Below are 497,439 nucleotides of genomic sequence, written 5' to 3'. Positions count from 1 at the left end.
ATCTACAAAGTGAGTTCCAAGACAGTCAAAACTACATAAAGAGACCATGTCTCAGAAAAAAGGGGTGTGTGTGTGTGTGTGTACATGTGTGTGTCACATGATCACGTGGTGCAGAAGTCTGGAGAAGTCAGAGGTCATTAGATCCCATGGCATTAGGGTTGCAGACTTGTAAGCAGTCATAAAGTGCAGGGATTCAAACCTAGGTTCTCTGTGAAAGCAACAAATGCTGCTTAAGAAGAACCTTTTATCCACACCCTGGTCAAAGATATTTGAAGATGTGAAACAGATGACCAAGATCATCCACATCTGGCCAAGCAGACTTGGGAGAAAATCTTACATAAAGACCATTTCTAGTCTTGCAAGTGACAATCACATACATGTGACCATATATACCTCATCCACGTTGCTGAAGAGTATGGGCTAGAAGCAAGGTGTAGGTTCTTTCCCCACTCCACAGGAGGGAGACCATGGGGCCCACCCTAGAGCCTGAATAACCAATCTAGAAGAAACAAAAGTTCTTATTACCTTGTGGGTCTCTAAAGGACAGTTGGGAGTGCTACACAAAGGCATATTAGACAAATATCCCAATGTTTCCTCCTTCCAATCAGTGGGGGTTGTATCACCCTGATGGGGAGTCAGTCAGTCAGCCCTTTACCTTCATGCACTCTAGAACAACTCAGTAATGTGCTGATCCTCATGCCCCATTTCTGAGATTCTTCAGTCCTAAATGTCTGTGATGTTGGACTGTCCTTCTAAGCTTCTTAAGACATTCTGGAATGCCAAGAATCCTGGCTGTGTTTTGAATGTAATTTTGAATTTGTGTTATCACTCATATCTTAAAAAAGCAATACAGAATAGAAAGGAAATATAGCATAGCCCAGACCCTTTACAAGTTGAATGCCAAATCTATGCAAGTTTTATTGGATACAATTTTTTATTTTTCCCTTTGAAACATTTATAGTCTTCAAGCATGAAGTCATTTTTAAATACATAGAGATAAAATTGTTAAGAAGGTAATTTTGCACATGTAAATTTTGAGCTAAAAACTATGTTATTGTGTAAAATAAATTTAAGCAGCGTTGAGTGCATCAAGAATCCACTTGAGCAATAGAAGCTTGATCTCAGAGTGAGCAACACTTTTCCCACTAGTCTCTTTAGTCAATCATCTGAAGGACAAATATCCTATATTACATGAAGAACATATTATCTCATTAATTTCTAGGGAAAATTTGATGAACTGTCATTGTACATCCTGGTGACATCATAAATATCAAATTTATTAAAATTTTTTATTTTAAAATAATTTAAAATGAACTATTAAAAATTTAAGTGAATCCAATCTAGATGGAGCAACTGTGAGTTGCTTGCCAGCTAGATAAATAATTTTTTTCTTCAGGCAAAAAAAATAAAATTCTCAAGTCTATCAAGTGTGAAAAATATCTACTGTCATTCTTGTATGGATGGATTAGACCCAGGTATATCTTAGAAATTTTCTTTAATCCTGAATTAAAAACACAGCTTGAAAAAGGAAAACAAGACTAAAATTAGAAATTTTTCATATCCACTTAGATGCTATTGAGTGATTTCAAAAAGTCCAAGAAAGAAATGTGCAGTAATAGATTGTTTTCCTCATTATTGTGACAAAATATATGAACAAAGAAACTGAAAAAAAAAACAAGGATTCCTTTGGTTCATGGTTTGAGGGAGCACAGTCATCATGGCAGGATGTGTGGTACTGGGAATGGGAGGAGGCAAGTCAAGCTGCAGACAGAACTGTGTTTTCCAGGTGGTTCTAACTCCCAACAAATTAACAAGCAAGACCAACCATTACACAGGGCTACATGAGATCAGGGTCCAGAATTCAAGAGTTTAACAAATTAAACACATGGAGTTTTGGCATCATCTCCCAGCTCCTTATTGCTCCAGAGCCAATGCACAACTAATTATGAAGAAGCTCATGTTACAATGTCCATCTTATTTGAGTAAATTCAGCAAAATAACATAAAAATGTTTTACCTATGTGTAAACACAATGCTTTGGGCTTGAGCTGTATAAGAAAAACAAATCAAAACAAAACACCCACTGAACATTTAGTCTTTTCTATTGAAGCTGCATTCCTTCTAAAAACCAAATTTCAAAGACCATGCTCCAATGAGTCAGTATCAGAATAACTTAGACAGCTTATAGATCACATTTCTGGGACTCAGTCCTAGCAGATTTATAACATAGTAGATGTAGGGTAAGCCTTGGAATGTGCATTCATAATCAGCTTGGGTGGTTTCTGCACAATGGAATTTGAGTCCCAGTGTTCTGGTAACATTGAGTGATCCTGGGTGCAAAACATCCATTCTTAACTAGACTGAGGGAGTGGCCCAAGAGACGCTGTTATGTGAGTACTGAGAACTCTGCTGCTAGCCAGAGACAAGATCAAGGTATTATTCTGGAACACGTGGCCATATAAACCTCCTCTACAGCCAGTTCTAATTTTTATGGAATGGTGACAAATTCAGTTTGAGTCTCTTCAAAAAAATTTTTTCCCTAAATGTAAAAAACTAATTTTTTCAGTTATTTTAAATGATAGTGAAGAGTATTTACTATGTAATTTATCTGCTCTCTTGACCTACATATATGTTAGTAATGTTAGCATTTTCATGTTCTTGAGAAGCAATGCTTTCATCCTGCATGTCTGCAACCCTGTTCGAATAATTATCCTGTTCTTTCCCCCAAAGGTCCTGAAAGCTGCCGTTCTATTTTCTCTTTCAATGATGAAGTGGCCAGTTTTTAAGCTAATAGATGACACCATTTATATGCAAGATAAAAATGACAAAGTGAGATCAAACATCAAAATGAGGCTTTGATTTAAAAAATCAGATGTTAAACAGAAAGCAGGGAGAAGGTGAAGTCATAAGCAGAGGAAGGGCTCAAAGCTGAGGCTGGGGATGGTGGTGCCTGGCTCCTATGTTCCCTACAAAGAGGACTCTTGTCCTCATCTTTGTGGAGCAAATAATATGACCAAAGTAGGCCATAGGATAAACATTAGGAATTGCAAACAAGGCAACAACAATAAAAAAAATCCATCACAATGTTTTGAGCAAGTTATACATGCCCACAGCCATGAAAAACTCAACTTTTCTTATTAATATTTCCAATTAATGATGTTGAGTCAAGGGTAGTTATGTTTAATTTCTAACTCAACAGTGGTTATAGATACTAATATCTGGGCAATTTGCCTTCCTGTTCTTATCAGAACAGCTTGCAAGGTGGTCTCTGTAATTCCCATCTGTTTTGGCTGTGTGTGTATCGCTAAGGTAGCTGGAGAGAGAAAAGTGAAAAGGGTGAAGGAGAAGACAGCAGGGAGGGCAAAGGCAAGCCTCTGCTTCATCTTAATTGATCAGAGTTTTAAAGCCATAGTCAATTCCTGTAGGTGATATATTCACACCCTGCACATGGTTTTAAATATTTTGCTTTTATTAAATCCTTTACACAACCACTTTATATGTTCTTAAATATTAAAACAACTGGAGCTGGAGAGATGGCTTAGTGGTGAAGAGAACTGACTGCTCTTCCAGAGGTCCTGAGTTCAAATCCCAGCAACCACATGGTGGCTCACAACCATCTGTAATGGGATCTGATGCCTTCTTCTGGTGGTGTCTGAAGACAGCTACAGTGTACTCATATATATCAAATAAGTAACTCTTAAAAAAAAAGAAAAGAAAACGACCAATCTTACACATGGCATGAGACACGGGGTCCAACGCTGTAGATTTGATCCTTGTCTCACGGTCTTCAGGATCTACTTCCTGTGAGTTGATCCAATCCTTGGGCAGTCTCTGTTCAGTGACAAGAGATCATCCACACCCAGAGTTTCCTCATCTCATATTTAACCCTCATGTTGCAAAGAAAACCCACTCTGAGAAATTCCAACAGGTCACAGGTTTTGACTAAATTCTACGTATATATCACCGAGCCAGCACTGATGACATGTAGAATACTGATGGTTAGCTTACTGAGTCATGTGCTTCACTTTTAAGTCTCAAAAACTTAGAAAGAACTCTAGCAGGTATGCAGAGCGGGGGGGGGGGGGGATACATTCTGATGATAAAGATTAAATTCTTCAGACAGCTGTAAGTACCAGCTATCCAGTTCCTTGTGACTTCTGCTATTAAGGCTTTCATAGGTGGAAAATGCTAAATGACTTTGCTTATGGAATAGATGTTATTGTCTCCTATACCCTAAACTTCATTGTTGATTCCCAAAAAAAAAGGGTTTACTACAAAAGATAAGAAACTTTTGCTCTTAGAAATCTAAACTTTCAGAGCCCCTCACAACCCATAACAAATCATATCAGAGTTCCTAAGGCAATCAAAGATGGCTGACATGATCAGAGACCAGACTACTTTAGAATTCAGAGGAGGTCTGCTTTTTTTAGACTCATATCTGTAGTCTTCACAGTGACCAGAAAGGAAAAGGGCTCCTGTTAAAAAACTTCACACTTAAGCCCACCTTCAGTACTCTAGGGACAGCAGGCCACATCCTTATCTGTAATCAAGATGCAGCACATTTCCACTGTCAGCACGAGTTGTGTATTTTCCCTATGTGTGTGTGTTATGCATCCTTATTAAAAAGCCAGTGCCGTCTCTTCCTGCTCTCTTTCACTTCCATCCTCACTCAGAGGATCCATTGCATGGTGTGGTTTTGTGTCATCCCATGGTCCTAATCTGCCAAGTACTTCTATTATGTAAATACTAACAGTATTTTCTACCTTTGATGGGAAAAGAAAGTCCCTGGTAGGACTCTGTCATGGGTTACTTACCTGCCTCTTGTAACAATCACTGTGACCACAAATTGGGTGATAAAGCTGAGACAGCCTAAGCCTCATGAAAATCACCAAGGCCAAATAGGCTGATTCTGCTGGAGGTGAAGACAAGAGAGGTCTAAACAGACAGAATGATAGAGATCCAGAAAATGCCTCCTGTTCCCGCATAGATACCAAAGATCAGGGGAGAGGCCACAATTAACACGAAGCATATATAAGTTTTCAGAATTCCATGAAGGCAATGCTTCTAACAGACAGACATTGTGGCACACACTTGTAACTCCAACATTTGGGAGGCAAAAGCAGGACCATCAGGATTTTGGGCTACACAGCAAGACTTTGTTGGGGATAGGGGTACAAATGGCACTTCTTGTTTTGGTTGAAAAGACTGAAATTTGGGGATTAGTAAGAAAGGGTCACATTAGAAACCAGTTGCTGTTCAGGCCACAATAGCAAGAGCTACCTCAGCAGTCCCCCTCACAGATGCCACAGGCACCTCACAGAAACTAGTTGTGTGTCTCCCTTCTAACAGACTTGCCCCATTCTCTTACCTGAGGAAATGCATTGACATCAAAGAGGGTGGCCCCACATCCTGTTTCCTACCCTCTTCTCTTGCCTCCTGCCTGGGAACCAGAGAGCCTGGCTTCCAGGAGGAGAGGGAGGCAGAACAGAGAAAATAGGCTAAAGGTAAATATGGGAAGGTTTTTGTTTAAATGTCTCTCTTAAGAGGCACTCTGGAGGATGCCAGAAAGTGGGCTGGAGCTGCCAATAAGCCTGAGAAGAGAATTCTGAAGCTCTCTAGAGCTAGCTGCAAGGGAGTATACAGATAGAATCTCTAAGAATTGCTTGGCTCATGCTGCCTGATCCTAAATCTAAAAGATGCTGATGAATAGGCACCGAGGATGGTACAGATTATGGCTGCCATGGTTTCAGGAGAGCCCAAAACATCATCAGAGGAAGGAGTTGATTTGAATTACTGATGCCATCTGATTTAAGAAAACACCATCTCAATGTATCCATGCTATGAGTAAAGTTGCAGAGGGGACGTAAACGTGGAGGACATAGAAATAATATCATCTTAGATTACAGAATAAGATCTTGCTCAGTTTTGACAGGCTGAATATAGGAAACATGCTTAAAATAATAGCATCCAGTAAGCTGAATCAGGAGGACCATGAGTTCAAGGCCAGCCTGGACTATGTCGTAAGTTCCATACATTGAGATAGTGTTTTGATCCATCTATGTGTGTTGGGGCCAGGGTGGGGAAGAGTGAGGTGAAAATATTTCTTTGACAGGCCCAAACAAGAAAAAAGAGCAACAGCAGCAAAGTCTGCACTAAGCTCCAAAAACTTCTTGTAGAATTTCAGAACAGGAAGGCCTGGCTGACAGGGATCTATGAAACATTCCAAATTCTGCCTTGATTTCTCAACAACCTCCCTACAGTAGCAGCTCTAATTACTACTCCAACGCTGGGTGGGGAGAGGAGCCTGGTGGGGCCAGCAGTGCTGGCTTCATTGGCTGCGCTCACAAGCCAAGCCATTCAGCCCAGTAAGAAAACTTTTACATGGCATCCTCTCATTTTACTGAGTTTACCTTCATACTGAAAAATGGCTTTCAAATAGTTCTCCTTCTATTTTTTTTTTTCATTTAAAATACAAATGAACAGGCTACAGATATTGTTTGTTAGAGGGCTTGTGTAACCCCTACAGAACCCAGGGATGAATCCCAGCACTGTACTAACTGCCATGGTGACATATGATTGTAGTGGCAGCATTGGGGAGTTGTAGGCAGGACGATATGAAATTTAGGGTCACCCCTGACAAAGCCAGCCTAGACTACATGAGACTCCCTCTCAAAAAGAAGTATGACAAAGACACAGATAAAGGGAAGACAATATAGGATATAGCCCAGTGATAGAGTGTTTGCTTAAATATGTGAGGCCCTGGGTTTAGTTTTCAGTACTGTTTTAGGGTTTGACTGCTGTGAACAGACACCATAACTAAGGCAACTCTTATAAGGACATTTAATTGAGGATGGCTTACAGGTTTAGAGGTTCAGTTCCTTATCATCAAGGTGGAAACATGGCAGGATTCAGGCAGGCATGGCACAGCAGGAGCTGAGAGTTCTACATCTTCATCCAAAGGAAGCCAGAAGCAAACTAACTCCCATGTGATTAGGAGGAGGGTCTCATTACCCACACCTACCATGACATACTTTCTTCAACAAGGCCACACCTCCTGATAGTACTACTTTCTGGGCCAAGCATATTCAAATCACCACAAGTATCAACTTCCAAAAAAGAAAGAAGCCAGATTGGTGGCACACACCTTTAATACCAGCACTTGGGAAGCAGAGGCAGGAGTGTATATGAGTTTGAGGATAGCATGGTATATACCTAGTGAGCTGCAGGACAGCTAGTGCTACACAGAGAAACCATGTTCAAAAAACTAAAATAAAACAGCAACAAAACCAAAATAAATTTGAATAAAACTCAACCCAAAATCTTCCTTACTCAAGATGTAAACTCTTCAATAGCCAAGTAAGGTTACAAAAAGTGAATGAAAAGAGAAAGGAGTATGTGTGCATAGGTGGTGTGTGTGTGTGTGTGTGTGTGTGTGTGTGTGTGTGTGTCTGTGTGCTTCTCTGTGTGTGTGTCTGTGTAAATTATTAGATTAGATCACAATGGCGTAGTCTAAGCCGATCTGTCAAACTGAACTGACCATAAGGAAAGCTGGTATGATGACGCACACAAGCATTTTCAGCACGTATGCAGCTGAGGCAGTAGGATCAGGGGCTAGATTCCATGCCAAGCTGAAGTACAGAGAAAGTCCCTGCCAACATGCTAGGTCTTTTGAAATACAAACTTAATGTCCAACTTCTTTCTAGGCAGAAGATATACTACATCTAGAAACTTATGTCATCTTAATTAGGAGGACATATAAAAGTCAAAAACCCAGAATGGGATGACAGGCTTAAGGAATTTTTCCAGAGATTTTTTTCAAAAGTTATAGAGAACAAACTGGGATTTTAACATGATGCAGAAAATCTGATAATTATTACTCCCTTTGAGGCTTTGTATCTTATAACTAAGCAACAAAAAACAACAGCCACTGTGCGTTTTTTTTCTTCTGCTACAAACCTAAAGAAAAAACCATTGCTGTAATTATAAAGCAGAAGATTGATGAACTAAAATACTCCTCAGTGATTTTTTTGGGAGAAGACATGTAGAAAACACTGAAAAGCTGAAGAAACAGATATCAGTACAGATTCATATTGGCCATGCATTTAGGTCAAAGAACAAATGTTCCTCATGTCTTGGCTTCTGGTATTTGCTAGATTCTATTTCAGTACTTAACTTTCTTGAAGAATTGTTCTGTTTCTGTGACTATTAATAAACAAATAAATGCTTAGTTGAATTGCACTTGCCCAGTATACCTGTGGCACTAGGTTCAAACAAATCTGAAAGAAACAAACAAAAATCTGTTTCAAAGAATTAAGTAAAACTAGCATCTGTAAGAAAACTGTTGAAATGCAGTCACTGAATTTAGAAGAATAAAACACATTCCTACAGATGAATAAGAGGAAGAAGATCAGCGAGCCTTTGCAAGACTCTTTGTCAACAGTATTCAACTGGTGTTTCCTTTTTGGATGAGTCAACTTGTCAAGGTTCATTCCAATATACCGAGAAGGTTGACAAACAAGTGAACCTAGATGCCATTACTGTTATTTGTTTTGGCATTCATCTTGAGCTCTCAGTGAGGATGACGATGCTGTTTCTTCATCCGTCTTCTTGTTCTACTTGCATTGATTACTTTCCCTTAACTTCCAGGAAAATTATTCCCAATAACATTCCCCCAATTCAGCTCAATTTCCATGTACTTATCTCCATGCCAGAGCCACTCTCCAAGAACCCTAACTTGCAGCAGTGGCAGGAGCCATCCAAGAAAGGTGATGTGATGAGGGTACCAAAGACTGTCACATCTCAGGCAGGTGGCCATGATGATGCAGCACACTGAAAGAGGACTGTGGCTGCATGAGGGAACAGGAAAGAGCACGGTTGGCATCCTGGGGATACACTGTATCACCACTGCCATTCGCTTGCTCCTGTGGAACAAATCAATGGACACCACATCCTGTTTGGGGGTGGTGAGGATCAGGACCTCTGGTGCCTTGATGAGGAAATGGTTAACACGCCAGGCACACCCAGAGCCAGGAAGACCAGTTAAGACTGGTTCAGAGTGGAAAAGATATGATATGGATGTGGTGCCTACTATTGACTGGATGTGGGAGACGGAGTGGCAGGAAGTGACTGTCAGATCTAGGGAAGGCAATGGATCTGAGCTCCATGGCTGCGATGGCCTTGGGTCCTGAGTTCTGTTATAGTATTAATACCCAGCTGTAGTCTGAATGTTTCAATTAAGTTTTGGGAGTTGAATATATTTAGTGCCAGACAGAAGTAATCAATACGATAGAGCACCTCTGCCCTTATTTTTAGAACCTTATTCTGCCCAGGTTTAAAGGTTTATGTCTCTAGGAGAATTTGTGTAATCTATACCTCAGTGCTTTTCACCTCACTGGATGTTTGAAGGTTATAATGGCCACTCATTTTCACTAGTGGGAAAACTTCCTAATGTTAACTGTTATCTACATTTCTTAATCTTGTTTTGAGCACAATTTATTCATCTGTTTTCCCCATCATTTAAAATTTTTTAACTCAAATCTTATATGTTAAGTACATTTTACACAAGGACGTTGTAGTAAAAGTTAACTCGAAATGCATGACATTTTTAGCTAGACAAATGGGCAAGTTAACTTGAAAAGAGAATAGAGAGAAATCTGAGGATTCTTACTGCCATCCAGTGGTGATGCTGTCAAGCAAAAGTGACAAAGAGTCCATCTCATTCCTGGTCCTTCCCAGAAGAGCCCAGATGCCTTTCATTCAAGGGATGAACATGGGATTCTAACTTGCGTGAGTACTTTGGTTACATTTTCCTGGTCCCAAAAGGAAAGGCTTCATTTATTTCTCTTGTAGTCCTAAATGTCATATACAGCCTTCTGAAGGCAAATGTTTTAATTAAGAGTGTAATTCATCTCTAGGCAGAGTCTGGATCATTGGTGAGTCTATTCAGGTCATCTGCCCATTGGAAACTGGAGTATTTATTTTCTTGGTAAGGATTTCAAGTTTCTTAATTGTTCTGTCAGAGGAATAGTTGGTAAACATCTCTTCCTGTGTCAGGCTGGCTTCTTTCTATTAGGTGTTTCTCTACAGTGTTCACATTCCTATATTTCTGCTTATTTCTGATGCTCTGGGGTTCATATTCATAATAAGCATTGCCTTGGCCAATTTCTTAAAATATTTTCAGCACATTTTCTTCTACTAGTTTTGGGTCTTAAATTGGGAACTTTTATATATTTTGAATCAGTTTTCTTACAGAGTAAGGGGGAGAAGTTGGGCCTTTACTTTTGCACCTGGATATCTCTTCATATCACATTTACTGAAAAGGCTTTCTCCAGTACATGCTGCCCGCGCCTCTGAGGCAAATCAGTTGGCTCCGAGTGTGTGGACTTATTTCTGTGTTCCCTCTTCTGTTTCATGCTCCGGGAGTCTATTGCTATGCTGATACCATGTGGTGTTGGTTACTGGATTGTGATGCCTTCAGCTCTTTTTACACAGCGTTCGTTATGTGAGTTGAATCTCTTGTGCCTCTGTTTTAATGTTTTCTTATTTTATTATTCTGATAGCTTCATAGATGTAAAGAAAGAATGTTAGTCATTCGCATGCTCCATTACCCTCCATCATCCCTGCGCCTCCTGCTGAAACCATTCTTCTCCCCAAAGGACATACACTCCCCTCTCCTCTGCTTCATGCCCTTGTGTGTGTGTGTTTAGCTAGAGTTGCTTGCATGAACATAAGTGGAAGGTTACTAGAGCCTGGGCTATCCCATTGCAGACAGTAACATCTCTTCTCCCAGCTACCATTAACTGTTAATAGTCTCTCAGTGATGGATGGTACCTCATGAGCTCTCCCCAATCCCATGATGAAATGTTGAGCTCAGTCTTCTGCAGGTTTTATACAGGTGACCTGTATGAAATATATAGCTACAGTGAGTTCATGAGTGCGGTGGCCACAGATGATGACTCCGATTGGAATAGACTAAAATGGAACTCAGTGCTAGGCTGTAACATCACAGCCTGATTCTGAATTCTACCTATGGATGGACCCTCTGGAACACAAGAAACACCAGTCTCTCAGACTTCTATTTCAACTAGCATTGTTTATGGCTTGTTTCAGTGGTTCTAGGCATGAGTTTACCAGAGCAACAGAAAGCCATGTTGGCGTAGGTCTTTGTCCTAGATAAGAACTATGCCGATCTTAGGTTGAATGTGGGCTCAGGATATGAAACAATTTGGTGGCTTTGGTAACAACAATTATGACAGAAGAACTTGGAGATGGTTCACCCATGATAAGTATGGCCAAAGCTAGTTAGAGACCCACAAGCCATAGATAAGGCACACAGGGTTTATGCAACTTTAAGAAACAGCCTTGAGGGGACAGGCTACTGCCTATAGACATTATCCTGGCTTTTGTTGTTGTTGGTTGTTGGTTTGTTTGTTCTCAGAACAGGACACTAACAGTGAAGTTGGAACAAGCTTTGGCTTGATTTTCCTCTAGCACTGAAATACTGACAATATACCAGCAGTAGACTCTCAGTAAATCTGGACCTGGACACAACACAGGGTTGAAATAGCATGACTATGGGCTTGGAGAAGAGCAGCGTTTGGCTTAGGGTTTTGGTCAAGGAGGAAACAAACAAAGCCAGATTAAGCAATCTGGACCAGATGATGCTGCCCAGCAACAAGCATCAAGAACTTTCAGGAAACCATGACCTCACCTCAGAAACTGCCAGAAACTGACCCAAGGGTGATCAGTATGTGAAAGTTCTCAGAGACTTTAAAACAGCAATTTTGAGGGAGCTCATTAAGTTTAAAGCACATAGAAACATTTCAATAGATGGAAGCAATTTTTAAAAATTCAAATTCTTTAACAGAAAATGACACTCATCAAAGACATAATGAAAGGCAGCTATAGTTGGACAGATCAAATAGAAGAAAAAAAATTCAATGACCATGAAGATGGGTTCTTTAAAATATACAGTTAGAGGAGAAAGAAAGATAAAATTGGGAGAGTATTAAATGAACATAACTGGTTATGGGGCTCAAGAAAACTTAAGAATGACAGAGGGTTGCTAGGTTTATTCAACAAGATAATAGTGCTTAGGGATGTAATTCAGTGGTGGACCACTTATCTAGTGTGCGGGAGACCCTGGGTTCAATCTTCAGGACTAGGTTGGATGGGTAGCAGGGATAGCAGAAAATCTCAGAGAGTAGTATGCCCATATCCAGGTTCAGCTCACCAGCAAAGTTTAGCTCAACAAAATGTAACCCTAGACATTTTATAATTGAACTCTCAAAGGGGAATGATAAATAAATGATTCTCAAGGCTAAAAGAGAAAACAAACAAATAAATAAATAACATAACATAACATAACATAACATAACATAACATAACATAACAGCTGTCCCAATTCAAGTGGAAACTTTACAGCATGGGAGAAAGGGACAAGGGATGGTCACAGTTATGAATGAAAAGACTCTTAGGCAAGAAAATTTTACCTGAAGAGCTACCCTTTATAAATGATAGAAAGCCAGTCAGTAGTGGCATGCACCTTTAATTCCAGCACTTGGGAGGTGAGGCAGGCAGATCTATGTGAGTTCCAGGCCAGCCTGGGCTAACAGTGATGTTTTGGTAAAGATTAAAAAGTTGAAACCTTGTATCCCGCCCTAGTGCCGGCTCCTGTGGGGCCACACGGCACTGTGGGGATCTCTAGCTTAGTGCTCCATGCCGCCTCTAAGAACTCAGAGGAGGAGCGGAGCCTGGCCCAACTGCCAGCCGGAAAGGCGGCTCGTACAGGCTGAGAAACTGCGACCTGGAACAGATCTTAGGAACTTCTGTTCCCACCCGGAGACGACTTCAGGACGCAGAGCGGAGCCTGGCCCAACTGCCAGCCGGAAAGGCGGCTCCTACAGGCTGAGCAACTGGTGAGTGGGAGACCTAGGCTGCGGGGGAGCAGAGGGATCTCTGCGGAGTGCACACAGAAAGGGCACCCCCTGCCCTGACCTGCCCTGTCCTCCCCGATCCAGTGACCGGGAACAGATCTTAGGAATTTCTGTTCCCACCCTGAGATGACTTCAGGACACAGAGCAGAGCCTGGCCCACCTGCCAGCCGGAAAGATGGCTCAGAGAGGCTGAGCATCTGTGACCAGGAACAGATCTTAGGAATGTCTGTTCCCACCCGGAGGCAACTTCAGTACGCAGAGCGGAGCCTGGCCCAGCTGCCACCCAGAACCTGGGCTGCCGGGGAGTAGAGAGATCTCTGCGGAGTGCACACGGAAAGTGTACCAGGGACACAGACCAGATACAAGGGAAAGGCAAGAACATATCACTGACAACAAAATGGCAAGAGGAAAGAGAAAGAGTATATCCCAAGGAAACCAAGACAATCTAGCAACACCAGAACCCAGCTCTCCGATAGTAGCAAACATCGGAATTCCAAACACTCCAGAGAAAGAAGACACAGACCTGAAATCATGCCTCAAGATGCTGATAGAGTTACTTAAACAAGAAAGGGAGGAAAAGCAAAAAGATTCAGAAGCTTTTAAAGAAGAAACAAGAAAAACACTCAAAGAACTCAAAGAACGAGACGAAAACAGAACCAAAGAAATAAAGGAATGGAAGAGGGAAATTAAAAAGAAATTGACACAATAAAGAAAGCGCTAAAAGAGATAACCCTAGAGTCAGAACACCAAAAAAAGAAATCAGGAGTCACAGAAGCAAGCATTTCCAACAGATTACAAGAGATCGAGGAGAGAATCTCGGGGGCAGAAGACAACATTGCAAACATAGACAAAACAGCCAGAGGAGATGTAAAAAACAAAAAGCTCCTAACCCAAAATGTCCAGGAAATACAAGACACAATGAGAAGACCGAACCTAAGAATAATAGGAATAGAAGAGGGAGAAGAGTATCAACTAAGAGGCACAGTAAATATCTTCAACAAAATCATAGAAGAAAACTTCCCTACCCTCAAGAATGAGATGACCACGAGCATAAAAGAAGCCTTCAGAACTCCAAATAGGTTGGACCAGAAAAGAAATACCTCCAGACACATAATAGTAAAAACATCAAGTGCCCAAAGTAAAGAAAGAATACTAAAAGCAGGAAGGGAAAAAGGTCAGGTAACATATAAAGGCAGACCAATCAGACTCACACCCGATTTCTCAACAGAGACTATGAAAGCTAGAAGAGCCTGGACAGACATCATGCACTCCTTAAGAGAGCACAAGTGCCAGCCCAAGCTGCTATACCCAGCAAAACTATCAATCACCATCGATAGAGAGACAAAGATATCTCAAGACAAATCAAAATTCACACAATATCTGACCACAAACCCAGCACTACAATGAATTATAGGTGGAAAACCCAATACAAGGAGGGAAAATACAGCCTAGTAAAAACAAGAAAACTCCTAAACAAGAAAACTAAAAGAAGAAAAAAACACAGACACAACTCAACCCAAAAAAGCAAAAATGGCAGGAAACAGAAACAATTATTCCTTGATATCTATTAACATAAATGGTCTCAACTCCCCAATAAAGAGACATAGACTATCAGACTGGATAGATAAACAAAATCCAGCCTTTTGCTGCATACAGGAATCTCATCTCAGAGACAGAGACAGACACTATCTCAGAGTAAAAGGGTGGGAACAAAACTTCCAAGCAAACAGCTCCAAGAAGCAAGCTGGAGTGGCTATTCTAATATCGAATAAAGTAAACTTCCAACCAAAAGTTATCAAAAAAGATAAGAAAGGACACTTTTTACTCATTACGGGGGAAATCTGTCAGGAGGAACTTTCAATCCTTAACATATATGCTCCAAATAAAAAATCACCCACATTCATAAAAGAAACCCTACTAAAGCTCAAAAAATACATTTCACCCCACACAATAATAGTGGGAGACTTTAATACCCCACTCTCACCAATGGACAGATCAGGGAAACAGAAACTGAACAAACACTGCAAAACTAGCAGAGACTTTGAACCAACTAGAATTAATAGATATATACAGAACATACTATCCTAAAGTAAAAGAATACACCTTCTTCTCACCACCCCATGGCGCCTTCTCGAAAATTGACCACATAATTGGACACAGAACGAACCTTCATCGATATAAGAAGATTGAAATACTCCCATGCATCCTCTCAGATCACCATGGTCTACGGCTGGTCTTTAACAACAACAAAGACAACAAAATGCCCACATACACATGGAAACTAAACAACACTCTGTTAAAGGATAGCAGGGTCAAAGAAGAAATAAAGAAAGAAATTAAGGACTTTCTAGAATTCAACGAAAATGATAACACAACATACCCAAACCTATGGGATGCAATGAAAGCAGTATTGAGAGGAAAACTCATTGCCCTAAGTGCTTCCAAGAAGAAACTGGAGAGCGCTCACATCAGCAACCTGACAGCACAGCTAAAAGCCCTAGAACAAAAGGAAGCAGATATACCCAAAAAGAGTAGACGGCAAGAAATAATCAAAACTAGGGCAGAAATAGACCAAATAGAAACAAAAAAAAAAAAATTGAAAAAATCAACAAAACAAAGAGTTGGTTCTTTGAGAAAATCAACAAGATTGATAAACCCCTAGCCAGACTAACTAAAGGGCAAAGAGAGAGTATCCAAATTAACAAAATCAGAAAGGAAACTGGTGACATAACAACTGAAACTAAGGAAATTCAAGAAATCATCAGATCCTACTACAAAAACTTATACTCCACAAAATTGGAAAATCTGGAGGAAATGGACGAATTCCTAGACAGATACAAGGTCCCAAAGTTTAACCAGGACCAAGTAAACCATCTAAATAACCCTGTAACACCTAAAGAAATAGAAGAAGTCATCAAAAGCCTCCCAACCAAAAAAAGCCCAGGTCCAGACGGGTTCAGTGCAGAATTTTATCAGACATTTATTGGGGATATAACACCAATATTCGCCAAACTATTCCAAAAGATAGAATCAGATGGAATATTACCCAACTCATTTTTTGAGGCTACAATAACCCTCGTACCTAAGCCACACAAAGACCCTACAAGGAAAGAGAACTTCAGACCAATCTCACTTATGAACATTGATGCAAAAATACTCAACAAAATCCTTACAAACTGAATCCAAGAACACATCAAAACCATCATTCATCATGACCAAGTAGGCTTCATCCCTGGGATGCAGGGATGGTTTAACATAAGGAAATCCATCAATGTAATCCACCATATAAACAAACTTAAGGACCAAAATCACATGGTCATCTCACTAGACGCTGAGAAAGCATTCGACAAAATCCAACACCCCTTCATGTTAAAAGTCCTGGAAAGAACAGGAATCCAAGGCCCATATTTAAACATAATAAAAGCAATATACAGCAAACCAACAGCCAACATCAAACTTAATGGCGAAAAACTTGAAGCAATCCCACTAAAATCAGGGACTCGACAAGGCTGCCCACTCTCTCCCTACCTATTCAACATAGTACTGGAAGTCCTGGCTGGAGCAATTAGACAGCAAAAGGAGATCAAGGGGATGCAAATCGGAAAGGAAGAGATAAAAACATCACTCTTTGCCGATGACATGATAGTGTACTTGAGTGACCCCAAAAATTCCACCAGAGAACTCCTATAGCTGATAAACAAGTTCAGCAAAGTGGCCGGATACAAAATTAACTCAAACAAATCAGTAGCCTTCCTATACTCAAAGAACAAACATGTGGAGAAAGAAATTAGGGAAAAGGTACCCTTCACAATAGTTACAAAAACTATGAAATACCTTGGTGTGACTCTAACTAAGGAAGTGAAGGACCTGTATGACAAGAACTTCAAACCTCTAAAGAAAGAAATTGAGGAGGATCTCAGAAAATGGAAAGATCTCTCATGCTCATGGATTGGAAAGATCAACATCTTAAAAATGGCCATCCTACCAAAAGCAATCTACAGATTCAATGCAATCCCCATCAAAATTCCAACCCAGTTCTTCATGGAATTGGAAAGATCAATGTGCAATTTTATATGGAATAACAAAAGACCTAGAATAGCGAAATCCATCCTCAACAACAAAAAAACATCTGCGGGAATCACTATCCCTGACCTCAAGCTATATTACAAGGCAATTGTGCTGAAAACTGCATGGTACTGGTACAGAAATAGGCAAGTGGATCAATGGAATAGAATAGAAGATCCAGAAATGAGCCCTCATGTATATGGTCACCTGATTTTTGACAAAGGAGCAGTAAACATTCAATGGAAAAAGGACAGCCTATTCAACAAATGGTGCTGTTCCAACTGGCACTCAACATGCAAAAGAATGAAAATAGACCCGTTCTTATCTCCTTGTACAAAGCTCAAGTGTAAGTGGATTAAAGATCTCCACATTAAACCAGATACACTGGAACTATTAGATGAGAAAGTAGGGAAAACCTTAGAACACATAGGCACAGGAGAAAATTTCCTGAACAAAACACCAATGGCTCAAGCTCTAAGGTCAAAGATTAACAAATGGGACTTAATGAGATTGCAAAGTTTCTGTAAGGCTAAGGACATCGTCAAGAAAACAAAACGGCAACCAACAGAATGGGAAAAGATCTTTACCAACACCACATCAGATAGAGGCCTAATATCCAAGGTGTACAAGGAACTCAAAAAGCTAGACACCAGAGAATCAAATAACCCTATTAAAAAATGGGGTACAGAGCTAAACAAATCATTTTCAGTTGAGGAACACCGAATGGCCGAAAAACATCTGAGGAAGTGCTCGACATCCTTAGCCATCAGGGAAATGCAAATCAAAACAACCCTAAGATTCCACCTCACACCAGTCAGATTGGCCAAGATCCAAAACTCAGATGACAGCAGATGCTGGCGAGGCTGCGGAGAAATAGGAACACTTCTCCACTGTTGGTGGGGTTGCAAGCTAATACAACCACTCTGGAAATCTGTCTGGCGATACCTCAGAAAATTGGATATAGTACTACCTGAAGACCCAGCTATTCCACTTCTGGGCATATACCTCAGAGACACTTTAATACACAACAAAGATATATGCACCACAATGTTCATAGCGGCTCTATTTATAATAGCCAGAAGCTGGAAGGAACCCAGATGTCCTTCAGAAGACGAATGGATACAAAAATTGTGGTACATATACACAATGGAATACTACTCAGCCACCAGAAACAGTGACTTAACCAAATTCTTAAGAAAATGGCTGCATCTAGAGAAGATCATCCTGAGTGAGATAACCCAGTCACAAAAGAACAGACATAATATGCAGTCACTGATAGTGGGATGCTAACTCCAGAGGCTTGCACTCCCCCAGAAACAATTCACAGACTGTATGAAGTCCAAGAAATAAAGAAAACAAAAAATATACATATATTCACAAAACAAGAAGACTTTGACTATTTCCATGTTGCGTTTTGTTTTGCATGTACTTTACGCTTATTGCAACTAGTACGTTTTCAATGCATACTGTCAAGCCCTTGAAAAAAATCAAGTACTGACTAAAAAACATATTCACATGGTTTTATGTAAAATTTATTTTAATGTCTGAAAAAACAGTACTGACAAAAATGTATAATTTTAAGCAAAAAATGTTTAAAATCTTTACATTTATCTTTGTTTTGCAAAGTAAAGTCATTTAAAAAAAATAAAAAAAAGAACTCAGAGGAGGTTCACTCTACCCCTGCTGCTTGAGTCCCGGGTGGATACGACCTCCCCAGCGTGTGCTTTTTCTCCACCGCCCAGCACAAAGATGACTAACATCCACTAACTTATCAAACAGGTTTATATGTTAAATTCTCAGTTCACAAACCCTCTACACAATAAGCTTACAATCAATGGACAAGGATGCAAACTGCTCATCTACATGAGATAAATAGACCCATAGAAATAATAATAACAACCTCATCAAGCTAGAGATGCGCCGAGAGAAACATCCACATCTGCTTCCGCTGTCAATCTCCACCCAACACCTCCCTCTTTTCTGCTCCTCCAGCATCTTTCCCCACCTACCTGGCCACTGTCCAATCTTGTATCACCTTAACATAAACCTACAGAGTATCAGGATAGCTAAAGCTATACAGAGAAACCCTGGCTCGTAAAACAAATCAATCAAACAAACAAAACATCAAAAATTAAATGACAGAGGTGAAGACAACAAGTAAATTAAAATTGACTCAAGGACTATTTCTTCACCAGATCAATTTCACGAGAATGTTTAAAAACTAAAGAGCGCTCCTTAAGGGGTAGAGAGATGCCTCAGCCATCAAAGGCTAGACATATAACCAAAAAGGGAGGCTCCTCAGTCTGAGAGATGGTAACAAATAAGAAAAAAAAGGGGGGGGGGACTGATTATAAACACCACAGAGAATTTAAACCCAGAAGACACCTTTCTTGGTTAGAAGGAGTCACTCCCAGACACTGTAAGGTTCTGCCTGAAATGCCACGCCATGGGTGGATTAATTCATTAAAAGTTGTTGGCCAGTGATGTTCTTAAGAGCCCACAAACCATGCAGGCCATTGCCAGTGCTGATGATTGCATGCTAGAAAGAAATACTAATAGTACAATTCTGTTGCTGAAGCTATCACACATTTTGGTCGCAGGAAATAAAGAAATCACGCTGGGATGGAGCTGAAAGCTCTTCTACCTTTACACAATTTGTTGGGTTTCAAACTGCCACAAGGCATTATGTGACCTGCTTGTTACCAAATGTCCCATTAAGTTACCCACTGTTCACACTACTCTACCAGCATGCCAGGTAAGATGACCGCACTGGACCAGCAGTGGCACAACTGCTCCTATATATCTGATGGCTTTCTGGCCGGATTTAAGGCTCATTCCATAGGAGAAAATCTGTGTTTGGTACTGTAGTCCAGGCTAAAACTCTGTAACTGCCAAGGTCCTAGGCATCAGTGGGGATGATATTCCTACCATTTTGTCAAATAGATAATATGTGGCTATTAATTTTCTTCCAAATCAGTTGTGTGTGTGTCTGTAGATCATCACCATTGTCCATGCCGGGTTGGAAAAGAAATGTCCTTTCTCAATGAATAATGGTTACTATGGAAACGCATAGCCAGTTAAACTGCTAAGAATAGTAACAGGTACTGTGGCATGGTGGTCCAATAGTCAGCCCAAATGGGAGAAAATAATCTATCTATATCATTGTTGAGTTTCAGAGGGCATCCCAGCAGGGCAGAGGAATGAAAGAGTCAAGGGAAGGGATGGGTGCTGTGGAGCTCTGCCCTCTGCATGTGACCTAGCTGTTGCTGTGAAAGCAGATATAACTAGTGAAACCCCCACAAGACTGGGCCATTAACATTTCTTTATGGAGGCGGAGGAGACTCTCCCTGGGGATATGGAAGTGCTGAACAATGCATGAAAAAAGGCGACCCTTCTTAAGTGGCATAGGTGCCTGCAGTGTTGGCAATGCTCCTCCTATAAGTAACCACATACAAGGAAACATTGGCCGGCCACACTGAGCTGGCAAAGAATTGTTTATTGCTCGGTCTCTACTTGATGACATTTGATCTTTGCCCTGACACTTGCCATCTATCACTTGTATTAATTTTGGGTTTGGTCTACCTTTGCTTTTTAAATCTTCAAGGTCCACTGTTACACTGTGCTTTTGTGATGTTTCTCTGCATCCCACTGTCTCTTCTCTGTACATAGTTACGAACTAATGAGGTGAGCTTTGTGTGTATGTGTGTGTGTGTGTATGTGTGTATGTGTGTGTGTGTATGTGTATGCATGTGTATGTGTGTATGTATGTGTGTATGTGTGTGTATACACAGTTTAATATTTTAATTGTAATTTTACTACATTTAAAGTTATATTAATAGGTCAGGGCTCCCTCCCGTCGTCTTCCTCCCTAGTTATCTTGAATACCCTTGCTTCTGTTTCTTTTCTCTCTTATCTTTATAGTGATATGATTCATGCACTGATAATATTTAGCCCATCTGTTTCTCTCCTGTGTGATTTATTTTATTTGGACTTGATATTTATATGCTAGTAAATTTAGATTAGAACTCTCTAAGTATCTTTTTAAAGGCTCATCAGCTGTTTATGAGGCCCCTCACTACCATCCTGTCTTGAAATGACTTTCCTCTTTATTTCATTTCTAAAGGCTGGTGTCATGGAGAGTAAAACCAGTCTTCGTGGTTCCAGGGCTTAGAAAATCTCGTCCCATTTCTCCCAAGCTTACACAAATTTTCTGCTGTCAGAAACTTACCAGGCCATATATGGGGCTGGCTGTCACCAACATGAAGGCCAGATGGCGGCCATAGCAATGACGCTCATCTCTGGAGCGCCTGAGAAGCCCTGAGCTAAGTGTGGTATTATGGTCTAGTTTGGGCAAATTCCTTTTGTGACCCCCTTTGGCAGCATATGACTGAGGGCAGGAAAGCTTTTCAACCTGTAGCTTTATTGAGGGAGTGCCTGCCTGAAAATGAACAGGGAAAAGAAGGTGTGTGGGTCAGAGAACAGCAGCTCAGGGCCCTCTCTGGCTGAACACACCATGGTGTGGAGTGACACTTAGAGACCCCTCTTTCTGAGTCCCCATCAGCCATGAGCCTCTGAGCACAGTCCAGTGGGCGTGGTGACGGGAATTGTGTGAGCGCTCGTCTTCGGTCCTGGCAGGAAATTGAGTTAGTTCAGACTTTACGTTTCTGTGCAGCTTTAGAACGGCATTCGCCTTTCTCTTGCTGCAAACTCAGTCACATCAAGCAGTGCCCAGTTGTCCTACGGTTCAATAGGTAAGAGATTCACACCGCGTCACTGGACTGAAATCAGGGTATTGAATAAAGACAGTGCTATCCTCATTTCTAGTCCTACTGTGTACTAAGAGCCCTCTCCTCGCCTTGCCCAGCTCCCACTAGCTGTCCATATCTTTGGTCCATGTCCTTTACCAGTTGGTGTGAGATGAAGCACTTTCATGATGTACCTGACTTCTTTTGAGACACATTTTCATAACTCCTTTCTTTCTGTCTTGCCACTTTTAAGGTTCCAAGGACACCCCTGGTGATTCCATAGTAATAATACCCGGATAATCCAAGATCATTTTCCTCTTTGGGACCAGGTAACTTGGTAGACCTCCCTTATTATGACAGATTCCAAAGGTTAGAAGATCTACGTCGTTAAGGTGTTAGCACACTGCCTGCACAGACATCAGGAGGCAAAGGCCTCTCAAGAAAGTGTTCACAAGGGGAATTTTCCATGGGGTCTGCTGGGGCACAGTCTGTTTATACTGTGAAGCAGCTGTCATTGCTAGAGGTGGTTCATAAGAGAGTAGGGCCTGGGACTTTAGAAGGCCTTGTTTGTTGATTATTTCTGTTCTACAAGTCTGTACTGGTTGTCTGGAAAGGCCATAAAAAAGTATCATGGGTGATTTAACAACAGAAGTTTATTTTCTCAGAATTCTGGACTAGGGGGTCAAGATCTGTGGCAGGCTTGACTTCCTGTAAGATGGTCACCTTCCATCCCTCTTCAAGTGACCTTTCCTCTGTAGGTATCCTTACTTCTTCATCACCTACAACACCCATAGTCTTGGATTACAGTTTACTCCACCGGTAACCTTCATTTCCTCCTGAGATCTTGTCTTTGAAGAGAGTTCATGAATCCTAAAGCACTGGGACTTGGCACTTAAGAGAAAACATGGAACTTAAGAGAAAAATTTCCAACCTGCAACAATAGCTAACCAGTCCTAACATACAGTGGAGGACACTGGTTAAGAAATAAGAGCTGGGAACTGTTATGGGGAAGTGTACAACTTCTTCCACACTCAGATCTTTTTTCTACAAAAATGGCGATTTTATTTTCTTATACAGTGGTAAATATTTGGGGGGAGGGGATGTTCAGGATTTTAGACTTTTCTGGATTGACTTTACACATCACAACACTAATAAACACTAAGAAGCTCTTTCATTTCCATCCAAGTAAGATCCAATTGACAGGCAATCTGGTAATACAGTGAAATAAAGGTGTTTCCCACCCCTCCAGATGTAGATAAAAGTTTAACAATCACTGCCTGCTCCACAGGACAGACAATTTGTTTTTCAAAGTTTCCAGACCAAGGAACAGCACAACCCTGTGTCATCTTACTTATAATACAGTTCAACAATATTTTATCAAAGTTGTTTGCACTTGAGATTATCGCTGAAGAGAGAGGGTAGCCGAGGATCTGCACAGCAAAAAGGATACTCATATAAAACATCATCACTGCTATTTAAAAGACAAATTTCAGCAATAGTAAAAAAAAAAAATCAAAACAAGATAATAATACAACCTCTGTTTAAAATGACAGCTGTGTCCTGCCTCTTTTCCACTGAATTTTACATATGAACAGACTATATATACTGGGTTTTTGAGGAAATGTCCATTTGGTCTGTTGCTCCTCTCATGTTCCTGCTTCATCCGTCTTTGGGGCTTCACTGAACCCCAAGTTGTTTCCATCTTTGCCACGTTCTGGGTTAGGTGCAGTGTCTCAAGTATCCACCTCTCCCTTTCCCTTTACACAGTGCAGAGTATGTGGGCATATGTTACGTAGCTTCTCCGTTACTCCAGTTCACTGTCCCTGTCTAACTCGGAAGCGGTGTTCAGCGGGGTACAGTAGTTGGGCTTGTCAGATGCTCTGTAGCCGGGCAGACACAAGCATTTGTAGGAGCCCTCTGTGTTGATGCACTTGGCGTTCTTGCAGAGAGACATTCGATTATTCAGCTCACTGCATTCATTTACATCTGCAATAAACAAACCCACAGGTCAACAGTCTTCAGTGTTACAGCCACTCATTGGTGACACGCAGATGCCATTCTGGGTGCTGTCCCAGTTCTTGGCCATGTAAACCAGATAGTTTCCTCATTTTTACCTCTCTCAATGTGTAAGATAATCCTTTATACATATTAGAATAGGTGATCAGGGAGAGTCTAGAATTGCCCTGTTATTAATATAATGTCAACATTTAGTCGGCTTGATAGTTCATATATCCAAGCTACAGTGTGAAGGGTGATTTTTTAAAAATAATTTTTATCCTAACTAACTGCTATGGAAGCTGCCTATTTTCTAGTTTCCTTCAGTCTTATATTTGTCTCACACACTCAGGGAAACCATTACTGAATTGTCAAAATTTAAATTTAAAAGTCAAAATAATTACTTGAGACATTTTGACCTTTGGGGGCAGGGCTGGAGGTAGAGCTTTATTTCTGGTGTAGTTCTTGACAACAGGCACAAACCCCTGGGGTTCAGTCTCTGACCTCAAGAAAAATGCAACACCAAGGCTTCTTATTTACCATGATAACTAGGAGTTTTAGCTGTCATTAAAAAAATACAGACTACATCATGACATCCTTAACTGTTCTTGTGCTTAGTCCTGTGACACAAAGCATTATTACACTCAATACATATTTCTAGAACTTTTTTCATCTTCCCAAACCACAGCCCCACCCATCTATGTGACACAAACTCAGCTGATTAGAGCCACAGGGGATTTTACCAGGAAAAGTCTTTCGACAGACACTCTCATTCTTACCGACACAGGTCATCTTGGCCATATCCAGATGATATCCATCAAAGCAATCACAAGTGTAACCTTCCTGAACCCTCACACAGCGGCCATTTTCACAGCCGTTGAGGATGCCACATTCCTCAGCCTGTAGCTCCTCAAAGCTGTTTAGAAAGCCTACAGAGGCAAAGGTAGAAGCCAGTTAGAAGTTTTTGCCCTCTTACCCTATTGAAAACCAAACTATGATTATTATTATTGTTGTTGTTGTTGTTGTTATTTAAGATCTGGTTTATTTTCTACATCTGTTTTAGATTCTTTAATGTTATCTTTAGAGTTTTCTACCAAGTATACCTGTACCTAGTGTTATGCATAAACCAATGCAATTGTTTTATATGAACCACTCTTTGGATTCTAATGCTTTATACTAAAACCACATAACACCAGAAAGCAAGCATGAGTTTGAATTTTGAGAAAACAAGCATGGGTTTGAGTTTTTTCTTTTTTCAAAGTAGGAAATGTGAGACTTTTTGAACATTTTACATAAATTTCCAGCAGGGCAGATGTCAGAAGGCCTTCTGGGATGGGATCGGTGGACTTCCTGACTGATCCGTAAGCATTTTCTAGGAGGGCTCCCAGGTTTGAGGATGTGCAGTGGAGGTGTAGAAACAAAGAAGAGCCCAGCTGGCTGTGCCCTGTGGGGTCTGCTTTCTCTGGCTTCCCAGGGAACCTTCCCCAAGAGCCCACAGGATAAAGCCCATGGAAGTGGTGCCAAACATCTTGACTTGTGTTTAGACAAAACAAAGAAGCTCTTGCTCTGAGACCATTTGAGATACAAACAATGTGGCCAGGCATGAAAGTGTTGAGCTGTCTTCCTAGAGAGGGAAGTTGTAAGTATCAATACCTAGTGCCCTAAGTATGCGGTCACAGGTTATCTCATCACAAAGGGGAATTACTGAGCCTCTGAGGTAATTCTCCAACGGAGCTGCAGGGGGCAGTAGAATGCTGTTGTTGTTTGCATAGGAGCCCAGGAAACACCCACTTTAAAAAACAATACATTCACGGGGGGGGGGGGGGGGGGGTCCCTTCAAAAAATTTAAAGAGGGAAACAACCAGATCAACAAGAAACAGACACATAAAGGTAATCTCAGAAATACAGACTGGAAATGAAATCAAAGCATTTTCAAATCCAGCGCATCAAAGCAAAATAATTTCAACTTCATAATTAGCAGGATTACATTTTATTCCAGGAATTAAAATGTACCATTAATAACTGGAACTCAAGACTTCTTAAAAACACTTCTGGATTTCTTTTCTGGGTAGAGCTTCACAGAGGACAGTTCTGCTAGACTCGTATTTGCAAGCACAACAGAGTATCATTAATGTTGCTTGCCCATGGGATGGGTCTCAAATTGAGCTGGTTATTGGTCGACCTTTCCCTCAGTCTCTACTCCATCTTTGTGCCTGCATTTCTCTTAGACAGGACAAATTTTTGGGTGGAAATTATCCTTCCACTGGGGATCCTAGTGGCCTTTTCAGGTATCTGAAATTGATTCCCAGGAGCCTTCTGCCAGAGACATGTCTGGCTTCTAAACCCAGTATGCAGACTCTGTTCAAATCTGATATAGTACCTGTGTTTGTAAATAAACACGACTCCATCCAGTCACTGAGGTAACCCCCTGTGGCTATTTTTGTGATGCCATGGCAGAGTGGCTACAACAGAGACCATGTGGCCTGCAAAGTCAAAAACATTACCATATCTAGCTGTACTGGGTTGGCCTGATGCTGCTTGTGCTCTAATGTTAATATTGGGCCCCCAAGACTGGTTGCCCCAGAGACGAGAGAGTCTGCACTTAGACAGATTGACCTTGCCCTCAAGTTATTTGTGATTGGTAAATAAAGATGCCAACAGCTAATAGCTGGGCAGAAGAGACATAGGTGTGGTTTGGGTCTCCTGGGCTTGGGGTCAGAGGAGGACCAGAAGGAAAAGAAGAAGGTGCAGGAAGAAGAAGAAGAAGTTGCCATAGGTTAGGTGAGCCATAAAAATGTGGGCCCTGAGGGTTGTTTAGAGCAGCCCAGAGGAACCATAGTAAATAATAATGAATAATTCAGAGTTATCAATAGGAAATTAGATTCTAATAGCATAAAGGGTGGGTATCTGCCTAGCTCTTGTGCTGTTTAAGGCTTATTGTAAATATAAAGGTTGTTTGTGTCTTTTATATAGAAACTAAAGAATCAAAAGCGGGGTAGAAACCCTAGGTTGGGATTAAACAATTTCTACAGCATCTAACCTTTCAAAAAAAAAAAAACAAAAAAACAAAAACAAAAACAAAAAACCAAAAACAACAACAACAACAACAGAGAGTGATTTCTGCACTAATAAATTCCAGTTTGGGAAATACTGCTCAAACTGAAGGTAATGGAGACCACAAACCATGAAGGTGATGAGAACTCTCACTTAGACTTTCTTCCACTGCTGGCCACTGGTCCCTCCTGCAGCAGGGCCAGAAGCCTTTGCTACCAGAGAGTAGGCAGGGCTGGGGAGAAGTTTCTACTATGCAAGCTGTTTAAAGCCTTTGTGGAATCAAATCCAGAGATTAAAACCGACATGACAACTCTCTATGTTGCTAAATGGGGGCCTGACATTTGTGAATTGAAAGGAACTTCAGAGTGACGTTGGCACTGAAGAGAGCTTCAGGAGAGTTCAGCACAAAAAGCTGTGCAATGTGAGAGGCTCCACACAAGCTGTGTGACAGTCTTGGGGTTGTGAGCGTATTCAGGCCCATTTCAGGAGGTGACTCAGGGTCATGTCTTGTTAGTAAAAAGGAAGATGACTAGGTGTTAGGAATGAGACTGTCATTATCCTTAGAAAGACCTGAGAAAGGACAGAAGAAACCTTCTAGAACTATATTATACTTGACTCTGGAGAAGGATCATATAAGTATGTGATAACCAACATCGCTGGAATGGCAGAAATATGGCTGTAATTCTGCTGGATGATTAGAACACAGCAGCCTTTGAAGGAGCCAAGGGTGCGTCATCTGTCTTAGAGTGCTCCAACTTGACTCTGTCAACCTGAAGCCACTCAGGAACAGTTTACGTCTGATCATGCTAGCTAGCTTCCCTTGTCCTAGTCCTACCAGATGGTAAAAATTCTCCAGAGGTAGAAGGCCTTCCCACACTCACGCTGGAGAATAGCCTCAGACAGGGAGGCTTGGAGTTGGAGCGGCAGCAAATGCAAATCAATACATTCTTGGAAGTAACTTATCTTCCAGTAACTTCTAGATCCTTCCTCCCTCCCCACCCCTAAGTCTTTCAGGAGGTAAATAGAACTTACTATCTATCCTATCATAATATTAGATATCCCTGTGTCCTCACTTATTCACAAATTTATTGTTCAGAGTCTAAAAGCCTCAAAGCAGTATGAACTGGCCATTTCCTTAAACTTCATTCTTGTGCTGTGAAAGCTCTACATAAGTGAAAATGTAATTAAACTTTGTGCTTTCTCTCTCTTTCATTGGACTGTGGGAGTCTTGGATCCAACCAAAGAGCTCCAGGAAGAGCAGAAGACAAGAAGAGTACCTGCCCTCCCTATGTGCAAGAAGGAAAAGCCACGCTGACTCTGTGGAAATAATCCCCAATACAACTATTTGGTTTCAGACCCCAAGATGGGGGACTGAGGTGCATATTTTACATATTAAAACAAACCTGGTCTCCAGGTTCTCCCAGCATCCCTCAGTCCCCGAATAACCTATCACCAACCTTGAACTTTCCAGCCTAGGGGCTGGGATGCTCTTTTCCAGAGGTTCCCTATATAATCCAGATATTCTGGGTGCTCATTCTCTTGTTCTCTCTCTCTCTGTCTGTCTCTGTCTCTCTGTTTCTGTCTCTCTCTCTCTCTGTCTCTCTGTCTTTCTCTGTCTGTCTCTGTCTCTGTCTCTGTCTCTGTCTGTCTCTCTCTCTCTCTCTCTCTCTCTCTCTCTCTCTCTCTCTCTCTCTCTCTCTCTCCTCCCCCACCCCATGGCAACTCCTGGCTTCAATCCTTGGGGCCAGTGAATGCTCCCAAGAGTAGCTTCCCAATAAACTTGCTTCTAATCTAATCTAATCTAATCTAATCTAATCTAATCTAATCTAATCTAATCTGTCTTTAATTGTCTCATTTTACTGGTAGCAGAGAAATAACCAATCAGATGGTATCAAAACCAAACATCTATAAATTTTCGGGTGCTACGACTAACACCAAATGGTGGCCTCTGGAAACAGATGACAGGGCCTGAAAAAAGAAATTCCTTCACAGTATTTTGTGATTATGATGCAGCTCTAAGATCTTTGCCTCAGAGTCCATGGTCCTGTGAGGCTCCAGTATGTGAGGTTGTGGTATAGCTGCTCGAGAGGGGCACATCCCTTGTGAAAGGTCCCTGAATTAGCTTTTCTCTCGCCTTTTCTCAGCAGCCTAGATTCCAGCCAGCCAGCTGCCATCTTTTATTCGGAGCTGATGTGTCTTCAAACCTTACTCTTTCCTATTTAAACACAGATGTCTCTCTCCTGTGGAAACAGAGCTTCTGTGTGTGGCTTCCTCACACAGGACCCGCTATCAGTAGTAGGTTGTGGGGAATTTCCTTTCTAGAGGGACATTATTTTTACTCTTGCCTCCCCCATGAAAGTTCTGCCCACAAGTCCAGAAAAAGCTGACACCCATCACTTCTTACTTAATATATCCCCTCGCAAATGGATCCTGAAATTCCATTTCTGACCAAGAAGGTATTTTTATGTTTTGGCCACCCACTCTAAAATACTTGTAAAGATCAACTTGGTGTGCTAAACATTTGTCATCTTGTAGGAAAATGGAACTAGACCATGACGTAATATGAAAAGATATGATTGAGCTGTAGCAATTATAATAATAACATAATTTTCATCACTTTAAGAAAATTAATGTAATAATTTACCATGCAATACTAACCCAAAGAGATTCTAAAACCAGCCTTTTGGGTCCCGCCCAGATATTCTGGTGGTTAGGGTTAGAACAAGACCCACAGATCTGCATTCGGAACTATTTCCCATAGATCATATTTTGACAACACTGAGTAATCTGGATCCATAGCTTAACTTAACATGACTGAAAGAGTGTACTTACGATCCTGAATGAAGTAAGGGTCTGTTTCTGGGCTATACTGCTCACTGAAGTCCACCAACGCATCCCGTCCATATGGCCGCCGACGCCCTGTCACAGGGATGTTGCACAGCTGGGCATAGTCATCTGAGATGGAGAGGAAACTGTTGGGTTACATTAGACACACACACACACACACACACACACACACACACACACATCTCAGAGCAATGATCTGTGCATCACACACACCATACAGAAGCATCTTGAATGTGCCTGGGCATTCCTCTATGGGAGATGGTCACATGCACACACTAAATATTGGGATAGAGCATAAATAAGGTTCTCAATCAGTGACCTATAAGAGCTGATGATTTGCAAATACTAGAACACACACGCACACATGTGCAAACACTGACACACCAAGCCATCTTAGAATACATCAGGCCTCCTGGAAGAGTAGCTTTATCCAACTCTAATATGTATTGTCATAAGAATATAAGAAATAAGTAGTCCATGTAATAAGTGAAAGGCGTATGTCCATAGGAACAGGAAAAATGGATCACTGGCATTCACAACATGATACAGCTGCCCCTGCAAATTCTCAGCTTGAATCCAGCAGCTGCTCCTCTAACTGTCTAACACTGGAATTCTCCAGACCCATAACAGGATCACAGCACGATGGTCATCACAGCCAGGACAAGTGCAGTGGCAATGGTGGAACAGCAACAAGAAACTAATGACTGCACACTGCTCGCTCTGTCAAATGCTGTTGTAAGCATTTAATCAACACCCAAATCACCAAAGCATTTGCTACTCCAGGAGATTGTGCAGTCACCCCCATTTCACCAATGCAGACATGATGCAGACATAAAACCAGAAAGGTCACATCACAGCTGGTACCCAGTAGTACCATATCTAAGTCTGCGAGCAAGCTCTAGCACTTTCTTCACGTGCTGTCCCCTGCAGCTCTTCCGGAACACTGGGCTTTATCTGCTCTTCACCTTCAGCTGCCACTTCCTGCAGCCACAGCCCCATCCCAACCAAGCTGGAGCAGCCCAGAGTGGTTGGGCTCCTAACCTCTACTCACCAGCCAAGCCATGGGATCTCGGTTCTTCACTCCTGGAGGTGGGTGGGTGTTGAGGTTTGGTCTGTTATGTTTTGTAATGCTAAATCCTATACCAGAAGGTCCAGTCTTATGGGTGAATTCTCACATTGCAAGGTTCTGTTGTACAAACCTTGTTTCTTAATTTAGAACTGTTCGTTAAATAAAGAAACAGCTTGACCATTCATTATTGGAGGTAAACCCTAATTTTCTATCTGCTGGCCTGGCTACCTCCCCAGTGGTGTTCCCCAAATACTTGCTGCTTCTCCTGGTCATGTGCTCATCTCCTCCCCTGGCACCCGCTCCTCCATCCACTCATGATCCCTTTTCTCCTCTCCACCCTCAACCAGGTAGTTCAAATCCCACCTACCTCTAATCCCTCCAGTAATTGTCTGCAGCTGTGATTTAAATGCATGCCGCAATCTCAGACTCTTTCCTACATGCAATAGCGCTTGTTAGGAAAGGCTGGAGAGAAATGCTTCATGGGTGGAATGTACGGACTGCAGAGAATGTGTTCTCCAAGTATAGTAACAGTTGGTGAAAAGTCTGAACTTCCTAGAGGGCAACTGCTTTGCCAGGATGACTTAGAGGTTGCCAGGTACTAGACTCCCCAACTGGGTAGATCATCTTACCACCCAAGGGAACACTTACCCAGAAGTTTTCAATTTGTTTCCTCCTATATACAATTGAAGGACAACACTGTCTGGTAAGATGGCTCAACTAATAAAGGCTCTTTCCACCAAGCCCGATGACCTAAGTTAAATCCTGGGCCTCACATGCTAGAAGGAGAGAACTGACTCCTGCAAGTTGTGCTCGAACTCCCATAAGTGAGCGCTGTAGCTCACACACGCTCACCCTTTCTCCAAATCAATGACTCTGAGGAAATAGCTAGTGTGACCTGTAAAAGCGTGCTTTCATCCCTGGATGGAGGGTGACGAGTCAAAGCCCACACACTCTGAGAACAGCCCAGAGAAAACAGTAAGGCCTCAGAACACACTGAGCCATAGGATAGGGTGAGAATCCCATTGCCCCCAACCCCTCTCCTCATGTATAAACACTCTAGAAGCAACATCCAAACCCCTGGATATTCCCAAACATTGCATGAAGTCATTCTGCGAGATGAAATATTAATTTCATGAAGGAAATAACAGAGCCTGAAACAAAACTCTTGACTCAAAAAACAAAGAACAAATAAAAAACAAAAACAAAAAAAACCCCACCCCTCCCAAATAAATCCAGCTTCAAATAGAGCATGGACCACTGCCAGTTCTGCATCTTAACTTTTGAAAGCATGAAGGGCCTTTGAGACCAGAAGTGTTCAAATGTTTATAAGTTTTAAGAGCTGAGGTCATCTCTCCTGATTTATTTTTATTTATCTATATTTGCCATACATGTCAAAGGGAGGATGTCTGTCAATATTTTATAGACAAGCCACAGTGTGATTAAGAGTGGATACTAAAAATGAATCATTTCATATACTCAGTTTGGAAGGAGTAATCCAGAGATGGCTGAGTCTTCTCCTCTGGGACATCTGCCAGCTGTTATGAAACCCCACTGAGACTTGAGGCTGAAGGATGCTTATGACACAGAAAGGACCTGGCCAGTGTTGTTTGGCTTCAAGCCTGGGCTCTCCTCCCCAAACGGTGAGGTGACTCCTGCAAGCAATCACCTTATATGAAGCTCGAAAGAGCGGCCTCAGGTGGGAGTGCAATGGAAAGACAGTAAGAGTCCAAAACCAGCTGTACTTGAACTACAGCCTTGCAGATGTACACGAACTATGTTATGGGAAAGAAGTACTTTGGATTAATCTTAAAGACCTAATCAAATGTACAGACAAATGAAACTAAATTTTGGCCAGACACCCCTAAGTGGTTCCTAAAAATGCTTCCAGACTTGACCCAGTCTGGAGAGAAGGCAGCAGAGAGAGGGATGGGGATGGGTAGTTTTAAGACCTCATCTTCCCCTTCTTCGCCTGCCATGCATTGCCATTCAGGATTCTAGAATTTACTGTCCTTGCAGTTCCCTGTCTCCAGTGTATTGCCTGTTAAGCTTTAAGACAGTTCTGGTTAGGCATCCAAATAGCATTCCTCTGTTTTGGAGCTGAAGATGTGCACCTCTACTCAACACAAAGAAAAGGCTCTTTTTCTGGGAACAAGAACACGTCTGTCCTAGTCCATGCACGCTGTGCCTCCCATCTTCTCCTCCTGCACATTTCTGATTCTTGGCCAGGGTCAAGGGAGACGTGAGCATGGGGAACTGGGAACAGCTTGGGCTCTGGAGGAAGGAATCTTGGTTGTGATGTTTGCTTTCCTGTTTAGCAGTGTTGGGCAAGTCTCGGTTTGTACATGTCAGAACTGTTTTGACTGCTTGCCATGTGTGTGCTGAGTCCCTGTGGAGGTCAGGAGAGATAATCAGATCCCCTAGAATAGGAGTTACAGGCAGCTATGAGCTACTGTAGGGAAGCTGGGAATCAAACCTGGGTCCTTGCAAGAGTAGCCTGTGCTCTTAACCTCTGAGCCAGGTCTCTAGCCCCCCCACAAGGGTAATTCTTAAGTCATCTTCATATGTTAGTGGCATATTCATTTTCATATTAAAAGTGAAGTAATGTTATATATTTGCTCATAAAGTTTAAAGCTCTAAGATTTTGGAAGTTATTCTTCTTTTCTTTCTCTTAAGTCTTCATGAAAGGTCTCAATATTTGAAGTATTGAAAGTAACATATAAGTCAAAATGTCTCGACTGAAGGTGATCCATTGGAAAAGGGCTGCAGTCAATTAAGGAATATGGAAGAAAAAGTTCCAGTCATTTGTTGACCCCCTTTAAGATTATCTGGAGATTTTTATATAGGTAAAAGAAACTGGATTGAGAAAAAAATGTTCATGAACATTTTCCATCAAGGCACACAACAGGCAATTGCATCGGCAAATGTGTTTAAGTGTGAAAAATTATGAACAATAGTACGTTTTGACTCACAGGTTTCACCATGTAGTTCTGGCTACCTTGTAACTCACACTGTAGACCAGGCTGACCACCAACTCACAGAGCTCCACCTGCCTCTGCTTCCGAGGGCTGGAAGCAAAGGGATGTATCACCACATCCCAACCAACAGTAAATCCAACAGCAGCAGGTTAATAAAGCTTAGACTCTAGAGAAAGATGTTATCCAACAAAATGTGACATCTTTCCATGGTGTAAAAAAGACAGCTCGGAACATTACGATGAGGCACAGCTAAGGTATCTTCCTCAGAATGTGAGGAGGATAAATCTCTAGCATGTTCTAGCCTCTGACTCTCCCAAGCCCTAAAAGAAACCCACTCTAGCTTGGAGGTGCTTATTTGTGGTCAGCCCTAGGTCTGGCTTAATGTCAGAGTCTAGTTTAGGGGACATCAGTGATTCAGGGTGACTGTGGTACAGAGGCCAAGAATAGCAGCTCCCTGAACTATTTGCATAGCTCCCCAGGAGAAGCCCTGGGAACCTTGGCTGCCTCTTCCTCCAGCTCCATGAGCACAAGCACCTTACTTTGCCCTTAGAATCCATTTGCTTTCCAAAGCTTCCTTCTTATGCACATCAGTGACAATCATCTAGTTGTCAGATGCTAGGTTCAGAGCAATGCAGGCTGTGCAGATCCTGAGAGCCCTCCTTTCTGAGACCTCCAGTGAATGTTTCCATCTGGGGATCTTGCCAAACACAAATGTGAAATGAATAGAAACAGTCACACCTCGATGGCTGTCCCCTACCCATGGCACTCCCCACCTCCCCAGTACAAATGCACAGCTCTAGATCAAAGCTATGATGGGACACAAGGAGTGGCATGTGCCACCACCACTAAGTGCTCAAAACAGATCCAGGCCATTGATCACACTCATTTTTCTGTCATGGCAGATTCACATGACAGATGGTCCCACTTTGATTTCTACTGTAAATGAAAAAAAAAATTTTAATTACCCCCCACCCGGAGCCAGTGGGTCTGGGACCCCTGCTGTCAGAGCAATGGGAAGCACATTACTGCATCCTGGCAGGAAATCTCTGGTTTTGATGACAGACACATCTGTGAGGCTGGTCTGGACAGTCACATGTTACGGTGCCACTCTGGCATCCGTGAAACCAGGAGGTGAAGTTTTTATCGTCTGAAAAAGATTATATTCAGCTTTTATCGATGAAGCAGAGACTGGGCTTGGGTTTTCCCACACCAGAGCTGAACATGTAGAGCAACGAAATGGAAACTGTGTCTAAGTGGGAAGAACAAGGCTCGGGTCATCTGTAGCATGTAGGGGGGTTGTATTTCATTCAGATTTCTCTATCAGGCATTTGTTTTTTTATAGGTTTAAACAGGCATCATTAATTGGTGCTGGCATAGGGGGAGAGGAGGGACTTAACATTTGCCACAGTGACTGCTCAGCCTGCAGTTGAATGGAAACTTGTTCTTCACTGACATGGGCAAAACCTATTTACTTCTTTAGACTGTGGCAATGAAAGAAGGGACAGACAGAAAGGCCCTAGTAGGACTAGTTAAGTACTACTTAAGTAAGACTTAGAAGAACTACATAGCTTTGGGTGTCTGCCTTTTTCAGAGAGAGGACAATCTCTTGACCAGAGTAGAGAAGATAGTCAGCTTTCTTCCAGAAAGTTAAAAAGTATAGAACTGTGACAGAAAATTAGACATACACACACACACACACACACACACACACACACACATCACACACATCACATGCAGATATGCACATATACAACAATTGGACACATGACATACACAGACATACATACATACAACATAATCAGACTAATATATACACCACATATGACATACACCACACAATAACCACACACATAATACATCCCCAACATACCACAAATAGGCACAACACACACAATACATAGTGACACCCACACAACACATATACAACTTATACATAATCAGGCACAAAACACAATACGGACAGGCACATATATATACACACACCCTGAGAACAGGCCTAGAGTCAACAGGCTCACATTCTTGTCCCCACTTTCCTTTTTAGCTCTGGATCCAGACCCATTTCCTTAAATTTAAGTTCCTCCATCTCTGGACCAGGATTTGTACCACTCTTTGTTGACCTGTATCAAAAGTGACTCATTTGTTGCTTCTTTAATTTATACAACCATTGCCTGATGATAGCATGAACTTGGTGACACTGGATGAACTGGGTGGTGTTTAGGAGCAAGGAAGGCATGGAGGAATGAGAAACTTGGCATCGCGCTCCATACATGAGCAGCAAATGAAGAGCAAAGGTCTCTCAGAGGAGCAGGGCAGGAGTGACAGAAAACAGTGTGTTACTTGGGTATGAGGTCACATGCCTGTAATCCCAATGCTCTAGAAGCAAAGGTAAGAGGATCAGTAACTCCAGGCCACCCTGGGTTCAGCACCAACCCCCAAACCAACCAGAAAACCAGACAAGCAAGGAGGCATTAGATTAGCACTGAAGTACACACACCCTTGTCTACTGCAGAGAGCATGTGGACAAGGGAAAGTCAGCAAGCATACACCCTGGAGCCATGTGGAGCCACACACACCACACTTTTGCATACACTTTCCTTTAGGTCTCAGAACCACCTTAGGGAAAACTGAGCAGCTCTGACCTATTTCTCATCAGAGCGTTACAGTTTATAGCACATGTCTAACACCAGCAGAGGGTTGTGTGGAAGGGTTCCATCTGCCACGCCTGGTCTGTTTTCAGCTGTTCTTCTGGCACCCTAGAAAATTGCTCAATGCAGTCCGCAGACCCTGAGCAGCAGGTAACTGCTTTGCTCAGCCAGAAGCATCTGTGGTTCAAATTCCAGGGGGAATCATAACCATGAACATTGGTGAGCTCAGCTCTGACAACTCAGATATATCATTAGCAGGATTTATGTTTATTGAATTTGCTCTATTTATTAGGTGAAAGAGATCAAATTGCTTAATGTTCAATTAAACTGTACTTGTCAAAGACAGGGAAGTAATGAAGTCTAAAGTCTTGGCAGGGTTTATATTTTGTGGGACTCCTGTAAACCATAACACTTTGAGGAAACTCGCAGCCATACCCCAATCAAGCCTGCCCACCCCCAGCCTTCCCTGAAGGTCAGCTTTCCAAAGTAGTTACTTCCAGTGTTTCCCATCAGATAACTGTTACCTAGCCAACTAGCTGACAGAAGAGAATGTTGGCTACAAATGTAATAGTACAACTAAATAAATGATTTAAAAACAGAGGTCGTCTCTGTGTTCTAAAACTCAGACCCAAACATTCATATTCTTGCAATAGCACTGAGTCTAGCCATACAGGAAAGCCTGGGATTGGTGGCTGCTAACATGAGCTCCTTATTAAGAACTTAATGGAAGGTTTCCCCCACTTTTTAGTAGCCAGGGCTTTGGAAGATACCACTAAGGTTTACTTGCAGGCAATCTCAAAAGAAACAAGGAGTGGGGTTACTCATGATGCCAGGGGCAAGTCTTAACAGTGCAAAGTGGGTACAGGAAGGGATTTCAATGTCTTTTCTTCACTGTGAGCATAGATAAGTCATATCATTGTCCCTTTCCTGCTCTTGAAAGTGACAATTTAAAAAGCCAACAAATTAGGAGATAAATCCATAAGGAATGCATTTGTTTTCCTTTTTTTGATAAAACAAGTAAGAATTATTTAGAAAGAGAAAATGAATATACACAAGTCTGAAATGGCGGCTGTAAACCCTGTAAATGTACCAAACACCACTGACTTGTCCACTTAAGGACACTTGCTTTTGTTTTATGTGCATTTTTACCCCAATTTTAAAAATGCAAACAAATGGAGGATGCTTGAATGCTTGACTAGCATGCACAAGGTCCTGGGGTCAATCCCTAGTTGTGTGTGTGTGTGTGCGCGCGCGCGCGCACATGTTCGTGTGTATGTTTGTGCATATGTGCGTGCATGTGTGTGTGTTCTGTACATTTACTCTTTCTATTTTTAACTAGTAAGTAAACAAAAAATCTTGAGAGTCCCTCCAAGATTCTATGTGTGATTCTTTTTTATATTGAAAAGAAACTTTTTCATACAATATATTCTGACTATGATTCTCATCCCCCAACACTTCCCAAATCCTCTCCACTTCCCTCCCATCAAATTCATGCCTCTTCTCTCTCTCATTAGAAAACAAACAAACAGGAACAGGACAAAACAAACAAGCAAAGAAACAGACTTTTTAAAAAAGGCCCAAGGACAAAGCACAAGGAACATATACAGATGCCAGGACAGAGATGTTCACACACAGAAGCCCCATAAAGACACAAAACTGGAAAAGGGCAGTTCAAATGCAAAGGATATGTAAGGCAAAAAAATCATTAAACAAACAACAAGGTAAAATAACTAAATAGCTCTAATAAAGCATTATCAGAAAAGAAACTCTTTAAAGCCACTGAGTTCTTGCTGGTTCTAAGTAGAATGTGTACTGCTACCCTGAAAGGAAAAAGGTCACTGAAGCTCCAGCTTGGAATCCGAGGTAACGAGCACGAGACAATAATGTTACACTAGCCACCACCTCACCCCAACCCACCTCCACCCACCCCACAAACCCGGCCCCAAAGAAAACTGAGGTTGAAAGATATTAGAAGGTATTTCAAAGTTCAAGTCAGCTTAAATTCTCAAAATTCCAATTACTTAATATGATCATTTCAATAATACACATATATAATTTCCTTTAACAAGACAATTGTATTTTAAAGTGTTTTAACTGATTGCTATTTTTAAAGATTACAATGCAGAAAACTGCTTTGATATGTTTAAAATTCTTTTAAGAGTCAGAAGTCAAGATCCTAAACAAGCAAAACAATAAGCTAGCTCTCAGCACCCACTGGCATTATGTAAAAAACTTCTAAGTAATTCATGTACTATTAGTTAACAGTAAATGTTTTATATGGCTATTCATGAACATGTATTCCATTCAATTACAGGAAATGAGACATCATTGGTTATAGAAAAATATGGGATTATTTTATGATCTTTGATTTTGTTTTATATTTTTTTGTAGGCTGCTACTTTACCTCATTTTGAAGTGACTCTTATCTCTTCCCCTGGGACTGTTCACGGTCAGTTATAATCCTAATGGGGTTCACTCTGGCAGGGACTTCTTAGGCCATCCTTGCCAGGGACATGTTACTAAGTGAGTGGCATCTTGTAGATAAGAGCAGCAAGCAATCAACTCCACTGTTTAGATGAGAAAGGCTCAGGAACAGATGTTAAAAAAGCACAGAGGAGTCAGGAATCTTTCTCACCACCGCCACCGCCTCCTCCTCCTCCTTTTCTTGTTCTTCTTCTTCCTTCATCCTCTTCCTCTCCTTCTGTTTGTTTATTTATTTATTCATTTATTTTATGTGAGTACACTGTAGCTGTCTATAGACACACCAGAAGAGGGCATCAGATCTCATTACAGATGGTTGTAAGCCACCATGTGGTTGCTGGGAATGGAGCTCAGGACCTCTGGAAGAGCTGAGCCACTTCTCCAACCCCTGCATTTTTTTCTTAAAGGTTGTTTATTAAAAGATTGGCTGATAATGGTGAGCAAACAATTACTTCCTAGGTTCCACCTCTGGAAATTCATCCAAACATGAGATTTATTTTTTTTTAAAATATGTGGTTCTGGGAATTAAATCAGGATGTCATGCACGCTAGGTTCGAGTTCTACCACTGAGTCCCACCTCTGCTTTTCCCGCTTCTCAGACTGCACTCTACGCTCTTGCTGGTAGTCTTTCCCCAGTCATAAGGAGTATAATCTGTCTGTTGCTTGAAGGGAGAATGGATCAACCTTCCCCTGCCTGTTATCTACCAATGCTTGCTGGAGCTGGCCCGAAGTTAACTTTTAAAAGGCAGTAGGTGGCAGCTTGCTCGATCCACAGTAGACTTGTAAAGGGCCTTTAAAGAAAAGCATGAATACATGCAATCCTATAAGTTGAAAACACCAATCACACTTAGGGACTGTGGGCTTCTCTGAGCTGCACTACAGTTGTTTTTAGAGCAAAACGAAACTGGCTCCACAGTGGACAATAGTAACAAGAAGAGGAGAAGGTGGAGGAGGAGTAGGAGTAAGGAGGAGGAGGAGGAGGAGGAGGAGGAGGAGGAGGAGGAGGAGGAGAAGGAGGAGGAGGAGGAGGAGGAGGAGGAGGAGGAGGAAGAAGAAGAAGAAGAAGAAGAAGAAGAAGAAGAAGAAGAAGAAGAAGAAGAAGAAGAAGAAGAAGAAGAAGAAGAAGAAGAAGAAGAAGAAGAAAGAAGAAACCAGCAACCTTGTATATAAAATATAGAAAACCCAACTCAGAGTAAACCCTTCAGATCTAGTTGGCACTGAACAGAAACTTCTAAAAAACAGGACCTATCCTCTCAGATTTCAAAACGGAAAGCTAAGACTGCTAAAGTGGTTGGTTGCTTTTGAGATCAACCATATTTCTTGTATCTCCCAACAATATTATTGGATTTTGAATCAGTTTATTTCTTCTCTCTACTTTGGCTTGCTGACTTAGACTCAGATATGTCAATGCTGTTTCCCCTACCCCTTGAGTGCTTAGCATTACTGAGTGTAGCCAAGCCCTTGCTGGCACACAGACAGTGTGGCCCCTGGGGAAAGAAGCACAATTTAAACATCCATCCCCCTCATCCAAGACATCTGCAAGTGCTCATATGACCTATGACCGTCTATTAACCAAACTTCTCCACAGTGGTCAGTGATTGTGGTTAGGGATATTGGGCCAGTGGCTTCAACTGTGGTTCTCAACCTGTGGGACACGACCCGTTGGCCAAACTTTCACCTCCCAAAATATTTACATTATCATTCATTACAGTAGCAAAAGTAGGAAGTAGCAACAAAAATAATTTTATAGTTGTGGGGTCATCACAACATGAACTGTATTAAAGGTTACAGCATTAGGAAGGTTAAGAACCAGTGATCTAGTCACTTTCCCACTAGCCCTTTCCCAGTTCAGAGACTGGGATCACAAAAGCATTGTCCACTGGGAAGCTTCAGCATTGTGGGTGGGAGGGGTGTCGAGATAAGACCTGGTTTCTGAGGAGGACCACAAGCAGCTGGATAGAGTTGGGCTGGTTCTGTCCTATTAACACCTAAGAGCTGTCTCAGGAGAAGGCCAATTATTAAAATCAGTGCACATGACAACCACATGATCCTATGTACACGGAGACAGTAAAGACACATGGCTGGGGACAACATGCTTGCCTCATGTCTTAGTTATTGATTCTCCAATAATTGCCTGTGTCAGTCTTGAATTTCTCCACCCAGTAACCCCAGGTGGCCTAAAATGGCAATTCCCCAGAGTACTGATATGTTAATGCTTTATTCAGAGAGAAGTGCTCCCTCCTGCTCGTTTACTATGGGCGTCTACTGTGTTTAAAAAGACTATGGAATAGAGTGTCTCACAGGCAAATTTTGGGATTTCAGTTTGAAATGTATTTATTTTAGAATTGAAAGGGTTAAAATAATTTGAATGAGTGAGTAAACAGTATCTAAATATACAAAGAAATTCAAACCACTCCTTTGTTCTTGAGATAGGGCCTCTGGACCAGGCTGCCTTCAACTTGCTATGTAGGATGAGGATTACTTTGAACTTTGACCCTCCTGTCTTTATGCCCCTAGAGGTGGGTTTATGTGGTGCTAGGGACCGAACCCAGGGCCTTGTGCTTAGTAGACATGTACTCTACCAACTGACCTACATCCTCCTCAGCCCCTGCATTTATGTTTGACCTCTGATATTAATAAGGCTATTTAAATAGATTAAGAGTTGTGGGCTATCTTTTCGTGAGGCCCTTGTGAGAAAATCAAGTAGATAGAATTGATAAGAGAAGACTGAAGTGTCTGTGACATTGTTAGGACTAATATAAAACAGGACATAGAATTCCTTCCTTGAGGCAGACACAAGGAGAAAGAATAAATAAATGCATTTTCTAGGAGCTTAGTTTAGGATGGCATGCTGTATATGTACAAGCTAATCGCTTACAGTCTAGGTTTTACATTTTGTAGATCAAATACACTGAGTGTTCACTCAAACGCCATAGTTAGATGGTCCTCTGCAGGTATAAAGCCCCTCATAGCTCATCAGGTATACTGGCTTCTTCATCTGCATGAAGGCCTCCCACGTGCTCATGAGCTTCTCTACCAGTATACCTCGTGAGCTATGAGGGGCTTTCTTTATGCCTGCAGAGGACCATCTTACTATGGCATTTGTACCAGATTCAAGGTGCTCTGGCACCCTTAACAGCTCTTCCCAAACACCGTTGAATTTGGTACTGTTTTGGATGCTCAACTCCCTTCAAAGAGGCACCGGCACTGTATAAAAAGGTAACCATGTAGAACCGGCATAATTTCAACTTATTTTCTAGAGTGGGATTTAATAATAATCACTTAACATAAAGGGGTATTTACTGTCTACAACCTAGGCAGCAGCACAGCTAATGCCTGAGCGCCCCCTTGAGGCAGGTATTGATACTGTCATTCTACACTGGAAGAAACAGTGTCTATCAGATAGATGTATAGACTAATTCACTATTGAATGTTGTTTCACAACCATCCCATCATAAAAAGGAAACTATTTTTTGCTTTTTGGGAGGGGTGATGTTTAGTTTTTTAAATAAATACAATAATCTTTCCGTGAGGAACAGTAAAAATTACAGGCCAGCAATTCCACACAGCATATAGTTTTCATGGACACCGAAATTCAGCCCCATAGAAGTGAAGCCCTCCTTTATGGAATACTTCCAGGTCAGTTCTGAAGGCTTGCACGAGCTTTCCAGTTTAGCCATCCTCCATTCTATTTGGCTTATAGTCCCTCTTCTTGAATCACAGTGTATAGAATCTGGCTAAAAGGATGCATGCTGACACTAAGACAGGATTACATTATTAGAATTCAGAGAGCTCTTGATTTTACATACAGGAGATTTGAAAGCATGTGTCTCATGCAATGAGTAGAAGCAATTGCCAAACCAGAGTGGGCCTCTGGGTCGCCCGAGCAAAGGCGGCGGCCTCTGCTGTGCGGTCAACTGGGCTTCCCAACGTGATTATTAACATGCTCTGGAACATATTTCCTGAGAAAACCTTCATACCATGAATGCTAAAAGGATTTTTACAACTATTGTCCAGTTACAATATTTCTTCAAGCATTGCCTGCAAGTCAAATGTCTGTCTTCCTTCCCACCTCAATGTCTTTGGGAACCTGGACGAGCCTTGTGTGGATGTGGAAATTCCTGGCAAAGTCATCTCTAAGGCTGAGTCTAAATGCTTTTACTCAGATAAAACTACACAAACATCATGCTAGAGTAGCAGTTGGGAGACTTACAACATTTTTGGCATAGCAAAAGTATAATGTGTATATTTAGAAGTTATATTTCGGAACAAAACACCCTAGTTCATAATTCTGTCTTACATTCCAAACACAAATTGTAAATTTGTCAAAAACTTTTTTGGCCTAGTATGCTTAGTAAGTAACAAAGAGAAGGGAAAAATGTATACATTTAAATACATTTAAATTTAAAGTTTAGAGTTAAGTTGAAAGTGAAACAGAAAAATAATGTACAACTTAGATTTGTATCTCAGAAAATGTGTCTCTGTTCTCGTCAACCACAGGAGACACATAACTTGCCATAATATTCCTGTTAGGAGGCAGGCACAGGAAGAACTTTCATAACTTAATAATTGATAATGAAGATCCTTTCTTTTCGGTAGTGTCCACCTAAGCAGGAGGCACTGGGAGATGCTGTCATGGGTTCTCACAATGTTCACTTCATGGCTCTCCTGCTGTTTATTAGTCATTCATTTAACACTTACATAGGGCAGCAGAAATAGTTACTCCCCACTTTATGAGTTCAAGTTTCAGATAGACCTTTCTATTTATTTTAAGTGAGATGATTATTTATATATTAAAAACAGATCCAGGTAGTGAAAGAATATGGATTTATAGGAAGCCATGTATGTTCCTTCTCTGAATTCATTATGCAAATGACAGTTCACTCAAGTTGTTTTGTGCCTTTTAATAGAAGATGGCTGGCAAGATGGCTCAGTGGGTAAAGATGGTTTCTGGTAAGCCTGATGATCCAGACCCACAGGGTCTTTCCACACACACTGTGGCACATGAAAAGGAAAATGCACATGCACACATTCAAGGGCATGCACGCGCGCGCGCGCACACACACACACACACACACACACACACACACAATAAGCAGATGTAATGAAAGTTTAGAGAATGGCTTAAGCAGCATTCTCTACATGTTCTGTGACTGTGCACAGTTAGAAGATCCCTGAAGAGTGTTTTCCTCTGGGTAGACGGATCACAACCCATCAGTCAGCTCCAGACATGGCCGATTCCATTTCTCCTTATTATGTCTTGTTTTCCGTCGCTCAAGCACATCTATAGGATGAGCTTCCCAAAAGAGGCTTGCTCACTCCAGTACTAACATGCATTTGTATCTTCAGATTGTTTAGTTTCAATATAGAAGGACAATAATTCTAATATATTGATCATTATTAAAATATGATTGAAATGTATCCCTTATGAGATGCTGCTGTTTCCATTGAGACATTAACAAAAAATGAAAATAAATGCTACTCTGACCAATAATACCAGAGCTCTCCGAAATGCTTCTGAGGTGGATTATGTTGTAGTGCAACCAACTACCAACAGGGGGCAGTCTCCCAACACAGCTCTTGAAATGCATGCATTTTAGAAGGGAGGGCTCTATCAAGACTTTATGTTCAATTACCTCACAATGTGGCTTTCTGAATGATTAATTTATCAGGAGTAAAATTCTTTAAACAATATAATAATAAACACTGTGATTCCTGGGAACTATAGAATCTAGTGTACAGATGTGTCGTCTCTCATTGCTCACAGAACAATTTTTATCTCCATTTGATAACAACAGTATATATGTATATATATGTATATAGTTATGCCTTCCAAAAACATTAAGTTTATACTTTACTTGGGCAAGAATTATTGGCTTTAACTCATGTTTAACTTTTACTTTCATGTTTCAAAAAAAAAAAAAAATAGGCACTTTGAATGCACTTTTGAGTTCTTGGGGAGCGAGGACTCAGGCCACACCGCATCAGTTCCAACAGAGTCTAGAGGCAAGATGGCTGGATCTGACTCTGCTGTCACAGGACTTGACAGTGTAAGCTACATGTCAGCCTCAGCCACGTGTCCCCGCAGGAGGCAGTGGCTGTGTATCTAGGACAGACTGCAAACCAGATGCCTTTCAATAATTCCTGGCACTGAACCCCATGAAAACCAAGAAGGAAATTTCTAATCAAAGATCCCACTTTCTGATAACTATGAGTTCCTTCTAGCATGGCATGAAAACTCCCCATGGAGCAGACAGCGCCTGACCCCTCTCTCATCTGAGATATGGACACAGTGGTTTAGTTAGTTTAAACTGGTTTTCTGAACAGCCTTGATTTTTCAGACTCTCACTTAACATGATGACAAAAAGATCAACTATTTCGATCCTCCCAGAGGAACTTCAGCCTCTTTTTAAGAGTGGGTAGGGAAGATATTTGGAAAGTGAGAGGAGGAAGAGGAGGCAGGGTGGGAACAGGCAGGGAGGCCTGTGGAGCTCTGGAAGGCAGAGGTTGTCAGCACATGGCCACCACACCGCTGACACACACCCTTAATCTTACCACCAACAATCAGGGGCTTTCTTCTAACGAACTCTCATTTGGCCCCTTTAACCAGCTGAGGACTGACATCAAATCCGGAGTGGCTCCCACAGTGAACAAAATTACATAAGAACATAGTTCTTCTCATGTGAGGGCCTCCTAACTTCTTCGCCCTCCACTCATCTCCCCTGCCCCCCATGCAGGGCCAACACCCAAGGCAACATCAAACTTCTGAGAGCCACACGGAATGAACCATTCCTACAGCTTTCATCTGCTGCTACTCCCAGACCCGCTGCTTGAGCAAGAATGAATGCACATGACCTATCGGACCAAAAATGTGAAGGCCTGTTTTGAGCCAGAGCTGTACTTCACCCTGCATTTTAATGCTCAAAGATGATGGCAGGCACTGCGAAGTATTCTTCAAATTTCCCCAGCACTGTTTCTGTCAGTAACGGATCATTCCCCAAAACAGTGCGCCCCACCCCCTTCAGGAACTGGAAGGCTCCAGTGTTGGCAGGCTGGGGCTAATCCAGGGTTTGAATAGGACATTGCTGTCCTTCTCAACAGTCTAGAAATACAGAAATCATGTGTTTAAAGGGCTTAGAGACAGAATTTTGAACATGGAGTTTAAAAACTCACACATCAAAAAACAAAACAAAACAAACAAAAAAATCCTCACACATCCTTTGGTTCCTCTGAAACACAGTGACTTTCATTGTGAGAGCAGGTTTGAACATCCTCAGACACTGCTCAGTGTTTCTGGGGTCTCACTAGCTGCTGGACCGACAGTGCAGGCGTGTTTCCCAGGGCTTGTCAGAATACAACAACTCTCGTTCCTACAACCTCAGAACTGGGGCTGGAGTTCAGGTGAGACTCCTGCCTCATCTTGGCTTGATCTTTATGTTTATGGAGCAGCAGGGTAGAAGAGAAACTTGTATAACAATTATTTCTACACTGGGTGACTCATGATCAGGTGTTAGGTAACTATATTTTATAAGAACCTTTGGTTTTAGTTTTATGAGAAATTACATTTGACTTGAATTTAGTGTATATGTCTATGTGTGCGCTCATGTGTGTGTGAGATGTGTGTGTGTGTGTGTAAGATGTGTGTATGAGATGTGTGTATGTGAGAGAGATGTGTGTGTGTGACAGATGTGTGTGTATGTGATATGTATGTGTATGAGATGTATGTGTGTGTGAGATGTGTGTGTGTGAGATGTGTGTGTGTGTGTTTGAGATGTGTGTGTGTATGTGAGATGTGTATGTGTGTGAGATGTAAAGGTCTCTACAGAGGTAAGAGGGTATCAGATCTTCTGGACCTAGGGTTACAGATAGTTGTGAGTCACCTGACATGGGGCTGAAAACCCAACATTCTCTCTCTCTCTCTCTCTCTCTCTCTCTCTCTCTCTCTCTCTCTCTCTCATCATTGATCTCCAGCCCTGATTTGAGTATCTCTTTTGAAAACCCAGTCAATTACATATGATGACCCCGAGTGCTTCTCTTGCCAGTCACAGGCAGGAAGTACGGCATTGCAGAGCCATGCTGGGGACAGAATCCAATGTGGCTCTTCACAAACCCTTCCCATAGAGCATTCGTGCTACTGGTGCAGCAGAGTCCAAAAGGCCAGGACTGCAAACAAACCCTGCATCCCAATCTACCAATAAGCAAGAAGACACAGCCAACAGCAGCAACAAAACGATCACGAGTCACCTGTCAGTATAAGAAAAGGTCTTCAGATCCCCAGAAACAAGGGAAATGTATAGGAAATATATATTTACCCACATGGTAGAAACAACTCTCAAGGGACTGTGTGTGTGGCTTAGGAGTAGACTTGGTGTTTTACCCAAGGTTCCAGTCTCAACACGGAAACATTCCCCAAAGACAAGGAACAATTTCAAAGCCGAAGTATATCCAGGGTAGAATGGTGACTAGTGCCCTGTGAGTAAATTTTCTAACTTTGCATTGGTGGAAGCAATGGTGTCAGATAGAAGAGAATGTGGTCCCTGGCCCAGTGTTGTGACTTGTGGGGACTGTCCCTGGGCATCCTATACGTCCATACACAGAGGTTGATTCACTATAGCATTGTTTACAATGAAAAACTCAGGGCTGGGTTGAGAAATGCTATAAGGAAACAATTAAAATATGAAGCATGAAGTGTGGCCAAATAAACCAGGCTGCATAGGGAGAACAGGCTCTGCACAAGCCTCCCTCCGCCAGTTCTAAAACACCTCCAATCACAAGCTCAAATACACATTTAAGAGAGATGACATTTAAATGTACAGAATGTGGCTTGTGGCCTTTTAAAATACCATTAGTTAGGAGATGAACGGGTTGCAGAGGTGTTGGCAAAAACCCAAGTATTACTCACACTGGCAGTATTGAGTTCCATTTTAAATATTACACTAAATAAATACCAATGGCTAAGATGGTCTCTAATAAATGGATGTATAATAAAAAGCCTACGAGGCTCAAAGGCCAATAGTCAAGAGTGAACATCTTCAGGGAGTGATATTTAAATATGACAGGGCAGGAAGAGGGAGATATAACTTCACTGATTATCTTAAGTTTTTGGAATTATTACTATTTAATAAAAAACACCACAGAAGAACAAGGAGATGGGGAGGAGACCCAGGCCAGGCTGCATTTACCTCTATACTGAGTTCATTTTGTCTCCCTGTGGCCTTCCCAGTTCGGAGTGGCTATCATTCTAGTTTGTTGCTTTAGCTGTTTACTTTTTTGTAGCATTTCAAAATATTTTCTTTTCTAAGCTACACTGACTTGAAGTTATTTCTAACCCGGAATGTTACCTTTATAAAGTAGCTTGAAAAATATATCCCAATAATTGAACTAACTAAACATCAGCGCCTTTCTTCTCTTGAAGCACTCGCTCCCCTCTTTGCTGTTCTGAGAATATGTGCTGGTTATGAATGTCTTTGTCTTTAGCTTTAACAAGTCATTTTGAGAAAATGATGTAATAAACAGTTTCAAGTGTCTTCCTTTAAATAAGACGTGGCTTGGATGGTCAGAAAGAAACAAACCTTATCACACGACCTTGCAGCCACCAAACAGCCAGCCAGAAAACGCTGTGCCTAGTCATCTTTCAAGACCAGGAGAATAAACAGGTGGTGCTCACACCCCAAACCGAGAAAAATAGATGTACTCATTTCTTCTACTCCTTTTCTAATCTTTTCTTAAATTATTTTACATTTATTTGTTTGTGTGTAGGTACACATGCCACATCACATGTGTGGATGTCAGAGGACCATGTATGGGAATGTGTTCTGTCCTCCCACATTATGGAGTCTGGAGACTGAATTCAGGCTTTCAGGATTGTAAGCAAGGGCCTTAACCTGACAAGCCAGCGATCTTCAATAAGTCAAACATCCCCTATTTGGAATGCCTGGAACCAGAAATATTTCAAGGTTGGTAGCTATGATTTGAGTAAAAATGGTCTCCCATGGAGACCATTGTTGGAATGCTTGCTTCCACAGTTAGTGGAACTGTTTGGGAAGGATTAGGAGGTACAGCCTTATTAGAGAGGAAGTTTCAAAAGCCTATGTCAGACCCAGTGTCTCTCTCTGTGTCTGTTGCCTATAGATCAGGATGTAAAGCTCCCGGCTACTGCTCCAGTGTCATACCTGTCTGCTTCCTGTCAAGATGATTATAGATAAACTTCCTGAAAATAAAAGCAAAGCCTCAATAAAATACTTTCTTTTGTAAGAGTTGCTTTGATTGTGGTTTCTCTTCATAACAATGAAATAGTAACGAAGTAATTTTTCAAACTTGGAGATCTTTGTACAGACTTTGCCAATTGAGTATCTATAACCCTCAAATCTGAAGTGCTCTAAAAATCTGAACTTTTTAAATTTTTGTATTAGAGTCCAACAGTATCTTTCATAGGAAGTCTGGCATTAATGCATGAACTTCTACCTACATTAATATTTTATAGTCTCAATGCTATTTCCCCTCTCTATTTTAAAAACTGGATTAATTGAATCCTAGGTAAAAACAAAATAATGAAGTATCTGAAAATATAAATTCTAACACACACACATAAACACACACAGCACACTACAGATGGTTAGATTATATTTCTTCAGGTCATTTATCATTCTGAGGGGGGAAGTAGAATGATGGTTTCAAAATTAATGATGTGGTCTGGCTTGAAGGCAAACCAGAAGGCAGATGTTTATATAACCACACACACACACCTGTGATGAAATAATATGCAAGGAGAAAGGTTATATGAGAAAAATGCCAAGGAAATGAAGAAGATGTGTCATAGGCTACTTGAATAATATACTGGACAGCAGCTCACCTGAGTCCTTCATGGGGCAGAGAGCACACTGCATACCCCATGCCTCCCCGTACAAACAACAGCACTCTGTGTATGTCGTCTGCTTGCCTACAAGAGGACGGCTACACACGTACTCCTCACTCAGATGCTCCCAGCACAGGTCTTGATAGACATCGGTTTCTTCTATTTGTTCTGAAAGGGAAGACATGGCTCCATGACAACTGCGCTGTTCCGATCCCATCCATATGTGGTGGAAGCCAGAAAGCTTCTAAGTTTCCATCCCTATTTCTGTGAGTGGCGTCCAAGTATCCAGCCTGCTCTTTCCACAGATCCCATCTGTGCCATATCTAGCTGAATGTCATTTCATCAGCAGATATCCTGCCTGCTTATGGTGTCCTGGCTGAATTCTTGCCTCCAGAACTCCCTTTCACCACGTGAGGGGCCTGTTACTTTACTATTCCTTCATGGCTTCTCTTTCTTCAGACTCTGATGACTTCTACACTTCTTTCTATACTCATGATTCCCTATGGATGACCAAACCCTGGACAAGTAATGCTTCAATCCAGCATCTTTAATTCTAAACTTTTGCCTTTGGTGGAATTTCCTTAATGTGATTATTATACCAATAACCAATGGCATGACACATGCTCAGAGACTGGTGAGGATTCCCATCCATGCATTCCAGATTCCACCCTTTGATGAGCTCCACACTCTGTTATGTCTATCCTTATCCATGTCCAGTCCCGTAGGCAAACACAATTCTTTATTCCTGATCATACATCTTCCTCTGAAGTTTAAGTGCGTTGAATCCTCAGGTGAAAAAGCTCTATGTGTTCAACTCCCCTGTATCCCAATGTATGTACCAAGTATTAAATCTACACATTGGCCACATGTACCACAGTATTTCTCTTAGTAGCTCTTACTGTCTTCAAGATAACCAAGGAACCAGTGTCCCTATTTTTAGGTAATTCCCATTTTTGCTAAAATGACAACCTTGAGTATTTGCCTAGATAGACATTTGTAGTTCATATCCAAACATACCATTTGATTCAGTTGGCTGTACACATCTCTTCTCAGAGGCATCCAAGACCAGTGGGTGGGAGCAAAAGCAGCTGTAGGAACCTTCTGTATTGACACACTGGCCATCAATACAGCTGTTAGGGTCCTGACATTCATCCATATCTCAAGAGAAAAGAAAATCACCAAAGAAAATATCAGCGGTCATCTGTGCTTTATGCAGTTATCAAAGTTAACATGCTGCTAAATTTTGTCCCGATAGCAAGAGCTGCCACTTTTGAATGAAGTACACATCCTCAGCCAGAGGGAGCCCTTGTGACTGGAAAGAGAGAGTCACTGAGAAAAAGTCACATTGCTGCCACTGCTGTTATTAAATATGGAAAGAAAATATAGAGAAATGGGACACGCTCAGAAAAACAAGATAAAATGCCTTTTTTTCATTACTTTAAAAATTACTTCCTTATGCTATATTTTCCCTTTTGGGAGAACATGGTTGTTGGCTTAAGCACTGAAGTCTGCTTGAGTACTTAACAATGCCCTCTGCTCCCACGAACTGACTGCTGAAACAGAGGAGTCACAGACCAAGTGAGCACGGCAGCCATATTACTGACCTGGACTGGAATTTTGTTCCACAATGAATATTAACTTTTGCCCAACATACAAGGATGAAAGGTTTTTATTTCCCAAATATTGCTCAAGAGAGTCACAAAACACCTATGTATCTTTTAAAAGGCACCATATAGATTCAGACATGATTTAGATTTAAATTACACCATTTTTTACTACATAGCATTATTTTGCTTATTCTGTGCACTTTCTAAGCACACCTTACTACAGTCTTTTAAAGCTTACCAAAACACTGTAATTTGACAGGATCATAGTATGTCCCCTGCTTACAGTAGCATTCATACCCAGGCTGAGTGTTCAAACAGTAACCGTTTTTGCAGATTTCCTCTCCAAACAGCAGGCATTCGTCAGCATCTATGGGGAGACAATTGAGAAACAGAAATAGGGATATGTTTTGATTTTCCAGTTAAAAAGAACCTAACTAATATCTGGTTTCAGGTGGGATATTATTACATCCAAAAGAATCTTACAGATATAAAATATAAAATTACTATATAATAAGGCCCAATCAGGAGACACAGAAACATGATCACATGTGGTCCTAGTGCCACCTCATGCTTGATGAATTCATCTGTGGATTTCAAAGTGGCTCCCAGAACCTGCTCTAGCATAGCCTTCGTGAAAGGGGCTTTTCCCTCTGTGACAGATGCTGCCGTAATTACTAGTTAAGATGCACAAAGTTGCCAAGAACAGTTTGATGGAGGATGAAGAAGTCTTTTCTGGGGAAGGAGGTAAACTCAATGGAATTACAAGCTGACCTGCATCCCCTATAGAAATGACCTCTGGGCCATCACAGATATCTCTAGGAGCATTTGCATATAACTAGACCCACCAGTTTACTCACACCTGAAGGATGAGTAGGATAATCTATGTAAAGGATTTGGGACACTCTGGGGTTGTCTACTTAAGCAGTTCTGAGCTCACATCATTTCTCTTTTTGAAAACTGTAAACTCCATGAAAGACCTGCTCAAATCTACACATGGAAAAAACCAGCAGAGCCAAGCACAGAACATGTAGCAGTAAGTGTCTGAGTCCTGTCTTCTTTCATCAGTCACAGCACAGCTAGGAGGAAGAACTGGGCTTTATCTATAAGAGAGGATGGCCTTAGAGCAAAATCAAGGTTCATAAGATGAAGTGAAATTTAACTTTATTCCTGTCAAAATATAGTATGTGATATTCATGAGCTTGAAAACCATTTCAACACATATTGCAGACCAAGTCTCCTAATCCAGTTGGACTAAATCATAGATGTATTTTAAAAACACAAATGGAATTTCTTATCCAGCTACTGAATTAGTCTACACCATTCAAATACTACCGTGCCAAAAATGGATGGATAATAAAACTATTTTCATAGTCACTCTTCCAGCCATTTTCCAGTTTTCAATATTAAACTATAGTGGAAAAAACCCACTATATATATATCCATAATAATATCTCTAACATGGAATTGTCAAAAGGCAGCTAATGAGAAAATGTTTGCGCACACACACACACACACACACACACACACTGGAATAAACAGGTACTATATACATCAGCACTAGAGATATAAAACAGCTACTTCTGTTTTCTCATTTTCCAGCCTTCATCATGAATCAGCAGCCATTAGCAAAATATTGTAGGAAGAGTAGGAACAGCTACTAACAAAGCAAGAAGCTTAGCTTCCTAGCTAATCATGAAGCGTGACATGCTAATCAAACATGCATGGTCATGGTTTATGTAACCCGGAGTGTCTGTCTAGGGTGAAGGACAGCATCCGGACTATTGCCTCTTGTGGAAAATAGTCAGGCATGTTTCATTGAAAGCTCATTGTACTTCTGAAAACATTCCTGTTTCAAAGACAAATAGCTGGAAACTCAGAAGGTTAACTGACTCCTCAAGGCCACGGAGCCTCAGCTCTTCTTACCCCCAAATCACAGGTTAGTCCTGCATCCACAAAGACCTTCATCCAGGGGTGGAATAAAAGACTCAGTCACCAGTTTCCATGGTCCAACAGAACACTACCACTGTGTAACCCAAGCTAGGCTCCCACTGGAGCGACCGACACGTGTTGGAAACTCATGTGCATTTGATTCTGACCTTTGTAGTTCTCGTCACCGGTGTCATAAGAGGATTCTCCAGTGGGGACAAAACCTTTCCCTCTAGGGCACATTTCCGCGAACTCAGCTGATTTTAAGAGAGACAAAACCAAATAAAACAATGAGTTGAAAAGGAAACAAAGATTCAACATTTCCCAGGTTTTTAATCCAGACTTCTCAGACTTGGCAACTTTAGAACATTCCAGCAATAAAGTCCATCATGGTGTCAGAAGCATGGGTCATGTGAGAAGACATCAGCAACTTCAGAGATCGATTGGTCTGTTTGTTTGCTTTTGGAGACAGGGTCTTACTATGTAGTCCTAGACAGCCTACAGTTTTCTCGGCAGTCCAAGAGAGCCTCAAACTAACAGAGCTCTGCCTACCTCTGCCTCCTGGGTGCTTGAATTAAGGGTGTGTACCAGCTTCAGATACCAGCACCTACATAGCAAGCTAGGGGTTCTGCTTGTGTCTATAACTCCATCGCCAAGGAGGTGTTGTCTTCTAGCCTAGCTGAGAAAACTTGAGTCCAAGGTTCAGGGAGAGACTCTGCCTCAAAAAAATAGGCACAGAATGATGGGGGAGAACCCCTGTTCCGAGTACAAAATGGGAACATTCAGCTGCACATGTAAACCTCTCTCTGTCTCTGTCTCTCTCTGTGTGTCTTTCTGTTTCTCTGTCTGTCTCTGTCTCTCTGTCTTTCTGTCTCTATGATTGTCTCTCTCTCTCTCACACACACACACTTTCACACACACAAACAAGATGGCTTATTTTAAACAGAATAAATCTGAATAATCTTTTACAGCATCTACGGAGCCTGACTAACAGTACATCCTACGACAGCATTTAAGAATTCATATGGAGATGAGATGAGGGCAAAGGCTCAGCATGAGTGGAGTGCGCTGAAGGAAAAACTAATTTGAATCACGAAGACAGTTTATGCTATTTCTGGACTTCAAAGCCATCACCCAGGCCCATGAACACCAAGTGACCAGGCAGCGTGGACATGCCAGTTAGCAGATCTTACCAGTCCCCGGTACTGGGCAAGGGAAGATCTCACAGTTGTCTCCCCAGCCGGCACCCGACGTACAGCAGCACTCTTGTTTGGTGACATTGGGGGCCAGCACATTATCACAGAGACTGGCATCATTGAGATTATAATAGCATTCCTTCTTTTCTTGTCTGGGCTGACGATCCACATCTGAATCTAAAGAGCACAGAGAAAGAGAACTGGGGAGACTGTAAAGTAAAAACTGTGACAGGACAGAGTCCAAGCACATATGTCCCTCACATGTCTTTGACACCAGACTATTTTCCACAATAGGAGTCAGATTCTCCAACTTGAAGACAAAAGCACACTTGAGTCCTGAATTTTGGTGGGTTTCTAATACACCCTAGAGCGTAAATCTGTCCAAACCATTTTCTTTTACGTTAACCGATTACTTTTTTTCTTGTAAATTTGGCTGTGAGTACAGTTTCCATATCTGTTTTTTTTTTTTTTTTTTCGCCAACCCAGGGCCATTCTTTATAGAGCTGTAACACCTACTTAAATCACTGAAATTTTCTCCAACATGGGGATGAGAAATCTGGAGCCACACGTAAGAATTAACCCTCTACAGTTATTTGGACCAACCATGCCCCAAGTCAGCTCTGACGAGTGAACAGTGGAAGATATACAGAACATTAACACAGTAGCCTGGAGCCCCTCAAACAACCTTCATCACTGAAAACTAAATGACACAAATACATCTCAGGGGGAAGCTGTGAGCTGCAGCAAAGTTCAGTGTAGGCTGCAAGTCTGGGTTCAGATTCTGCTTACATAAATTCTGAAGGAAAACCTACCTTAACAGATTCATTTCTCTATGACCAAACACCTTGAGGGTGATATGAAAGACTGTAAGTGGTAAAAACAAGCTCTACTCATTTTCAGAAAATAACTATAAATAATGTCATGTCTAGATTTGAATCGCCTTTATGTCCTTGATCAGTACATGTGACAGGGCTTGGCGAGTAATCAGTTTCCTCCACTAAGTGCTGAAGAGTCCGAAGGACTGACTATGGTCCAGCTGTTATTTTATCAGTTGTAGTTTTTATTTTATACTGCACAAAATCAGAACTAACAAAGGCTATCATGGTGACTTAGCACATTGTCAGTGCAGCGTTTTCTTTAGAACTCTGCCATTTCTGAATATTAGGTCGAAGGAAACCACAAAAGAGAATACTGCCCAGTAGAAGGAGGCTAAGACTTACATACTTTTGAAGTTGGTAGGTCAAGATACAAGGGAAATTTAATGCATCATTTTCACAATTATTTCCTCTGTACTGATTTTGTCAGGGCCAAGTTGACCATGAACTTCAATAATATACTCAGCAGTTTAAGGCCATTTCTAAGGCAAGAGTTCATTAAATGTTATCAGGATTTTGCCTGAGGCCAACTGCCTGCTTTCCTCTTGTGAAACAAGCAAAGAATCAAACAGGCCTTCCAACACCAACCAGTCTACTTTCCTGGCAGAGTGCCAACAAGAACCAAGGATCCTTCTAGAACTTTATCTGATGACACACTTTTGAACAGATTTTGGGCTTGGACTTTAAATAGTGTGGACAGTGGCTGATACTCCAACCAAGATCAAGGGCCTAGAAGAAGAATAAAATACAGATTCCTATGTGCTAGTTATGAAGTGGTCTTAAATTGTGTGTGTGTGTGTGTGTGTATGTGTGTGTGTGTGTAAGTGAGTGAACTGGGTAAACCCACCAACTCCCTTGTCTGAACCTTCTTACTTCACACATATGTGAAGGATGGAATTTTATGGAAGGCATTAGAAACAGAGTTATTAGGGAAAAGTAAGAATACTTATTTTAAATCATTATTAAATCAATTCCAGAAACCTTATAGGAAAATTTTCAGTGTTTCTTACAATATTTTCAATGTTACTATTCAGTTTTATTCACTTACATTATTAAGCAAGCCTAAAAATGAGAGTCATTAAGCAATGTATTAAAAATATAAATCAGGAAAGCAACAGTTTTTAAAAACATTTTAATGGATATATTTTATTTACATTTCAAATGTTATCCTCCTTCCAGTTTCTCCTCCATAAGCCCCCATCCCATACCCCTCCCCCTGCTTTTATGAGGGTGCCCCCCAACCCACTCTCACCTCCCTGCCCTGACATTCACCTACACTGGGCAAGATCAAGGGCTTCTCTTCCCATTGATGCCATCCTCTGCTACATATGCAGCTGGAGCCATGAGTCCATCCATTTCTACTCTGGTTAGTGGTTTAGTCCCTGGGAGCTCTGGTTGTTTGGTATTGTTCTTATGGGGTTGCAAACCTCTTAAGCTCCTTCAATCTTTTCTTTAACTCCTCCATTGGGGACCCAGTTCTCAGTTCAATGGTTGGCTGTGAGCATCTGCTTCTGTATTTGTCATGATCTGGCAGATCCTCTCAGGAGACAGCTATATCAGGCTCCTGTCAGCATGAACTTCTTGGCATCAGCAATAGTGTCTGGGTTTGGTGGCCGTATATGGGCTGCATCTCTCCAGGTGGGGCAGTCTCTGGATGGCCTTTGCTTCAGACTCTGCTTCAAACTTTGTCTCCATATTTCCTCCTGTGGATATTTTTGTTCCCTCTTCAAAGAAGGACTGAAGCATCTGCACTTTGGTCGTCCTTCTTCTTGAGCTTTGTGTGGTCTTTGAATTGTATCTTGGGTAATCTGAGCTTATCAATGAGTATATACCGTGTGTGTGTGTGTGTGTGTGTGTGTGTGTGTGTGTGTGTGTGTGTGTGTGTTGTGACTGGGTTATCTCACTCAGGATGATATTTTCTAGTTTCATCCATTTGCCTAAGAAATTCATGAAGTCATTGTTTTTTTTTTTGTTTTGTTTTTTTGAAATTAAAAAAAAAGTTTATTGAAGATCCGAAAAAATAACCTCCTACAAGCTTGACGTTTCCATACAACTGTAGCTACATGATGCATTGTCTATCACGTTAAAATGTGCATTAGACACACATACAAAAACCGGAAAAACGAGCCACCATTCTTTAACAACTGGGTGGAGATAAAATGCTAAGGAACAACATGGATGACTTGCAAAGGATGGGCTCTTTAAGCACCATTTTTAGAAAGAGCACAGATGGAGGAGTGTTCCGTTATAAACACTGAAGTGAACTTTGGCACTAGGAATCAGGGCATTTTGTCACAGAGCATTAACACATATAATAGCGAGTAGTGTCAAAGGAGCAGAACTGCCAGCATTCAAAAGCAGCACTGTCAACCAGGCAAACACTACAGCCTGTATTTCTGTTGTTCATCACTGATACACTGGTAGAAACATTGAAATGAAGAAAAGAAAGAAAAAGGAGTAGTACTCCATTTATTTTCTCTGTTTAAAATCAAACAGAAAACAAGCATCAACTCTGTTTTATACTAACGGTCTTCAAAGGACTGAGAACCAGACTGTTCACAGAGACCTAAGCGCACGCGAGAGAGAGCGCAGCCCTCACTTGGCTTTCTGATTTCTGATGGCACTGGAGAGGAGCCACTTCATAATCACTGGCACCCAACAGAGTTGCAGAATCTTTGCCGGGTACTTGGGGAAATCATGTAGACAGTTCAGTAATAAAGCAAGAGGGTTTTTTTTCCTGACTGGTTGTTTTGATTTGCATTTCCCTGGTGACTAGGGAAGTTGAGCATTTCTTTAGGTGCTTCTCAGCCATTTGATGTTCCTCAGGTGAGAATTCTCTGGTTAGCTGTTTCCCATTGTAAAAATAGGGTTGTTTCTCTGGAGTCTAACTTCCTGAGTTCTTTGTATAAATTGAATATTAGCCTTCTATCACACGTGGGATTGGTAAAGATCTTTTCCCAATCTGTTGGTTGCAGTTTTCTCCTATTTACAGTGTCCTTTGCAATTTCATTGAGGTCCCATTTGTTGATTCTTGAATTTAGAGCATAAGCCATTAGTGTTCTGTTCATGAAGAATTTTTCCTGTATCTATGGCTTCAAGGCTCTTCCCCACTTTCTCTTCTATTAGTTTGAAGTTTACTTTGTAGCTTGTGCCTAAAAGAAAACTCAATAATATTTTCTTTATGTGATAAGTTGGAGTATGTTTGATTATATTTAATAAAATGTAGTATTATATATAAGATCCCCAATGTTAATCAGGGATCATTTTAAATCAAAGCATAGTAAATTACATGTACATACATCATATATAATTTATGTATGTGTACATAGTAAACATAGTTTGTGTTTTTCCTTTACATTTAGATCATAGAAACAAAGACATAAAATTACCATTCTGCCCTGTTTTACACTCGAAGGAGGTACAGAGATTATTACATAAGAGAAATGATCAACAATACAATTGTATTATTCAGCTTTTTTCCAAAATCCTGCTCTTATTTTCTTTCCAAGCTGGTGGGAGTTCAGTGTTTACACAGCTGAAATGAAGAGTCAGGCAAGCCTTCATCCATTTGGATGGAGATGCAAATTCTTTTGTAAAAAAACTGGTCCACAAAGGTCATTCTGTGAAAAAATACAACACCCTCATCTTCCTGACCTTCAAACAGTCAACTTCCTGGGGCATTTTTCCATTGGAGCAAGCATCTTTGATCGGTGTATACACACACACACACACACACACACACACACACACACACACACGTATACATATATAAACATTTACATACATATACATACAGTGTTTTCTTTTAAATTCCTGTGAGTTTAGATCTCTGTTGCCAGATCCCTTTGGAAAGTCACTTTCTGAGGCAGAATCAATGCTTATGAAAGGGGGAAGAGTGGGGTAGCTCTTTTTCTTATAAACTTTGTCAGTAAAAGTGGTCATGCCACGTCACCTGCCGCCAACTTCTTAGAAATGTCATATCGCCTCTGGTATGCTTAGATTTGATTTGTTTCCTTTGTGTTTGTTATCTGGCCTAAAATTAGTGTATGAAAATCAATCTGCATATCTTTCTCCTAGCAGTATGTATGGTAATAGCAAAAACATCACTATGGTTTTGACATTTTTACACTGATTTGTCTTTCTGTTTGGCTTCTGTGGGAGGGATCTATAGGACCCCATACATGATAGGCAAGTGTTCTGCCACTGAACCACACCCCAAGCCTCAGGTGGTTCAGTTTTGAGGGAAGTGTTACTAAAGCCATTTCACATGAGACACAGATAATCAAAGGATGAGGCAGGTAATGGCATCCTCACCTTCTATAGGGAAAAACCCAGGTTGGTACCTAAGTGTTCATCTCCTTGGAATGTTACATCTTAGCATAACAAGTCTCTTTGGTTTGTTCTGCTTTTCCTTTTTCTTTATTCTCTTTGAGATAAACGAGGAGAGGGTATAGACAACCTTTGCTGGTGTGGCCTCCTGTGGCATGAACATGACATTCTGCTCTGCACCAGAAATGGCTGCTGAGCTTGGGACCACTCTTTGAGCTCATCTGATGAAGGCATGCACGTTCACTTATAAAGGCTGTTTTTTTTTTCCTACACATGTCTGATCCCAGAATCTGGGGATGGGGTGAGATGACCTAGATGTTTTTGCTTCCTCTGTTTAATGTGGAAATGGCTGTTTGTGTTCACTTTCTCTTGTATTTACAGTATATTCTAAAGGTCTTCAATAGCCAATTTTCTCTATACTTCTTAGAGATAGCTGATCACAATAGCCAAAGACTAATGGGGCAGTAGAGTTCCCATGCTATACTTGCTTATAGTCCTGAAAGGATCTATTCATCAAGCCCCATAGAATGGTGATGTTCAATAAAGGATTTCCAAAAGAACAGACCAGGAAACTCGGCCCTCTTCTCCAGTTGAAAATGACACCAGACATTCTTGTTTTAAGTCTCCTCATACTTTTGAAAGTAAGGTAGCTTTATGTCATATTTCATGACATTGGAAGATGGAACCTAAGAGATGCACAGAGAGAGATGCACACACAGGGTTTTCTTAGTTTTTTCACTCAAGAACTTGTAGAACAAGGAGAAAGATTTTTTTTTAAAGTAGGATTCAGGAGAGGGCTGGGGAGAATTCCTCAAGTCACTGACAAGTATGTGGGGAAAACAAAAGGAGGTACGATTAGGTGTGAATGATAAATATGGAGTCTAGAAAGGAAAGCACAGAACAAATACAGCAACACAGCTCCTGTCCACTCTGTTCTGTTTTTCTGGCGCAGGGTGTCTTCTAGATCGAGACTGGCCTCAAACTTTCCATACTCCTTTCTTGCACTTAAAAAGCATGGGCTAAATAGCTGTCAGAATTTTTTTCTGATGGAGACCTTAAAAGATACTAGAAAGATGATGACCAAAACATTGGCCATTAAAAAAAACCTGCGGCACTCCTCATGGATTTGGGCTTTATGCTGTAGGCTGTGGTGGGTGATTAGCTTATCTGGAAGACTGTCAATTCTTCATTTCAATATATGCAGTGATAACATGGCCTAAATCAAAATTTTCAACAAATGTAAATGTGGGATTTCTGTAGGCCACCTTCTGGGAAACCTCAAGAATTCCAAGTAGAAGTCCTTGTAGACCCTGTGAGCCCCACGTGTTGCTTTTTAATTTAAAGGAATGTCAGGATAAGTTTCCCCAAGGGCCAAAAAAGAAGGGTTATGCAGCTTGGTGAGACAAGGCCATGTTAAATGCTAGCTGATAGCTTTCTAGGTCTTCGGCAATTCTCAGCAAATGTCCTCGTCGTTTTGACCCCTAGAACACTAGAGGGCTGGAAAGAACATTAGAGGGCATTTAACCCAAAATATCATCATTTGCATCCTTGTTTGACTGATAAGGCATAAGAATAAGACATGGGAGCGACCTGGGATCAATAGTTTTATGTCAACCTTTGAGAGGATAGAACCTCAATTAGTCAAATACCTCCATAGGATCAGCCTACTGTAGAAAAGCCTGTAGGGCTTTCTCTAACTAGTGAATAAGGGCTGAGGGCCCAGCCCATTGAGAGAAGGGCCACCCCTGAGCTGGTGGTCCTGGGTTCTATAAGAAATGATGCAGAGAAAGCCATGGGGAGTAAGCCGGTAAGCAGCACCCTTCCATGGCTTTTGCCTGACTCAGCTCAGTCTCCAGGTTTCTTCCTGTCCTAACTTCCCTTAGCGATGGATTGTTACCTTTTCTCCCCAGGTTGTTTTGGTCATGGTGTTTCATCACTGCAATAGAAACCCTAAGACACTCCCAGACGCAGGACTGTGTTGGAATATGTCCTGTCTCACCTCCAGAATATGTAGCTTAAGGCTGGGTCAGCCTCATCCCAAGAGACGCCCTCCAATCCCTGCAGAGTACCACTGGGACCTACCTTCGGTGACCCGGGAGCGACACTGCCCCGTCATTGGGCTGTATTCCTGGTTCTCGTCGGCACACACACACAGGAAGGACCCTTCCACATTTTCACAAAAAGCTTCCCCACATACACCACTGAGCAGCTCACATTCGTTCACATCTGGAAAAGAAAGCACAGATTAAGCAAGGCCTGCACCTCTTGCCTGACTGTTTAACTTTACCAGCTGTGCCAAGCCTGCTGGAAACAGAGTTGCTCTTCAGTGAGCCCTCAACCTCATCTTTCCCAGGGAATGAACCCTGCAGGCAGAGCTGCACATTCTGGTCTGGACGAGAACAGAAGAACAAGGTTCTAAACCCCGATGGTAGTTTTAAGGGACAGCCTGGAGTCTCACTGGGAGCACACTTTGACAACCTAGCGTCGTTTTCCTCACTTGTCACCATACTGAACACACGAACGATCCAAAGCTCTATACCTGTATCTCTTGGGGTGTGTGTTTGTTTGTTTGTTTTTGAGCCAGGGTTTCTTTCTTCAGCTTTGGCTGAAACTCACTCTGTGGACCAGACTGGCCTCAAACTCACGAGATTCATCTGCCTATCCTGAGTGCTGGGGTTAAAGGCGTGTATCAGTACACTACCCGGCTACACCTCTTAGTTCAAGAAAAACTAGAAGCATGGGCAATCAAAACATAGGTTTAAAATGTAAGGTTTTAAAAACACACTTACATGTCTGAAAATTCATTTCAGCCTAAATTAACAAGACACTTCAGATTGCTGGGCACACATAAATATTCATTAGGGCACATGAGTCATTCAGGTTAAACCAATTGGTCCAACAACCAAGGACCGATTCCACTGTCTTTTCTTACGCCACTGATGACCACAGTGCAACCTTTCTGAATGTTTCCTTTGTGTATTCTTAAATCCATATAATTAAAGCAAAGTCAAGAGATCTATTTAACACAATTCCATCATTTATAGCCCCCAAAGACAGGCTATTTCCTCATTTGACTTTATCATGGAGTACCATGTGCCTTTCTGTTCCTACCATCTTTGACTGGTGACCTCCTCAGTCAGCAAAGCACTGGGCTTGACTCTGAAGTGTTCACGGCTCTTTTACATTTACACACATCAACAGCAGCTTTCAGAAGCGACCATGAGAATTCTTACCAAGTTTAAAAATGTAAGCAATTCTCCAACTCACCCAGGAGAGGATAAAATATTGATTTCACTTGTATACCTAGATTTTTTTTTTCAGGGAGGGTAAGGTTTGTGGACCTTGAAGTTTCAGAATATTGCCTAACTTTTCCATTTCACTTTGTCCATAGACAGATTTATAAACCCAATAACCCAAGTTTCACCTATAAAAAGAAATGGTACCACAAAGGAAAGTGGAATGAAAATCTTTAATCAACATGGTCATAATTTCCATCAGAAAGGTTGACTAGAAATTGTCCAGTTCACATCTGCTAATTTTAGTTACATAATATCAGAGGGAGCTCTGCTTTCCAACTCATTCTATCTACATGGCTCTTGCAGTCTCTCCCACCAGACTCCATTCATCTGACCAAGAGGTATGTCTTAGCTTATACACACAGGCCAGGTTCTCAGGGACCCCATGTGGAAGGTAGGCCCAGCTCCCCCTTCATAGAAGTTAGAGTTGAGTCGGGGAATTCAGTAAGAAAACCCCACAAGCTTCTGAGGGTGGTGGGAATTAAAGGGAGAGCTCAAGAGAAACATGGGACACTGATTCCTCCGTGCAGGAGGATGCTAGGAAGATGTCATGTGAATCCAGATCAAAGGATGAGCAAATGATGGGTGGGGAGAGGTCCAAGCAGAGGAAACAGCACAACCAGAGACTGGACATGGTGCTGATTCATCTCGGAAATGCTGGACAGTATTTGAGAAGGGCAAATAGTAGGAACTCAGTTACTATTTCTTTAAAAAACATGTATTATTACTGTATTATTTCATGGATATGGGTGTTTTGCTTCCACACATGCCTGGTGCCCTGAGAAGTCATAAAGGAATGTCCAGACCCCTGTAACTGGAGTTACAGATTACTGTGAATCACCATGTGGGGGCTGAGACTTGGACTTATGTCCTCTAGAAGAGCAGCCAGTGCATCTAACCATGGAGTCATCTCTCTAGTTAATGTCTCTTAAACAATGATAAAAAAGCAAAAAAAAATATAAAGCATCTGCTGGGCTTATCAAAATAATAGACAACACCCTTCTGTCGATCAGTATTCTGTGACAGACTGGAGGATAAATATGGTTGAGAAACACTTACTAGTCTCACTAGGATAAACAATAATCAGGTGCTCTGGGGCTCTGTGGAGTCAACATCTGATATTTTGACATTAAACAATTAAACAGCATATACTGATTACTTGATGTAGACTAAATATTATGCCCAGGGGGAGAGTAACCCCAACGGAAGGAGCAAGTGACAGCCAAGCAAGTTACTAGTCACAACCACAAGCAGCTAATGCTGTTGGCAGATGAAATCTGAGGAGGTGTAAGTCTAAGATGATAAGGAGGGGCCACAGCAAGGGCTGTGAGTCAAAATGTAAGTAAATGCCACTATAATTGTATTGTTGATGTGGATAGAACACAGGCAATCTTCTCATAGTTTACCAATAAAGTATGTTTTTAGCCTTTAGCACTAAACTATGCCTTTAGCCTCTGCTCGTTTATTTATTTGTTTGTTAAATTTTGGGTTGGAAATGGGGTCATGTTACTTAAGCTGGCCTTCAACTTATTAGAAGTCCTCTAGTGTCATCCTCCAGAATAGCTGTGACTATAGGCCTGTGCTACCAAGCCTGGCCACATCCGCAGGAGACAGTCCACAGGATCATCTTCGCTGTGTTGTGAAACAGCTGTGCTTCCTTGTAATTCTTGAACAGTAACATGTGGTTTTTGATTAGCTGTTGTTTATGCAAATTTGTGAAAACTACATTACCGGCTCCCTAGATGTTTTCCTGCTATTAAGGATTAACTGAATTTCCATAATTTATAGCAGCAAAGCAGTGACAAGCCTCTAGGACATTTTGCTCTCCGGGTCAGGTCCGGATGGTAAATGAACAGATGCTTGATTGGCTAATTGTCAAAGCAACCAAGCAGGTCACTGTCTTTGCCTTGAGTGTCACCCACCTTGTGGCAAGCACAGGTCTTTCCTTTACTCAGAAGAATAAATAAAAAGCTACACACTCTGTGAAGTTGGAAATTCTCTAGCCCCCTCCCTTCCCCATGAACGTGTGTTTCATAACAAGTTTGCAGAAATCACAGCTGATCAGAATATGAAATGCGAGCTCTCCTCTCAGAGCCTGTGCTGAACTCTGGGATGTGGATGGTATGGGAGCTCGCCCAGCCCTTCCCTCCTTCAGCACTGTCACTTGTTGTCCTGCTGTCATTCCTGGGTGGCTGATGACAGCACTTTCCTTCAGCACACTGTTTAAGGAGGTACATGTCCTAGCTGGCGGGCTTCATTAGCTGGGGATGGATTCCCACTCAGCTAGGTTTCAGCACATGCCCTTTAACAAGAGCCTTAAACAACATACTTCTTTCTTAATGTCTCTGTCCACTTCAGAGGCCGGAGGGCCTATCATTTTCACAATCTCAAATCATAAGATGAAAATGAAACCATGATGAAAAGTTTTCTTCTAAATTTGCCTACTTTTGATAGGGTTCATTTCATTTGGAAAAGACATATGAAACACGATGAGGTGGGAGGAGGAGATAAAGCAGAGAACAAAAACTCACCCACACACCCTTGCCCATCCTGTGGGGCTTGAAAGCCCTGATAACAGAGGCAGCGGAAAGAGCCGGCTGTGTTGTCACAGAAGCCGTGACTGTCACACACAGTGTTGTTAACACACTCATCAATATCTGCAAAAAAGATATTGAGCATCAGACAGGAAATGAACACTGACAAGGTACGGAATGGATGAGAAAAGGCGCCCTATACAGCAGGGTTGAACAAGAGGATCATGTTTACACAGACAGGACTTCAAAAACAACTTGCATGTTAATCAAATGTTTTGATGAAAATGGTTTAGTTGCTAAAATACCGGAGTCTATGAGAAAACATTGACTTTTCCACAGGAAATATTTTCACACTGAAATGACTGCCACAATTAGCCATGGTCAGTATTTCCTAAATGCGTTCAAATCTTTATTTTCAAAGACAGCCTTCTTTTTCTGCAGAGTAAAGTGCTGTCTGCACCTCTTAAAACCTTTTTTTAAACTAGTATATTGTCATTATGATGGGCTTCTTGACAAGGCCAATGTCTGTGTCTCTGTCCTTGTTCATATCAGCCCTCCCATAACCCTCTCCCTTGCTAACTCCAGTTACTCTTCAACTTCTATTTTTTTTAAATAAATATAGAGGATCTCCATATGAGAGAAAATGGCCAATATTTTCTTTCTAAGCCTGGCTCATTTTAAATAATAGGATGAACTCCAGCTCCCTCCTATTCCTGAAAATGACATAATTTCTTTCTTTTTATGGCAGAATAAAACTCTAGCTGTACACACACACACACACACACACACACACACACACACACACACGTCTTTTTCCATTCATCTGTTTGTGGACAACTAGAATGATTTATGACTTGGCCACTATAAATAATCTTGCAATAAACATGATGTTGCCTATCCATGCAGTAAATGAACATGGATATGTCCAAATATGGTGTGTGCTGACTAAGGGTCCTTTGGGTATATATGGAGTCATTATGTCTGGGTCATATAGTAGTTCTATATTTGAGGAGCCTCCATATAGATTTCTACAGTGGCTGTTAGCTTACATTCGCACTGGCAGTAGATAAGGACTCACCTTCCACACTCTGCATTCTTGCAGTTTTTGCTGCTTGTTTTCTTGACAATGGTCTTTTGGAGCCAGGTAACATGGAATCTCAATGCAGTTTTTAAAAGGATTTAATTGACAATCAGGTATGTGAGACTTTGTATGTGGATATGTGTACCATGTGGATGCAGTGCTCACAGAGGCCAGAAGAGGGCACCAGGCTCCCTGGACCTGCAGCTGCTTGTGGTTATGAGTCACCATGTGAGTGCTGGGAGTTGAACTTTTGTCTTCTGAAAGAGCAACCGATGCTCTTAATCACTGAGCTATCTCTCCAGCCCCCTTCAAAAGCAGTTCATGTGCTACTTTTTGGGGATATGTTAAATACTAAAAAGAGCTCCAGCTGTGGAGTTGTAGGATGGAAGAAACAATGTACTCAACCCTGTAAATAATGACTTAGTCTAAGAGAGAATCTGGTGAGCCAGGCTGCCCCAGTCACTCATGGGAAAAATAATGTGTCACCAGGGTATATCTTCTCAAGGTCTAAAATGCCAGTTACATGAAAGCATTACCTACATGGGAGCTCATGGGGAGCCTTATGCTTCTCACACATTAGTCAACATGTTCTTATTAAAATCTCTCAGTTATAGTCATAACAGAGATCGAGCCACTATATTCCAACAGTTACTGTGAGGATTCAACAGGCATGCACAAAGCCCTAATGTGGGAACATAAAATGTTCAAAGTACCTGAGGTGGGTCAACATTCACCAACATTATCAGTCTTCAATCACATACAATCTCCCTACCTTTGTCCCACTGAAATGTAGCTGTTGAGCAGAGGCACCCCTTCAATCTGATCCACTGGTCAGCCCCCAGTGACCTCCATATTCGGTGAACACAAATACCTGGAATACCCTTGCTGTGCTCAAGGGCTTTATTCTAAGTCCACCATCTATGACCTGCAGGTGAATATCCGCCAGAGCTCAGAATTCCTGGCAACTGTGACAACTTTCCCCCATGTTCTCCCCCTAGACTCTCAGTCCTTGGTGTGTGTGTGTGTGTGTGTGTGTGTGTGTGTGTGTGTGTGTGTGTGTGAATGATAAGGCTTCATCTTCAACCACAATCCTTCCTCCAAGTCTGCTAATTATTCTTAATCATTTTTATTTGATTTTCTACTACCATCTTAACCAACCCTAACAGTTTTATTTAAACAGGACATAAACTCTCTTTCTGAAGTGTGCAACCATTTTCTTTCCTTTCCATTGACTTAAACTGAAAACTAAGTGCAATTATTTCACATCTAAACCAGCAACTATTCCTCGAGGCATCTAATGTGGCAAGTTGATTGGGCTGCTCTGAATGTCGGCAGGAAGCTGGGGTTGCAGACAGTTTACAGATTGTAATGGGGAGGAGGGGGACTCTACAGAAACCACTGCTAACTTTGGACTTCCTGAAGTGGGAATCTCTTATGCACCCTTCTTCAGCACTTTCAACCAGACACCAGCAAGAGAAATCTTAATGTCAGCCCTTCCCTTCTGAAACCCCCTCTGCTGCCTTAACCCAGCCTCTTATCTTTCTTGATACTCCTTGCACTCTAGTTGGCTTCCCTATCTCCAGTCTTGCCCCTCCCTCTAATCCACTGTACCTGACTGGTACTGGGGGTGGTCTTTGCAAAATTCAAACCTATATATGTCACTATCTTGCTCAAAGTGTTCATCTTCTAATTGCTAGAGCACAAGGCTTCCTTCCTCTTCCTCTTGGCTACATGTGTGATAGCAGGTGTCAGAAAACCTTCTCAATTTGAACTCCAGCCCTGTGAATGGACTTAAATAAGGTCTCACCGACCTTAAACTGCTATAAACTTCATTCTTGACTGACTCTCCCACTCCTAGTTTTTCTCAGAAACTCATTCTGACCCTTCTGGAGTCAGTCTAAGGGGGAGCCATTCATCATGGTGCCTCCCTCAACTACTCTAGAGACAGAAATCAGACTGTTCCTTTTTTTTTTTCTATTAGTCTTGAAGGGTTGGGGAACCTTCAACGCACCCTCCCTAGCAACTTATTTCTCTACTAAAATGAGAGGGAAAGAGTGAATTCAGCCATGTAAAAACTATTGGATTCTCAATCCAGATTCTTAAAATTAGATATCTTGCTTTCCTTGTTATTAATTTCATGCAATTCCAGCAGATGATGGCCTCTTATTACTGTTCACCAGCACAGGAACTGAATAACTAGCTTGAAGGTGAACAAGCCCCCAGCTGGCTATGAATTCCTGGGCGTCTTGCAGACTCAGTTTACTGTAACAATGAGTCACCAAGCAAGTTCGGATGAGTAATGCTTTGGATTGGAACAACTAGGAAAAAGGAATGTCAAGTGCCTGCTGGAGACCAGCCGTTCAACGATTATTATTTTATAAAAATAATACAATGCAACCCAGCAGTTTCTTGTTTCCAACAGCAAGGTAAGGTAATAGCTTCACTGAAGGACAGCACTGGTTTCGCTTCTCAGAAGGGCCAGGCAAGAGCCTTCCTACCACACTCGATCCTCGGCTCTTTGTTTCCATCTTTAATGGCCTACATACAAATATTTTACTTTCTTGATATTGTGAGGTCTCAAATCTATATTTACCTCATCTATCTGGATAGGTGAACATCATTCTGTTTGGCCGAGGTTGATTTTGAAACTTGAGACTAATTTTTGAGTTCTCTAAATATCACATTTTCTTTGCCTAAGGTCAAAATTTCTACATGAGTTTTTCTTATTGATTCAGTAAGGGCCACACCATAAATTATCACTAGTAATATTATTCCCAAAGCTGATAATCCCAAAGTTGGACTGCCTGACAGCGACTGCTCAGTCATCAACTCACATGTTTGAGGCATATTATCATTAGAGCTGCTAGTTTCTCATATTCCTCTGTTCCTCATATTTTTTTTACTAAAAAAAGGGAGCAGTAAATATTGGAGTTTCAATGCAAATGAAGTCAAGATATAATGATACCTCCATGGCCAGTGGGTTACTAAACTAATCTACACCAAGCCCTCTAAATACTAGAAAGATAACACTACCCAGCCTAGGATGCCTAGAACTGACAGAGGCCAGCAAGTCCACACTTTGAAGGTCTTTGGGGTAAACCTGGTTTGTACATTTGCAAGTTTTCCAATGAATATATTCTCTTAGTTGCCCCAAAGTTTTTCCAAAAATGTCTGTGGTAAAAGAGAACTCCAATATCCTTCCTTCCTGTATAACACTTATTAAAGGCCACCCATTCTTTACCCCTCACTTTGGTGTAACATGAACAATGAAATCAGGGAAGAAAATAGTGGTAGATGCAATGGGATTTTCTGAAATGGAATGGGTCAGGCAGCTTAAATACAGACCAAGAAATTAAAACTGTCTTCAAAGACCTAGACAGTGAAAGTCATAACACAAGCGAAAGGTCCCACTAGGTGTCACATTCAGAGAAGCCTATGTGCACCACAAGAGATGTACACTTAAGTCTATTTCATTAGGGAGTACTTGGTCTTCTTTCAGACGAATTCTTCTGTTTTGTTTTGTTCTCAATTATGAAGAAGAAAGCCTTGTTTCCAAAGGCTCTTAACATCTGTGTTTTGTAGATTTTTCTCCTCCCTACTTCTAAGTGAGAATTATCTGCCTACTAGAACGAAAGTCTCACAGATGAGCCACTCTCCTGTGTCTAGATGCTCTATCAAGGCAGATGACAAGGATGGGACTCTAGCAAGGATGGTGATAGTAATGGGAGTGCCATTTGTGGTACTCAGCTGCTTACAAAATCTCCACAGTGACAGAAACATTGGGAAGGAGAAGCCTACTTGCTAGCTAGACATTTTAACATATTGCTCATCCTGACTTAAAGACGATTTCAGATTTATCTAGATTGTCCTCATCCTAAGAGCTAGGAAACTAAGGCCTGGACAGAAAAGCGACTTCTGTCAAGTGACAAAGACAGTAAGTGGGAGAAACGGTAAATGGCTGATGCTTGTTGAGAATCACCTAAATCCATACTGAAGGCTCTGTTCAATATCTGGGCTTGCCTCTTATAGGGATGCTTATAAAATGTTACTCCTATGTAATGAATAGAACCACACTGTAAGCCAACAAGCATGGAGCATCAAAGACCAAAATCAAACCATGCTGCCTGCCACCCACTGGCATTCCTTGCTGACTTGCATTTTAGAAGGATCTCTTGTCCTTAAAGAGACTCAAACATAGGAGGTGCCATCATACTGAAACCTAGAAACCAGAGAACAGTAGGTTACAAAGATATTTATCAAAGAGACTTCTGGAAAAACACATACCAGTCTCTAATAGCCTCAGGAAGACACAGGCTGCTATCTAGCACGAATGTTTTTCTATCTTTTCATCAGAATGAAATGACCCACTCTTTCAGCTGAAATCTTCCTGATCACCTGCAATTGGTTTAATATTTGGTCCCAGGATTTTAGAAAACAGTCATATAAAGGGACTCTATTAAAGAGACACAGAGCTACAGCTGAGGAGAACCGCAGACTTCACACTCTTTCTTGAAAGGAGTGGAGGTCGACCAGAAGACAGTAAGCCCCAGCCAAGAAGTGGAACTGAAAGATGTTAGCATAATGTCTGCCCAAAGGAATTTGAAAATGGCATGGCTGCTGGCCCAAAAGAGATTAAGGTCTTTCTCACAGCATAGAGGAAAGCCAGAATCGAGCAGGAGATGAGCACAAGGCCTGAAAAATGAAATAAAATTTAGCCAATAGGAAATTAAAAACTGAATTTGGAGAGCATCCAGACAATACAATAGGATATTGTAGAACCTTTCTAAAAAGGTCCACTGAGGTCTGGCAATATCCACAGGGCTGAAGAATATGGTCCTTATGTGTTATGGATAATAATTTAGTTCTGGGAAATGGGAGAGCCAGAAAAACAGCAAAAACCAATGTCTTTGTGTAGTCTGACTTTTATGCCAGTAGAAGAACCAGAGAGAAGGAAAAGAGAAAAAATGTAGGAGATCATGATTGCAAAATCTACTTGAAGCAGTCTAAGATAAGTTATAAAAAATGACAGGAGCCAGAAATGTAAAAAAACAGGAATGGCCAATGAGAGACCTTCCTGTACCCTTCCCCACCTTAGGATATGCTGCCCTCAGAGCTTACTTAAGTAATTCTTTAAAAATTTCCAGGACTAGACTCCTACTTGATTTTTTAAAGCAGTTTTCAGGTCCACAGAAGCTTCTAATATTAGTCAGCCATGACAGACTATATTGATTCCTCAGTTATAGTGACAGACAGACATTGAAAACCAATCTTAAAATCACAAATATAATCTTATTAATTTAACCCAGTACCTAATACCATGACTCTTTAATACAGTTTTTCATGATATAGTGACCCCCCCCAACCATAAAATTATTTTATTGCTACTTCCATAACTACAGTTTTGCTACTGTTAAGAAATATAATATAAATATCTGATATGCACATGGTCTTAGACAAACCTGTGAAAGGGTCATTTGACCCTGAATGGGGTCATGACCCACAGGTTGAGAACATCTGATCTAACCCAAAAACGGGGAGGGTTTCCTCGACTCTCTACATATCTAATGCCCATGTCCTCTTAGTTTATTTCATGTTCCCTATTCTCTTCTTTGTGATCTAGCCTTGTCTGGGGTTTTACCATTTCATACCTAGCTTATTACAATGGCCTCCTAACTTGGGGTTGTGCCAGCCACCCAATAAAAACAAACAAACAAACAAACAAAAAACCAGATTTATTACTCATGACAACAAAATCATTTAGCTTCGTGAAATATTCAGTCAGGTAACTTTTTGCTTAACTGTTGTGATTTGAATAGGATGTGTCCCCTTCCCTTAAGATTCACCCCAGCCCATGGTGCTACTTAGGAGGTTCTAGTAACTTGAGGCAATGGGTCTACCTGGAGAAAATGACTCACAAGCAAGGAAAGGTCTTTGAAAGTGCTTTGCCTGTGCCTATTTCCTTTTTATTTCTCTCTGATTTCTGTCTACCACAAGGTAAAAATTTTCTCCACTACATGCTCCTGACCCCATGATGTTCAGAAGCTCAGATGCCTGGGGCCACGTGGTCATTCACCCCAGAAACTATAAGCTAAAATTAATCTTTACTTCTTCAAGTTGGTTGTGTCCAGCATTCCATTAGTACAACACACACCTCTTCAGTGCTTCTCCGTGGATGACAGGAAAGGGGTTTTACAGCATGGCCTCTGAATTCATCCACACTTGGGCTCCCCTTCTTGTGCATTCTCTACCCCTCCCTCCTCTCTACCACTGGATGCTTAAGAACCAGCATTTCCCAGTAGGTATTCATCATCTCACAAAATAACAAAGAGCCTCTTTTCACCATACTCCCTCCCAGAGAACCACATTTCTTAGCCTGTGTACCAGTCAGTGATGGAGTTTGATGTTTTTACACAAGCTGTTTTCTCAGACGCATCCTCTCTCTAAGACTTTACCAAAGGTCTCTGGATATGATCACCAGTTTCTGAAACACAAAAGCTCTTCCCTGGTGGTCATCTTTATGTCACGATGGAAAGTACCTGATGCAGCTGAAAACATCTGTTTGTTTTTACAGCATTTTCCTTTATTGGCTTCCATTATTTTCCATTTTTTAAACTTTTGTCTCTATCTGTGTCACTCATCAGTCCTGATTACTTGGTGTGTACACATTAACACTTCCCGAGCCCACTTTCTTATTCTATCCACATCTTCATTCCCTCATCCACTCTAACAGCTGCAAATGCCACCCACATCTGAGGGCTGTCAGTTTACATCTCCAGCCTTAGCTTTCCGGAAAACTGTGCCTGCAACTGATACCAGACATGCCCACGCAGGTATTTAACCCACAACTCACTCTCCATCTGCTTTGTTTCATTTTTTTTGCCATGTCAGCGAATAGTGACAGCACATATCAGAATGTACCGATAAGCAACACGCCTTCCCTGACAAGAGACAAAGTAGACAAAGGCACAGCACATTTAGAGACAAAGACACTTCAAAAGAATATAAAAGGCAATCCATTATGAAGATCTGACAGTTCTATATTTAATTCTGTTGTCTGAGGATATGCAAATTTGAAATAGGCAAACAAAAGTAAGACACTGACAAATTCCCAAAATATTAACAGAGAACTATACAACATCTCTACTCAATTAGTTATACAATAAGCAGACAACAAATTATTAGATGTATAGATGATCTGAAAAACACAATTTACAAACTAGCCCTAACTGTTACAGATATGTCCAACTACCTAATACACATTTGATCCTACGTCTATGTCCTATTGCTTTGATACAACACTCAAAACAAAAGCAACTTTGATAGGAAAAGATTCAGGTATCTTAAACATAGACTATAGTCCATTACTGAAATCAAGACAGCAACTCAAGGCAACAGCTTGGTTGCTGGAATTGAAGGGGAAAGCCATGGAGGAATTTTGCTAACTGGCTTGCTCTCCACAACTCACTCAGCCTGCATTTATTTTTAAATACAACTCAGGTCCACCTGCTTAGGGGCAGCACTGCCTAGACTGTGCTTGGCTATCCCACATTAATCAAGAAATTGCCCCACAGGCAAAACTACGGGCAATATGATGGAGACATTTCTTAGTTGAGGTTCCTCTTCCCCTATTATCCTGTCTCTGTCAAGCTGACAAAAACTACCTAGCACTGTATCCAAGGAACATTCCCCAAAGTTGATGATTTCTTATACCATGACAAATTCAAAGATTAAAGTCAATTAGGGTGTGTTCTCCAGGATATTAAGGCACATAGATAACAAAATTGGCTAGAATACCCCAAAAGTTCTGGATCTTTAGCAACTTATTTCTAAACAGTTCACTGATAGAGGGGAAAATTGCAATGGTCTTCAGAATATTTTTTGGACAATAAAATACAAAATATCAAGACTTGTTATGCATAGAAGGAAAGGTATATCTATAAATACATGTATTAGAAAAGACTGTTGAGAAGTCAGTGCTTAAGGATGCATTTTAATAGGTGGAAAATAAAGACCAAACACACCTAATGGAAGTAAATAGAAGGAACAGTAAACATACAAGCAGAAGATAAGTAATCAGAAAGCAAAGAATGATGCAAAGACTGCTATCCTGCAGAGAGGCATTGTCTAGACTAACACTACTCACACAAAGACAAAAGCACATTGCTGCACATTTGATAGAAAAAGCAACTATGATAATTTTTGTTCCAATGAACCAGAAAGTTTACCTAAAGTCAACGATTCCCTTCAAAAACAGCTGACTAAAAATTTCATTAAAAGTTGAGTATAAATACAATTTTAGCTATTAAAGATCCATCAAGTGAAACTAAAAAACTCTAAAACACACACACACATACACACACACACACACACACACACACACACACACACACACAGTCCCAGCTATATTTGACCTCACTTGTAAACTCATCTAAGAATTAAGACTAATTTTCTGTAAACTTTCTCAGAAACAACAACAACAACAAAGGGTGATTGTATTAGCTTTTCTTGTTGCTGTAACAAAATATCTGACATTACTGTCTCAAAGGCAGTAAAATTCTTTTAAGGTTGTTTCAGCTGATCTAGCCCATTCATGATTGGCTTCATAAGCTTGGAGCGAGCAACACAGTGGCAGGAGCATGGATGGGGAGGCTACTCATCTTATGGTGGTCAGAAAGCCGAAAAGGCAATACTGGAAGGAGCCAAGGCAAAACAGTCAGCCACAGTGACCTCCTTTCCCAGGTAGACTCAACATCCTACATTTTTAAGAACTTTAAAAATAACATCATTAGCTGTGGACCACACCTTCAACGTGAGTCTCTTTCAGACACTTCATCTGCCAACCTTAACAGATATACAGTCAAACTTAATTTGAGTACAGAACAATCACAACTCCACACATTCACAAGGATGTTAAGAGGAAGGACTATCAAGAGTTATCTTTCTTTAAAAATGGGTGCCAATGCCAATATTTTGGACAAAAGTAATCTGATTACTGTGATAAATGAAAAGGACCAGCCATGATGATGGTTGGGTTTCTTATAGCAACATGGGGTATTTTCCTTAAAAAAACTGAAGATGATCAGGTGAGTGACAGTGAGCCATCTTGAATTACACTGTAACCATGTGTGCAGAACAGGAGAATGACTACAAAGAAGTGGGGGGGGGGTTCTTGTTTTGTAGCTCATGCTGGCTTCAAACTCACAAATTCTCCTGCCTCTGCCTCCTAGAAGTGGGGATTACAGGCATGGCACTATATTCAGCTACCAGTAAGGACTCACAAGCTGTTCAACACTAGTCCTTACCAGGGAAATAGAAAATGGCATTATATGCCATCTCCTTAACAGTGGGACTAACTAGACTTTGGAAGGAATCACATGCCAAGTACTGACAAGGTGTGGATCTGCAACTTGTACACTTTGCTAGCCCAAGTGCAAACCGGTATTCTCAAAACCCGGATGGTTGATACTAATTGTCAACTGGAGGTGTTCTAGAAACACCAAGGAGCCAAGCCTCTGTATGTACCAGTTAGGAGTTATCTAGATTAGGTTAATTAAAATGGGAATAGCTAACTTAACTACATATGATAATGTTCCATGGGCTAAGATTCTAGACGAAGAAGAAGAAGAAAGTGAGCTGAGTACTAACATTCATTGCTCTTCACTTCCTGAATTGAGATGCAATGTGACCAGTTGCCTTGAGTTCATGCCTCGATGACATATCCATGATGGGCAATTCTCTGTGAACTATAAACCATCATAAACCCTTCCTTCTTTAAGTTGTGTCTTGTCAGGCATTTAGTCACATCCATAGGAAAAATGCTGAACACAGAGACCATGCTTGAAATAACTCACATGACAACCAGCATTATAATTACACCATCTCTACACAACACACAGGTAGCAATGAAAACTAAGATGCTGATATGCAACAGAATAAGTGTTTACAAATAACAGTATTGAATAAAAGAAGAGATGGATGAGTACATATTATGTAATTCAGTTGGTTGACTGTTGAAAACCAGGCAAAATAAACATCTGTGGGAGAGTAAGAGTGATTCAGGGTAATAGAGGACCATGATCATTTGAAAATACTGAGCTCCTTGTAGGAGGGGCTGTCCACAAGCTGACTATCCACAGCAGCTGATTATGATTTGTCTCATGCTCTGGCAGAGGCATGATTTTGCTGTTGAAGGTAGTTTATATTTGAAATTCTGGGGATTTTTGAAAGTGTATAAATGTGAGAGCCCCCAGGGAGCCTGTTGTTGCTGCTGCCGCCTCTGCTGCTGCCGGTTCCTGCTGCTATGTTTGCTAGACTGCTGGTTGCTGCTGCTGCTGCTGCTATTGTTTGTTTCTGTTGCTGGTTGGAGATATCCTGCCTATGAAGATGCCCCCCAAAACTCGATGTCCCTAATCAGTAGGAAGTAGTCTAAAGGTACCTATGTGCCCTTTCCCCATCTAACCTTCTTCCTCGGCCACCTAGTGTTTGTTGGGATCGAGAAGAGTGGTGGTTATAAAAACCCAATAAAATATGGTTACAATTGTGTACTTGTTAAGACTATCTTTTATGTTATTCACGTGTATGTTATTCCTTGAGAGTGTATGACACCTTTGTGAAGGTAGTTACAGAGGCCAGAGAGGGCATCAGATCTAAAACTGGAGTTACAGGCAACTGTGAGCTGCCTGATACGGGTGCTGGGATGAATTGTAGCAGGCATTCTTAACCCCTGAGCCATCTCTCAACCACCAATGCTGTACTTTTAATAATGCATTTTAATATGGGTCTTTTTAAAAGCTACTTTACATTGTGCATTTTTTCATTAGAGAGGACAGGTTTCAGAGGCTCATTTCACTTCGCCTTTCTCATGAGTACAGTATTGGGGCACACAAATTATATCTGACCATGAAGGGACTCTCTCTACCACAGTAACCTCGGCCCTTGTTTCTTGCTCATTGGAAGAGCAATGTTTTTGTTTTGTTTTATTACAACTGCAAAACAGAGTCAAGCTTTTTTGTTTGTTTAAAGCAATATAACTCAGACTAAGACTACACATTTAACAAACCATGTCTTGGGGGTTTAACTGCACTTCAGTAAGGCCTTCTGCACATCAGATGTGCACAAGAGTATATGTCAGGAGTTGCCCACATTCCTAGGCAACTATGGAGCAATATTATGGAATGATTTTATCAGTGTCTTGATGAATATATTATTGTGACTGAATACAATAGCCATCTATTCAGAATTGACAGCAACTGTGGATGTGAGAGTTAGATACAGTAAACGTTCAAGAGGTAGCTCATGTGTTCTAGGTTATTCGTTTGGAGATGCTGCAGCAGAGGCAGCGCCAGCTACTAATTGAGTCACCTGCTCAGCCTGAGAGTGGCTTCCAACCCGGGGCCCTTCCTTATGCCACACAATCTTTCAGATATGAAAAGTAAACATAGTTGGAAAATGGTCTTTTACATAAAGGTAAAATGTAAAATTAATGAGTGTTTTTAGCCTTCTGGGTTTTTATTTAAATACCCCCAAAAGTCCTAAATTTTAAGCATTTAAATCATCCCTCATTCTCATCCCCAGTAATTGAAAGGAAAAGAAGAGAGATAAATAATAGTGTATTTCTGTCTCAACCAAAGGAGGTCAGGAATGAACATTCTCATGAATGAAGTCTTGCAAGGCTCACTTAAAAAAAATCCAAAAAGCACACATCAAGATTACATTTCAAACCATACTGACAAGCTCATTCCATGAATGACCAAGAGAGCAGGGGAAGTGGGCTGACCCTAATGGTTTTCTTCATTGAGGGAGCTTGCAAAGCTCAAGCTGTGTATCTGGAAAGGTCATTTATGTTATTAAATAGCTTGGAACGCATACACTTTGTGCTTGGCAAAGATCTTCCTGTTGGAGACCAAAGCTGTAGAGTGGAGCTGGGGGCACAGCCTGGGGAAGCACAGGTTGGCCAGATGTCTGTCTGGGTCCAACAAAACCTTGATATTTCATATAAAAAAACAAAATCAAGTATCTGAGACAATGAAGAAAAAAATCAAGTTCACAAAATAGGATGTTTTAATACATAAGACTTTGTTTTTTTCTATCAAAAGACAGCATCTCCCTCTGGCTTACCAAAAACTTGTGGAAATCTTCCTGTATCCACCTCTAGAGTGCCGAGATTATAGGTGTGTGAACTCTTATACCAACTGATTTTCTTTTTACACACACACACACACACACACACACACACACACGGGGGGGGGGGGGGGCGGAGAAGGGGAGAGGAGGAGAGGGAGAGAGGGGGAGAGAGAGAAAAAACAAAAACAGAAAACAGCAAAAAATGCCCATATAGTGCATTGCCCGTGTTTCTCCAGAGAAATAAGGCAATATACTTCTGAATGTGAAAGCACATTTTCTATTTTCTTCCTATTTCTTTCTACCAAGTCTAAGATAATATTGTATAAAAAACTAGAAAAGTAATAGAAAGAGGGGGGAAGTGCATGAGAAGAAATTAGCTTTGTTACAGAAAAGAAATATTTCTTAAAAATCTAAAAGGATAATACAAGAAGTCATATATATAAGACCATTTTTCTATCCTGTGGGCACTGCAGGTTAACAACTCATAAATTTATTATCACATAAAGGATGGTCACAGAAAACGGAGCGTTCAGGTCCCACTGTGACCTATATGCTGCTCAGAAAGTTCTCTTAATGCCACAAACCATCCTATGCATGTTCCCTTTCATGGCTCCCAAAAGGGACAAAAACATTCGAGACATACATGTGCATTTTATGTCGTCTTAAGTCTTATAACTGAAGTATTACTTCATCTTAACTCATCCAGTAGTATATGTTTACATTGCCCTACATTAATTTAATAGCCCTACATGTTTATACCAGCCTGCTTGGAGAACACAGAGATGGGATTCTAAATTCTGAGCCACACTGTACGTTTCATTTTCCTGCACCCCTGCTTAGGCTAAGCAGCCAGTGTGCACTGGGAGAAAGCCCTCAGCATAGGCCAAGCATATCAAACCCCCGATTCATCTTTTTGACACATGGGCCCCAGAGGCACCATAAAATTGGCCAAGGAAATATCTTTTTTTTTCTTACTATTCTAATTTTTCTCTTTCTATATTTCAGTAGAAAGCTAAGAAGGATCAATTTTAAAGCCACAGAAAATAGACATATACCTCTAAATATAAGAGCCCCAGTGCTTCAGGGCAGGGAATCATAGTGCTGACTGGAACCTCTCTGGCAACTAAGCCACAAAACAGTTTGAAACATCAAGCATTTAGTGGGTGAATGGGAAAGCTGAGTTGGTTATGTGGAATTCTTGGGGAGCACAGAAGGTGAAGGATTAAAGCCGATAATATAGAAATTAACTGCTGTGCTCCATTATACATGACTTTAACTGTGGAGACTGTAACCCATCAATACATAGACCTAGGCCTGGAACTTCCTGATAATTTCACTCACAAACACATAATCCGTGGATCCATATTCTGTAAGCACGAGTAATACGAAACGAACACGTTTTAAATGTCCCTGCTTCTACGTAACAACACAAGCAGACAGTGACTAAAGTGCCCGTGTGAGAAGCAGTGGTGCAGTCCTCCTCTCCAGCTCCTGCACCGGAGCCACCATGAATGTCAGGGGATGGTCTCTGACGTCCTTCATCCTGGGAAGGCAACAGTACCAAAGACAGAAATCGGGAGAAGCTGGCCAAAACGGATACAACCACACACAATGTCATCTCTGCGTTTGGCTTCACACCCACTTCAGTGGTGGCAAGGCAACTGGCTTCGGCATGATCTATGACCTTTGATTCTTTAGGAGAAGAAGAAGGAGCCTAACACAAACTTGCAAGTCACAGCCTTTATGAGAAGAAAAAATCTCCCACAAACAGCAAAAGGTTTGCAAGAACAGAATGAAGAAGGTCAGAAGGGCTTCAAAGGCCAATGTTGGTGCAGGCAAAAGGCCAAAGGAGGAGATCTGTGGTGACTTGATGTTCGGGTGTGATGTGCAGGCTTCTGAGAGGACAAATGAACTAAAAAGCTTCCACGAAGAAGAAAAAGAATCACTGACAGTGATAATGACAGTCACAGAGCTGTGTAGCCCAGGCTCCACTGTGGGTTGGTGGCTGCCACCCAACACCCAGATAGCACGTTCCTCATCATCCAGGGGAAATGTTGAGCACTGCCTCAGTAACTTACCCAGTCCACACAGCTAAGAAGGAGCCAGGCATCTGCACACTCTCACATTCCACAACTTACCTGTCCAATCATTTCTGTGCCTGACCATTACTCAGGACAGGATTTACAGAAACAGGGAGACTTTGCAAATGTGCACGACACACTTGGTTTACAGCAATCTCATTACAAAGGTTTCCTAATACACGATGAACTAAAGACACTCCCCTTCCACCATTTATTCATCAAATACTGACTTTCCCCTAACTATTTCCAGTGGCATACACGCCACAGGGCAAAACTAAAAACAGTCCTGAGAGTCTGGCAATGGTAACGGCAACCCACAAACGTAGAGCAGGGTGGTAATCAGGGAAGAAAAAGCCAAACACTGAAACAGGAATTCACATTCACTAAAAATAAGGAAGTCCAGGAAAATGGAATAAAAAGTTTTCTGAGAAGATACAGTATTCAGACAAAGATCACAAAAAGGAGGGACAAGGGTCTCTGTATTCCTCATTAGCATAATAAATGTCCTCATAGTTGCAGCCCAAAGCATACACTCAGTACCTCACTCGCCCATGGCTTTATTGTGAAGGTTACGTGAGACAAAGCCATGGAGCACTTAGCGTAGTGCCTGAGTCAGTGACAACTCCACGAACGGACACTAGCCACTGCGAATGCCACGATGGGACCCTCTCCCTGTCCACTTGCACCGGGAATGGGACACAATTGCTGAAGTAACTTCTAACATGACAGGTGACGCAATACAATTTAGGTCTGAAGTACGACAACACCTTAAGAGAACTTCCCATGGCCTAAAAAGGCCTCCCAGTGTAGATGACACCAAAAGGATTGTCAACAGCAATTGTGGGTAGCAACACCAGGTGTGTGCTGTCTGTTCCCATTCACTGGCTTCACTTTCGAAAATCTTATGTCTATCATTTGGTTGCAAGGAAAGTGTGGATTTATTCAAGAGATGATTTGCCTAATCTGGTCTTGTAAAAGGTTAATAGAGTCTAGAAATGTTAGAAAGTTCTTGAAACTTCTTCTTCTATCATGAGTTTCTCTAGCGACTGTTGCTAGAAAATCAAGGGACACACTGGGAAAATGGATTCTGGGCCTAAAGCTAGCTTATTCCATCACCCCCCCCCCCCCGCCCGCCGCCGCCTTCTCTCCGCATAATGACTTAAATACCCATTTTTACTCACACATGGTGAAACGCATTCTCAGGAGGAATGTGAACAGCAGCTCTTACAGATGGAACTTCCTTCACCTAGAATATTGGCTGAACCTTTTTTCTTTTTTCTTTATCTTTTCTACATGTGGCAGACAGACTATCCCTTTGTTTACCTTCCCCCTTTTCATCTAGTAAAGGTAAAAACACTCAAATTGTTTCTCCTCAGGAGAGTTTTTCAGTTTATGATTTTAAAATAATGATGGTGATGGTGGTGGTGGTGGTGATGATGATGGTGGTGGTGGTGGTGGTGGTGGTGGTGGTGATGGTGGTGGTGGTGGTGATGATGGTGGTGGTGGTGGTGGTGGTGGTAGTGATGGTGGTGGTGGTGGTGATGGTGATGGTGGTAGTGATGGTGTTGGTGTTGGTGGTGGTAATGGTGATAATCCTAAAAACCTTCCAGCCAAGCAGCAAGATGTAATATATTTTGGAGTCAGAAATATTGCTCTTTAGTGATAGATATGAAGTTCTACCTTTGTACCACAAAAATACTAGTGCTCCTGTGCTTCTCCTCAATTGTTCTGCACTGTGTGTAGTAAATGTACCTCAAGGTCAAACACATAGCATACTAGCTTCTGGTTCTTTATTTTCTGGAGTGGACCTGTCTAATGATGACAGAGTTAGTCACATGTCCAAAGGTGACTTTCACTCACATGCTGTCTCTGTTATTGACATGCTTCAAGAAGCCAACCATCTGTGGCAGATGAAGCGTTGTTATACTCTTTCTGGATGAATGTGTGAGCAAGGAGTGGCTTGTTACTAGTACCCAACAAGGGCATCTATAAGTCTGCAATGGTAGGGTTTAATTTTGTGGAGACTGAGGAAAAAACTCTAGAGTTCCAGCTAGATGCTGTAAGAAATGCCCTCTCTTTCTTGACAATCTTGAATTCTCAATCAGTACCAGAACCGCATGAAGACTAGGGCAAGTTTGCCATCACTCAATCACTCTGAGTGTCATCATGAGAAGTCAGAAACAACAGCAGCAGCAGCAGCATTGGTGGCGGGAGAGCAGAGCAATAGAATAAAGAATTGAAACAAAGGCTTTGACCTTTTCTTTTCAACAGGAGAAAACCAAATAATGGCAGACCTGCATCTGTTCGGAAAGCAGGATTTAATTCCAAGAGTAGTTCTCTGTAGATTCCTAGTGAGGTTCTCTTATTTCCATAGAATGCCCTCTCTCTGTCCCCAGTGTCAGCTGTTACTAATGGAGCCTGTGCTGAGATCATTCTGCCAAAGCTCACACTTTACACAAGGCTCATACTCACTGTTGTATAGCCTGGGTTTTTATGCCTCTGTGGGGAACAGAACTCATGCTGGCGATAGGGAAAAGGCCTTCTGCTTGTCACTTTGAACCTTTGACTACTATTTGCAGCAAAGACCAGCTTAAAATGAATAGCATTGAATATGGATCTTTTACTTAAGTAGAAAATAACGTTTTTTCAAGTTCACATAGAGAAGCAGAGCAGCCAGGTCTGCCGCCCTCCTGAGCATCTCACCAGCGCCCTCTCTGGCTCTAGAGATTATGGATCCCTGAACTCAGCTCCACTTCTTTTACTTACAGGATTATCATTTCCCAATGTCTTGTATCATTTTCATGTGTCTACTAGTTTATTGTCTCAAAACTCAGAGCTCTGTTTTGGGTGCTAGTCACTGAAACTCCCTGGGTACTTTCGATTGTCATTTGCACATAGTAGGCACTCACTGAATGTTTTTTGAGGAATAGGAATAGAGGTTTGTGGTAGCGTGTTTACCTAGCATGTGTGAAGCCCCAAGTTTCATTCTCAGCAATTAGAATAAACAAATAGACAAACACACATTGTTTGTTGAATGAATGAATGTGTTATCTGAAGTGTGAAGTTATGAAGGGTTTACCGAATGCGGGTAAGAGGCCCAATAAACAGCTGACAAATAGAGGAAATAATACAGGGAAAGATCCCTAAGTCCTGTAATTCTCAACAGTGCTTTACTACGCTGCTGGCTTCTTCTGATCCCTGTGAAACTAGTGTGATCACTCTACCATGTGAGTCAGCTGGAGGGCACACGATCCAGTAACATGTAATATTCCCAAACACCACAGGATTACAACACAAATTCTCAGTGAGCCTTGACACATGGTGGGAATGAGGCCAGAGGCAGGGTGAGGCAAAGTCAGGGAACAGGATTCCAGGGGAGTCTGGTGGCTCCCAGTGTATCTGCCCCTCTCCTATGCACACATGTTCTGCTAACAATGATGAAAGCATTTGCTGAACTGGCTAGTGAACACCGTGACAAAATACCATTTGTGCAAATTATAATTCAACAATAAAAATAATAAATTAAGGAGCAAAAGAATGAAGAATTTTAAAGTAAATGTATAGAGTAAAATGGGTTATAAGATGGTGATGTAAGGGAATTAAATTCATTATCATTTCCCACACAAGTCCTCTGCTTACATTGTGAAAAGAATAAGGCAGAAAGAGAACTGTATGTAACTCAGAGACAACAGTGAGGGACAGGCAGACAAAGGACTATTCCCCTGGAGTTTTCTAACCCGACGCTGGGATTTAGAATGTATCCATCACATGATATGAGGCGTGCTACATCATGTGGTTATTTATATATCCATGAAGTGAGATTCTATCACATGATTTACATATAAATGAACAATGTATCCTAACACCACTACTTAACCTTATTTCCCCTTCCTACCATGTATGGTCCATATGGGCAAGAGCTACCTGCATGGTGCCTTCTGAGCAGTGTCTGCCTCTGTAAGGTCAGTGATACTTCAATGAATGACTAAATAATATTTCATTCATCAGCTCATCCTGCTCCCTACCCCACTAGAGCTTTGAATGGTACGCCACTTCTTGTTCCCAGATACCACACTCAGTACCATTACGGGATGAAGGACTGGAGATGCTCTCTTATCTACACAGACTTCACACGTCTTCAGTCCTGTAAGACCGAAGATTTGCCTCTTGATAGTCATTCAGTCATTAAGACAGACACTGGCAACTGTCCAAGATCTGGGGGAGGATACAAGGGCCCAACACCTTTGGCTATGCTAGGCCAACTTCTTTGTACCACCCCTAGTTGCTTTACTCTGGTTGAAATGAGTGTCACTTCCAGCAGTGACATGGCTTCAGCTGCTCACAAGGAAGCTGGTGAATGGACGTAGACCAAGAGTGCCAACCACTGTTCAGCATTAATTCAAACACTATGCACACCAGCTGCATTGCCAAACCCCGATCACATGATCTGGCTTTGTCCTGTGCCACAGCCAGGGATCATGTGAGGACAGCACTATTGCCATGAGTTTCAGACTTAATCCAACAAAAGAAAACTTGGACCAATGTAGTGTATTGGACTAATCCCTAAAAACAAAATTCTTAAGGAACTTATTCAAGGAAAAAAAATGACATGTTTAATAATTAGCTGTACTACCATACATCAGCACAGTATTCTAAAATTACCTTTTATAACCTGTAAAATGTCCAGTCTTGGGAATATGGAGGAATGGAGAAAGTGTCAAAGAGAGCTCAGCAACTTACAAAGCATTAGATGTTTTCTAAAAAACACATTTTTAAGGTCAGGCCCTTGCCAAGTAAATGACCAAAATAATTAGGGCTGCAACCAAATAAGAGCGATTATATAACTCCTAATTTGCAGAAATCAGTGTGTTAAAAGGTTGAGAGAAAAGTGAGCACATCTAAAAAGCAAATGCACACTGCTAACACTCGGTCCATTCATTTGGAAGGACAGCTTCACAGTCGAGCATCTGAGATGATCTGCCCTTTTTGAGCACAGTGACCCAGCAGCAGCAGTAACTCTGACCATGCCTCAGGAAAGAAGGACGTTACTGCGTATGATTTAGAGTGAAGTACATGTAAGCCTGAATCTTTCTGGAAATGTGGGGCTCTATGAGTCTGCCTGAGGTGAGGCAGTACCCCTCTGGGCTCGGGAAAGAATGTGTGCACCCACAACATCCTCAGAGCCCCACACATACACTTCACATAAAACACGAAGCCTGAGTTCCTTGTAAATCTCCCATCACCCACATCATAATGTCGCCTTCCTCCACTTCCCCACTTGGGATTCCTTCCAAACCCTTTACTCCATCGGCTCCAGCTCCACCCTCTACTATCTTTCTCCCATCCTAGCCAAATCTGCTGTCCATGTTTTGTCTGCTCAGCAGGAGAACAATTTCAACAATCTCCGTTTTATAAGATCAGTTTATTCCTCCCAATATAATAATTGGTTTCAGCTGAACCTGGACGCCGGTCCTCAGCCAGGCTCACTGTAGAGCTAGCTGCCAGAGAGCAGGCACTGCCTGCTGCAGATTTCTCCCAGAGCAAAGAATTGCTCAGGCCTGGAATAGAATGTTTACAATGTACTTTTTAAAAAATGCAGCCGAGTTTCAATAACCCAGGTCTTCAAAAAGAAAAGAAGAAGAAAAATTACAATAGATTTAGAATCATGGGACTCTTACTTTTAAAAAGGCTCAGATGGATGATTCTACAATTTGTCAAACTATAATGTTGTGGAGAGCAGAAAACTAACAGCCAGTGCAGTAATGTGCAAACATTCAAAGACCACAAACAGGAATCTAAATGAATCTAAATGTCTTACTGCCTCATAGCCTTTGGAGAACATGTACAATGTAGGTACATAAGAAAATGGATGGGCTAAGAGCATTGCTTCTCAACCTGTGGCTTGCAACCCTTTTGACAAACCTCTGTCTCCAAAACTATTTATATTACAGTTCACACGAGTAGTAAAATTAAGGCTATGAAGCAGCAATGAAAATAATTCTATGGTTGGGGCCACCACGACACGAGGAACTGTATTAAAGGGTCGCAGGGGCCACCACGACACGAGGAACTGTATTAAAGGGTCGCAGCGTTAGGAAGGCTGAGAAGCACTGGCTTAGCGGTAGGAAGATGAGAAGTATAATACTGGATAGTCTCTGTTCCCAGTGGTACAGAGACATCAACCAGGGTATCATGTTTATAAACAGAAGAAACTAGATGACCCACACAAAGAGTAATGCAATCAGAAAACACATCACAGTCTACCCAGAATGCTCAGTTCCAGAAGACTTCACTCATTAGTATAGCCCAGAATGGGAACCACCTGTGAGTATTTTCAGGCCTACAGGCTCCGGTATGCTATCTGTAAATTCTGAAATGGTTGAGCTGTGTGTTCAAGTACAAGTCACCTTGTCACACAGAAGCCTTGGGCCTTGAATTACAAACACCCTTTTAAGACCTTGAGTCGTGTTGCCTGTTCTATAAGAAATCATCTCTCAGCTTCTTCATGTCAGAGTTATAGGGTTTCTTATGGGTTCCCTTACCTTCGCATGTATGGCCATCTGCAGAGACGGAGAAGCCCTGTTCGCAGATGCAGTGGAAGGAGCCTTGTGTGTTTAGACACTCCCCATGAGGTCCACAGAGCCCCAGCTGTGCACATTCATTAGTGTCTGTAATTGAAGAGAGTTACAAACATTTGAAAAGAGATCTGTTTTACTTTCCTCTAATACCATCCATACAGTAGGAAAAACCTGGTTTTGAAAGGACTTGACTTTTCTTTTGAAACCCAACTATAGCATTTGTCTACATAAGAGACCACAAGACAAGTTGAACTGTCAGAAGGGGCGACAGACTTAGGGGCATTCAACTGTGTCAACCTATAAAAATACCAATTCTCCAAGGTTCAAGCCAAAGATGCCCCAGCTTTAGACACACCATAACTTTGAGTAATATTAATAAACAATCCAAGAAACAGTCACCAGTGAGAATACTTGCTTCTCTGTCCTCTCCAACCACCGGCGAACAACTTGACCAGAGCTTGTCACACCCGTGTCTCCATCCCCAGGATGTAGACTTCCTCAGGGCAAGGCCAGACATGCCTTGTATATAGTATTTAGCTCATAAATGCCACTCCATAAATATCTGCTGGTTATACTGGAAATAAACTTTAATCTATATTTCACCAAAATATGAGTAATGGAAATAAAAATAAAAGGAAAAGAAGGCCAGACTTTGTGGCAATGGAATTAGGGAGGATGAGGTGTTTACTATAATGCTTAACACACACCCAAAGGTCCAGAAGGAGCAATATTATGAAGATGCATAAGCAACTGGTGGCATGGAAAAGCATTTGAGCATCTTATGGTTCATTTGTCCTTTGCAGACCAGAGTGACAGAGGAGTTCTACGTACTGTTAACATGTTGAGACAGAAAGCAAAGTGTTAGAAAGCGAAGATTGTCCTCAGTGATGACAACACAGGAACCCAGAGGCAGCTCACGTATTCACAGTAGCACAGACTCATGCAGTGGCTCATGCACTGTATATCCTGGGTGGTTCACTTATCTGTGTCCCTCACCAATGTTTGCTCCTTCAGAAGGTCAGGATGTGTACACGGTGAGTTCCTTACACTTCACACTGTATATAAATAATGTCTCCAGTATGTACCCACCACAAAAGTAATATTACCATTCTACTGAGGGAACAGTAATTGACTTGGGTTCTGATGTCACAAAAGTGATCACATGTCCTCAGTACTATCTAAGGGGGTCTCTTTCTATCTTCTTGAAGTTCCTTAGGGTCTCTCTTTCCTTTTACTAAAGAGGTCCTCAATATTTCTTCTTAGAAGTTCGTATTTGTTAAATTAGAAAATTCTGTTTTCTGAATGCTCTCTACAGGCCGGATGAAAAGGATGGGTCCCTGGCAATTATGAACGTCAGGAGAATCAGGACATATGCATAGTTTAACAGTAAAGACTCTGACTTCTTGCTAGTGGCTTTTACAGCATTCAGTGCTACAACCTCACTCTTTTTCTTAAACTACTCCCTGCTTAGACAAGCCTTCTGGAGGCTCCTCTGCTTGTCCTGTTGACCCCTGTGTAGAATAATTTGTAACAACTACTGATTCACTTCCTTTTCTTATTAGCTCCGAATTTTACATCTCTCCATTGCCACATAAGTTACATAGATTGGCTTACCTACTGCTGAAACAAGGAAAGAAAGTCACAGACCATCTAAAGAAAAAGTCAGCAGCATACAGACACGTACAGAACAAGAGAGGGTCTTTTCAGTTCCATTCCACAGAGGGACTGAATACCCAGACCATATAAAGAGCTACAGATATTAAACATGAAACAAACCAAGAAACAATCTTCCAGCCAATAAATGGAATAATGACCTGAATATGCGACAATATGATTATGGAAACAAATATTTTTTTATTCACGGGGGTGAGGTGCAAATTAAAATTGTTTATAGGTTCCATCTCGTGTATCAGACATGCTGTCACCAAGAAAACAAATGACCATAAATACTGCTGAGGACACGAAGAAAGAGGAACCTTTACTTGCTGCTAGTGGGAGTATAAGCCAGTGTAGCCACCATGGACATCAACCTGGAGGTTGAGAGAAGTGTCAATGATGCAGCTATATACCAGTGCTGGGTGTCTACCCGAAGGAACCTATGTCAAGACACCACAGAGATGCGTCATAGTTGTTGCCACATGGTTCACAATAGCTAGGAAATGGAGCCGTGCAAGGAATTATTCAGCCATACAGGAAAATGAAATGATGGCGTTTGCAGGGAAATGGATGGAACTGGAAATCATTATCTTCAGAGAAACAGGCCAGACTCAGAATGACAAATGCAGCATGTGTGTTCTCATATGGGGGCTCATTTGCATACATGTAGACACATGTACATGTGGGAGTGTAAGTCATGAGACTGGGAAGTGACCACGGGAGGTGAAAATCTTAAAGGAAAAGGGAGCAGAAAAACACGCATAATTGAGGGCATATGACATGAAGGCAGAAGAGACACGTCTGGGGGCGGGGCAAACATGAGGGACCAGGGAAGGTCAGGGAAGAACATGAGGACAATGAAGCACAAGGTATGTATGAAACATCCATGATGATTACTTTGTATGCTAATTTAAAAGGCAACATAAAATAAAAGAATAACTAGCAAAAATCAGTCCAATTTTCTTGAAGGTTTTTCTCTTATCATTTTTATACATAGGACAAAGAAATGCAGCCTTGCTTTTGCCTATTTCTTAGTATGACCTCAGGATTTTCCTTTTCGATCAGACCTCTGATTCTTTTGCTTCTTCCCCACCCACTGATAATCCATCAAACTGTCAATCTGAATCTTCATCTTTGTTTGGACTTCAGTTCCGTCTCTCCCCCTCCAACTCGGCACCTAGTGTCACCTCCGTGATGGTCTGAGGGCTAATGCCATATGCGGACTAATCTGCCAGGCCTAAAGGCTTCCAGAGACTTCCCTTCTGTTTTGTTCTATGGCTCAATGAAAGCCTTTAAAAGCTACCAGCACTTGGCAGCTCTGTGCAGTAAACACTGTACACAAATACTTTGTTTTCAAAGAAGTCGTCGATTAACAAGGAACTGTCTAAAAAGTTTGACGACAGGAACCGAAGGTGAATTCCTGGACTTTTTTTTTTTCCAGGAAACTTCTAAAAAAGAACAGCATGAATATCTGGAGCTAGAGAAACATATGCGTTCAATTTGGACTGTACTTCTTGCAGCGTTGGTTTCTGAGCTGAAAGCCAGACTGTATTTAAGTTGGATTTCTTTCATGGACCCAGAATGCCATACAAATGCACAGTTTGGCATGTGCAAGTCAAAACGTGAAGCTGAGTGTGTGCTGACTCTCTTGCATGCCCTGCCACATTCCTGAAGAGACTATTAACATGGAATTTCCATATTGCCTGCACATCACCATTAGTTTTATGGGACAAAGAAAAATCATAAGCATTCTCCTGACTGAAAAAACGTCTTGACTTCAGAACACTAGGTGAGGCTGTCAACCTTTATGCCTGTCAGAGCTCAGCAATGGCTCCTGGGTAGTAACTGTGCCATCCTTTACCTTTGCAGCATTAGAACGAGCCCTGACACCAATATCTCTCAACAGAGCACCAACATAACCATGAGATTAGGGAATGGGGGACAAAGTGGAAAGAACACATCGCTGCCTCCAGTGACAGAGCGAAAGGGACCACTCAAAGGGAGGTGAGCCTGCATGCTGTAAACAGCCCTTACACTGCACACCACTTCAGAGATGTCAGTGAGAAGGCCACCTAACCTGATAACCTGAGTTAGACTCCTGGGACTTACATGGTGGAAGAAGAGAATTAATGATCTCTTGTCATGTTAGCAAGTTGTTTTCATACCTCCACATGTGGACATGCATGAGCATGCACAAACATACACACACACACACAGACACACACACACAGATACACAGACACACAGACACAGACACACACACAGATACACAGACACACAGACACAGACACAGACACACACAGATACACAGACACAGACACACACAGACACACAGACACATACAGAGACATACACACACAAACACAGACACACAGATACACAGACACAGACACACACACACAGGGATTCAAATGTTACCATAAAAGAGAAATGTCTGCCACATATTTGGTCTCAAAAGTTTTTCAAGCTGACCCATTCACTTATTCTGGAAAACGGACTGTGACAGAAAGCAAAGTCAATTTATTAATGATTGATGATCATTTACCACTATATTTTTGGAGTAGTCACATCTTTGAAAGTTGACCTCAAACCACAGACAGGAATTTTATGGACTGAGAGAACATGGAGCAATGAATGAGTCAGATGACTGAGTGAGTTCTGGGGGATTTGACTGTAGAAATTAAATGATAAAATGTTCAGTATGAGCTCTTGGGCCATTTGTACTGAGACTTAGTTTTGCCTCTATTTAGCCAAAAGAAATTAGAAAAGAAAATATTAGTTTTCAGCCAAAAAGCCTATAATAGAAATGTGGACTCAAATTTCTTAGGTTTTTGAGTGTTTTTTTCTTTTCATCTTCTGGCATATATATATGTATATATATATATATATATATATGTATATATATATCAAAATTAATTTTGTTTAAAGTTCTAAAATGGAAATATTTTGACAGAAATGTGTAATTTGAATGTTCCTTCTCTGCTACATCAACTCTGAGCACATTTAATTTCTTAACTGGAAAAATGTAAAAACCCATTTCAGTTATTGCGTTATGATAGTAAAGAAACACCTAACAGCAAATGAGGCACATGAAGTATATTTAAATCTGGGACCAATGAGAACATTGATTCTAAAAGATGTAAAGGCCCACATCTTTCACAACCCGATGACACATAGGAGAACATGGCTAGTGACATACAAATATGACTCTAGTACTATATCAGAGAGGCCACCTTCTCCACCAACGGTATATGAATTATCTGGGAAATATCAGACAACCATATCAGTGGAGAAATCTTTTGTAGTAATCAACAGTAAGAAGAAGAAGAACATTCACGTATCTTATTTATTAGTACCTTGAATATTATTCACAATTCTAAAATGGCAGAGGGACATAAAACAGTTACTCGTGCATCAGAAATAAACACATGCAAATGTAGACATAAGCATAAATTTTCAGTGGAAAATAGGTGTGAACTGGTTAGTTGTTCATGCATTCATTCATCTATCTTCTTTAGTGCTGGGCGTTGATCCCAGGGCCTCTCACATACTAGGCAAGTGCTTTGACCAGTGAGCAGTGTCTCCAAAGTCATGGACTTATTAAGACTGCTAAGTGCTGGCAAACTTATGTAACAGTATGATACAGCTGAAAACACTGGACACAGACAAACAGTATGTCAATATGCTCTCCTGTAGCACAACCATTTAACCTCAGGCTCTTCTTGTTTTACAAAAGTTGTAGGTTCAAATCTCAGCTCCACCTTTCTTAGAAAGGAGCATGCTCATTGGCATCTGAGTCTCAGTTGCTCACATACAAATGGGATATGAGGAAAATCACCTTTCATGTTGCTGCAAGAATTGAATGAGATACCCAACAGTGAGTGCTCAGTTTAAGTTACGATGATGGTACACATTAATACTTGGGTTATATCACTGTGTTCTTATTAGCACCTGTGTCAACTATATTGCTGTTTGGAAGAATAAATATTGATAAGGACTTTGGAAAATACTAATTTCTATTCTTCCTTATTTTAACTAAAACATCAATGAACTTCTTTAGGAGAGCAGAAAATGACAGGTACTGGACAAAACCAGGTGTCATAGAAAGAATAAATATTATCTTTGAAGCAAATGAAATACATCCATGATGAACACAAACAAACTAAAAGATAACTGTGAATCAAGTGCCTGCAAGGCTGGGCAATGGAAGGCTTGGGAAAGCACAGGTGACCTCAGAATCACACAAAGTGAGAGAGGCTCATGGCACATGCAAGCTTTGGCTAACCCAGAGTGGTTCCAAACAAAACATGTCTATGCTTGATGCAGACCTCAGAAAAACACTTTCCTAACAGAAAATGGCATCAGTCACATATGGATAAAGCAAGTAGAGAACCACAGATTATTGTCAGGAAGCAGGGCAGGACAGAGTATGTAATTACAAGCCAAGTGTGTAATAAAAGGGGAAAAGGAAGGTACCTTGACAGCCCTTGTCACTGAGCTGAAATCCGTCCGGGCAGGTGCAGTCATAGGACCCCAGGGTATTGATGCAGTCACCTCCCTGGCAGACACTGCTATCCTCCAAGCATTCGTTGATATCTGCAAGCCAGTACACAAATTAGGACTAAGCAAGCAATCTTATACGTATACACACACACACACTCACACACACACACACACACACACACACACACACACACACATAATCACACACACATAATCACACACACACACAATCACATAACCATGCAACGCATTGACAGTAAATGATTTCAAATGGATAGGTTTAAAAGGAGAGCATAATTTAAATGAAGCATTTTGAAATAACTTTTAGCTGTTTTGTGGCTTTGTTATTTTAAAGATGGAGTCTGGTGTGTTACATAGGCCATTCTGAAATTTCTTATCTTCCTTCCTCAGCTTCCTGAGAAAGGCCATCAGGCTTTTAGCTTTGAAGCAACACAAAAATGGTATATTTGAGATAGTGTCTAAGTGTGCAGCCTGGGCTGGCCTGGATCCCACATCTCCCTGCTTCAGACTCCTGAGCACTACATAGATGTTGTAAACATTAAATACAATTAAATGGAGTACAAGAGTCATCATTTTTTATTAAATAATAATTTACTTTCTTGTGTTCTTCCTAATAGAGAATGCATATTTTTAAAGCACATGTTATATCTTAAGCACACTTGAGCTCCTTAAGATCCAGTTTGAAAGTATTTGGCAAGCTCCACATATCAAGGGGAACTGTTATTAAAACCAAAACTCCAAGTGCCATTGTGTAAAAATAAAATTAAGTAAAACAAAACAATAAAAAAAAAACAAGCACATAAGACATTCAAATACTGTATCTGTCCCAAAAATTTAACATAAGAATGATTACAAAATACAATTATCTGACAAAGAAGTGTTGCTAAGTTTTGAGGTGACATGAATTTAGACAGAAGATATACGGACAGGCAAAGGTTTCCCTAACAGAACTTACTTAAAATCTCAGCAATAGAATGTGGATAGGGAACCTTTGCAGATGAAATCTACTGAATCCTAGTTAAGTCTTAGGGACTCTCATACATAGACTATGTCGACTTTAGCAACTATATATAAAGCATATGCCCAACTACAAGAGCTTGACACCAATCAACACTGAGTTCTGACTACAGTGATGTGAGACCATTTTGATGATGCAGAGACTTCTGTCAGGCAGATCTTTCCAGGGAATGTTTATTGCCATGTGACTTTTCATCAGAGATCATAACCCTGAACACATTCCACAAGACCCCCCCTCTGCTGTGTCTGTGTATGGTTTAAAGAAGTGGTGTTCAAGAAAGCTGAGGACCAAAACTTCCCGTCTGCTAACTAATTTGGCATTTATGGCATCTCTTGCAGGTAGTTCTGATGGCTGCTAATGCAGAGGAGAATTTCAAGAAGGAAATAAATATAGAAAGGGATGCAGTGTTCCCAACACTCTCCACTGACTCACTCAAGGATGAGGATGCTCAACCTGTGTTCCTTCATTGAACCAAATTAACTAAGGAACTGCTGTAGAGAAGAAGGGACCAGCTCTCCCAACTACCACAGGAGGTGAGGATGGAGGGGGAGGGCATCACCCCCGCACCCACACCACCTCAAGGGAAATGAGAACAGTGGCAGGGCCAGCTCCCTTGTGCTCCTGCCCTTGGGGCTAGCTAACCTGCTCCCCACCTGTCCCATCAGTGGCTGCAGCGCTCAGAGTGACCCTGCACCCTGCTTGGCCAGCACAGTAGAGCTGGCTGTGGAGGCATGGGTGCCGGTGAGCAGGAGGGCATGAGAAGGGGGAAGCTCACACTGCCTCCTGCCTAGCTAAGTACTGGGTGGCTCCAAGCTGGGCGGTGCTGGAGAGCTCACCCTGGTGGTGTGGATAATGGAGAGCCAGTGAGCTGACCAGATCAGCTACACCCAAGCCCAGATCCAGGGCTCTGAGTTGGCCCACCCCAAATCTTTATCATCCGTGAAAGACTAGGATGTGTGAAAGGGCCAGTCTTGCTGACCCAAAGCTCTGGAATCTCCATGACACAGGACAACAACAAGATAACCCAGAGGACTGGTAATGAGGATCCAATATGAATGGTGTCACAGACAACAGAGGCCTGGAACCTGACCAAAGAAGTGACTCATTGCAACAAACATTTGCTAGTGAAGATGTATGGGCAGAGTGACATACTGCAGTTTCCACAACAAGCTGTTTTCTATGGTGTGTGTGTGTGTGTGTGTGTGTGTGTGTTTATGTGTGTGTATGTGTGTGTGTTTGTTTGTGTATATGTGTATGTGTATGCATATGTATGTGTATATGTGTGTGTTTGTGTGTATGTATGTGTTTGTGTGTGTGCATTTGTATGTGTATGTGTTCATGTGTGGGTATGTGTGTTTGTGTGTTTATGTGTGTTTATGTGTGTGTTTGTGTGTGTATGTGTGTGTTTGTGTGTTTATGTGTGTGTTTGTGTGTGTATGTGTGTGTATGTATATGTATATATGTGTATATGTGTGTGTTTGTGTGTATGTGTGTATGTTTGTGTGTCTGTTTGTGTATTATGTGTTTGTGTGTGTATGTGTGTTTATGTGTGTGTATGTGTGTTTATGTGTGTGTGTGTTTGTGTGTGTATGTGTGTGTTGCATGTTTATTTGAGGGGGAGGTTGTAAGGGCAAAGGGTAGATATGAGGGGAAGGAGAGATGAGCAGACCTAGAAAGTGCATGATGTGAAACTCACAAAGAATCAATAAGAACGTTTTTAAAGGGTTTTAACATTAAAAAACAAGACAAAAACAACAGCAGGGAGGTTTATCATCAAATCAAGATCAGGTCTGCTGAGCATTCGCCGCCATACTGGCAGCGCTCCAAGCACTGCCACTGGAAAACATAAAACACATATGACATGCCATTCCAATGCAACTGCATCATCGCTTTTTAAAAAGTCTTACCATCTTCTCTGAAGCATGGCTTGCATCTCAGTGCACAGGAGCATCGGCATATGCACTCTGTAACCATCACCATGGTTACAGTACAGGAACCTCCACCCCCACCCCTACCCCCAAGTACGATCCCTTGGTGTCTCTGGTATTATCAGTTTACAGTGTTTCTGAGGCTCATCCAAGGTGCTGACTGAATCCAAAGCGCACTCCTCTTCTTTGCCAAGTAGTATTTCATTCTATGACTATAAGTCTGTTTGGCCTTTCATCCTTTAATGGATACTCGGACTACTGCCATTTGTCTACCTCAAACAAACGTCTTCCCGTGAACACGTGCTTTCATATGCTTTGGGTGAATCCTGCGACTTACAATGGCTGCATCTTAGAGTAGATTTACGTCAATGTTTTAGAATTGCTTCCTAATGCTCTCCTGTCTGCTGGCAGGGGAAGAGACATTCAATTGTTCCATATGTACTTGGCTAAATCCATAGTTGTTCTAATGGGGATCTATCAGACAAGCTGATTTTAAGTCAACTTTTCTTTGCTTCTTAGGAAAAGAGGTGACAAAGTGAGATGAAGCTTAGATCGTTAGCATGAACTTAAAGAAAAAAAATTCTACTTGAAAATGAGGCAAATGCTGAGAATATAAACCTGAACAGCAAGAAATGCAATACAACCCAGCAATAAGCTTCAGCACAAAGAAGTCTGTGAACAGGAGTACTTAATACTCCAAGTGTCACTCAGGTCTCAAAATCCAAGAGGAAAGAATATAGCATCGTTTTAAGTGTTTGTAAAGCAATACAGATTTTAAAACTCTTAGTTATGATACAGTCAAGTTTGGTGGGTATTTTTATTTAAGTTCATAATATTGATAAGCTCAGCACATGCTTAGCAGCCCACCCCAGGAGCTAAGGCAGGAAACGACAAATTGGAAGGCACGTTGTATTGCTTAGGGGCTTGATGCCAGCTTGTGCAGACAGTGAGACCCTGTCTCCCTCCAGGATAAGGGAAGCATAACTTGAACATCAAGCGTGCTCGAAGTGGGATTGTCTCCCAGATGGAGGTGGGAATAGAAAGTCCTCCTAGGAATGAAGAAATATTCGAACATTTTCCACCAAGTGGCAGTGGATTTTGCTCACTTTCTTCTGCCTCTGCCTTGGTAAATAACACAGTCCATGCTGGTCTTCTTCTGTCTGGAAGTCATGCTCCGCCGGATCTGTACCTGTCTCCCTCCTCAAAGCCTTGTATTTTTATTTATTTTTATTTTTTGGCTCATCCACAGACCAGCTTTCCTTCTCTTCCCTCAGCTGCCTGCTACCCGTTTATTCACGTGCATGTGTCACGAGGCCTTGGAGCTCTTCTCTCCTCCAGGAATAATTCCACTTGAGTGACCTCATTTAGACTCATGGCTTTAAACACCAGCTCTGTGCTGATGGCTCCAGAGCTCACCCCTCCAGTGTAGATATTAACATGGAATTGATTTATCTAGACTTGAACAGCTACTATCAGATGGAAAACTGAACCCGTCATGTCATGTGGAATGCCTAATCTCCACAGCCTGTTCCTAGGGGCTTCAACACCTGCTATTACTTTCCATGCATTGTCATTTCATAAACGTTCACAAGTCAGTGACGTGAGGAAACTCCTACTCCCCTTATTTTAAGTCTTCCGTCTTTGGGACTCCGCATATATCCCATGTTGCAAAAGACCTGGGCATTTAACAAGCTGTGTCTTTTACTTATTTATCACACCTACTGTGAGCTTCCTCAGTAGAATGAAGGTAATTCTATGAGAACAGGGGTTTCCAGTTTTTATAGATGCTCGGTACCTATAATGCAAATTCAACACTAAATGATTGGGATAAATTAGTACATAAATGAATGATTCTGACTTGAAAAGAAAAACTGTGGCTTCTCACTGTTTTGTGTTGATGTTCACATATTAATCACAAAGAGATAAAGGGCTCATGATGACAATGAAGTACCAAGTTATGTTCTGAGAATCTGCAAAGAAGTTACAGGGAGCAATCTGAGAGAAGCAAGGGAGCAGGGGAATGAAGGTGTGGGAATTAAGTCAGTGTCTGAGAGAGAGCCCATCAGGTCAGAGGCAGGGTCTGTTGTGAGCTGAAGGACTGAAGAACTGGGACAAAGAGGTCCCCAGTGTAATTCTGAGCATGCTGCTCACAGATGAGCAGAAACACTTGGATTCTGAGTCTCAGAGGAGGCCAGTGGGCCTTCAGGAACTTACTGAATGAAGATTGGGTCTCCACCAAATTTTTTTAAAGAAAATTATACATGTAACTATAAAGTCAAAAAGAAGGATGGTTCTTCCTCCCATAGCTGTGAGAGGTATGTGAACATTTGTAGCCAGTTAATTATGACAAAATATATTCCAGAAGTGAGGAACGGAAACAGGGCTAGGTGGGAATTAGCAGACTGAAGTGCTAATGTAATTTCAAAGGGAGCTCTGAGCTAGATGGACGGACTCCAGCCCTATTTATAACCCAAACACTGGAGAAATTAATCCTGGCTTTAAGAGAAATGAGCTTCATTACATATCCAAAGGAAAATTTCCTGTGGAACCTAATTATATCTTATAAACATATATATTAATAATAAAGAATATGTTGGCTAAAGGTTTTTATTTGGCTTGCCATCCAATGGATGTTTTTAGTATAAAATAATCTTGGGCATTCTGATGATATACTTACATGTTTAAAAAAGCCAAAATAGAAGAGCATACCTTCTGGTGAATACTATCAAATTTTCAGGCATAGTTGTGGCTGAAGAGATGGATCAATGGATAAGAACACAAACTGCTCTTTCAGAGGACTGTGTTCAATTCTCATTACTGATAAGGCAGCTTACAGCAGTCTGTAATTCCAGGCCCAAGGGATCTGATGCTCTTGTCTTGCTTTCACATGAACTGAGCACATATGGTGCACAGATGTACACACAGACAAAACAATCAGACATACAAAAAATTTTAAAAATTCAGGCATGGCCTGGTAACCTTCTTGCCTTAGCCAAGAAGCAAGTCAGAAGAGTGTAATGGTCTATCTAGGTCTCTCATATGTTTGTATGGACCGTGTTCCTATGACTTCCTAAGAGAACCTTCCACAGCAGGCCTTCCACAGCACAGAGCTTCCTCCAACATAACTGCCAATTCTTCCTCTGATGGGGTCATGTCAAATCAGTGTTCTATATATTGAATCAAATTTTCAGATATCATCTGGTTCATAACTTACTTGACTAGTCTATTTTTCATTAAAAATGCTGATGGTATCCATTTTGTCCAAAGTATTTACCCTTAAAAGATATTACCTTGGGTAAACTAAAAGCTGACTTACTGGTACATAGATAACATATTTTAAAGCCATTGAAAGTAGACTCAAATTGCCCCTTAGAAGGACTGAGCTATTTAATACTCCTAGTTGCAGCAGAGACAAGGTACTCAGCCACTTTGAGAATACTTATACAAAGTTTTCTTATAAAAAATGATGCATATGCTTGATCTTCTTGTGGGTCCCTAAAAACTGGAGCTGCAGATGTCCTAAAAGCTACTGTCTATACAAGGGATATGTTCTTGTAGCTGGGCTGCCTTTTCTGGCCTCAGTGGGAGAGGAAGAGCCTAGACTAGCAGAGACTTGAAATGACAGAGTGGGGGAATACTCAGGGGCACCACCCACCAGAGAAGGGGAGGAGGGAAGGGGAAGGACTGTGGGAGGGGGTGACCAGGAGGGGGCAGTGTGCATGATGTAAAGTGAATAAGTAAAAAGGAAAATTACATTAAATAACAATTTAACACTACAATCCACAATGACTCTTTCCCAGCTAATGGAGCTAGGAGTGTATAGGATGTCAGTCATTCAAAACTCTACCAAGAGATCATTCTTGAAAATGGCTGCGGTAGTTTGAATAAATCTACCTACCTTTAGATTTCTTCTTGTCTGCTATTTTGGTATCAGCAACAAGAAAACTATTGTTACCCCTCACTCTGATGCACTGATGCTGTGTGTGAGACACAACTTGGATGCTTGTTTCCGTTGTCACTACTGACAAGTTACAAATGCCCTAAGAGGCACATGAACTGGAAACTGGAAATGATGAGCCCTGAATACACAGAATGCTCTTGCTAAGGAACTGGTGGCAAGAGAGAAAGAGTGTGTCAGAAGATATATGCCTGTGTATGAGCTGGCAAGGTGGCTCACACACCCATGTGGCTCTAAACCACAGTCAACTCTCAGCACTAGATGTATGGGGTACCTTGGAGAAGTGTGTTATACAGAAAAAAAATCAGCTCTTAAAAGCCTTCATCTGGGATGAAAAATTAAGCTGTGTTTGTTTGGGGGCCATTTGGTAGACAGTTTTGAACAAATGAGATATTACAGTTCAGAACCACGCACCCAGATGAAACTATCCATCAGTGATACAAAGAATTGTCCTCTCCTTGTTTCTCTGCCCCACTCATTTATGCGATACCGAAAGAACACATGTTGCAGGAGCCAACCTTCAATTATGAAGGCAGAAGCCCCTACGCAGCAGGTACAGACACCAGACTGTAGCATGTCCTGGTCCTGAGGCAGGAGGTGATGCTCACCCTCACAGTGGTCTCCAAGCACAGATGCTCTGTAACCCTGGTTGCACACGCACTGGAAGGAGCCCTCTGTGTTCCTGCACTGCCCGTGAGAGCAGAGGTGACGGTGTTCACATTCGTCAATGTCTGTGAGCAGAAGAGCACAGAGAAACCCATCGTCTGCCTCAATACGCACAGTGGTTTCTGGTTTATAATTGAGCGAGACCTTTCATTCAGCGATGTACACTGAGCTCAAACTAAAGGTCATTCTACAATAAAGGAATTCTGAAGAAGTTAAAAATGTAAACTGCCTGTCCGCATAGGTCTCACTATTTAAACATAGGTAGCAAATAGTTTGCTGTAATTTGTGAACCTCACTTCGAACACTCAGTGTTTGAAAGCACACCTGCTTATAATAGCCTAAAGCAAAGTTTCCCAAATTGGTCATAGTACACAGGCCAAACCTTGTTACTTTATTAGTGAGGAATTACATAGACAGCAACAACTATTCTTCTTATTTCTGATGCTTACCTGCTGGTCACCAAATGTCTGCCTTGAACTCACTTCATCTTGTTTTATTGGCTTGCCTGACGTATATGAAATGACCTGGGTTTCTGACACTATGATAACCTAGGCCGGGTGACTCACCCTGGTCTCAGTAGTTTGAGATGGCTCACACCTACCTTCACATTGGTCCTTAGCTGCTGACAGCTGATAGCCCTGCGCACAGGTACACCGGAAGGAACCATCAGTGTTTTTGCATTGCCCGTTCATGCACAGGTTCCCTTGCTGACATTCATCAATATCTGTTAATATAAATGACGACAATTAGCTTTCTGAAAGAGACTTCCCCACAGGAGAACATGCTAATCTTGACAATGTGGTCTGGGCTCATTGTCATAAAACAATAGTACTTTGGCTGGACACTAGAAACTCTACCAACCCAGTATGTTGAACTGTGTAAGTTAAATGATTCCAAAAGTCACTTAAAGCCTCCTCCTGCCTCACTGTAACCCTTCAAATCAAGCACAAAGACAACATAGGGCCTTGGTGTTAAAACTGGAAGGCAGAACATGAGGCACATAGTAATAGGGACTAGATTCTGTAGGCCCACTGTAACTTACGAAAGACAGAAGCAAGGCAATCGAGGGTAAACAAATAGTAATCTGAGCAGATCCAGAAGGTAACAGAAGAATGAGAAGAATGTAGTTTCTTTATAACTTCAGTGATAAGGTCAAAGACCTGTGTTAACTAAGGCTAACCTCTTTCTCAAAGTAACATGGAAACCATTACAGTGGTAAGAAGGTGACATATGATGAGACTGAGAAAAACGTGGTACTTGAGGATTTAATATAAAGTGCCTTTAGGCACACCCCTGTAGTTCTAGCATTTGGGGAGGCTGGGCTAGAAAGACCATGACTTCCTTCTGTGTGGATACACAATGAGACCTTTCCTCAAAAAAAAAAAAAAAAGTCCTAAACAAATATCTCGTGTTTTCTTTCATATTACTAATCTAGCTTGCTTTCTCTCCCTTTTTCTGCATATATGTATTTCTATGTATATAGACACATGGACATGCACATAAGAATGTGTATTTAGGGCATAAACGTAGAGATTGGAGGATGGGGTGGGGGAGAAACCAGAGAGGGTGGCAGACTGTGTGCGCCATGAAGCAGTAGAGAGCATTATTCTGGGGACAATCAGAGAAAGGCGAGTAGAGAAGGGCAAAGGGAATTGTGCTAACAGCGTATGACAATGTCACAGTAAAACCCATTTCTACATACTGGCCAGACATCAACTGTAATGTAAATAATCCTGGAAGAAGAACAAAAAGTCTTGATGAAAGTGAGTGCAACGGAGAGAGAGTGTAACTTTACAGAGACATGCTGAGCATCAGTGACCTGGGAAATGGCGCACAGAAGAGGAGACAGGGCAGCAGTAAAGCATGGCTTCATCTATTGCTTGGACATTTCTGAAGAAACAGGCTTGTTTCCCACGTGGTTCATTCTGTCTACGGTAAGGATTTGCATTGCTTGTCAAATTGACATGATCTAGAACCATCTTAGTGACAAATCCCTCAGCACATGGGATTGGCAAGATTAGGTCCATTGGGATGAAAAGACCCATCTTAGCTGCCAAACTGTATAAAAAAGGAGAAAGCAAATCTATCACCAGCATTCACCCACTCCCATCCCTCACCTCCTGACTGTAGACACAGTATGACCAACCATGTCAGAGTTCCCACCTTCAAGACTTCCCCATCATGATGGACTGTACTGTCAAGCTCTGAGTCACAATCAGCCCTTCCTCTCTCAGGATGCATCACCAGGCATTGGTCCCAGCAAGACAGAAAGTATTGAACTTGGCTGCTATGCTGGTCTGTCATGATTTGAAAATTCTGCCCTGCTTCACCTGTATTAGCCCAGCCTGAGCATGTCCAGCTGGAGAGCTAACAATCTAGGAGAATTCATAATCATTAAAACATGGTACAACTGTCCACCCACACCACAGACCTCTAAGGGTTGCTGGAATTGGGGAACAGATGCAAAAGACATTGGCCTTTGCTGACCTAAACTACAATGTATAAAGTGACTAAGGAAGCTGTAGAGAAGCCACACTCTGTGATCAATGGACAACTGTTACTTGATTCTAAAAGCCTCTTAGTAAAAATGCATCTGAAAGTGCTGACAGGGCTCCCCATTCACTGTACAGCCTTTCCCTTCAGTAAGATTGACTGCTATCTGAGCCAAGTTGAGTTTCTTAGGGTTTTGTTTTGTTTGTTTGTTTGAGACAAGGTGTCTTTGTGTAACCTCGGGTGTCCTGGAAATTGCTCAGTAAAACAGACTGGGCTTGAACTCAGAGATTCTCCTTGCTCTGCCTCTTGAGTCCTGGGATTAAAGGTGTGTGCTACCACCACCTGGCACAAAAATCAAACTTTATAAAACTAAAGGAATTACCATTTAAGAACAGAAATGGGTATTGTCTTATATAATAGTAAATAGTAATAGTAAAAATAGCCAGGAAACTTTATCGAATGTTTCTACACCTACAGATAAATAATTTTAACATAGAACTTTATTTTTAAAAGAGATTTGTCAAATGTTTTGAGATATTAATGAAAAGTTGGAAAAAACTGTGACACTACATTGGAGTATTATGGGACCTTTACAAATTATGTTTTGAGAGTTAACAAAGGCATGTAAAATGTGTATAACATACAACGGATAAAACCATGCATGTCACATACAATATTCAAGAGTTGTGATGTTTTTAAATCCACTACAGATTTGCCCATAATAAGGAGCCAGATATGCTTCAAGGAGATGGATGGAACCAAACACAGATTGCATGGCCCATTTTAAGGCCAGCCACTAAGTTCTACCCATGAAGAAAGCTCAAACGTAGTGGGACGTGAGACCACAGCATTACCTTGACAGTGTCTGTGGTCTGGTGTGGGGCTGTAGCCCTTGTGGCAGGAACACATGTAGGAACCTTCCAGGTTGGTGCAGGAACCATTGGTACAGATCTTTGGCTGCAGGCACTCGTCCACATCTTGCAGGATGTTGCATAACAGAAAGAAACAAGAAGAGAGGGAAGAGCATGAATCAAAACAAGATTGGTTAGAGATGGGAAGACCAGGCAGATTCTTTGACGTCTCAGGTGTCCTGGGAAGCCACATTGTGCTGAGAGCGCTGCTTTTGGACCTCCCTCACTATGGATGAAGAATAAACCCAATGAACTATGCAAACAAATAAAAAAGCACAAGGGGCCTGCTATGAGTGAGGTTGGCTGCGGATCGTGATTTTAGGATAGTATGTCCTGCAGGATAAAGTCTCTCTTAGAGAAGGGCTGGGGACCATTCTGGGAATTGATTGCACCAGGAGGCTGAGGGGCCCTTCAGACACAAAAGCTGTGACTCAGGGCCAACAAAGCCACAACTGAAGGAGGAAAGTCTGATCCCTCCATAGGGCAGGGAACTGGCGTGATGAGAATCAATCCAGGGCTGCTTCCTGGTAGGTTCATTGGGCATCTAGAAGGCAGCCTGTCAACTGCACAGACAGAAGCTACAGTTAAAGTAGCCACTACTACTTATGAGACTGCACAGAATGTTCTCTATAGTTGTGGTAAAATTAACAGGGTACAAGCATTTGAGAGAGGAAGGAGCTGGCACTTAGAGAAGCTTACTAACTCAGCCAAGGTCATGGGATTAGAAAAGGATGATGATTCTGGGGCTGGGGAGACGGTTTAATGATTGAGAACATTGGCTCCAGAGGACCCAGGTTCAACTCCTAGGGCTCATAGGGCAGCTCACAACATCTGTGACTCCAGTCCCAGAGGATCAGATGCCCTGTTTTGATGTCAGAGGGTGAAAGACCCACATGTGGTGCAAATGCAGTCAAAACACCCATACACATGAAACAAAATAACATTTTAAAAAGAAAGAAAATGGTGGTTTAAAAGTTTGATCCCAAAGCCCATTTTAAAAAGAAAACAATAGTTCTCTCAACCTTCAACTGTTGAACAGTCTTCACAGATGTCACCTAAGACCATCAGGAAAGGTAGATATTTACCTTTCTTAAAGGTAGATATCATGTATAATAGTATCAACATTACAGTTATAAAATAGCATAGCAAAAAAGGATTTTATGGTTGGGGAGCACCACAACATGAGAAACACTATTAAATGTTCACAGCATTAAGGCAGTTGACAGCCACCCATCCAGTCACTGAAAAATGCTGTTCTAAGTTATACCAGTAAAATAGACAGGATGTCCTTTGTCTTCAAGATGTGGGTGCCACGTGTTAGTGATAGAGTTGTAATAAAGAGAACAACGAAAGGCTTTCCCAATACCCCAGATTCAATCTTTGAGTAGGATTAGGAGACCTGACACTGTGGAGGAGGAAGTCTGTAACTAGGGGTGGACATTAGAGTCGAAAGCAATCTCTAGGCAAAGTCCCTTATTTTTATAAACCAGCGTGCAAAGTTCTCAGCCACTGCCCCAGTGCTTGCTGCACCTGACCATGCAGCTCAGCATGATAATAATGCACCGAACCTCTGAAACTCTAAGCAGGCGCTCGAGTCAATGATTTTCTTTACAAGAGCTGACTTAGCTTCAGTGACTTTGACAGCAAGAGAAAAGGGCAGAGGTAAAATGTAAATCACATCATCACACAGTCTTAAAACCCCTCCAGGTAACAAAATTTAAAACTAAAAAGCAAGTGAAACATGTAGTCTTGGAACTGGCAGTGTATGGTTAGTGATGTGCACGAGAAATGAGTCTATCAAGACTTAATGGATCTGTTACAATACAGGGACATCATGGAAGCCAGAAAGCTGTGATTTCTTTAGAGTTAGTGATGAACACCAGCACATGTAGTAATGTGGATGCAGAGATCCAGGGGTGCACCTCACACTTGGACCAATTCGAAGCCATCTAATAGGCACACCTTTTAGAATGTGTGAGAGTTTCCTTCCAAATGAGTATAATTGAGAAGAGCTATGCCTGGCACAACCCAGCAAAAAGATGAAAGGCGTAAAGTCAGCAGATAACCCTGTATGCTAAAGTTTCATATTTAAGACATTATTATGTTCAGCTAGTTAAATTTATTTCATATGAGACATATCTTAAAGTATGTCATTTGATTTCAATAACTTGTTTTGTTATAAAGTCCATGCTAGTACAATAGCAATCACAAAAGGAAGCTTCTGCATCATATTCTAGAAGTGAGGATGGTACAAACCTAGAGGAGAGTATTTGGTAAAACTGAAATGTAAAATTGTAATGTTCTCCTTTATAAAACAAAACAAAAAACCCTGCAACACAGTTTCTGTCATAGGCAAAGTTAAATCCAGTGAAAGAGAGTGGATGAGATTGGAGTGTTATTTATTGATTACCATATTTATATTGAAAATGATTGTTTAAGCTTTCACTGATTTCATTTCATAGCCTTTTATTGAGTTCTTACTAGAATATTGCTACTAAGAAGAGGGCTGCAGAGAAAGCCCAACTGGTCAAGTGTTTACCGTTCAAGTGTGAAGACCAGAGTTTTGAACCATAGAACCCATGGAAATGTTGGCGGCCATGGTGGCCTCCTGTAATCCTAGCACTCGGGAGGCAGAGACAAGGAATCCCTGAAAAAGTAGGCTGGACAAATTACTAAAATCCTGGTCTGGGTCCAATGAGACACCGTGCCTTAATATATAAAATTGAGACTGATTGATGAACACTCCCAGGATCGCCCTTGGACTTCCACATACATGTACACATACATGTTCACATGTACATGTGGACTTGCATATACACCAAAAAACCAGTTTGAAAGCTGAGTCCCATTTGAATGCTCTTGTGTAAGTCACTTCTGGTAGTTGTGGGACCATACATGAGTATAGCATTGATGACCTAGGAAGAAAAGCCTCAGAACTGATAAAACTTCACTTGCCACTACAATTTAAGTATTCTTAGCCTACAAATCAAAATATCTCCTAACACTCCCTGTCCAGAGCCAGAAGAGTCAGGGATACCATGAGAAAATCTACAGGACCCACTAACCTGGGCCCATAGGGGTGCATAAAGATAGAACTGCCAACCAGAGAGTATTCATGGGATGGATCTAGGCCTTGGGCACATATGTAATAGTTATACAGCTGGGTCTTCACTGGGACCCCTGACAGCAGGAGCAGGGGCTGTCTCTGACTCCATTGCCTGCCTTTGGATCCCTTTCCCTTAACTGAGCTGCCTGTTGACTCTCAATAGGAGGCTTGATATGCCTAGGCTGCAACTTTATATGCCAAATCTGGTTGATACCCAGGGGAGGCCCTCCCTCTTCTGAGAAAGGGGGAAGGTGAGAGGCAAGGGAAGGAGAGGAGGAAGGGAAGCTGCCATTGGGATAGAAGGTAAGTAAATAACTTAATCAATAAAATCTTAAAATATATTAATTTTTATTTTAAATGTGTTTGTGAGAGAGAAATAGAGAGATATAGTAATTTTTATTTTAAATGTGTGTGTGTGAGAGAGAGAGACAAAGACAGAGAGAGAAAGGGAGAGAGAGAGCATGTGCACATGAGCGCAAGTGCCAATAAAGGTTAGATGATGCTCCCCCCACCCCTACTCCATCCTTCCCACCCCCACCCCCAGCTAGAAATATAGGCATTTGTGAGCTAGGAGTAGGACTTAGTTTCTCTGCAAGAGCAGCACACAGAATTAACTTTCAAACTATCCCTCCAGCCTAATCAATACATCAAAATTACTAAGGCTCTTAAACGCATTTTTCCCCACTTTTTTCTGTTCACCAACACAAGGCAGAGTACGAGCTGCCCAGCAGAGTTTTGTCTTCATTTGGCAACCCAGAGCTTGGATTGCTCTTATCTTCCTTCCACTTTACAAAGACTGTTCTGTTTCTTAAGAAAGAACTCAGAAATAAAATTATACTAAAGCACAGCAGAGGCCCATCTGCGAGTGTGTGCACCATGAACTCCATGTGTGCACTAAGGAAGAAGCCATGGGCATTGCCCATGAAGCTCATCATTGCTTTCAAAAATAACCCTAATTATGTCACACCAATCTGAGTTTCTAACAACAGAAAACAGCACTTTCAGGATGCCTATTTCCCACCCTTTCTTTGCTTGTGGGAACCTACTTTTGTAAACACTGAGAGCAAACAACTTAAAAGAAGATGCCAAGAATTGGAGCCAAAGTAAATAGTGGAAAAGAACAGACATGTAAATTCCAGACAGCAGCAAGAGAGTGTCATGTGTCATATCTGGTTTGGTTTCAAAAATGTTAACAAGTTCAGAAATGTATGGACTCCCTGTTTAATTACTCATGCCCCAGAAAATGTGATTTACAGAGCTATAGAATGTACCAGCAATGTCTATTCCTACGGCCATATTTTATTTAAATTGCAGATACTCCAGATGGCCATGCATGGGATGCTTACAACATTGACTTTTTTTTTTAAAGCTACTCCCATGACTAATTATGACGTAGGACTCTGTGTAATAGCTAGGATAATATCAAATGCTTAGTATTTACTTATTATAGACAAACTTGCACGGAACCAGCCATTTCTTGTAGACATACCAGTTAGAGTCAAACAGATCCATGGCTTTAATGGAGATTAAGTTCTAGAGAAAATATCAGGCAACAGAGTATTCCCCAAGGGATGTCTAGAAAGAAGGAGGGGTAGATAGAGAGCAGCCGGACATAAACACTTGACTGAAATGTGTGGAGCAAAGCAAACTCCATAACGTATCTTGATGCCAGAATTCTTCTCTAGACCACAGATCCCTACATCCAGCTAGTCAGCCTACCGAACATCCCTCTATTCTCTCATAGGTACCTCACAGCCTCCACAGATAAGACTACATCCTGCCTTTCCTTTATGGCAAGAAAAAACGTGTGTGGGCCTTGATGCCAACAGAATGTTAAGGCTCCATACTTCTTTATTTCTAACTTTTGGGATAGTCTCCTACCAATATACCACAGGAAGCAAGATAGACTCTGCCTACCCACCATCTGCCCCTAACCAGGATAACCTCACTTCTACAATAGAAGGATGTAAGCATGTCTTGGTTTCCCACTTTAGAGCTCAAAGTTTATGTTACTATAGTCATATAGAATATACATATTACCCAAATCTTTGTAAAGCATTTATATAATGAATTCAAACAGTCTTGGCTTCTTATCTCAGGTAGAAAATTTATCAAGAAAAACAAAATCAGACAAGCGGCTTCCACACTCCGCATGAGCTGTTAGGATATCCCACTTAGTGTCTACCATTCAGTGAATTAAACTGGACTTTCAAGAGTAAGACGATACAGTTTCTTTCCTTAGCTTTACAGGTTAATTGTTTACAAGGTCAGAAGTTACGGCTAGAACAGCTCAAAGATTTAGGTACCCATCTTATTATGCCACCAGCGGTTCCAAATTGATCCTTATGAATTCCAGAGTCCTAAGAGATTGAGAAATGCTTTGTTCACGACTAGGGATGCCAGGTCAGCAGGATATGTTACTTGAGTTCTCTACTATCCAGAAATGACTTGTCCTTAAATAAATTCTGGCTGGCTCTTAGAATACTTTTTTTTTCCCTTTTAAAAATTTTCCACACCATTGTTTGAACCAAACATTCTACAATTCTTTGTCAAGATTAACAAGCTGATCAGTGATGGATAAATTCCCAGCTCCACCTTCTTTCCTCTTTCCGAGAAGAGGACATGCACCTCCCTCAGCCCTCTGGCAATTTTCCATTCTCCACAATTTCACCGAGATGTCTCCCAGCTGGCCAGCAGTCCCACCTTGCTAATTCTTACTGCCTTGGGATGTAATTCATGTGAGTCAAGAATTTCTTTTGAATTATCCTAATATCCTCAGAACATATCACATTCCCTCAAGTCTCTAATTGTTGGGCATGAGCTACCAGGTGCAGAAGGACTCAGGAGGCTTCTCCACCCATTCATGCTCTCCTTGGACTAATCTCAGTCTTATGCATCACCTGTCAGTAGTTTGGAACTTGCTAGAATTTGTCCCAGAGCAGTAATTTACATGCATTATTTCCTGTATTCTCAAGGAGATGAATCTGTCAACAACATGAAGCAATCATGTTTCTGAATCCATCTAACCACAATTAATTCCTTAGTCACCCACATAGACTTTAAGCAATGACATCCTTTTAAACTAAAAAGGAGTGTCATATTCCAGTAATGAAGTCGCATACATGCAGAGGCTCACCACTCCCTCATCCAAATGTGTCCCCTCAACTATTCTTCATGTGTTATTTTTCATAGGAAAGATAGGAGAACATATTTGACAGGAAATGGACCATGAAAAATGAGACAGAGATGTTGATTGTGCCAACATGGTGAGACCATCTCAGCTGTACTGAAGGTGCAGCAAATCCCAGGAGCTTAGGCCCCTGTCAATTCTGCTGAAGTTAAAAAGTATGAAATAGCAAGCTGCTGACAAGAACCTGCTACACCATTGACAGAGAATCAGTATTTTTTTCAGATCCTGAAAGGAGCCAAGACTCTCTATATCCTAAACAATCAGCCAAGGATGACCTCAGAAAATCAATCCTCAATCGCCTTCATCTGGTCACAGGCTTCCTACCTCACTTCCCAAAGGAAAACTACTCTTCAGAAAAAAAAATAAAATGCTGCTATAGTAAAGGATGTTGTAGAACTACATTTCCAATCCCAGAACCCCTGAGCCATAACTAGCAGTTTCCAAATTCTGACTTCAGGTTTCTCCTTCCTATGAAAAATTTAATTTCCTTTATATTGCTTTACTCATTAATTTTCTGAGTGTATAGGAGGGGCACACATAATTTTATACAAATGGAAACACTGAATTTGTAGACAGAGGAGCTGAGTCCTGTTTCTTACTACATGTGGCTTCCAAGAAGATGATAAATACGTTTGAGACTCAGCTTTTGCATTTGTCCCACAGGCTGATTGCCGTGAAGAACCAAGTAAGAAACTCGGTCAAGTCAAAACTATATAAAGAGATGTTTCTATTCTTGGTTATACAGTCGTAGTTTCTGTCTCCACAAGTAGGATTTTTTTCCCCAAGGAGGTGAAATAATTCTACATTGAAATCATTAAAACACCAAAGAAAAAAGAAAAATACAAAACAAAACAGGAGACAGAAAGTCTTATGGGTTGGCAGAACTAATACTGTGAAAACAGCTAGAATAGTAAAATCAAACTGAATATACAACACACTTCCAACTACATTCTTTTCCAGAAGAAGAGATAAATTCTAAAATCCATAAGGAAGTTAAAAGAACCACAAATAACCAGGTCAATCCTAAGCAGAAAGAACAATAGCTGATCTCAAACTATACTATAGAGCTGTAGTAACAAACCTGGCACTAGCATAAAAATATATGCAGAACAATGGAATAGAATGGAAGACATTGAAACAATAGACATAATGACAGCCACCTAAATTTTGACAAAGATGCCACAAACATGCATTAGAGAAGAGAGCCTCTTTAAGAGTGTTGGGGAAACTGGATTTCTACAAGCCAAAGAAAGAAACTAGGTCCTTATCTCTCCCCGTACCTCAATTCAGAACAGATCAGACTTTCTTGTAAGACCTGACACTCTAAAACTGCTAGGAGAAAACATAGAGAAAAACCTTTAAGACATAGCGATAGCCAAGGACTTTCTGAATAGGATCCCAATAGCACAAGTAACAACCCCCCAAACTGACAAATGGTATTTTACAGAATGATAAGACTTCAGTATAGCAAAAGAAATAATCACAAAAATAGACAACCTACAGAATTCTGAGAAAAAACCTTTGCTAATTATACATCAGACATTAGATTTATACCTAGAATAGATGAAGTATAAAAATTAAAATAGAAAAACACAAGTCATTCATCCAATAAATGGGGCCAATGAAATTAATAGACAGCTCTGAAAAGAAACACAAATAGCAAATAAGTACTTAAGAAGTTGTCAACACCCCTAGATACAGGTAAGAAAAGCTGTCTTGAGATTCCATCTCACCAGCTGCCAAGAAAAGAAATGACAATCAAACCTGAAGAGGATATGAGGAAAGAGGAAATCTCACACATGACTGGTGAGGATGCCAACTGGTACTGCCTCTGTGAAAATCAGTATGAAGACTTTTCAAAAAAACTAAAACCAGAATTACAAGATGGTTCAGGTATAACACTCCTGCTGTATCTGTATCCAAAGCAACCACACACAGGTAGAGCTAGTGACCATCCATGCTTAATACAAAATTCTTCATAATAGCTGAATATTGCAACTAGCCTGATCTGTGTCAACAAGTTAACCAATAAATGTGGCTATACACCTGTGGTATTTTATTTAGTCATAAAAAATGAAATCATGACATTTGTGGAAAAATAGTGGAGCCAGAAGTCATTTTGTTAGGCAAAACCCATACTCAATTAAGACATATGTGAGATCTCTCTCTCTCTCTCTCTCTCTCTCTCTCTCTCTCTCTCTCTCTCTCTCTCTCTCTCTGTGTGTGTGTGTGTGTGTGTGTGTGTGTGTGTGTCTGTGTGTCTGTGTGTCTGTGTGTCTGCAAAAAGGGGACAATAAAAAGGGAGAAGGAAATCTTAAGTAAAGGATAAGGTGGGGGATAATTGAGTCTATATATCTCTATATCAATAATATAGTATATAAAATACATAATAGAAAAGCACACGTAGGAATTACTTAAGGAGAAGGGAATCAGTGATAAGAGAAATAAACAGCCTGGGGGCGGGCAGTAGTGGAAGGAAACAATAAAAATAAAGTCTGTTGACCCCAAGCACCTAAATGCTATCAGGAAACCATCCTTTTGCCTGGTAAATTAAACAAATTACTACAGAGTGGGGAGTTTTGTTGGTTGCACACTTTTGAGTCTTCTCTCACAACCAATGGCAACACAGTCAAGAGGTCAGCAAAGACAGCCTGACAGAAGACTCCTTTGCCATACAATGACTGAAGCCTAAGGCTGGTGTTTACACATTCTACAAGACATGCTCATCTACTGTCTTAAGTCAAAAGGCTTCTGCTGCACCAAGTCTTCAGTTTCAACGCAGTGTAGAAATGTGTACACATCCCACACAAGTTATCTTCTCTGCGTTTACTCTACCAGGGCTCTGAGCCTGGTCAAACCTGTGAACGCTAAGTTATTCAAATGCCTCAGGCTGACCACACTGAGAAGGCTTTCATGGGAGCCAGGCCATTAGCCCAGAGAGATTAACAAAGAAGTAACACTCTAATAAAGCTCAGGAAACTCCTGAGCCATGAGTACTCCCAAGTCACATGGTCACAGACTCAACTCAAAGGAAGACAGAAAATAAACCTAAGGGCCAGCCACACCATCAAGAGGTAAGCATCATGAAGGTGAGCATACAGAATAATGGATGGAAAGAGGAAACAGTAGCATTAATATAAAAACCCAACCTACCATAAAGCCTAATGGTCATTAGGAATCACTAATGAGCCCACAGAGACATATCTCAATCCCTAAGGCATATCCCATCCATGTAAAAGGCTTACAATAGCAGAGAGAGAATAAAAGCCCACATGCCATGGAGTTTAAGGAAGCCAAAGTAACACAATTACTTAGAGAACAGAGAATGTGCCATATTTACTGTATATAGGACTGCTGTGTTTTGTATTTCAGGATAATCAATGAAGAGATGCTATAGCTGGGGAGTTACATTAGTGAACCCAAATACATGTTGGACTAAGTGCTTCATATTGCTTATTCAATTCTGGTAATTTGTATGGCTATACAAAGATGTTTCAATCCTTCCTTGGTATTTTACAGATAATGAAACTAGACTTCAAGGAGGTCGCATGACCCAACTTCCATCTAGTTTCAGAGACATGTAAGGTGCCTGTAAATAATGAACTGCCAGAGCAGCCCCTGGGGAAGGACTCTCATCAGACACTCCATAAGAGAAATTGTTGACCTATAAATTGATGACCTTCCCTAGTTTAAAAAGCCAGCTGGAACTGGTTCCAACCTACAGTGATGAAACAGTCATTGAAGACAGGACCAGACTGGCAACAAGGAGAGATTAAAAGCTAGATCCAGGGAGCACAGCTCCAGTGATAAGATTATCTATCGGGAGACCACTGAAATCTACAGCTCAAGAAGTAGCTTGGGCTTCATAATGTCTGTGAATTGTTTCTTGGGTATTCAGAGCTTTCTAGAGCTAGTATCCAATACCAGTGAGTGCAGACTATGTGAGTTCTTTTGTGACTGGGTTACCTCACTCAGGATGATCGTCTCTAGTTCTATCCATTTGCCTACGAGTTTCATGAAGTCATTGTTTCTAACAGCTGAGTAGTACTCCATTGTGTAAAGGTACCACACTTTCTGTATCCATTCCTCTGTTGAAGAACATCTGGGCTCTTTCCAGCTTCTGCCTATTATCAATAAGGCTGCTATAAGCATGGTGGAGCTCAAAAAGAAGGAAGGCCAAAATGGGGATGCCTCAGTTCTTCTTAGAAGGAAGAACAAAATACTCATGGGAGGAAATACAAGGTCAAATAGAGAAACAGGTATTGAAAAAAAGATCACTCAAGCTGCCTCACCCCATATGCAGTCACCAAATCCAAGCACTATAGCTGATGCCAAGAAGTACTTACTGGCAGCAACCAGATAAAGATACCTCCTCAGAGACTATGTTAGAGTCATACAGATACAGCTGAGCATGCTTGCAGCTAACCATTGGTCTGAACTCAGGGACCCCAATGAGGGTGTTAAAGATAGGACCTAAGGAGCTGAAAGGGGTTGCAACCTCATGGGAATAACATTATCAACCAACCAAACCCTCCAAAAGTCCCATGGACCAAAACACCAACAATTGAGGACATATTAAAAGACCTATTTATCCAGTTGCACATGTAGCTGAAGATAGCAGTGTCTGGCATCAACGTGAGAAGAGGCTTTTGATCAAGGGAGGGCACGTTTTCCCAGTGTAGGGGGATGCCAAGGTAATGGGGTGGAGAGGGTGATTAGGAGGGAGTGCACCTTTGTGACGGCAAATGGGGGGTGAGCGGGGAGGGATAACATCTCAAATGTAAATACAGAGTATCTAATAAAAATAGCTTGGGAAACAAAACAACAAGAAGAGCTGACGAAAGACACTAAGGACTAAGGTGATGGGTAGAACAAGGACCCCAAGGATGTCTGACATGAACAATAAGGAAGGAAGCACCAGGCACCTTGAGCTAAGCATAAAGCAAAAGACGGCCCCTACCCCAGTCAACACCTCCTAAGGCTTACCTGTTCTGACAAGCTCTGTACATAGGTAGCTTCAGACTATACTGTACAAACCCAGGCAGGTGATGAGTGACCTCAGCAAATTCAGCATTCACTCAGATTACAAAAAGAGTAACAAAGAAATCCCCCAAGATATTAGGGCTGAAATAGGTTTTTATTATTAATAATAATAATTTTTAGTTAGCAGGCAAGGTAAAAAGTTCCTTTATGTGATTTTCATCTACCTAAAGTTTTTGTGTGGATAGAACCATTATTTTTTTTAACTTTTAAAGGAAACCCCTTTTAAAAGATTTATTTATTTTAGTTTATGTATGTGAGTGTAAGTGTATGATGTATCTTCATTGCCCTTAGGGATCAGAAGAGGGAGCTAGATCCCCTAGAACCATAGTTACTGATTGTTGTGAGTGTCTGTGTGGGTGCTGGGAACAGAACAGGAGTCCTCTACAAGAGCAGCAACTGCTCTAACCACAAGCCATCTCTCCAGCTCCAAACAGCCAATCTTAATAAAGTCTTTTAACAGAAAAAAATCTAACTGATATGAAAATAGATAAGTTCTGAAAAAAAGGCCAATCTAATAATATTATATAAGATACTTGTTGAAATATATTAGTATAAAAAATAGACTGTGAGAGGAAACCACTAATGTTATGAAAGACCACAGCCTTGTGGTCAGGAATGCCTTCTCTGGAGATGCCAACTAATGTCAGCCACACCTACATCTTCTTCCAAATAAATGTGACTACAAGATACTCCTAACCTTTTAATGTCAGCTCTCCCCACCTTTACTTGTAAAACATGGCTCACTTACACATGCATGTGTACACTAATGTACTCAAATGAGACAAATATAACTATAACAATTTTATATAAAATATAGTCACTGGTAACTATTAAGAGATTGGTGGAGATTGTCTTATAACATGTCTTTTGAGCACCAGAGTCACACCTCTAACACACTCTATCTACCTCCTTTCTCTTTTGGTTCATTTCTCTGTCTTCATGAACTTGGCCTCCTGTGTGTTTCATTGCTGGGTTGTTCCGCTGAACTCCAGAGAACAAGGACCCAGAGAAGAGGAACTCTTTGTTGTTTACTCTCAAACACCTGAGGCCTAGAAGGCATTAGAACTGCTCACTGAATGCACAAATAAGCATATGCCAAGGTTTGGAACAATTTTCTCAACTCAAACGACAGGGCAGATTCTCTTGGGACTAGGGTAGTGGCTTGTAACCTTCCTAATGCTGCAGTTCCTCGTGCTATGGTGACTCCCAACCAAAATTACTTTACTGCTACTTCAGAACTGTAGTTTTGTTACACATGCAGTTTTGGATATATATGGACATATGTGTGTTATATATTACATGTGTGTGTGTATGTATGCAATGTGTTGGCATAGAGCCCAGGAAGTTCTAAATGGAACAAGTAATTCTGATTGACCCAAACCATCCCTGATAGGCTTTGAAATAAAATATGTGCACAAGTCTGCAGTATCTGCTTTCCTTGCCACTTTGATCCCACTTTTCAACCCAAGAAACTCTATGGCCAATGAAAAGATTAAGATAGAAAATAGATTTCAGTAATCTAGAAAAGTCCCTTGTGGGAAATTGAAAAGAGTGACAAGCTTGATAAGAACAATGAAGGAATGGTAGCAGAGCCTCCGGAACTGGAGTCACAGGTTAGTTGTGAGATGCCACATGGGTTCTGGGAATTGAGCCAGTGTCCTCTGCAACACCTCCTGTGCTCTTAATAACTGGAACAGTCTCCCTAGAACTAAGAGCTCATCTCTAAACTAGACAATCACTGGCAAACAAACGTACAAAGGCAGAGGATCACAGCAACAGAGAGCTGTACTTTCTTCAGCTCCTTGAATCCTACGTCTGCTTCAGTTGTGTGTGCCATGCCAGCTTCTTGCTGTGCCCCGTCTCTCCCTCTTCCAATCCACATCACTAATTTTTTCCCCTTTAGTCTAGTACTGGGGATTGAACACAGGAACTTACACAAGCTAGGCAAGAGCACTGCCACTGAGCTACATCTCCAGCCATTTTCATTTTGAGAGATCTTGCTATGTACCCTAGGCTGGCCTGTAAGCTGCAATCCCTCTGCTCCAGCCTCCCACAAAGTTGGGATTGTGGACATATATTCCCTTTTTAGCCTTTTGTTCTCCATCTTTCTTTCTTGTAATGTTTGTCATTTTGTTTTATTTCATTTAAGGTCTTATTAGGGATAGTTTGGGTCCCTTAGAACTATATGTCTCTTTTAGAATTTCAGGTCCTCTGTGCCAGATTGCTTTCTTACATTCCCCATGATTAAAAATTACTCAAAACTTTTCTGAGAAACACATCAGTTCCTTAAATTTCATTTTTGTTTTTGAAGAAATGAAATCCTGATGGAAGTGTGGCAGTACCTACCAAGGCATTGTCCATTCCAGCCTCGGAACCCTTCTGTGCAAGGCACACACTGGTAAGAGCCTGGGGAATTCACACATTGTTCCTCGGGACAGGTGCTTGGCGTCAGACACTCATCAATATCTGAAAATTGGGAAATTAAGTAGTAAACATCTTATCAGAAGGCTAAAACAAACTGAATTTCATCATGAGAGTAAGAAAAAACATCTCATATTTCAGGAATGAAAGTAATTAGATGAAGCACTGGGTGTAGTGGCAAATATCCAGCAGGGACACACAGATAAATCTGGTCAAATCTTTGTACACCTTGGAAGGGTAGCTTTCTCCACTCTGGGAGCCAGTGGGTTATCTGGAGCCACACTGTGGACCAAATCTTTCTAGTGGTAGCAAAGCTTGCCAGAGAGAAACACAAGAAATGAGGATGAGGGTGAGGAGGCCACACATCCATCCAACAGAGCTTTTCTCCATAGACAAATGTCTCAAGGGACAGAGGGAATACACAGTTTGCTTTCACAGACCAGAAGGCATTCTAGGATTGAGCAACTTAACTATCACATTATATGAATTCTCAGAAGTAGAAAAAGAATTAGAGGAGAAGGAACTTATCAGATACTTCAAAATTTTTCCAGAAGAGGTCATATGACCATCTGTAAACTCTCCAGAAAATGCTACTTTTACTGTGCAAGGCTAAGTGACTTTAGTATTCAAAACTCTTTTTGAAGAGAGAAACTACTTTAAATATGGTTGACATTTTGTCAGAGGTAATACAGTGTGTGTGTGTGTGTGTGTGTGTGTGTGTGTGTGTGTGTGTGTTTGAGAGAACAACTTGAGGGAATTGCTTTGCTCCTTCTTCCTTGTGGGACCTGGGGATTGAACTCAGGTTGCCACGCTTGGTAGCAAACACCTTTACCCACTGAACCATCCTCTCAGTCCTAGGCATGGTATCTTATTTTTAAGACACTTTATTAAAAAGAGAAGAGAGAGCAGTTCAAGTTGAAAATGATCCCAGTCCAGAGCCACCTTCTCCATACAGTGGAAGTCTGTTTTCCTGGAGAAGCATTTCGTATTTAGAGAAAGAAGCACATGATATGTCTAAGTTTCCCCACACGAAACGTACAGGAGAGAAGACCCCAGAACATACTTATGGAAACACACCTTTCAGGTCCAAGGCAAACCATGAGAGTGAAAATAAGCAGAATTGGTTCTCTAATTAATCACAGGCATTTGCAGTTGTCATTCTGGATACCTTTAAGGCCACTTAAGAAGCTTCTGCACAATGGGTGCTTAAAGTAAGTATCATAGGGACAAACAAAAACACCAAGCCATTGCTGTAACTACATGACAGACTGTTGTGATCTCTCTCTCTCTCTCTCTCTCTCTCTCTCTCTCTCTCTCTCTCTCTCTCTCTCTCTCTCTCTCTCTCTCTCCCTCTCCCCCTCCCACTATATATAAATCTTTTTCTTTTAAAACATAGAAATCAGAGATGACCATTGGACTGGCCACAGTTTGCTCTATGCTGAGGTGTTAGGCAGCACCTGTAGCACTTCCTTCATCTGTAGAGCCAGGGCCACCTGCCTTGTGACATTTTAAGGGCAAATGAGATAATGTCTGAAAATTACAATGGGCTCCTTGGAGACTCAACTCTGTTTGAAAGCAGCTTCCTTTGTGACGTCTGAGACAAGCTTCGGAAAGCCAGAGACCTGGGGACCTTTGGTTCTTGTCCACCATGGAATTAAAAACAGTCACATTATTTCATCTCTTTTTCTCTTCCATCCTTTTTGTGGATAGAGATGGATGCACACCCAGGGAACCCTGGGGACATGTTAACTAATCCCCAGGGTTTAAATAATGTTAAATAATCCCCATAGATTGAGTATCACTGAATCTTCTATCAGCTATATGGCATTTTAACTGTTCTAGTTTACTTCCTGTCGTTCTTTAAATATCCACTCTCTTTTTTGGGACTATATATGGAGCATAATTAAAGATTGGTGTTGGGGGTTTTTTTGTGTTGAATATTTGTCAAATATATCTCCAATTTTTAGCACTATTTTCACTTGAGCCAATAACTATGGAGGCACAGAGAAGACGCAGTCGCGAACAGAGTCATGGAAGAGAATGTAAAGAACTTGAAAAGGAGAAGATAGAGTGTCGTATAGGCTTCAGCGACACATGTTGATGCTCACAATGACCCTGCTGATTGACTTCATGGCGATAAACCAAGGTTTAGACCAGACAGTTACTACTAAAGAGAGTCATCAGCTGATTCCCACCCATGCTTTTCTAGGCTCACACTCTACTGCAGAGGGAGGATTCCCTAGAAGAGGACAGTGGGGACACTTTGGGGCTTGTCCAGTGGCACCAGGCCATAGATGGGAAGGTTTGTGGCTCTGCTCAGATCCAAACTGACCAGACGTCCAGTAACACACGACACTCCCACTTGTCTCTAGAGTTAGAAGCCAGCAACCCAGGCAGGTAGGGACTGCCAAGAAATGTCTAATTACTGCTCATTCCAGACCTAGGTCATCTGAGTGCGAAGGAAACCAATGTGCAGAAGCCAAGGGACAGCTAAGGGAAGAGTGGTCCACTGAGCCTATCCCTCTCTAACTGTAGAAGCCTGCCCACAGCAGACAAGATGCAGAGCTTCAGGCAGCTGCAGGCAGCCAGCCAGGGAGTGCCAGGATCCAATACCACATCTAACTCTAAATCCTTCAAACACCAGCTCAGGGACCTGTGTCTTCGCTCTTATAGGCCTATGCCAAGATTGCTGCAGCAGTTAATCTCTCTGGGGAAAATAATTACCAATAATAAGAATAAGAAGAACTGATGTAAGGTGGACATCTGCACCAACAGAAATACTAATTAGAACATAATTTTGACATGTACACAGCTCCCAAGACATTTCGCTAATGAGCACCGTCTCCGTCAATGTAATGAAGAAACGTTATCTAGCACTGTTAGTCTCTGGCTCCAAACTGGACAGACAGTACTTCAAACAGTCTGCAGGAAAGTTCCAGAATACATGTAAAAGAAGACAGTTGAGACAAAAGAATGCAATGAAATGGGAAGGGGGAAATGAAAAATGAACCGAGGTTACACCTGCACTGTATTCACAGATGAGTGAGCAGCCAGACTCTAATTAAATCTGGCCTCAATTCAGAATAATCAATTAACTGTGCTCGAAACTGCAAACAGCAGGAAAGACAGACGCCAAGGTGAAAACTTAGGAGACTATGAATGCAGCGAATATGGCAGGCAGAGCATGGAAGTCAGGCAGAGGCTGTGAGCAGAGAAAGAGGCTTTGAACCTTGTGACGGAACCAAGGATTCACTGGCAGAACTGAGAACAGCAAAGCCCACAGCGTCTGCCTTCCCACCCTAGATACAGCTGAGTCTCGGAGTCCTGATCACAGGTCTCTCAGTCTTGTGAGTACACTCACCCTCACAGTGGCCCCGGCGTGACATCCGGTACCCACTGTCACAGTACTCGCAGTGGAAGGCCCCAGCAGTGTTGATGCAGCGGCCCTCCCTACACACATCAGGCCTTAGACATTCATCCACATCTGTGGGAAACACAAAGTATTGTCCAGCATTATTCATTTTTATTTGTTATGTCTTTATTCTTAGTTTCTAATGAGCATACGAAGTAATAAATTTCCTTTACGGCCCTTACAAATATTTAGTTTTGTTTTACTTTCTTTCCCTTTCAACCTGCTCCCCACCCCACCCATCCTCCATAATGCTGCCCCAACCGACATCCTTCCTCTCCCAGTATCTCCCTATGCTTTGTTGTCACGTGTTTTCTATAGACTCCCCCCTCCATATCTTTCTTTTTAAGCATCTTTCCCCTTCTCATGGGTCACTTTCTTTCCTGGCTCCTATTCATACTCATTTCTATACAAACACACACACACACACACATATACATACATACATACATACATACATACATACATAATACATACACACACATATAGATATATATACAAACGTACAAACATACATACATAGACATACATTCATACATACAAAGTTAGGAGTTGCATATAAAAATATGCAGCATTTGGTTTTCTGAGTATAAATAAATGCACTAAATATTTTCTAGAAGTTTTAGTAATTTTATTTTTCTTTAGAGCTGAAAAATACTTCCATTTTGTGTGTGTGTAATATATATGTCACATTTTCATTATCCATTCATTATCCATATCATAGATAGCTATCTAGGCTGGTTCCAAATCTTTACTACTGTCAACAGCACAATAACAGCTATAAGTGTGTAAATGTATACATGGCAGGGTACAGAATGTCAGGAAATGATATAACTGGATTATATAGCCATTCTATTTGAAGGCCTTTTTGGTTTTGTTTTTATAAATCTACACACTGATTTCCATAGTGACTGCCCCAGTTATGCTTTGCAAAGATACTACTTTCTACTTCTCCTTGCTCCTATCTATTTAAATATGACAATAAAATGTATGGTTTGTACCATTATCACTTTGATGTATTCAGCACACTCTTGAGTCTCATGTTTAGATTCACATGATGGTGGTGGTGAATCCAAAATAAGATCTTTTGTACACTTTTGATATGCTTCCTTCCAAAGTATTGTCTCCTAGTAGCAAGCAGACTGCTACATCACAGCAGATGTTTAATACAAGTGTTGGAATGTTTGTATGGGCAGTGAACTTGCCCATCCCCCAAGAACCAACATCAAGAAGAAGAACATCATTATTACCTATACAGTTAGAACCTTCCTCACTGGCCATAAATCCTGCTGGGCAAATACACAGGAAACTTCCCTCTGTGTTCTCACAGCGACCCTGGGAGCAGAGGTGCTGGACCTGAGCACATTCATCAATGTCTGTTAAAAGAATACAATGGGAAAAATTAGAGCTGTGTATCGGGACTCTGTCTCCTTGTTCTGTGAGGCTGCAAATACAAACACCATTCCCTGGGGATCAGAGAGATCTTTATAGGCAAAAAGAACAGCCAAAGGGGAAATGACCCGAAGGAGTGTGAGCAGCAAATGTGTAAGTTTCAAAAGGTAAGGCTTAAAACAGTACAAAAAGACCCCATAAAACCTTACACTAGTGTTTAAAGAACATAGATTCTGGCTCAGTAGAGAAGGTTAGTCTGGTGAGCAGGGGCATCAAGCACTGGGGAGTTCACCTTCACTAGGAAAGTCAGGGACAACCCTTCTGCAATGCACTCAGAGCCAATGCTGGGTCTTGGTCATCTCTATTACCTTTCCTGCTTAGTAACTTAGGTTCTAAAGGTTACACATGACAGATTCATTGAGTTCCTCCCCCCACTTGCTTAGGAATCCACTCTTCATGCATGAAGAGATTTTGAATTTAGCAATCTCTATCAGATGTCAGACTTTGCATGCATACGTGAATTTATTACTGCTTCGGTGTTGATTGGTTAGGGCTAAATACATGATTATAGATAGCTATTGCTAGAGTTCATATTTTATTCACTTTTTTAAAGCAGCCCACCTTTATGCAAATGTCCCATTTGTAGCAAGGTAAGTGGCATTAAACACAGAAATAAGAGAATTCCTGGGTTTGAGGAAGCTACTTCTTTTTTTAAAAAAAATGTAAAGCAGCCTTTAAAACTTTAAACAGTAATGTTTCCCAAGATGGTTAACATTAAGAAGCACTCCAAGTATGCAACAGTTTCCTACACAAGAGCCTGTCTACCACATGGTTTCTTACCAACACATTTCCTCTGCTGTTCACTGAACGTGTAACCCTCATAGCATATGCAGGTAAACCTCACCGGCAGGTTGATGCAGTGTCCTGCTCCGCAAATGTCTGGGTTCACAGTACATTCATTGATTTCTTTAAAAGAAACAAAACAATGTGAAAAACACCCCGTCTGTAGGCATTTCATTGCATCCATGTGACAAAACTTTGTGTTTCATAGGGAGCTGAGCTTCATATTGCAGATGCATATCCAGAACTCTGTGGCGGGCTATGAGTTTAACTGCAAATTCAGGCAACTACTTTATGACTGATCAGGTACCTCCACCTAAGCTAGTCACGCATTCCCAGTAAATCAAGTTAGAAGATGAACTAAACAGAAACACAGAAGTCTGATGAAGGCTGTAAGACTATCAATCCTTCACAAAGCACCTTCCTGTGTGGCCTATCAAAGACTTCCCCTGAATTCTATTTTTTCTTAGTAGATACCCAGGAATTTGTAAAGATGAGCTTAATTAATCGAGACCTACAGAATGCTAAAGCACTGTTTTGAGAAGACTTGCCCACCGAAGACATCTTGTCTCCAATGACGCCTGCAGAAAGTACAATGGCAGAGAGTAGTAAGTGCACCCAATTGCTTTGATGGCTCACAGTCAGAAAAAGGTACAAATTCTAATGTCATTCATAGTTCAGTCATTTCTTGACCACACTTTCTTTTTTTTTTACAAGTGCAAAATAGAAATAATCCGAGTTCCAGCTTCAGAGTTGAAAAGAGCTCAGTAACACACCACGTAATGTGCAACTCAAAGGTGTTAGTCATGAATAATGTTCCCACTGTTCACAGTGAAGTCTCATATCTAACAGGGATGGCCCTGGAACGATGGCTCTGCAGTTAAAAGTCTGCAATACCCAGTCACGGGAGATTCGACACCCTTTTCTGGCACCAGGAACAAGCATTCAAATGGTACATACACACACACACACACACACCCATGCGTATAAAATAAAATAAATATGATATCATTTCTATGTGCTACAGAACCCCAAAGGTTAAGGGTGAAGAGTTTCACTGGTTTATGTGCATAGACTCTCAGGTAAAAATTCTCCTGTGAGAATGTCTCAGTAGGAAAATAAAAAACAAATACATCTCCAGTTATCATTTATCCATTATAGTAGATGCTTCCTTTGAAAATCATTGGCACTTAAAGCTTGTGGTTTGTTAATTATTGAAACTCCTATACACATTTTTCTGGCCACTTTCTTAAAATGAGAAAGCCCAAGTAGGCAAAAGTAAAATGAATTTCTTCAAAAGGTGAATCAACATGCTAGCACAATGATTCAGAGAGAACTAAAGGCTATAAAACTTGGGGTTAATCACTACATCGCCTCCCTCATAAATACCAATTTCTTGATGAGAAAATATTTATTTGTAGTTTTCAGGCATAACTATAAGTTGGAATGTTTACACACATGAATGACAGTCTCCAAAAACACATGGTACTGGAACAGAACTCAGTGTCTTCCTACCACACAGCTTGCCAATGGACTTCAGTTATTTCTCTTACATTGGTTCTATTATACCCTGTTAACCATCAGCAGGAAAGATGGCGAACAATGACAACTTTTCGGGTGTAAGAGAGAAAATGAGTAACAGTGGTCTTTCTTCTCAATCCAACACATTAAATAGAGCTGTGGGGTTGAAGTCATACAAGTGAAGAATGTTGGGGGCCTTGTGTTCACTATCTTATAGATTACGCATTCAGAGGCACAGCTAAAAATATTAGTCCTGGCTAGTGGGGCACTTAAGATGTATGGAATTGTCCTGTTAACACCACTAGAGGGTACTAGGAGATGCATCCAGGAAGAAAGGGAAAGAGGGAGGAAGGGAACAAGGGAGGGTAAGAGATGGAATGGAAGGAACAATCTACAACACAGTTGATTTCTTCATTGGTCTTCCCATCTTAACAGTGATTAATTAATATGATGAATGTGTTCTCAAAGACTGCTACCATTCACTTGCTAAGCAAGATCCCAGCCTCCTGGAAAGAAATAGCCTCAACCATCTCCACAATTGTTTATTTGCTTTCTACAAATCAATAGCCAAAAAGTTAATCAGAACAGTGTTTTCCTTAAAAGGAGCATAAATCAGCTGGGATTGGTGGTCCAGTTCTAGAATGTTCTAGTACTTGGGAAGTGGGGGAAACCAAAGTTTCCAGGTCAGCATGAGCTGCCAAATAAGACCCTACCTCAAAAGCCTAAGTACTAAGCTCAGTGGTAAAGCTCTTGCCTAATATGAGCAAAGCCCTGAGGTAGGTTTGATCTCTAGCATGTATGTGCACATGAGTGTACATATATATCAGTGTGTGTGTGTGTGCACGCACACACACGCACGCACACACATGCATCCACAAATGTATATGTGTGGATGTTTTTAGCCCTTTAAAGTATGTGTTGCTCAGTTTCTTCTCATTCCATGTTAGGTTTCTCATACTTATGAACATACACAGCCCATAGAAGGAGGAGCACCAGGACACTGTCTTAATAGAAAAAATTTTCTGGGTTTTATAGCAGAGTCAAGCTGCTTTACATTTTCTCAAGAGTTGCTCAACTACAGGCCTTCCTGTAGGACAGGCCTCATTAATGCAGAATGGGCCACTTTATGAAGAGACACATTCCTTTTAGAAACTGCCTACGTGAACTTTGGAAGCACAGGCAGGACATTCCACTGAGGCATAACCTTCCTGTCCTCAGGGCCCTGGTGAAAGTGACTATCCTCTGTTCCAGAGATTGTTAGATGCCCCACTGAGATGGTTGGGTAAATGTCCCACTGGAATCTTTCCTGTGTTCTTCTAAATGCTTACATGTGTGCCTCTTGGGTGGCAGTAAATGCTTCCCCTGACACAACCTCACCCACACCAGTTCTAGAACCTTATTCTCTTCCTTGGTCTAGGATCCACTAAGGACTTAGGGAAAAGAACCATGAACAAAAAGGCAGTGGAAAACCAAATGCTTGGTGTCTTTCTGCTGCAAGGTCAATGAAAGACTCAGCAGCTCAGTGTGTTTATTTTCTAAAACTCCATGAAAAGAAGCTTTGTGTCAGTTGTGAGACCCCATGTGTTGGTCTAAAGTTCACCCCTTCATTGTGTTATTATCCAAAGGGATGGAAGAATAAAGGAATCAACCCCCAGACAATAAAGTTGCAATAGCAAAGGGTGATGATTTTATTCTTAAATAACCAATTCATTTCACATCTGCATGGTGTTCTGAGACCATAATGGCAGTAGGAATATGCTTCAGGGTTGAATACTTTCAAAGGGTTCAACTCTAGAAAAATCAGACTAGAACATAGTTTTTAAAAACACTCTGGCTGTGGTCATTATGGAGGTTTCTATAAGGTAGTTGTGGGAGAGAAAGAGCAGTTCCTGGCCAGTTTGCAAAGGCAACAGTGACAGTTCAGAAAGAGGCAAAGCAAGGTATCAAGTAGTAACTCATGGAAAGGTTTATTAAAATGCCCTGGCTTCCCAGCCTTCCCAGGAAGAGCAAACACTGTCCCACAACAACTGAAACAGATGTTTCCACTTTGTAAATATTTGCTAGAGAAATAAAGGTTTGATTTTTTCCAACCTATCCTTTAGCTCTTCTGACACTGTGAAAAATCAAGAATTTCTATGCTGCAATGCCTGATTTAGTTGGAAACGGTAGGCCAGTAATGTAGCAAGTCCCCAATTCAGCTGCACACAGTAGAAACTAATACTTCCCCAAAATACTCTACTCCTTTTATAATTATTCATGTCTAAGAGTGTGTGGCTAGATCCAAAAAGGCTCCTTTCCAATCTTGCAATCACAAAGATATCATCACTGAGCAACGTGGAACGAATGTGTTTATTTTAGAATCTCAGATTAGTCCATCCCTTCCTTCACCTATGGGAGAAAATAGCAGTAAGACATGACACTGATTGTATCTAGACTCTAAGGGATTAAAAACTGTACAACGTTCCTTTGATAAATGATGTGCAGGTTCCTTAAATCTATACCTTGGTCCTCACATTAAATTGCCAGGAACGTTTACATTATGTGAAAATGAAATGCAGCATGACACAGTGGTCTCGTGCTATTGTACTTCATGTTACTGTAACGACTCTGACACTACAAATACATCAGTTAGAAGACTCTCTATTTACAATTTTCTCCCTAAGGATGGATTCCTTCCAGAAGGTTATTTTACTAGAGGAAGTGTAAGCACTTAGAACTGTTACAAAACATGGGGGAAAAAATTCAGGGTCACTTGTTTCCTGGAAGGAAATATTTGTGCTCCAAACATGTGATAGCAGATGTTAGGCCTGAGTGTCTGCCAGACTAAATTGAGCTGTCTTCTTAAAGCTTCATATAGCAGAGCTACATCCTCTTTCACGCAGCTCTATAGTTCTCCGAAGCCCAGAAATGCCCCCTCGTTAGTCATTCCTCACGTGGATAACTGCATGCACTGTTCTTCCAGAACCACCCATGCTGGGTGTTTGACAACAACCTGCTTCTCTTGGACTCTGCGGACACTGCACTCACACATGCCCAGACCCTACCCCACCTATATGTATGTATATAGAAATAACTTGACATATATGTGTGTGTGTGTGTGTGTGTGTATTTGAAAGTAAAACTTTATTTGAAAATAGGCATTCAGAGTCAATTCTACAGTTCTGTTAAACAATGAATTACATTTTCTAATCAAAATGTAATTAACTTTTGTCAAACTACTATGTGAAAAGGTTTGTCCTCTAATGCCTGACAAGCAAATTCAAACTAAATTTACCTTCACACTGGGAAATGGAAGTGCAATACTTACTGAGAAAAACCTGTGAATTCATTGTTACATGACATTTTATAACACAGAGGTTATTAGAAAGTTTTTATTTCCCAAAGTAGTATATTACACGCTTACATGTCTACAGATGAGCAGGGCAGATGTACACATATATGGGCTCAGAATATAAAGCAATAGCCCATTTTAAAAATCATAACTGTATTAGATCATAGAGCCGGTTTTCTATCAATATCTATTTCAGTATATTTATGGATCTATCATCTGTATCAATCTGTAAGTCTGCATCTCTCTTTCTCTCTCTCTCTCTCTCTCTCTCTCTCTCTCTCTCTCTCTCTCTCTCGTCTCACACACACACACACACACACACACACACACACACACACACAAACACACATGCAAACACACAGAGTCCATCTCTCCTCCATGCAGTCTCTCTTGGTGCACAGAGTTTATGAGAATGCTGTGAGCTTGTGAAGTCTCACTTTCTTTCCCTCCCCATTTGTAACACCAGGATAACTTCCTACACAGTGCCAACCTCCATACCCTGTAAAGGTGAGGTGAAGCTAGGTCTTGTGGCATGAAACGTGCCCACCATCCCTGAAAAGCCTTTAGAGTTAGCAGTTCCCCCTTTCCTTATGACATTGAAGTCTGTCAGTATCTCTCTCTCTCTCTCTCTCTCTCTCTCTCTCTCTCTCTCTCTCTCTCTCTCTCTCTCTGTGTGTGTGTGTGTGTGTGTGTGTGTCTGTCTGTCTGTCTGTCTGTCTCTCTGTGTGTCTCTGTGTCTGTCTCTCTTTCTCTCTTTCTCTGTTTCTCTAAGATATTATATCTCTAAGATAATATCATGATATTATAGTGTGATCTTCTCCTAATGACTCCACTTGAGAACCTCATTATAACTGCCTATGGTAATGAGCCTGTACCTCTTCTGAAGGACAAATTACAAAAGTCTTCTTTCATTATAGAGCTCCAAAGATATTTAGAACTGCTTACATTTCTATTGTGCTCCATTTGGTACTAATAATAAAACCCAAGAGGAGACGGCAGGTAGCTCAGGGAGGGCCAAGGCCAGGGGTGCAAATATGTGTCTTGGTTCTATCACTGAACCCATGGCCTGCCTCTTTCTCCTTTGTCACTTAGCATTTTATTCTCAGAAACTGAATGTTTGGATTATTTTCATCTTTCTTTATTATAGATTATGTTGAAATCCCCCATTTGTTTCTCGGTGCCATATTTCCTATGAATGATCTTAATACATTTTCCTATTTCTCTACTATAAAGAACATGGCCACTTTATATTCTCTTGTTTGTTTCAAAAGAAATTCATTTCTACAATTTTAAAAATAAAAATTAAAATGCATATATTATAAATTTTTTAAATATACAAAATCATATCTAATAGCATAAAGATCATCTATAATCTACTAGCACAGATGCATTTCTTTTGGTCTTCTTTTCCAATTCTGTAGACATTTAAAAGTAAAATTGCAATTGTGACATTGTGTCCTATAGTTTTTAATAAGTGTTACTCCAGAAGTATTTCTTTAAAATATCAAATATCCTTTAAATACGTTAGTAGCTCTATAATGTCATTGTCTATATACTATGATCTCTTTGTGCACACTCATCTCCAACACATCTGTTCTTGTGCTTAACCCTGTGACAATCAATCCACACACTTGTTATTCCATTTTAAGTGCAGTCTGCACCCGTCTTCTCATAGGATGCACAGCGCAGCAAACACTCCACTGACCTGTTACTTGCGTAGGAGCAATCACTTGGCTGGCACTTGATGTGGAAGCTTCAGGAGCCACTTCCACAGGCACAGGAGGGGATGTCTTTTCAACCACTACTGCATGAGAAAGGGGCACAGGAACGTTCAGTGTTGGCATGTACACTAGCCTGCTTGTGCAAAATCCAAGTATGACTTCATCTAAATAATACAATAGCCCTGTTCAGGAACTGATAATGATTCTGAAAGCTCATGGCATCAAGTCAGAATTCAAAATATGACCACTTGATAAATAAGAAGTTTTAGCATTTGCACACTGTATAATACACAGAAATATAGTATACTATACAGAGGCTGATTTTTTCCTATATACACTACTCTTCTCAAACCAATATTGTTGGTTTGTATAGGAATGTAGTGCAGTGTACTGAAATAGGCATTTTATGATGAATTCAGAGACTCAGCCCAATGATTGATTAAACTCAATCAAAGACACACACACACACACACACACACACACACACACACATACACACACATATACACAAACCTCATGAATTTTTTCAAAATATCCCTATAAACAACACATATCAGCTCAGGTTACCTGGAAACTGTGGGTGCAGATGAATAGTTGAAACCCCTGGAGAGAGCTGAGGTTGTCCAGGTTCAAGTCTTGTTTTTTCTTGATCCAGTGAGGATATTTCCTGGGTGGTTGTTTTGAGAGAGAGAGAGAGAGAGAGAGAGAGAGAGAGAGAGAGAGAGAGAGAGAGAGAGAGAGAGGAGAGAGAGAGAGAGAGAGATTTTATTTAATTAACTATACTCTCAGCAAGGCAAATATATCACAGGATCAGATACACACCTACATAAATGGCTTTAAAACATGGAGCTGTTGCAATGTCAGCTTCTTATTTTAAGGCCATGTTGTTTATCTACACACCCACTCCCATCCATTTCCTTGGAATTCAAAGTCAAAACTTGAAAATAAGGACCTTGGACCAAAGTTCCACATTTGATCTGAACTGGGCATCGCTAACTCTAACTGGGGACTCCATGTCGTTTCCAGGTGGCTCTGCCTCACAGCCACGCTTTGCAGGTTAAATGACTGATGTAACAACTGGCCCACACAGAAGAGGACCCACTAAGCTGAAGTACTCTAAGCCAGGCAGTTGGCACTGTGGCCTTCTTCAGCCTACATCTAACAATTTAACATTCCAAGGCTCTCTCAGCTGTGCTAAGCTGCCATGGCAACAGCAGCTGCAGTCTTAGGAGACTTGTGGCTTCCTAACTGGACCTCAAGCACAAAGGGAAGAAAAACAAAATCCACCCACCATCATGGCTTAGCTTTCAAGTGTGGCTCTGTTAGGGCTCATGCCAATGTTAGGGCTCACCTAGCCTAGTTAAGGATCTGAGCTTTTACTCACATCAGCATGGAGCCAGAGACCTCAGGACACCTCATTAAGTGCATTCATCAAGTTACTTCCTCACTGTTAGCTAGCATCTTGCCTCTCAGGCTCAACTTCATGACATTGCCCTGTCTCCTGGCTTTTGTTATTACCTTTGTGTTTTGACTGTAGAACCCTTCACAGCTGGTTTCAAGGAAACCCAACTTTGTAAGTATGCATTTTTACAGGCTAACTCAGGACATGCTACAAATTCCTCCCCCACAAAAGCAATCAGCCTCTGATACTAACTTCATCTTTTCTGTCAGTGAAACAATCCATATAATGGTCCAACCAATATTTTATCCTACCCAGATTTAGTCACTTTTTTTAAGGGCTTGAGCTTTCATTCCCTACACTCAACCCTGTCCATGTTCAGTATTCTTTGTGGTGGTCACCCTTTGTTTCTTTCCTTCCTTTTTTCCTTTTATTGTTTTTGGGTTTTTGTTGTTGTTTTGGTGGGGTTTTTTGTTTGTTTGTTTGTTTGTTTGTTTGTTTTGAGACAGGCTTTCTCTGTGTAGCCTTGGCTGAATTACAGCTTGCTCTGTTGACCCAGGCTGGTTTTGAATGCACGGAGATCCACCTGCCTCTAGAATACTAGGGTTAAAGATGTGCCACCGCAGCCCAGTGGTCTACCCTTTTCTCATCCATAGTCCTCAGAGCTACAGTCTAGACTCATTTCTCATGTTCAGCTGATAGCATCATTGAATAGTCCTCTCGAGCTACCAGGCTCTCTATCTCAGTTGCTCATGCAATAGTTCCAGGAATCACTAGCCACTCATTACATTTTCCCACATACCCTCCTCTCCATAAGAAGAGGCCATTACTTGTTAGACTGGTGCAGTGCATGGCATACACCAATGAAGAGCAGCCCACAACGAAGCACTCACTCACTCCTGTGGTTTCCAGCAGAATTTCCCATCCACCTTAGGTATAGCTTTTCATAGCAACACAACATTGCCACTTAATGGTCAGGGACCCAGTTCAGCAGCTAATATCCCACAATTACACTGATTACAAGTGTAGTTCTAGCCCATAAAGCAGGACCATGTTCCCTTTCTAACAGAATCTTTGTTGCTCCTTTCTAAACCTTCCCACATAAATGTCTCACCCTTGGACTAGCCTCTTTTCTCCACCCTCATGATGGTGAGACTGTCGTCAAGTTTCAATACTAAACAGATCTTCATTTCATCTCCTACCCAGACTACTCCCTTTTAAATTAAGATGGAGTTAAGATTATTTAAGAAAGAATGGTGACTGTCTTTTTCAGATTCAGTCCTCTGTGTGTTTGGGAGGGGTGATTGCAGGTGCTCACACCCATGCACTAGCACATGTATGTGTACACACTTGTGCCTGCCCATGCATTGTCACCTATATATGTGTACATGTAGGGACCAGAGGTTGGCGTGAGGTCTCTTACTTGCTCACTTCTTCACCTTATCCTTTGAGGAAATATCTTTTCTGTTACGGTCTCACTCTAGTTACAGTAAGCTACACCACAGAATAGAAGATCAGAACTGAGTTGTGACAGGTTTGTTTAGGCACCTTACTGGCATACTTAGAAGTCCAATGATTTCTCCTTTGTATCATTAAGAGCTAAATCCCAAATCAACAAAATTGTAAGCTGCTTTCTATTACCTATCTTTCAAGACGCCACAGCTGAGCAAGCCAAATATGCAAATCTGTTAGATTTCTTCAGACTCAATGTAACATGACATCTCCCAATATATGTGCAAACCATTCCACAATCATCATTTCCTTCTTCGGGATTCTTATAACATGTATGAGAACATATGCTTTACACTAACAATTGAGACACTATTTAAAATAGTTTATTTCTGGGTCTATCCACCATCAAGTTTTAATGCCTAATATACTCTTGGTAACTGGATGGATTATATATAAATGAAAACCATCTAATAACTATATGATCTTTATATTATCAAATAAAAATTCAAGGGGCACAAAGAAGATGCAGTGTTCCATAAACAGGACATCAATTCAGCAAACATTCCCATTTCCTGCTATTGAGTCTCATGGTTTCTACTCTACCTTGTACTGCTAAACCCAATACTGATGACATTTTCTCTAATATTCCTAAGAAACAACATTTAAGTCTTTGACCATGGCCTTCAAGGGCAATTAATGTTTTTAATCTAATTTGACTTCACTGTAATCTAATTTGATCCAAATGTTTGTGTTAAATTTTAGTTGAATTAGTTAGTGCCTGGCTTACTTTTATAGGATACTAAGCATCCCCAATTGCTTGCGCCCAGCAGAGTGTTTTTCCCCCGCAGTTAGTGCACACAAGCAGTGCACTCTACGAATTCTGCTCATCACTTTTCTTCTTTCCAAAACTTAATTCTGTGGCAATGGCTGGAGCTCCTCACCACGTCCCCCAGACCTTTTAGCTAGTGTTCTCTGCACAGAGAAGGGTAACACTCATTTCGACAATCTGGTCAGACAATCTCTTGGTATTAATGGACTGTGTTTTCTTATAGTAAATGGTCTCTCACATGAAGGTCCTAAAGTTAAAACAACAACAACAAAAAAAGACCTATACATATCCTAAGAAAAATGTCTTGAAGTCAAAAAGAGAAAAGACTTATAACAATGAACGAATTACCTTCTCTGGAGGTGCTGTTACCACTAAAAGCAGAAGAGAGAGGTGAGAATTAGTACAGGAACACAACCCACTGGTCAGATTTCAGATTTCAGAAGGAATTAGGAAGCCAGTATCTCCCCCAAACAATTATAAAGCAAATCAAGTCAAGTGTGGAATGCCAAGCACCTGCCACCTGGGTGGACTTTGTGCATGAATGACAAACTTTTTGTGGTTTTCAACTGTTTAGTTATCAAGGTTCAGAGGTCAAAGGTTCAGAGACGTTCATTCAAAATTAAGACAATTAACCTCAAGTTTAAAGAAAACACTTCTGGAAATATTGTTTAATGATGAATCTAGTTTTTGAGAACTTCCCATGTCTCAGAAAACAAATGTTTCCAGTGTTCACAAATCCATCTGATGTCATTGTTAAAGAGAATGACATTGTTTCACAGAGACATGAAAATGGGTACTGCATTTTTCATATAATCCAGTTTTTAACAAAGGCCTCTGATTATTTTCATGCTAACTAAATCAACCAAAAGCCACACCTCATGAACCAATAAGAGACATTTATAACTTAGCATCAATAGAATTAGCAACTTAAGTATTAGTCAGTAATGTTATTGTGGTGGGGTGAGGTCTTTGGTTTTGTTTTGTTTTTTCTTGAAATGCTTGTTTTCATTAAGAAATTCCAAGCAATAGTGAACAACTTTGTTTATTATTTGGAATTTTCTGAGTCACTATGTCTCCTTTACTATTAGCAAATAAGTTGGAAGCATTAATTCCAGGAAGAAATGAGCCTACCAGATAAATTAAAACCACCATTCTTTCAATGGGAGGAAGCTGTCTTTCTACCCTTTGAAACCTATTATTAAGGAATTCTAGAGACAGAACTATACCTATGCTCTCTCCTTACGCTAAACAAAGGATGAGCAACCTAGCCCAGTGGTTTTCAACCTTCCTAATGCTGTAATTTTGCTACTGATATGGATCACAATGTGATATCTGATATGCAAGATGGTCTTAGGAGGCCCCTGTGAAAGAAATGTTCAACCCCCAAAGAGGTAGACAGAGACAACACCAAGTAAGGTCCTACTTGCTCTGCCTACCCAAGGAAGAATTATAGCACAATGAGTAAACCAGTAGAAAGAAATTGGCCAGAAGGCACCAATGCTCAGAGCTCAGAACAAGTTCTGCCACTAGGGAAGGAGGTTATGCCAAGCTCCAACATGACTCACAAATGGGAAAATCTTTACCTAAAAATTAAGGCAAAAACCAACAAGAGCTTTTTGTTTAATTTCTATTTTTTTTAAAGGAATGAGACACATTCTTTACAGACCTAAAACTGTTCCATTTTTCCGGAACAAAGCTTTTCTGTGCTAATCAAAATAGTCAATATACATTATACACTAAGGAGAGAAGAAAATCCCTCTTGGGGGATGGGGCAGCAGAGATTGTCAAAACTAGAAATCACTAGACTTTCTACCCTTAGTCATGGGTCCCATTATACCCTTTTTATGACACACAGGTCATGACTATGTCTTGAATTGCTCTCAACGTAAATGAAAGGACTTCTCTAGGGCCCTCCCAGATTCTTGAACTGACAGGTTCCTGCTTTCCTGCTTGTTACCTGCAAGTATCCCACCTGCCAGCTACCACCTCACAAAAGCTCAGCCTATGCTTCAACATGTTCAAACCTGTGGATTCTCCTTTACACAGCAGAATTCTAGTCACAGAAATAAATTTGGATATTCCCTGAAGACGATAATCCCTCTCCAGGAGTAAACAGTAAGCTACTGTAGCTTCTAAAATGTTAGGCGTGTTCTAGAATTCACATGGAATATTGTTACCTGCTAGGTTCACACACCACAGCAGTGACTCTCAATCAGGGAAAATAGTCCATACTGGATCTAAGGATGTATTCAATATTCAGGCACCTTTTTAGTAGTGTGTGTGTGTGTGTGTGTGTGTGTGTGTGTGTGTATGTGTGTGTGTGTGTGTGTGTGACATAAAAGTTAAAGAACATTCACACTGCTAAACATCTGACAACACCCAATATAGCTTCCTCACCCATTACAGAATTATACACTTGCAGATGTCGGCATCATTAAGAATAAGAGCTGTACTCTAAAGGGATAAAGACAAACAGAAAGGTACAGACACAGAGATGGATGGCTAGAACCCTGACCCAACATGTAAGCTCACCTTTGGACTCTGGTACTCCTGGCCCATGTTCCCGCGAGGTCAGTGCCTCTACAGGCTCTTCCTTGGCTGGGAGAGGTGGAGGATGAGCACTTTTAGCAACATGTTGGGTGTTCTTTGGCTTGACAAATACAGCTTCTTTACCTATATGCTGATGGATTGGCCTGCGTCTATGAACGCCAGAAACCGTATAACCCATTCCACCAGGACAGATTTCCTTAAAAGCAGCTAGATTTGGGATGGGAAAATATTCCTTTTAAAAATCTAACAGTACAAACTTACAGAGGAAAATATCATGATGAATATCTCTTATTAAATCATCAGTAATATAGGTACATTTCAAAACTTCAGAAACAGATGCAAAATGCAAGCAAATTGCTTAGATTTCTGATAGAATTGTGTATTTACAAGAAAAAATTCAACGTTTACTTTGAACATTTACTCATGTATTAGTTCCTTATCCTACCCAATTAGGATATATATTTGGCATGATTTTTACATTTGTATTTATATGCCAACAGCCAATATGCCACTAAGTAGACTTCTTTAAATATGTAAACTATATTTTACAAAAAGATATGCAATATACAAGGAGTAGTTTTAAGTATAGCTGTCAACTATCTAACAGTGTGTATTACCACCACTAGTCAGGTTTTCTCCTTTCCCCCTGCTTTGGTGATTTCACTGGTTATTAATAAAGAACTCAGTGGACATCTAAGTTAAATGACAAGCAAGAAGGGGTTCACTATATTCAGGGACATGAGGGACTGAAACGCTCCTTATTTGTTTGTGTCCAGTTGATAAATCTGGACTCAGCCAGTGTGCTACGTCTGCGATAGGGCAACTGGTGCTGAAGGGGTGGAGAGGGGTGTGTTTTTGAAGAGGACCTTCAGGTAGTGAGGACAAAGCCACACAACAGAGACAAGTCAGAGGCTCCAGACAGAAGCTGTAGCAAGAAGAAAATGCCAGCCCAAGCCGTGTGGTTCTCTCTGTGGTCAGGGACAACCAGCAAATCTGGTCAGATTCACCACATAGAGGACAATGGGATATTCTCTACCATGTAATTATCACCCCCATCATGAAAAAACATGTCTTTCCCCCTTCTGAGAGGACTGGGTATGATGTATGATGTATGATTTGCAGACCTCTAGAAGCAAACCCTGGGGCCCAGTAGAGTATGGCAGACAGATGCAAATTCCACATAATCCCTGGGCTGTTGGGCTTGGAAGCAAATTGCCAAATGCAAAGAAGGGGGCTTATGGTCAAGTTTTTGTTTCTACTTTTAAAATTAAAAGTAAGATAAGTCATTTCTCATTTTCACTGAACAAGAAATTGTCTATTTAATATACTAGGCCTGGAATTAGTCCTTAATAATAAGGAAACCCTACAATATTCCCTTAAAGCCAAGATACTGTTTTTCTGAGGATTCACCCACTCAACTGTGAAATCTATTAGGATAGAGAATTCTTAAGTTAAAAAATGGACAGTTTAGAACGAAGTATGGTTTTGTACCAAAGCACATATTTGATTAAAATCATCACATGAGCACAACTTAAGTATAAAAATTGTATGATTAATACTATAATAAAATTTAGCTATTGTACTTTGGGAAGCAGCCCTGGTGGACTTAGTTTTATATATATACTTCATGTAAAGGTTAAAACCCTGTCAAAATTGACCTTAAGGGAAAATGAGGGGCCTATGCATGACAAAGCTTTGTTAGAATGAGTGTGTTAGCAGGCACAGAGGTTGCTAGCACCTTGGTAAATTCTAGAGAAATTTATGCTCTCCAAGCATTAGGTAAGGTAAGAATGGACCAAATTATACTCAACTTATGAACACTTGACCCCTTCAAAGTTCACTATGGTTTGGGCTAGGTCTTCTCTAAAGTTACCTTTGTAGAATAAATTCAAATTGAATACAATTCTCTGTATTTTCAATCAGAGAAATCAAGTGCAATTTTAATAACTAGGCCATTACTATAAAGCAAAACAATGGGCAGTGAACCATTAGGAAGGCACACGGCCCAGCACACCCTTCTGGTTTATACTTAAAGGCACAGGTTCTAGAAGTGAATAATAAAATACAAGGATTTATCTTCTTAGCATAATATGTAAAAGTAAGACCATAAATAACGGAGGATTCATATGTACATGTTCTTTTCTGATTTAAGCTTCTCCAACTATGCTTTCTTCAGAACCAACACAAACACATAACACCATTAAAAGCTAAACTCAAGAAACCGAAAGTAACCCAAGCTGCTGAAGTCATTTTGTTCCTGTAGCTGGAAACATTAGTGTGTATACAGGTGGCTCTGGCTTACCTGTGCCTGGGAGGGGACATTTCTCACACTGTGGGCCCCAGGCCTTGCCCACACTACAACAGCAGATCTGCTTGGTGAGGTGAACAGAGAGAGGGTGCATACACTGCCTTCCAGGGCTGACCAGGCGGTAGCAGGCCCCTTTCTCTTCTGAGATTACAGGGGGGTCCGCTAAAGAGAGAGACAAGCCTGATGTCACTGAAGAAACCAGTCAAAGAAGTTTAAGTTAAGATCGGATGGCCTCACAGTGGTGAGGAGCCTTGCTTTAAGAGAGATCCATCTAGATTAGTGGAATCATTCACTTTTGCTAACTGTCCATTCTCTGAATCATTTTTGGAGTCAGAGTACCAAATACCCTAACTAGTTATTCCTATCTCTGTCTGGGTTTATTTTTAACAAATACTCATATAGGTGTATCAGTTAAACATTTCCACTAATAGCTAGCTGTTCAACCACCTATAATTAATCACAGTTTTGTCCAACTGTTTTCTGAAACTGGGTTGAAAAGTTGGTACTAAGATGATGGTTGATGAGTGTTCAGACACCATGGAAAATCAGGAGCATGGTCAGTACCAGAGCTGGAGAGCTGTCAGAAGCTCAGGGATTCTCACCCAAGGCCAGAAAACATATATGACAGATGGGGAGTGGGGGCTGATCTACTGAGATACACAAAGCCCCAATGTGGAAAGCCCAGCAGAGCAGGCAGTGTCTCAAGCCCTCATTCTATGGCTGCAAAGGTAACCAAGATGTTACCGTTCAACTCCGTCTCCTCAACCTGATCTTCAACCATAAATTAGTAGTAAGTGCTCTTCATTCGAATGCCTGGCACATGAGGCAAAGTTGAGAGCAAGATGCAGCCTTGTCTTTCAGGTGTGTATCTCTTAATGAGAGCATGGTTGGGGTGAGTGCTATAGGACCAGATTCGGCCTGAGTCAACACTGCCAAGTCAGCTCCAGGTTGGTGGCCTCCTGTCGGTTTCCCCATCTCAGCCATCCCTCTTCTCTCTTGTGGTGTCATATCAATCTGCTTTTCCTCTAGTCCCTGGTACTCACGGTTCAATCCAACTTTTGGCCAGTCCTGGTAGATGCACATTTTCACCTTTCTAACAGGTTATATGTTCTGAGAATAATCTGAATAAAATTAAGTCTTATGGCAGAGGAAGATGCAAAGGTGATGGCTGGCTCTAAAATGTAAATCTACCACTTGCTTGTCCCCTAATTTTTGGGAAACCTGCTGTGTGATGATGTAATGGGAAATGTACCCTATAGTTCACTGCATTTGAAAACTTGGTCCCCAATTGGCAGTGCTGTTTTGGGAAGTTTAGATGTTAAAGCTTTACTGGAGGAAGTATGTCACTGGAGACAGGCTTTGAGATTACACACACACACACACACACACACACACACACACACACACACACACACACAAGCACTTACACAGACCCACAGACACACACACACCTGCACACACTCATGTATCTTGTGGTTCAAGATGTGAATTCCCAGTTTCCTTTTTCTACTCCTATCTCTGATACTTGCTGACTTGAGAGCCCAAGTCTATGGACTCTCACCCTTTGGAAATGTGAGTCAAATTAAACTTTTTATTCCTCACATGGCCTTGGTTGTAGTATTTTAGCAACATTGTGCAACAAAGAAAATTAATACACTTGTCTTTCCCGACCCTTATCTTTCACATTTTCATTTCCATAAAAATTTCATGGGTTTATGGAAAGCTCATTTTGATTGGAAATGATTAAGTTTGTGTATGAACAAGGCTAAGCAATACAACGAGACATTTAAACAGATACTGGATTGTCTGTTGTTTTTGGTACCATCTGGGTTTTATTGTTATTTTACACAACATTGATATTTAAACCAGAGGACCTTGACTGAAGTTGTCTGTCCTCTATGATATGAGGGCTTCATCTAATCTGTTTACACATTGACGAGAAAAAAGTATTGATCTGTTTTAGCAAGATTAAATTCTGTCAGTCAACTCCCTTCAAGGGCTACCACGTCAGCTCTTCCCCAGTGGAAAGTCGCCACCTGCTCTGTAGATTAGACCCATCATTCTCTGTACCCATGACAACCAGTCAGCTGAAATAAATGCAACCTCCTATTACTTATGCCAAAACATGTATGACACGCATGCATGTTCACATGTATGAATGTATGCATTAACATGTAAGAAAGTATATTCAATAGTATTTATTTGTATATGAAAGAGGCATTTCTTTCAAGGAATTGGCTCAAGCACACATACTTATCCTGTTGGTTCTGGGTTTTTAGTTTGTTTGTTTAATGCTAAATTACGTACTGGCCAAGCCTCAGTTTTTGTGCTTAGAAAGAATAGGGTCAGTATGCATACTTATCTATGATATTCTAAATCCTGGGCACACGGTAGACACAGAATGCATGTTTAGACACCTGTAATAATATAAAATCCAGCTCTCTGTGTTCTATCAAGTACCTGAGAGCCCAAGACAACCCTTAGTAACAGAAGTTCAAGAAAAAAGAGAGAGATTATAAGTGAACTAACGGTTGGAGGACAGGAAGTAGATGGAGGAAACAGAGCCCCTGAAGACTCCAAACCCACGTGTACTGAGAGTGTGGGTCAGTGGTAAGGCACGCACAAGGCCAAAACGTACAAACAACCTTCATAAACTGCCTACTAAAGCCAACACTGCTGTGACTTCTAAAAGGACAGGCAGAACCGTCTGGAGCCTTCCCTCTCCTGCCCACTCTCTGGCTTTTGTTCAAGTAAGCTATGAACAGTCAAAGGTCACAGACTAAAAGTAAAAGAAAGCTTAGCAGCAGGAGAATGATTCCATTTGGACTGACTGATGTCGTTTTCACCAGCATGGATGCAAATGTTCCTGTTGTCTCAGAATGTTCTACCAGACAGCTGTTCAGCATACCTCTGTAATGGGAGAGGTAATACATATTTTAAGTGTGGTTAGCACCACAGTCTATGTTCCAACTTCCCACCTTCACCATGATTACAACAAAAGCAGCCTTAGACAAGATATACATGGATATGGCTGTGTACCAATAAAGTTTTATTTACAAAACCAGACAGTAAGCTGGTTCTATTCACGGACTGCCGTTTTCCTGACTGCTGACCTAGGATAGAAAATCTGGATGCCCAGTTCCCAGTTTTAAATCTCAACTGGTGATTATTAGTTATGTGATCTGAAGAAGTTTCTAGAACTCTCTTTGCTTTAATTTTTCAATGTGTGAGACGTGAACAATAATTACACATTTGATAAAGTGGGTGGGGAAACTAACTAGAAATTATACAAATGTGACTGGCCTGTTAGAAGGGACTTGTTCTTCTTTGTCTCATGACATCTAAGGTGATGATAGAAGTTCCTAAACACATCCCCTCCCTGTCCTCCAGTGTCTCTCAATCAACTCCAAGTTCAAGGGTAGAGAACACGCAAAACATTAAAAGTTCCCAGGCAGATTGCTTTTATCTGGGGTCCGTTCCTGAATCTCAGCAGCTACATTAATTCGAGTGCAGTCCAGAAGGTAGAAAACCATCCTAGATTTAGTCTACTTTTCTTCACATGACTGTGATAAGCCCAAGATTTTCATTTTGCCCCACAAGATAGGCAAGGGTAGGCTTGGAGGATATTGGTCCAGCTTTCTAAGCCACAAGCACAAGTCAGAAGAGCCAGCAACTGTCAGCCATCTCTTTCTTCCTTTCTTCTTTTTACTACATGAAGTCAAGGGCAAAGAGTGGACAAGCACAAATTGCAAATGGCTGCACCCTTTGGTTGGAGTCAAAGAATACAGAGGCTGTTCACCTTGCAGCATGAAGGAACACGGAGAGCTTCCCAGAGTTCCTTGGAGACTGCCAAGTACACTTCTTAGAGTTCACAGAGTCAGCCACACATTTTATGGATCGGATGAACCCCAACTTCCTGCTTCTTAAGCAAATGCTATCAGTTTCTACCACGTGCTTGCATACTCATACTAGGCAGTGTGTGTGTGTGTGTGTGTGTGTGTGTGTGTGTGTGTGTGTGTGTGTGTGTGTGTGTGTGTTTGCACACACTCGCTCATTTCCCAATTTCTTTGCTACTCTCCCATGACAATGAAGGATATACAAATATCGCATTTTCCCCTGATTCTTTCCAACTGGCTTTAGACCTTTCATCAGTTTCTTTATACAGTTCATCAACAAATCTGGACAAATAGGTACAAATCACAAATTCTGAAGGAACTGGACACACATCCATGATAGCACATGTGGTAAATTCAGAGAGAAGAGAGAGAGAGAGAGAGAGAGAGAGAGAGAGAGAGAGAGAGAGAGAGAGAGAGAGAAAGAGAAAGAGAGAGAGAGAGAGAGAGAGAGAGAGAGAGAGAGAGAGAGAGAGAGAGAGAGAGAGAAACACATCTGTGACCTCCTTGATGGTAAAGGGCCCAGGTTTACCTCGAGTTCTAAACTCCTAGGAACACTCCTAGCAACAAATATCACATAATACTTATCATTTCAGCTGTTGAAGCTGACCTGTAAAATTGAATTATTTATTTTTCCAAGAAGAACGGATGGTTGTTTAATAAGCTCAGAATTATTTGGGCAATGGCAAGAAAAATACATTCTAAAGAGCTGTGCAAGTGTTTCAAGATTCCCATTGGCAGCTTTCTCCAATTTCATTAAAACCTGGGTGCCTGCCCTTCATGCTAGACATGAGATCTTGTCAAAATCTCACAAGTGTACGCCTGGTTCTCCAAGTTTACCTAATCTGCAACCTTCATTGTGAGAATTCTAACCAGACTGTGGAAGATAAAAATGCTTTTACAACTAACACTGTATCAAAGTTTTTTTACAGTAATTACTGCTTATGTTAGAACTTTTAAAAATATTCTTTTATGTCGTTCAAAGTACACAAAAGAAACTGTTGAATTATCTGGATAGTATTGACAGTTTCGTTTGTTTACTAACATTCCAAATCCTTCCATCGGTTTTCAAATGTGCCTTGTATGAAAACTTTACAGCCTAATTTAACAAACTCCAAAATGCCCTCTGGTTAGGTGCCTGTCTGCTTCAGGTCAGATCCAACCATAAAAGAACACACACAGACAGAAAGTGAGAGAGGAATAAAAAAAAGACTTACGTGCACAATTTCCTAATCTGCATTTGTGAGTTTTAAAAGGAAAACAGGAGTAATTAGTGACAGCATTACAAAAGGCTTAAACCCAGAGAGGGACTGTCAGCTTTAAATGACTTCATTTCCTCCCTAGCACAGTTTAGCGAACAATGAGCTGGGTTTAGGCTGAAGAGCCAAGTCCTCATGGAGACTGTTTTCACTTGATCAAATGTGAGGCAGCTTCATAAACACCAAGTCTACATCAGAATGAATTCAAAGAGCCTCGCTAGACAGAAATACCTCACCCAGCTGTGAAGTTTTTAAGCTTTGTATGATCATATACTGTTTTCTTTTAATGTGCAGCTTTTACTTACTTTCCTAGTAATGATACAATACATTATTAGGTACAATAAAATATGGTCATCTTTTAAAATCCTGCATTTGGAGACCTAGAGAGATGGTTCAGAGGCTAAGAGCACTGGCTGCTCTTCCAGAGGACCTGAGTTCAAATCCCAGCACCCACATGGCAGCTCAGAGCTGTAACTCCAGTTCCAGGAGGTCCAGTGTCATGGCTTCTGTGAGCACCAGGCACACATGTGGCACAGAGATAGACATTAGAATACAGACTGTTAATTCGCAGTCTATCTAAGGCTAGGAAGACAGGCAGAGAGCTTATTTGGTGAAGTACTCACCCTGCAAGCATGGGAAGCTAAGTCTGATCCTGAGAGTTCATATAAGAGAAAGCCAGGCTTTTCTAACTGAGAAACTACAGTGAAACCTCATAAAAACAGTCTCCAGTGACTTGAGATTTGCAATAATTAAAGGCAGAAGCTGAGGCCAAGCTTGATTTAGCCTAAAGAAGGCTTAAATATTTATAATGGAAAAATCTGTTTTTATCTCCCAAAACCACAAGACTGATACACCTATTTAAATAAACTTTCTTTATTTATCCCCTTTTTCCTTTCTTTCTTCCCTCCTTCCTTCCTTTTTTTCTTCCTTCTTTTGTTCCATCCCTCCTCCTCTCCTGCCTTTTGTTGTTCTTTGATTTTTATTTTTGAGACAGGGTTTCATTGCTTAGCCCTGGCTGTCCTGGAGCTGTCTCTGTACTGTAAACTAGGCTGGCCTTGACCTCAGAGATCCACGTGCCTCTTCCTCCTGAGTGCTGGGATCAAAAGTATATGCCACCACAACCTAGTGAACTCTTCAATTTTATCCAAGGCTGTTTCCTCTGTGATTATGGCCTATTCTGAGTTTCAGTGTGAAGTATTTTTGAATGCAGTTAAAATGTTTCATGGAGAAATTCCTATAATCTGGATATAGCTTACTAAATTGGGTTGGTCTCCTTGCTCTTCACATTTTCTTTATTAATGGTATTTTCTTCCACATTTTCAATATTAGTTGAATATTTTCTTCTTTTAACACCCAAAGACACATGATTAAAATATAGAAAGCTGAACTGATTACTACTTACGGACACAACTTGAAAAGGTAGAGTCAGGCCCAAATCCCATTTTGCAGGAGCATCTGTAGCTGCCCATGGTATTCAAACACTCACCATTAGGGCATACACCTTGTAGCTGGCATTCATTAACATCTACAAGAAAACAAAAGCCTTTCAGATGAAGCAGCCAAGCCCTCGTGTGCAAATTCTGGGTGTACTCATGTTCAATTTCTACTTCACTGTAAGAATCATAATTCAAGTAAACAAAGGAACAGTAAGATTAAAGCAATTAAAATTAAAATGACCTAATTGTAGAGGCATTTTAAGCCAACAATATGGCTGCCCTGGCAAGAGATCACATCCAAAGATTTTCATGGTCCATACAATCCGGCCAGAATGCAGACATGACCTAGATTATAGTATAATCTGGCTGGAATACAGACATGCCCTCAGTGCACACCTTTAATCTCTAACAATGAAGTTAAGGTTAGTTTGTAGAAGAAAGCAGCCATGTTTAAAGGTGATGTGTAATTGCCGGGCAGGCAGAGCATCTTCTCTCTCTGCTCCTGGCACACGTCTCAATGAGCAGAGCACATATGACAGGCCCTGAAGGAGCAGTGCACACAGGAGGCTTGTGATGAGTCATGCAGTTTACAGTGGGTCATCCAGATGAGGAGGCACAGTTCATCTTCAAAACGAACCACTGACAGGGCTTGGACTTCAACTGAGCAAACAAAGGATGCAAAGTAACGGAGAGGACTCAAAGATGTCAGGAGCTTTAGTCTGAGGAAAGGTTTCCTAAATGGAGAATGCCAGAAGGTGAAGAACTCAGTGTCACAGTTCAAGGTCACATCATGATACCCAAGCAGAAATACCTAATAGTAGAATCTTCTGGAATAAAAGTAAAAGGAGATATTATGCCTGGAAACAGAGATGCCCCATGGGCCAGTCCCAGAGATAATCAGAAGGAGCTGAGGGAAAAGACACAAGTGTGTGAATAAAACATAAAATGAAAGCTTTCATAGTCCCATGTAAAGGTAATCAAACATTTTAAAAAAAAGAATACATTAAAAATGAAAAAACTAGTAGCCATTTTTATTTGATCCAGTGTGGGCTATGAGGCTTAATAATTAACAGATGTTGGCTGTTCACGCTTCTATGTCAAGTAACTTTTATGTCTTTCCATCAGGGATTCTTCTGCAATCTTTTTATAGAGAGCCTTCAACTTGTTAATTTCCTAAATTAAGATTGGACACAATGATAGCAAAGTATTACAGGATCTTCACATCAAAGAGGAATACTTCCCTTGATAAATTATTGTTTAAGAAAATATTATTGAAACATAAATTCTAGAAGAATTTTTAAAAAGTCACACTTATCTACATTATAGATATTTCCACTAAACCACGCACTTTTAACATTTTTATTTCTAAATGTTTCACTGTGTATATTCATTGGATGAGGTATTAGATTCCATGAGAACATTTTCATTGGAGTATATGCTGGATGTTGAGCAGTGTTTTTAGTTGTCATCAATGACAAGATGTAACTTGTTACATGATGTACAAATGAGAAATTAGTGCCTATATGTTCTATAAGATGCACAGAGTACCAACTGGATACATCTAGAAACAGCTAGATTATACCCAGAAGAAGACCAGGTCCAGCACCTGATGGTTCTATTCTTTACTGGGTTACGCACTGTGCTGTAAAACTCTTTCATATGTGGCATATAATTGAAACTATTCCCCCATAATTCATTCTTCTTAAGAAAACCACCATGAAGGACCAGGAAGAGTGCCAAGTCCAGTTGGAGCTTACACAGTACAAGCAAAGACCTTATCATAGAATCCAAGTAAAGCCTGAGGTTTGGATAGCCAGCCAGTTGGGATCAGAAACACTGGACAAAATCTTCACTCTTCGATTCCTCCCTCACTACTCTACGTGGTTACAGCACACTCCACGATCACTTCTTAGGAATCAGAACCTTCCTTTGCTACAAGGCATTTAGTACATCTGTATCCCATCCTCATTGCTGGCTCTCAGGTCAAGGTTGAAGGTCCTCTATTTTCTGTCACATGTCTTAATGCCTCCTTTACAACAACTGCCTTATTAGGCAACCATATGCTTTCCAATGCTTCTTCTTTGGACCACTATAGCACAGCTCACAGCCTTAACCATGTTGCCTTGGGGCATAGAAACTAAATGGTAAAAATAAGCAAGTAATAAGGCCCAAAAGACCTCCAGGTGTAAATAGAAACAGGCAAGGGTATGGTGGTAGGGGCATGAAAGGTTCTCCTGGTTGCAACGACTCTGGTCAGCCCCTTTGAACTTTTCTACACAAATGAAATGGAACTGGAGGTGCACAGCCAGATGAAGGACAAAACACAGGTTAACCTGAACATAGTTCATCCAGATACAATAAGCTTAAGAACCATTCTATGCCAAGATGGTATCTAGCCAGAGCTTAACAACCGTATGAAATGTGACCGGCAAATTGTGAATTATAATTTCACCCAGACTTCAGTTCCTAAGGCTATTTTCCTTATTTAAGAAAATCTTCTCCCAGCACCACATATATTCAAGAAGAAAATCTAACTCGATTTCTAACTCAATTATAAACTATAAGTAAGTGACACTTGCCAAATACAATAGAGATCAGAAATCTCATATTTCATGGGGTCAACCACATTTCTTTAATATACTAAGACTAAGTCAAAAGTATTGTAATATTCAGTTTAAAATTTATGTAAACAATTGGGTTTACTCCTTTTTTTATCCTCAGCAGGCCACCATTGTCTCCAAAAGTCTACAGGGTCTTATCCTCATGAGGAGCAGCAGGACCGTTACACAGAGGACCATTAACCTGGTGTAAGAACCAAAGCAGAAAGCAGCAGGAAGTGCACTCCTGTGGTCATCCACACACGCTTCATCTCCAGCAGTTCTGCTATGTTAAGGCAGGCCAGGGCGTCACAGAAGCAGAGGCTCCGTGTCACATAAACAGAACCAGTGGATCTATCTGTATATAGCTCACAGAAAGTTCCTCGTTTTTCTCCCCTTACTGGAAACACTTGCAAGACTTTCTACCTATATAGACTAGCAGTGTAGCTCTCATTTTCTGTGAAGTTCGAGGATGCAAAATTGTGTAAGTGGTTGAACCCTGGCTAAATCATATAATTTAACCTAAGATGAATTTCTAAGAGCTGAGGATATAACACAGTGGCAGAATGACTGTCTAGTATATGCAATGCCTTTAGTTTGATACCCAGCACTGAAGCACAAAACAGCACCACATAATCTGTGGTGAGGTTCTTGTGCTCAGAGATGGTATTACAGAAGCCAGGGATATTAAACACATAAGGGCTGTTTTTTGAATAGAAAAGATTATAACCTATTTTCTGCCCAGAAAGCTAGGGATGGAGATGACTAAGAGCCTAGATGTCCCCTGTGCTATCTTAGGACCAGCCCATACCTTGCTCCCCAACGCACAACAAGGATTGGAAGTGGCTAACAGCTCAGATGACCTCTGCATTATCTGCACGACCAAGATCACACCAGATCCTCCCCTAGGCTCCTGATATATAGCCTAACTCCAGAACTCATTTTTATGGAAGAATTGGACTGTATTTGAGAAGAGTGTCAATATAACCATGCTTCCTTGGGCACACAGAATTGTGTTAAAGCAGAAAATGTTTGCCTAACTTGTACTATACTTAAATATGCCTTAAATACACTGCTTGGTGTCACACTTACAAAGTTTGAACCAACACCGTCCGCTGTGTCAGGCTGAACTGCAGTTCCTCCTTGCCGCATCTGGATTACCCTGACAGCCCCGTGTTTGCAGAGACCTCCATTGTCTATTAACCAGATAGCACAGAAATATATAACTCAAAAAAAATAGATAACCAGTGATTCCCCTCAAATGGCCTAAGGATACAGTCCTGGAAATGGTGCAATCAGACAGAAAGATGCTGTGAGACTCTTCTTTCTCCTCCTTTATATGTGTCCTTTAACTTTATTGCTATCCTGGATGGTAAGTCATGAATGGTTGCTACCACTTTATGAAATACTTGTTTTGTCTTTTTATTGGGTGTTCTCTGTATTTACATTTCAGATCCCCTTTTGCCCAGTCCCATCACCCCTCCCCCTCCCACTGCCTCCATGAAGGTGCTCCCTCACCCAACCACCCTCTCCCACATCAGTGCCTTGGCATTCCACTACACTGGGAAAACAAGCCTTCACTGGAGCAAAGGCCTCTCCTCCCATTAATGCAGAGAACGATATCCTTTGCTACATAATCACCTGGGGCCATCGTCTCTCCATGTGAACTGGCCGGTGTTTTAGTCTCTGGGAGCTGTGGTGGGTTTGGTTAGTTGATCATTTTGTTCTTCCCATGGGGTTGCAGACCCTTTTAGCTCCTTCAGTCCTTTCTCTAGCTCTTTGAGGTCCCTGTCTTCAGTCTGATGGTTAGCTGCAAGCATCCTTCTCTGTATCAGTATGGCTCTGGCAGAGCCTCTGAGGAGGCATCCATATCAGGCTCCTGCCAGTAAGCACTACTTGGCATCAGCAATAGTGTTTGGGTTTAGTGGCTGCATATGGGATGGATCCCCAGGTGAGGCAGTCTCTGGATGATCTTTTCTCCAATCTCTGCTCCTCTATCTGTCCCATTATTTTCTCCCATGAGTGTTAAGGAGTAAGAGGTTGACAAATGTAATAGGAGAAATATTCAACTAAGACCCAACCTTTGGTGTAAGATATTACATTTTGTTACTTGGAGCAGTTCACTCAAATCCCCTGCAATCTCCATTTTTTTTTTTTTTTTTTTACCCTTGAAACATGAAAGGTCTGACGTAAATCATTCCCACAGTTACTTGTAGTTTAAATAGTCTTTAACTTCAAAATGACTGGCCAGTTTCTAGAATTGAAAATGGTAGAGGATACACAAAATACAGCATTTAGCTAGTGACACTTTGAATGGTGTAAGTGCACTCATGAGAAATAAATACATCTTTACACATCTGTTTTCTATAAGAAAATATGTATGTTTGACCAAGTGACTAATAATTTCCTGCCTTTTTGGTGACTCAAGTTGACACAGAATCTAAGGTGTGTCTGGTCACTTATAGGCATTATTAGGTGCAAGAAGAAAAGTGGCACATGAGGGTCTTTATCATCTATGAGGGAAATGCATGAGGCTTTCTGGAGATTTAGCAGTGTATACTTAGCCTTGCTGATGGATAAAAATCCTGCCATGGGATTCCATCAGCAGTAGGGCATGCATTTGAAGAAAGGAAAAAAAATACCTTGAGATAAATCCTCAGCCAGAGGGGATGAGTTGACTATTTAAGAATATACAAAGGTGTTCTGGATAGTTTTTATGTCAACTTGACATATTAAAGTCATCTGAGAGAAGGGAATCTTAACTGAGAAAATGCCTCCATAAGATCAGGTTTTAGACAAGCCTGTAAGGCCTTTTCTTAATTAGTGGTGGATGGGGCATGCAATCCCTGAGCTGGTAACCGTGGGTTCTTTAAGGGAACAGGCTGAGCAAGCTATAAGGAGCAAGCCCATTGGAATCTGTCCTCAATGGCCTCCACATAAGCTCCTGCCTCTAGGTTCCTGTCCTGTTTGAGTTCTGTCTTCCTTCATTGATGAACAGTACTGAAAAGTAGAAGCCAAATAAAGCATCTCCTCTAAAACTTGCTTTGGTTATGGGGTTTCATTGCAACAGTAGAAACTCTGACTACAGCAAATGGGATGGGAATATGGCTGTCTGTAAAGTGCTTGTTGTCTAAGCATGAAGATGTGAGTTCAACTTTCATTATACACATATAAGAGTCAAGCACATTGGTGCATGCCTACAATCTCAGTATTGGTGAAACAGACACTTGGGTTTCTTGGTGGGGCTTGCAAGCCAGTTAGTATTGTTGAATCAGCAAGCTTTGAGTTTAATGAGAGACCTTGTTTCAATGCATGTGCTTTATTTAGTTTAGGTAGAGGAAGACTAAGAACTCTCTAAGAGGACAAAGGTATTTCTTAAACTTCCAAAGAAGATAATGCACTAGGATGTGGTAATCTGTTGGCCCATGATGACAGCCCATAGAGTACACACAAGCTTTGACACTTTAAAGGGAACTGATTTCCAGATCTTCAGCTTTCGGTGTTTCCTTTGAAAAGATCTCTTTGGTGGTCTTCTGGGAATGAATCTAAGCCTTCAGAAAGTTAGTCAAGTGATGTACCTCTGGGCTACAGCTTCAGCCCTTGATGTTCTCTTAAGAATACATCTACCAACCCTTCATTTCTATCTCCCCCATTGCCTCAGTACCTTCTTGCTTTTCACCAAGTCAAAGGACACCCCTGCCTACCAAGAGATATTCAGGAAGCATTACCCTTCATTGCAAAATCCTCACTGACACCAAAAGTATCAACAATTCATAGGTATGCCCCTCTAGAGGAACACAAAAGGAAGGCATTAATTCTAGTCTGTTTCATGGAGAAGATGGAATTTGCTTCACAGGTTACATGGGTGACATTGTTCATTAACTGAGTGACCCAATCCTATGCTCCCTGGGTTTTGTTCATATAAAGTTTATTTCTAATACAGATAAACTTAACATGAATCTACTGCATACATTTGGTTTACTCTTAAAATGCAAGTGCTAGCCTGAACATGTGAGTTTTTCAAAATTATTTTAGAAGATGAATGAACAAAAAATATTGGATGAAAAATGCACAAGAGGTATTTTATATAAAACGAAAGGCTGCTGCAACCTCTTTCAAAAGAGATACCCTGTACAAAATTATGTTCATAGAAACTGTTTGATCTATACACAGTACAAAAAAGACCCCAAAGGCCTTGGACAAGGTCCCCACTACCTTGGCTTTGGTTTCTTTGGGTTTTTGTTTTGTTTTGTTTTTTGTTTTTTGTGGAGTATGTGGTTGGAGGATAGGTGAAACTGAATAAATTTTCAATATTTTAGAACATTAAGTTATCATGTATGAGTGACCCTAGTCTTAGCTGTACCTATGAATTGTCTACTGTTATTTTCCAAATAGAACCAGAGACTCCCCACCTCATGTATGGTTTTATTTCTTTTTAGAGACAGAATTCCCTTACCACAATGAAACTGAAGGGATCCTTCATGGTCAAAGCTGGGTAGCAAGACTGCACAGAGAAGTCAGTGAAAACTACGACAAAGGAGAGGGGAGGCATGGGGGGGAGAGACAGCTGAGTGACAGTAATGGTGCATAGCATCCTCACAGCAGTCAGAAGGAATGCTGTACTAGCCACATGCTGTTAAGTGACAGAAGAAAAACAAAATGGATACATACTGGGTTGGCCATAGTGGCACATGCCTAAAATCCCAGCACCCAGGAGGCAAAGGATCACATATTCAGGGTAGCCTGGGCTCCATAATGTTAGCATGAACTACCTAGGAGGATCCTATCTCAATGAAGAAGGAGGAGAAAGAAGAGAAGGAAGAAGAGGAGGATAAGGAAGAGGAAGACAGTAGAGGAGGAAGGGGAAGAGGAGAAAGAGCAAGGAGGAGGAGGCATAAAATACATAAAAATATGAAAAGTTTCTAAAGATATAAAATTGGAATAGAAGAAAGTGAAATTTCTGGGAGAAATAGGGCAGGTCAAGGATACAGGATGTAGTCTATTTGTTGACCTGGGGAATAAACTAAAAGTGTTTGCTGAACTAGACAGATGCAACTCTACCTTTGTATCTGTGTACTATTCTGCACATAGATTGCACACTCGTAAAAGGTTTTTAAATGCAAGTGCAAATGAGTTTATTTAACAACAAATATAATTCTTAAAAATGTACAATTTGTTCTTTGAGACTAACTACAACTCTGCTATAGTTACACTTTATGGAACATTTTACCTATAAAGAGCCAGTCAGTGGAAGTTTGAGCAATGAGTTTCACTGCCCTGAATGAACACATTCTGTTCATTTATTTTGTTCAAGCAAAACAACCAGTATAATAATAAAATGGCAACAAAAGAAAAGTTTATGGGCAATTCCTTCAAAACTCATTTGAGAGGCTCATTTTGAGTCACTTATAACTCATTGAGTTGGAAGAGTAAATTCAGCAAATTACATCCTGCTTATTCAAATTGCTGTAATCATGGTCCATGGGTGTAGGAACACTGTCTTACCCACAGCTCATGACAAACCTTCTGTACAGCTCAGGAATGCCCTGTGTATATTTGTGGAGCAGTGAATCACTGAAAAGGTTTTTAAGACTATCTATGAAAAACTGGTGTGCATACAACCAGTGGTTAAAAGTGTAAGGCATCTTATAGTTGCATATTTTGACACAATCTGCATCATTTGGGCCAGGTTTTTTAAAGCCAAAAAAAAAAAAAAAAAAAAAAAAAAGTCATGTTGACCTTTGTATCTGTAAAGTCATAAAACTGGTAAGTGATTTTAGGGATGCTGAGAAATAGTCACCTTCAAAAAATTATTTAGCACTTAGACTTACATCTAACTTGGTTTGGAGAACAAGGTCTTGTGTGGACCAGGTTTGCCTCTAACTCAACTATAGCTAAGAGAATGACTTTGAAGTAACTATTCATCTCTCTACCTCTAACTCCTAAGTGCTAAGATTACAGATGTTGTCATCGGTGCTGAGGATCAAACTCATGGCTTCAAGGACACCAAAGGAACACACAACCATCTGAGCTACATACCCCCATAGCCCACACATCTGTATTTTACATGCTGTTCTCTCATGATGATAGGGGAGTGATGATAAGTCAAGGCACTATGGAAGAGAGAAATGTCTAGCGTTTGATAGTTCAATAAAAAAGTAGGCATTTTCACTGCCATTTCTTGATTAATTCTTTTTCCGTATTAAGCCATCAGCAAAGCATTCAAATGGCAGATAAAGAACAGCACTCTAGATCCCCAGGAAACATAGCTGAGTTTCTTGTTATGATGATGAAACAGATTATACCAATTCTATCATGCTGAGGACAGAGGGGTAGCTTTCAGAGTAGTACGTAGTATGTGCCATAAATCATTCTCTTGAAAAGATAATTACTGAATCACTAAAGAGGCAGGGGAAAGGGCTTTAAAGGCAATGATTTGAAAGCTTCTCAAATTAATGTGCACACAGTTGGTTCTTTGTTTTCAGCACACATTGATAAAAGATGCTTTGGGACATGAATTCACTTTGTTGAAGGAAATAGTGTAATTCTAGTTATTAATCACGTTAATTTTAAATGTACTTTTAACAGAGAGGACTGGAGCCTGCAAGAACAATGTGGAAAGCACAAGTAATTAGATGCTTAATGGGTTCCTTTTGAATTTCTGCTGGGGATAACAAAATCAAAGAGCTTCAAAGCTCTAGGAAACATAAGTGTACATATGTAATTCAAGAAAGTTCTATTTCATTTTGCCAACTAATAATGTCACAAAGGGAGGGAAATTAAGCCTCACTCTCAATAGCAATTACAATAGATTATGCTGAATGAAATCATATTGTTTCATGAGTCAAACTTCTCTGTAGTGTAATTTAGCAGTGCCTTCCTGAGGCACCACAAAATAGAATGTTCTGTGAGACTTCAATCCAGAATCCTTGCCAGAAAGCATAATGTTGCTTTGCAGGCCTCCTCTGGAGATCTACATGAGCCAGAATCTGGTGTTATTAACCAACCACCGGAAGATTCCCTCAGCAAGAACCACACTTGCTAAAGATCACCCAGCCATACCAAACAGAGGAGAATACAAAATTCAGAAACATCTTCTGGAGAATTCTCCAGTCTTTGAAAATAATGACTTGTAAAGTTTCACCTCTACCTCCTCTCCAGACAGCATCTTTGAATATAGCCCAGTACATCTTAGAATGCATTCTTCTCCTGCCCCCTTCTCCCAAGTGCTGGGATTATAGTCATATACCACTGTTCCCAGCCTGGATTCTCCTAACCTGTGAGTGTGTGTGTGTGTGTGTGTGTGTGTGTGTGTGTGTGTGTGTGTGTGTGTGCACGCACACACACGTATGCATGTATGTGTGTTACCAAATATTAATGTATTTTATAATATAAAACCATTGCCATTTTGAATCAGATAAAAGAAAATCATATGGAACAATCTGTTTTTTTAATTAAACAGCACCAAGTTAATGGCCTTGCCCTTTACAGACTCTCATGTTAGACAGTTCTAATTAGCTCCCATCTATTAGGAATATTTTGAAAATATGTGTAAACCTTATTCTGTGGCTATTGTGCATGTAGACATACAGAAGGCTGAAGAGTACAATGGAGGCTGGGTTCTTTATTGTTAATCACCAGTCTAACACTTCAAAAAGTTCTTGATCCTTTGTTTGAAGAATCAACTTCTATTTGAGATTAATAATTTTAAGATCCCACTTATTCATCTGAAGACAGAATGGAAAAGTAAGCTTCTAAGGTAACAACTCCTAGTAAGTGTTAACTCTCACTCCATACCCAGAATGTTAGCTCCTATTCCATGCAACAGAGCATGGTTTTCAATAGCTTCACTCTACCTGGTTTGATGCTTAGCCTATACTAAACAAGATACCTGAGCCCTATGGACCCCAGTGTCTCCATTTGCAATATATACATAGTATTATTTACTCTATAAACACATTTGAAGGACTAACAGATATTTCCAAATAAACACATTGTGCTGGAGAAATGACTTAGATAAAATAAATAGATGTTGGAATAGAATAAAGTAACCATTAAGAAAATTGAAGTTTGAGATCAACCTGTTCCTTACAGGGTTCTAAGCTGGCCAAGGCTACATAGCGAAAAAAGAAACAAAAGATTGGTCACTTGTTTACTACAGTATAAAGTTGTGGACTTTGTGTTTAGAGTTTAGATCCAGAACTTATGAAAAATCACTAAAAACATCTTAGTTTTATTTCTAAGCCATCAGTACTTGTCCCAATTAAAAATAAACCATAATAACTCTTATCAACAATCAACAAATTATTTCTTCATTCATACTTTTTTTAAAAAAATCTGTAATGAGCTCTAGGTTCTGAATTCATGAATCAGTAAAGCTGGCTCTCATTGGAAGCCATCAAAATCAGAAAACTTTGAAGTAAATTCTTAGAGCACAACATAAAGAAATAAGTTCAGGACTAAGTAGAAAGAAATCCTAGCACTGTCTGAGGACTCTTGGCAATGACCACAAAGGGGAACTAAATGAAAATTTGATGATACATGTACTGAAGTAAGCACTGGTCAAGTTGAGATATGCTTTCAGCTCTACCCAGCCACAAAGAAGAAACCTAACTTCTCAGTGTGGCTTTAGGTTCTTCACTTATAGGCTTGAGACTCTATGAGTTAAGAGGTCTTCCAGGTATGTACGGCTCCCCTACTGTGCTAAGAAAATGAAGCTGAAGTACTCAGGGCATCTCACATTTAACTCTCTAGCTTTTCTAGCTGCATAGGGGAAACCTGTTCATGCTGGTATTTAGTTCCTACAAAATTTAAGATGGGCAACAAAATATTCATGGGAGGAGAAAAGTGAACTCTGCTGTAGATGACAGGTCAGCGGGGAAGTACCTTGGCTAAGTAGGTACAGGCGGAATCCATGCAGCCATACTACAGAACCAGCATTGGGACTTGGGTCTGCTCAGTGCTATCCACGCTCCTGCAGGTTTTTGCTACAAGTTAAGAAATAGTAAGAGTTCCGGTAGCTTTAAAGAGTAAGGAGAAACGTTACCAATCATATACCAGTATGCCCTTAACTACCTTGAAAAGGCAGGAAGTCATTCATCCACCATGTGACTGTCACATGCTGGGCCCAGGAGCATCATGTAGCAAAATAACTAAAGCTTCTACCCATGGAATCCACATCAGTATATTCCAAAAGCCTTACCTTGACAAAAGGTATTGTTAACCCGTTTATATCCTTGTAGGCACTCCATCATTTGAGTATATCCATGATAGGCTGTAAATGAAGGAAAAACTCATTCATTATGATTGAAGTTCTTGTGATCTGAAGCTGCTGGATGTGATGCCATTTGTGGCACCAGTAGATTGACCATCTACAAGTTAACCAGTGAGTTGCACCTCACACTTGTTCTCAGGATACTTCCTATTTTGCAGTAGCTGAATTCCCTAGGTACTTGCCAGCAAATCTTTACTGTAGTAATTGAATCAGAAGACTGTTTTGTATTACCTTCTAATTAGTGACTAAATGTTCCTATCATAAGAAGCATTCCTCTACAGAGACTCATTTCAGAGAACAGTGGGCTAACAGGGGAAACGCTGGCATGTGGAAGTTGCTCCATTTGTCCCTTGGCCTCAGGTCCAATGCTGTGCTACACCATGAAAACACTGACATGGGTTGCTACAGAAACTGGGACCTCAGTTGTGAGTCCTGCAATGACAAATTGACCACATTCAGCAGTCTTGTTAAGGCATGGAGCCAGACCAGGATGGCCTCTCAAAGTTTCTCCCTGCTTAGGATTCTATGCTATTTTTCTTCTAAAACTGTGTGAAGGGAAGCAACTTGTTCACACTAAACACTTTGCTAATGATAATAGAGCAGTTAATGAAATCATTTACAGATTTAAAATTGAGTTTCCATAGTAAAAGTATATCAATAGCAAAAGTTTTTTTTAATCTGGCTAGACAAAAACTTCATTAAATAAAAGCCACTTGAAAGTTGGGTTTGAACTATTTTAAGAAAAGCAAAACAAAGAACAAAAGAAATAAGGACATGGAACCCCAACATCATATACAGTAGCCAAGGGATATCTGCTCTCTTCCAGCATGAATATGATTTACAGTGTAGTGCCAACCAAGGGAAGAAAAGGTTTTAAGAAGAATGTGACCTTTAGTATGCTTCTCAGTGGTGAGTCACTTTAGACATGGCAATTGAAGGGTGTACAGCTCCCAGAGCAGATAGCAGTATTCTCTTAGCCATTTAGATACAGATTCCTGGTTAATGACTCATCAGAATCCACAGAGAATGGCAGCAGGAACAGTCAAGTTTGTGTCATCCCAACTCTCTAAAATCCCATGTTCTTTAAATACTCCCAGATGTATCAGAAATCCCTTCAGTCAGATAACCGAAATAGTTTAGGTAAACAGGTCTTTAAGTAAGGCAGGATCAATCATTCCACCAGCCTGCCTTGGGGAAATCCATCCTGCTAACCATCATTTGGGCCTCTTGGAAAATCATTCTTTCACTACTGAGTATCTTGGGGGATTTTTCTCTCCTTGATAAAGAACTAACTTTCACACCCTTTAGCAAAAATTTCTATAAATGAATCCTCTAACAAACACTAAGAGTGGTGTCAACAAATTTAGGGAAGACTTCAGGTAATCAAGAGACCCAGTCATTTTGAGAAACTAGGAATCCAAATGACAGAATAAGGAGGTGGCTTACAGCAAATTACCATGCTGAGAGAATAGTTTTTTTAAAAAGATGGAATAGAAATTGTGAGGCAGTAGTATTTTTGGTTGAACAAAAGGGTTCAAAAGACAAGTGAGAAGCTGGAGAGATGGCTTAGTAGTTAAGGGCACTTGTTGCTCAGTGTCCAACATCTACACGCAATCTAAATAGCTACAGGCACACTGCCACACACAACTCTACTTCAGGGCATCTGACACTTCCTTCTGAAGTCTGTGGGTACCAGGCACCAATGAAGTACACACACAAGCATGCAAGCAAAACACCCATACATATAAAATAAGTACACTTAAAAAGGTTTTAAAGACAAGTGAGAGTGTCTACCCAGTCAACAATTACTGAAGACGAATAAATAAAAACCATCTGACTGCAGCAAATGAAATGTAGCTTTTAAGATGTGTGTGTGGGGGGGCTGTCATAAAAGTCTTCAGCTTGATGGAACAAAGACTGATGACTGAGAAGAAAAAGAAAAAGAGTAACTAATGGGGGAAAGAACAGAAGTTTAAGAAAACTCAACCTAAAACAGTTAGTACTGCCTTTCTAAGGTGTGTTTCTTTGAAATCTGTCAGTCAGAGTTAATACTGCATTCACAGAAAAAGCTGTCATCTTTTGCTGAGAAGAAGGTCATGGAATGGTGTAAACCTGGATTTATTCAAATAACAGTCTATGTCAAACACTCTGAGGGCAAGTCACAGCATCTTGGCGCTGCTGTCACTAGGGTCTGCGGCAGTTCAGAAGCAGTGTTAAGAAAAAGGGGCTAAGTATTAGGTGCTATAATTACACATTCCTCTAAAGCACATGAGTGAGTCCATCCCTCATCTGGGCTTCTTTCCATGAAGGATGTAACCTGCAGCACAATGAAATGAGGAGCCCGACTACATCTTCAGTTAAGGAATCTAACCTAATAAATAGTAACCATACTGACTTTTTATAGGGTTTGAAACACTCGTTAACTATCTTAAGAGCCATTTACTCCCTATTCTCTAGGGCCTAAAAAGCATATTTCTTGCTCACCAATTGTTTGCAGTGCCTCTCTTACATAAATAATTAAGCTGCAGAAGGTAACTGTCAAAAAGGAGGAAGAGGAGGAGGAGGTGGAGAGTCAGGAGGAGAAAGAGCTGGTATAAAAGCTTTAATGGACTTGCAATGTCTCTAGAAACATAGGTTGTAGTACTATGTTCTAGAATACAGTGGAAGAATTCTTTGAAGGTCTCTGAGACTCATGATTAAGAGTCAGGGAAAGAAAGGAAGTATGCTTCATTAACCACAGAGGAATGATAAGAAGTCACTTACATTGCTTCTTGGGGCATTTCTGGCATTTGTTAAAGCCCCAGGAGGTCCCCACTGTCCCACAGCAGTCCTCTTGCTTTGAAAGGCCAGGGAGCGCTTTGCCACACTGCAATGAGGTGTGAAACAGGGAGGTTAGCTAAGTGCGGGATGCCCACAGCCCCAGAGCTGGGGAACGTCACAGTCACTTTATAAACATCTCCCTTGATACCATGCAATTACAGAGCAAAAGAATGGCTATATAACTTTGAGGCCAAATACTATACAGAATCCATACAACACCAGCGTGAATGAGCATGTTTTCATATGTGAACTTCTTTGCATTTTTAAAGTCTTAGAAAATCTGAAGCAATGGTGCAGGTCCATGCACAGAGACTTCTGGATATTACCACTTTCCCAGACTTTCCTTGACTGTACCCAGCTCCCTCTCCTAGGGATATAGGTCAGCTTTTTGGGTTTTCCCCACAGCAATTGCTTGGCCCAACATTCCTTCATCAGCTTGTATTATTCATTGTTCCTCTGTTCTGTGTTTATTGAGCATATGTCCTGTGAACTGGGATACAAAGACAGACATGTACACTGGACTGTAGCCATAAAATGGTAGAATCAGCTATGAAGTAGACAAGGGGGGGGGTCACAAAACCTAAGGAGGGCCAAGAAGGGACATGCTGACAGAAGACAATATAGTAAAGGATTATAGGCAGATCCAGGTCAGCTCTGGCAGAGATTAATGCTCCAGGGATATCAGCCAAGCTAGGAAGGGGCTGGCAAGTTTAAGCAGGAATAGCCTGAGCAGGCAGAACAGATATCCTTAGAACTATAGTTCAATACTGTTAGAGTCAACCACAGGAGATCAAATGACCCTTGGGCCTAAGATTGAAGATACTTAGAACTATCTAGAAAATAAACCCTATTTTGCAAGACCGCCCAAGGACCAGATGGGAAACGATACTTACTTGACTCTTACTTCCCACTTGCACAGGATAAGCTCACATCCCATCATCCCATGTCTCTGTCTTGTGTACAAATGTAGAACACCTAAGGAGTTCCTCTGTTTTTCCATGAACAAAAAAATCCTCAATGGGTTCCCAGTATCATCTTTGCTAAAACAAACCTGATAGCATAACTATTGACTAATGACCTCCAGCAATATTGTCTGCCACTGTCCCCTGGAAGGATAGAGAAGTCCTTTCTTGTTCCACTTCAGGCAGTATCTTCTTGCCTTCTACCTCTGAGCATGTATTTAGACTTGGTAAAGGATCCTTTATTATCTGAACAACTCATGTCTTTTTTGAATGCTGGGTACTCTTGCTGGAATGCTGTCATATTTTTCTTGCCTCAAACTTTATTTCTGCCATGAGGTGCAGCACAGGCTCCTCAGCTTATGATTCCTTTCCTTTCCTTCAAAGATGATTCTACACAAGTCTACCGCTACCAGCTTCAGTTCAGTGCCTATGTATTAATGACGTGTTATCCTTATGTCACCAAACAGGACAAGTAACAAATGCTCAATAATGCAAAATGGAGCAATTACTGTGGAAAAAACCTATCAGAATTTGGCATACATACTCCAGGACGGGGGCTGGGGGGCAGTACACTATGAGGGAAGTCAAGACCAGTGGTGATGTTAAGAAGGACAGCAAGGTGAAAACACAATTGGCAAGCCTCCATAGACAGTGTTTTTCCTGCCTTCTGGGTCCAGCATGACTCATTCTGAACAAGGCTCTGAGTAACTGCATATACTTCAAAGAAGGCCAGGTACAGCATGCTGTTGACATCCTTGGTCTTTATGAATTTTTTAAAATTTTAATAATTTGGACAAGCACTATGTGCTTTCTAAAAGCAGTATGGGATAGTATTTAAAACAGTGACTGGGACACTCTAGAGGACTAGGTATGTATAAATTGTGGTTCTATGGCCATACTCATACAGGTGAATTTCTTTATGCATAATATGGACTACATAATATCATCATTTTACATGATCATGAACTTAAAAGGTAAAACGTATGTACAATGCTGAGTATTATGCCTGACACATATAATTTCTAAGAAAGCTATCTCAACTATCAATATCATTTATCATCATCATCCTCATCCTCATCCTCCTCATCATCAGAAGGTTCCCCATTCCAGATGTCTCAGGTCAAATGTAAATCATCAGACAATCCAGGGAGCAGAGTGCATGAGCAGACGGGAGTGCACTGTGCGTATTCTGTGACTCAAGCTGCTACTTAAAAGTACTATAGCCAACAAAAGGTGCATTTACAGGACGAATAAAAGTGAGTACTGAAGACATTTTAAGTTGGCCCTACTTCTAAGAAGAACCTAAAACTATGTATAATAGAGTCCTAGAGCAAGTGAGCAAAGCCAAGGTCACCACATCCATGACACCTCTGAAGTTACTCCACAGGTAGGAAGGAATAGGCTTGCTTTTCTTGAAAGAGGGAGGAAAGCAGCCCAGTTGGTTGGATGAACGTTGCCTGTGTGCCTGTGTTACAAACCAGGGCACCAATAGGGTAACCTTTGGGCAGGTGGCTCTTTGCTAGCCAGGAGGACTATGTGACAACTGGGAATACTCCCATCCTAGAGCTGGATCTATACCAGGGCCAAAGAAAGAGCAAACATGGATGTGTATTGTACACACACACACACACACACACACACACACACACATGCACAGAGATTAAGGTAACAACAAACTACATGAATTAGGATTGTCCCCAACACTCCTTGTCCTTAGCCCTAGACAACTTAAACAAAGCTAGAAAGAGAAGGCAACAGTGACTCAGGTATAAGACATGGGACAAAAATATAGAGGTCTCCATTGCTGAAACCTAGCTGCCAACATCTGCTTAGCATTCCCTTCTAGTTTCATAAACTGGTTGTGTTTATTTGAGACACCAACTACTTTGCACATAGCTCATTCTTGTACCGGACTTCAGGCCCTTCTCTTAATCAGGAAAAGCACTCAACACTTGCCGATTTTATACGCTCAAAATGTTAGTAGCAGTTAAAATTCAATTTTCACCTTGGATTCCTAGAATGTTTTATTTGGTAGGGCAAAAATAAATCATTTCCCTCTACTGGGCCTCTGAAAAAGGTACGAAGTTTTCATTACATGATCCAGGCTGCTTTATCCCATGGTTTTGTTTTTGCAGGTCTACAGCCAAGAGAAGCACAAGCCATCCAAAGTGATGGAATAAATGGGAGGATGCGTAGGTGGTATCATGGCTCTGTTCATGAGTCTCGAAACTGGGTCTACACAGAGTAGGAATGAGCTATGAGTGGTGAAGTCAGGGTTATAATGTACAAAATTTTCTATCAGTTCCATCAGCTGTTTAAGAATAAAGAGTCTTCCATGTGTAGCAACAAACAGGATATGAAAGATCTTTGTGGCCATACTCAAGGCTTTTTCCCAAGGCCACTAGATGCCACAAGTCTTATCTGAGTATAGTTGAAAGAAATCAGAGTGGTGGTGGTGAGTTAGGCCAAGAGGCGATTCTCCCAAACTAAAAGGCCACAGTGGAAAGAGTAACCAATCATAAAATGAGGTTGGCATGCTCTTCTCTAAGACTGGGATAATTTTCCTTCTCATCAAGATATACTCATGAAGACATAGATGCCCCTAGCTCAATTTGTATTCAGTGATGTGGGTTTTACAAGTTGAAAACACAAATAGACTTCTTCCCATGGAGTCATTCACCACATTCTCAGAGAAAGACTGTCAAACATTTCAGAATAAAATTTGTGTAAAACAATCCAAAGTCCAATTCACACCTCTGTTCTTAACTTTACTGTGTCAAACACCAATATACTCTAACTCCTCGGAAAGCTCCTATAACCTTCAGCACTAATGTCTGCTAGGATCCAAGTGAGGGAGGGCAAACAGAGTGTTCAGGCCACCCGTTCTGTGATGATCAGCTGGAAGATGGATCAGAGATAAGCCTACTTGTGGAAAAGATGGTAATGTTGAGATGTAGCAAGCGAGCCTATTGAATACTGAAGAGTTTAGACAGACCTGAAAACCCCAAAACCTGTGTTTTTTGGCAGAGGGCCTCATCTAACAACGTTGACAATCTTTCCACTGTAAGTGTTCCTACCTAATGGGAGACTGTGGGAGCGGAGCCCAAAGGATCATCTCTCAGGAATGCCCAGAATACAAAGCAAATGACCTCTATGGTTTCTTCCAGGCTTAAGACTCTGAGGTCAGTATGTGCTGCTTAGAAACATGACCATGTTTAGAAAATACAGACTGGTGCAGTATAGAGTCAAGTTTAAATACTGTTGTCCAAAGTTATAAACAGGGCCAGGTCTGGCGGATGCATCTTAGTCCCCTCCTTTGTCTGTTTCTACTTCATCTCTGGAGTATTTACCAGCTCTTATGTAAACAAGACAAATGATGGGAAAACTAACAGCTCCAGCTAAGTGGTTTTATTTACAAGGTTGCCATAATTATGGCATCGATTCACAACAAGACCCTAACTAAGAGAAAAGGGTCACCCCATTAGTATAGTAGAGTGTCAAGGACCTACTGTTTAGTTTCACTAGTTGAGACACTTAAAAATGACAATGCAGAAATGTGCTTAAAATCATCCTTATCACATGTGTGTAACTCATTTTGTTATCAACCACCATTTATAATAAAGTATCAATACTTGAAACAAGAAAAAAAAGACACTTTCTCAAAAAGAGAATAGATCACTAAGCCAAGGGAGAAAAAATAAACTTACAACATTAAAACAAGGGAGAGTTTTAAAAGTAATTCCAGGACTGCACTGAGGTAAAACCCAGGAGAAAAGGAGAATTCTGACTCATTGTAACCCTTGCAAAAGCATACAGGTCTGGGCTCAGGCAGGAGCAGAAACGAGGAAGTGACTCAATGGACCGGAGAGAGACTCCAGAGGGATGCAACAGTTCTCACAATGCAAAGGCCCAGCCACCAACTCTGGGCAGAGAGGGTAAGCATGGAGCAAGGCAGCTGGCCTTAAGGAACAAATGAAGGGTGCAGAGAGGCAGAGAGCAGGATGATGCTAAGCTCTGGAGAATTTTCCCAACCTGGGATTCAACTTCCAGTTGGATCTAAAAGTCAACCATGAGGCAGGGAAGTAGCCATACTGGCCCTTTCCCACTGCCAAATGAGCTTTACATTGCTTCTATGAAAAAATCTGGTATATTTTAGGAAATAGTAGAGACAGGAATATGGATGGCTAATAATAGGAAGAGAAATAAAAGCCCTTAAAGGGGTATAATTTGGGGTTTGGGAGATGGCTTAGTAGAGAAGGTACCTGCTATGCAAGTGTGAGAATTCCTAAATTTGGATTCTCCAGAGCCCCGGTAAATGCTAGGCAGAAAAGGCAGCCTACTGAGATCCCAGCACTCTAGAGGCAGAAACGGGCAAGTGAGAAGAACCGATACGAAACTGATAAGTGAGAAGAACTGATAAGGGGTGTGAGTGAGACTCAACCTCAATAAACACAGTAGAAAAATATTTTTGGAGATAGAAATAGGGCCATAATCCACTGGTTGAGAACTGTTGATCTAGGAAATCCTAACACCTAATCAAACACCCAACTTCTACCTATCTCCCAGTATTAGCACATTTTCAATGGTATATTAAACATTTTTAAAGTCTTATTTGTGTGTGTGTGTGTGTGTGTGTGTGTGTGTGTGTGTGTGTGTGTGTGTGTGTGTGTGAGCTCACATGTGTTCATGTGTGAGACTGAGTGTAAGAGGGTAGACTAATGGAAAGAACAGAGGACTAAGAAGCAGGAAGCCAGGAAGCCTCAGAGCTGTCCCTATCTGCCACAACTCAACAGGAGACACTAAATGAATTCACTCTCTGCATGTCAGTCTCCTCATTAATAGAACTGCAAACACAAACCAATTGATATACAATAAATGTTCTTAAATGTAATGATTTATGACGCACCCAGAGAAGGACTGAGGTTGCTGAGGAATAATGGTGAACATTCAACTCTTATAAAGATCAGCACTCCCTAACTGTCCCCCACCTACAAGGTTGATTACCTGGAGCCCACGGCTTCTTACTGTTCCTACTTATTCTCAAAGGATGAGGCAGACCCACTGCATCCGTGATGACCATAATATTATTCCAGCCTTCTCTTCCCAACTTGAACATGCAAGAAAAGTATCTCTACCTACCTGAAATTTACACTCTTACATGGTTCCTTTCTAATTATAAAGGATAGTTACAATAATCATTTTATTATCAATAAGCAACTCCATAGAGGTATTCATAATCTTCACAGGGATGCAGATTTTGCATGTGTGGAGCATGTATGCAGAAGCACAGGATGGCCTATTGCCCCACATCACATAGCTACATCACTCTTTAATAACCCTCTGGACTGGTCCATTCTCATGCCTACTCACATTCAAAAGCATGCTATTCAAAATTTGCTGACACAAACTCTTGAGGCTTTCTACCAACACACTAGCCTCATTATTGGGAAGTTGAAGAATATGAGTTGTAGTTCATAGACAAACGCTCCATTTTGTGGAGAGCTGGTGTGGCAGCAGTCCAAAGATGGTAGTTGGGACTCGGGCCTAGTCTTGTGACTAGCACCTGACTTCCTCCTGCCCCCCCCCAGATTAGCCACTCCCACCATGTAAGCTTCGCAGGTGAACCCATGACACAAGATCAGGTCAGATGATGTGGACCTATGAACTGCAGCCACGCAACATGGACTGAGGAGGTGGAGTTGAGAGAGGATAAAGGGACTGTGCTTGGGGGAGGAGAGGGAGAGAAAGACAAACAGAAAGAGAGACTGAAAGATTTTTCACTTGCATGCTGTAAGGTTCCTGAATAAACTGCTTTGAGAAGAACGCTGTATCGCCGCTCCTTTTCTGCTGCTCGGACACGGTAGCCACACCATTTCTTCCATAAAAACAAGAATACGTCGTTTATGAAGAAGCACTGACTTGCAAGAGAGACTGGGTTCATCTAAACCCCTGTCCCGGGTCCTGCATTATCAGTCTTTCTTGACCATGGAAACCACTCCAGTTTGACGAGGGAACTCCTGCCCACCTTCCACGCAAAATGGCTCAACTTTGGCTTAAAATTAAACTAGAAAGCCTCACCCAGGGCTCTTCCATGTCCCTGCACTAAACTGTTAACTATAATTAATTTTTATGAGCCAATGCTACATGTTCCAATTTTTAAACATTGTCATTAATGCAACGAGAACATATCTAATTCTGCAGGGCCCATTGTCCTAACGGGGAATTCTGTCCCATGGCTCACTGGCAGGGCAGCAGGCATTGTCCCATAAAAAGAACAGGAAAATGCTTAAATGCTTCCAGATTTTCTAAAAGAACTTGTAAAAGAAATTGCTTTGGCTTGAGTAGAACATTCTTCATGGGCAAGTTCTTTTCTATTTTTTTTTTAATGTCTACCCAGCTTTCTTTTATTAGAGTAATTAAAACAATGTTGGCATTTAGGGTATCTGATATATGCATAATCCTCTGATATTTCAGGGTATTGATTTTATAAAGTATCTGCTATAACTAGGGCATGAGCAGCTAGAAATGTATCCATACTGATTTCTGACAGTATATTTGCTTAAAGCCTGCTGAAGCCAAACCATGCATTCAGGGAACTCCAGACAACTACAGTTTATGAAATGGTATTTTTAAAGTAACACTACAGTGAGGATTGGTTTTTAGTATTAACATACAAGGGGGATAGTATTCTTAAGGGTGTGCTATATGACTCCCCTTTATATCTCCCCCCCCAAAAAAAAGCCTACTGAATCCAGTTTTCTACTTTCTTTGCCTCTGTGATTTGGGATTTTTGACAGACAAGTCTTAGAGATTGTGATCTGTGTATTATTGGTCTTCCTGAGCTGCTAAAAGAATACTTAAATTCTATCATGACGTATTCTCAAATAATTCTCACTAAGCTTTCTTCTATAGAAAAGCAACAGAGAATATACCATAAATTGTAGTACTAGAGAGCAAAAAGTCAAATTTATTTAATTTTTATTATAAATTTTAGTTTGCATACAAAATACCAGATTTTTTATTTCATTTGCATAAATGTTCATCATCTTAAATTTATTTTAAATTCTATTGACAGGGCTATGGATTTAAAACAAAGAGCTTTGGTAGACAGAAAAATAAAGATGGGCATAGAAGCATGACTGCTGTTGCTATGGCAACCAGATCACATGCAGAGTGATGTTTATTTCTTTTACTATGCCCAGGTACTTCTCTAGGTTAAACATCATTGCTTAGCTGTCCTTTTTTTGTATCAGTTGACCTGCTGAAAGTCACAAAGTCCATGCCAGGCTTCATAGAACTATGCAAAATATTAACAAAGGGCTCACATTTGGCTAAGTTTTCATTCTTCTGTGTCCCTCCCAAGTACACAAAACTTAAAACTACTAATTACCTGTGGCTTGGACATAACTCATTACAAACACTGAAAGCCACAAATAAAAGCAACGGGTTCGTTTATATCCCTGGAGCACCAGGAACTAAGCTTGTATTGTCCACATATGACAGGCGCAATCCCCATCCAACAAATAGCCACTGGCTTCCCACCATATCCCAGCCCCTGAACACTCTTGTATTTACCTGGCTGCCATAACAAACTACCATAAATTAAATGGCTTTGTGTGTATATGTGTGTGTGCACTTGTGCTGTCAACCCTAGTATTGTAGCTCAGCTGCTACACATTTTGTTTTGTGAGGCAGGGTTTCTAAGTGGCCTGGAGGGCCCCAAGAAAGCAAAGCTGGCTGGTCAACAAGCCCCAAGAAACTTCTTGTCTCTGAGATTACAACCCCCTGCCACTATGCCTGCCTCTTTTTGTTTGTGTGTTTTTTACAGATTCTCTGGACTGAACTCCTGTCTTCATACTAGCATGGCAGGAACTTTACCAACTGATCTCTTCCTTAACTCAATGCATGGCTCTAACAACAGACATTAATTTCTCAGTTGTAGAGCTTGGAAGCCCAAGGCTGAGGTGCTAGCAATGGACAATCCTTGTCTTGTAGGCAGCAGCTGTTTGGCTCTGTATTCACACGATCTCTTGATTGGAAGTCTACAGGAAGAGATAGAACACAGGCAAGTATTCTGGAATCCTTTCTTCTAATGATGCTAATCAGATCATGCCATGGTCCCACCCTTGTGACTTCATTTAACCTCAACTCTCTCCTTTTAGCCTCTACCCCAATATAGTAAGATCAGAGGTTTCAATACATAAAATTGCAGCACGCACTTCAATCCACAGAATTGTCAGACAGAACTGTCGGACCATGTACTTGACCAGTGAGGAGTGAGAAATGGGATCAATGATCCTGAAAAGCTCTCTCTTCCCCAGCTATGGGGATCAAGTATTGTCATGGTTCAATTCTGGCAAAGTACAAGTGTTGTGAGTTAAGTAGGTCAACAGTATTGTAGAAACACCCAGGGAATGTATAAGGTAGAGTCCTCTACTTCCCTCCAGGAAACTATTTCACATAAAACGGAAGCGCTTGCTAGGTTTCTCATTGTTGCACGGCCTGGCCCGACTGGAGCAGCATGAATATAATTAGCAATGCTTCACAGGTGCTATCATGCAGCTGCTGCTAAGTGCCCTCGTCCTCATGAAAAGCACAAGCTGAACAGCAAGAACACATATCAACCACAGTCCAAATGGATCCGATGCAATCAGTGTAGAAGGGAAGGGCATTGAAGAAAACGCTGGAGGAAATGACTCTTGAGAGGCTCCAGCTCAAGTGAGGATGGTTTTGAAGGCAACATGACAGATATTCACAGTAACTGACGTTTATCTTTCTGCCCATATACCTTGTACATGTATTGTAGCAATACTGCCTATAATTACAAAAAGAAAAAGAAAAGAAAAGAAAGAAAAGAAAAAGATAAAGGAAAGCTGTCAAGAGCGTCACAGCAGAACACAGGACTCAAGGGGCTCATCATTTCAAACTGTGATGAAATAGGCCCAGGAAGTGGCGAGCTTACTATAATTGAGTTCGATAAATCAGCACATGCTAGTCCCCACCTCCGGAGGGCCTTGAGTACCTACTTTCCCTTTCTCTCACAGAGTTTCAAAGGTCAAATATGGCCATGGCTGGGAACGTTCTCTATCATCTCTCAGTTTTATAAAAATGCCTCAAAGCCACAGAATGTGAAGACTGTTCTTAACTGTTGTCACAGCTTGCCCATTCTCATCACATTCTCTGCTAGAAGGTTATGCTGGAGGCACTTCTGTCTTGTTCAAAACATCAGTTCACATTCTAGAATATTCTTCAGAGCTGAAAATGTGTTTAAAATGCTCCCAGTGCTGCTAAATCCCCGAAACTAGAGTTAACTTGGCCATTTAAGCTTTCAGGCTCCTTTAGAAAGCAAGTCATATGAAGATCATCTGTAAAGACCAATCCTTCTCAGTTCAGGGACGGCTTTTCCCTCAATTCAGGCAAGTCGGAACTATAAGACAGCAGGCAGGCATGGAGGCTCAGTGGATAAGAGTACATACCACTCCCGTGTCAGGGTGCTCACACCACCTGTTACCCCAGCTTCAATAGATCCAATGACTTCTACCCTTTGAGAGTACCTGAACTTATCTGTATCCCACACAGGCATACACATAATTAAAATGAAAATAAACCTTAGATAAATAGCACAATGGCAGTAGCACCATGTACAGCCTCTGGAGACAATCTTTTAGAAAAAAAATATTCAGCTTGCATATAAATACTTTGATACATAACAGGAGGCAAAAGAAGGGGAAAATGGAAGTGTAAGAAAAATGTAACACTATATTTATCATATCAGAAATGGGGGGGCAGAGATGAACAAATCTTATCATCCCTCCGAAATCCTCAAGGAACTATTGCTTCTATCACAGATTCCAAACTATTCTTAGTCGACCAATGACTCAGCTTAAGTTTTGAAAATATTAATTCAATCAAACAAATAGGGATAAGAAATGACTTTTAGTTCCTTAGAGCCAATACCAGTTATAAGTTTTTAAGCATCCTTGTAGTGTATAAAGTCTAAAACTCCATCAAGGCAAGCTATGTCCTCTTCAAACTCCTTTAAACACACCCAGAATGTTGCCAGTACTTGAAGTTGTTTACCAAAAGCCCTAACTCTGGGTCATAATTATTTTCAATGTCTGAGCCTGTGTAAAAACTAAGAGTCTAATAATTAGTAGGTTTATGGTTTTGGTGTGCCTTAAAGGTAAAATATGGAAGCTGGATGATATTCTATGTCATGGCAAAAATATTTTCATGGCAAATAAAATGGAAAAACGTCTGATAAAAGAGTCAGGGAAAACCAGGGACTTGACACAGACTGGTTTCTGTATGGACAGGTCAGGGAGACTTCAGGTTGATAAGTTTGGGACAATTGCCTGGAGGAAGACTGGATACTAAGCTACAGGAAGTACCCTGTCTGGGTCCCACCCATTCTGTGAAGTATGCTACCCCAGTTCAGAGGATCTATATTTGACTTTCCCAATGTCTGAGCTCCACATTCCTCATCCAAGTAGAACTAGCAGTTCTCGAGGCTGGCAGGCACTCAGTGACACGAGGTATGTTCTCTCTCACACGTGCTGTTCCCCCGCCTCCTTTGGATCATAGCCCTGTATTTTGCTGATCTTTCTCTGCTCCAGGCAAGAGGCCCCCTCACAGGCCATCTGGCAGATGTTGCTGGAACCAGACCAGCAAACACTTAAGAACTGCAGAACCTATCACTGAGATGTGCAAAACACCTTCAGCAAAACCGTCTGCTTTAACACAGGTAAAATCACATCAAAGATGGATACAGAGAGTGGCCTGGAAAAGACACCAGAGACACGAGACTTACTAACACCTTATTAAGTGTTCCTTGGGTTAGGACAAAGGAGCACTTGAGAGGGACACTGAAGGAAAACCCAGATGGCATAGGAAGTGGCTGGTGTTGATGACTTATTCAACCAGAAAAAAGTGCAAATTTCACTAAATGTGATCGGCATATACCAACCAGAAGCTCTGTTCATGGAGAAAGGCAGCTCAGTAGGAAACCCAGCTCTGCCTTCCTAAACCTCCAGACAAGAAGGGCACAGGAAGGTCATTAGGCCATTCTCACCTCTCCCAAGCAAGGGCAGCAAAAACACCGGGCCTACCTGAGGTAACAGCAAGGAGGAAGCAGCCACACACTCAGGTAGCTAATGCTGTTACCTCCAGACAGAAGCACTGTATAGGTGAGAGAGAGCAGGACTTTAGAAGCAATTATCATTTTTAAAAAATTTCATTACCCTTATTAATGTATCTGGGGGTGATATCTGCATGTGCCATAGCATGCATGAGGGGGTCAGAGGACAACCCGAGGGAGTCATTTCTTTCCTTCTACCATGTGAGTCCCAGGGGCCAAACTCCGGGACTCAGTCTCGGTAGCACCCTTACCCACTGAACCATCTCACCAGCCCCACATTTAGTCTTTGGACATCTAATCTGTTTTGGTGGTTTCTGGGTTCTATTTAGGGAAATAGCCATTGCAGTAGTGTTGAGATAATCCAGCATGCTGTTGGAACACAGCTAGAATTTCAGTTTTAGCTCTAGCCTCACCCCATTAATCTACAGAGTAAGTCTAAAATATATAGAAATTAAAGAACAGCTTTCTAAGTAAAACTTGGTGTCCTAGCTCTGTTAAGGGGCAATAAATTATTTTCCCATTACAGAGAAACTAAGTTGAAAGCCTGCAGCCCATCTCCCTGCTTTCTGCCTCCCTTTCTTCTTCTCTCCCCCCCCCCCTTTTTTCCTGACAGGGGCTTCACAGGCCTCATGTCTCCTTACCCCGTCTCTCATTGGTCTCTGTTAGGCTTTTAATGCAAAGCATCCCTCAGAGTTTTGCATTCCTGGATACCTGCTGATGGGGATATCTGAAGGGGTCTCTATCCCCTTAATGTCAAACCTAAACCAAAATAAACTGTTCCCCTTGGGATTCCTTTGGTTTGGAGTGGGGGTCAGGTATCTAGTCATAGCAGCAACAACTGACATGAATGCAGAACCTATGCAAATAAAGCTAAGACATTTTTCTTTACTCTGTGATGCTTTCCACTTCCAGTGCAAGCTTTCTTGTTGATTTCTCAATACTGTTTATTTTTCCTGAAAACAAACTCAGAATGGTCCTGCTTCCCCTTCTACAATGCCTAGAGTGCGCACTCGAATTTCAGCACTGAGCTTTTTGACTCTGATGATGCTGCGCAAAAGACACCTATCTGCAATTAACGCTTTTTTCTCCATTTGTTCTGTTTCCACTTTCTCCTGCCCAGCAAGAACCACTGCAGCAGCATCTGGCACCCCAAGAGACAAGCAAACAGTTCTTGTGTCATTTAGACTCAGTCTTGCCTCAGGACTTATTATTTATAAGATGAATAACAAATGGAAACAGACTTTTTCCAATGGCTGTTTTCTATCATGTACTATTCCTTTTTTTTAGTTCTCATCTCCAGTGAGATTCTTTTATTCAGTAAAATGAATACTTTTATCATCAACTTTGTAGCTTATGATATGTTTTTAATCTTTATGGAAGTTTCTACAAGATCTGCGGTATTAATCTCTTTAACCTTCCATGGCTGGAGTCAATGAAAGTGTGTTCATGTGGCATTTTATTCTCTATATCTATGTTACAGAGCCATAAAAATGTTCTGTTTATATCTGCTTCAGGTTTTCCAGTATTTCTGCACTTCAGAGCTAATCTGGGTGTTTATGTGTGGACTTTTCTGCTCTTTCAGCATTTGCAACATGAAGGTCTTGAGACATTTAGCTTTGTCTACTTTGTAACGCCTGTATCTAATTACAGGCCATGTTACTGCACTCAACAAGGAGACGGTGATCACATGATTGTGTAAACTGGCAATGACTAGGCCAGCATGGAAGCTGGACCCTGAACTCTAATATTGTGATTCTAAACACTTCACAGTCAGGGCATTTTCAAACTATCTGGAATTACTGGTAACCATAAAAGGCTTGGTTTCAACAACTGGCCAATCAGTAAAACTTATTTAGAACAATCCCAATTGTAGATGCCATGGAAGTCCTGAATCTTGGTCACTACTAAGGTAACCAATTTAAACTAAAGTCACCCTACACAATGAAAGGGATGAAAACTGGGTGATGGAATATTCAAGTTCCAAGCTCATGAAAACAAATTTTCCTGCAAAAAAGTTGGTAATTGCAACCATTGGAGCTCTAACTACAACTCAGTCACAGTGTGAGCAATCTGGCAATGTTTACCAATATACATGGAGTGGTGCAGCAATTACCTCCAAATAACACAGAAGCTTAAATCAGCCAAGACTATGACTTGCCAATTACTTCAAGAAGTCCTCCCTCAAAATCACCTTATGTCTTGTCTCTTTAAATGATTCTTGAGATGCCTACTGATCCTAACATAAGCAAATATTTTAGACCATGAAACATTAAATAACACTTTATACAAAAGTTTTTAAAAAGGTCCCTCCTCCATCTGGGTGTTCTCTACAAAGGTAAAAATCGCTACAGAAATTTCCAGTGTCATTTATTTCTCACGCCTCTATGACACAGCATCCAATGAAATGTCCTCCTCTGACATAAATATACTGCCCAGAGATCTAGTCACTGATTATGAACTGTCTCCATCAGTCCCCTTACATTCCACTGACAAATCCACATGCTTTGACCCACAGTCAAGAATACATCACTCCCAACACCAATCAAGGTTGGATTTATCCTTTAAAAATCCATCCAGTTACCTGCCTTCAAGTCCCTCCTCCCACGGGTTATCTATTGGGTGACAATGAGCGTTGGGCTAGCTTTGAAGTAAAAGAGCTCAGAATACTACACTCATTTTCTTTACAATATTCTATAACCAAATCTTGATGGTCCACCCCCTGCACTACCCACCTTTTTCTCCAATCCGCCTCCAGTTGACCCTTGAACACTTCATACTTACTACAGGTCAACATCTTATGTCTGGAATCCTCACACCAGCCGTAATCAAAAGATAAAACTGGCAAATACTATTTTCTAACATTTTATTCAAGGTATTAAAGTTGCACTTTTTCAAGTCCAGTCTGAAATGTAGTATTTTATTTATAAGTCTAGGAAAATTTAGTTAGTTCCCCTTTTTTTCTCATAAAAAAATCCAAATATGCTAGGCCATTCCCAGACTGATATGACGGATATCTGCATGCTGAATTCTCAGAGTCAACAGCTGCTGACATCTTTCCAAATCTGTGCATGGAATACATTACGGAAGAAAATTACAGCTATTATGATGCATCACTCTTAAAATTACCACCACTCAACTCACAAGAACAAGGACATATTCCTGCATGAACCCAACACTATCATCACACCCAGATAATTAATATTTCCAAAGTAACATCTAATAACCAATTTAATTTTTCTATTTGTTTCTGAAACATTTTACATCTGGCTTTTTCTTTGTAATCTGATTTAACTTCAGTGGGTAAAGTCACTTGCAACCAACCTTAATACCTTGTGTTCTAGCCCTCAGAAAGAGAGAACTAACTCCTCCCATTTGACATCTAACTTCCACATATGTGCTGATCTGAGTGTTCCCTGCTTTACCACCACACAGTTAAAACATTTAAACAAAATTTAATTTATCCCCCATCTACTGTATGTCTCCTGTGTCTCTTTCTAAAATAATAATAATAATAATAATAATAATAATAATAATAATAATAATCTTACTTTTGTTTTTCTGGCATGATTACAAAGAGGCAATGTTGCCCTACATTATGGAATTTTTCTGTCCCTATATGATAAATTCCTTCAGCATTCCCTATCCTTTAGAGTTTAGCTATGAAGGTTCAGTTAGGCTCAGGTTGGACATTTTGGAAGAACATGAACATCCCATGGGGTTGTGTCACCCTTAACAATACTGCACTCAGTTCTTGGTAACCATAGGCCTTCAAGATATGTTGACCTTATTGCCAGCCATTCACATTTCACTGTGCCTCAGTTTAAAGATCCAAAAATATGCATACCAAAGTTTGCCAGGAACCCCAAGCCATTTGCTTCTCTGAGTCTCTCTACTCATCCTCTGAAAATCTTCTTTTCCATCTGTTGAACCTTCTCCCCCTTTTGCTCAGTACCTTTGGCTTCATAATCAATTGCTCATTTTGCCTGAGCCATTAGATGGATCTGAAATTTTACTCTAGGAAACTTCCATGGGCTTAATTTCACTTTATGAGTTTATGGTCTATATATTAGAAGCTGCTACAGAAATATGGACTATTTCTGCCATGATCATTTTGTATATGGCTTCTTGTGGCAATACACACAGACCTAAGTGCTCATTTATATCCTAGCTTGTACATCTCGATAGCTTCAACTACTGAGCTTCCCAATGAGCAAGGTGAAAGTGATGTAGAGTTGGGTCACTAGTCATTTAAAAATCCACTGACACCTGTGTGTCTTTCCAACATCTTGGCAGGACCCATCTACATACTACTGATTATTTTCTAATAATTATATGGTTCATGTGAACTGCACTAGTAAATCAGGCAAACCTCACCTCCCAACAGTATTTCTCACAAGCAGAAAGACAAATACACGCTAGGACTGTCTGATGAAATCGGTCTTATTTTGAAGCTACGTGTCGGTGACTACACATGCAAAACGAATTAAGAATTGAGATCACTGTCTGGACCATGCAGCTGAAAGTCAGAACAGGATCCAGATAAGGCAGGAGTATTCCGCTGGGCTTGGATTATTTAGGCAACTCTATCAATCACTCATTTCAGTTCAATTGAATAGTTCAGTTTAGGCTTATAAGTAATTTGTTTTCATCTTTTCTAGTTAGCATCATCTGTCCGAAATTATAGGAGAATAAAAAGTTTGTTATGTTTCGTTTTAAAAGCCTTTTTATCATCTCTGTTCCAACTTGGAAACTGGGGAGAAAGGTACTGGGCACACAGTTTTAAAAGGATCTGCTTTTTCCTTTCTCCATGACCAACCTACGCTGGAATGACCAGACAATGCAAACAGCCACAAACCTATCTTCTGTCTCCAAGCCTCAGCTGGACAAAACTATGATGTGTATAAAATTTACCTTCAGCTATATTGCTCCTATCTATCCATACTTTATTTAAAAGGTAAAGTTAAATGGATAATGTTTCTTCTCCCCATTTGCTAATATGAGACTTTGCTGGAGGAATGAAACGATGTTTCAGTAAGCTATGTCCTCACTGTGACAAGATGCCTGAGAAAACAACTTTTGAGAGGAGGGATACGATTGGCTCATGGCTGCAGAGGTTGCAGCATGTGGTAAGCTGGTTTCATACTTCTGAACCTATGATAAAAATGTACCTGACCACCTCGTGGTGGAAATACACCCTTCCCATAACAACCCAGTGACCCACCTCTTCCAACCATGTGCCACCTTCTATAGTTCTACCACTATTCAGATTTTAACCTAACCATGGCTAAGACCATTGATTATGTCAGAGCCTTCAAAATCACTCCTGCAATACTGCCATACAAATGCCCAGTGCATCAGCCAATTGAATAGAGGGCAACCAGGAATAGCCCAAAAGTAGTAAACAATCAGGTATCCATGGGCAGCTAAAAAGTTCAACTGAGAGTTTCCCCCTGTCTTTGAGAAGCAACTACTCTTACATTGCTCATGTCTAAGCCTAAACTGAACTAATCAGTTCTCACTACTTCTAAAGGTTTGACTCTATCATTACCCAGCCTCTAAGCTAATGCTTGCATAGCTTTGTGATATTTATAAAATGCGGCTTGCATTCATTAACCTGTTTAATCTTAATGTAACTCATAAGCACTATATTCTTGCCTCCAATTTGCAGAGAAGGAAGTTGGTTTTCTGCCGCCCAATGCTGGGCCCCTGGATCTAAACACGGTCTGTTATTCCCCATGGGGTCTTTCCATTCTGCAAGCTGCAACTCCATTTAGATTCCTAAGCTATATTTCAGGTCTTCGAGAAGGATGATGATAATTCTACAATAACTTAGTATCTAAAAAGGGTTTCAGGGTTAGTTCTACAAGATTTTTCTTCTTCCTTCTTAGCTTACCACCTCACACACACTATTTTTTGAATAAAGAATACATCTTCCTTATTCTATTTGGAGGGTATTTAAACCATAACCAAAAGACAGAGGATTACAGAACAAAGTGTGTCATTATCACATAGCCCAAAGAAGCAGTTCCAAGTGGCTGGGGAACAGAAACCAAAGGCCTGTGACTTCAGAGGGAGCAAGGGGGCACACAAAAGTGACTGGATGAAGTAACGGGAAGTAAGAATATAATATAATTATATTTTAAAACTCATTTTAAATAAAAAATAATTAGGTCATATTCACTGTAGAGATTCAATGGAGAATTTAAAAGGAAATGATCTTTTGCTTTATAATATAAGCTAAAGTTATATTAAATCCAATGATATTTAAAATTCACATTAAATAATTTCCTTATTGCCATCTTAATTCAAATTTATAAGAAAACAAAAGCTGATACTATTACACAGGAGACTGGAAATTCAACTATATTTACTAACATCTAAATTATCAAAAACACTATACAAGTATATACAAGTATTTTCAACCATCTTTGTATAGGGTAGCTCCTGCACCACAGCTCATGCTTGGAATGTTTTACACACAGATTTTCACAACTTATATACATACATACAAACATACATACATACATACATACATACATATATATATATATATATATATATATATATATATATATATATATATATACACACATACATACATACACACACACACACACACACACACACACACACACACATATACTTATATATTTAAAACAAGTAACCATGGAGTTCCAGCAACATGTCCAAAAGTTGAAAACTTAAAATTATTCTATATGTCATGCCAGCAAGACTTTTCTCAGTAAAGAGCCACAACATAAATAGGTGTTGTAGATCACAGGATCTCATTGGATCTCCTCAGTTCTGCCGTCCCTGCACAAGACTAGCAGAGATGAGAAGCAAAGAAATAAGTAGGGCTGTGTTCCAATAAAACTTTATCTGTAAACTCACCATAGCTTGCCAGTCTCTTCTATAGAGATTTCTTTGTACTACCAGGTCTGTGTTCTTGATAAGATGATGTCCCATCTATAAAACATTATCAAGACAGCCTGGACCACACTGCTCACCTGTGACCCAATGGTTTCCTGGAAGCATCGTCCAAGTTGCGTCTTAGCAGCCACAGGATACACATGTGGAATGACCTGATGGTGGGAGTACGTGGAATGTACTGACTGGGTCTTCTGAACGGGCAGCCCTTGGTAAGAGACTTGGGACTGGCCTGGTTGAGCTTCTTTCACCTTCTGGCCCACGGGGCTGTCAATTCTGGAAACCTGGTGTATCTGGACAGAAGCCTCGGGAGGATGTTTCACATGGATATTGACTATGTTGGGGGGAAATTTCACTACAAAAACCAGGAGGACAATTGGTTAATTACAAATAATGGGAAAGTTGGGAATTTTAAAATATGAAATGTATTTTATACAAACACACTTATAACATCTACAAAGTCTCTTTCTGTTATACAGACATCAAAATTCTTGAGAAGTTTGTATTCAATGACAAATGCATGCAGTTAAAAGAATCAGAGTGTGGACCGAGAAGAGGGTTTCGCTGGTGAAGGTGTCTATCATGAAGTTTCATGACTTAAGTTTGACCCCCAGGGAACATATGATGAAAGCAGAGAACTGACTTCATAATTGTCCCCTGACCTCCATACATGCACTGTGGTACACACACAAGTTCAAACATACACATGCACGTGCACGCGTGCGCGCACACACATACACACACACACATACACACGGACAAAATGATTATATTAAAAAATGTAAGTAAAACTACAACATGCAAACATTAAAGTATCAATCTCAAGGTGATGTATTCAAAGGAAAGATTATTTTAACTAGGGTCACAGAATTATAAAATTACGATGCTGTTACCATAGGTAAGCCCACCTCACCACATGGTAAATGGTTCTAAAAGATTACTTTTGTATATTTCATAAAATTTCTTCTACAGAAACTTCTATTGTGTAATTTTAGGACTTAATTTTTCTCCATTAAAAGTGGAGCTCCAGCTTCACAAGCATGCTTCTTTTATCTCTTTGTTTTATGTGTCTCATACAGATACACACTTGAACACTTTCTGGTGACACATTAGTATGTGGTTTTTTTACATGTGTAACAAGACTGCCTTTCTGCCCCTTTCAAAGAAAATTTCAGACAAAAAGTTCATCTTTTGACACAAACAATCAGGGTTTAAAGAGTAAGATCTGACTGTATTCTCAGACTCTGGCAGAGCCTCTCGGGAGACAGTTTAATCAGACACCTGCCAGCATGCACTTCTTGGCAACCACAATATTGTCTGGGTTTGATGCTCTCAACCAAGCATTGGACTGAGAACAGGGTCTCCAGTGGGTGAGTTTAAGAAAAGGACTGAAGGAAATGAAGGGGTTTGCAACCCCACAGGAACAACAACATCAACCATCTAGACCCGCCTGAGCTCCCAGAGACTAAACCACAGGGACCCATGTCTCCAGCAGCGTATGAAGCAGAGGATGGCCATCAAGGAGAGGAGAGGCTCTTGGCCCTGTGAGTGAAGGCTCAATACCCCAATATGGGAAAATGCCAGGGGCAGGAAGATGGGAGGGAGTGGGTGGGTGGAGGAACACTCTCATAGAGGTAGGGGGAGGGGAGATGGGATGGGGGATTCCAGAGGGGAAACTGGGAAAGGGGATAACATTTGAAATGTAGGTAAAGAATATATCCAAAAAAAACCCAAAAAAGATTAATATCTCCTGCCTTATTCTTATTGTTTCATAGAATCTGATCAATAACACTAAACATACACCTATATATTTAATGATTAAATTTGAGGTAAATACAATCAGTTTTTCACCAAAAACTTGCACCTCTGACAAAAAAAGAAAGAGTAAGATTCAGTAACACTTCACTGACCCTGTTTAAAGTCATATATTTCTAAGGATGGCAGCTTTGAAAGAATAGATTAGTCACAGAACATTTGCACTCCAATGACCTACTTTGCTTTCCCCTACAGATGGACAGACTGAAGCCCAGTAAAGCTAAGTGACTGTAGAGGACTCAGATCAAGTATCTGTCAGCTACAGAATTCATTGTCAGGTATGGTGTGGCCCATGGTTTATTGCTGCTGCCGGGGCCTGACCCTGACCTTGTTCCTGTTTTCTGTTTCTGACCTGGCACATCCTTCACTCTGTGGTGCTAGGAGCTCCAGAGAACCAGGCACTTCTTGTGGCTCTCCTATTTTCCAGATGCCCTGCAGCCACATAGGTGGACCCACATCCCTTCTCTGCTGCAAATTTTCAGGTCACAGAGCCCACACCGCCCCTTCTGTTTCAAACCCAGTCCTGGCTACCTGCAGAGGCTCCTCTGTGGATAGTGAGTGAGATGAGGATGAACCACTTACCTTTGACTCCTTGCTGGTTGGTCATGGTTAGAGGCAGGGTGTGTGTGGAATGGATGACATGACTCCCCAATGCTTTGCCTGGTTGCTGGGCATGCTGATAGACTTTAGGCACACTGGCACCAAGAACGGGGATCTGGCAAAGCTTTCCTGTGAAATTTGGAGGGCACTGACATTTGTCCCTTGAACTGCACTGACCACCATTCATACATGGAAGATGGCAAATTACTGAAAAGGAAAAAGAGACCATGTGCGAAGCTGGTTAGTTTCCCAGAGGTTAAGTAACAGTAAGCTGGTATTCCCTCTGCCACACCCAAATACACACCCTAGGACAGACATCCTGTTTCTTCTTGAGGGAACAAGAAAAGTCCCTCAGCTCATTTCTTTCTAGCCTTTATGTTCTTCAAATGGTGACCTCCATGGCTACATTTGCCAGAATCTTTTTTCACTTCCCAATATAACCATAAGATACTTTGGAACAGGACACACTTTCCCTTTCCTCTACAGAACCCCATCCTCCTAAGGCCACTGATAGTCTCTCTGTCACTAAGCAGGACAGGCCAGGGTTTCAGTTCCATTGGTTACTACGGCACCTTGCTCTTCTAACCAATTCCCTTTCTTTGCCTTTCCTCTTCCATCTGCATGTTCTTTGCAGAAGATTCCCTTTGATTATCCTTCAAACACTGCTGCCCACAGCAGTCTGGTTCTAAAATCTTCTAGACCAGCCCTACACACTCTGCTATGATTTCATCACGTCCTCAGCCATGGCATTCCTGTTAAAGCTTTTTGCTGAACTTCAAACTGTCTACAACTGCCTATCTCCATGTACACATCCCATGCACACCCCAAACTCAAACCACCTACGGCCGTGATCATCCCACTTCTAACAGCCCTGGACCCATGGTCTTTAGCAAAACGTGGCCGTGTCTCCCTCCTCTAATTCAACATCCATTCTAGAATTCCTCTCTTTCAATCATTCAGAGCCCTCATCATTTGTGAGCTCACACCATCTCTCACTGCCCAGCCCACTGAACTTTATTCAGAACTGACAAAGCTGTCATGGAGTCATCTGCCTGGAACGTCTCCCCTTCAGTTCCCTCAGCACACAGATTTCCTGCTTGTCTTTAAATTCTGTCCCATCCCTGCTTCTCTGAGCATTCAGCATTGCCTTGCCTCTGCTTCCTCAGAAACAGTCACTACCCCTCTGGTCACGTCCCTGATGACATGACAGTTGTCTGACCACTTCTGTATTGATCTCCCTCACTGACATCCTGTGAGATCAGAGCATCAGCCCTGTTTAATTCCCCTCACATAGCTCAGACTCTAGCAGAATCAGTTCTGAAAACATAAAGGAAAGATAAATATAAACACAAAGAAAGCATAATAGATAAAGTTCTGTGCCTGCTTGTTTCGTTAAATACTCTTCTTGGTTGTAAAGAAGGGTTGGTCAGTCTTTACCCTTCAACAACCTTACAGCTAGCCAGTGACACTGAATGACACAGCATAACTGAAGCCACACAGCGGCAATGGCTGACAGATATGAATCAAACCCTTTGGGACTTCAGAAACAACTGAAAAAGCACTTCTCAAAAGACAGAATTGGGGCAATCTTTAGAACGGTCAACACTGAGAATACAGACAGTATACTCCAGAGAGATCATCTGTGGAGAGGAAGAGGTAGCTTGTTTGGGAGATGGTGAGTCAATGTACCTTGTGAAAACCCAGGCTTTTAAAGGGACAGAAGGGATCAAGAAATAAGCTGGAACGTGAAGGCTTACATCAAACCAAGGGGTTATTAAAGATATGGTATGGGGTTTGGATTTTACTCTGTAATGGACAAGTTATCCCGAGGCTTGAAGGAGAGGATTAGAAAGCTTGCTAGCATGTTCCAGGAAGGTTGCCTTGCTGATGCATTCAGGATTAGTTGGACAGCGAAGTGACAGTTGCCGGAGGCAGAGTGTGCAAACTGTCAGGATAACCCAGGAGCAAGTTGAAAACAGGGTTCAGGGTGATGACGGCGAGCATGGAAAGGAACATGAGGTAACACAATGTTCAGGGAAGATCAGCAGGATCTGTATGGACCAGGGAAGGTGGAGGAAGACAGAGATCTGGAAAACACTACCCGGCCACAGCCCAGAAACCGTGTCCTAGCCCTGTGTTTTTGATCGAGTCAAACAAGCAGGTATGCAGAGGTCCTGAGCTTCCACTGTCTCCCACCTACTCCAAAAGCTCTCAGGGAAAGGATGTAATGTCTCCAGCAAAACCAGTAACTTTGTACATCCCAGTCCAATTCCAACTTTAATTTCAGAGCCATAATTTGGCTCAGCTGATGAGATCAATGTACACTGGGTGACCGTAAAGAGAGTCAGTCCCATACTTCAATATATTAATGTGTTATGCAAATGTCCTATGAATAATTCATTAGGGAACACAGTCACTCTTCCCTTGTGACTTCCAGGAATTGTATTGACCATAGTACCTTTGACAACTACCTCAAATGTAAAGTCCATGTTCTCTCCATCCACCAATCACTTCAGTAATGGCGGGTAGGTATCACAACCAGGGGCTAATCAAAAGAAGGCACAGGCAGCCAGGAGGCAATGGTGGCGCTCTGAGGAGTACTGCACAGAGCACATATCAAACACGCTACTACTTCGAATTTGCTTCTAAAAGCACAGTTCCTTGTGTGGTGACCCCACACACACCATAAAGTTATTTTTGTTGCTACTTCCTAACTGTAATTTTGCTAGTGTTATGAATCACAATGCAAATATTTGATATGTAAGATGCCCTTAGGCAACCCCTGTGAAAGAGCTGGTTGATCCCCCAAAGCGGTCATGACCCACAGATTGAGAACCAGTGGTTTAGAGGACAGAAAGGAGAGACTATGTCATAAGTTATACAGCGAGAGAAAAATAAAGCATGTTCACACTGTTCTTGACTACTTTTCAATCAAAGAACTAAAACATTTAGATTTTTCGTGTTTGAGAGAGAGAGAAACCAAATGAGCATTAGCTTTAGTGTCTTGTTTTTGTTGCTTTATTTATTTATACTCTCCCCTTTGATGGTTTGACAAAAACATTTCAAAGCTGTGCAGCTTGAGTTTTCCCATCTATTTGGCTGTAAAGTAAAGGGAGGTGAGGTGCACACCTTAACCCAGCACTCAGTGGGCAGAGCGGGTGGATCTTAGAGTTCGAGACCAGCTTGGTCTACACAACAAGTCCTATCCCATCTAAAGGCTACATAGTGAGACCTTCCTAAGAGAGCAAGCAAGTAATATTGTTAAAAGATGTAAAGTGAGATGGTCGATAATCTATACTGCCATAAATTCACAGAAATAACCATCTTCTTTTTGAGTAGCCAGTTGACTTTTACTAGATATTTCTAGTAATGCTAATAGACTCTGAAACCCAATGTGGGCTTGGTTGCTCTAAGTGCTTTTGCTCCAGAGATGCCTTTCCTACACCTGTCCTATGGACTGTGCTAGCCTAAGAGAATACAACAGTCATCCCGAACGCTGATAACCTTATGCCCAAGGTCATCAGGGAAAGTGATTCTGCCTGACTTGTTTTAATCAGCTAAAAGGTCACTATTTATAACCACACAGGAATGAGGAACAAGATATCTATTCCCTTGTTCCAGTGCTTTCCAAAGTCTCAGCAACAGCACGGAAAACCCCTTGTCTCATCTCGGTAACTTGAGATTGAGTTGTTTGCAGCAGACAATCCTGTTACACTGACATCACCTTTTATATATTACTAAAAACAAGCAAGGACAGAGTATAGGACTTAGCTATGAACAGTTGCTTTCTGTTTCAGTGTTCATACCAATCTCTAAGCATCACTATGAGATCTGTTATCTACACCACCCGTGGTCTGTAAATCCTCCTCAGGACACAAAGAGGAACAGTAATGAGTTATCCAGTACGTTGGCCTGAGAAGCCTGTGGTTATGTGGGTATGCTGGTTGTAACTCTGTCTATGGCCCACACATTTTTCTAACTAGGGGCTATAACATAGAGCGCTGCCTTGAGAAGTACCATAACCTTGTCTGAGTGATACTTTGCTGGTCACTGCCATGATTCACCATATTGCATCATATAGTCACCAGACTATATGCAATAGCAGGAGGCATGTGGACCATCACCCTGTCATTCCAGAAAGTGAAAGTTCATGACAACGTCTCCAAGTATCTCTTGATGCTACTATAAAAGGCTAAAAGGAGCTAAAGGATTCTGCTTGGAAGAACAAGTCAGAGGTTTTAAACATAGCAAGTGTTTCAGATACATTCCATCAGTAACTGTGCTCTGGAAAACAAGTTGTGGGACTCAGAAACTCAGGAGAACAGAACTTTCACATTCTACATTGCAAATTGGAACCTGATTTAAATAATAAATACTAAGGGTTTGGGTTCAAATATGAAGGAGACGTGTTCTAAAACTCAGGGCCATAATAATCGGTTCTCACTTTTTTCCAGATATCCTTACTAACTATAAAAACACTTAAGCTGCACATTCCTTAAAGGTGCTCTCACAGTATTCTGAACCATCCTGCAGCCAATTCTTAAAACTATGCCTGCCCAGGACTTTCTGAGACAGCAGACAGATTATTTCTTATGCCAAAGGTGGGAACAGAAAACCCTCCATCTGAGGAAGGCCTACATCTACCAAGCACAGAACAGGTACATGCATGGCATTGGGGATTAGCTACTTCTACTATTTCAGCTTTGCCACTTTATCTCTAATTAGAAGGATAACATTGCCTTAGAAGACCTCAGCTTGTTCCTCCATGTACTCTCTAGATGCCCCAAAGGCAGCAATGGTTTTAGAAAGCAAAGGTTTTCTCACCCAATTTCTCCTGTTTCAGTGAAAAAGTGGGTTGATACTGTGCTGTAAAGACTTTAGATAATAACTATGTTACATAATGATCGACAGCCCAGTTCGGGATGTAGCTCCATGGGAGGACACTTGGGGAGCATTGACTGTGCCCTGAGTTACCTTCCCAAAACTACAATGTGCTTCCCACTTAAGTTAGAGTGTTTCATTGTCCCAAGAGCTAATGGAGCTAGGAGTCAAGGGGGAGGATGCCCTGATGGTTGCCTTCGTCTGAATTCAGAGCAGAGGAACTGAAGTCTACTCCTATACATGATCAAAGACAGTGGTGTGCAACTGGCTTCTCCTGCTGGAACACAGGGAGTCACAGTCTGCTTGAAAATTGCCTCTGGGAGCTCCTGTGTCCCAGCTTTCACTGTCTAAGAAACTCCATCTAAAGAGGACAGGGGATAGGGTAATCTGGCCCACCATATCTAAGGAAGTGAAAAGAAAGCTAAATTTTAAAAGAAAAAAAATCCAGTCTTATGAAAAGTCCTCACAAAATGTTTATCAAACAATAGCATGAGCTGAAGTCTTGTGGGAGAGCTTAGAAAAACCTGGAAGGAGGTAAGACAGGAGGAAATGCCGGACAAAGTCTGCTGAACAGAGACAAGGGCAATGCTTCGCTTAGTCAATAAGGACGGGGCAAAGTATGTAAGCAGAAGAAAAGTAAACTAGAAATTAAAGCTGAGAACCAGAGGAAAGAAAGTCACAGGAGACCAAACCAGGGAAAACCATGGAGCAAGATTAAGTAAGCTGGGGCCCTGGGGAGCCTGCCCTCTACATCCCTTGCATGCCAGGGATTTATCCTTGAGCCCCTGAACCTCATTATATTTAATTTTTTTATATTTGTGTGTGTATAGAGTTGCCAGAGGACATCCTTAGGTGTTATTATTATAAGGGCATACCCCACCCCACCTTTTTACAAGGTTTAGGGACCAAACTTAAGTCCCTACGCTCACATGACAGGCACTGTTCTGGCTGTTCCGTCTCCCCAGCTCTTTCTCTTAAGTTTAAATAAATACAGCACAGTCAAGCACATTTCTGGGAATTTAAAGCTCATTGACCACATAATCATTCTACAGGCAGTGGGACATTCTCATTACATGAAATAGGTTGTTAATATATTCTATAGGACATGATAAAGGGAAAAGACAGTTCCAAAGAGACTCTGGACAAAGGAAAACACATCAATGGGCGTTAAGCCCATACCACATGCATCTTCCTTTTGTAAAGGGTACAAACATTTATTACACACCAGATGTGAAAATACAGACATAATTTCATTGTTTAAAGATAAAAAATTATTTTGCACTTCACAAGGACTAAGGAGCTTCACAAATGTTTACAGTTAATCAGTTGGTTTAAAACTTCAGGCAGAGCGGTAACTTTTTTACAAGTAAAATCATGCTGGAGGGTTGAGGCATGCTTTCTTACCTATGAAACGTGGAAGGAAGAGATCAGTTACAGGAGGTTCTTCTGTAGACTCACTCACAGCAGCCCCCCATAGCACCCCCCCGCCCACAGCGTCCCCCACCCACAGCATCCCCACCCATAGCATCCCCCCACAGCACCCCCCTCCCACAGTATCCCCCTCCCACAGCATCCCCACCCACAGCATCCCCCCCACAGCATCCCCTGCCCACAGCATCTCCACCCACAGCATCCCCCCCCCACAGCACCCCCCTCCCACAGCATCTCCCCACAGTATCCCCCTCCCACAGCATCCCCTGCCCACAGCATCCCCACCCACAGCATCCCCCCCACAGCACCCCCCTCCCACAGCATCCCCCCACAGTATCCCCCTCCCACAGCACCCCCCTCCCACAGCATCCCCACCCACAGCATCCCCCCCACAGCATCCCCACCTACAGCATCCCCCCACAGCATCCCCACCCACAGCATCCCCCCCACAGCATCCCCTGCCCACAGCACCCCCCTCTCACAGCATCCCCTGCCCACAGCATCCCCCCACAGTATCCCCCTCCTACAGCATCCCCCTCCCACAGCATCCCCTGCCCACAGCATTCCCCCACAGCGTCCCCCACCCACAGCATCCCCTGCCCACAGCACCCCACCCACAGCATCCCCTGCCCACAGCACCCCCCACCCACAGCATCCTCCCACAGCACCCCCCTCACAGAATCCCCACCCACAGCATCCCCTGCCCACAGCACCCCCCTTCCACAGCATCCCCCTCCCACAGCACCCTCCTCCCACAGCATCCCCACCCACAGCATCCCCTCCCACAGCATCCCCTGCCCACAGCATCCCCTGCCCACAGCATCCCCTGCCCACAGCACCCCACCCACAGCATCCCCTGCCCACAGCACCCCCCACCCACAGCATCCTCCCACAGCACCCCCCTCACAGAATCCCCACCCACAGCATCCCCTGCCCACAGCACCCCCCTTCCACAGCATCCCCCTCCCACAGCACCCTCCTCCCACAGCATCCCCACCCACAGCATCCCCTCCCACAGCATCCCCTGCCCACAGCATCCCCCTCCCACAGCATCTCCTGCCCACAGCATCCCCCTCCCACAGCACCCCCCTCCCACAGCATCCCCTCCCACAGCATCCCCTGCCCACAGCATCCCCACCCACAGCATCCCCCCCACATCACCCCCCACCACAGCGCCCACATTAAACAGGATAGGGAGAACAATATGGACAATACAGCTTTAAAGATGGATTTACATCATTGGTGCAGTTCTCCTGCTCAAACAGAGCACATTTTTGATTTATCTGCTTTAAAACCTCAGGTGGCCACTTTCGTTCCCTCTCCACCAATCAGATACCTAGACAGGGAGGACCCTGCATCCATGGTCAGGTGAATATGGACTTTTAACAAGGGCAAAATACCAATGAGGACAAACAAGAATTCCATCAGTACTGCCCAGTTTTAGTGCTGGTGGGCATTAGGCAAGGCTTCTGTGCCGAGTTCTGTTTATAGCCAAGAGACAGGAAGAACATGTTGAGCTGCCTGTGAACTGTGCAGAGAGCCAAGGCTGCCACTTTTAGGAGTTATCACCCAGACTAGGGTTTTTAGAGATGCAGCTACTTTTCTTGACCCACCCTTGCTCCAATCCTCGTGTCAGATCCGAATTAAAAACCCATTGGTTCACCAAGTTGGACTGTGGTGCAATTGCTATTTTGGCCTGCCATGGGTTCCCTTTTGGGAGTGCGTTGGTGTGTAGGTTTATAGGTGAGTGTGCCCATGCGTGTGTGAATGCATGTTTGATTTTCCCCAGGAAAAGTCTGTCATACAATGGAAGGCAACTAAGGCTAGAGGAAGTCAGGAGGTGTGAGACTCAGGACTATTTTAGTGGCTTTATAAAAAGAGAGAGTTCTAAGTTAGCAAGCTCTGTGATGCCTCAGGACCACAGCAGGTCCCCACAAGAAAGAAAGCCCTCAACAGAAGCCAACCAGAAGCAATGTCATGCTCTTAGCTCTCCAAAACCAAGAACTAAACAAATCTATTTGCTTTTTAAACTACCCCAAGCATGATGTTCAGTTACAGCACTAGAAAGTGCACTGAGGCATCTGCACACACTAAGAAAAACTAACGTTTTTCCAGCTGAGCCCTTATAGTGCCTGGTTTCCACAGAAGCATAGTAGTGAGAGTCAAGAACAACGTACAAGGAATGAACCCCTTCTGCAGAGTAGACAGGCACCGTTGCCATGACTACAGAAGGCACCTTTGTGTATTATTGGTCCCTTGAGTTCTGCTGAAGTGAGACGTGAAGGCTAGAAGCCCCACAAGGTTTTTCACTTAATGATGTTTATTGTCTGTCTACTATGAGTCAAATGCTGGTCTAACACTTGGCAAAGTCAGCAGACAGAAATAGACAAAGCTCTCAGCCCTCTGGCACTTACTGTCTGACATCTCCAAAATACTCTAAGGGGCCAGGCTGCTCTGGGACCCCAAAGTCAAAGAGCCAGACAGGGGTGAAGAACAACTGTCACCAAATACTCACCTCCAACACTTCATGAAGTATGAGTGACTTGGGGGTGACACACAGTAGTGTTCTGGGGAAGGACTTCTTTGGTGGAAACATTGGACCTGGGAGGGTCTAACCAGAAGATCTCGATGGCTATATGGGTGGCTGTAGTTCACCAGCATATAGTAGAAGATGAGGAACATTAGAGACCTCAGGGTAACTTTCAGTGGGTGTAAGGGAGATGATGCTAAGTAAGGGCTAAGGCATAATTTGTTAGGACAATATTCACTATAGCAGCCACAACTTAAAATCTAGAATCACCTTGAGAGATGTCTTGGTGAGGGTTATAATACACACAGTGTGTTTGCGTCACTATATACATACCCTTTACACTGTTCCCTGTTACATATTTCTACATATTCTTAAGAATCCATACTTTAGTGGCTATGTAACAGTCCAAATAGACAAACACAGATCACATAACTGCTCTTCTCTTGTTTGTTCAGTATTCAACATTACAGAGAAAGTCTCAGGGAACATTCTCAAGAATATGTTATTCTTAGTAATTATACCTTCATGCACTAAATAACGTTTTTTAGTTGCTTAGTATACTCTAAGTGACAGGCTAGGAGACACAGAAAACAAACAAACACCTGAGATTCTGTCAGTGTAGCGTAGCTGCCTCATCACTAGGGAGGACACAGAGTGCACACATGAGCCTTGAACTAGATCTCTTCCCAGAGGTTGAATCCTTACTAATGACCAAACCTTAAGCATGTACTTTAACATTTGTCTGTCCCATGTTTTCACCTGTAAAACCACAATACCCACATGCAGTTCATGTCGCTGTCACATGGCTTGACTGGGTTTATACCTACCAAAAGTATGTAAAACTCAGCTCACCAGACAGTCTGCCAAAATTAGGCATTACCATTGACTTCGTGGCTATTATGGAGGGTGCAGTGAAAATACAGAAAATGGGGAAACCAAGGCAGCATGCTGGCAAGGAAAAATATATAGAGCCTACAGCTACCTGAACCATGTAACTTAGAGCTCACAATTCCATCTACCAGCCTTTGGGAATCTAGTGCAGGGCTATGAATTGTTGGAGAACTAGCTGCTGAATTCCATAAAGGGGATGCAATGGCACCAACAGCAGTGTATTCACAAACAAAGTTCACATTTAGCTTAGAGGATGAGAACACACTGAGACATTTCTCACTACACCCCAGAAATGGCTTTGAGCGCTCTACCCTCCTGCCTCTGCCTCATGAGTTCCAGGGTCACAGGTGTAACCCGAAGCAGGGCCATACCTCATGCAGCCTGCTTGGCATCTTTGTTTTTCTGGAGATTACCTTCACGATGGTTTGCATGGATAGACATACTTAAGATTTTATTTATTCCGTTGATGAAAATATACTTGTCAGTCTAGTTCCTGTTCATTTTGGTTTACTTTGGCAAACAATTTTACTTTATTTGCTGTTTTTACACAGATAACTTTATATGTGCTTTTTTTTCTACATCTTATTGTTTAATCCTTAAAAACCTATCAGTCCTCTGAGCACCTGAGATGTCAACTATTCCATCCTAACACTAATTTTTTAGTCTTTCTTGTTAATTTATTTAACTCATTCCATCTGAAGGCTTGCTTTATCCTGGATAGATTAGAATTATTTTTGCTGCGAACTAAACTCATGATATTGGTTATTAAATAAAACTTCCTTTCTCATGTTTTAAAGATAAGTGGTTACATTGGATAGAAAGCTTCCAAGGACAGATGAAGACATAACAGAGTAGAAAACAGAAAACTTGGCAGCTCCAGGTGAAGTCAGGAATGGGTGACCAGAGAGAAAAATGCAGGATAAGAAAAAAAAAATCATCGAGACCTACTCAGACGAGCACAAGAGCCGAGTAGCATTCCCCAAGGGACATGAAAGGAGAAACACACTGGGTCATAAAATGAAATGGGGTCTATAAAATTCACTCTAAAAGCCAAAAGGAATAAATTCTGGGTGGACAATGTTTGGGAACCACTACTATAAACAGAACTCTGCATGGCTGTCTGCAGCTCTCTCTTCCCACCCTGCACGGCCTTTTACTTTCCCAGACCCCACTTCTCTGTCTGCCACACTGGAGGCATTTTCCTCCGCCGCCCTTTCTTTCCATGGCTTTGGTTATACTGTACAGACAAAGTCTAGCTAGAGGCTGTCTACACTTTTCAGAAGCAAAAAGGGCCACAAAATCAACAGAGAAGTCTTTATTATTTAGATATTGGTTACAACTTCAATGAGTAATAAACAGTTTTCGAGCTGGAGAGATGGCTCAGTGGTTAAGAGCACAGGGTGCTCTTCCAGAGGTCCTGGATTTGATTCCCACCACCATTATGGTAGCTCACAAGCATTTGTAACTCCAGTTCCTGGGGATCCAACCCCATCTTCTGGCCTCTGAGAGTACTGGATACACATAGTGCACAGACATACATGCAGGCAAAAAACCCACATATATAAAATAGTAAAAATTAAATAACATGTTATGTCTTCACAAGAGAAGTCCAAGTCACAGGTTAAAAAGAAGGGCTGTTCATACATGTAAAACAATGACAATTTTCAGAACTGCCTCATGGGTTGCATTTCCACAGTGTGTATTAGAAGAACATTACAATCCTGATTGTTTATTGTCCTGGTTTCATTTCATTGCTCCCTTGAAGTGAGAAGCGATTTATTTGGCTTATAATTCCAGGTCAAATCCCTCAGTGGAGAGAAGTCAAAGCAGCAACATTCACAGTCAAGCACAGAGATGAACGAATGAATGTGGGCTGCTGTCCAGTTAATCTTCTCTACTCTTACACGGTCCAGAAACCCAATCCAGAAAATGGTGCCACCCACAGTGGGCCAGTCATTCCCTTATCAATAATTGCCACCTAAACAGTCCCCCGACTGCCAATGGAATATAGATAATCTCTCATCAACATGGTCTTCTCCAGTGATACTAGACTGTGTCAATTTCACAGTTAAAACTTAGCATCCTCTTCCCTGGCAACTAACTACTCCATAACTAAGCACAAAGATGGATGGAAATGTCCGGCAGGCTGAAAGAGGATCTGAAGACACAGCCAGCTCATGACAGTAAGGGAGTTCCCAAAAGGTTTCTAATTGGCTCAGTCCTGAGACACAGGCATCTGTATGCAACACCATCAAACACATCCAGTCCTTGTTTATTTCACATTCTCTACAACCACCAGCAGAAGAGCTGCTCCCTGCCTCATGGCAGAAGTACCCATTCTGATTAAGTTCTTCCTGCCCTATTTTGTCTCCTGCTGTTCCTGCCATGTTCTGATTAATCCTATTCATCCTCAACACCTAGTCTTTTCCACACACATAGGGTGCTAGACATGCTCTTTCCTCTTCTTCTTCAGCACAAACCTCTACATTAGCATCCTCAATGATGTGTGTTTTGTTTTGTTTTGTTTTGACTGTGAGGTCAAAGCTGGCACCTACCACATACTCCTAGAGCATCACAGAGTTGTCTGTAATTCCCAGAGTCTACTATCTAACTGTCTGAGTAGATGTCATTCTCCTCCAAATGATCTTGATCCCAAGAGCATAAGAAATGGTCTCTGGGACTAGGCACTTGCTGGAGCTTATCCATAGAGGTAGCAAAAATGCTTTGTACATTGTACCTGTCTAAAGGGAATAAATGAGTGTTTTGCTATACATGCTTTTTTTTAATTGGAAATCCTTCTGAATGGCAAACTACAGATGTTATAATTTACAAAGTCCTTCACATTGTTTTTCACAGCCCTGAATCAGCAGCTAATTTATATCAGTGGTTCACTTTTACTGAGTTTTCCCAAGGAATTTGCCTTACTTTTCATCAAAACCTTTCTTTTTTTTTTTTTTTTTTTTTTTTTTTTGAACAAACAGTCAGTTTATTTAACATTTGGTTTTGCAATTTTAGGTTAGTAGCAAAAAGAAGTGGCTTTTCATAGAAGAAGGAGGAGGAGGAGGAGGAGGAGGAGGAGGAGGAAGAAAAAGAAGAAGAAGAAGAAGGAGGAGGAGGAGGAGGAGGAGGAGGAAGAAGGAAGAAGGAAGAAAACAGAAGGAAGAAGGAAGAAGGAAGAAGAAAGAAGAACCTCGGAGTTTAAAGACAGCATATGTGGACTTGGGATGGAAGTACCTGTTAGCTAGGAGTGATATCCCCGGCATCAGTCTGCATATTTCTAGTGGAGTGGTAGGTTTTGGTTAGTTTGGAAAGTTAGTTATGTGGTGGTAATTTAAAATCTTCTGCTGTCCACTGCTTAAAATCTCACCACAGAACCTTGGTGTTAAATGAGAAATATCCAAAGGCCACATGATTTGTAACTGTCTGATGAAATAAGCCAAGATGTCTGCTTCCATTCAGTTTTAGAAGCTTGATATGTCAAGTTCAGAGCTTCATAGCTCTTTCCTGAACTTGGAACATTCCACTAAATCAAGTCAATATGCATCAAGACTGACTTCCAGAGGATGATCCCTTTCAATCCTCAATATTGGCGGGAAACTGTGTTTCTAATTAACTCTCCTGCAATGCAGCTCAGACTATTTTAACTGACTTCTGCCATCCTGGTGTATATTCAAATACTCAGGCACCAAAATGAAATAATCACCGGACATTAATATTTTGCACAGGATAATAACCAGAAACACAGAAGGGAAGTCAATTAAAACTACTATCATTAATCAGGAATAGAAAATTTTCCAAATCCTTTGGCAACATTCCTAAATACATACACACAAAAAAAAGTAATCAGAGAAACTACTTGGGTGTATGAAGGAAAATTCCAGAACTTTCCTCTAATATTACTTTTGTTTCATTCTTCTTTTCTTTTATGGATAAGTTCTGAGGTTACAGCAACTATGTAAGGATGTTTTTAGGATTAAAATGTACATACAGTTCATATAAATTAAAAAAAACTTACCAAGTTGGTTTTAACTTGAAGTTAAAATTTATAACTTACAATTTTATTTAAGTTGAAGTATAGAAGATCTGACCCAAATAAGAAGAAGAAAAATCAAAACTCATACTACAGTCTACTCTTAGAGTCTCTGGTGGCAGAGGAAATCCCTAAACTGAATTAGTAAGTGAGAAAACTAGGCAGGAAAGGAGGCTCAGGTTACATGGTTTCCTCTACACAGGCTCATTTCAAAGCATGAGACTTACAAAGTCAACACCATCCTCTTCTTCTTTCTTGAGACATGTTCGAAAGCATCAAAGGCTAGACTTGGTGCTTTTGTATAGCCAAGGATAACTTTGAGCTGATTCTCGAGTCCAGCTTCTGAGTATCACAATTTATAGGTAACTTGCTTTCTGTGGTACTGGCCTCTTCTGGGCCCAGGCCCTTTTACTGGTTCAATTTCCCATTCTAACTCTTCCCTGCATGGAGCTAATATACTTAAACACACCTCTCAGGTGACTCCTGCTTTCTGGTCCATTACTTTCATCAAGAAGGATATCCCAGCTGCTAAAAAAATATTAATAGCCAATATCTCCAGCTGTAATAAAATCACCCTTACTTTTTCTTTTTACTGTACAATTTTAAAGTAGGTTAGAAAAGTCCTGTTCCAGAAAGCAGGAAGTATCAGACCTAGCCCTGGGTTGAGCTGAGGGGCCTTGAGCTGTCTTAATGGGTTCTCTGGAATGTAGGTTCTGATTGGTAAAATGATAGACTTGAGACATATGACTTCCTTCCCAGTGTTAAATTTTTACATCACATTTTAAAGAATACTCTTTATTAGCTACAAACCTTAGGGTTCTTCCCCGTCACAGTGCAAGACATCAACATGACCAGCTTCCACTTCTTTTCTCTTCAGTGTCTTGTCTTTACTTCTGACCCATTACTCTAGTGCCTTTGTTCAAATATACTGCCCTGTCCTCTGTGGACACAAGGCTCCTGGGAAGATTCCCCACCTTACCACTCTTCTTCCCCCGACAGAATTACAATTCTCACCCCAGGTAGATTCCAATGGAATCTCTCCACACTATTCCCAACTTAGACTTTATGGCATATGCATTCAATCGACTCATTTACTTACACATGTTTTCTGTGGCTCTCACCTAAAAGAGAGAAACAAATCCTGTCTTCTCAATAGCTTAGGGATCAGAGCTTGTGCCTTGGGAGGTCTGCAGTGAGAATGGACTCCATCCACAGAACAGTGTGTTTTTCACCCACTGTCGCCCTTCATGACTAAACCCCTTCAATTGCCTCCCAGCCAGTCCTCTCCATTTTGACCTGTCCCACAGATGAGTCTGAACTTCTTAGGATTCCTGCATTCTCGGTCAAGAGTCTACACCAGTGATTCTCAACCTTTGAGCTGTGACCCCTGGGGGGGGGTCACATATCAGATATTTATATTATGATTCATAACAGTAGCACAAATACAGTTAAGCAAATAAGGTAGCAACAGAAATAATTTTAAGGTTGGGGTCACCACAGTATGAGGTCATTAACTAAATGAGGTATCAAAGGGTCACAGCATTAAGAAGGTTGAGAACCACTGGTCTATGCCAGTGTATTTGTGTATTTGAAAGCTTCCTGGCTAGTTTCTATTAAAAAAAAAAAAGACAGACTCCTCTTCCCAGTCTCAGTCTTGCCCCACCTCTCACCTTCTATGACCATCCTTTAAGAAGGGTATTCTGTTCAGTGAGGACTTTTGGGTACCTCCAAGTACACTCACAAGCCTGTTCAAAACGAACTAAACTGAAATTGTATGCAGAACTCAAGGATGCCTATAGTGCCTCAGCAGAGAGTAACCCAGAAGAGTCATCTATGGGACATGGGGAGGGGGCAGAGAAATGTCCGTGGTTTATAAGCAGGCCAGTGGTGTCAGCTCTGCATCCCGGCCACAGAGGCGGAGATCCAGAGATAGACACTTGTGAAGTTTATTCGAGGACCAGCGAGGAGGACTGTTGACAACATAGATCCTTATGTTATTTTCTCAACCAACACCAAACTAAGAAGACTAGCAATGCAGTAAGTGGAGTGGCAGTTTCAGACAGCATCCTGTGGCCTTTGAGGCAGCTTCTGGTATTTTCTCCAAGTGTGTAACAATGTTTCCTGCAGTCTTCAACCCCAAGTCTCAGATCTGTGTCTAGACACCTATGACTTCACCCACCTGCATTCTCTGCATCCTTTCTACGTACTGACAGAGTTATATCTAACATAAAATCTCTTGACACTTCCTATTTCTTAGGCCCAGAGGAATGCTCCCTCAACTCTCCATATTAGCCACAGGCCAAATGACAGGACCTTCTGATGGAAAGTGGCAGATCTCTTCTGAACCCCTCATACATCATTTAATTACTGGTTGACACTGTCCATTTCCTTTTTTATAAAGAGTAAAGGAAATGGTAATGGAATTAGAACAATTCCATTCTTGAATGCTTCTTTTACCACTAGGAAGAGAATGGCTATGATGTGGAGAAACCCAGGGCTCATCCATCTTACCCTGCTGCCAATTGGCAGCCAAGCAAATGAAAGACAGCAAGTCTAACTGATCACACGTTTGGATGTTGCCACCATAGTCTATGTTAGGACAGCTTAAACTTGAGGGAAGGACAAGGACAAAATTCCCACTTTCTCCACTAGCATAAAATTGCTCAGAGTTCTTATGATTAAAATGGAAATTTCTGTGTTTCATAACCCAAACCCCTATAGAAAATGGTGAAGCCAGAGATTGATAGAAATTTCCAAGTAATTATTAGATATACAGTCGCAAAATCCAGAGATGTCCTCAAGTGAAAAAAAATTGATCATTAAGAACTGATTTTTATTTTTTGAGGTGGTTTTTAACTACCATCATTACATCCATTCACTGATGTATTCAATGGATGCATTTATGAGCAAATATAAATTTATTTAATAAGCCCCAGCTTGTTAATAGGAGACAGAACAATATTTTCACTAAATATTCTCTTGTGAACCAGACAAAAGGCAGGAGTTATTTATAAGTAAGTGCCTGCCACTGTATTGCAAATGATAAGTCTACCAGTTAAGTTCTGGAGGGGCTTCTCAGGCCCCTGGAAAATTATCAAGGAATGTTAGCAAGTACACTCGCTCTCAGCAAATCACCCATGCTCACCTGAAAGAAGCCATTCAAAGGACACCACAGAGATGAATAAAAAGTTGAATGAGTGGTGTCTAAGAATAGCCCAGGGAACTCATAGTCACAAGCAAATGATTCACAATTTCTTAGACTGATTGTCAATAAAAACTATCATGTGACTGTTTAGTCTAAAATCAAGGTTATATAATATGGTCAATATAAACTTCTTCAAGTTTTCCCCTTTCTTGGTTAATAAAATGCATTGACTGCTTGCACTCCATAGGCTTAGGGCATAAAAATAATGGAAAGAATCACACATCTATTAAATGTTCTGCTGCCACAATCAATGCTATGCTTCCATCAAAATGACAATGCCCCATATGTATTCACAGCAGGAGAGGAAAGCACAGTGACCAGAGTAACAGGAAGTAAGTGGCTCTTTGACATCATTGTAAAGGAGAGGTGCAAAATGTCAGATTCCTACTGCTTTACAGACACCATATTCATGGCTTTCTTCTGCAGTCCTATGAATGACACCTTTCTACCCCTAGTAATAGATGATAATTTGAGATTCTGAAATAGTCGACACTCTTCAAAGCACACCATTAACACACAGTAGAGTCAAGGTTCAAAATCCACCATGCTGTCTCCAAAGCTGCACACTGTACCAGTGGTTAGGGGAAGGCAAAGGAGGGTTGGAAAGGAACCTGTCTCCATAGAGATGGAAACTAGGTGAGCACCACCTACAGGGTAGATGCTCCCCTCTCCTCTCAATAAAATGATTAACTTTTTATAGCTCTTGTTGGGCCTGAATGGACACTCAACATATGGTGCTCGACAGCCTCTGATAAAACCAGCTCAGAAAGTAAAATCCAGTGTAAATCCTTGAGCTGAGGACCACAATGACTAATAAATAATAATGAAGCAGAAATAATGACTACTAGTCATACCTAACCACCAGGACTCTCATTGACAATATCTATTCAATCTCAACAGAGTTGAAAAGTCTATTTGTACAGCAAATCAACCAACCTATTCTTAATCCCTACATGGTCCCAATTTATTATACTAATCATTATGACAAGAACAAAACAGAGAGAACTCAATGCCTCATCTGTAAAAGCTTAGAAGCTTCTAGAGAAAACCAAATTTACACAAGCCCTCAAGCTCTTGGGAGGGCCACCCAAGGACGCTGACACAATCAATCAAAATATTCCCTTGGACACAGCATTGCCCTAACCACATAAATGACCCACTCGAAGTCATTCCAAGGAACTTGGATTCCATTACGCTCAAGTTCCTTTGTATTCTTCTCCCAACAATTAAAAGGGTAAGCCTCCTCAAGACCCTCATAAATTTAGTGTCTGCAGCTACAGAAATGGAAATTGCCCATGACCGTTGTTTTGTGCAGCTGGATTGTCTCTCTGGGTTGAGTGCTCTATGTGACAGGCCTCGGTTCTCTAGGCAATCGAAGTGTTACTTATTTCTCTGGATGAAAAGAAGCAGCTGGGAGAATGCTTAATAAATCTGTGAAGGGCACAGGCAATGTCCATGGTCAGCTCGACTCTTCTCCTACCTCAGAACCAAACTTATTTTGGGAACATTTTTTTTCTGATGTCATCAGACTGTTGCACAGCAAGACAGAGTGACCCAAGATTCCAGGTAGGTCATAAGAGACTACTTAACAAAAACCTACTCATGTGAGTTTCTTTTGTGTGTGTGTGTGTGTGTGTGTGTGTGTGTGTGTGTGTCTACCTGTTAATGCATGTTTGTACATGAGGATGCCAGAAGTCAACCCTGGGTATCTTCCTGAATTGTTTGCACCTTAATTTCTGAAATAGCGACTCTCATCCAACCTGGAGCTGGCTCAGTTAGATTGGCCAGGAACTCACCAGTTTCCAGAGTCCCTATTACTGAGACGACAGAGGCTCATTTTCACATCCAGTCTTTCAGCTGGTACTAGAGATCTAGCTTAGGTTCTTGTGTGTGCACAGCAAGAATTTTAGCAAATAGGTCACCTCTTAGCATTGCTGGCTTTTTATCTTATAAAAGTTTAAGAAATTAAGTGACAAAAATAAGAAATAGAAGAGGGACTGGAGGGATGACTCGGAGGTTAAGAACACATGTTCTTCCAGAGGATATGAGTTTAGTTCCCAGAACCCACATAAAGCAGCTGAGATCTGCTGTAACTTCAGCTCCAGGGGATTCGATGCCCTCTTCTGGCTTAGGCAGGCCCTGCGTGCACACACATGCACATGCACATAGAGAGACAAATAATTTAACCAAATATATTTTGAGACAGAGAGAGACAGAGACAGAGAGAGACAGAGAAAGAGACAGACAGAGACAGAGACAGAGAGAAACAGGCAAGGAGGATAGAAATTCTTCCTTGGAGTTAGAACCAGTTTATGTTCTCTAAAGCATTGGGCAATGACTGGAGGTTTCTGTACACTCAAACTCTCTGTCAGTTAAATGACCGGAAAGCCAGGCCTTGACTGTCCAGCAAGCATCCAAAGTTCAGAGGGGCTGATGCCATTCACTAGCTCGTCTTGAAGGACTCAAAGTTCTCATTATTTGTGATGGAGAATCCAGGAAGTATCAGACACAGTGACAAGCAAAACACTCACATCTGACATGATAATCAGGACCTAGGCAGGAATGAGAAGTGACAAGGACACGCCGCTGCCATGACCATAGCCACCACTTGCCAGCTGATGCTTTGTCCTCTTTCAGAAGCAAGCTTAGGGACATTAAGTCCCTGTATTCACATCTTATTGCCCTCTTTCTGGCCATGAGGCAACTGACGTGTGCACTTCACCACAGCCCAGTCTCAAAGATAACATGTTTCCTGTTTCATCATACAATGTGCTGGAATAACAATGTGCCTTCCTTACTGAATAATAGAGAAGAGGTCTACCCTGTGTTCTTACCATTTTGAAGGCGAGTATTTTCTGACATCAGAGCTGCCTAGCTCTATAACCCATAGTAGTAGATCTACATTAGAGGAGAGGCGGGGAGAGGAAAAAAATTTATTATTTATAGTATTTAAAAGTTACTGCCCCCAAATCTGAGTCTCTACTTTAGGTTCCAAGACATCCACGCATTCTGGGCAATACTTGTGAATCACTGGAAAGAGATTTCACATCTCTCAAGAAAAAAGGTGGGGCATCTGGGTGAACACAATGTTTATGAATCAGAACATGCTTTCTCTCCCCACTTCTGTTCAATAATTACTTTGAAGCCCCTCCAGGCAGTAGCTGGAGAGAGGCTAACCCCATCTGGCTTTCCAGAGAGCACCTGAGAAGTCCTATCTCAAGTCTTCGTCTGGACCAAGCGAGGAATGGCCTAGAACTTAGTGTTCTTCCTGTCCAGGCCCACAGCAGCTCCCATGGGCAGTATGCCACGTTCTGTGGTTGGAAAGGAGGATCTGCCTTCCTGCAAAGCTTGAGGATGCTACTTCTAGGTGAGGGCTTATATTTAGAATCATGGATCCCTGAGAACTGCCTTCAAAATTCTCCACTTTTGTCTGTATGAAATTTATGCAACATTCCATGTTTGTTCTCATGCCAAACAAAGGCTTATTGTAATAACTGAGATATAGTCTGCTTTACATATATAGTCTTCCTTGAGTAATGTCACCTCAGCTTTTCCTGGGTACGGAATGGCTCTTATCCTCACCTAAACTGGTTAATAATTCAGGAAAACAAACTTGCATTTCATCAGCTGGGACAAACTTTCCCTGACACTCATCTCTTGTGCACTACCAATCCTTCTTCTGAGCTGCAACATCCTCAAGAAGTCACCTTCAAACTCTCTAGATGTGAAAACCTCTCAAAACGCATCTCTCCCATTTGATAGCATGGATGAGAGCCCAGCACCAGGGTTCTCAACTCAGGCTACATGGCTACTTTAACATAGAGAGAAAAGCATGAAACACCATGGTGGCTACAGGAGAAACGTAGTCCTGGATTCTGAGACCTGAGCTTCAAACCTGGCCTTTCGAACAGGCTTGCTGCAAGGTGCTGAGCAGTTATTAAACCTAATCAATAGAATGCCTCCAAACACCTGAATTCTCAGCTACTGGGCATTGGTCATACAGACATCACTCCACAGTGCTGGTGCTAATCCAGGGTTTCTTTTCCCCCACCATGAGTGTATACGCCACTCATCAAACTTTAGGGTCTTCCTGGGTTTCCCACTGGAAGTTTATGTCTAAGGTTAAAGAGGCAAAACAGCCGAACAAAAGCTTTTAGCCAGATATGGTGGCATACACCTGCCTGTAATCTTAATAGTTGAGAGGTAAAAGCAGAATTATCAGGAATTCAAAACCATCCTTACTGTTTGATGAATTATCCTCCAGCCTGGGATACAAGATTGTAATTCAACAGATTCAGGGATGCTCTAAGCATCGGGAAAGATACAGGACAGACTTACAACAGATTCTACACCTGAATATGAGCGATACGGAGACTTGCAGACTCAGAGAGTCAGTGTCAAACCCCTGGAAAGACAATCTTATACATGAGCAAGATGCAAATTAAAATACCAACTCACCCCAGTAGCCAAATCAAAATGCCTCCTGAAGAGTGTGTTGGAGTTGTGCTAATTCAACTACCCATTAGACAGCTGGACAAATAAAGGCTAATTCTAAATAAGTGCATATTCTATGGTTTAATAACACTTCCTACCATTATCCTGGGACCTTCACAGATATATTACATGGTTATGTTACTATTCATTGTCCAATTCATGGGATCTAGAATTACTGAACAGACATGAATCTCTAGGGAGTCTGAAGGGTTAACTAGACCAGTGGATCTCAGCCTCCCTAATGCTGCAGCCCTTTGGCACAGTTCTTCATGTTGTGGTGATCCCCAAGCGTAAACTTATTTTGTTGCTAAGTCATAACTGCAATTTTGCTACTGCTCTGAATCATAATGTACATATCTGCTATGCAGGATCTCAGATATGCGATATCCAAAACGGTTGTGACCCACATGTTGAGAACCTTTGAGCTAGCTGTCTAGCACCTGAGTCTGGTTAAATAAGTTACAGTCTATGCTGGGAGGGACTGTGGTACAGTATTTAAAACAGTGAGGCAGATTTATTCCCATGGGTATTCATTGGTAGGCAAACAAAGCATAGCACAGGACAGTAATTAACATATTAAAAAAGCTCCAGGTTGTGTTTATATCTCTGCCAATACATATAAAAGGATCTATTTCTATGTCTAAGAAAGAGAGCTGGGTGGTCACAGAACAGAAATGGAAACAAAACTTAAATTTGTCAAACAGTTTCCATCCCACTTTTTTGTCCATTTTATGAGTCATCTATTCAAGAGATTATTTTCCAATAATGTACAAATCAATTTCTTTAAAAAAAAAAAAAGTCTATCATCAGATAAAATTTACTGTAACTTAGGTATGAACAAAGGCCAGCCAAAAAGAGAAGTGTGTTCAGATGGGGAAGTTTACAAGACAATTTCATAGAAAAGCTTTTGAAAAGGATGTTGGTACACACCATAATCCCTGCACTCAGAAGGCTTGGGCAGGAAGATGGCAAGTGAGATGTACTTTGTCATCATCATCATCATCATCATCATTATTAGACAGAGGTTAAGGAACCCCCAGTGAGACTGGGGCTATAGAGTTCCTCTTGACAGCATTTGTGGCTTTGGAAGAGGACATAAAAGACACCAGGGAGCCTCCAAGAGGCATCTGGAGCAACAAAGAATCAACCACTGTCTCCTGTCCTCCAGGAATTTGAAGCTACTGGCATCTTCAGGAACCCAAAGCACGATGAGCTCTCAGCACAGGTCTGGAAACAGGGATTTCTAACTCTTGAAGAATACTCATGTGTCCGTATCTGGCCTTTTCTTTATTTTTATGCAAAGAAAAAAAAAGTCAAGGCGGTATTAATCCAGAGAGATAAAGACATCCCTGGGAATTGGCAGGAGATAAATGAACTCAAAGATGTATCAGGAAAAGCTACCCCTCCAATTACTCTGAAAATGCTTTCCTCAACTTTAAAATTGGCTTTTGACATTTTCAACCTTACCATGGGGATTTAGCTAACCATGACTCAAATTTTTAGTCGTCAACCATCCATGTGCTGCTGTTACTCATCACGGGGTCCCAGCCCAATCTGTGCAGTACAGATTCACATTTCAGTTCTAAGAAAATAAAACCCTCATCCCTCCCCAGCCCATTGGCCCAACCCGACTTCATCCTTTTATCCTGCTCCAAACAAGCTGTGCTTCCTTCGGGCCACCATGGAGCCATTCTGTTCTGGGCCAAACTCTTCTGAGAACTTGGAGTTGAAAATCTAAGTAAGAAGAACATAGTCATTTGTAAGCCCATGCAATGTTTCCAGGCCTTGATTTTCCTGATTAAACCTGTCAGGCTGATGACACGTTGCCACGTGATGTATCACTGTAGTTGTGCAAACCGCTCTTTGATTCACATGGAAAAAAGAGCCAAAAATAAAAAAGTGAAAAGGGGAATGCAATGTGCATGGTTGGAAATCACAGAAGGCGTGTGCAGAATAAAACGTACTAAGATAGCCTACTCCGTGTACACACTATGCTGCTCCCTCGGAACAGGCTTAGCACCAGCAAAGCAACGGGCTTTGAAGGCTGCCAGGAAAGCCTGTGTCTCCACCCCCTCAACTCTTCAGGGATGAAAAAGAAAAAAATGAAGGCTTACAAAATGGGTCTTGTCCAAGTAAGTGCGCCAAATCCAAAAGCAGAATGCAGATCTCCTAAAAGATTCACAACCAATATCAGCCATACAGGATGCCGTAATTAAGTGCGGAGCTTGGAAAATGGAAATCCTAGCTTGAAAAAAAAAGAGTATCAGCCACATCAAACCAATTCGAAACTGGGCAGAGGACCTGAAGAGGCATGCCTTCAAAGGAGACTCACAGATGTCCAGTGAGCACATTAGAAGACAGTCAATCTCACCCATCATCAGAGACATGCAAATCAAAGCCATGAGATAGTACATTCTAATTAACAGGAGAAGAAGGAAATAAATGTTGTCCAAGGATTCCGGGAAACTGCAGACTGGAGCATTGCTGAGGGGACCATAGGAATAGCACAGCCACCAAGGGAACCAGGTTGGTAATTTCTGCAGCAGCTAAACTCAGAGCTCCCTATAGGTCAGCAGTTCCTCTCCAGCTACGGGTGGAACACCTCTTACCTGTGTGCTTCAGATGCGTATGAGACTTCAGAGTTGGAGAGGATTTTGTTTCTCTGGTTGGTTGGTTTTTGTTTTGTTTGCTTGTTTGCTTGTTTTTCTGGTGTTGTTTTAGAGTGTTTATATTATCTTTATCTATTTGTGGCCATCCCTAATGACAAAATCTCAAGTGTTCTCAAATCAACTTGTTTTGAACTACACATAAATGCTCCAAAGATCTCAGCTTTGGGAGCACTTCAGACATTGAAGTTTCCAGATTAGGGCTGCTCAAATCTTGCACATGTTACCCTAAAATTCAAAGGAATGAGTCTGATATACACACACCACTATCTGCAATAGTCAAAAGAAAAATAACTTGCAGCGGTTTTCTGTTGGTAGAATTATAAGTCGGTACTCCACAAAAGTGAAAAAGCACAAAAGGTAATTGTGCAAATCCTAAGACCCTTGGCCGGATGACCAAAACCTAAGGGAACAGCTCTGTGTCTTATGAGCAGGTGAGGGCAAGTTCTCATCCTTGCTTTTCAGAGCTGTGCCAGTCATACAGTGAGCCCTCAGAACACAAGTTGTATCATTGTCCAGCTAGACTATAAGGATTTGAATCACAGAATGGCTTTTATTTTTTCAACAAGTTTGGAGTTAAAATTTTAATGTCAAATCTTTAAAAAAAAAAACAAAAACAAAAAAACAAAAAACAAAAACAAAGCTTTCTTCTTCAAACTTGGCAAAATATAGTGAGCCTTAGTTTAAAGTAACAAATGTGTGCCTCCCCAAGGTGCTAAGCTTATTTGAACATGCAGTGATACTATCTTTCAAATAAACATGCTTGGCATTCTCTCTCTGGCTTGTCACTGCGCAGCACTCCGTGCCTGAGTGTCTACATTAGCAACAGCGAGTGTGAGAAAAAGCCTCTCATACATCCACGTCTGAGACAGAAAACTTACGTCTCCATCACAATGTTCTCCACTATTCTTTTTTGAAGTTCCCAAAGATGTCCTGTGATATAAACCGGAAAGCTGAGTGGGGAAGTCCTGTGAGACTTTTTGACCCATCTTGTTCTTGGTGCCACCATCTCATGTAAGATTCAGAGCACGAATCAAGTCTTCAGGGGTCTAATTGGAGTTGATTAGATTATACATATCCAAGGACGGCTAGACCTGTGAGCCCTACCATTGTCCTACAATCATTCATCTATGGTGTAAATCTTGGAACTTTCACCTAGACAATTATCTGAAGCTAAGAGGAAGGTTTTCCACTGACATGAACACAGTGTCATGAGGGCTCTGAGGTGTCTAGAAAAAAAATAAGCCATCTTTAGCAGGGCTCCCCAACTATGGTGCTCTTAACATTTGTGGTCTATGGTGGCTTGATCAGGAATAGCCCTTATAGTCTCATATGTTTGAATACCTAGTCACAGGTTAATCAAATTCCTTGTGGAGGATTAGGATGTATGACATTGTTGAAGAAAGTGTGAGATTTGAGGGGAGCTGGATTCAAGGCTTCTACGTTCTCTCATCCTGTCATCTCCTGTGCTCTCTCTGCCCCCTGACTGCAGCTTTAGGTGTGAAGTCTCAGTTTCCCCTGCTATCCTGCCTGTTCTAACCAGTGTGGACTCCAGTCCTCTGGAACCCTAAGCCAGAGTTAGCCTGAGAGCAAGAGGAAGGGAGTCCAAAGTGCTCAGCATGAGAACCACTGCTCCATAAAACAGCTTCCCACACGCTGTGGGGATAAGGTGAGCAGAGATGTCCAGGAGCATCAACTGTGTCATAGCCATTGGAGAGCAGTGAGGGCAGAGCACCGGGAAAGAAGAAACAGCCAAATGAACATGGAGGGATCAGATTTTCCTGTTTTCTGCTAATTCAACCACTCCACGTCTAACAGTGAATGTGCAAGTGCCATGTTCCCAAACAGAAATCCCAGCACTTTGAGTCTACAGGTTCAACACAGGAATTCAACACAGTTAATTAAAAACATCACTGCTGAGTGACAGATTTGGGTCAGTGGGGTTTGTCCAAGTGCTTGTTGTCCTACCTCCAAAGTGCATCTCTGGACACTGTTGGGTGCTTAGAAGTCATCCTAGGGAATGGGGGGGGCATAATGCATAATGATGGTACTGTAAAATATCTCCCTTTATGCCTCTTCCACAACAATTTAATAATCTGTCTCATGGCTAATAAACCAAGGGCAAATTCTTTCAAATCATCAAAGCACATCCCTTGGAGCACAGGACCAGAGTCTGATCCCTACAACCCATGTAAAATAAAAGTTGAGTGCAGTATTGCTGTGTGCTTCTTCCACTAGTGTGGGGGTGGGGCACAAGTGGGCAGGGCTCTGGGACTTGTTGGCCAGCCAGCCTAGCCTAGTTGCAGAGCTCCAGGTCAGTGAGAGACCCTGAATCAAATAAAAAAAAAAAAAATAGATGGACAGTATTCGAGGAATGACCCTTGCAGAGCCTTGTTAACAAAAATGTATATTCTCAAAAGAAACCCAGAAATCCTAATGCAGGCACATGGAGTGTAAGCTGAGTATATCTTGAAACCCCCCCCCCCCCGATATTTTACAGCCTACCCTGGTAGACTGTACCCTGGAAACTATAATTCAGAGATAAAGAAGGCAGGAATTAGAAGGAAAGACTGTCCACACTCCCTCACAGGTCAATCCCCCTTTCCTTCCAACAGCTTCATAAGTAATGAATGGCCTCCAGCCAATTGTACACGTTCCATCAGTGATCAGTAAGTGTCCTCATTCACACAGATCAGAAAGGACAAACAGCACAGAGAGGACACACAAAGACAGATCAGCTGTAAAGGATGCCTTTGACTTAGACCCAGGCTCACCTTCCCCGTCTCTCAGCTTGAGTCAACCTTGACTTTTCTGAGAGTCTTGATATTTGTGAATGAAGAGAGAAACGTGCCATTTGTTCATCGGCTACCATCAGATTATTTTGTCTTGAAGGAAGAAACGCTGGGGATGAAAGGTCCTGCCATTATTTCTGTACCCCCCAAATGCTTCCAATCCAACTACCAGTGCAGCAGATCTCATTCCAAACACTAGCTGAACTGAAGCCCAAGGTCCTGTATCCCAGTTGATTTCCAGAATCAATTGCTAGAAAAAAATGAACACTGCTGGTCCCTAGTGCAGGATACTTTTAAGAGTTAATTTCCTAAATGAGCTCCACTGGAATTCTAAAACCTAAGGCACTGCCAGGTTAAAAGAAGAAATACTTCAGGCAGAAAATGGTTCATAATATGATGGAGTTTGACAGGAGGGAAATAATAATTACTGTATGGGCGGTGGAGTCGTGGGTCTTTGACCAAATAAGGCCAAGATTTCTGCCGTGAGAATATTGCAATGAAGGGATATTTGCAGCCTGGAAAGTTTGGCTTATCTTTGGAAAATGGTATATCATACAAAGTGCAATTGGTTTAATGAGGAACCCATGTCTTTATCAAGTGCACAATTTTGGAGTGACTTGTTTTCCTTCTTAGCCCAGTGTCATGGTGCTGTGGAGATACTATGGGATTTTCAGATGTTTCTAATTACCCTCTGTGTACACCCAATAAAACAGCTGGTTCAAGATGTTACTAATGCCACAAGAAGATCCAGAGGGATCGTAAATCATGCTTTCCTCAGAAAGGGACAGATAATGCAGTGGCAAGGGGGGACAAGTTTTAGTCTTGCTAAGTAAGAGTTTAGTTGAGAAAGTCTGTGAGTTTCCTAGTTTGTCAGGGAAAGGCGAGTGGGCTACTTTCCTCACTCTAAGAGATTTACCATTTTTTCCTCTCACCTCTCAGAAAGAAAAACCCTAATGAAATTAGGCCAGGATTTTGCACCAGGAAATCACAGAACATTCCTACAACGTGGAACCAATTCTTCTTGAGTCTCGTGAGCATCCTGGTGGTGGTTTCAGAGCGCAGGAACCTTTTGTGGCTGCATAGGCTGCTGTTACATCCTTCCCAGTGGCTCTCGGGGGGAATGGACCAGTCACCATGCTAGTTTGTCGGCAATTATTGCCTGCGACTAAAGTCAAGATAATGAAGTTGAGAAGTAATCTACTCCTTCAGTTAACTAGGGATCACGTTTTAACAGGTGAGTCACAACACCACACCAAGTTAGCAGTGGAGGACAACTGCCACATCCACCTTCTTAATTTGTAAAACAACTTTGGGGGACTAAATCTCCAACTGCCTAACTGTTCATCTCCATTTGGTGGTTATTTTATTTTCCTGGACTGCTTAGCATGAAAAATGATTGTGTGGTTGCCCTCAAAAACATTTTGAAATCATCTGCAATGTTCTTTCAATAATGCACAAATTCATTCTCCACTTGACAATATATATATATATATATATATATATATACACACCTTGAGTGTTAAAACCTGGTACAAATACTGACACAGCCAATAGATGTGAAAGTTAGACCAGTTCCTATGCCAATATACGCTGTAGGTATATGCTGCATAATATAAATATTACAGTAGCTATTTTATGCTCAACCTACTTAGATTTACTATAGCCTCCAAGCCTAGAAGTTATAAGCCCGCAGTAGAGTGAAGGGCACAGAGTAGAAGCAAGCATAGTAATCAGTCCTTGTTGGAGATGCTCCCATCTCCTCGGGTTGATGACTTTTCCTCCTGACCACAGCTCTGGCTTCCAGAACATATTATACTGTTTGACTTCATCCACCGTTGCCAGCAGGCTTGGCAACGTCCAAGAACTTCCTGCATAAGCAAGTGAAACCCACAAAGATACACATGGACCAAGCAGAGAGGCATGGCACAGGAGACCAGAGGAGATAGATGCAGGACAGAGCTCTGTACAGACTGAGACCTGCTCTGGCAAGGCTAAATGTAAGCAAGGATGGATAGACCCAAGAAGCAGAATGGAAGGAGCGGCAAAACATTCAAAAAGATTGATTTTTCTTTCTCTTTTGATCTTTCGTGCTGTTAGGATCACTACACAAAGGGACCACTACCACAAGGAGCATGCCTGACCCAGGCCCCAGGAGCCACAAGCACAGGAGTACATTCCTTAATCTAGCCCCTACTCTATAGCGCTGGAGGGAGTTTAGAGGAGAGGAGGAGGAAGAGGAGGGGGAGAAAGAGGAGGAGGAGGCGGGGGGGGGGGGGGGGAGAAAGAGGAGGAGGGGAAAGAAGAGGGGGAGGAGGGAGGGGAAGGAACTTCTTCAGAAAAGCATAGTTTCTTTCGTCAATCCAAGAAGCCACATCTTCCTCCAGTCTGTTCCCATTCTTAATCCTGAAGATCTCTCCAAATTTCAACATGTATCCTGTCACCTTAACAGCCTGGAATTGGACACTCAGAGAGAGAGAAAAAGACCAGGGTTCTCAGGCCAGTTCATAGGTCATATATATGAATATGACCCCACATGTTAAATGAAGGGCAAAAAGTGTTAACAGAAAAAAAAATAGCAGCACAACACTGTTTAAAACAGAACTGAAAGGTCTACCTAAAATGACTCAGTATTTCCACAGGAAAAATGGGCAGCATTCCATATGAAGGGGTAGCTGTACTAAGGGTATAGAAGTTGAACTGTAGTTTTGCCAAGACTGGCAAGTACTGTACTGTTGGTTTTAAAATGTATCCCTATGTTAAGTATTATGGGGCATATACCTCCCTTTTCCTTCAGTTCTGGGGATTGAACCCAGGGCCTCAAATTCTGTCCCACTGAGGTATCTTTCCAGGCCAGACAAAGCTTTTTCTCAGACATCTTTTGATGAATGTAATTCATTAATTTATATTCTCTCTCTCTCTCTCTCTCTCTCTCTCTCTCTCTCTCTCTCTCTCTCTCTCTCTCTCTCTCCCTCTCTCTCTAACTGTAGAGAAACTATTCAAATGATTTTTTTTTCTTCTGTGATTGCTCCCTGCCTTAGAATCAATGAACTATCTTAAGACAGCTCTCTCCAAGTCCCCATGGCAGAGGTCCTGACATATGAACCCCAGTGAACATCACCAGAATGAGGTGCTGTGCTGGCTCCAGGGATACTAAGTTGAAGCCACAGCCACTTTGTTTCCAAGTGTCTCCAAGTACAGTGACTAACAAGGCATGCCAACAAAGAGGGGAGCCATGTGACACTGAAACTGTCCCAACCTGTGTCTGAACTAAAGCAGGTCATGGGCAGAACAGATGGGGAGACCTGAGCAGAGGTAGCACTGTGAGGAGAGGCACAGAGGACCTGAAGATGGGGACATTTAGCATCCCAATGGCTCAGTGTGGCAGAAGTAGACCTCCAAGCATGTATGACAGGACACAGTCAAAATAAAAGAGAAGGACTAGGCCACAGAAGATTCTGGAAGCCCCAAAAGTTCTGCAAAGTAGTCTATATGACTGCACAGTAAACACTACCTGGCGATATTGACCAAGTAAGAAAGATCACACATTGTAACAACATGTTTATATATTCCAAGCTTCCCTAACACAATGCCTTGAAGAGTTCACTGCACTCTCTGGCAGACCAGGTATAGATTAAGAAAAACTCAGGAATCACATGAATTTTTCTTGCAGTTAGAGTCAACAGCTGAGACCTTCCCTACTGCTAAAGGTTGCTTTTAAAACCTGTTCTGGATACAAATGCACTTTTGATACCATAGGGACACCCATCACCTTCCCTCCCTGAGCATCTTCCTCTCCAACTAAAGATGACCTTGTCCTCTCTGGATGTTACCTCTTAATGTTAACTCACTGCCTCTATGTATTTTAACTAACACATTCTTGTATGAATTCCATGTTCAAACAGGACATACTTTTGACCTATACACGTGCACACACAAACACACACACATTTATTTACAAAACAATCACACACCCATATTAAAAGCCAGCTTACCTCAAAATGACACGTGACCTATTCTATATAAAGGAAAGTTGAAGCAAAAGATGACACTGCTCTGTGAAGCCTTTTGTATGAGAATCCCCTTTACTTTTGTGCAAATCATCAAGTTTCCTTCTGCCATAACTGCAGGGCCCTTTCTTTCCTTTTTCCACAAGAGGACAAGACTTGCTTGCTTCTCTTGTCTGGATAGAAGACTGTTTTTCAGATACCAATCTAATGCCTGACACAGGTGTATAAAACTGAATCCCAGTTGACTGACAGAGTTTGGATGAAGGCCACTGATGGAGCCCTTCCAGGCATTCTTTATAGGTGAGAGAAATAAAAAGCAGGCTCACACCCAGCCCTAAATGAGATGTCTTTATCAAACCTCCTCCCTCAAGACTCAAGAGTGTTTGTGGAAGATTGTAAGAGCCAAAGATGGTGGGTGACTCCAGGGACACATTCAGTCACATAACAGATGCACATTAGAACTCGGAGACTGTGACAGCACACATACCACCAGCACAGATTCAAACCAGATAAAACCTCAGCACGGACAGGGGAAACTGACACAGGCCACTCCTAAGAAAGAAACAAGTAGCAATTTATACCTTCTCTGACATGACAAATCAGTTTTCTCCAACAGAGTGTCACGGGGTGTATCAACCATGCTCCAGGGAGGATTTAAGGCCCAGAAGTAATTGGTCAACACAAATTAATGTCATTTTGTCTGTCTGTCTGTGTGTGTGTGTGTGTGTGTGTACTTTCTTTTTGTTTTTTTCTTTGTTTTTGTTTTGTTTTATCTTTCTGTTTTTCTTTTTTCTTTTAGTTTCTGCTTTGTTGTTGTTGATGTTTTGTTATTGCTTTTCCCCATTTCCTCTTGTTTTTGTTCGTTCATTTGTTTGTTTGAGAACACAAAGTTGGATGGATAGGAAGACAGAAAGGGGTTAGGAGGAGTTGAGGGAGAGTAAATATAATCAAGACATATTGTATGAAAGAAAATGTTAAATAATCTTTTTTATTTAAGCGGGCTCATACAGACAGTAACATCTGTGATGTTTTCTCACACAGTGAAGGTCTCTGCCTATATCTCATCTCACCATGAAAGTCTTGTCTAAACCAGTAACCCATGCCCCAGCCCTCTCATTCTGTCCTTTACTCTTTGTGGTATTTATGCTTCCTGGCATTTTATATATAATGTTTCTAATAAATTAATATAGAATGTTTTTATATAACTGCATATATATATATATATATATATATATATATATATATATATATATATGAGTGTGGGGGAAATATAGAAAGGGGCAGGAAAAAAAAGAACAGAAGTCTATGTGGTGGTTTGGATGAGAATGACTCTCCAATAGGATCATGTATTTAAAAACTTGGTCCCAAGTGAGTAGAACTGTTTGAGCAGGATTGGAAGGTGTGGCCTTGTTGGAGGATGTGTGTTATTGGAGGTGGGCTTTGAGGGTTCAAAAGACTGTGCCATTCCCAGTTAGCTTTCTCTGTTTCATGCTTGAATGTCAAGATATGAGCTCTCCTGATGCTAACATTCTGCTCTAACATAGTGCCTGTCTGTCTGATGCCCTGCTCTCCTCCCCAACATAAGATCATGAACTCATCACCTGAAACTGTAAGCCCAATATACTCTTTCTGCTATAGGTTGCCTTGGTCACACTATCTTTTCACATCAGTAAACATTTAACTAACAACACACACACACACACACACACACACACACACACACATATATGCCTATAGTATTTCTTATGGCAAAATACAAGTAGCAAAAGTTGGAGGATCTTAGCCATTCTGATTCATACAGCAGCACATCTAGGTGCATTCACATCACAGTGCATCCTTTCTCCTGAATGCCCTTATCCTACCAAACTAGAGCTCAACCCTCATTTAAGAAAGAAGCTTTTCATCTAGCCCTCCCTACAGCTCCTGGCAATAATCACTGCTCTACTTTCTGCTTCCATGAACCTGACTACTCTACATACCTCTTAAAAATTGAGTGACAAGCAGCATGTCCTTTAGTGACCTTTGGTTCATCCATGCAGCAGGCACATTGTGTCACATTACATGCATGTTAATGGTGTGGGAGAGGAGGAAGGACTTTGCCTCTTTTGTTCACTGAGATATCTCTAATGCCCAAACTCATCCCTGATACCTGATATGTATTCAACACATACGTTAATGAAGTAAGTTTTGACTAACAGCCCTTTAAGATACACTATAATTTAAAGTAAAAAAGGAAATAGTCTACATCATGGTGTTTATTATTAGAAAATAAAATAATTAGAGAGAGAGAGAGAGAGAGAGAGAGAGAGAGAGAGAGAGAGAGAGAGAGTGTTTTTGAGACAGGGTCTCATTGCGTAGTCCTGGCTGGCCTAGAATTCTCAATGTAGACTAGGTTGACCTTGAACTCTCAGAGATCCACCTGCTTCTGCCTCTGACTCTGCAGTGCTGAAGTTAAAGGTTTAGTGTCACCATGCTCTGCCAATAATAAATATATTTTGGAGTGGTTTCTATGATAAGGTTCTAGGCATTCTACATTGCCCAAATAAAAACAATCACTTTTTTTTTTCCTGTTGTAATGAATCGTCTCTAAAACACAGAAGGTATCCTCCATAAAATTTATTGGGAAGAAAATACAGTCTCCAGTTAATCAGAAAGGACCCCAGAGACATTTTCATGGGTGAGCTTCAAGAGGCCAACACAATTCAGCTGGTAGACGATGAATGGTTCTGTACTTGAACCAAGTTTCAAAAACAATCTGTTTCTCTACCTTGACCTGTTATGTCCATTTATTTAACACTTCTCGGAGAGGCATCTACCTCCACGGGAAGCTGAGTCCTAAGAGAGGTGGGGAGGTTTCCAGCACGGAGCGTAAGGTGAACAGTGGGGAGGCCGTCACTTAGAATGTGGCCCTCCGGAAACACTGGTTTCCCACTTGACAGCAGTGAGCATGCTTCTTTCTCTTCTTCAAAAGGATTAATAGGCATCAGCATCACGTTTCTGAAGAGCTTTGTTAGTGTGCAGTGAGAGAGTGAAGTCCAGCCACTGTCCTCTGTCAGACTCATCATTTATTATGAAGTCAAACTATTTCCGGTTCCATAAAACCACCTGCACTTCTGTCTTTATATCAAATCTAAAATCCTTCCTCCCCATACCAACTCCCCTTGCCCCTCATTCATTTATATAAGAAGACTTTATAATGTTTAGAGCTTCATTGCCCCTCTCAGTCAACAGGCAGGCAATGTCCACTCCCTGTGACAGTACACCGAGGAGGGGACACAGCACAGCCGACTGTACAGAGGGACACACCTCCTCGCTACAAACATCTTCTGCCACCAGGAAGCAATGCTTCGTCTCTCTTCCAGACTCCTACTCAGATGATCTACCTCGGTCTAGGGTTCTATAGGCATCTTCTTCATCTCCGCCCTAGAGCAGCAGCTGTAAGGTTTGAACATCGTGTAAACACTGGTACCCTGCTTTATGCGTAATTATTTAATGCATGGTCAGAGAAAGCAACATGAAATAGCCGGCAGTACTTCAACACTACAGCATGCGGAGCTATTTAGTCTCCTTCCATCAAGCTACAAATGCCTCTGGTTCTCACAACAGAACATTATGGCTGCTACCACTGAGTTTTCTTAAAGGAACTAACAGACGGCAACATGGTTTCTAAATGATCAAGTATGTTTCTGTAGTTATTTAGTGGATGTTCATGGAACAAGGGTCCTTTCTAATTACTCAGAGAAACAGCACAGTATAAGTGGGTGGATGGCAGAGTGGCTCCTGGTAATTTCTATCTCTTCAGAAGTCGTGTCAAATGGTGGTTCGGCAGTCTTTGTGATAGTCTGCCTGATACATACACACACACACACACACACACACACACATACACACACACGAGGTTAAGAAGCCACTGACACAGCAGCATTAGCTAGAAAAGGCCAGCCCACCCAACTTTAGATAAGGTTTTATTTTCAAAAGAAAAACATGGAGGCAAGAGGAAAGCAGAAATTAAATTACTGTCGCTGGAGACAAATCAGCATCATTAGACAAGAGGCTCACAGACAGTGTAAGTCTCCGGTCCTCCACGCACCTGGTACAATGGCCACGGTGAGTTTGTGCTCGAGAACCACCACAGCTTTCTATGATGACCTCCACAGAGGCCCAGCTCCGTTCCTTAACACTTGTTTGTGTATTATTCATTTTGTGTTGCTGGGGTCTTGTGCATTCTAAGAAAGCACTCTTAGCTTTGAACTATACCCCAGCCCATAGGCCTCACATTTAATGTCTCACTAAGCAGAAAGTCTACTTCCTAATTTTCCTATGACATACTCATGGGTAGAGATTAGTTATTAGATTACTTATTAGAGGTTATTTATTAGGTATACCACCACCAGAGAAGTAGAGAAGTACCTGCTGCCTCTCACATCTGCCAGCCCAACATACAGTAAGTACAGCCCAGAAGGCCACCTGGAAAGGCAGAGCCTGCTCCCAAGCAATCCTCTGCAAAGTCTACTAGTGACTGCCTGGAGTGGATGGGGTAACCGGGGACCAGACTGAACCAGGACTGAAGTCAAGATTCTGGCCTTTAAGTACTAGGCTTAGTTAATTCAATACTGAACCCTTCCCTCCTCAATTTGTACACTCTCATTCTCCCTCCCTCTCTGACCTCTCCCCTAACCCTGTGATGCCCTGACGTTAGACTCCAGGGCAGTAAGTATGCAGATGACATGAAAGGTCGGTTCCACTCTTGAGCTAAGCAGCTGGCATGTGTCTAAGCCCAGCTCACTTAACTGCCTGTGCCTGTTTCCTTCTTGCAAAAGGTGAGTGACGGTGAGATTTGTTCCACTCCATCCAGAGTAACGCAAATCATCAAGAAAATGTTACAAATCTAGTCTACTGTGCCTCATTTCATTAAACCATGAGCGTTGTGAGATTTCTTTTGGCTTGTTTGGCTCCCTGGGGCGGGGATACACAAATCTGAACTTAAGATAAACTCTGCATACCAAGTGCCATAGGGGCACAGCACCTGCTCTCCTACACACTGTCTTTGCCTCATCCCTGCACAGCAGCAGAGGGAAGCCCCATGACAGGGGTCACAGGGCCCATGAGAACTGAAATTCCTCAGAAGATGCTGAGCCAACCCCTTTAGTACTTTTAACTATAGCAAGCCAAAGCTAGTTGTTCACAGCCTATGAGCATTTGAATTTTCTTCAGCCTATACTATTTTCCATTCATGTGTCTTGTCAAAAATGTATGGAAAAAATACACAGGGAGAGAAAATAAATCAGAAAACTACTCTTTGTAAATAATAAAATTATGTTACACCAGCAAAGTCCATTAGAGACCAAGCATATACATAATCCTTCACAGTTTTCTGTGTTTCTGAAGGATCATACTTTATAGGTTTGCTAAGTCATTTCTTCTCAGTAAAGACAAATTGCAAAGCCCGTCTTTCGAGTCATCAATATTTGAGCTGAAATAGAAGACTAAAATCACATTGGAGAGAAATGAAAAATATCATACTCTCCATTGAGAAAGTATTTTTGAAAATAGAGTTTTTTAGTTTTTAAATTGTTCTTAAACTTTTGAAAAGTTCAATAGCAATACCAATCCTTCTGTGGAGGGCTGAGGGCTGACTCTGAACTGCGTTTGTGAGTCACTGTGTGGGTAGCTATGCTGTACACTACATTCTGAATGGGCTGTGTGTGATGTGCCCCTAAACAACTGGGCAGCTGCCAAAAAGGAAAGTGTGCGGCGTGCACTAACAAGCAGACTTCCTCTGTTTCTCAATGCCTTCAAATAGTTTCAAAACGAATACGCTGCAAACCAGAGAAAACGACCACCCATTCAATTACCTCGTCATTGATGTAAACATTCACCCTAAAAGCCAGGGACTCAGACAGCGCTGACGTCGGTAAAGGGAAGCAGGGTGGAAGGACTCAAGTCACAAAACATGAAATAAGAAAAGGTCACCGAAGTCTAGTATCTCCTGTCTGGAATTACTCTCCCTCTCCTTATTTTTAAAAAAAAAAAAAAAAGTAAAAAGAAAAAAAAAGCCAGAAAACAATACTATTTACTGCTGATTTTTAAAGAAAGAGGACTGAGAATTTAAGTCAGAGTTGAGCATTTGCCTAGCATCCACAGGACTCCACATTGAATCCCCACTATGACAGACAAATAAATAAATAAATAAATAAATAAATAAGAAAACAAACAAATAATATACCTAACAATGAAATATTTTAAAGGTAACTTTTAGGAGTCACTACATATAATTCCATTTACTTTAGGGATGAGAAAAACTGAGTCCCCCCGAATTCTAAGTGGCGTGTCTGTGGACTCTCTGGACAGCAACAGAATGAAGCCTGCAGCGCAGCCGTCTGACCCTTGCACACTTCTGTGTGCCACTTGGCACCGAACCTTTCCAAGCACACCAGTCTTAGCCAGGAATATGGCAATACCTGGTTCAATCACATTCATGGGCACACACTTGTTTTTCCCAAGTACAATTGATCAATAACACTGCCCCAGCGTCGTTTAGAGTTTCCATACGAGAACAGACTAACCAAAGCACCAGGAAGGGCTCCAGGCTGCCCTTCATATTTTGTCCTGATAAAAATCAGTTTGAAATAGCATCCCTTTCTTGTACCCCTCAGACACACATCCCAAGACTAAACAGCCATATTCCATAAAAAGACCAGCTCTAGCCAGTGTTATTATCTGTCTGACATTTCGGTTATTCTGAGGAACTCAGAAAGTAACACGGGTGCTGGATTATTTGAGTACACATGGCAAGCCATAATTGGTCAAAAAATAATAAAAGGCTTTTTTTTGAGACATCCGGGTCTCGCCGAGACACTCACTCTGTTCACGGGTTCCGTACCTCCTGTCACCACCACAGCTGTGGAGATGCTAAGCTGTAAGGGGGAGATTCTAGTTGCCATTTCCCCAAGAAGCCAAAAGTCAGACTGAAAAAAAATACTGTATTGCATGATGGCAGGGCACCATGACAGGTCTCAGTAGACCGCAGTGCTTTCTCCGTTTACAAAAATGCAGAAAAGAAACAGAATTTTAGAAGAGGAAAAATCCCATTTATGCAGCCAGTAACTACTAGTTTATATTTAAAGTTTTTGTGGGCTGACAGCAACCCACTAGTCTCTCTTGTGCAAATTCAACTTATACATCGATCTATAATCCTGCCTCATGATACAGAGCAGACCCGTGGCCAAAGAAACAAATCCACATCCCTCCTAAACCGAAATTCGAATTTTGACGGTTTTTAGAAAGAAAAAAAAAAGCATAGGCACTTCATTATTTGTGAAGGAAAACCTTTGTGGTTTCCAGGTTATAGGAGTCAAATCTGGTGCAAATCCAATTTATTAATAAGGGAATAAAAGTCTGAACCCAAGCAATGTGGGACAGACATCCGGGTCTCGCCGAGACACTCACTCTGTTCACGGGTTTTGTACCTCCCGTCACCAACACAGCTGTGGAGATGCTAAGCTGTAAGGAGATTCTAGTTGCCATTTCCCCAAGAAGCCAAATTCCTCCCTTTAGAGCGTATTCCCCTTCAGAGATAGAAACCTGTTCAGAGACAGACAAGTGGATGGGAAGATAACTGTGTTCCAGTCTCATAAAACTGCTGGAGGCATGGACAGTTAGGGACCACAGGGGGACTCACCCACGCGGAAGTTCGTGGCTGTCAGGGTGTCGGCTGCGTGGCCGTTCTCACTAATGAGAGTGGTGGTGTTCCCCTTCTGGCAGCTGTTCTGACAGCTGCCCTTGGTGCAGGTCACTTTACAGATGCTCGGAGTAAAGACCACCTTGATGCGACCAGTGTGGTTACTCACTAGGAGCAGAGGCAGACAGAAAAAGAACAACAAACATATCAGCTTAGTATCCATGAACTTGCCTTGGAAAAACTTTCAACCAAAAAAAAAAAAAAAAAAAAAAAGGAAAAAGAAAAGAAACAGGCAGAGAGGGAGAGAGAGCCCACAGCCGGACAGGTTTCAGGCAGACGGAAGCCTGCTCTGCTCGCTGCTCTCTGTCCAGTGGTGTCTCTGAAACAGGAGTAGGAAGCTTAACAAACAGAACTCCGGGATGCACTCCAAAACCACATTTGAAGTCGAGTCACTGGAGTGGGATTACTAACCACAATGCTGCACTTTATTCACGGGCAGACAAAGAGCAACATCCAGGGCAAGGCAGATTAAAGAGCCAACCCGACAGGCAGATGTAATGCTAAAGGGTTGGCCCCGCACCTAGTGAGTGGTGAATGAGCCCCTGTGTGCTCACCCTGCATACTTCCCCTTTCTCCACTTATTAAGGCACTATTTGCAGCCCGACCCCTGGAAATGGTTCAGGCATGCGGCATGTCTGAAAACATCTGTCTCAAATCTCCTGGCACTCCGGGCTGAAGTGATCACATCCTATGTATGACGCAGCTGTGGGAGCCCATTTCTTTCTCACACATCAGGGGCATCATTGGTACATACGAGTTCCTAAACCCTATATTTTGTTCTCTGCTTATCAGAAAGTTAGGGCAGTGGCGGGGATAGCAGTTCAGCTCTGTTAGAGTGGCCTGAGCTCTCACCACCCAGTACACAGGCCACCTAAACAGGGACTTCTGTCACTCACAAGGTACTTGTGAAAGCCTGGTGCTTTCATCTGACAGGGTGGCTGAGGTAGCGCCGCATCATACAGTTGGGCACTGAGCCAAAAATACACGGTGGCTTGAATCCTGGCTCAGTTCTTATGGGACGCCTTATACTCGGCTCACCATTGCTCTAAAACATGAAAAACCTGAAAGTGCTATTTTCTAGCCAGTCATAACTTCCAAAGTCTCCATGTGGGAACAGCCAACTATAGGTCACAGGCCAAACCTGACTGACCCACTACTTGGTGTCTGTCCATCAGGTTTTATTGGACACAGCCACACTCGTTATCTATGGCTGCTTTTGATAACATTTCTACTGAGGCAAGAGGAGCTCAGGACATCCGCTCCTCACAGCTCCATCTCCATCCCCATCTCTGTGGTAAAAGATGATCACCCCATTTTGGCTTCTCTGTGTGTGATACCTTCATTCGGGTTCCTGATTTTTCCCAGCCACATCAGTAGTGCTGATGACAGTGGCAGTGCCAATTTTAACTCTTCCGAGAAAGAGTGTCATTACCTCGTCAGTCTTCGTGGAACTTCCAAAGGGACCAGTGCCTAGTCAGCCTATCCAATCTCACCCCCCTTGCCCCATGACTTCTTTCCCCTGACAAGAATTGTATTTTCATAAAATCATCCAGGATGCCTCTGGAAATACAGAATGAATGAAAGTGTGGCTCAAACCTCAGCAAAGAAACCAAATTTTAACCAGAGAAGCCATTACAACTTCAGAGTTGTCTCGGGGCTTCAGAGGCTGTCCACACAGCCATCGCTCATACACTGATTGGATTACAAGAACCAAATAGTCCTCCAGGTGTTATCTGGCCAAGTAGGCACAGAGTGATTTCTAAACTGTGTTCTTGAAGCAACTTTTAGTCTGAACGCAGGTCTCCCTGTCTCACAATCCAATGCCTCTTCCACATGACAGCCCTTCAAAGGCTCCAAGCAAACTGCCAGGTCATCACAAAGATGAAGCTAAAGGACTTTAAAGCCATCAGCTGCGTCGGCCTGCTTCCTGTAATTTTTCAGAAGAAAAAAAAAGCCCCAATGTTCTTTTCAAATGATTTTCCAAGGAAGCTTTTCCCTCCGTAGAGGTTCGAACACTAGAGGTGAAGACAGAGTGCTTGAGCCAGGTATGAAGACACATTCCTGTAGTCTCAGAACTGGGGAAACTGGCTGAAAGATCGTTGTGAGTTCAAGGACGTCTTGTTTCACCCAGTGTACCAGGCTAGCTAGGACTACATAACCAGACCCTATCTTAAGAAAAGAAAAAAAAAAAGAATTAAAGATAGAAGAAAGGCAGGCAGGCAGAAAGGAATTAGTTTAACAAATAGATATTTTACTTGCAAATGGGGCTTCTGGCATCCTTCAGAAATGGCACTGTGGAAGCCGAGATCATCAGAACTTAGAGCAAAGGCTCAATCTAGGCAGTAACTATTTTAGAAATGCATGCCGAAGGACACTAGCATATCCACCTGGCTCTGCTGGATAGCCCAAATGCACCTGTACCAAGCTGTTTAGAGGGCTGGGAAGTTGGCTCAGCGCGTGCTGTCCTATCCTGGTGGCTGCAGTTTGGATCCAAGTAGCTGTGTCCGGCAGCCCACAAACACCTCCAACTCTAGCTCCAGGGCATCTGATATCCCTTTATCCTTACAGTGCCCCTCCCCTCACACACAGATACAGACATAGATGAGGTTTTAAAAGCAGCATTCGAATGGTGAACATGGCTGTGTTCCAGTAGAACTTTATTTAAAGAAACAGTTTGCTGTCCTCAACTTTAAATACTCACATGAATATTTCCAATTATCTGGCCATCTATCCTAGAAATTTAAAACTATGCAATGGCATACTGGCAGAAGCTGAACAGAATTCCTCCCATTTATTTTTACTCTTAAACAGTAGTGCAAACAAGTCAGCTTGGGCTCAATGTTGTCAGACCACGCTTACAAACATCTTGAGGACACTCTGTGTGCATAAGCACAGGCCAACGTTCCGGGGAAAGATATATACGTGAACAGGCAACATCATCTCTTCAGAAGAATAGAAACTTGTATTTCTTCTGGCTTTGGCACGATAATGAAATGAAAACCCTGTACCAACTATTCTGTCCTATGTGGCATTCACTAGTGGTGCTAACAGCTGCTTTACAGTCCTTAAATTATGCTTGCTCATAGGAAATGAGACATCCAGAAGAAAGCGAGCAGTCAGCCACGAAGGAGTCCTGCCTCACCTCAGAGCTACAGCAGCAACTCCAGAGGCACTCAAGATTCTCGCAGCCTACTGTTTTAAAATACGTATATTTCTCTGTATATACATGCATACATACATACATACATACATACATACATACAGGGAGTAGTCTGGATTTTCAAAATGCAAAGACAGCTTCATATGACTTAATCCTGATTTTTACAATACTCACGTTGTCTGAGAAGAAGATACATGCTTTTTTATACTTTCCCTTATGTTTGATAAGCTTTTGGCTAGAATTTAATCCTAAAATAGACACCGGTATTCTCAATGGGCCCTTTTGTCTTGTCACAATACATTTAATTCTTAATGATTGGTCTGAGGTTTCTACACCAAACTGTCCAAAATCAGTATCAGAAAAATAAAAATAAAAAAAGTTGACACTGACCAGTTATTCAGATTCCTATCAGGGTCTCAACAAGTAGTGAGTACTCTAAGCCATTTCTACCTTCCTAAGGACTTTGCTTTTCAAATACACAAAGCTGTGGTCTGCCAGTGAGAGCTTCAACTTCCTCAAATGTGAGGAGTAAAAGCCTATACCAGTCACCATCCAAACTCTACTCTGATGTCACTAACCATGGTTGTGAGCTGTCCTCCAAAAGCCAGTGGGCTATAGGAGACATTCTCATGACTCAACTGTTCCTGAGAGACTCCTGTGTCTTGTATATGGTTGCCAGCACATGTTAAATAGGTAAAATGACTCAGAACTGTCATAAGACAAGGAGCCCCTCACAGGACCGGTTCTCACAGGTTTCTAGAGGTCATTTCTGTCTAAGGCCCTGCTTCATATTCAGAGAATACAGCTAACAATGGCTGAAGACCCAGGTGGAAAGCATCTCCTAGCTGATGAGAAATAATAAATCTGAGAAGCAGACCGGGGACTTAGCAGGGAGTTAGCAGGGAGCTCACCAGACAGCTTTGCCCTTGTTCTCTCTGAGAGAAAACAAGTGTAATTTTAAAGGATCCTTGTAGGTAAATCAGCCCCAGAAATCTTAAGCAAGCACTTTAAGACCTTGAATTTTAGAAGGCCTTGGCTAAAAGAACAGATTGCCTGGAGCCATGTAGCACCTCTGCTGGGCCCCCTAGTCAGTCAGTCAAAGACACCCAAGAGTCAACATCCTGTCTACAACTCCTGCCAGACCCTGCGTGAACTTATACCTCCAAAAAGAGGCAGTGACGCCAAGCTCAGAGCAAACCACACACATTCAGAATGGCAAATGCCACAGAAGTAAAGCTGATACCTGCCCAAGACTTATACTTAAATAAAATGGGGGAAAGAACTTTTCATTCGAGCTGTTCAACTGCTACCCAAAGAGAACGTTCAAAACTATGGATATTGTTTCTGACAAATGGACGTCGGCCTAGCAAAGAGTACAGTTGCCATCTTTCAGTCATTGGACCAAGATGTGACCAAAAACCGAGGCAGCCAGTGAAAGAAATATAACAAGGTTAAGCCTCACTTCAGATGTCATGAACAAATAAGTCCCCCTGAGCATTCACCCAGAATGTTGCACCAGCGTGACAGCCATCATCCAACTTGAACAACAGGAACCAGTGAGCACAGGCAGCCTCTCAAATGAAATGCCATCACCCTGCCAATCACCGAGGCCCATCTTAAGAGACACAGGCTCAGTCAACATAGGTAACACATCCCCACTTAGAAAGGACTGAGCCAACAGGTCATGCACCCACTTGCAGACGATCACTTGTCCCAAGGTCAAGAATTCCTTGAAGGACAAATATTAAGAGTATCCAATACTGTTGAGCCCAATAGGGCCTTATCATTCAGCTCCAGATTTAATTCCTTCTAGATTATTAAAGGAATGTTCAGGGGGTGTTATATGTCCTTCAAACAAAGTGAAAAGGAAGAATTAACATCAAATTTATTATCTAATGGTCTAATGCCCAGAACTAGACAATCTTCCAAGAAGGAATATCCTATGAGATTTCTACTATGAGTTTATGCAGGTCCTCCTTGCCACACAGACAACTAAACTCTAATGACTGCTGAACTTTCTCTCCCTTCCAAATTCTCCCTTAATAATCACTGGAGAGAACAGCGTGCTGGTTATGTGTTTCTCTGGAATGCACACACATAAATAAAAATTTCCTTCTATTTATACACAGTTATGAAAACTGTCTTATGGAGGAACAGAGGGAGAAGTAGAAAATTATATTCAGCAAAATAATAAATTCCTGTGTCTGGCCTGAGGATGCTGCTTATCAAAATGCAGTAGTGAGGGGTTGAGGAGTGGCTCAGCTGACGGAGCACTTTCTACGGAGACATAAGGGTCTGAGAACCCACATTCAAAAGAGAAAAGACTGTGAAAGAGGACGTGCACCTTTGATCTTGTAATCTCAAAGCTGGAGTGATGGGGACAGGTGGCTCTCTTGGGCTCACTGGCTGGCCAGCCTAAGCAAATGGCCAACCTCATGGCTCCACTAAAGAATCCTTTCTCAAAAACATAAGTTTGAGGGTTCCTGGTGGTGACCTTCTGCAAGTTCTCTCTCTCTCTCTCTCTCTCTCTCTCTCTCTCTCTCTCTCACATACACACACACACACACACACAAACACACACACACACACCATGAGTCAAATACATACTGCTTTAAAATATAAATATAAAAGAGCTCCTCCAAATGCCTAGTTGAAAAGTGCAGCCTCTACCAACACAATGCTCTCACGATGACCTCACCCTCTCACTGAGAAGAGAGAATCTACTGACACATACTCATTAGGTCACCTCTAGCTAAGTTCCCCTGCCTTTCTCTCAGATAAAGAACATTAGCCCACCCAAAGTCAGTTCCTCAACTGGACACCAGATGCTGTCCACCCTGGCCTTCTCAAATATCACACACACACACACACACACACACACACACACACACACACACACACACTCACACTTCCATCATCATTAGCAATCATGCCATATTGTTCTTATACAATTATATTCCACTGTATTCTAGGCAATGTCTCATTTCTCTTGCCTCCTTAACACAAAACTACCAAATCCAAAGAGTACCCCATTCCTTCCCAACACAGCGGTACCACTGACTTAGTCGAATACTGAGTCTAGGTCCAGCTCAACATGGACTACAAGATTTCTGGCAATTGGATAAAAGCCAGTGTTGCTCAGGAACTCATGAAACTGGTCCCATATGCCAAAAAGAGACAATCCTCTTACCTCTGGCAAAGTGGAGAAGTGGCTACCATGGTACCTGTCAGCATGTCAAAGTCCCTGCTAGCCTCCCGGCTCCCTCAGTATCACGGGTGCCAGTTCTGAGTCCATGCTAGCATCCTGTCCCCTCCCCCAATTCCTCATCCTTATGACAGGACTATTCTCCCTGCACTCACTCACTGTCTCTCACTCTTTCATACCCCAGCCCCATTCTATCCCATCCCTCTTGCTCTCTTTTGCTCTCCAGGTCTGGCATGTTCAGTGTGCTTCTCGGGTTCAGTCTGCTTTTTCTCTTTGATCTCTCTTACATATGCATGTTAACTACATCACCTAGTGCTATGTTACCAGGAATTACTGTGCCCTCTCACATATAAACACAACCTCCTGACTCTCTGACCATTTCTTCTTCAGTTTGTTGAAACCAACCATGCTTTGCTGCCAACACTTCACTAGACCTACCTTTAGGAAGGTTGCCAGTGGACTCCACATTGTCAAATCCAATAACAAATCCTCTGGTAGCTCTTGTTCCAATATCTACCATATATGACACACTATAACACCCCCCATTCTGTGATGTGTATTCCTCATTGACTTCTAAGTTGCTCAGCCCATAGAACATCCCCAGAACTCAACCTTTGTATCATTCATAGGTGACTTTATCCTGTGCTATTTCATGGATATAAACACCATCTATGAATTCCTGTGGAGTAACATGTAAAACTATGTCACCTTAACCTTGTACATATGTATTTATTCATATCATATGGGAAGCACTATGTGCACATATAAATGTATGTATAGATACACACACACACACACATACATACAAAGCAAGCAACTACATGCTCTGCTCAGTGCATGTTCCTAGTCAAACTGACATATCCTGAACTAAGCTCATTCTAATCGTGTTCTCTTTTTCTGTCGTTTGACAGGAACACAGCAGCCAATGCTGTCTGTTAGCTGTGACTCAGCATCAGTGTCTCCTCGGGTCCTGGGTAATGTCTTGCTGCAGTGCTCCGTCACTGCATCCAGTGCACCCTCTCACAGGAGTAGTCACAGCATGGCTCTCTTCCTTTCCATGGAGTCTCCTTCAACCAAGGTGTAAGCCAAAGGCCTGACCAAAACCCGTGGAGCTAAGACCACAGTCTGCCTACCTCGACTCTGACTTTCCTACCATTTCTCCAACACTTACCACTCCTGTCCCCAGTCTTAATTCGTGTTTCCTGAGTTAGAACATCCTCTATAGACACACATAGCTACTTCTCTCATGTTCTTCAAGCCTTCTCCCATCAGTTTATCAGGAAGGCTCCTCACTGCAACCCCAGATAAAACTGCAATACCACCCCCACATTGCCTAATTGTACTTTGTATTTACATTGTCTATTTGATGTAAGTTTCTTTTGTTTCTTTTTATTAGTATAATAAGAATATACACTCCATAAAAATAAGTATCTCACACCAAGTACTTAAACAATAATAGAATAAAAATTGGACTTGACATGAAATTTAATAAATATTAATATTTACCTGTGGAAATTACATGGCACACCTATGAAACATTTACCTTTAAAATGTATTTGATATGTGTGTGTGTGTGTGTGTGTATGTGTGTGTGTGTGTGTGTGTGTGTGTGTGTGTGTGTGTGTGTATACACTTCTCTAGAGAAGTATCTCAATTACTAGCATGTTAGAGAAAGAGAAAACAGAAGCCATTATGGCCTTCAAATTCTGCAGTTATTGAAAACATTTTCCCTAATTCATTAAAACATTACTAAAATAGCTAATTTTTTTAAAGTAAAACCATTTTTAAATTAAATAAAACCAAAATGAAATAATAAACTGGGTAACAGGAAATAGAATTTCTCAGCACATTTTCAAAAGAAAAACAATTTTTGTTACCAAAATTTCATAACATATTATGCAAAAAAATTCTCATGACAGAATACCCCTTTTATTTCAAAGGCAAAATCTAGGGTCTCTAAGGAGTTCTGTTTTCAAGTATTTCTGACTTACTAAGGATTCATTTACTGTTAGCACATCATTGCCCGAATGTAATGACTCTCAGAGAAGTAGTCAGCAATAACATTCACCCAGAAGACTAAGGCGCTTTGGTTTCTAAGCTCAGAGAGACAGCCTAGCCAAAGGAAAATCCATGAAGACACAAGGCTTCATCCCCTATTTCCATGTATTTCAGGTCTAGGTTTCTAAGTAAAATTCAGGGGAGTATTTCCATGCACCTGTAACCCCAGTAGGTGGGAGGGACAGACAAGGAATCCTCCAGGCAAACCAATGAGCTAGAGAAGCCAGATTCTACAAGCTCCGGATGGAGGGAGAGACCCTGCCTCAAAAAATAAAACATACAATCAAGGAAAACACCCAAAACCAACCTCAGGTCTTCACACACTTGCACCTGAACACGAACATACACATACCCAAATACACATAAACATACATATACACCACAATTAAAAACAAACAACAACAAAAATTGACAACTTTGATTTTCCCTGGACTTGTCATTAACCCTGCATCACCCCTGCCTCTCCTGCTGTGAAGGACTCTTTTAAAAAGTACAGCTTTTAAACACTTATACAACTTTTTTTAAATATCATGCATTGAAAAAGACCACACCTTGAGAATTTGGCATTTCTTTGATCTTGCATTGTTTTTCTTATATTTTTCTTATTTTTAATATTGTTTTCTTCTTTACAAATATAAGGGGAAAATCCTATTTCCATCTCTGGAATAAAATCCAGTATTTCTGAAGATACAATATATTTTATCGTCAGAAGACTCTTTCCCAACAAATAGTTAGCTCACCCAGCAGGAGCTGGCCCAGTGTTTCAGGGAAGAAAACACATCTGTCATAAAATGAATTAGCAAAACACAATAAGGACTTTTTGACATTTTTATTCTCTGAGCTTTTTTTGTAAAATTGTTTTTTTAACCTTATAGGCCCTGAAGAGAGACAATGACCCAGACATGTTCCTTCAGTTTAGGGACAAGGAACACCCAGCAAGGTTCAGGAGAAATTCTAGACTGTATTTCAGGGGCAGACATGACTGCACTAGCTGATCCCCAATCCAGGCCCCACTAAGCAGAAACAGAGACAGCCATACAACTTCTTCCTGTGTTTCATTCAGTGACCATAGAAAGTGGTTCTATGTTCATCCTGACACTTACTTCAGAACTCATCTGCCCAGAATACATCTGGAAGACCCCACACCACTCCTAATTCTGAATGCCTCCCAGGGCATATCAGTGTGTCCTACCCACAACAGACAATGAGATATGAATTGTCGTGACTCAAGAATTAAAGAAAAATAACTTTGAAAGAAGACAGGTCTTAATTCTGTTAAAAGGAGGAGGGGGATTACAAAAAAAAAGAAGAGCAAAGAGAGAGAGGGAATGAGAACAAGAAGAATGGGGGAGGAGGAGGAAGAGGAAGAAGAAGAAGAAAAAGAAGAAGAAGGGAGAAGAGAGAAGGGACAAGGGAGAAGAGAGAGGAAGGATGAGAACAAGAGAAAAGGGAATTCACTAGACCCATTTTCTCAAGCTGGATTGAGGAAGCAATTGGTAATTATGATCGAAGATATTCAGGGAAAGTTAGTTTACTCATAGATGTGTGTGTGTGTGTGTGTGTGTGTGTGTGTGTGTGTGTGTGTGTGTGTATGTGTGTGTGTGTTTGCTTGCTTGCTTGCTTTTTGAAGGGCAAGCAGGTAGCAAGAGGCATTCTGGTTCAGGATGCTACTTTATTAGCTTGTCTCCCAAGGGGAAAAACATTGATGTCATTTTCTTCATATGTGAAAAATCTCTACCTCCCTCATGGATTCCAGGCTAGGAGCTGAAGCACACACTTCAGACGCCAGGGCATTGCGTTGGGTACAGAGGAGGCAGAAGTGGTGCTCACAAGATGACATCTTTGCTGTCCAGAAGAAAAAGCAGAGAAAGCATCCCTCACCTGCCTATAACCATACCATCTGGTCAGCCTGCAGGAAACAGTGCTTGAATATGTCTTGTGTGACTCATTCTGTCCCTTAATTTTGGAATGGAATTAGGTTTTATTTATCTTCACATTTGTTGTTTTTCACAAAGCAAGTAAATGGAGACATTTGCCATTGCTCTGTCACTCACCAGTCCCAAAATAGTGTCAGTGGGATTGTTGTGGAGGACAAAGGCTGACCAAACAGACAGAGAGCTACTGGGTTATGCATTTACCAAGCAACAAATTCCATGACTTGCCCACAAGCCTCAAGGAAGGCTCTTTTCTTCACAGGTCTTAACTCACCCCCAGTGTTCACTCTGACAAACAGGGTTCTATATCCCCTCTGTAGTTCTTGTTACAAATAGTTCTGACCCAAATCAAACACCTTTAAAGTAAAAAAGAGCTATTTATACACTGGCCCTCATCTTCAGTCACACCTACATGGACAGTCAAGGATTAGCCAGGCCATAATGCCCCAGAGTCTTCATTACCTCACTTCCTTCACATGTAAATTCAACCCCTAAAATACTTTTGTCTTCCTTTCCCTGACTGCCATGTTTTGGATGCTCTTTCCCTTCCCAACTTTTATCACCCTAAGTCCAAATGAATGGCAGAGACTCCTGTCCTCTTTATTCCTTACCCTTTGGTGTGCAGATGCCTCTCTCGACTTTGACACCTTCTTTTTGTGTCAGTCAAAATGCAAAAATAAAATAAAATAAAATAAAGGAAAAAAGAGTGTGCCCTCTTATTCCCTTAGTCTTTCCTATCTATAACTAACGCCCCACCAGTTACATGTCTATCCTTCTTGATGAGAACCGGTACAGAGGGACAGAGATGGGTGTGGAAAGGAAGAGCAGTGAGCGAGACACCAGAAACTGAGGATTCAGAGGAAGACAAGTGGGGGAAACAAACAGAAGGATGGATGGCTCTTACCCAGAGACTCGTGATGCAAGCCTTTGAAGGAATTGAGTGGTCTGAAGTGTCTGTTACCTTCATAACTTGACTTGGAAATAGATGATAACCCCAAAGACAGATAGATGCACAGGATAAAATGAACTAGAACACTTTGTAAATATAAATTGTGCATAAAAGGAAAGGGATGTCAAAAAGGCAGAGCAGAGGGGCTGGGTAGATGGCTCCATCAATGAAGTGCTTGCCTGAGAAGCATGAGGTGTTAAGTGTACCTCCCAGCACCCACACAGAAAATAAAGCTTGGTGCAATGGCACACTCGTGCAATCCTAGTTGGCATCTAAGTCCCTGGTGCTACCAGGCCAACAACAGACACCTTAATGAAACCCTGATGGCCTCTAATTATTTCTTATAAGCAAAAAGAAACACGGGGAACAAAAACAACACTGTGAATCAAGTGCGCTTTGCTTTCAGAAGCTCTATAAAAGCTGAATACCAACACTTTGACAACTGCAATTACCAAAGCAATTCTTGCAAGTGACCCAAACTTAAAGGAAAACATGCTGTGTAAACAAACATTTTAAGTCTCACAATTGATTTAGTATCACAATACCAGAGAGTCCTAGCTTTTAATTCACTTCATTTTGTTTCCACACAAACTTCTCCCTGGTTCACCTTTAAGTGATTCTATCCATGGCCCCAACTACTCCCTCAAGGGATTACTGCCAAATTCAATAGGTCTTATAATTAGAAAAGCTTCCCCTGTTTCAAAATCACAGTATTTCATCTCCAGTATCATGCGGTAAATATAATTCTAAGAATGATTCATTGTCAATATAAATTAATTAATGTTACATAACTACAAATCATTTTCCAGGATGGGAGCTAATTCTTTTTGGTTGGTTTTGTTGGTGTGTGTGTTTGTGTGTGTGTGTGTGTGTGTGTGTGTGTGTGTGTGTGTGTGTGTGTGTTGGTTTTGCCTCATCAGAACAGACACTCTTCTGATGAGTACGGTAGTGACTTTAAGATATATCAACAACAAAAAAAGGACTCCATACTTTTTTTTTCGAGCGGCGAGTTCTACATGGAATGGGTGAAAGGGATTGTGGGTCAGCAAAATCTTCTTTCATGTTTGAATTATTTCTGTGACTCTGAATGCTGCTAACAATAACTCCCTATTCAGGTAAGAACATAAAAATCCCTACAGCTCACAAAATTCACAAATTCTCAAAATGTCATTGAATTTTGACTACCCAGTCACCAAAAACTAACTCACACAAAGTAGTGAAATCATACTTTTTAGAACTACAGATCTGTTTTGACCATTTTAACTCATATTCGTGTTTTCTGTCGAACTTCTATGAATAACATTTTAAATGGTCAAGATAATGTACTAATACTTGAGCTGGTGACACATCACATATTAATTAGTGGTTTCATTGTAGATTATAATGCAACTAACAAACCCCTATTGCTTAGTGACATCATTAAGATGCTGGTGCAACACTCTACTCAGATATGTGATAATGATGACGTACTCATGTGTTTGTGCAGCCATTGGCAAAGAAAATCATACAAATTATAAGGTCTGCAACAGTAATGGTGCTGCAGTCAAGCCTACGAATCTGAGTTTGATACCCAGGACCTACATTGTATAGAAAACAAAAAAAAAAAATAACAAAAATAACAAAAATAACAACAACAACAAAACCTGACTTCCAAAGTTGCTCTCTAGTCACTTCACACATGCAACAGCTTGAGCACACCCAGACACATAAATGTACGCTTGCTCGAGTTCACACACACACACACACACACACACACACACACACACACAAAACAACAAATAAAGTCGATTTTAAAAATATATGTGATAATGAATAGAAACTCCTCTGTTAATGCTTCATGTGTTTATTATTCTATAGATTCTGTTATTTTTAGAATGTATTATTTTAAAACTAAGTTTCCTGAAACCAACATACTATGTCCCACCAGCAGTGACCTCATACAGCTTGTTTTGAGTGACTCTCTTGTTTGCACTAAGAGATCACATGGATGCCTAAAAAAAAAATGGAAGGAAATCTTTGCCAGCTATTCTTGAAACAAGGAGCCAATACCCAGAATTAAAAAAGAAAATCTTGTAATTCAACAGATGAGCTAACAAGTAGATAATCGTCAAAAGGTGAGACACGAACATCCACTGTGTGTTCTTAATGTGTTCAATATCCCTAGCCATCAGGAAAGTTCAATTAAGACTATCTCCATACACCCATATCCTCCCAGGCAGAATGGCTGGCACCAAGAAACTGGACAATAAATGGCTAGAATGTGGGACAGAGGACTGCTCATACTGATGCCCATATCATTCCTGGGCATATGCCCAAGTGACTCTACATCCTACCACAGAGACAGCCCTGTTCTTTACGGCTCCACTCACAATAGCAAGGAACTTGGAACCAGCCTGTATGCTCATCAACAGATGAATGGACAATGAAGATGTGGTACCTAAATGCAATAAAATTTTACTCAGCCACAAAACAACTGTAAAATTCTCAGAAAAATAGGTAAATCTAGGAAGCATTATATTGAACGTAGTAAACCAAACACAGAAAGAAAGATTCTTTTTCTCATATATAAGTCCCACTGTGTGTGTGTGTGTGTGTGTGTGTGTGTGTGTGTGTGTGTGTGTTTCCCCTAAAAAATAGAAAGGAGATGAAAAGGTGATAAAAGGTTTTGAAGAAGATGGGGTAGACAATAAGACACATATATTGTAAAGGTGGAAAGAAAGGCTGGGAGAGAGGTTAGGAGCTGGGTTACTGAGGTCAATGGGAAGGGAAAAATATAATGAAACTTTTTATTTGAAAATTGCATAATGATATCTAATACTTACTTTGCCAATTTAAAGATAAAATTAGAATTAGCTAGGTGCAGTTGTGCATGCCTTTATTTGCAGCATTTGGGAGACAAAGCTAGGCAAATCTCTGAATTCCAGGCCAGCCTGGTCTATAGAGTGAGTTCCAGGCATCCAGGGCTACACAGAGAAACCTGTCTTGAATATTATTATCATTATCATTATCATTATTTATAAATTGAAAGTGATAGTGACCAGTGGAAAACATAGGCACGAAGGTTTGTAAGTGTGCTGTGATGAGCACACACACGGACCTTAGTACAGCTGTTAACACACAGAAGGTGCCAAAAAACAATGAGAGAAAGTCTCTCATTTCTCTAACTATACAGTCTTTAAAGACCAAACTACAACTTATCTTAACTTCTGTAGGATTTCTTTTTCCAGATATACTCAGGTGTGGCTCAGAAACTGGGACCCCTGACAATAAACGTGAATCACTTTCTCCGCTACAGTCTTCGAAATAATCCTCTAGACAGAGTTAACTACTGTGGCAGTTCTAAGTACAAGACATGGCAAGGCATGCCTGGTGGGTATTTACACAAATAGCACACTGTGGTTGCCAGAAAGCCCAGACCAATAAAGATGGATAAATAGTCATGATGGGGTTGCAGGAAGACTTCCTGAAAAGGTTCCCCAAGCCACACTCACTGGACCAATGTCAACTGGACAGTCTCCATCTGAAGTGAGCAAGAATCTTCAAGCCCTAACTGAAAATGCTTCTGTAAGAAAATCCATATGGGACCATCCAGGGGTGTCTGAGGCCACACAGATATCCATACTTAAAATCAGTGGGTCATAAAACAAAGCAAAAGGACATCAGTGTGGGAAAGGGACCCTAGGGAGGAGAGAGAGATGATGGGAGTGAGATGGAGACAAGAAGGAGGCTGAGATGCAAATATTATATATCATATAATATATATAATATATATGCTATATAAAATTGTCCCCTGAAATCCTAATTTAATCTTTAAAAACAATCCAGATGGACACTCATTCATAAATCGGGCCCTGCTGAGCTCAGGCCAGGAAAGACAATTCTCTAAAATGTCCAAGGGTATTAGGGAATTTTGAATCTCACCCACCCTTCCCCTCTTCCTATTTATCCAGTCATGCCTTCCTAGGAGGGAGGGGTGTGGACAAGAGAAAGAGCTATAAAGGTCATGAAGCAAAGAAGCAGGGCAGCTGTTCCCTCCCTAGGAGACGATCATGTTAGGGCACCCGAAAGTCAGGACACGCAGCTGTTAGGGAGCACAGTAGAAATAGACTCGTCTGTAGCTGGGGTCTTTCTGTCTATAGTGAGGAGAGTGTACATTATGAGGTGAGAGGGTGTTAACTGAAGCTGCGTAGAGCTGTGAGGACAATGAGCATCTCTAGAGAATGCACACACCCAGCCCACAAGCCAGACATCATAGGCACCAGGATTTGGTTCAGGAAATGTCTCTTACTGAGAGTGAGAAACAATATATTTGGGTGCCCATCACATGCTGCTCTACCCCCAGGCCTTAGTAACAACTCTGAACTGTGTTCTTGCACCCAGGATTCATGTGGCAGAAAATTTCCCTGTGGCTGCTCCAGCTTTCCTTGGTTAATATACTTCCCTCTCAGCTAGTATCCATTACAAATCCCTTAACAGGCCTTCTGTTGAATCTGGTTGAGTGAACATCACCCTTGCCTGGGAAGGCTCTGACAGACATCTGGCCAGCCCCACACTGGTTTCCCTTGGGTCAAACGTCTATGTGTTTTCCAGTGCACTGTGCCCAGAAGGTGGGGCTATCGATTTTTCGATAGGTGGTATTTTTCTACCTACATGCATCCCGTCTAACTGCAACCAGATTGTGTGCCTGGCTGAGACAAACAACTGATTTGTCTAATTGTTCCCAACAGTCTTTCTTCTGTCTTACTGGCATGGTGATCTGAGGAGACACAGAGAGAGTCAGAAACACAGAGAGGCAAAGAGAGACAGAGATAGAGGCAGAAGGACACACAGAAAGAACAGATTCCAAGGAGGTCCAGGCTCCAGAAAGGAGGAAGGGAACAGGTGAGGTCACTTACAGCCACCAGTAGGAGCCACACTCACTCTGCCCACTTCATGCTCAAGCCCAAATGAAAGAGATGCTCGGGAAAGACCATTCATTCCACAATAGAGGTGACAAGAGAAGAGAGAAAAAGGATAATTCTAAATAAATAATGTCATCTACCTTTATTATTCATACTGTGACTGATAAAATGCAGGGAGGGGGTGAAGCAGGTGAGAGAATCATTCTTCACAGAATATGCTCACCCTTTTCCTCCCCATCCAAACAAACCAAAGCCCACCTCGATGGCTCTGTCTTACTACATATCTTGTGAGCTAAGGAGGAGGAAAACCAACATGTAGGCCCAGATTTAGACCAGTTCCTTTTCTCTAAGTGAACCACAAGGAATAATATTTTTTAATTGACGAATAAAGGAAAAAATGAAAATGTTTTGTTTGGGAGGAGGGTTATTCTCTAAAGTAAAGTAGGCTCTCTGTGCAGGCTACTCCTTGGAATGTAAGTGTGGGAGGAAGCACTCTGATTTCTGCAGGATTCCCATGAAGCTGCTGCAGTCCTTGGATGCACCTGTAACCATTAGCTTGGTCATTAAACAGCATCCCAGCTGTCAGTTGGTGTGTTTCTAGACTCATTAGGGAAGAGCACTCAATCCCACACAAGATGCCTGGAGGCTGGTGTACAAACCCAACAAGACTCTCTCACCTGCTCCATAGATCCTGCTTTCTATCCAACAAAGCTTTCCAAATCTGTTTATAGGCTTTGAAAATTGATACGTAACTAAAATGTTTCTCACAAAAGCAATCCTACTTTGAATGTTTCATGTGAGCAAAAACTAGGAATGGGGGCTGAGGATGTAGCCCAGGGGATAAAAGAGTTTGCCTTGTGCTAGCAGCATGAGAGCCTGAGTTTGAATCCCTGGAACACACATATAAACTGGATATCAAGCTCAAGTGTCCAAGCTTCCAGAGAAGCTTGCAGCAGAAATCAAAGAAGAAGGCAGTGACTGACACTGATATATGCACAGTGACATGTGAACTCCTGCATTCAAACATGTAACGCACATGGATGTGTTTGCCTATGTGTGCTACTGCCTTGAGAGTGTACGCTTAAATGGGCAACACACACACACTGAAAACCTTGAAAAACCAAAATTGTAAAGTACACTAAGCCTACAAGAAGTTTTTAATGACTGTTTGTATGAATAACCTAAGAAACTAAAAATTATTTTAAAAATACACACACATTTACTTGATATACTTTCTCTCTCTCTCTCTCTCTCTCTCTCTCTCTCTCTCTCTCTCTCTCTCTCTCTCTCACACACACACACACACACACACACACACACACACACACACAAATACACACTGTGATTTTGCCTACCACAGAAATTAACTCAACATAACCAGGTAGCACCTGTCTATTAGGAAAGGAATCAAACAGGGCAGAAGTCAAATCTCAGAAATATAATCCTGATACATAATAATTTAGAGATGGTATATAGCTGGGCATGGCTGGTTATGCCTGTAATCTAAGCTTAGAGGAGACTGAGACAGGAGGATTCTGAGTTTAAGGGTATCCTGTGTTATACAAGAAACCACATTTAAAAAGCCAAGGGCTAGGGATGCCACTCCATGGAAGAGCACTTGTCTAGCCTGTGAAAAGCATTGAATTCAATCCCAAGTATTGGCCCCCTCTGGAAAAAAAAAAAAAAAACATGATATAAAACTATGCAAGATGCTGGAGAAATGGCTAACTCAGTAAAGGCATGCAAGCATAAGGGCCTGAGTCCTACACTCCAGTACCCACCCAAAGGCCAGGCAATGTAGCATGCACCTGTAAGCCCAGCGCTGAGGACTGTAGAGATGAACAGTTTCCCTGAGCTCACTGGCCAGCCAACCTAGCTTAAGTGCTGAGCTCCAGAATCCATGAGAGACTCTATTAAAACATAAAGTAAAGAGCAACTGAAGAAGACACATAGCATCAATCCCTGACCTCCACACGCATGTACATATGTACTCGTATGCAGGAGTGTATTCCCAAAAACATGTGCAACTCACACAAGTGAGAGGTGCTGATCCTTATCTTAAGGTGGGGACCTCCTTACAGCCAGGCAGTCATCTGCAACTTAAGGGGAATCCTACCTCAAGGAAAAACTCTGAGAAGACAAGTGTGCCTCGTGATTCCCATGAGAAGTATCTCCTGAGCCACATCACCAGAGTCCAATCTGTTCTGAACCCAAACTGCCTTCAACTCTATCAGGTGCTGCTACTAATTTTCCCCTTCAGAGGGTAAGCCAAGGAAAGTCTTTGGATTCTGTCAAAGATATCCAACGCCAGAAGAGTCACCATCCGTGCTGGTTTGAATAGGTATGGACCCCATAAACTCATGTGGTTGATGCTTGCTTGACCCATAGGGTGCGGCCTTGTTGGAATAGGTGTAGCCTTGTTGAAGGAGGCACCTTGGAGGCAGGCTTTGAGGTCTCACATATCCTCAAGTCTTGCTAGTGAGATACTGTCCCCTTCTGCTGCCTGTGGATCAAGATGTAGAAATTCTAGCTCTCTCTCCAGCACCATGTCTGCCTGGACGCAGCCATGGTGATGACAGACTAAATGTCTGAACTGTAAGCCATCCCCATCAAAATGTATCCTTTTCTAAGTGTTGCCATGGTTATGGTGCTTCTTCACAGCAATAAAAACCAAACTACGGCAGCATCTCTATTTAAATATAGGTTTTCTCTTCCCAAAATGATGCTATCCTGTTTCCCTGTTGCAAACTGTAAATTCACTTGTGTTATTTTTCCCCTAGGGAGAATTTCTTTTTAAGTCACAGTTTAATTCTAGAACATTCTGGAGCCATACTAAGTATTGATTTTTCTTTTCAGTACCTTAAAATTAGGCTCAACATCCAGAAATAGCTTTGAATGTGAGCATTATTATGAAAGTTTGGGCCTGTGGAACGAAAAGTTGTCTCTGGCACTGGAGACTGTCTGTGGAGGAATTTAAACTACATAATCCTTCCCTCTAGACGGCTTTGCCCCGTCACTGTTTATGCACTGCTGGATAAGCTTCTGGGAAACGTTGACAATTCACCCATGTCTACCCTCTCCCACCTATCTTTCACTCTGTGTGGTGATCTGGAGACAGAGAACATTCCTGTTCACATACCTTCCTGGACAAAGATGGGATCAAACCCATCTTGTGTAAGTCTGACACGCCCTCTGCTTCTCCATCAAGGGTAAGATGGCACAAGCAAATACAAAACACCTCATCCTCTATCAAACCTGAATCTCTGCGATTGACTTGACCAAGCCTTGTTTACTTACACACGTCAGTCTATACACATAAAACATTTCACTGTCGCCCCCATTAAAGCAGCTTCTCCGAGGCATCATGAAGGGGAAGGTGGTTTTTCTGTATCCACATTGCATTACAGGTGGGAATTACAATATTGTATGCAGGTGGACAAACAGCTTTAGGAATCTGATTGTGCATGAAGTTTTTCCATTATCCCCTCTTTAAAACAGCCTGTTCTCATATTTTAGTCCTGAGTGCTTATTCATCTGTGGCTGTTGCGGGTAGTGGTTTTTTATCAGCCTCTTGGAAAGCTGGCTGGTCCAAATTCCATTGCCATGGAGTGCCCAGGGAATCATTGTGGAGCCAAACACAGACGTACGTACTTCCACATTCACTGATGGCAGTCTCCATTTATGGCAGGATTCAACTGCATCCCTGGACATCTCTTTGTCCATGTTCACACTTGGCTCATTTGGAAATCTGTCCTAAAAGGCCCTCATCCCATCTGTCAGTAGCTGTCCATCTTTGTGCAGTGTACATTCCAGGACACTAGGTCTCCCCTGAGCTGCTTTTCTTTCTGTCCCTTCTGAATTAAGGGCATGATATCTCTCAGGGGCAAACATACCAGCATCCCAACATGCTGACAGGTTCTACATTGCAATCCACCTCTTATACAAGAATCGGACTATAATTCTTCTCATCTAAATCAGCTATCTCAGTGTCTGCCTTTACCTAGTTATCCCTGAGCTTCTTCCCTCCCTTAGGAGAGGATAGTCAGGCCGAGGTGGATGCTTCCATGCTGGGAGGCGCCTTCCATGCCATCACTGACCCTCTCAGCTATACCATGGACAGACTTCATGAGCATTCTGTAGGTAGTCATGAGCATTAGGGCCTCCACTCAGTGCTCTTGCACACCTTCTTGTCTGGCACAAGAATACTAGTCTGTGCTAAATGCTACCTGTCTCCCAGTGGTCAGATCTGGGCTGTATCCTCTAGTGGTCTGTACAAACATTTTCTCTTGTCTCTGTCTCTGTCTCTCTCTCTCTCTCTCTTCTCCCTCTCATGTGTGTGTGTGTGTGTTTGTGTATGTGTGTGTGTGTGTGTGTATGTCTGTGTGTGTATGTGTGTGTACACTTGTGTGTCCTCTCTCTCTCCATCAACTCAACATCCGAAAACACCCAGACATCCCTGGTTGCCTCTTTGTTGTACCAATCAATCTACAATCATGGGATGTCTTCACTCCAGATACATGGACTTGTCTTTTCTAGAGGAGAGGCAATTGCTACTTATCAGCACACCCTGGCATGCGTTCATGTTCTGTCACATTTTCTGACATGTATGAACACAAGCCTGATACAGCCAGATACATATTCAACCACCATGCCACCTAAAGTTTAAAGATATCTCACATGCCCAAAAAAATCCAAGTCGAAGTCTCAAGTCCTGGGCTACACAATGTGATTATCAGACCATGGGGGAAATGCAAGAGCTTAGAAAACAAAAACATGCTGTGAGAACATACATGTGAGAACATACATGTGAGAACATGCATGCTGCGAGAACTTGCATGCTCTGAGAACTTGCATGCTGTGAGAACGTGCATACTGTGAAAACATACATGCTATAATTTTCTCCTGGCAAGGCTCAGGAAACCCAGGAAGTTAGTCTATCTATCAGGGAAAGGGGATTCAGTCAGCCCACCTCTGGATGTTATGTGGGGGCTGAGCAAAGACTTACTGAGTAAGGTCAAAACAGACCCCAGACTCCTGGGAAAGACCACTCCTGTGGTGCCAGTTTCTGCCAAAAGCAGTCTGATTGACAATGGTGTCTCCTCTGAGACTGCTTGTTAAAAGCAAAGCATTGTATTTAACATTTTTTAAATTGGGCTCTTTCTTCCAGTTTACCAGTACTGTATGTTTATGGTACCCTTGTTTCTCCCTTTCCTTCCCACTCCCTGTCTCAGTGCATCAGAATAGAAATCCTCAGTTCTCTTAAGAGTCTGACTTATCTGTGTTTATAGACCTTTGGGAAGTTAATCTATAAAACATGACATATGACTCTTCTGGAATTTAAGGCATCTGCTTCCTTGAATATAACAAAATAAACTTTTAGAAGATGATATTGGAATACAAGCAGCCCACTTAAAAAGCTGAGCCCCTACCCGTGAGAAACAACTGGAATTAGCAGTGAGAACTCCAGTGTCAGTGCTAGGGAGATGGCTCAGTCAGTAAACTCTTGCCACACAAGCCTGAGAAGACCTGGTCCTCTGGGCCAATGCAGAAGCCAGGAATGTCAATACAGGTCTGTAGTCACAGCCCTGGATCAGGGGGTGGTGGGAAAAGACAGGAGGAACCCTGAATCACAATAGGCAGCCAACCTAGCCAAGTTAGCAAGCCCTGGCCTTAAAACCCAAAGTATGGAGCAATACAGAAGAACATTCTCCATCTTGTGTATGTCTGATGTGAATACTCACTTCCCTCAAGGTCGTTTTATAGTGGACTTTGCCAAACAACTCTGAATGAGTCACACGTTCCTGGGTATATGCTACTCTAAATATCTCGGCAGAGTCCCTTTAGAACATCACCTTTCAAATGTCCAACCATTTTAAGATTTTTCTCTGAGTTAAAAATACTACTAAACCAAGGGGCTAGAGAGATGGCTCGGTAGTTAAGAGCATTGGATGCTCTCCCAGAAGCCCTGAGTTCAATTCCCAGCAACCACATGATGGCTCATAAACGTCTATAATGTGATCTGATGCCTTGTTCCAGCATACAGCTGCACCTGCAATTAGAGAACTCATACACAAAATAAAGCTTTAAAACAATGGTACTAAACCATGTGTAGGGAATACTGGTTTACATACTGCATTCTCTTTAATACATCGCCAAGACAGGCCCTAGATAAAGACTGGCTCTCACTCTCACCTTCCCCAAGACTCCAGAGCAGTGGATTTCTCTATCCTCTTTGGAGCTGGTGTGGTGTTTTAGAACCTCTTATTTGGCAATTATCCTTGTAAATAACTTTTTTTTATTTCTAATGAGACACAGTTCACACACCACAGGGTTTGCTTTCCCTTTTCTCTGTTCTTTATCATAGTCACAAGACTGTGCAGCACCATGGCCTAGTGATTCCAGATCACCTTCTATCACTTTAAAAGAACCCTCTGACCTTTAAGCAGGCATTCTGCCTAGCCCCTAGCAACCCCTCATCTACTTTCTGTCTTTATGGATTTGCCTATTATGTATATTTCATATACATGGAATGATACAGAATGTGGTCTGGATTCTTCTGTGTCTGGATTCTTTCACTCGGTACGATTCGAGTTCTATCATTATCTGTACCCCATTCTATTCTATGGAAATACCTTACCTGTTTAGGCATTCATCATCTGATGAACATTGTCTCTCATTAGATACTGGGCTGTGATGAGAGAATGTGTTTCTTAAATCTCTGTGAGAATGTGTTTCTTAAATCCTACTAGGAGTTGAAATTGCTAGCTAGATACTTACTTTGTTAGCTTTTTTGAGAAATCCAAGTCATATCTTAATACAAAGCTCAGCTCTGTGACCATGATCCCTTATTTCAACAATACCAGAAGGTTTTCTGTAAAGACCCAGGGCTAATATTCACTATTTTCCCAGTTGACCCTCAACCTGACATCATTAACATTGAAAGAAACTCAGCTTATTTTATAGAGTTTTGCAAAGTGCTTCCTGATTTTCTGCTAGCTCCAAACTTGATAGAGATGTCTAAGAACCACCACGGTATGGAGACTGGGTTGGAAGGGCATTGACCATGAGTGGGCAGTTACAGGGAGAGAACTTCTCCTGGGAAGCTTTTAGGTTTTCTGTCCTGTACCCAATTATCAGTCATCAGATTCCAAATCTAGATGTGTTTAGTAGCTTAAGAAACTGGGGTTCAGACTAGGGAGATGCTAGGTGGGTAAAGCGCGTCTTACATCAGCAAAAGGACCTGAGTGTGAATTTCCATCATCCATGGGAAAGTTGGGCATAGTGGGGTCAACTGTAATACCATCACTGAGAAGTGGAGAGAGACAGAACCCAGAGGCTTGATAACCAGCCAGCCAGGATGAATCTGTGAGCTCCAGGCTCAGAGAGACAGACCCTATTTCAAAACATACAATAGAAGCTAATCAAGAAAAATACCCATTGTCTACCTCTGACCACAATATGTACATACATGGGTAAGTGAACCCTAACACATATGAATATGCATACAAAATCTACAATACACACATTTACACAATCTCTCTCTCTTTCTCTCTCTCTCTCTCTCTCTCTCTCTCTCTCTCTCTCTCTCTCTCTCTCTCTCTCTCTCTCTCTCTCTCTCTCTCTCCACACACACAAAGAGAATATTGAGACCTGGGTTGGCTGATAGTCCATCAGCCTTCAACAACTTACCCACTATTCTACACTCTGTGACATTTTTTAAAGGTCTTATTTTAAATAGGTATCAAAACATTTTTATAACAACTTTGGTTTTCTTCTTGGCAATTAAACCTAAAATATTGACTGAGCTTAAGCACAAGTTTGTCAGCCTATACTTTAGCTGCTACTCACAAAAATTAAATTCAAGGCTGATGAATATGGTGGAGATCCAACTTACCACTAGAATCAGTTACCATAGAATACCCAGTGGAGGGTGTTCCACTGCCCAGTGGCTGAGAAGGCTGACAGGCATACCAAAGCAGAATATGAGAAGTTATGTGTACACGGTAGACAGGGATGGTGGGCTATACTACTGAAATTCTGGGAAACTCCAGCAAAACACTGCTTCTTCCCCGGAGAGATCACCTCACCAACAACTTGATGGCTTCCTGTCCAGTCTTTCACCGGAAGAGTACTATTCTTGGCACAGTCACACAGTCAGCCATACTGAGTCCACTCACACACCACTGCCACATCCTCCTTACCTTCGTGTTCTGACCAGTGCTGTCACTTCTCTTCTTCCTATGAGCTTATTTAGCTAAGAAAACAGGATTAGACATGCTCCATTATTGCTGTTTGTAAGATACCAATTTTGACCCAACTAACCATAACAAATTATGTTAACACACTTCCTTTTTCAGCCATATCGATGTATCTGTGTGTGTGTGTGTGTGTGTGTGTGTGTGTGTGTATGTGTGTGTGTGTGTGGTGTGTGTGTGTCTAGCAGTCTACCTATCTGTGTATCTGTCAATCTGGTAACCTATGTATTTATGTACGTGTATGTATATATCTATTTTAACTATCATATAACATATTTGTTTTCCTTATATTTTTACAAGCAATTGATTCTCCTCCCCAGACCTTCCCCCTCTGTGTCCTTCAAACCCTAGTAATGTCCTTTCTGCTTTTATGTTATACCTTTCTATTGCCCACTAACCTCAACCCCTCTTTCCAATGGAGAAAACAACATGAGCTCTTTTACTGACCTCATGTTTCACTAGTCCTAGTAGCTTGCCCCAAAGTCATGGCAACATGCTTGGGGAGGCACACAAGACAAAGCACGTCCTAGTGGCTTGGTCTCCTCTGTCTATCTGAAGTCAGAATTATCTGCTTCTCTTTCACTGACTAGTTGATTTGTTTGGATCTGGTCTCTCCTAGGAAGCTGAGAATGAGGGTAATGATGGGTTCTACTGTCCTGGGCTGTCCACTGCTCTAACCTCCCTCTGTTCAGTCCCACACTGAGTTTCCTCCTGACAGAGTGGGGTGTAAGGAAGCAGACAGGTCCCTCATACCTCTACTCCTTTCCCCATGTAGTCTTCCTTTCACCCTTTTCCCTCATGTGCTATTTCTGTATCCTTCCCAGGCCTGTAAAATTACTTGTTTTCAGGACTTTCCAACTCGACCTCTAGCTCTCAATATAATGTTAGCAATAGTAAAAATAGCTACATTCCCCTTTCTGCCTTTCAGATATGACTAATGTTTCAGTCTGTCCTAAGCCTTTTTTTGATCCAGTTCCATCTTTTTCAGGGTTTCAGACGAGCACACCATCACTGAGGTCATGTGGTAGTCTACAAGCTTTCACTAGCCCCGCAGTACATTGAAAATGCATACAAGAGGCAAGGGACTTTAAAAAAAATCATCTAATTTTCCAGAAGACAACTAATGCAAGGGTTTAGTTTAATTCTTGAAGATAGAGACAATATGGAGAGAGAGAAAGAGGGGTGGGGGGAAGGGAGAAAATTTCATTTGAATAATAAGTCATCAGTAACTAAGAGTACCATATCCCATCTTCTTCCCAGTGACCATCAAGCCATCTTTTCTTGACTTCTCTTCTAGCTAGGAATTTTCTTCCTCTATTAAGAGGAACATAAAGTTTCAAAAATCCCCTTCTTATCACTTTCAAACCTCAAAGCTAATAACAATAAGCACTTCCCTTTGTTCATTATTAAAATCAGGATGAGGGTACCAAGGTACACTTGGGAGATATTCCCACAGAAGGAAACCTCCCCCAGACCTCAAAGGGCATGAAGGAGGATGGTGATTACAGCTTCCTTTTGCAACTAACAAGGAACTGTCTTGTCTGACAAGGATATGATTCCAGTGGTTTCCATACCATTCCCTAAGGTCCTGCTTTGCTTTCGTTACCATCCCAATAAAGCCACACCAAGCTAGGGCTCTGAGCCGGCCACCAGCCACAGAATATCTCAAAACATGAAGTATAGACAAACAAATCTGCCACTGAATTGTCTATTGTAATAAAGCAAGTGTCAGTCACCAGAGGGTCACAACAGAAAGTGGGAGGTGGGGGCCAGCAGCAGAGCATCAAATCTGTGGCAGATTTCAACTTCGGTGTTAGACAGCAGCAAAACTCTCTCTGGGTTATTTGCAGTATTCCTGCTAGCAACAGAGAGTCCTTTTCCACCTCATGCCTGGCACACTTCTTGATCAGTTATGGTGAAGGCGATCCATCAACTTGGACTAAAGCAGGAAGCTGCTGGAAGGAGAGGGTGAGCCTAGTTCTCGCCTCTGAATGGTCTGTGCCTCGCTCCAGCACATTCTGCGAGGATTCTGCCAGCAGACACTCTGTAATACCTAAACCACAAATCATCACATTCCCTGCCCTTCCAGCCAGGGCTTGTGTCCTTGCACTTCTCACACAGGGAGATACCAACCAGGCTGGCCCCAGATACAATAGTCCTTTACAAATCCAGTCAAGTCTTCCTTGCCATCTGCTAGGTAGACTGAAAACTAGGTAGACCTTTCAGCATAAAAATAGCTACCACAGTGGAACCTCAGAGTGTAATACCGAACAAATCAGGCTGTTCACGAGGAATGGATCTTGGCAGCTTAACTAAAGAAAACATTTTATCAATACAAACATGTCAGACATGCAGCTGTACCTAAAATTAGAGGGAACACGTCTCCCAGAAGAAGAAATCCTGCAGAAACAGAATCTCACGCAAGTCACTCCAGATTTATTTCCAAAGTCCTGGAAAAATGTCTTTCCTCCGAATAAGGAAACCATGCTAAAAATCTGCTGTCTGGTTGTTTTAGGAACCAAAGAAGGTGTTTTAATGACTCTTGAATTTTATCTACTGTGACACATTACAACCATCTAAACCAAAGAAAATGTTTCCAAACTGTGAGTCTGTAACACAGAAAAATGGCTGTCTGAAAAGGTACTCACCCTGAAAGGGTACCGTGCCTTGCTCCTGCCCATATCTTAAAGAGAAAGAGCCTTCTGTGGACTGCTCTCCAGAGATCACCTTCGGGGCTGGGAAGTACTTGGGCTTGAGCACGTATTCTTGGGTCTGGCCATGCCGAATCATCACATTTTGGGAAGACAGGGGTGCCACTCTGGGAAGAAACAAAGAGAGTGTAAGAAAATAAACATGGGATTTTTAATGTCAACATAAGGAGAAGACAAAAAAAAATTAAACTTCAGAACCACACACGACTCGTTTGTCTCACCATATGAGGCACACAAGGAAAGAACCACTGGTTTACAGGTAGAAACATCCAGCATGAAGGGGACTCATCTGTTGAGTCAAAATGCATGGTAAGAAATGGTTATCACATGTGGGTTTCATCAAAGACTTCAGAGCATAGCTATCTTAGGCTTCATGCAAAACATGAAGCATCCATTTCTCAGGAAAAGACAAAGACCCAAACATGACTTAGGTGTTCATACAAACAAACAAGAACAAAGCAAGGAATCAATTATGAGCAATGAGAGCCAGTGTGTGACAGCAGGACTTTCCAAACTACCTAATTCTAGTGGGTAGCACATCTGGATCTTGGAGCCTTCATTTCACATTCTATATTAGAGGATCTCTACCTCACAAGGCCAAGACGGGGGGAAAAAGCTCATTAAAAAATCTTAACACATAAGGCAAAGGGGAAAAAATAAAATAAGCTGGTCATGGTGGTCCATGCTTTAATACCAACATTTGGGAAACAGAATCTAGGACATCTGGAGTTTGAGGGAAGCCTGGGCTGTGTGGTAAGATGCTGATTTAATGTACATACAAATGATAACACGGACTCATTTTATTTACTTATGTAGCATATAGTATATGTATGTGTACATGTGGATGTGTGTGCTTATGTAGTATATAGCATATGTATGTATCCATGTGTGGGTTTATGTAGTGTACAATATATGTATATATCTGTGTACATGTGTGTGTTTATGTAGTACACAGTATATGTATATATCTGTGTACATGTGTGTGTTTATGTAGCATATAGTATATATGTATTTATCCTTGTGTGCTTATGTAGTGTACAGTATATGCATGTAACTGTGTGTGCATTTATATAGTATACCGTATATGTGTGTGTGTATGTATGTATGCATGTATGCCAGAAGTAGAAAGCCAATGTCTTCTTCAGTCTATTTGTACCTAACTGACCCTGAAACTCATCAATTCAGCAAGGCTGGCTACTGAACACTCCAGGATCCAGCGGTCTCTACCTTCTAGGTGCTGGGATTACTGGCCGATGCTGCCACATTTGCCTCTTCCATAGCCACTGAGAATCAAATTACACACCATATGTTTGCATGGCAAGTTTGTAGCTAAAAGAAGCATCTCTCCAGTGCCCCACTCATTTTAGAACATGAGAAATTACAAGTGAAATTATTAGATTACTGCATACCACCACCAATGGCAAACAGCCTTTGAAATGGTACCTGATTGCCAGTGTGTTCTGACTCAAAAGATGGGCCCCTAAAGGGACTATACAAATAGTAAAAGAAATAACATATAGTACAAAAAGACAAGTCATCGTGTCCGAGCACCACCATTAGATGCCTTCATCAAAAATAGTCAAGGAATTTCAAATAAGTTTACTCAAATTTATTCCTGTCGAATAGTGAAGTAAAACAAAGTGCTCTGAGGAGATTATGGACCAGAAGTGCCTGAACTGAGGCTGCTGATACCTTGGCACTCATCACTAAAAACCCTGTGGCCTCAAAATGTCTAAAACTCCCATCTTGGGTCTGGATCTTCCCAGTTGTGGTACCACATGGGGCACTTCCTTAGACACCAGACTAACGACTGTAGTACTAAAAGCCTAAAGGTTAACACTGCAAACTCTTCTATTTTGATGACATAAGTGCTCTTTTGAACTTTAAGTATGCTTGCTGGGGTGGAAAACAGCTGGACAAATGTGGTGGTCAACTCATTTATATCAGCCCCCTCCCCATCTTGAAAGTGACCCTCTTTCTTTCTAAGCCATTCTGCTGCTCTGCACAGAAACACAGAACTAGCTCCTGTTTGGAACAAAAGGACCCAGCATTCCAGGAAACCTAGTTGGCCACTATTCACTCCTGCCCTGGTCATCTCCAGAAAGATAAGTCTTAGAGGGTCTGCCTTCCAGGTGAACAATACTTTCCTCTAAACTGGAAAAGCAATTGTGGCAAGAGATGTGCGGCAGGTGTATGTACATGGGTTTCTTCCCCTCCACATAACAGTTAAAAATCAAAGGAAAGAGAGAAGAATGTACTAGAACTTGAAGACAACTCTCATACATTCCCAACTTAAGACAGTCCAGATTTTGGTGCTAGTAGGCCCAGTCACATCACACTTCAAATCTGCAACTAGGTATACCAGTTGTCCCATTCCTCTATCTTGTCTGCCTCCAACTGCTTTCAACATGTAGATTCTGCAGTCAGTAACTGTCACATGAACTCATCACAGCCCCATCAAGAAAATAGGGAGAATAAGAGCAGACACTGTCTGGGTCAAGCAGGGGAAACTGCCCCATCACTCAGTCCACAGACACTTCTGAGTGATAACAGCTGCTCTTGCTATCTCAGGATCTGAGTCCAACTTTTCCTCCAGCAGATTCACTGGCAGTTCCACTGCAGCCCCTCTTGGCCTTCCTAATACACATCCCCTGTCATGATTCTGCTTTTCCTTTGTTTCACCCAACCACCTCAGATAAAAGGAAAAAAATTAGTTGGTTTTTAATTATTTAAATTTATTCTTCTCCCATTTCCAGGATTATAGGAAGCTTAGCCATGAGGAAGGAACATCAGGTTTAATCACATCATTGTAAATGCAATTTTCAAGAAACAAGGTACAAATTTTTGAAGAAAAAATTTAAAAGAATCGAAATCAGAAATTCTGGTTCAAAATAAAAGCAGGCACACCCACTGATCTCCTTCCATCTATTCTCTTTCACAATTATAGGTAAGGGAGAAATTATGAATTTTAAAATGCAGCCACATTGGCAGCTTCAAATATTTGACACTCTGAAACCCCCAACTCCAGTATTCATCCATTAGAGGATCGCTGTGTTCTATCCATTCCACAAGACAATGCCTTAATCTTGTACACCCATCCAAACAAAAAGAATTGGCATTCCTGGAGCCCTTGGGAACCTCTGTTCCAGCTTCCATTCCAGTTCATCCATTCCTTTCCATTAACACCTGTCCCATTCAGCTATAATATTTTCTATTACCTACTAATAAACATTAAGATGCATTAAAACATATTTGTAAGATAGTCAAGGTATAGTAGAAATACTGACCATTACTTCTTCCTCAACAAAATACAGGCAAAACTGATGACACAAGCAAGAGCTATCACCCTTGTAAAGGATATCCTAACCTTTTCCCCTCTCTGATGTAGCTTTTAAGAAGTCCTGGGCTATTTCATTGGTGACAGTTCGTGGAACATAACCTGAGGCATAAGGACATTCATTGGTCAGGGATCCCTGTGGGACTTCAGGCACAGAGGAAGAAAATATGAAGGAGAAGAGAAGAGAAGCCATTCAAATTGGTATCAGGAGCATTGACCTTCAAGAGGCACAGAGAGAAGGAAGAAAATAAACGCCTCACAAGGCTCAGTGCAGAGTGGTCATCCACAGACAAGTATTACAAATAAGCAATTTCAAAACACTACAAAACTATTAGAGGCTCCAATGTTGCACCACCAATTCAGGTGATATAAAAGTCCAGAATTGGCTATAGGAAGATGGACAACTCTGAAAGATGGAGAATGAAAGCAGAGGTCCCCATCTTTCCCAATGGAGGCCCATGAGATGGCATTGATGAGCATGACTTTGACAGAAGACACTGATAGAAGAACATCAAATCAAGGCTGAAGTGTGCCATTTGTATCCATAGAGACAGGAAGCCAATACATACAAAACAGCAGCTTTGGGGGGGGACAAGGGTGAGGTGAGCAAAATCTTCACCCACTGTAAAAGTCTTAGCAGTTAGGTGACATTAGCAGTAAACCCATAGAGAAGAGACCACATGAAGGCAACTACCAACAAGAGGCAGGGACCAAAGCAAAAGAGGTTCCTGAAAGCTTGAATCTGTAAAGATGTTACCTGAAAGAGTATCCCTAAAGAGAGAAGTATGCACAAAGAGGTATGCTGAACTAAAGCTACTAGGAGGAGGGGCAGGTCTGTGGAAAAGAAGTCTACTTTGGTCTCACAGACAGATACATACGGTAGATGTCTATAAGGCAGTTTAGAAAAGTCTCCAAGTGATGTTCCAGGGAGTAAGCATCCTCAAAAAGCAAAACTGTTAAAAAAGAAAAAATTAAAAAGGTAACCAGAGAGAGAATGAGCCAAGAAAGGTTCTGAGGCCACACCTGATGAGCTAAGCTTAGTTCTCAGGTGAAGAGAGAGAAAACCAACTTCTGCAGGTTGTCCTTTGATCTCCACACCCACGTGGTGGCATTCACGTGCACACATATACTACAATAAATATCAAAAGAATTTTTATTATTTGATTTAAAGTCATGGAATCAAACAGTCCTAGAATATCTATAGGCATATTTAATTGTGTAGATATCCTATGAGAATATGGATTTATATTAAAATTAATCTTTTTTTGGTTTGTTTGAGATAGGGTCTCTCTACATAGCTCTGGCTGGCCTGGAACTCACAGAGATCCATCAATCTCTGTCTCCCAAGTGCTGAGATTAATATCATAGCCCATACAGGTTACATACAACCAATAATCTTTCTTAAATGTCATGTCATTAAGTAGAAAGTTTTGGCAGCTTACTTTGTAAACCCAAATTATTTCACAATTAAGGTTGTTTTCTTTTTTCTCTCTTTTTTTAACTGAAATTTTGTTTCCAGGCAATACATTTGGATCACATTCTTTTCCTGCCCAGAATCTCCCTACCTGCCTACCTACCCAATGTCATCTTCATTCTCTCTCAGAAAAAAAATCAAAAATCAAAGTCAGAACAACAAATAATATTAAAATAAATACCCAAAACAAAACAGTGGTAAAAAAGAAAAACATATAGTCTGCTTTGTGTTGTCCAGCTACTTCTGGATAAAAAACCTTTCTTGAGAGTGTGGTTGTGTGGTTGACATGCCCAGCGACATTCCATGGAGAAAACTGATTTTTCCTTTTCCCACTGGCATCAGTAGCTTCTTGTTTAGAGGTGGGACTTTGTGTCAACTTCTCTCTTCAGTGCTTGGATTTCCTCTGGCCTCATCCCATATCCCAGCAGCACTATGTTGACTGCAGTAGCATATGCCCATCTAGTCCAGCAGATAGGAGGAGTGAGCAGAAAGACTATAAGTTCAGGGTCATCCTCTGTGATATAATGAGTTCAAGGACAACCTTCACTATGTGAGACCCAGTCACAGTGTTGAGGAGGGCGAATCACATTTGGTTGGCAATCTAACTTTTCTGCTCTCTGGCATACAATTTAGGATGGTGGACATCTTCGTGTACTCTGAAAGAGTACAAGACTCACATTTAAGAAAACAGCTCCTTCTATAGGGTCCATGACCTATCTAGTTTCACATTCTTCTACCCCATACCTGCTGAATTTACAAGAATGTTAAAAAACACAGCTTTTGCAGTGCTGGGATTCAAACCCAGGGCCTCATGCATGGTATTCATGCACTCTACCAACTGAGCCACATCTCCATTCTCTTGGTTTTGTAGTAAACTTGAGAATGATTGTTTATGGAACTCAGAATAAATCAATTCATTTAAATGATGATAGATAGATAGACAGATAGATAGATAGATAGACAGACAGACAGACAGACAGACAGACAGATAGAGTAGAGATAGAGATGGGTAGATGGGTGGATGGATGGATAGGTCAATGGACAGATAGATAGGACATATAGAGAACAGATAAAGGATCAGAAGAGACTAAAAACCAAGCAGTATAGGTTTAAAAATGTTGAGCAGGTGAAGGTTTCAAAAAGAAAGGAAGAAAGGACTATTTACAAATTGTTGCAAAGAAGCGGATGACACAGAATTAGCAAAGGCCCTTGGGTTTGGTAGCAGGTCACTGGCCACACAGACAGTATGGCAGCAGTACCAGAACTGGGTCAGAATGGAGGGAATGCCAGTAGGAAAGAAAAGGAGCAGAAGGGAGAAGGAGACTGGGGGTGGGGGATAGCCGGCTGCTCAGAGATCTGCATCTATGGAAACCTCTGTGTCTTTGTAAACATGGGGCAAACAATTGCATAGAACTGCTCTCTTCAGAAGAAAGGATTAGTCACACACTGTTTACACTGCTGCCTTCCTAGTGGCAATTTTTGGTGCAGGGATTAAGTAAACTTTTCCGTATTTCTAACTAAATCCATTATTTGACTGGTGACAGGGTGGGAGGATCTGGCAAAAGATGCAGTTTCCACTTCAGACAAGGAGTCTGGGCCTCACACAAGGGAACCCCCAGCCAGCCATAAAATGTTTCCCACAAAAGGTCCCCGTGATGCTGTCTGACCCTTTCACTTACGGAGAGCATCGTGGAATTTCTAAGCAGCTGGGAGTAAAGACCAAAAAAGGATAGTGATGGAGGGCGAAGGTACAGGAATTCAGTTCAGGTCCCTCAGGCCGGTGTCTGACTACAGAATTCAAGTCATCATGGGGGCCCTGCCGCCTACAGGTTTCCAGCAAGTGTGAGTGATTGCTACTTCTGGAGAAGATACTAGAACAAAGAGAAAATGTCAGCAATGGTCTGAGGGACCAGCTTTCCCCGAGAGTACTCACAGGAGTGTCAGGGGCAGTGCGAACCACTGAGGGGGTGCCCCTGACTAGAGACACAAGGAAAGTGAGAAAAGATCCACAGTCTGTGACCTCGTTCATGCAGAATCACCTACTGGACCCAAACAGGAAAGAAGCCAGAGGCTGTCACTGATGTGAAGGACAGTATTAAACATGCTGGTTGTCCCAGATACACCAGAACTGACGCCATCCGGAAAAAACAGACATCAAAAACATCATGAAATAACATGAACCAAAGAAACACAGAGAAAGCCAGAGGCTACTGACTACACCAACAACATAAATGCAGGAATGATTCAGCAAAAATTCTTATGGGAGACTTCAGTTCAGTGAAAGAGACAAATTAGAAAATAAAAACCTGCCCCCGCCTCCTAGGTGCTAGAATCAAAAGTGTGCACCACCTGCCTGGGTCTGCTGCTATTGGTAGTGGTAGTGGTGAGGATGGTGGTGCTGGTGCTGGTGGTACTGGTGCTGGTGCTAGTGGTGATGCTGGTGGTGGTGGTACTGATGATGGTGGTGGTGGTGTTGGTGGTGCTGGTGGTGGTGCTGATGGTGCTGGTGGTAGTGGTGGTGCTGCTGATGGTGGTGGTAGTGGTGGTGGTGATGGTGGTGGTGGTGGTGGTGATGGTGGTGGTGGTGGTGGTGATGGTGGTGGTGGTGGTGATAGTGGTGATGCTGATGATGGTGGTGCTGATGGTGGTGGTGGTGGTGGTGATGGTGGTGGTGGTGGTGATAGTGGTGATGCTGATGATGGTGGTGCTGATGGTGGTGGTAGTGGTGGTGCTGATGGTGGTGGTGGTGGTGGTGGTGATAGTGGTGGTGCTGGTGCTGGTGGTGGTGCTGATAGTGGTGGTGGTGCTGATGGTGGTGGTGATAGTGATGGTGGTGATGATGGTGGTGGTAGTGGTGGTGCTGATGGTGGTGGTGGTGGTGGTGATGGTGGTGGTGGTGGTGATGGTGGTGGTGGTGCTGGTGGTAGTGGTGGTACTGATGGTGGTGGTGGTGGTGGTGGTGCTAATGGTAGTGGTGGTGCTGCTGCTGATGGTGGTGGTGGTGGAGGTGGTGCTGATGGTGGTGGTGGTGCTGATGGTGCTGGTGGCAGTAGTGGTGCTGGTGGTGGTGGTGGTGCTGATGGTGCTGGTGGTAGTGGTGGTGGTGCTGATGGTGGTGGTGGTGGTGGTGGTATTGGTGCTGGTGGTAGTGGTGGTGCTGCTGATGGTGGTGGTGGTGGAGGTGGTGCTGATGGTGATGGTGTAGGTGGTACTGATGGTGGTGGTGGTGCTGATGGTGCTGGTAGCAGTAGTGGTGCTGGTGGTGGTGGTGGTGCTGATGGTGCTGGTGGTAGTGGTGGTGGTGCTGATGGTGGTGGTGGTGGTGGTATTGGTGCTGGTGGTAGTGGTGGTGCTGCTGATGGTGGTGGTGGTATTGATAGTGGTGGTGGTGGTGCTGGTGGTAGTGGTGGTACTGATGGTGGTGGTGGTGGTGGTGCTGATGGTGGTGGTAGAGGTGGTGCTGATGGTGGTGCTGGAGGTGGTGCTGATGGTGGTGGTGCAGGTGGTGCTGATTGTGGTGCTGGAGGTGGTGCTGATGGTGGTGGTGGAGGTGGTGCTGATGGTGGTGCTGGAGGTGGTGCTGATGGTGGTGGTGCAGGTGGTGCTGATTGTGGTGCTGGAGGTGGTGCTGATGGTGGTGGTGGAGGTGGTGCTGATGGTGGTGGTGCAGGTGGTCCTGATTGTGGTGCTGGAGGTGGTGCTGATGGTGGTGGTGGAGGTGGTGCTGATGGTGGTGGTGGAGGTGGTGCTGATTGTGGTGGTGGAGGTGGTGCTGATGGTGGTGGTGGTGGTGATGGTGCTGGTGGTGGTGCTGGTGCTAGTGGTGGTGGTAATGCTGATGGTGGTGGTGGCTGTGTTATGCCATGGAGAACACAATAGGAAAAGAGTAGGGATGGGTGAAATGCTTCCATGAATAAAGGCACTTGCCACCAGACCTGACTACCTGAGTTTAAGACCCCAGGACACACATGAGAAAAGAATCAATCCTGCAAGGAAATCCTGTAAGATGTCCTCTGCACATACCCCGTGGCACATGCACACATACACATTCATAATAAGTGAATATGTCATTTTTGAAAGACTGCAGGGAGCACAGCCTCTTCTTTGGAAGCTAATCCAGCGACAGCTTGTGTAGCACTTCTTTCTCTGCAATGCTTGAAAAACACAAACGTTCTGAACAATCCAGAATAAAGTCAGAGGCTACCACATAAAGAGAGAAAATAGGACCAAACAAATTAATACCTACAACAGAGTCACCAAAACATTGGTACAAGTGGGGTGACCAGGAAAGGGTTTAAAAGCTGGAGCGTCCATACTCACTGCAGGAGAGCTGATTTCAGACAGACGCTCTTACCAAGGACCAATAGGCTTGATCCGTAAGGGAAAGAGTTCATTCATCAAGACAACATGGCCACCATGCCTGTTGGACCCTGAATGCCAGGACATCAAAATCCAAGTCAGAAAAACCAACTTAAAACAAAATGCCTTGAACAAAGAGAAGCAGTGTAAAAGCTGCAGGTTTCAGACACATGCTTACAGACAGGGGCAGGAAGGAAATGCAGAAGGATAAGACTCCAGCCGCAGTAGCCACTGGACCTAACAGGTCATCATTTACACAACACCGTCTTCACTTAGAGCAGAGAATACTTTGTTTGCCAGCTTATGCAGCACATTGATCAAGACAGGCCATATCCTAAGACATATCTTAAGTTTTGACAAATTTTAAAAAATTTGAATCTTACAGCACATCTTGTTCTAGCCATGATGAAATTAAGCCAGAAATGGAAAGTGAAAAGCCATGTGAAACACCCAAATAATTGGGTACTATGTATTTTGGTATAGTACAATTGTGTTGGACAGTTTTATGTTAACTTGACACACATCTGAGAAAAGAGAACTTCAATTTTTAAAGATTCCTCCCTAAGATCCAGCTGTCCACATTTGCTTAGTGATTAATAGGGAAGGACCCAGACCATTGTGGGTGGTGTTATCCTTAGGCTAGTGGTCCTGGGTTCTATAGGAAGGCAGACTGAGCAAGCCAGCAAGCAGCACTCCTCCATGGCCTCTGCATCAGCCCCTGCCTCCAGGTTCCTAGCCTGCTTGACTTCCTGTCCTGGCTTCCTTCAGTGATAAACTGTAATGTGGAAATGTAAAACACTGAATAAAAGCTTTCATCCTCCACTGAGTTTTAGTCACAGTGTTCAGCACAACAATAACAACCTTAACTAAGACATTGACCAATGAACCAGAGGGGTAAAAGGATCACAATGGGAATTATTCTTAGCTAAAATAAAATACAGCACATTAAAATCATGGAATTCTACAAAATCAGCTATCAAAATATAAACTCATAGTGCTGACTGCATAGGAAAGAAGAAAGGTCTCATCTGACTCTTGTCTGTTGTCACATAACTGGTGAAAGTAAAATCCAAATCAGGCAAAATAACTAACTGAATGAATGAATGAACTAACCAATAACAAAAGAGGAGAAAATAATGGCAGGAAGACAAAAATTATTCTGAAAAATAAAACGAGATGAAGGGCAAACTCTAGCTGTGCTGATACCAAAAAGATTGATGATAGATAGATAGATAGATAGATAGATAGATAGATAGATAGGTAGGTAGATGATAGGTAGATAGATAGATAATAGATAAATAGATGATAGATAGATGATAGATAGATAGATAATAAATAGATGATAGATAGATAGATAGATAGATAGATAGATAGATGATAGATGATAGATAGATGATAGAGGGTAGATGATAGATAGATGATAGATAGATAGATAGATAGATAGATAGATAGATGATAGATAGATAGATAGATAGATAGATAGATAGGTAGATAGATAGATAGATAGATAGATAGGAGGTGTCCTCAATAAAGGCCAGGAGGGCCAAAGGTCTAATGAGTCAGTTGGAAGTCAGACAATTAGTCAAAGATAAAAAACTTAAGCATAAGAAGAATACACTAGGTTTCTTTGTTCTAACACATCTGCATCTATCCATTCATTTGAAAAAATAGTAACTCTTGAAGATTTCCATAATTTATTGTATTTAAATTGGTCAATAAAAGGAAAGTCTCTGTCTTCCTCTGTGACAGTGGATTTTCTTCAGCAACTCATAAGATTTGAGGGTAACAGCAACATTGAAGTTGGTGTGTTCTGAATAACAACACCCTTCATATGTGTGGTGGGTCTTCCCTAGCCAGATGAAGGCCTGCCTGGTTAGAAAAGGACAAACCAATTACAACCTTCCTGAACAGGAGAAAATTCAGCAAATTATCACTGGGTTTTCTCTGTAACATCGGTAGGTTTGGGTCACCACTTGTTTATCATGCGGCCAAAGTTTCCAGTTCTGCTGAGTTCCCAGGTCAACCTACAATCACATATAGACTCACTAGCTTCTGGAATCACTAGCACTTTCCTTAGAACAAATCTGGGTTAATACAGATGCTTGATCACTATGATGGGATTACCACCCAGCACTCCCCTTTGCTCAAATTGTCATTAGTTAGGTGCATTCATGTTGCCTAAAGGATGAGCATCCTAGCTCAGCAACACAACCCACTATCAAACATCCACTGTGAGAATTCCCCTCTACACCACAGGCTACACCACAGGCTATCTGTGGGCTAGGGCTCACTGCTCATACTGGTGTGCCAGGATCAGAAGAAGACCAAACCTCAGTGTACAGCTTCTGGTGAATGTATACTGCTTTCATGACATCTAAACACGAAAAACAATTACAAGTCCAACTATTTCATATTAGAACTGTCTATTCACACACACTACTTACTATTTTGAGGAGCCCTAATAATGACTCCCTCTATAAAAAATAAACATCAGTCAAATAATTAAAGAAGGGAAGCTTCCATTCATAAGAAAACTCAAGCCACAGAAGGATGGTCGTGAAGTGGAGGATCAGGAAGTGAGGGGGAGAAGGGGGGAGGAAGGAGGGAGAATAAAGGAGGGAGAAGAAAAGGGGTGAGAGAAAAGAGGAGGGGTGGCATGGCAATATAATGACAAACACATCATTCGTCACCTAAAGAGGTCCAAGTGGCCACTGTCTATCATAGCAACAGAGACGAGATACAGAGCGTGCTCTGAACAGAATTCATGCCACTTAAGAAATGATCCAACCAAGTCTCAAGCCCAAACCTAACTAAGACTTTGGTCAGCATCATATTTACAGGCAACTCCAGGGACAGATAACATGTTTAAAATCATAAAATTGTTATGTCGATTTGAAACAGTTTTGAGAGATTAAAAGCCAGCTATGAATTTTCCAGCACCTTGTTAGATCTACTGTGGTGGTTTTGGCTCCCAACACTCAGATATTTGAATGCTTAGTCATCAGGTAGTGGGGCTCTTTAATAGGAAGATCTGGTTTCAGTACCATGTGAGCAGCCATGCTCCCTGCGGAATTATAATGAACTGACCCTCTGGCACTGTAAGGAAGCCTCCAATTGGATTAAGTGATTTCCTTTATTAAGAGCTGCCGTGGACACAGTGCCTCGTCACAGTAGAAGGGTGACTCAGACACGTGCCTATCCGATCTTCCATGTTAAGTTCTGTACCTGAACTGAAGTAGAAACTTCACAGGAGGCCAGCTTCCTACCTCTCTGCCCCACCCTTCAGTACTTCTGAAGACACATTGTGAGGCTTGTTCGTCAGCAACTTAAAATATATAAGAATTCTCTTTCTTTTGACTGCTTATGCCTATCCTCAAATCTGAGCCAGGTCTACAGTTTTCAATTATTTCTGATCCTCATTCTAAAGCCCTAGTATGTTTTGTAGCCTGTCCGAGAACTATGTGATAAGACTTCCATCTCTGCAGCTCTGTGACATCTTATATTCTCTGTGATCCTCACATCCTGCATACCTGCCTGGAAAGTCTTCCCAGCCCTGCCCTTCTCCAGTCCCAACCTGCTCCATCCCTGCCCTACTCATTCTCCATCTTTTCCCCAGACTCACTGCTGTAGCCACTGCATCTGTATGAATATGCAGGCACCGCTCCATTGTGTTCCGGGGGGAGGAGGAAGGCCCTCACATGCACTGGTATTTAGGAGGCCAACTCTCTCACACCTCTCCCTCCCTGTAAACTGGAAAAACAAGAGTGGGTAAGAGAAACTGCTCTTTAAAACCACTTCCCTCTTGCTAGCTTTATCTCCCTACATTGAGCACTAGTACAGGCACCCAAAGAGTCAAGGGTGAGTCTCTGTGCTCCAGCACAAAATGCCCGCTTCCAATCACTCAATCAGTACAGAGATCAAGATGGAGGTGGGCCAATGGAGAAAGGCTAAGGAGGCCTCAAAGGCTCTATGAGCCTCAACAACAATTTCTGCCTCTGCTCCTGGATCTGACAGCCTGTGTCATGTCTTCATGTCTAAAGTGGGGACTCTGACAAGCCTGCCAAGGCTCCCCAGTGCATGAAGACCCCCAGTTACACCCTCAGATTGTTTTCTGGGGCAGGGCAAGTTTCACTATGACATACATGGAGACATCTGCTCAGAGTGAGAGCACAGCCCTCCACTTTTATTTCCTAAACTCTAGCTAAATAAAAATAAACAAAGGGGGCAGGGACAGTTCTTCCAATATTTTTAAGATTAAGGTAAGGAAGTCTATTTTCCCCAAACAGCCTTGTTTTTTCTTTTTCTATTACAATTGCTGTGAAAGTAGGCCACCTAGGTAATAAATATTGCAAGCATTGAACCAAATTCAAACATCTGGTCCAACCCTCTTTCGGGGTTTTGTTCAGCTCAGAGAAAATTCCCACTGTTATACAGGCCCTGTAAGATCAAGCCACACTTTTCCTGATGTGAACATATCTGGGAAAAACTAATGTGTATGGCGGGGGCTGTGGAGGGAGACACACTGAAATAATATGTCTAGAGTTAGATGAGACAAAGCTGTGTGAGAAGCAAGATCTAATCAAGGAAATCCCCCATACACACCAGATCGTCCTGGACTGACCAGCATGCTCCTAATTTAAGCACCAGTGTCATTTGTTCATAGGGCCAGGGGAAGGTGGTACCTCCCCAGTGCTCCCTCTCCCTCCCCCTCCCTCTCCACCTCCTTCTCCCACTCCCTCTCTTCATCATCTCCCTCCTTTTCTCCCTCTCCCCCTCCATCTCCCTCTCCCCCTCCCTCTTCCTCCTTCTTTCTCTCCCACCCTCCCTCCCTCCCTCCCCTACCCCCCCACACACAGAGAGCCTCTCTGTGGTACTCCTTACTCTATTTGGTGTTAGAATTCCTAAGAAAATCATCTAAATTTGCTTGTAAAAAAAAAATCACAGAATTAACAAGAAAGAGAGCTTACAATTCATAAGAAAAAGTAAAAGGCACCATAAAGGTCACAACTAAACAATACACATAGCAAAACTAATTAGAAATGTGATGGGGACATAGAAAAATAGGGTAAATGCCTAGAGTACACCATCACAGAACAGGAACCCCATGGCCATGCTGTGTGGAAAGATGCAAGACAAATTCAACATGATTGTTTTGGATCCACTGTGCTAAATTTTTCAAATTCTCAAGATCTGAAGAAAAACTAAATAGCTCCCATGGAGGGATGGCTCAGCAGTTCAAATCCTTGACAAGGCAAGCTTGAGGGGTGGACTTCAGATCCCCAGAAAGCCATGTTTTACTCCAGCTCCAGATGGAGAGCCTGGGGATCTCCAGAGGAAGGTGGCTAGCAAACGTGGCAATATCAGCTGGCTCTGGATTTGAGTGAGAGACCCGGCCTCAATGAACAAGGTGAGTCACTGAGACTGACTCCTGCCATCAACTTCAGACCTCATACACACACATGCCAGCACACATACCTAATCACAAGTATGTGTACATATGCACACCAAATACACCCATACAGAGAAAGAAAGAAAGAAATACTTGAGGAATTCCTGGTAAAAACATGACCTATGACGGTCTGGAAAACTAAATAAAACTTAACTATGTTGTACTATCCACATTCCTTATAGTTTACATTCAATGAAAGCCTAAAATATACAAATACAAACTAAAAACGTTTGTTAGAACACTGCTTGTAATCACCACAAAAAAATAAATCATCACAACATTTTAAAATGATAATTAGCACAAGAGATATTCAATAAATCAGTGCTTGCAACATAAGCTACTATAAAATGATTAAAAGTAATATAAATATTATGGAGGAATTTCTAGGGCTTACTTTACTTGAGAAAATTCAAAACATAGAAACACTTACGTTCCATTTTCTTATTTTTATTACATAACTCAACAAGTCAAACATGATTCCAATACTTTATATGCACAATTTCACATTCCTCACCTTCAGTTACATTTTGTTAATTCTGGCCTAAAAGGGTTGTATTAAAAAATAAAAATAAAACCATAAAAGCTTTAAAAGTGTCTATTACAGCACGTTGATGTCACTTCTATGATGGTTAACCTTGGCTGGCAATCTGATGAGCTTTTATGTTGCCTCTAGACAAATCTGTGAAAGAGCTTGCAGGTTTAACTAAAGAGAGGAGACCCACTTTCAATGGGCAGTACCGTCCCAGAGGTTGGGGTCCTGACTGAATAAAAGGTAGACAGAACAAAACGAACTGGGCACCAACATTCATTTCTTTCTGCTTCCCAACAGCAGATGCTATGTGTCTTAGTCAGGGTTTCTATTCCTGCACAAAGCATCATGACCAAGAAGCAAGTTGGGGAGGAAAGGGTTTATTCAGCTTACATTGTTCACATTGCTGTTCATCACCAAAGGACGTCAGGACTGGAACTCAAGCAGGTCAAGAAGCAGGAACTGATGCAGAGGCCATGGAGTGATGTTACTTACTGGCTTGCTTCCCCTGTCTTTCTCAACTTGCTTTCTTATACAACCCAGGTCTACCAGCCCAGGGATGGCACCACCCACAATGGCTGGGCCCTCTCCTGTTGAACACTAGTTGAGATACAGCTGGATCTCATGGAGGCATTTTCTCAACAGAGGCTCTTTTCTCTGTGATAACTCCAGCTTGTGTCAAGTTGACATCAGCCAGTACACTATGTAACCAACTGCCTCAAACTCCCACTGCCATCCTTTCCCCACCATGATGGATGAACTGTATCCCTTAAAATAATAAGCCAAAGTAAACCCTTCCTTCCTTCCTTTCTTCCTTCCTTCCTTCCTTGCTTGCTTGCTTGAATTGCTTTTGTCAAGTCTATTTGCCACAAAAATATAGCCAATTTAACTACTCTAATTGGGAATGGGGATTTTGCCACTTACTGTGCTTAATTTATAAAATAAACTTTATCATAGGAATGTACCTATAGGAAAAATTAATATGCATAAAGTTTAATATGCTGACTTCAATATACCCTGTATTTTAGTCCTATTTTCTACAAATTGATTTACCTCTTACAAGGGGCCATACTTACAAGCAGAACATGGCTGTTGTGCTGTCTAGGATGCCATGAACATTACACTGTGAAGTCTCTGGGTATCCGTCTGAGGGGTATTCTTTGTTCTGGTGGACCACACTGATACAACTGGACTTCAACTCTGAATTGTTACCCTGTGGTGTATCTGATCAGGGCTCTCAGTTTTTGACCTGTGATTGCTCTATTGGAACTGCAGAGTTCCTCCAGGGACCAAAAACTTTGAACAGAATGTATACATAGACATTTGGAGTCTCTTTCTCTATAACGTTTAATCCCTTCCAATTCTTGGTTTCGGTTGCTTTCTAATGTTTTTGTGTAGTTGATTTGATATTTTATCCATATTTTATATGGGCAAATAATAAGAAACACCCACTTACATTTTGAAGCATATTTCACTTCAGATCCATATCAGTTTACTTAATTACAGTTTTATTTCAAAGAAGCATGGAGTGGAAACATCCTTGTTAATTTTTCAGTAACTAGGTTACCTAAGGAGTAGTTTTCAGTCTCACAGCAACTTTTTCCTTATACTAGAACAAAATATACGGTACAAATTTGGGAATGTTTCCACCTTAAGCATGTTTACATTTGGTAATGGAAATTTTTAAGTGGGGAAAAAAATCTGTCCTCTTTAAAGGAAGGGGTAAGTGTATTTGTTTTTCACTTAGAAGATGGGATTACCTTACACATTAACTCAGAAATCCATGGGGTTTGGAACCTCATGAAAATGGCATATTTGCTAGTGCCAAAGGGATGGATCACATGTCTCCTCCTGGTAGCTGGGTAATCCGTGGGCTCTAACTCAGTGAGAAATAAAGCAACATCACCTTGTGATTCTCACTCAAAATGGGATGACATCCAATTACAGGAAATGGTCTCATGTAATTCCCCCAGACTTCATATATACTGGGTGGGATACTTGCCTGGTGTTCTACTGTCTTTCAGAGAGGCCAATCATAAGTTCATCAGTGAGAAGTGATGCTTAAGTAACTAACAGAAACTTAGGATACCACAGGGACCAGCCATTTTATTCTAAAGATGAGGAAATGTAAGATCAGAGATGTGAAGTAACTTACCAATTTTTAAAAAATATTTTATTGGATATTCTATGTATTTACATTTCAGATGTTATCCCCTTACCCAAATCTCATGGCCTCCTTCTCCCATGGGCTCCATGAAGGTGCTCCCTGTCCCAACTACCCTCTTCCACCTCAGCACCTTGGCATTCCTCTACACTAAGAAAACGAGCCTTCGCTGGACCAAAGGCCTCTTCTCCCACTGATGTCAGAGAATGTTATCCTCTGCTGCATATGCACCTGGAGCCATGGATCCCTGCATGCAAACTCATTGGTTGGTGTTTTGAGTCCCTGGGAGCTGTGGTGGGTTTGGTTAGTTGATCATTTTGATCTACTCATGGGGTTGCAGACCCTTTCAGCTCCTTCAGTCCTTTCTCTAGTTCCTTCATTGGGGTCCTCATGTTCAGTTTAATGGTTATCTTTAAGCATCCTCCTCTGTATCAGTATGGCTCTGGAAGAACCTCTGAGGAGGCATCCACATCAGGTTCCTGCCAGTAAGCACTACTTGGCATCAACAATAGTGCTTGGGTTTTGTGGCTGCATATGGGGTGGATCCCCAGGCGAGGCAGTCTCTGAATGATCTTTTCTCTAATCCCTGCTTCTCTATTTGTCCCTTTATTTTCTCCTATGAGCATTTTGTTCTTCAGAAATTCAAAGGATAAACAGGCTGAGAAAAAAATTAGAGAATTGACACCCTTCACAATAGTCACAAAGAATATAAAATGCCTTGGGGTCACCCTAACCAAGCAAGTGAAAGATCTGTATGACAAGAACTTCAAATCTCTGAAGAAGGAAACTGAAGAAGACCTCAGAAGGTGAAAAGATCTCCCATGCTCATGGATTGGAAGGATTAACAGTAAAAATAGCCATCCTGCCTAAGGCAATCTACAGATTCAATACAATCACCATCAAAATTCCAACTCAATTCTTCAAAGAGTTAGAAAGAGCAATTTGCAAATTCATTTGGAATAATAAAAAAGTCCAGTATAGCAAAAACTATTTTCAACAATGAAAAAACTTCTGGGTGAATCACTACCCCTGAACTCAAGCTGTATTGCAGATCAATTGTGACAAAAACTGCATTGTATTGGTACAGAGACAGGCAGGTAGATCAATGGAATAGAATCAAAGATCCAGAAATAAACCCACACACCTATGTTCACTTGATCTTTGACAAAGGAGCTAAAATATTTAATGAAAAAAGGACAGCCTCTTCAACAAGTGGTGCTGGTTCAACTGGCAGTCATCAAGCAGAAGAATGCAAATCTATCCTTTCTTATTTCCTTGAGATAAAGCTCAAGTCCAAGTGGATCAAAGACCTCCACATAAAACCAGGTACACTGAAACTAATAGAACAGAATGTGGGGAAGAGCTTAGAACACAGGCACAGGGGAAATTTTCCTGAACAGAATACCAATGGTTTATGCTCTAAGAATAAGAATCAACAAATGGGACCTCATGAAATGCAAAGCTTTTGTAAGACAAAGAACACTGTTAAAAGAACAAAATGGCAACCAACAGATTGGGAAAAGATCTTTACCAAGATCTCTATCTCCTATGACTGATAGAGAGCTAGTATCCAATATATACAAAGAACTCAAGAAGTTAGACTCTAGAGAATCAAATAATCTTATTAAAAAATGGGGTACAGAGCTAAACAAAGAATTCTCAACTGAGGAATAACAAATGGCTGATACACACATAAAATAATGCTCGACATCATCAGGGAAATGCAAATCAAAACAACCCTAAGATTGATTTAAGGTGTCACACCAGTCAGAATGGCTAAGATAAAAATCTCAAGTGACAGCAGATGCTGTCGAGGATGTGGTGGGATTGTAAACCAGTACAACCACTCTGGAAATCAGTCTGGCAGTTCTGCATAAAATTTTACATAGTACTACATGAGTGCCCAGCTATTCTAATCCCGGGCATATACCCAAAAGAAGTTCCAAAATCTAACAATGACATACGCACCACCATGTTCATAGCAGCCTTATTTATAATAGCCAGAAGCTGAAAAGAACCCAGATGTCCTTCAACAGAGAAATGGATACTGAAAATGTGGTACATTTACACAATGGAGTACTACTCAGGTATTAAAAACAATGACTTCATGAAATTCCTAGGCAAATGGATGGAACTAGAAACTATCATCCTGAGTGAGGTAACCCAGTCACAAAAAAAACACACATGATATGCACTTACTGATAAGTGGATACTAGCCCAGAAAAGGTCGAAATACCCAAGAAACAATTCACAAATCTTATGAAGCTCAAAGAGAAGGAAGGCCAGAAGGTGGGTGCCAAAAGTGGAGAACAAAACCATTTTTTTGAGTGAAGTAATTGTCAACGACCAAAAAAAAAAAAAAAAAAAAGGCCCCAGAGCCCATATCTTCTGCCAGCCCTCCTAGACCTAAAAGGGCTTCAGAAAAGTACATTTGCCATTTTCTTAAAATGTATGGGAGAGGAAGTCTTAAGGAAAGAATGATCGACCAAACAGCAACAATACAACTCTTAAACCCTTATTCTCTCACTCTCTGGAATAACTAACATTAATCAACTCTATTACATCATCAACAAAGACATGGGGGGTTTGTTTTCAAGCATGCTGTTTTGTGGGTTGATTAACAAAATTATTGCAAATGGCTTGCAGATGTGGGGAACTGTGGTAGCTCTGTTGATTTAGCAGTCATAAACATGAGTATCCAGCTACCTCCTATTGGAACACATTTGCCTCCTTACAGTCTCTCTTAGTCTCTTGCAGTTTCACCCATGTGGGACCCAAGAGGCACTAAGGTCAAGGTACCAACCTTTTTGTTGACAGGTTGAAAAGAACAGTTTAGACACTGATGATTTCTTTCCCTGAGATGCACTGCTATCATGAGACTCTCCATAAAGGCCACAAGTCCTGTGAGGCCAGAAGTAGCAGCAAGGATGCCCCAGGTTTTGCACAGTTCCCTCGACAGAGATCAAGTAGCCTGCTCTCAAGTTGGACACTCATGATTTTCCCTGATAGAAATAACTGCATTTTTAAGCCAAAGAAACAAAAGTAATATCTACTCACATGTTTTATATATAGGTGTGTGTATGGGGGCGGGGGAGTCTGTATGTGTTAGTGTGTATGTGTCTGGGTGTGTGTGTGTGTGTGTGTGTGTGTGTGTGTGTGTAACATATGTTCTTATTAAAAGTGAAAAGGAGAAATTATCTTGGAAGTGCTCACACTGTGAAATGCAGAGCCCATAAAGGGAAAACACAGAAAATGTTCTGAGCAGGCAAATCAAAGTTGCCAATGAGGGTGGGAGGGGAGCAAGAAAGTGTTGAAGAAGTATTTTGTTCTAACTACATGGTTTTTTCCCACTGTTTCCACCCAGTTAGTAAACACAATCCTATCAGAGACCTGAGCAATGAGCTATCTCGTGAAAGAGGACAGGGGCAGGAGGAAGTCAGCGGAAAGGGGGCGAGCCAGGAACATTTGCATTTAGCCATCTTAACTGCTGTAAATCAAATATTTGATTTTGCTCATGTATTTCTTTTTGAAAATACATGTCCATGAAACAAAGACTTGACTCAAATACACCAGAAAGAGGCTAGAGTGTGATTTCCAGCATGCTGGTTTGCTGAAAGCTATGTTCCACCTGAGGAAAGTCTATAGTATAAGTGTGAGCAGCTTCCCATGGTGAGGAGCCTCTGCCTCTCACTCTGAGATTTCCTACCTGCCACATGAACCAGGAATAAAAACTTACAAGCACTGAAGCCTCCTCCCAGAGAAAAAGGAGCCTACATCTGTAAAGCAGACCCTCAAGGGTGAGTGGCATTGAAACAACGCAGAACAAAATGTAGGGACTAGAGGATTGACAGTGTTTAGGATGTGCTCAGCATATTCAAGAGCCTGAGTTCAATCCTCAACCCCAAAAGAGGAAAGCAAAGGAAGATACTGGCGGCAACCAGTCCATGTTCAGTGAGAATGTGGATAAAGATGTGGAAACAATAGCCTCAAGGGAAACGTGAACTTTGAGCACAACCACCATGTGCAATTCCAAGGCCAGTGGGGAAGAATGAGGAGGGACTGGGGTTTTCTGTGGGAGGTGGAGAGAGTTCCCTGAATGCTTACCCAATTACCTTTATTTAAAGTAAAACTGAAAAATAATTACCCAACATTCCTGTTGATATTAAAATTTTACCTGAAATATACCCTTTCACTAGGAAGTCCTCCACAGTCAGGGGATTATGAATTCAGTACAGATGAAGGCATAGTGTAAACGCTCAAAAGGCAGGGAGAGAAGAATCCAGAACCTCCCCTGTATGGAGTGGCCAAAATCTTTTCATCAGCATCAATACTAATTCTAAACCTTCCTCATGTACTTCAAAGCCCCACTGGGAACTCTGTAAGTTTTACAGTTTCTAATATAAGACTATTTTATTTAAATGCCTTTTATAGCAAAAAATACTTTTACATGAAATGCTATAGTGTAGTTAATTTTGTGACTGGATTGAGAGTCATCTAGCCCTGGGTTTGGCTTAATAATGCATGTCCTTAGTTCCTGCACTGTGGAAACAGAGGCAGGTGGGTATTTGAGGCGAGCCTGGTCTACATTGCAAGTTCCAGGATAGTGAAGTGAGAGCCTTGGTGGGGGCGGGGTAAGTGGCCTCTGACACATGCCCCCACTGCCATAATGTTCCACTTCATTATAAAATCAACAGAACAAAGGGACATGGACTAAAGTCTCTGACGCTGAGAGCCAAGACAAATATTCCCACCCTCAAATTAACAGCCCTCACATTGTAGCCTGTCAAAGATGTATAAAACCTAAGAAAGAACATACCCATTATATGTGCTTGGACAGGATTTGGGTCCTCTGCATCCCTTGGAATTGTGCAACAAATTGTTCGTGTTGGTGTGTGTAATGAGTATTTTTAGCACATCTTCACAGAGGCTCCATATTTTAAAAATATGTCAAAGAACTACAGAATTAGATTACCTAGTCCTTCAAGCTTCTGATACTTCCAGATAAAAAACTGGAAATGCAAAGAAGCCCACACAGTCCACACAGCCACACCAGAAGTGCCCACAGAGAGCCAGTGCTTCATGGGCTACATGTAAGTACAGCCCTTAGTCTCAGGGCACAGTGACAGACCCATTTGGAGACTATTAGATTGAAGGAACCACAGAAAGTGAAAGTCACACAGCACCATGGAACATTCAGAAAGTGTTCCTGGATGGGCTCAGAAGACAGATTGTGAAACCTAACTACGAACTGGGAAATCCTGACCCGAGGGACACAAACAGGGCAAAGGTCCTGAGAACAGAAGCCTTACTTCTGACCACAGCCAAGCATCAACAACCACATTGAGAGGAAACAACGCTTTGCTTACTTCTGGGAGTGTTCACAAGCAGCATCCTCTTCCAACACTATTAACTACCATGTGCCCTAGATATGAATATAAAGGAGGTCAGTGAGTGCAGTTGATGACATCAGACAGTCCCAGGTAGAAAGCCAGCTCTCCAGCAGCCCTACTCTTGTGTTTACTAACTCCTCTTTTTGCTCAGTTATTTTACCGGTCAAACGGGCTAAAACTCAATGGCACTGCTGTGGCTGGCACTGACACATCTGCACTCTGTCTGTACACAGATCAAAGAAGACAACAGAGATCTATCAGGTATGTAAGAGTTCCTTGGGAGAAGACTGCACGTCCCCCATCATCTCCAGAGAAAGTGATGGAAACATTTATGTACATATGTATGGGGCGGGGGGGAGGAAAGGAGACAGAGAGGGATGGGGAAGAGAAGAGGGGAGAAGATAAGACCCAATCAGTTCTTACTTCCCAGGTTTCCTGGATATGGACAGGATGTTTCCATGAACTGCTGCACAGATGCCCAGAGCTCCCAGAAGCCCAGATGGTGGTTGGGTACAACTAGAGTATCACATGGAATACAGAGGTCTAGATTTCAGAGCCAGGCAGACCATTGAGACTAGTGCACACCCGTAGTTCAGTGTCCTGTCCCCGGTGCTAGCAAAGAGGGGACAATGACCAAACCACATCAACCATCATATGTCTTCTCTCTGTGCCAAGCTTTAAGGGATGATGCATCATACTCCACTGTTGGAACTGAGAGCTAAGGCCCAATTTCTCTGTGCTAGCCACTAAATTACCATCTCATCCTAACTCCTTCTTCGAAAACAGTGAAGGTCATTAGTAGAGGAGTGATCTTCCCAGACCTTCCTACTCCCCATTTATATAACTAGTCAAGTAGCTTAACTTTTCCAAGCATGGTTCATACCTCTAACATAAACATAATCTATGTACCTCAGTGTATCATGAGAAAAATTAAATGGGTAATTCATGAACATCACTTAATGCTTACCACAAACAAAGCCCTCAGCAACGGCATCAGTCTTTGCTAGAATGAGCTATGCTTGAGACAGAAGCCCAGCATTAATGACAATGTCACAAGCATGAAACAGATTTAGCATGTATCGGTTCCTGCTCTTCGTAATGAGAAACTTCAGACCACCAAGGGCAGCATCTGCGATCTTACCAAGTGAACTGCAGATGTCTCATGAAATGTCCGGGAAAAGGAGTCAACTCTCAAGCCAATGAACACAACCACAAAGTATCTTCAAAGGCTTTTTCCATCCTTTACAATTATTCCAACATGATACATTTCACAACATCTATGAGAAAGTAAATGAAATAATGGAATTACCCCAATTTTCCAACTCTCTTCTTCCACAGAAATCCACAATATTCTTTCACAGAAAATGGGAAACTCTAGTAAAATGGAAGAAAAAAAAAAATCTACCAACTCTAAGCTTCAAGATAAATCTATGTGAGACAGATAACTTTGCCTTAGCTTCATATCAATAACCATTAGAAAACTGATCAAGTATATTTGGCCAATATCGTAACAGGTTAAGTGCTCCCTTATTGTGTGGCTGGTGTAACTCAGCTCAGGCAAGATTCATTAGGCCTTCCTTAATGAACTTGGAAAGCGAACAATGGGTTGTTGTGTTGTAGCCTGGGCTGGCTTAAAGCTGCTATATGGTCAGGCTTGACCTTGAGCTCCTGACTCTCCTTGTCTCCTCCACCTCCCAAGTGCTGGAATTCCAAGCATGAACCACAGCATCTGTTTACATGGTGATGAGGATTGAACTCAGGGCCCTGTGTATGTTACATAAGCACTCTACCAACAGAGCTCCGCCCCGAGCCCAGTGATCACCTTTAAGTCTTATAAATAAACCACTGGAAAAAATTCATGGTATTGATTTTAAACTGTATAGCAAGCAAAGGAACTTCTGATATTGACAGAAATCAGCAGTTTAAAAATATCATAATAATTTGGACTGGAAACATCAGTACCAGGAAATTAAAAAATGAATAAATCAAAATGAGAACAACAACAACAAAAACCCACTCTTTTGATCTGCATTAATAGACTCAGACAAGTAATATTTGAATTACTATAAGAAATTTTATTAACACAAATTTGTTAATTGGCTCATTTTTTCTTTAGGTGAATAGTACTTGTGGTTAAATCCAGGGACTCTTACATGCTAAGCACATAATGTACCTGTGAACCTCCAACCCCTTCATACTTTAACATAATGCCTTCACAAATCACTAAGACAAAGTTTCTCAAGCCCAGCACTATCAATATCTTGTGTTAGACAATTCTTTGGGCATTGAGTTTGTCTCTGTTTCTTTTCTGTTGCAGTGAGAAAATACCCTAACAAAACCATTTCAGGAGAAATGGCTCACAGTTCCACATTACAGCCAATCAGGGTGGGCAAGTCCCAGAAGCAGCAGGGGCTTGAGGAAGACACCCACACATCATACATCATCAGGAAGAGAACAATGAACGCAGGCATGCTTGTTCTTGATCAGTGCACTTTCTCTACTCATACAGTCTAGAATTCCCTGCCTAGGGAATGATGCCACCCACAGTGGGTGGGTCTTCTCATAAAGGTGACAGAAGTCCAACTTAATCTAGAAAATCCCTCACTGAGATTCCCTTCCAAGTGATTCTAGATTAATTCAAGGATAACCCTGCCAATCACAGTATGCTTAGCTGCAGCCCTGTGGTCTACACAATACATATGCCCCTCATATCTTTCTCCAGGCCATAACAATCAGCAACACTGCTAAGCATTACCAACTATCATCTGAAGGTCAAATCACCCAGCCTGAGAACCACTGACAGATGACATGCTATTCTCTGTGTTTTATGTGGAATGCCCTGACAACAGGAAATAATTCCTTATGCTATTATGTGTGCAGGGAACTCAGGTGTTAACACATGCATCATTTGCAATCTCACAAGGATACTTTACCTGTATTCTAAAGCTTTACCCACTTTAGCCTGACTTCATGCTGACTGGTTATTTTTAAGTGATATACTCTTAGCATCATGGTCAGTATCAAACAGCATTGCAAGTCCTCAGCTCTAGAATTTCCAGTTTTACTGATCACTAATGAAGTCCCAGCTGAGCATCTCACCACCCTTATGCACCCATTGTTTACCTCACAAATGACAAAGTCCCCCCTTTAAACTGTTCTAGTCCCACGGGTCCAACAAAAGCTTTGACTTTGTGAAACTTGCAGTCTTGTGAGAAAATTTCTTCTTTTACTTTTTACTTTTATTATTTTATTTATTTATTTATTTATTTATTTATTTATTTATTTATTTTTGAAACAGGGTCTCTAGCTCAGGGTGGCCTCAAACTCCCTGTATAGCTGAGGAGGAACTTGAACTTCTGATCCATCTCCCTCCCACCTCCTGGGATTAGTTATGTGCCACTAAGCTCAATTTATACTGCCCTAGGGAATTGCACCTAGAGCTTTGTGCCTGGTGGGTAAGCACTCTACCAACTGAACTATATTCCTAAACTTCCTGAGCCATTTTCTGAGAAATCAGCACAGAAGATGTATACAAATCAAGGACTTGCCTCAACACTTTCTGCTTCAAGATAACTGTCTCTAGGAGTGCAGTCTAGTCACCAAGACACTTCTTTATGTCATTCTATGCAATTAAAACAAAAACCCTCTATTCAGTCTCTCTCTGTATAGCAGAGGCTGGCCTAGAACTCCACATCCTGATGCCTTGGTCACCTGCATGTTAGGACTAAAGGTGTGCATGACCACCTTGGCTTTAATAGCATTTGATATGTTTCAGACTATCTATGAATGTTACAAAAGCAAATGCCTAATCACTGAAGTTTATTCTTTTGGCATTACATTTTTAAAATCCACATCACTACATTTAATAGCTTTTCTTTCTTATGCAGAGAAAACTCAGCTCACACTCGAGTATGCTATGCTACAACATCAGACATACCCTCAAATTCTACCCAATTTTTACAGTTCTCTAATTTCTAAGCAATAGTCATAATATAATGGTACAGCTTCTGAAGTGTACCAACCTCAGCCTATAGGAACTGGAGAAGAGCTTGGAACAAGTACATAAGGCGAGGAAAAGCATCTAAATGTGTGCTGGCCTGTCCAAACAGTGTCACTCAGGCCAGCTTCCTGCTGTCATTTACATGCTGTTTTCCTCCCATGGTTATGAAATTGGAGCAGTGCAGAGCAGAGTTTGGGGTCATTAAGGTAAAAGCATCAGAGAATTTTAGGCTCAGGTGTAACTGTTTAAACTCCCTTGCCTTCACTTGAAAGAAATTCCTTCATATCACAAGGAATATGTGGCATCCTAGGGGATTTCCAGGCAGCTAACATCTGCTGGGAGGAGGGTCTCACAAGGGTGTTGCCTCTTTCTCAAGATCTGTAGGCAACTAATGGTTTCTGGGATACAGAGGGACATTTTCTTCAGTGATAAAATCACTGGTAAGGAGCTCATTCTCTTGAAAATAATTTCTCACTTGTATTTCTGCAAGCAACCCTAATGAACCTCATCAGGGGACACACAGAAACACAGACACAGACCCAACTCAGACACACACATATACACAGACATACACAAATAGAGACACACACAGGCTGACACACACAGACATATACACACAGACACAGACATACACACACAGGCACAGACATACAAAGAGAGAGCAATACACAGATATACACATACACACAACACAGACAAACACACAGAGAGACATACACGCAAACATACATACATAACAGACATACAAAGAGAGATCACACAGACACAGACATAAACACATAGACACATACAGACATACACACTCAGAGATACACAGAGACATACACATACACACACATACATACATACATACATACATACATGCATACATACATACATACATACATACACATACACAGATATACAAAGAGAGAGATGCACACAGAGATACACACACAGAGAAAGGAACTTCTTGGAAAGAGGGGAGTTGACAGTGAGATAAAAGAGGATGTTGGGAGGAGAATATGGCCAAAATATGTACATGTATGAAATGTCATAATAAAAACCATTACTATATACAATTAGTGTATGCTAATTAAAACATTTTTGAAAACCATCTGCAGAAGCAAAGAAGACAGTCATCTTGGGAGGACTTTGAAAATGCTGACCATGTCACTCTAGAGAGCAGACAACTAGGGTCAGCACATATGAGACTGGACGGTCCTGCCTAGTCAAAAGCCAACGTGACAGCAAAGACCAAGGCCTAAGGAGCTGTAGACTCTAAAGCTAGGAACAAGTAACCACAAGATGGAGATGTTCTCCCACCATGAGGAAACAGGCAGCATGTTAACTATTTTAAGGAGAGATGCTTGTGCAGGGTCTAGGGAGACCAGGAACTGAAAATAATTCTCAATCAGCAGAAACGAGCTTTTTTGTCTCTTTCTCTTTTGTATGGTGCCGGGGATGGAAGCCAGGGCTTTGCACATGCTAAGTGAGAGCACATGCTGAGATACACGTAGTACTGGCCTGAAACCTGCCTGCCTAGTGCTTCTGATGAGTTGAAGAGATCCATCAATACCAATGGAGAGAATACTGTTGTGGAGGAAGCTGCACGTGCAGTGTGGTCCTGCCAGCTGAACTCTCCCGTCCCTGGCTGCAACGATGAGGTCAGTGAGAACAAAATCCACAGGCACTAGGGGCTGACTCAGTACACTTCAGACCTCACTGCATCTCAAGGCTAAGCTCTCCATCCTCAGTCAATGCTGCCACACTCCTAAGATGCAGCGCCCAATGACCTCATTCCTAGTGTGCACCAGGAATACACACACACACACACACACACACACACACACACACACACACACCACATGCATAGATATAAAGTAGTGCACATGTGTGTCATGCTGTATGTGTGAAACTCAGAAGACAACTTGAAGAAATCAGTTCTTTCCTTCTACAATATGGTTTCCAGGAATCAAACTCAGACCATATATTTTGAATGTATTTTGAATGTAAGTTTACATGTATGTGGATACACATATGTGCAGGTATACATGCACATGACAGTGCATGTGTGTGTGCATGCATGCTTGTGTGTGTGTGTGTGTTGTGTACACGCATGTTCTTCAGTTTTTCTCCATCTCATATATTGAGGCAAGTTCTCTCAGAAATCTCACACAGCTCGATTCAGCTGTCCTAGCTGCCCTGCTTGCCGCCAGGATCCCACCTCTGCTTCCCTTGAAAACTCTGACTGCAGGTAGACCATTAAAGCTGGTGGGTACTGGGGATTCAAACTTCCATCCTTACACCTGCACAGTTATTTCTCCAAGCCCAAGATTGATGGATTCTCAGTCCACTTCTCAGGACGTGTTCTAGGATGGGCCATCTGTCCCAATTTTTTCAGGACGCTATGGGTCTTAGCTTTTCCTATACTTAAGACCACCTCCACCAGAACTCAACATCCAGTAGTCAGAGTACAACCGTACAGCACAGGGCCCAAACTGTAGTGTATCTTCTCTTCCCAGCATTATGGCTGAGAGCACAGAACTCACAGGTAGATGGAAATTAGTCTGACCCTTGACCCTACCTCCTACAGCAGTATATAATCTGTGCAAGTAACTATACTATTCTAGGGCTCCATTTTTAGAGAGGGAAGGAGGAGATGGAAAGTGAAAGGGGAGGGAGAGTGAGAAGAAGAGAGCATGTATATATGAGCTGTTGTTGAGTGAAATAACAAATAAAACACCATCCCACACTAGTACCAGCTACTTCCTCTCTGGCCCTGGCTACAGGTTGTTCTGAAGGTTAAGGAAACAGTGCTTGGTACACACAGCCATTGCTATGGTTACCTGTAGAATTATTCCTAGCATCAGGATGCAGTGGAGGAGGAAAGACCACCAGGACACAGAATCAGAATACTGCAGATGTAGTATGCACAGCTATCTCCTGTGTGGTACTTTTCAGAACCAGAAATGCCCACTGACGAGAACTTTAGTGTTATCTCTGATTCCTACGGTTGCTATGACAAATAACCCATGAGCTGGGTATTTTAAAAGAGAATCTCCCTTATTACAGAATCCCAACGACACTTTCCATAGGATCTAAAAGAGTACGTTTTCCTGTATCCTCCAACTCTTAGGACGTTAGACTCCTTGTGGCTTTGGGACTTCTTCACAGGGTCCCCTCCCCTCCCTGGGCCTTCTCTTCTTGTCTTATAAAGAAACTTAAAGTTGAATTTGGAGCCATGTAAATTAGGATGTGGTCATCCTTGGATCCTTAAATTAATTACGTAAAATCACATTCACAGGTTGGAAGAAAACACCATTCAATCTACTAAACATTAAAAACAGAAATGACCATGGCATTTAGCACAGGGCCAGATTAAATGACCTGTAACCCGCACATACTCCGCCATAGTTGTGGGAAAGGCTGAACTGGATTGCATTGTGGCAAAAGTGGGGGGAGGGTGTTGAAGATGGTGCCTTTCTGTGTTCAATTCTGTGAACAGTTTGATATTTTTTATTGGTTTGCCTGCTGGTTACACAACCTAAAGCCAGGTTATTGCTGACAGGAGCCTTACAGATAAAGGCAGGAACCTTCCAGACACCCCCCACTGGCAGCTGCTTCCCAGACCCCCCAGAGGCTTGTCTGTTTCATGGTCCCATTCACAACTTCAAAGCCTCTCTCTAGCTAGTCTCCCTGAACAAGGCCAATCTGAACTAATTTGGTAATCAGAGGCAGCTGAAAATTTAAAACCATGAATGACTATCTGGGCATGCATACGTGTGTGTGTGTGTGTGTGTGTGTGTGTGTGTGTGTGTGTGTATGAACCTGTAAGCCACACACACACACACGAACGCACATGCACACACACAAATCTGATGCGTGTATGTTCTGCAACTACATCCTCATCAAGTTTCACCCCAAGAGTTTTTCCGTGTTTCTTTATTCTACAAAAGCCTCCTTTGTCTGCTGTCCTCTCGGGAGTCAGAAAGAGAGCCCTGGAGAGCCACTCCTCACCCTCTGCACGGAATGAGAAAGTATTCCAAGAAATCAGAGTTCTCTACCTCTAATGCCAACTTAATTAACATTCAGTAAGACCCTGCACACTGATGAGATCATGTATCAGGAGAGCCCCCAACCTTATTACTGTGGCTTCCCCTTCTGGAGTATCCAGTGTCCTGGGAGGTCAGGAAAGCCATTAGAAATCTGTGCTTCCTCCTTTTGAAAGGTCACTGGGTGAAAGAATGTTCCCTCCATGAATAACCTTCTCTTACTTCCTTTTTGAGAGACTAATGGTTTCTTGACTCAGAAGCTTCCTATTCAAAGGACAACATTCTGCAACCAAAGCAGCTCGATCCTAAGATAATACATAGATAAGTGTTGGTTAAATCCTTAGATAAGGCCCACTAAGCATGAGTTATCTGAATCTCTTTCTTCTATGGTGAGGAACCTCAGTGAACCCCAGGAACTCCCTGATGGAGATCAAAGCAGGCATTTCCCCCTCCAGAAGGTTCCCTTAACCCAGCCTCTGTCTAGGGCAACACACAGGCCTCATCACTGACATTCACTTCAGTCACTTGAGGCTCCCTGCTCCCTTCCCTTCTAGACCCCTAAATTTGATGTCTAAGACCTTATTGGAAAGGAGAAAAAAGACCATTAATATTTTTAAGACGTGGATTTTTTTCCTGTTTAATCTGCCTTCTTTCTTCCTTATTCAATCTAAAAAAAAAAAAAGGTGGATTTCTACATCCATGGTCTTTACAGAGCGATGAAGGTAGAAGGACTGGCTGGAGTGTTGCTGAGTTTGATTTCCAGGAGCCAGGACAGATGGAGTAGTTCATCTCTACCCAACCCATCCAGCAGCAAGGAGGTGGAGAGTTGCTGGGGTAGGAGAAAATTGTTGCTTTATTGGAGATGTGGCAACTGGTAGGTTTCCCAAGTTCCGGCATACAGCTCCACACCCATGCACATACTAGCATCAATAATTAGACTTAGTGAGTTATCAAAAGAAAAAAAGCCATGGAGTTGGGAGGGAGTGTATTAGGAGGAACTTGGAGGGCATTAAAAGGGAAATGGAAGGTAGGTTTGATCATACTTTACTATAAATACTAAAGTTCTCACAGACGAATTTTTCTTTTTTGCAAAGAACAGAAGAATACATACACTGGTTATGATGGTTTGTATACACTTGGTCCAGGGAGTAGTACTATTAGGAGGTGTGGCTTTATTGGAGTGGGTGTGTCACTGTGATAGTAGGCTTTAATACCCTTGTCCCAGCTGGCTGGAAGCCCGTATTCTGCTAGCAGCCTTCAGATGAAGATGTGGAAACCTCAGCTTCACCTGTACCATGGATGCCTGGATGCTGCCATGCTCCTGCCTTGATGATAATGGACTGAACCTTGGAACCTTTAAGCCAGCCCCAATTAAATGTTGTCCTTTATAAGACTTGCCTTGGCCATGGTGTCTGTTCATAGCAGTAAAACCCTGACTACGACACTGATCATGGAAACAGAGCAAACAGACAGCATTCCTGCTTCCAGTCCCTTCTTGAGTTCCTGCCCTGACTTTCTCCCAGTGATGAATCCTAACCTGTAATATGAAATAAATCATGTCTCTAAAAGTGCTTTATCACAATAGGAAGGAGACTAAAGCAAGATGATGAACAGCAATTATGCAGTGAATAAACAAATAAAAGAGAAAATAAATAAACAGGGAGAAGCAACTACTCTCAAAGGATTACTTTCTGTGTCCACTGTTTAAAACCAGTCATGGAAACAATGCCCCATATGTGGTGCAATATATAACACTGTAAAAGTGCACTTCCTGGAACATTTATGTTCAAAAATAAAAGACAAGTAGGGTCCAGGGAGGTGGCTCAGCTGGTAAGGCTCTTGCCATGGAGACATGAGGGATAAAGTTCAAACTCCCTGCTGGCTGAAATGCTGGGTGGCCATGAAGGCCTGCCCGTAATCCCAGCACAAGAAAGGCAGAGGGAATCCTGTTAACAGCCTAGGCAGTGATTCTATCCATCAGCAGACACTGAATTCAAGTAAGAGACCTTGCCTCAATATGTGAGGTGAAAACCTACTGAGAAAAACACCTGATGTCCTTCTTGGGGGTGTGCGCTCTCGCGCGTGCGCACGAACGAGCACGAGCACACACACACACATCTACACACATGTAAATATGCACATATATATGCGCCCCCTAGACCCATATGCAAAAGCCAGGAATGAATCTTCAATTATTTTATCTTAAATACAGATATTATCAAAAGGACACTATATTTAAGTAGGCAATAGGAAAGTCAGGGGGGTCAAAGACGTTTCAGTAGAACCTCCGGGTCTTTCCGAGGATTACACATATGGAGACACTGTGGCTCCAGCCATGAGTCTGTCTTTTCAACACAGCAACATGGTTTACATTATTTCACTGCTGGCCATGATTAAGCCATTTTAGTCTACATCTGGAACACCGAGAAAGAAAGTCACAGGCCAGAGAAAATGAAGACAAGTTTATGGATTAAGAAAAACTTGAAAACGAAAGTAGCCTGTTGAGGAATTAACTGCATTGTGAATAATTAAGGGGAAGGAAAAAGCCATAGTTTCCTACGGAACAGAAGGGGCTGTGAGCGGTGCTGTCTCTTTGACAGGTACCAGGTGGCGCCATCAGCCTTAAGCAGCCTGGTTGTGTTTCATGAGGCAGAAATCAGAACTAGAAGGAAAATCTGTAGGCACATAGGACTCAAGAGTGAACAGGTTATCCCAGAACGAGAGCCCAGCCATGGTAGCTACTCTGCTACCTTTACTGGGACTCAAATATCATCACCTGGTAAAAGCAAAAAGTGCCTGAACCACCAGGCTCATCAGACCTCCTACTGTGAAAGCATCAGTTGTTAGCCTTCCAGACTGACCAGCTTACCTAGGATTTTATGATGTGTGACCGGGTTCTATAGTGACTTATTCTGCTGTGTTGTTTGTTGGCTTCAATGCCTTTATGGGATGTAGCTGAAAACATCCAGAGAGTTTCCTACAGGCTGTCTGTGCTTGATCTTTTTCTTCTCAGCACTGCTTGTTTCTTTGTGCAATTTTGGCTTGTTCATCTCTGTTCTCCACCAAATGCTTCATCCTTAATCACATGCCCTCCAGTATTCATCCCTCTATCCCCCAAGCCTGCTGTAAGAGACACATTTAATTTCACTGCGTCAGTATTGGGTACTAATCAAACCAGAATAACAGAACCAGTGAAAACAAAACTAGTAAGATAAAATACAAAACTCAGCTGTTTTCACACAACCGCAGGAGAGTGAGAGAAATCACCTTTGCCAAATTGACTATTATCTTGACTCCCTCGCTCTGGCTTAGCAACACACTATTCTCAATTTCTACTTCTGTTTTAAGTAACCTGCTAAGTCCAGTAGCAGTGCCGTGTGCACACGGGTATGGGACCATCCACCAGAGCACGGGAAAACTAACAGTAGCCACATCCTCAAGAATGACTTTCCACCATTCCCTACCCACTGCCAACAGCTCCTAGTATGGTATGGCTTCTGGAGAACATCTACTTCATCCCCTGGAACTTTGACTTGACCTTGTGTAGGTCTTGTGTGTGAACGCACAACCATGGTCAGCTCACAGGTGAAACAGTCGTGTCCAGAAGACAGCTCTGCCGAGCCCTCCTCCTGACTCTCCAGTTCCTAAAGTCTTCCCACTGCCGCTTCTGAGACAGTTCCCTAGACTTAAGTCTCTACTTATAAAAGTGTAGGTCCTGAAGAGTTTGACTAAAAATAACTTGTATTTGCCTTTGCTTAAATTGTGATTACACAAATCTACTCAGTTTATGAATATTGTTACTATAAAATTTTTCTTTCAACTAAAAATTAATCATCCAATAAAGAATGTGCATTGCTACTTGGAGCTTTTATCTGACACTCATCCCTCTGATTTATAATCAAAATGAGCATAGTTTTGAAGTCAATGTCAAACTAATAACATTGTTATTCACTCTTTATAACACCAAGGATAATTTGAGGCCAACTTTGCGATCCTGAGTATTCACCAGCAAGGCTAAAGGCATAGCTTTCCCACTTCCTTTAAAGAAAATGTTGGCTGTTTCTCCAATCATTATTTCTTACAGCTTTATTTTAAAAAAAGAGTTACAAGTATAGATTTTTAAAAGCATTATGTCATAAAACTATATGAATATATTTTTGTCAGTACTTGATTTTTTAAAGGTTTGATAGTATGCATTGAAATCTTACTAGTTACCATAAGCATAAAGTACATATAAAACAAAACGTAACATGGAAATAGTCAAAGTTTTATTGGTGTGTATAGATTGAACATAATGATTTTTAAATACCAAAAATTGCCAGAAGGCTATGTTCTTAGCTCTTGAGTTATTAATGATTTAAGATCTAGGTGTACCCCACTCTGAGTGGGTGCTATACACTTGTTGTTAATGTTGTTGTTTTCTACAAAGGATTAAGAGTTCTACTTGTTGGCCTTTCTTTTTTTGAGCTTCATATGGTCTGTGAGTTGTTTCTGGGGTGTTCAGAGCTTTCTGGGGCCAGTATCCAATTATCAATGACTGCATATTATGTCTGCTCTTTTGTAACTGGGTTATCTCACTCAGGATGATATTCTCTAGATACATCTATTTTCCTACAAATTTCAAAAAGACATTGTTTCTGATAGCTGAGTAGTACTCCATTGTGTAAATATACCACAATTTTTTGTATCCATTCATCTACTGAAGGACATCTGGGTTCTTTCCAGCTTCTGGCAATTATAAATAAGAATGCTATGAACATGGTGGAGCAGGTGTCTTTGTTGTAGGTTGGAGCAACTTTGGGGTATATGCCCAGAAGTGGAATAGCTGGGTCTTCAGGTAGGACTATGTCAAATTTTCTGAGGAACCGCCAGACTGATTTCCAGAGTGGTTATACCAGTTTACAACCCCACCAATTGTGGAGAAGTGTTCCTCTTTCTCCACATCCTCGCCAGCATCTGCTGTCATCTGAGTTTGGATCTTATCCATTCTGACTGGTGTGAGGTGGAACCTCAGGGTTGTTTTGATTTACATTTCCCTGATGACTAAGGATGTCGAGCATTTCCTTAGATGCTTCTCAATCATTTGATATTCCTCAATTGAGAATTCGTTTTTTAGCTCTGTACCACATTTTTAGTAGGATTGTTTGATTCTCTGGAGTCTAAATTCTTGAGTTCTTTGTATATATTGGATATTAGACCTCTATCAGATGTGGAATTGGTAAAGATCTTTTCCCAATCTCTTGGCTGCCATTTTGTTTTCTTGACAGTATTCTTAGCCTTACAGAAACTTTGCAATCTCATTAAGTCCCATTTCTCAATCCTTGGTCTTAGAGCACAAGCCATTGGTGTTCTAAGGAAATTTTCTCCTGTGCCTATGTGTTTTAAGGTTTTCCCTACTTTCGCTTCTAATAGTTTCAGTGTAGCTGGTTTAATGTGGAGATCTTTGATCCACCTGCACTTGAGCTTTGTACAATGTGATAAGAAAGGGTCTATTTTCATTCTTCTGCATGCTGACTGCCAGTTGAGCCAACACCATTTGTTGAAGAGGCTGTCCTTTTTCCATTGAATATGTTCAGCTCCTTTGTCGAAAATCAAGTGACCATATTGTGAGAGTTCATTTCTGAATCTTCTATTCCATTGATCCACGTGCCTATCTCTGTACCAGTACCGTGTGGTTTTTAACACAATTGCCTTGTAATATAGCTTGAGGTCAGAAATGGTGATTCCCACAGATGTTTTCTTGTTGTTGAGGATAGATTTCAATAATCTAGGCTTTTTGTTATTCCAGATGAATTTGCAAAGTACTCTTTCCAACTCTATGAAGAATTGAGTTGGAATTTTGATGGGGATTGCATTGAATCTGTAGATTGCTTTTGGTAAGATGGCCATTTTTAAAATGTTGATCTTTCCAATCTATGAGCATGGGAGATCTTCCCATCTTCTGAGATCTCCTTCAATTTCCTTCTTCAGAGATTTGAAGCTCTTGTGCTACAGGACCTTCAATACTTAGTTAGAGTCATGCCAAGGTATTTCATATTGTTTGTGACTATTGTGAAGGGTATCTTTCCCCTAATTTCTTTCTCAGCATGTTTGTCCTTTGAGTAGAGGAAGGCTACTGATTTGTTTGAGTTAATTTTATATCCACTCACTTTGCTGAAGTTCTTTATCAGCTGTAAAAGTTCTCTGGTGGAATTTGTCATATGCAAATAGTGATGTTTTTACTTCTTTCTTTCTGATTTGTATCCCTTTGATTTCCTTTTCCTGTCTAATTGCTCTGGCCAGGACTTCCAGTACTATGTTGAATAGGTAGGGGGAGAGTGGGCAGCCTTGTCTAGTCACTGATTTTAGTGGGATTGCTTCAAGTTTCTCACTGTTTACTTTGATGTTGGCTATTGGTTTGCTGTATATTGCTTTTATTATGTTTAGGTATGGGCCTTGTATTTCTGGTCTTTCCAAGACTTTTAACATGAGGGAGTGTTGAATTTTGTCAAATGCTTTCTCAGCATCTAGTGAGATGACCATGTGGTTTTTTTTCTTTGAGTTTGTTTATATGGTGGATTACATTGATGGATTTCTGTATATTAAACCATCCCTGCATCCAAGGGATGAAGCCTACTTGATCATGGTGAATGATCATTTTGATGTGTTCTTGGATTCAGTTTGCAAGGATTTTGTTGAGTTGCATCAATGTTCATAAGAGAGATTGGTCTGAAGTCCTCTTTCCTTGTAGCATCTTTGTGTGGTTTAGGAATGAGGGTTATTGTTGCCTTGAAAAATTAGTTAGGTAGTGTTCCATCTGACTCTATTTTGTAAATAGTTTGGAGAGTATTGGTATTAGGTCATCAATAAATGTCTGATAGAATTCTGCACTGAACCCATCTGTACCTGGGCTTTTTTAGTTTGGGAGGCTTTTGATGACTGCTTCTATTTCTTTAGGTGTTATGGGATTAAATTAGATGGTTTATCTAGTCCTGGTTTAACTTTGGTATCTGTCTAGGAATTCATCCATTTCCTCCAGATTTTCCAGCTTTGTTGAGTATAGGCTTTTGGAGTAGAATCTGATGATTTCTTGAATTTCCTCAGTTTCAGTTGTTAAGTCTCCCCTTTCATTTCTGATTTTGTTAATTTGGATACTCTCTCTTTGCCCTCTAGCTAGTCTGGCTAAAATCCTGCTAATTTTCTCAAAGAACCAGCTCTTGGTTTTGTTGATTCCTTTGTATGTTTCTTTTTATTTCTATTTGGTTAATTTCTACTCTAAGTTTGATTATTTCTTGCCGTCTAGTTCTCTTAGATTTATTCATCTATCATATGTAAGTACACTGTAACTATCTTCAGATACTTAGCTGTTGAGCCATCTCTCCAGCCCTTCTCTAACCATTTAATATTGTGTAATAATAATGTTTGGGGGCAATTATTACAGAGGTCACCCTTCTGCAAGAGCAGCTTTCACATTCCATGATTAATGAGCAGTCCTAACCATCACCAAGTCTTCAGTCACAAATAAATGACACCAGAATTTATACACCCAAACTTGACCTCTCTGAGCTCCGTGGATTCACAGGAATGATTTCCTCCCGAATGAGCACCCTGAAGGCCTCTTAACCTCAACTTCCTCACATGGAGTTCATCAATCTCCCCTTCTGCAGCCACGCCACCATTGCCAGTGACCTGGAACCCACACTACTCAACTATATCTCGATCTTAACCTCAGTGCTCACATCTACCAAATGGATACTAAAATGAACTAACATAGGAAGAACCGCACTGATCAGAATCACCTGCCATGCAGATCCAGAGGTTTATCACAATAACCCTTCAGGCTGTTTTTGTTTTTAAATGAAACTAAAGATGGCTGCCTTTCCAAAACCCTATTCGCAAGTGGGAAAAGCTTTGTATCACCCATAGTAATTCCTTGGAATCTACTGCAGCTGGACTCAATGGAAGAGTTTAATCTAGCAGTGCAGCAGCCTTCCTAGTTGAGACAGCCATGACCTGGACATATGTTTGTGATGCTTATGTGGACCATTTCTGTCCATCACACACAATCACAGCTGAATCCTGACTGTCTTCCATATATACCGGAGCACTGCCATTTCTCTACCCCTAGTAGTAGAAAAGAAATTCACCTCTCCCAACCACTCCAAACCAAAATACAAACCACCACAATATCTCTAATACTCCTGCTTTGTTTGCTTTACCATGAGAATAAATCATTTCAACAGCTCAAAGAGGTTTAACATGCTATTATGAACCCACAAGGATCTGGTTAGATGCTTGTGCATATAAATAATTTAACAGTTGAACAACATATACCCTAACCTGGAAATAAATTCAAAGCCTAGAAAAGGAGCATATTTATTTAATGGGGATGGGGTGGTATAGAAGGAGATGCCTGATGAAGAATATTACTTAGAATGCCTGAAATGAGCACTTTATCAAATACTATAATTTTCTAAGAGGTATGCATTAAATCACCTCCTTAGAGAATTAACTTTAATAACCTCATTGAAAAAAACTAGTAACACCCAGTAAAAATGGAAAATTGGTAATGCACTGTGGAGGAAACTTCAAAGCTGGTTCAAATGTACAGAAGGCTATTTTAAAGGTTGTTTTACAGCCCATCCTTTTTACTTCATTGGAAAAACTAGAGAGAAATTCTCCATATGCTTATTCCAAATGTCACCACATAGCTGAAATTATCAATCTCCTCGATAGAGCCGACAAATGGATATTTGCTGCACCTATCTGAAGAAAATAATTTTAAACTTTGATACTAATTTTATTGAATTTTGTATTTTTGGGGTTAAAAGTTATAGTATCAATAATACTACAAAGCAATCAACCAATTAATATGCCCAAGATTCACTTTTTAGAAAATTTTATCACCTACAAATATTTTTAATCATATGTTAAATCTCTATTATTTATAGTTCACCTGCAATGTTAGTATAATTCAAAATAATTAGGGTCTGTGCTAACTTTCTTTTGCCATTTTTAGTTGTCTTGTGTACGATAAGCCTCCTGGAGGAATGGGCTTGCAAATCTTAGAGAAGGTTAAAAATCATCCCTCCAGCCCTGATCTGTTACCTGACATTCTATTACTACATTATTGTGGGTTTTTTGTTTTTTTTTAAGCTCCTTGAAGATAGTTAGTGCCAGCTCTTCTGTTTCACTACCTAGTTCACAGTAAAGACAAGTAACTGATCAATGGAAACTCTTAGAGGAAGAAAAGAAACCATCAGAATGAGAGTTGAAGGGGAAGAAAAGCCATCACTGAGAGAAGCGTACCTGGATCACAACTCTAGCTGCTCTCTATCAGTTCTTAAACCCACACACTGAGGGGAGCTCAGGGGCAGAGCACCTGCCTAACATCTGCAGGTCCTGTGCTCTATCTCAAGCATTCGAGAACAAAGAAAATGGAAGCAAAATTCTGAGAGGTCTAACAGCATAAATGATGTGCCTGTAATCTAGCCTCGGATCATCCAGTGCTGGGCTTTAGATTACCGACTCACACATAAAATACACAAAACACTGCTGTTTTCTCGTTCCAAATGAGCAGCTCCAGGGCAAAATCCTTGTATCTACACATTGTTTTTACAACTATCTAAGTACACACACACACACATACACACAAATACACACACACACATACACACACACACACACACACACACACACACACACATATGAAACATTGAACTGAGAAAATAATGGAAAGCTGGTCTTCCAGGGTGAATCTGGAATTAAAACAGAGTTGATTATCCCAAAGCCAGAAACAATCAATGAAGGAACAAATGCACACTTTTGCTGGTCTCTCAACTGGTTTGGCATGAAGAGTAAAACTTGAGAAAGGAAACTATTTCTTATTTCAACATGCTACCAAAGAAGCACACAAAATAAAATCAATTTTTACTGCTCATTTCTGAGTTTGTCATCAATGCATAAATACACAGTGAAATCTCCTGACATACATCTGATATACATGTACTAAATTAAAGTTTAAAAAACCCTCCATGATATCACTCAATGACTAAGTAAAAAGACTGAGGAAAGGCTGACAACTCAAGCTTCCTTCTGTCGGATACAAGAGTTAGCATTTCCCCTCTCAGCTCTCTCTCTGCCTCAACTCACACTGACTCAATACAATCTATGTGCCACACCTCTCCAACCTCTGCCCAGGCCACGACGTAGACTAGCAGTGACCACAACACTGTCAACACTGTCAATCACTCCAGTGACCATCAGTGGTTCTCTGTGTGAGGTGACATACTGACCCTGTGGGGCTGTCCTGTACCCGAGTAAGTGCTGACCATGTACCTCTGGATTTCCACTCATAATGTATCTTCACTTTCTGTGAAGTGGAGACAGGCCAGATAGTACATCTCAGCCAATGAGATGAAACAGGAAATGACCTAGGCAGAAGCTTAAAATTTTAAGAGCTTCTCTGTACCATTTCCCTTTACCACAGTACACACTGAAATTTCTTACAATCGTTTCTATCACCTGGGTCCCACAGCTAATGTGGCACACAGAAGAATGCCCTAACAGCTCACAGTGGAGTGATCCAATGCCACATAACACAAAGCAATCTATAGTGGATTAAATGGTCAAAGAAGAAACAAATCTACTACTGGAGGCATCCCAGACCATCACTTGCTACAATCTCCTCTCTCATTGCCTTCCCACTATCCTGTTCTACAACACTGCATCCTTCCTCTCAGATGCCAGGTTGAGCATCCTCTAAGATGGCTCCTAGTGGTCCACAGTTCTTAGTAAACACACATATATACCACAGTGGGGGAGTTAGATAGGATGAGAGAAAGAGGGGGGGGTGGGCAGAGAAAGAGCAGAGACAGAGACAGAGAGAGAGAGAGAGAGAGAGAGAGAGAGAGGCAGAGAAAGAGCAGAGACAGAGACAGAGACAGAGAGAATACACAGACCAAATGACTCACTGCCATTTGCATATGGCAGATGTGACAAGATATTTACCTCTTAGTCTCTGTTACAAACAGTCATGGTTTCCACTTTGCCCATCATGGTGATTTGAATGATAAATCTCTCCTATAGTCTTGGGAATTTAAATACTTGGTCCCCAGTTGGTGGGTCCCCAATTTGGGAAGGTTGTTGAAGAAAAAGCCCCATTGGTGTAGGCTTTTCGGGTTGCAAGCCTCAGTGCTTCGTTTGCTCTCTGCTTCGTGTTTGCAGTTGGACATGTGATGCGCTGGCTTCCTTCTGCCACACCACCTGACAGTTGCTGCCATCTTCCCCACGACAGATCCTTAGCCCTCCAGAACCAGAAACCAAGACAAACGCCTCTTTCCATAAGATACTTTGGGTCATGACATTTTACTATAGCAACAAAAATGTAATGAATGCACCCATGCTCTTGCTCACTCCTGAAGAGGCCAGAAATGTCACAGTTGTCCTTATGGAGTGGCTCAGATGAGATGAAGCCTTCACTCAGTGGTGAGCAAAGAGCCAAGTCCTATCTATGTCAGTGAGCTTAGAAGTGCCTTAATTCTTCAGCCTTTGCCCCCCACTGCTTATCTGATCAGCTGTTAAACTTACTCATAAAGGACAGGCCGGGTTAGAGGTAACTGTCTTCACCACTAACAATAAGGACTGAAAAAGAATAAAAAGTCCTAAGCATCAGAGATCCCCAAACCTACTGAGACCCACTTTGAGGATGGGGCCCTAGAATGTGTAGCTAAAGAATAAAAAGTTCACAGGTCTTTCTAATAACAACCAGAAGAAAAGGCCAGAGCTCAAGTGAATATTTTCTTCAAGGCTCATACAGCGACACACAGAGGAGAATTTTCTGGCTGATATCTCAGCTGGCAACTAACTTATAGCTTGGACCTAGGACTTGAACATCTACAGAACCAATATTCTCCTCTGCCCCACCCCATCCCCCAGCTCCACAGTGACCAGGCATCTGAAAATGTATGAGAGAAACAGCCATGCCTTCGAGAGGCTACTGACATCAGATTAGAAGTACAGTCCCTGATAACATTCATCGCTGTCAGAATAAACCAGAGAATGGGCTAAACGTCCCTGTTCTTATAAGTGGACTGTGGCCTTTAGGCTTCTGGGAAGCTCCTAGCATAGGCTGGCAAGTCTGGGCATTTTTCTCAGCAGGAAACCACTGAGCAGTAGTTACCTATTTCAGTGAGTAACTGGACAGGCATTCAAAAAGACCTCAGAAGACTTCAAGTCAATCCCAGCTGGATCTGAAGTGCAGACCTGTGGTCACCAGCCAGGTCACCAGCCACCCACCACCTAGCACCAGCTCAGAGGTTTCATCACCCCAACAGGCACTCTGCCCCAGTTTATTTTAGCCTTCGTGCAGGGCCACAGTCACCTTGCCATGGTCCTAAGCAAACCACACTTTACAAATCAACAAAGAGCATTCTCCAGACGGAGGAATGATAAACTATTCCAAAACAAATCTCCAAAGGGGAAGGGGAAATAAAACAGATTTTTGAGTTTGTTTTTCATGGGCAGCTGGGAAAAATAAATAAATCTACCAAATACCAACACCTCTCCAAAAGGCCTCCTGCCAAGTTTATGATGACTGGTGTTAAAAATGTGAGTTTCCGGTAGAGAGTGTGACACATCCCTGAGTCAAAGGGGAGCCCAGCCCTGGCTGACAGTCTTTGTCAGAACTGGGTGACACTTTCCCTGTAAGGAGTTTAAAATAAGGGCAATGAAGAAGTCAAGTCCATGAGTCACTTTGCTGCCTGTGCTCAATTTCCATCTGAATGAATAGGCCAAACTCAGGTCCTCTGAATCACAACCTGGAGGCTTTTTGAAGAAGAGAGTCCTAAACTTTGAACAAGTCAGAACACTGTAGCCACATTCTTTGTTGATAAGCCAGGGAAATGAACACCATACAAGGTAGTAAAGACTGAAAAACCACAGAGAAGAGAGGAGGAAAGGTGGAGGGCAAACACTTATAGTCCCTGTTCTTCCCCATAACTGTTCAGTAAGCAGGAAGGTAAGGAATGCCAGTCTATGAGGCTTTAGATACTCCCGAGGCTAGGATAGGACCTAGAGACGGGCTGCTGAGTTAGCAAACTCCTTTATCCAAGTTCCAGATTAACGAGCTAGATACAACAAAGTATCAGGAGAGGCAACCAATAACAAAACACAAACAAAAAGAAAACCTCATCCTATACACGCCCCTTAGGCCATGGTTCTCAGCCTTCCTAAGGCAGCCACCCATTGATACAGCTCCCCACACTGTGGTGACCCCAACCATAAAAGTATTTCATTGTTACTTTGTAACTATAATTTTGCTACTGTGTCGTATAATGAAAATAACCCATGTGCAGGACAACTGTTAAGTGATCCCTATGGGGTTCAAGACCCCCAGGTGGAGAATGGCCTCAGGCCTTTTCCACTCAGTACTCCAAGCAACCGATCCAAATTGATTGGGATGAATTTGAGATTAACTAGACACTAACTGAAACATCATAGGAAATGGGGCTTTAAGATTCACTAGTAGTGTTAAAATGACTTGTGCAAATTAAGAGCTGGAGTAGTAACCTTAATTTAGGCAAGCCCTTCCACTCTTCAACCCCATTCCATTGTACTTCCTAGTCCTGAAATTTTTCTCAGTTATAAGGACACAAATTCCATTTTAGCTAGAACCAGGGACAAGTATAAAGTTCTGTTTCTACCCTATCACAATAATAATTTACATACACACCCACCCTCATTCCTTGAAGACTATAAATATTTAGCTTTGTAAATACCTTTCATTTCATGCTTACACAAAGCCTGAAGTTTAATCTCAATGTAGATAATCACATTCAAAACTGTCCTCCCTCCCTGAACCTCATCCCTCAAGACAAATTAACCATGGTCCTCGCTGACAAAAATGACCTTATGTGATCTCCAGTGCTCTCCAAAAGCAATGCATTACTAAAATCCTAATGAAATCCCCTTCAGTGCAAATATCCCCACGGAGAGGGAATCAGCTTTACAGGAAAGAAAACTGAAAGAAAAGAGACTCTCAATCTTTCAACCTTACACCATTTCAGAATCCTAGACCGTCACCCCGGCATGTTTCGGGTATACACCCACATAGCGATCCCTGTTCTTATTATTTGAACATAAAAGTCAATATCTAGCTATGGAATGGAGTCCACAGTTGAAAAGGGGAACCATGTGCACAGTCCCAAGTCATCCTGTGGGAGAGAAGCTGAGGAGAATTCTATCCTCAACTGGCTAATACCTAGAAGAACTTGGACTTCCCAGCTTCACAGTGCAATACATTGTTTCTCTTGCATATCCAAGTCAGACTGCCATCAGCAACACAAATTTGGTAACTGAACAGACACACATACACATACCTAGAAATGAAGGTCTCCTTACATTATCTCAACCTGAGGTCAAAACACCTTTCATAGGGGTTACAGATCAGATATTTACAATTCATAACAGTAGCAAAAACATAGTTATGAAGTAGCAATGAAGTAATTTTATGGTTGGGGGTCACCACAGAATGGGGAACTGTATTAAAGAGTCACAGCATTAGAAAGGTTAAGAACCACTGCTTTGTACCTTCCTCTGGGTGTCCTCCTTAAACCCAGACTTCTAACTACATGGTCTCACCTCTGAAAGAGAAGGTAAAGGGTGTATGACTGCATCCTGTTTGGGTTGATGTGTTTGTGTATTCTATTTTTGTTAGCCCTAGAGAGGTTCTCCTCTTTGCATCTAGATTTTTCCTTTCTACAGACTCAGTAGCGTAGCCACAGCAAGCTTGATCCAAAAAAGGAATCCCTGTAAGGCATCCGAAATCAGGCCCCAGGGCTCAGTAGAAGTTTCTGCATTTGTCCTTTTGATTTATGTGTCTCATTACTGTAGAAGGCTGCAATAACTCTCTTCTTTCTTCTTGGTTAGTGGCTTCGAAATGCTGAACGGTTGATTACCCAAGTACATTAAAACTAATTTAAATCATCATCTTAAGCACCTGCATGCTCAACAAGACAGAAAAGACCCCCTGGAATCCAAACTATACTGGTCACATTTTTATACTCCATGGGACACAAAGTAGCAAATTCATCAAGGTAAAGGAACAGCAAAGCCTTTTACAGACAGGAGCTAAATGCACTTCTTAACTATTCTACAGCCCAAGGCTGCCTTTTAAAGAAAAAGTGCACATCCTTTTCCTCCTCTCCCGCTCCTGGAAGACAAATTTAACACTGATCACTTTAAGCATAACTCCACGTGGCAGCAAGTATGTAGCTGTAAAAACACGAAAAAATGCCCGCATTTGTGTAAAGCCCAAGGGAAGTTAACACGTGGACACAACCTTGTTTCCATCCACTCCTGTCATTGCCATGCATGTGTGTCATATTCAAGACATTCGGGCTTTTAAAGGCAACGGTTTCTACCCGCTGCCATTACACTGAGCCTCGAGTGTAAATGTGTGAGACTGAATTACCATCACTTAATTAGAATTTCTGTAATCAAACCTCTAACCAGAAAAAAAATTTTTGAGAGAAGCTGCTTTTTTGGGGCCAAAACTACATTAAAATACAACCCTCAAAGAAGTATATGTGTACAGTTACTACAAACTATCAACCAACACAGAAGCCTTGGGAACTATATAATTGATTGTCTTCCTTGCTTCCACTGTCTGTCAACTATGATTCCATACCTGGAAAATACTATAGAATATTTATTTGCATAAAAGGAAATAAATAAAAGGAAGGCAGAAATGAAGGAAGATGCAAGAAGGACTTCATTCACAAGAACTTCCTTTAGAAGTGGATACATCTTGCCTTGCCTTGCTCAGCACATTACTTTAACTTGGAAGCCTTAATGGATCATTGTTCCCTTTGGTTTCCAGGAACCTACCCCCATCATGGTCCTTGGCAAGAATTCATCTCTTTGAAATAAGGTAATGATTTCACTCATGTATTAGTAACTGAATTCTAAAGCCATACATGAATCAACTTTCTATTTTTTAACATATTGAAAATTAAATACATACATAGATTCTTTTTAACTATCCATGGGCTATTGAAGATTTAAGAAACATTATAGAAATCTCATTGAACAATCATCACTCTGAAGGAGTAGAGAAGCCACAGTTACTCTAGGCCAAAAAAATTAGGAATCCAAAAGAAATAAATAAGAATTAAAAAAGAAAAAGAAAAAGAAAAACGGCAGCCTACAGAATGGGAAAAGATCTTTACCAACTCCACATCAGATCGAGGCCTAATATCCAAGGTATACAAAGAACTCAAAAAGCTAGACACCAGAGAATCAAATAACACTATTAAAAAATGGGGTACAGAGCTAAACAAAACGTTCTCAGTTGAGGAATATCGAATGGCTGAGAAATATCTGATGAAGTGCTCAACATCCTTAGCCATCAGGGAAATGCAAATCAAAACAACCCTGAGATTCTACCTCACACCAGTCAGATTGGCCAAGATCCAAAACTCAGATGACAACAGATACTGGCGAGGTTGCGGAGAAAGAGGAACACTTCTCCACTGTTGGTGGGGTTGCAAACTAATACAACCACTCTGGAAATCAGTCTGTCGATACCTCAGAAAATTGGACATAGTACTACCTGAAGACCCAGCTATTCCACTTCTGGGCATATACCCCAGAGACACTTTAGTACACAACAAAGATATATGCACCACAATATTCATAGCAGCTCTATTTATAATAGCCAGAAGCTGGAAAGAACCCAGATGTCCTTCAGTAGATGAGTGGATACAAAAATTGTGGTACATTTACACAATGGAATACTACTCAGCCACCAGAAACAATGACTTAACCAAATTCTTAAGAAAATGGCTGCATCTAGAGAATATCATCCTGAGTGAGATAACCCAGTCACAAAAGAACAGACATAATATGCAGTCACTGATAGTGGGATGCTAACCCCAGAGGCTCGCACTGCCCCAGAAACAACTCACAGACCGTATGAAGTCCAAGAAAAAAAGAAAACAAAACAAAACAAAACAAAAAAATAGTCATGCTCAATCCTTACCCACCAAGAACACATTGACAAATTCCGGTTGTACCCTGTATTACATGTACTATCTGCTCATTGTAAAAAAAAAAAAAAAAAAAAAAAATCTTTACATACCAAGAAAACTTTGACTATTTCCAGGTTGCATCTTGTTTTACATGTACTTTATGCTCATTGTTACTGGTGGGATCTTTATCACACTATCAAACCTTTAAAAAAAAAAAAAGTACTGACAAAAATGTATTGTATAATTTTATGCAAAAAAATGCTTAAAATCTGTACATTTATCTTTGTTTTGTAAAATAAAGTTGTTAAAAAAATCAGAATGATCTCTTTAAAGGAGCGAAAACATTCTACCCAACAGGATAAAGGTGGCAACTTGTCATGTCAACCAAATGCATAGAACGCACACTTGAACTTAGCCTGGTAATTACCTGTGAAGGTACAAGCATGAAACTTGGTGATATTTCGGAGGTTGTTGATCTGGAGTAGGGTTTATGGAAAAGTTGTGTGCTTTCCTCTAAATCCTGCTGTAACTAAAACTGACCTTTAAAATTAAGAGTATGAAGGAACAAAATGTATTTTGACTCCAGTCAGCCTGAAAGAGTTCCTGACATTACAGCAGCGGAGCACTGAAGCAATAAACTAAACGGTAATGTCATAACCCAATGAATACAAATGAAATAGAAATCACAAATCGAGGAGAGGGACATGCTGTTCTTACAGACGAATTCCAAAAAACTTGAAGGCATTCCACTGTCCAGACTTCAATAACTAGCAACTTGTTTCTGATGAAATATAGAGAGGGTGGATATAGGTTGGCAGGCTGCTTGCCTAGAATGCATGAAGCCCTAAGTCTGCTCCTCAGCACCATATAAGTCAGACATGTTGGTACAAATCAGTAATAGCAGTTCTCAAGAGGTAGAGGCAGGTTACAAGTTCAAGGCCTTCAGCTATGTAATAAGTTTGGAGCGAAAGGACAAAGGACAGAATGAATGCCAGTACAAAAAGGAGAGAAATAAACATTTAATGGACACTAGCTTCATTCACCAAGTGGTCATGATAATACCATTAGTGATGAGTCATTTCTTTTCAATGACTTATCTTGAGTTTTATTTATGTGCATATTTATGTGTGTGGATGGATGCCTTCTGAGGCCAAATAAGGGCACTAGCACTCGGGAAACTGGGACAGCAGGAAGCTCTGAGCCACCCAACTTGGATACTGGGAACTGAACTCTGGTCCTCTGAAAAAACAGCAAACACTCTTAATCACTGAGCCAACTCTCCAGCCCCAACAAGTCATACTGATACCGTGTTCTGATGATACCGTGTTCTGATGTCAAGATTAATGAGATCACTTCACCTTCGAGGTAATATTGCCTCATTTCCATAAAGCAGTCTAAAGACAATGATACAGTATCTAATAACAAACAAATGTAGAGACCATCTGCAAAGTAATTTCAAAAAGTCAGAGTCACAAAGAATAAAGAAGATTACGAAACATCACAGAAAACAGAAACCCTGACTGACAGACAGATAAGATACAGGATTGGGTCCTCAGAAGAAAAGGGACATAACTGGGCAGAGGGAAGTCACTGCCATCAGATACAATTCAAACTTTAAGAATAAAGTTTGTAGTTTCGTTAGTACCATGCCGGGCTAATCTTCTCAAACTGACAAATGTGTACAGTCATGTAAAATGTTGGTATTAGGAAAAGTGGGCAATGGATGTGTTAAAATTTTCTGCGTTATCTTTACAACTTTTCTCTGAGCTTAAAGATTCTTTAAAATAAAGTCTGTTGGTAGAATAATACTAATCAAAAGGCTTTAAATATTTAGAATAAAATTTATTACATAATGACTCAGAAACATCACATTAACTTATTGAAGTCAAATAAGTGCCAGTGATTCAGGGAATTTGGAGTGCATTCAATATAATGAACATTCAGAAACACTATGGATGTTCCAAAAAGAAAAAAAATTATAAATGATACAGTTGTAATCATAAGCTCCTATTTTGCAGTCATTTATTATTTGGGAATGATTAAATGAAGAAATACTACCATTTTCCATAAGAACAAACTCTCCATGTAAGTGTGACTATAGAGGCTTTCCCAGCCTCAGGCCCAACAATAAAGGAGGCAACAGAAAAAGAAAAGCAAGAATCCTGGATCCATAATACTGCAAGATGTAATAGCCTCCTAAAGGGGAGGGAGGGAAGGTTCTTGGTGATAATTCTGCACGGATTCGGGCATTTCCCATGCTTTTGGATGGCTATTTCCTATTAACTAAACATTCCCTTCTAAAGTGAAGAAAATGGCTCATAAGACTCAGGAAATTAATAAAACTTACAAGGCCCAGGAAACTTATGAAAGTTTCCAGACTCTCAAGCCCCCTCCCACCTCCCAGGGAGCCTCCATCGAGGTACACAGGAAACTCTAGGGACTCAGCTTCAAAGGATGCTTATGTGGGGTTTTGGTGATTCAGCTGCCTTCTGGTAAGCCATACTCCTGTAAATAAAGTCATTGTTTCATCAAGATAGACTTGAATACAACAGTCATTTCTTGGGTCTGCCATGGTACCACTATCTGGGACGAGTAAACACAGATGTATGTTTCCTCAGGAAAAATCAGGCCACATCATGAAGAGACTGAGTTTGTCACCCATCAGGTGAGCATGTTAGCATAACACGTTCGTTTCTGGTTTCAATGTAAAAGCAAGTGGGACCTTGGCTCACTAGTGGGGCTGCCACACTGACTCAAGCGTATCACACTTCACTGTAGGAGAATGTGCAAAGCCATTGACTGATCACCACAGCACAGCTTAGTCTTCCTGACAAATATTACGCCACTTAAGTCTTCTTGCTGGTGTCCTACAGATCCAACTGCCCTCAGGAACCATCAACGGACCTAACCGTCCTCTCTCTTTGCAATAACCTAAGACAGAGAGCAGACCCATCTCTTCTCTCCACTCTCAATACTGAAAGCCAGAATGAGAAGGGAGGCTCCATCCAATAGACGTGGACTTTCATGAAATCTGACCAAGACATTGTATTTTAACACAATACAGCTTAAGTAAAACCAACTTGTTAATTCTTCTTCAATAACAACTCCCCTTAATATCACAAGTTCTTCTGTCCTATGCCATGGCTTTTGGTATGGTTTGAATGTAAAGTTGTCTCTCACAGGCTCCTGTGTTTGACCATTGGTTTCTACCTGGAAGCACTTTTATAAAAGGTTGTGTTTGGGGAACAGGGCCTAACTGGCAAACACGTGCTACTAGGGGCAAGCCTTGGAATAGCTCAGCCTGCTTCTAGCCCTGTTTTCTGTTTTCAGTCCACCAAGACGTGACCAGCAATGTCATAAAAAAGTCTCTGACACTCGGGAGGGGGCCTCTCTAACTGCCATGTCATCCCCACTTTGACAAGCTGATACCTTTTGAAAACATGTGCCAAAGTACATCTTTCCTCCCTCATTTCTGTCAAGTAAAGGGAACACGGCAATGTATAATATCTGTCTTTTCAAAAACAATGTGAGTTTATTGTTGATAAAAAAATATCTAGCTGTCAAATAATAAACGAATTTCCTAGACTCCCACATACATATTTGACATATTAATTACTGAGGATTTTATACATTTTTTTTCACTTATGTGTATACATTTATGACATAAACCACGTGTGCAGGCCCCCATGGAGGCAAACAGAAGGTATTGGATTCTCTGGCTTGTATTAAAGGCAATTAATTGTGAGCTACCCAATATGGACTCTAGGAATCAAACTCAGGTCCTCTGGAGCAGTACACACTCTGACCCACTGAAATCTCCCCAGCCCTCTGGGGCTGCTTTTAAAAATCTATTTTGCTAGTTTTCACTAATAAGGGTTTTGTTCATTCTAACTATTTTTCTAGTTCCTCAAAGATGAACAATGTTTGTGTGTGCTTGAATAACCTAATTTCGCCTGGCTAAAAACACTATCCAATTTCCTTAAAATTAAGAAAAGTGGATATTTTCCAAGGACCATACATCTTTACCTACAGATTCTATACACAGTTGGACTTAGAAATTAGCAAACTTGAGCCTATAAGAGGCCATGGGCATTTCCTATAGCAATGGTCAAGTGGCATGGCTCTCCCATGGACACTCAGAAAACAGCTCAAGTGTCATGCCTCTGGACAGAAAAGCACACTGAAACCCTCACCAGCCTGCCTAGTCAAAGCATGGGCCTGAGACCCAGAGGCACCCCTAAAGACCAATGACTATGAAACTGGATGAAAACATGCAAGCTGACACCCAGCATTGCACACACATCTGTTTAAAATTCAAGCAACTGTGCAAACCACAGATCGGTATTCAAATAAAATGTTTAAAGAGATTGTATTCATTTAAAAAGGAAATGAAAATATGGGCCTAGGTCTCTGGGCTCCACACTTCCTGTGGAGAGGTGATGGGCCTTCTAGGGTTTACATGGTTGTTAGCCTAGCAGGCTGAGCAAGAGGTGAAGTAGAAATAAAATGGCTTTTGATCTTGAGTCACCAGCACCCAGGGATCCTGTGCACACCACACAGGAAACCAATGCTTCAAGCCCATAGCAGCTTTGCACACATCATACAACTTGGAACCTAACTTCAGCCTGGAGGCCTCATCATCAGAAACAGCAGAATGGTGCTCCAGGGCAGCACAGATATTTTACGAATCTACCTAGATGGATATTTCTCAGTCTTGGGTGGAGCAGGACCACCACCATTACAATGAAAGGGTGTGAGTAACCACTGTTCACATCTCAGTCAAACCTCACACATTGAGGAAGAGCTTTGCCTTTGAGTGTGAGCATGTGCGTGGTATGCTTGCATGCATGAGTGCTCACATGAATGTGGGCACACCTGTATGTGTGAATGCACATTCATGTGTATATGGAAGCCAGAGGTGAGCATGAGGTGTCTCCTTTGGCTGTTCCCCATCTTATAATTGAAGTAGTCTTTCCCTTGAAGTTGGGGTTTGCTGATCCATATAATCTAGCTAGCCAGCCTACTCCAGAAATCCCTGTCTCTTCCTCCCAAGTGCCCTGCACTTAAATTAGGGCTAAAGAGCCAAACTCTCTGTCCACTTATGCAGCAAACTCTTTACCCACTGAGCCATCTCACTGACTCTGGCTTTGCCATAATTTCATATCACCTCCTTCCTAACTCACTGACTTACATCACCGGGCTGTGACGAGACACCATGTTCATTTCCTAACTGAGTGTGGGGCGCCGCCTGCACATTCTCCATTACAAGATGGCGCTGACATCCGGCTGGAGTTAGCAGTAAACAAGTCATGTGCGCACGCGCTGGGTAACTTTCCACTCCTTGAGTGCTGCCTCTCCCGTGACGTCATAGGGCCTGATGAGTTTCAAACAATCAGAAGGCTCCACGTCCAAGGCGAGGACTGATTCCTATATAAGGGGACGGGCTAGATAGTTCGTGGTCTTAGCTTCTACTTGATGTAAGCTTATGCTCTGCCTCTCGAGAGCATTAAAGCTATACCGCAGAAGAATCCTATTTTGTGTGCCATGTCGTTCTTGCTGGCGAGACGGTTGCGCGGGACAACTGAGCAACTTTAATCATGGGACTCAGTGATCTGTCAAAATTGCAGGCAGGATAAAGAACACTGAACCATGTGTTCTGATTCCAAAGCCAGGAGTTCCCCACACTCTGACCCCAGCAGCAGCATGTTCAAAAGATACAGGTTCATAGGTACCTGATGGCATGCATAAAAGAGTTTCTCTTTCCTTCTGGGCACATGTTAAAAGGAAGAGAGGAACGTCCGAATGTCCCTCCAAGGGGAGAAAATTCAGAGATCCCGAAAACTGTTCACACATTACCTGAATTCTGACCACCAGAAAAGCATTCAAGGCAGTTAACTATCATGGGGAACTTCAAGTACACATAAAACCCCAGCTTTCTAAAGGGAAAAGGAAAACCCATAAGCACAAAGTGTAGGTAGGGATGTGTCTGTTTGATGAAGGTGGCCTTGGCCAGACAACTTAGCATCATTTGGATTTTATATCTTTGTTTATTTTTTTAAAAAAAAAACTGGGTGAGATTCTTAACTTTAATTTTTTTAAGAATCATTTCCTAAAGCCACACTTAAATGGAATATAAATTCACAAAGCAACGTGGCTCTGGCAGGGAGTAAACTAATTTGTGCCTCAAACCCAGGCTGCTCTTCTTCTACCCTCGCTCCATAGCTAGGATCCACGTGGGGAGCCACCCAGAGAGCCAGAAAACACAACTACACAATCCTTTGTGTAGCGTCGTTGTCGCCCTTCCACTTGAATATTCGAAAGCTATCCTAACACAGTGCACACCAGGCACAAGTCAGCACGAGCACAGGAGACTAGGCCAGTCCAAATGGATGCTTGTTGTAAACTACGTCCTGGTCTTGAAGACTTAATGAAGTAGGGAAAGAATATTGAACATTGCAGTTTTACTTTATATACGATATCTGGTCGAATATTCTGGGTGTTAAGGATTCAATGACTTATTAAACAAATCAACACAGTTTGGAGTTTTGTTATTGTTATTTGTTATTTTCCTTTAACTCTTTTGATGGCCATTTTAAAATGTTAAAAATCATCTATGTAGCTTGCTCTATATTTCTGTTAAACATTGCCACAGTGAAGATAAAATTCATGATCAAAACTGTTGAGCAACAGGAGCACAGACACCACAGAAGGCTCTGCAGAAATTCTGTACCATCTCCCTCCCTGCAGCTAGCCACATCTCACCAGCAGGGCACAGTTCTGTCTCCTTTGGGAACAGCTATAGCAAAGAGTGCCCCAGCAACAATCAGATGGGCAGGGTTCCCGTGCTGTGAGCTCTGCCTCTCCCTCCTCACCCATCACTGCTGTCCCATTCCAATGTGGGAAACAGAAAAGTACCCAGAGTCCTTAGAGAACAGAGGATTCTGTAAGATGCTTCCCAGAATGGTTCCCTGGGTTCTGAGGGCTCCCTGGTGTTTTAGTGTGGGTTTCTATTCCTGCACAAAACATCATGACCACGAAGCAAGTTGTGGAGGAAAAGGTTTATTCAGCTTACACTTCCACATTGCTGTTTATTACCAAAGGAAGTCAGGACTGGAACTCAGGGTCAGGAAGCAGGAGCTGATGCCAAGGCCACAGCTGGATGTTACTTTCTGGCTTATTTCCCCTGGCTTGCTCAGCCTGCTTTCTTATAGAACCCAGGTCTACCCAGCCCAGGGATGGCACCACCCACAATGGACTGGGCCCTCCTCCTTGATCACTAGTTGGGAAAATGCCTTACTGCTGGATCTCATGGAGGCATTTCCTCAACTGAGGCTCCTTTCTCTGTGATAACTCCAGCTTGGGTCCAGTTTACACAAAACCAGCCAGTACACCTGGGTTCTGAAAGTTCTGAACACAAATACCCCTTTGCTGCTCTTGACCATGTGCTACTTTTGTTCAAAAACTTTTTAAAAGTTTACAGGCATACATATGCATACATATAAGTTTATATATCATATCATAAATTTTATGCATGAGCTGCTACTTTTACATCCTTTGGACATATTTACATATCACAAAGCATAATAAAATTGATATTTAGTTGACTGAGCTAAAAATGAAACTATAAGTTTAAGTAAATTTGCTTCATTGGTTCTTTTGTTTTTTTATGGAAATTATCTCTCACCCACTGTGATGTGAGTGAGTGAGCTTCCCTACCTTTTTAGGCCTTAGTTTACTATGCAATGATAGACAAATTTACAATACATAATCAACATGCTAGGCATACATAGCATGGTATATATGAATATGTAACCACATATCATGTATATATGTGTATATATATCTATATCTGTGTGTATCATATATGTATATGTAATATTGTATAACATGTATATATGTGATATACAAATTCAATGATATAGAAATTCGACAGTCTAGTCCTAAGCTGGCTGTACACCATCAGTTAGCTTAATGCTTAGAGTAGCTAAGAGGTACCTGACAAATACAGAGAAGCAAACAGAAGGTGTGCACTTGCAAGACTTAACAAGCCCAGTGCTATCATACAGCAATTGCTCAAAGACAACATCATGGAAGTTAGACTATCCCTTCCTTACTCCTTGTTAATGTCCTGTACTTTGAAGGAGAAGATTTCATGTTATTCCCTTTATATCTGTAGGGTAAAAAGACTATTCACAGTCATATACTATCTAACACAGTGGATCAGCTACAAAGAAGTGACTTTCTATTGCAGAAAAAGAAATTTCCTATTTATGTCCAACAACCAATAAAAAAAAATCTGGTTTAGTAACATCTATGGAGTAGAAGACCAACATGATTATTCTTTATCTTATTACTAAGCACCTAAGATTGGTGGCTAGTTAAAACCCTCTCATCTGTAAGCCCTGTAATAGTAATTCTAAACACTGGTCGATGCCCCCTGTCAGCAGGGCATGTTCAGTGCTGTAGAGGAAACTAAAGCAGTGTCTTCTAGCGTTTGGATCACATAGGCACTAGGGTCAGCTCAACTACATCGTACATCTCCTGTATTAAAACCCCATTCCTAGGCATTTTTTAGCAAGACTACATGAAATCCTCTTCTGCTTCTAAGCTCTGGGTTAGCCTTTTGCTCTAAACAACATATCTGGATCTCCCATTCCAACATGGTTCTCTATCACAACCATGCCCACAAGCACTGAAATTCTTAATTAACTTATCTCTTATAGTTTATTTTTATTTTGTCTTTGTGGAATATGTGTGTGTACATGTTCCTATATGTGTGTGTGCATGTCTGCAAACACATATACCTACATGTGAGAAAGCAGAGATCAACATCCATTGTCTAATTCATTCTCCATCTTATTTTTTGAGACAGATTCTCTCATTGAACATGAAATTTGCTAATTTGGTTTGGCTGGTGAGCTAGTGTGCACAGGGATTCACCAATCCGCCTCTACAGCACTGCGATTCAGACGCACACCACCATGTCTAACTTTCCATGGGTGCTGGGACCCAAATTCATATCTGCATGCTGTCATCATGGCTCCTTGTCAGCTGAGTCATCTCCCCAACCTTTGCACTTGTATTTTAAAGATTTATTTGTTATTATTTATTTGCATGTACTTGGGTATGTGTGTGTACACCACATTGTATAGTTATCAGCTGAGTAAGAAAAGGGCATTGGATCCCCTGAAAGTGGGGTTACAAGCATTAGGAAGAGATTAAAAATTCCTGTACAAGAACTGGAAAGACTCTGGGCTCAATTCCACGACTTAGCACGCAACCGGATTTCAACTGACACAGGGCGTCTTGCTTTCAAGCTGGGAATGGGGCTGGTTACTGTGCCATCGCTGCAGCAAGTGAACCAAGAACTCCCCATAGACAGTGGTTCACAGCCATTTGGGGATTTCAGGACATTTTGAGACTGAAGAGACTATGAAACTATTCTCTACAAAAACACTCACACACAAAACCACACAGACAGAGCCAGCAGTCAGAAGCACAGAAAGCCTCAAATCTTACAAGGACTATGATTATGATTTTGTGTTTCCCAGTGACACATAGCCTACAAGTCAAGTGACAGAAAAGAATGACCCTCTTGAGCCTTCTGCAGATCTCCTTTCCAGAACATTTTTTTTCATAAACAGCTACTTAATAAGACAAAAACAAACAAACAAAAAGTTGACTAGCATATTGCCATCTAATTGCAAATTACATATGCTTGTAATTAGTTAGAATTGACACTAAGTATAAATTATATATGCTTGCCTTTCCTAAAATTACCAATACCTGTTTATTTCATTCTACAGTTACAAAGCAATAGAACACCTCTTCCAGGAGTTGAGAGTCCTTCCTGTCTTGCCTCTTTTCACCCTGTAACCTCCTCTCCCATTGACGAGAGCCCTGTCTGTCCAGGCTCATCCACTTCCAGAACAAGGATTACTTTGAAGTCTGACCATATTTCTCATTATTGCTGTACAATCCCTTCACTCACTGATAAAAAGCAGGTTAGTGTTTCTAATTCACCCAGCTTCCACTGACAACTTAAAGCAGTCCCATTTCCCTTTGGAGTTTGAAGATCCAAAGCCCCCCTGTGCTTTCTGGTTCTTGTTTATCTCCCTCATCTTAGTCCTATTTCATCCTTGCATTTCAGGCAAACACACACAAAGCCTGGCCCCACTGCTCACATCCCAGTTGGTACCAAAGGCCAACCTAGTCTCCATAGCAACCACTTTTAGACCAACTCCCTCACATCATTTTGTCAGCTGTCAAATGCACTAAAAACCCAACTAACAGATCACTGAACAGGAAGTTAAGTTAAAAGGCATATTTAAGGAGGGGAAATATCCTCCACAAGCTCAAGGCCAGACTATAACATGTTTACATAACAATTGTGAGCCAGTCAGCTATGCTGTCTTTTGTAAAAACTGCCCAATACTAGATTAAGGAAGGAAGACCCTTCAGTGACTTTAATAATGTCCAGCCCTCAAAGAAAAGCTAGGATTCAACATCCCAAGTCTCCCTCTGCTTTGTGGAAGGTCTTTTTCTGTATATGTTTTTGCATCCCTAACAAAAGCCTTTCTTCAACTGCTGGGGGTGGGTGGAATTAGTCATATTAACAGAGAAGAAAGGAAGCAGCCTGATTAAACACATGGGGCAAAGAGAACAAACACATCAGCAAGGAAGACATACAGGTGCCAATCAAACATCTAAAATGACTAGTTAGAAAAATTCAAATTGATGTCACAATGAGCTACTGACCCAGCAATCAGAGTAGCAAAGATTAAAAATGGACAATACTGGGTGCTGACAAGGATGTGGAGCCACTGGAATATTCTGCTGAGAACACAACATGGCACAGTCATTCCCGGAAACAGCTCAGCATCGTGTGAGAAATTAAAACACATTAACCAGAGTCTGGAGCCCCAAAATCTCTTCAAGGATGCATTGAGAACAAAATTCTTCATGATTTATTTAAATCACTTTGCATTACAAATGATCCTTCAAGTAACTTTAGCTTGTATTTTGCCAGGAGACAGGGTGCCTTTGGGTCCTTGCTCAGTCAGATTTTATTAACCACTCCCAGGCCCCAATAACCTGCACCATGAGCTCCCTCCCATCTGACGCCTCCTTAACCTTCCCATGTTCTCTACACCTGTTCTCCCTTCTTGTCTTCTTGTTGGCCTCAATCTAAATCATTCACAAACCTAAACCTTCATCATCTAAAATGTTAACTCTGGACTAAGACTTGCTCTCCAAACCTATCATCATCGTGATCTAAAACCAATGGTTATCAAATTCCAACTCAGACTTCTAGAAAAGAAATAATGGAGAGTTTTACATTTTTAATTCCATCCACTGGCTCAACTTAATTACCTATGATTATGTTATCATCATCTTCCCCATTAAGAAACATGTAATTTCTCATGACTTTTGACAAGTCTTAGATTAGAACTGGCCAGCCAAGATTACTAGATTTCAATTTTGGTTACAAACGATATTTACTTGGTGCCCTAATGTATCTGCTCTGCACGCTGCCAAGTTACTGACGGCCATTACAAGGGACGTGCCCAAAATAGAACATTAAAACCTACAAGTTCACCCCAAGAAGAAAAAAACACCCTTCACTAGTAAAGTGTTTACAGGGCAAACATGAGGACCTGAGTTCATAAAACCAGATAAAAAAAGAAAAAACAGGTGTGTATGCCTGTAATTCCAGGACTGGAGTAGGAGAGACAGGTGAATCTCTGAAGCTTGCTAGCCACTTAATCTCATCAAACCAATAAAATCTAGGTTCAACAAGAACCTTCCCAACACCCACAGCAACACACATACACACACACACACACACACACACACACACACACACACACACACACACACATGGATGCATGCACAGATGAATGAGCATACATGTACACAAACCCGCCAAGGAGATATAATATTACTTACATTCGCCCTAATAAATCCACGAGTATCCATAACTGAAGACAAAAGCAGAGAGGTGGGCCTTCCTACTGTATCTACTCTCCCTTATCAGAGCAACACGTCTTTGTCTTGGCTCATCCAGCACCACTTCGGATGAGGAGTGAGCTATGTGTTTTTCCTTTTCTTGCCTCTAAAGCAAAACCAACCAGAACTTCTACTCTCTGTCCTTGAACCCCTATGGAGAAAAGCTCAATTACAGAACACAAAGGCTAATTCTGCCTCAGAGCACACTGGTGGGGACTCAAGGAACACACACTTGGGAGAGCTAGATATTTCCCAGAAGACACAATTGCAAGACTGAATGACCAGGCTGGGAACAAAAGACAATGCAGAAAACGGAGGCAATGCCCAGAGCATATGTCCCCAGGTGGGGTGCTAAATGGCAGACAAAAGACAAGTTCCTCCAGAGCACTCCAGGGATGTCCTAGACTTCTTGACCCTTGAGCACTCCAGGACATTTTCATAAGGCTCTAACATTATAATAGACAAGAAAAGGGATGTCTGAGCCACTCCAACGAGCCAGTCTAGGGTTACTTAACCATGATATGGATTCCATGCAGCATAAGAAACTTTACAGTCCATCTTTCAAACATCTCCTATTCATCAGAAATAAAACTCTTCATAATAACCATGCTCTCTAACTGTGACAGGCGATTCAGTGTTCAAAGAAACATTGCCAGGTTAAAACATTTAAGACTATGTAATACGAAAAGCTGGCTGAGCTGACCGGACAGTCACAGAAGCCAGGGTAGGCTGAGTGTAGTCAGATAGTGTTCCTAGAACAGAGGCAGTGAAAGAATTCTCCCTGTGGTCTGTCTGCCTCCAGATTCTCAGGTTATAGTGTGCTGCCTGGGCCACTGGGACAATGGGAATGTATTATGTGGAAGAGGGCCACATAAGATTCTCAGCATGTGACCAAGAAAAAAAGGGCATCACCAACAACAAGAGAGCTTGGGTGCTGTACCCATTTCTGTTTGGTATCTGAGTGAATATGAAACGAAATACACTCTCAGGGCACACTCCTGACTACACCCAACTAAAGTCACCTGAGTGAAGAAATTCATCGGCCTGCTCTGCACCAAACACACATCACCCAGCACAGCATCACCCAGCCTAGAAGCTCACTATGGGAGGAACAAAGGTGGAGTTTAACTCCTAGATATCAGGAGTTCTAGAGTTGAGAGTTTAATAAACACTCGCGATCAAATCACAAGGTAAATAAGAATCAGGCCAGCATTAACAGAAAAGTCAAACGGTAGAGTATGGCCAGTCAGGCATCTGCAGGTTAGATGACTATTGTAAATTGCAGGTCATATCTTTCTAGTATACTTAAGTAGATACTGAATGCACAATTCCTAAGTGTTGAGGTTTGGGCTGTTGCTATCTATTGTAATTCGAAAATACTGGCCCCCAAAGTCTGATTGCCCTCAGGGACAGAGATTACTCTGTACACCAAATAAGACTTAAGTGACTTTGCTGGTTGAACAGGGATGCTGACAGCCTGTACCTGAGCAAAAGAGAGGTAGGTGGGGCTTCAGTTCCTGAGCTTGGGGACTGAGGAGGACCACCAGGGAAAAGAGAGAGAAGGATACCTGGGTAGGTAAGTCATGAAAACATGGCCATGAGGGATGGCCAATTAGAGTTAAAAGCAGCCCAGATGGAACATGGCAATTGATAACTGAGGGTTATTGATAGGCAGGTGACATTAATAGCTTAGAAGATAAATATCTGCCCAGCTCTGATGCTTTAAAGGCTTACCATAAATATAAAGGGTTTGTTTCTTTTATCTGGGAACTGAATGATCTAAGGCAGGGTAGAAAGCCCCTCTTGGCATTAATTTTTACCATAACACCTAAAAGACTATCATAAAATAATATCTGGAAAAGAACCAAACAGATACAAATACTACTTGTCGTAGGTACCCCCAAGGAACAGCAGCAGGGAGACTTAAGTAGAGAATTAGTAAACTAGAAATGCTCAGAATTAGCACATGGGGAAATGGAAGAAGGATGAGAGAAATTTTAAAACAACCATGGAGAGGGCTAGGCTGTAGCTCAGCTGTACTGTGCTTGTCTAACATGCAATGCATTGAGGACCAGGTTCAATCTCAGGACTCCCTGAACCAAGTGTGGTGGTCCAGGCAGAGTGACAAGAGAACTGGGAATTCAAGGTCTCCTCAGCTCCACAGGATGTTCAAGGCCATCCAGGGTTAGCTGAGAGCACATCTCATAACGATAGGATAGTGAAAACAGGTGAGAAGCCTTGGGTATTATCGAATTGTCCTTTAAGCAAAGAGAAGTAAGAAGTCATATTCCAAGAGGGGAAAGTAGCTGAAAGTTTTCCAAAAGCAGACGGCTTAGAAATTCGCTCATCCCTACAAATCTAAACCAAGATGGCTGTCTCCTCGCCAGACAGAAAGTGTGTTACCTCATAGGGGCAATCTGACCATCTGTTGCTTTCTTACCATGGGAAGGACAAGGAAGCAAGTTAATTTGGCAATGAAAGAGCAAAAGAAAGGACAAGAGAATATAACTATGGAAAATGTCCTTGAAAATTATGATGGTCAAGCTCCAATTGTACACTCTGAAAAGCTGAGTAAACCGTATTTGAAAGACCCTTACCACAGGAATTTCAAAAAGAGGTGCTTTCAGACAAACTTCCCCAGAAAGAATGTCTAAAATGCAGCTGAGAATGGTAGACGGGAAGAACGTGGAGAAATCCGAGAGCAGAGTACAGCGGTGGGTGCCGACGTGCGACTCATTGAAAACAGACGGACAGCACAGCCTTTAGGACACCATCGCTATCCAGTGTCCTAAGAGCTCCTGCTAGATCTCCAGCAAAAATACCCAATACCTCTGCCTTCACTAGTTTAAATAATATATGGCAAAAATCTTGAAGCTATCAGTTAAGGAAACAAAAACTACAATTAAGTTTGAGGAAGGAAGGAAACAAGGAGTGGGAATGCATAATCTACCAAATGGAGGGGAACAGAGGACCAGAGAGGGAAGGAACCGGAAAGGGCAAGAAAGGAAAAAGAGTTTTAAGCACAAATTTTTAAATAAAAATAAAATTAAACAAAAACACTTGGTTCTACTAAAACACTGAATTTCAGACATTCACACAAATAAAAAAAATTAATTAAAAAAACCATTCCACAGTTCACACTGTTAAGCCATTATTAATACCCAGATCATGTCAAAATGGGCTGAGAAAGAACACTTAGAAAGCTGAGACAGGAGGATTGCTACATGTTCAAATCCACCTTGGGATACCCAGTGAGTATCAGACCAACCTATGCTTATAGGGAGACACTATGTTTCAAAAAAACTTGTTTTCCTGTGTATGAGTATTTGACTACAGGTTTACATGTACAGCACATGTGTGTCAAATGTCCGTGGAGACCCGAGGAGGGTATTCGATCCCTTAGAACTGGAGTTACGGACAATTGTGAGCCACCATGTGGCTGTTGTGAACTGAATCCAGGACCTCTGTATGAGCACCATTTTAACAATTAAGTTATCTCTCCATCCCCTAATGTTTTGATTTCAAAAAAATTGACCAGTATGAGAAAAGAAAACTAAATACAAGTTTCCCTCATGATGGAAACCAGGCTGAGTCGGTGAGAGACAAGAAAAGCCATCAGGGCCAAGGGAACTTTATGATAGAAATACATGACTGTTCCAACACTAGTGAATCTACCAATATAATTCACCACATCAAAGACAAAACAAAACAACATGATCAAAGCAACATGTCAAATTGCCAAATTCAACATCTGTAATAGACACTCAGCAGGCTCACACTGGAAGGCTCTCTCCTTAACTTGACAAAGGGTCATGGTCTGCTGAAATGTCCAGCAGACAGGACACTCAGTGAGAAAAGTAGAGAGAGAACCCAGAAGAACACACAATACACTGGAGGTAGTGAATTCAGCAAAGCTTCAAGCTAAGGAAAAGATCAGACCTTGTTTACCCCAAGAAAGAATGTTTGAAAATGATATTTTAGAAAAGACCCCCCTTTTTTTTTTTACTACAGCCAAGAAATGCTGGCCAATAACTCTCACGATGGATATGAAAGCACTTTATGAAGAAATTATTTTAATGTACAGAAATATGCTAAAGAAAACCTAAATAAATGCAGAGAGACTATGCATTAATTAACAGGAGTCAATGCCAAACTGTGTATACTTGCTTTGACACTATACACAGAGAGAGATTTTCCAATTCAGTCCCAATCAAAATTACAACTAAGTTTTCTTTAAGAAAGACTGCCAGAGATGAACCCAAAGCCAGGACTCTGCTATCAAGATGTGCTGCATACACAGTTGCAGAACGGAGTAGCATCTTACGACCCAAGAATAGTGAAAAAACAGAAACAAAAACAAAAAACCCAGCAGATCAGGATGAAGGACCAGTAACAGACTCAAGCATGCACGAAACAGGAGCACAATGAAGGGCAGAAGCCATTGTGGGCTGCAGGAGGAGAGATGGTCAGCACAAAATGGACAAGAAAGGCACTTCACACTCAGAACTCAATTCACATGCATTAGCACAAAAGAGACAATTTTACAGAAACTAGAGAAAAACTATTACTTATAAAGACACTATGGTTAATGTCACTACCATAGCCAAAGAACTTTGCCATGTGGTTGGTAAGAAGGAGCTACAAGAAGGGCATTGAATCCGGAGCATTGGAGTCTAAAATACAAGGTAAATGAAACAAAACTAATCCTTAACACTGCAGACACATTTTACAGAGGTTTGGTCTTGCTGTCTATTGTGATGCTAAGTGTGGGGTGGGAGGCTAGACCTGGAGTCTGCATGGAGACCTGTGACCCTGCCCCAAGTTAATTGTGGTTGGTAAGTAAAGATACCAACAGCCAATAGCTGGGCAGAGAGACAAGGGTTGGGGGGTTTAGGTTTCCCATGTATAGGGTTGGAGGTGAAGCCAAGAGGAACTGGAGTAGGAAGAGAAACCGCTGTGGATTAGATGAGCCATAACTATGTGGCCCTGAGGGCTGGCTAATCACAGTTAGAACAGCCCAGACGAAACACAGTTAGTAACAACTCGGGTTTACCAATAGAAAATAGATTCTAATAGCATAGAGAGTAGGTATCTACCCAGCTCTTGTGCTTTTAAGGCTTGTTGTAAATATAAAGGCTGTGTATGTCCTTTATCCAGGAACTACATGATCAAAGGCAGGGTAAAAACCCTGAGTCGGGATTAAAATATTCTACAACATTGTGATCCCTATTTCAGGTTATAAAAAACATTTTGTAAAAACAATGTGCAATGCAAGATTTGTGTAAAAATGTTCTCCATAACCATACAGTAAATGTCTAGACACTGGAAACAGCTCAGCTATTCTTCACAAGAAATCAGGAGAGGTCTCTCCTCCACATGTGATCTGAAAGCAGATGAGCAGACAGGAGTCCGAACACTGTCTGCATGAAGACCATGATTTTACTTCGGTTAAAAGCCAAATGCTGGGTAGCCAAGCACTGTAGAACTGTGTTCTAAAACACCTAGATATCCGTGAAGTAGGTCATGGCTGGCAGGAATTAATTCCTGGGAAAGATCAATGTAAGGAGATCCATGAAGTCACATAGTATACCTCTAAGGAAATGACAGTCTGTCAGGATCTCACGTAGGAATTAGGTACAAGAGTATCGTGTTTCTACCACCCGAATACACTATGTATCAGCTTATAGGTAGTGTATGTTTGAGCAAGCAAAATTAAAATGAATATTCATGCCATAAAAAAGCTAAGAAAGTAAACAAATGGATGCAAACTATACCCCGTGTGAACTCTGTCCTAACAAAAGGGACAGAAAAGAGATGAGCACAGCAAGGATCCTAACTCTAGAGGACTCATAAATGCTCACAGTGATCAGGATTTGGGGTTTTTGGTTTGTCTTGGTTTCCATTATTTTCCCTTCTTTACAACACAATAAATATTCTAAAATGGGACACTTAATATTGAAAAGTACAAACAAATAAACCAGAGAAGGCTCCAGTGTCTGCCTCGCCATGGTTCTCCTCTCCAAGTGTAAGTCTCTAGACTTAAACGCAAATCTCAGGGCATAGGATGTAGATCAGTGGCTGGGAGACGGAGTAGTGTGTGCAAAGCCCCTAGCTCAGCTCCATCCCTTCAAATTCTGAGCATGCACACATGCACACATGCACACATGCACACATGCACACATGCACACATGCACACATGGACACATGCACACATGCACACATACACACATGCACACATGCACACATGCACACATGCACACATGCACACATGTACACAGCAGAGCTTAGGGAAGCCCATTAGGCCTTCTGGTCTGAGTGTACTTTTCTTCTGTTTTCAAATACTTTTCTAGAACTCACTTCAGATATACTTCTTTCTCACCTTCACAGCAAGGAACTTAGCTAGTTAGAAGTGTGTGTGTGTGTGTGTGTGTGTGTGTGTGTGTTTAAGTGAAATGACACAACAAAATCCATATAAATTGAATGGGGGCCTGCCTTAAACTCATTTGCTTTTCATTTATTTCCTCTACTAGGAACATGTTGCTAAAATCACAAGAGAATAAAGCATTGCTCATAAGAATTAATTCCTATCCATCTGCAACAGTGGAACTGGAGGTCAGCAATGGCATCCAAAGAAAGGCAAACACCCCCAGTGAGTGAAGGAGGTGGCTCAGGACTGAGATGCCAAGAAATGACATATTCTAGTGGACTCAAACCACCCTCTTTGAATCTTGGCATCCTGTGGAATAAAAAACAAGACGGGGAAACACTGAAAAGCAAAGTTTGCCACCTGCTGCCTGAGAGTGAAATCTTACATGTGCAGCCTGCACCCACGTGTGCAAGCCCCTTGGTAAGCCGACTGCTACAATGTTCATACCCTGTGTATCTCCAGAAGTTCCTGCTACTTTTTTTTTTTAAAGAAAGGGTCAAACCTAACTTCTGTTTTTACCAGATAGATACTATTTCCAACTCTATACATAATCCTCTAAAGCCAGAGTGGCTCAAAAAAGAAAGGAGGAGGGGGAGGAAGAGGGAAAGAAAATAAAAGGAATTTAAAGGAAAAAAGAAAAAAAAAAAACCTCTTCCAAACTGTTACACACATTGTGTGTGTATAGTGAACTTAGCAAACTACAGTTGTGTTTGTTACAGTGCCCAGAGCAGGGAAGAATGTCTTTGAAAACGTGCCAGCATTGTCCTACAGTCCCATGGCCTGTCATCATTCCAACATGATATGGAATACCAAATCCACTTTGGGATCCACACAGGCTTTAACATCCAAACTTAAAGCACCACTGCATTAAGCAGGTTTATAAATAGTTTATTGTAAATGCATTCACATGATGAAAGCCTCGGTAACAGTCCAGCTGACCCAAATGGTGGGAAAAAACTCAATAATTCCACCACTGTGCTAGGTATTAGCTTTACACAGTTAAACTTTCAACAATCTTAATTACACCAACACTCACTAGTGTTTTCAAAGACTCTTGATAGATCCAGGATTCATTTCAATTTTCAGTGATTTAATCTGAGACGTAAATTAATTTTAGCACTAAAATACAAAGCAACCAACTATCAAATATTGTTTGTCCTCTAACTCTATACCTACTGACTTCATGAAGCCAGGACCTCAAAAGCAATTGAGAAGAAGAAAGGAAGAAAATGTCTTCTGAGAAAAAGATTCCCTGGGAGTGAACAGCAAGCCAAGGACAGCTACTATACACCGTACACATATGTGCCCTTCAGAGCTCTGACCAAGCAATAGGCCAGCAGCCCCTTGGAAGACTTATAAGAAGCAGGTTTATGACACTGCATTGATAACTCCTGGGGCCTTTGAGGCACACCATCCCAGGCTTGCCTACGTGCAAATAAAGAGCCAAAGCTATTTGAAAAATTTTGTTCATCTGTGATCTACTATGTAGCAGACAGAAAAGAAAAAGAAAAAAGAAAAAATCAATCACTCACTTTCAAGAGAGCATGAGAATCTTGGACCATTTTCTAGTGTGCATTTCTTCTCTCGACACTAGAGGCAGTGTCTCCATACAGAAAGAAGCCAGCTCGGGGCAGCCACTTAGCTTTCAGAGGCTGCCTGCTCTTCGTGGAAAGAGCAACACACATTCTCAAAGCTCTACAGTGGCTAGAAATTGCTGGACAGTGTCTCTGGCCATAGCAAGGCATCTAGAAGTAATTAGTTTGTAAGGCTTACATTTAGTTACACTTAACATACTACATCTGTGATTGGAAACAGGAGCTGGTACCCCATAAGGAAGGATTCAATGAATCACTCACTTATTGGTTCCAGGCCCATCAACACCAGAACTAGACTTTGACTAAGGATGTCAAATACATGACTTTATTAGAAGACATACATAGCATCACATGTATTTTGACCTTTAAAGAGATGGCTATAGGGCTAGAGAGATGGCTCGGAAGTAATGAGCACTTTATTCTTATAGAGGGCCCAGATTCAGTTCCAGGGAATCCAATATCCTTTTCCAGCCTCAACAGACATCCAGCATGCATGCAATGGACATGTGCATATGCAAACGAAACACTCATGCACATAAAATAAAAATAAATCTTTAAAATTAGAAATACAGCATATTTACTTATTTAAATTTCTCTAGAAGTAATGTGAAGCAAGGAAAAACTATTTCCAGCTATCCCTTACTTACTGAAATGAAAGAATATTTATACTAGCTTTCTGGTACATAAGAAATAGTAATATATGGAAGATTGAAAATCCCCAATATTTTTTGTTTTGTTTTGTTGTTTGCTTGTTTTTGTCAAAGACTTCCTAACAGAGCTTTGATGTGAGGCTTTTCTTTGAGAAGCATGAACAAATGTCTTTCCACCCCAAACAAGGCTCTATCAAAACACCAAAGAAACAACTCCCTTATAGTCTAGCTTAATAAATTAGCTTTATTATAGGAGTGTGGATGGCTCAAAGGCAACCACATCACTGGAAAGTCTGCACCAGCATGAGGACAACTTTTACCTGCAGACAATTTGGATGCTCTCTCCCTAGCAACTGTTACTGCTTATATAACCAAGCAAAGGGGCCTTGTGACTCCTAAACTGCAGGAACTTCCTGAGACTTGTAAACTGTGCTTACTTCCTAAATCTTGTTAAGTTTCACTGCCTTCCCAAGTCTCAATGAGGCTTCTTCCAGGATGAAAGATTTCAATTCAGCGAATGTAGCGGAAAGCTTGATCATCTCTTCATTTTTTATGAATATCCTAAATTAATTTGAACATAAATACATGTGGGCTTTGTTTTTTAATTTTAAGAAACAGCACTTTTTCACTAGCTTTAGAAAGTGTTTCCAATTCTGAAGTAATACTGTGATTTCTATCATGTAGAAGTCGCCTGGGTTGAGTCAACCACAGAGCAAATTATAAAAACCTTCCAGGCAACTTTAGACCTTAACAGATAATTAAAGAAATACATGCCACACCTGAAACCAAATGCATATTACTTAGGGATAAATGTCACAAAATAAGCATGCAGTCTCTGGTTCATAGTTTTATTGTTAGCTTATAACTAACTATTTCAAGTATTAACTAGTAAGAATAGAAACACAATAGGTGGGTTATTATAGAAGTATAAGACAGGAGTAAGGGGCTCATTCCCAGCTCTTAGAAAAGAAATCATGAAAGATATAAAACCAGGGCTCTGTCAGCTAAGGAAGGAGGAGTTCAGATGAGTGGACTGCTTCTAGTTTAACATAAGAACACTCAGAGGTTTATATAGGAAGGAGCAGAGATAAATTTAAATTCTTAAAAGACAAAAAACTGTGCAGCCAAAGATCAAGAAATGTCAAAAATCAAAGCCGGATGGACATCTGAGAAGGCCGGGAAAAAACACCTCATTCTTCCTATACAGCATGAGAACCTGGTTCCCAGAATGGTTTGTGGATAGATAAAAGACCAGCAGAGAAGGAGTTAAATCTGGTTTTGACTCTGATTGGTGAGTTTGAGTCCAGGACCAGAGTAGAGCTAAGAAAAAGAAACATTCAGACAAGCCTGTACTTTCCCACCCACCCAATGATGGGGAGACAGATGAGCACTACACCGTACATAATTAACCCTGTCATATAAACAAACAGTCACAGTTCTTAACCTGGACTCAGAAGGAATTTCCTTTATCACTAGACTGAGATTTTTCTCTCAAGCAGTCACTGTAAGAGGCAGGTTGGTTCTGAAGTGATCACTGGTGACCTATCCCTGCCCTGTGCCCACCATCCAGCCAAGTCTTCCATCCTCAGAGAAGAGTTAACACACAAGTGACCCTCACATTCCCCTAATGGCTGACGTGAGCCTTCTTCTACCTCTCTTAGCCCCACTCCAAGACTCCTCTGTCCAACTGTCAAGCACATCCAGAGCAGTGGTCTCCCAACCCAACCTCATTTGCTGCTGTTTTTCAATTCTCCTTGAAGAGAGTGTGTTCACAAAATGTTGAGGAAAACACCTGCAAGTCTTGGATTCTGCTGTTTACTTAAACCCCAGCCGCTTCCTTGCATCTCCTCATCCTGCAGCTTCTGGTCAGTTTCCTTTACTCTAATTCTCTAGTCCCTACCTTTCTTTATTCTCTACTAGACTCTGTCAGGTGCCTGCTTCACTCAGCAGTTGATTGGTGCTGTCTTGTAGTCATCACGATTGTTCAGACATATCCCTTCCCTTCAACTGATGCCTAGACTAGTACCTGACATCTACATGACATTCAACAAATGTTTCCTGATGGAACAAATGAATCAACTACCACTGAGAAGCTGGCACACATCTTTAATCGTAGCACTTGGGAGGCAGGCAGGTGGATCTCTGAGTTCAAGGCCAGCTAGTTCCAGACAGCCAGGGCCTCATCAGAAAATCCTGTCTCGAGAAAAAAAAATAGGTAAATAAACATTGAAAATCTGTATTGTGTGAGATTTTTATCATCACTATGAGGAACCAGATTTAAGGTAACCAATTAGAAATGAATGAAAATTATCTAGACTTGGGAAATTACAGATGCCACAGTAGATAAGCACTGTGTGTACATGGCTGGAGATGGCGCCTGTTGCCCGTGCCTGCAACCTCATTTCAGTCCCTGGAAGTCACCAGCCAGGTGAAGTGGCTCCCAACTATAAACTCAGCACTCCTGCTGTGAGACAGGAGCCACGGACAGAAGAATGCTCCAAAGTACACAGGGCAGCAGAAACAAGGGGAGAAAACTGACTCGCACGCACACACACACACACACACACACACACACACACACATGTAATAATTTTAAATCTGAAAAACAAATAAGTCTAATAAGTCAGAAAAATTCTGAAATAAATTATTCAGTAAATGAGTAATAAACTGCATTTGTCTTCATTGATAAGTAGGAAGTTTGAAAACTCTGATGTGTGATGTTTCTCCATCAACCAAGTGGGATCTGAGGTTAGGACACAGGGGAAAATAATAAAATAAAATAAAAATGCTTTTTCCAAATTTGACCTCCCTTGAAGATTTCTTGAAATGTATAACTAAGGGTTCTTTCATATGAAAAATGCATTTATAAATAAAAAAGAACAGAAAACACTGTTAAAATATTAGAGTATAAAACAAATTATCTTATACTCTAAAATATGAAATGTTCAACCTCACTTAAAAAAAAATCTAAAAACACAAATTAAAGTTATTCTGTAGGATAATAGCATCTCACAAAAAAATATGCAAAACCATTAAGACTTTCTGAACTACCATTCATTTGATTTATGAAAGCTTGATTTTTCAGTGACCAGAGTGGTTCTGTTTAAAACACTGCCAATCTGGAATAGCCTGATACACATGTCAGTATCACATCCACATGCGATTCAAATGAGATTTGCCACCTCAGAACAACACAGAGCAACACAGGCCAAGAGGTAGATCCAGGACTGCAGAGTACTTCACAGAAAATGCTCACACTATGGCTGCCGAATTCCCAGTTGCTTAGGGTCACAGGTCACTTTTCAAAACAGTAAGGCAATTAAGTTGTGAAATGTTTACCTAATTACATGGAAATGGCTTCCTTAGGAGAGGGCTTTTCTCCTTCAAAATAGCTTAGTTAAGTCAGGAGATAAATAGGAGCCAAAGAAATCCAAGAGAGGCTGCGGGGAAGAGAAAGGAACTTCCCAAGGCAGGGAGGAGAGGGGACTGACTGCACCCTAGAGCACTCCCTGATAACTTTTCTTAGTGCCCTAATCACACAATGTCCATGACATCTTCTTGTGAGAGTTAAGAGCATCCTTCCTAGAAATATAATTAGCAAGGATTAGCCACCGGGCAAAGAACCTCTGAACAAATTCAGAAAGGATGCCTCAGTTTAGCTGCTGTCCATTAAATCACCAAATGCCAGCCAGAGCCTGGCAAAATACCAGGACAAGAAAAAACAGAGCTCTGGATGTGCAATAAATCCTGCTTCTGAGACAGACGGTCTGCCTAACTTTAAAGATTTGAAAATGGCTTTTTACAATGGCAGCTGACTCCACCAAACAGACCGTGTTTTCCATAAATGTTGAACTGTTTTGAAAATAAACAACTTTTGGTCCAACAATTTGAGATTCATAAAAGCGCTAAAAATGTTCACTGTTGCACTCTTCTTTGCTGGGGGCTGTGGCTTGTAGCTTCAAAATACTGTCTTGAATGTATTCAGTTCTGCTACAGGACCCCACCAGGTAATTCAAGCTACCCTCATCCTGGCAATTCTCCTGCCTCTGCTTCCTAAGTGTTAGGGTTACAAATGAGTGCTGCCGTGCCTCTTCTTTCTTCCCCTCCCATTATCTTGATTAAAGGAGTCTCAGTGATGTATAAAAAAAGTGTGGAATAAACAGTCAGGAGGCCTGGTTCAAGCCCCAGCTCTGTCACTCCCCAACCAAGTCACTTTGGGCAGGGGATCCTCCACACCACCTCCACAGCACAGTAATAAAGCAATATGGTTTGCATTGGTAGAGAGTTCTGGAAAACAGAGAGAGGGAACTGCCTGGTTCTCCAACTACTTTCCATTATATTCAAATATCAACCTTCAAAGGATAAGCACCTGTGGTTGATTCTGCCCATACAAACTAACATTAACCACATCATTCTTCAGGGTTTGGGTGAGGCTACTTCCCTTAAGTGATGTAAATCTGGAATCACACAAACTCTCGTGAAAACTAATTCAAGTATGCCTGACCATCCCTGTTGGCTTTCCAGAGCTTGAGACAAATGTGCCAAGGTTCAAATCAATACATAATTTAATACTTGCAAGCACAAAGAAGTTTCAAGCTCATAAAATGAGTTTGTGGTGTCAGTGACCGTGATCCTCCCAAGAGAGGCTGCCCGGTGCCATCACAGTCTGCAGAAAGTGTCCTATGCACATCAGAGCAATGCTAGAAAATACAAGGAGAAAAAACACCCAGCACAGTGTGTCAAAACCCACAAAATTAACTATGGTCTGATCAATGACAGACCCCCAGGGCATCTAGGGACACAGAGAAAATGGGTGCTTAAACACAGCAATATTACAGAAGAACACGATTCCAGGTCAAACTACTTTAGTAACCTAGGAATAGTCAGTGAATGGCAGTCACTTCTGCCCACCGTCACGGAATCCTTGGCCTTGTCACTGGACTTCACTCTGGGTAAAGTGAGGCACCAACATTTGAATTCTGCTGAGTCATTAATATCACTCACCAAGCAATCACTGAGCAGGCAGAGGAAATTACATTTGAATCCAAATGAATACTAAGAATAGGTGAAGCTCTCAGGATGCTGTGAGGGCCTCTTGCAAGCAGCAGTTGAGGTATCAAAGAATAGTCTCCTTGGAAACTGAGATTAGCAGAATATGTATACATCAGCTAAAGAAGTGGATAGCAGCCTAGCAGACAGAAGCTTCCTGTTAATGCCAGGAAGGAGCTGCCTATGACCTTTACAATGACAAGAGAAAGAGCAACAGATTAGACCAGGAAGTCAGACCTCAGTGTGTATAATATTTGACCTTCACTTTTGAGAAGCTATCCAGGTCCCTTATAGCAAGGACAACAGATAGAATGTGAGCATAGGAGACTCTCCAGTGACCAGCTCGGGTTTACATCCATTCATTCTTCAGAGTCCTGAGTTATAAGACTATAAGAGACTGCCAGAGCCTCTCCTCCTTGCTGTTAGAGTAAAAGTAAATTCCCATTCTGGGACACCCAGTGTTATAGAAGTTTCCTTAGAAACGTTTCATCCTGATGAGAAGTTCCTCAAGCAGGAAAGTAAACAACTCAAAATAGTTTCAGGAAGTCCCTGAAACAGACCAGATTCACTAGGTCCTTCCCTGACTGAATAAGCAATAAAAGATGAGCCCTGAGAATATCAGAACAGAACTGCAAAGAAGACTTGAGACTCGACCAGCTAGCTGCCTGGAAAAAGCAAAACCCAGCCAAGCTGCCTGGAAGAAGTTCAGATCAGAGTCACTTTGAACAGACTCCAACCTGTTGAGCTGCCTGCAGGCTGTGCAGTGTGCTCCAGGATCTCAGTTTCTATGAATTATCTCTCGTACGCTGAGATGGGCTTTGGTGATTTAGCTGTATTTTAGTCACGTATTGTTCTATAAGTAACCCTTCATCCATACTCTTTTTTAAAACCCAATCAAACTCATTGGTTACCACGTCGGGCTTTGGTGGCATCAATACTTTGGTTATGGGATCCCTATGTGGGTTAAGTAGACGTGTGTGTTGAATATCCCCAGGGCAAAGTTTGGTCATCAACCACTGGTCAAGAGATTAAAATCTGCAGCCTGGGAAGAGACCTAACATTCCAGTTGAGCAAGGTCAATCTCCTGACCGAAGTTCATTCCTAAGAAGGCAACTTCACCTTAAGCCACAACTACAGAGAGAAATGGGTTAATTATTCCTTTAATGAAATACTCTACTTGCCTTCTCAGAATTCCTGTCCCCAGCCTCATCTACTCCCCTCCGTGAGATTCTGATTGACTGACCCACCAACTCCAAAAGGTATAACTTTTTTCCTTCGTTTTCTGACTTCATCTTTGGAGTGTTGCCAGAGCCAAAATATGCCTTTCCTCATACTTTGGGCTGCCCCACCTCCCACTACTGGGCTGCCTGTGGTTATGCAGTGGGTCTCCATGTCAGTGCCTCAAGCAGCATGGCTTTTCCCCTCTCAATCCTCTTCCTCCAGGCAGCTGCTGAAATTTACAGCCTGCCTACGCTACAGTGGCTTTATTTCAAATAAAACTGGCCTTGAGCTTACATTTCAGTTCACTCTTAGATTATTTTATTAATGGTGCTGTTAACCCCAAGAGGAGACCCTGATTATCCCTGTATCATCTGGCCACCAAGAAAGAATCCCCCAAATTTCCATCATGCAATCCATAGGCATAAAATAAAACATCCGATCCACTAATCTAACTCCGTCTGGGTTTGCTGGCTGCTCTTGCTTCACACATATAGACATAAGCATCATCTCCAAAAATAGCAGGCCTGAATAACAAGAGGCATTTTTCCTATATTACTGAATCTAAGGTTTCTCTTACATAAAGCTTACAGAGACATTCCTTCCACTTAGAAGTTCTTAGCTCTAAGACCGTGAGACCTGGTGTCTCGGCTAGATCAACTCTAACACCTTTTAGAGAAAGATAACTAGGTAAAACACACATTCCACCACACATGTTAGTGAGCTTTGTTTCTTAATTCCAACTTGCTGCATATTTTTATAGGATTTGAGGTTCACCCCATACCCATCTCACACGATACCTACCCTTTAGAGTCTGTATTTTAGGCAATTCTGAGGCTAAGAACAGCTATGAAGTTTCAGTCTTAAATGTTAGTCTACACATTTTTTCAAACTCTTACAGCAGGAGAAACAAGTTGAGTAGGGTGAGTATACACTCAAGGACACGTCCAACTCGTGGCCATAGCTACGGTTAGCACAGCACATTCAAAGGGAAGAGATAATTTCCTCTGATTTGACCAATACCAACGGCAAGCTCAGCAGATTTGGTCAATACCAACATCAACACCATTGTGATGCTCTTGCCAATCATGCAGTCATGGCCTAAATTTTTGGTGCGTGTCAGCCATATTGGTACCAAGGGATTAATGGATTTTATAAACATATTGATTGAGTTTTCAACCCCACTTCCACTATCAGCTTTTAGTGAGTCCTCTGACAACCAAGTAATTTCATTCTCAGTGCACTAATGTTTTCAGATATAGGAGAAGCTCATGGGAGTCACCGTATGGCTCTGTGGCCATCATCTTATGTGAGATATCAGAAATGGGAACCCTGTGGAAGGGTTATTAGATCCTCCAAAGGGTTGAGAGCCATGGGGTGGGAACCACTGGGCTAGAGGATGCAGTTACTTGGGTGTACGGAAAGGCACATGGCAATCATCTTCTCAACTCTAGTTCCAGAATCCTGTCTGCATGGTTATATTCAGGACTCCTCACAGCCCTGGCCATTTCTAGCCCCTCAGTCTCCTGGATTCCCATTCTTCCTCCCTGGCAAGTGTCTGGGTGTGCTTACACAAAGATTTCAAAAGAAAATTACATCCTTCAAACTTCAACCTATATGAAATATTTAAATGGAAGTTTTACTAAAGACATAAAGGTTGGCTTAGCCACTAGCTCCACTAGCTGGAAGCTACCAGCCTTGTGATGAGAGCTCATTTGTGGCAGAAAGGAGATTGCCAGAACAAGCCTAGCTCTGTGATGGAAAACTGTGGCGAGAAGGAAAACCCCATCTTCCCCATCCTGAGAGTCAGATGATTCTGCTCCCAGAACCTGTGATGACATCACACAGCAAGGGGAACTGTCGGTACGATTAACTGTGCCAATCGCTGGCCTGCAGTTACATATTCAGACAGGCGCACCATCGTAAGTGCTCTTAAAAGAGGAGTGAGCATATGAAATAACTTAGTGTGACTCTAACTAAGCAAGTGAAGGACCTGTACGACAAGAACTTCAAATCTCTGAAGAAGGAAATAAAGGAAGATCTCAGAAAATGGAAAGATCTCCCATGCTCGTGGATTGGAAGCATCAACATTGTAAAAATGGCCATCTTACCAAAAACAATCTACAGATTCAATGCACTCCCCACCAAAATTCCAACTCAATTCTTCATAGAGTTGGAAAGAGCAATTTGCAAACTCATCTGGAATAACAAAAAAACTACAATATCGAAATTCATCCTCAGCAATAAGAAAACATTTGTGGGAATCACCATCCCTGACTTCAACCTATATTACAAGGCAATTGTGTTATAAACCACATGGTACTGGTACAGAGATAGGCACGTGGATCAATGGAACAGAATAAAAGATCCAGAAATGAACCCTCACACATATGGTCATTTGATTTTTGACAAAAGAGCTAAAAACATTCAATGGAAAAAGGACAGCCTCTTCAACAAATGGTGTTGGTTCAACTGGCAGTCAGCATGCAGAAGAATGAAAATAGACCCTTTCTTATCTCCTTGTACAAAACTCAAGTGCAAGTGGATCAAAGATCTCCACATCAAACCAGGTACACTGAAATTATTAGAAGAGAAAATAGGGAAAAACTTAGAACACATAGGCACAGGGGAAATTTTCCTGAACAGAATACCTTGCTTGTGCAAGAATCGAGAAATAGGACTTAATGAGATTGCAAAGTTTCTGTAAGGCTAAGGACACTGTCAAGAAAACAAAATGGCAGCCAACAGATTGAGAAAAGATCTTTACCAACCCCATATCTGATAGAGGTCTAATATCCAATATATACAAAGAACTCAAGAAGTTAGACTCCAGAAAATTAAACAATCCTATTTTAAAAATGGGGTACAGAGCTAAACAAAAATTTTTCAGTTGAGGAATATCGAATGGCTGAGAAGCATCTAAGGAAGTGCTCGACACCCCTAGTCATCAGGGAAATGCAAATCAAAACAACCCTGAGATTCCACCTCACACCAGTCAGAATGGCTAAGATTAAAAACTCAGGTGACAGCAGATGCTGGCATGGATATGGAGAAAGAGGAACACTTCTCCACTGTTGGTGGGGTTGTAAACTGGTACAACCACTCTGGAAATCAGTCTGGCGGTTCCTCAGAAAATTGGACATAGTCCTACCTGAAGACCCAGTTATTCCACTTCAGGGCATATACCCCAGAGATGCTCCAACATACAACAAAGATACATGCACCACAATGTTCATAGCAGCCCTATTTATAATAGGCAGAAGCTGGAAAGAACCCAGATGTCCTTCAGTAGATGAATGGATACAAAAATGGTGGTATATTTACACAATGGAGTACAACTCAGCTATTAGAAAAATGACTTTATGAAATTCCTAGGAAAATGGATGGATCTAGAGAATATCATCCTGAGTAAGGTAACCCAGTCACAAAAGAACAGACATAATATGCAGTCACTGATAATTGGATAGTAGCCCCAGAAAGCTCTGAATACCCCAGAAACAACTCACAGCTCATATGAAGCTCAAGAAAATACAAAGGCCAAAATGTGAAAGCCTCAGTCCTTCTTAGGAAAATAAATAAATAAGTGTATAGCACCCTCTCAGAGTGCGGTACACCTGGACCTTAAACCATTAATAATTCAAAAGCTAAGACGATAGCCTTGTGGCAATTTTTGGTATTCAAAGATCATTATGCTTAATCTATACACACCAAGAAAACTCTGACTGTTTCCATGTTACATTCTGTTCTACATGTACTTTATGCTTATGGTAACTAGTAAGATTTCAATGCATACTATCAAACCTCTTAAAAAATTAAGTACTGACAAAAATATATTCATATAGTGTTATGCCAAAATGCCTTTAAAAATCTGTACATGTCTCTCTCTTTTTTAAAAATAAAGTTATAAGAGGAAAAAAACACAAATATAAAATTAAATTTTGAGAAAATGCAAAAAAAAAAAAAAAAAAAAAAAAAAGAGGAGTGACCCCAGCACATGGTATCTGGGGCAGGACTGAGGGCTGAAGACCAACCTGTGCTATTTAGCAAGACAGCAGGAAAGAAAGGAAAAAGGAGAGAGGGAGAAGAGAGGAAAACATAGAGGGAGATGAGGGAGAGGTAGAAGGAAAGGGGCAGAGGAGAAGAGGAAGAGGAGGTAGAAGAGCAGGTGAAGGACAAGAAGGACGAGAAGGAGGATCTCTGACTGGGGCATGGGAACTGCCAGCCTAGCTCTAGGTCTTAGAGACCCTGACTCAGAGGAGTAAGGAGAGTGGTAGAGCGGAACACCAGCATCCCTCTCTGGCCTCCACAGGCAAGCACACTGGTATATACACCTACGGATAGATGCCACACTCCCATACACAACACACCAGAAGAGAAAAAAAAAGAAGAAAAAAAACCTCAGCATTTCCCCATGGACCTGTTTTTCCCAAACAAAATACCTTTGAACCACAGCTAACAATTTAATCAAACGTTAGGTTACTTTCATGGAATCTGAAGTCCACCCCCCAAGTCCTACATTTCTATATCCCTGGAGAAATCAAACGGCCACCTTTTGCAGTCTTTGTGGGCTTATACCAAAAGAAGGGGGGGCACCTCCACCCACTCAGAGGAGAAGGGGAGGAGATGGGGAAGGACTGTGGGACTGGAAGTGGAGCAGTGAGAAGGATGTAAGAGAAATAAGTAAAAATAATAATCAAAGCAAACAAAATAGAAAGAGTGTGGCTTTCTAACACCTAGGTGACAACAGTTAATATCATATCACATAATGGAAGTACACTAAAAAGGTAGATCTTAAATATTCTTATGGACAGAAAATGGGATCTTGTGAGATGTAAACGTAAATTCGTCTGTTTGCAGTAATCATCTTATAATGTGAGCATATCAAAGGGAACACTGTATGTACACAATCTTTGTATTCTTCAATATAACTAAATATTTCTAACAAGAACAAAAAAAAACCTGAAAAAAAAACGCAAACATCCACCAAGACTATAATAAATAAAAACTGTGGTGTAAGAACAAGGTGGGATAATCATTGGCAACGCGCATGAAGCAACTACAGCCACAGCTCCTCAGATAGATCCCAGGCATAACACTGAATGGGACATGCGGTGTTACTTGCAAACAGTGTAAAGATGGACACACAGACGTACACAGCTCTGCGTGTGAGAAGTCCCTTCGGGAAAGAGGACGAGGAAGACCGTGCTGAAATGCCCTGCTCTTTAACATGGATGGCACATCAGTAGGCTGTTACTTTTGCTTTTGCTTACAACCCCATGTAACTTCAACTTGAAAGGCAGAAAATCATACATGGTGATAAAACCAATTGTTGGTTCAAAGTTTAGTTCTTGCTCTGGATGTACCTCAAAATGAGTGCCACGGTCCTTGGCTCGGGTCCTCTGCCTCTTCTTCCACACCAGCAAGCAGACAGAAAAGCCTGAATCTGCCCCCCAGACTTGTCAGGCAGGTGAAATACAGTAAGGAAATGCCAACTCAGCACCAAAGTGTCCGGGACTTTACAAACCCAAGGTGTCGCTACCTTCTCCAACCAGCAGAAAAGGAGCAACACCACAGCGCTCTTCTCAAAGCGGTTTATTCAGGAACCTTACAGCATGCCAATGAAAATCTTCCGGTCCCTTTCTGTCTCTCTTTGTGTTTCTCCGCCCCCAAGCACAGTCCCTTTATCCTCTCTCTACTCCACCTCCTCAGTCCATGTTGCGTGGCTGCAGTTCATAGGTCCACGTCATCTGGCCTGATCTCGCGTCATGGGTTTGCCTGCGCAGCTCGCACCGTGGGAGTGGCTAATCTGGGGGGGGGGGGGGCGGCAGGAGGAAGTCAGGTGCTAGTCACAAAACTAGGCCGGAGTCCCAAGTGTCATCTTGGGATTGCTGCCACACCAAGGGAAGACAACTTACACCATAAGTACCCATGGAACACTGCAGGCAGGGACTTCCACTCTACCAATCCTTTTCTTCCTCCAAGCAAAAAGAGACAAAAGCTAAAGGCTTTCATCACTTTTTCATATACACATGCTGAGACCAGAGTTCAAAATCATTGTCTTTCTTTATCGCATTCACATTTTTTGTTTAAAGATTTCCTTTGTCTTTTATAATGTATGTGATTTGCGTGCATGTATAGTTGGGAACCATTCGGGAGCAGTACTCACAGAGGCCAACAGAGGGCATAGGGAGTCCTGGAAATGGAGTTACAGTTGTGAGCAGCCTTATAGGTTAGGACTGAGAACAAACCCTGGTTCCTCCCCAAGAATACTGAGTAGTCTTCGCTGCTAAGCCATCTCTCCTGTCTCTCCACCGCTGGTTTGTCTGTTTGTTTGTTTGTTTGTTGAAATGGTGTTTCTCACTGAACCTGGAGCTCACTGGCTGGCCAACAATGTCTTGGCATTGGGATTGTAGCTGTGTGCTGTTACATTTAGCTTTTCGGAGAATGTTTTTTAATGTTGTGCACATCTCTATTGAAGCCCCTCTGTGTACCTCCATGGGCAGAGCAGAGAAACTTCAAGAAAAAGTAACAGGAATGTTGTAAATGCAGGGAAACTCAGAGCAGAAGTGCTGGGGAGGCCTCACCTCCGTGAGGTGTCAACCTATAGCAGGGTCCGCTGCAAGTCTTAGAGATCACTTTGTGAGAGTAGTGACTCGTGTGCTGAAACCATAAGTTCTTTCCAGACACCGATCACCACTATTCACTCTGCAAACCAAGAGAAACCTTGCTCTAAATCTTCATCTCATTCTTTACCATGAACGTTCATTGTGGGGAACAAAAAAAAAAAAAAAAAGAAGGTGAGGAAAAGTTCAAATGGAGACTAAACCCCTGGGCTGCCACTGTCCTTGAGGGCAGAGAACTGGAAGAATCCCCATTGGTGGCAAAGCGCAGGTTTACTTTGAAGATTCCCAGGGGCAGGAATTGTTCCCAGGAAGAAATGAACCTGACAGCTGAAATTCCACATCCTCCTCTTCCTTCGATCCGGGAACTTCACTCAGCCTTTCTCTCATCCAACCCAAGAGATAAATGTCAAGTGCTCCTTTCTCAAGAACTTTAGAAGTAGGAGTTCCCTCTGCATGGACTTTTAAAAGACCTCCTCTATATTTAGAAACTATCTGGCATGCTATAAACTCACTTGGTAAATATAGAACACATTTGAAGCCAGTCCTGTTTTTTTTTTAAAAGAACGTGGTCAGATTTGCTTCTTTTGCCTTCTTCACACCCATGAGAGGAAGGTGACAAGAAAGAGAATTATTAGTGTCTTTAACGAAAAAAACTAGTTTTTCTAGACCAGCTAAGCACTCCTTTGTTACTGCAGGATACCAAGAGACTAAGAAAACCGCCAAACATTACCCCCAGAAAATGAAAAGACTGGGCTGCATGTGTGTTCTCCAGATAGACTTGACATCCATATCCTGAGTGAAGCCAGACTTCCTGCTCAGGCTCAAAGAGGGGGACTGGGCACATTGTCTCCTTCATAAGGGCTTCCTCCTCACACAGCAGAGATAACAGCTCTGCACTTGGCAAAGTAAAGCTCATTGTACCAACAGTCCCCAAACAACTAACTCACCCGCAAATAAACAATGTCCCTGTGAGCTCTGGGTCAGGCTCCCATGGTCCGCGACTGTATGGGTAACAGGATGGGGGCATTCCTCAAGAGCCCAGCAAGCCTTTTCTGCAGCACTGAGAGCTGTAAATGAACTTCTTTGGAAAACATCTAGTGCATTTATGAATAATGAGAGGTAGTACAAAGCTGAAAAAAGCTGACCAATTTTGGGCTGGTGCTCCTCTCTGAACTACTACTACAGCCATAGCTCATGCACATACCTCCTGTTCACATAAGAATCAAAGACAGAGCCTGGCACTGACCTACAGTCTACCCATAGCTGTTCTGGGGCCTCCCTGACAGTTTGCATCTGAATAGCATCTACAGAATGGAAGTGTGACAGTGGCCTCAGTTATACTGAAGAATTATGAAAATAAAAAGTTAGGTCAAGGGTGGGAGACAGGTCAACTGAAAAGGTACTAGACTTGCAAGCACAAGAGCAGAGCCCTGGGGAGGCAGAAACAGAGAATTCCTGGGTGCAGTGATCAGCCACCCTAGACTACTTATTGAGTTCCGGGCCAGTAAAAGGCCCTGTCTACACACACACACACACACACACACACACACACACACCATACACACACACACATACACACACACATATGCACACACACAATACACACACACCATACACACACACACACACACACAGAGAGAGAGAGAGAGAGAGAGAGAGAGAGAGAGAGAGAGAGAGAGACTTGAAGGAATCTGAAGAGATACAGGAAAATCAAGTATTGTCTGGTCATTTCTTCAGCTTATGAAGAAGCTATGATATGGCACAAAAGACCAGAAATAGCAACACCACAGCAATAAACCTCATGAAAAATGGAGATTGGAGCTCCAAGTCCTGGTAGTGTCTTTTTCAGAATGACCTGGACAGTCATTCCAAACCGGATAACCAGCTTTGTCCTCCATCCACCTTGTCTGAGTCATTAATAATGTTCATAGTGTGATCTCAACTGTTCCACTCCATCACAGACCCTCTGCTTCAAACCAAGTACCAAACACATTCCCAGACCAAGGCAATCTTGAAAACTCACCAGGACCCCTCTTTCTCACGTGTCCCAAGTATGGGCCACATCTGCTTCTTTGCAAGCTCAGCCATGTGCCCGGATTTACACAGTGATAATGCCTGAGTGCACATTCTTCCTCTGGCTTGCCATGGCTGTCACAGCAGATAGAAAACCCACTGCAGCTACCTCCGGTTCTAACACACAGCCCAGGCACATGCAGCCTCCAGACAAGGAAAATTGTGGCATTCTCCTACTAGAAACTGTCTTGGGTTTTGTGTTTTTTTTTCCAAATATAAAGAAATGTTTGCAAGAAACCTTCATGTAACACATCATCCAGCATCAAGAAATTACCTCACAGCTGATCTTGAGCTACTCTAGCTCCACCCACTGAATTTTGTGGTTCAGATTTCAGACACCGTTTACCTTCCCAGATGATGCTTTGCTGTGATCTCCCTCCTGTTCTGTAACCAGAGTCTCTGGATCCATAGCTTCCCTCAGATGATTCATCGGCATTAACAGGTACCTGATTACCCTATAACCCACCTTTGTTATTCACTTGCAGTGTGCTTGAATCACCACAGAAGTGTAATCCAGTTATCTCGACTGGATGAGTTTCCTAATTGTTTTATAAACTATAATTTCTCTTCCCTTTCCTTTTGTTGTGGGTTTTTTATTTAACTTGTTTGTTTCTCTCATTGATAGGCACTGTTTTATTGAAATGTCAAAATCTGGTGTTTGTGCAGCCTTTAGCATCTGTATTGCCACTGCTCTCCCCTGCTCTCCTCTACTCTCCCCTGCTCCCCTCTGCTCTCCCCTGCTCTCCTCTGCTCTCCCCTGCTCTCACCTGCTCTCACCTGCTCTCACCTGCTCTCACCTGCTCTCCTCTACTCTCCCCTGCTCTCCCCTGCTCTCCTCTGCTCTCCCGTGCTCTCCTCTGCTCTCTCCTGCTCTCCTCTGCTCTCCATTAATCTCCTCTGCTCTCCCCTGCTCTCCCCTGCTCTCCCCTGCTCTCCCCTGCTCTCCTCTGCTCTCCCCTGCTCTCACCTGCTCTCCTCTACTCTCCCCTGCTCTCCCCTACTCTCCCCTGCTCTTTTCTGCTCTCCCCTGCTCTCCCGTGCTCTCCTCTGCTCTCCTCTGCTCTCCCCTGCTCTCCTCTGCTCTCCATTAATCTCCTCTGCTCTCCCCTGCTCTCCCCTGCTCTCCTCTGCTCTCCCCTGCTCTCCTCTGCTCTCCTCTGCTCTCCCCTGCTCTCCTCTGCTCTCCCCTGCTCTCCTCTGCTCTCCCCTGCTCTCCCCTGCTCTCCTCTGCTCTCCCCTGCTCTCCTCTGCTCTCCCCTGCTCTCCTCTGCTCTCCCCTGCTCTCCTCTGCTCTCCCCTGCTCTCCCCTGCTCTCCCCTGCTCTCCCCTGCTCTCCTCTACTCTCCCCTGCTCTCCCCTGCTCTCCACTGGTATCAAATCCTATCCTTACTGCAGCCTCTTTTATTGTTGCTGTGTTAAAATTCTCCAGCCAAAGCAACTCAGGGGAGCTGTTTAGGTAAGTTCATCGTGGCAGGGAAATGAGAAGGCAGGAGCTCAAAGCAACTGTTCACAACACATCCACCATCAGGACCAGAGAGCAGTAAACACATGCTACTTCCCAGTCCTTCTCCATTTATATAGAGCAAGATCCCGGCCAGAGATGGTTCCACCACAGAGGGTGGGCACTGAAGACAATCCACACAGACATGCCCCAGGCCTGTTTCCCTAGTAATTCTACACTCCACCCTGCTGACAAACAGCTTCAACCATGTCACTTTTAAATATGTGCACAAGTTCCTCCTCTTCCTCCCTTCCAGCAGCATTCTGTCAGCAGTGCTCCTTAATTTTAGCAGTGCTCCCTAATTTTAGCAGTGTTTCCCTCAACTGCTTGTGAGTGTGAGCATAATTACCCACTTTTAAGCAGCAAGAGTCTGTTTCATGACACACTGTCTGCAGAAGTACTCTGGCTTTTCCTCTGCTCTCCAGGTCAGGGGTCAGCAGCAGCCATGTTGGAGAGCACTGTTAGGTCTATGGAGATCCAGTGTTGGAATGGAGGCTTCCTACCAGCATTGGCATTGCATCCTCCTGGCAGAACACCCTCAGTATCAGCCAAGCCTTCAGGCCACGGCCACCCACTCACCACCTGTCTGCCACATCAGGAGAGACCTAGCCAGAGCTCACAGCTTTAGGCCTACAGCATTTCTGATGCACCCATTGTCCATCAAGATATGGTTGTTGATTCAGGCTGCTGAGTTACAAAAGATAACCAGGCTCTTGAACAGTTGGCCTTCTGGAAACGCCCTTCTCATTTCTGAATGCCTGAGTTTACTGCCTTCTCCAGTTCACAGACTGCCTTCTCCAGAGAGCACTCCAGGATTCCATCTTCTCAACACACCAACATCTGGAAACAGCTGCTTCTTCCTTCAAGTCTCTTAGGAGCTTGCTGGGTATCTGATCCAATGTCAAATTCCCTAAAACCAACTCAGCCAGAGGTAAAACCAAGCTGAACAACAGCCACCTGCCTAATCTAATCTAATAATGTGCCTGCTCCCATAGGGCCCCTGTCTGTGTCATTTGAACAAAACAGTTTTATCAGACTAAGCTGTTGTTCAACCTTTCCAGGCACTCCAGCCTCAAAGCCTCTACCCAACCCCTTGTATTAATATTTACAAGTCTCCTGTCCTCTCCTCCCACAGACCTTTGTTTAACCATCACTGCTGGGGCTTTGTCCAATAACCACCCCCATCCATGCCAGACCCTCCCAGCTTTCCCAGGACACTATCTGCTGTTCTATTTTTTCTGCAGCACTAACCACAGCCAAATGATATTTTGCCACATTGTTCATCAGCCCTCTGCCCTTTGCAGACTGTGAGCTCCCAGAAAGAGTACATTTGTTCAGGTACTACCCTTGCCACGGGGTAAAGTCTCCCTATACAGATGAGCTAAATGGAAACTGTTTGAACCCATGGCCAAGACTTAAAAAATACTTCAGATAGTGGCTACAAAGGGTTTCTTTTCTGCATTTTACACATCATTGTGTCTACAGTAGAGCATTTTAATGATTCTTAATCTACTTCTGATTAAAAAAAAAAACTAGACCTTAGGGGCTGGAGGGATGGCTCAGTGGTTAAGAGCACATTGGCTGCTCTTCCAGGACCTGGGTTCTGTTCCCAGAGCCTCCACAGCAGCTGTCTGTAATTCTGGAGGATCCAACGCCCTCTTCAGGTCTCTGCACACACTGCATGCATGTGGTACACAAACCCATATACATAAAACTCAAACACATAAAATAAAAATAAATATATAACTTTAAAAGACTGTAAGACATCCAAAAAATGACATTTGAAAAGAAGTAAGGAGACATGGGTGAAATGAGCCTTCGAGTGGACTCCTTGGCAGCTTAGTTAGACAGGATCCGAAGAAAAAACCATCATCACCCAAACAGAGCAGCAGCCACCTGTGCAGCCCCTGAGACGCCCTGTCAGCTCTGGTTCATGTCCCACTGCAGGATCTCGGGCAGACCGTGGCTGGCTTCCCATAGCTGCATCCTCTGCAAGAGCTGTCTCCAGCTCTGCCTCGCCAAGTCCAGGCTGCTATTACAAAACTGTTTTCTCTAGAAAGTTCTTCCTGGACCGCCACTTCTCTACATCTTAATCCCCAGGAAGGAGCAAAATACAAATGGATTTTGGTTTTGTTTTGTTTTCTTCAGACAGGCTCTCACTATGTAGACCTGGATGTCCTGGGACTTGCTCAATAGATCAGGCTAGCCTCAAATTCACGGAGATCAACCTGCCTCTACCTCCTGAGTGCTAAGATGAAAGGCGTGTACCACCACCACCTGGCTCACATACAAACGTTTTACAATGAAAATATCACAACTGACAGCATCCTGGCCTGACTCTTCTCCTTACCCATGTCAAGGCAAGTTTCTGAGAGAACTTGTGCTTACAAGGGTTTATTAATTAGAATTCCATCATATAGAAAGAATATTGCAGGTCCACAGCCAATTATCTTGAACCATTTAGACTTTTTGTTTGTTTGTTTTTGTCCCACCCCCACCCCATTTAGACTTCTTAATAGCTATTTATTGTTTAATATTGTTTGGAAGAATTAAATAATTACTTAGGAATATACAACAGGCCTTCACCGATCCAATAGCTTAGAGCATCACTGATAGGTGGTATCTGAGGCTTCAGCCGGGATGGCGCCCACTTTGCTATAACCACCCACCTGACGTTTCCGTCCCTGTATTTGAAAATGTCTTAATATATAACCTTTTTTATTATGTTACTATTAAAAGTCAATAAAAGGTTCCAGGTTGAACATGAAAATTAGAGTAACCTAAATCTGTGCTCACAGGTCATGGTCCTTCGTATTTGGCTCCAGAATAACCCATCTCGCCTCACAAGTTCGGACCCAATCGAGAAGGAGCTCTGATTGGGATCCAGCAGCTGCAGAAGCCAGAGCTGCTTAGCTGACAACTGCATTCACAGAAGCCAACTCCCAGGTGGAACTGGAGCCACCTTTTCCCTCTAGCATTCTCCTCTAAGTTACAATGCCCATACTAAAGAAGGCTGGTTTTAAAAGTTACTCCTTTAGCTTTATCTGACAAATGGTTTTCACAAACAAACGGCCTGTGCTCATCCCTGAGGGTGAGAGTCAAATGGTAACTGGTGATATTCAAGTTGGATTACATTTCTTGTAACTTGCTTCACAGTTTGCATGAGTAATAAGGCTAGAAAAAAAAAGTTGTAGCAACACACTGTAGTCTGACTCCTGATTGCCAAAGCGGAATTCAAGGCAGAATTATTTTTTGTTCTTAAGATCAGAGCAAAGCTAGCAGGGAGATGTCTGAGTATGATATAAATCATCCCAGAGACACGGTGACATCTTTGTCCTAGCACCAAATAGTCACTATTGACCTCAGAAGAAAGAGGTGAGCAAGCTCATCCAGACCATGACTTGGTTTTTCACAAGTTAAGAATGACAAGTTAAGCTACATGTTTGAAATGGTTGTTAAATTGCCTTCTAAGCATTTGTAGACCTTGGATGCTCTCAGCCTGGACCAGGAACCTTCTTTCTCCAGTGGTGAGTGGTCAAAGATTCATGACTGGACAGAGAGCCAGAAATAAGTGACTGGCAGTGCTCAGCTGTAAATGAGACATCTTGTATAAATTCCTCCACTTGCTACTCAGGCTCAAGGGACACAGAAAGAGCAGGTAGAAATATTGTAAGAGCCTGAGAATGGGGAGGACCACTGAGTGTCTTCAGGCATGATGTGGCTGCTGCACACAACTATGGTGGCCGGCACAAGAACAAATCAGCACCATTTGCAGCATAGGCTGGGGAGGTCTCAAGGTCCCACCCACTGGCAACTGAGAACCGCTCTCCATGGGACATCACTGGTAGGTTTCCTGTGCTCCAGCAGATGATCATAGTAAATGTATTTGAGAGGAAAGAAGGGGAAGGAAGGGAGGGGAAAGAGGAAGAAGAAGGAAGAGATCAAATTGGGAAGGAGACATCTTGGGGGAGAAGAGGGTCCAGAGGAAATGAAAGATATGGTCATATTTTATCATATACTTACATGTAATTCTAAAATCGTTAAAGATGTGAACTTTTTTTAGATAAAAAAACAAGCAAAAGGTGCTGAGAAAAGCGATGGGTGTAGTGTTCACTGTGCAAACATGAGCACCCAAGTTCAATCCCCCTATCCGAATCAAAACCAGACATGCAGCGCACTCCTAATCCCAGAGCTGGGGTGAGGGGAGACAAAATACACATTCATTCATACATGGCTGGGAACAGTGGTGTATCTCTTCAATGCCAGCACTGAAGGGGTTAAGTCAAGTGAATCTCTGTGAATTCAAGATCAGCCAGGTCTGAGATGGGAGCTTGAGGGGAAGGAGCTAGAGAGTTGGTTGTAGAGAAAGATGGCCGTCATTGACCAATGGTCTCCATAGGTACGTATACATGCACACATAAACATATAACACACACACATACATGCACGCACGAAATTGATAAGTATGATTAAGAAAAAAATCTAAAGAATGCCTTGTAACTTGTGATACAAATGTCAATTCCATAAATGAAGGAATTTGGGAATTCAGTAAATGTCACCTGTCGTCCATGCTCTGGGGCCACAGTGGCACATCCGACCACAGAAAGCATCTGTCCGACAGAACAGAAAATACTCACGATCTTCCTTCACAGGAAATGTTTGCCAAGCCTTCCTTAAGGGTGGACCCTGAAAACATGATGACCTCCACTTCAGCTGTAACAGAACCACTTCCTGATTAACTGCAAGACTGTGGACAAGTCAACAGCTGTACAGCTGACTTTTCCCTCTGTAGAGATCGGGTTAGTTTCTACAGTTTAGTTCCCACATCATAGACACACTGTGAGTTATAAAGTGGTGGCTCATTTAAAAATTCCAAACTAGTACCTGGCACACAGGAAGCTTTGAGGAGCTATTACATGTCACTTAGAGATATAAAATGTGTTATCAAAATTAAAAAAAAATCAGGTTTCCTAGCCCATGACAAATCTGAAATTTTATATTACAAGAAATAGAGGAGAAAAAATGAGCAAAATAAAAGAGAGATTTGGGAGAGAAAAGAAAATGCTTTAGGAGACCAGGTCTGCAAGACTAGTAGGTGGTCAGTTCCAATGAGGAGCATGAATGGGGGAGGGTGGGCTTTGTACCGGCTCAAATGACCTCTGTGGGCTCAGTGAGGCTAATCACCTCATGGAAGTGCTGTCTCCACCGGGAATGCTTTCTAAATTCCAAGCAAGTGACTTACAAATGAACCCAGGTCAAGTTCCTTTTTAAGTTAGGGGCTTCCTGTATTTGACATTCCTACACAAATGACAAGTGGTCGCCGTAGTAACTTCAGCATCTTATTATCCATGCGTACTTGCTCATTAAGAGGAGACAGACAAGGGCCCCTCTACAGACTGCTTGTCACGAGAGTTTACAGGAGGTCAGGGACCATTTTTCTTATCCCTCAGTTCCTATCGTATCAATGCTCCCTAACAGCAAAAAGGGGGGAAACAAAGTTCCCATAAATAGAAAGCAACCTCATTCACCAAAAACTGGGCCTGCATGACAAGTATAAGGCGGACACTGTGTGGTGTTCAGAGTGGATACATTTAAGCTGCTGCTGAGACTGAGGATTGCCCCTCACACCCCTATGCAAAGATACAGCTCTACGTCTGCACAACAAATAAGAATGTGTCTCCCGTTATCCTTAAAAACTGCAGCACACCTCTCTCCCTCCCTCTCCTTCTCCCTCTCCTTATATGAGATGGGGATTTTGCAACCATGTATGCCTATGTTACATGTGCATGCCTAGTCCCCGCAGAGGCCATAAGAAGGCATCAGATTCCCTGGAACTGGAGTTAGCAGACAGCTGTGAATGAACATGTGGGTGCAGGGAATTAATGCCCATAAGTCCTCTAGAAGAGCAGCCAATACTCCAAACTAATGAGCCAAAAAGAGAATTCTTAAATTTACGACTCCACGATCAGACAACTATGTTTACTATTCCCTTCCAGCCCTGATCACTATAATCCTAGTTCCACTGTGGTTTACACGTAGGGTAAAGTCATTCATCAAACAAGTATCTTTAAGACACTTGATGTATGAGTCTGACATAGACACTCTTGAGAAGGAAGAAGGATATTATTGTGTAAGAGATCTCTGTTAATTTGTTACAGAGAGTGGCTTACAACAGTGTGTTCAAGCATAGCTAATATGCATCTATACAGAAGTAAGTGGAAAACACTCACTGAGAATGTATCTGCTGGGAGAGTCCCATTGATGGCTTCGGCTTGAGGGTCAAGGTCATCTGGGCCACTGAACTGACCCTTGGTAAGGTGTCTGCCTTCTTGGTTGAAGTATGCTTTGCTGCTTGCTCAGGAGAGACCCATGAGGAACCGAGATTCTGCCCTCCAAAGGCTGGTGACATGGTGTCCTGAGCAGCTGTGATCTCGCAGGCTTTGCCCTTTGTCCCTGGTTTACACACACAGAGCTGAGGCCGTAGGCACATCCCTCCATTCTGGCATGGTGGAACACAGCTTGCTGCGAAGACAACAGAAGATATCGTTTTGAAGGAAAGCCCAGTAGACTTTACTAGTTCTTCCAAAGGGTTAAGAATGCAACCAGATGTTCCCCCAAGAAAATCATGATGGTGGTGGTGGTGGTGGTGACAGCTGATACCTGTTAGTGACCACCTATGTGACAGGTATTTTTCATATAGATATATCAGCAAACAACCTCTGGAAACTGATTTAAGTTCATATTTTATTATGCCCATGTTATGGATAAAGAAACAAATGCAGAAATTAAACAGCTTAACAAAGATCAAACAATTGTTAGAAAAAAGAAGTTAGGGTTTGAATCCAAGTGAGCTGACACCAAAGGCACTTATAACTTATTATAACCTTAAGCACTGTATTACAACTGCCTTCCCAAAATAGGCTTAAAACAATGAATATAGATGTAGATATAACCTTAAGAAAGCATCCTGTGGTGGTTTGAATAAAAAATGGCTCCAATAAGCCTATAGGGAGGTCACTATTAGGTGGTCCAGCCTGGTTGGAGTAGGTATGGCCTTTTAGAGGAAATGAGTCACTAAAAATTGGGCTTGGAAGTTCCAGATGTTTTAAGCCAGGCCCAGTGTCTCTCTTCCCGCTGCCTGCTGATCCAGATGCAGAAATCTCAGCTTCCTCTCCAGCGCCATGTCTGCGTGGTCAGTGCCATGTTTCCCGCCATGATGACAATGAACTAAATGTCTGAACTTTAATCCAGACCCAATTAAATGTTTTCCTTCATAAGAGTTGCTGTGGTCATGGCATCTCTTCACAGCAATGGAAACCCTAAGACATATCCTGTCACTCTTTCAAGTTACACTCTGTGGCGTCAATGTACTGTGTGTGTGTGTGTGTGTGTGTGTGTGTGTGCGTGCGTGTGTGTGTGTGAAAGAGAGGGGGAAGGGAGGGAGGGAAGGAGAAAGAGAGAGAGAGAGTGCCTATGGAGAACAGATGGTTACATAGGGTATCTTTCTCAACTGTTTTTCACCTTAATTTTTTGAGGCCAATATCTTCACCGAGCCTAGAAGTTGACATTTCTATTAGGGTGGTGCCTGTGAACTTAAGGAATCCTAACTCTACCCTTATGTGCTAGAGATGGGAATGGAATTGCAGGTGTTCATGGCCTTATCTAGCTTTTGGTGTAGAGGCTGGAGATCCAAACTCAGGTCTTCATTCTTGCACAGAAAATGCTTTACTCACGAGATATCTACCCTGGTTCTTAAATTTAATTTTAATATTTTATGTTTAAGTACTTTTTCTAGGACTTGACCAAAAAAGGTCTCTATACCTAAGAAAAAAGACTCTTCCACAGACTTAAAGGCTAACAGAGCTTTTCAGAGTTGTTTAATATTTGGTTCAGCTCAACTCTTTTTACATAGAAGAACAATGCCAATGAGGTCATGGACCATCTGCTCAAACATCCAGTGAGTGCTATGCCACCTCTAACCTCATAATGAGAAACACACAGAAAGGAACAAATTCTTCATCCCCTGTCTGCTAGGATGTCTGAGCTCTGGACCACCAAACAGCAGACATGTGGCCAGGCAGAGTTACAAAACTAACTCGGACGTGGTCAGGGTTAGTGGATCTGGACACAGGTGAGGTTCTCCGGGAGTTTTAAGGTCACTGACTTGAACTGCATTATGTAATGGCACAGGTGTCTGGCAAGCCCTTCTGCATTCATTGGAATTATATTACTGCTGCCCCTTTGTTGATAGTCAGCTTCAGACTTAAACTCTTCGCCCTGAGATTGCAGTACCAAACTTTCTACCCAAGTCAGTGCTGAAGCAACTTAGTCCACTAAACAATCCTAAAAGAAATGAAAGACATTATATCTTAGTCAGGGTTGCTATTGCTGCAATGAAGCACCATGACCAAAAGCAAATTGAGGAGGAAAGGGTTCACTGGTCTTAAACTTCCTCATCACTGTTCATCACTGAAGGAAGTCAGGACAGGAACTCAGGAGAGGTCAGGAACCTGGATGCAGGAGCTGATACAGAGGCCATGGAGGGATGCTGGCTCATTCAGCCTATTTTCTTATAGAACCTAGGACCACCAGCCCAGAAGTGGCACCACCCACAATGGGCAGGGCCCTTCCCTATCAGTTATTAAGAAAATGACTTACAGCCCAATCTTATGGACACATTTTCTCAATTGAGGTTACCTTCTCTCAGATGACTCTAGTTTGTGTCATGTTGACATAAAACTAGACAGCAAACATGAACCACAGGATACTTGGTTATAAAGAACCAATGACCAACTTCTAACAGCCATGAAATCTGTGTCTTTAGGAAAAGATGTTTTTTATATCGTGCTATGATATAATTCCTATTAGGCATAAAAATTAAGAAATGACCCTTGAGTATCATAATACTAGGCATTAGTTTTCAACACAGTTGAGGGGGGATACATTAAGATGGAACCAATTTTGTAGATGACATGACTCACATCAGTTAACCTTGGCCAGGTATCTGTATTTCAGAACACTGTGACTGCAGTAGGTGCTAGTTCTAAAATGGTCCCCAAGAGCTATTCCTATATTAGGCTTCTAGAATTCAAATCTACAAGCTATGCACTTCTTGAGTTAAGGATGTCAATTCATCAATATCTTCCTGACTAAGAAAACTTCATAGCTGAAGCTGACATCCTGGGCTCTTAGTGCTTGCACAGCCACTATTATTAGGGGAAGTCATGGGCTCCACCCAAGTGAACAGAAACAGGCAGGAGTGAGTCCTGGACCAGGCTTCTCACCTGGCGTATTTGCCAGAGATCACTTTCATATATGCATTCTCTTCATGCTTTCAATTAGGAGCATGTTTCAGTCGAACATCTGACACTAATTTCCACTCCTCCTTCCTCCCAAGATGTCCTGCAAATAGCTACTAATCTCTCAGGCAGGCTGCATGACATGGCTTGCAGGAGCTGGTGCCCAGGGAAAGGCCAACGATTGAAATCACCCAGTGTTCCACTTACTGTGCCATAGGAATCTGCCTTTAGGAAAACCTAAGTGGAATAGAATATAAAAGAGAAGTCGTTGGTTTTCTTTCTTCAAATTTTATACGTGTGTGTGTGTGTGTGTGTAATAACAATACAGGAAGAATGTAGTTTTTAAAAAGACACTAACTACACTTTTAGGCTTAATTGCTAAAGTACCTGTTACACAAGTGTAAAGATCTCAGTTCGGATCCTTAGTACCCATATTAATGTATCAGGCATGATGTTATAATCTCAGTATTGGTTCAGCAGAACCAGAACATTCCCTGGTTCTTACTTTCCAGATAGTCTTACCAAACTGGCAAGCTCCAGGTTCAGTGGGACACTGTTTCAAAACAATAAGGTGGGGTGCAACAGAGGGAAGTATTCAACTCGGATTTCTATCCTCCAATACATTTACACACACATACACATACACACACATGTACATATACACACACGCACTCTACACATATAAATAAAACACTAAAATTTAAAAAATAATTCCTATTAGAAGAAAAAGAATATTCCATATACTAGAATAAATGTCTCCCAAACTGCCCTTTTGCTATAAATACTTGCAGAACATATTTCAGTTGCTTTGCCAAGGCTGAAGCAGGAGCCCCTCAAAGCACGCAGCAGAGGTTATCTTGAACCGGGGCATCAGGAACAGATGCCCCTAATGCCAATACAAGACCCAAGGCACACTTGTGACAGAAAAAATTTCAAATTCATGCCCTCCACTCACCCTTCATCGTGCGTTTTCTTCCTGTACCATGTCGGGACGACGTGCATTGAGCTACTCAGATACCAGTGGAAACAGCAGTTGTCAAAATCTGGTGCCCAGAACAGTAGCAACAATGTCATGAGAGAACCTTCCCTGAAGTGATATAAACCACCCAGGTCCACCCTCTCCTAATATGGTCCAAACGGCAAACAAAAAGATGATTACACAGGAGTTGACCCTGGGAAAGCAATGAGTTCACTGGATTTACTTAGAGCATGTGTGAGAAGTTGCTCACAGGACCATGGTGTTGCTCACAGGACTCAAAATGACCCTATTAGAAAGTCTTCATCCAGCATAGAAGATGGCGTCTTCATAGGTACTCTTGAACCTCCACTGATGCCAAGACTACATGTAATCAGGGCAGAATTGCATGTAAACAGCTAAGAGGGGTGGCTGGGCCCTCAGGTGAGAACCCAGTGACCTTCCTTATCTGCTCTTCCATGAGGGAACATCAACATCCCAGATCAGGGTGATCCCTTGAAAACAGCATGTTTTGCCTAAAGGTCAGTTCTCTGCAAAGAGGAGAAACACTCCTGGCTCACCAGGGACTGAGCCTGGGGCCTGGCATATTGTGACTAAGGTGTTGAATTTCAGCAACGTGTATCAGAAATTCTCTGCCAACACCGAGGTTTTGAGGACTCCTATGTACTCTTTATGTAAGTCTGTGTGTGACATCAATGTGTCTGTGGCTCGGAGTATCCCAGTGTGCTCACTTCTACATGTATGTGCGTGATAGCCGGAGTTGATTTCATGTACCTTTCCCTGCTGCTCCCCACCTTGTCTTTGACCTGCAGCTCACTGTCTCCCCAGACTGGCTAGGCAGCAGGACCCAGAGATCTGCCTTTCTCTGCCTGTCCCTGAAGTACAGGGCTACAGACACGTACCACTGTACCCAACTTTCACATACGTACGGAGGACCTGACCTCAGCGCAACAAGCACTTTATCCAATAAGTCAGCTGCCCAAGCCCAGGGGCTCTCGCCCTCACATTGAAGGCTCTTTATTTCATAACTGCTTTTATATTATTGAATTCCTTACTATGATCAAAGCATTTGTTTTATATTATCCATTTATTACAGCCATGGTGTTGAATTATGTGGGCCACTATAATGTCAAAAAATGGTTGTTTTCTCTTTTTTTTTCATGCTTTTTTGTTACTTACTTACTTACATATTTATTTACCTATGTACTTGAGTGTCCATGTTCAAACACTACAACACATGTGTGGTGGTCACAGGACAACTTCCTGAGTCAGTTCTGTCCTTCCTGCATGTGGATCCCAGGGGTGAAGCCTTTACCTCAGTCTGAGATGAAAAGCTAACTCCAATTCCACTGCATTGACTTCACTGAGTAATAATGTCTCCACTTCTGGACTTGGTTTGCACAGCTCTCAGTTACATAACCTCCTTCAAAGCACATGCTGTTCAGTCAAAATTGATATTCAAAAATACTCTGCATGTCCCCAAGGCCTATGGCAGCTACCCATTGTACCTTGAGGAACAATGATGTAGAGCAATGAGGTGGAAACAAAGCAGTGAAGAACCAAGGAAAAGAACATTGCACTAGACTCGTGGAGCAGGGGCAAGTCACAGAAGTTCTAACAGGAAGCTAAAGAGTCACACCAAGAAATGCAAATGCAGTGGGGGAAAAGAGAAAGTGCTTCTAAGAGATATGAGGTATGCTGGAATGAACTAGAAACAGAAAGAAAAAAAAACCTAGTGGTGGATAAAGTACAGTGGTCCTATTTTAAAAAAAAATGGCTGCTCAAAATTCAAGAAAGCATAGTGTTTGCTTATACATCAGAAAAGGAGGAAAGGTCTTTAAAGTTGCCCAAGCCAGGCATGGAAATGCATGCCTTTACCCCAGCACACCGAACATTAAAAGTAGCTAAGCCCAGAATACAGAATGAGACTGTCCATGAAGAATGACAAGCCTTAGAAGGCTGGATGTAAGATTCAGACCCTCTGACGTGCCATCCTGGACAAGCAAGAGCACAGACTAAAACCTGAGAGGAGAGGAGCAGAAAAGATGGATGCTGCTGTCAGAGACCTGTGGGCAGCACTCTTGGAAAGCCACAGGCCATGATAGTGGGACCATGCACATGGGCAGAGCTCACCTCAGGAGGTGGAGCCCCTGAGCAAAGACTGGAGAAAAGGGACCTTCACAGATATACCACATGACCTGCAAGTGGATCCCCATCACCTGATAGAGTCTGAGGCCAGAGAACTGCCACATGAGGCAGCAAACCCCAGACCATTTCTAGGATGTAGATCTACTTCTGAGATATTGCAATGAAGGCATGAAATCAAAGCCCAGAATTAAACTCCTTTAAAAAGGACAATATAAGGCATGGCTAGAAGACTGCTACAAGTTCCAGGACAGACTGGGCTGCATAGCTAGTTTGGGACTAGCCTGAACTACAGAGTAAGACCCCATTAAAGGGAACGAGAAAGAGAGAGAGGAGGGAGTGCAGAAATAATCAGTATCTCAACATAAGACTAAGACAAGAGGAATGGCCACAGGGAAATGAAAACACACACCAATTAAACCCAGACACAAAATATCTAAACAAACTGTTGTTAGACCAAATATGCCAATCTTTTAGAAGCAGAAAAGCAAGTGAAATTAGATCTAGAAACATAAGGATGGCCCTACTAGTCGCAGATCAAACAATGTAATTCCCCACATTAGAAAAATAAGAACAAGAATTCAACTCAAGGAATGCAGAAAAGCTTCCAGTAAAATCCATGACTTACTCATAACAACAAATAAAAACTGCTTGCCAATTTTGAAAACACAGGGATTTCCTTATTCTGCTCAGCAGTATCTACAGCAAATCCCACAAACAACATCCCAGGATCCCTAGCAAACATTACAAGCACGCTGCAGAAGCATTCCTCTCCATGCTGGAAACAAGCCTAAATGCTCATAATTATCTCTAACAGGGCCCAGGCAACATGACAAAGCAAAAATCAGGAAATGCTCTTAAGTAATCTGCCAGAAAATAAGAAATAAAGTCAGTGTCATTTAGAGTTTCTTAGAGTTTTATGTATACAAGTTACTGGAAAATCTACAAACTATTAAAAGGGATAAGGAGGGTCAGCAGGAGCTGAGTGTGATGTCTTCTCTCTCAGTCTCTCTGTCTTTCCTTTGAGGTGGGGTCTCTCACTGAACCCAAGTTCACTAGGCTCCTGGCCAACAAGCTCCTGGGATCTGCTTGTCTCTGGTTCTCAACTGTACAGCCAAAGGCACCTGATACTGTGGCCCTATTACAGGGAGGCTGAGAATCTGGACTGAGGTCTTCACATCTGTCAAGCAAGCTTTCCTACTCACTGAGCCATCCTCAACCCCAGGATGCTACTCTATTATATTGTTTTTATTATGTGATCCTTTTCAATTAAACTTAAAAATAATACCTTGGGCATTTATGTATCAATATAAATATGCCAGACTTGTATTCAACCTATAGCCCGTGGGCCACAGGCAACCAACATGCAGCCCAACACAAAATTCTGAACTTACTTAAAACATTCTAACATTGTTTTACAATTTTTGTTTACTTTTGCAATTCCAGAGTATAAACTTTGTGGATGACAATGTCATATTTCAGTGTCAAAAGATTTGGCATGCCTGTGACCCTCTCACTAAGTGTATGATGTTATCCTCTCTGGGAAGAAGGGAAGTAATATGACGGGAAATAGACTTCTCTTTATAGGAATGTCTTCTTATAGTTTTGTTGGAGGTTTGCCATTTGTTTCTTTGTTGTTTTGTTTTTGAGATAGGGCCTTGCAAAATGTATCCCTACTTAACAAGAAAATCATGTTCCTCCAGCTTTAATTTTCTCAGTGTTGACACTACATATGTGCATCACCATTACAGATGTGCATCACCATTACAATGTGCATCATTACAGATGTGCATCACCATTATAGATGTTCATCACCATTACAGATGTGCATCACCATTACAGATGTTCATCACCATTATAGATGTGCATCACCATTATAGATGTGCATCATCATTACATATGTGCATCATCATTACAGATGTGCATCACCATTATAGATGTGCATCATCATTACAGATGTGCATCACCATTACAGATGTGTATCATCATTATAGATGTGTATCTTTATTACAGATGAATATTATCATTACAAATCTGTATCATAAATTGTTTTTTCTTAAAAAAGAAAAATGAGGGGTTGCAGCGATGGCCCCGTGGTTAAAGGGCATACTGTTCTTACAGAGGACCTGAGTTCAGTCCCCAGCACCTGTGTCAGGTAACTCACAACCACATGCAATTCTCGTTCCAGGAGTCTGACCCTTCTTCTGTCCTCTAAGGTTCCAGCACTCCAGTGAGCATACCTATACACATACACACATACATATAATAAAAAGAAGGGTGTCAAATGTAATAAGTAGACATATTGACTATGAGTAGTATATGTGTAGATGTTTGCTGTTAAACCTTTTGTATTTTTGTACTTTTCAAAAGAATCCAATGGTTTAATCATCAGACAGAAGGCCACTGGGAGCAAAATGAAGGCATAAAAACAGGGGTCTGATGCAGCTGACAGAAATTGTCAGCAAGACAAAATGAACTCGGGGCTTGCAGAATACCACCACTGCCAAGATCTGGGTGAGCAGGGGGTGCTGCAACAGCTCCTCTAGCCTCACAACCCAGCTTGGTCTTGCAAAAACACATTTGTCATTTGAATCAGTCACAACTGGATCAATGCTCTGTTTTGGGCCCAAATGTTAAACAGTTTTAAATTTCTCTCCACTGGCAGCTACTCTGGGGTTGACAAAGCTAATCCTAAAGTTCTCTCAAAGTTCAGTGACTTTATTTTTAGGAAGCGACCCATGCCCTGAAGCCCCGCCTCCTTTGCTTTTCATCTAAAAGCATAGCCCTTAGTTATATTTAAAGCCTGCCCCAGCCCACACAGCTCACGGTGACTCTCTGCCCCTTGTCTTTCTCTCCAAACAAGTTGCTGCATGTCTGCCGCATGTGTCCTGGGTGGAAATGTGAGCTGAGCTGTGTCTTCGGTGATCTAAAACAGCAGGTGAGAGGTGGCTCCCTGTGTGGCTTCAGGGCTCTGCCCAGCTGCCCTTTGAAGTTATTCAACATGAAGGGATATCAGATCACGAGAATCATACGCTGAGGTCACAAGTTGAAGACTGAGCTAACTTATTCTGAACCAAACCCAAATAAATAATGTGATTTCCTTGTAAACAGCCCTGGGTCATCCTCCTCCTCATCCCTAAAGAGAAAAATATTTTCATCATAACCTCCCAACTATGTTATAGTCAGTCTTCTGCAATAATGAATTCCACATAACTGAATCTTCTAGAAAGATGAACTACATTTTATCACGCACTGAGTCAATCTTATACGGTTTTTATCAATATGAAAATCAATTTGAAATTATCTGCTGCCATCATTCCCCACCTCTCCCTGGATCAGATTGTCACATCTCTCAGTCTTTCTTGACACTGAACACCCACCTAAACTGTGCTAAGCATGTGGTGGACTGAGTTGCCCCAAACACAGGTCTCCAAGATTGAGTGCAGCATCGCAGGGCCCCATTTAGGGCTTGAGGCCTTCAAGTCACTCAGCAGCCTCCCTGTGCAAAGCTTCAGGTTCTCCACCCTGAGCTCAGCAGGGACACAGAGTCCCATGTGGCTTCATTTAAAATGGGTAGTTATCTGTGATGAACTTATTCCTTCCGATGCCACCAATGACTCTAAGTATCACCCGTAGAAAATTAAATCATACTGCACAATGAAAAGCAATGCACTCATCTGGGCCGTTTCTGGTCTTATTGCTGCCATTTCTCAGAGTCTGTTCCAAAGTTACAGTTGCTCATTGAGAAGGGGAAAATTGAAGTCTACACTTCAGACTGTATAAGCTCTTGCTAATTAAAAATAGCGGGGTGGGGGGGGGGCAGATAAGCCAGAAAAAAAAAATTGAAAAATACTGTTAGAAAAATAATAGTAAATGTTACCTTTAACAAAGTTAGGCCAAAATCACTTTTTCAAAAGGATAAAGAAAGGAAAGACCCATGCTTGGCAGAAGAGGTCTTTGATTTCATTCCTGTGTGGAAGGGAAGGCAGTGGATCTCTGAGTTCAGCCTCCTTAAGCAGCTGACTGCTTCATGTCACTAGCAGCCCTAATGTGACCAGTGCTCTCAGAGCTGGACTACAGGGTCTCTTTAAGGCATGCAGATCTGTGCATTGGAGGCCTGGTCTACCACAGCTTTGTCAAAAGGAAGAAAAGGGGGAGGGAGGAAGGGAGGGAGGGAGGGGGGGAGGGAGGGGGGGAGGGAGGGAGGGAGGGAGGGGGAAGAACAAAAAAGAAGTAGAAAACAGAGTAGTTAATAAACCTGTGGGTACCATCCAAATCAATGATGTCAGCCAACAAAGTTCAAATAAAGCATAAGGAGAGCTGTTGTAAGAGACAATAGTCCCTTTTTGCAATGTGCACATTTGTGGATGGAAGCTTGTGTTTATACGGTATGTGGATGTGTGCATATGTGAGTGTCAACCCCAGGCATCTTCTTTGATTACTCTTCTCTGTATTTTTTGAGACAAGTTCTTTCACTGACCCTGGAGCTCATCCACTAGGCGAGGCTGGCAGGCCAGTGACTTCCAGGGGTCTGGCTTCGGGGTCATCCCCACTCGATTCCCAGCCCTGGGGCTATGGACCTGGGCCACTGTGCCCAGCCTATGGATGCTGGGAATCCAAACGTAGTCCCTCGTGCTTACACAGCAAGGTGCTTTACTGATGAGCCATCTCTCCCATCCTGGCAGACACATTTAGAAAACAGATTAACAGTATGTTTCAAGGATTTACACTCTAATTTCTAGGCATGTACCCTAACAATGGAAAAGAAAATTTGCTGTGTCCAGACATAGGTTCTAGTATCCTCAGCAGGGTTACTCACACCAATAAAAACTGCAAAGGAATTTTAAAAGGGTGACCAAATATGGTTAGCATAAAGCCATTGAAAATCAGAGCTATGAAGTGATACAAGTTTCTAAAGTGTTGGGAGATCCCAGTGTGAGTTAGAATGGTGGGAGTTCACTATTGGCTTCTAAAATACCTGCGAGTAAAACTCATTGCCCAGAGGAACTCTCTGAGTCTTCCCTGGCTTGATGAGCAGTCTTAGGACAGTTGAGCATGCCAATAACGTAGAGGCTCTAAAATTCTAAATTGTCAAAGTACCAACATGATTCCACAGGGAGAACACTACATCACATGCCATATGCTGGGTCAAACCAAGGATCTATGAAAAATACCGTCCAGTACAACTACAGACAATGTATGTGGTGCATACATGATACTTAAGTAAACTCCATACTCAGACTTGAGTCCAACCTAGAAGATACTTCATTCTGCACATGCAGATAATATAAAATCCAGGAGAAAAAAGTCCAAATACAAGCATTTGGATCAGGATTACTCAACCTGAATGTCAGCTAGCCAAAAGCCTTCTTTGGAGTCCACTCTTGTGACAAAGGGCTGAGTGTCAGTCACTGACAGGAGCTGAGCTTCAGTCACAGGTGGATGATTCAAGTAAGATACAGTGCCAAGATGAAACCAATTCAACTGTACTGTGCAGAAATGTCACCTGTACTGTGCAGAAATGTCACCTGCCCACATTGAAAGCAGAAATCCTCAGTGTGCTAACTCTAGGGACTGCCTGATTTATGAGCATTCTTTGGTCAATGAAACAAAAATTAAACCCATCTAAGTTTTTTTTAACATTAATAGAATAAATTCACTTTGTGCTTTCATGGTAGTAGATGCCAGTAGGTAACTGGTAAATGCACACACCCAGCGAATTTGAAGTTTACAGACTTCAGTTATGATGTACACAGAAATAATTCTAGATGGTGCCTAGTAAAAAGACAACATGTTTAAAAATCTTTAAGCTTGTTTTAATATCATCAAATCATCTGTATTCATTATCTAAACACTGAGCTCCTACTCTAGCTCTGAGACACAAATGTTGGGTAAAAAGATGGAGAATTATTTTGCAGAAAATCAGAGTCTGATATGTAATACCCACAAATTTCTTAAATCAGTACATGGAGCTGAAAATTAAGTGATTAAGAATGCTTGCTGCTCTGGCAGAGGACCCAAATGGGGTTTCCAACACCCACATAAGGCAGCTCACAACTGCCTGCCATCCCAGCTCCAGGGGATCTAACACCCTCTTCTGGTTTCCACAGGTACCACACACACATGACATAACCAAACCCACATATGTGAGAGGCCCTTAACTGAGCAACAGATCAATATCTGTGAGTGATTTATATTAAAATAACAATAGGGGATGGCCAAAGACATGGCTTTGTGGGTAAGACTGCTTACCGTACAAGCAAAGCATCCTGGTTCAAGTCATCACTACCCACATAAAAATCTGGCTGTGGTTCCACAAGTCTGTAATCACAGAGCAAGGTGAGGGGCAAAGACTAAAGTAGTGGGGGGTCTCACTGGCCACAAACCTACCCTCAGGTCCAATGAGAAACTGTCTCATGGGAGTAGAGCAGAGTGGTAGGGAGGGACACCCAATGCCCTATGATCTCCTTGTTCACTCCATATGTGTGCAGGCACACACACACACACACACACACACACACACACACACACATTTTAATTAAATTAACATTTAAAGGAGATCATCATAAAAGATACAAAGAATTCTTAGAGGAAGAGAGCCAATGACCAAAGATCTAGGAATGTGACTTGCCCACCTCCCTGCATAAGCTCATTAACTAGTGAGAAGCAGGATGCTGTGTGCATCAGATGACGAGCACAGATCTGAATCTGATGGGCTTCCTCCCCCAGCTCCTTACCTTTAGGTAAATTTCACCTGTCCCTTCAATAAAACACTGGGCAAGAATCTGGCATTCTGTTCCACTAGACACTGTTATATACCCCAGAGACAGAGCCAGAAATACCCAGCCCATCCTGGGCCATCAACAAGAAGTAAAGAACGATGACAATCAAAGAAAACAGTGTGCAATGTGGATGGATCTCCAAGAGATTCATGGCATTAGGGAAGATGCCTCTAAGACCATGAACTTAAGACACAAACAAGGAGAGAAATACCAGAGCTCAGCATTAAAGCTAGCCTCTTCTGGGGCTTGAGAGATGGCTCAGTGGTTAAGAGACTCTTCCAGAGGTCCTGAGTTCAATTCTCAGCAACCACATGGTGGCTCACAGCCATGTGTAATGGGATCTGATAACAGCTACAATGTGCTCATATACATAAAACAAATAAATCTTTTTTTAAAAAAGGTGCTATGAACATGGTGGAGCATGTGTCTTCATTAGATGTTGGAGCATCTTTTGGGTATATGCCCAGGAGTAAAGTAGCTGGGTCTTCAGGTAGGACTATGTCCAATTTTCTGAGGAACTGCCAGACTGATTTTTAGAGTGGTTGTACCAGTTTACAATCCCACCAATGGTGGAAGAGTGTTCCTCTTTCTCTGCATCCTCTCCAGCATCTGCTGTCACCTGAATGTTTGATCTTAGCCATTCTGACTGGTGTGAGGTGGAATCTCAGGGTTGTTTTGATTTTCCACTGATGACTAGAGATGTTGAGCATTTCTTTAGGTGCTTCTTGGCTATTCGGTATTCCTCAGTTGAGGATTCTTTGTTAATATCTGTACCCCATTTTTAATAGGATTATTTGATTCTCTGGAGTCTAACTTCTTGATTTTTTTTTTTTTTTTTTTGTATATGTTGGATATTAGCCCTCTATCTGATGTAGGATTGGTAAAGATCTTTTCCCAATCTATTGGCTGCTCTTCTGTCCTACTGACAATGTCCTTAGCCTTACAGAGGCTTTGCATTTCATAAGGTCCCATTTGTCGACACATGCTTTACCATGTTCATAGCAGCCTTATTTATAATAGCCAGATGCTGAAAAGAACCCAGATGTCCTTCAACAGAGGAATGGATACAGAAATTGTGGTACATTTACACAATGGAGTACTACTCAGCTATTAAAAACAATGACTTTATTAAATTCCTAGGCAATAGGATGGAGCTTGAAGCTATCATCCTGAGTGAGGTAACCCAGTCACAAAAGAACACTCATGGTATGTATTCACTGATAAGCGGATACCAGCCCCCAAAAGCATAGAACACCCAAGAAATAATTCACAAATTTTATGAAGTTCAAAAAGAAGGAAGGCCAGAATATGGATGCCTCAGTCCTTCTTAGAAGGGAGAACAAAACACTCACGAGAGGAAATACAAGGTCAAATAGAGTAGCAAGACTGAAGAAAAGACCATTCAGCAACTGCCTCACCTGGGGATTCATCCCAGATGCAGCCACCAAACCCAAGCACTATTGCTGATGCCAAGAAGTGCTTGCTGGCAAGAACCAGATAGAGATGCCTCCTCAGAGGCTTTGCCAGATTCATACAGATACAGTTGAGGATGTTTGCAGCTAATCATCGAACTGAACTACCCCAGTGAAAGAGCCAGAGAAAGGACTGAAGGAACTGAAATGGTTTGCAACCTTATGGGAAGAACAATATTATCAACCAACCAAACCCTCCAGAACTCCCAGGGACTAAAACACTAACTATTAAGCACACATGGAGAGACCCATGGCTCCAGTTGCATATGCAGCAGAAGATATCATTGTCTGGTATCAGTGGGAGAAGAGGCCTTTAGTCCAATGAACATTTTCCCAGTGTACAGGAATGCCAAAACACTGAGGTAGAGAGGGTGGTTGAGAGAGGGAGCACCTTCTTGGAAACAAGTGGAGGGAGAGGGGAAATAGGAGTGGGGGTAAAGGAGATAACATTTGCAAAGTAAATACAGAGAATATCCAATAAAAAATTTTTTTAAAAAGCTTCTGGCCTCAGTCCTGGGATTGTAGGCAGCCATTTTCTCCTTGTGCTGTCATGTGACCTCTCCTTGGCATCTGTCTAAATTTCCTCTTAGAAAGACACCATTAATATTGGATCAAGGTCTGCTCTATTGACCTCTCCTTAACTACAGACCTCTTTAAAGACCATGCTCCAAATGTAGTCTTCTCTGGGGTCCTGGTTTGAATATGATAACATCCTCCAAAGGTTCCAGTTTGAAGCCTGGTCCTCAGTGTGGAGATGTCTGGAAGTATGAGAAACTTCAGGAAGTAGAGAATGGATGGGAGGTATTAAGTCTCTAGTGGCGATGCCCTGAGAAAAGATGAATTAGTCATCTAGAGATCTAAGTTAGTTCCTACAGAGTGGGTTGCTGAGTTCCTCCTGACCCTCTGGCTTTTTGCCTGACTGTGATCCTTCTCATGCATGTTTGCATCAAGAGGTCTTCACAGAAGAGGAAAAAACAAGACCAACCAACCCTGGCCTTCTGGCTTCTGAAATTATGAACTAAATAAACTCTTTTTCTTTATATTCTACCCACCCTCTGGCATTTTGTTATGGCAATAAAAAAGACTAATATAGACTTTAACATGAGAGTCTAGGGTAGAAGAAATTCAACCTATGAGATTCACCATCACCATGGTGACAACACCATTCAGTGTATTCTGGTCAATTACATAACATATAGAAGAGAAATGTCTAGTGAGAAATACCCACTGCTACAGCTTTAGGATTAAACCCTAAAGCAAACATTCTACTGAACGTTATTATTCCTAACATAGGAGATCTTACGATGTTCAAATACACCCACTGCAGTTTTGCAATCAACATGGCAGTGAAAGTTACAAACGGTCTATTCATTCAGAGAACAGATAAGAAGCCTGGATTGTGATAGTCATTAAAATCAATGCCTAAGAATTTCCAGTGACATGAAACAGCACTTATGTGGAATGCCAACTTATTTTTATTTATTTTATTGAAGTTCCTATTTTTTATTGACTTTCTGCCAATCAAGCTTGTATCTCCACCTCCCTGAATCCAATCTACTCTGAGTAGTCAGTGACATTCAGGCTGCCAAATCAATCAGGTGGGGACTTTTAGTTTCCTTTCTTCTTGGCATCAGCAGTGCTGGCCATAGTGGATCTGTTCTTCATCCTGTCAGTCCCTCCTGTTTCTAATGAGATGCCACAATTGACACCTTTCTTCCCACAATCCCACCGAACCTTTCCCAATCTCTTCTGGCTCCTCCCTCTCTTCCCAACCTCTACGTGTTACAATTTCCCAGGCTGCCTTGTCCCAAGGTCACCTTTCCTGGTGATCTTACTTAGCCCCATGTCTTTAATTTCCATTGACAGTATATGAAAGGGCAGAAGCATTAGGAATGTTGACAATCACTGCTTTAAGGACTTAGTCACACTGGATTACCCCTACCAACAACACTCAATGGTGTGCAGAACAACATGACTCTTTCAACTAATCACACCTGTACTGACCCTAGGTCTACAGACAACAATCCCCAAGCTACTGGGATTTAGGATTTCAATATATAAAGTAGTGTTTTAACATATAATAGCAAATATTATATAATATTCATAATAGTCAAATATCATAGTTGACTTATCTTTTTCTCACAGCACATATCAAACTCACCTCTAAATCCTGTAGACTCTTCCTTAAGTATAATTTGAATCTGACCATTGTTCTCACTGCCTACCACAAACCCTTCTCTGGCACCCTTGTCCCCTACTTCTGTTCTCCCAAGGACAGCCAGAGGGAGCGCATTAAACCAAAACCAGATGACAGTTCTCTGCTCCAAACCCTCTTATGAAATGTACCACAGCATGCCAGCATGGCGCACTTCTCCCTGAGGCTGTCACCGTATCTGCCTCCATGCTGGTTCCCAGGCCCTGAGCTCGCCCTGAGCTTACCTCTGCTGCACTGTCCTTGCACTGGGCTGCACCTGCGCCTGTGATGTCTCTTGGTAGATCCTCAAGGGTGGCTTGTGTCACTGGGCTCCCCAGGAAGGTGCTTTCCAAAGCATCAACTCTTCTCTATTGTCACCTCCTGTTGTCCCCTCCCTGACACTGGCATCAGTCGCTGTCCCTCCCACTGTGAGGAAGCCCAACAGGGAGTGAGAGACAGAGGTTGCCTTTGCCCTCTTGCTGGGAACAGCACCTGCTCCTAGCAGAAACTCAAACCCACTGATGAAGAAGGAGCACATAGATGCAGGTGGGAAGCAAATATACTCAAAGGTTAACATGAACAACCACCTGTGACAGCAAAATCATATGGTTCATTAACTTTGTTTATTTATGCTACACGTTGCAGATTTTTATGTGGTTTGTTATTTTGCTGTTGCAGTGCGGTGAAAAATCAACATTCGTTTTCAGAAAGAAATGCTAACTCACTTAAAAGGCCAGTTTAAACCTACTTCAAGTTTTAAAGACTGTAAATTATATAATATAAACTGTTTGGGGGATAAGGTGCCCTACACTATATTGAGACCTATATTAACTTTCAAAGCAGTTCTTCACCCACTATGATTGGTTAATAAATCTAGTATTGTTATATGTATGTATAATTTATTCAAGAAGCAGTCTTCTTTTTATTGCATTTATTTATGTAGCATAAATTTGCACGTGTGTGTGTGTGTGTGTGTGTGTGTGTGTGTGTGTGTGTCTGCATGCACATCGGCACATGCACACATAAGCATGACACAACTTGTGTGGATCTCGGAGGACAATCTCTCGGAAGGGGTTCTCTCCTTCAACCATGTGGGCCCTGGAGATCAAATTCAGATCATCCAGTTTAGTGGAACACAACACTGAGCCATTCACTGGCCCTGAAAAGCTGGCTTCTTTTATTTCATCAACCCAAACCATTAAACAAAACAAGCCTTTTTAAAATTAAAGCAACCAAAATTAGTTTTATAAGACTGAAATGACAATCAACTTGAGTATAAAATCTCTCCAATTTAGTTTAAGATAAGGTGAGGGGAAATTAAGATAGAAAATAAAATGTAACTTATTCTGATTACGGAGGATCATAGTTAAAAACCATATTCCACAGAAGCTAGCTGGCCAACAGACTGAACAATGTGGCCTGAGGGTCTTTATTATCTTTATACCTCAGTTCTTCAATCTATAAAATGGGAAGCATACAGTAAGAGCTTTTATGTAGATTTGCTGACATGCAAAACACTTAGGATAATCCCTGTCTCTGGCCAGCAGCAGACAGGTATCAGTTAGTGTGCCCCACCCCCAGCTGGTCCCCACTCACAGCCTAGCACAGCCTGGGAGGAAGCTCTAGAGAGAGACAGACTGCCTTTCTGAGACAGACTTTTATTTCAATCACTGGAATTTTACGCTAACCTAAAACAGCCTGCCTCATTGAATCAAACACACTTGGCTACTGATGTTTCTTCCTTTCCCACACTTAATCATTTAAAATAAAGCTGTCCTCAGTAAAATGCCAGCAGACTGCACAGAGTTAAAAAGAGAGAGAGGAGGAGGGACAGGAGGAAGGAGGGGAGGAGGGAGGGGAGGAGGGAGGGGAGGAGGGAGGGGAGGAGGGAGGGGAGGAGAGAGGGGAGGAGAGAGGGGAGGAGAGAGGGGAGGAGGGAGGGAAGGGGAAGAAGGAGGGTAGGGAGAGGAGGAGGGACAGGAGGGGAGGGGAGGGGAGGGGAGGGGAGGGGAGGGGAGGAGAGGAGAGGAGAGGAGAGGAGAGGAGAGGAGAGGAGAGGAGAGGAGAGGAGAGGAGAGAAATCCATTGTATGGTCCTCTTCAGGCTTGAGACGGTTCCAAACTGATCTTCACAAGTGAATGAAGAAAAATGTCTACATCAGAACCCTTCTAAACCACCTCAAGATATTCTGACAGCACTCCTGAATACAAATTAATAGCCATATTATATGACTTTGGACAAAACACTCTGGAAGAAATGCCACCCATGCTGTGCCAAGACTTTTCCTTACCAAAATAAAAATGCTTCCAAAGGTCACTGATGCCCAAGTATCATTAGTAAATGCATACCCTGGGCAGGCTACGGACACAGTCCCAAGGACTGTGACCACTACGCCCACACTAGTTAGGCCAACAGTTGACACCTCATGTGAAATCCGAAGTCACTCCTCCAAATGGAAGGGAGCTGCAAGGCCAGAGACCTGTTTGCAAGCAGTTAATCCTCCGGCTACTGACGATTTGCCGTGAAATGTAACCTAACCATTTTCAGAAAATAAAACTGTAGACGTCCAGGCCTGAGAGGGCAGAGCTGAAAGGAATAAGCAAGACCCTGCTTTCAAAACAATAATCCATAAAAATTAAATTTTATACTGGGTTTTCTTGTCTCTGACAGTTTTATGAATAGAGAAATTATCCTAATAAATTAGATGTTTAGATGTTCCTCTTAGGGCCGAGGGTGCAGCTCAGCAGTAGAATGAATGTTTCTCATGTGCAAAGGCCTAGATTCCATCCTAATCATCTAAAAATATAAATAAATCAAATGTTCTTTTAGCCATGTATGGGCCTGACTTTCCATATGTGTTGACATTGTTTGGAGGTCTGGGCAGACAGTTCAGTGGGTAAAGCCCATGTTGTTTCAAGCATGAAAACCTGAGTTTCGGTCCTCACATAAAACCCTCAAGTGCAGACATGCACTAAGCGATCCATGGGGCTTCCTACTAGGTCGTCAGGCTAAAACCTCTTACAGCATATAATCAGCATCAAATAGAAGTCTGATCATTGTTAAAAGCTAATACCTACTGGAAGCTGCCAGTCCTAAAGTCAATGACTCTCCTCACTCATCATCACAGGCTTTTGAAACAATGCCTCATGAGGAGCTCAATAATGATGCTCTCACTATTCCCAACTTATTCCTATTTTCATGTCTTCCAAGAAAGTTCTTAAACTTCTAATCTCAGCAACTGTATCATTAAAAATAAGCCCTAACTAGCTCCGCTTTACAGTACTCCTGTTTGTTTTCTTACAGTGTAAAACTGCTAAGCTATCCTCGGTGCGTAACTGCAGGATACAATTACAAGAAAGAAGACAAGGGAATTCTGTACAACAATTCTGTAAGTGAGGTTTAATAAGACCACAAGGGCTACATCACGCAGACCTCACAACCACCCGTCAGTCTGGCTGTCCAGTAATCTACCGAAAGCCCCTACAGATCATGTATTCCCAGCACTCTTTCCCTTCTGTTTTCCCTTTATAGTCACGACTTGTTAGTGACGTAACTTCAAGCAGGCTTCCACAGAGTGAGAAGAAGAGAGAGACTGAGGCAGTTCTTTGGGAACTACTAGTCTGTTAAGACGAACTCATATAGCCCCATTCCCACTTGTGAGTGTTTTCATGCCCTCCATCAGAAAGCAGAGCAGATGCCCCTCCTCTTGAATCTGAACTGAGTGGGGAGGGTTCCAACAAATGAAATGCAGATGTGCCACTGTGAACCTGTGAGCCCAGATACCAAAGTCAGACAGTGACACTTCTGCTATCTCAGAACGGGGTTCCCACCTCAGAAACCCAAGCAACCACACAGAAGAAAACTGGGGCCCTGGGCAATTGCAGATGTGATGAATAAATTCAAGAATCTCTACCACGGCTCCACATATCTGTGCTTTAAATATGATCCACTATAAATATGGCTTTCTAGAATTTGAGAATACTAGCCATGTCCAGTGCTACTTTATACAATCTATAGATCAGCATCATACATAAATATATCCATCCACCATTTGAAAGTGACACACAAAAATCTATACTTTAAATGGGTGAATTGTGTGCTGTATGAATTATATCTCAATAAATCTCTTTTTAAAGATTTGTTTATTAATGTGTATCTGTGTGTATGTGCCAGTACATGTGCATATGTGAACTAGAAAACCTCAAAGGCCAAAAGAGAACATCAGATGTCCTGAATTTGAAGTTACAGATAGCTGTAGGCTGGACAACATAAACATTGGGAAGCAGCCTCTGTATAAAAAACGAAACTCTGATTCTCTGAAAGAACAGAAAGTGATTTAGAACTGCTGAGCCAACTCTGCCACCCCAATAAAGCTGCTTTGTAAAGAACATCATGCTCATGTACAATGAACCCATCAAACAGCTTACCTTAAAGTTTCTATGTCTATAAGGGCACGAACAAACAGACTTGTCCCAATGTAGTAAATGATGTTAGGTAACAGTTTCTCCTGAGACTGAAACATTCCATCCTGCAATAAAGCTCCTTAAGCAAGAAAATACACAACTCAAAAGAGCTTCAGGAAGTCCCTGAAACTGAACAGACTGACTGGGCCTCTCTCCCTCCCAACGCAGAGAAGCCAAGAAGCAAAGAAGATTCTTAAACAATCCAGACTGAAAAGAAGACTCTCAAGCAAGACAAGGTATAAAGAAGATAAAGACCAGACTAGTGCCTTGAAGGGGCTTAGATCAGAGTCACTTGGAAAGGATTCTCTCTAACCTGTTGAGCTGCCTACGGGCTGTACAGTGTGCTCAAAGCTTCCATATTTTGTGAGCTGTCACCTGTGCTGGAGTAGGCATTAGTGAGACCGCTGTCTGAGTCATTTCTACTCCTGTAAATAACTCCTCATCTACACCTATATCCCTCAGTAAGTAAGCCCAATAAAATTCACTGGTTTACCAAATTGGACTTTAGTGGTATCTGTACTTTGGTATGCCTTCTGTTAACTATCTGTGATGTACAGACATGAGCGTAGTGTTTCTCTAGAAAAAGTTTTGTCAAACAAAAAATACTTAAGTCATAGGCTTTCAAAATAAATACAAGGTCATCCAAGGATTAAAACTCCCCCACCATAACCCTGTTTCCTTTGACTGAGTTGAAATCTGTTTTCTCATAACTGCCATCCACTCCCTCTACTTCCCATGGTTTGAAGAAAGTTTTACCATACCACCTGTGACTTCCTTTTCACCCCACGGGAAGAACAAAATGATCAACTAACCAAACGCACCACGGCTCCCAGGGAGCTGACCAAGGCTTTGACAGCTTCTGACTGGCAGCAGTGTGCATCACCCCTGAGCTTGTGTGAAAGGGAGGGACACTGAAGCCTTCTCTTGAATCAGGAAACCCAAAAACCAGTAAGACCACATCACCTGGGCACCAGTGAGAAATGCACTTCTACCCCTGGCACAAGGGCAAAACCCCTGGAAGGTGGCTACATGTAGCAGTTTCTAGCAGTTTGGGGAGACTGTCCTGTGGTATTTCCTACAAGCTTTGAGACAACACTAAAGTAAGAACATACCCCTAAAGAAGCTAGTTCAATAGGTTCCTGAGAACAAGGGTCAAAGAAAAAATACTATTCTAAATAAATCGAGTAAAGAGCTTAAGGGTACATGTGTGGGTGGGCTCTAGGGTAACATGAATGGGTATAATCCTAATTCTACCATTTTTTGGATCTCTCACTAGCCTAGATAGCTTTAATTACCAACTTGACACAGCCTCTAACCATAGAGAATTGAGTCTCACTGACGGATTGCCCAGATCAGACTTGCCTTTAAGCATGTCCTGTGGGCGATTGTCTAAACTGTCAATAGATGTAGGAGGACCCAGACCACTGTAGGCAGCACCATTTCTGAGCAGGGGAACTGAGCAAGCCAGCAGGCAGCACTCCTCCCTGGACCCTGCCTCAGTTTTCTACTCTGACCTCAGTGACAGACTGTGATCTGGAAGTGGAAGCCAAATAAACCCTTTTCTCCCATAGATTGCTTTGGGGCATGGCTATGGGGCAATTGGTGGTGATTCTACTCTGATTCTTGGTCAAGATAAGTGAAGCCCCAGGGACCTAAGGAATGGTAAGAAACTTTCTAGTCTCATAGGAGATCAGGCCCCTGTCGCAGAGCTACATCCCCCCACAACCCCCTGTAGAGTGGTGTAGGTCACGCCCCAAGTCCCTCCTCCAGGTAGGCTGAAGCCAGATCAGCCATGTCCCAAGTCCCTCCTCTACAGGTGAAGATGTGACCTCACATCATGTAGGCTCAAGACATAAGCAAGACCATACCCCCAAATACGTAGATGAGGTTTTCCCAAGCCCGCAGACCAAGGCAATAAGAAGCACCTGATGTCTGACTCCGAACCATCCCAAACTGTCCAAATTAAAAATGTGCAGGAATCTCTGTCATCCAAGAGCTTCTGTCATAAGAGCTGTAACACCACCACTTGGGGAGAGATCTGCTCTCCCAAAATCACCACCAGAAGCTCCCCCACACCCCTCGCTGACTAGCCAGTCCCCTGCTGGCTTGGCTCTGCATCCCACAGCAGCTTCGGAAATGAAGATAGGGCAGCACCAGCAGTGGAGGCAGCAGAAGTGCCCCTACCACCCCCTGCTAGAGTCCCTTCCCCTCGCCTAAACCCACGCACCTAGCAGGACCCAGCAGCAGAGATGGCAAACGCTATTCCCTGTCTCTGACCAGAGATTTTTGTGTGGGACCTCCAGCACCCTTCCCTACACATAGTGTTTGTCACAGCAACAAAAGGGCAATTGGAACAACTACCTTAGGCAGGTCACCTCACCTTTTAAAGTTTTGGTTTCCTCATTTTAAAAATTGAGCTAAGAGTGCCTCTCTCATAAACACACTAAAGAAAGCCATAATCTATGAAGACAGATGGAGTAGTGTCAGGCATGCCGTCAGCCATGCTCACAACTGTTAGTGCTTTATAAAGACCTCCAATGACAACAGTTTTCTTCCTAATACGTAAGCTCTTTTCACCAAAGGAAACACTTGTTAGAAAGGTCTGCTAATGAGTTGTAAGGACACCGCATACTCACTAAAATCTGAGCACTCTTTCACTCAGTCAAGCTCTGTAGTCTGATGGTCCTCTCCTGTTGGGAGTCTCCATCTGATTCCTTCACTTCTGGACAAGCCAAGAGAGCCTGGTCTGTGGAGAACAAGTCTGTGTACAATGTAGGCTCTTTCTTATGAGCTGTGTGACACTGAGTCAGTGCCACTTGCTCTCAGCCTTGGGTTTCTCATCGGTCAAACAGAGGGTCAGGCCAAGTCAATGTTGTGCTCCCTGTCAGCACACCTGAGGTTCCCATACTCACAGAGCAAGGAAGAAACACTTACCAAAGGCAAACTCATTTTCTTACCTCATGGTGCTCAGTAAGATAAGAAACTCACTCATCATGGCTGACATACGGTACGAGTGACTTGGCTGGCACACAAGTGACTTGTTCACAGCCTCTGAATAATAACATGGTCAAATGAAAATTTAACAACAGGTGTTCTCAAAAAGCCTTCTAAATATAATCATATTTTCCTGAGAGGACAGAGGATTCCCTGAAGGGTTCTTCTGTGGAAACCGACAAGTCTCAGTAATAAAGGATGTTTGAATTGACTTTGTGTATATGGGAGAGAGGGAAAGAGAAAGAGAGAGAGGGAGAGAGGTAGAGATGGGGGAGAGAGAGAGACAGAGACAGGCAGAGAGACAGAGGGGGGATGGAGAGAGAGGGAGAAAGGGAGAGATGGGGGAGAGTCAGAGACAGACAGAGACAGAGAGACACAGAGAGAGAGATGGAAACACAGAGAGTGAGAGACAGAGAGACAGAGGGAAGGAGGGAGGGAGAGAGAGAGAGAGAGAGAGAGAGAGAGAGAGAGAGAGAGAGAGAGAGAGAGAGAGAGAGAGAGAGAGGCACCAGCTCCTTTTCCACACACCAACTGGATCATGGGACCCATGCAATGCTGGTTAACCCTTGCATGCTCTGGCCTGTGTTCCTAGCTCACAGCCTACAATGAGCAGTTCTCTCCCTGCTGAGCCTTCATAGCTGTTCCTAATGCCCAGCCCCCTGTTTCCAGCTGCTGTGGACTTGCTCTGCAGGAGACGGTGAGACCAACTACTTCTCAATATTTCCAATCCTGAACTTACCGTGCTTGCCTATTTCTCCTTTCTTCTACAAAACTTGAGGTGATCCATCTCCTCCTCCTCCTCTAGACTTTAAACCTGCTTCCAGTCCCACTAACCCAACGTCCTCCATCAGCGTGGCCCCTCTGACACTCCCTAACAGCCACTGCCATCCTTGCTTCCTAGGGGGAAGCTGCCTCTACCAGTGCTCCTCAGTGAACCACTCTGCACCTATACCAGTTACTTTTCTCCCTGCTGCTGTTGCCCGACAGAAGGGACTTAGGGAAGGAAGGATGGATTTGGGCTCACAGTTTAAGGGAATAAGGCGACATGGTAGACGGCAGCTCCCACCATGGGGAGTAGGAGATTGTGACACAGCTTCCTCACATTTTCATAGGTTGAGAGACAAAGAGGGCTTGAACTAGACAGGAGTTGTGCGATACAATCCTCAGAAACTAAACCCCAACAAGCCAATTCCTCCAGCCGGGCTTCACTTTCTAACAGTTCTATAATGTCCCATAACAGCATCACGACCTAAAGAGCAGGGTTTAAACACATCCGCATCATAGCAGGGTGGCAGGGCAGGATACTGCTGTCTACTAACTTCCTGAGTGTGGCAAACTCAGTAATAACAACTATCCTTTCATTTCCAAGCCTCTGCTGAATGCCAGGTTGTGGGATAGAGTTCTCACTTCTGCAGGATAGACACAGATCACCACTTCCAGACTGAGGACTATTCTTCTAATGGAATCACCATGTGGCTAGACAAATACCCAAGGCAATAAACTAAGCACACTGAGTACCGAGCTCAGTGTGTCCACTTCCTTTACCCTGCTAGATCTAGAAGCTGAGACAATAGGAATCTCCCAGCACCCCTCTTATGGACACAGTTCATGCTTCCCATCGCAGGGAACACATTGGTCTCCGGCTGCAGCAACATTCTCCTAGTCTCTGTCTGCAAATATAACAATCCTATCTACCTATGCCACCAGGTCCTAATAGTGGGATGTTTCTAATGCAGCTGAAATTGGTGTGGTTCTCTCTCCTTTAAACACCAATGGCACTTGGACTTCCCAGAGCCATTCCCCAAGCAGCAAACCACTACCTGTCAGAAATCACCCTTCTTTCGCCATAGCAATGAGGAAAGCACCTTCCCTGTACACCACAAAATCTTGCTGCCTTGAGCCAGCAAAATCACCCAGGAGGAACCACACTAAGATAACACAAGTCAAAAAGCACATAGGGTAGTCCCACCTCTATGGATACCCTAAAGAATTCGAGATGAGCACGATGAGCTGCTCTAGTTTCATTTCTGATTCTCTGGTTAAATACCCTGATGCCCCCCCAAATATTAGGGGAGAAAGGGTATATCTTGGTTCACACATCCAGGTTAGAGTGCATCGCTGCAATGTCACAGTGGCAGGAGTTGAAGCAACAAATTACATCACATCCAAAGTCCAAAGCAGAGAGGAATGGATGCATACATGCTCCCTGGCTGGTTCTCTGTGCAGTGTCTTCATTCACACAGTTCAGAACTCTCTTCGTAGTGAATGGTGCCGCCCACAGTAGTCTGGGTCTTTCCAGGTCAATTACCTAAACAAGACAAGCCCCTATATGCATGCCTAGAGACCAACCCAGAGGAGACAATCCTTCATTGTTATGCTTTCCTTCCCACCCCACTCCTCATGACTCCTGGCTGTGTCAAGCTGACAATTAAAACTAACCACCACTACTGTTTTTTCATCAAATAGAGACCAAAAAGCATGAAGGATTGTGTTTTGTTTTTGTTTTGTTGTTTTTATGTTTTAAGAAACCACAGTAAAGCTCAAGAAAATCCATGTTATTTTTTATAATTAGAGTTCTTCAAGAATGAAAGGAGGTGATGGGTGAGTGTCCTACTCTTGGAAGGATTCGGAGCCAGGTTAAATGGTTCTGTTGCATCAGAGCCTGGAGGATTCCTAGGCTGGAGGAAAGACAAGGCTGCTACAGGAGAAGACAGGCTTTCTAAGGCACCTCCCAGTGGGCCACCTCCTTCCTGGTATGAGGTGCCCCCTGGAGTGACTGGTATGTTATAACACTGGAAAACATTTGCAGAAGTCTCAACCCAACATACAGGCCAGCGCTTCCCAAGCATCATTCTATCACTTAACCTTAAAGTTGTGCAAGAACAAAAAGTGAAAAAAGCCAATGACTTCATCCTCTGATCATAAAAGTCTGTGTGGTTGTCAAACTTTCCAAAACTGCCAAAAGCTATCCTAATATTTAGACAATTTAGGCAGCGATTATTGTGCATGATTTACCATGTTCAATTACACAACTGTAACTCAAGAAAGCAAGAAAAAAAAAGCTAGTCAAGACTTTAGACGCCTCAGTTTATGTGCAAGTGATCCTGATAATGCATAATGAACCGAGAAGCATAATTAACCCAATTCTCGATAACAAAGATCCATTTTAAATGCTGGCTGGAACCCTCTGTGACTGCAGGTGTTTATGAGTAAATATTAGGAGAAACTGATGAGGTAACACGGGATCATGGTTCATGTTCTGTAATGCTTAACAAGTTCTGGGACAGGAGATAAACCAGTGAATGTGTAACTCACTCAAGCCAAAAAAACAAGTGTGTTCTTTTCTTCCAGTCAGCGGCTGTCATCACACTTAAACGCTTGCCACGGCTATCTTTATTAACTGTGTCATCCCAACTTTGGACCGGGGGTAGTGGCTATTAATTTACAATCTTTGCAAGTGTTATCTCTGCCTCATATTATCTATGAGACAATAATCATCTACTACAGATAATATCACATGGTCTTCTGAGAGGGTGAGGACCAGGGACTGGACCCAGGACCTTGCACATACTAAGCCATCATTATGCCCCTGAGCTACAAACTTCTCAAGAGAAAGAACAGCACCAAAAAGCCTACGCAGCTGGCATCGTTTCACTGCAAACAAACATGATTTAAAAACTGCCTCCCATACAGATCAAAACATGACACGGGCGGGTAGACCTATGATACCTAGGTGAGTCAGAAAAAGTACTAGGGAAAGCCAGCTGTCCTCCCACACGCATGCTCAGCCAGTGAGGGGAATCACGTGACTGCATCTGCCAATCGGTCCCACTCCGTCATTCTTTTATTAGCAGTACCTAAAACAGTCCTACAAAAGGATCTGTTAAGGAAGGATACAAAAAGACCCCATGACGCCACAGTGAACTCCTCAGCCGCCATTATCCCTGACTCCTTGTGAACGAGGAACACCAGAGCACCAACCGTTGAAACTTTGTAAGTTTCACACAGTATGATTCCGAATCTATACATTTTAAAACAAAACCCTATTAGTGCTTTACAAAAATGTTGAGAAAACTAGCATTATACTAAACACTATTTTGTTAGCTGGGCACGAAAGTTCATGCTTTTAATCCCAGTTCTTGGGAGGTAGACAGGTAGATCTCTGTGACTTGTGAGTTCAAAGCCAGCCTGTCTATACAGCGAGTTTCAGGACTCCCTGATTCTTAAGTAACTGAGACTCCAGGCACACACCAGTATACCCAGCTTAAAAAAAAAAAAAAACTCTATACTCTGTCTCCACATGATTTAAGCTAAATATACTTCACCAGGCTAAAGTTTAAAATGTCAATGTGAGCTCTAGACATATAGTCAGTCATCCCTTATAGTCAAGGGACACTGGCCCAGGACCCACTGCATATAACCAATCCCTCAAATCCTTGGAGTAAATGTACATGACGTGCTGTTTGCATATAGCCTGTGCATACATCTCCTGTGCACTTTATATCACCTCTAGATTGCTTACAATACCCAAATCATCAGAACTGATACATGCACAGGTGTTGTATTGTTCAGGTGATGATAGCAAGAGAAAAACATCTGTCCATGTGAAATACAGGTGCAGGCGGTTTGGGTTTTGTTTTTTCAAATATTTTCTATCAGGGACTGGCTAAATTCAAAGATGCAGAATCTGTGGACAAAAAGAGCTGACAACTAGTCCTACGGGATTCCCAAGGATTATAATAATTCCCAGCAAAGAAGCTCTGAACCTACTTATCACTGCTTATGCATAGAACTGCAAAGACTCCCAAAATGTCGAGGCGGAGGCTCACAGCTGTCTGTCATTCTCTGAGAATTTGTAAGAGCTAACAACTGCCTAGCTCGGGGTTCAGATGAAGTACTGCCTGTTGCTTTATAGATACTAACTTTAGTTACCTAAACTAAATGATGACTAAGTGATTCCTCAGTCACCATGTTATCAGTGGGAACTAGTTATCCCCATCTACCAATGAGGAGGCTGAGACAGAGAGGACGCCCAGCCAGTAAGCACAGAGAAAAATGTGAGTGATTCCTACGGCAGGTCTACAGTGCCATTGGTGTGTCAGTGATCTGGGGTGTGGTATTAAGGGTAAACGGAACTTGATCCCTGGGCACCTCCATCCCTGGGTGTGCCTCATCCACAAGATCACAGTTCTTTTCCAAGTAGAGCTTGATTCAAACTCAGAAGACACAGTGGTTGGCAGGAAAAACTATCAAAGAGCTTGAACTGGACTGCCAAAAAATATTACTGTTAATATTGAAGACCCCCTGCTGGTTTACCGCTGCCTCTCAATGCCTGCAGGTAATATATATGACTCTGTAAATTATAGAAAACTGATAATATTGCAAATGATTCATGACCATAAAAATGCAAACCAGGAGTTTCAAGGAAATCCAAGCGGCTGCTGCCCTGTGGGTTGAACCATTTTACATCGATGTCTAGATTTGCTGCACCATTGTTTTGAACCAGTCATGGCATCTATCTGGTTCCCACATTTAAGCACATGTTCATTTTATATCCATGTGAGTCAGAATTGTGCCCTCTCTGTTAAAGCTATCCTTCAGCATGCATTTCTGAGAGGAGTACCCAGGAATCAAGAAGAAACTCAATTATAGCAACGTTCTAATAGCATGGCTTCAAGTTCAGACACCTTTCGTAAAGAACCACTCTGTCTAAATGTAAGACAAAAATTGTGATATTATTTTAGAATGAAAAGTTTGATGGCGGCACAAGTGTATTAAATTCTGTTCCTCTTAGACACGATGTTTTAAGAAGAGACTTTTGAGAGAAATTGTATAATATATTGCCTCAAAGCAAAACAGCAAGAAGACACGTGGCTGCAGTGTTATTTTGTTTACTCTAAGCCCAGCAGGGATAATTATCTCTCTGCTGCAAAAACAATAAACAACAGGACGTGTGCAGTAGTTTCCTAGAGGGGTGTGCACACCACTGGCTGTGTGATCTCCGCTGTAGATGGAGGGTGGGAGGGAAGACCCGAAAGGGTGTGTATGTGCCTTTAAATATGGGAGATGGGTGAAATGCTGGGAGAATGCCCTTTACTCAGTACTCACTGACCTCCACCCACTGTGAGCTTCAAGAACAGAAAATTGCCCTCAACACTAAAAGAGCCCGGCCTGTATTCAGTCTCAGCCCCTACCTCAAGGTCCTTCATCTCAGGATGTCATCAGCTCAGAGCCAAAGAGTCAACTCCCTGTAATTTGCATCCCCAGTTCCTGGGTCTCCCTGTGCCCCAGTGTGGTAGTCAGACATGGGCACCACCCATCCTCAGCTGGTCTCACCTAACTCCTCAGAGTGTGAAGCAAAGCCCTCAGTGGGTGCAGTATCACAGTAAAAGCAGGAAGAGGCCAGGAACCAGCGATCACCTCCACGGGTGGAGAGCATACGGGTGGGAGAGGCTGCGGGCCGCTGGTGGATGCTGAGAGCATGGGGAGTCAGGCAGTGTTCCTCAGGGTCGGCCGAGAGGCCTGTCATGCTCACCAGACAACACTGAGCAGACATTTTTTTCATTTTTATTTGATATTCTCTGTATTTACATTTCAAATGTTATCTCCTTCCCCCCCACTCCCCTCCCCCTCCCCTTGAGCCCTAATGTTTTGTTTGATTTTTATGAATGCATGAAGTTGGTAGGATGATGCTAGGCGTGGACAGGAGAGGAACTGGAAGGAACTGAATTAAGGGAGTAGATTTGATCAAAGTGCCTTATGAGTATTTACAACATCCTCAGGCATTAAAAATATTATTTAAAGGTCCAAAGCGCTCATCTTTAACTATTAATAAGAAGTCTGTGGTTTTCCTATGCCTGTTTTAACAAATGACCACTGATTGGCTAACTTAAAACAACCAAACCGTATGCTGTCTCAGTCCTTGAGGCTTAAATGTCTGCAAGTCACCTTCGTGGGCTGCAATCACAGTGTGGGCAGTGCTACCAGCACCACAGTCCCCCCCAGCGGCTCTGAGAGACGCTTTCCTAGGCTTTCCTGGGTGTGGTGGCTGCAGTGCTCCAGGCTCCGCTGCAGTGCTCCAGGCTCCGCTGCAGTGCTCCCGGCTCTGCCTCCACCTTTCCATTACCTTCAACTCTGTGCTGCCATCAGATCTTCCTCTACCTCTTACAATAAATGTGGATGTGATTCAGGGCTCACCTGGCTGATCCAGGAAAACCTCACCATGGCAACATCCTTAGCTAACCCATATCCGCCAAGTCCCGGCCACCCCAGATGCCATTCGAGGGTTATAGGACTTACTGTCTACTGAGGTAAATATGTCTCAGACAGCGGAACCACAGAATTCTCGATTATAAACATGGCTAGAGCCGTTCTAGAGTAGCGGCAGTAAGTGGGTATGACGCATCCCCAACCTTCACTTCCTAAAGCAACTATCCAGAGTAGTAACACTGTTTCCAGGGTCCTCGCCAGCTCCCAGCAGCCAGTGGGAGTTCTGTGGGACTCCCCAGCTTATGGATGACAAGCTGGGGCTCGGCGTGGGAGAGAATACAGTCAGTCACCAAGCAAATAGCTGATCAACTTTCCCAACTCCTTCCACTTCCCTGAGGAAGAACACTGAGGGAACGCTGTCTCACGAACTACACATATTCCCCATCCCTTGGCCCAGCATGCTAACAGGCAGGCTCCAGCTGATGTGACCCTGTTGGGAAGGGGGGCCAAGGACAGCGACCCTGACCCCCACAGGCCATGAGGAACTTCCTTCCTCTCTTTCTACCTCCATCCTGTTTAATCCTTTCTTCTCTGCCCCAATCTACACTCAGCATATGCTCTTCACCCCAGTTTTATGAAGGGTGAAGGACGGCAGCTCTTTTTGTTTTGCATTGCCTCAAACATAGCCAGCAATAGTCGGTCCATCCCGCTTCCCTCCCACGAAGGCCTTCCCCTCCCATCCCTAAGTTCCATTGTCTATGCCCCTCCCCCCAGTCTGGACTCTGTGCATTAGGCTTCAGACAACCCATTCCCTCCCCAACAGCACCCTAAAGGCACTAATCTGACCCTCTACCCTAGAGCTGAGTTTCAATTCCCCACAGAATAGATGCAAATCAAATTCGATTGTCCACATGTATAAGGTGTATTTGTTGCTACAATTAACTGGCTGATGAAAGGCAACTCTGGCTCACAGTGAGAGGGACAATCTATCATGTCAAGCAAAGCGTGACAGCCAAAGTACTAGGCTGCTGGTCACATCTGGACAGATAGGCTGCTGGTCACATCTGGATAGACAAGGAAGTAAAAAGAGGACAGGAAGTTGGTCCAGGTCATAAATCTCAAGGCCCTTCCCCAACAACTAACATCTTAGGGTTTGCTTCCTGAAAGTCCTATAACCTCTACAAACAGTACTGCTGGCTGGGGATCAAGAATTGAAACTCGAAAGCCTATAGGGGACATTGTATACCCAGACCACCAGAAACTAAGTACAAACAACAAACCTAATCAACTCAATAGGCTCAGAAGACACAATAGAAATTCATTAAAAATAAAAACCACTGGCTGAATACCAGTCATGCAGCAAGCACAGAGTACACTTAAAGGACATTTTTGCACTTGACTTGTTTAAGCTGGTAGTTGAAAAGGCTCTCAGAAAGCCACAAATTAGCATGTCATTCCTTCTTGGCAGAAAAGCTAGAGATGCATGGGGGGAAAGAGGCAATCAGAGGCCAGGCGTGCTAAAAGTACAAAAGTACAAAACTCTTCCCTGGTTTCCAGAAAATAAAGAAGAGCAGTTAGGAAAAAGAAGTAAATGACACTCATGGTGTGCCCTGGAAAGTCACACTGAACCCAGCCATCCCTGGAGTCTTATCCACACCCTTCATAAGTCCAGATATGCCCCATTAGGGACCTGGAACTTTGAGAGAAAGACAGGTACCTCGAGGTATTTAACCCCAAAGAAGAATGCAGTCTCCTGGAGAAAGTCCTGGATGTTGATGAAGACTGCCACACAGGCTTGGTTAACCAAATCAGTATTGCTCAACCCCATGAGGGTGGGGCGAGATGATCCTTCCCCCACTGGAATCCCCAGTGAGAATCTGAGGCTTATTTTCCCACAGAAACATCGCCAGGCATGGCAGCTGAGCTCCAACCAGGACAAACACCATCTGTAGTCTGCACAAATCCTGGGAGGCAGGGAGATGAAAGCAGGCTGGCTCTGAGTCTGAACCCTGCCTTGAGTTTGTGCATCCATAAAATGTGGGGAGCCACCTAAATCCTGGTGGAGCAGCTAGCTCAGCCGAAGGGCCTGGCACAGTTAGGGCTGAGCATATGACATCACGTTTCAGGAGAAGACAAGGACACCCCTCAAACACAGGGGACCTTCTTCATCCTAGATGACAATACTTGAACCTTTCCGTATTTTAAATAACAGCAATAATTATATTCATGCTAGTTTAACAAAAAAAATATAGAACTTGTCCAAAATGTAAGACCAGTTATAACCAATATTTATAGAGTACCTTTTTTTCCCTGGGACAGGGTCTCACTCTGTAGCCCAGGCTGGCCCTAGGACTTCAGATCCTCCAGGGCACTGGGCCTGCACGTGTACATCACCACATCCAGTCTTCTGTAGCACTTTTCTACCAAGAAATTTGAAAATGTATCTTGCATGTTATGATCACATCCTAGAGGAAACATGTACAGAATACACAGTCTATAGAGAAAGGTAGAGTCAGAGAGTCTCGCTGTTCTCCTGACCACTGCTTTACAGAATTGGGGCAGGAGTTCCGAGAGGCAGGTCTCATTCTGACCCATCAGACATGGCTGATCTTGAATGTGCTAGCTTGCTTTTCCACCTACGAAACCTTACCACAACCAACCTGAGCAATGGTGAAGGTCAGAAGGAAAAGAATCCCAACGTTTATTCGGAGCAGAGAGGGGGAAGGAGAGAGTGGTCAAGTGGGCACTGAGAGAGATTGGCTTCACCAAAACCCACTAGAAGGTGTAAGTGCTGAATAGTTCGCCATTGGCAGTGTGGTACCAAAAGGACAACCTTGTTATATCCAGGTGAATTCAGATGAAGACATACACACTGATACCTCCCATTTTTTAATAATATTTTTATTGTTTGAAGGTTGTGCATATATGTGCAATGTGTACTGATCATATTTGTCCACCACCACCTCCCCTACCCAACCTCATGTCCTCATTCATATTGTAATTAATATAACAATTGAACCCACGTAGCTCCACCCGTATGTACAGGGTGTGGTAGAAGCAACCTAGCAGTGGCCACACCACCATCCTCAGCGGCCATCAGCTGCTAATAGCTCCCACAATCGGGGGGCAGTGGGGAGGGAGCTCTCCCCTCCATGCTGGAATTTTGACTGTTTTGACAATCCTGGAAGACATGCAGTACGAACTGGTGTCTCTCTACTGAGAAAGGCCAGGACTCTGTACACAGAGCCACCCTCGCTACCCAACGCCTTGCAGAATGTGTTTTCTGTGAACAGCATCCTGGGGAGACCTCCGTGGAATGACCTGAAAAGTTAAACTTGTTGAAAATATAAGGAGGTTCCTTCATGATCCCAAATGTATCCCTGAGAATAAAGAAGACCTAAAGCAAATGTCTCGGAAAATTTTTCAGGGATCTTTTGGCAACTGTGATTCTGTGATCTAACCTAAGACCTGTGCTAAAGAGAAGGATTATCCTTGGATAAAAGATCTGTAGTGATTTCCCAAAATACTTAACAATCAAATCTAAAAATAAAATGTCTTCGTTTGGTTGGTTGAGGGTTTGTTTTGTTTTCTTTTGTTTGATGGGGTGTCAAGACAAGTTTTTCTCTGTGTCACAACCCTGGCTGTTGAAGACTCCTGCTGCTAAGGCATAGTCCATGTCTGCATAGCTCTCAGAGCTCAGTACAAAATAGAGAAGTCCCTTTTTCAGCAGCGCTTCTCTGGTCTGGAGAGTGTCCTTGAGCACAGACACCGTGCAGAGCTCTCTACAAACTGCATAGCTCAGCACACAAGGCCTGCTCTGCCTTCCCGCCCACATGATAATTAGGTGCTGTGCTATGAGGAATCTAACCTTTCCACCATACCTCTGAGAGCTCTTATCTACCCTACCCCTGGAACAATAAAGACAGCTGTCTCTCTGAAGCTGTCTCCAGAAGCCCTTCCAGCACACTCACAGCTGTCTGAACCCTGCTCAATGCTTCTGTTCCCTCCACCCTTGTGGTCCACTGGCCAATGACTCTCTGAGAAGGGAGACCCACACCTGGCTGTTCTGAAACTCACTTTGTAGATTAGGCTAATCTCAAAGTCAGAGACCCACCTTCCCCTGCCTCCCAGATGCTGGGGTTAAAGGTCTGCACCACTACTGAATTAAGGATTCATTAGAGGTCTGAAAATTTGTCATTTTTGTTCTTAAAATGTAACCTTTCCATCTCAAATCCAGATGTCTAGTGTCTAAAAATCTAAAAATCTGAGGCAGGAGCATCAGGAATTGAAACCCAAGACATCCAGGAAATAACAAAGCAGAGACAACCTGGGCTACACAAGACCCTGGCTCAGCAAAACTAAAGCAAACCAAGTAAAAGTCAAAATAAAATAAGAAAGAGTGCCTGCAAGATGGCTCAGTGGGTTAGTGTGCTTGCCCGATGGCTCAGTGGGTTAGTGTGCTTGCCCGATGGCTCAGTGGGTTAGTGTGCTTGCCCGATGGCTCAGTGGGTTAGTGTGCTTGCCCGATGGCTCAGTGGGTTAGTGTGCTTGCCCAATGGCTCAGTGGGTTAGTGTGCTTGCCTGATGGCTCAGTGGGTTAGTGTGCTTGCCTGATGGCTCAGTGGGTTAGTGTGCTTGCCTGATGGCTCAGTGGGTTAGTGTGCTTGCCTGATGGCTCAGTGGGTTAGTGTGCTTGCCTGATGGCTCAGTGGGTTAGTGTGCTTGCCTGATGGCTCAGTGGGTTAGTGTGCTTGCCTGATGGCTCAGTGGGTTAGTGTGCTTGCCTGATGGCTCAGTGGGTTAGTGTGCTTGCCTGATGGCTCAGTGGGTTAGTGTGCTTGCCTGATGGCTCAGTGGGTTAGTGTGCTTGCCTGATGGCTCAGTGGGTTAGTGTGCTTGCCTGATGGCTCAGTGGGTTAGTGTGCTTGCCTGATGGCTCAGTGGGTTAGTGTGCTTGCCCGATGGCTCAGTGGGTTAGTGTGCTTGCCCAATGGCTCAGTGGGTTAGTGTGCTTGCCTGATGGCTCAGTGGGTTAGTGTGCTTGCCTGATGGCTCAGTGGGTTAGTATGCTTGCCCGATGGCTCAGTGGGTTAGTGTGCTTGCCTGATGGCTCAGTGGGTTAGTGTGCTTGCCTGATGGCTCAGTGGGTTAGTGTGCTTGCCTGATGGCTCAGTGGGTTAGTGTGCTTGCCCTCAAGCCTGCTTACCTGCATCCAATCCTCAGAACACATAGGTAGAAAGAAAGACCAGTTCCTTCAGGTGATCCTCTGATCTACTCAAGCGTGCCACATAAACACACACAATTAGTTAGTTAGGTAGTAAATGAAGTCTAACTTGTACACACGAGAATTTTTTAAAAAGTGGCCGTTCAGATGGCTCCGAGAGTAAAGGCACCTGCTGCCAAGACCAGAGACCTGAATTGATCCTAGGAACCCATATAACAGGAGAGAACTGAATCTCCACAGGCTTGTCATGCTCCCATCCCCCACCCCAATCCCCACAAAGAAACTGAAAAAAAATCTCAACTTAAAAAACTAAGGCCTCCATATAACTAAAGTTATATAGAAAGCAAGTGAGAATTAGGAAAAGATATTCACTGTTCTATATCATTTCTCAAATGAAAATTAAACTGAGATTCCTCCACATGATTATTAGGATGGACAAAATCCAGCTGGTACTGTCAAATGCTGGCAAAGATGTAGAGCAAAACTATTCTAATGTCTTGCTGATGGGACTTTAATAATGGTACAGCCACACTGAAAGCCAGTTTCAGTATCTTAAAGGGAAAAAAAAATCTATCTCTGCTCTAAGTACATCATCCTGGTGTCCCACTCTCTGGCATGTCCCCAAACCAGATGAAAAGTTACATCACACAAAAACCTAAGCAAAATACTGTAATATATGTATATTTATAATCCTCAAATATTTGATTTATAATCCTCAAAACATAGAGGCAACCAGAAGCCCTTAAGTCAGTGACTAGATAAACTATAAAACAGGCAAACAATGGAGTATTACTTCATCCTAAAAAGGCATGAGCCACCAAGGTATGAAAAGTTGTGGAGGAACCATACTGCTGTGAAAAAGCCAATCTTACAAAGAGGCATCAGGCACGATCCCAACTATGTGACATACCAGAAAAAAAAAAACAAAGCAAAGCTCTAGAGCCGGGCTCAGTGGTTGCCAAGGGTTACATGAGAAGAAGGGATGATGAGGCAGACCAGACTCAGGGCAAGGCAACTTCTGTGGAGTCTACAGAGGTAGATCTCCTTCATGCAACATTTGTCAGAGTCCACAGTGAACACCCCAGAAGTGAGCCTACTGTAATGTGTCTCTGACGGGTGTGAAGGACACTGTCTCTGATGGGTATGAGGGACATTGGGTGTCTTTGACGGGAGTGAGGGACACTGACGTCTCTGTTCAAAGATGGCAACGGGCAGAGGTACTTTGATGGGAAAGGGGCTATAGGTGAGTGGAAACTAAGATGCTAATGAGGAATCCATCTTATTCTGTCCAATTTTGTTCTCAACAAAATGAATTTGAAAATGACAAATAGAGCTAGTGACATAGTTCACAAGTCAAGGTCTTGCAGGACAAGCCTGGTGACCTGAGTTCAATACCCCCCCCCAAAAAAACACATAAAAGTTGAATGAGAAACCCAACTTCTGAAAGTTATTCTCTGGTCCACACATACATGCATATACATGTGCACACACATGCACACACACACAGGGGAACGGATAATAAATAATGAATAAAATACATAAAAATTTAAAGAAAATAAATCAAATAAAATTTATTGCAGCCTACTTTTGCATATGCTTACCATTTTAGTCTATAAAGCTGTTCTACCAAACTATCTTCTCATACTGAAACAAAAAGAAAAAACCCTGAAGTTTTTAACATGTATTTTAAAGTAATTCTTAAATTTGGGTATTTTCACAACTTTAATCTCTATTTTCTAAGTCTCTGGTCTTTACATGATATTGCAACACTTGGATGCTGTATCAAAAGTAACATGCAAATGCTAAGCAAGGGTGGCAGGCTAGGGCGCCAGAAAATACTAAAGAGACGAGCTCGTGAGGCTGTTCAATGGGCAAAGGTCCCTGCTGCCCAACGTGATCACCTAAGTTCAGTGCCCAAGACACACTTGGTATGAAGTATATCCAACTCCCCTAGGCTGTCCTCTGACCTCCCCATACACCAAGGAACACATATCCCCCTTACACAGTAAACAATTTAAGTAATTTTCAAATTCAAAAAAATATAGCCATTACTGTGATAACTGATTTAAATAAACCACACACACACACACACACACACACACACACCACTGCATTTCTACTTAAAGACAGACATTTTTAGAGGGCCTAATGTTTCTCCAACACTCTGGCAAAGCATCTGTGTATTAATTTATATTGTAGAAAGAAAAAGAGCAAGACATTTAAAACAAAAAAGACATAGGGCCGGAGAGATGGCTCTGTGGTTACCTCGCTAACTGATTTTCCCAGGTCCAATTCCCAACACCCATATTGTGGCTCACAATCATGAGCACTGCACACACAATCCACACACAGTGCACATGTATCGTGCACATACGTACATGCAGGCAAAACACCTATACTCATAAAAAGTTTTTAAATGTTGAAGACACATTTGTGGTATAAACAGTCTTTTTCACAGAAGGAAAACTGCAAGTCCTCCAGTTGGCTCTCCAAAAAGTCCTGGTCTTAACTACTAGGCCATTCCTTCCCTAAATATACATCTAATAAAAGGATGTGTCGATGCAGAAACTCTTAGCTGGGCTGTTTCCAAACACTGATGTGCTCCTCCAGAACCCTCCATGACTGAGCCAGCGTGACCCCCATGTCCCCTCTTTATCACCTTGTTCTCTCTCAATCTAAACCTCCTAATCTTAACAAAACAGAGTTCTCCCTGACGGTGTCTGGCATACTCTAGACAAACACTAGCTCTTCAGTTTTAAACTATTTGAGAAAATGAGTAATAACCTTTTCCCTCCTCATTTTCCTGTAGCATCTTTTATCCTAGGATGTGCACATCACTGAGGGCCCCCGAGCTCTGGTGTTCGAGCTGATTACCTGCACAATGAGGCCCCTTAGGTGTGCCCATTAAGGAGTTCTGACTGACAGGCCTGTGGCAGGGAGCCAAAGTCTACATTCGGTGTTTTACCCATAAGAGGTTCTGATCCAGAGTCTGGATACCACAGCCTCACACACACAGCTTTGAAGACTATAGAGCAGATGCTTTAAACGCCTTCCACACAAAGGAACAATTAAGTGAACTACAAATACAGAAAGAAACACAACCACCATTTACAGATGTATTTTAAGGATAGGAAGTGGTCCCTTTGGTCTCCGTGAGTGTACAATATAAATCGTGCATCACATAGATGGTTAAACCTGCTCACACTCTGATGCTCCCTCCTGGAACTGAGAAAACTGGTCCATCCTACTGGGCTTATACTATGCAGACTCATCTGTAAGCAGAAATAAGGAAAAGAGGGGGAAAAAAAAACCCACGAGATTCTAATTCCTGAGGTCTGAGTCCAAAAGAGCCGATTTCCTGGTCTCCCCACATCTACCAGTAATGACCACAGTAAGAAGAGCAGATCTAAAAAGGCAGGAGAGAGCCTTAGTCACTGGTTGCCAGCCTCTAAGAAGCCCTGTAGAAAGTCACTGAAAACAGAGATGGCTAGACTCAACCCACCCTAGACCTACTTGTTTTTCCTTTTCCTCCTCTTTTGTGTATGGGGGGGGGGAATGGGATATGGAAAGGGAACATAGAACCCTTTGCAAGCTAAACACAGGAACTGTAAAATTCCCCACCTCCAGAATTTTGAATCTCCACCGTTGTTGATGGTGGTATTTAATTCTTTGTTTTGTTTGCCGTTTGTTGTTGTTCTTTAGGGTTTTTTTTTAAGCGTATATATGGGGGAGGGAATTCGAATGTGGGTGTCGTGCCCATGGAAACCAAAAGAGAGCATTAGATTTCCCTGGAACTGGAGTTACAGGCAGTTGTGATCTGTCTGACCTGGGTGTTGGGAACTAAATTCATGTTAGGTCTTCTGCAAGAGAAGAACACATTCTTGACCTTTGAGCCACCTCTCCATCTCTGTCATCTAGTTATTTTGAGACTAAATCTTACTGTACCACCAAAGCTAGCCAGAAACACACTATGTAACCAACTTGTTCTCCAACTGGCAATCCTCCTGCCTCAAGCCCTGGAATTGCAAGTGTAATTCTATGGAAGGTAAAAGAATTCACATCTCTACAAACCCCTCAGCCCATCAGGTGCCACTGACCCAAGGCCCATCAGATGAGGCTAAAGGCTTACAGCTTGCATTTCAAGCAATCGGTATTAAAGGAAGGAGGGAGGGAGGAAGGGAGGAGGGGATGAGGGAGGGAAGGAAGTAAGGAAGGAGGGAAGGAAGGAGGGAGGGAAGAAGGGAGTGAAGGAAGAAAGAAGGAGGAAAGGAAGGAAGGAAAGAGGAAGAAGGAGGAAAGGAAGGAAGGAAAAAGGAAGAAGGAAAAAAGAAGGAAGGAGGAAGGAAGGAGGGAAGGAAGGAAGACAGGAAAGAAGGAAGAAAGGAGGAAGAAAGAAAGAAAGGAAGAAGAAAGGAAGGAAGGAGAAAGGAAGAAGGAAAGAGGGAAGGAAGACCGGAAAGAAGGAAGGGAGGAAGAAAAGAAGAAAGGAAGAAGGAAGAAGAAAGAAAGAGAAAGAATGAAAGAAAGAAAGAAAGAAAGAAAGAAAGAAAGAAAGAAAGAAAGAAAGGAAGGAAGGAAGGAAGGAAGAGGGGAGGAAATACTATCATCCAGCAATCCTCTAACTGAAAAGCAAGCACTTTAACCTGCCGCACAGGGAAGCCTGCTACAATTCACATTCTCTTGTAAGAAAAAGAACTGTTTAATGACACAATCCCAGTACCCATTGATTTAAATGAATTTCATCTGGTTTTCCACTCAGAAACCAATGCAGCCTGCAGCGCCTGTTAATCACGAACCCTCACTGAGGGTCTATTGTATACACAGGGCTGCTGGGCAGCCCAACTTCCTAGCGGATAAAAAAGTAAAGCAAGAACACAGTGGCTGCCTTGAACTTACTTATCGTCTGTATTATTTCAGTTCCAATTACTACAAAATCTTCGACTCACTTAACCTTTCTACTGTCAAAGGAGGAGGGAAGCAGGACCCCTGAGAGAAGGGCCGTCTTTGTACTTTGCTTTGAGAATAAAGCAAATCGCCAGGGTGGTGGGAGACCAAGGGGAAAGCTAGACATCTTTGCTTCGTTTCAAACTGCAGGTGTCCCAGAGTCAGTGAGCTTTATAAAAATAAAGTAGAAAACCCACAGGCACTGGGTGGGTCTCATGCATCCTATTTTTTAAGACAGATATTACTGAGACAGCACAGAAAAGAATATCCACAGAATAGCCATAAAGGCCTTATTACCATCATCCAATTCTCTGTATATCACTCTGGCATGCAGGGTAGTCATGAATCTCGGGGATGGTTGGTTGGTTGGCTGGCTGGCTGACTGGCTGGTTGGCTGGTTGGCTGGCTGGCTGGCTGGCTGGTTGGCTGGCTGACTGGCTGGCTGGCTGGCTGGTTGGCTGGCTGACTCTGGCTGGCTGGTTGGTTTCTCTTTACCACACAATGAAGCTGGAGCCAGTATGCAGAATGACCTACAAATATATTCCTGAATCGTTTAACACACTGTCACCAGCCCAACACTCTTTATGAGTTTTCAGGGCCATCAAAGCCAAATAATTTATCACTGGTGTTTCGTAATTTGGCTTAAATATATATATATATATATATATATATATATATATATATATATATATATATATATATATATATACCGGGCAACAATCTTTACTAATTTGGCTTTTTTAAAAAAGATGAAATAGATTCTTATATTCTTATTGTGTATCTTGGTAACTCTTCCTAACAATACTTCAACAGCCCAGGCTGTTCTACCCCAGCATCTTGCCACCAGCATTCTCCTGACACAAAATGTCCCCTTCCCAGACCCTTTTCAATCATACAGGTGTCATAAGTCACTACCTTAGAGAAATGTCCCTGACTGTCCCACACCCCATCCCTTGAGAATATTAATTACCCTGTCTGGATACCACTACATGGGTCTGGTAAAGTACAACCAATGAACCCACACATTCACCTACTCATCCCATAGAAACTTACAATCACAGGCTCTGGGGATGGAACAACAGCTCTGGGAAGACATCCTCCCATCTCGAGCTTATTATACTCAGGGAAGCGCAACACACAAGGGGTTAACATCAAATGTGTTAAGAAAGAAGGGACAATGTGGCTGACTCTCACAGCAGGGACTTGAATAAGGCTCCAGAAGGGACTGTTCTGTCCCTGTGAGCAGCTTGGGGAAATGTCTAAGGACTCACTTGGTCTGCAGAGGCTGAAGTCTCCCCACTGCCTGGTCTGGGTGAAGCAGTGTGCTGTGTGTATGCTGCAGCTAATGGCAAAGGCTCTAAACCATGGTTTAGAAGATCCATTTGCTGTGGCGTAGAAATGGCACACATAGGGCACACAGACAAAGGATGCAGATAACCCTCTGATTAAAAAGCACTACAGCCTTCTCAGAACTGCTGGATCCTGGCACAGTGCTCCTAGGTCTACAGATGTTCCATCTGCCGAACTCCTGCGTTTAGCTGGAAAGTTTAGACTTTCTTCTGGTGCCTCTACCTCCTATGAAAGGGTTTCTGAAATCCTATGAAGTTTTCTCTGCAGTCTCTCACATGGCTGCAGGACAGCTGACCTCACCTACTTCGGGTGACAACATCTCCCTGCACTCCATCACCCCGTGTACTGGCCAAATTTATCTTTTATCTGGCCCAACAGAATCAAGAGCATATACTTAAAAACCAGCCTATCCATCTTCTAATTTACAAAACACAACATTTCGCAAACTGTTTACCGACATCCATGCCAACAATATTACTCAAATGCAGTGCAGTGAAAAAAGCCACAGGGAATAGGATAGTTGGCCAAGAGCAGTACTTGGGAATCTAAAATTACAGGGGAAAATCATACAGCATTCATTTTACTTAGTCCCAAATCTCTATCAGATGATGTTGAGCAGAAAGATTCTAAAATTGGCAGGGAGAAAGGAAAAGTCCTCTTAAGGGCTGGGCTATGCCAGGGCAGCCTCACAGAGGGAAGGAGGGAAACTGAATAAGGTGTGTGCTCCTGAATAGCCGGCCTGTGCAGCATTGTCTGGTGAGCCAGAATAAGCACACAGAAAAAGCAAAGCAAATGGAGATGATTGTCAAACAGTGAGAATAAGCAAAGAGGAGAAAGCCGAACCCCCACAGGGTGCTCTGAGGATTTCGGTTCTAACCGGCTAAGTTACACTTGCCAATCAATGTAATTCTATGCAACTCAATTAGCACTAGTGCTATGGCAACCCAAGGGGCCTGGCTACACAAAAAGTAACAAAGAAAACCCTTCTGTCCGGGAGCTCGGCACTGATCAAGCAGCAGAGATGCCCAGCCTTGTACAGAGCAAAGCAAAGGGAAGTCTCGAAGCACTGGGAAACAACACGGGCAAGCAGCAATTGTTCTCCAGACATAAGTAGTGTGCAGCACCAGCAGAGACCAGGAGGGGGCAGCCCTGAGCAAACCAGAGCGACGGAGAGCTACTGTTGTTAAACGTGGATTAAGCATTCTCCACGCAAGCTCCAAGCAGCATCTCACACAGCCCTCCAGAGGCCTCTGAATGATAGACTATTAAACATATTCGTCTGCATAGAGTTAACCTGGCCTTGCTCAGGTACTCACAGGTCATGCAGTAAAGAAGCAAGAAGGGAAGATCTGAGCCCTGTATTCTAACTCCAAAGACAGAATGGAGCCACCGTGCTTCTGATTCAGGCAAATCAGCTGAGAGCAAGCAATGAGTGGAGGAGAAAGAACAGGGCCAGCACAGTGAGGCTGGAGAGGGGGAGAGAACTCTTCGTAGCACTGCCCCAGTGTATGAAACTGTAGCTACCTGGAGAGCTCGGCCCATATTCAGCAGCTCAGTAATGAACAGGCAAAGGAAATGCATGCATCCTACACACCTCCTGTGTATTGTTCCCCAGGTTCCCAGACAGTTGGTATGACACCGGCAAACTATGTATTGTTCTCTCTACACTAAAGAGGCAAGAGCCATTATTATAAAACATGCATTTAAGCAAAATAAGGCCATAGTTTCTCCCTCTGCTATAAATCAGCATGCTTAATTGTCATATGGGGAGCTTTGAAAAGCATAGCACTAATGGATAGCCATCAGATAGGTTTCTTCCTGACTTCTGTGTGTTCTACTTGTTTATAATTTAAAATAGAATGTCTGGGGCTGGAGAGAGGGCTCAGCAGTTAAGAGCACTGGCCTGCTATTCTTGCCAAGGATCCAAGTCGGGTTCTCAGTGGCCACATACCACCTACAGCCCCAGTTCTAAGGTATCTGATGGCCCCTTCTGGTTTTCATAGATCCCTCCATTCGAGTGGTTCACACGAATTCACGAAGACCTACACACATGCACATAGAATAATTAACAAGCAAACAAATAAGTATTTTTAAATGGGATCTTTAATAGAAAACTCATATGCACGCATACACTCATAAGAGTTAAAGTGCTTAAAAATTAAAATTAAAAGAAATAATCTGTCAGGCCAGGGGGACAGGTTGGCCAGTAAAGACATGTTCTAAAAAGCCTGACAGTCTGAGTCCAGTCCCTAGAACCCATATGGTGGAGAAAGAAACCCAGTTGTCCTCTGGCCTCCATACCTGCATGGTGGCACACACAGATACACAGACACACAGACACACACAGAGACACACACACCAGAGAGACAGAGACAAAGACAGAAATGTAAAGTTTTTGAAAGCTTCTAATCATCTAGACATTATTAAAGTTTTTCCAAATTTTAAAATATTATGAAATCATACATATACAGCAAAGATGGACGTAACATTTTTGACAGATGGGAAAGAACACACACAGCTATGCTTGAAACTGGGTTACCCCAAGTCTGGAGGGCTCCTGCCTATCACCACCCACACCCAGTATCAAACCAGTCTCCAGGGTTAGATTCTTCTAGATCAAATGTCCATAACAAGTGCCCCCAAATCTTCGCCTCAATAACAATAACCCCTGCAGAGAATTTTCCAGATACACATGTTTGAGAATCACTCACCCAGACCTCTGTAAAACAGGCCAGAGAGCAATGAACAGAAGCATAAACAAATCACCTACAACGATCTTTTTGTCTCTCGAAACATGCCTAGGAGCCATGAGGAAAGAAGCCAAGCTAAATCCATAGTCAAGGGCTTCTTGGCAGGAGAGCAATGAAGTCTTCAAACAGTGAAAGGAAACCTCCAAATGCTCAGGGGAGCTACTTCTCTGTAGCCCATGTCTCAGGCCCATGTACACAGCACATGAGCTAGACTGTTATCCCCACTCCCCACCCCAAACAAGATAAGTTGAAATCCTAACTCCCAGGACCTCAGAATGTGAGTTGGTTTGGAGGGAGAATCTTTGCTGGAAAAGGCAAGGTAAAGTGGGTGAGGGTTGGCATGAGTTGGATTAAGATTCTTATATATAGGGTGACAAAAGATATAAACAGAATGAGGCCATGTGTAAACACAGAAAAAAAAAATGTGGTGATATGCAGAGAGAGGCCCTTGGAGGGAGCCAGCCACAATCTCCCTGATGTGCATGCAGCATCTCATCACCAAAATTGTGACACTGTAACTTTCTGATGCTCTAAGACTTCTAGTTTGGCATGTGTGGTTTTGCTTCAGAAGGACAGACTAACATAGCTTGGAAAACCAGGAATTCAATTCAGATAGTAAAGCACTGAGTGGCACTGCTAACAGAACATGCCTGCCTCAATAAACCCCACAGGCTGTGAAGACTGAAAAAGAGAAAAGGCCCTATAATGACAAAGTAACTTTCACCATGCTTGCTCCTTGTACGATGTGACAGGGTCAAGGGTTAAGATCATTGATGTAGCCCCTCCTGGTCCACATCATCCTGACGCCTTCCTTGCTAGCACTTGGAAGAAAAATGTGCATTTTAAGAAAATGTCATCTACATAGTGGAAAGAGTTTGACTGTGTCTGGAATAGTCCGAAATGAATGACAGCCAGAAATAGCAAAGCCCTGTGGCTGCCAAAGGTCTTGTTGCCGAGTCAGGAAGCTTCAGCAGCAGAGAGCGGGAGTGGGGGTGGTACTTTGTGATAACCAGCCCGGGGGGGAGGAGTGTTTCACCACTCGCTTGAGCACTACCATGACACAGAATTTATGGTTCCCAAATGTTTGTTTTAACTAGTGTTGAGAACACATATTTGACCCAGTGTGAACTTGACCCCGGGGTCCCTCTCCCTTCCCTTCAGTGTTTGTGCCACATGACAAAATTTTCCAGTTGAGCCTCCTACCCCAGCAACTGGGACTGGGGTCAGGGCTGAGGACAATCTCCCAGCAGCTGCTATGGTAAACTTTGCAGCAGATGTATTGGCAGAACAGCCGTCAATGGCCATAGCAGGCCTACAAAAAATGCGTGACCATCGTGGGCCTCTCTCTCAAGTCCAGCTAATGAGCTGAGCCAAAGGGGGTAGGAGATGGCCTGAGGGTGTCCCTTCACCCACCCACCTACTACAGCCTCTCTGGTACTGAGGGTACAAATACCCAGGTGTCATCTGCATGGAATTTAATGAGCATTTCTAGGGTTGGTTGGTTGGTTGGTTGGTTGGTTGGTTGGTTGGTTTGGTTGGTTTGGTTGGGTCAGATTGGTCCCCCATCCCCATCCCCCCTCCAAAACCCCTGAAAGCAGTATGGGCTGAATTCCAGTGGAAAAGCAATGGAATATCGATTTTCTGTTCCTTCCCAAGGAGAGAACAAGTCATTTGATGTGCCATGAGTTCTGTGAGTAAAACCAGACCCTACACTCCTTACAGCTGGCTGCATCTCTCCCCTATTCATAGAACCTGGCACATGGTAAAAACTAAACAGATATCCCTTAAGTAAATAAAAGAACCATGCATGCGTTTACAAAGAGCCTGCAGCGTGCCAGGCACCAGCCTGGAGTTCTGTCTGCCAGAGTTCTTCTTCCCTGCCAGTCTTTATCCTTTTGTGTTTTCTATTCCCCCATTCAGTCTCCTCATTAGATCTGAACCCACTGGCAAAGTCTGTCTCGGAGCAACACTGACCCTGAAAAAGGGGGACGACAGAAAGGACTGGAAGAAACAGTGACAGGGATACATTAGATGAAGAAATACAAAACTGAGAAGGTGGACTTTAATGTTTGCACTCTGAGGACAGGCCTGAGGCACAAAATCCTTCTACAAATATTATCACTGGAAAGAGAACACAGGGATGCCATCTCTTGATCACTACCAACAGTCCCCCATATTAAAAGGTAGAAAGATATATCCCACACTATGATTACAACTCCCAGAGACACACACCAGAGCGGGGAGGGGAAAACAGCATTAATGTGCGGTTTGGCCTCTCCACACCAACACTGGGTGGCTGGAGCCCTGAGACCTGCCCCGTGTGGGTCTGCTGCCTACGTGTTTCTCATCTCTGCTTTGCAATTTAAGGTTCACTAAATCTTCCACCTTCAGAATCATTTGCCTGAAGTACCTTTAAATAAAGTTTCAATCAACTCAAAGTAATTCAAGCTGGCCCAAAGGGATGCATTATTTTCTTCACTGAATCAAACAATAAAGACCACAAACACATCCAATCTCTTATGCAGAGACTCTTTTGGTTCAGTTGATATAACCTATGTAAACTCTTTAAATTATCCTTAAAATATGATAAGCATTAAATACCAAGGGCTATACGTTGCATCTACCCATACACTTTGTGGTGCTGGCACCCGGCTACTTTACATTCTGGTACAATAGATCATGTTCAAGTATAGTTGTTCAATGTTGGAATATCAAGAGAGAGAAAGGGAACCACACAGATTATATGTCATCTGGATAACATCACTATTTCCTGACATAGTTACATTGATGAAAATCGGTAAGGGGGTGACCAGTATCAATTCCCATCCCCTTTACAAATTAAGTATCACACCCCCTCCTAAGCAGCTAGCTTTCACACAGAGAGAAGTAGAGACATGTATTTTGTGGCGTGCGTGTGCTTGTGTGTGTGTGTGTGTGTGTGTGTGTGTGTGTGTGTGTGTGTGTATGTGTGTGTGTGTGTGTGCTCGCATACATGCTTAGGTGAGTATGGGTGTGCACACATGTGTAAGTATATGTAAAAGACAAAAGTAGGCAATGGATGTATTCCTCCATTGCTTTCTTCTGGTTAGTTTACTTGATATAGTGTCTTTCCTGAACCTGGAACTGACCAATTTGTCTAAACAGGTTAGCCAACAAACTCTAAGTATCTGTCTGTCTCCACCTCCTGAGAGCTGGGTACAGGCTCCTAGTGCCGTGACCGGCTTTTACACAAGTTCTGAGATCTAAAGCTAGTTGCTCATGCACGTGCAGCAAGCATTTTATTGACTGAGTTTTCTCCCCAGGCCCCACATTCAGTCTCCTTTAGAGTCTTTTCAAAATAAAACATTCAAGGGTATAAAGCAACCCAATGACTTTAACAGAATGCAGATTAAGCATCTCTAACCCAAAAGTCTAAAATCCCAAATCTGGAGCGTCCCGAGTACCAACAGTATACTACAAGTGGAAAACTCCATTCTTGGCTTCATGGAAACAGTTCAGTAAAATGCAAGCACTCTAAAAATATTCTGGAAAATTACCTCCAGGTTATATACAAAAAACATGTATACCAATGAACTTCATATTTGAGTCCCATCCTTAACACATCTCATCATATATAAACACATATTCAAATAGTATCAGAGTCCCAAACACTTGTTTGGCCCAAATGTTTGGGCCACAACACTGCCGGTAATGGATACACACTATAGTAGAAAAGAATCATCACCATTAGTGTAAAGAATAAAGCCCGCAGGAACGCATTCCTGGGCAGGGCTGGGGAGCCGTGTAATGTGTGAATGAGTTTACTTGACTTGATCCAATAGTAAACTCAGAGTCTCTGGTTTCACACCCCACTCCTTTTCACCTTGACACCTTCAATGACTTAACATGGGGAGCCTACTTTTAGTTTAGTCATTTCTGTAGAAAAAAACATAGAGCCGGAGAGACCAGGAGACTTCCTCAAAGCCACACAGCAAGTGAAGTGTCCAGCATTTAAACACAGGTCTTCTCGACCCAAGGCACAGTTCCAAAGTTAACTCTCTAAGGACAATGGCTCCCTTATCTTTCGGGACATACCTGCAGTAAGACTGTAGTTAAGAACACTGATGTTTTTCCAGAGGACCTGGGTTTACCCACACTGGGCCACTGACACCTAATCACCTCGTAACCCAAGGGGATCTGACACCCTCTCCTGGACAGGCACTGAACGCTCTGTCTCTGTCTCTCTGTCTCTCTGTCTCTCTCTGTGTCTCTGTCTCTCTCTGTCTTCTGTCTCTCTACCTCTGTTTCTTTCTGTCTCTCTCTGTGTATCTCTGTCTCTACCTCTGTTTCTCTCTGTGTGTGTCTCTGTCTCTTTCTGTCTTCTATCTCTACCTCTGTTTCTCTCTGTCTCTCTCTGTGTGTCTCTGTCTCTCTCTGTCTTCTGTCTCTCTGCCTCTGTTTCTCTCTGTCTCTCTCTCACACACACACCATAAAATTAAAAAACAGGCACATAAAATAATAGCTTTTCTTAAAAAGCACCCATCTCATAAATGCTAATGAACTTGGATGCTTTCAACGGTGCACCCGGCTGCCAGGCTCTGTCTCAGCAACACTCACTCCAGAAAGTAGTTGTGACGTCAGTCTCTAGCACTGAGCAGGAAAGCCGAACTGTGCAGATTCCAGTGTTACCTCCAGCTTCCTCCTCAGAGCAGATGGCACAGGTATCATGGGGTGAACATGGCACACCACTTCCTCCAGCTCCAACCACAACTGGGCATCCCTAACTCTCTGAACCAACAAGTAGCCACTGACCTCTCCTTCTGGACCTGCAGGAGGCAAAGTCAGCTACACACTGGCAGACACATGTCCTTGCCTCCGTGGCCTGGAGAAGCAAGAAACCTTGATAGGAATGCTTGCTATCCAGATAATCTCTTTCTAGAGCTTCTTGGTAATCCTGAGACCCCAGAAAGGGAGAATCTTGGGGGGTTGTCTTTTTTTTTTTTTTAGCAAAGGCACTCTGCCACTTGCCAAGAAATTGTTATGAAACCTCACAGCACACTTCAGCATGTGTGGGGTAAATGGATGAGTATTTGTATGAGCGGACATGTGTGCTGATACATGTGCATGTGTGTGCATGTAAAGGCCACAGATCAACCTTGAATGTCATTCTTCAGAAACCCTTCACCTTGCTTTTGAGGACAGGGTCTCTCATTGGCCTAGAACTCAGCAATTAGGCCAGGCTGACTAGCCAGTGAGCCTCAGGGATCCACTTGTCTTTGCCTCCCAGCCTTTGTAGATGGGTTCTAGGGATTGAACTCAAGACTTTAAGCTTTCAGGACAGTTTACCAAGTAAGCTATCTCCCCAACTCCTGCCCTGTGTGTTCAGCCTTCACACAGCAATGTCTCACTGCCTTTGCACTGTCAAAGAGGGCTGTCCTCCATGCCACAAGACAAACATGTCACAGCAGCTTTGAGGCAGATGCAGTTACGGGGAAAATAGACCCTAGCCCAGAATAATGCTGCTGCCACATTCCAGTCAAGTCTGTCAAGTGTAACTGAAGAAGTTAAGAACAGGGAGAGCCAGGTGGTGGTAGTGCGTAACTTGAATCCCAGCACTCAGGAGGCAGAGGCAGGTGGATCTCTAGGAATCTGAGGCCAGCCAAGTCTATGGAGTGAGTTCCAGGAGAGCAAGGACTGTGTAGAGAGACCTTGTGTCAATAATAATAATAATGATAATAATGATAATAATAATAATAATAATAGTGTTTTACTTTACAGTGGCTACTAGCCTAAGCAGTTCTGGGCTAGCAGCTGGCGTTTGGCCCTCAGGAGGCCTTTAAGTCAGCCATCATTGCTTGATACTCGCCCAAATCCTTTTCATCCACTTAAACCCCTTCTGTTTCCCTCACAGACCGAAGGCATTTTCATCACACAAGGTCATCAGATCGATTGCATCCAGTTTTTATTTCCCCGTCAGTATGATAAACCCAAAGCACATTGCTGAGTTTTATTATAAAATCTAAGTCAATAGGCAGCTGAAATTTTGGACAACTCCAGTTTACACAATAATGGATCCGCTCTACAAAGAGAGCACCTAAAACGGCTTACTCTGTGAGCTAGGCATGATGCAGTGATTAAGAGCACTGGGTGCGCGTGCAGAGAATCTGGATTCAGGTTTCAGCACCAACACAGCTCACGACCATTCATAACCCTGTCATCTATAGTTCTGGGGATCTGACACCTTCTCCGGGCCTCTACATGTACTAGGCATATACATAGTGCAAAGACATTCATGCACACATACATAAAAATATTTTGAAAACTAATAAAAATGTTCATGCTTACTCTCTTTAAAGTGGAGATACATATTTTCTATTCCCAGCTAACTTGTCAAGGGGGCTTCAATATGCATTTATTGTAAACTTCAACTTAACAGTGTTCTTCAGTGTTCTTATATCTATTTTTTTAAGTATTGTTAAGCATGTGTATGAACCAGGAAAGCACCAAGTGCAGGAAGATTCTGGAAAATAACAACCTCAGGAATGGAGGATGCTTGCAGCTCTTTCAGGAAGCTTTCTGTACTTTTCATATGGGGCCTGGTTAGCTTAAATCTGTAATTCCAGGAGGGGCAGGACTGTGTGTACTGAGGCATGTGTACAAATAGCTCATTGGTAGACAGCTTGCTGGGCACATGGGTAGCCTTAAGTCCCATGCCCAGCGTGCAGCTTCTCCCGCCTTATTCCAGGAAAGGATCCCCTACTTCCTACTCCTCTTCCGCCATCATGTCAACGAATGCTTTTTACCTAATGGTACAAATGTGATTCAATTAATTGTATTGGTTCTGGCACACAGCCTAACCTCAAGTGGGATTTTCCCCCAAGTGAGACAGACAGTCATAGACACCAGGGTTGAACACAAGGGCATCTTGGCTAACATAAGGCTGGAGGCCGGACAGAATCCAGTCCTTCCTAGATGGTTCTACAGGCTGCAAGTGTACTGTATTTCAGATTTCATCTTCGAGGCAACGCCTGCCTCCTCCCTCTTTAAGAGGCCTCTGTAGAACCTCCCCAACCCCAGCCTAATCTTCTCCCCCGACTCCCCATACACATACAGCCAGCCCCACCTGGCCCACTGTGCAAGGCCACTGTGAGCACAGCAACTTACGTTTGGTGCACCTCTGGGAGCCCGGAGCTTTGCTCCACCCATGGCAGCACTGCCCTCCGCAGACATTAATCCTGAAACAAAGTGAGACCCTGAGTCCAGCGCAGCAAACTCAACCTTTCAGAGTGTTCCTGAAAAGCCAGCCTCTTGCTTTCACATTCCTCTAGATTAGTGAGAGCTCTAAAGTGTGTCCAGGATGCCCAACCCAAAATTGTCCCAGTGGAAGGGTCAGGGACCATTCACCTGGGAAGGATGGAGGAACCAAGGGATCTGTGTAACAAGAATGGCGACTTAAAATCCAGGCAAATGGTTGTCTTAAACTCCAAATTAAAACGGACACAAATGCTTTCTTCATATTCACTGGGTCCACTTTGCTTCAGAGAGTAGTATCCCCCAGCACCACCACCACCCCACCCCATGCCGCCAAAAGAATAAGATCACCCTGAGAACCCATGCATGGAGTGGTGGGGAGAAGCCAAGTGTCCAAATTATGTCGCCCCCATCCGAACTTGTGATTAATGGGGAGAAAGCCGTGTAGTGGGGATACTTACCAGTACAAACTTTCCAACCCCTACTGTGGTCTACTCAGAGTCTCACCCTCAAACCCTTACCAACTTAGGACCCACAGGTGCCAGGAGACCCAAGTCTACAGTTTCTGGGATGCTCAAGGAGAGCTGGGTCTTTAGAGCCAGCTTTCACTCACAATCCCCTTTTCATTAGGTAAACCAAAATAAAAAACCGAGTTGCAAAAAGTTTAATTGATGCCTTGGGATTAAGCTGTATGACTTCATGTTTACGCCCATAGTTTAAGAGCAGAAGGGTTTGTGCACAGGAGGTTACGCCCCGGGGAAGAAATAAATGCCTTTTGTGTTTCCCCGAAGCTCAGTAACAATGCACTCAGAGTTAAAACACCAGTTAAAAAGTGAGCGGGCTTCCCTCGCGCCCACCCCTTCCCGCAGCGCCCCCGGCGGGGAGAAGAAGGTCTCCTGGCCCCGGCCGGTCTCAGAGCGCGGGGCAGGCGGAGCGTGGGCTTACCCCTGCAGCTGCTGCTTCTGCTGAACCTGCAGTCTGGAGCCCCCGGCGCTCTGGGTGTCCTGCTGCACTTTGGAGCGCACGACTTGCCTGCCATGTTTGGCGAAGCGAGTGACCGCGGTCTGAGCACCGGCCTTAGAGTGGAGCTGCCGGGCGAGCGCCCCCGGACGCGCAGGCTCGGGTGGCAGTGGAGATCGGAGCCCGGGCAGGGCCGCGCCGCCAGGCTGGCTGGTGCGCCTGGTCCGCTCGGCTGGGGGCCCGGCCAAGGCGCGGCTGGAGGCGGCTGTTGAGCTCCGGCTGTACCTGGCGTCCAGTGCGACGTTAAAGGTCCGCGGGGGCCCAGCCAGAGGCAAGGCTGCGGCCGGCAGTCCAGGGCCCGGGCGCACCACGTACGTGATCCTCCGCACCCGGCCGTGCGCAGACCACGCTAGCAGCCCTGCCCAGAGCAAGAGTCCCCACCTGAGCCAGGCTCCCGCCATCGCGGGCAGTCTCCGGCCGCGCGGCTCGCCCTGCCCCGGCGCGCTCCCTCGGTATCCCCAAGGACCCCGGCGGAGAGCCCGTGCGCCGCGGGGTGGAGGCCAACTGGGTGGCCGCAGGGGAGGGAGCTTTGCGGGCGGCTGAGAGGCAGCGGACCCCAGCCGGGAGCGGAGGAGAGCAGGGGGCGGGAGTTGGGGTGGAGAGGAGGGGAGGGGCGCGGTCGGCTCAAGGTGAGGGTCCCCTGGCTCAACCGGGGTGTCGCCGGGTGCAGCTGAGGTGCTACGGGGGCCGACCCCGCGAGGGTGGGCGAGGACAACCGTGAGCGCTGGACGCTCAGAGGCAGCCCCGGCTGCAAAGTCTTTTAAAAGTTTCTTCTCCCCGGTGGAGCCCTGTGTCAGATCTGAACAGCCAATCTGCGGCAGACGTGACGTCAGGCAGCAAATCCTAATTGGGGAAGGCTTGAGATGAGCCGGAGAATGAGCCACCACCCTCCACATTCAGAGATTGGGACTGTGGGTCCGGTGGACAGGGGTTCCCGCTCCCCGTGTCCTCGGTCCCCAGTCCCAGGAGAAGACAAAGGGTTCAGCAAGGTGAGGGAACGTTCCTTTCCTTCTAACAGCTGTAAAGGATCCGAGTAATACAGTTTGGAAGCGCAGGCACTTTTACCTGAGTTTACTCGGATACTGTTTGTAGGAGTTGGATTAAAACAGTAGTTCCGATCCCAGAAAGGGCCATCCGAAGTAGGGTGGGCTGTCCATTGGAAAGTAATTAGCTCTATTAGTTGGAAGGAAGGTTTTCTCCAGGACTGCAACCTCCGGAAGACTTTGTGGTACCCTGCTCCTGGCATATAAGGGTCAAGAATGCGAGATGGGCAGCAGGGGGCGCCCAAGTAGATGAAGAAAACCAGAGGTTTCCCTGCCGGTGGTCCTTGCAGTGGAGCAGAGCATTTAGGAATCTCTCTCTCTCTCTCTCTCTCTCTCTCTCTCTCTCTCTCTCTCTCTCTCTCTCTCTCTCTCTCTCTCTCTCTCTCTCTCTCTCTCTCTCTCTCTCTCTCTCTCTCTCTCTCTCTCTCTCTCTCTCTCTCTCTCTCTCTCAATCTCTCTCTCTCTCTCTCTCTCTCTCTCTCTCTCTCTCTCTCTCAATCTCTCTCTCTCTCTCTCTCTCTCTCTCTCTCCCTCTCTCCCTCCCTCCCTCCCTCCCCCCTCTCTCCCTCCCTCCCCCTCTCTCCCTCCCTCCCCCCTCTCTCTCCCTCTCTCCCTCTCTCCCTCCCCCCTCCCCCCTCTCTCGCCCTCCCTCCCTCCCTCCTCCCCTCCCTCCCTCTCTCTCTCCTCTCCTCTCTGCTTTCCTGCAAAAGAGACTTTGAAGAAAACCAGGAAATGAAATCTTTACTGCTAAAATCTAAATTAAAACAATGTCAACAGAATGAATGCAGTTTTTACATGACTGAACTCAAAAGTTCATGAAAATAACTGTATATTTTTAAAACAAAACAAAACAAAAAAGCCAGGGACTGGAGAAATAGCTCCGTGGTTAAACAGGCTGTTCTTTCAGAGGACCTGATTAGATTCCCAACACCCACATGTTCACAACCTTCCAAAATTCCAGTTCCAGGTGCCTGTACACATAGTCATGCTAAGCAGTGACACACATAAAATAAATGTTTATTTTTAAAGTGAATTTAAAGAAGGTCTTTTCCTAGGGTCGGGTTTTCTCAGATACTAGTAATTTTGGTTCTTTGCTGGTTTTCTGTGCATCTGCTTAGGATGACAGCCGGTGAGAATGATTCAAGAGTCACTGATGGTGGGAAAAATCATTTCAAGTTGAGGAAGCAATTTAGTCACTCAATTTTCTCTGCATATTGCAGACGTACTGGTGAGTATTTGATCTGAGAAGACTGGGCTTCTGGGCCAGCAGCCTGAACACAAGCTTTCAGAAGAAGTGCTGTCTTGAGGGCCACTTCCATAAACAAAAATGCTCTAGACAAAGGAAGGAGACCTGGACTACTGCCCAAAATAATCACCAATTGCTGCAGGCCACAGGCACTTCACTTTTACTCTCAGGAGCTCTGTTTTCGAAACACACACACACACACACACACACACACACACCAAATGTGTGAAAAGCCCTTCCCAGCCCTAATAGTGGTACAGGATAACTCCAGTCCAACCTCAGAGCTGGGTCAAAGTGAGCCAGGCGAAAAGGAGGATCAAGACACTCACTGTCCCACATCTGCAACTTTGGGTTCTATATGAAAAAATACAAGGGAACAAATGCCTACCAAGTGCCTACTGGATGGCCAGCAGATACACAGCATCCTTGTATCTATCTGGAGCTACAACGTATCCTGAGGCACAAAGGCTTTGTGTAAGAGAACCTATCTGCTTGGGGAAATGAGATCTAAATGAAGCATTAAAGAAGATGCACAGCTGAATTCAGTCACGCTTAGAGAAAAATAACCAAAATTTCACAAGGCACTTTGTGATTTCCATGATCCTAGAACATAATATAGCCCATAATTCTTTGTCATCTTGTGAACAATTCATAGCAGAGACTATTTCCTGGCTGCAAGTCAAACCTGTCCCGGTGAAGATTTTGGGCGTCATATAGAGATTTTCTAAACACCTGGTTGCAGTGGACAGGGATCGCAGAAGGAATCTGGAGGCAAGGGATGGGAAGGGAGGCCATGGGGTGGGAAGTTGGAGGAGAGTGGACCGGGATAGGGGATGACATATATCAACACATCCTTCAGGGCAGAAGCAGCTGTTTACCAGGGCACAGCTGAAAGCTGGTTCTGGGGGCCTGGCCTCCCTACTTTACTCTGGGCAAGTCATTCCACCTGTCTGGATCTCAGTTTCTAGAGAATCTGGGGTTCTGCTTGTAATGGCTATATTTGCAGTAAAACTGGTTTCTACTCTGATCTATGGCTCTACAGAAAAGTGTTTTCTGTGAGACAGCTCAAAAAGTAAAAAGCACCTGTGTGCAACCATAAAGACCTAAGTTCAAATCCCCATTACCCATATAATAGCAGACCATGGTCACAGACGCTCATAACTCCAGTACTGTAGGGGAAGGGGAAGGAAACCAAAAGATTGCAGGGAATATTGTCATAGGCCTGGATCCTGGTCCAATGAGAAACCCTGTCTCGAGGGAATAGGCAAGAATGATCACACAGGACATCCAGTGTCCTCCTCTGGCTTCCACACAAACACAAAGGCAAGCGTGAACACGCACACACACACACACACACACACACACACACATACATACATATATACCAATTACATATACCGTGCACACACCAAAAAGAAAGAACAAAAGAAATTACAAATGCTTTCTACCACTGAAAATGAACAAGGCAATATTTCTTTCTGACAGCAATACAGGAGCAGCCACTTCTGGTGCATCTTTAACCAAATTATAACCTCCAACATGAATGTTCCCCGATCTCCATACTTGGTAAGACATATGTGTGCCTACATGACCGCGGACATGCAAATAAATGCTTTATCAAAGAGCCCCGCTCAGGGGTGGGGGGCTAGCAGATGCTGGCAAGGTCACAGTTTTCCACACAAGGTTCTTGTTTCTTATATAACTAGCAACATAATCTTTGAGAATTGTGCTGTGTTCCTCATGTAACTTCACATGAGATGGCTGCTCATCTCAAACACTGAACTCACTATTAACCCTGAGGGCCCAGTTCCTGTCAGGCATCGGCATCAGCCTTTGCCAAGTCTCAACCAAACTTAATGCCACAGACCCCAAACCCACCGCCCTCCCAGAGTTCAAGGTCCATTTGTATTGGCAGTACACAATTTCCTTGTTCAAAACCAAGTCTTTAAAGATCTCATAAAACTTCTTGGACTTCAGATGGTTTTTAGAAAACAATACTCAGATGAGCTAAGTGTAAATGAATCAGAAAAGAGGATTATGTTTCCCACTAAAACCCATGGGTTTGAAGATTAGGGAAAAAAGAAAGGCTGGCAAATGCCTAACATTTCAAAGCACTTTGAGACCATTAGTGAAACTCAGACTGCAGCCAGGTTCCCTCATCTCTACATTTTATGAGTTTTGTAATTGAAAATCTTTTCCTACATTTAGGATCAGCCGCAAATCAAAGTTAGTGGCTGCCTATGATCAAAAATGCCTCTGCACGTGTTTTCCTCAGCCAGGGGACGTCATAGAGCCCCTCAGTCATCTCTAGTCTCATCAAGAAATTCTTAGAAAGAGAGAAGGGGAGGTTGAGTGAGGCTGGTTAAAAAGTCACAAGTCTGTGCACAGTGTGAAGGGGGAGCAAGAGACAGTGAGAGGGAGGTGGTTTGGAAGGGAGAGAGCTCCATGCTACGGCTTTCATCCTTGCCTTTTTAAAAATAGATTTATTTATTTTATGTATATGAGTACACTGTAGCTGTCCTCAGACACACCAGAAGAGGGCATCAGATCCCATTACAGATGGTTGTGAGCCACCATGTGGTGCTGAGATTTGAACTCAGAACCTCTGGAAGAGCAGTCAGTGCTCTTAACCACTGAGCCATCTCTCCAGCCCCTTCATCAATGTCTTAAAGGTGTGGTCCCCAGAGTGGTATTAGTGGGAGTTGATGGAACCTTCAGCAAAAGCAGGCTTGTGGGAAGTCCTCAAGCCTTCAAGAGGTTACTGTGGGACCACACTCTCTTCCTGCTGCTCGCTTTCCTTCCCAAGTCATAAGGTGAGAAAACTGTTCTGCCTCACGCCCCGCCATAGCGTGCTGTCTCAGCAGAGAGTAAGAGAAGTCAGAGACCGGGACTTCCAAACCCACAAACTAAACAAGCCTGTAGTTTATGACCCCAGGTGGTTCCTTCTCACAGCAGACTAGAGCTGACTAGCACAGGAGAGAGAGATGGTTTGTCAGGGAAAGATTCATAGAACAGGAATCAACAACAGGGCCATGGTGAGCATAGAACAAAAATGAAGCACAGTAGGAAAAAGAAAAGACCCGTGAGTGAACATGGCCCCAACAGCCATGTGGACAGGAAGGGAAACAAGAAACATGGTTAGGACAGAATGAGAGCCTAAGCTGAGAATAGAGATGCCTGAGAGCACTTTGGGAAAATAACAAGGGGGTGGGGGCGAAGGAACGAGCAAATGAACCAACCACCCGTGGGCATGACTCCACAGGCCGCTCTCTCCGACAGCCTTTTCTGAACATCAGCCAGTTCTGACCTGAACATCAACTCACTCCGGGTTGGCCTGGAATTAAACCACCCTTAGCAGTGTGGCTAAGCTGCTTCGCACCTCATAGAAAGTGGAAGAGATAACAAATTCCACATCCTGCATAAATGAGGGGCAGAAAGGAGCTCTTTGACTCCAGACAGACTCCAAACAGGTCCCTGATTCACTGCCATGGGCCCCTCTCATGTGTCACTCTCTCTCTCTCTCTCTCTCTCTCTCTCTCTCTCTCTCTCTCTCTCTCTCTCTCTCTCTCTCACGAACACACACACACACACACACACAGGTAATCCAAGAGCTAGGGGAAAGAGGTGGGGGTGAGGGCTGAGGCAGGGGAATTGGGAGTTCAAGACCAGCCTGAGCAGCACTAAGAGACAGCCTCCGAAAAGATTAAAGGGGAAGTAAGAAATGTGTAAAGTACATAACTTCTCCCAGCTCTGGCTCAGTCTCAATGGGAAACAATAGATAAGGGAAGATGTTAGAATCTGTCAACTGAGCCATGTGCGCAAGATAGACAAAGACAAGTCTGCCTCCACTGTGGGTAACAATAAAAATGAGGGGTCCCCACATTTCCCTCCCTTTAAAGTATTTTTTAATATAGAATAGAGTTTATTCAGAGCATGGGGAGGGGAGTTAAGAAGGTAGCAAAAGAGAGGGGGGAAGGGAGGGGAGGACTGGACAGGACAGGACAGGACGAGGCCAGCCATGAGCATGTGAAGAGATGAGAAGAGAGTGGGGGAGGGAAAGAGGGCAGAAGACAGAGAGGGGCAAAAAGGCAAGAGCAAGAAAGAGCCCCTTAAAGTATCTCTAAGTGCTCTTCAATAAACATTCACTGACTATCTGGCAAGGTCTTAAAATTGCCATCTTCGAGCCATAGAGACAGCACCGGGGCAAGCGAGACCGACGGGCACTGAGCGACTCTGCCTCGCGGAGGAAAATCAACTGAACATGGGCAAAGGAGATCCTAAGAAGCCGAGAGACAAACGTCCTCATGTGCATTCTCTGTGCAAACCTGCCGGGAGGAGCACAAGAAGAAGCACCCGGATGCTTCTGTCAACTTCTCAGAGTTCTTCAAGAAGTTCTCAGAGATGTGAAGACCATGTCTGCTAAAGAAAAGGGGAAATTTGAAGATATGGCAAAGGCTGACAAGGCTCGTTCTGAAAGAGAAATGAAATCCTACATCCCCCCAAAGGGGACACCAAAAAGAAGTTCAAGGACCCCAATGCACCCAAGAGGCCTCCTTCGGCCTTCTTCTTGTTCTGTTCTGAGTACCGCCCAAAATCAAAGGTGAGCATCCTGGCTTATCCATTGGTGATGTCGCAAAGAAACTAGGGGAGATGTGGACCAACACTGCCGAGGATGACAAGCAGCCCTATGAGAAGAAGGCCGCCAAGCTGAAGGAGACGTATGAGAAGGACATTGCTGCCTACAAAGCTAAAGGAAAACCTGATGCAGCGAAAGGGGGTGGTCAAGGCTGAAAAGAGCAAGGAAAAGAAAGAAGAGGAAGATGAAAAGGAGGATGAAGGGGATGAAGAAGAGGAGGAAGAAGATGAAGATGATGATGATGAATAAGTTGATTCTAGCACAGGTTTTTTCTTGTCTATAAAACATTTAACCCCCCTGTACACAACTCACTCCTTTTAAAGAAAAAAATTGAAATGTGAGGCTATGTAAGATTTGTTTTCTGTATAGTTTTCCCACTACTGAATGTGTCTTCAGACAGCCCTGTCCTGGTGGTATTTTCAATAGCCACTAACCTTGCCTGGTACAGTCTAGGGTTGTAGATTGGCATGGAAATTTAAAGCAGGTTCTTGGTGCACAGCACACATTAGTTATATATGTATGGGGACCATAGTTTGGTTAGTTTTTTTTTTTTTTCCTTTTTTTCCCTTTTGGTTTTCTTTTGGGTTTTTTTGTTTGTTTGTTTGGTTTGGTTTTTTTGTTTTTTGGGTTTTTTTTTTTTTTTTTTATCTTCAGTTGTCTCTGATGCAAGCTTATACGAAGATAATTGTTCTGTTAACTGAATACCACTCTGTAATTGCAAAAAAAAAAAAAAAAAAAAAAAAAAAAAAAAAAAAAAAGTGGCTGTTTTGTTGACATTCTGAATGCATTTTTTATTAAAAAAATTCAAAACCAACTTCCATATTAAGTGCAGAACTTAAATAAATACAGTACTGAACAGTAAATCAGTGCTTCTCCTGAACTGGTACGTGCCTGTGTGTATGAGCACCTGGCCTTGACAATGATGAATCTTCTATACAAAGAGTACAAGGCCAATATGACAGGCAAGCAAGTAAAGGCACATGTGTCCAGCATGGGGGAGGGGAGGACAAGAAGAAGAGATATCAGAGAAATGGCTCACAGGTTAAGAACTGCTCTTAACAGAGGACCTGTCTTCAGTTCCCAGCGCCCATGTGGTAGTTTACAGCCATCCACAATTCCAGTTCCAGATGATCTAACGCCCTCTTCTGGCCAATCTGGGCACTGCGTGCACACACTACATAGACACATGCGAGTAAGACACTCATACACATAATAAAATAAAAATAAATGTCTTTAAAAGAAAATAAGGAAAACAGATTATAGACTGGGCAACAAGTTCTATGAGGAGAGAAAACGCCAAGATTCTGAGAGGTGGGCGTCAGGATCATGAGCCTGCCTTTACTCCAGTTTAAAGAAGAAAACATATGAAGTTTAGCACACACCAGTTTCCTCCTCTGATTTGATTATTCTAGCTCCATCTGAGTTGCCTTACATATAATAAAAGACAGTTGGCATACAGTGGAAAATTACTAAATATAATCTGTTAATTCAGCTTTCACTGTGATTTCAAGTATTTTCATCCAGAACTTTTTATTTTTAAAACTAGTTCTTCTAATTAAATTTTTTTTGAAATTTTCATACATGTATACCAGGCATTGTTATTACCCTCCCCCAACTCTCCCATTCCTAAAGCCCCATCTTCTCCCCACAAGTCCCTTTTCTGTAGTCAGGGGTTTTTGTCTTCTATCAAAACCCAGTGGGTTTAATCAGGGCCATCTGTCTGACGGGGGGGGGGGTGTTGAAACTCCCCATTACCAACCTGCAGTGACTCCTCAACTCCTAGAATCTCCCAGTGGACACTATTTCAGTAGGAGACACAGACGAGCCCCCTGAGTCCCTCTCCGTCCATGGCTGTCTAAGGACAGGGTCATTCTCATGCAGGTCACCAGAGTCCTGCACAGTTGCGCTGAGTTCTTGATCTGAACGGCTGTATCATGACCAGGAGACAGCATTCTACACTTTAAACTTTTATGTTCTTTCCACCCTTCTTCTACAACGTTCTGGGAGCCTTGGAAGGGAGAATAATGAAAGTCTTTAGGGATGTGATTATTTCATTCAGGATGATTGTTTTTCCATTTATCTATGTCCCATGTTTTTAATTAGCCATTCACCAATTGATGGACACCTAAGCTACTGTGAATAGGGCAGTAATGCACACATGTAAGCATGCGTTTTTCTAGTATGATGTAGAGTCTTTGGTGTAGATGCTCAGAAGTGGTACATATAGTTCATATTAGCTCTGTTTCATCTTTGGGGAAATTTTGTACTGGTTTCCATAGTAACCAGTTTTTACTCCCAACAATAGTAAATAAAGGTCCCCCTTTCTCTTCATCCTTTTACCAAAAAAAATATATATATATACATATATATATATATATATGTACACATACACACGCACACATATTTCATGTATGTGAGTACACTGTTGCTGTCTTACACCAGAAGAGGGCATCAGATCCCATTAAAAATGGTTGTGAGCCACCATGTGGTTGCTGAGAATTGAACTCAGAACCTCTGGAAAAGCAGTCAGTGCCCTTAACTACTGAGTCATCTCTCCAGCCCCTCTCTTTATCTTTGACAGCAGTTATTGTTGCTGCTGTTTCGGGAGAGCTGTGGTTTTTGCTTTTTGTTTTTGGATTGGTTTGGTTTTTGTTTTGGTGTTTGTTTGTTTTATTTTTGTTTTTGTTTGGTTTGGGTCTTTTTGGTTTTTGTTTTGTTTGATGTCTTGATGACAAGCCCTTCTGACTGTCATCATAGAATTTCTCTGATAGCTGATGTTGAACATTGTTTTAAATGTTGATCAGCAGGGATCCACCCCATAGGCAGCCACCAAACCCAAGAATTATTGCTGATGCCAAGAAGTACTTACTGGCAGGAACCAGATATGGATGCCTCCTCAGAGGCTCTGTCAGAGTCATATATTGAGAATGCTGCAGCTAACCATTGACTGAACAGAGGGACCCCAATGAAATAGCAAGAGAAAGGTCTGAAGGAGCTGAAAGGGTCTGCAACCTCATGGAAAGAATAGCATTATCAACCAACCAAACCCTCTAGAACTCCCAGGGACTAAAACACCAATAAATGAGCACACATGGAGAGACTCATGGCTCCAGGTGCACTTGTAGCAGAGAATAGCATTGTCTGGCATCAATGGGAGGAGAGGCTTTTGGTTCAGTGAAAGCGTGTTTTCCCAGTGTATAGGAATGCCATGAAGCTGAGGTGGAGAGGGTGGTTGGGAGAGGGAGCACCTTTATGGAAGCAAGTAGAGGGGAAGAGGGAATGGGAGTGGGGGGAGGAGATAACATTTAAAATGTAAAAACAGAGACTATCCAATAAAAAAATAATTTAAAAAATGTTGATCAGCAATTTGCATTTTCTCTGCTGAGATCTCTCTGGTCAGATCTATAGCTCATTTCTTATTGGCTTCTTTGTTGTCTTGATGCTTTGGATTTTAGTTCTTTGTATATTCTAGATATTAATCCTCTCCAGGCTGTGTCACTGACGAGTTTCTCCTACTCTATGGGCCTTCACAGTAGAATGTGGTGTAGAGTCACTGAGGCCCATTTTTCAATAATTGGTCTTAACTGCTGGGCAGATGAAGTGTTGCCCAAGCTTATACGTTGTAGCATGTTCCTTATTATTCCTTCTCACCTGGAACTCTGCAGCATTAGATATACAATTTAATAGCATCCCATGCCATTTTACCTACACCTTTCATTAATGTCATTCACCAAGCCTCACTGTGCCCATGAAGTGAAAAGGCCACTGAGATGGCCCAGCAGGTGAAGGCACTCGCCACCAAGCCTGAGGACCTGGGTTCCAGCCTCAAAAAGAGAGAACTGACTCCCACAAGTTGTCCTCTGATGAACGCACACGTGCTGTGACATGTTGGCATCTCTGTACATATGTGAGCACACACACACACACACACACACACACACACTCATGTGCACACACACACAAATAAATAATTTTTAACTCGGTTGTTCCTGTATCAAGGGGGAAAATCACTTTAGATACACCCCAAACTGAGATGCATTTCAACAAAGAGGTCTATAAAACACTTGACTTTTGGTCACTAGAAGTGCTCCAATTTGTTTTTATTCCATTTTGGAATCTCTGTTTTAAATACTTCCATGCCCTTTCACAGAGTTCACGGGATTTTTCTAGTTTCTTGGCTTAAATTAAAATTCAGAGATGCTCAGTCAGCTGCAGAATTGGTTGAGCACCAGGTGGGTAATCATATTCTCTATAATCAGATGCAGTCACTTATAAATGGCAACCGAGTTTTAAAAGGAAATTCCTGCCTCACCTCCACCTCCATGTGCCCCAGACTGTTGGATTGCTGCACAGATTTCCTACTAAAATCTTAAGTCCTTGTAATTTGAATCCCCGGTATAATTTCATACAGTAGCCTGGAGTGCAACCTCACTGGACAGAAGGGAGACACAGGAGGGTGGGACCGAAGACCTGAGTTGTGGGAGAGGTAACAAAGAGCAGCCAGCATGCATCTGTAATCCGGATGCTGGGATGGTTAGGGAGACCCAGTGGTGACTATTGCTGGCTGGCTGGCTGGCCTAGCGGACTTGTCAAACTACAAGCCACTAAGAGAGCAAGTCCCAAAAACTGAAGAGAAAGAAGGGAGTAAAGATGGGCGGGGCCTGAGGAGTAATCCTCAGGGCTGTCCTCTGGCAACATACACACACATACATGCATGCATCCCTGCACACACATGCACACAAACACACACTGCCTCTCACCCGACTGACGAAGGTCCATATATAGAGGTGGAAAGCAGTCGGACAAAAATGGACTGACAGCAACACCCACCGATCCACACCAGTTCCAAGACGGCTGCGTTTTGAAGAGCCATACTTTTTCAGACTAATTTCGGCCTACTCCCTCATCTGCTTCAACTACATTTCCCCATCACTTTGTCCTCCCCTTTGAAAGAAACACAAGGTCCTGGTGCTACTGTAGAAACATGAGGCCAGGCTCCTGCCTCCAAACTGGCCCTCCCATCACCCCCTGAGATGCCCTCACCTCCTCCCTCCAGCCCTCTTCCTTCAGAGGACAGCTGAAGCCCTTTGTTTTCTCTCAGCCACACACTGAACATGTCACATGAACTTTAAGAACACTTCCTGCCGATGACAACTTTATTTTCACATTCTTGGTTTCATGGAGAACTAAAGCAGGTCACAAGTACCAACAGATAAGGTCTGTCACTCACAGCATTCAGAGCCCTACCAAGTCCACATCATCCGTCAGAAACTGTTTCCAGTAAACCAAGCAGTGGCTCTCTGTACGGTGGACAAAATTTCCTAACTCTGAACTTGAGATGAGCTTGAGAAGTTCTGTAAGAATCTGATTGCGTTTGGCTCTGAACACTTTTACGCTGACAGAACTCCCTCACTCAGACACTCACCGATTTTATAACATCTTTTTTTGTTAACTTCCTACTTTGCCTTACTATCGGAGACCAGGACAGTCTCTGAATGAAACCAGTAAAAACTGAGGCTGAACAGAAGGAACTCATACCCCAAAGACACACTAGTTCCGGAGGAAAAGCCTGGTTTTCCAAACAGAGAGTGGAGACCAGTAAAACCAGCCCAGTGTCTGGAGTCCTCCAGGTTTCCTGGTTTTAAAAACTGGGTTTAAAAAGCCGCTGCTGAGCGGGGTCAGATTACACGTGCCAGCTGCCTCTAACTGCGCACTTAACCCTTTCCACCTCATTCCTCTCGGAAATAACACTGCCGTCCCTCCCCCTGATGCTTGCTCCCCTCTGAGCGAGGGACCGGCCAGAGCAGAGCCCCAAATGAAGCTGCCTGCACCCACAGAGATTTCCAGGCCCCGGAGTCTGGCAGAGAGAGCAGAGAGGCCTGGGGTATCATAGCTCCACTGGAACACAGTGTACAATCCATGGGGAACGCTGGCTGTTTTGAAATAACGGCGCTGGCCTTTTGCATGTAAAATGGCAGCTGATAGTCCAGCACACAGAAATCAGACAGCCATGCCATTTTCAAAAACCAAGAGGGTGGTTAACTCATCGACTCCTTCATTTATTCAGTGCTTCACTCAGTGTTTGTTTGTTTGTTTGTGACTGTGGCCATCCTGCAAATGAACTCATAAATTCATCTTCTGAGCTTGGTTTTCATTTTGTTTGTTTCTGTTGTTGGCGCCTTTTTTTTAAAAGACAGGGTCTCCCTAAGTAGTCCAGGCCAGCCTGAACTCATACCCCAACCCCACCCTTTACTTCCTGAGCTATGGGGCTACAGATGTGTAACTGAGACTCATTAGCCATTTTTTGAGAATTTTGTTGTCAACTGTAAATGAAGAAAAGACTTGAGACATTTTTGCTTGGACAAGATCCAAAGCTTTTCTCTGAAATTTCCGAAAAGCATCGTTGAAAGTCCCAGAGAAGAACGGCATTGCTACAAACTCCCCAGGAACTCATGTGCACGCAGCTGCGGAAGACGGACATCAGAGCACACAGCACAGTAACGTGCACAAGCTTTGGCATCGAGCAACCTGGGCTCCGTTTCGGTTCTTCTGCTAAGCCTGGAAGGGAAGCTGGGTCTTGAGCATCTAGGGTGGGCAGGTAAGACTCAAACTCTTGAATTCCACGTTTTTACAGGGAACATTTTGGAGGTTACACAGTGCTATCCTGGGACGGGCGGGCTTCTCAGCTGGAAACGGTTAGAAACAGCTAAGTTCAGCCTTAGGTAATCTTACCAGGCCTGTAGGGGCTGCAACTTCAGTTTATCACTCTCTGGTTCAGCACACTGAATGACTTCTTCGTGATCATGCATGGTTTTTGGTCTGCCTCTCCGGATTTACGGTCTCGATTCCTCCTGGAAAAACAAAACAAAACAAAACAAACAACAACAAAAAAAACCAACTAGGGTTCTCTCTCTCTCTCTCTCTCTCTCTCTCTCTCTCTCTCTCTCTCTCTCTCTCTCTAGGGGTTTTGTAATCAGCGATGCCAAACAGAGAAAGGAGTCTGTTGAGTTCTACCCATGGAGAGGCTGCAAAGTTAAACCGCGGGTACTCTTGGAAACATAAGGTGGAGGTGTCTGTTACTACAATACCTCACCTTTCTATTATGAGCCATCAGTAACATCAGAGGAGACAACACTGGACAAACTCGAACACTGGATACATTTGAGCATTCTGAAGTGCAGGCATCCATAAGTTAAAGAGTCAGGAAACTAGTCCAAAGCCATCTTCCTCGTCCCACAGCATCAGGGTAGCATTAACATTGCACCAGTTTGCTCGCTTAATGTTCACAACACCCTATATGTATAATATCTAATAAAGCCCAGCCACATCCAGCCCTGTATTGCAGATGCATCCCATCCTGTCTGTACTGTAAGTAAAGCTTTACTGAAACGCTAGCATACCCATATGGAGGTTCTTTTCTAATACATCGGTAAAAATAATTGCATATACCCTGAAAGAACCTGTCCTTTGCCCTTGGCAGACAAGGTTTGACTACCATCACCCTCACCAGTACTAAGTGGCAGGATCTGGTTTAAAACTGTCTCCAGACACAATTCAAAAGTCAGACATAAGCAAACATCAGGTCTTGGACCTGTGGGAGTATTATACGAATCCTCCTGTTCCCATATCCCTGATTGCACGTCTCTTGATAAGAAAAGATTCTTCATGTGTTATCCCCAGCAGTGTGACACTGTATCCTGCCTACTTTTCCCTAAAAAGCGCCTTTAAAACATTACAGTAAATGAATAGTGGATTAGCCAGGAAATTAAGTTATCTTAATCCTCAGGGGTCAAAAAGGAGTGGAAGCCAAAAGAGCTAGTGAAGCTCACCCAAGCAGGCAGGAGACCCTCAGGGCATTTGCTGACATTCTGTAAATTCTGCCTTTCAGTTTTACCAGCACCTGAGGAAGGGGTACAGGGGAGCTTTACAACAAGGCAGTGCAGTCAGCACGGAGCTCTGGAATGAGTCCCCAAAGGCCCACATGCCCAGTAAAAGGGTAAAGAAGAAAATATTTGCTAAGCAAAGAAAGCCAGCAAAGAAAAGGTTGTGTCTCAACCTTAATTTCAGTGGGAAGGAAAAAAACGTCTCTACAACACCACCCCACGCCCACCCCCCAGCAGCAGCAGCAGAGGTAGTATGCCAAATTCATTCCACATACCTATTCTGAAAGTATTTTAAGCCAAAACATAATAATCAGGCATTAATGAAATCAGAAGGGCTATTTTCTTAAACTCAAGCACCATACAATTCTCACCAGAAATAAGTGAACTTGTGATAAAACACACACACACACACACACACACACACACACACCACTCACAGAGTGAGGTATCAGTGTCAGAGTTGGTAATGGGAAGCTTTAGGTATTGAAATTATGTGTGCACGTATGTGAGTGTGCACACGGTCATGCCATGACACTCATGTGGAAGCTCTCTCCCATGAGAGTTAATTACCCCACTCCACCATGTGGGTCTGGGAATCAAACTCAGGCCATTTGCCTTGAGACAAACATCTTTACCTCACAAACTTTTTATGGATCCTAGAAAATTTCAAAATATATTCACATCCACACTGATTCCACGGAAAGGGCAGAATACTAAAGACAAACACAATAGCTTAAAAAGTAGAGAAAAGGTTATCTGCTACATTTCTGACTTTTTGCCAACAATAGTAGAAGAGGAAAGACTAAAAATGTTTTCAGGATGCTGGAGGAGATAGGTGAGGGTAATTAATTACGTAGGAACAGCACTTCCCCCTCAAGAATGAGGATGAAATGGATTGTTTGCAACTGAACAAAAGCCAAGTCAATCCATCTCCAAAACACCCTGAGAGGCCAGGTGTGGTGCATACCCGTAATCCCAGCACTGAAAACTCGGGGGATCAGGAATGCAAGAGGCAAACCAAACCAAAACCATCCCCAAAGGGATCCTTTGCCTAGCAGCCCCTATGGGGATAAGAGCCTAAGGTCTTCAGAAGTAAAGACAGTTAGGGCTGGGAAGATGGCCACTGAGCAATGTACCTGCATCAGAACCATGAGGACCTGGTTAAGATCGAAACACCACATAAAAGTTGGCACTGATGTCCACGTCAGTAATCCTGGCCCACTGAATAGGGAACATTGGGGCAGAGACAGGAGGATCCCTTGAACTCGCTGGCCAGCCAGTGTAGACAAGTCAGGGAGAACCAGGTTCAATGAGACACACTGTCTCTAAAACTAAGATGCACTAAGGAAGAGACATAATGTTGACTTCCGGCCTCTATGTGCCTACACACACCCACATAGGAGACAGGGCACGTGCATGCACATAAACACACATGGAGATTAAAAGAAGCAAAGAAAGGCATTCAGAAGGAAAATGTCAATTCTACGAAGGTAATTATGTAATCAAGGAAAAATGGTAATTACATTAATAAATCAAAATAAACATCAATGCTGATGATTGCATCTAATCTGTGTAGTCATAAAACCCAGAGGATCTGAGCTTCAAAAGCAGAGGCTATAATATGCTTCCGTCCTTTCTGTATGCATGTATGTATGTATGCATACATGTGTGTATGAATATATGTATGTATGCATGCATGCATGCATGTATGACTATATGCATATATGTATGTATGTATGCATACATGTGTGTATGAATGTATATATGCATGCATGCATGTATGAATGTATATATGCATGCATGCATGCATGTATGTATGACTATATGCATATATGTATGAATGTATGTATGCATGCATGTATGTATGTATGGCTATATGCATGCATGTATGCATGTCATATATGTATGTATATTTTGGACACAAAATCTCATTCTATACTGGAAATTGGCTTGGAAATCACAATATTGACCAGCCTGGCTTTGAACTTGTAGCACTCCTCCTGCCTCAGCTTCTGGAATTCTGGGAACATAAGCATGAGACACTATGGCCTGCCCCCATTTTCTGTTTCTTAAACGATTGTTATACATATATGTGAACACACACATGTATTATATACCCTCTTGAATATATTACATGGAATATTTTTAGTACAAAAAAATAGCCTGTAACTGGAAAAAATAAAACACTAAGTTTTAGAAGGTGGGGAATAACTTTTACAATTAAAAATATTAAAGGAGGAATTAAAGAGATGGCTCGTAAGAGCACTGGCTATTCTTCTAGAGAACCCTGGCTCAATTCCCAGCACCCACATAGCAGCTCAAAAATGTCTCCAGTTCCAGGGGATTTATGCCCTGTTCTGGCTTCACTGCCAGAAACACACATGGTACACAGACATACATATAAGCAAAACACTCATACGCATAAAAATTAATATAAAAAAGCTAGAGAAGGAAATAACAGGACAATTAGAAATATAACAAAGAGGCAAAACTAAATATAGTATGGCTTATCAGTGGCCACAAAAGTAAAAACAAGTTGTTTGCTAATAAAAACCTTAGCTGTGGCTCACAGCATTGGGGAGACCACCTCCTGTAGCCAGGCAGGAACACCCAGTGGAGTGATAGTGACATCAACCCAACCACAAAACTTTTAACCCAAAATTTATCCTCTACAAGAAATGTAGGCACCATGGCAAGAGCAGAGACTGAGGGAATGTCCAACCAATAACTGACCCAACTTGAGACTCATCCCATTGGCAAACCAATTCCTGATGGTATTAGTGATACTCTGTTATGCTTGCAGATAGAAGTCTAGCATGGCCATTTCCTGAGAGGTTCCACCCAGGAGTTGACTCAGAGGGATGCAGAGACCCAGTCAGACAATGGGTGGAGCTTGGGGACTCTTATGGAAAAATAGGGGGAAGGATTGAAGGCCCAGAAGAGGACAGAAACTCCACAAGAGGACCAGCAGAGTCAACTAACCTGGACCTTTGGGATTCTCAGAAACTGAACTACCAACCAAAGAGCATATACCAGCTGGACCTAGGCCTCCCCGTACAAATGTAGCAGATGTGCAGCTTGGTCTTCAGGAGCTATCCCAAAAGCTATTGTCTGTCCATGAGATATGTTCTTCTAGCTGGACTGCCTGTCTGACCTCAGTTGGAGAGGGTGTGCCTACCCTTGCAGAGACTTGATGTGTCAGGGTGAGTGGGGGTACCCAGGGAGGTCCCTACCTACTCAGAGGAGAAGGGAAGGGAGTAAGCAAAAAGATTGTGGAAGGGGTTATTGGAAGGGAGACAATGAACAGGATGTGAAATGAATAAATACAAAAAGAATTAATAATTTAAAACCAAGATATATTTATTATGTGAGAAACACTTAAAACAGAGTGCACTAATGTTAGCAACACAATGGAGAAGTGCACATAAAGCAAGTGAGTTTTTCCAACAGGAGAAAGAGAATCAAACTTCCTGTCTGCTTCCTGGTATAATTATCACATTTTCACATAGTGACATAATAAAACTAAAAATTAAACACAGAAAGGGGAGAGACAAGTCAGGGTCAGAATAGCATCATACCATAGAGAAGACTGTTCTGTCAGACCATATTCAGAGAATTTACTCAAACATTAAACCTGGTAGTTCAACAATATGAACCAAAAGTGAATACAATTTGATCTCACTAACAATTGGTTCTATATTAACAACAGAGTTTATAAGATGCTCAGACAATATTTTAAAATTACTTGCATTTGGAAACAGAAGATGAAATGGCTACTAATTCCTATTAACATCTGTCTTTGAAATGCTAGGATTATTAGTTTCAGCCCAAAAATTCTAATAAAAAATCATGCAAAATGTAGATCGTCCTGAAGCTGTTCGTATTTTAATGTTAATTCCATTTCCCCTAGAAAGGTTGCCTAGTCATGTACTCATGAGGTGACTTCATCTGAACCTCATTTTAATTAGTAAAATAAAGGAGAGCCAGTGACTGGGCGGGGTAAGGGAGGTGGAGAGAGAGGTGAGAGGTGGAGGGAAGACAAGAAGTCCCAAGATGGACATCGGGAAAGATTAATTAGATCCATGTGGGCTTTATTGGCATTAAATAGCTATGAATATTTAAGGACTTTATAGGTTTAACATCTCATATAGAAGGGTGTTTGTATCTTTGTCTATTTGATGAAATCTTGTTGTGTAGAGGGTTTGTGACTCGAGAATTGAATATATAGACTTGTATGAAAAGCTATCAAGCTGTAGAGTTGTGTTTGTGATGAGTTTTGAGGTAACAGACACCCCGGGATGGAGGCAGTCACAGGCGGAGTAAAACTGCCAAGAGAAGGGGGTCTTGTGGATAAAGAGAGACCATGGGGGCAGCTTGGACAGAGCGGCAGAGGCGCCTGCGACTCCGTACTAGAAGCAGTACCTGCGGAGTGAGACCACGGGGACAATAAAGAGATAAGTTATTATTTAATTTAATATTTACTGCAACAGCAAAACTGTAAATACACAATAGCAAGTATACTTAACTGTAATGTGTCTACCAATAAGACTGAGAGAAAAAGGGGGTGGGTGGCTTGAATTTTGACATTGTTTCTCTCTCTCTCTCTCTCTCTCTCTCTCTCTCTCTCTCTCTGGATGTGTATGTAAGGTTAGGTTTTTGCTTTAGGATCCCAATGATGAATAATTTTAAAGATGAATTCCTGGAAGATAAAGTCTATCTAGAATGCTGTGAGAATCTGGAAAATCACTAGTCTAATTGGTAGGTAACTTGATATAAAATGACTTCCTCAAAGTTTCAAGACTGTGCAACAGAGTGATGCCCAGAGGTTGCTATGGCAAGAATGCAGAACTCTAAATCAGACAAACTATTCCTTTGCACCTCTGCACGTTGTTCCTTCCAGGATATTTCCAATGCTATTGGATAGGATGAGGCCAGTGGGGTTCTGATATATGTTGACTCACCAGTTATCAGCACCGAGTCAGCTAATTGGGTAAAAAGACCAGTAGAAGGCCCTTTTTTCCTTCACCATTCCATGTATGTCCCTCCAGAGACACACTTGTGGTTGAAGAGAACAGCCTTCTCTTGAAATAGTGGTTCTCAGCCTGTGAATTTGAGGAGGTTACATATCGGGTATCCTGCATATCAGATACATTATGACTCATAACAGTAGCAACATTGTAGTTATGAAGTAGCAGCAGAAATAAAGTTATGGTGGGGGTCACCAGACCATGAGGACTTGTATTGGGGTCTCAGCATTAGGAAGGTTGGGAAGCGCTGTCTTAGAGACAAATTGTACAGTAGTAGCTGTGCTCCCCCAGCAGGACTGGCAAACAAGGTTTAGAGAGCTGTTCAGTAAATAATCAGCTTTCTGCACGGTACTAATGAACCAGTTTTTTTGAACAAAATTGTACGGATGTTATTTCTTTTCTGTGGCAACCAAAACAATGATCTAAACCAGAGAAAACAGTCTTGACTTTAAAACACGAAGACATGGCTGTATGCTCAGCTGTGGTGCTATCTGCCTCCGACCAGTGGTGGCAGAGGCTGAAACCTTGCCTAGCTATCCATGAGAAAGGTGATCCTCCTTCTGTGGCCCAGGCCTGGCAACACTGGAAACTCCCAGGAGGGTGTGTGGCTGCCCAGCCCTCACTCTGAGGCATGCCTTAGAATATGGGGTCTGGGAAGGAAAATAGACCCTCTGTAGACCATGAACCCTTGAAGAGAAGAGACTGGGAATGATTGATCTTGACCCCTAAATAGGAATGACAGATATGGTGTGCGTGCAGTAAAATTCCCATGGTTTCCTGGGAAAAGTGCTTCTGTATCTCAGTGACCTGCTATCTCCAACTTACAGCTGGGCTTGGTGGATTCACTGCTAATATTCAGCAGGAAGCTACCAGAACAGAAGGTTCCAGAAAATCCTTACCTTAACTCCTCACCTTGATGTCAATCCCCCACTTTCTACAACACTGTAAATTTTGCAAAACACTTTGACAGGGACTTTTAATCTACCCTTGAAGCCTATGGCATTCAACTAACTCAAGTGTCTCCTCACCAGCTTGTGAAATGCTATTAAAACAAATCTCAACCTATAGGACGGAGGTCCTTAAGAGACCAATCCCAACTTTATTAATCACTTGACAAATTCCCAAGGATCTTCTGAATATTTTCAAAACTCCATGTTTCTCTTCTCTCCTGCCCTCCTTGCTATTCTCGGCCCTCAAGCCGTTTGAGAACAACTTTGCCGTGCGTGTTTGCCTGGAGCTCTACACAGTCCCTTTGATTGGAATAGAAACAAGAGAAAGATTCTGTCATCCAGACCCCAAGGCTCTGTTTATTCAAAACCATATTTTATCATGGTTAGGAAGGTATAAAGTCAGAACACAGAAGCTAATATTTGGGACAGGGACAAGGACACAGGGCTGAGCTGCAAACCTGCCTTTCCTTTCTCCTCTTCTCTCTTACACTTGTCTCCCACTTCCATATTCAAGAACATTCTACCTCAAAAGGAAAGTCCTTAGGCGTTGTTATATGTATTCAAATGGCTCAAGAAAGACTTATTTACCCACATGTCTTATTTTGACTAAGCCTCAGCCATCCTGGACTACAGAACAAGTTCCAGAACATCCAGGAATGCACAGAGAAAGCCTGTGTCAGCAATAATGATGATAGTAAAAATGACAGTAAGGAGAATAAGGAGGAGGACAGGAAGAAAAGATGGAAGGAAGGACAGAGAGGGAGGGAGGGAGGGAGGGAGAGAGGGAGGGAGGGAGAGAGGGAGGGAGAGGGAGAGAGGGAGGGAGAGGGAGGGAGGGAGGGAGAGGGAGGGAAGGAGAGAGAGGGAGGGAGGAAGGGAGAGGGAGGGAGGGAGGGAGAGGGAGGGAAGGAGAGAGAGGGAGGGAGGGAGGAAGGGAGAGGGAGGGAGGGAGGGAGAGGGAGGGAAGGAGAGAGAGGGAGGGAGGGAGGGAGGAAGGGAGAGGGAGGGAGGGAGGGAGAGGGAGGGAGGAAGGGACAAGGAGGGAAGGAGAGAGAGGGAGGGAGGAAGGGAGGGAGGGAGGAAGGGAGAGAGAGAGAGGGAGAGGGAGGGAGGGAGGGAGGGAGAGAGAGAGAGGGAGGGAGAGGGAGGGAGAGGGAGGGAGGGAGGGAGGGAGAGAGAGAGAGGGAGGGAGAGGGAGGGAGAGGGAGGGAGGGAGGGAGAGAGAGAGAGAGAGAGAGAGAGAGAGAGAGAGAGAGAGAGAGAGAGAGAACTGTCCTTGAGTACAACGTTTTGGTGCTGACACCCTCCTCCACACACTTTATATGACACCTGAATAATTGAATGTTCCACCTCATCTCCTTAATTGGAGAACAAGATGTAGCCCGTATTCCATTTTAAAACAGCAGAGATAAACTCTGCTCTGTCCCTAAGCCTTCCTTCCTCCTCCTGTTAGTTGGTAGAACCAACAAGTATTAGGTAAGTTCATTGGCTCCAAGAGAAGTTGCTGCCACAAACAGCTAATGCAATTGAGTATTTCTTTGCAAAAGTAATTTTGGCAGAAGTCATTGCCTTCCGTAGACACTTTTAAGCAATCAAACTAAAGATTATGATTATCTTTCCAAAGATACCAAAGCAGCTACTGTTCATCTGGTTCTTCCCTGACCTTTCTCTAGAAAGTAGAATTTTTTCCTTCCACGGAAGGCCTGCAAACTGACCATCCCTTGTGCTTCTGACATGTCTGTAGTGATCTCTGAGAAGACCCAGCACATTTTATAAGTCCTCAACTCCAACATGTAAGGGTGACAGAAAATAGCATTTGCCATCACTGCCATTAAGGGTGTAAGGGAAGCCATGCTCACGTGATACTGAGAAAAGCAGACCTCACTTAAAAGTCTGGAGAATGAGGTAAGATGTGTTCTCAGCATCATACAGATTCCACATCTATATAAGATCCCAGACTTGTTCTTGAACACACAGAAAGATGGGAAATACAGCCAGGTTCTGGCCAGTGGTCTAGACAGCAAGAAGCGTGAGGACCTGAAGCAAAGATTAGAGCTTATGGGTAGCTATGTCACGCTGGGGCCTTTTTGTCCAAGGTCTATACACCAGGACCACTGTCTGCCAGAGCCGTGGTGTGAATATATTCAAGAAGAAAGGAAACTCTGGGCCTTTTCTCTTAATAAATAGTTAAATTTAAAAAAGAAAAGGAAGGTGGACATTTTGATGATAGAGGTAACTCCATCCTTTTATCTTTTTCACGGTACCACCTGCCCTCAGGGGCCTCCACCACAAGTCAGGGAGTCAAGGTCTCAGTAGAAATATAAACTACAGGAAACAAAAAGTTCATCACACAAAGCATCACATTTGCTTCATTGTCTTAAATGCTATGGAAGGAAAATCTGAAACAGAACAATTACATCACAAATGGAACATTTATATAGTTAACTGTGCTAGAAAAGCATTCAAGGAAGACAAAAGCTGCACGGGTTCTACAGGATGCAGATAGGACAGCCCTTGGGCAAGTGTCTAGCTAGATCAGATAGGACAGGCATAGAACAAGAGTGAGCAAAAGCATGCTTGTCCCCATGAGACTCAGGCTGACCAAATAGCTGAATGGAAAGTATCAGAATGTGGACTAGAACTCAGTATGGGTCTCTTCCAATTCTGATACCTCTGATACACTGTCTGCCCACAGGCCTTTCAGTGACCGTCAGGAAGCATCTGCCACATGTCGAAAGTAGACCGAATAAGTGAAGAGCAAGAGGGAAAGGAGAAGCTTGTCAGAGGTTACATTCTGCTAAAACTGAGGGGCTTATAAAATGTCTTAACACTTAGCTGAAAGTTAAGACAGGTCTCGGGTACATCTTCAGGTATAAAGTATATGGCAATCTTGGACAAATGGGGTCACCCAAGGCAATTCTGGGAGCAGAAGAGTATGCTTGAGAAGGGTGGCTTTGCAGGCCACAAGCCTTGGCAAATTGGAGATGAAGCAACCTGTTTCCCTGATGTCTCAGGGGAGTCCACCAAGGCAGGTGGAATTTCTCATTCCAAGAAATATGATGTGTTCAAATGGGACTGAGTCCTTGTAGAAAGAGGGAGGCAGATGAGCAGGTAAAGTTCATGAGAAAGGCCTTTCTATGTAGTAGATTACTAGCCAAGTAAATAAGACTGTAAGAAGGACCCAACACTAAGATGTCAGAGGGGAAAAATCAGAGTCAAATGTGAGCAGAAGGAAGTGTCTGGAGAAGCCTACTGGCCCACTGCTGGCCGCACCTCAGGTGTTATTCTTAGTTGAAATTGAAACCCATCAGGAAATCCCCCTGTGCACTAATATATCTCTGATGCTGATCCAAAGAAAACACAGTACAAGAAGGCAAATTTTTAACATAGAGGTATGACAGTCTTACGTAGGTGAGACAGACCTCCTGAAAACCACAAGGAACAGGAAGTAGCTCCAAGTACAATGGACAATACCCTCCTGGGCTGAGGAATGCCAAATTGGTAAAAGGCTCAGGGTGTGGCCTTGGCGGTGTCCCCTTGTACTCCAGAGTTGGAGACAGCTAGCCAGAAGCAGTCTAACCTGATTGGTGAGCTCTGGGCCAATGAGAGACCTTGCTTCAGAGGAAGTGGTTTCTATTCCTGAGGACAATGATACCTGACTTGTGTTCTGGTCTCCATGTACATACATGTATGCACACTTGCATGTATGTACACCTACATGCACATGTACACAGGCGAACACACGCAATCACACTGTGTACACATGAAAGGATGGAGTACTGGGGGCAGCATGCTCCTGCATGTAGAGTCACTGAATGAGAGTGCCTAGGATTGTAATTGGAAGATGTTCGCTTGTGTCAACTTGACACAGGCTAGAGCCATCAGAGAAGAAATCTCAACTGAGAAAATGCCTCCATAAGATTGGGTTCCAGGCAGAAGATTTTATTAATTAGTGATTGATGGAGGAGGGCCTAGACCATTGTGTGTAGTTCCTGGGTTCTCTAACAAGGCAGGCAGGCAAGGCACAAGGAGCAAGACATTAGGCAACACTTTTCCAGTGGCATTTGCATCCCTTCCTGCGTCCAGATTCCTGCTTTGGTTTCCCCCAGAAGACTAGGGCACAGGATGTGTAAGTAGAATAACCCTTTCCTCCTCACACTGCTTTTGGTTTTTGGTTTTTCTTTTCTTCTGTTCTTTTCTATCGTTGTGCTTAGTCACAGCAATAGAAACCCTAACTAAGGCACAATGTGTAAGGGGCTACCTTGGGGGCCACAAACGAGTGAGGGTACTGGGGGTACCTCATAGCTACTTTGCTTTGGGTAGTAGACATTTTTTTCCACCTGAGAACATACTCCATTTTACTGCAGTCATACCATTCCTTGTTCTCCTCCACATGTTCGTCCCTCCCTCCCTTAGTCTTTCTTTATAATCAAGCAGTGGTACAGACGGGGGCTCAAATGTTGGAGGTTACATTTTGTTAAAACCAGATAAGTAACTAGAAATAGAGAGGCGGCTCAGCTCTTACCACTTGCAGAGGACTCAAGATCAGTTCCAAGCTCCAGGTAGAATCCCATGCCCTCTTCAGGCCTTTTAGGGATCCTCCCTCACATGTACACATATTTGCACACAGACATATACACATAATATTAATAATAAAAAAATAAATCCTAAAAATCCCAACATTCTGGGCCAACAATGTCAGCTCTCAGATAAAATGAGAAACTAATATTTCAGTATAGTTTTAACCAATGAGAAAGAATAGATTTAATCCATAAATTATTGAGATCTTGGGGGACTGTGGCCATATATTTGGTAGTCCATATCTACAAGGAAAGGGAGCATCATGTAAACATTGAAGCAAGGTAATAGCAGGAGTCTGCATAGAACCGAGAGGACAAATAGCTGTAAAGCAATGTGGCCACGAGCAGCCTTCTCACAAACTCATCATTTTTATAAGGACATGTTCACTAGCAACAGCAAAGGGTATCTAACTAAGAACTGATGCTAAGGGATGAAGACCAGCGTGTTCCAGATAATGAAGATTTACAAGGTGGTCCATGGAAGGCTCAAGGGAGAGGGAAAGAGGGGGAAAGGACTAAAAAAAGGAAGAGAGGCAGATGGTAGAACAAGACACAGATGAGAAAGACAGGTCCGGTTGAGAAAATGGCGTGGTACTAACACCAGGTACCGAACATTCAAATCCTGTTTTATGGAGCAAGAACAACAATTTCTCAACTCTACTCGTACAGCAAAAGAGGCAAGAAAAAGAGAAATACAGAGCCAGGCGTGGTGGCTCAAGCCTGTAATCCAAGCACTGGGGAAGCTGGTGCAGGAGATTCCTAAGTTTGAGGGTAGCAGGGGGATATGTGAAATGGAGCACACAAGAAGCTAGAGAACAAGGCAGACTCTTGGCATAACCCATCAATGACTTCAGACAGATGGATGACAGCCCAGCATGGTGAGGGTATCTGCAAATGTTATTTCAGAGCCAGCAGAAACATTTGAAACTTTGTTGAGAATGGGAATGGAAAGGTGGGAGGAACTTTGGAAAGTGTTCTACTTTGAAGTATGTTGAGGGACGAGGCTACATCTCTTGCGGATGACTTAGGTCCTCTTTGGCCCTGTTCATCAGAACATGTGATTTTCCCTTTCTTCTTTTTGGTTTTTGTGGTTGTTTTCTGTTTTGTTTGGGGGTGGGGCTTGTTATTATTGTTGCTGCTGCTGCTTTTGGTTTTCAAGACAGGGTTTTTCTTTTCAGCTCTGTCTGTTCTGGAACTCATTCTGTAGACCAAGCTAGCTTCAAGCTCATAGAGTTCATTCTGCCTCTGCCTCCCAGGTGCTGGGATTGAAGGCATGGGCTACCTCTACCCAGCTGTGATTTTTCTTAAAGAAATGTGGTGGTCAAACTACAGTCTTGCAACAGAGTCACACCTGTCATGAGGTCCTCCAAGGGGAGAGTGGGAGATGTGCACAGAGATGACCAACATAACCCATATCTGAATTACGATCTCGTATACAGACCTGTAGAGCATTTTCTAGTGATTAGAAAGCAATTAAGGTCACAGTAGAAAGTTGGAGCAGCCAGCCTTTGCCTTAATAACCAAAAGGACTGATTATTCATCCATCCAGCAAGTATCTGTGAACATCTTCCCTGGGACACTGTGCTAAGTGCTAAGGAGGTGTGACAGTTTTGAACTCAGCTCACGAGCAGGTGACCTCCAGCCACATGTTCAAGCTGTTGTCAGCTGGACCGCACAAAGCACCAGTGACTAAATTAAGCTTATGTGAGGATTCATTCTGGGTCATTTTCTCAACATTAAATTCATTTTCATTTTATTTATAGGCAAGAAGAAAAAAAAGCCACAGACACAATAAGGAACATAGGCCAGCAGGTGTGATTTTGCACACTTCTTTATTCAGGGCTTAGACTGTGGTTCTTTTTCCGATGGCATGTTTTGTCTAGCTGTCTGGCCTGTAGCATGTGTCGTCCCACAAACAATTCGTCACACCGTAAGAAGTGCGTATTTGGGAGACAGAGAGAGCCCATGCTGTGTGATAAAATGTAAATTGTCTTATCTATTAGAAACCTCGGGTAATTTCTTAGCCCAAAGATCACTGGCTATGCTGAGTCATGGTGACAGACACCCTCTCTCGGGCAGAGTCAGCCTGGAGGACATACTGGTTAAAAACCACAAACTAGATGGTTGACGGACTCTCCTACAGTAGCAACTTCTGGATGGTTCTTTGGAGGAAAACAGTTTGGAAAATAAAGATTTTATTACCAGATGAGAATGCTGGCAGTAGAAGCCTTAATGATGTTGGGGTAGCACTTTCAAAAGATCTACTTTTGAATTTCTTTCCATTCAGCAGCTTGCTCTGGCCAGCTGTGCTGGTGAACTGCCTTTTCAGAAAAGCGTGCCCTTTGAAGACGGATGGAATTTACATCTCTAGCAATGTCAGCTGCACGAGCCCACGAGATAGATTCTGCGCAGACAGAAGCAGGTATTTGGTGCTTCTCATACTTCAGAATTTACTATTGGCACTCAGAGAGCATTTTTATCTATCATAATTACAAGCTTTTGAATTGATGTGGAAGAAAAAAAGTCCAGGCGAAAATATGCAGGGGGTGATGGATTGGACGGGGTGGTAGAAAAAACAGTCTGGGTCCCTTGGGGGCTCCATATTCCTGAGTCATGAAGTTCTCCTGGTTTTCCAGACTCTAGAATCACTAGAAACATTGTGTTCCTGTTTTGGGTCATAAAGGCATTAGGGTGATTTTAGTGCAAAAGAGGGAAAGTTTTTCTCTGTGGCAAATTAACTATGATACCAAGGAAATAGACAACTGTTCAGGACAGAGCCAGGGATGACAACTGCATCCCATGGATTCTGCGATCAGCCATGGTGATCAGGACCCAGCTCCAGTCTCCCAGAGGAGGAGCCAAGAATATGTTTGTGTTAGCGTTCAGTCAAGGGCGTGAGTCTGGATTGGGTATTTACCACAGCCTTCATGCAGATTTAGAGAACTACGTGGCACAAGCAGATTTTCCAAGGCAGAGCCAGTACTTTGATCTCCTGGGGGCTCTAACATCTGTTCTTGTCATCTGTGCGTTCAGCGAATTCATGTGCTCATGGCAAAGCTCCTAGCCGTACGAAGGACCAGCACTCCGTGTCCCTAATGAGTTCTGTAATGCATCCAGAGCTCTCAAAGCAAAGAAATGCCTATCTCATTTACACACACAAAGAAGCAATCAGTCCCTTGGATTATAAAATAATCTACGCACTGCTGAACAGAAAGCGCTGCTTTTGAAATGGACCCTGAACTTCTGGGCTTGATGGTTTTATATGCAGTATTCATGATTCAAGTTGGGATGGATTTTAGTCCATACACAGGACATTAGTCATTACCTCCTTAAAGTTTCCTCTAAGTTAAAGAAGAGCTGGGTAACTATTTCTCATGGTCCTCAAAGAATATCCTGCTCCCGGTTCATGCCACTGTGCCGGCGCTCATTTTGAAAGTCTTGCCCTACAGTGGTCAGTTTTCCTCCAGAAGGGCCTCACTGGGCCTAAATACCAGACTTATGAAGTTCAGCATTCATAATACACATCTACATGGAACGCAGGCATGAGAGAATACTGCTTTGTGCCAGTCTGGCTAAGTTGATATGCTCACCTCTTCCACCACTGGCTGACTTAGGGTGATCACACCTTCTACCATTGGCTGGCTTGGTGTGATCACCTCTTCTATTACTGGCTGGCTTGGTGTGATGACACCTTCTATCACTGGCTGACTGTGTGATCAACTCTTATAACAGTAGATTCAGGGTCTCAGCCCACAGGCATCTTCAGTTCACGAGCCAAATGTTCTAAGATTGTGATATTGTGATTAAAAGACAGAGTCAGATAGCAGCCTGAGGATGAGAAAACTTCTCACATGTTAAGAAAAGAGAATTTTTTTTACCTTTTTTGCTGGGGTGGGGTAGCGCACACTAGGGTACATGTGTGACGGTCAGAGGACAACTTTGCTAAGCTGGTTCTCTCCACCTTCTGTGGGTTCATGAGGCTGTGCAGCAAGCCACTTCACCCACTTAGCCATCTCAGCAGCCGCAAAAGTTATTATTTTCTAAATCAGGAAAGTTTCTATACGCTTTAATGTACATTCAAAACATTATTTGAAAGGGATACAGCCTCACAAAACATGTACACGCATGCACATAGCAGCGTTTTTATAAGATTCCAAATTGTGAAGTGTTCACAAAAATGTTCATAAACAGAATATGATTAGCTATACAATGTAATATTCTTCAACAATAAAAGAAGTCTAATACTTATGTATCATACAGTATGAATGAATTTTGAAACAGTATGCTAAATGAAAAAAAAAACAGTCTCATATAAAGCCAGACACAGGAGGCCACACATGGTATAACTCTGTGTGTAACTAAATGTCTAGAATAGGCAAATTTATACAGATCAAGAGCAACAGACTGGTGTCCAAAGCCTTTGGAGCCGAGAGTAGGGGGTGGCAGCTAAGGCTAAGTCTCTCTTTTGCCTGTTCGCTATGGATATACCACGGTGCTTCTCCATCTATTCACAGGTATTTTTCCTACCTAAAGACTATTTATTAGTAATGACCACTCAGGTACAAGGTGTACCTGATACTCAGGTACCAGGTACTCAGGTACAAGGTATACCTGATACTCAGGTACAAGGTACACTCATGAACAAACATCTTCAGTATTCTTGGAATATACCTAGGAAGAAAGTTTGTGGGTAACACAATAACTTTAACTTTTTGAGAAATTGCCAAACTCTTACCAACATGACAGGAAACCATATTATTTTGGTTTTGTGGTGTTAGAGATTAAACACACCATTCCCATATAACCAGCAGTTATTTTTTTATATTCCCATATAACCAGGAGTCGGTTTTCTATATCCATGCCAACACATTTGACTTTCTTCTTCAAGTTTCTTATTGTGAGGCCATCAGCAGGTAAAGGTGCTTGCTACCAAACCTGATACTGGAGTTTGATTCCTGAACCACTCCCCTGTGTGTGTGTGTGTGTGTGTGTGTGTGTGTAGCATCTTGATATATATGAAGCGATAGTGTGATAGTTGCTGAGCACTGATTGACATCTCCTTGGTGGCTTGTGATCTGGAACATCTTTTCAACTATTGACCATCTGAATATTGGATAATGATGCATCCATAAACTCTGTCTATTCTTAAATTATGTTGTCTAAACATCTTTTCTATATTTTAGGTAGTAGGCCATTACCAACTGTATAATTGGCAAATATCCCTCCCCCCATTCTCTGATAGAAAACCATTTTCTATATAGTATCCTTTGACACATAAGCATTTTCAACTTTTATGAAATCCAACTGAGTGTTTTTGGAGGTTTTTTTTTTTTTTTTTTTTTTTTTTGGCATTATATCTGAGAAACCACCACCAAATCCAAAGTCCCAAAGATTTATCTTGATTATCTCTTCTAATAGTTTAGGTTGTTAGCCTTCATGTTTGGGCCCTTGGTCTGTCTTAGTTTTTATATAGTGTGATGCGGGGCTTCAGATCCCTCTGTCTTCATGGAGCTCTGCAGATTCACCAGCACCATTTCTTTTCAGAAGTTCTTCCCCTGTGAACATCTGCACACACTCAGACATCTTACTTAGTTTCAGTTCTCTGGTCTGTAAGTCAATCTTGAGGCTGAACCATACTGCACCAAGATGAAGAGCTTCACAGTACCCTCTGCTCTCTGAACTCACCATCCTGTCCAAGACTGTCTTGAGTATTCTCAATTTAGATGGATTTATCTTCCCTCCCCTTTCTCTATTTGTAAAACCCAGACTCCGTGACCATGCAAATTAGGCTAAGTGGTACCTCAGTTCCCTTTCTGCCATCTCTGTGCCTCCAAAGATGATCCTGAAGTGGCTTGAAACAGGCTGGATCCCCTCAGAGTCTTGCATCCCTCATAAAACTTGGGCATTTGGCCAATTATGCCTGTGCAAAGCTTACTCTCTCCAGAGAATGAAAGCAGTAGCTCATGAAACCACACAGCTGAGGAGAAGAGCATGAAGCAGCTGTAAAGAGTCGGAGATGGACTTGCAGTTAGAAAATACATTGGCTGTTTCCTTTAAAAATCATTTTTAAAAAATTTTTGAAACTCTTTAATTTTTAATTTTTTAATTTAAGCAGAAATAAAGCATCTGTGGCATATCTCCAAAGGCAGACTTAACAGACACAGGCCTGAAGAAAATCATTTTATTGACATCCTTTGTAGACTCCGACAAGAAAAAATGCGCCTTTCTCTCTGTACATTGAACCTGGGGTTAATATTGCAGAGCGTTTCTGTTTACTTCTGATATGCCTGCTTTACTAAACTAAATAGAACAAGGATTTTCAGGAAGGTCACCATAATGCAAAAAGCAGCATGAACAACCTGGGCCACAGACGCACAAGAGCGCTCTGAGAGTCCCAAATTTAACAGTTGTCCTGGGGCGGGGTAGGGGACAGAACCCGGACAAGAAGAGCCTCTTCTGTTTTGTTTAGCTTTCTTTGACAGTGCTTAATGACAGCGGCATGAAAAAACAAAACAAAAGCCCCCCCAAATCACTCAGGTCCTGCCTTACCCCTGCAAGGTGAGCTCCAAAAGGAAGCCGCCACGCCCACTGGGCAGCCCTGCTCCAGGAGGCACTGACTTTGGGCAGCCACACAGCCTCTGCCCTTCTACTCTCTGTTACAAACCGTTCTCCAGAAATTCTAAGATGAAGATAACTCCCGATGAGGAGAGACTGGCTGTGTGTGAAGGCAGAATGCATTAGGAGATAAGAGAACACTATAAAACCCAGAATGGCTTTGTACGGTATTAAAATGAGCACAGCTCAATTTATCAGTATATTCCTCAAATGGCGAGCCAAGTTCAAGCAGAGTCTAGCATGAGATGGGAAATTTAATATGATTATGGACTCCCCGAAAGTGAGAGAAAATCTGTAACACGAGTTCAGTTGCAAGCCCAGCTGTAAAGTTAGGACTGATTTAGAGATGGGGGTGGGAGGGGCAGCTGTAAAGTTAGGACTGATTTAGAGACAGGGAAAAGGGTATATTTTTAGTTTATGTTTCAGAGGCTACAAGAATATGGCAAATACTGGGATCAGATGATGTCCAAAAAGCTGGCCAAAATAACGGACAGATGCGATACTAAACGCACTGCGGGTGTGTCTCATTAGAATATTCCGGAATAGCTAAGAGAGGTCAGCAGAGGTACTGACCATGTAGTATTTCACAGTGGCTGAAGTGCTTCCACAGGCTTGCATCTTTGTGTCTCAATTTCTCTGCTTGGATTGTTTTAAAAGTTCCCTTTTCCCCTCCTGGCTTTGATAGTCACACGGGGGTCCCCTGCAGTGTGGGGTGACTGGCTCCCAGAGGCAGTAACCCTTCCATCCACGCTTGGCACCTCTCTTCAGCTCTGGCCTCAGCCTCACCGTGACATTTTCCTTAGGAGTTTGCTTTTCTTCACCCTTGTGAAAAAAATCATACTTGTAGAGAACAGGTCAAGCAAGCACGACCCCCCCCCCCCCAAAGCAGAGCCTGCCTGGGAATGACCTTCAACTGTGGACGTCAATCACTCCAGGGCCTGAAATAGCTGCTTATTCTTCAGCTCCACGGGGGACCATCAGCCTGAGATGGATGGGGCCCACAGTAAAGTTTTAAATTAAACATAAACCATAGGTTTATTTTAATATTACCTAGAGAAGGTTCTAGAATGACTCTCCCAACTCTTGATACCTGATGATAGAGGTATATTTAGACACAGTGCCACTGGTTTTTAAGGCTAGCACACAGAGAAGGTTCAAAGTCACCCTGTCTAAACTTGTCACCAGCTACTGAGATGTGACCAGTATTAACCAAGGAACTGCATCACAAACTTTATTTAACGACAGTTCATCTAAGTCTAACATAAAAATAGAAACACTATGAATTGTCTTAATTATAGTCACAACTTCACTGATCAATCACTACTCCACTCGACTTTACATTAATATTTAAAGTTATGGTATACACACTGGCACACATATTTCCAGCAGCCCCCATACCTTAAAAAATGTTGAACCACTTGGGGAGATGATACTTTGAATATACCATAGTAAATAAAATATATTAATTGCGATAGCATTACCAACTTGACAGAGTCTAGGTTCAGCTAAGAGATCCTTCAGGAGGGATCTAGGTTAAGTTAGCCTCAGGGGATACCTCTGGGGGTTCTCTGGAAGACCCAGCCACTATGAGTGGGATATTCAGTAGGCTGGGACGGAAACTTTATAACACAGGAATAAGCAGAGTCCCAGCATTCTTCACTCCCTTTGTGCTTCTGGGGATGTGACGTGTGCCCGCTGCTTCAGGGTTCTGCTGCCTTGGCTTCCCTGCCCTGAAGGAACTGTAACAAGACCATAAGCCAAATAAATCTTTCTTCATAAACTCGCCTTCAACATTTTGTTACAGCAACTAGATGTAAGCGATATTGTTTAAATTAATTCGTTTTTGTTTTACTATCGTAATGTAGCAGTTAGAATATTTCACATGTGACTTATATGCCCTTTTTTGTATGGTCCCAGTCATCAGCGTAAACTGAAGATCTAACAAAGGGGCTGCAGAACTCTGGCCTCAAGCAGAGGAAGAGAGACTGAGACACAAGAACTACAATTTGCTTTGTTTCTTTGGTTCTTATTGAGAGAATTGGTTTCTTTCAAATAGTTGAGGAAACAAAAATGTTTAAAGTTTATGTTTTTAATTGTGATGTAAAAATGAAGTCATTCTCACATTGTTATATGGCCCCTTCCCCTCAGAATACATTCGTAAACTAAGAATTAACTACTTGAGAGCTGGGGAGATGGTTTAGTCAGTAAAGTCCCTGTTACATAAGCAAGAGGACGTAAGTTCAGATCCCCAGCAAACACATAAAAGTACGAGCTACTTTTGTAGTATAGAGGCCCATCTGTAACCCCAGCACTTGGAGCAGGATGAGATGGGAGAATCTCTGTAAGGCAGGCAAGCATAAGGAATAAGCTAACAACCTGGGACTCCACTTGGGCTGGGCCATATGCATACTTCTCTCTTCTAATAATGCATTACCTGCATGATCCCCTCTCTGAACAATGCATCTAGCAGCCTGACAAAGCCCCACACCTGCGTCAACCTGCACACATATTCCTCTCTGAACAGTGGAATAAGATGTTCTTCTCCTTAACAGACACCACATTTAGATGCTCTATTTGATTGTGCTCTGGATATATCCCAACATTAGGGAGGGAGAAGGGGTCTAATCTAGACTGGTTTAAGGTACATACAAAATAAGGCAAACTGTGTCCTCCAAATGAACATTTATATAGAATTTGCTGTTTATCAGTCATGCCCACACCTATCCCCCAATACCATAATCTGCCTGACTCCAGCCTGCAGCCCTGAAAAGGGTGCAGGACCCCAAAGAGTGCCTGGTGCAGTCATTTTTCTCATTGCTGCAACAAAACATATGACAAGAGTAACTTGGGGAAAGAAGGATTTATAATGGCTCACAGTTAAGAGAGAAGCCGTGGTCACGGCTGTGACAGGACGGGAAGCAGATGGTCACATTGCAGCTGGGAGGCAAAGACAGTGGCTGGTGATGCTCAGCCCGCTTTGTCTCTTCTGTCCATTCCAGAGACTCAGCCACTGAAGGTGCTGCCTCCAGACAGTGTCCCCTCCCCATGTCGTGGTCTCTTCAGTGATTGTAAACTCTGTGTGCTTGACAATCAAGCATTAGTCATAACCAGAGACTCTAGGAGCGCACTCCATCTCCTTCTGAGTGTTTCCCTTATTATCACCCCAGGACAATGTTCAGCAGCCAGCTGCTATTCGTTGATCCCTTAGGACACTTATCTTGTTCTCTCTGTCCTTCATTCTTTGCATCTGAGTTTGCTCTAATACGAAGGTTCCTCCATCTCTGTGGGATGACAGCTAAGATTCTGGCCTCTGAAGTCAAACTACACAAACTTCAGCCTTGATTCCATGCCTGAAACTGAGGGTCATATGCTTAACCTTTGAAGCCACAATTTTCTCATTTGTTAGGAGAGAGAAGACAAGAGTATGACTTCCCAGCAACCAACACTGCCTGAAACACACCAGTGCACACTCATGGGCACGGCATGCTGGGAAATGCATCGTTACTTCTGTCTTTATGGAGCATGATTTAATTATGTAAAACAAAAACTTAATAGCTTCCATTGTTCTTCTTTGGCATATAAAGATCAAACTAGTTTGGATTGTGTTATGTTAGAATGCTGGGTTTGGTTGGTAGGGGAGGGGAAGCAGGAGTGAAGCCCTGAGGCCCAGCAGAAAGAATGGAAACAGGCAACCTCAGGAAGCGGGAGGTGGGGAGGACCCTCTAGAATGTACCAGAGACCTGGGAAGTGAGAGGTGCTAAGGACTTAAGGGAGGGACCTTGGATGAAATGCCCTACAGTGGGAAGAGGGAACTTGTAGAGCCTGTCTCCTGTATAAAGATAGGACATCAACTGAAGAGATAACCCAGAACTGTTTCTGTCTAAAAGAACTGCAGGGACAAAACTGGAGAAGAGACTGAAGGAAAGGAGGCCCAGTGACAGGTCCAAATTGGGATCCAGCTCATGAGGAGGCTTCAAGGCCTGGCACTATCACTGATGCTACGGTGTGCATACAGACAGGAGCCTAGCAAGGCTGCACTCTGAGAGACCCAACAAGCAGCTGAAAAAGTCAGATGCAGATATTTACTCCAACCAATGGACAGAAGCTGGAGACCCCAGGGCTTGAATCAGAAAAAGGCTGGAAGAAGTTGAGAAGGAGGATGACCCCATAGGAAGACCAGCAGTTGTTGTGGTTAAAAAGTAAATAACCATTCTTTTGCTATCGTCCTGGGGTCTCACTCCTCAGAGCAGCTCCAGCCTGAAGCTGAGAGCACAGACTTTGTCACATGATCAGCAAGCCGCACTCTCCAGAGTTTCCCTTCCCAGGCGGTCCACTCCGCCCTGGCTGCTTCTGACTTAGGTGGTCCCCAACCACCCTGGTGTGTTGTTGTCACTCACTTTCCATTGGTGCATTGTTGCCAAGCCTTGCACACACACACACATCCCAACTCCAAGGGTGTCCCGACACTACACCCTTTGAACTCAATTATTAAGTCACCACATCAAAGAACACACCAAAATACTCTGATCCAATTGGTATGACATAATTTGCTCACATAGATGAGTCAAATGATCCTGTACAATTTCAAACCTTATAAAATATTCATAACAACTTTATCCATATATGCGTCGAGAAAAACATCCACATCTGCTTTCATGTTGCCTCCTCTTGAATCTCCTGCTTTCTCCTTCTCCTTCCTTAACAACTTTGTCCCCACCCACTCTCTACTGTCCAATCATGTATTGCCTTGACATCAACCTACAAGCAGTCTTAATTAACCTGGACCCCCAAGATCTCTCAGACACTGAGCCACCAATTAGGCAGCATACATTAGCTGGTCTGAGCCCTTGGCGCATATACAGCAGAGGAACTGCCTGGTCTGGCCTCAGTGAGAGAAGATCCACCTAACCCTCAGGAGACTTGACGACCCAGGGAGTGGGGATGTTTGGTGGGGTGGGGATGAGGGGTCTCTTGGTGATGGGGGAGGAGGAATAGGGTGAGAAACAGCCATAGGGTGGACCAGGAGTAGGATAACTGCTGGACAATAAAAAAAGATTAAAGGATAAAAAATAAAAGAATGCTGGGGTGGAAAACTTGCTAATTTGGACTAAAGAGGTTATTCAGTGGTTTAGACCACTTGCTGTTCAGAGGAGCCAGGTTTCGCTTCTAAGCATCCACCTGGTGACTCACAACTATCTACCCCCAGGGAAGCTGATGCCCTCTTCTAGCTTCTGTGGGCACCAGACATGTACATGGCATAATACATCCAGGCAAACACCCACACACATAAACTAAAAATTAAATCCATGACAATCTGAAAAACTTTGCATTGCCCGCTTGGTTTTCATTTAAAAGAATGCTAGGTAATCTTTTGCCTTGAGATATGGCTCCCAAAATGCCTCTCATGCTGTGTAATCCTGTGAAGTGGCAATTATGATCAACAATGACTCCTACAAACCAAAAGATGTGTGAACTCTGAAAAATGTCAAAGATATTCTATGTCTTTCAATATCAGCTATTCAACCAGGACTTAATCATTCTTCCTGTAGTAACAACAAAACAAACACATCCATTCATTAGTATGCAAAGTAGCTTTCATCTTTATCAGATGGTAGTCTATGTATGCCTAAATGTGGTTTATAATGTTTGACTGTATACCTCTTTTATAGACATGGATGCCCACTGTTGAATAAAAAGTGAGGGGTGGGAAAGTCATGAGTAGAAAATATTTGTAAAAGCCCTAGACTAAAGCTCCACAGTGACGTGGCTGGGACAGAGCAAGAAACAAATTCTATGAGAACTTTCCAATAATCTGTAATACTAACTGTTCTTATTCATATTTTCTAATATGACCCATGGAACCATTACAACTGGTATCTTGATGTCAGAGGATACAGTAGAGACAAAGCAAGAAACTAGATTCAGAAGGGTTTCAAAATGGATAGGTGCAGTAAACATCTAAGGTACCTATGATTGTTTGCATACGTGTGGTCCAGGGAGTGGCACTGTTAGAAGTGTGGCCTTGTTGGAGGAAGTGTGTCACTCTGGGGGTGGGCTTGGAGACACTCCTCCTAGCTGCCTGAGGATGCTCAGTTTGTTCCTGGCTTCCTTTGGATGAAGATGTAGAACTCTCAGCAGCTCCTGCACCCTGCCTGCCTGTACACTACCATGCTCTCACCTTGATGATAATGGACTGAACCTCTGAACCGATAAGCCAGCCCCAATTACATGTCATTTATAAGACTTGCCTTGGTCATGGTGCCTATTCACAGCAATAAAACCCTAACTAAGACAGTACCTTTACTATAGTTACTAAGTAAATCACATTTGAGAGCACCGAGTCACTTAGTGAACCTATTGGACTAGCCCTGGTTAGTAAGCGCCTGACTGAGATGTTGTGCAGAGCCTAGAGGAGGCAGCATTCAGGAGAAGGGAGAGAGGGGACTGCGGAAACGGCATGCTCCCTGTTTCAGGGAGAAAAGAATGGTATCATTAGTCTGGTGGAACTCATGAAGCACCAAGGGAAGTGACACAGGTCATCTAGAGAAAGGGTTTTGCTTTCTGTGGAGACCATTGTCACTCCAAAGCAGTGGGGCTCAGGTCAGGCAGAGGTCCGTGAATTTAGGGTAGCAAGTTCATTGTCCCCACAGTTTATATTCTGTTGTAACCTCAGAAGTCAAGACTAGTTGAGTAACATGGCCAACTGAGATTCTGAGCAGAACAAACCCATCTGCCCAGAGAGAGGAAAAGCCACAACTCCGAGCCCCTCACAGACACCCAGACTCTGTCCAGGAGACTTTTGGTTATATGTTCCCAGGCTGGACTTACATGTATTCCCACCTAAACGGGAAACAGAGTGAGTTTCAAGAGTGCGGTCACAGGTATGAAGCAAGACCATGTGAGAAAGACCAGCTGCTGTTTCCTGTGGCCTAAGCTGCTTCTGGCACCTGGGAAGGTTATTCGAAAGTTCGCTTTCCTTGCTCTGCTTTGCCTCCGGCGCCCACACTCCTTCTGGGCTCTCCTAACTTCCAGGACGTTCATGGAAAACAATGAAATGAGCGATGGAAAAGCCCTCCCCTTTCCATCCATCGTGTACCCCAGGTACTTCCTACTACCCCAGGAGACATGGCCCAGTAACTCAGACTCAGGGCCTCTTACCCAGTGATTAGTAACTTATTCTAGGTCCTCACAGTTGAGAGAACAAGAACATATCTGTCCTAAATTCGTCTCTGAATTTGCCTTTGCTCAGTTTCAAATTTTAATAGCTATCTAGTTCCAAAGTTGGCCCCTAAGCCATGTTCTCTGAGCTGGAGGAAGCGGGTGCTTCGGGCTCTTTATGGGACCTGTGGGTCCTCCGACTGTCCGTCAGTTGAGCTATGAACACAGACTGATACGTCATAAATGTCATACTGTGGGGAAAACACTGGACACACTGGCCTTTTTCAGAATTCTTTCACAGTGACTGGGAGGAAACACCCTCTGGTTCCAGCTCAGTGGCTGGCACCTCGCCTTTCGTGGCTTTTGCAGCACAACACCCTCTGGACCTCTGTTATTCTCTTCTCCACTCTTGCTTTATCGCCCCCAGCCTGCTGCCCTGCCTGGAGAATACAGTCTGAAAAACTAGTACCGCTGGATACACACACAATAAAGCCTCAGGCTTTTTTTTTTTTTTTTTTTTAAGATGAAAAGAAAATTGCTTTTCCCCCTGTACAGTTCTCTGTGGTTGCTGTAACAAATAACTGCAAGCCTGGCAATTTAAAACAACACATTTGTTCTCTTCTAGTTCTGAAAGTCAGAGCCTAAAACTAGTTTTGCTGGGTCCAAATCAAGGTCATGGGGGCAGCATTCCCTCTGGAGGCTCTGGGAACAATCCTTCTCTTGTCTTTTCCAGATTCTAAAGTCCTATGCCTTGCATTCCTGGGCTCCTGACCTCTTCCTCCACATCTAAAGGAAGCTTTTGTTTCAATACCTTACCCCTCTCTCCTGTGCCAAAGGTCTTTCTGTCCTCTTAGGAAGACAAATGTCATTGAACACAACTACAAGGACAGTATCTCATCATCAAAAACTCCTCAAAACCATCCATATCTGCATCCTTCACATATTAAGTAGCATTCATGGATTCTAGGCATTGGAGACCATGACTTAGGCTATCACACTGACAGGTGGAAGGTACTCAGTAGCAATACCCCTGGTAGAGCTGTCTCCTCTTCTTAACATAATCTGTCTAAAGTGCGGCCAGCAGTGATCACCCTCAGAGCCTCACAAGATGAAGAGTTATTAGCATTAGGAGGCTCATGGGGCTCCCTTACTCAATGTCTGAAGAAGCTCATGACCCTTCATAAGATCTCTGCCAGGCCTAACCCCCTCTGAAGCTGTATGTTAAGTGAGTTCTGGCTGGGGGAAGTGGCAGAAACTCTTCCATAGCAACTCTGCCTTCACATCATCCATGAGTGTTACAGCTTCACATGAGATGTCCCGGCTGCAAGGGCATGGGGGCAGTTCTGTGAGGAACTCTAAGAACTCCTGTTTGGTCAAGCTGAACGTGGATGGAATTCTTCCTTAGTCTGTCTAAGGTGACAGACATTTCTTCATATCCTGTCAAGGAAAGTCATGTGACAATCTCCTCCCACAGACTGAAATGTTGCTGAGAAAGGCAAAGCAGCCCTGTGTTCTGCCTGGGATACTATGGGTCCAGAAAGAGCCACTTAGTTCTGTAACAGAACTCGAAACACTGGGTAACTTAAAACAAAAATGCATTGACTTTCTAAAGTCTGGAAAGTCTGAAATTGAGGAGTGGCCCCTGGTGAAGGTTTTCTTACTGTGTAATCCGTAAGAAGAGGTAGAAGTGAGGGAGGAGACCAGCCAAACTTGCCCATCCTCGTGACCATGGCACTTCAGTCTCCTGGCCTAACTGGCTCTCGTTAGCCCCTAGTCCCAACACTGTTGCCCCGGGTGGAGGGTGTAAGTTCTCATACTCATTTTGGGGGTAGAGAACTGTGAGGTCTAAATGTAGATACCAGAAAAACAGTAGGTTCACAGGACAGGAGTTTAAAGAGAATTCAAGGGAGACATAGACTAAGCCAAACATTCTGGGGCCTGACAGATTGCTCAGAAGTTTAGCACACCAGCCCCTCTTCCAAAGACCTGGACTCAATTCCTGGAACTCATATGCCAGCTCACAGTGGTCTGTAACTTCAATCCTAGAGACTCTGATGGCTTCTTCAGGCCTCAGAAGGCACCACAATATACATGGTGCACACATAAACACCTATACACATTTTTGTTGGTGGTTGTGCTTGAGTTTGTAAGGGAAGGCAGCCTCTCAGAGTTGGCTCAAAACTTACCTAAACACCAAATTCTCAGCATAAAGGAGACTGAGACCTCAAAAGCATATTGATCTACCTGCCTCTGCTTCATGAATGCTAGATTTAAACATAAAAGTTTTAAAAAGACACATGGACACATTAGCCACTCACAGGTACACATGGACACACACACACAGGCCAACATACACATAGACACATGTGTACCAGCACGCAGGTTACGTGGAAATAGGCACACGGGCCTATAGACAGATAAATACACACAAGCAGGCCAAGGAGGGCTCTGACTAGGGCTCATATTTATACAGAATCACACAAAAGTGGCATATGCCCAGAACATAATATATTGTATCTGTTTACTTTGGGGTAGGGTCAACCATTTTGTTCTGACTCATAGTCTTCTGCTTTGTCCAGTGTTGGCCATGTTTACGCTGACTCATACCAGATACCTATATTAGTGCATGTTGTCTAAACATGAAATGGCCTTCCAGTCTCTGTTCCATAGCACTCCTATCAGGCAAATGAGAGACAAAAAGTGGTTTAAAAATGTCAGTATAATCATGTAAAGAAGAAAACCCTCTATGCTGATGACTGTGAGGTCATTGGAAACAAGACACTAAAGCCTTTCTTCCACCTAAGTAGCACAGGACTCCAGACTTGCAGCCTCGGGAAGGATCTGGACATGCCCTCAAAGCAGAGAGGGATTCTTGTTCTGAACACTGAACAACACATTGCAATGCCTCATAAAAAAAATGGAGGTGCCCTTCATGGGATTAAGAACTTCCTTTTGGGCAGGGAGGTGGGGATGGCTTAGCAGTTAAGTGTGAACAGTGCTCTTGCAGAAAATCTGGGTTCACTTCCTACAATTATTTCAGGAAGTTCACAACCACCTCTAACTTAAGCTTCAGCTCTGTCAGAGTTCAAGGGTATCTACATGCACGTGCGTGCTCACGCACACACACACACTCACACACGAAGTCACACATACTCACACACAAAGTCATACATACCCACACACCAACACACACACATTCACACACACACTCAAACACACACTCATATACACAGTCACACATACACACACTCACACATACACACTCACACACAGAGTCACACACACACACACACACACACACTCACACACACACTCAACACACACACACAATTTAAAATAATAAAAATAAATCTTTTAAAAAGTTAAATTTCAATTTTAAACCAGTTTCATCTTATTCCTAATTTTTAAAAGAATGGTATTACTGTTGTTCATTTATAAGTTATACAAAGGCATATGATTTTATCTTTTTCTATAATCAAAATTGATTCTTTTATAAAAATTATTGCATGAAAAACTTGGTCAGAATCCAATCTTAGTACACTGAGTCTCCATTTTGAGAAGGACATGCTTTCAGGAAGGAATGTTTTCCATAAAGTTTGCTCCTGATCATGGCTGGCAGCTATACGGACAAAAAGTTAAGTTTTGTCATAAAAAGCAAGTGAGTTTCACCACTTTTAACGTTCACTGAGGGAGTTGGAGCAATCACTGTTAGAGTGTGTTTGAATGCCTACAATGTTCAGGCATGACTGTGCTCAGTCCTAAATGAATCATACATACATGGCACACCCCAGAGATCATTGAGGAACAGGGGCTGAAAGTGTGAAAGAGAAGAAAGCATGTGCAACACATGTGCAACCCCAAATCAGGCCGAACCTCAGCCAGGGGCTGGTTGCTGGGCATGAAACGTCACCCCCTGGTGTGGAGCTATTATGTGGTTTTGGGGCTGGGAGAGAGAGCTTTCCTGTACCAGTGTAACCAGTGATAAGTTGACTGCTTAGTGTGAAATCACACACCCAGGAGGATTTGGCCAGCATAAACTGATCTTGACAGGAGATCAAAGAAGGAAGGAAAGAGGGAGAGAGGGAATGTCCCGCGCAACCGTCTCGCCTGCAAGAACGACGCAGCACACAAAATAGGATTCTTCTGCGGTAAACTTTAATGCTCTCGAGAGGCAGAGCATAAGCATACATCAAGTAGAAGCGAAGACCATGAACTATCTAGCCTGTCCCCTTATAAAGGGATCAGTCCTTGCCTTGGACGTGGAGCCCCCTGATTGGTTGAAACTCATCAGGCCCTATGACGCCACGGGAGAGGCAGAGCTCAAGGAGTGGAAAGTTACCCAGCGCGTGCGCACATGACTTGTTTACTGCTAACTCCAGCCGGATGTCAGCGCCATCTTGTAATGGAGAATATGCAGGCGGCGCCCCACAAGGGAAGGAGAAAAGGAGAAAAGGAAGGGAGGGAAAAGAAGAGAGAGAAAGAGAAACAAAGTTTGGTGTTTATGGAAGAGGGGTGGATTTGGGGAAAGTTGGGGGTGAATATGATAAAATTGTTTAAAACTCACAAGGAACTAATAAGATATGAATGAAAGACTTTAAGAAAAATGAATGTGGATTACACTTTTTACACTATCAAAGGGTTTTGTGGGACAGCTTTTAAAGATATTTGCCTGTGAGTTTATAAGTTTCATCTGTTTTCCAATAGACAGGTATGAACTAATTTACACTTGACCCTAAGAAAAATTTCACTGAATTGTACAAATAACTCTGTCAGTATTGGTGTAGGTGTGGTTGTGTGGGTTTATTTGCTTTTCTTTTTAATTAGCCTTAGTAGTGGTTATCAATTCACTTTAAAACACAAACATAAGTCACGGTAACATTCTACTTCAACCCCTAGATCTTCACAAGACCCGTAAGCCACTTCTGACTTCGGAACCTCTGGCTTCCTATGCCTTAGTGGAGAAATCTGAGACAACCCTTTAATCCAGCCCCTGGCTGTCCCTTTTATCTCTCCTCACCTCCACTTAGCAGAATGAGGGGCTTCCATTTACAGAGGCACATCAGCACACAGGGGCTCTAGAAGGCCCTCGAAGCTGGCCTGGATCTGGGCAGGTAACTCAGGAAACCAGGGAAACAGATTATAAACTAGAGCAGGACTTACTGATAAAGAAAAAAAAAAATAACAAAACACCCATGATAGCAAAAATCATTCTCAACAATAAAAGAATTTCTGGGGAAATCACCATCCCTGAACTCAAGCTATATTATAAAGCAATCGTGATAAAAACTGTATGGTATTGGTACAGAGACAGGCAGGTAGATCAATGAAATAGAATTCAAGACCCAGAAATGAACCTGCACACCTATGGTCACTTGATCTTTGACAAAGAAGCTAAAACCATTCAGTGGAAAAAAAAGAACATTTTCAACAAATTGTGTTGGTTCAAAGGGCAGTCAACAAGTAGGAAGGGTGATGTAAATTGACCCATTCTTATGCATATGAAGGATTTTCACATCTCTCCTTGAACTGATCCCACTGGAATTTGCATTACTGTTGCACATGTGTGTGTGTGTGTGTGTGTGTGTGTGTGTGTGTGTGATGTGCATGCATGAGTATGATTGCTCTTACATGTGTGTGCATGTGTATATGCAGATGCATGTTCACTGTATGTGTGTGCATACGTGTGGGGGGGTTACAGGTTTGTTTCCAGTGCCTTTCTCAGGCCTCACCCCCCTTATATACTGAGACAGTGTCTCTTTCGAAACCCAGAGCTAGCCAGCTTGCCTCGGGGACCCCTGCTCTGCCTCCCAAGCACAGGCCAGCACACTCATGAGAAATTCACATGGGCTGGGGATGCAAACACGGGTCCCCACACTTGAGCAGCAAGCAGTTTATCCATCAAACCACCTCTTAGGTCCCCTGCTCCCTTATTATTATGAAAGTTGCACTTTCTCTTTCATAAAACTAAAATGGTCCTTCCATACCACCCAGCTATTCTGTTCCTGAGTATCCACATCAAAACCTCACAAGCCACTGGTGTAGCGGTGTTTACCGCAGCACCACGTGACTCGGCTAGGAACCAACCCGTGAGTGCAGCAGCTGTGGCGCAGGGATGCTCCGTGAAATTTATTTTATACCAAAGGAAGGAAGCTATGTCTTACACAGAAGGATTAAAATACTGGAGACAATCGTATTAATGAATAAAGCCATAGTGTGTGTGTGTGTGTAAGCTACAAGCAAAACTGACAGGGGAAAAGAAGCAGAGTAAATGGCAGAGGATGGGGGGGAGAGGAAGGGAGATATGGGGGAGTGGGCTCAATGTTCTGTGTACACCCGTGTGAAAGTGTTCTTGTATAACACAGAACACATACAGTGAGCGTGTACGGTGAAGAATTGTTAAGAAGCTCAGGGAAAGAGAACTGTGCCTCTTCTTCCACGGCAATATTCCTTCTTAGGAAGTCTGTCTTGTCTAACTTTAACATACTTTAATGCTCCATCTTTCGTACACTGTTCGATTGACATGTGACACTGACTTTTAAATGCATCTACATTACATATACTGCATCCTGCTTCTTTTATCAAATAACATCATTATCCCAAATTTTGTTTTATTTTATTTTGTTTGTTTTGTTTTTAAGAGTCAAGTTTTGCTGTATATGCCTAGTTGGCCTAGCATTTTCGAAGTAATCCCAGGCTGACCCTAAACGTGTGGTAATCCTCCTGCCTCAGTCTCCCAACTGCTAGGACCACAGGTTTGCACCACCATGCATGACTAATATCTGTCCTTTTAATGGAGATTTTCATCACTTACACTGAAGATAAGTACATGGGCCCCCACCAGCTCATTCTTTTCTGTTCTCTTCTCAGTTTGCTGCCTCCTTCTCCTGTAGCTCCTCCCCTCCTTCCGACTTACGGCCATTTCATTATCCTTTGAGCTAGATCCGTTTTTTCTTCGTAATTTTTCACCTAACTTCTCTCTTCAGCGTCTGGACTTTATCCAAGATATTATGTTATCTTTTGCCTTCTTTGGGCTATGACACTTTCTCAGGCTTTTCTTGTTTTTGGTGACCTTGGCAGTTCTGAAGATCACTTATCACCTATTTATAGACTGTTCTTAAAGTTCAGCTTGTTGGATTTCTTGTTCTTGTACTGGAGTGGCAGGCTTGTGGAAGGAAGACCACCAAGTGTGTTCTCATGATGTGATAGGAAGTGGGCATTCCAGAAAGATGACGTACCACGGCTGATGCCTGGTCAGCTGGCTGAGGCCAGTCTGTAGAGCTTCCCCATTGGTTATAATCAGCGCTACATTGTTCCTTTTAGTGCTCAAATTATCCCAGCTCTGGACACTGTCCTGTTATAGCTGGCCCCTGGCTCCCATTAAATACCTTATCTTTTTTTTGTTCTGTTGTCAGGACCTTCTTTCTGTCACCTCATGTCATAACATGTCCTCAGAGTATGTTATAGTCCAGCCTCAGAATCAACATTCCTCGAACTTTTGGTTTCTTTAACTAGAAAATAGTACAGTAACCAAGATTTGGGCTTTGGATGTGCTCATTACTCCTGGATATTTCTGCTTCTAGAGTTTCTCAGATACAGTGGAAATATATGTGACAGCTATATATTTACATATATCTGGAGTGTTTTTATGCACAACTTCTATGTATTTATTAAGTTAAACATTAATTCATACTAATGTCTTTAACTTTAACTGAGTTCGGTTTCAGGCATTTCAACCTTCTTCCTTAAGAGTATGTCACGGACATGGGGCTGGAGAGATGGCTTAATGATTTAGAGCACTGGCTGTTCTTCCCAACAACCTGGGTTAAGTCCACAAAACCCACAAGGCAGTGCATACTTGTCTGTAACTTCAGTTCCAGAAGATCCAACAACCTCACATAGACATCCATGTAGGCAAAATACCAATGTATATAAAATAAAAAAAAATTTAAAGTATATCATTGAACTCCTACAGCTGATAAACAACTTCAGCAATGTGGCTGGATATAAAATTAACTCAAATCAGTACCCTTCCTCTACTCAAAGGATAAACATGCTAAAAAAGAAATTAGAGAAAAGACATCCTTCATAACAGTCACAAACAATATGAAATACCTTGGTGTGACCCTAGCTAAGCAAGTGAAAGATCTGTATGACAAGAACTTTAAATCTCTGAAGAAGGAAAGTGAAGATCTCAGAAGATGGAAAGATCTCCCATGCTCATGGATTGGAAGGATTAACACTGTAAAAATGGCCATCTTATCAAAAGCAATCTACAGATTCAATACAATCCCCATCAAAATTCCAACTCAATTTTTCATAGAGTTGGAAAGAGAAATTTGAAAATTCATCTGGAATAACAAAAAACCTAGGATAACAAAAACTATTCTCGACAATAAAAGAACTTCCATGGGAATCACCACCCCTAACCTCAAGCTATATTGAAGATCAATCGTGATAAAAACCACATAGTATTGGTACAGATATAGGTAGGTAGATCAATGAAACAGAATTGAAGACCCAGAAATGAACCCACACACATACAGTAACTTGATCTTTGACAAAGGAGCTAAAATATTCAATGGAAAAAGGACAGCCTCTTCAACAAATGGTGTTGGTTCAACCAGCAGTCAGCATGCAGAAGAATGCAAATCAATCCTTTCTTATCTCCTTGTACAAAGCTCAAGTGCAAGTGGAACAAAGATCTCCACATAAAACCCAGTACACTGAAACTATTAGAAGAGAAAGTGGGGAAGGGTTTAAAACACAGGCACAGGGGAAATTTTCCTGTACAGAACGCCAGCAGCATATACTCTAAGATCAACAATCAACAAATGGGACCTCATGAAATGACAACATTTCTGTAAGGCTAAGTACATTGTCAAGAAGACAAAAAGGCAGCCAACAGATTGGGAAAATATCTTTAACAATCCTACATCTGATAAAGGGCTAGTATCCAATATATACAAAGAACTCAAGAAGTTAGACTCCAGAAAATCAAACAATCTTACTTAAAAATGGGGTACAGAGCTAAATAAAAAATTCTCAACTGAAGAATACTGAATGGCCAAGAAGCACCCAAAGAAATACTCAACATTCCTAGTCATCAGGGAAATGCAAATCAAAACAAACCTGAGATTCTACCTCACACCTCAGAATGGCTAAGACCAAAAACTCAAATGGCAGCAGATGCATGCGAGGATTCAGAGAAAGAGGAACACTCCTCCACTTTCAGTGGTGTTGCAACAACCACCCTGGAAATCAGCCTGACAGTTCCTCAAAAAATGTACATAGTACTTACTCTTTGTGGACCCAGCTATACCACTCCTGGGCATATACCCAAAAGTTGCTCCAACATATAACAAGAACACATGCTCCACCATGTTCATAGCAGCCTTATTTATAATAGTCAGAAGCTGGAAAGAACCCAGATGTTCTTCAGTAGATAAATGGATACAGAAAGTGTGGTATATTTACAATGAAGTACTACTCAGAAACAATGACTTTATAAAATTCCTTGGCAAATAGATGGAACTAGAAACTATCATCCTGAGTGACACAACCCAGTCACAAAAGAACACACATGATATGCACTCACTGATAAGCAGATACTAACCCCAAAAGGCTCTGAATACCCAAGAAACAATTCAAGGCTTTATGAAGTTCAAAAAGAAAGAAGGCTAGATGTGGATGCCTCAGTCCTTTTTAGAAGGGAGAACAAAACACTCACAGTAGGAAATACAAGGTCAAATAGAGGAGCAGGGATTGAAGAAAAGAGCAGAGACTGCCTCACCTGGGAATCAACCCATATGCAACCACCAAACCCAAGCACTATTGCCAATGCCAAGAAATGCTTACTGGCAGGAACCATATATGAATGCTTCCTCAGAGACTCTTCCAGAATCATACAGATACAGTTGAGGATGCTTGCAGCTAATCACTGGACTGATCATGGAAAACCCAGTGAAGAAGCTAGAGAAAGGTCTGAAGGAGCTGAAAGGGTTTGCAACCTCATGGGAAAAACAACATTATCAACCAACCAAACTTTCCAGAACTCCCATGGATTAAACACCAACCATTAAGCACACATGGAGAGACCCATGACTCCAGTTGCATATATAACAGAGGATAGCGTTGTCTGGCATCAATGGGAGAAGAGGCCTTTGATCCAGTGAAGATGTGTTTTCCCAGTGTAGGGGAATACCAAGGCAGTGAGGTGGAGAGGATGATTGGGAGAAAGTTCACCTTCATGGAAACAAGTGGAGGAAAGGATGGGAGGGGGAAAAGGGATAACATTTGAAATGTAAATACAGAGAATATCCAATAAAATTATTTTTAAAAAGTATATCATCAACAAACTTATAGCCAACATCATAACACATAGAGAGAAACTGAGAGCATCTGCTTTCATATCTACAACAGGACAAGAGTGCCCACTCTATGATTAGTGAATATGGAGTTCAAAGTCTTAGCTAGAGGAGTAAGAAGGAAAAAGAACCAATAAAAATGATGCAAATAGGACCGAATAAGTCAAACTATGCCTGTTTACAGACAGTGCAACCTTATTCTTAGAAGACCTAACTAACTCTACCATTAGACTTTTTGAACTGAGAAACACATTTAGGGAAGTTTCAGGATACCAAATCAGCATGCAGCAATCAATAGCTTCTCAACAGACAAATAATGACCTCACCAAGAATGAACACTTTAATCCCAGCCCTGGGAAGGAGAAGCAGATGGATCTCTGTGAGTTTTAAGCTACCCTGGTCTGCAGAGAGAATTCTAAGCCAGACAGGGCTACACAATGAGATCTTGTGTGAACTCTGACGTGGAAGTGGGGAGTAAATCCTATTCACAATAGCTTCAAAAACATCAAAAAGAACGAGGAATAAGCTTAACCAAGAAGGCAGGCAAAAGGCCTCTGTAATGACAACTCTTTAAAAGTCTTAGTGTGTATGTATAAGTGTGGGTGTACTTACTGAGAGCAGAGAACTATCCGAGATTCATGACTTAACATCTTAAGACAGGGTCTTTTATTCACTACAGACTATGTCAAGCTAGTTGCCTCAAAAGCTTCCAGAGAGTCTCCATCATTACTTTCTATCTCCCACAGGAGTGCTGGCTTGACGTGGGTTCTGAGGATCTAAGTCTACACTTCATGCTCGTGCAGTGAGCATTTTCTCCACTGAGCCATGGCCCAGACCCCAAAGTAAAATCATTAAGACACTTGAAGATAGAAATCAAAGAAAACAAGACACTAGAAGGTCGAAAGACCCTCTGTACTAGGGTGAGCTAATATTGTTGAGATAGCTTCACCATCAAAAGCAATCTACAGATTTAATTCAGTTTGTGCCAAAATCCCACTGATGGTCTTCATGTCACGAGAAAAAAAATTCTAAAATTCATATGAGAACACAAAAAGCCCAAAGAGCTAATAGATCCTTGAGGGAAAGACTAGTTCTGGAGACATTACAACGCTCAATCTCAAACAAAGCACACACTTACAAACCCAGCACAGCAATAGCACAAAACAAGAAATGAAACCAACAGACTAGAATAGCAGGGCCAAGAGCTGGAGAGATACCTCAGCGCATGATTAAGAGCACTGACTGCTCTTCCAGGGGTCTTGATCCAATTCCCAGCAACCACATGGTGGCTCACAGCCATCTGTAATGAGATCTGATGGCCTTTTCTGGTGTGTCTAAAGACAGCTACAGTGTATTCATATATATAAAATAAATATTTTTTTTAAAAAAGAAAGAATAGCCAGCCCAGAAGTAAACTTACATAGTTACAGCCCTGTAACTTCAGGATATGTATGTATGTATGTATATATGTATGTATGTATGTATGTATGTATGTATGTATATATATATGTGTGTGTTTGTAAATGTGTGTGAATATATATATATATATATATATATATATATACACAAAAGACTATAACTTCTTCTCAGCACCTCACAGCACCTTTTCCAAAACTGACGAATATATATATATATATATATATATATATATATATATATATATATATACACACATACATATACACACACACACACACACACACACACACACACACATATACTGAAGAAGATAGTCTGCTTTAAAAAGTGGTCCTGGGTCATCAGGACTCGGAATCTGTCTGAGAAAGGCTGTGCTCTCAGATAAGCTGCACAGACTCTTTTTCACCTGGATCAGCAGAGAGCCTAGGGCACAAGCCCAGGGAGGTCACATGGGGAGCTCTTGGCGCACAGAGAGCACAGTGCTCTCTGGAAAAAGGTTCTTTTTGGCCTAGAGAAAGAGCTGGGTCTCCAACAGAAGGACTCAGGACCTGTGGGCAGAGGGCTGAGCTCCCAGAACAGCCTCTCAAGAGCTCTCACAACTGAGCCCACAAAGACAAAACTGAGTCACTGCCATCAGAATTCATTCCTTGCCCACAAAGAGCCTAAAACCCAGAAGCAATTTCCTTCCAGAGCCCTTAGGCCCTCAGATCCACAGGAGAGACAGGCACCAATCAGTGACAACAAGATCACTTACAATCATAGAAAACAAGATGGCAAGAGGAACATGAAAGAACTTAAGTAATGGAAACCAAGGTAACCAGGCAACATCAGAACCCAGCTCTTCCATAACAGCAAGTAGTGGATTGCCAAACACACCAAACAAACAAGATTTAGACTTGAAATCATACTTCATGATGATGAATCTTCGAAAAGATGAATACCTCCCTTAAACAATTACAAGAGAACCAGAAGAAACTACTAAAAGAACTACAGAAAAACACAACCAAACAGATGATGGAATAGAAAACAGAAACAGAAACAATAAAAAAAAACATACACGAAAAGATACAACCCTGGAGATAGAAAACCTAAAAAAGAAATCAGGAGTCACAGGTACAAGCATCACCAACAGACTACAAGAGATGGAAGAGAAGATCTCAGGGGCCAAAGACAACATTGAAAACATAGACAAAACAGTCAGAGAAGATGCAAAAACCAAAAAGCTCCTAACCTAAAATGTCCAGGAGATCCAGGATACAACAAGAAGACCAAACCTAAGGATTATAGGTGTAGAAGTAGGCAAAGAATATCAACTAAAAGTCACAGTAAATATCTTCAACAAAATCATAGAAGAAAACTTTCCTACCCTTAAGAACAAGATGACCATGAACATTAAAAAAAAAAAAAAAAAAAAGCCTACAGAACTCAAAATAGATTGGACCAGAAAAGAAATTCTTCCTTACACATAAAAGTCAAAACACCAAATGTTCAAAACAAAACAAACAAAAAAAAAAGAATACTAAAAGCTATAAAGGAAAAAAAACATGCAACATATAAAGGCAGACCAATCAGAATTACACCGACTTCTCAACAGAAACTATGAAAGCTAGAAGATCGTGGATAGACATCATACAGACTCTAAGAGAACACAAATGCCAGCCCAGGTTACTATATCCAGCAAAACTCTCAATTACCATAGATGGAGAGACCAAGATATTCCAGGACAAAACCAAATTTACACAATATCTGTACACAAATCCAGCCCTACAAAGGATAATAGATGGAAAACCCAACACAAGGAGGGAAACTACACCCTAGAAAAAGCAAGAAAATAACTATGCAAGAAAACCAAAAGAAGAAAGTCACATGAACATAATTCTACCTCTAACATCAAAAATAGCAGGAAACAACAATCACTAATCCTTAGTATCTGTTAACAAAAATGGACTCAATTCCCCAATAAAGAGACATAGACTGCCAAACTGGATACATAAATAGAATCCAGCATTTTGCTGCATACAGGAAACTCATCTCAGAGACAAAGACAGACACTACCTCAAATTAAAAGTCTAGGAAAAAACCTTCTTGATCCCAAGAAACAAGCTGGAGTAGCCTTTCTAATATCGAATAAAATAGATTTTCAACCAAAGTTATCAAAAAGGGTAAAAAAGGACTCTTTTTACTCATTACTGGAAAAATCTATCAAGAAGATCTATCAATCCTGAACATCTATGCTCCAAATACAAGAGTACCCACATTCATAAAAGAAACCCTACTAAAGCTCAAAACTTAGATTGCACCACACAAAATAATAGTGGGAGACTTCAACACCCCACTCTCATCAATGGACAGATCATGGAAACAGAAGCTGAATAGAGACACAGTGAAACTAGCAGAGGTTAGGAACCAATTGGAATTAACAGACATTTACAGAACATTTTATTCTCAAACCAAAAAATGTTCCTTCTTCTCAGCACTTCATAGCACCTTTTCCAAAACTGACCATATAGTTGGTCACAAAACAAGCCTCAACAGATATAAAAAGATTGAAATACTCCCATGCCTCCTAGCAGATCACCATAAACTAAGGCTGGTCTTTAATAATAACAAAGACAACAAAAAGCCCACATACACATGGAAGCTGAACAATGCTCTACTCAATGATAATATGATCAAGGAAGAGATAAAGAAAGAAGTTACAGATTTTTTAGAATTTAATGATAATGAAAGCACAACATACCTAAACCTATGGGAAACAATGAAGGTAGTACTAAGAGGAAAACTCATAGCTCTGAGTGACAGCAGGAAATAATTAAACTCAGAGCAGAAATTGCCTTGTACAAGTGCAAGTGGATCAAATACTTCCACATAAAACCAGTTACACTGAAACTATTCAAAGAGAAAGTGGGGAAGATCTTAGAGCACATAGGCACAGGGGAAATTTTCCTGAACAGAACACCAATGGCTTATGCTCTAAGATCAAGAATTGATAAATGGAACTTAATGAGATTGCAAAGTTTGTGTAAGGCTGAGGACACAGTCAAGAAAACAAAATGGCAGCCAACAGATTGATCTTTACCAATCCCACATCTGATAGAGGTCTAATATCCAATATATACAAAGAACTCAAGAAGTTAGACTCCAGAGATCTAAACAATCCTAATAAAAAATAAGGTACAGAGCTAAACAAAATATTCTAAATTGAGGAATATCAAATGGCTGAGAAGCACCTAAACAAATGCTCAACATCCCTAGTCATCAGGGAAATGCAAATCAAATCAACCCTGAGATTGCACCTCACACCAGTCAGAATGGCTAAGATCAAAAACTCAGATGGCAAGGATATGGAGAAAGAGGAACACTCCTCCACTGCTGTTGGAGTTGTAAGCTGGTACAAACCACTCTGGAAATCAGTCTGGTGGTTCCTCAGAAAATTGAACATAGTACTACCTGAAGACCCAGTTATTCCATTTCTGGGCATATACCCCAAATATGCTCCAACATACAATAAGGACACATGCTCCACCATGCTCATAACAGCCTTATTTATAATAGCCAGAAGTTGGAAAGAACCCAGATGTCCTTCAGTAGATGGATGGATACAAAAATTGTGGTACATTTACACAATGGAGTACTACTCAACTACTAGAAACAATGACTTTAGGAAAGTCCTAGGAAAGTGGATGCATCTAGAGAATATCATCCTGAGTGAGGTAACCCAGTCACAAAAGAGCAGACATAATATGCAGTCACTGATAATTAGATACTAGCCCCAGAAAGCTCTGAATACCCAAGAAACAACTCACAGACCATATGAAGCTGGAAAAGAAGAAAGGCCAAAATGTGGAAGCCTCAGTCATTCTTTTAAAAAAAAAAAAGGTGTATAGCACCCTCTCAAAGTGGGGTACACCTAGACCTTAAATCATTAATAATTCAAGAGCTAAGAATGTAGCCTTGTGGCAATTCTTGGTATTCAAAGATCCTTATGTTTAATCTTTACACACCAAGAAAACTTTGACTATTTCCAGGTTATGTTTTGTTTTACATGTACTTTATGCTCATTGTAACTAGTAAGATTCCAATGCATACTATCAAACCTTTAAAATAAATCAAGAACTGACAAAAATATATTCATATAGTTTTATGCAAAAATTCTTTTTAAATCTGTATGTTTATCTCTGTTTTTAAAAATAAATTTGTTTAGTTAAAAAAAAAAAAAGTGGTCCTGGGAAAACTGGGTTTCCACATGCAGAAGAATAAAAGTAGACCAGTATCACTCACCATGTACAAAACCTGTTCAAAACGGATCAAGGAACTTAAGATGAGATCTGAAATCTTGAAACTTCTAGGAAAAAAATAGGCAAAACACTTCAAAATAAAGAAATAGACAAGAATTTTTCTGAACAGACTCAAATCGCACAGCGAAGAATTCCTGTAAATGGCAAACTAAGAGGCTTCTGCATAGCAAAGGAAGCAATCATCAGGGTAAAATGACAGCCTACTGAATGGGGAAAATCCTTTGGCAACTACACACCAGACAAGGGATTAACAGCAATGATAAAGAACTTTAAAAATTAAATGCCAGAAACCAAATCATCCAGTCTATAAACTGGCTGATTAACTGAACATTCTCAAAAGCAGAAATATAAATGGCCAGTGTGTACTTGAAATGATGTTCAGCGTCCTTAGCTATGTGGGCAGTGCATTAGAGCCCATACCTTCCTGTTCAGAATAAAGACCACAAATGGCAAAATACTGGCAAGGAATCTGTATTCGATGTGGTAGGAACGTAAACTGCTGAGGTCACTATGGGAATGAGAATAGAATTACCACGTGACCCAGTCACACTGCCATCATATACCCAAAGAACCAAGTCAACACACTACAGAGACAGGCACACATCCATGTTCATCTTCGTACTGTCCACAAGAGGAAAAAAATCAAACTAGTCTGGGTCTCCACCAAGAGATGAATGTGATATGTGCACACAATGGAATGGTATTCAGCCATGAGGAAAAATAAAATGATATTTTCAGGAGTACAATAGAACTGGAAATCATTATGTTAAGTGAAATAAGCCTGACTCGAGATGTTTAATCTCATCTATAGAACAGGCACTTAAGGTTGTCAGTGCATGTACGTTGTGTTTATGTTTGTATGTCTTTAGGTCACAAAACTGAAGGGGAGATCATGAGAAGAGAAAGGCCATCTTTGGGGTGGCAGGAAATGAACAGGGTAGTGTCATGCATGTAATTAAAGCCAGAAGGAAGAGGACCTAGTTCAGGAGGAAAAGGATACAGTGGGGAGGGAAAAGAGTCCATGAGGACACAGTATACTGAGTGGCCATGTGTAAAGACACCACGGGGGACTCTGAGTGCTAATCCAAGCCCCTCCTTTAGGGTACCCCCTTTATATGCTTCTTTGAAAATGTTATTTTTTAACCTAATTCTTTCTTCTAATCATCCCACGTAAATGGGTTTCACTTCAGCTTCTCTGAGACCATCACTCCTGAGCCCAGGCTGAGCACTTGCTCAGGGTCCTGGAAGTCAGGGAGTGTGCAGAGAGAGTGTAGAAGCTGTCCCTTAGAAGGCTGAGGGTCACCGTGGTGTTGACTTTCAGCTCTGTCTCCAGCCTGTGCAGTGGGTCAGCATGTACATTTTGGTACTTTATGCCTATGAGCCCTTGACCCGTTGTCCTACTAGGCGACTGCGGGTATCAAATATATTACAGAAGAAGAAAGTCACTGAAAAAACTTGGTGACACAATCGTGACCTTGTCCTCATTCCCCACCCTGGCCTGACACTGAGGATGAAACTACCATCTAATCCTCCAAATAGCAAGGCTTTGATAACCCCATTCTACAGAGGCCAAAACTGAGGCTCATGAATGAACTTAGCAGTAACTACAATAACTATTTCTTCCCCATCCTAAGGGATACACCTACATAGCAACCCCCCACCTCATGCTCAGGGAACAGTTCAGCAGGGGCCAGAGGATCAGGGAGTTTGCTGTGAGATTGTTTCAAGTAATGTCAGAAGCTGCACCCACAAAGTCTCACCAGCATAAGTGCCCAGCCATGAGCTGAACCAGGACAATAACAGACATGCTGAAGTGGACAGGGAATGTGCGGTTGAATACTTGGCGCTTGACAACACAGTAGTGAGTGTGGAACCAAGCCTGTCTGTATATCTGGTAGTTCTTTGTTGTGTTTTTTCCCCCTTACCAGTATTCTGCCTAACGTTTGCTTCTGTGGTTGCATTTGCCTAGCAAGCACACCTGTGGTTGTGAAAATAGTATAGCAAAAAGAAAAAGACCCCCACCCCACCCCCAGTTACTGATGTGCTAGATCCGCCTATGTCTTTTAAACATTCTAGTTTCACCTTACACAAAGTAATCAGGAAAATGTAAAAACTCAAAAGTGAAATAAAACATTTTATCAGTTAATAAAATAAAATAAAGTGGACAGAGACAAGACCATGAGGTAGGTCTCAACCATACACAGAGATCTACAGACTGAACTACAGGACTTAGGAATGCTGAGAGTGGGAGAAACAGCCTCTCCAGGAAAGAGCACAAAATTGGTTATCCAATACCAAACATACATGCAAATAACATATACATACTGAGAAGGTTGTGTATATGTATGAATATGTATATATGTATATGCACTTAATAATAATTAATAAAAAAAGAGGCTATGGATTTAAAAAAGAGAAAAGAAAGATGTATAGGAGGGTTTAGAGAGAAGAACAGGAATAGAGAAATGAGGTAAGTATGTTATAATTTCAAAAAATAAGTGTGTAAAGCAATAGAAGAAGATACTTTGTTGGTCCCTGGCCTACATGCACACAAATAAAATACACATAAATAAACAAATACTTCTTCCTGAGGCATTCTGTAGCTCTTGCAGTTGTCTAAGCACTTTATATATGCTCATTTATTTCATTCCCATAAGCTGATATAGTAAGCTTTTTTATTTTCTGTTTTCCCGATGATACACCTTTTCTACTACAGAAAAATGAGGACTAGAAAAGAATCCACAGCTAGTGATGATAGTTGTCATGGGAACCAAGAGCATCCTTAACTGTGAAACTGTTGTCTCTATCATCACCCACCCTTTCCTTAGCATTTATTGAGAACTTTAGGTAACAGTTTATTGGTCTGGGCACTGGAGGTCTAGAAGCCAAGATGAAATCTCTGCCTCAGCAGGGCTTATATTAACAGATATAAGGTAATGGTGTTACATCAACATGGTCATCTTTCATCTAAGACCACATAAGAGATTTTTCCCTGCAGGTTATTTAGAAGTAGCCAAGGAGTAAACATCATTTTCACTCTCCCAGAAGTCAGACAAAATGATGAAGAGGGGTATGTTCCTCAAAACACGGGTGACAGAGTCACAGCTGCACATTCCCTTCCTGCCCCCACCCCCATGGTCTTTCCAGCCACAACTGTCCCACCTTACAACTGATTCCAGCCATTCCTCACTGAGAAGACTCAGCTCTCTAATGGATTTACACTTGTCCAGCCAGGCCTGGGGATGAACACATTGCAGACGCTGCTCTGAATGGATGTTATGTTATGTTATAATTGCTGTGGGAAGAAGCCAGCAGAGAAAAAGAGGACAAAGCCAGAAAGCAACAGAGAAGAGAAGCCAGCAAGTACAGCTACCTACAAGTTTGCTACATAAAATAATAAATCATCATGAAACTCAAGAATCAGTTTGTTTCATAAAATAACAAATCACCTTGAATCTTAAACTACCATGACTGAACTCCATAGCTGTTCGCTGCTCAAAGACCCTCCCTGACAGCGTCCCAAAGACAGTTATTAAAGACATGTATCCCTGGGAGTGTTTGCAATAAACCACCCATTCCCAGGGGTACTGGCCAAGAATCTCTCCTTCTAACCAATGGAACGCTCAGTCTTTATGGTCAGATGCCCTCTGTCTGCCCTCTTCTGTTCCGAAGCTTTGTCCTCTCAGACAACTACTCAAAGACTCTTGGCACATGTGAATCACTCCAGCATTACTGAAGGCATTTGCCAAGTTATATGATGCCCAGTGGAGACACACGAAGGGGCTCAGTGCTTTGAACTGAAGCGAGCTTCCTCCTGTCATTGAGTAACACGTAAATAGGACCCACTTAGCCACATACCCCACCGCTTTGTCGTCTGTGGGCTGCATGAGTGAGTGCCAAAGCACTTCTGAGAGCCTCCTGACAAGTTCATCTCTCCCTGTCCCCTTCTTCACTCTATTCAGAAGAACTAAAAACAATCAAGGCCCATTAATTACCAAAGGAGAGCCATTATTCTGGTCAAAGCATCAAGCTCTAAAGAACCCAAACCATTTACTTTCTGAATTCACCCACTATAGCTTCCAAACTAGACGACCCAAGGACAATCTTCAGTCTGTGTTAATTCTTCCCTAGAAGCTGCTATGTCCCTGGCACGCAGACCATCCTGTGGACTGGAGGCAGCAACATCCTTTTCGTAAGATGAGCAGACACGACAGCCTGGGATTAGGAAACTCTACCAGTTCCAAAGTACCGAGAGCAAAACCTACACCCGTGTAAGAGCCGCTATGATTTAAGTCCTGCTGGAGTGTTGCCAGATTGTATCTAGGTAAAGATGGATGTCTCCATTCAGCTCATAAAACAAAGTAAAACCAGTAATGTCGTTTCCATTTTTCTCTTTAAGGGTTGTTTCCAATGAACATTTGAGCCTTTTGCCATCTCAGTAAGGCCAGGCCAAGAATATACCACCAGGACTCCCAGGGGGCTCCAGTGAGGCTTCACTGCCACCAGCAGCTGGATAATGGCTGGTGAGAGTCTCTTAGGACATTAAAGAGACATCAGTGCTCTCTCAGTACCTAAGTGCAGACCACAAGTCTCATGGAGGGGGAAATTCTCAAGTTACTCGGAACTGTTTTGCTGGCTTGCCTTAATGCATGCAGATTCTGGGCACTTATTTGATATAATAACCATATGCAATCTGAAATATAGAAGCTTAAAAACTAAATTCATCTGTGCTCCCTGATAATTAAGTCACACAGTTGCATCTAATTGAGGGGGAGTCTAAACCCCTTTCCTCTAAATCTGAATATCATAAAGCTGCCCCAGCTCCCACACCAGACATACAGCCCTGATGAAATTTCATTTTAGGGCATTTATAGATTTATGAAGCTTTACTCTGGTTTACAATCACCCTAGAATAAAAGCAAAGTTCAGAAAGAGGTAAAACATACCATGTGGACAGATGCAGATAAAGCCGACAAGAACCAGTCCCAGGAAAGACCTACCTTCCCAGGCAGAAAGAAAGCAAGGAGACCACTGCTCAGTCTCAGGGAAAGCATGCATTTCCCATGGTTGTACTATATTTGTATCTTGGAGATGCTTTAAAAACTAGGAGATCATGTTCTGAGCATGGTGACTATGACCGTTACAGTGTTATCAACATACTTGATGCCAATGGTTCTGCCACAGCAAATCTTGTTTCAAAATCATTAGGTCCCCCCCTCCCCCTGTGGAGACACAACATTCATTTTATTGATCACAGGGTGGGACAGGAAAACTGGGAAGCTTGTCAGCCCCACCAAAGTAGCCTCTTCCTCTGTGGGACGATCCCAGAGCCAGTGTCAGGGGAATCACATCCATCATGTCTGAGCAGGAGTTTCCAACACAGAACCTTCAGCCTCAGCACCTACTAGTTCTCTTAAGGAATCACCTGTTTCCAGAAATTTCTTGAGCTACAAATCATTTTTCCTTATGAAAAAGTTGTCAAAACTGAAGCAGGAATGCACAACAGAGGTTGTATTTGGCCACCAAAGCCTACAATATTAACTACTGAGCCCTGAACAGGAAACACTTCTGTCCTATGGAGCTTTCACATTCTAGACAAGAGGCTGGAGCAGACTTCAAAGCATAGTGTGTGTAGAGGGAAGTGAATATTCATATGTACGTGAACGTTTCAGAGCACAAACACAAGTTGGGCATACTGACACAGGCTTATAATCCTCCTTACTCAGCAGTTAGGAGGGTCACAAGTTCAAAGCCAGCCTGTCTGCAGAGTGAGTTCAAGAGTAGCCTGTGAGAGGTTATCTCAGAATAAGAAGTAAAAAGAGGCAGTAGGAGAGCGTCTTGACACGTGCACCGCTCTGCTTCGGCTCCCAGTACTGGGTGTGCACGTGTGTGCTTAGAGCTGCACCTGCTCATACGGGCCGATCCAGCTGTGGCTAGTTCCCGGAGGGTGCTGTAGCGACGCTCGAACTCCTCCTCGCCGCAGTGCTGTAAGAGCCGACCTACCTCCTCAGTGAGGACAGTCACAGCCAGGTGCTTGTCCAGGCTGGCACTCCACTTACGGCCCGGGATACTGTCTAGACTGGTGGCACAGCCTGAGGTCCACTGATCCTGCAGCATGTCGGGTTGGAGCACCTGCTGGCGGGCACTGAGCACCGCTAGATGTGGCGGCAGGGCAGGTAGAAGGCTTGGTTAAAGTAGCAGCTGCAGCTGGCAGGGGACTGGGGCTGTACACTGTGCGTGTCCCCCAGAATCTGTAAGTTCATTTTTTCTGAGCCAGAGCCAATGAGGTGCATGGATTTCTGGACTAGGGCGAGCTCACCTAAGCAGAGTGGGCATTGAGGGAGGGCTGGATGCGGGCTCCTACCAGCTGTTCTGTGTTGGGGTTCTCAGGGCTAGCATCTGAAGGAGTGTGACTGTCCTGGGGACTCTCCGCCAAGCTGAGGGTGTTAATAGGTCCGGTGTATAAATAAGACCTCGGTGAAATGAGCAAAGACGTCTTGCATGAAGCAACTTTGGTAGTTGAAGGCATCTAGCTGAGGAGTCTTGCTAATGTGGTGCAGCACAGGTGGGCCAGTGTCCTTAATAAGCAGAGCATTCAGCGTTGTGAGAGCCATGGAGTGCTGGGAAGTGTCTAAAGCCCAGGCTGGGATCCTTCCTCTGCAGGACTGCCGTCAGTCAAGGAAGCCAACACCAGGTAATCTGATGCTTGAAGCTAGACTGTAGTTTTAGATACTGCTTTACGTGAGCCTGAGCCAGGGTGGGGGATGCGGAAGGCCGAGGTTCTTGTTCAAGCCCAGCAGAGCCGAATCCCAGCTTCCACTGGTGGAAGCTGTATGCACTAATTGTTGCACCCGGTTTCACACCTTCGCGGCTGAGACTGTTCATGCACGCCCACACGCGGCAGCCATTTCTCCCCAAATCATTAGATTCTTAAAGAACAGTTGAATAATAGGTCCAAATGGGGGGAAAATGAAAGAAAAAAAACACACACCTTTTATCAAGGCTTTTGGGCAAAGCCGTTTCAGGGTTGACAAGATAACATTTACAAGAAAACATTTACAAGTCTAGTTTCCCTACACTCTATGGACTGAGACAACCGGTATGTTCTGTTTTCTCAACCAGAAAAAGAGCAGGCTATCTGCTGCTAAGTGGTGCCAAATTTAAAATATGGTTCCACTCTGGACAGGACCCTTGCCTCTGTCTTCTCCTATCTGGACAACTCTAGTCACAGTCATCTGGTCACCCAAGTCCACATGCCATTGTTTGGCAGGAAGAAGCCATATTTTCCTTATGTCAGACTTGTTGGATTTGGAATGTTTTTTTTTTCTTACTTGTACACTGCGTAGTCAGGGTCACATAGAGAAAACCAAGGAGGCTGTCTGTGAGCTTTGTCACACACTTAGCATCTGTTTCACTAAATTTCTGTATCTATACATATAAAGAGAATTAAGATGATGATACAGTTCATCGTATTACCAAGACTGTTGCCTGGGAGGTGTATGCTTTATGTGTCCCCAAAATATCTAGTTACAACCAAATAGAAAAACAAATCATTAGAATTTCTTGCTGACATGGCCTAAAGTTTACAACCAGCCAGTATATGATGAAAGTTTATGCTCCTTTTCCACATAAGTTATTTTTCCAACCAAAAATTGTTCCCAGCTGTTGTGACCCAGATGTGCTGGCAGCCCATGCTGGGAGGGCCGTTTTACAGGTGATGGAGTCCTCCAACAATAAAGTTTACACACGTTGTATACAGCTGGTCTCCAATGTAACTTTGGACTTCCAAGATTCCCTTCTGCCACCACCAAAAAAAAAAAAAAAAAAAAAAAAAAAAAAAAAAAAAAGCAGTACTTTCCTGATGTTTCATTGGGTGTATGTACTGTTAAAAAGGTCTCAGTGCTGTAGGCCTAAATTTATGTAGGCCTTAGGCTCAGGACACAAGAGGAAGATAAATTATTCGGTTCTCCTCCCCATCAAGAGCTCTATGTGCTTTAACTGAAAAAAAAAAAAAAAAAAGTTCCAGAGTTGTACAAACATAAACGGAGGTTGCCCTTGGCACTTGGCTCGCACGGGGGATAAATTGTGACCTCTGAAAGAGCTCATAGACTTTCCATCTTTCAGCTTTGTATGATTTCATTGTGGATAGCAACAACATCACTCTTTTATGTTAAGTGCATAGCCACTTTCATTACACAGAAGTTGTTCAAGAGAATGGGGCGACATTATATCTCATTGAGAAACTAGAGGGTAACCAAAGCAAGGATAGCAGTTGGGATGGCTCCTTCCAGGGTTTCCCAGGACAATTCACAGCAGTTAACACAGAAGGTGCTTTACTTAAAAACAAAAGTTTCGCTATAATGGACATCAACAGGCCAGGGCGGTGATAGCGGAGTTTTCCTTGGCATTCTCCACGACTACCAATTCTGAAAAGAAACAAGACAGTTAATTGTGCAGTAAACTGGGTTCTCACTTTAAGTCCTGGAAAATCTGAAGATGACCAGAAGCACCCTTCTGTTGACCACTGTTAAGTCACAGTGAATGTTCCCTTAAACAATAGCAAATGTAGTGTACCTTTCCTTGGGTTTCTAGGGAGCAATATGTGATGGGACTTATGCTCAGCTGTCGTTTGCTTTAGGTCTGGCTTATTATTCCTGAATGAGGTCTGGGAGTTTCATGAAACTGCCTTACGATCAGCATGACCAGTGAGAAATGTGAGGAAAAGAGGTCAGAGTAAGGGAAAGAAAAGTAGAAGGTCAAGGCTGACCATCACAGGTCAAGGTCAAGGCTGACCAACACAGGTCAAGGTCAAGACTGACTTGCTCATCACCGAGCACAAAGGAAAACTGTAGTTGCTTTCTTTGGTTTGTTTATTTGTTTGTTTGAGACACGGTTTTTCTGGATAGTCATAGCTGACCTGGAAATTGTTCTATAGACCAGGCTGGCCTGGACCTCAGAGATCCGACTGCCTCTGCTTCCCAGATGCTGAGATTAAAGGTGTTCACCACCATCTCCAAGCTTCATTCGTTTTTTTTAAGACTTGGTTTTTTATTTTGTGTGTGCGAGCATGTGCACACAGGCACAAGCATGTGTAGTCACATATGCATGCAAATATGTATGCATCTCTGTGCGGGTATGTGCATGTGACTACAGTCTCTGTGTAGGCCAGAAGATACGGATCCACTGGCGTTGCAGCTACTGACAATAACTAGCAGCCAGATGTAAAATTGGGGAACTGAGCCAAGGTCCTCAGTTAAGAGCAGTTAGCATTCTTTCTCCACCCCCTTTTTAAAAAATGGATATATTTTATTTACATTTCGAATGTTATCCCCTTTCCCAGATTCCCCTCCATATCCCCTATCCCCCAAGCCCTCCCCCTGCTTTTATGAGGCTGTCCACCTACCCACCCTCTCCCTCCTCCCTGCCCTGACATTCCCCAACACTGCAGCATCAAGTCTTGGCAGGACCAAGGGCTTCTCCTGATGCCCGATAACACTCCTCAGTTGAGAATTTTTTGTTTAGCTCTGTCCCCCATTTTTAATAGGATTATTAGATTCTCTAGAGTCTAACTTCTTGATTTCTTTGTATCTATTGGATATTAACCCTCTGTCCGATGTGGAATTGGTAAAGATCTTTTTCCAATCTGTTGGTTGCCATTTAGTTCTAATAACAGTGTCCTTTGTCTTACAGAAGCTTTGCAATTTTATGAGGTTCCATTTGTCGATTCTTGATCTTAAAGCACAAGACATTGGTGTTCTGTTCAGGAAATTTTCCCCAGTGCCGATGTGTTCAAAGCCCTTTCCCACTTTCACTTCTATTAGTTTGAGTGTACCTGGTTTTATGTGGAGGTCCTTAATCCATTTGGACTTGAGCTTTGTACAGGGAGATAAGTATGAATTGATTTATATTTCTCTACATGCTGACTACCAGTTGAACCAGCACCATTTATTGAAAATGCTATCTTTTTTTCACTAGATGGATTTAGTTCCTTTATTTAAGATCAAGTGACCATGGGTGTGTGAGTTCATTTCTGGATTTTCAATTCTATTCCATTGATCTACCTGCCTGTCTCTGTACCAATACAAGGCATGTTTTTTTGTTTTGTTTTGTTTTTGTTTTGTCTCTCTCTCTCTCTCTCTCTCTCTCTCTCTCTCTGTGTGTGTGTGTGTGTGTGTGTGTGTGTGTGTGTGACTATTGCTCTGTAATACAGCTTGAGTTCAGGGATGGTGATTTCCCGTGATTTCCCTAGAAGTTCTTTTGTTGCTAAAAATATACTTTTCCCTATCCTGGGTTTTTGTTATTTCAAATGAATTTGCAAATTGCTCTTTCTAACTCTATGAAAAATTTAGTTGGAATTTTAATAAGGATTGCATTAAATCTGCAGATTACTTTTGGCAAGATGACCATTTTTACTATATTAATTCTGCCAATCCATGAGTATGGGAGATCTATCCATCCTCTGAGATCTTCAATTTCTTTCTTCAGAGACTTGAAGTTCTTGTCATGAGATCCTTCACTTGCTGGGTTAGAGTCACATCAAGCTATTTTTAATTATTTGGGACTATTGTAAAGGGTGTTATTTCCCTAATTTTTTTCTCAGCACATTTATCCCTTGAGTAGAGAAAGGCTACTGATTTCTTTGAGTTAATTTTATATCCAGCCACTTTGCTGAAGTGTTTGTCAGATTTAGGAATTTTGGGGGTCACTTAAGTATACTATCATATCATCTGCAAATAGTGATATTTTGACTTCTTCCTTTCCAATTTCTAGCCCTTTGACCTCCTTTTGTTGTCTAATTGCTCTGACTAGGATTTCAAGTACTATATTGAATAAGTAGGGAAAGAGTGGACAACCTTGTCTAATCCCTGATTTTAGTGGGATTGCTTCAAGTTTCTCTCCATTTAGTTTGGTGCTGGCTGCTGGTTTGCTGTATATTGCTTTTACTGTTTAGGTATGTATTTTGAATTTCTGACCTTTCCAAAACTTTTAACATTAAGGGATGTTAAATTCTGTCAAATGTTTTCTCAACATCTAATAAGATGATCATGTGGTTATTTTCTTTGAGTTTGTTTATGTAGTGGATGACATTGATGGATTTTTGTATATTGAACCATCCTTGCATCCCTGGGATGAAGCCTACTTGATTGTGATAAATAATCATTGTGATGTGTTCTTAGATTCAGTTTATGAGACTTTTATTGAATGTTTTTGCATTGATAGTCATAAGGGAAATTGGTCAGAAGTTTTTTTTTCTTTGTTGGATCTTTGTGTGGTTTAGGTCTAAGTATAATTGTGGCTTCATAGAAGGAATTGGGTAGTATTCCTTCTGTTTATATTTTGTGGAATAGTTTGGAGAATATTGGTATTAGTTCTTCTATGAAGGTCTGATAAAATTCTGCACTGAACCCATCTGGTTCTGAGCTTTTTTGGTTGGGAGGCCTTTGATGACTGCTTCTATTTCTTTAGGGGTTATGGGATTGTTTAGATGGTTTATCTGATCCTGATTTAACTTTGGTATCTGGTATCTGTTTATAAAATTGTCCATTTCCTCTAGTTTTGTTGAGTATAGGCTTTTGTAATAGAATCTGATGATTTCTTGAATTTCCTCAGTTTTTGTTGTTATTTCTCCCCTTTCATATCTGATGTTGTCAATTTGAATACTCTCTCTGTGCCCTCTGGTTAGTATAGCTAAGGGTTTATCAATCTTACTGATTTTCTCGAAGAACCAGCTCTTGGTTTTGTTGATTCTTTGTTTAGTTCTTTTTGGTTGATTTCAGCTCTGAGTTTGATTGTTTCCTGCTGTCTACTTCTTTTGGGTGTATCTGCTTGTATTTGTTCTAGAGCTTTCAGTTGTGTTGTCAAGTTTTTAGTTTATCCTCTCTCCAGTTTCTTTTTGGAGGTGCTCATTGCTGTGAGTTTTCCTCTTAGCACTGCTTTCATTGTATCCCATAAGTTTGGGTATGTTGTCCCTTCACTTTTGTTAAATTCTAAAAGTCTTTGATTTCTTTCTTTATCTCTTTCTTGACCAAGCTGTCATTGAGTAGAGCATTGCTCACCTTCCATGTGTATGTGAGCTTTTTGTTGTGGTTGTTGTTGTTGTTGTTGAAGACCACTCTTAGTCCATGGTGATCTTATAGAATGCATGGGATTATTTCGATCTTCTTGTATCTGTTGAGGCCTGTTTTATGACCAACTATATGATCAATTTTGTAGAAGGTGCCATGTGCTGAGAGAAAGGTATATTCTTTTGTTTTAGGATGAAATATTCTATAGATGTCCATTAAATCCATTTGGTTCATAACTTCTGTTAATTTTACTATGTCTCTTTTCAGTTTCTGCATCCATGATCTGTCTATTGATGAGATTGGGGTGTGTAAGTCTTCCACTATTATTGTGTGTGGTGTAATATATACTCTGAGCTTTAGTAGAGTTTCTTTTATGAATGTGGGTGCTCTTGTATTTGGAGCATAGATGTTCAGGATTGAGAGTTCCTCTTGACAGATCTTTCTTTTGACAAGTAAAAACTGTTCTTCCTTGTATTTTTTGATGACTTATGGTTGAAATCAGTTTTATTCGATATCAGGATGGCTACTCCAACTTGTTTCTTGAGACCATTTGCTTGGAAAGTTTTTTCCCAACTTTTCATTCTGATGTAGTGCCTGTCTTTGTTGCTAAAATGAGTTTCCTGTATGCAGCAAAATGCTGGATCCTGTTTGCATATCCAATCTGATAGTCTATGTCTTTTTATTGGATAATTAATTCCATTGATGTTAAGGGATATTAAGGAATAGTGATTGCTGTTTCCTCCTATTTTTGTTGTTACAGGTAGAGTTATATTTGTGTGCTTTTCTTCTTTGGTGTTTGTTGCAAGAAGATTGGTTTCTTGATTTTCCTAAGGTGAAGTTCCCCTCTTTGTTTCAGAATTTTCCATCTATTATCCTTTGTAGGGCTGGATCTGTGGACAGATATTGTGTAAATTTGGTTATGTCCTGGAACATTTTGGTTTCTCCACCTATGGTAATTGAGAATTTTGCTGGATATGGTAACCTAGGCTAGAACTTCTTTTTCCTTAGGGTCAGTATGATGTCAGTCTAGAATCTTCTAGCTCTCATAGTCTCTGATGAAAAGTCTAGTATAATTCTGATTGGTCTACCTTTATATGTTACCTGTCCTTTTTCTCTTACTGCTTTTTGTATTTTTTCTTTGTTTTGAGCATTTGTTGTTTTGACTATTATGTGTCGGGAAGAATATCTTTTTCTGGTCCAATCTATTTGGGATTCTGTAGGCTTCTTGTATGTTCGTGGTCATCTCTTTTTTTTAGGTTATGGAAGTTTTCTTCTATAATTTTGTTGAAGATATTTACTGAGCCTTTCAGTTGATATTCTTTACCCTCTTATACACCTATTATCCTTAGGTTTCATCTTCTCATTGTGTCCTCAATTTCCTAAATATTTTTGGCTTAGAATCTTTTTGATTTTTGCATTTTCTCTGATTATTATGTCAATGGCTTCTATGTTATCTTCTACTCATGAGATTCTCTCCTCCATCTCTTGTATTTTGTTTGTGATGCATTGCCTCCAGATGTCTTTTCTAGGTTTTCCAATTTCAGGGTTGTCTCCTTTAGTTTTTTCTTCAATGTTTCTATTTCTGTTTTCAGTTCCTTCACCTGGTTGTTTGTGCTTTCCTTTAGCTCTTTACGTGATTTTTGTGTTTCCTCTTTAAGGGCTTCAACCTATTTTTGTGTATTCTTCTGGTTTTCCTGTACTTCTTTAAGTTTGTCATTTATGTGCTTCTCAAAGATCTCCATCATCATTGTGAAGTATGATTTTAGGTTTAAATCTTGTTTTTTCTGGTAAAGTTGTGATATCCTCTATTTGCGGTGCAGGGAGAACTGGGTTCTGATGTTGCCAGGTTTTCTTGGTTTTTGTTTCTTAGAGTCTTTCACTTGCCTCTTGCCATCTTGTTATAGGTGATCTTGTTGTCTCTTACTAGATCTTGTCTCTCTTGTGGGTCTGTGGGCCTGTGGTCTCCAGAGGAAGATTGTTTCTGGGTGTTCCTCTCTCAGGGTAGGTTGTGAATTCTGAAGGCAGAGCCCAGTCCTGATGTACCTCGACCATGTCTGGCCTTGGGCCTTGGGCTGCTGCTTGAACCACAAGGTTTCTTGGCAGCCTCTCCTGGGGTACACCATAGGCAGAAGTTAACTCGCCTTTCCGCTTAGGATGAAAAGTATTCCTGCAGCTCTTCCAAGCTCCCAGGGACCTGTGGGTGGGTGGGCCGCCAGTCCCAATGAAACTGGGCAGGGTCTCCCAGTAACTTTTCATACAGATTTATATATTCAATTCGCAATCCACAAACCCTCTATACAATAAGATTACATCCAATAAAGACACAAACTGCCCTTCTATATGAGATAAAATGACCTACAGAAATCCTTAAAATATTTATATCTACCTATGTCCGATTATAGCCACCAGGATCTAAGTCTGCTTTCTCCAACTCCATCTTGATCCCTCTCCCAATCCCTGTTCCTCTTCCGTTTTTTCTTTTCTTTGCCTACCTCTCCACTGTCCAATCATGTATCAACTTAACATAAATCTACATATCACCTTTTTTGTTTACTTAAAAAAACAAGAACAAAAAACTTTATCTTTAAATGTAAGCTGTGTACAACTATTACCACTTGAAAATATTTTAAATGACTATGGGTTTTTTTTCAAAGTTAATTTCCTTGGGTAGGCTATAAAACTAAATTAGTCTTCAATTCCATCAGAAATCTGAGAATGGCCAAATATCTAAAAATATGGGAATCCTAACATGGTTTCCAGAGCTGAGAGAGGTTGTAGAGACAACTCTCCACTAGCAGTCCCCTGTTAGCAACATTTGAGAGTAAGTCTTCATCCTTCTGACCCAGGATCACTGACAGACTTTGAAATGTAGAAATCTTGAAGGGCTGATAATTTTGGCTCAGCAAAGATTATCAGTTGTTTATTCTGCTCAAAGTGTCTCTTTCTGGGCAGTATTAGTCTGTAGATGTAATCAGCAGTTTCTGCCCAGTGGTTTTCTAGACACAAAGTATACCTCACCTCGAGGTAGAGATGCTCAATTTCTTTGTTAATTCCACCAAAGAGGAACTGTAATGAGTGGATATGTCTCAACAAAAGATAAATAACATTAAATGTCATAATTTATGGATTTCTGACATTTTTGAAAGCCATCTAACTACAAAAAGCATTTCTGAACTGTTAAGCCTTGACTACTCTTGGCCATTTTTAATTTAAATATCTCAAAAACACTTTTTTATTAACTCAGAGCCATGAGTTTGTTATCTATCACTTAACTAGTATTGTTTAATCAACTAAAAGCAGTGTATAAACCTTAAATCCATATCAAATAAATTTTATAGCACTGTAAAGATTATAACTTTTATTTTGTATCAATTAGAAAGATTCCTACCAGTAAAGATAGGACTTTAGCTTAGTTACCAAAAGAAGATTATGGCTTTATAATTAAATCTGGCTAATTCCTCCCTGTAAGACTATGACCATTTCTAAATTCTTTATTAAAAACAACCTTATAACAACCACTTGCGCACACACACACACACACACACACACACCCTCGCCCAAAGTTCAGGGAATCAGGTGACAACTCTTCATAGCTTCTTCAAGCTGAATATATGGGCATTGAAAATTTAGAAGTGGGGGAGGGAAATGAGGAACCTGGACAGGCCTCTAGAAGGAAAGTCACACTGATGATTGTTGCAGTCTCTGATGTCTAAAATCAGGCCAGTTCAGCGTTCTGATGACAAGCTTCACCATAGTTGCACATTTTGTAATATATATAAAATTCAACAGAAAAACATTTTAGTATCGAGAAATATTTTGTTTGATCCTCTTGAATTTAGTTTTTTGGGTGGTCTACCACTATTAAATATAATCCATATAACTCTGGAAGTCACACAGAGCCGAATCACACTTTTTAAAAACAGAAAGACAAAACCTTTCTCCCAAAATAGTGTGTCCCTTAGTTGGCAACAAGATACAACTATCTTGTATCTTGTATTCTTTCCCAGAGGAATAATATAAATATAAGACTCAACATTATACATATTTTGAAATAATATAAACAATTAAGATAATTATAAACCCTTTCTAGCCAGCATCTGACGAGCCAAGTGGCCTTAGCAGGGTAATTTACAAAACTAACTGACTATGACTTACAAATCAATAAGTAAACAATTTGTAAAACCAGGACCTTAGTCCAAAGTATTTTGATCTGTCCTTCTCTCAGTCTGGAGCATCAGATCTTCATTTATTAATAACTTTCCTAATATATGTCTGTATTCACTCTGTCTGGTGTACAGACTCCTACCAATACATTTCTTCACTGGCATTAGACCCTACTTCTTCAAGATTCTGGCATACACTGAAGACAAGCTGAGACATCTAGCCATGTGGACTGAACAACTGGATTATTGGACTTTCCACTCACTGGTAGACACCACAGCCTTTAAGTTATTCGAATAAGTCCCCTTTCTAAATAGATAGGTAAATAGATAAGTATAAAATAGACAGACAAACAGACAGATGATAAACAGGTAGAGAGATGATAGCAATATAGAGATAATAAGTAGGTAAATAATGGATAGATGGATGGATGGATGGATGGATGGATGGATAGATAGATAGATAGATAGATAGATAGATAGATAGATAGATAGAAAGAAAAACATGATAAACAGATTCATTCTGCAAGTCAGTTCCTCTGGAGAACCTTGACCAATATACATTGTGTTTTTTATCTAATGCCCATAAGAAGGGTATCATGATGGTTTTACTGCTCACAAGGACACGGCTTGGAAAGCATCAAAATAGTCTTCACAAAGTAGGAGCTACTTTGAGTTCAAAGACAGTAAATTAGCATATGCCACTCACAAGGTGGTTTTCAAATCATTCACTGAAGCTGAGTTTCACATGTAAACACAACAACTGTTCAAAATAAGTTCTCTTATTTTTGATCACGAGGTTTCTTGTGCAAAATTAAAGAAAACGTATTAATTAGCTGCTAACAAGTCTCCTGCAGTCCAGAGAAACTGAATAAGCAGCATGTGCCACCCATTTATTTCACCATATATATTTAGGATGTGCAATCAGATGCTTGGCTACATGGAGTGTCATGATCATAGGTGGCAAGTCAGCACATTATCCTGTGACATGCTTGATTTCTCACGCACTTGTCAAAAGAGTGCCTAAAACCTTCCTATAAAACATCTAATGTATGATATATAATCATGATGCAAATATTCATGAATAATTTCTAGGTCATTCTGTCTACATCACTGCACCTTTGAGCCTTTGACCTACATCTCCCATTTCCCAAACCTCTTCCCTACTGATGCCTAGCAAACACCTGATAAATATCTTTTTTATTCTGTTTCTTTGTAGCTGTTTTTTTTAATTGTACATATAAGAATAATCACACATTTTTTCTTTCATGTTTGGTTTATTTCACTTTGCACAATATCCTCTAGCACATTCACGTTATTTAAAAATGGCATTACTGCCAGGTGTAGTGGAAAACACCTTTAATCCCAGCACTCAGGAGGGGAAGATGCATGTGGATTTGAGGCCAGCTGGTCTACAGAGTGAATTTCAGGATATTCTGTGGAAACACAGAGTGTAGCCCTATCTCAAAAAAAAAAAAATAGTATTGTATTTTCAAACAATCCATTGTCCAGATTCACCGAAATTTCGGCGTCCATTCACTCGTAAATGGACATTCTGATAGAGCCGTTGCTTGGCTGTGGTGATTTGACATAGTGATGAACTTGAGGTCCAGGTGCAACTGAAGCAGAAACCTAAGGGTTCTTTGGAAAGTTGGTTGGATGGTGATTTGCTGGGGTAAACAGGGAACATTTAGCTGAAGCAGACACAGGAGAGAGGATGTTCTGCTAAAGCAAGCACGTGAAAGGACACGCAATGAAAGATTCTTCACTAACAGCATACATGTTTTGCCTTACATTGTACATGCCTTGCGTTGCATAGTTGAGCTGCAGTTGTTGGGACTCCATAGAGAGAAACATGCCAAAAAACTTCTGGTGGTGTGCTGTAGTTTCTTGCAGCTTCCTCAGACTCAGGCTGGTTGGAAGAGTGATATCAGCTGAGACAGACTTATGTACTGCGACAAGACACGAAAAGAACATATGATGTTTGGAGGGATATAAATAGAACTCCGCAGACAGTGACAGAGGCTGAACTAGGCTTGTTTATAGAACTATCTGTGCAATGCTTGTTGGTCTCAAGTCTTTGCTCGTCTTGGCTTCACTGAGAGAGGCACAGCCCCGAACTTTTCCTGGCATTCCTGTTAGCCTTGGTCTCTCCTACTGACTCACGTGTGCAGAAGCTGGGGCCTGGTTGTCTCTGCTAGGTAATGCCACCACTGCTGACTTACTGAATTGGACTACTGGTATACCCATGAAGTGTTGGGGAGTGGATTGAGCTGCCGCTGCTGACCTGTGAACCCAACTGCCCCACATTGGGCACCCCCATAACTTTAATTTTTTAACCCATTTTTATGATAGTTCTTAAGTGTTTTAACCTCCCTTGTAGCCCACCATTCTCCGGAGGTAGTGAAAAAGAAAAGATACAAGGAAGCGGACCTGTTGAGAAAGGTTCTTTGGAGCAACTCCCAACAGTGTTTTCTGGAAATCGGCAGTTCAGGTCACAGGTCAGCAGTGGCAGCGGTGAACTCTGGGGTACAGGTGCTATTAACTGGAGGGATCAGATACGATAAACAGAAGGGATCAGAAACCTCAGGGAGGCTCTGGTCTAATCTCTGTTACGGGTTTTACCCTACTAAGAGATTACAAGGTCACATGACAGTTTCTAATTTTTTGAAGAAGAGCGTGGTGGCACACACCGTAACATTAATACTCAAAAGGATTTTGAGTATGAGGCCAACCAAGGCTACACAGGAAGATCTGGCTTCAAAAAGCCAAGAGCTGTGTGGATGTGGCTCAGTCATTAGGACTTGCCTTGCATGAGTAAAGCCTCAGTCTCCAGCACCAGAAAACAAGAATCTTTGAGAAACCCCTAGACCCATGAGCTTTATACTGAGATGACAAGATGCTTCTGGTAGAAAGTCAGTTGATTGTGATAATGGTTTATTGATTAAAACAGAAACTCATGTAATACAGACTTTGGAACGTTTTTTCTGTCAAAGATGAAACAGCTGACCTTTTGATATAAATGCAGTTTAAAGTTTTGATCATACAAGAGAAACTTTATTTTTGAGATAATAAACTTTGGTGGGGAGAATCCTGGTGGAAAGTGTTCTCACTCTGTCGAGAACTTGAGAGAAAAAATATTCCTGAACTGTAGCAGAGTGTGTGGAAGCAGAGCCTTTGTCCAAACAGGTTGTAATTGTCACACTGGGCATGGAGGTTGAACTGTCCAACTTTACACTTACACACACACACACACACACACACACACACACACACACGTGATCACACAATTCTCCTTACTGCTTGCCAATTGACACAAATATCTGAGCTATTATGATAACTAATTCCAATGAAAATCATTCCTAGAGTCCTATAGTGTTCTTCATTTTGATTATATTTTGTTCAAAATTGTTTATAAGTCTTTAAACAAAGTATCAAGTGAATGGAGTTTTTTAACTTTAACTTTTTAAATGTATTTTATATTTCAAAAAGCTGTAAGATCATAAATATTTTTACCATTAAAAGGGGTTAAGTTTGGGCTGGAGAGATGGTTCAGTGGTTAAGAGCACTGACTGCTCTTCCAGAGGTCCAGAGTTCAATTCCCAGCAACCACACAGTAGTTCACAACCATCTGTAATGAGATCTGATGCCCTCTTCTGGCATGTGTGTGTGAAAGCAACAGAGCACTCATAAAGTAAATAAATAAATAAGTCTAAAAAGATTGTTTGAGGAGATGATCTAATAATATATATTATTAAATGTATATATTACATATATAAATAAATATATTATATACATATACATAGATAGAGAGAGAGTGTGTGTGTGTGTGTGATTGCATAGTATCCCATGAATACACAGTTGTACTTATCATTTAAAATAAATTTAATTATAAGCTTTCAACTCTAAAACTTGAACCTTAAACAGAATTATTATTATTGAAAACAATTGGCAGACAAAATGAGCTTCAACGTCTAAGGGACTCACTATAGCGGGAAAATGCATTTGTTCAAAAACCAAGAATTCCAAGACAGAAACCAATAGAGCGCTTTTTCTGTGTGCGTGAAGCACTGGGGTGTGACCTCCAACACTCAGATCAACACTAATAATTTCAAAATGGTGACAGCCACGCCTGAGGCCACACATGCATTCCTTCTCAGCTCTAACATCTGTGCTCTTCGGGGCTGATGACAGAGGTCACAAGCCCATGGCACAATGACAGACTTGAACTTCATCTTCCGAAGGTGAAGCAGGAAGGGGACACTGTGAGTCCTAATGAGCACAAGATTTAGCTTTGACATTCTATAACTGTGCCCTGGACGGCCTCAACCTGCAAGAATATGCCAACAGTAATCCTCTTTTCATTTAGATACATTTGAATTCTCTCCCAGAATAGAATGTAATTGAGAAGGAAGGCCTACAATTTTGAATCATCTAAATTTGGTGACCGAGTCAAAAGAGCTAGAAATAGAGATAACTTATTTGGAAGTTGTATCATGGTTATTTTATCAAAGAAAGGCTCTTGAATACAGGCCAGAACTGCCTGAGGAAGAGCTCACTGAAATTGCCCTGTGGAGCTCAGAACAGCTTTTGGCTCACAAGGCACTTCCACACAGCAGATTGTTTTCCCTGTTCAATCTCTCACTGACAACCGGAAGCAGTTGATTGAGGTATCAACAATTTCAAGTACATTAAACCATAAATGCAGACAATTTTATGAAAAAAATGTCGAATTATTGAAAACACTTTCTGTAGAAAAGTATATTGACAGATAAGCCAAGAAACTAATTGGAAAAATGCAATCAAGTACATAATTATGCAGCAAGAATAATTATCCTGACGAAACTTTGTAAACTTTCTAATAATGTTTATAAAGAAAATTTTAAGCCTTCTCTAGCATATGTAAATATTTTACTTCTTCGAAGGACTTTATCTTTGCCAGGCATGGTGTAAACAAACTTCTGAACACTGTGGGTTCTCTGCAGGGGTGCAAGGGTCTCTTTAATCCCACACCATGGAACTACAGCAGAGGATTTCTATAAATTTGAGAGTAGCCTACACTACCTCCTCCTAAAATATAGAGTTCTGGGCCACCTGAGACTACAGTGAGACCCTGCTCAACAAACAAAACAAAACAAAACAAACAAACAAACAAACAAAACCCAGGCAGGAAATGGTAGAGAGTTGACTCAGTGGTTAAGATCACTGGCTACTATTCCAGAGAATCTGGGTTCAATTCCCAGCATCCACATGGTGGCTCACAACCATCTGTAACTCCAGTACTAGAGGATCTGACACTCTCTTCTAACCTCCCTGGGTACCAGGAACATGTATGGTACACAGACATACACACATGCAGAGAAAATACCTATATACATAAAATTTTTAATTAATATTTTTTAAATAACTATCATTGAAAACAGTTTTAACATTAAATCTTTTTTATGTCTTTATAATACAAGTAATACAGAAGTCAATGTTCTGGTCAGTAGGTAAAACTTGTAAATGAGTTACCATCTGTACTATCTCCTCCACTTCTTCAGTATCTTGATTTGGATATCATATCACAGGGCACTCCAGTAATCCCAGAAACCATTATTTTCAGACAGTCCACACTTATGACAGGTTGGCTTTATGACAGTAGAGTCGGTCTGTGTGAGCAGCAGCCGTACCTTAGAATTTGATTCCCTGGTGGGTAATTTTGCTGTTACCAAATACCTGGGCAAGAAACGATTAGAGGGAGGAAGGATTTATTTTAGCTCACAGTTTGAAGAGAGACAGTCAATTATGACAAAAAAGTAGGAACACAAGGCAGCTGGTTATTGTGTGCACAGTATGGAAGCAACGAGCAATGAATTCTGTAGGCCACACTCCTTTCCCCACTTATTCAGTCTAGAACCCTCTCTGCGGGATAGTGTCCCCAACACTGGGGGTGGCTCTTTCCTCCTCTAGAAATACCCACAGATGCACTCAGAGGCGTGTGTGTCTACCAGGTGTTTCCAAACCAAGTCAACTGACCATCATTCCAGCCTCCGTATTGAGTCCTATCTTCTTTGAGATCCTGGGCAACTGGCACTCAGACAAGCCGCTGCGAGATAGAGCAACCACCACTGCTAAGAACGATATAGCTGATCTAGTGCTCGCTGGCCATATGCCTTCCGCCATTTTTATTTGCACTATTTCCAGCCTCTGATAGCTCAAATGGGACGTCACCCATCACCAAGCCAAGGATTATTGGTAAGAAGCGCTTGTGTGAGCCCAACGCTGCAACATGTTTATCAGACCATAAAACAAGACCATGGGAAGAGGCAATGTTAGTTGTCGACCAGTGTCACTGAGGACATCGTGCTTTCCCATGATGTAGTGTGGGGCGCCGCCTGCACATTCTCCATTACAAGATGGCGCTGACATCCGGCTGGAGTTAGCAGTAAACAAGCCATGTGCGCACGTGCTGGGTAACTTTCCACTCCTTGAGCTCTGCCTCTCCCGTGGCGTCATAGGGCCTGATGAGTTTCAACCAATCAGGGGGCTCCACATCCAAGGCAAGGACTGATCCCTTTATAAGGGGACGGGCTAGATAGTTCGGGGTCTTCTTCGTCTTCTTCGTCACGTGTAGCAAGTGCTGCCTCTCGAGAGAGAGCATTAAAGTTTACCGCAGAGGCGAGACGGTTGCGCCGAACAATGTAGCCACACCTCTAATGTCACCTGACTTCAAAAGCCTCCAAATTCAGACCTTAATGGCACCCAGACGATGACATTTTCAGTCATGCACTTAGGTGAATTCACTAAAGATTCTGATTTAAAAGACAAATTGCTCAATAATGCTTCTAGGAAAGAGCCCAGAGCTCTGATGCAACGACCATCAAAACCCAGCTGCCTCTAAACATGGCTAATCTGTGCTGCTTGTCACAGATGATTAGCTTACAGTGTTGCTTTGTGAAACCCTTAATTAGGGGTAACAGAAAAGTCCATTCCTGCTCCAACAATTCCTGGATCGCACACCATGCCTGTTCATGGTCCTGCAGGGACACCAGGGAAATGGATACGGCTCTTGCTCCCCAGACTTCCTTGTGAGTGAAGAGGAAAGGAGGGACACTCACTGTCTAAGTCCCCAGGGGAAAGGCCATTACTTTGCTCAACCCAGCAGAGGTACTTCTCTGACAGACAGATGGGAGGGACAGAGGGAGGCAGATAATGACCTGCAGGCTTGGGTTCAAAACTTCCCAAGTCTGAGGAATGGAACAGCTTGTGCCTCTTTCTCAGATACAGTACTGTGTGCTGGAAAATCCTGGCAGGAAAATCTCAACTTTAGAGAACATTTGATGTTGCCATTCATGCTCCATGCCATGGGCAGCATCTATATTTACAAACAAAGACCAATGGTTGCTTAGATAACTGACCAAGGAAACTTGCTGCAAAGAGACCAATTACGTCAGGAAAACATTTTATCCCTAAACTAACAACAGGGCATATAACAAAAAGTTCAAGCGTCAACTTGACACAGCCTTAGATTGCTTAAGAAGAGAGTTATCCAGGAGTTGTCTACACTGGGTTGGCTCGTGGTCATGCCTAATGGGGGTTCTGTCTTAATTTAAGCTTGTTGATACGGAAAACTCAGACCTACCACGAATGATACCAGACCCTAGGCTGGGATGGGGCAAGGGTGAGGGTCCTGAGGTAGGTAAGTGTGTGTGTGAGTGTGTGTGTGTGTGTGTGTGTGTGTGTGTGTGTGTGTGTGTGTGTGTGTGTGTGTGTTCACAGCAAAAGAAATGAAACCAGGGCCACTCTTACCTTATTGTCATTTTCTTGTGAAGGGGACATGAAGCTGCGACACTTATAAATCAAATATGCAGAATCACACATAGGAGCCTTCAGGGTCTGCAGGAGCGATGGCATGTATGGAGCCGTATTCTGGTGCTTAGGCTGCGCATAGAGAGCGGGTGAGTAAGTACTTCTAGGTGAGAAATCGACACCTCTTCTTGGCCATCCAGCATGGGCTTGGCACTGAAACTTCCCAGGAGGCGCACAGTTATTACTAAACAACTACTTTCTGAGGCTGATACCAACTCATCTTGGCAGACAAGAAAGACCTGAAATTCATTCAAAGTCTGACAGCACAAGTCACTTCAAGGGAACCTCCATATTGGGCAGGAACATACTGGATGAGGCTCTTTTGTAAAGTTACCAAAGGGAACTCTGGAATTCTCCTTAGCAGCTATAATAAAAAGCAGGATTATCTTTTTTTTTTTCTGTCCCCTCAATTAGAACATAAATAGATCCACCCACCCCCCAAAATGCCAGAGGGAAAAAAAAGACAGAAACATCTTTCCTGGACCACCATGCCTTTCCCATATGCCAGGGCTTAATGTGGCCAGCGTGGAGAGGTTAAAAGCTCATGATTAACTGCCTCCCCTTTTGATGTCCCCCTTCCTCAAAGCCGTCATAACAGTGGCTAGGGCCAATGCTATGATGCACTGCCCAGGTCCCCTTCAATACCGGGGCTCCAGACTCCCAGCTGTTGGTCTATCAGCTGCTAAGCCTCACAGTTGAGTCTGTCATTAGTCTGTCCTATGAGTGGGACTGTCACCTTGCCTGAGAACAACCCACACTCAGTCACTGGCTGCGGGGTACAAGCTCTAGGGAGTCATCCCACCTCTCTGGAGGAGTATCACGTTGCTACTGTTAAGTTCAAGCTCCTCTGCCTGTCCTGAACCCCTCTCAACATCCAGATGTTGTTGATCCCATAAGCATTCCCCAAATAAAATACCTTCATGTGATCTTCATTGCAGACTGGAATTCCAAGGCAACCTGAGCCAGACACTGGTCATGGGCAGAGCATCTGTGATGTGCCAGACACTCCAATATGCATCTAATGCTTGCAGTATCCCTACATAGGATCAGTAATTGCATTTTGCAGATGTAGCTGAAACTCAGAGAGGCTGTATCCCTTGCCTAAAACTGTATTGCTAAAGAGTGAACACTGACCAAAAGGCCTCTTTAGTTCCATGCTCTTGTAACCAAAGTTTACATTTGCAGAGCAATGAGCTCTGGAGATGCTGATTATGGGTGTTTTCATAGGCTGTAACTTGCATTAAAATAAACATTTGGTTTTAAAGATGGGTGGAGTTCACCTATAAGAAGGGAGGACAGCCAGGCGGCAATGGTACACACCTTTAATCCCAGCACTTGGGAGGCAGAGTCAGACGGATCTCACTGAGTTCAAGGCCAGCCTCATCTACAAAGTCAGTTCCAGGATAGCCAGGGCTTCACAGAGAAACCCTGTCAAAAACAAAACAAAACAAAAAACTACAAGCAAGCAAAAAAGGTAGGCCAAGAAAACCTCTTCTTTGTAGCAATAAAATGAGGTCTGTGGCTTAGTTAACATTAGACAAGTATTATTTTCTGGTTTTGATAAAGTGTAAAATTATCCCATTGGTGTTACTGGTGGAGGCACTGTGACAGGAACAGGGAAACTTATGCATATTCTTGAAAATAAAATTATACTTCAAAACAATGTTCAAATTTTCCTTAAAAACAAAAGAATGAGGGACTGGAGAGATGGCTCAGTGGTTAAGAACACTGACTGCTCTTCCAGAGGTCCTGAGTTCACAAGCATCTGTAATGGGATCTGATGCCCTCTTCTGTGTGTCTGAAGACAGTTATAGTGCACTGATATATCATAAAAAAATAAAAACAAAAACAAAAAACACAAAAGAATTAGACTTAAGAGATTGCTCTTTTAAGAAAAATAATCTCTGAAAGGAAATTGAAGGGACAGATCTGGCGGCATATTAAGAATGAGAGATTAAGGTGGGCTGAAAGCTGTGTGATAGTTTCAAATGACAGTGCTGAATGTGGATGGGTCAGGGGCTTATGAGGCTCCGCCCCTAGCCCAGGGGCTATTAGTACCTGATCCTGTTGGGAAGGGGAGTCTTGCTTCTTTCCAGCCTAGTAACTGGTAAGTTGTTATATTCCTGACGACAGCCCCAAACCGACGCTTATATGGGAGGCACTAACTGGACTTGATAGGCAACCAAGAGGACATGAAAATAGGAAGAGGACTGTGGGAAAGTGAGATGGGGAACCAGGGTAGACAAGATCAGATGCACTGCACACAGAAACTGTCAAAGGACAAATAAAAACGTTCTTACAAAACAAAACAAAACAAAACAAAAAACTGAATGGCTCCATCTTAGGCTTCCTAACCCCCAGAACTGTGGAATCTGAGTTTCTTATATTTACAATTTTAAAAAATGTTACTGGAGAAATGGATCGGTGGTTAACAGTCCATACTGCTACTGCAGAGAACCCAGGTTCAATTCTCAGCACACACACCTTGCAGAGTCAACCACCTGTGACTCCAGCCCCAGAGAAACCCACCCCCTCTGGGCTCCACAGCCATAGGCACACGTGTGTCATACACACACATAGACACATACACATAATCAAAAATAAAATAACTTTTATAAAAAGCTAGACACATTTAATCCCAGCACTCAGGAGGCAAAGGCAGGTGATCTCTGTGAGTTCGAGGCCAGGCCGGTCTACAGAGTGATGAGTTCAGGACATCCAGGACTATTATTACACAGAGAAACAGTGTCTCAAACAAACAAAAAAGCTGAAAATGGCCCCATTTCTCTCTTTAAAAAGTGGAATCAGTTGTTCCTCTTCCTCCTCCCTCAGCTACAAGTCCATGGTCCTCAAATCCTCAAAAGCAGTTGTGAGTCTTAGGTTGATGGTTTTAGTGAGGCGGTCACTCTGACAGGTATAAAGGGTCAGTGGTAAAAAGATGACCCGTGTTGACTCTCCCCATGCCTTAGAGGGAGATGCACCATATCAAAAAGAAACCAGTTTTTGAGACAGACACCCTGGAATCATGAATTCCAGGTTATTGGATAAATTACATGATAGGGCGCCAGGAGTTATGTGCCATAGTCACAAGAGTATAGGAGACAGGGAGGGGGTCACAGAGCTGGGGAGAGAGGTCACAGAGATGGGGAGGGAGATCACAGAGCTGGGGAGGGAGGTCACAGAGCTGGGGAGGGAGGTCACAGAGCTGGAGAGGGAGGTCACAGAGCTGGGGAGGGAGGTCACAGAGCTGGAGAGGGAAGTCACAAAGCTGAGGAAGGAGGTCACAGAGCTGGGGAGGGGAAGTCACAAAGCTGGGGAAGGGAAGTCACAAAGCTGAGGAGGGCCGTCACAGAGCTGGGAAGGGAGGTCACAGAGATGGGGAGGGAGGTCACAGAGATAAGGAGGGAGGTCACAGATATGGGAAGGGAGGTCACAGAGCTGGGGAGGGGAAGTCACAGAGCTGGGGAGGGAGGTCACAGAGATGGGGAGGGAGGTCACAGAGATGGGGAGGGAGGTCACAGAGATGGGGAGGGAGGTCACAGAGATGTGAAGGGAGGTCACAGAGATGGGAAGGGAGGTCACAGAGATGGGAAGGGAAGTCACAGAGCTAAGAAGAGAGGTCACAGAGCTGGGGAGGGAGGTCACAGATATGGGGAGGGGAAGTCACAGAGCTGGGGAGGGAGGTCACAGAGATGGGGAGGGAGGTCACAGAGATGGGAAGGGAGGTCACAGAGCTGGGGAGGGGAAGTCACAGAGCTGGGGAGGAGAAGTCACAGAGCTGGGGAGGGAGGTCACAGAGATGGGGAGGGAGGTCACAGAGATAGGGAGGGGAAGTCACAGAGCTGGCAAGGGAGGTCACAGAGCTGGGGAGGGAGGTCACAGAGATGGGGAGGGGAAGTCACAGAGCTGGGGAGGGAGGTCACAGAGATGGGGAGGGAGGTCACAGAGATGGGGAGGGAGGTCACAGAGATGGGAAGGGAGGTCACAGAGCTGGGGAGGGGAAGTCACAGAGCTGGGGAGGGGAAGTCACAGAGCTGGGGAGGGAGGTCACAGAGATGGGGAGGGAGGTCACAGAGATGGGGAGGGAGGTCACAAAGATGGGAAGAGAGGTCACAGAGCTGGGGAGGGAGGTCACAGAGCTGGGGAGGGGAAGTCACAGAGCTGGGGAGGGGAAGTCACAGAGCTGGGGAGGGAGGTCACAGAGATGGGAAGGGAGGTCACAGAGATGGGGAGGGAGGTCACAAAGATGGAAAGAGAGGTCACAGAGCTGGGGAGGGGAAGTCACAGAGCTGGGGAGGGAGGTCACAGAGCTGGGGAGGGAGGTCACAGAGCTGGGGAGGGGAAGTCACAGAGCTGGAGAGGGGAAGTCACAGAGCTGGGGAGGGAGGTCACAGAGATGGGGAGGGAGGTCACAGAGCTGGGGAGGGGAAGTCACAGAGCTGGGGAGGGGAAGTCACAGAGCTGGGGAGGGAGGTCACAGAGATGGGAGGGAGGTCACAGAGATGGGAAGGGAAGTCACAGAGCTGGGAAGAGGGGTCACAGAACTGGGGAGGGAGGTCACAGAGATGGGGAGGGGAAGTCACAGAGTTGGGGAGGGAGGTCACAGAGATGGGGAGGGAGGTCACAGAGATGGGGAGGGAGGTCACAGAGATGGGGAGGGAGGTCACAGAGCTGGGGAGGGGAAGTCACAGAGCTGGGGAGGGGAAGTCACAGAGCTGGGGAGGGAGGTCACAGAGATGGAAAGGGAGTTCACAGAGATGGGGAGGGAGGTCACAAAGATGGGAAGAGAGGTCACAGAGCTGGGGAGGGAGGTCACAGAGCTGGGAGGGAGGTCACAGAGATGGGAAGGGAAGTCACAGAGCTGGGAAGAGGGGTCACAGAACTGGGGAGGGAGGTCACAGAGATGGGGAGGGGAAGTCACATAGGTGGGGAGGGAGGTCACAGAGATGGGAAGGGAGGTCACAGAGATGGGGAGGGAGGTCACAAAGATGGGAAGAGAGGTCACATAGCTGGGGAGGGAGGTCACAGAGATGGGAGGGAGGTCACAGAGATGGGAAGGGAAGTCACAGAGCTGGGAAGAGGGGTCACAGAACTGGGGAGGGAGGTCACAGAGATGGGGAGGGGAAGTCACAGAGGTGGGGAGGGAGGTCACAGAGATGGGGAGGGGAAGTCACAGAGCTGGGGAGGGAGGTCACAGAGATAGGGAGGGGAAGTCACAGAGCTGGCAAGGGAGGTCACAGAGCTGGGGAGGGAGGTCACAGTGATGGGGAGGGGAAGTCACAGAGCTGGGGAGGGAGGTCACAGAGATGGGAAGGGAGGTCACAGAGATGGGGAGGGGAAGTCACAGAGCTTGGGAGGGAGGTCACAGAGATGGGAAGAGAAGTCACAGAGCCGGGAAGAGAGGTCACAGAGATGGGGAGGGAGGTCACAGAGATGGGAAGGGAGGTCACAGAGCTGGGGAGGGGAAGTCACAGAGCTGGGGAGGGGAAGTCACAGAGCTGGGGAGGGAGGTCACAGAGATGGGGAGGGAGGTCACAGAGATGGGAAGGGAGGTCACAGAGCTGTGGAGGGGAAGTCACAGAGCTCAGGAGGGGAAGTCACAGAGCTGGGGAAGGAGGTCACCCAGCTGGGGAGGAAGTTCACAGAGCTGGGGAGGGAGGTCACAGAGTTGGGGAGGGGAGAGTGCCAACAAGCTTGAAAGTTCAGCCAGCAGGAGGCTTAGACCAGGAAGGAAGGGTACCCTTGGTGAGTAGATGCTGAGCCCATCACCCAGGATAACTGTTGGGTCAGGCAGCCCCATGCCTGTTGTCAGGAAGGTGGTCTAACCTCTGGACATTTATGTACCTCAGACTTCACTGTCATCTGAACTGAGAACTCTCTTTTCCAGCAGAATGCCCCGCCCCTTCTACCCAGAGCTTGCAGGCTGTTTAATGCTTAGCGTGTTTTGAAGGCACTGAGACTCCTCATCTCGTATAGACTTCCAGTCTGTGTTCCTCCACTACTCCTAAGGTACTTGGGAGACATTCTCCGGTCTGAATCAGCCACCCCAACTTGAGGAACAGCTTAATAGGAATAAGATCCCAGACTCCACCCAAGGCTGTGCCTACCTCCAGTCTTGTGGGGAAAGGAGAACTGAGCCACCAGACAGAAAAAAAGTGGTAAGGTCAAGTAGATTAAGGAACCCTGGCATTTCTCATAATTGAGAATGGTAGGTGTTTAAATCAGCTCCTCACCAGATTCTTGTCTGGAGCATGAGACTCTGACACCCCACTAAGAGGACACCCATGACAACTGGCCATGTAGCATAAAGCCTAGAGTTTTCCATGCTAATGAGGTATCTATATGGGCTCCTAGATTGACTTAGCCAATGAGCTTCCCTTCCCAGGCATCCCTTCCTGCAAAAGCTATTTGATCTCTGGTCTACCCTGAGTAAGTCTTATGCATCCTTCCCCACCACGAATAAACAGTTTGGACAAGCAAGGACTGTCTCCTTCATCATACAGAGCCATGCCTAAGTCTCTCTCAGAAGGCCCTTCCACATTCCTGGCACTCACCCTGAGCTAAGCTGGATTTCCCCTCCTCCTCCCCCTCTCTGCTATGTCTGGGTTCCCAGGAGTTTGAGAACCACAGCCTCAGTTCCAGCCTCTCTCCTGAGGAAGGTGTTACAAGAGCCCAGCATCCCTATGGGGAGAACAGAATGTAGCCTAGTGTTTGCCTCCCCAGAACCATCCAGGCATCCCATGGGCAAATGAAACACTGAGCCACACAGTCTGTCTGTCTGATTCCTATTTTAGGGGATTTTGAAAGACGTTTTTCCAATAATACCACATTTCCTATTTGTCTCCTGTATTTCTCCTTTTTTTTTTTTCTTTTTTCTGTATACGGTGGTTAATACGGGTTGTCATGCATAGGATCTCAAATCAACCAGAAGACAAGCCTCTGCGCAGGACTGTGAGGGACCACTGAGATTAGGTTATTGAGGAGGGAAGACATACTTTAAATTGAACCAGCGTCATTGAATGGGTTGGGGCTCAGACTGCATAAAAAGAGAGCGCTAGCTGAGAGCCAGCAGCCCTCCTGTCTGCCTTATGGCTGTGACTGCAAAGTGCCACTGTGACTGCCCTGCTGTGAAGGACAGTACCCTCAGACTGTAAACCAGACGGAGACAGCCCTTCCTTCTTAACTCACTTTTGTTGGGCGTCTTGAGACACCAACCAGAAAAGGAACGAATGCAGAAAATTAGCACCAACAGCTGTTGTTGTGATAGACCCGAGTGTGTGGTTCGCAGACTTTTGGGGCTGGTTAGGAGGAGAAATGTGGAAGAGACTAGAATATGGGGCCATTAAAAGCCATAGAGCGTTGCAAGTAGAACTTAATGGGACCTTCCGGTGGGGGCTTGGCGAGCCATGACAAGGAAAACATTGACAGCGAAGCCCAGCACGGTAGGTTTCAGGACTGTCCCAGTACCTGCTACAGAGCATTTGTGGGATCAGGAAAATAGCCGTGAGACCCTGAGTGAGGCCGGATGCAGAAATGATGCGCTAATTTATTTGGCTAAGAAGTTCTAAGAGCCAGGAAGCTCTGAGAGTCACTTCAAGAAGTTTCTAGGTCACAAGGGAGACCCCAGAGTGTTGGAAATGTCAGGGCCATGAGATGTCCACAGAAGGAAGTTGCAGGCTCCACGTGGAGTCAGCTCCGAAGGCAGATGGTGTGTGCTGGAGGCTGGAGAACAGACGGGAAGGATCGAACTATGGAAGCCTGCAGGGGCCCCGGTGATTCATCCTAAGTTCTGACACCAGACCGCAGGACTTGCTGTTTTTCTGAAGATTCCTGGATTTCAGTCCTGCTTTGGTCCAAGCCTTCTTTGCTCTGCCCCATTCTTGCCTTTTGAAATGGAGCATTTACTCTTTGCTATTGTATTCTGGAAATGTACCTTGTTTTGATGTGAGTTCTCTCATCTCAAAAAGACTCAGTCTGCGCTTTCACTTTTAGCTTCAGTGTTTAAACTTTTAAGACTATGGGGGACTTAAATCTACTCACATTTAACTCGCTAGACTTTTGCATTAGGTGATGCCATGATCTTATAGGCAGATGAAGGGGAAGGCTGTATGCAGCTGAAGAACAGTGTTTGGATGCCAGGTTGGCCAAGGGAGGTGGTTATCCTTGTTTCTGTTTTGAGACAGGGTCTCTCTATGTGACCCTGGTAATTCTAGAGCTCACTCTGTAGACCAGGCTGGCCTTAAACTCACAGAGATCTGCCTGCCTCAGCCTTCCAGTGCTAGATTAAAGGGGTGCACTGCCAGCCCCCCACCTCTGCCCCCACCTCAAGGGGAGAAGTTTTGATGGCTAATATCAATTGTTATCTTGACAGGATCTAGAATCACTGAAATAGGAAGATTCTGGAGGAACCTACCTCCGAGAGATTATCGAGATCTGGTTAATTGAGGTGAGACAGGTGCTCCCAGCCCCTTGTGGGTGGTAGCATTCTGTGGGATGAGGTTCTGGGCTGCATAAAGAGGAGAAAGCTAGCTGGACACCAGCATTTGTTTCTCTTGGTTTTGTGACTGTGAAGAGGCACACTCCACACTGTGAGGAGACAGTTTCTCACACTATTCCTCACCATGACATCTCTGCTATACACACTAAATTGTGAGCCACAATAAGCTCTTTCTTCTTAAACTGTCTCTGTCAGGGATCTCCTTGCATCAGTGAGAATAGTAATATATACACTTTACGTTGGGTAGTATTTTGACCTTAAGTTTTTAATGTTCTTATTTTTTTGTTGTTGTTCTTATATTTTTCAAATGCACACTTTTCATTATTAATTTTTTGCTAACTTTTCTTCTTTTCTCCCTCTTCATGACATTGTTTTTCATTCTTGTTCTTCCATCTCCTTCTCCTACTCTTTTCCTTTCTGGCCCCTTGCTCTGTTTTGTTTGTGCCTTGGGTAATTTTTTTTTTTTTAAGTTTTGTTCATTTAATGGATGGTACACTGATCATGTCAAAAATCTTTCTCTTCATCAGATGTTTGAGCCCCGTGAAAACCCTTTGGTTTTTGAGGTTGAACATGGATTTTTACTCCATCAATAATATGATGTTCTTGTTGTAGTGCATTCTGAAGTTCTTCCTGTGAAGAAAACTGAACCTAACCTATACCTCTGTGAAATCCAGTCTTTGTCTTTGTGCCTTGGGTAATTTTTAACTGCATTAGTTCTGTTGTTTTCTGTTTTCTGGCCATCGGCAATGTGCTGGCTGTTCTTACAAAGTGTAGGTGTGCTCCTATGCTCTGAGGCCACCTTCGCTTCAGTATTGCTGGGGCTCCATCAGCTTGCTTTCCTGCCTCTGAAAAGGATCAGAAATTGAGCTGTCAGGATGGGATGCTTGCTAAGATGATCTCCAAATAAAATTACAAGAGATGGCCAGTCCAATAGATACACAAATGCAACACACACAAAAGAACTAAAAGGCCGCTATTGTTTTGGGAATCTATATTGTTTTGAGAGTCACAAGGAGTTTCCCCACTAGGTTTTAGTCAAGTATTTTCCCACTAGAACCCTTTCTTCCATTTTGGAATTGTAATGTATTCTGTGCCATTGTATGTTAGAAATGTGCCGTTCCCCCCATCCCCGCCCCAGCAATGGACTAAGAGACACCATGATGGTGGTGTTCATACATCAGTCAGGGGCAGAGCAGATGGCAGTCCTTTGTGCAGCCTGGCCTGATGCCTGGTTTGGTGGCCAAAGCTGTTTTATGCCTAAGACAAATAAAATCAAGTCAAATCTAGGCAGTCCAGCACAGGAGGAGAGAGACAGACATCGGACAGCAGGCCACCATGTTACTCACAGGCCTGCCATCTAGCACACAGCACGGGCAGTCCATGCAGGAGCATATTGCCCGGGCCCTGACGGCCAGCCTGTAGCAGGACCACCACATTGTGTGAGTGTGTGGTGGACAGATGGGTGGAGAAGAAAAATAGAGCAGCTTGAACGTTAGGAAGAGAGGTGGAGCTCGAGAGGGTGGAGAGGAGGAGCCGGGGGTGAGTGTCCAGCCCCTCTACTTGAGGTCGTGGTGAAGTCTCAACCTGAGCTGCCACTGGGGGCCATGTCTGAGTCTGTGGCTATGAAGCCACGGGGATTAGTGCTGAAGTCAGTCTTGTCACCACTAGACAACATGGGGACATCCCTAGTTGGGGCGGCCACCAGAGATCATATGGATGTCCATAGGGCTGTGCGGAACTGGCCCCGCCCCTCTCTGGCTGCAGCATTCTGAAGAGTTGGTCCCACCTCTCAGAGATGGCAGCACTCAGAGCAGGCCCTGTGCCTCATCTAGGGAGCATGCCAGCCTGAGGACTGGCCCTGTCACTTGTCTACCATGGGGTGGCATGGGCGCACAACCTCCAGCAGTCAGGAAAGCTGCCCATGCGGTCTTGAGTGTGGGAGAGCTCTCTCTGCCCCTCACCTGCTGCAGTGCTCAGGTGAAAAGCAGCCTCTGCACCTGGCCTGGACAGCATAGCTCTGTCGTCCCCAGTGAGTGGCCCAAGGGCTAGAGCTTGCCCCACCACTTGTCACGAGGCAGTCTGAGTGTGGGGTGATACACCTCCCCACACTGTGGTATTTTGGGGAGCCCTGTGCCTTGACTGGGCAGCAGAGTGGAGCTGGCTTTAGAGGTGAGATCAAATGAGCCACCCAAGGACATAAGAACAGGAGAGCTGACCCTAGGCAACGCTGAGTGGCCTGGTGGGAGCAGCGCTGGAGAGCTCACCCTGATGGTGCAGATAAGGGACAGCCAGACCTCTGATCAGCTCAGATACCACCCAGGCCCAGATCCAAGGCTCTGAGTTGGCCCACCCCAGCTGCTGTACACCTGCTCCCTGCCACGATGCCCAAGGACTAATCCTCTGAACCGGTCAGCAAGGCTCCAGTTAAACGTCTTATTTTATAAGCTGCCTGAGTCACTCTGTGTCTTCACAGCAATAGAACAGAAAGGAAGACAGACATCCTACTTTCTCTATAGATAAATCACCCAGACTAAAACGCAGCAAAGAAACTTTGAAGTTAAACCTCACCATAGATCAAACAGACTGAAGGGACATGTATAGATGATTCTACCCAACAGCTGCAAAACGCACATTCTTCTCAGCAGCCCATGATCTAAAATAGATCACATCCAAGGCTATACAATAGGAAGTAACAAGTACAAAAATAATCAAAATAATTTCTCATATCTTATCAGATCATAGCATATTCAATAGAAAAAGATAATACACAAACCATACAAATCTGAGAAGGTTGTATAAAACACTATTTAGTGGCCAGTGGTCCACTGATGAAACAGGGAAGAAGTATTTTTTTAATTCCTAGATTGAAAAAAAAAGGTCAGAGCCTTTAGATATAGCCAAAACAGTGATGAAAGTTTATAGCTATAAATGTTACATGGTTTTAAAATCCAAGGAGATATTGAAGTAATAACTTAATGATATACCTTAATATCTCAAGACAACATGCAAAACTCATAAAGCATAAAGAAAAAAATTATGACTATCAAAGCAGAAATTAGCAACATGGGTACAAAAAGTCACTAAGAGTTGGCTCTTTGAAAAGAAACAATCAGAGTCTAAAGTTTAGACTAATGAACCCAAAGAGAGGATTGGAGTAAATAAAATTAGAGATAAAAGGGGACAATTACAACAGATGCTGTGGTCATTATTTATTTCTGCTGTCAACTTGATGAGATCTAGACTCTCCTAGAAGGGTCTCATCATGCCTGTGAGGGATTGTCATGATTAAGTAAAGTGAAGTGGAAAGACCTGTCCACTCTGGCGGCATCATTTCCTAGGCTTGTGTCCTGGACTGTCTAAACAAAGAAAGTGAGCTGAACACAGAGTTCATCATTCTTTGCTTCTTCTTTGTGGATACTCTTTGACTGGTTGCTTCAAACTCCTGCTGCTGTGGCTTGAACATGGAAATGGCCTGTTCCCCCAAATGGTGAGTCAAAATAAACACTTGGTCCCTTAAGTTGGTTTTGGCTGAGTATTTTATCACAGAAGCATTAAAAGTAAAAGACATTACATTCCAAATAGGTAAACAATCAATAAGAAATGGATAAACCCCTAGACACATATAATATACAAAAATTAAGCTAAGATGAAAGTAACAACTGAAAAATATCTAAAGTAAGCAATGAAACTAAAGCAGTGATAGTCTCTTAAGAGCAAAAATAATAACAAAGCCAAAAGATAAATGGACTTACAGCTGAATTCCATCAGGTCTTTCAAGAAGAGCTAATACTAATGTTCTTCGAGCTACTTCAAGAAATCAAACACTCCCAAGTTATTCCTATGAGGGCAATATTACCCTGATACCCAAACCAGGTAAGAATACAACAAACTAGAAAACTTACACCAATTTCCTTGGTGAACATAAATACAAACCTTCTCAACAAAATATTTGCAAACCAAATCCAATGGCACATTAAAATAATCAATGGGAAATAAAAATTATAACACTTTGAGAAAAAAAATTAAAGAAAACACTAGAAGATAGGAAGACCACTTATGTTCATGGACTGACAGAATTAATATTGTGAAAATAGGTATACTACCATGAAATTCAACATAATCCTTATCAAAATTCACAGAAATGTGAAAAATCCTAAAATTCATAAAACAGAAAAGCTCAAATAGCCAAACCAATCTTACGCTGAAGACCAAAGCTAAAGGTATCACAATATCTAATCTCAAATTATACTACAGAGTCACAGTAATGTAAGACACCATGGCAGCAACATAGAAAAACAGACACATGAGCTTAAAAGAAAAGAAAGAAAGAAAAAGAATAGCAGACCCAGAAATAAATGCATGTGCTTACAATCACATGACCTTCAATAAAGTCACCACAGTATAAACAGGAGAAAAGGCTACTTCTTATGAGTGGTGCTATAAATATAAAATAGTCACATGTAGAGATTGAGGCTAGGTACCTCTAAACCTATGCACACATGCACGCACACATGCATATATATATCTTAAAACTTAGAAACTGATAGATATAAACAGGGGTGACAACTTCAAGACATAAATATAATCAAGAAGTTCTTAAAGGAACACGAGCCATTCAAGAAAGAATTTAAAACTCAGCAAATGTTTACTCAAAGAAATAATCACTACAGTCCAGAAACATCTACAGACTTGGGGAAATATGCCAGCCACATATCTCACAAGGGATTATATCTAGACAAGAAAAAATTACTGTTTGGACACAAGTTTTCATGTTGCCAAAGATGGCCTCTGGCTCATTATGTAGCCAAGGTTGACTTCCAAGTTACTATGTAGCCAAGGATGACCTCCAGCTCACTATGTAGCCAAGGATGGCCTCCAGCTCACTATGTAGCCAAGGATGGCCTCCAGCTCACTATGTAGCCAAGGATGGCCTCCAGCTCACTATGTAGCCAAGGATGGCCTCCAGCTCACTATGTGGTCAAGGATGGCCTCCAACTCACTATGTAGCCAAGGATGGCCTCCGGCTCACTATGTAGCCAAGGATGGCCTCCGGCTCACTATGTAGCCAAGGATGGCCTCCGGCTCACTATGTAGCCAAGGATGGCCTCCGGCTCACTATGTAGCCAAGGATGGCCTCCAGCTCACTATGTAGCCAAGGATGGCCTCCAGCTCACTATGTAGCCAAGGATGGCCTCCAGCTCACTATGTAGCCAAGGATGGCCTCCAGCTCACTATGTAGCCAAGGATGGCCAGGAGGTTCTCACTCTTCTGCTGGTACCAATGAGCCAATGAACACTCAGATTACAAGAGTGTGCCACCACACCTTCTATTATAAATAAAAACCCTAATCATGTAAACAATGAAAGAAAATAAACTGAACATAGAGTTCTCAGAAGAAGAATTAAAAATGGCCAATTAATACATAGGAAAAAGTGTTTCACATTCTTAGCCATAAAGGAAATGCAAATAAAAACTACACTGAAATTCCATCTTTGTCCAGAGAAGGGGAGGGCAATAAAATTATGTGGAATGGTGTGTGTGTGTGTGTGTGTGTGTGTGTGTGTGTGTGTGTGTGTGTAAATGAAACCAACAACTTCAAAGATATCTTAACTTTAAAACATTAAAAATATGAAAAAGATGCTGATATGGACGTGGAGAAAACTGAATCTCTAGAGGGTTGAATTATAAACTACTTCAGCCGCCATTGAAACCAGTATGAATGGTCCTCAAAACACTAAAAACAGACCAAGCCACTCCCTTTCTGGTGTAGACTGTGGTGCTTGCTTAGCCCAAGAAAAAAAGCACAAATAGGTTTGGCCTTATTGGAGTAGGTGTGGCCTTGTTGGAGGAAGTGCATCCCTGTGGGGGTAAACTTTGAAATCCTATACTCAAGCTCCGCCCATTGTGGGGGCGGGGAAGAGTCTCCTTTTGGCTACCTGCAGAGAACAGTCTTGTAGCTGCCTTGGCTCAAGGAACTCTAAGCCCCTTCTCCAGTCCCAAGTCTGCCTGCAGGCTGCCGAACTTCATGCCATGACAATAATAGGCGGAACCTTTGAAACTGTAGGCCAACTCCAGTTAAATGTTTTATGTGTAAGAGTTGCCTTGGTCGTGGTGTCTCTTCACAGCAGTGAAACTCTAAGACGATACCCAACGGGATCTAAGCCAGTGAGTGGTACTTGCACATCCATCTGTTACTGCACTAATCACATGACCAAGACATGAAAACAACTTAGAGACCCATCAGGAGACTCACAGACAAGGAAAGGTGGGACACACAATGGGCATTTACTCAGCTGTAAGGAGGAATGAAGTGTTTCATTCGAAAGCAAAATGGATAGATCTGAGAATCATCGTGGTAGGGAAAATTACTCAGGAAGACAAACACTACCTGTTCTCTCTTATGCATAACAACAGCAAAACAGAAGGTAAACTATTTGCAGAATGGGGGACCAGTGGGAGAGGATGGGACAAGAGAGGACAATGAGGGGCTAATATAAACAAAGGATAGTAAGTATAAAGATTATTATCTCATATGATTAAAAAAATCAATTTAAAATACGTAGCTCAAAGATTCCCAGCTAAGCAACTGAAGCTAGCAAAAGAGAAAGAAGGCTTTGCCTCTATTGATTTTTGAGGGAGCGTGGGCCAGGCAATACCTCAGCTCTGGACTCTTGCCTACAGAACTGTGGGATAATAAAGCTCTATTTTTTTTTTTAAACAAAAATATAAGTATTATGTATTATCAAAAAGATGGGTTTGAGTATGAAAGAACGCAGAAGTAGAAGAAATTAAAGACACTGTGGTCAACAGTCACTTTGAGTAAAAACTATTAAAGTCTCTTTAAAGACCCCTAAAATTAAATTTACCATGGTACCTAGCAAACTCACTACTGAGTGCATCCAAAGGAGTTGAAACTGGTCCCGAGGAGATGCCTTCACACCACCTATGCCACTGCTAGGCCCAGTACCGAGGATGAAAACCTGTTATTTGTGACACCATGTATGAATCTGGAGAAAATTATAATAAGGAAAATAAGACAGACACAGAGAAACACACACTGGATGACCACACTTTCACATGTGATCTAAAATAAGCTGATCTCTTGACAATGGAATAGAAAGTGGTTAGGAGAGGCATGGGCAGGAGGTGGGGACCACAGAAGGAACAGTCCTGACAAAAAGGAACAAGTGTCAGACAAGAGGAGTGCATGTCCATGAGCCATCCTGTCCCATGACCAATCTAAAAAATAATAATATCCTGGTTTCCAGACTGCAAACAATTCTCACTACAAGACAGTGATCAGTAGGTTAAGAGCAAGGGGTAATTACCTCAGTCTAATATTTCTGCAGTATGAGCCCATTAGACATCACAGTTCACCTTTATGAACAATTATTAGTCCATAATTACTTAGAAAATTGGGACATAAAATACTGGCTCCATCACGTGTGGTAATAATATCTCCACCCAGAAAAAGCGGCAGGATACATTTATGTTTTCCAATATTCTGATCAGGACTTGGAAGCTTCAATTTTATCTTTGCAACAAGTACTCTCCACCACGTTCCTTGCCGTAACAGGCGCTCCTTGCTCATTTTCTAGAAGGTATCTGCCAAATATGCACGTCTGAATAGCCAGAGTCTAATAACCTCTTGTTTCATCAAATATGAAGGGTTCCCCACCATGGGAAAGGCAGCTAATGCAGCTTGTAATTGGTTCACAAAGGGGCTTCTCTCTGAGATAACCATCCACCTCCACGTGCTTGCTTTCCATTAGTACAGCGAATAACCAAGACAAATCAACGTACAAAATGCAAAAGGTTGGTTTGTCACACAGTGGTTTGGGGGTTCTGGCCCCTGTTCAGGAGGACATTGCTTTGAGACCTCTGGAGAGGGAAAGTGTTCCAAGGTGGGAACACAAGGCAGACCAAATCCATTCACCTCACAGCAGGTATTCTAAGAAAAGAAAGGAGTGGGTGGGTGGGGTGCCACTGTACCCCTGAGCTCCCAGCAGGCTTCACTTCTGGAAGTCTCCCACGTCCCAGTAAAGTGTGAGCTGGGGCCTCACCCTTCAATACATGGGTCTATGAGGCATTAAGATCCAAATTACAACATTTGGCAAATCAGAGACAAGCTTTTATATTTACATATGTATGTGTGTGTGTGTGTGTGTGTGTGTGTGTATGTACACACACACCCAGCAGCAGGGGTGCACACCTTTAATCCCAGTACTTGGGAGACAAAGTCATCTCTGTGAGTTCAAGGCTAGCCTGTCTGTAGTGAGAGTTTCAGGACAGGCAAGATTACAAAGAGAAACCCTATCTCAAAAAACAAATATATACACATACACATATACATTACATACACATTACATATACACCATATATATTTCTTATCTTTTCTTTTCCTTTTTTTTTATTTTTTACTTTTTATCGATTCACTGTAAGTTTCACATCATCCTCTCAACTTCTGGTCCCCTCATATCTACCTTTCTCCCATGCAACGTACCCCACCCCTACACACACCCCAAATGAAAACCATACAAACAAACAGCATAGAGAACATCTCGTCGTGGAAGCTGTAGTATGTCACAGTGTCCCACAGTGTGTCACTCTGTCCACACATCTTCACGAGCACGGTCATTGATCTGGTTCAAGGCCTCTGGCTTCTGTGACAGCATCAATATTGAATCCTCACTGGGACTCCACCCTGTGTCGCCCATGCTGTGGAGCTCCTACAGCTTTGGATCAGCAGGACCGGTCTTGCAGATGATACAGATTTTGGGGTGGACCATCTCGGAGCCTTGCATCTGGGTCTGGGTGGTAGCAGAGCTGGTCAGAGTGCTGGCTGCCCCTTATCTGTATCTTCAGGGCGAGCTCCCCAGCACTGCTCCAGCTAAGCCACCCAGTGCCACCACTGGCAGGAGTCAGGGTCAGCTCTCCCTACAATCAAGCCCTCTGGCAGGCTCACTGGCACCCAGGCCTTCAGAGCCAGCTCACTGTGCTGCTCAGTCAAGGTTCAGGGTCCGTTCTCTCTGGTGCTGCTGTTTGTGAGGGGCTGGGCCAGCTCTCTTGCTACCCCACCATCGGGGCTGGCTCACCCAGGCCTTCACCATCAGGGCCAACTCTACTGTACTACCCAGGCAAGGCACAGGACCTGCTCTCCTGAGTTCTATATCGAGTGGGGGGACAAGGCTCTCTAGCTCTCATGCCTTCAGGACTAGCTCTCCCAACTACCACAGGTGGCAAGGGGTTGGGGGCATCATCCCCACTGCCAAGCCACCTCTCAGCGGACAAGTGGTAGGACCAACTCTCCCCTGCTCTTACCCTTGGGTTGGCTAACCTGCACCCCATTGCCAGGGTCAGCTCCATTGTGCTATGTGGGTGAAGTACAAGGCTCCCTCTCCTGAGTGTTGCTACCTGTGGTGGATGGGGTCAGCTCTCCAGAATGCCACAGCCAGAGAGGGCAGGGCCAGTTCTGCACAGCCCTGGACATTCACATGGCCACAAGCATTGACCCCGCCCCCTGCTCCTGTATAGCCATGGACTCAGGCTGGGACCTCATCATGGCCCTAGGTGGCAGGGCTGACCACTCACAATAGGCTCCTCCTCTCCACCCTCGGTCTCCAGCTCTATCTCTCACCACAACTTTCAAGCTGCTCCCCTTCTCTTTCTCTCCCATCTGACCACCACATATTTACACACTGTAGACTGTAGGCCGGCCACGTGGCTGACAGGCAGGCCCCCGAATGACATCCTCTGACAGCACAGGACTATGGGTAGCATGGCAGCCCACAGGTCTCTGTCTTTCTCCTTGTCTATGGTCCACCGGTGCTGAGATGGAGGGCAGGTCTGTGGTATCTTTCTTAGCCCACACTCATGGCACAACTGAACACAAGCCTCTGTCTGTCTTCCTCCTCAGTCGCTGAGCTGACAGGATTTGGTTGTATTTGATTTGATGAGTCCTAGGCATCAGACAGCTTTGGCCACCAAGCCAGGCATCAAGCTAGACTGAACAAAGGTCCGCCATCTGCTCTGCCCCTGACTGATGTATGAACACCACCAAAAGGTGTCTCTTTCAGTTGCCAGGGGCATACATGCTTCCTATTTAATCACACATAACATACATGAGCATGTGTGGGTCAACAGCTAACAATGTTCACCTCCTCAACTAAGTGGAACCAGTCCTTCATTTTTCTTCTTCATCTTCATCCTCATCTTTCTCTTCCTCTTTCTCTTCTTTATCTTCATCTTTGTCTTTATATTTGTCTTCCTCCTCTTCCTCTTCTTCCTTTCTTTCTCTTTTTCTTTTTCGCCCCTCTCTCTCTCTCCTTCCCTTCCTCTCTTCTGTCTCTTTCTCTCTTCTCTCCTTCCCTTCCTCTCTCTCTCTCCCTTCCAACTCTCCTCTTCCCCTCAACTCCATCTCCCAGTACATCTCAGGCTTCTGTATATAAGGTCTAAATGCCAGCAGAGCAAACAGGGCACATGATGTCTTGGGAGGCTGCCCTAGGAGTTTGCAGATAACTGTTGAATCAAAAGTTTTCCTGGAGAGATAACAACACTCACATACACTCACCCCCCAGATAGGGAGCCCACAACAGACCAAACGTACAGACGCCGTCCAAGTTCAGCTTGGTAAACCAATGACTTTTGTTGGGTTACGAGTAGGAATATGGGTGAGGGGTTACTTACAGGAGCAAAAATGACTCAAAGGAAGCCGCATCACCAAAGCCCACCACAACGTGAGTGACAGCTCACAAAAGCTCCAGGAGGAGAGGGAGGCCCTGGAGCACACAGCCTTCAGGCAACTCAACAGGTTGGAGAATGACTTTTCCAGATGTCAGTTGGTCTAAGCCACTGTCCAGCAGCTGTGCTGGTTTCTGCTTCTCCCAGGCAACCGGTCTGGTCTCCGAATCCTCTTTGCAGCTTTTGTTCTTCTGAGAGTCTTCGTTGTAACTTGAGTCTGCTTATTCTTGCAGGGACGGGCCTAGTGAATCTGGTCAGTGTCCTAAAGCTCTTTTGATTTGTTTACCTTCCTGCTTAAAGAAGCTTCCTTGAAGGATGGAATGGTTCGGATCTCGGAGGAAACTGTCACACTACATTGACACCCCAGCCCTGTAACTGTGACACACACATACCTGGCCCCTGAGAACCTTTCAGGGGCAACTCTGCAAGCTGGGGTGAGGATGTGTGGGAAAGTGTGGGAAGACCACCTCAAGGGACCTCAGCCCATTCCTCTGCATCAAAGAGAAATGGGTGTTTTCTGTTGGAGTGAAAGGGAAGCTGTCAGATTAGGCAGTGGGAATGACAAAGGTCCAGAGCATGATGGATATCTAGACAGTAGATAGATGCTAAAGCAACTCCACTGCTCATCCTAGACACCTCAGCCCAGCCTGACTTCTTCACAGCTCTGAGTGGAGAATGAAAGCACACTTATACAATTGTCCTGGCATGGTTTCAGGGACTCATTTAGTTTCTGAAGTGACCCGATGGAACAATTCCCATTCAAGCACTAGGGGAGGAGAATTAGAGGTCGGGAGAGTTAATAACCCGTGCCAGATCTTACAACTGGTCAGCGATACGGCAAGCACTGAGCAGACTGACTTGGGAGCCGCTCTGACGTGTTGCTGCCCATGAAGGAGAGAGATACCTACTGCCTTTCCCTTGGGAAATCCCAACTTGCTGGCCAAGGTCATATGTCTATCCATGGACCAATCTTGTCAGGGACCACATGCCCACCTCTGCCAGAGATGGTTTTGATTATGAAAGATGACCAAGTGGGTGACACACACCAGTGACCCTGAGGGAGCTATAACAGCGCTCCCCACCAGCCAGCAGTCTTCCTCACACAATACACCCAGAATAACACAGTATGTCTCTTCACATCAAGGTATTCAGGCAGCATGAAAGCCCAATTCTGGGTTGGCTCCCCACCCAGCCTCCCTTTTTTCCATCCAGGGTCCTAGATTGTTAGATGGTATCATCCACATTCAGGGGAAGCTTTCACCCTTCATCAGTACTTGCTGGAAATGTCCTCACAGACCTACCCAGAGATGCAACAGTCTAGGTACATCTCCATCCAATCCTGATCACACACACACACACACACACACATAGTTCAAAATCAAGTTCAGTTCCGTGCTAGGAAATGCCAGGCTTGCGGGGAACCCCCCACCCCTCAGCACACATGGAGGTGGTTCAGTACCAGGAAGGAGGATGGAGACTTTGTGCAGAGGTGGTAATGTTCTGTCCTGCCCTATTTGTTGAGATTCGGCCCGAAACTATTCTCAAATTTTATTTAGTCAATGGAGCATTTAAAGTAGGGAGAAATATTCGCTAGTTTTCGTTAGCCAGACTGGCAAGTGGACTTCTCAAGATGTGCGGTGAACTGTGAAGTCCCAAAGATGAAGAGGCATCAAGTTCCCCTTTGTTAGCTAGTGGTTGCTCCAAGGTCCACTCATTAGCATTATAAAGTAAAAACAAGGTTCGGAACACCGAGAGCCCAGTGCAGGGGCCGGCTTCTTCCAACTGGGCAACAGGAAAGGCTCCACCTGCGGCCACACACTGAGGATGGCTGGCTACATTTAGAGCGTCCACGCTCCAGCAGCCCATCCCACACATGCTCATTCCGCTGTTAGATGCAAACAGTTCACACTTTTCTCTAATGTGCTATTAGATATCTCAAAATCAATTCAATATTATGACACAAAGCCAAGCCACAGGACAAAGTCCTGCTTTGTCTTTGAGTCGCCCGTGTAACACCCCCAAGTGCGTGCTTGCCTGCCTCTGCCCTCCCCCAGCCCCTTGAGGAGCCATAGTTCATGAATTACAAGACTTTTCATTTCCCCCAGGTTCTTGGGGATGTGGCCTCCAGGTGGATGCGGTGTACGGCATTTATGAACCCGGTCTGGCTTCCCAGAGGGATGGGGGACTAAGATGCAGACGTGTTTGCTTTGCTTCCAATAAAACCCCCAACTCCTTACTTATTAAATAGGTATCATTGCATGGTGATAGCCTGTATTTATTGGGTGCCTCCCGATTGCCACACACAGTGTGGGGTGCTCCCTTTGCACTCCAGGGTGCTCACTGCAGCCCTGTCTGCGCTTCATGGCTGAAGAACCCAGGCTATCCTGAGTGCACAATCTGCCCAAGGTCTCACACAGAAAAGACAAAGATCTGCGCATGCCCCAGCATGCCTGCCCTGGTCACCAGGCCCTGTAAGCGGGCCCTGAGACGGCTAGGGGACTAGGATTTGATTCCCTGCTGTTTGGGTCCAAAAGCTTTCTAATGATTACAATAACTGGTACTAGCTTCAAAATGATCCCAAAGGACTCCTACCAGAAGGGACTCATCATAAGATTAAGGGAGACAGGAAGTGTGCCTCTGGAGAGCAGCATGCTGAGGCTTTGGAGCCATGAGCTTGGGCTTGGACATTAACAACCCTGTGAGTGAAGTAAAAATGGCTTTCTGTCTCAGTTCCACCCCCGAGAGGCATGCCCATTCAAAGCCTACCAGCAAAAATCCCAGGAGACAGTGGAGCTGGTTCTCATGCTGCGGGACCTGCCAGTGTTTGGAGCCTTGTGCTGATCAAACTGGACTACACGGGATGTAGAATGTGCAGGGTCTAGAGTGTCGCCGTCTCAGGTAGTACCCAGGCCTTCATCAGCCTCTCCAGGTTCAGCTACAGCTTTCTTCTGGAACAAGGCTAGGAAGGCCAGAGCCAAATCCTGCAAAGAAACAGCCTGGCTCGGCTATCCCAGGAAGAGATACCAGAAGAAGTGGATGGCAGATCACAGCTTACCTGACCTTGTCTATACCCTACATGAAGCAGGACAAACTTCTATCCTCTAAAAAAAAAAACACAGCTCAAAATGTGTTCCTGGCCAGCCAAGGGTGCATAGTGAGATTCTGTCTCATTCCCAAAGCATGAGTGTCCCCTTGTCCATCTCAGGAGCAAGATCTCAAGGACAGCCTTCTTGATCTACACAAAGCCCAGGATGTCAGTCATAGCTGGTTTTCTCAGAAATGAAGGGTATTGTGGGGTAACAGGGGTACAAAGAACTGAGAGAACAAGGCCACTGTCCCACAAGGCCATAGGAATAGGGCACCGCCAGCACTCGGCTGTCGAACCACATAGGTCCCCTTTTGGAAGTAATGCCCCCCTTCCAGACTGCAGAGAGACTCTAGACACTATGCAGATTGGACTCAAGGGTTTGCCACTGCTAGGCAAGTAGATCCTTGATGGTGGCGAAGCTTATTTCATAGAGTTCCGTCCATGAGCAGAAGCAATGCTTTCAGAATAATGAAGGGATTCAGTAACTTTCCACATCCTCATCATCCTCCCATCAAAGGAAGCAGACTGTCCAGAAGGGCCACTTACCATCTACTGGACAAGCTACTTCTTCATCTTTCAGACACCCTCCTGGAAAGTGGCCACAGTTTCCAAGGTCAAGTTAGAACCTAGTTTAACTACCTACCTAGCTTCCTACTACAGTTAAAATAAGATCTAAAGCAATGGAATATTTAGAAACAGCAGGCAAGCAATCTCTGTGAGATCAAGGCTAGCCTGTGCTACATGGAGTGTTTCCAAGGGAGGAGGAGCACCCGTCAGACTGACTAATGGCAGAATGGGGAATTCCAAGTTACGACATGTACAGTCTCAGCATTCTCTCATTGAAGCCAAATTGGCCAAATTTGTATCCTAAATCCAAGCCCTGTTTTTACCATGGCTCTGTAGAGAAAGTTTACTGCCACAACTGGCTAAAACTCCAATCACAAGATCTGATCCATGTGCTGGTTAGGTTTGTGTCGATTTAATGCAATTCAGAGTCACCAGAGAGTACGGAGCCTTAATTTAAAAAGAAAATCCCTCCATAAGATTGAGCTTTGAGGCATTTTCTTAATTAGTGATTGATGAGAGAGGACACAGTCCACTTTGGGTGGTGCCATTCCTAGGCATGGTGGTCCTGGGCTCTATAAGGAAGTAGGCTGAGCAAGTCACGAGGAGCAAGCAAGTAAGCAGCACTCCTCCATGGTCTCTGCATCAGTGTCTGCCTCCAGGTTCCTGCTTTGTTTGTGTTCCCCATCCTAACTCCATTCAGTGATGAACTATGATGTAGAAACACAGGCAAATTAAACCTTTTCCTCCCCAACTTGCTTTTGGTTGTGGTGTTTCACCATAGCAATAGTAATTTTAACTAAGACATGATGTAACTGAGATGGTCCCTTATCTGTGCCTTGTAATATTTTGGAACATGTAGAAAACTTGGAAAATACAAACCTGCAGAAACTTAGAAAGCCCACAGCCAACCTGGAGAACTGGCAGACAAAAAAATATCAGTTTTTTTAAAATTTGAAATCACTAGTTTTAATAAAATGCCAAATGGGAAGTGTGCGTTTTGATTTGTTGAGAACCATTCTGGGGGAGAGGGGTGACTTCTTTCTGCAACAATGATGTGACTCTCTCCTTGTCTTAGCACATCTCCTGGGAACAGCTAGGAAACAAATATCTTCAACATTTTGTCATTGGAAATGCAGCTAGAAAAACAAAACTCCGTCTCAGTGTTCAGGCACTGGCTAGACTCTGGTTTTGATTATAAACATTAGCAATTTTGAGGGTCTGGCGTGATGTCTAGATGTGAAATTTAGCCAAAGACAGAGCTCAATGCTTTGTAGAGTTTGCTTTAAGAAACTTGGGTGGGGTATGCACCCAGAAGATGCCACTCAAAGCCAAGGCTAGCCCATCGAGAAACTGGCTAATTAGTCTGAGATTGTTTCCATTAAATTAAGCAATTCAATTCAACTAAATTAACAGTCACATAGGGATTACACACAACTGGCCCCAATTAAGTTGGAAATGTCAGCTTGGTAGCCACCAACCTCACAAGTTGGGAACCTTTGCCAGAGATGAACACCTTTCATTTTTCTTAAACCATCAATGGCCTTCAATAATTTGGCCAAATGAGTATGTGTAGAGAAATAGAAGTGACCAAGCCACTGGACTTAAGGGAACATTTCAGGCCCAGGCTACATCCAGGCACAGCTAAGACTTGAAATGTGGGACTGGGCTGAGAGACATCTGCACACAAGGAAAGCAATGTTTTCTGTTTATGGCTTCCATTCCTAACATACTGATGAAGTAAAAATATGATCAAAAGGGCCTTAGACGCCTCTGGGCCAACATATATATATATATATATATATATATATTACACACACATACACTGCCAATATTTATACAGCATTTCCAAAGAATCTTATGAACTCTAATCTCTAAGAGACATATAATCTTTCTCTAAGATTTGTATTTTTAAGTTTATGCCTATGTATGTGTGCCTGAGTCCAGGCCTCATATGTGCAGTAGCCCTCAGAGCCCATCAGAGCCCCTGAAACTTGAGTTACAGGCAGTTGTGAGCATCTGATGCGGGAACTAAACTGGGGTCCTCTTCAAGAGCAGCGGGCACTCATATTAACCAATGAGCCTTCGCCCCATCCCAAGGAGCATAATGTTTATGGAAATGGACAATGTCTTCTAGAGACTGTACCTTAGGTATCCATTAGGAGGTAGTCAGCAGATTCCACTGCAGGGCCGATCAGTGATTTGTGGGCTCTGGGAAGACCGCTACTCCAAAACCATTCCCATTCTGCAGACTCCTGTCCAAAGCGCAGTCTTCACAGCTCCATGGCTTTATGCTGGGGCTCAAATTAAAGCTCTCCTCGGGCCTTTCCGCTCGACCGTTCTCCTGTACAGGAGCCATGGCGCCCAGCCGGAATGGCATGATCCTGAAGCCCCACTTCCACAAGGATTGGCAGCGGCGAGTGGACACTTGGTTCAACCAGCGGGCACGCAAGACCCGCAGACGCCAGGCCCGGCAGGCGAAAGCGCGCCGCATTGTCCCTCATCCCGCGTCCGGTCCCATCAGGCCCATCTTGAGGTGCCCTACAGTTAGATACCACACCAAGGTCCGTGCTGGCAGGGGCTTCAGCCTGGAGGAACTCAGGGTGGCAGGAATCCACAAGAAAGTGGCTCGCACCATCGGCATCTCTGTGGACCCTAGGAGACGAAATAAATCCACGGAATCACTGCAGGCCAACGTGCAGCGCCTGAAGGAGCGCTCCAAGCTCTTACTCTTCTCCAGGAAGCCTTCTGCTCCAAAGAAGGGAGACAGTTCTGCTGAAGAACTTGAACTGGCC

General features: G+C 42.4%; 2 protein-coding genes and 1 pseudogene across 4 annotated transcripts in view; 2 read left to right on the top strand and 1 right to left on the bottom strand.

The window, feature by feature from the left end:
* Positions 1-22,804: 22,804 nt before the first annotated feature.
* LTBP1 (latent transforming growth factor beta binding protein 1) lies at positions 22,805-392,861 on the bottom strand (the record flags this gene model as incomplete). Of its 2 annotated transcripts, none has more annotated exons than XM_080931548.1 (34): positions 22,805-23,730; positions 24,519-24,668; positions 29,626-29,748; positions 49,663-49,833; positions 50,683-50,823; positions 51,511-51,639; positions 53,369-53,455; positions 54,392-54,571; positions 61,681-61,824; positions 65,426-65,551; positions 87,256-87,381; positions 93,424-93,543; positions 100,984-101,106; positions 101,643-101,765; positions 104,389-104,511; positions 118,131-118,250; positions 121,567-121,689; positions 122,865-122,990; positions 123,847-123,972; positions 130,404-130,502; positions 130,987-131,086; positions 134,448-134,470; positions 136,632-136,856; positions 138,952-139,119; positions 145,512-145,634; positions 157,345-157,416; positions 160,180-160,282; positions 179,343-179,617; positions 181,660-181,884; positions 220,286-220,453; positions 247,456-247,625; positions 338,639-338,930; positions 391,354-391,424; positions 392,386-392,861. In XM_080931548.1, the coding sequence occupies 34 exons, from the start codon at positions 392,859-392,861 to the stop codon at positions 23,549-23,551; spliced, it is 5,133 nt and encodes a 1,710-aa protein (XP_080787674.1). In that variant the 3' UTR covers positions 22,805-23,548. The 2 variants fall into 2 exon arrangements, with proteins under 2 accessions (XP_080787674.1, XP_080787675.1); XM_080931549.1 differs by having other exon boundaries at positions 136,632-136,697.
* A 6,149-nt stretch (positions 392,862-399,010) lies between these two features.
* Positions 399,011-399,634, top strand: LOC308416458 (high mobility group protein B1-like; annotated as a pseudogene). The gene has a single exon. The product of its transcript is annotated as a high mobility group protein B1-like (transcript).
* A 97,367-nt stretch (positions 399,635-497,001) lies between these two features.
* LOC308416451 (large ribosomal subunit protein eL13-like) overlaps positions 497,002-497,439 on the top strand; it is a gene marked incomplete at both ends in the record, with an annotated part of 633 nt that continues 195 nt past the window's right edge. Inside the window, one exon of the mRNA XM_080911445.1 lies at positions 497,002-497,439. This exon is cut by the window's right edge and continues 195 nt beyond it. Within this exon, the coding sequence (XP_080767571.1) occupies positions 497,002-497,439 (438 nt within the window).

This window comes from Micromys minutus (genome assembly GCF_963924665.1).
Source record: "Micromys minutus genome assembly, chromosome: 1".
Lineage (NCBI taxonomy): Eukaryota > Metazoa > Chordata > Mammalia > Rodentia > Muridae > Micromys > Micromys minutus.
The sequence above is the reverse complement of the archived record's forward strand: the minus strand, read 5'-3'. Positions and strand labels throughout refer to the sequence as shown.